Raw genomic sequence first — 522,445 nt, 5'->3', positions numbered from 1 at the left:
AACAGTGGGGATGATGCACCTTAAGTCTGGAAAGGCTAGGGAAGGAATTATGAAGTGTGGTGGGAGTGCTGTCTATCAGAGGAGGTTGTGGGGGCAGGCATGGTAATCTTGCACAAATACAAGGAATAAAGTAGTAAGGCTAGAGAAAGTTCTGAAAAAGGAAAATGAGAATTTAGGATCACAAAATTCTCTATTGTGAAATAGCCTGATGTGTAACCCTAGAAGCAAATGTTCAAAACTGAGTAGAGGGAAAAAGCTGTAAGCAATTATGGCAAGGGTATTGGGTGGGCTTTCCTCTATAAGCAATTATGGCAAGGGTATTGGGTGGGCTTTCCTCTAGAACACTGAAGTCATCCAGGATGATGGTGGGACATGAGGTAGAAGGAAACAGGGAGATTGGTACCCAAGACTGGGGAATCTGGGACATTAACTATAACCATGGCCACAAATGATAAAAGTTAAAATAGTTGGATCCATACATTTTGGTAATGAGGGATTTTTGTATGGGATGGGAAGAAACAATGGTGCAGAAGTAGAAGTGAGGACCTGGGAGAACATCCTCTGACCGTTCGTACAAGTCTGCATAATATGGGCGCATGGGCACATGTTCAGCCTTTTGTGGAGGGAAGGAAGTGTTCTCACACGAGTTTTCTTGAAGTCCAGGAAGTGGCAACAACATTCAGTGAAGAGACTGGGACTGCAGGGGAGTTTATAAGGAGAAAGTGACTCCAGAGAACATGGGAAAGACTGGAAGTGAGGGGAACTGTGTGTTGGACTGGGGTTGGGGGAAGTTCAGGAGAAAAACCAAAGAGTGTGCGGATCGGGGAGTATATAGGAGAAAAAGGCATTTAGGGCAGTAGTGAAGGATAGCAGGAGCAGGCCTGAGTAGTGTAAGGTTCTAAATAGAAAGTTGTTGCCAAAATGGTAGTGTTTTCTTCCCCTTGGCAATGAAAGGGGAAATATCACTACAAATGTTTCACTGCAAATATCACTAGGTTGTGAACCTAGGTTGTAGGATTGTTCACCTCCCCCTCCCCACCTTTGTGGTCATATATATAACAGGATATATGCCAGGACAACAAATGTTTGCCTTTCCCCCTAGAGCATCATTAACATAATTACTCAAATAAAAGAAGAGTCCCCTTTGATTGATTCAAGTAATAGAAAAGTTGAGTTCACATCTGTGCAGGTGGACCCATGTGCCTCCATAAGCTGTGGAGTTTTGAGAAGCAATGAGCTTTTATTCTTCTCATTTTTCATTATGATAGCCTGGACTTACGCGGGGTTTCCTGAGTGACATGACTATGTGTCTGCAACAGTAAAAGGGTGAAGTTGCAGACATCTGGCAATTATTAGTACGTAAAATAACAAAAACAAGAAAAATATACTGAAGCAAATCATCACGGACTTTTTCTGTGAGATCAAACATTGAAGTAACAAAAAATGACATCAAACAGAACAAACTAAAACAATGAACCTGGTGCATATAATCTACTTTTCTGATTATTGATTTTGGTGACCCCATGTCCTCCTCTAGCTCATAGTTCCATCATAAGCATTATATTTTATATCATTTATTAGAGTATTTATTTTTAAAGCATAAAAATCTGTTTTAATTACTTAAATGTCTCTATGGATAGTTTTAATATTTATATTTGTAATGAATAGAATTACATCTTGATTATGTCTTTGGAAACGTATTTGTAGAGCTTAAAACACAGCTGAAATCATGTGGCTTTCCAATAGACTCCTTTGAAAAAGTGCTTTACTTTGCAGAATTATAAGCCAGAAAGTACTATGACATTAAGTTATTGCAAAGCATTGTGATTTATCCAGTAAAATACATGGCTATGGACCTTGTAAGCTTCTTATATTTAGCTACGTCCCCCTTACCCTCACAGAAAAGTAATCTCTGCATTATTAATGTACCTCAAGATTACTAAATGATCTACACAGTAGCCAGCCAATCTGTGGTGGCCCCCAATTTTATGCTATCTGTACTGGCACTGATTTCAGGCAATCACCCTTCCACCATTGCCCCCTCCTCTCCATGCTTGGAAAGATGCTTGCTCCCTCTTCTGGCCTTGTTTTGCTAGGAAAGGTTTTGGTAGTAGAGCACATATTCTTTGTCATGCCACATTTTGAGCTGACCTTCCTGCCAGACATGTCTAAAATCATAGTCTTAGCAACACTTAACCCCAATTCATGTGGTCATCAGATTGGACTGGCCGTGGTAGAATGTGGCCCAAATAAATCCTGGTGGGACTGGACTTACTGAGAACTTCTCCCACTCTAATACTGGACAAAATAATTGTATGCTCCCCAGTATCTCTTCATGCAGGAATGGAAGGCCTGTGTAGACAAATGACTGTCCCATCCAATTTTAGCCAAATGTGATTATCATATGCCAAACACTGACAAGAACAATTTATCTTGAATTGAACAGTTTATCTTGGGCCTACTGCTTCATCATTAACTAGGAGTTAATCTGCTTTGTGATGACAGAAGTCTCTAAAATCCCCTTTTCAAGCACTATGGAATACTGATCTTACCTGGCTCATTTGCAGAGATCTCACACTTCACCAAACCAATTATGACCACACGAAACCTCCGAACCTAGTTGCCACTATTCTAGCCTAGTTGCCACTTTCCAGTTTTCTAAATCAAGCAAAGTTCTCAAATACCCGAGTGTCTCACTGGGATGTTCTATTGGATTTGCAATTGTGTTCAATTTGATTATTTGGAGTCAGTAGGTCACTTGAATACCGTCAACTATCCTATTAAAAGATGCTTGTTGCCACACTTTTTCCCCTTCTGCTTTTGTTTGGCAACTTAATGGTTCTCAACCTTGCTCCTGGTTGTTTATGGGGGTGTTTTATTTGCTGCCATCCCTCCCCCTTTTTCACTAGACTCTTGAATGATTTGGGAGTGCTAAGGTACCCAGTGCACTATTACTAAGCTCCCAATAAATATTTGCTAAGGATGATGATATTTACATTTTTAATGTCCTCAGAGTCTAGACTTTTGACTTGGACAATATTTTGAATTTTAGGGTTTAGATTAGGTTAGGTGTCTTAATGGGGTTCTTGTTCAGATTTCTTCATATTCCAAGTGTAGCAGAAAATATAGGTTACTATTTTCTTAAGCAACCACTAATGCTGAAAGAAAACGTCAGTACATGCATGCGTTTCACTGCAAATCCATCATTTAACATCAGCAACCCCCATTTTGAGGACTGATAGCTGATTTGAAGGAGCCCTTGAGAATTTGATTGCATAGCCCTTTCTAGGGCACCAGGTAAATCCTCCTAAACACAGCAGCTCCTGTTCTGTCCCTCTCCTGAATGGAAGCAGACTATCTGATTCCCATCCAGCCATTCTCAGGGAGTTCATTTTTCGGAGACTCAAATGAGTGGTGAAATAGGTAATCCCAGAGCATTTGGGGGAACAATTTGTGGGGGGGAGGAATATGAGTTTTCTTTCTTTAGAATGGAATTTCATCAGTGCCAGGCTAGCCCAGACCACAGGAAGTTTATGAAAGCCTTTGTGATGGCTGGCAGGCTGGGTGAGAGTCAAAGTGGAGGTCCACACTTGAGCAGCAGGACTCTGGCTGAGAAGGTGAGTCAGCTTCTAAGGCCTTTTGGACTTGACTAGCAAGGAAAGCTGAGAGTAGGGACTATCTCCACAGCTGTCAGTGTGTCTCATGATGACATCCCCAGAACTGTGTTCCTGAAGGTGATGCTATAAATGTCAGAGTCTAAAAGATCTTGCAACCATTTTATAAATCCACACAGGCATCTCAACCCTTAGAACTGAAGTCACTTGTTAATATGTAAATGGTGGCTTCTCAGTCTATCCCCAAATAAAAATAGATCTTATAAATGTTACCAAACAAACATTTAAAATAATCATAAAATAGTTTACATATTCATTATTTGGCTCAGAGTTCTGATGGTGAAGCAAAGTGCAGCTCTTTCCCTCCCTCGCATTCTAACTGGAACATGGTCCTTATCAGAGCGTCGACACCGCAGGAGCACTGAGGCTGACATAAAACCTGTCTGACACATTTTCTGATAAGGCAGGAATGTACTTTTCAGATCTCTTGAACATGGCCTTTCTCATCTGTCACCACTGTATTTCTTCACTTTGCTGGCCTGGGGAAAAATACTATATTCTAGGACTTTTTTCTTACAGGTTCATATCTCGTTGGCTGTTGGTTCAATGTCTTCCTCACCCAATGAGAAGGCCAAAACACTGATGAAAGGCCTTGCTCACTCAGTGCTCTCAGAAGGCAGAACTCATCAGCTGACTTGCCAGTCACCCTCGCCACAGACACTGGCTTAAAAGGTACAGAACAAGATTTCAAAACTGTTTGTAAGGCTTATTGGCGGGGAGGGAGGGAGGGAGAGGGAGGAGAGAGATAGAGAGACAGAGAGAGAGAGGAATATATATCTGTTGCAGGGCATCAGCTCCCAATTTCTCATTGGAGGAGGTAACTTCATCTCAGCCCCCACTAAGCCCAGAACCAGCCTTGGTTGTGACGCCTACCCAGAGGTACTATCAGCCCTTAGAGAAATTTCTGCAATGACTGAGCTTCTGGGCAGAATTCAGCCAGGCTTGAACCTGAGAAGAGATGCCCTGTGAAGTCCTTTTTTGGGCAGCACCAAAAATCTGCCAGCAGGTATATTAGTTCTCCTTTCTCTCGCCAGCTGGAAAGGAAAGAACCATTGAAAGTTATAAATAATTGAAAAGAAAATCAGATTGGTTTATTGCTTCTGCTTGTATACAGAGTTGAAGAGCAAGTTTGAGTGAGTGCCTGGAGTGGGCGGTGGATGAGGGGAATTATGGAAGGGAGAGGGGTTCCTCAAGTCTGTTATTTTTTAAGAGATGGGGTCTCGCTGTGTTGCCCAGGCTGGTCTTGAACTCCTGGGCTCAAGCAATCCACCCATCTCAGCCTCCCAAAGTGTTGGGATTACAGATGTGAGGCACCGCACCTGGCCTCAAATCTGTTCTTGAGCAGTAGAGAGGAAAGGAGAAAGGAAGGGACCCACTGGCTAAAATAAAATACATTTTTAAGAAGGGCAACTCTCAGTGAGTGGTTGTGATGGCCGCCCTGCTAGGGCTCTTCCCTCGCCTCCTGGAGCTCCTCCCTTCATCCTCTCCTGTATTGCTGGGCCCAGCCTAGTGTGGAAGAAGAGTAAAGCTGAGCTAGAATATTTTCTGCTGGTGCCCCACCAATTTAAACACATTAAATTTGGAGTGTAGTTCTGCCTTTGTATGAGGCTTTTATCTATGGTGACATCCTGTTCTTGGACTCTGATACTGTAAAGAAAGCAGATGCCTTCACTTCACAATTGCATACCTAAATGAAGATTTAGTACATTTCATTATGGTAATCCTCAGCCCAGCCTCCACCCTGCGTAGCTACTGGATTTATAAATTACAGTCCAGTACAGTGGCAGTTGGAGTCCCAAATTACTAAAAGCCAGAGCCAGGAAATCTTCTTGGATTGTGCCAGTCTCAGAGTTTGCTCTTGATTCTGATTTTCTATGCTGGTATATGGAAATCATCTTGGACAGGTCTCCAGGGATTCCAGGGAAAGAGCATGGGTAAGAGTGGCTAAGCTCACCCACTTGGATATCTAAGTGCACGTTAGTTTGCATTTCCAAATCCGCTTCTAATTTGGATAGTACATTTTACAAAGCTTATTAGAAAACTGGTCTAAAAGAACACGTTTGAAAGAGCATTAAAAAGCATAAAGAGGAGGCCTTCTAACCCCAATAGCAACATTTTGAGGTTTGACACAGCAAGAGATTTTTCTTTCTTTCAAAGAACATTACTTCTTTCTTTCAAAGGACAGCCAGCTCTCAAGAGTAATAGATAATAGCAATAGGGGAGCAATCTGACTCACATACAAGCTCCAAAGTTCATTGGAGGCAAGCATTCCATCCTCTCCCCTTACCTAACCTTCTCTCACTTGCTCACATAGACTTAACTAAATTTCATCTCTCGTTTTTCCCTTGACCACTCTTCTAGCAAATGGACTAATTAATAAGTGGTCAAAAGGCTGAAGAAAGAGAAGTCAGAGGCCACAATAGGCCCAAACTTGATAACGTGTGCCTGGAATATGGCAAGCTGGCCCTGTAATAACTTCCAGATGAATCACGGTTTTTTTCAGACACCAGCAGGTGAACCGAAATCATTCTATTTGCCTCCCACTTCTTCCATCCAGAATTACTGATCTCCGCTGAGGCTGGTAAAAACAGCTGGTTGAGGTCTCTAGTCTCTGGCCATTCTTAGGGATGGTCATTTTATTCCTAAGTGTAACCCCTTCTGGTGTGACCCATGTGTTTTCTGCCAACTCTCCACAAAGAAGGCCAGGGGAAACTGTCTGGGTGGGACTTCTGATAGGGGACAGCAGGACCTTGGAATCTGTCACTGTGGATGAAGGGGGCAGGTGGTCCATAATGGGGAAAGGAGGACTGAATAAGATTAGGCTCTGAGGTCTTCCTGGCCTTGACCTGTGGAAAGGCTTAGAACCCCCAGATGGTCGCTCTAGTTTTGAAGAAAGAAGGTTGTCCCCAGATGGCTCTGTCTCTGACATGCGCTTTCTGCATTGCACTACTGCATCCTGGGTGGAGAGCAGGTTAGACGAGCCTGGTTCTGGAGAAAGGGTAGGTCCCTCGCACATGCAGGGTGCAGTGGCATCCACTGGTGAGGACTTAATGGCTCCGGGATCTTGCTTTGGTTTTTCTTCCTTTGAGCTTTCCAGGGAGGAGGGAGAATCATCTTTGGCAGGTTTCTGAGTGGTCCCACTGGTTGAGCTGGGTCCCTCCTGGCTCCTCTCCAGAGGCTGAACCCCATTCTCCCCTGAGCTCTGAGAGGGCAGGGGCTGTGGGATCTGGGTGTACTGAATCTTGGGAGGGATGACTGGGACCGCCCTGGCCTGGCACATTTTGACCATGAAGGAGGTTCTCACAGCTGACACACTCACAGGAGCTGAGTTACGGCGGCCTGTCAGTGCATGAGCAACAATGTCCAGGTCCTGGGGGTCCTGGGAGTAAACCCTCCAGGGGTCTGCTTTACAGTAAGATGAGGTCATCCATGTGACCTTTGGGTCTCCTGGCTCAGAGACCTGCATTCCAGGTGAACTAAATGAGGCCACATTCTCAAACCAGAAGAGGTCAGCAATGGGAATGGCAGGGTCCAAGTTGAGGGAAGAAGGCCTGTTTTTCCCTTTTGGGGGCCCACACTCTGTGCTCTTTAGCTGTAACTTTGCGGGGTGCTCTCCAGGCGAAGTGCTGTCCTGCACGCTGGGTGAACTCTCCTTGCTGCTCTCTGGCCCAGGAACACCACCTTGCCTAATCTGTGGACTGCTGTGCCCCAGGTGTGTCCCTAGCTCCTTTCCCTCTGCTAGGCTGATGGGGCTGGTTTCTGCTGGGTTGGGTTGCACACCACTTGGTCCCTTCTGGTTGGGAGGAGCCTCTGCCCCTTTCAGGCCAGAGAACTCTCTGAAGGACCTCAGGGCTTTCTCATCCCATCCAGTAATCTCTCTCCTGGGTGCCTGGGGCTGAAGAGGGTCAGAATTCCTCTCTGTTTCAAGATTAGCACAGCTGCTGGAGGAGGGAACCTCGAGAGTCCACTGGCTTTTAACCGTGGGTTTGCTATCTAGAGAATGGCTCTGGCGAAGGCTGGGCCTGTGGGAAAGCCTCTTCTCCAACTGGTGACCCTGAAGGCCCTGTACCTGGGCCTTGTGCGCGTCTTTCAGGGTGGGAGAGTGAAGGGGACTCGTCACCCACTGGGGTTCCTCCCAGGGCTCCACCATCTCCAGGCCATGCTGGGCAATGTCTGTCACAGTGTCATCTTCGTCACAGTCTGAAGGCTCCTGTACTGAATGGGTTACATCCTCCTCTTCTTGTGAGACGATCTCAACCTCCCTGGTTGGGCTTGGAAAACCACAGCCTTTCCCCTCAGAAGCAGCATTCTTTGAATTTTGCTTGTCACTGTGTCTTGGGGTTGCCTCCTCTCCCTGACAGAGGCTAGAGATCTCAGGGCTGTCTTGGGACTTCAGCTGGTCTATGTAGAGATCTGTCCTCAATTTCCTGGATGAGTCTTCTCTTTCCGGGCCGCCCTTTGAAAGCAGGACTGGAGTTGACTCCTCCAGAGGAGTTGGAGGGGGAGGAGCAGGTGGGAGTGGAGGAGACAGATTGCCTGGGCCTCCTACTTCCACTGTTGCTTGTGGAGATGCCTTCTCAAAAGGAACTATTTCCAGAGGAGCCAGGCTGGCGAGGTCTGGGTGCAGGCCCTGCTCAGGTTCCGGCTTCTCTCTGCTGGCTGCTGTGGAAGCCCCCTGTGTGCTCTGATTGGCTGGATCCCTAGTCCACACCTCCAGAGGGGTGGAGACTGGAGCAGGGAAGGAGCCACAAGGCAAGCTCCCAGGAGGCTCTGAGGGAATAAAGGGCCCCAGACTCGACTCGAGAATAGGCTGAATTGGGCTGGTCTTCAGAGCAGGAGGTGGCAACGATGAGAGCTCCTCCTCAGATTCAATGATTTTCAGCTCCTGTTGAATCTCAGGCCAGATCAGGGCATTGGCCAGATCATCTTCATCCTGAAAAACATCAATAAACTGATTGTCTTAGAACTAAGTACTCTGGGTGCTGACATCAGCGTTTCCAGTGAGAGGGAAGGGACTGACAGCACCAGCCTGTGCCAGTTCAGCAAATACAGGATGCAGCACCGATAATACCTGTGGCTATTTGAGTGCTCACCATGCACCATCACATACTTTAGCTGTATCTTGTGTAATTTTCCCAACTACTCTAGGAAATAAACACTACTATAATTACTCCCATTTTATAGATGAGAGGTGTAGGTTCAAATAGATTAAACAATTTATCTAAGTCATACAGCAGCACACCAGGATTGAAATCCAGTTCTGTCTACACCAGAACGTAAGTACCTAATCTGTATGCACTGTTGCCTTATAAAACAACAAAAACCCTGGTCTCATTTAACTTCAGGTTCATTAGAAGGCACACAAGAATGAGAGTCTTCCAGTGGAATGAAAATGTTAAGTCTTACCCTGACACCTGCTTTCCAAATAAGTAAATATCGTTCTTTTTTAATTTTCTTTTTTTTTTTTTTTTTGAGACAGAGTCTCGCGTTATCATCCAGGCTGGAGTGCAATGGTGTGATCTCAGCTCACTGCAACCCCTGTCTCCTGGGTTCACACGATTCTTCTGCCTCAGCCTCCCAAGTAGCTGGGATTACAGGTGCACACCACCACACCTGGCTAATTTTTTGTATTTTTAGTAGAGATGGGGTGTCACTATGTTGGCCAGACTGGTCTCAAACTCCTGACCTTGTGATCCACCCACCTTGGCCTCCCAAAGTGCTGGGATTAACAGGTGTGAGCCACCATGCCCGGCCTTTAATGTTATTTTTTTGAGACAGAGTCTCGCTCTATTGCCCTGGATGGAGTGCAGTGGCGTGATCTCAGCTCACTGCAGCCTCCACCTCCTGGGTTCAAGCAATTCTCCTGCCTCAGCCCCCCAAGTAGCTGGGATTACAGGCCTGTGCCACCCGGCTAATTTTTGTATTTTTAGTAGAGATGGGGTTTCACCATGTTGCTAGGCTGGTCTCAAACTCCTGGGCTCAAGTAATTTTCCCACCTAGGCCTCCAGAAGTGCTGGGATTACAGGTGTGAGCCACCACGCCCAGTCTCTTTTTTCTTATTACCAAGGAAATACATATTTCACATGGAAAAAAATATGAATACATATTAAAATAAAGGCAAATACAAAGACATCAAAATCATACATCCTTACTCCCCACAGATAACCACTGTTAACATGATGGGGATTTCTTTGTTGTGGTTTGTGGAACTGCCTACTCCTCCACCTTGCTTGCTGTCCTTGTCTCCCCTCAAGTCCAGCTTCCCTTTGTCCTTCTAGACTCCTCCCTTTCCCTACATAAGGCCCAAAGCTATAGACAGGAAAAGGATGGAAGGAGGCCTGCTCAGGGCCAGGACAACCAATTTCAATTTCTTTCTTTCTTTTCTTTTTTTTTTTTTGAGACAAAAGAGTTTCACTTTTGTCACCCAGGCTGGAGTGCAGTGGCATGATTTCGGCTCATTGCAACCTCCTCCTCCCGGGTTCAAGCGATTCTCCTGCCTCAGCCTCCCAAGTAGCTGGGATTACAGGCATGTGCCACCACACCCGGCTAATTTTGTATTTTTAGTAGAGATGGGGTTTCACCATGTTGGCCAGGCTGGTCACAAACTCCTGACCTCAGGTGATCCGCCCGCCTCAACCTCCCAAAGTGCTCAGAAAGGTGTGAGCCACCATGCCTGGCCCAATTTCTTTCATTTCTTGCCTCAAGGCCTAATTCTGTCCCAGGGCGAGGCAGCCGGGGGACGAATCTCCATCCTGGGATGGCACAGGCCTTTGTGAAAGTAATTTTTGCTGCTGACCTCTCGTCCCTTCTCACCTAGCTCTAATCACTTGTTGTTTCATATTACAGTTACTTTAATGCTTGTCTTATTATTCCCAATGGACTGTGAGCTTCTTGAGGTCAGGATTGTGTTTATTCATCTTTGATTCAACAAGGCCAAAAGGTGCCTGGTATACTGTGAATGGGGGCTCAATAAAGGGTCTGCTGAACTGTAATGGATTCAGTGTTTTCTTTTGGATTATTTCTTTCACATATCTCTGTGGGATTACTTTATCAAAATTAATCTGCTTCTACCACACTGCATTTATTTGTGAACATTTCTATTTTGCCTACTAGACTGTGCCCTCCTTCGGAGCGGGGACAGCTTCATCTCTTTACTCTCCTCAGCACCTACATTAACTGGGATATTACTAAGAAATCAATACTGAGAAACCATAAATTTAGATGAACAAATGAACATCTAAACTCCCTTCCACTTCACTCTGCCCTCTCAGTAAGTGGACCCACAGTGCATCTCTTTGCTCAAACCAGAAACCTATGAGGTGCCTTTGACGTTTCCTTCTTTCTCAGCCCTTATCTAATCCTTCAACAAGTCCTGTCCATTCTACCTTCTAAATAGTGATTGTAGCCCTTCATTTCTATCCCCATGGCCCCACACTAGTCTACACCTCCAGCTTTTCTCTCCTGGCTTACCACATACTCCCCTCCTGATGCATTCGTGCCTCCTTTCTTCAAGCCATTCTCCACACAGAATAGAATGACCCATTAAAGACAAAATTCTGAACACCTCATATGCTTTCCCATTGCCCTTAGGTTAAACCCCAAATCCCTTCCAAGAAGTCCTGGCTCCTGCATCCCCCTGAGTCTCACTTTCTCCAGCCCAGCTATCCCAGCCTTGCTCCCATTCCTTGAATGGGAATGCTCTTTTCTACCTTGGATTCATGGCACATCTTATTCTTTCTGCCTGGAGGTCTCTCCTTTCCTAGTCCACCCACTGCCCCTTTCTTCCATCTAAGTTATCTGCCTGAATATGCACTCTACAGAGAAGCTTTCCCCGACCCTTGTGGCATGCCTCCTCCCTCTGACTAGGTTGGGTCCTCTTGCTATGTGCTCCCATGCACTCCATGCTTCCATAGCACCCCAGGAATTACTTGTTCAATCTTTTCCCAACTAGGCTGTTAGCTCCAAGAAGGCAGGGATGGTTAAAGCCTTGTTCACTACAGTGATGCCAGTGCCTGGCACAAAGTTCATGTTAAATACATGTTTTGAATGAATGAATGAACTGATGCCTTTACTTGTTCCCTTGAATCCACCCGGTTCTCTTTCCAGCACTAACTTTACCTGCTTCTCAAAGCAATGCCATTCATTCCTACAGGGTCCTCCCTGTAATAATTCAATCAATCCCCATATGAATCTCTTCATCTTTCCCCTTCAACAAATGCCAATATATCTTATAGAGACCCTAGCTCAGCCATCCTGAGGCCTCCATGGCACTCCACTCTGCCCTAACTCCCAGCACATGGTTCTTTTGTGCACGTCCTGAAAATCAAGACTCTGGAAGCAAGTTCAAAGGCATCCTCCTTTCTGGTGCCCTCCTCTGGTCACAGAGCTGCCTCTCAAATGCAGGACTCCTCCTTGGGTATCCCTGGAAAACCTCCTCACACTTTCTATTGAAGGACATCCCATAAAAACCTTCTTGGAAAATTCCACCTCTAAAAAGTAGACAAGGTTTAGTCAGCTCCAGCATTGTATTTTAACTTCTCCAGAGCCCACGGAAGGAAAGAATGGATCCTGGAAATATTTATTGTTTTGGAAATAAGTGTAGACAACTGCCCATCCAGGATGTCCAGAAGAAGAAGGCTGGACTCTGTGACTGATCATGATATTTGGGACTGGGGTATGACAAGCAGGTCTTGTGCTGCTTCTGGGATTGAATGTCATTACATTCCAAAGACATGTTACTGGCTTATGGTGACCTCAGGTCAGGAATATTTAGAGTTGAGTCTGTATTAGGGAATCTGAACAGGATGTTTCCTCCCCATCACTGCAGGACTTCTGAAAAGTCCACTGCAAAACAAATCTCAGACCTTCATTACAAGTTTGTCTCTTAAAGTCCCTTTGGCAGAAACTGATTTTTCAAAAAAAAATTTTTTTTCAATTTACTTTAAATTGTACCAAGAGCCCTTGGGAAAAAATAACTCCACCTGGCTGGAGCAGGTGGAGAATGCACTTTACCATCTCATGGAGAAGCACAGCTTCGGCTCTGGCCCTGGGGCTCTCCTGCAGGGTGCTGGACTCCATCTCACCAGCCTCTCGTCCCTCCTCCACCACCTTCTCCGGATTTGGCCTCTTCTCTAATTCATTTAAATGTTGAGAGCTCAAGGAGCTTTCTGGGGTTTTCTTCTCCTCCAGGTGGGCGCCTGGCTCCTGGGACAGGCCTTTGCTGCATTCCACTGTCCCCGGTGCTTCAGGTACTGCCTTGGCATCCTCAAGACCTGCCTTCTTAGGTACAGAAGCTGCAGTGAAAATGAGAGTTATCAGTTAAAGGAGACTTCATTTCAAGAGAGACTCTTCCCAACACAGTCACTGTCCTGTCTCCTGGCCCTGTTTCAGAAGGATGGAGGGAATTCCCTCAGCTCACCGCCCCTTGCATTTACTCTTTTATCCTAGCAATGTCCTGGCCTGAGTTCCCAGAGTTACAGATTGTCAAAGAAGGAAGGGACCTCAAAGATCACCTAGTCCGGTGGTTCTCAACCAGGGACCATCTTGCTCCTACCGTTTTCTTCTTCCAGTGGACATTTGGCAATGTCTGGAGACATTTTTTTGGTTGCCACAACATTGGGGAGGGGTGAATGCTACTGGCATGTAGTGGTTAGAAGCCATGGATGCTGCTAAATATCCTCCACTGCACAGAACCTGCCCCACAACAAAGACTTATCCAGTCTAAAATGTCAGTAGTGCTGAAGTTGAGACACCGTGCTCTAGCCCAGTCTCTGACTTCTCAAATAACTAGTCAGACTTCGAGAAGTCTATCTAGGTGCCCAAGGTTACAAAAATCTATTATTCACATCTTGCTTCTTATAATTATGATTAACAGCTTCCTGTGTGACTCTTCCCAGGGGTTATCTCCTGTCAATTTGGATCTATCCAAAGTGATTAAGTTCTGTTCTTAAACATCTACGAGATCAGGAAGAAGCAGGCAGATCTCAAGTTTGGCCTCTATTGCTTTGCATGAAGGAAAGCCCCATTTCTTTGCATAAAGCTGTTTCCACACTCTGGATTAAAGACTGAGTGAGTACCCAGGACTGTGCTCGGCACATAGCAGGCCCTTAAGAAAAATTACCATTTACAGTGGTATTAAAGAAACCTGGGTTCAAATGCTAATTTCTCAATGAATCTTGTAATCTTGGTACAAAGGCATCATAAGACTTGCTTTTCAGGGCTGATGTGAGGATAAAGTAGACAATGGAGACAAAGCATATAGCAGTGTCTGGCACACAGCACAAGCTCAGAAAAGTTTGTTGGTTAAGATTGGTTAAGACCAAACCACTCATTGCCATTGTTTACACTGGTGTCTTCACTCTGAGGTGTCTCACCGCAAGGCCAGCCCAGCAACTCAGATCTAGTGACAGCATTCTGATGTCTGAACTAAAATGCTTCAGAATTCACAATAGTGGTATTTCCTTTTGCCCATCACTTTGCAGGCTTATTTCCTGAAATTCAGTTTTATCTTTGAATATGTAAAATATTTACAGAGTTCAAAAGTTAAAACTACAGGTCATTCCTTGGTATCCATGGGGCGACTGGTTCCAGGACCTCCCCCCAATACCAAAATCCATGTGTGCTCAAGTCCCTGATATAAAATGGCATACATAGTATTTGCATATAACCTATGCACATCTTTTTGTTTTCTAGGTTGCTTATATAATATGTAATATTATCTCTAGGTTGCTTATCTCTAGGTTGCTTATCTCTAGGTTGCTTGTAATATGTAATACACTGTAAATGCCATGCAAATAGCTGTTATACTGTATTGTTTAAGAAATAATGGCAAGAATAAAATCTGTACATGTTTAGTACAGATGCAATTTTTTATTCTGGAGAATTTTGATCTGTGATTGGTTCAATCCATGGATGTGGAACCTTTGACTGTCGAGGGCCCACTGTATATAAAAAGGCCCCTTCTTGCTGGCCCAGCCACATGTCTGCTACTCTACCAGTCCCCCTGCCAGGCCTTGCACTCTTCTGCTCTGGTCCTCCCTGTGGTTGGTTGCAATCTAACCCATTCTTCAAGACAAACCTAACAACACCTCTTTCAAGGCTTCCCAGACCAACCTCTCCTTGGTCACCCACCATGTGTTCATCCCTGTTGCTTCTGGTTTGTTCCACACTCCCACTGTCTCTTATAGATAACTACTTTTATTAGCTTATTGGTTTATTCTGCCAGAGTTTATTTTTGCATATGTAAACAGATACTTGCATATATTTTTGTTTCCCATCCTTAGTACACAAAATACACTATGTGATACAGATTGTTGTTTGCTTTACATTTTCTCACTTAACATATCTTGAACCAAGCCCATGCCATGTTAGTAGAGAGGGAGATCAGTCATTTTTTTTTCTTTTTTTCTTTATTTTTTTTTTCTTTCTTTCTTTTTTTTTTTCGAGATGGAGTCTTGCTCTGTCGCCCAGGCTGGAGTGCAGTGGTGCGATCTCAGCTTGCTGCAATCTCTGCCTCCTGGGTTCAAGTGATTCTCCTGCCTCAACTTCCCTAGTAGCTGGGACTACAGGTGCCTGCCACTGCACCTGTCTAATTTTTGTATTTTTTAGTAGAGACGGGGTTTCATCATGTTTGCCAGGCTGGTCTCAAACCCCTGACCTCAGGTGATCTGCCTACCCCGGCCTCCCAAAGTGCTGGGATTACAGATGTGAGCCATCGCGCCCAGCATGATCATTCTTTATGATGTGGCCTCATTTGGGTTTCCTTCAAAGCAGATCCTGAAATAGGGTCCTAGTAGCAGGTGGCTTATTTAGAAAGTGGTCCCAGGAAGAAGAAATGAGAAAGTGAGAGGGACGGAGGAAAAGTCAATAAAGAGTATTTTGTTGAGTTCATTCCCATTTTCAGCAACTGGGACTCAATCCCTGGTAACCCTAAGAAGCACTATGTAGAATGTGTCTTACAACAATCCCTCCAAACAATGAGAAGGTGTGTCATTTATCCACTGATTCCTGGCTTGTATTACTTGAGAGCTACCCCAGTTAATTCTCCATGCTTCTGGGCTGTCCCACGCAAAGGCTGAGTGAGCCAATCCCTTCATAAAATGCTCTGAGGCAGAAAACCAGAAACGCAAGGCAGACATCTGAGATAGGTGCCTTTCATGTGCACAGAAACTGTCCCCGACAGATTCGCTGGAGTTTGGGGGAATGTGGTGCAAGGCTCACAAAGCTATGGACTCTATAGAACTTCACTGTGTGGATGCACCCTAGTTATTCAACCAGACCCCTAAAGCGGGGCATTTGGGTTGTTTCCAGTCCTTTGCTATTACAAATAATGCCATGACGTGCAAACATCATTTTGTATTTATGCAACCATTTATTTAGGATAAATTCTTAGGAGTGAAACTTTTGGGTGAAAGGGTAAATGCATCCATAATTTTTAAATATATATTTTTTAACATTCTTCTAAATCTAGTAGTTGGAGGAACTTGCCAGTGTCCCTTTTTGTAGAGCTTCTTTCCATTGACCATGACCATTAATATGGACTCCTGTTTGAGGTGTGAAGGAAGGGCCCGTGCTAACCATGAGTTTGTACCTATCACTCACTCCCTTGCTGAAAACCCTCAATGGCTCCCTATTGCCTCCATTATGGCATGCAAAGCCCATCTCACTGTGGCCCAGCCACATGTCCTCTCTTCTCACACTCCCCTAACAGGCCTTGTTCTCCCCTGCTTTGGTCCTCCCAGTGATTCCAATTGAATCCATTCCTCAAGACATAAACCTAACAACATCTCTTTGTAGCTTTCCCATACCATGTCACTTAGCACTCAGTGTTATTATTTATGTGCTGCACAGTCCTCAGGTTACCATGATCTCTTTTCAGGTACATGGCTTCTATCCTTGGGTAAGTTCCTCAGAACAGAGGCAGTATCTATTCCTAAAAATTACCTGAAAATCTTCAACAAATTTTTGTTGGCTGACAGATTTGGTGGCTACTTGTAAACTACAAGAAATCTCTATAGCTCAAAAGGGAAGGGCATTGTCACGTTCCCAGCATGTGACACATTATACACAAAGCGGGTGACCATAGAGGCAGAGATTGATAATCGTTGCCCAATATCTATCCTCTTCTTTATTTGGAGCTAGAACCTCCCCCACCCCCCAGGTTTTAGCTGGGCACATGGTTTTCCATCTAGTGACATTCCTCAGCCTCCTGAGGGTAGTGTGGCTATGTGAAATATGTTTGGCAGATGGGAGGCAGTGGAAACGATGTGTGCAGCTTCTAGGTGACATCCTTAAGTGGAAGCTGCTTGGCTTCTTCCTCTAGCCCTTTCCCATGGGTGGGAATGTGACTGTGGGGGTGAGCCTACTCTGACCATGCAGACAAGGACAACACCCCTGGGTATGGCTGAAGGAGCCTGGAACCTCAGATCTCCTGCATCACAGTCACCTTATTCTGGACTTGTGTGTAAGATAGAAATAAACTTCTATCTTGTTTGAGCCGCTGTATTTTTTATTTTCTATATTATAGCAGCTTAGCCTGTACCTTAACTAATAGAATCAACTAATGAGTTTATAAGGTAGGCTTGCTCCTGATTAAAAAAAATAGGGCAAAACAAATTTTTGTAGGTGTTATAGAATCATATTTCAGATGCACTAAAATAGAACTAAGAGAATTCTATTGTAAGTTCTTTAGTAAAAGAATGGGGCAACTCCTAATATCTCTTAGGGAAATTCTGGATTTTCATTTATCAAGTTTCTGTAAAGCTATATGTTTATTCTGATCTTCCTTAACAAGCGTTTCTAGAAGGGGATGCAGAGAGTGTCGGTTGTAATTTTTAAACCAGCCCATAAGCTCATCCTTCACTTTCAGAAGGATTCGGTTTGTTGTCCTTTCTCCCCACCAGCTGAGGATGAGGTTAGCAGGACATGCTCTTGAATCAGGTAAAAGTCAGATAATCAACCATGATGATTACATTGATTAATCCTTCAATTTTTTCATTCAGAGTAATCAGTATTTACAATCATTTAACTTTAGTTAAAATGCACTACTTACTCGGTATCTCTACGCTTTGGGTCACACTGGAATTTCACTTAGATTGGCCAAAAGTGGGAGAGTTGGTTTGACCAGAGCAACTAAAAGTTTAATTGGGTAACCTGGAAAATTGCCTTTAATTCTTTTTCTTTTGCCCCCTGCTACTGCACAACAGAAAGAAAAATATTTAATTAATGAAGGTGAAGTTCTCCACATGGAATAATCATGGAAGAAGATAAGACACTGAAGTTAACCTCACCCCGTCAGAGAGCAGGGTGAGGGGACCTGTTGCCCCTGAGCCTCTCAGCAGCCCCCTTCCACCCTCAGTCTCAGATCTGGATGGCTGCCTTCCACAAGGCCCCTCTTTCTGCCCTGACTGCCCATTGGCCACAGGTAGGAAGGCAGGCTGGAGTCTCCATTAGTGTCTTTCCCAGACCAACTTAATACAAAATGTGTATTCTTATTTATAGAGAGGAGAGAGGGGGAAAAACGGATAACAGACTGTCTCTAAAAGACCCCATGGGGCCCAGAGACCTATTCTTCCAGAGAGGATAACAAATCTCACAAAAGCCTTTGGAAACACTGTTTTCCTCAAAGCCTTCACTCCCTCCCCTATCCCTCATCCTGCTGCCCATGACATCTTGCTGCCCATGACCCACACCAGCCCATGACATCGTTTTCCAGACAAGGCATCACTTGATACCCCGAGATTTGCTCATCTGCGTACCCATCCTGAAAGGAAATGGGAGGAAGGGACTAATATTTACTCACATCTTCTGTGAGCCAAACTATGGACAGGTATTTTATGGACATTTTCCCATTCAGACCTCACTACAGCCTTTGGGATAGGAGTCTCCCCAGCTTTGCAGATGAGAAACAGGCTCCAAAATTTCCCACTGCCAAACTGACAAAAAGCAGTAAAGCTAGCATCCGAATCAGCCCAGTTGGGTTCCAAAACCTACATACTTCCCACAACATGTAGCTGCTCAGAATGCCCTTTCTCTTCTTTTCTGCATGGAGAAACCCTACCCATTTATGAAGGCTCAGTCCAAATGTCACCTCTTCTAAATCTTCCTGGAATCCTCCTGAGAGGACTGTCTCTCCTTCATGCCCTTGCCATCTGTTAGGAACACCTCTTTCATGATGCTTTGGGTACCTAACCCCTCCCTAATTCCAAAAATCCTGAGGAGGCTCTTATGCTGCTTCCATAGGCTGACCCTGTGCTGAACTTCAGTGCAGAGTTTCAATTTCCCTTCTTAGTTTTTGAGCTCACTGTGGGGAAGGGATCATGTCTTAACAATCTTTTAACTCCACAGCCCATAGTGAACACAGGAGGGAGCGTGGTATAGTGTTACAAGCATGGATTTTTTTAAAGTCTGGATTAAAATCCTGGTGTTTCCACTTCCTTGCTATGAGTGATTCAGCAAATAAACCATTCCTCTTTAAGGAAATGGGGATAATAGTGACTATCTATATCATAGGATAGAGGGGAGAAATGAGATAATATTTGCAGGACACTTAGGAGAGTGCCTGACAACCTAATAGGTGCTGAAAATGACTAATATTAACGGAAAAGAAACATTCCTAAATCACAATAAACATTTGTTGGTTTGATTGTCAGCCACCCTTTCCTTTGGGGTTCTCCCTGCTTCCATTTTATGTGGCCCATGTTTGCTTGTTAATTAAAGAAACTCTCTTCACTCCAGACACACCCAGAGACTCAAGTCTGGCCAATCTCAGAACCCAATTAGCTGGAAACAGTGATTGGTCCAAGGCTGGGCATGGGACTCAGGCAGATCCAATCAGAATCCTTCCTGCATTTGATATCAGAAAATTGGGAGAGGGATGCTCTTTCTCGTTGCTAGGGTTGCTAGCCATGTTGTCTGCAAATATAAAGTAGAAATAAGGATGGGTGGATGGAAAGAGAAGGAGACTGGAAGAACTGAATCCCCAATTCCAGCTCTGCAGCTCTGCATTCCATTCTGTGAGTTTTTCTCCTGCCTTCTCACTCTGTGAGCAAATAAAATAATAATAGGTAATATTTATTATATACTTATTGTATGTAGACACTGTTCTGAGAGCTTCATATGTATTAAATAATTTAATATTTACAACAAACTTATGAAAAAGGTATTATTAACATAATTATTCCCATTTTACAGATTAAGAAACCGAGGCACAGAGTGGTTACATTAACCTGCTGAAGATCACGCAGTAAAATGGCAGAGCGTGGATTTGTACCCAATCGGGCTCTAGAGCCCACAGGCTTAACCACCGCACTATATTGCCTTGCAAACTCAAGCAAATTTAAGTCTGGTTTTTCTCTCTTGCAACGGAAAGATACCCTCTCTCCTCTACTTACCTGCAGAAGTCTCAGCTCCCAGCGGTTTCTCTTCTTCTGGCCAGCCTCCGCTCTCTGATCCATGAAAAGAAAACTCTTCCAGGCTGGAAAGAGACTGCAGCTCCTTCGGGGGTGTTCTGCACGGCGTGCTGTTGGTGCTGATGACTGCGGACACGCGGAGCGGCACAGATACCGCAAAGGGCTCGGAGATGTTCAGCGCCTTGCGCTGGTTACGCGGCGAGGGCTCCATCTGGAAGAGGCTGCTGGTGAAGACGGATTTGCTAGGGCTGTCGTTCGAAGTGTAGAACATACCCAACATCTTTGGGGCTGTTTGCTCGCTCTCCGGATCCTCAACAGGCCGGAAAACCTTCAGCTGTTCCGGTGGGGGCCGGGCCTGAGCGCCCTGGAGATGGCTGCGATCACTGCTCACATCAAAGCCACCCTCAGCCCCGGGAGGCATCCCCTCCTGGCCCCATTCGCCCTCCTGCTTGGTGAGGTCACATGAGCTGCCGGTGCCGGTGGAGTGCATCTTTGTTGCTGGAATGAAAAATCCACCGGTGGTAACTGTTCGATTGAAATTTCCCTTGGTTTCTTTTCCTAGTAAAAAGGAACAAGTGTATGGTCAGCAGCCGGGGCACACATACAATAGCAGGCCTTCCAGTAAGGGCAGGCACACGACATTTGAATACTAGAGAGGCACAGCATTCTAACAGGGGCATAACCGCCCAGATAAAGACAGGTAACATCTGGATGACAAAAGAGAAAGCACTTCCTCATATGCACAGAATTTCAGCATGATGCTTTGGTAGGTTCATTTGCTGTTGTGCCATACAGATCACTTTTAAACTTTGCAGGTAGAGCAGTTTTCAAAAAAAGATTACTGCTAAAGTTGCTAAACAGAGCCATCATCTACTAGGCATTAAATGTAGACCATGAAAAAATAAAGAGACAGATGGGAGGCGGTAGGATGATGTTTGCTCAAAATGAAGAAGACAAAAAGGAAAAATAAACAGAATCTTGTCTTATTTTAGAACTTTAAAACTTTTTGTTTTAAGTTTTCTCTGGCAGATGGACCCAGACAGGGGGGTTTGATTTCCCAGCAAGGAAACAAATGCTATTAACAACTAGACCTTCCCCACCTTTTCTCAGGCTTCTTCCTGTTGATTCAGAGGATGAGAAACTAGAAATGTAAATTAACTAACTGTTAGAAAGCACAGTTGTGAGGAGTGAATTTTTTTTTTTTTTTTTGAGATGGAGTACAGCTCTGTCGCCCAGGCTGGAGTGCAGTGTCGTGATCTCGGCTCACTGCAACCTCCACCTCCCGGGTTGAAGTGATTCTCCTGCCTCAACCTCCTGAGTAGCTGGGATTACAGGCACCTGCCACCGCGCCCGGCTAATTTTTGTATTTTTAGTAGAGAGGAGATCTCACCATGTTGGCCAGGCTGGTCTTGAACTCCTGACCTCAGGTGATCTGCCTGCCTCGGCCTCCCAAAGTGCTGGGATGACAGGCATGAGCCACTATGCCCAGACCAAGTTCTTGACTTAGAAATAAAGGCAAGGAAGAGAAAAGCCTACGTGGGAAGTAAATAAGCTTGGAGATGATACGCGAGTTGCCAGGAATCTAGAAAATAATTTCTAACTTGGTACTAAGCACTAAACTGGGCATCTTACATAACTGTATGCTTAAAATTCTTATGACCACCCTGTAAGGAAGTGTAATGATCTTTAACACATGAGGACATCGAGACTCAGCAGTTAGATGACCTAATACTCACATGCCATGTATATAAAAACCTATATGTTGAAATATTAACTCCTGCAAAACTGGGCAATAACTGCCAAGAAGTTTCCAAACCAAAGCAAATAGATGAATATAAAAGTAAGAAAATGCTGAAAGTATCGAGTTAACTTAAGAAGATCTCACTGAGTGTTATACAGGTTTAGAATTATTATTATTTTTTTTTTGAGACAGGCTGGAGTGCAGTGGCGCAATCTCAGCTCACTGCAATCTCTGCCTCCTGGGTTCAAACGATTCTCGTGCCTCAGCCTCTGCCTCCTGGGTTTAAGTGATTCTTGTGCCTCGGCTTCCTGAGTAGCTGGAATTATAGGCATGCACCACCACGCCTGGCTAATTTCTTGTATTTTTTTTAGTACAGAGAGGATTTCACCATGTTGGCCAGGCTGGTCTCGAACTCCTGGCCTCAAGTGATCCACCTGCCTCAGCCTCCCAAAGTGCTGGGATTACAGGCATGAGCCACCACACCCGGCCCGGGTTTAGAATTATTTTTAAAATGTTGTTCTAAAGATTTTCTGTATTGTTTTGGTCTGACCCATTTTTGAAAGAGAAAAATGTCTTGTATTAAAGGGGCTGGAAAGTCATGGGATAAGTATAGGGGAGTTTTAACAGTCTGTTGCCAGACAAGTCCTTTGCCTTGTAATTTGTAATGGTGCTTGTTGGTTACTTAACAGAAATAGAAGAGAGAGATACAGGCAAGTCAGCCCTGAAGGATACAGCTGTGAGAACAAATGTTATGTGTTATTTTGGTGGTCGGTGTTACCTCATGTGCAACTGTATACACGTCTACTCCAACAAAGGATATTGTGGTTTGCACATGGCTGATACATAGCTGGTGCCTAATTAATGTTTAATGATACATAATAAATGAATGAATAAATAGATACATGAATGAACCTACCAACTGAAAATCATGACTTGACACAAAAACTAGGAAGCGAAAGCATATGGAAACAGCCAAGTTCAAGATACATAGGCCTCTAGGCATAAAACCATAGGGCATAAACCAATGCTTGGCTCTTTCTTTCTGCCCAAAGGGGAAGACTCTTCTGCCTTAGGTTTCAGGTGTTGACCTTTTACCTGGTTCAGGTTTGAATGAAAAGTAGCCATGGACTTCAGCTGTGGCTAGAGGAAGGATGGGCAAAGAGGATGGCTCTTTAGGCCTAGCCCTGGAGTAAGGTAGGGGAGGTTATGGGGCTATGTGAACCCCTTGAGTTAGGGTAGGGTCAGTGAGGGATTTGGGACTAGGTAGTTGTGTGTGACTGTGACTATAGAGAAGCAGGCATGACAGCTTATAAAGGCAAGTGAGCTCCAGCCTCCTAGTTGTAATCTCCAACTCAGAAACTACTTGTAAAATCTTACCTTCCACAGGCACTGAACATAGTGAGTCCATGCTTTTAGCTGGTCGGATAGTAGCCTTTTCCACTAAAGACAAAAGAAAAAATATCCTTGATGAATGCATATTAACAGAAAGCATTCAGAAAAATAGGTCAGGCTGTTTAAGTACCCAAGACAAAATTCTTTAGGAAAGTTTTTCAAGTATAATTGATCCCCTTGGAAACATTCCTCTACTCCACCCTAGATGTTCCTACTTTCTTAATGCGACAGACCTAATAAACTCAGGGCAGTTATAGATCAAAGTTTTATTAATATTTTACAATAAAGGTAAATTGCAATTTTGTCAAATAGCTCATAGCAAATGAGGACTCCTGAGCTCAATTTTACTTTACAAAAAGTATTCAAGGATGAATCCAGGGGTAGAATCCATGAGGCTCCAGGGCATTCTTCGTATTCAGCAGGCCAGAGACCAGAGAGCTGAGACCACATCTCAGCTACTGCAAATTTGGTACAGCAGGTGAGAGGGCCCAAGGGAATTGGAGTTAGGTTTCTGCTGGATGCAGCTCTGTTCCTTGAGGCCTGCAGGCTGGGTGCTCCCCAGTGATCTCACCCATTAGCTTCACCCTGAACAGATTCCAGTAAAACCTTTTTTGCACACTTACTCTGTGACTGGGTATGCACCATGCATCTTTGTAAGCCACCTTAGCAGCTTTTTGGAAGAGTGTGGTTTAAATGAGTAAAAATTTATTCCAGGCATAGCATTACATAGATGCATTCACAAACACCATCTCTTTTCAGGGAACAGAACTGGCTGAAAGGTAGTTCCTTCTAGGTCGAGCTTGTCAGGAGGGGAAAGAGGGCACTTGGAAGCAGGAGGCCCAGGACTAGTAGCCCTTAAGGTAACTCTGAATTCAGAAACATCTGGGTTTGAATTCCAGCTCTGCCGCTTTTGGGCTGTGTGACCTCAGACAAGCAGCTAAACATTTTTTTAAATTTATTTTTATTTATTTATTTTTTTAAGACAGGGTCTTATTCTGTTGCCCAGGCTGGAGTGTGGTAGAGTGATCATAAGCTCACTACAGCCTCAACCTCCTGGGTTCAAGCAATCTTCCTGCCCTAGCTTCTGGAGTAGCTAGGACTATAGGCACACACCAACAAACCTGGCTAATTTAAAAAAATTTTTTAGAAACAGGGTCTCACTGTGTTGCCCAGGCTGGTCTCAAACTCCTAGACTCAAGCAATCCTTCTGCCTTGGCCTCCCAAAGTGACAGCTAAACTAAACTCCAGTTTTATCATGTGTAAAATGAGAAAAAATAGAGTTGTTGTGAGGATTAAATGGGTAATGGCTATAAGGTAATTATATTGTACTAATCTGCAATAGAGTAAGTACCCATTAAAAAGTAATAATTATTGATTGTTGTTGCTGCTATTCAGGATGGATCAGGGCTCAGCAACAAAAGGGAAGACAGGAGAAGGTTCTATGAGAAGCAGTTAGAGTTGGCTTTAACCAAAATTGAGCTGTAACTCAAGCTTGTTTTTGTCTCTTGTTTAAAGTTCCCCTGTTCTTCCTCCTTGATCCAAACCTGCTCCTTCTGGGAGGTTCTGAATTAGCCCCTTGGTCTCCCAGCTTGAGGCTTCTCTCTTTCTGGGGCCCACTGTGGGACGCCCAGCCACCTCCATGCAAATCCTTTGCAAAGGCAGAGATTGCCTTTCACCTCCTCACTTCCAATGTGCCCCAGAATTCTTATCCTTTGAAGATCTGCTATTTCCACAAATCTATAAATTGATTTACTGCCCTGAAACTACCTGGTCAGCATCCCTTTGTTTGTGTATTCTAGGACATGCACTGCCTTTGTTTTCCAGGAGCTGTATTTCTGGAATTTCTCTGGTTTCCACATGTCAACCTTGATAGGCAGTGACCAGGCGCCCCTGACTGTGTCACAGAGGCCGGGTAGCAGCTCTGTCTGTAGGTCCATCGGTGTCCACCTTTGGTGTTGAAGCCTCTTTCTCATGATGCAGTTCCTTGTGGCCTTGCGGAGCACAGCAGCACATCAGAGATGTGGCTTGGTGGACAGTCCCCAAGCATTCCCTGCCCTCCTTTCTGGAGATTAACTAAGAGCTCAGGCTCCTGTGGCCTATGACTATATTTATATTACATGTTTCTGTCTGGGACCTTGGCCTGGCCTCACAGAGGTGTACTCCCCAGTTTTCTGGCAGCCTTTGTGTCCTTGAGTCCTCCTCTCTTAGCTGCGTTACTCAGAGGTGAGCCTGGACCTGCTATAGCTGTATGGCTTTGAGATTTCTCTGCTCACAGTTCATTTTGGAGGGTTCTCTGAACTCTTCTTTCTCTTTAATAATGTACAAAAAACTTAAATGGAATCAATTAAAATACACATATCTGGAAGGCTCTAAAGTTTGTGCATCTTAATTCAGTTCTCCATTTTTTCCTATACTTTATTTCTTACCTGTTTCATTTTCTAGATATGGTTAAACACCCCCTCACCAACTCCTCCCCACCCAAAACAATCCCAATACTATTCATAGTGAATTAATTTTTTAAATGTCTTTATTTATGGAATTTTAAAGCATATATTTACATATGTTAATCCACTGGTTCCCCTTTTCACATGCATATTTCAACAGCAAGCTCACGTGCCACTTACAGAGACCACACTGGTGGATTACATTTGTTACAGGGTTCAATGGCCTAACTTTAATCACAGATTCCACTAAAGTTATGACCATAAAGCCTATTGGTCTTTATTTTCCAGAGTTGCCAGCAATATTCTTCTGGTAAAAAGAAACCACTTCAGGCAATAGTTAAGGCCACAGGGAGCCACTTATATTGACACTGACAGTTCTTGAATTTCACCGCTGCATCCAGTTAGTGAAGATCTGATTAGTTTGTTCATAAGATCATAAGCCAGTGACTTTCAACACTGACTGCATATCAGAATCACCTGGGGAGCTTTTAGAAAATTACCAATACTCAGACCTCACCACAGAACTTCTGAGGCAAAATTGCTATGGTGTGATCCACTCTGTGGGCGATTCTGAGGTCCAGGTGTGAGAAGCCCTGGCCTGTGAGTTTACCAACATTTGATCCAGTGCCTGGGAATTGTTCTTTTTGAAAACCACATGGGGGTGGAAATCTTCCTAAGATCAAAGCAAACCACTTATTTCCTTTTTGTTGTTTTGTTTTGTTATTTTTTGACTTTTCATTACTGGTGAACCTCTTTCATGGCTGTACCACTGATTCTGCAACTGAAATTCTCTCTTTGACGTGCTTAAGCAAATCTCTTTTCATAGATTAGGAGTTTCTGGTCAGGTACTCTTCTCCCCAGTTTCTCCCTTAAGAATCCTATTTTCTGATTTGCATCTGTCTTGCCATACTTGTGGCAACCTGTCCTCTTCATTCAGGCTATCTTTCCATTTTGTGTAAGCTGAGTTTTGCCATACGATGATTACAGATGCAGACCCAGAATCCATTTCCCTTCTGCCCTTCGCACATAGCTCTTGTACTTCTTGGGTGTAAGTCCCATTCCTCATGCAAGGGGTTGGCTCAGGATCCCAGGCTGAAGCCAATCAGCACAAGGCACACCATTGACAACAGGGACCGAACCATGTGGCTCAGTGAAGGATACCGAGACAAGGGGAATTTTGATGAGGCCTTCTGGAAAAGAAGGGTCCCTGCTCTTAGGAGCAAGCTACCAGAAATGTTCTTTCTCCCTCTGGACCTAGTGGGATAGTCAGAGGGAAAGCCTAGAACTACTACAGCCACTTTGCCACAGCAAAGGAAGCCAGTCTGGGGATGAAGCTGACCCAAAGGGGGACACAGCTGGGACAGCTGGGGAAAACATGGAGAAATCATGACAGAGCCCCTGTATTAAACCCCCTGAAGCCTTCCCTCTATCAGGGTGTTCAACTGCAGAAGCCAGTAAATTCCCTCACTGCATAAGTTGATTGAATTGATTTGCCATTATTTACAGCCTAAATCGTTGTAACTGCTGTACTGTGACACCCCTCCTTACTCTAACAGGCAAACACGAAGGTTTCTAACATCTGGACTTCCTGATCCTTGGCATGTGATTATCACCGGGTTTGAGGAAAGTCGTTAAAAATATTATCTCACATATTTCCTATAGGAATTAATTTTCCCCCAAATCTCTATTAAAAATTTCAAACATTTAGAAACCTACCACCCTTAAACTTACCACCTTAGTTTTGATAATTATTGACATTTTGCCATATATTTGCATTATCTATTTCTATATTGATATTTATCTACCTACCTATAATTTGCTAGTTATTTTAAAGTGTCAATATTTTGCTGCTTCATCCTTGAATACTTTAGTTTTAGTATATGTCTCCTAAGAACCATTAGCATACTATGAAAATTTATAATTCCTTAATATCATTTAATATCTTCTATATCCACATTTTCCCTCTTTGTTCCCCAAATTGTCTTTTGTTGTTTTTTCTTATTTTTGTTTTTTAGAGATGTGGTTTTGCTATGTTCCTCAGGCTGGTCTCGAACTCCTGGGCTCAAGTGATCTGCCCACCTCAGCTTCCCAAAGTGTTGGGATTACAGGCACGAACCACTGTGCTCGGTCAGCTCTTTTTTTTGTTTTTTTGGTTTTTTTTCCAGGATCCAGTCAAAGTTTGCTCACTGCATTTGTACATTTCTCTTTTACACCTTGGTTTCATAACTATTGCCTCCATTTTTATCATACTTTCAATCTATAACACTAAAGATCATTATGAAAAATTTCCTTGGTCTTCTCTTTCCTGACATAATATTCAGCTGCATTGGTTAAATTCCCCACTATATATGGTTCCCTCAGTTCCTTCCTGTATCAATTTCTATGCACTACTCAGAAATAAGTCCCATGGGGTAGCATCCTTCTTTAAAAATCACGACCCTGGGGGAGAAGGGACAGGTCTTTTCAGCAGAATTCCAATTAATAGAAAATCATCATTTAGCAAATGCCATAGGAATAATTGTTACATCCAAGAACCATCAGAGGATCCTAAAATTCATGACAAAGAGCACTTTAACCAAGGGATCACAGTTCTCTTCACACGCAATAAGATATTGACATCATGTACCTCCTAATATAACACACTGAGTCTGGCACAGGATCACTTCTGTAGGATTTCTGCAAAAATTCCTAACCTCAGTTTAACCATGAGAAAACACTGGACAAACTCTCCCTGAGGTATATTCTACTAAACAAATGGCCAGTACTCTTCCAAGTTATCACGGTCAAAAAGATGGAGGAATTGTCCTAGATTGGCAGAGGTTAAGGAAACATGACAACCAAATGTAGCGTGAGATCCTGGATTGGATCCTAGACCAGAAAAAGAACAGTAGTGGGACAGCTGGCCAAATGTGAATAAGATCTGCAAATTCATTAGGAGTATTGTATCAATATTAATTTTTGGCTTTGATAACTTATATAAGATGTTAACATTGGGAGAAGCTGCATGAAGGGTATACAGGTTCTCTGTGTACTATTTTTGCAATTTTTTTGGTAAGTCTAAAATGTTTTGAAAAAAGACTCCTCTTCCCCTAGTTAATTTATAAGTTTCTCTTTCAGAGCTAGTGTGTTTGATATGATCAAACCAAAGACTTAATAAGCAGAGTTAGGAAACAAATATTTGTATCATAAAACAATTGCTGTTGATTCTTACCCGAGAGCCTCTGTCCTCTCACAAATACACTCCCATTTCTACTCAGTTTTGATTTGGAGTCTGATCCAGAACGTCCCAGGTTAAATATTGATTTCCACTTCTTTGATTTACTGGAGAGCTTTCGCCTAAAAGAACCAAGGCATAAGGGGTTAGTTTGTTAACTTGTCATTTCAAGGGGACTTTTAAATTGAGACCAAATATTCCAGTTATGTCCTCAGTTATGAATGGCTCTGATATTTCAAGAAATTCCCCTCTAAAATCCAAGGTAAGCTTGATTCTCACCTTGTCTAGAGATGCCCCAGGTGACCAAGCAAGGCTTTCATGAGTCACAGCAAACTGTATTTCCCAGGGCAAGAGGTAAAGGTGTGCTATTAAAGGCAGAGGTGGGGGCAAACAGATGCAAGAATCGGTAGGAATCTCAGTGGTCACAAGCAAACACACAATTCTGGGAATTCTGATAAGCACTTTTGTTCTGGAATTTCAAAGACACCATTCATTCATTTTATTCATTTATAGAGATGGGGGTCTCACTATCTTGCCCAGGCTGGCCTTGAACACTTGGACTCAAACCATCCTCTCGCTTCAGCCTCCCAAGTGCTGGGATGACAGTACTGGGCCACCCACCACACATGGCCAGTTTTTATACAGGAGTAAACACTAAAGACCATATGCACCTAGGTCCTGTTGGGCTCCTGCACTACAGCCACACTGCTGGGACATCCACAGGCAAAGAGAGGGCTGGTGAAGACTTTCACGGACTGAAAAGGGTTGGATGAGAAATCCGACCTGGAAAAGAGTCTGGCCTGGTGAGGCTGAGGAGAGTAGCAGCCTGCAGTGTGTGGTCAATGATCACTGCAGAGAAACGCAGAGGGTAGTCAGTGTGTCTCTGGCTTAGCCTCACACCAGGCTGCTTTGGTGAGATGGGGAAAGAGGAGCACTAGGCTGCGTCGAGACAGCCTGGCACCCCAGGGGTCACCATGGAGGCCTTGCCCTGCTGTGGCTCTGCCCAGCCATTGGAATGTATGAAGTTTCAGGATGAAAACCTGCAATCTGTGGGTCCCACAAAGGACCTATTCTCCGCAGGGCTCTCGTGGAACATCCAGATCTCAAGCCCACCATGTTTGTTGTTGTTGTTGTTGTTGTTGAGACAGGGTCTCGCTCTGTTACCCAGGCTGGAGTTCAGTGGTGCAAACAAGGCTTACTGCAGTCTTGACCTCTTGGGCTCAAGCAATCCTCCTGCCTCGGCCTCCCGAGTAGCTGGGACTACAGGCACATGCCACCACACCCGGCTGATATTTTTATATTTTGTAAAGACTGGGTTTCACCATGTTGCCCAGGCTGGTCTCAAACTCCTGGGCTCAAACGATCCTCCCACCTTAGCCTCCCAAAGTGCTGGGATTACAGGTGTGAGTCATCATACCTGGACCCAGGATGTTTTTATGATCCATCTGAGATAGCTTTGCAGTGCTTGGTGGTTTCCTCTGGACTTGGCCCACATTTTGTCAAGCTTTTATCCTTGGGTAATATTTTATAGGGTAGCGTACCTTTGGGTATGGTGCACCCGAGATGTGGTTGAAAGCACAGAGAAAATGCATTTGGTAGTCTTTCCAAGGTATTCTTCCTGATCTCTGGAGGATCAGGGAGAAATGAGACTTATTCTCCAGGGACTTAGGGAAAGGAGCAGTGGGGCTGAGTCTCAAGAAAACACGATCCATATATTTTCCAGCACACAGATGGGTTTCTCACCAGGTGAGTTCCAGATATGCCATTCCTATAGCATGCAGCATGACTGGCATCTCCTAGTTGTGCAAGGTGGCAGCCTGTGCAAGAGGTGCCTGTTTTCATACCTGTTTTCACTGACCAAAGAGTGGGAATGACACCTTCAATGGAAAGGTTGCCTTTCAGCCCCTCCACCTACAATCTGCTTAGAATTTAGGACTCCTGTTCAATCCCCGCTTCTTTCTACTATGGGATATGAGTGACGGCGGGGGGGAGGGGGGGGTAGAGACCCAGGTGGCAACAGAAGAAGTGACAGGGAGAAATGAGGAAAGAAAATATTCTACCAATGAAAACAATGCTTGATTTATTTTGGAGATGAGGGAAGGCTCTGACAGACTCTGACAAGGATGCCAGGTTTGCATGTCCCCAACTGCTGCTCACCCAGAGCTATCAGCCTAGTGACACCATTTGTCAACCCTATGCTTTTTGTATCGTCACGTGGGGATGGAGGGTCGGGGAGGGGGTCGAAGTTTTGTTTTTAGTAAACTTCCTTTTGTAAACACCAAGCCTGATTTGTCTACACTAAAAAGACAGGAATTTCAGTCATGACTTGTGATGTGACCCCTATAATACTCTCCCAAAATGGTGCTTGATCAATGGGAGATCAGGGGTCTTGTTAACTTTGGGGCAGTGCATGCATAAAGGCATCAACTGCTGGTGAGAGAGTTGTAGAGACAGCTCCCTTCTCTTCTGGAATGTTTCCTTAAACCCCAACCCAGACGGTACCTCCAACCCACACTGCCATCTTGGTCCTGAGACTGTATACCTCTCCTCCTCTTTCCTCTTCAACCACACATCTCCTAGAATTTTTTAAAAGAGTGCCACTTACTTGTTGTCTGGTAACTCAAGGACAGTGTGGAAGAGGGTGCCCATGGGAGGGACAATCTCAGGCAGGCTGTTCTCCCTCCTTTCCTTGCGAGCAGGATGGTTAGTGGCCAGGCTGCGGGCTTGAGCTTCCTCAAGGCTCACCAGCTTCATGGGCAGGGAGAGGGCTGGCAAGGTCAGGCTCTTCATGATGGGCCGGTTTTCTGTAAAGGCAATGGAAGAGCTCAGTGTTGGAGGAGGCCTGCCCATCACATCCATCCAGATTCCCCATCCACAGTCCCTCCATTCTTGATCCTATGATGGGGGCTGAGTGCCACCCTGGCTTCTCTTGGGCATGGTGGGGCCTGGGGCTGAGGCTGCACACCGGAAACTGATGACTGTCCTGGCCAGACCTGCCAGAGGACAAACAGGGGCTTCAGGAGGTAGCTGCACCTTCCATACTTTTCAGAGAGGGACCACTCACTCATCCATTCATTCATTCCTATAACAAACATTTATTGAACACTCACTGTGAGCCAGAGTGACAACAATGAGTCTTTACTCCTGAAAACTCTGCCCAGTGCTTCGGCCAGATGGGAATATGTCTGTCCAGCCACAGAGATAGCCTAACTGCCAGAGTAGGGCAGGAGGCTGCCTCTCCTCCCCACAGCTGGACAGCACATGCTCCAAGGCCATTTCAAGTTAGAACCTCTACTTTTCAGATCATCTAGGCTTATATCCCTGCCACAGGAAGATATTTTACAGCCTATACTATTTCCTGTGGTTTTTTTACTCACTACCCAGTTGTCTCCTAGTGTATGTAGCTGATCCTTTCCTATTCTATGGCATTTTTTTTTTTAAAGAATGGAAGTGATGATGACAATCGCTGATGCACAGGATTATCTCTTTTCTCCAAGTCAGTGGTTCTCACCTTGAGGTGATTTTGTGTACCACTCCCCTCCACACCCAGGGACATCTGGCAATGTCTGGAGATATTTTTGATGGTCATCAATGTGTGTGGCAGTGCTACTGGTGTCTAGTAGGCAAAGGCCAGGGATGCTGTTAAGCGTCCTGCAATGCACAGAGCAGTGCCTCACAATAAGAATCATCCAGCACTCAATATCAATAGTGCTGAGGTTGTGAAGCTGATCTAAGTTAAAAAATAGTCTAAGTTTGCTTCTATTTAGTTTTTGGTGACCTTGCCAGTTTTCTATGACTTCTGAAATAGTAAAAAGACTCAAGGATAATTTAGACCAATTGAAATTACTTTTGGTGGAGGACTCACTGTATTTTCAGAAAGCAGATTGATGGCACTATTTCTCTTTGCAGAGCATGACCCTCTGTGGGTGGGAAGAAGTAAAACCATTGAAAAAGGGCCTCACAGAAAATGAAGACAACTGTTATGTGACAATGGGGTGTTTCTGGGGAGGACTAGCATGGATGGCACTAATTCAGTAGGACTACTGTTAAATATAGCCTGGGATCCTGAAAACTTTTCAGTAAACTTTCTGACTTTAACACAGTCTTTTGACCCGATCCAAAGAGGGTTAAAAATATTTAAATTTAATCTACTTTGAATATTTGTTCAAAGACTCTCACATATTCTAGATTATTTGTGATTATGTATTTGCTTAAAAATACATAAAAATAAATACATACATTAACTCACTCTGGGAGCAACTGCAACAATGGGAAGAACATAAACTGCAGGGTCAGAAGACCAAGTTTAGTGCCCACCTCTCCTGTCAGCTCCAGGCTCCTAGGACTAAGGCCCGCTTAGTGTCTCTGATTAGATGGTTTTTTTTGTTTGTTTGTTAGTTGGTTAAGTTTTTGTTTTTTTGTTTTTTTTAAACGGAGTCTCGCTCTGTCGCCCAGGCTGGACTGCAGTGGTGCAATCTCGGCTCACTGCAACCTCCGACTCCTGGGTTCAAGTGATTCTCCTGCCTCAGCCTCCTGAGTAGCTGGGACTACAGGCACCCACCGCCATGCCAAGCTAATTTTTTGTATTTTCTAAAATAGTAATGGGGTTTCTCCATGTTGGCCAGACTGGTCTCGAACTCCTGACCTCAAGTGGTTTGCCCGCCTCAGCCTCCCAAAATGCTGGGATTGCAGGTGTGAGCCACCGCGCCTGGCCCCTGCTTAGGCATCTCTAACTTTACATTTTGTAACAGAGCTTGCGATCTGTGCTCCTCTGCTCTACTGTGGTACCTCCTCTCATCTTCTTTGTGTCAGTAGGTGGCACCACGGACCACCCAGTGCCCAAGCTAAAGCCTGGGGTTGTTATTTCTTATTTATTCTTTTCCTTAATGCATCTCTCCTTCCATAGACAGCCTATAAGCAAGGCTCGTAACTCTACCTCCAAAATACATCCGGAACCCAGCCACTTTCCTCCTTCCCACTGCTAAGATGCTGGTAGAGGCTGCCATGATTTCCCATCTGCTTTTGCCATAGCTTCTTAACTGGTCTCCCCGCTTCCAGCCTCTCAGCCTCTCCTCCACACAGGAGCTGGAAGGCTTAGATCCTGCACTGGCCTGCTCAAAACCCTCCAATGCTTTCCCAAGGCACTGAGAACAAACCCGTCTCTTCGCATGACCTAAAAGGATATTTCATCTGCTTCCCCTTTCCTGTTTGCCCACTGGCCCAGTAGTCTACAAAAATATAGCAAACATTTTAAAATGTGTACATATATATATATATATAAAAATTATACATATACATATTATATGTATACATATATGCCACTGTGTGTCATGCGTAATAGCAAATATATAAAAAAAATAGAAATTACACAGTATAAGACAAAAATAAATGGAAAACAGAAATTTGAACAGTTTCTCCCAACACCCATAACTCATTACTTTGGTCTTTGGTACCCACCAGAGTGGGGCACCCCACTTTGAAGGCCACATTGGTTCCAGCCACATTGGCCAATGTTCTGCAACACTTCAAGCTTTCTGCCTCAGAGCTTTTACAACCTCTGTTCTCTGTCTTTGGAACATTTGCTCATAGATCCTCACATGCCTGGTTCCCCATGTCATTCAGGTCTCACTTCAAAGATCACTTCTCTAGAAACCTTGACCACTCTGTCCCAAAATTATACCCCCAAGTCACTGACTATTGCCTTACTCTGCTATGTTTTCTTCTTGGTATTTATTGTCTTTGAAGTGATAATATATTTATTTGTAAACTTATATATCCTTGTCTTCCCAACCAGACCATAGTTCTATGCCACGGAGTTTCTGTCATTTTGGGCACTGATGTGTCTCCAGTGTCTAGAACAGCACCTAGTTCATAGGAGATATTCAATACACATTTATTTTTTAGTGAATATTAGAGATATCACAATCTCTTTGGCCTCAGTGTTCTCATCTATCAAATAAAAGTATTGGATTCAATGCCTTCTGCTATGCTGTGAATGTTTCTGTCCCCTCAAAATTCATATGTTAAAATAGAATCCTCAAAGCTGTGGGCGGCAAGCCACCCAGGCACCGAGGCAAGAGACAGAGGACACGAGCTGTTCCAGTATAATAAAATATAAAACAAGAATAGTTATACCAGATATAGATCTTAGATATGATTATATATGAATATCATTAATCATTAGTTTGTAGCAATTACTTTTTATTCCAATATTATAATAATCCTCGCTCTATAATCATAGCCTAGGAAAAACCAGGCCATATAGAGATAGGAGCTGAGGGGACATAGTGAGGTGTGACCAGAAGACAAGAGTGCGAGCCTTCTGTTATGCCCGGACAGGGCCAGCAGAAGGGCTCCTTGGTCTAGCGGTGAAGCCAGCGTCTGGGAAGACGCCCGTTACCAGGCGGACTGTGGTCCAGCGGTAGCAAAAGGTGTCAAGGAACAACACCCACTACTTAGCAGACCGGGAAAGGGGGGTCTCCCTTTCCCCGGGGGAGTTTAGAGAAGACCCTGCTCCTCCACCTCCTGTGGAGGGCCTGACATCAGTCAGGCTCGCCCGCAGTTATCTGGAGGCCTAACCATCTCCCTGTGATGCTGTGCTTCAGTGGTCACACTCCTAGTCTGCCTTCATGTTCCATCCTGTACACCTGGCTCTGCCTTCTAGATAGCAGTAGTAAATTAGTGAAAATACTAATAGTCCCTGATATGCAGAAATAATGGCATAAGCTGTCTCTCTGTCTCCTCTCCTTCTCTGTCTCAGCTGCCAGGCAGGGAAGGGCCCCCTGTCCAGTGGACACGTGACCCACGTGACCTTACCTATCGTTGGAGGTGACTCACATTCTTTACCCTGCTCCTTCTGCCTTGTATCCAATAAATAACAGCGCAGCCCGACATTTGGGGCCACTACTGGTCTCCGCACATTGGTGGTAGTGGTCCCCCGGGCCCAACTGTCTTTTCTCTTATCCCTTTGTCTTGTGTCTTTATTTCTACACTCTCTCGTCGCCGCACACAGGGAGAGACCCACTGACCCTGTAGGGCTGGTCCCTACAAAAGCAATAGAATTAAGAGGTGAGGTCTTTAGGAGGTGATTAGGTCATGAGGGTGGAGCCCTAATGAATGGGATTAGTAATCTTATAAAAGAGGCCCAAGGGAGCTTGTTTCACCTTTCCCCATGTGAGAACACAGTGAGAAGGTGCTGACTGTGGTGTATGGGCCCTCACCAGACACTGAATCTACCGGCCCTTGGATCTTGAAATTCCCAGCCTCCAGAAGTGAGAGAAATAGGTTTATTGCTTATAAGCTAACCAGTTCATGGTATTTTTTTTATAGCAGCCCAAATGGACTAAGAAAACTTCTAAAATCTTTTCAGTTTGAAGCAGAACTCTGTCCAAATCTAAAATTCCAGAGAATAGGGCTTATTCCATTTTGTGTAAATATTAAGTATGGCAATTTATTGAAGTCAGTAAGAATTTATAATAAGAACCTTTAAATGAAATGTATGTGAATAATAAGCACTGGAGGCAATGAAGAGTTAAAGGCTAAAGAGTAAACTGGATTTTAATATGCAGGACAAAAAGATGGTTAAGGCAATAGCCATAAAGAGAAAAGGCATTTTCAGGTTGGAATTAGGAACAGCCTTAACATTAACAGTCATGGATGGGATTTGCTGTCCAGAAGAACATTTCCCAAAAACCCTAGTTCTCCACAATGATTTAGTTATCTATTTTCATATTCTTTTCCTCACAGAGGCAGAATAGAGTTAAGGAAAGAGCATGGGCTAAAAGATTTGGGTTCAGTAGTCCACACGCAGCGAATTACTTACTAGGTGGCTTTGGGAAGTTACTAAGCTATTCTGGTTCTCTGGTTCTTCATGTATAAAATAAGGTTGATAACAACTTTATCATGTTTGCTGTAATAAATCAATGAAATGCTGCATGTGGAATACCTACAACAGTTCCTGCTGTAGAGTAAATCCCCAATAAATTTTTTGTGGGCTCAAAAGGGTGAATGAATAAATGTATGCATATTACTTCTCTTTTACTTTCAAAAAGGTTTTTATATAGTTTAAAAGAAAAAAATCTATAACTGGAGAGTTGAAATAAAAAAGAAAGGCCAGCCACTCCTACATATATAATAAAGAGAATTGAAAACGTATATTCAAACAAAAACGTGTATGTGAATGTTCACAGCAGCATTATACATAATCACAAAAAGCAGAAACAACCCAAACTAAGGAATGGATAAAAATGTGGTATATCTATACAACTGAATCTTATTCAGCCATAAGAAGGAATGAAGTACTGATATATACAACAAGATTGGTAAACCTTGAAAACATATGCTAAGAAAAAAAAAACAGTCAGCTAGGCACAGTGGTTCACACCTGTAATCCTAGCACTTTGGGAAGCCAAGGCAGGCAGATCACTTGAGGTCAGGAGTTTGAGACCAGCCTGGACAACATGGTGAAATCCCTTCTCTACTACAAATACAAAAAAAATTAGCCAGGTGTGGTGTTGGGCACCTGTAATCCCAGCTACTCAGGAGGTTGAGGCAGGAGAATGGCTTGAATCTGGGAGGCAGAGGTTGCAGTGAGCCAAGATCACGCCACTGCACTCCAGCCTGGGCAACAGAGTGAGACTCCATCCAAAAAAAAAAAAAAAGTCACCAAAGACCATATATGGCATGATTCCATTTATATGAAATGTCCAGAAAAGGCAAATCCATACAACTAGAAAGTAGATTAGTGGTTGCCAGGGCCTGTGGGGGAGGAAAATGTGGAGTGATTGCTTAATGAGCATGGGGTTTGTTATGGTTTGAATGTGTCCCCCAAAGTTCATGTGTTGGGAACTTGATCCCCAATGCAACACTGTTGTGAGGTGCGACCTTTATGAGGTGATCAGGTCATGAGGGATCTGCCCTTCTAAGTGGATTCATGTCATTATTGCAGGAGTGAGTTCATTATTGTAGGAGTGGGTTTGTTATAAAACCAAGTTCAGCCCTCATTCTCACACTCTCTTGACTTTCCATCTCTCACCATAGGAGGACGCAGAAAGAAGGTAAGGCCCTCACCAGGTGCTAGCCCCTTGATTCTGGACTTCCCAGCCTCTGGAACCATGAGAAATAAATTCCCTTTCATTGCAAATTACCCAGTCTACGGTATTCTGTTATAGCAGAACAAAACGGACTAAGACAGGTTTCTTTTTGGACTGATGAAAATAGTATGGCATTAGACAGCGGTAATGGTTGTACAATTCTGTGAATACATTAAGAACCATTTTACACATTAACATGGTTAAAATGATGAATTGTACGTTATGTAGATAAAATAATTTTTTAAATGGTCATAAACTACATAGAGGACAGGGTAGAGATGGGAACAGTTATACCAGGAATCAAAATTTGATACTAATTGCAACTGATTATTCTGATATCTGTTTTTTCCAAAATATTGGATGAACTGGAAAGGAGTTCTTTGATCAGCTAAAAAATATATTGCAGATATGGTTTTTTATGCACCAGTGATTCTCCAAGTGTGGACCTGAACAGCAGCATCAGCATCACCTGAAAACTTGTTAGAAATGCAAATTATCAGCCACACTCCAAACATATTAAAGCAGAAACTCTGGGGATGATGTCCAGTAACCTTGGTTTAACAAACTCCTCAGGTAATTTCGATTTACACTAATGTTGGAAAACCACTCTCATGCACCAAGCTTCTTGGTCAGCTGGATTTCTGGTCTTTACCAACTGGGTTCAAGGGAGTTTAATTCACTCCTAGGGCTCATTATATTCATTACAAGATGCCCACAAACACAATCATTTTTGTATGCCTACTGCCTGGCATAGCGCAGAACAAAGCACTCAAGAAATTCTTGAGAAGAGAATGCATTCTGAATATATGTGTGAGTATGAACATGCTGCCTCTTAACTTGTTCCTCTAAGACTTCAAAGTGAAGGCATAAGGGTCTTCTGAAATACAGTGAAAGTAAAGATGAAGTCTAACAGTCAATGAGAAGAATGCTGGCAGTACCTCTTTTGGAAAATAACCTGGAGTTTAAGAACTCACTATAACTAGTAGAACATTATTCTACTTCTATTTCACCATACCACATTCACAGGATAGGCCATGTATGTAACTGATTAGAAACATGCTAAAGCCACATGCAAACACACCATAGCTTCACTCCACATTTACAGATGTATATATGCACGATCCTCAGACACTGACACACAGTAGTCAGCATACACACAGCCAACACTCAGAGCTAGAACTAAGCCCACCCTCACTTTCTGTTGAGTCCCACCACTAGTTGCAAGAAAGAAGGATAAGCTGGTGGAGTGTATGCTAGGAGGAGTCCTTACCATCATTCTCCAGAGACCCAGGTGCACCGTTGTTAAAGATTTGATCTACATGATTCAATATGAACTCAATCACCACCTGCTGGACCCGGACTGCAAGGAAGGCTGCATCTCCATTGCAACCAGTGGCTTCAATTTCTTTAGACCTACCGTGTGGAAGAAACATATTCAGTTAGTGAGTTTGCCTTACAACCTGAAGCAGCAAGAGGAGCCAGTGGGCCTTTTGCACAAGGCTCATCTCCTAAATTGATACAGTTCATAGAATATTTTAATTATTTAGGGCCAATTAAAGGAACTCTCCAAAGGCTGTGAAGCCCAATAAACTGAACAAATTTGAAACAGTTACCAGGTACTCTACATTGCAATACTATAAACACTATCCTGTAAACATACAGAAATTGACTTTTGTTTCCTTTATAGTATGCCTTTCCACTCCCACCTAACTGTTCTATGGAGCAGGTCATTATTTATGAAATCATATGGAGCAGCTGATTCTGGTTGTAGCCAGCTGTGACTCCACCAAAACAAGGCAGTGAGCCCCCAAAACAATAAAGGCCTTTTCAAGAAATTTTAACATACAGACCCATAAGTTCAGCCATATTGTAGCTGTAGCCAAAAATGTCTTCAGAACTCAGAGTTTCCAAGTTAGCAGGCAGAGAGCTTAGGCTATTATCACCTAAATCACCTTTAATTCATATGTGCTATAAATGACCACTTAAGCCACAGATTTGTTTTAAAGGGGCTTCAATTTGAAGAATCCAATCTTCATTTCAATCGGGGGCTGCTCTGAGCCCCCTGGGCTGGTGACAAGGGGAGGGTAGAGTGGTTACCTGAGGAGGTTTGGCGCCCACACCAGGGCCAGGTTCCGGGCGTGCATGTTGGTCTTGCTGCTGAAGGAGGCGATATGGGCCAGGTGTCGAATCAGGTATTCCAAGGTCCTAGAATGGTTTGTTTTTTGACAAAGTAAGAAACTTCAGTGCCCGTGTGAAGCCTGACATATGGAGATAATTTCTAAGTTTGGATTTAAGAGACTCTAAATATTTCTATTTTAATGAATTGACATTGGAAAGATGTCAAGATTGACAGAAGTAATTTTCTTGGCCCTAGGCACATTGACTCAGGGTGGGGAAGGGGGTCCATTTTGTCAGATGTAAGCAGAGGACCCTGGAGCACCAGTCAGAGACAGAACTAGAGAATCACAGCACCTCAGAGCCTGAAGGCTTTTTTTTTTTTTTTTTTTTTTTGAGACGGAGTCTCGCTCTGTCGCCCAGGCTGGAGTGCAGTGGCGCGATCTCAGCTCACTGCAAGCTCCGCCTCCCGGGTTCACGCCATTCTCTGGCCTCATCCTCCCCACTAGCTGGAACTAAAGGCGCCCGCCACCACGCCCGGCTAATTTTTTGTATTTTTGGTAGAGACGGGGTTTCACCGTGTTAGCCATGATGGTCTCGATCTCCTGACCTCGTGCTCGCCCGCCTGGGCCTCCCAAAGTGCTGGGATTACAGGCATGAGCCACCACACAGGCCGCCTGGAGGCTCTTAGTGGCCATTTGTTCGTCCTTTCAACCAGGGCAGGATGGCCTCCAAGCAGTTTTGAAATAGGCTCTCATCTAGGCTCGTTTTAATAAAAATTCTCCCAGCTACAGGGATCTTGGTACTTGTTAGGGAGCTAATTTCATGGATAAACAACATTTATTATTGCTAGGAAGTTCCTTCTTATACCACATCAAAATCTGCCCCCTTGTAAAAGATGGGCAGGCATAGGGAACACTGGGAAAGGTGGCAACATTAGGGGCTAAACTGTGAGAATGAAATGAAAGGGTGGGGGATGATGGTAGGGATGGTACTAATGAGCAAATAGAACAATCAGCCAATGCTCAAGAGCCCACAGTCAACCCCTGTTGAAAAGCTATCTTGGTTGCCATAGATTTGGTTATGCTACAAATCTGGGTATGAACCAAGAATGCCACCAAGAGGCTAGTATGCATCACTGGAATGACTTCCTGAGAGATTCTGAGGGGTGTTCTGCAGGTGATTTGGAGACTGGCTTCTCCTTGCTGCCAATGTCCCTGGTCAGACACCAACTCACTTTGATAATAGTGACCTGTTCACCAACTTCAAAATGCCCTTGGGAAAGCCTAAACTTGCTACTGTCCACACATTGTTTCCTTTCCATGATGCCAGCCTGTCTCTTTGGTATTACACTGCATTGAGAGGCCACACGTTTCTTTTCCCAACCATTCTTACCTATAGTGGGATGGAGGAAGCTCCTGGATAACATTTTGGATTCGGGCCAGTTGGCCTTCTTCAGGGCAATGCGACACTGCCTCCTGTGGAGAAGAACACAAGGCAGCCTGGTGAGTGCTTGAGAGCAGGGACAGCCATCTGCATGTGCTGGGATCACTCAAGCCCTCATACTCCAGCCTCACAACCATGCCTAGAGATCATCCTTCCAAGAGGCATGCTTTACTATGAAAACAACTATCCCACTACAGTTTCTGTTGGTTCTGGATGTGTGTGCAGGGTCTCACCATGTGTGCACAGCAGGCGGTGGGCTGCCTGGGACTCTGGGCATCCTGAGATGGTTGCTAGGCGTCTGGTAAGAATGTGTAGAATCTCGGGTGTGTCTCGGGGGTAGAGAGATACAGAGACTCACACACAGAGAGGTAAAGAGATAGAGATAGGCCCAGCATGGTGGCGCATGCCTGTTATCCCAGCTACTCAGGAGGCTGAGGTGGGAGGATTGCTTGAGCACAAGAGTTTGGATCTAGTCTAGCGACATAGTGCAACCTGTCTCTAAAACATGAATGAATGAATGAATGAATGAATACATAAATAAATAACAAGCAAGTAAATAAATAAATGAGACAGATACAGAATGAGATGGAGATGACAGGGCATTACCAAGTCCACTCAGCCAGCTGTCTTTCTGGGTGCAAACAGCTACTGCCTACCTAGCCCGTGACTACCCCATGACCTCAAGGACTCAGCTGCTGCCTGTCCTAGAAGCCAGGAAGCAGGGAAGATGTGCTTTCCTTGGCAGGGATAAGAGCGTTGTCCCTGAAACCTGGTGGCCTTGCCCAGACTTGCTCTCCAGTTATTTGCTGTATGGGTATTTTGTTCCCCCATCAGCCCAAGTGCCTTCAAGGAGAGGCAGGAATAGCAATAAAGGCAGTGTGATTACAGGCTGGTCCACGTCCATCTCTCGAATGCTGGGGGTTGCTGCATGATGCAGGCATCCCTGGGCAGATTCCCCTGGTCCCAGACCTGCACCCATGTTCTGAGAATCTGTCCTGCTGTGCTCACGGCCCCTCCCACTGCAGTGTGAGTGCTCATGAACTGCCAGCATCTGAGCAGTGCCTGAACCTGAGGTCCATGGTAACCACAGCTATCTTTCCTTTTTCACTGAGATATAATTTACATATATTAAAAATGTGCAGATCTTAAGCTATAGCTCCATGAGTTTTTTTCATATGTATACACCTAGGTAACCCACCTAGATCAATACATACTTTAAAAAGGGCTCTAAGATCATGAATTCACAGGCACACATCACTTAGTCTTGTATTTCCTACCAGTGCTGGAAACTTGCTTTAGATTGATACATAATGAAAGGTACAATTATGGAATATCTTAATTAATTTGATAAATATTGCCCTTTGCCATACAACCCAAAATGAGATCCTAACCGTGGTGATGGTTTTCTTACGTTGCTCACCTCTGTTCAACCTTTAGCTGCCGTGTGCATGTTGCATGTAAATACTGAATTTCACACTGTCAGTAATGAGAATTTTTAGGCACAGAAAAGTGGAAGGGAATTAACTTTACCAGCATCTTCAGTTCCTAGGACACACTAGTTGAGTGTGATCTGTTTTAACCTAGAGGAGACCACTGAGGTCCTGCTCCAGCCTGGGCCTCCCAATCCCTCCCACTTTTTCCCCACAGGACTCACTGCCATTACACTACAAGAATGCACTTATTTATTGGAGTTATTGCTTATTGTCTGTCTCCCTTGCTAGAACATAAGCTCTGTGAGTGCTGGGACGTGATGAATCCCTGTGTCCAGAACAGTGCCTGGCACACAGTAGGTGTGAGACAGCAGGCCAGGGCTTTGCCCACTAAGTTTTTTCTTTTTCACCTTTTTTATTTAATTGAAGTAAAACAAATATATAGAAGACCACCATTTTTTAAGGCAATCCAACTTCTCTATGTGGGAATCTTGAGGTCTCGCATTTGAAGCAGAAGTGGGGAGAAACGTGGGACTGGGAGGATTATAGTCATAGGTGTCCCAGTCTTCTGGTGGGTTTGCCAGCCTGAGAACAGGCCAGCCTAAGCAAGATCACTGCTGCAATCCTCACTTTATGAGATATGCAGGGTGAAGGGTAGGGGCAAGAATGGGGCTTCCAGTAAGCCCCCTGACACCTCCCTTTTCTTCCCTGGGGTTGTCATTTGGAAAACATGATTGTGGAGAGGACCCTGGCTCTGCAAGGCGGTGAGAACCTCACAATGGGGAGCTGGGGAGCCGGGGAGCCAAGGGAGAGAAGCCCCGGGGGAGGGAAGGGCTGAGGGAATGCTCTGTGGACTCTCCCACATTCTGCTGTGCACACAGGGAGGGGTGGGGAGCTTCTCTTCATCTCTCTGCAAAGCCGGAATCATGCTTCACAAACGTTGTACCACTAACCCCACCCTCCTTTAAAAAATGTGTCTGGGGAATAAAGGTGTAGGTCAATTTAACAACCCTCATGGAAAGTTCCTTAATATTTTAGGAAGCTGTTAGTCATCTTTGTTCTCCAAGAGGCGGGGCAGGCTCATCCCTGGAGGCCTGCAGGTCCCATTTGGGACTGGTGTTTATTTCATTATTTGCAACCTCTCCCCATCCTACCCCAACCCTCTCCAGAAGCTTTCTAAATTCATGTTTTCCTTCTGGAGGGGCCCGGCCACTGCAAACTTATTTCGAGCTTCTCTATGTTGTCCCATTAGGACCACAGAACCCACAGCTGGGGCAACTGGGGGATGGGAGTGGAAATTTTACCTACCCCAGTTTTTTGCCTGTGAGAGAATTTCACTCAGCATTAGCCAGGCCAAGATGGCTAATGGTTAAATCTTAAAAGATCTAGGATGAATCTGTGACTATTTGTTCTTTTCAAATCAGTGTCAGTAAGGCCAGCTTCCTGCCCTTGGAGGACGCTGGCAGAGGCTGGGCTCTTGTCCTCTGTGGTAGGACCCTAACTCTGGGTTTCTGTTTACTCAAAGCCACCACAGTCCCTGAGCTCAAGTCCTGCTGCCCGGGCAGCCCTGTCACCAGGGTGGCCCAACGCAGACAGTCTGAGGCTCTCCCTTCCAACTGCACCCCAGCTGCAACTTTAACTTTTTATTCATTACTTTAAAATTATCAAACCATTTTTATTATTTTAAGGTATTTTAAGCTATTTACTAGACCTTTAAAAAGTAATTCATGCACATAATTAAAAAAAAAAAAAAGGAAAGCATCCAAAGGAATGTACAAGGAAAGTTAACCTTCCTTCCAACTACAGACTCCAGAGGAACCACTGTGTGTCCTTCAGGGCAGGCTTTATAGCTATGTCTTTGTTACACCTGTGGAAGCAAGCACTCCTAAGTGAGCTGGTCCCTCTGCAAATTCCCCTGCTCCGTCTCCCGTCATTTCCACCTGCCTTGCTCCATACAGGCCACACTGGCCTCCACATGTCCCCTAAGCAAGCTCAGCGTGTCCCCGCTGTCCCCAAAGCCTTTGTACCTGCTGTTTCTTCTTGGCACCCTGTTTTCCCGGATACTTGCAAAATTTGTTTCTTCACTTCATCTTTGACTCTGTTCAAATGTCACCTCCTAGAGACCTCTGATTATCCTATCTAAAACAGGAGTCCCCATCATTCTCTCCACTGTGCCCTGCATTATTTTTCTTCATAGTACTTATCAAGAGTTCTCATTATAGATCTATGTCTTACATTTGGGTATCATCTGTCCCTTCCATTAAAATGTAAATTTCACAAGCACAGAGATTTTCTCTGTTCCATTCACCATTAAATCTCCGCACCTAGAACTGTGCCTGCCAAATGTATGTAGTAGATGCCCAATAAACACTGTTGAATGGAAGGAGTAAGTGAATGAGTCAATATTTTGCTTTGTGCTTGAAAAAGCTAAACAGCCACATTTGGGCCACACTTCCAGAACACTGCTATCCTGGGATCATTACCCATAGTGATGAACACCAGCATTGCAGAGGCAGCTCCTTTTCACTCTGGGCTCCCAGTAGGATGACCAATATCCTGGTTTGCCCAAGACAGAGTTTTCCTGGAACATGAGATTTTCGGTGTTGAAACAGGGAGAGTCCCTGGAAACCAAGACAATTGGCTACTGCACCCCTTTGCAGCTGTCTTGAGCTCACAACCAGCCTGACTTTGCCTGTTGCAAGGTGTTAGTTGTCTGCCCTAAGTGACACTGCCTTTTTTTTTTTTTTGAGACGAGTCTCACTCTGTCACCCAGGCTGGAGTGTAGTGGCACAATCCTGGTAGTGTAGGGCACAGGGGAGAGAATGATGGGGACTCCTGTTGTAGATAGGATAATCAGAGGTTTCTAGGAGGTGACATTTGAACAGAGGCAAAGATGAAGTGAAGGAACAAATTGTGCAAGTATCCGGGAAAACAGGGTGCCAAGAAGAAACAGCAGGTACAAAGGCTTTGGGGACAGCGGGGACACACTGAACTTGCTTAGGGGACATGTGGAGGCCAGTGTGGCCTGTATGGAGCAAGGCAGGTGGAAATGATGGGAGACGGAGCAGGGGAATTTGCAACCTCCACCTTCCAGGTTCAAGCAATTCTCCTGCCTTAGCCTCACGAGTAGCTGGGATTACAGGCGCACACTACCATGCCCGAATAATTTTTGTATTTTTAGTAGAGACGGGGTTTCACCATGTTGGCCAGGCTGATCTCAAACTACTGACCTCAAGTGATCCGCCCACCTCAGCCTCCCGAAGTGCTGGGATTACAGGCGTAAGCCACCAAGCCTGGCCCTAAGGGACATTTCAAATGATAGTTGCTAGTCAACAAATCTGTCAGTAAATATTTCCTAAGTAACAATTACAACATTTTCCAGAAGCTAGCAAGCAGGGAAACACAACAATAAATAAAATAAACACAGTTCCTGTCCTCGGGAAGCTTACAATTTAACCAAGGGAGACTGACGCGTCAAGACATTATTTGGGGCAGGGCTTGATGCATACGCCTGTAGCTCTAGCTACTCCAGGGGCTGAAGCAGAAGGGTTGCTGGAGCCGTGGAGTTTGAAGTTACAGTGAGTTATGATTACACCACTGCACTCCAGACTTGAGGAACAGAGTAAGAGTGCATCTGTAAAAATAAATAAATTTCAAAAAATTTAAAAAGATACTATTTCAGTATAAACTAAATATACATTCTGACAGGTGACAAGTTTAATTAAAAAAAGAAAAAAGGCAAATACATAATTTAACACCTCTAAATGGCCTTCTCTAAAAATCTCAAGTCAGCAAAATTTTCCTGTTTTGGGTGTAATAGTTTTAGCTGGACCGATCTGAACAAAATTGAATTTTTCCTAAAATAAATGTTGTTGTTATTTTCTGATAAAAATGAAATACAGTAGGTTGAATAATTGCTCCCGACGATATCAAATCCTAATCACTGGAACCTGTGTTACCTTATTTGGAAACGAGTCTTTGCAGATGTGGTTAAATTAAGGATGTCGAGTGGGGACATTATCCTCGATTATCTGGGTGCGTCCTAAATGCAGTCATGGGTATCTATATAGGAGCAGGGCAAAGGGAGATCTGACACAGACAGAAGAAGAAAAGGCAATGTGGCCCTGGAGGCAGAGACAGGAGTGAGGCACCAACAATCCAAGGAACGTCAGCAGCCATCAGAAGCTGGGAGGAGCAAGGAACGGCTTTTCCTCTAGAGCCTCTGGAGAGAGCACGCCCTGCTGAAACCTTAACTTCAGCCCAGTGAAGCCGATTTCAGACTTCTGGCCTCCAGACCTGTGAGGCAATAGGTTTCTGTTGTTTAAGTCATCTAGTTTATGGCAATTAGTTACAGCAGCAACAGGAAACTAATACATGTACTCACAATTAAAGTAGGAAATCTGCAGAAAATAAAAAATCCCCTATTATCACATCACCCAGAAATAACCACTACTAACCTACTTATAGGTGAAGAAAAACAAAAAGCAAAACAAAAAAAAAAGCAGTTTGATCAGGGCCTCCAAGCACCAAACATGAACACTGGCTTTATTTCCTGTTTAGTTACAGATACTGCTTTTTTCCCCATTTAACTTTATATTATGGTGTGTTTGTCTGTTTTTGTGTCACTATAAATGAATACTGTATTAGCCCTTTTTCACATTGCCATAAGAACTACCTGAGACTGGGCAATTTCTGAAGAAAAGAGGTTTAATTGACTCACAGTTCCACAGGCTTAACAGAAAGCATGGCTAGGAGGCCTTGGGAAACATAATCATGGCAGAAGGTGAAGGGGAAGCAAGCTTGCCTTACCACAGCGGAGCAGGAGTGAGAGAGAGAGAGCTAAGGGGGAACCGCCACACACTTTTGAACCATCAGATCTTGTGAGAACTCATTCACTATCATGAGAACAGCATGAGGGAAAACTGCCCCCACGATCCAATCACTCCCACCAGGTCCCTCCCTCAACATGTGGAGATTACAATTCGAGATGAGGTTTGGGTGGGGACAGAGCCAAACCATACTGAATACCTAAGATTGGGTAATTTATATAGAAAAGAGGTTGAATTGGTTCATGGTTCTGCAGGCTGTCCAAGCATGGTTCCAGTATCCGCTTCTGGTGAGGGCCTCAGGAAGCTAACAGTCATGGTGGAAGGCGAAGGGAGAACAGGTGATGCTACGTGGTGAGAGAGTGAGCACGAGAGAGCAAAGTGGGAGGTCCCAAACTCTAAGCAGATCTCACATGAACTAAGCGAGAACTCATTCATCTCCAAGTGGATGATGCTAAGCCATTCATGCCACTCATGAGGGATCAACCCCCATGATCCAGTCACCTCCCACTAGGACCCTACCTCCAACATTAGAGATTACACTTTAACATGAGATTTAGAGGGGACAAGCCTCCAAACCATATCATATGGTCAGTAAACATTTTTCAAAACTGTGACTTTTCATGGCCACACAGTTTTAACAACAATAGATTTATCATTTATTTAAATCATCTCTCACTGTTAGACATGTACTCTCCAAAATGTTGATATTGTATATAATATTGCAATGGACATACTTGTACATCAATTATTTGTGTGCACATCTGATTGTCACCCTAGAATGGAGTCCTAGAAATAGAGTTACTGGATTAAAGAATATGAGCATTTGAGTATTCTTGATAGTAATTTCATATGACTTTCGGGGACGTCCAACCAATTTATACTTCCAACAGAAAACTATAAAAAAGCCAGTCTCAGCTGGGTGCGGTGGCTCACGCCTGTAATCCCAGCACTTTGGGAGGCCGAGGCAGGTGGATCACCTGAGGTCAGGAGTTTGAGACCAGCCTGGTCAACATGGTGAAACCCTGTCTCTACTAAAAATACAAAAATTAGCTGGGCATGGTGGCGGGTGCCTGTAATCCCAGCTACTCAGGAGGCTGAGGCAGGAGAATTGCTTGAACCCGGGTGGGGGAGGCTGCAGTGAGCCGTGATCGCACCACTGCTCTCCAGCCTGGGCGACAGAGCAAGACTCCATCTCAAAAAACAAACAAACAACCAAAAAAGCCAACAACAACAAAAAAAAAAGCCAGTCTCACCATGGGCTTGCCAGTGTGAAATGATAACATTAAAAATTATTTATTTAATGTGCAACTATATTATTCTAATATATTGATACTTTTTAAATAATTCAATTTCTTTTTTTAGGAATTATCTATCAAGGTCCTTCGCTTACTTGTTTATTGAGGTATTATATGTTTTACTTCTTTTTATTGATAGCTTCCTTATAATTAAAGAACATTAATCCCCTGTCATCTTTATTGTAAATAGTTCCTATATTTAGTCATTTGCCTTTTAATTGTGTTAATATATTTTTATAAAGAAAAATAGTTTATATGTAGTTCCATTTTTAAGTTTGTTTTTTGTGACTTTTTTCCTTTGCTTTTATGGTTAGGAAACCCTTCTCCACCCTGAAATCTGCTAAATGGTAAAGATGAAACTTGATTTCCTCATTTTGCAATAGATAGCGAATTTTCCTAGCACTGTTTATGGCATTGTTCCTTCATTACTTTATTTCATATTAAGTTATTTAATACCTGAGCCTTAATTAAGTGTTGTTAACTCTACTTTCAAGTAGTGTGGGAGTTATGAGACAGAACTACATCTTTACCTCCACCTACTAGCTGTACCACCCCAGGCAAGAGTCACCCTGAGCCTCATTTTAATGATCTGTATAACAGAGACAATAAAACCTACCTCATAGGGTTATTTTGAGAATTAAATGAAATAATATTTATAATGAGTTTATCATATAGTAAGCACTCAATTATTGACAGCTATTATCATTATTAGTATTATTAGTCCATTAATATTTTTTCTTATTCTCTCATCATTCCATTAAGATATTCTTCTATGGCTATTACTAAAAAGTCAAAAATAGGCCGGGTGCGGTGGTTCACGCCTGTAATCCCAGCACTTTGGGAGGCCAAGGTGGGTGGATCACCTGAGGTCAGAAGTTCAAGACCAGGCTGGCCAACATGGCGAAACCCCGTCTCTACTAAAAATACAAAAATTAGTGGGCGTGGTGGCGAGCGCCTGTAATCCCAGCTACTCAGGAGACTGAGGCAGGAGAATAGCTTGAACCCGGGAGGCAGAGGTTGAAGTGACCTGAGATCACACCACTGCACTCCAGCCTGGGTGACAAGAGTGAGACTCTGTCTCAAAAAAAAAAAAAAAAAAAAGTCAGAAATAACAGATGCTGGTGAGGTTGGGGAGAAATGAACACTTATACATACACTGTTGGGAGTGTAAATCAATTCAACCGTTGTGGAAAGCAGTGTGGTGATTCCTCAAAGAGCTAAAAACAGAACTATTATTCGACCCAGCAATCCCACTACTGGGTATATATCCAAAGGAACATAAATTGTTCTACCGTAAGACGCATGCACACGTATGTTCATTGCAGTGCTATTCGCAATAGCAAAGACACAGAATCAACCTAAATGCCCATCAATGGCAGATTGGATAAAGAAAATATGGTACATATACACCACGGAATACTATGCAGCCTTAAAAAAGAATAAGATCATGTCCTTTGCAGGAACATGGATGAAGCTGGGGGCCATTATCCTTAGCAAACTAATGCAGGAACAGAAAACCAAATAGTGCAGGTTCTCACTCATAAGTGGGAGCTAAATGATGAGAACACATGGACACAAAGGGAGGAACAACAGACACTGGGGACTACTTGATTGGGAGTAGGCTTAGTACCTGGGTGACAAAATAATCTGTACAACAAACCCCCGTGACACAAGTTTACCTATATAACAAACCTGAACATGTACCCTGAACCTAAAATAAAAGTTAATAAAAGGTATTATTCTACTTTAGCTGTGCAAGTAGGTTTGAGTAAACTATAGGGAGAATGTGTGACAATGTAACAGAGCTATTTCCATACCCGTGAAGGTTTACTTATATTATCTGTGATCAAAGAAATCTATTAAATGATACATTCTCCAACATAGTTAACTTCACTAGATCCTATGTATATAGAGTTAGTTGTCATAACAAAACATCCCTGTTTTTTAGTGTCAAATAAACTGTTTAAATACAATGTCAGATTTCCTTCAAATCTGAAGACAGGTTGACAAGCTGCCTTGGTATTTTTCAGTTGCTGTGAGAAAACACAATGATTAGCAATAACAGGGAACAGGAGAGGGGAGAGATAAATACAGGTTTCATTCTGAGCCTGTAGACAAGGGCTAAGGAGAAATTGTATTTCTAAAGTTTCCAGACAAAGAATTCCTATCTACCCCCAACTATAATAGAATGAGATATTAGTTAAAAGAAATAAGACTGATTCAGTTCATTAACATAATGATATTCCATTCTATCATATTCAAAGATGATAATATGGTACTGATAAGAGGATTACAACTATATTGAAAACAATAAAGTCTTACACACAAATTAAAGCAACAATAAGGTATTATTTTTTGTTGATTCAGGTCAACAAATAATTTAACCAATTGGAAATACCCAGGGTTGGAAAGTCTGCAGGGAAAAGAGCATTCCTTGTCTTTCTGGAGGACAGACTGGTAATTTGTGACAAAATTTTAAACAAGAACTTTCTACTCAGCAAATCTACTTCCATGATTTTTCTCTAAGGATATAAACAAACAAAAAATAGTGTAAAAATATAGGTGAAAAAATGTGTATTATAATGTTTATAAAAGGAACGTCTTGAGAAATGAAAAAGCTAAATATCCATCAGTGGGAGCTTGGTTTCAGAAATCATGGCACATAGAGAGAATGCTGTAAACACAGTGTCTTCCCGTATTTCTTAACACACAAAGATGATCACACTGTTGAATTAAAAGCATCCCCCAAACAGCAATATGTAGTACTGACAAGTGAGTGTGTGTGAGTGTGTGTGTGTTGAGATCTGTTAACATCTATTACTACAGATATAGTTAATATCTGTTCGATCTGTTAACAGCAAATATGCCTGGAGTGTGGAATTTCAGGTGATTTGAGATTTATACTTTCTCCTTTATACATTTCTGTATTACTTTAATTTTTGCAATAAAATTTTATTTTGATTTTGGAAAACAAAACACAAACCACAACAAAAACACTATGGAAAGAATACCCACAACATGTTAACTGTAGTTGTCTTTGGTCTTTAAGGAGACAGATCAATGGTTCCTTTCTACTTTCCTTCATTTTTCATAATGTCTTTTATTAAATAGGATTACTCTTAACCAAATACTTACATATGGTGAAAGTGATTATAATCTGACAGACCCACATGAAGCTCACACCTTTCTTCTTGGTTCCTAGGAAAGACACTTCTGTGGTTCCATGGGTAGGGGATACCATTATTTACAACTTACCCATGCAGATAGGAGGCTTCTTTACCTTCTGCCTTAGATCTAAAGGAGAAGGGCCCCATAACCAATGACAACTCTATGCCAGCTGGTACATGTTGACTTCTCTAGAGGTCAACATTTATGCCCATTTTTTAATGTGCTTTGGACTATTTTTTTCTTTCTTTTCTTTTTTTTTTAAATCTTCATTTCTCCCCCTATTTCTTGATTTTGTTTTTCCTTTTTTAAATTCTTTAAGTATATATAACCAGAAGATGGTTTTGTTGTTGTTGTTGTTGCTTGCTAAAAGCTAATATATTTTTAGTGGGCAAACTTATGAAAGTTAAAGAAACAAGAAAAACTGTCTGAAATCCCATCACTGAAATGAACAGTTGTTAGTCTTTTAGTCTTTTGAACATCTTTCCTTTTATTCCTTTCTTAATATACAGTTGTGCATTTAGTTTTTCTTCAATTAGCATTTGAGTATTTCCCTGTACCACTGAAAACTCCTAAACATATTTTTACAGCCCAAGCCCATTTTTAAGAAATAGCATTCATTTATTCCTGTATCATTTCAAATTGAAGAACCTTTCATATACTCAAAACAAATTTATTACAGGAGCCATGAGAAAGGTTCCCTCCCACTGTTAGTGACTAGATCTGGTCCTTACCCAAAACTGTAACCTCGCCATAGTCTCACTTTCAAACATCCCTCTCTAACTACCATACAGTCCACTGACTTCACTGGGATGATCTACTTTTACACTGTTACTCAACTACCTTGTGCCCTCACTTCTTTTCGTATCTACACTACATTCCATGGTAAATTGTTTCAATGCCCCCAGCACACGCTCTCATCTCCCTCATCCCTCTTTGCCAACTGAACCCCAACCTTGGTTAAACCCAGCCCTCTGCCTACTCTACACCTTCTCCCATGCAGCCAAATGTTCAAGCCATGTTTTTCACGCTATCTCTACAGTCACCCTTTAAGCATTTATTCTTCTTTCTACTTTCCTATGGGTGTGCCCTATTTGGTGACCATACAGCTGCTACTTAGGTGTTTTGCTAATGCCCATCCATCCTCTCCACCAGTCCAACTCACTGCCTATCCTGCTCTCCCTCTTGGCTGTTTTTCTCATATTCTTTTCTCTTCCCAGCTTTCTGACACCTCTTGACATTTGTTTGTTCCCTCTCCCCTCTCTACCCACCCACCTCTTTACCCAACCTACAAAAGAAACACAGAGGGAATGGTCTGATAAAAAGGCTAGCAGTGGGTGTAGCATGAGGAGTCTCAGGTTCCTGTCCTGCCTCTGCTGTGTGACCTTGGGCCAGACACTTTACTTCTGGGGTTCTCAGTTTCCTCCCTATACAATAAGGCACATTCAGTTGAATAAACATGGAGATAATTCAACCCAGCTCTTAAAACAAACAACATGATTCTGAAAATTCAAGAAAGAAAAATTTAGCAAACAATTCCACCACCCTATTTTCCTTACCATATTATCCTACTTCCCTCACCACGCTAAGATAATGTCAACCATCTGGTGAGTGTTATTATTGTTATTTTAGTGCTGAAACTCTTCTTGGCCCATCCATGCATCCCACCCAGTAACCATAATGGAAATCCAAACACTCACCGTGAATTTCTCATAGAGCTCATAAGTCAGGAGGGGGTTGGGCAGCTCCCTAAAGTAGAGCTTGCAAAGCGAGCCCACACAGTGGATGTCCTGGAGGTACACTTCCCTTGTCAGATCTGGACATTGATCTGAGCCAAACTCTTGCCTGAAACAACACAGACGGAGACATAACAATCCCAGGGAGTGTGTGTTCCATGTCAGCAGCTGCTTGGCTGCTTAGGGGTAAAAAGACCCTAAACTGCTGATTCTGACTATATTTTTGACCTTAATTCAAAAAGATCTTCTACTCCAGGCCCTAGGAAGTCACAGGAAGACTTCCACTTCAGGTCTGGATCTTCTTGCAAAATCTGCTGTGATTAGAAGGACATAATGCTCATTTACAAATGGATTACCCGTGGCATCAGGTCTGCAGTCTTGGTTATGAACATTGGGGAAATATCAACATAATTTGCCAAAAAGTCCTATTGAGATTTCAGTTTTTCCAAAATATTGTTCAAAATGAATTTCCCTTTCTTACAGGAGAGACCGAAACTAGGGTAGGTCAGGTTGTTGTCGCTCATCTCCATATATCTGTGTCAACAAACTTGTTTTATCTGAAGACTCAAACCCAAAGCTTGAGAACTTTAATTGACTATCTTTTTTTTTTTTTTTCTTTTTTTTGAGATGGAGTCTCGCTCTGTCACCCAGGCTGGAGTGTAGCAGCACAATCTTGGCTCACTGCAACCTCCGCCTCCCGGGTTCAAGTGATTCTCCTGCCTCAGCCTCTGAGTAGCTGGGACTACAGGCGCCCGCCACCATACCCGGCTAATTTTTTGTATTTTTAGTGCAGATGGGGTTTCACCACGTTAGCCAGGATGGTCTCGATCTCCTGACCTCGTGATCTGACCACCTCGGCCTCCCAAAGTGCTGAGATTACAGGCGTGAGCCACCATGCCCAGCCTAATCGACTATCTTTTTGGTGCTCAACAGAACCTTCTAGGCTGCCTGATGGTGACTCCTACAGGACAGATGAATTCATAAATATCTTCTTAAACAATCTATAGTGGGATGTCTTGGACATCATCCAATTCCAGGCCTGAAAAACATTTAGAAAACATTTCCTAAAAAGGTTACATGAATATACTGCCTCAAATAGTATGTATTAATACTTATAAATTAAAATCTGCTTAAAAATGATAAATTGGAGCTTTAATATAGAAGAGAAGTTAAGCTTTTTGAGAGTATTCACTTAGTCATCCAACTGGTGACAAAGTCAACAGTACTCTCAGAACCAGCATTTTTGAAACAGCTCGCTGCCCATTCTCCTGTTTTCTGGGCCTACCCCCTTAATGAAGGGTAGGGAAATCCCTGATACTTTCAGAACCTGAAAGAAACTGAGTGGGGCTTTGAAAAGAGATCTATGCCATGCTATTTTTTTTTTTTTTTAGATGGAGTTTCACTGTTGTTGCCCAGGCTGGCACAATCTCGGCTCACTGCAACCTCTGCCTCCCAGGTTCAGGCAATTCTTCTGCCTCAGCCTCCCGAGTAGTTGGGATTACAGGCACCCATCACCACACCCGGCTAATTTTTGTATTTTTAGTAGAGACGGAGTTTCATCATGTTGGCCAGGCTTGTCTCGAACTCCTGACCTCAGGTGATCCACCCGTCTCGGCCTCCCAGAGTGCTGGGATTACAGGTGTGAGCCACTGTGCCCGGCCCATGCTATGTTTTAAAAGAGAACTATGCCATGCTATGTTCTCTTGGCATAGTTCTCTTTTAAAAAGAGAATGTTTTTAAGAGAGCAGAACAAGAGCAATCTAGAGCTTATTCATTTATTTAGCCAAAGATTTCTCTTGTCAAGGATAAGGTCAGTGCTGAAATAAAAAATAATTCATTACTACTGAAGTGTCCTTCCGGGATGCTACCTACTGTGTGGTAGGTACTGTGTGGTATATTTCCAACCACTAAGAAGTATTTGCCATTGAAACTCTAATAAATGGAGTACTAGTAAATTAGTGAAATTATGTAAACACATAGATTCATTAAAATCTATGGCTGCAATAAACCAATTATTTTTTTTAACAGCTATGACTTCTCTAGGAAAAAAAAAAGATGCTCTATTTTTTTGGTATAATTTAATTACAATCCAAATCTGGAGGAAAAGGGCAGAAACCAAACAGGAGAAAGAATATGAAAACTGAATTACCTGCACAACTTATTAAATTTTACATATTAGCCTTGTAATAAGAATTTTTTTTGTTTTAAAAGCCTACATTTATAACTAAAGAACATATAATAAATATAGGTAATAATAAAATGTTATAATTAAAATAACATTAAATTATGTTCCTTTTGGTGTTAAGGAACAATATGCAAAATATGTAAATCTATTGTTTAAGTTATGTAAAATTATACATATATACTCTGTTTTCTATATACTCTCTGTATATATATAAAACACACACGTACCTGTGTTTTGTATAAAATGTTTTGCCCTCTTTATTTAATGTGATAGAAATTTCTTCCAAATATTTAGGATAAATACATAGAATTGGAAATAGTTCACCCATCAGTAATTTATTTTTTATTTTTATTATTTTTTATTTTTTTCACCCATCAGTAATTTTTAAAATCCTAGCATCAATTAGAGACATGCACAATCATATAGGCTTCTGATTTCTCAACCAGACAAAACATCAAATTTGAGGGTGTGCCAGCAGAAAAACTGACATGGATCTCTGAACACTAAGTAACAGGAACCTAGTCTAACTGAGCTTTGGGCAGGCCAGCAAATGATAATAAATCACGTTTTCCTTAACTTGTAATTTAAATCATTTGAGTTAAATCAAATTCACCAAAGAAGAATATATCTAGTGCAAGACAAAGAAACAGAATGAAAGCCTTAGGAGCTTTTGTTGGAAAGAATTACATCAGGCTGGAGGGTTTCCTGATTAGATTAAGAACAGTCAGGCATCTGAAAACCACTGCATCTGATCTTCGGTGCTGCCACACTTCCCTCAGTTCCTTTGGGTTTTTAATACTCTGGACACCGATGGACAGAGGCATGGACACAGGAGGAATCATGGGAGAATTCTTTTAGGGCTATTCTTTTAGCTTACCTTAGCCGTTGTATGTTTGAGGTGACTCCTGAAAGCCGATAGATTCCATCCACGATGCCGTGAGTCTCTATAAATTCTGCACAGCTCTTCAAAACGTATGGAACTATGTAAAAGAAAAGAAAAAAACAATTAAGTATTAGATGTAAGTCTGCCTGTCTTTTAAAGATATCCTTTTAAAAATCCAGGTACCTTCAAAGAGATGTAAGTATGGAACTCATATGACTTACAAGTGGAAACAATTTCTTGTAAGTGGTAGGTGATGTTCCTTTCATATTAAAAAAAAATCATAGGGCTTTGCTAAAGAATTGTTTTTTTGTTTTGTTTTGCTTTTGAGACTTGCTCTGTTGCCCAGGCTGGAGTGCAGTGGCGCAATCTTGGCTCACTTCAACCTCCACCTCCTGGGTTCAAGCAATTCTCTTGCCTCAGACTCCCGAGTAGCTGGGATTACAGGCACCCGCCACCACGCCAAGCTAATTTTTGTGTTTTTATTAGAGAACTGGGTTTCGCCATGTTGACCAGGCTGGTCTCCAACACTTGACTTCAGGTGATCCACCCGCCTTGGCCTCCCAAAGAACTGGGATTATAGGTGTGAGCCACTACACCTGGCCAAGAATTGTTTTTTTTAAAGAATTTAAAAAAATATTCAAAAACTTAGATTTTGAGACCAGTGGTGAGCTTGGACATTCCACAACTCGGTCTCTTCATTTCATTGTTCTCCAAGTATGGTCTTCTGACCAGCAGCATCAGCATCTCCTGGGAAGTTGGAAATGCAAATCTTCAGGCCCCACTCCCAACCTATTAACTCAGAAATTTTGGGGTGGGGCCCAGCAATCTGTGCCTTTTAACAACCCTCTGGGTGACTCTGATGCATGCAAAAATTAGAGAGCCACTGCTTTATTCTAAACATGAGGACATCAAGGCACAGGCAAATTTACTTAAGTCACTCATGATTACTTGTTGCTTGTAAAAAATAATTAATACATTGGAAGATGCTTACAATTCCATTTTTTTAGAAGAAAAAATCTTCAACAAATTGAATATACATTGTAAATTCAGTTTAGATTTAAAAAAATTCGAAGGAAAAAAGACTGGAAGAAAATCTGCCAGAATGTCGAAGGTGATTTAAAGGTTAAAGTGATAAAGTGTTTTTTTTTTAAAGGTAAGAACGGCCCCCCCACCTCCATCCCCCCACCCCCAACCATGGATTGAAACCAGTCATTGATTTAATGGACAACATAAAAGGGACCGACAGGGCCTCCTGAGTTCCTGCCTCTCCAGAGGTTCAGTGCCCTGGTAGAAGGGTCTGGCTGTGCTGTTCTCTCCGGGCGGCTGACTTTGAGAGAACCAGCCAGCTCAGTGACCAACAGGGGCAGATACAGGCCTTCTGGATGGTACAGAGAGAGCAGCAGATCACTTGCCACTTTGGTCCCTGGACAGATGCACTTGAGTTCCCCTCTGTGAGAGGGTTGTGAATGGTGGTTTGGGATAGAACAACCTAACCCATCAAACAACCCACTGAAGGCTCTGAGGTCTTCAGTGGCTTCTCGAGGCTGCCACAGTGATGTGGGACCTCCGTGAATTAACACTTGGGCTATTATTGTGCTCACACTTCCAACACATACTCAATCCATTAATGCTGTAGATTACATCAATGCTAATTCATTAATGCTTATTACATATACTCATGCCTACACACAATTCTAAGCTGGACTGGATCTTTATGTGGGTAGACGCAAGGCATTCAGACTCAACATTCTACCTGAATTCCCTATTATGACGTGCTCTAAGCATTCCTTTCCCTTGTGGCCTTCAAGTAACTGTAATTTTAAGTGCTCAATAAAGTTCACCATACTTATTCTGCTGCCTCTCAAAGGCTGTGCATTCCCAGAGCATTCCCCTCCAGCATACATCCATGGTTTGCCCCTCAGGGAATGGACTTGGAATTGGAAACATTGAGGCCAGAGACCATAGAGGTGGAACCACTTCCTAGGAGTGAGCACAGCGTGGGAGTAGGGTGTGATGGGGGGTGCTGTGGGTGTGGGCAGGGGTCCAGAGCCTCTGCCTGTCTTCAACCAGAAGAGCTATGATTTGATCTGTTTTATAAAATAGGGTTCTTGGTGAGATTTTGTTTCCCATGCTCATGCAAATAGATAGATAAATGAAAACAGTTCCAATGATACTTAAAGTCTCCCTCTCTATCTCTCTCTCTCTCAAAATCCCTGTTGTGAACAATGACGGTTGACTCTTTCCCCACCACACCTCACTGTTCGGTAACCTGCCACCACACAGTCTATGGTTGAGAGTGCAGATTCGGATACCAAACTGCTTTTGTAACCTTGGGCAAAATATACAAGGGTTCTGTTTCTTAGTTTCCGTGTGTGTAAAAGGACAATAGTGATACTAATCTTGTAGCTAGGACTGAAATAATACTTACAAATATTTGGCACAGACCCTGGCATATAAGAAGCATTCCACAATGACCAATATTATTTCTACTTGTAACTTATCTATAATATAAATGTATAATCTGATTTTCTTGGTGAAAACACAGCTTGCCTCTTCCCATCCAATGGGCACTTGAGGTAGATGACCAACCTCGTACAGGTCAAAACTCATCTCTACTCCACCCCCCGCCTTTTTTTTTTTTTTTTAGACAGAGTTTCGCTCTTGTCACTCGGGTTGGAGTGCAGTGGTGTGATCTTGGCTCACTGCAACCTTGGCCTCCCAGTTTCAAGTGATTCTCCTGCCTCAGCCTCCCGAGTAGAAGGGATTACAGGTGCCTGCCACCATGCCCAGCTAATTTTTGTATTTTTCATAGAGGTAAGGTTTCACTATGTTCGCCAGGCTAGTCTTGAACTCCTGATCTCCGGTGATCCACCTGCCTCAGCCTCCCAAAGTGCTAGGATTACAGGCGTGAGCCACCTCGCCCAGCCTCATCTCTACTTCTTAGAATGGCTGTTGTGTCTTTCTTTAGCACATTTTTTGATTTGAGAGTAATTTTGCTTCCATGGGATGTCTTTTCTGTGCATGTAGGAATATCTTTGCAGCACAAAGGCAGTAGGATCTAACAGTGTCTGGGTTGTGAGTTAGCAGTCTGGGAGCTGTGCTTGGCCCTCAGGGTGTTCTGCATTTCAAGTCTGTACCACAGTGCATGGCTGCTGTGCTGTGCAGGGCACAAGTGGACTTAAGAACTCGGAACACTCACAAGGAGGACTCAAGCACAAAAGCCTTGGACTCTAAGGACCTTGATAAAGAACACTCCACAAAAGGGGCAGTACAGGGTAACCAACCTGTTCCAGCCCGTTCTCAGATAGGGACCTCCCAGTACCATAGCTCTCAGCTGCAGCACTTCAGGCTCCATTTGTCTCAAAGGTGGGAAAACACATTCTGAGACAGAGCCTCTGCCATAAATTTATTCTGGCTTTGGTACAAAGGCCTTAGAACCTATTGTCCATGGCTTTGTTTAAGTGGGAGGCAATGTTAAAACAACCCAAGGAAAGAGGTCATGGTCCCAATCACTGTGAAGTGTTAGCTTTCCTGGATTTCTCATCTTGGGCTGAGTTGGAAGATGTAGGAATTCTCCATCGTTGTTACTCAGTAATGGGAAAGGACTCAATCTCTGTGTAATCATCCAGCTCTAGACATTAGAGCAGCGGTTCTCAGACTGTGGTCCCTGGATCAAGTCCTGCAGCCCGGCATCCTCCGGATGATTCTGATGTACTCGAAAGTTGAAGGACCGCTGGGCACAGTGGCTCACGCCTGTAATCCCAGCACTTTGGGAGGCCAAGGTGGGTGGATCACTTGAGGTCAGGAGTTTGAGACCAGCCTGACCAACACTGTGAAATCCCATCTCTACTAAAAATGCAAAAATTTGCCAGGTGTGGTGGCGGGTGCCTGTACTCCCAGCTACTTGGGAGCCTGAGGCAGGAGAATCACTTGAACCTGGGAGGCAGAGGTTGCAGTGAGCCAAGATTGCACCACTGAACTCCAGACTGGGCGACAAAGCTAGACTCTGACTCTGTCTTAAAAAAAAAAAAAAAAAAAGGAATGTTGAAGAACCACTAGTCTAGACCAGGGCTTCTCACATACCTTAATGTGCATAAAATCACCTGGGGATTTCACTGATATGCATATTGCAATTCAGTAGGGAGGCAGGTGGTAGGAGTGTTGAGAATTTGCCTTTCTAACAAATTCCAGGTCATGCAGGTACTGCTAATCTGCAGCTCACACTCAGAATAGCAAGGGTCTGAAAATAGCCCTGGAGGGTAGTGTTGCAGTGGCTATTGTTAAGTCTCAAAGTCTCAGAATTCTTTAAACTATTGTCCCAGGGGTCCTATCAGATTGGGGACACCCTAGGATTCTGGACAGGGTAGAAGCTTGATCAAAATAGCTGAGTAGTTATAGACAGAAAGAAAGCTTCTATTGTCGATTTAGGCATGGGAAGGACTGACGCTGGAGGTCAGAGTCACAGAGCTCATTCTGTGGGATTCATCCTGGGCCCATAGAACTCTGAGTCTCCTCCTACAGAGGTACACATAGTTGCTGCTGATGACATAATATCATAGCTTCTTAGAATCATTTCACTTATGGCCCTCTAACTCCCTTGTTTTGTTTTGTTTTTCCTAGATCAGTTATCTTAAATGTTAAATTTTAATCTGAGCACAAAATACAACTTGAAGAGGTTTCTGAGGGAAAAGAAAATCTTGCCTTTGATTTATGCTTTACAGTTCATAAAATATTATACAGTCCTTTGTTTTATTTATTTCCTACTAACAGATATTTTACACTTATAAATAACATGGCATGTTTTCCTCATGTCCTAACCTCTTGAAGGGTTTAATGCAGAAAAGGCCAGAAGTCAAACATTTCTCGAAGTCACCCCCAGAAGTCATAACACTGCTAAGCTGCCTCAGTTCCCTGTGTGCCTGGGACCTGATCAGACCTGGAGACAGAGATTGAAAGAAGCACAGTTGTATTTGGTCATTTACGTGGTTGTGGTGGCCACATTCTTTCATAGTGCAAATGGCATTTGTGTTTTAGGGAAACAGGCACTCCCCCATCTCCATTCTGGATTTTGTTAAGGTCTTGACTTGGTCAGATTTCGTCCCCTCTCTGGATCCTGCATTCCTGACCTTCAAAGTAAAGTCTAGTGGTGTGTACACACAATATAATATACTCGGCAACAACAAGGAGTGATAAAGCCTGTGAGTGCAGCTCAAAGACACTCGGCTGGGTGATAGAAGCCAGACTATGAAAGACTACATAGGGTAGGATTCCATTTATGTAAAACTGTAGAAAATGCAAACTAACTTGTAGGAAGAGAAAGCAGGGAAGAGGCAGGAGGGAGGAATGACAAAGGAGCCGGAGGAAACATTTGGGCGTGATGGATATGTTCATCATCTTGTTTGAGGTAATAAAAAGGACCAAGAGCTGCCGGTGGGCAAAGAATAATGATACTTGAGGGAAGAGGGTAAGATAATGAGGGAGACAAGACACTGCACAGGAAGAAATCCTGTAAGCATCTGTTGCGATGCACACGGGAGAGAGGGGGGATTTTTAAACAATTTTGCTGTGCTGTGAATGGGCCCCCTCTTCAGCATTTTCCCAAGAGACGCAGTAAAGATTTACATTACTTCCTCATTTCTCTGGGTTGTGAGTACAGAACTTCCTAGGCGTTTCCCCCCCAGAATCCAAGAGCTCTCTCTGCCAGCCTCTGTTCTTTGTTCCTGTCCCATCCTTTCCCCATCCCTGTTCCACTCCTCTGTCCCATGCTCCTCCCTGGCCTCTGCGAGGCTCTCCCTGCCTGGAGGTCACTGCCCACCCCAATTTTCCCTCTGAGTCTCCTTCCTCCTCCCTGTTTTAACTTCTTTCTACTCTTTTCTTCCTGGCTTCATGTGGAATTAAATAAATGTTGAAAAGTTGTGGTATTTATTTAACAAAGTATAATGTGTTCTGTTCTTTAAAAAAAAAAACAAATGAACCACTTTCTAATTTTCTAAGAAAAAAAATTTAAAAATATGTTGAGGCTTTGGCTTGTCCTCCTTGGAGAAAAGTTTCCTTTTAAGCATTTTATTTTTTCTTTTTAAACCTGAGATATAGGCCAGTCACAGTGGCTCAGGCTGCCTATAATCCCAGCACTTTGGGAGGCCAAGGCAGGTGGATCACCTGAGGTCAGGAGTTCAAGACCAGCCTACCCAATACAGTGAAACCTCGTCTCTACTAAAACTACAAAAACTAGCCGGGCATGGTGGTGCACGCCTATAATCCCAGCTACTCAGGAGGCTGAGGCAGGAGAATCGCTTGAACCTGGGAATCAGAGGTTGCAGTGAGCTGAGATCAAACCATTGCACTCTAGCCTGGGTGACAGAGTGAGTGAGACTCTGTCTCAAAAAAAAAAAAAAGTTAAAAACAAAAAAACTGAAATATAATTAAAATACCATATAATTCACCCTTTAAAGTGTACGACTAAGTGATTTTTAGTGTATTCACAAGTTAAGCAATCATCACATTAATTCCAGAACATTTTCATCTCTCAAGAAAGGAACCCATATCCATTAGTAGTTACTGCCCATTTCCCCTTCTCCCAGCTCCAACAGCCACTAATCAACGTTCTATTTTCTATGGGTTTGCCCGTTTTGGACATTTCCTATAAATGAGATCTTAAAATATGTGGCCTTTGTGACGGACTTCTTTTATTTAGCATAGTGTTTTCAAGGTCCGTCCATGTTGTAGCATGTGTCAGTATTTCATTCATTTTTATGGCTGAATAAAATTCCAAATAAAGCCTTCATTTTGTTTATTCATTCACCAGTTGATAGAAATTTGAGTTATTTCCACTTTTTGCTATTAGGAATATTGTTGCTATGAACCTTTACGTACAAGTTTTTGTATGGATATATGTTTTCAATTCTCTTGGATATATATCCAAGGGGTGAAATGGCTAGGTCGTATGGTGACTCTACATTTAACTTTTGAGGCACTGCCAAACTGTTTTCCACAATAGTTGTGCCATTTTACATTCCCACCAGCAATGGATGAGGGTTCCAATTTTCCATATCCTTGTCAAGACTTGTTGTCTATCTTTTTTATTGTCATCCTAGTAGTTGTGAAGTGGTATCATTGCAGTTTGGTTTGCATTTCCCTGATAACAATGTAGAACATCTTTTCTTGTGCTTACTGGCCGTTTGTATATCTCTTTTGAAGAAATGTCTATTTGGATAATTTGTCCATTTTTAGTTGGGTGGTCTTTGCTGGGTTATGATTTCTTTATATATTCTGAATACTAGACTCTTATTAGACCTATGATTGGCAAATATTTTCTCCTATGCTGTGGGTGGTCTTTTCACTTTCTTGATGGTGTTCTTTGAAGCACAGAAGTTTTACATTTCAGTGAAGTCCAATTTATCTATGTTTTTCTTTTGTTGCTTGTGCTTTTTGTATCAGGAGAAAAGCTTCTTATTTCTGATTTATATTGTCCACATCCTTCATCATTGGTTATTGGAATAATGGTTCATCATTATGCACATGCATAAAGAGTGATGTTATAAGTAATGCAACTGTTTCTTATTGTTATAGATGAGAACATATAAATCCAAAGCAGCACTATCCTTTGAGAAACTAGACCATTATCTGGCTCAGAACATTTTTGAAACCACCCTTTGGGAACGGTTAGTTAGAAACTATATACATTTAACTCAAGTATAACCTCCTTCCAGGAGAAAAAGAGGAAAAAAAGAGTGAGAAGTGTTTATACTGTACTTCTCATTTTCCCTACAGGATTCAAAGCGATTGTTTTATTATTATTTCACTTTCGAATTTGTTTTGGGTAGAATGGGCTTTAGTTCTGTTTTCTCTTTAGTTCCTACAGACAGGGAATATATTTTATCTTTTAAAAACTGAGATTTGATTTAGAGGGAGGCCTAGGAGGTTTTCCACAATCTGGCCACACTCCCCCCTGCCAGTCTCATCACCGATTGCTGAGCTTTCCCTCCCTCTCAGCCCCACACAGGAATGCGGTGTTCCAGCCACGCTGGACAGCCTGCCACTTCCTGAATATGCTCTGCACCTTCACACCTTCCTGGCTTTGCACCCGATACTCCCTCGTCTGAGCCCATTGCCTCTTCTCCACTGAGAAACTCCTCCTGCTTATCTTTTGGGATTCAGCTCAAGCCTCAACTTCTCTATAAAGCCTTCCTCAGGCAGAACTAGGTTCTCCTTCCTCCGTGTTCTTATCTCTCCTGTGCCTCCTCCCTTTGTGGCACTTTCTAGAATTATCTAAATTCAATTCCACTGCAAATTAAAACTGCACTGATATATCATTTTTCACTTCTCAGATTGGCAAAGGTACCTAAGTTTGTTAACACACAGTGTTGGCAAGGCTATGGGAAAACAAGTACTCTCATGCACTGCAACTGGCAGGGGAGATTGATACAACCTCTGGAGGGCAATTTGACAATATCTGTTAAAATTATAAGTGCACATAGCTTTTGACCCAGTCATTCTTCTTCTAGAAATTTATCCCACAGATATTCTTGTACATGTGACATGTAAGGTATGTGCAAGGCTATTCATTACAACAGTTTTCATAATTGCACAAGATTGTCATCAACAGCAGGTTGCTAACATAAATAATGGAAGATTCACATAGTGGAATACTATGTGGTCACTAAAAAGAATGAGAAAACTTTTATGTACAGACATAGAGTGGTCTCAGATATATTGTTAGGCAGACCAGAATAATGGTATGCTAGCATCTGGTTGTTTTTTCTTTTTTTTTCTTTTTTTTTTTGAGACAGAGTCTTACTCTGTCACCCAGGCTGGGGTGCAGTAGCACAATCTCAGCTCACTGCAACCTCTGCCTCCTGGGTTCAAGTGATTCTCCTGCCTTAGCCTCCTGAGTAGCTGGGATTACAGGTGTGTGCCACCACACCTGGCTAATTTTTGTATTTTTAGTGGAGACTGGGTTTCACTATGTTGGCCAGGCTGGTCTTGAACTCCCGACCTCAGGTGATCTACCTGCCTCGGCCTCCCAAAGTGCTGGGATTATAGGTGTGAGCCACCGTGCCCAGCCATGGTTTTTTTTGTTGTTGTTGTTAAGAGAGAATGAAAGATTAAATATGCACATCTATTTATATATGCATTCAATATCTATGGAAGAATACATAAGAAAGCAATAATTTTAGTTGTCTACAGGAAAGAAACTGGAAGCTGGGGCTAGCCCTTTGAGTAAGAGAGAGACTTCTCACTGTATATTCTTTTGTACTTTTGAATTTTGAACTATAGGAATATATTACCTTTTCTGAAGAAAATTGTCGAATAAATTTAATCCTGCAGATATTTACTGCAAGCCTACTCTGTGTCTAGCACCAAGTGTGAGGTGTTGCTTGTTTCTGATTCATCTCCATTACTAAGTTGTGAGCTCCTTGGGGACAATGAGGACAGTCCCGTGTCTTATTCATCTAGAATAGCCTTGAAAACAGAAGTACTCTCTATTCACAATAGCAAAGACTTGGAACCAATCCAAATGTCCATCAGTGATAGACTGGATTAAGAAAATGTGGCACATATACACCATGGAATACTATGCAGCCATAAAAAAGGATGAGTTCATGTCCTTTGTAGGGACATGGATGAAGCTGGAAACCATCATTCTGAGCAAACTATCGCAAAGACAGAAAACCAAACACCACATGTTCTCATTCATAGGTCGGAATTGAACAATGAGAACACTTGGACACAGGGTGGGGAACATCACACACCGGGGCCTGTCGTGAGATGGGGGGATAGGGGAGGGATAGCATTAGAGATATACCTAATGCAAATGACGAGTTAATGAGTGCAGCACACCAACATGGCACATGTATACCTATGTAACAAACCTGCACGTTGTGCACATGTACCCTAAAACTTAAAGTATAATAAAAAAAAAGAAATTAAAAAAAAAAAAAAGAAAACAGAAGCACTCAAAATGTTTTCCTGAACAGGAGCTTGGTCATTTTTCTCCAGATGGATTTTCTGGGCTCCTTTGCTATCTGGATTCCTCAAAGAAAATAGTTACTAAGTGTCAAGCATGGCTTTAGGTGGGTTTTTATTTGTTTGTTTGTTTTATAGCATTCTCCATTCTATAACTGTAGACAACCCATGAAACAGACAAAATGATCTCCATTTTGAAAATAGGAAAGTTGATTCTCAGAGAGAATAGATAAATTGCCCAATGGCCTGGAGCTAGGAAGTGCCAGAGTTGGGATCCAAACCCAGGTGTGTGTGCTGCCAAAGCCCATGCTTTTTCTGTGATACCACAAGTGATGAAGAATAGAAAAAGCCCCAAGCTACACCTACCATGGTTCAAACACTCCCCAACAGGAAGGCAGGTCCTATAGTGGCAACTTTGGAGGTGTGATTTGAGGAGAGTGGATTGGCTCCTTGCCGTTGACTGCCAAAATGCCTGAAATCCTACCACTACAGGTCTGATCTTTAAGTGTTCAACAGCTCATGGTTAATATCTATTTTTAAGTTCCTTTTGAAAAAAAAATAGCAAAAAAGTTTGAAAAATTAAAATTATATATAAATATAGAGTACAGAATGTCTCTTTAAAAACTACCTCTTCCCCAGTATATTAAATAATAAAAAATGACACACAATGGCAGGTGGATCACCTGAGGTCAGGAGTTCAAGACCAGCCTGACCAACATGGTGAAACTCCATCTCTGCTAAAAAATACAAAAAAAAAAAAAAAAAAAATTAGCCCGGCATGGTGGCGGGTGCCTGTAATACCAGCTACTCGGGAGGCTGAGGCAGGAGAATCACTTGAACCCAGGAGGCAGGCGGAGGTTGCAGTGAGCTGAGATGGCACCACTGCACTTTAGCCTGGGCAACAAGGGCGAAACTCTGCCTCACACACACACATAAAAACCACACACACACACACACACACACACACACAAACCACACACACACACTGAAATGTTAATAGTAGTTACTGCTAAGTGGTAGAAAATCAATGATTTTTGCTTTTCTCTATTTTTAATTTTGCTTTTCTAAATTTTCTGTGAAGGGGATATAGTAAAAGCATTTTTTTTAAAAGAAAGAAATGGGATTTTACAAAACAAGTTTCATTTAGGAAGATGGAGGGGCTTCTGAAATCAGTGACCCAAGTTCTAAATGTTTGCTGAAGTCCTTTCCAGTGACCCTGTTGAGGTTATTACCCCTTGTGAAGCAGAAATATTTGCCCAACCTGCTGGCCTGGGATGGCTGAGGACTAGCTCTGCTATCCTGCTGAGCAAGGCAGCCTGGAGCCCGGTTCCCCGGGTGGGGGTCCCTGCCCTCCTCATTTTTAGGCTCTCAGATGCCAAGCCAAACCAGCACTTTCCTGCAGAGGTGTCCAGGTCCTCCTCTGGTCCACTCTGTGACTTATCCCTGCCGGGGCCCTCAGGTCTCTGCTGTCAATGCTGTCTCTTTCCCAATGACAGCGATTCTCCTTCTACCAAAGCAGATGCACTGAGGGCCCATCTAGAGGAACAAAAGGTAATAAGATCTTTGCCTTCAAGAAGCCAAGAAGGGAATGGGTAATTATTGTGAAACTAGTATGCAGTGGTCCCTGAGCTACACACTTTTTTTTTTTTTTTTTTTTTTGAGATGGAGTCTTGCTCTGTCACCCAGGCTGGAGTGCAGTGGTGCAATCTTGGCTCACTGCAACCTCCGTCCTTCCAGGTTTAAGCAATTCTCTGCCTCAGCCTCTGGAGCAGCTGGGATTACAGGCCCATACCACCATGTATTTTTAGTAGAGACAGGGTTTCACCATCTTGGCCAGGCTGGTCTTGAACTCCTGATCTCGTGATCCACCCGCCTTGGCCTCCCAAAGTGCTGGGCTTACAGGCGTGAGCCACCGTGCCCAGCCTAGCTATACACTTCTTATCCATTATTTGTACCCAGTGCAATCCTCACAGTCACCTTATGAGGGAGGTATTTATCTCTGTTTTGTAAATGAAGAAACTGAAGCTCAGAGGTATTACGTCACTTGGCCAGTATGAACATATCAAACAAAATATGCTAAGGGCCCTAGACAGGCACAAAAATTGTAACAAAAGTTCTTTTAAAAAGATTACAGCTGGTGGGGAAGTCAGGCAGAGCTTTTAGATGTTGAACAAGAACAGGAAATTGTGTGCGTTTTTAGAGAGCCAGCTGTCTTGAGAGGGACCACGTTGGGGAGTGCTGAGACAGGACCCTCATGCTCAGGGGCTCACAGTGTTGTGAGCTAAGTGGATAAACAACCAGTCAAGGTGCTGCAATAAGAACTCTGACACTGGTGCAGAGGAATGATTTGATATGATGTGAGATGCTATCATATGATGTAATTGACGTGACGCAATATACATTACAATACATGCAGACCGCTCATCTAAGTGCCTAGCATATAATAAGTACTTAGTAAATGTCATACACTTTCTTTTGGGGCAGGAAACAGAGAATAGTATAAACAAGGTGAAAGGCAAGAAATAATGTGGTGAATTCCAGGAATGCTGACTAGACCAGTCCAGTGGAAGAGAAACATTAGGGAACTTGGGGGCATTTTTACTGACTGTCTGGGAAGATTGCATTCTATCTTGATCTCTACTTCCAGATAAATCTTTCTAAAACACTACCTTGATGATAAAGCTCCCCTACACCAAAACAATCAATAGCTTCCCATTGCCTGTAGAATAATGTCCAATACTGGCAGCTTTGGGACTAGACCTTCAGCTTCCTCATCAGGGCCAACCCTGAAGTTCTTCCCTTCAAAGAAATAGGCTTTTGTGTGTGTGTGTGTGTGGGAAGAGGGAGGGGAGGTAATCTAGAAGAAAAGACTTGCCACAAAAAGAAAAAAATAAGGAGTCCCTTTAGGGTCAGAAGGGACAACCTCTCGTGGTTCGTCAACGAAAGGGGAAGTGAGAGGACTCACTCTTCTCTAGCTGTTGCCTGAAATTTCTTTAGGAAAGGTAAGAGCCTATCTGACTCACACATAAAAGACTGGTTGAGAGTGATGAAAGTGTCTGGGTCCACAAGTCATCAGTAGCGAATGAGCCAGTGGGGAGAGCTTAAGAGGGACTCCCACAGGGTGCCTCTGGGTGTGTGTGTTTGGGGTGGGAGTGGTTGTGGCTGAGGAAGGGTGGTGCTGAGTAGAGAAAAAGATTCAAATGCTGTGAACATAGAAAACAAACCTGCAAGACATCCCCATGTGACCTTGGTCTTAGAGCTGGCCCTATTCATCTTGTACATAGAAACTGTACAGAAGGGTTTTGTCCCATTGATGAAGCTGCTGTGCTTTGTGTAATTGATAAAGGCTTATGTGGTTCATCCTTTCTACTGTCTGTGGAGAAAGCTTTGTTATTAGGAGATTTGTAGGGGGAGACATCACTCACTCCATGGGGCTGCTGATGGAGGACAGAAAGATCTCAGTCAATCCCCAGCACATTCCTAGGCAACAACAACTCATTTAAAATCATTTAAATCCTCAGTTTAACTGCATAAAGCACACATCAGTGGAATCACCTGATCAAAGTTTTATTTACTGGATGAGCAGCTTTCTTGCCACCTGCTCCTTGGGATACCACTGGTGGAGGCTCTTAAGTGCTAATGGATACAGAGAACGGCCGCATGTGCCTGAGAGTGAGCCCCAGGGGAGAAGGTCGTGAACTGAGCAGATTAATGAGAGAGAAGCAAACTTGTTTCTTGAACTGTATGCTTCACTAACACTGATCATCTTAAGAATGAGGACAATGTAAATTTTTTTCTACTCTGAGTGTGTCCAGGCCACCTCTCTTTTTTTTTCTTGCATACCTCATGGGTGCTTATGGGGATGAATTAACCATCATTATTTCATTTAATTCTTAAAACTCTGAGATGTAGGCATTACTACTCCTATTTTCAGATGGGAAGCTAACATTCTGTATGGTTAGACAACTTGTCCAAGCTCAAACAGCTAGTGGCAAACTGGGGTGCAGTTATAAGTCTGTTTGAATCCAAAATTCATGCACTTTCCAGTACATTTTATAAGCATAACCTCCACACTAGGGAAACCAAGTCACAGACCAAGAATGAGGAAGACCAGAAAGCAGCAGAAGGTAGAGACTGACTTCACAACTAAGTGCAACTTGATGAGAGAGAACGACTTAGATAACAAATTAAGAAACATGGATTCTTGCCCTAATCTACACGTATGAGATTCTTGACCTTTTAGGAGAGTAACTTTCCTCTTCTTTGAATTCCCCTAGGTATCTTCCAGGCAGTAGGTGCTGGGGTACCCAACAGTTACAGCAACATGAACCAGTTGTATGTCCTCCAGCAAATCAGCCACTGCCAGCCTCAGACTTTCATCTGTGCTAGAAACAAGTTCTGGATCCAAATGATTTCTGGATCCTTGTGTTTCTTCCAGGTCTAACCTCCTTCTAGGATCTGTCAGCTTCTTGGATGACACTGGGAGGAGAGGCTGGGCTGGAAATTAAGAAGGCAGATTCGGTTTCTATCTGCCAGTGTTCAGGTCCTGACTCCTACCAGCTCTGGTTTACAGCTAGGTCTTTCAGGACAAAACATTAGGGTAATTTTTTGTTTGTTTGTTTTGTTTTTGTTTCTCATTTGTACTGTTAATGGTTCCCCAGCTCACTCCACCCATATAAACGGAAATTTCTGTTAAATAAAATATAAACTTCAATCTCAAGAGGTTTATACATATCTCCTTTGCTATGGCTAGACTCCCCTTAACCCCAAGGCTATTTTTATTTTTACGGGGGCTGGAATCCTCCAGGGACTTAGCTCTAAAAGACGCCTAGTTCATCTGAAGGTCCTCTCTGCACTGATCTCACCATGCCCTAAGAGTGAGAAATCCCTTTTGCTTATTGTACCCTCTGGTTTCCCAGGCTGTAGAGCTTCCTAATGGTTTCCAGACCTACGGCACTATGGGGGCTTCTCGTTTTTGTATTTTTCTAAAATCAATTTTACTGACGGGAGATGGGGAACATTTATAAAAAATGACGTCATCTTGGGCCAGCTACGACTATGTGAAGAACAGCCAGGTAAAGCTTATCAGTTCCTCGCTGTGCCCCAGCCCCCACACCAGCATCCTTTCATTTCCTGCCCAATATTCCCGAGCCACAGGCAGCCATTGTTTCCAGAACCGCTTTGCTTGGAAGCCTTGGTACTGAGGCCTCCCAGCGCTTCCTGTTGTTACCAGGCCTCTCTTTCCTGCTGAAAACAACGGCACTTCCCTGCAGTTTGTAACCCTTTTCAGGCAATTCATTTCTTCCATGAGCTTGTTCAGTGTTTGCAAATGCAGAGTGCTCATTACATTTATTTTAGTTAACAGTTTTCTTATTCTACAAGTAGTGCAAGTTAAAAATAAAGATGAGCAAAAGAAAAAAAATCACCAAATCTCATCCCCTTCTATTAGCACTGAAATCTCTTTGGTGTTCATGCTTTAAGATTATCCATCTATGTAAAGAAAATTTACCACAAGACTCAGGGCTTGAATAGATGACCATTCTCAATAGTGGAAATGGAAGCAGGGAAGCCTGCCCAGAAAGCATTCTCCTGGAGGTTCTCATATATTTCTGAGCAAAAGGGCCTCCCAGGAGCTTAAGAAGAGTGCAGACTCCAGGAGATTCCCCTGCAAATTCTCAGGACTACACTTGGAGATCTTCTTTAAATAGTTTGTTAAATTTGGGAGCGGCTCATGGGGCAATTGAAGAGGTCAGGGAGGAGGGACAGCCCATTGTTATCAGGACTCCAGGAATCTCTTCAATCCAGCTGCCTGCCAGCTGCTCCAATGAGCTTTTGAAAACACAGATCTAATTGTTTGTCTATAGCAAGGAATGCTAAGTTCTTCGTGACCCCTCCCCCAACATCACCCTCTCTAATCAGGTAAACTCCTCACAGTTCTCTTCAGAACACCCCTTCTGCCTTTGCATTCTCCGTCCAGGATGTAAATTGTCCCCAGGAGATGCTTCTCTCCTGCGTTCTTCAGAACCCAGCCCAGAGAAGTCCTCCCTAGGGCTTTTACTGTAACCTCAAATAGAATAACTCACCAAAAATGGGACACCAAGCTCTGCTGCAGTGTCTAGGTTTCTGGACACTATTTTATGGTGCAAATCAAGATATCTGAATTTCTATGAGCTTCTGTTTTGCTCCAGGGAACATACTTGAGGGATAAGATGTAAAGTATTTTAGAGACTCACATTGGCCTCTTCCTCAATTTTCTCTCCATATCTCTGACAGATCCCAACAAAAAGATATGCTTTCTGCAGAGAGACTACACTTTTACCTTTATAGATAATATATTATTCCTTATATAAAATCAGGCAAAAAATAGTAGCAATTTGTGGTTTGTTAAAACAGCAAGGGGTGATGATATTCAAGCTTTTATCCTGAAGTTTTGCAGCTCAAAAATTACTTAGTATTCTCTGAAATGCCTCCTATGGGGAACCAGCATTCATTTCAGAGGCCAGATATTGCAATTATCCAAACCTGCTTACTCCTCTTCTCACTCACAGTTGTTATACCTCTGCTCTCAGCACTGTCTTTAGAAGTAATTTTCACCAGATATACAGTCAGACACCCATATTTGTGGGTTCTGCATCCTTGGATTCAGCCAACTGAGGATTGAAAATATTCAGAAAAAAAAGGATGGCTGTGTGTGTACTGAACACGTACAGGCTTTTTCTCTTGTCATTATTCCCTAAACAATACAGTGTAACAACTATTTACATAGCATTTATGTTGTATTAGATATAAGTAATCTAGAGATGATTTAAAGTATACGAGAGGATGTGCATAGATTACATGCAAATACTACACCGTTTTATATCAAGATCTTGACAATCCATAGATTTTGGTATCCATGGGGGTCCTGGAACCAATTCCCCTTGAGTACCAGGAGACAACTCTTTTTAGGATTAAGGCTCAATGTGAAGATGATACGAAGGATTACTGTCAAATATGTGGGCACCTCCTTATAGGAGGAGGCAGTCATAAATAATATATACAGCAGTGGTCCCAGACCTTTTTGGCACCGGGGACCGGTTTCGTGGAAGACAATTTTTCCATGGACCAGGGTCAGGGGGATGGTTTTGCGATGATTGAAGCACATTACCTTTATTGTGTACTTTATTTCTATTATTATTACATTGTAATATGTAATGTAAATATATGTATATGTTATTACATGTAATATATGCAGTGACAGATCATCAGGCATTAGATTCTCACAAGGAGCCTGCAACCTAGATCCATTGCCTGTGCAGTTCATGATTGTGTTCAGGCTCCTACAAAAATCTAATGCCACTGATCTGACAGGAGGTGGAGCTCAGCTTTGCTGGCTCGCCCGCCAGTCACCTCCTGCTGTGTAGCCCAGTTCCTAACAGGTCACGGACAGGTGTTGGTTTGTAACCTAGGGCTTGGGCACCCCTGATATAAAAGACACAGACAACTAGCAAAGAGAATGCTAGTTTATCATACAGACACTCTTATTCCTAGAATTAGAGAATCTGAATATCAAACAGATCTCTTTTGCTTTTAATTTCTAACTTTTTCTCTCCTCACCCTTTAAGAGCTTCAGAATTAGAATTTTCAGTTGTTTGCTACTGAAAATGTCAGTGGTCAGATCTGATTCAAGAGTAGCCCAGGGATAGTGAGCTTTCACAAGGTAAGGCTCATATTCTAATCCCTTTTCTTGGGTACACAGAAGGTGTCAGAGATATATCCAGGGCACTCTGGGTACCCAAGGACAACAGCCTGTCCTGGGAGCAACAGCCAGGAAGAGGGTTCAAATGGAGACTGAATCTCTACTTGAGCTTGTACCCAAGGAGGCCACCGTAAAGCTTCCATGAAGACACTGGTGTTTTAAAAGCTCTGTCAGGATCATGTAGAGACAGAAAGACCCTCTGGGAAGTGATCCAGGCATGGGGTGACCCATCTCCTGGTCACCTCCTCTGGGAAGCCTTCCCTGATTTCCAAGAGTAGGGAATACCTGATACAGTCTTAAATCAATGGGTTCGCTATTAATACTTAATTGAGTTGTTTTGTTTTAAAACATCTGCCTTTCCTCTATTCTGTAAACTGTATGCAGAGCTATGTCTGTCTTACTCAACTTACAAGACACTGCCCTTGGCCACAGTTTATAGTCCGGTAATTTCCTTGTCCCTTAAGCAGTGCCAGGAAGAAGGCAGAGCACATACATAGAGGAATGAGTGGAAGAAAAGGCTGGGCCCAGGTGCATGGGCATCAGCTGGACACCATGTAGGATGTGACAGATGACACCATCTTAGTGAGCGCACAGTGAGCCTTTGAAGGGATGACAAAGTGTACCCTAGTCTGTAGTGCTTTTTGTCTCTTCCCAGATCTATATTTATTTTCTCCTTCCCAGCAACACCATCCCGGCCCCCAAGTATTCACTCCATACTCTATCCCTGCTCTCCACTTTTTTGTCAACCAGAATTCTGGAATGTCAGAGTTGGAAGAGACCGTCAGATCATTGTATTGAACCTGCCTGATTCAGCACCAGGAAATTAAGAACCCACGAAGTTTAGGGACCTATCCAAGGTCACCCAGCTTGACAGCAGCAAAGCCCTAGAGTTGGAAAGAGACTGAGACAAGGGGACCAGAGTGATTTGAAAAGTGATTAAGATTTCCTTTTTTCTCTGATTTTCAGGATTAGGGCTTAAGTACCTGGGCTTCTTTCTGCCCCAGACTAACTAGCACTTTGGTGTCAGAAGTAATTTAGAATATTTAAGCTTAGACACACCCTTAGCAGTCAGCTCAAATTAATTATGTTTATTGGATTCCCACAAGTCAAACATTGTGCTAGACTTTTGGGATTCAAAGAAGTAGCTTATACTTATAAGACACTGCCCATAACCTCAGTTTACAGTCTAGTTAGTTCAATTACATGCAGTTAAATCATGGGTGGAACAAAAATGCCAGAGAGAACCCTTCCTTGTTCATTCTACAGCTGTCAGGCAGGAGTCACTGGGTTTAATGATATCTTTCTGGAGAGAGGGGACAGCCAGCTGCCAGAGGCTGTCTCTCCCCTTCTATAAATTTGCTTTCTCTTCTTAAATAGCGAGTAGCTGATCCTCAGCAAGAAGGAGGGGTTTGTTTATTGTTCTAAAGATCTCATGATTCCTGTTTAAAGAGGGTGTAGGCTTGCAGTAGATTGTTGCAGGCTTAAATTCACTGAAGAGATGGAAGTAGCAGGCTTTGTGGGTGCAGTCAGAGCTGCTGGGAGTGGGTAGCCTCAGGCTAGGGCCCCTGGTGGGAACACAGAGGAAAGCAGTCCTGAGCTGGTTAAGGAGATGGAAGTTGAGGAGACTTCCCTGGGGGTCAGCTCATCCAGAAGACAGTACCACTGGTGCTACAGGACCCAATAGAGGGCAGTCAACTGGTCAGGATGCAGGAGATGTGACGGATTCTAAATCTATAGGATCTGCACTGGAGAGGACAGGCAGTGAGCATCTGAGTGTCCATGTAAAAGAGTTCAAGTCAGGGCTAACAGAGCCCGTCATGACTTAGTTTCTAGAATAGGTGTCACCTTTTTATGTCCCAGAGATTTGGTTTGCAGTCATGTACAGAGCTCATTGAATGGCCCTCTCTCACTGATCCTGCCTCAAGCACCTGGGAAGAGGGACAGAGCCAGGAAGAGAAAGGGGTCCCTGTCCAGGTCCGCTCCATTATTCAAGCTCTGCTCATATTCTACCCTCTCCATAAAGGCTTCCCAGCTTCCTTTGCTCATCAAGTGCTTTTTGGCACCCACGCTATGCTTGGGTACTGGGTGCTGGGTGCTAGGTTCCAAGGACACAGTGGGAAGCAAAACAGGAGGCCCCATCCCCAGGAGCTTAGCATCCAATGGGAGGAAGTGCCTGTTGATCAGTCTCCTCTCTTACTGTTCCTGATTAAGGGCATGAGTTCTGGAGCCATTCTGCCTCGGTTCAAAGCCTCCCACTGCCACTTTCTACCACTGAGACCAGGCATGCCTCCTGTAAGTAGAATGCCATAACCCCAGTGTGCTGGGGCAGCTCCAGAGGACACCTGCTGCTCTGTGTAGTTACGGATTGTGCTCGCTTTCACTTAAATACACATCTCTAAAAAAATTTTTTTTAAATCCCACCGGGCCGGGCGTGGTGGCACACGCCTATAATCCTAGCACTTTGGGAGGCCGAGGTGGGTGGATCACGAGGTCAGGAGATCGAGACCATCCTGGCTAACATGGTGAATCCCCATCTCTACTAAAAAATACAAAAAAATTAGCCGGGCATGGTGGCAGGCACCTGTAGTCCCAGTTACTCAGGAGGCTGAAGCAAGAGAATGGCGTGAACCCGGGAGGCAGAGCTTGTAGTGAGCCGAGATTGTGCCACTGCACTCCAGCCTGGGCGACAGAGCAAAGACTCTGCCTCAAAAAAAAAGAAAAAAGAAAAAAAAAATCCCACCAGCAAAAAAAAATCCCACCAGCAGTGAAATTTCTCTTAGAAATAAAAATAAACAAAACACATCTCAATTCGGGTAAAAAAACTATGGTTGGTTACCTAACCTACCAGGTTCAGTTTCTTTATTTGAAAACTGAAGCTAATAATACAATCTACCTCATAGGGTGGTAAAAATTAGCCAGGGTGGTTGTACATGCTTGTGGTCTCAGCTACTTGGGAGGCTGAGGTGGGAGGATCACCTGAGATGGGGGGAGGTTGAGGCTGCCGTGAGCCATGATCACGCCACTGTACTCCAGCCTGGGCAACAGAACAAAACAAACAAACAAATAAAACAAACCAAAACATAGATAAAATAATCTATGAAGTGCTTGGAACAGTGGCCCAATAAGCTCTCAATAAATATTAACAATTGCTATTGTTATTTTAATTGTGATTACTGTCCCATTGGGCTTTGGTCCTCCATTAGTGAGTGGGTCCTTAAGTGAGGGGCTGTTGTACACCTCTGTATTCCTAGCACCCAGCACCATGCCCTGCACAGTGGGGACTTTGACTCAATGTCTCCTCAAAGAGACTGGGATACAGGCTTCAGCCATATGAGGGTGTACTTGCAGAATGGGTGGACTCTTCAGAGATACTGTGTCCTATCTGGTTTCAGACGGAAACACGGGGAAAATGGTGGATGTTCTCCTCCTTCCCTTTCTGATTAGAGTTGACAGATAAAATACAGAACATCCAGTTAAATTTGAATTTCGGATAAATAATGAATAATTTCTTGTATCAGTATGCCCCCAGTATTGCATGGGACATAGATTAAAACATGATTTGTTGTTTATCTGAAATTCAAATTTTAGTCCAGCGTCTAATATTTTTATCTGCTGAATGTGGCAACTCTGTCTCTGAGTTCCTTTCCCACTCTTTGCGCCCCCGGCCAGCAGCAGTGCTCCCTCTCAGTATCACACTCACACAGCCACAACCACAAATCTTTCTCTGACTCCTATTTGCCCTCCAGGGCCAACCTTAGGCCTACTCGTGGGACACCTCTTGTGATTTAGCTTCTTCCACCAGGAGGAGGAACTGAGAAAAGATGGGCAGCAGCAGATGTCAGTGTGTCAGGGAGCCAAACTTCCCATTGGGTTAAAAGGCTTCTAGATGTACAGGAGTGTCCCTGAGCTCCTCGTCCTACAGAGATAAGGGGGAGCTGTTTTCTCACCTGGCCTCAGGGAGAAAAGGGAGAGCAAGGAAGAAGCCAGCCTTGAAATCCTCATCAGGTTTTCCCTTCCCATAGGTGTCTTTGTCTTCTAAGATTGCCTCTGCATGAACCTCCTGGTGGCTCTGCTCCTTGACTACCAGCCACATTTTTGATGGTATGAATATGTGGATGGGCTGGGGCAGGGGGATGTACCTTTGGAGCACTCTTCTGGAAAAGCGAAGAGGAAGATGCCAGGATATCTCTGAGTTTAGGAAGTATGAATTGTTAGAGTACCACCTCCCCTGGCTCCTCCCTTTTCCTCAAACATTTACTGTGGGCCAGGCACTGGGCTAAGCATGTCACATATATTACTTCATCCAATCCAACCTTGCAAGGCAAGTTTAACAGTCCTCATTTTACAGTTGAGAAATTAGGGGCTGAGGGAAGTTTACTCCCTTGCTGAACATCATTCAGTTTGTAAAGTGGTGGGGCAGGTATTTAAGCCCAGTCTCTCTGACTCCCAACCCCACTCTTAACCAGCTTTCTATACTGCTCTTTTTTCAGAGTTCCCCCTGGCACCTACTAGGAGCTCAATAAATACTCCCTGGATGAATGCATGATTGAATGTACAAATGAATGTGTCATTCTAAGGTCTACATTTATTTCTGTAGACTCACCTGTCAATGATAATCAGGAGAATGATTTGTTCTGACATGTTTATATATTTTTGATTTTGAAAAATTCATCAAATTATAATTTGTGATCAAATAGTTCATGGATGCTAATTTCATTGTAACATTGTGTGTATTTGTCCTTTTTTATTTTTTTTTTTTGAGACAGAGTTTCACTCTTGTTGCCCATGCTGGAGTGCAATGGTATAATCTCGGCTCACTGCAACCTCCACATCCTGGGTTCAAGCGATTCTCCTGCCTCAGCCTCCCGAGTAGTGGGGATTACAGGCATGAACCACCAAGCCCCGCTAATTTCGTATTTTTAGTAGAGATGGGGTTTCTCCATGTTGGTCAGGCTGGTCTCGAACTCCCAACCTCAGGTGATCCGCCCACCTTGGCCTCCCCAAGCGCTGGGAATACAGGCATGAGCCACTGCACCCGGCCTGTATTTGTCTTTAAATGAAAATGTTTTGGTTCTAGGCCCTGAGTTCCACAGGCCTTGAGGCTCTTACTTATTTTTTTGGCATTTATTACAGTTTTTGGTGGTACATATTCCCTGTGTAATTCAGGATCCAGCCAGTTTTGGGGGCAGTCATCCTTGTGGGATTCTCAAATCACAGCCTCTGGTTGGTCCCAGCCTTTTTAAGAACCTTACTGAAACATGCTCTGACTTTCAGTTATATGTGAAGCAAGAGTAACCAATGGTCTCTGCATAGCCCTGAGTATTCCATTGAGAAATTTATTTTTTCTTTTGATCTTGATGTACATTTGGTATTAATTTTTTTCTTGGTGTATTTCCATTTACACATGAATGACCTCAGTCTGTTTTTAGCAAAGCATTGCTAGAGCTGGATGAGGATGCAGGGCTCATTAACAAAAAATCATCGGGGGGCCTAGGTTATAACTGCTCTTTCAAAGCTCACACAACCATAACACACATTCTGTTACACAAACACACACACAGTCACAGGACAGCAGGTTGTGAAACAGAGAGGGACTCTACTTTGAGGAATATGGCCATGAATATGAACAAGTAAAACAACCATGATCTTAATAAAAAAGTGGTGGGGACCAGGTTAGGTACAAGCTGTGACCTGTGGTCTGCTATGATTTTGATCAACATTTTAGGAGTGCCCAGAACTTCTAAGTCTCATGTCAGAAAGTGAGAGGCGTGCTCACTTGGGCAGCGCATATACTAAAATTGGAACCATACAGAGAAGATTAGCATGGCTCCTGCGCAAGGATGACATGAAATTTCACGAAGCGTTCCATATTAAAAAAAAAAAAAAGTGAGAGGATGTCTGGCAGACCCCTGAGAGGTAGCAGGAATGTCTTACACACAGATTTTTGGTTGTTACATAGTATCAGTGATGCATTTTTTACTGCCAGTTACTACGACCATTCTAAGTGTGCAACAAGAGTATATATAGTAGCCCTGTGAAGTCCAACTACTCATGTTTATAGATATATATTTAAGAAGATAGGAGTCATACTGTTATCAGAGCAGATGGAACTCCCTTGGCTTCCCTAGAACCATATTTCAAGGGTTCATAACGCTAATTTTGGGGAGATTTTCTTCTTACAAGCTATGTGACCTTGAGCAAATTTCTTAACCTCTTGGTGCCTTAGCTTCCCCATCTGTTAAATTAGGAGAATAATAGTAATTCCCTCACAGAGTTGCTGAGCAGATTAAATGAGTTAACCTGTGGAAAGCACTTAGAACAGTGCCTGACATAAAAAGTGTTACATACTAGTTTGCTGTTATTATTATCATCAGCAACAGCAACGCCAGCTTAAGACAACCATGAATGTCATGTCCTCACTGAAGCTTTTCCAGGCTTCCTCAGTTGGATGCACCCTCTCCTCCCCACCCCTTTAGGACCATCTGTCTAACTCTACCTAGACTAAACTATGTGCCCTACCTCCCTGACTATCTGCTGTCCTTGACTCCAAATATCCTCCTGGCTAAGAGAATATATGGGGACTCCTGACTCCCAACTCCTCTATAGCATCAAGACTCATTCATTTTTTTCATTCAGCAAATATTTATGAGTACCTTCTCTGTACAGGCTCCGCTGGGTGAGAAAAAAAATCCCATGATGTTTCCCATGCACACACTGAAGGAAAGCTCATGCAGGCATTTGCTCAGCTCCTCTGGCCAGCTGAATGACCACGGGAAGAAATCGGGTATAGTTAAAGTGATCTTGTGTTTTGAAAAAAACAAGATATGTGTTCGGAAAAACATTAACATACTTAAGAGAAGAGCAAGGCAGAATAATAGATTTGGGATTTTTTTCAGATATTCTCAGCCACATGGTCAACAAAATTAAATCACTCCGGAAAGAGACTCACTTAAATCTTTCCTGGAGACTGCAGCCTTGGCTTGTGTATGGAAACGGCACCCACGGCCACACTGCGCACTAGGCTGGGTACCTCATATCCATGGTGTTTGATCTAATTCTTACAAGACCTTGTAAGGGAAGAACTGTCATTCTCCTTTTAAGAGGAGGAAACTGAATCTCAAAGAAATACGTGTCTTGTCACATCACACAGCTGGCAAGTGGCCCAGGCTCTGCCCCACATAAGGTCAAAGGGTGCTAATTTTCAAAGACACTTGAGCTACTCCTATATCTAATTGGTCACTAAATCCTGCTGGACTTAGATGTGGCATTTGGGAGAGCTACCTCTGGAGACGTTTGTGGATCTTCAAATTTAGGAATACCATTAGAACACTTGATGACAAAACGAGAAGGGAACAAGTCACTTTAAGAGACAGCCATTGGCATCAGCTAAGCTCTTTTACTGGATAAATTATTAATTTCTAGACACTAGACCCTTCATGTGTGCCATAAATGTGTGGCCCAGCCAAATTAGAAATGACCAAATGACATGTGTCTCATTGTGGTTTTAATTTGCATTTCCCTAGTGGCTGATGATGATGAACATCTTTTTGTGTGCTTACCATTTGTCTATCTTCTTTGATAAAATGTCTGCTTATGTCTTGCACATTTTCTAATTAGATTATTTGTTTTTTACTGCTGAGGTTTGAAAGTTTTTAAATATATTCCATATACTAGTGCTTTGTTGGATGTGCAGTTTGCACCTATTTTCTTCCTCTCGATATCTGATTGTTTCACTTCTTAACAAGGTCTTTTGCAGAGTGCATTTTTAACATTGATGAGGTCCAGTTGATCAATTTTTCCCTTTGTGGGTCATGCTTTTGGTGTCAAGTCTAAGAACTCTTTGCTTGGGCCCAGATTCCAAGGATTTTCCTTAATTTTTTTTTCTAACAGTTTTATAGTCTTGCATTTTATATTTAAGTCTGTGATCTCTTTTGAGCTAACTTTTATATAAGGTGTAAAGTGTACATTAAGGTTCATTTTTTTTGGCCTAGGAATGTCTAGTTGTTCCAGCACTATTTTTTGGAAATGCTCTTTTTCGTTCATTGCATTGCTTCTCCAACTCTGTCAAAAGTTGGTTGGTTGTACTTGTGTGGGGTCGGAGATGCGGCGGGTCGGAGGGAGTTAATGGATTCTCTATTCTGTTACTTTGATCTATGTGTTCTTCTGCTAATAGGACACCACCTTTGTACTGTAGCTATATACTAGGCCTCAATACTGGGTAGAGTGATTCTTCCCACTTTATCTTTCTTTTTCAAGACTGTTCTAGCTATTTTAGGGCCTTTTTAGAATAAGCTTTTAATCTATATCTACAAAAAAAACCTTGCTGGGATTTTGATAAGAATTGCATTAAACTTATAGTCAGCTTAGGGAAAAATAGACATCTTTGCTATGTTGTTTATAAGATCTCTTTGATTTGTTCCTTCTCCATAACTGCTACCCTCAAGGAGAATGTCATTAGCTAATGCCTGAAACTATTGACCAACCTTATAATTCGCCTTTCATTGTGGTCTTCTGTTGTTCCCACTCATGCTGTGTGTTGCTGCCAAAATGGTGAAACTCCAGCTCTCCCCTACCAAAGCTGCTGTCTTGTTTGGGAATCTCAAATTGCTTCCTACTCCAGACCTAGGCCCAGGTTTACCCTCTTATTCAAACTCCCCAAATTTCCACTTCTCATTCAGTCTTGATATACCCAAGTAATTCATGACTCTGAACTGCTAACCTAAACATGTAACTTAGCCAGGAATTCCTTCCACTCTGCCAATCTGTTTCCATTTTCTTCTGTCAATTTAAGCTTACTCAATGCAAGAAATATTCCCTAAATAACTTGGTCATCTTGTACAAGTTCATACACAGTGGCAGGCCTAGCATATCTGACATCTGGAACAGGTGATTTTTAATGCTACTCTCCTCTACAGAATGGATTTATGTTCAGTAATAAGTGTATAATGCAATAACAGCAATCATTGGTATTTTCTGATTTTGCTTTTTAGTTTTAAAATAAAACTAAAACTCTTTCCAAGCTTAACTTGAATAAAATTCTATTTTTTAGCTTTGAATTCTGAGCTTCAATGAGAAAAAAGAATTCTACTTTAAAGATATTAAAATTCAGTAAAATATGTCACGTATGAACTAAAATTTGTACTTATGAAACAAAAATATTATACCTTGAAGTCTGCACCCTATGTCACTGTTTTAAGTTTAAAACACAAATAAAAACCTCAAGTGGTCATATAATGACTTAAGTTCGATTCTTTCTGTATTTACTGTGCTATTTTTGTTTATTTCACATCTACCAATTAAATGCAGGAATATGTAGTACCACAGGAGCTAGAAACACACACTGCACCTGAAACAAGGTCAAACTACTTAAATGAGTATGAGCTAATTGTTAAATGAACACTTAGTTGAGTCCATGTGTTACGTGGACATGGGTTGGGACTCAACTAGGAGTAACATCCATGTAACACCCTTGTGTTACCTGGTCATGGATGTCACTATGAGTAGGAGTTCTCCAAGTAACATCCATGTTGATACAATATTTATTAAAGGACAAGGAATGAAAATGTACCAATCCATGTTTATTAAAGGATAAATAATAAAAGTGTACTAATATACTAAATATATTCGCATACATATTATTAAAACTCACCGTCCCTCAAAATGTCAATACAGTGTCACAGTGTTACCCTATGATCCTGCAATTCCAGCCCTAGGCATATATAGACCTTAAATGAATAAAAACATATATCTGCATACAAACTTGTACCCAAATGTTCATAGCACTGAGAGGTGAAGCCGGCTGGGCTTCTGGGTCAGGGAGGGACTTGGAGAACTTTTCTGTCTAGCTAAAGGATTGTAAATGCACCAATCAGCACTCTGTGTCTAGCTAAAGGTTTGTAAACACACCAATCAGTGCTCTGTGTCTAGCTAATCCGGTAGGGCACTTGGAGAAATTTTCTGTCTAGCTAAAGGACTGTAAATGCACCAGTCAGTGCTCTGTGTCTAGCTAAAGGTTTGTAAACGCACCAATCATCACTCAGTAAAAACGGACCAATCAGCACTCTGTAAAACGGACCAATCTGCACTCTGTAAAACGGACCAATCAGCTCTCTGTAAAATGGACCAATCAGCAGGATGTGGGTGGGGCCAAATAAGGGAATAAAAGCAGGCCACTGGCACCCACAGTGGCAAATCATTTGGGTCCCGTCAGTATTGTGGAAGCTTTGTTCTTTTGCTTTTTGCAGTAAATGTTGGTGCTGGTCACTCTTTGGGTCTGTGCTGCCTTTATGAGCTGTAACACTCACCACAAAGGTCTGCAGCTTCACTCCTGAAGTCAGCGAGAGCATGAAGCCACCGGGAGGAAAGAACAACTCTGGACGCGCCAACTTTATGAACTGTAACACTCAACGCAAAGGTCTGCAGCTTCACTCCTGACGTCTGTAAGACCATGAACCCACCAGAAGGAAGCAAGTCTGGAGATGTCCGAACATCAGAAGGAACAAACTCCAGATAAACCGTCTCTAAGAACTGTAACACTCACTGCCAGGGTCCGCGGCTTCATTCTTGAAGTGAGCAAGACCAAGAGCTCACCAATTCTGGACACAGCACCATTATTCACAACAGCCAAAAAGTGGAAACAATTCAAATGTCCATCAACTGATGAATGGATAAACTGTGGTATATCCATAGAATAGAATATTATTAGGTAATAAAAAGGACTTAAGTACTAACATAAGCTTTAATGTGGATATCCCTTGAAAATATTGTAAATGTAAGAAGCCAGAAACAAAAAGCCAGATGATTCCGTTCATATGAAGTGTCCAGCATAGACAAATCTGTAAAGATAGAAACTAGATTCATGGTTTCTTAGGGCCGGGAGAGTAGGTGGGAAGGTGGGGCAATGGGAAATGGCTATTAATGGGTATAAGGTTTCTTTTGAGGGTGATGCAAATGTTGTAAGATTGATTGTGGTCATTGTTGTATAGCATATGATTATACTAAAACTATTGACTTGTATACTTTAAATAGGTGGCTGTGTGGTATGTTAATTATATCTCAATAAAATTAAAAATAAAACCAGCAGTAAATGCAGCAATTGTTTAGAACTTAGACCAACAAAATATTTTGTGGGGAGGAATATTTTATCACTGTCAATATTAGAATTATCAGTGCTTGGTGATTAAAACCCACTCTTGGTTTTATTGTCATTTTTAACTTTTCTGCTGACGACACATCCCCTTATTTTGGGTATGCAAGGTGTCCCTCTCCCGCTGCTGCATGATGGTACATCCCTGCTGACGTGGTCAGTGTAGATCTACACTATGGCCCATCTAGCGACTGGCTGATGTAAATTGCTTATATGTAGAGAAAAGTCTAATTTGGGACTTACAAGAAATTTTAAGAATTTAAAAAATAAAGTGATACCCATTTTAGGAAGTCAAGAGCCATTTCATATGAAATAAAACCTTTTATAGTTAAATGAATCTTCTGTAGACTTCTTAACTCAGAACCAGTATTTCTGTTTTGTTTTTTTGAGACCAAGTTTCACTCTTGTCACCCAAGCTGGAGTGCAGTGGCGTGAACTTGGCTCACTGCTACCTCCGCCTCCCAGGTTCAAGCGATTCTCCTGCCTCATCCTCCAGAGTAGCTGGGATTGTAGGCACCTGCCACCAAGCCTGGCTATTTTTTTTGTATTTTTAGTAGAGAGGGGATTTCACCATGATGTCTAGGCTGGTCTCGACCTCCTGACCTCAAGTGATCCGCACACCTTGGCCTCCCAAAATGCTGGGATTACAGGCTTGAGCTACCGCTCCTGGCCAGAATCCGTTTTTAAACTCAACCCAGAATCTAGATTTCCTGTGCACTCGGGCAGCTGTTGATGCCCATTTGCAGATTGGCTGTCTTCATGAACCATGAACAATCCCTAGGTACAAATGTCTGTTGCTCTTTCCAACCCCAAAACCAGAACAACTCCTGACAGCTGTGGAGACACTGCCCCCAAGGCTATCTTACCTTGCAGCCACAGACCAATGCCCCTCCTCCTCAGAGTGCAGACCCCCACTGCTGTGTGGCTGCCACATACTCCTCTTCGCCTAACTGGGCCCCAAATCCCTGTGGAAGCCTGTGTTCTCCTCCCCAATACCATTCTCTTCCTATGTTTCTCACAGCGCCACTGGTTTCACCAAGGAGAACGCATTTCCACAGACATCCCCTGGCCTGCCCTGGCCTAGGGGCTCCTCAAAGTGTCTCCACTTTGAGGACCGGGGTTAGGGTTCTCCAAAACTTGGCTTGCGTCCTGGCAATGTCATAAATGGTGGTCAGTTCCTACAATGTGATAAGTGCTATTTTTAAAAAGACTTTATGTACATTATCTCCTGTGATTCTTGCACTTTTTAGAAGCTAGACATTATCTCAATTTTGATAAGACTGAGGCTCAGAGAGATTAAATAATTTGTCTCAAGTCACATAGCCAGTATGTGAAAGAACTACGATAGAAATCTATGGCTTCTGCTTCCCATGCCAGTTCAGTATTACATAGAGGAGTAGGCCACAGTGAAATTATAGTCTGCATAGACTTTTGTTGGCTGGGCTTAGAGCCTAACCACCATTTTAGATCTTTTTTTTTTCCCATGGGAAAATGAATTTCAAATTCTGAGCAATCAACATACAAGTGTTCTTCTACAGCATAACTCATTTTTAATTTGGAGACTATCTCCATTGTCTTCCTACTGAAGGGTTTCATTTCTATTGATTCCTTTATCTTACTGGTCAGGACCCAAAAGGAGGATTGAAAAGTAAAGGCTTTAGAGTCAGACTAGGGCCTACCACTTAATTGATGTGACCTCAAGCAAATTACTTAACTTCTCTGGGCCTCAGTTTCTTCCTTTGTAAAATAAGGGCAACATTACACATATAGGATTATTGTAAGAATTAAATGAATAATGCACGCTTGTAAAGTGCTTAGTGCAGTGCTTGGTGCAGAGTCAGCCTCCAATAAACGTGGACTTCGTTGTTCAATGGGAGAGTCAGGTTGACTACAACCTGGAACATATCCCTGCTGGCCAGGGATGGTCCTTGTTTATTCCTATCATGCAGATGAAATTATTAACAGCACTCCCTTCTACTCTTAAGGTGCCCCAACTTGGATGATAAGTTATATGGGTCACCCTACCTGAAGATGGGCCCAGAAGGCATGACTTCGAGGGGACCACAAAGCCCCAAGGCTGAAGCTCCCTAATCACAGGGAAATTTGGCCTTTGTCAAGAGCATCTCACCAGGGAGCTGAGAGCTACTATTTGGATGTTTCCAGAAGCAGCAGCTGGGTTCTCAGTGAGGGTCTGAAGCCAGGAAGAGAGGCTTCAGGGATAAGGGAGCCCAGCCAAAGGCACCAGCAGTCACGCAAGTGTCTGGTCCGACAGGAGCCCTGCCAAGGAGCCAGGCCAAAAGGACAGGGTGGGGGCTGGAGTGGGGGCCAAGACGGCAAGCCAAACAGGAGATGAGGGGGAGCCGGGAGATGAAGTATCAGGGACACCACTAAGGGAAGTCAGCAAGGTGCTGGAAGGGCAAGAGGTCTCACTGTGCCTGGGGGAAGGGGGTCCCTGGGCATCAGTCCCCCTCCAGGAGCCTATATTCCACTCTTCTTTGTCTTTAAAGGAGTTGAGGCACTGTCTAGGGCACATCTGGGTCATATCCTTCTCCAAGATGCTGTGCACATGTGCCAGGGTTGATAAGTGACTCTGAGACTGTTGGTGATAACAAAGACCAAACATAAAGCAGGCAATGTCATTTAAACCTCCCACCACATTTAATGAGCAGGATTGGCAGCTTATTTCAATTTTACTTCAGTACTTAACTTCTCACAAAGTAGCAGTCATAAAACACTTCTCATAATGAGGTGTAATAATTGAAAGCCCGAAGAACCAAGAGGCAGCATGGTGAAAAGAAAGGAATAAAACGGTGAGAGTCGGAACTAGGTTCTATCCTGCTTCTGTTCTGCCTCTTCCTGACTCTGAATTTTTAGGTAAGTCACTTCACCTCCCTGAGCTCACCTGTCAATGGAGGTAATAAGTGTTGGGAAGGAAAAGTGTGGGGAGGCACGGATTACAAAGGCTGCAGAGTGCTACACAAATCTAAGCTAGACATCTCTCTAATATGATAATAAAGTAGGACTTTCTAAAATAAACATTTATCACATGTATTAAGAAAAAAGCTCAGAAAAGACGAAATACTTTTAAAAAGAATATAGCTGGAGTAAACGTAATGAACAAATTCTAGTACTACAGCAAAATCAGAACAACTTCAGATACTAAAGAAATGCTCCTTTACACAGTGAGTAATATGCTAGTGGGAGCTGCTAACCTTGGCTCCTTCCAGAAATGTACAACAGTTAGAAAACATAAATATCTTCTCAAAAAGTTAGGATACATACACAGATAATAGGTTCATAGTGGAAAATTAATATTAATGAAAATTCAGAGTCCCTTTTTGAAGAAAGAGCAATATTTCTTTCCAACAAACATGCCTGGTTCAACCCAGAATGCTGGGTTGGGCTGTTTGGGTCCAGTATTTCCAACATATGGAACAAATAGCACCTTTGATGAGGGCAGCAAAATGCGATAGATGACGCATGGGCTCTGGGATCTGATGAGCCTGGGCTCTTATCCAAGTTGGCCCTTAGTCTTCTATATGACTTTAGGCAAGTTATTTAGCCTCGCTGAGCCTTGATGCTCTCAACTGGAAAATGAAGATAGCAGTATCTACCTAATAGGTTGAATTAAATAACATCTGCTATACTTCAAGTAGAGTGCTTGGCACAGAGGAGGGACTAGTAAATGGAAGTTCTCATTATCACTGTGAAAGTACCTTGACCTCTGCTTAGCACTGTCAGGAAGTCAGGGACAAAGACCATGACAATTGCCTGCTACTTGTCAACATGAGTGAGCAGCAGGGCAAAGCTGCCAAAAAAAGGCTCACTCAGCCAGGCTGCATGAGTAATGAGTACCAATACAGGTCTGAAAGTCGTGCGTGCATGCGTGTGTGTGTGTGTGTGTGTGTGTGTGTGTGTGTGTGTGTGAGAGAGAGAGAGAGAGAGAGAGAGAGAGAGAAAGAGAGAGAGAGAAAGAGATCCCTGTGCACTCTGCTCCAGAGAGACTACATCTGGAGGATTGGCTACAGCTTGTAGAAGCACATCTTAAAATACAGGGAATCCGGCCGGTGCGGTGGCTCTTGCCTATGTAATCCCAGCATTTTGGGAGGCCGAGGTGGGTGGATCACCTGAGGTCAGGAGTTCAAGACCAGCCTGGCCAACATGATGAAACCTCATCTCTACTAAAAATACAAAAATTAGCCAGGCATGGTGTCGGGCGCCTGTAATCCCAGCCACTTGGGAGGCTGAGAGAGGAGAATAATTTGAACCTGGGAGACAGAGGTTGCAGTGAGCCGAGATCATGCCATTGTACTCCAGCCTGGGTGACAAGAGCAAAACTCTGTCTCAAAAAAAACAAAAAACAAGGAATCCAGAGGAAGATAAAGGGAATCCAGAGGACCTAAACACTAGCTCATTTGGAGAATGGTTGAAGGAGCTGGCAGATTTAACCTGGAAAAGAGAAATCTAAAGGCGAAGTAATAACTTTTAAAATAATTAAAGGGCTTCAAGCAGAAGTAGATGGAAACATATTCTTTCTGACTTAGAAAGCAAAACAGGACCCAAAGACAGAAATGACAGAGGTGCTGTTCAGCTCAGTAGTAGAAAGGACTCTCAGTCCCGTGGAGCTCTTCACCTAAGGGAATGGGCCGTGTAGTGAGGCGGTGCAGGCAGCCAGGCCCTGCAGAAGCTGAGCAGAAGCTGGATGACTCCTGGGTCCAGGATTCCTGTACTGGGTTGGGCTGGGATTAGCTGCCCTATGAGGTTTCTTCTGAGTCAAACTTTAAGACAGCCCTGATTTTCATAATCCTGCTAAAATTGTTTTGTCCTTGTTAAATCATATTTTATCAATCTCAAGTCCCTCAAAATGGCTGAAGAGGTGATTATGCCTGAATACATTAAAAGCCAGAGGAAATAGTGAATTTAGGGCTCTTGGAGCTGTTTTCTTTTTGTCATTAGATTCAGAATGTTTTTGATGATTTTCATTCTAGTCAAGGACTCATGAATATTCATGAGCGTTTGCAGGTACTATATATACACCTTCTTCCCTCACTCCTTTTCAAAATCCAACATGGAGTCAGAGTTTTATTTTTTACTGTTTTGTCTAAAATTTAAAGTATTTTTAAATTTAAAGTCTAAAAGTAATTAATACGGCTTCACTTAACCTATTCCATTTTTATTCTTTTCTCTCAAATTGTTCAGAACATATACTCTACATACACACAGAAGAAAAGTAATTAAAGGGCCGATTTTGATCGTCTTTTTTTCCCAAATACAACCATGTAAACTACATTAGTTATCTCATCTCTATCATGGAGTGCTACAGAAATGTGACTCGGGGCTGAAACAATGTTTTATTATTTAGCATGGGGACCCTGGGGCAGATTTGTGGACCTTATGGTCTTAGCCAAGCACCCCTGGAACTCATTTGACCAAGGGCAGGCCATCAGAAGTGGACATTTGAACCATGTCAGCAGTTTCAGAGAAGCACCCAATGACATTTTAATCTGAAAGATTATAAACAACCTCACTCCCACCACTAGCCATGCCACCTCCTGAAGAATGTGCAGCGTGGTGGATCTGAAGGAGCCATTGATAAGGAGGAAAGTAGCTTGAAAGCAACCTGGTGAAGCAAGAGTTTGACAGCCGAGATTATTTTTAATGCTTTCAAAGGCACACACTTTATAAATATATCGCACATATACAAAACAGGTCTGTTCCTATGCGTAATATGTGTATGTAACAGTCTACTTAAAAGCATTTCAAAGCCCATTTAGTTATAGTTTCTCCTAAGTGGTGTGGGTAAATGATAAAGAGATAAAGGAGGACAAGGGCCCTCCCCACAGAACCATAGAAGGCTCTAGCTGACAGTCACTTGGAGACAATCTCCATTTGCTTCACTGTTTAGATGAGGAAGCTGGGATTCCAAGGGGAGGTGACTTGCTTAAGGCTCACCAGAAAATTAGCTCTAACATAATAATAAATCCAGGTTTATGGTTCCAAAACTAGAGTTTACTAATTGATGGTGGAAAGAAACCATCTACACTGTAAACAACCACAAAACAACCCTAAAAACAAACAAAGCCACTGAGAGCCAGGAGTCATGGTTCTTATCCCAGCGAAGGAATGCACACCCTGCCTGATTTCCTGGCCACTGCAACACAGACCATCGGGTCATGGGATTATCATGCTGTTGGTATGGAATACAAGATGGCTGGTTTTTCCTATGATGCCCGCACACTGAGCTGATGGCATCACCCTGCTTTGTAATGGTAGATCCAGCCATGCCATCCTCTGCAGCTTGGGCAGCTCTGGGTTCTCTAGGATAGCTGAATTGATTCACTAAAGATATGAAGAGGCACATGGGAAAATACACAAATCCCACCCTCTACATTCTCCCAACTGCAGCTCCTGCCTTTGAGCTTCATTTGCTGTTTTCCTGAAGGCTCTCTCCACAACACTAATTGGGGTGATTAGATCAGTTCAAACAATCAGACGATTGAATGGAAATATCTACCACACTAGTTGGTTTTATGAAGCAACTGGCAAATGGAGTCACCGATGATAGTGGAAACTCACCCCGCATAGACACAGACTCATTCTCTTCTCCACTTTGACTTCTTCAGCGTCTTTGTTTGTTTACCCAGACAGGGTCTTCATTTACCAGGTTTCTCAGCACCAGTGAGGACTCACACAATGAGGCTTGGATAACACTTTGGTGGGGACAGTGCGGACAGACTCCTCTCAATACGCTCATGGTTCAGTCACAGAACAGTCTGTCCTTTCACTGGGCACTGTGGAATGAGCGTGAGCTCTGTGAGCGGGCAGGAAGGGCATCTTCTGTTTGAGAGCCAAGTCCTGTTTCGAAGTTCCCCACTGTAACCTTGGATACAGCTGGCTGGGGGTGGGAAGGCCCTGTGAGAGGCCTTTGTTTATAACTGGAGACTCCGTGGAAGGAGGTTATGGATAGCTGGATTTGGGGCCTTGCAAAGGAGGAGGGGAGAAAACTAGAAAGAGAAACTTCTTTTTTCAGAACTTCTGCAGGCTCACAAAGAAAGGATCCCAGCCAGGTATAGATCCATTGCAACAAGCATTCTATATTTTCTAGGTATTTTCAATACCTCCTGAATGTTTCATTTTTAGCTGCTCCCACTCACAAAGGCTCCAAAGATTTCACAGAGGACTTCCAGGAGCCTGTGGTGTTTTTGTGGCATGTGCGTGTAGTTCTGGTCATGAAATGGCATGTTGGGCAATTCTAGGTAACTTGATGCAGGCTATATTGATATGTGGCTCAAGAGACTAAACCGTGAAGAAAGATAAACTTGGTGGCCATTGGCCACCATGATCTAGAAGGCAGCAAAGTGGCAGGCACCCCTAAACTCTCTAGTTCTGGATAGCCTTTGGGGACTGTGCACACTGGACTCATTTATATTCTCAGACAGACTGGCTTGCCATACGACTTTTAGGTCCCTTCCAAGGTACACGAGATGGCTATATGATCATGTCATGAGGTTCCAACATAGGTGATTTAATTGTCTAATAGTTACCTTTTAGAATCATAATAATGATTATTATTTTTCTAGGAGTTATTTAAAGCATTTATCATATGCCACATATTTACTTACATGGTTTCATTTCCTCTCCTCAACAATCCTGGAAAGTGGGTATTATCTCCTTTAATAAATGAAAACACAGAAGTACAGAGAGACCGGCCTGGCCAACAAGGTGAAATCCCATCTTTATTAAAAATACAAAAAGTTAGCTGTGCATGGTGGCACGTGCCTGTAGTCCCAGCTACTCCAGAGGCTGAGGCAGGAGAATCGCTTGAACTCAGGAGGCGGAGGTTGCAGTGAGCCAAGATCGCGCCATTGCACTCCAGCCTGGGCAACACAGTGAGACTCTGTCTCAGAAAAAAAAAGAAAGAAAGAAAGAAAAAGGTGGAGTTTCTGGTGATATATAGGGGTTTGGGTGGGCAGGGAGGAAAAGGGATACAATAGGTATCTTCAAAGTTTGAAATACTGTCCAGAAGAAGAATGAAATTCCCCAGTATAGCGGCTAACAGGTAGCTCTAAAATCAGTATAAGGATGTTGCTAACTGCTCAAAAGAAAGAAGGGCCCTCCAGTATTTGGAACTGTTCACAGATGGAATCGTCTGCTTTGTGAGGTAGGAGTTTCCCATCACTGGAGATGTCCATGCAGAGACAAGAGAGTCAAGCATCAGGACCCTCCAACCTTCACAGTCCCTTCCAACCCCAAATTCCACAATCCACCAGTTAATCTACCATCAGAACTGTCTTCTTAGATTCGGTTTTCCCCCCTCTTAATGTCTCATTTGCAAGTAATCTGCTATACTTGGTGGCATTTACTCTTTCCCTTCCCTTGAGCCATAATTATATTTTAAAATAGTTCAATATCAAGCTAATCATTGGTAGCTTTATGAGGTTTTCTTAAACTAATTTTTTTTAAATCTGATTTTTTAAATCAAACATTTTTCCTGGATTTCTAATATGAGACATCTAAAAACAACTCTATGATCCTTGGGAAGGCAATTTATTTTCTGGAACAGGTTATTCAAAATTTTTCTATCTAATGACCAAATAGTGCTTTAAGTGTCTCTTCTAAAATTAAACAGTAGCAAGATGGATTATTTCAGTTTCTCCTGCCTCTGAATGTTGAATTTACTTGTGCTGGTAACACCAAAAGTAATATGCATTCAATTCAATATGCACTGTTCATTCATTCAACAAATAATTGTGGAGTATCCAATATTGTTCTAGGCTCTGGGGAAACCACAGTGAACAAACACAAACAAAATTCTCTGCTCCTGTGGACCTGCTTTTTAATGGAGGGGACAGAGAGTAAATAAGATAAAGAAGTAAATATACACAAGATAAAATATACATGAACTGGTGACAAACACTAAAGGGAAGACTAAAGCAGGAAGAAGTGAGTGGGAGAGGTGGGGGAAGAGAAAGAGGATGTTGTAATTTATTTTATTTTACTTTATTTATTTATTTTTTTGAGACATTGTCTCGCTGTGTTGCCCAGGCTGGAGTACAGTGGCATGATCTCGGCTCACTGCAACCTCCGCCTCCTGGGTTCAAGCGATTCTCCAGCCTCAGCCTCCCAAGTAGCTGGGATTACAGGCACATGCCACCATGCCCGGCTAATTTTTGTATTTTTTAGTAGAGACGGGGTTTCACCATGTCGGCCAGGCTGATCTCGAACTCCCTGACCTCAGGTGATCCGCCCACCTCAACCTCCCAGAGTGCTGGGATTACAGGCGTGAGCCACTGTGCCCGGCTGACGTTGCAATTTAAATGGAGTGGTCAAGCCCCTTTAAATTCTATTTAAATAAAGGGAGTCCCACTGAGAAAGTGACCATGAGTTTTTTTTGCTGTGGTTTTTGGTTTTGCTTCTGTTTTTGAGACAAGGTCTGGCTCTATCGCCCAGGCTGGAGTGCAGTGGCGCCATCTCACCTCACTACAACCTCCGTCTCCTGGACCCAAGCCATCCTCCCACCTCAGCCTCCGAGTAACTGAGACTACAGGCGCGTGCCACCATGCCTGGCTAATTTTTTGTGTATTTTCCGTAGAGACAGGGTTTCACCGTGTTGCCCAGGCTGGTCTTGAATTTGTGAGCTCAAGTGATCCACCTGCCTTGGCCTCCTAAAGTGCTAGGATTACAGGTGCGAGCCAACCCACCTGACAGAAATTGAGCTTTAAGCCACAAAGGAAATCAGTGAGTGATCAGGGTAAGTATCTGTCAGAACATAAAGGGAATAGCAGATACAAACGCAAGATTCCAGTCATGTTCTGAATACCTGCTGAATGCTTAGCATCATGTGTGGCAAAACGCACTAAAACACAGGTTTCTGAACACCAAGGTCTTGAAGAGGGAAGAACACAAATGCACCCAAAACAATAGCTAGTTAACTGCCAAGTGCTAAATTTGGAAGATCAGATCTCTGAAAAACTTCTCCCCATCAGTTATACTGGACCAGCAGGGTCCCCTGAAACATATCTTGGACGTTTCCACTTCTAGGCCTCTGTCTCATTTCCCAGAGGGGAATGCTATTCTCATACTTTCTTAAGTTTTAGATCTTACACAATGTCCAAAGCCCACCCAGACTTGTTCTCCTTCACAAAACTCTTCCTGACCACCGAGCACCCAGTGTTTCCTTTTTCTGGATCTGTACAGTAGCACGACACATTCTCAGCTGACTGTACCAGACCCTAATTTTAACAAGATCCACAGGTGATTGAAAATGCACACAAAAATCTGAGCATCGCTGTAGGCCACTTGTCTTCAAATGTGCCTACACACTCTAAAACCCTGGGAATCTTTTTATTATTATTATTACTTTTATTTTTGAGACAGAGTTTTGCTCTTGTTGCCCAGGCTGGAGTGCAATGACATGATCTCAGCTCACTGCAACCTCCGCCTCCTGGGTTCAAGTGATTCTCCTGCCTCAGCCTCCTGAGTAGCTGGGATTACAGGCGCCCACCACCACGCCCGGCTAATGTTTTGCATTTTTAGTAGAGACCGGGTTTCACCATGTTGGCCAGGGTGGTGTTGAACTCCTGACCCTAGGTGATCCACCCGCCTCAGCCTCCCAAAATGCTGGGATTACAGGCGTGAGCCACCGTGCCCAGCCCTGGGAAGCTTTTAAAAATACCAATGCCTAGTTCCACCTTCAGAGATTCTGATTTAATCAGTATGGGTGACAGCTAGGCATCAAAAAAAATTTTTAAAAACTTCCCAGGTGATTCTAATATTAAGCGAAGTTTGAAAATTACTGGTAGCTCCTCTCTCCTTTCCCTGAGTTTCTTCTCGCCACTGTTTTGCCCTAGCTGTCAAACAGCCTGCCTTCAGGCTAAGTCATTTCCGTCCCCCCCTTCCCCCCCAACCCCCGCCATCCCCACCAGGTGGATTCTTGGGTATACAGAACTAGGAGAAGCTAGCTTCCCCTCCACCCTTTCTCCCCTGGTTCAAAGGCTCTGGGACTGGCCCATAGAGGCCTTCCCAGAATACAGGACTGCAACAGTGTGAGTGGGAAGAGGCAGACCCAGGGCAGACTCCCGACCCAGCAGTGTGGCCTTAGGTAAGCCTCCTTGGGCAAGCCACTAAAATATGTTGCCTGTAAAGGGGGAACAACATCTCTGAAATCAGCCTGTAGAGTCACAGCGTCTTGGGAAGATCAACAGAGATGATATGTGAATGTGTTTCTAAAATATTAATGTGCATGACAGCTGCGATGGTTTCCTATCCTAGGACAACCATTTCAAATTTAAAAATCTTCCTTTCCCCTACTTCCCACACAACTAAGTAAGAATTTTAAGCAAAATTTTATCTTAGCATCCAAAAAAGATGAATATGCATGTGTAGTATCTGTGTTGATATAGGTAGGTATGATTCAACAGTTACAGCTTGCTGCATCACTAGTTACTAGAAGGCAGTGATTCTGTGACTTGAAGATATTTTAATTAGCACCAAACACACTGAGAGTGTTCAATAAACATTAACCAATGAGGCCTAATTTAAGACGGCATCATATAAGTCCACACTATGCCACTATTGACATGAGGAGTACTGCTTATTGCTTACCCAAATGACACATTTTCACCTTTTAAGTAAAGTATAGCACCTTCATTTAGCCATTCCGCTGATCTGCAAACTGAGAGACCAAGAGACCTTGGTTTATTCAAAATTGGTTCTCTGTTTTACTAAAAGGAGTCGTCCATTAAAAGTTATGCTCAATACTAAATACCAGTTAGAATAGATACAACTGTGCTGCCTTCACCTACACTAAGGGCTAGGGGTTGAGAGTAGAGAAAGACTCCTCTCCCCACTCTTTGTTTTTCCACGTCTATCCTTAAACATTCTTTGAGGATCTGATTCTCGAAAGGGTTTTTGTTGTTTATGTTTGTTTGTTTGTTTCTTTTAATAGCTACAAATCTCCTTGGGAGGGACAAGGAACCTTGATGTGAACCACATGTGGAATACAGCAATGGTACCCAAGCTTTTTGGATTTCACAGATCAAGTTTAAAAGATTTTGGGGGATCTACCTAGGACTGCTAATTTTTTATTTTTCTGAGAGAGGACATCAACCAACAATAACTATCGTATTTCATAACAGAATGGACAATTCAAAATAACTAAAACTATGAAGCATATAGTCTTAGAATAAAGAATTGTCCTGTTCAAGAAAGGACAAGTGTAACCTTAAAATTGTTATAATACATCCGGATAAATTTATTACATAGATGGCCCTACATTTCCTATGGGTCTGCGGTTGTGAGCCACTGTTCTAGACGGCTAGGAGGGTTTGAAGTGAGTTGAGAACCTTTACTGTCCTGAAGATGGGGTAGGGGCTAGACAAGGGTATATTCTAAAAAGAGGAAAGCGCTACTGTAATAATCTTGCCTAGGATTACATACAGATGGGCATAACAGAGTCCCAGGACTTCACCCCTTCGGTGTAGAGCAGGGATGGCAGGGATGGCAAGAGCCCCACTTAGGATACCTGGAAAAAGAAATCTCCGCAGCAAAGGGTCCTTGTGCTGACTTTTCTTTTTCATTTACGAGTGTACCCTCTGTCTCCTTGGGGGCCCACCTTCTTATTCCCAGCAGGAAAGGGGAAGGGGGAGGACAGGAAATGTGGAAACCGCGTTAACAGCCTGATTGTGAACCAGCACTGCGACTGAGATGCGAGGAGGGAAGGACAAAAGTCCCTCCCTCGCTTTTCAAAAAGTAAGCCACAAAAGTTATAGAAACATTTTCTATTAAACATCATCTCCATTTTGCAGAGAACCTAAGGCTCCGAGGACTTGCCCAGGGCCATACAGCCGGTGAGCCCCAGGGCTCAGCCACAGCCCAGGTAACGAGGACAGGGCTTGCTCCAGCCACCATTGGCTGCCTCTTCGGCCTCCCTCTCTCAGGTGAGACAGTATGTCAGGTGAGGCAACTGAAACAATGTCCCTCAGTTCGGATGCATCCTCCCTCTTCGTTTCCTGTCATGAGACAGGTTTCTCCTCTTCCTGGATGTGGTTAAAAAAAAAAGAAGAAGAAAAGAAACAAAAGAAAAAAGGAAAGAAACGCAAAGCAAAGCCAAGCCCAACGTCTTGGCTCTCAGGGTTGCACCTCCTTTCTCTACCCGCGGGGTCTGGGCCGGCGGGGTGTGGCCGCAGCCCTGGGGCGCGAGAAGCCCATCCGGGCCCGAGGTGCTGGGCGGCCTGGAGCGCTGGCTGCCCCCAGGGCCGGCGGCTGTCCCTGGGGTTTCCCCGCTTCTGGGCTTTCCCCGCTTCTGGGCTCGGTGGCCGCGCGGGCGGGCGCCAAGTGACTCAGCCGTCCCCGAGGGCGTTCCGGGAAGCGGCCGGGGGCGCGGGCTTTCCTGTCGCCGCAGCGTGTGAGTCCCCAGCGCCGAAAGGGGATCAGAAACCGCTGGGCGGAGCAGCGGGAGGAAGCTGCGGCGCGCAGAGCAGAGTCAGCGCCACCGTCTTTCGAGCTGGAGCGGAGGGAACGTGGCCTTGACGTTGCTGAAGCTGAAGCGCCGGGCGGGCGCCCGGACCCCGGGGCGGGGCAGAAACGAGTCCGTTCCCTACTGCGGGGCGGGGGCAGGGCTGGAACGGGAGTTCAGGAGGGACAAGGACGTGGAAGGAGCCCAGCAGAGGGCACCCGGGACCCCCGCGGCCGGGCCGAGTTTGAAGGGAGCCCCTCTCCCCCTCCCCCTGGCGGAGCCCCCTGTAGGGTCTGACCTGGTGCCCCGCAACAGGAGCGGGAGGAGGAGCAGGCCCAGAGCGGCCGGGCCCCAGCCTAGAGGGGCGCTCGAGGGGAAGCGAGTGAAGTGAGGGCTCCGCCAGAGCAGCACCCCCTTCCCCGCCGTCCCTCCCGGACTGGCCGGTTCTCGTCAGAGATTCCTTTGTCTTCGACGCTGGTCCCTCCACACCAAGGTGGGAGGCTGAGGTGGGAGGTGGCAGAGCGGTGGGAGTGGGAGCAAGGCCGGAGCGTGGGTGGAGGCGCTGGCCGCGGGCTTGCAAGGATGGCACAAGGGAGACATCCAGGACAAACCATGGGGAACACAGCTGCCACTGAGAGAAGCTGCCCGGAGGAGGAAGGGGCTGCAAAGTTCAACCACCAGGCAAGGCAAGTCCACGAACAAAATCCCGGCTCTAAAAACAGAGCAGCAATTGTCACTGTGGGTTAGACGCTTTGAGTTACCTCTATTTTCATTTATGTCTAAGATAAATTCAAGAGACAAGGAGAAAGTCAGGAGGTTAAAATTCCAGCCTCTGGTCCCAGCTCCCTAAAGCCAGCTCCCTTCTTGTCTTTGCCAAAGTTTGCTTCTATGAATCAGTAATTAACCCCCACTTTTTTTCTTATGTCAGAGTTCCTTCAGTCACAACCAAGAGAGTTCTGACTAATAACACACCTTTTAATCCAGCAATTTTACTTCTGGGAGTTTATTCCAAAGAAATATTACATAACAAAAGAGCCATATGCCTCACAATATTCACTGTGGGCTTGTTCATAAAATTAAAACAATCATAACTATAAATGTCCAGTAATGGAGGCAGGGAATAAACTGGCATATTTATATGATAAACTACTATGGGCCGGGCGTGGTGGCTCACGCCTGTAATCCCAGCACTTTGGGAGGCTGAGGCGGGCAGATCACCCGAGGTCAGAAGTTCAAGACCAGCCTGGCCAACATGGCGAAACCCCGTCTCCACTAAAAATACAAAAACAAGTTAGCTGGGCGTGGTGGTGTGGGCCTATAGTTCCAGCTACTTGGGAGGCTGAAGCAGGAAAATCACTTGAGCCCGAGAGGTAGAGGCTTCAATGAGCTGAGATCGTGACACTGCACTCTGGCCTGGGCAACAGAGCGAGTCTCCGTCTCAAAACAAAACAAAACCTACGGAGCCTTAAAATGTTATATGTAGGGTTTTATAACTTGAATAAAGACTTCGGTTATAAGAAAGCAAGACACAAAATCATATATATATATAATATATATATACACACACACAGTGTAATCACAATATGAAAATGTACATAGAAAAAAAACACTTGAAGGAAATCCACCAAAATGTTACATCTTTGGGTGATAGAATTACATACAAGTATTTTTTTCTTTCTAAAACATTTATGTATTTCCCAATTTATCTACAATGAGGATAAGCATGTATTATTAAAAAGTATGAAAACATTGATTTTAAAATTTTACATATATAGTATATAATTATATATACATAATACATATATATATACTATATATATATATATAGTATATATATATATGTGAAATTGCTGCTGAATAGGAAATCACCGGGCCTGGGTGAAAGATGATAAAATTTACTTGAGCAATTTTTCCACTAATTGAATGATTTTTCTGCAATTTAAAAAGGGTATATGGAAGTTAAAGAGGATGGGTCAATGTTTATACATCTGTATTAGTTCGTTTTCACACTGCTGATAAAGACATACTGGAGACTGGGCAATTTACAAAAGAAAGAGGTTTAATGAACTTGCAGTTCCACATGGCTGGGGAGGCCACAAGTCATGGTGGAAGATTAAAGGCACTCAAGAGAAGAGAGAGCTTTTGCAAGGAGACTCCCGTTTTTCAAAACCATCAGATCTCGTGAGACTTACTCACTATCACAAGAACAGCCCGAGAAAGGCCTGGCCCCATGATTCAATTACCTCCCACCAGGTCCCTCCCACAACACGTGGGAATTCAAGATGAGATTTGGGTGGGGATACAGCCAAACCATATCAATGTCCAAGATATTAGTGAAAGGGAAGGGCATGCCACAGTAGGCCAGAGGAGAGAAAACATCTGAGTTTTAGAATACACAAAAAGAAAATGATGAGATCGCAGCTGATTCTTGATTGGTGAGGACTTGCTGGTTTGTGGGCAGAAGTAATGGAACTTTTAATGGCAAAGGGAAGAATACACTCAAACATTATTTAAGATAGGAGGTAAGGGAGTAATGGGTAAGGTTACTGCATCATGAAAAGTTTTGTTTACAATGGGTTTACTGTATTTATCAGGATAATATTTTTTAATCCTGAAGAATAGGTGTGCAAAATGAATTTAACATCTTCACATTTGGCCCAAGGTTGTTGATACCAGTATTATTATCTTACCTTAGCAATAGGATGAGTATGCTTATTTTGGGTTGGAAAATGCCTAATGATCATGTAGCCCCTTATTTGGGGCCTATTCCTCTTCTATAGGGAGGGAAGGAAGAATATCAAGAAAGCCTCATGTCTAAGTGCCCTGTATCCCTGGAGATCTTTATGTAGCAGCAGAGAATAGACACTGATAAAACCAAGTTTCGCTAGTTTGAGAACTGTTCAGTCTTGTGGGAGGATCTGGTAGAAGGGAGAATGCAGCAATATCCTTCAAGTAATACTACATACCATACCTTGAACAAGGAATGTAGCATAAACTGGTGAGGACCTGTGTTATGATAAAAGGCAAAGCTTTTGCTCTGGGATTGAAATCTAGGACTCTCTGTGGGGTAGATGTAGAATTTACCAAGCCATACACAGAGAGGTGTGGGTCTGGGCTTAAGGAAATCTTGGGTCATTCCAGTTCCCCTCCCTTGATTCTTCCCCTGCCAGGGGAGATCCCTTGCTGATCTCACCTTGTGTGGGCTTTTTATCATTGTCCCTCCCTCACCTATTGAAAGCTGTACACGTTTTACTGGGAATGAAATGGGAGGTGTCACTAGGTTGAGGGTCAGACACTGGACATTCGTGGATTCACAGCCTTCCTCTAACAACTTGACCATCTCACCAACCTCACCACCCTGTTTTCCAATCACTGGAATAGATTATAGGGAAAGAGGGGGAACCGCTCATGGTTCTTTTTAGACTTTTAAAATTAAAGTCTGTTAGAGCCAGGGGATATGATGCTTCAGTACTAGGAAAATGTTTGGTTATCTACAGATTCTTGTTGATTAAATGAAATAAGCGCAAATGTTTGGGTTGGATATGACTGTGTTGGCATCTAGATGGAAGGTGGGAACTGCCTTGCTTGATATCCTGCAATTTATGGAATGCAGTGAAATGTTATCTTCTTAAGATGTCTTATGCTATAATGTACCGTGGTTTCTTAATATTTTCCACAAAAATAAAAGACGGTGGCAGAGAAATTATCTTTTTAAAAGTTATTACAGCAGAACAGAAAGCAATGATCTTTGCTTTGTCTAAAATCAAAACACCAACATAAATATTTGTATGACACTTGGGCTCACAAAATAGAAAAATTTTCTGACCCATCCCTAAAAAGAAAGAAACAAAAAAAACTCTAGAGTTTTTTTTTTTTTTAATATATGATGAAATCCAGAAGGTGCTTTTATCTCATAGCACCCATACCAGAAGATTAATCTCTGTGGTTGGTGTCTTGTTCTGGTTGAAAATGCGTTTGAGCCGAGCTTTGGAATCCTCACTAGTTAGAACATCTGTTCCACAGTTGTTAATGTTTGTTTGGTATTACCCAAAAGAAGGCAGCAGAAGGGAAGAATTTTTAACAATGAGTCCCAAGATAGACTAGACCAGCAGCGTTGCTTATTTTGAAAAGGCATTTTTTTTGTTTTTTTGGAGCAATCTGACCTGTATGTAAAAAAAAATGGGCAGGTTGTTGGACCAAGAGATAGAGGTCCATCTAATACTGGAATGTAGCTTAGCTTGTTTTCACCTTCTCAATTTTTTCCCAGGAATATTTGTTTATTGAATTATTACTGCATTCTGTACTACCAGAGCTTAGATTTTGAATTTTTAGAGATTTAAATGTTTAACTCAAAATAATTATAAGCGAGAGACTAATTCTACAGTATTAAATTAGAATTATTCAAGAGTAAAAAAGTTCTAGCTGTCATAGAGAGAAAGTCTAGGTAAAGTAAGTAAGTATATTAGTTGTGAATTTCTACCCTAGCCAAGAAAAGAGAGAACTGTTCCTTCTTATAGGCTCTGTGAAACAGAATTAAATTAATCAGGAAGTAAAGTATCTCCTTAATTTGCTAACTAAGGTAAGGTTTAAGAAAAATCAAGCTGACCTGCATCTACTGGGTAGAAAAATTATATTTAAGGCAATACTCAAATTATTAGATGATGTTTTTAAAAAGATCAGAGCACAACCTCTCTGTCAATAATGCCGTCTTTGAAATATTCTTATTATACCTTCAAGAGTTCAAATGGAGATAACTTAAATCGATTCTGAAAGTCACCCAGTTAAAAACCATTAGACCTAGCATTTGAAAACTTCGTAGAAACTGCTGGGTATTATTGAGACAGGGTCTCGATCTTTCACCCAGGCTGGGGTACAGTGGTGCAATCATAGCTCACTGCAGCCTCGACTTCCTGGGTTCAAGCAGTCCTCCCACTTCAGCCTCTTGAGTAGCTGGGGACACAGGCATGAGCCACCATGCCCAGCTAATGAAAATTTTTTTTTTTTTTTGTACAGACCAAGTCTCAGTATGTTGCCCTGGGTGGTGCTCCAAAATTAAATAGAAAGAGGGAAAGATCCTAATCCTTCAGACCATCTATTTAAAAACCGTGAACAAACTGACAGGACTCTTCAGCTGAAAGAACAGCAATTCCCTTTTTAACTAAAGTCCCTTTCCTATTCACTACTTCAACTGGTCCTCACAATATCTCTTTTAGGCCTATCAAAGCAAATATTTTTATCTCCATATTCCTCAGTTTCCAGATAAGCAAACTGAGGCTTAGAGAATAATCTTACCCCATGTCACAGTAGTACTTCCACTTAGTCAACTACTTCAGAAATTCTAAATTACCTTGTACTTTTCTGTACCAGCTTCTAATTCCATTCTTCCTATCCTCCTTCCTTTCTTTTTCCCTCTCATTTCTTCTTTCTTCCCTTTCCTCCTACAGTAATTGGGATGCATCTGTAGTGGTAGGAATTATTCTGTGTTGTTAGTGTTCACATAAAAAATATTTATACCCATAGTGGCAGGAGGGCTGAGAACTATTCATAGAAATGCTGGTATTAAGTGGCATTAATATCAGCCCTTCAATTCTGCCTTATTTCTTTACTGCTTCTACTGAAAATAGAAATGTGGCCAGGCGCAGTGACTCACGCCTGTAATCCCAGCACTTTAGGGGGCCAAGGTGGGCAATCATGAGGTCAGGAGATCGAGACCATCCTGGCTAACACGGTGAAACCCCGTCTCTACTAAAAATACAAAAAATTAGCCGGACATGGTGGTGGGCGCCTGTAGTGCCAGCTACTCGGGAGGCTGAGCCAGGAGAATAGCGTGAACCCAGGAGGCGGAGCTTGCAGTGAGCTGAGATCGCGCCACTGCACTCCAGCCTGGGCGACAGAGCGAGACTCCGTCTCAAAAAAAAAAAAAGAAAAAAGAAAATAGAAATGTGACATACCATACAAAACATAAAACATCACATTACATATTAGTGCTGAGCATTTTTTATCAAACAAAAATACACATGGCTTTGCGTATGTGTTCTGCAGGCTATTTACAAAATGTCTTACGCAAAACAAAACACCTGGACTGCCCAGAGGAAAGCTTCTGGAGTAAACCTGATTGCAGAAAGCAGGTATTAGTGAGGTCAGGGAGAGCAAAGACAGGAGGGACATAGGGGATAAATGGTTGGCTGGGTGGGTGACCTGCGGCACAAAAGAAGTTTTGCTGATTTGCAGATTCAAGCAGCAGTGGTTTTCAACTTATTTTTTTAAGCATGAAGTGCTTTGTTCAGATAAATTTCACTCCAAAGCATAAAACAAATAGCACTAAAGAAGCAGAGTTCTTTGGCTGAAGCAGGGTGGGGAACCCTAGAGCCTTCCCTCTGAGGCCCCACTAGTGGCCCCTGTGATGGGAAAAGCATAGCACAGACTTGAGGTTTTTGTACTTAACCATCCTTTAAAATAAGCAGGCAAACACAATTTCTTAAGATTAAAGTATGGGCCCCACAGCAACTATTTCACCAACAGCCCCCAACTCAAGCTCACTCCAGCTCAGGGTTTCAGAGAGAAGAGGCAGCTGGCCAGGGATTTCTCTGTTTGCTGGAAACCTGATTACCTATCTTTAAAGCTGAGTGTACCCTACACAGGACAGGGGTGTGAAAATAGGTTTGGCTTCCTAGGGAAATGGTGGGGGTTGTAGGATTGTTGTGGGCTGTATCAAGTTTATCCAGTCCTAAAACAACAGTTCTGTTTAGAGAAAGTTATTCTCAACCTGTATCCCTCAGTACTGCACTGGGAGATTGATCATACTTTATATTCCTTTAACAACCCACTATTTTCAAAGCACACTGTTTTTGCATCCATTGTCTTGTTAGATCCCCACTCCATGAGACAAGTTAGACAGGTATTATGATCCCATTTTACAGATGAGGAAGCTGAGGCTCAGAAAGATGAAGAGAATGCTGCAAGGTCACATGACTAATACACAGTTCTGATTCCCATCCAGAGTTTTAAACACGCCTGCTGTGTACATAGAGCTTGCATCCTAGGGAGGTAGTAGTAAAGGCCACAGATTTGGTGTTACCAGCTTTGTGTCCTTAGGGAACATCAGTGTCCTCATTATACAGCATGTGTGATAATTACCTGCCTCACGACTTCATAGGATTTTGAAGAACAATGAGACGATTTGTAAGAGTACTCTGTAATGTGCTGTCTAAGGATTACTTTCTCCCTTCCCCACCCCAACATTTTGGCAAGTTCTCTGTCCTTCTATTAACTTGGACCTCACTTTTACAAACCAAATAAAATTTGTTTCACATTCTCTGTATTGTGCAAGCCTCTTACTATTGTCAGCTGCTGGTCAGCATCCACAGCAGCAGCTAGCTCCCCTTTTGCACCAAACCAAAGCTCTTTATCTCTCCACATCAGAGATGTGAGTATGCACCACCAAAGGTTTGTAAGGCTGCCTTACCCCTAGTCCCAAGCAGTGTCCACAGGGACTGTGGGTCAGCCTGATGTCTTAGCGAGGCCTTAAGAGGTGGCAGCGGGGAAGCTGGGCCTTTGCAGAGTCATCACAGGCCAGGGTCTTGTCTTTTCCTTTGCAGAATCATAACCTGAATTTGGCAAGTTCACTAGAAGGTGATCATCGTGCTCTGCTGCTAAGTTCAGAGCGGATGACTTTGTAATGTCAAATGGCAATTGAATTATTTTGTATAGAAGTTCAGAATTGGGTTTGGGCTTCTTATAGATGGGGGCCTCACTGAGAAGAGCAAGTTGCAGATAATAAAATTTGTTTGATAATGAAATCAAAGTAAAAGAAAGTTGGAATAATTTAGGGAATATGCATGTTTTATAAAATGAAAATATTCTTGTTGGTTTTTCAAACTATAAACATTATTATACATGTTCATTGTTACAAAAAGCAATTCAGACAACACGGTAACAGCAGTATACACAGAAGAGAAAAGCATCCATCCAGAGAAAGCTCTTGCTTATGTTTTTGAGTATTTTCCTCCAGCTATGCACCTGGACAATGTACTAGAAGGCCCTGAAGGACTTCTGCTGGTAGCAGATGGCTGAAGCTGTCAGGGCTTGGGGGAGGCACAAGGGTGTGGAGGAGGGTTATGTCAGGAAAACAGCTCTGCCAATTTCCTTCCACTATGGCAGTGGGGGATGTCTATAAGGACTCATTGCATTCACTGCCTATCAGTAAATACAGGCTCTGGGGCCATTAGTTCTTCCTGAACACAAGTGCCTAAACTGCTGTACAATCATAGTATTCAAATTCTACTTTAAAAGTCCTTTTGCTTATATTATCTCACCTAATTCTCACCCCTCTTTTAGATGAAGAAATTGAGAAACAGAAAGTATGATGATTTGCTTAAGACCAGATGACAATTATCTGCAGAATGAAGACAATCCTGACCTCCATCAGTGGATCCCTTCGCCACCTCCACAGTCTCCCCATTGCATGGACACAGACACATGACAGATGCACACATATGTGCAAAACACTTATACAGAACACACTCCTCCACCTCCACCTCACTACCACGCAATCCCAAGACAGCATTGCCCTTCTCTGGACCCAGCCACTCGGTCAACACATATTTACGAACATTATGCTAGGCACTGGCAATAAAATAATGAACACCAGAAGACACAGTTCCTGAGTCTCACAGAGATGACCCAGGATCATTCAGAGTCTAGGATGAGGCAGGGATTAGGTGGGGATGAGGATGATAAGAGCAGCGTTGGGGAAGTACAGGATAAGATGAGAACACACACCAAGGGCACCTAACTTTTTCTCTGGAGGACCAGGAAAGGCACCCTGGAGGATGAGACATCCGAGCTGAGGTGCAAAAGATGGGTTGGAGTTGGCAAGGCCCAAAGTGAGGCTAAAAAGAGAGTTGAGGGGAGTGTTCCACACAGAGGAAGGAACGTGTACGAAAACTTGGAGGCAAGAGCGGCATGGCACTTTTGAGGAACTGCGAGAAGTAGAGTGTGGCCAGGGATAATGCTCTGGTCGGGAGATGTGTCCATTGAGGCTGCAGAGGAAGCAGGTATCTGCATGTGAAGGCGGCAAACCTTGTTGGTGTTGATGGAGTTGGTGTTTGTCTTGCAGGCACTGGAAAGCCATTGACGGATTTAGTGAGTGCCACTGGTGACAAGCTCTTATTAAGACATTCTCCTTTTGCCCACTATAAGAATCTATGGATATAAATGTTTTCTGATCCTACCTTAAGATATACTCTGGCTACAGCATCTGCAAAAATATAGATACTCAACTTCAGGATATGTTTTCAGTTTAGGCTGCCACCTCCATTTCACCTGCTTTTGCCACTCTTCTTGGGTCTTTGTGATCTGTGCCAGGTTGGCCTGGATAACCACTGTGACCAAGATGCATGGATATACCAGTTTGTGGGCCAGACAGCTTCTAAGTCTTCCCTGCTCTCAGCCTCAGCTTTACTCCAGGGCCTAAACTCCAGCTGTCCAGCTGACAGAGTATCAATTGACCAGACAAAATCCCTCACGAATACTGGAAAACAAGTTTAAACTATAATTAGAAGTATGTGGGCTAGCAAATTCTACCCTCGTTCGTTCAGCAAAGGGAAGCCATTATTGATATTTAACAAGTTATAGATAATAGAAATTATCAATGAAAATGATACGTGGCTCATATATTCAATAGATAAGTGATCAATATTTAGATAATAAGTGAAATCTTACAGGAACTTGTAAAAAGAGAAAGCTTCATACACAAAGAAATGGTGAAATAAATTATGGTTTAAAAAATAAAACATATGTATATTTGCTTGTATATACACAAAATATCTTTGGAAGGATTTCCAAGAAAATAACACTAGTTGATTCTGGGAAGAGGAACAGAGAAGCTGGGGACAGGGATGGGAAGGAAATTTTTTTACTATACTCTTTAGAGTCTTTTACATTTTAAACAACAATAATGTGATATCTGATTTGAAAAATAATTAACACTTTAAAAACCATCCATTCAGTAGAATCTCATCCAGTGATTAAAAAGAAAGAAATCAAATTATAGTTACAAAATGGGTAGTTGGCCAAGGTCTACTCTCACTTGAAAATAGCATATTTCAGAACATGTGTATGATATAACTTTATTTTTGAGGGAAAAGAACAAAGAATATCAATCTCCATGCGAATTTTTAGTAAACACACAGAGAAAGGTCTCTGTGCTATCCAGTGTAACTGCCACTAGCCACATTTAAATTAATTAAAATTAAAATTTTAGTTCCTGGGTAGCACCAGCCACATTCAAGTGCTCAACAGACACATGTGGCTAGTGGCTGCCACACTGGGCAGCACAGATAGAGCAAGTTTCCATCTTTGCGGAAAGCTCCATTATACCGAATTAGATGAATCTGTCTAGACTGATAACTGACAAATGGGGCTACAAGGATGTGGGAAGGGACTTTATACTTTATAAATCACATTGTTGTTGTTGTTGTTTTTAACAATTGCTTTTGTTATTTTATTTTATTATTTTTGTAATTTTACAAGAGAAGAAGACGGCTTGTACTTGTGTCAGGTGTTTATTCCTTATTAAATCACATCCTGCATTGTTTCTCAAACTGGGGAAATGACAAAGATGAAGAGAAGGCTGGAAGAAAAAGAGATGGGATGGAGTAGAAGCGTGACCAGGAGGCGGGTGAGAAGGAACATTACAAAGTTTTTCACCTCAAATAAAACTTGGATTTGAAACGTTAAACATCCTTCTAGTTATCATCCACAGGACTGAGTGAAATGAAATTTCCCAAAATTATAAATAAATGGAACAAAGTTTGAAACTCTGGTTTAGAATTGCCCCAGGTACATTTTCTCTCCACCTGAAAAAAGTTTATTCCCTGATGGGGGTCCAATTTTTTCTCAACAGCTACAACAAAACCAACAAAAAGGACAAGGTGGTTTTAAACGTGGCTCTTGTGAGCTTTCCACTTCCTTTATCAGTCTGGAATTTAAATGGACACATTTGTCTTCACCACTCTCTTTTCCCTGGAAGATTTAAAATGGTCACTCAAGTAGCCATTGGTTCCTGTAAACAGAGAGTTCAGGCAGATAGATACTGTCACCTTTGTTCTCTTTTGAGAATGTTGATCCTGCTGTACTGTTTTTACCACTCTACCTTGATTTTTGTTGTTACCTCTGTCTGGAATATCTTCCCTTCAGACAGAGACTACTCAGATTCCACTCATCTTTTAAGATCCCACTCCTCTGAGTCAGAACTGATGTCATCTACTTCCTATTGTGGTTTGTGTGAGAATCAGTTGAAGATACGTCCATCATATGGGATTGTGACCCTGTCTCCCACATTCCCTCCCCAGGACAGATAATACCTGTTCCTCCCAGTGTCCCAGCTGATCCAATGCCTGATAAGTGCTTAGCAGATGGTGGCATTTGATGTCCATCTCTTCCTCCACTCCCATAATCGCCACTCTATTCTCTTAAGTGAATGCTATCTGTTAGCCAACCGTGTCCTGTGGGAAAACAAACTGTGGTTTGTTGAGTAACGTCCCCCCAAAGAGGTCCACATCCTTATTCCTAGAATCTGTGAATATTACCTTATATGGCAGAAGGGATTTTGCAGATGTTATCAAATTAAAGATCTTGAGATGGGGAGATTATTTTGGATTGTCTGAGTGGTCCTAATGTAATCACTTCATAAGAGAGACGCAGATCAGACAGAGGAAGACAATGTGAGGATGGAGGCTGAGGAGCAAAGGTGACATGAGTCAAGGAATGAGGAAGGCCTCTAGAAGCTGGAAATGGCAAGATTCTCCCTTAGAGCCTGCAGAAACAAACCAGCCCTGCAGACACCTAATACACAGAGGAACAGAGGATGGGTGCCAGTCTTCAAGGAGCTCGTTTTCTTCTTACTCAAGGGAGGAAATTATGACAGCGGTTGGAAGTGAGAGGTAACAGAGGTCTACTCTAGGGCAGAAACACTGGGAACGGAGACGATTGGCCAACTGGGGAATCTACTGGCATTAAAACGGACAGGCGTGATGGGGAGCTGGAGGCAGACAGAGGGGAACATAGGCTGTCACTTCTGTGCTCTTCATTGACCACTTTCTGCCTTGCTGGAGGTTAGCACCACACCAGCCTACCTGTTTCATCTGCATGTCTATCCTTCAAAGCTGTCTTTTCCCCTTTAAAAGCCTGTTTCTTCAGTTAATTCCAATTTAGGGTTGGGAAAAAGGAAGTTGATTAGGTGAATTACCAGTGAGATTTAAAAAAAAGCAGTTGGTAGTGCCTTTAATCTTCCCAGGCGTGTGAGCATTTACAACAGGCATTACCTAACTCAAAGTGCTCTCGCTAAATGGTGGTTGTCTAAGCCAGCAGTCCCCAACCTTCTTGGCACCAGGGACCAGTTTCGTGGAAGACAACTTTTCCATGGTGGTGGGGAATGGTTTTGGGATAAAACTGTTCCATCTCAGATCATCAGGCATTAGGTAGATTCTTATAAGGAACCTGCAACCTAAATCCCTCGTGCGCAGTTCACAATAGGATTGGCGCTCCTATTAGAAATGCTGCTGATCTGACAGGAAGCAGAGCTCAGGCAGTAATGCTCTCTTGCCTGCCCTCACCTCCTGCTGTGCAGCCTGGTTCCTAAGGGACCATGGATCATACCTGTTTGCAGCCTGAGGTTTGGGGACCCCCAGTCTGCACCATATTACCAAGGCAAGAACTCCCTGAAGGGTGAATCACTTGGTTAAGAATCTGTTCTGGAGTCTGGATCTCCTTTCTTGCACACCACTGGGTGACCACAGAATGTTGTTGTGTCATCTCTGGCTGCTCTCCTGGAAGCTTTTCCAGGCCAAGTCCCTAACTGGTTTTCTCTTTTGACCCCTGAAGACTGAGCCTGGGCTCCCTGTGTGGCCAAGGCATTCAATTACCCAATGTGATCTATTGTTCTCTAGCTGCTTCTCCTGTGAATGCCAGTCAGCTTGACGGGAGGATAATTTAGAAAGGGACCGTGTAGTGTGACGGACTGAGACAGGACTTAGATTGAACCCTGGCTTTGCCAAGTACCAGCTATGTGGTTTTGGGCATATCACTTCACTTCTCTGAGATTCTATTTTATTTTGTTTTCTTTTTTGAGACCTGAGATTAAAAAAAAAAAAAAACAGTTGATAGTGCCTTTAATCTTCCCAGGCATGTGAGCATTTACAACAGGCATTACCTAACTCAAAGTGCTCTCGCTAAATGGTGGTTGTCTAAGCCAGTGGTCCCCAACTTTTTTGGCACCAGGGACTGGTTTCGCAGAAGACAACTTTTCCATGGTGCTGGTGGTTGTGGTGGGGGGGATAGTTTTTTTTGAGACAGAGTCTCACTCTGTCTCAGGCTGGAATGCAGTGGCATGATCACAGCTCACTGCGGCTTTGACCTCCTGGGCTCAAGCAATCCTCCCACCTCAGCCTCCTGAGTAACTGGGACCACAGCCCCACGCCACCATGCCTGGCTAATATTTGTATTTTTTTTTTTGTAGAGACAGAGTCTTGCCATATTGTCCAGGCCGGTCTTGAACTTCTGAGTTCAAACAACTCTCCTGCCTCAACCTCCCAAAGTGCTGGAATTACAGGTGTGAGCCACTGCACCCAACCTCTATTTTCTTCTCTGACCTCCTAGGGCTGTTTTCAGAGACACATGAGTTAACATTTGCACAGGGCCTGGCAAGAGGCAAGTTCTCAATCGATGGGAGCCATGATTCCAGCACTTCTGTGGCTTCCTCAGCAGTCAGCAAGGCTGAACACATATTACTGACAGGCCAGCAGCACTTTACACTTGCAGTCTACAAAGTAGAGACTCATTAGTAGAATGACATGTTCTCCACAAACCCTCACATACAGGGCTTTCCGTTTGTCCATTTTGTTTCAAGCAATCAGAAATGGAATTTAGGGAGTATTTCTAACAGTGTACCAAATTGGATTAATTGGCCAGGCACGGTGGCTCACACCTGTAAACCCAGCATTTTGGGAGGCAAAGGTGAGTGGAATACTTGAGTCCAGGAGTTTGAGACCAGCCTGGGCAACATCGTGAAACCTTGTCTCTACAAACAATACAGAAATTAGCCAGGCGTGGGGGTGCATGCCTGTAGTCCCAGCTTCTTAGGGGGGATGAGGCGGGAGGATCACTTGAGTCCAGGAAGTCAAGGCTGCAGTGAGCCAAGATTGTACCACTGCACTCCAGCCTGGGTGATAAAGTGAGACCCTGTCTAAAATTTAACAACAACAAAAAAAATCATATAATGACCACATTTAGGAATTGGGAAAGACTTCAGAGGTCATCAGGTATGGGCAATTTGCCCAGTGCGACACCTTTCTGGAGGGCGGTAAGCAGTATAATGCCCTTCAAAGATGTCCATGCCATAATCCCTGGGACCTGTGAATATGTTACCTTCTATACAAAGAGGCTTTACAGATGTGATTAGGTTAAGGACCTTGAGATAGGGATAGTGTCCTGGATTATACAAGCAGGCTTAACCTGATCACATGAGTCATTGAAAGCAGAGAAGCTTTCCCAGCTGTGGGTAGAGAAAGACATGACTTTGGACAAATGGTGGAAGACATGCAATATGGTTGGCTTTGAAGACAGATGGAGGAAGGTGCCATAAGCCAAGGAATGTAGGTGGTTTCTGGAAGCTGGAAAAGGCAAGGAAATGGATTCTTCCCCAGAGCCTCCAGAAATACATCTTGCACCTTGACTTTAGTGACAGCTGTGTTGGACTTCTAACTTACAAAACTGTAGGATAATAGATTTGTATTGTTTTAAGTCATTAAGTTTGTGGTAATTTGTTATGGGAGCAATAGGAAACTAAGACAAGGGACAACAAACACCACAACCCAGAGAGGCCAGCATGGTCATGTCTGCAAAGGAAGCAGCATTTACTTGTCTGTAATAAACATTCTCAGCAACTTCATTTGTCATCTGTAGCATTTTACAATCCTTCACTCTTCTGATCACCTTGCTAAATATAATTCTGTGTACAAGCTTCCATGTTAAAATGCAGCTCCAGAATAAAGACAACGCTGCGTGCGTGACTCCAGTCCTGAAGAGTGTGGATGGATCCCTTGATCTATATACTCTGCTGCTGTTCCTACAGCCTAAGATTGAGCTTTTTTTTTTTTTTTTTTTTGCTGTTAATTCATACTTGGATTCACTCTCAAGCCAGATTTACCTCATTCCGTCAACTTCCAAAATGCAGTTTTGGGGCAAATAAATAGGCATATGTGAGATGTCTTATGGCCCAGCAAAAATCCAGGACTTACATTGTTCCATCAATGATGGAAACAGACTTGATTGCCAGATTTATAACTCTCCTGAAATACAGATGGAAACTAGCAGGCTAGATGGCTGTCACTGTGATTATAGCCTTTTTATCATAAACTTTATAAGGGAGGAAGAATTATTTTTAGATTATTTTCTTTTTCTAATTGCTAAAGAAATATAAAACTTAGAAAGTTTGCCACATTCCCACCCCAGATATATTTATCAACAGATTAGAATCTTAAAACTAGCATTTTTATACATCCACCCAAGGGAAATAAATAATTGTGTACATACAAGAGAATTTCTTAGAGAAAGAAACCCCTAGGGATAGATGGGGGCCTTGGAATATTTGTTCTCAGCTTTCTCAACTTCCACATCTATAGCATAACCGAGGAACCATACTTTTAGTAATAAGGCTGAAACACGGTAAGATTTCCAATCCTCAAGGAAATGATAACCATAGTTAATAGGTATGGAAGGTTTACTAAATTCCAAACAGTGCACTAGTTGCTTTAATGCTCATAATGGCTCTATGTGGTAGGTACCATTATCATCATAATCTCCACTTTACAGATGAAGAAACTGAGGCATAGAGAGGTTTGGTAGCTTGTCCATGGTCACAAACCTAGCATGTGGTAGAGTTGGAATTTGAATCATGGTAGTCTATCAGCAAACAAACCATATGCTCAACCACCCTGCTACACACTGCGGATAGGTTAATTGGTTTCACTATACTGGATCTATTAAGGCATGAAAAAAAAAACTAACAGACTTAGTTTTTTTTTTCTAAAAATAAAGATTGAAACAAAGGGCATTTATGAAAAAGCCAATGACTCAAGACACACTATTCCTAAAATAATTTTAGAAATGTTTCTTTCTGATTTAAAAGATAAAAATGTATCTTCAGTGTTGAAATGTTGGGCAATATAAAAGTATAATGAAGAAAATAAAAATCGTGTCGTTTCACATAGCTGCTTCTTTCTGTGTGCTAAGTCAGTGTTTCTCAAAGTGAGATCAGTAGGCCAAGGATATTAGATCACCTGGAGCTCATCTTTAAAATGTGGATTTCCCACCCCAGACCAACAAAAGTAAAATCCCTGAGGAACTGGACCTCAGAATCCTGACTTGCAGCAGCACTTTACAGCTTGCTGCCCTATAAACTATGGAACCCATTCGGTAGAATCATATGTTCTCCATCGACCCAGACATTACACAACCTATGCAAATACCCGTTTGAAAACTTTTTTTTTGAGACAAAGTCTCACACCGTCCCCCAGGCTAGAGTGCAGTGGTGCGATCTCGGCTTACTGCAACTTCCACCTCCCAGGTTCAAGCAATTCTCGTGCCTCAGCCTCCCATGTAGCTGGGATTACAGGCACGCGCCACCATGCCCAGCTAATTTTTGTAATTTTTTTAGTAGAGATGGGGTTTCACCATGTTGGCCAGGCTGGTCTTGAATTCCTGACCTCAAGTGATCCACCCACCTAACCTCCCAAAGTGCTATGATTACAGGCCTGAGCCACCACACCCGGCCCCATTTGAAAACTTTTACTAGATGTCCATTTTGTCTCAAGGAGTCCAAAACTGGATTTGAAGAGTATCTCTAGTAGTATACTAAAATTGACTAATATTTAATTTTAAAATTAAAATTTAAAAGCAAGAATTACATTTTTAGTCTTTCTTATGCCCAGTAAAGTTTGAGAAATGCTGCCCAAGGATTAACAAGAGAGGTCCAGAATTCTCGGACTCTGAATTTAAAACTCATACTGTACCCAGAGAACTAGCCCTCCTTTCCATCTGAAACCAAATTGTCTTTAGAGTTACTAAAGAAAGGAAAACTGAGGAAACCATGCCCCATTTGGAAGTCAGGCTTAGGAGGGGGGAAAACAGGACGTTTACAGATTACCTGAAGGGGATATTCTCCTGGCCTTTAGCTATAGGCTCTGTGTCCAGGGCAGCTACAGCTTTAATGCAGCCTCAGAGGGCCCCCAACCCAAGCAGCGTTTCTGTCCTCAGCTCTGAGCTTGATTCAGAGACCTGCATTTGGCTTTGCTTTTCCAGAAAGCAACATGGCTCTTCTCCATTAGCACCAAGCTCATATTCTAGCTATTAGCCAAACAAAGGATCTTCCAAATATAGGCCCCAAAAAGCATGTGCACTTTGAAGGCCACAATAAAGCTTAAATAGCTAAAACTTGTTAAAAAGAAAGCCAACAATTGTCGCCAAAAGTATGAGTCCTTAGCAGAACAGCAAGACAAAAGCCAGAAAGAGGAACAAAAATATGCATTGTAGGGGAGGGGCTGGCAGGGAGGTGTAGATTTATATGGAAGAGTTGACATCATTGTTTCCCAATAATACCCAGCATGCAGGAAACAGATGGGAAAGAAGTGGTGGAAGGGGCTACTTATGGTAACAGGGCATGCTCTCTGTTTAGAATCCTGCCATTTGGAACCTAAGTGTTTTACTTTGAAAAACTGGGGATGGGAACTCAATTGCCAGAAGTTTTATTAAGTCTAACTAAATCCTACTGAACTTATCACCTTGGCAATGCATGGCAAAATGGAGCTCTGCATATCAGACCTGTTTTACTGCTAGCATAGCTGTGTCTCGTTGGGTCAAGAGCAGACAAAGCCATGGAAGGAGAATTTAATGTTGCACAGACACAGCTGGAGTCTTGCTTCTGCCGCTTCCTGGCTGGGTGACAGGAGGCAAGTTACTTAACCTCTCTGAGTTGGTCCTTCTTCATAAGATGGGGACAAAACAGAACTTTCCATATAGTGGAAGACTCTGCAGTTGGACATTTATGCCATACAGATAGATTTAATCAAGAAACAGAGGGTCAGTTAGCACCATTTTTTAAAAGTTTTATTTTATTTTATTTTATTTTATTTTATTTTATTTTATTTTATTTTGAGACAGAGTCTCACTCTGTCACTCAGGCTGGATTGCAGTAGCGCCATCTTGGGTCAGTGAAACCTGTGCCTCCCGGGTTCAAGCAATTCTTTCGCCTCAGCCTCCCAAGTAGCTGGGATTACAGGCGCCCACCACCAAGCCCAGCTAATTTTAACAGAATTCTCCATTCTTCTGTGCTTGGGCAGGGGATAGACAAAGCCAAGATAAGCCAAATCAAAGGTCACTCTTGTTATTATCAGCTGGTTTGCCCTCTCCTGAGGTTAGGTTCACTCCCCCTGCAGCTGAAGGCAGGCTTCTGTCACTGCAGCCAGTCTCAGCCTCACCACTCTAAGTACCCTCAGCTGCCTTTCCCAGATTTTAAGCCCCTTCTTCCCCAGGGTGCAGAAGGGTGTGACCAATTCCAAGTGTCAGGCAAATTCCTGTGGTTTTCTGCCTCTAGAGACCAACCACCCCATCCTCCCATCCTCCCATAGCTGTCATAACTCGGTCAGATGATGTTTGTTTTATAATTTTACTGATTTTTCCCCTGGTGAAAACAACCCACTCTGTCTGATGGTTCTTTCTCACTTGGCTGCCTCACATGTGCACATCCCCTGCTTGCTCATCCTCTACAGCCCTCATTCCATTCTTCTTTGTACTTCTTTTAGTTGTTTTCCCTCTTTGAATCCTTTAGGTCAGGAGCAACTTGAGAGCATCTCTGTAAACCCAACAGTGTCTGGCACGTTAGAATCCCATTACATACTTATTGCATTGAATTGAAAGTCCCATTCCAGATAGGATCTGATTAAAACATGAAAAGAGGCCGGGTGCGGTGGCTTACACCTGTAATCCCAGCACTTTGGGAGGCTGAGGCAGGCGGATCACGAGGTCAGGAGTTTGAGACCAGCCTGGCTAACATAGTGAAACCGTGTCTCTATTAAAAATATGAAAAATTAGCCAGGCATGGTGGTGGGTGCCTGTAATCCCAGTTACTTGGGAGACTAAGGCAGGAGAATCGCTTGAACCCAGGAGGTGGAGGTTGCAGTGAGCCGAGATCGCACCATTGTATTCCAGCCCGGGCGACACTGCGAGACCCCATCTCAACAACAACAACAACAACAACAACAAAAAACATGAAAAGAGCTGGGGAAAGAAATATGCATAATCACACAAATTAGCTCAATTGCCTTCACATAGCCTATAGATTTATGTACGGTTTGCCGGAATCCTAGCTTATATGTCAAGCTGTTTTCTAGTGTCTATGACAGCGAGAGCTGGTATATGTTGCTTTTGAGGGGAGGGGTGACATTCACCCCTCTCCCTCCAGTAGTGGTGGGAAGGGGGCCTACAAGGCATTCTGGGCCAGCATCAGGCCATGGGCGTGGTACCAGGGCCTGGTATGCATCAACCAAGCTTAAACGAGAACAAAGAGTGCCTGAGACTCGATCCCAGAAACTCAGTTGGTTCTGGGGCCTTGCCAAGAATGTGGTTCACACCAAGGAGTGATTGGTGAGGAACTAGGAAAAGGCAGTGTTTCTGGGGAGTTCTGTGCAAAGCCTGGGTCAGTTTCTATTTGGGAGTAGCTATGAACCCCTGTGGGGACCATTAAGCAATTGGATTCCTGATAATCCAGCACATCAGCAATGTGCCTTATCCTGAGCTTCCTAGAAGGGCACAAACACTGGTTTTCTGAAGAAGGAAGTAGGGTCAATGAATCAACTGCTGCATGTCTCACATGGGGCTCACCCTGAGAGAGCCACAGTGAGCTACCAGATCTGCCTTCGGGGGAACTCACCATCGATTTGCATACATAAAGTGTTAGAGAACAAAACAACAGGTAGAATGCATAACAAATTGGGTACACCTGACCCTAAGGCAGTGGGTATTCCAAGAGGTGAAGAAGATGTGGCTGCAGTGGGCAAGGGACCTGGGAGGAAAAGATAGGGTCTGGCTGGGCTTCAAAGCTGGTAGGTTTAGATCCGTGTGTGTGAAATGCACCTTGCAGAGGGTAAAGTGCTATGCAAATGTCCATCGTTATTATGACTCTTCATGGTTTAGGCTGTGGGAAAAACAAAGCAAAGGGAGCAAAATCACTTTTCATAGGTTGTGGCAAAACTGTTAATGCCAAATTATGAAATATGCTATCCTAAGATATGTGGTTCATGCCTGAGACCATGGCCTTAGGAGTCATACAGATCTTGATTTCAATTCTGCCTTTCCCATCTCTATAATCTTGGCATCACTTGGTTAAATCACTCAGTTTTCTCTTTTGTAAAATGGGGATTAAAATGCCCAATTCTTAAAGATACTGAAATATTACTTTGCATGTATAAAGTGACTGGCACAGAGTAAGCAATCAACACAGATAAGTAGCACTTACTACCAATGAAAATAACAACAAGGCCTGATGTGGGACTCAGACTTCATGTCTAAGTCCTTTCTCTTCAAGAGACCTCCTCTTCCTCCTCTTCCCTTCAGCCATTCAGCAGCCTGATGTTTTCATCTTTCTCTATCAAACTCTGCTCTTACAAAAAAAAATCTAGTACCAATACTTATTCTCCTCTGAATTACAGTCAGCCTGTTTGTTCCCAGGGGTTTTAAATGTGAAGCCTTAGTTGAAATTGTATACTGCGGCAAAGTCTAGAGAGACAGAGAGTGCTATCTAGACTCCTGAAGTTCCAGCAGGCTGTGACCCTCACTGAATCAGTACTTGAGGCCAGCCCCTTGGGGGAGAAATAGCAAGATCGGTTCAACTCAAGAGTGTCATTTCTGTTGGTGCATAGGGGGAAACAGCTCAGGAAATTGGGTAGGACATGGACCCATAGTCAAAAAGAAAAATAACTTGAAGCTTGGGGATAAGTATGAAAATGTCACATTGGCTTAAATACACAGCAAGCACTGAATGGGAAGAAAGCTAACTCCCTGTTCCTGGGCCTCAAGGCTGGTCTGAAGGAACCACTAGAAGGAAGTGGAGTCCTGAGATGCAGACGCCAGGGTGGGAAGGCGGCTCAGAGCAAGTGTGGTCTGTTCTGGAGGAAATGAGCAATGGGTAGCCCCAACTAGAAGAGTCTATCACTACTTTGTTCCAGAATCTTTAGCTAGACTTAGCTAATGGCAAGGGAGGTGGCAGGGCAGTGACAGTTCTTATGCCCAGAGTCCTGGAACTTAGAGCCCCATCCCCTTTCTCCACCCACTGCTGCAGAGCCTCACCCACAGCCACAAAAGCCCAGGAAACCTCTCTGCAGCGAGGTGATTCCTGGTAAAAAAAAACAGTCCCCATCAGGTGTTTGAGAACTTGAAGCAGTGATCAATCAACTTTTGGAATTCGGAATGTGTTTCCCCTCACACCTGCTTCCACCCTACAGAAAAGGTTCCCAGGCTAGCCCACAGATGCCTAACAGGCTAAGGGGAGGAGGATGAAGCAAATGCATCAAAAACTACAGCTCTAATGGCACTGGAGAGTGTGTCCACCGCTTACAGCATCAGCTATGGGAAAATGTGTTCCTAGTTTCAACATGTTTCCCTCTGTCCCAGCACAAGAGCAGGCCTTCAGCTCTCCCTCACCCCGCAGACTGTTCTTAGCTTCAGGGTAGGGCTGAGGCAACAAGGGAGTGGGCTTCCTTAGCAGCCCCAAAGCCTGGGCCTCCTGAAGCTGGAAGGCATCTGGATGGCGGCCAGTGCGGGTAGAAAGGGGAGGAGAAAGGGTGAGGCTGTCCCTGTGGCCCAGGGGCTCTTGGCAGAGGTCTAAAGAGTGGGCAGAAGGGAGGCATGTGGAAGTGGCTGTTTCTATTCTCTGTGTGGGTTGTCATCTCCAGACTACACAGAGTAAGTTACAGCTCGGCCTCAAGTTAGCCAGTCAGTTTGCTCCACGTTTAAAGCCTAATTCTCCTTTTTCAGTTCTTCCTGTTTCACTCTGGGAGCCCAAATGCGGAGATGCCCCTCTAAACTTAAGCCCACGAAGTTGCTGTTCTTGCTCCACAAGCTCCACATCCAGGACCTGACTTCTGCTTCAGCTCTGCTGGACTCAGCTGAGGCTGTGTCTTTCTTTCTTTCTTTCTTTCTTTCTTTCTTTTTTTTTTTTTTTGAGATGGAGTCAGTCTGGCTCTGTCGCCCAGGCTGGAGTGCAGTGGTATGATCTCAGCTCACTGCAACCTCCGCCTCCCAGGTTCAAGCGATTCTCCTGCCTCAGCCTCCCAAGTAGCTGGGATAACAGACCCCGCCACTCAGCTAATTTTTTTTTGTATTTTTAGTAGAGACGGGGTTTCACCATGTTGGTCAGGCTGGTCTCGAACGTCTGACCTCAAGTGATCTACCCACTTTGGCCTCCCAAAGTGCTGGAATTATAGGCGTGAGCCACCATGCCCAGCTGTGGCTGTGTCTTAGGCCTTTTGAGGGCCCTTTAATTTTAGGGTGACCTTTAGTTCCTGAGTGTATACTGATGATCCACCCTGCAGTGACTCTGAGAAATCCCTGCATAAATTGGCTTCTTCATTCAGTAGGGCAAGCAACTTGCTTCTTGTCCCTTTTGGTGATGGATTAGCTCCATCTTATCATATCATTTACTCATTTAATTGGAGCCTCATCCACTCAGTCCTGGATGGTAGGTGGTGATGCTAGGTTAAACTCAGGGTGCCATGATAATAGCTACACTTATGGTTTACCATGTGCTTGCCCTCTGTTAAGTGCTTTACCCATATTAACTCATTTATTTTCGTATCAATCTTATTATCATTTCATGAGTGAGGACACTGAGACCCAGGGAGGGTAAATAACTGGCTCCAGGGTCACTCAGCTGGGAACAAGCAAAGTTGGGATTCTATTCCAGGCAGTAAGTTTCCAAAACTCCTAATAGGATCCTCCAGCAGGGGCACCTGCCTCAGGAGGATCGGAGGTTTCCAGAATCTTCCAAAGCTGAGACCCAAAGGATGAAGAGTGAGGCAGGGAAGGTGTGACCACGATGTGCCAGGCAAGCTGCTGGAAAGGAAGCAGCTAAGCCAAAGAAAAAACCCCTGCCTTCATTCTCCATTCAAGGTTAAATCTTTTCTTGAACAGAAAATATTTACCTTCTTTGCTAAGACTTTGCTGCTGTTGATGTTTGAGTATCTTGTCTATTTAATTGGAGATCAAAACTTGCGAATTTTCTTCTTCAGCTTTTCCTTCAGCTATGACAGCTAACTTCAAAGCTTAATTGATCTGAAAGTTTGTTCATATCCCTTAGACTGTAACTTTCTTGAGCTTGCAGCCCATCTTTTTTTTCCACAGTATCTACCACAATGCCTTAATAAATATTTGTTAAATAGATAAAGAAAGAGAATCATTTAGCCTCAGAAATGTAGAAGAGTCACATCTAAAAGTTCCCGTTGCCTTATCCTTGTTCTTTGAAATACCAGGGCTTACTCTCATCAAGCTTAAAGTCATATTTGTAATGGGCACTTATTTGTTATGAACCTTCCCTCTGTCATGCCTCAAATCAAATATATACATTATATATGAAAGATATGTCATATATATATGTTAATGTGTATTTTTCAAGTGCGGTAAGAACTAGGAAAAAAATTTTAGGAATAAAAAGGCTGACGGTTCTTACCAAACATTCAGAAGGTGCGTTCTGAATGGCTAAGGCCGCTTATCCAGGGGAAAATGGTCTGTAATCTGAGCAGAGATTACAACCTGCCTAAGTATCCACATGTTCTAAAAAAGATTCTGATTTCATTGTTCTTAGAGGGGTCTGAGCAACAGCATTTTTTTCTTAAAGCTGTCAGGTAATTCTAATGTGTTGCCATCACTGAGAGCCATGGGGCCAGAGCAAGCAATATCACCTTTTAATTTTTTTTTAAGTATAATTTCCATTTTATTTTTCTAGAGAGAACAGTTTTTCTTCAGCCCTTAAGGACTCAACTCCTTACAAGGGCTTTGGTGGAGGCCGTAGGGCAACACCTGCACATGTAAATCAGGGTGGGAGTGTTTGGTCCTTGCAGGCTTCACGAGATCAATTCCTGACTACCTTGCTGTGAATGGCACAACTCACACAATAATGTAGCTTTACATACAACTTCGGAAGTATATAGGCGGTGAAGACGCTTGCTTCAGAAATGTCCCTGACAGCGGTGGCCTCTACTGTGTTTTGGATGAGGAACTTCTTAATAGCCTTGTCCTTGGGCAGGCATTGGGCGCAGATGGTGCAGCGAACAGGCTGCACGTGGCTGCAGCCCTTTTTGGCACAATCGTCGCCCCTTCTTTTCTTTGTCAGCTTGGAAGCTCGGTATCACTTTTTACCAGGGAGTGGGTAAAATAAACAAAGATTGCTCAGAGGAGCAAGAAAATCCTCAGCCATTAAAGTAAAGCCAACCCAGAGGAAGAAGATAATTTTCCCTATAACTCTCTCTTACTTGTCTCTTGGCTCCTGGCCCCAACCATCTCCAAGCTCTAATAGAAGACCCAGAACACTTGGCATATGAAGGAGAGGTAGGAAACAACCATGGGCACATTATGACCTCGCAGAGCTTCACCCACAACCTCCCAACCACAGACAGCAACATGATGTGGTTTTCGTTATACAGCTGCAAGCAAGGGCCTTCTTATTCAGTGGTCAAGAAAAGAAAAAGAAAACTATACTATTTTCAGCAGCAGCAGTAAGGAAGGGATGATCTCCCTTTATTCCAGACAGGAAGAGAAAGTTAGCTGGTTCCCAGGGGAGAGCTGGGGGTTGGGGGCAGCAGCCACTGTGTTGGAGGGGAAGTGCAAGAGGCTCTTGGCAAGTCTGCCAGGAGCCACTTCATGCCATTCTTGAGTGTTCTTACCTGGCTAAGAGTGTTCATTGCTCCCTTCTTACCAAGTTAGAGAAAAGTGGTCAAAGAAGGGGGAAAATTGGTCCTGGATATCAGGCCCCCCTGTGTAGCCAGTGAGGGGTGATCACAGCAGGGTCTGAAATTGGCATCTATGTAGATACCTGCAGAAATTGCATACACGGTGTGTGTGTGTGTGTGTGTGTGTGTGTGTGTGTGTTTCTAAGGAAAGGGTTTCTGTTTCTCATCAGCTTCCCAAAGATTAAGGTTGACAACTGGCCCTGAGCAATGTCTGCCCTAAGCTGAACACCTATTTGTAAACCACACACCCAGCCTTGTCAGGTTTGTCCAGCTGAAAGTAGCAGGGCTGAGCCTCAGCAAATTACAGAAGCATATGACATTCATTCTGTCTTCAGCCTTTGTCTCTCCAAAGTTCCCACTCAAGCATGTGGCGTCCCCATGTTCAGATGCCCTGAGCATAGCTCATCATCACCCCGCTTTGTCCTCCACTCCAACTCAAGGCTTTCCTTCCCTGTCCAAAGACAGGAGCTCTCTTTGCCTCCCTAAATCTTTGGTCTTCTCCCCTTGTACTCCCAAACCTGAACCTATCTTTCCTCTCAATGCAGGTCTACTGCACCACCTTTGACCTTCAAAGTTCAGTAACCATGATGTCAGTCCAGGGAGCCCTTCTCCAGCCCCCTGGCTCCCAGTTACCACACTGACTTGTCACCCTCAGCATTCTGGGCTGATCTTCCAAGGTGGTGGGCAGAGGGCCAGTTCCCAGCTCAGCTTTTCCTCCCAGAAGCAGAGTCCAGGCCTTGTCTATGAATCAATACATGTTTGGGAGAGTCCACAAAGAAGCAACATTACTTTAGAGAAAACCATTAGCACTGACTTTGTTCATTGATGCTACACTATCACAAATACACAGAAAAAAACCATCCAACTAGTTTTAGCTGAGGGAAAAAATAAATTCTAATTACTCTTATTTCCATAAGCAGTATATTATGCATGTCTAATTTCCGTGTAGCACAATAACAGTGTGTGGATCATTAAGTGGGTCAGTTGCGTTTCCTTTCAAAGCTGAACTCTCATCAGGTATGTTCAGTCTTCAAAGTTTGCTGATCCTGTAGCAGGGCTGTCTGCTTTCAATTTAGGGGGAAAATATCATTAGAAGAGAATGTTGGCTTAGACACAGAAGCCAGGGAGGGCAGAGGAACCTAACAGGCCAGGGAGGGCCCTCCGATCCTTCATGATTAGCTGTACAACCTCAGGCAGGCCAATTTACCCCTCTGGGCTTCTTTTCCCCCTCCCCAGGGTGGGGAACCCGGGGTACTGGTTTGCCATTCTTTTAAGCAGTAGTCTCTGTTTTTTTTTGTCTAAATGAAACATATGCAGAAGCCCAAAATATAAAGCAGGTGAAAGAACAGCTGCCTAAAGCTGCCTTTGACATATCTTCATAGAACCCTGGGGTTCTGGCTCATCCTATAATCTATTAGTTTGTAAGAACGAACAGGGCTGGCAAGCACCCCTATGCAACTCTCACAGATTTGAGGGAGGGGCCAGAATAACACCCGCATGGTGAAAGGTGGCATCCCAGGAGCATTCCTAGTGTACCTGGAGGTTAACTTGAAGGCCCCTGCAAAAATAGGTGAAGAGGAACCTTTCATTGTAAACTTCTGACGATAGTGGTTAAGAGGCATACTTGGAGTTTTCTCACACTCAAAAAAACTCAAACCAAGTGATTTTTATCTCAAATCTACCTCTCCAGATGGTTGGTGAGGATTCAATGAAGTGTTAAGTTATGCATCAATTTCAAAAGAGTCAGTTTTGAAACCTGTGGTTCTCCAAGCTCTAAAATCCTAAGCTATTTGTCCTAATGACACAGCAGACTGAACTCTAGAATACCACAGGAATATCACACCACTGCAAATTACTAGGTGGTGCTGAGTCTCCCAAAACACAGAAGTGAAACAAAAGCATTGCACTGTTTTTGAAATGCATATTCGATATGGACTAATCAAATAGGTTTTGAGATTATTTTCCTGGAGGCAGAATTATTCCGCACGGTTACACAGCCCTTAGTTTTCCCCTTTGTTGTATCTATCTATGTATAAACACATGGCCTATATAGTAGGCTATTTTCCTCTCGCTGAAGCTTCTGAAGACAAGGCCTTTTTGTCAAGGGTAAGTGCAAAACCAGTCAACCTTACAAAAGGAGTCATTTAATGCTCAATTTTCCAACTTTCCTATGATTAAACACTTCTAAGCTCAAACGCTGTTATTGTAATCTAGATGGTGTTTTCTTTCCCCCTTCCCCAACAAATGTTTAAATTGTCTCCGCTGGATTCCCCCATCCCCAACTCCCCCCTACCCCCATCTGACCTTGAAAACAGAGAAGTTTTCCTTTTCTCTACTTACCCTAAACTATTTAAAAATGGAGGCCCTCTGACCTTTTTACAACACTCTTCTTGTCTGACACACCAAATGTTAATCTGAAAGCCAAGAGGAGGGAAAAGGTCTTGCAGGGCGGGGAGGGGGTTGTGGAAAGGGGGTGGAGGTACTATATATTTGGCATCAGCTCAGAAATTCAGAAATGTTTGTGCAACCACTCCCCCAGCCAGGATCCTCCCCCACCCCCCACCCGCAACTGCCTTCTAACACATTAATAAAAAAAGATGTGAGCAGACGAAATTGGAGAGCCCAGGAGGGACAGCTAAGGCGGTCATGATTTTGTACCCAGGCAAGACCACTGATCACCATCCCACATGTCCACCCCTCCTCCCTCCCTTCCAACGTGCCAAGTTTAGGATTGGGACCTCTGCAGCTTCCACCCCCATCCCCTGAGGTGGCCCGGTAAACTTGCGGCAGTACCACCCATTAACAGCTTGTGTGAGGCAAACGGAAGGACTGACACAGCAGCCTCTGCGCGTCGGGACAGCAGCGCTGTGCACCTTAAGAATCGTTTATGTTCTTTAAAAAAAAAAAAGAAAAAAAAGTGCAATGAGCGCACAGGCCTGGAATACATTAACTTGTGAACCGACTCTATCACAACTCGAGAGAGTCCGTCTCTCCCTCAAACAAAAAGAAGGTGGGGGCGGGGGAGAAAGGCCAAGGCACATTACCATCCTGTCCCGAGCTTTCCAGATACTCCGTCAGGTCACAGCCAAACGCGCTGGCGGCTCCCTTTCGTTTCAGCTTCTGCTTAGCACCCTTGTTCTTCATGAGTTAGTCCCAAAGAGGCTGCCCCTCCGTCTCTGCCGCCCCTCTGCTTGGCACCGCTGTAAGATGGGCTCCCGGGCTAGATCACCGGCTGCCCCGCGGCTCTGGGGGGCCGCATCGGAAGATGGAAGAACTTGGGCTGGGGGCCCTGCGCATGGACCCCGCGGGCCGCGGGCCGGCAGAGCCTGAGATCCACCCCGCGCCGCTCCGGGGCCGCCGTGCCGAGGCCGTGCAGACTGGCAGCCGCGGGCCGGCTCGCCTGGGAGTGTCACTTCCTCACTTGGAGTCCTAGGGACTTTCACAGGCTCCTGCGGTGTCTTCGGGTGTTTCTCCTCAGCTTAAGAGGGAGGGCAAGCTCTCCCCACCCCTTACTAAGTGCCCCGGAGACGACGCGGACGCGGGGCGAGGAGACTGCCCAGGGGGCTGCGGTGGGTCCTGCGCCCTGGGCCCGCTGTCTCGCCTTCAGACGACTTTGGTAGAGCGAAAAACAAGCATCCTGTCGCTGCTGCCCGCCCTCACGCCTTCCTTTTTTTCCTGTCTTACAAATCCTAGGATCATCCAGCTCAGGAAATGCTGGAAGGAAGTTAGCTAGGGAGGGGGGCGGTGGGTGGAAATTTTTGGCAGCTCGGTGCTTGTGAGTGTGTGGAGCTAGAGGAAGTAGGTGGGTGGGTTGAGGAGCACGGGGTTGGGGTAGAGAACGCGTTCTCCCGAGAGCAGTTCTGCGACTCCAGAGATAACTGGGCAGCCCCGGAGGAAATCGCGCTCTTCTCGCAGGACCCGCAGCCGCAGCCGCCGCTTCCTGCCCCGCCGAGCCGGCTCTTTGAAGTGGCGGGAGGAGGTGCGCTGGCATTCTGCGGGGACCGTGCTGGTTGGGACTTTCAGAACCCTCTGCCCTGGTTTTATCCTCATTGTCATCGTATCTTTGACACTTTCTATTTCGGTGCCCGCCTGTCTGCTACGCAAATACTTAAAGAGTAATGACAGAGACAAACAGGGGACTCCAGCGGAGAAACCTGACAGGCAGTGGCTTCACGCCGGCCACTCCCATCCCAACCTCCTCTGCAGCGTTCGTGCACCCCCACCTCAGCTCACTCCCCTCCCACTCTGGGGTAAAGATACCCCTGGGCAAAGAGAGGCTGCAGCTTTGTAACCACTGCCCAGGAAATCAGATTTCTGGTTACATATTCAAGACACACACACACACTACTGCAAAGTTTTCTAAATGGAAGTGATTTGGGGGGGACAAACCAGGATTTAAGATGCCTCTGACACATGAAATGTGAAGAAAGCAGTCTCCCAGGTTCTTTCATAATTTGTTTCAAGTTGTTTCAAGAGGGCATGTTTTTTTCTTCTCCAGTTAGATTTTAAATTCTTTAACTTCTGTGTACTCAGCACACAGAAAGCACTCAAATTCTTGTGATTTAACCATTTGAGGATTAGATGAAACTTCCTGTATAAATTCAAATCCATATACAGGCTTGAAGGATAGGGGCATATGTCATACAGCTCAGATTGCTGGCAAAGCTGCATCCGTAGCATTTTAGGTACTGAATCCCTTTACAGTCACTGTCTCTCTATGTAACCTTAACAGTCTATGAACTTTGACCCTTGACATTTTCTCTATGTCAGAGGTCACAACTTGATAGCCACCCTGCCAGATCTGGCCCATAGATGTACTTGGCTGGCAGACACCATGCTTTAACACGTTTTAAAATTAGTAGCTAGCATTAAAAAGTTAAGAGATTTCACATAAAATCTGAATTTCTGGCTTCTCTTGAAAAAATGGAAGATCTAGTTACACCACAAGTGCATTCCCATATGGCAAGGACGGCTGATGCTGAGTTGTGGCAGGCCCCTTGGAGGCACCCTCTTTAGAGAGACGACTCTTGCAGTTTTGCAGACCCCACGGCCTGTCTTCCCCCTTTTGCACCTGCCTGGCCTCTGCTGCCACTTGAGTTTGCAGCCCAACCTCTATGAATTGTCTTTCCTGTTTTTCATTTTCCATCTCTCAGTGACACTGAGAAGCATTTGCCCCAGTCATCTTGGTGAAATGTCTTCAAGTAACCACAGACTCATTTGTCTCCTTCCTCTCCCACCTGCAAGGTAGTCCCGCCCAGACGATGAGCTCTTCACCATGCCTCTCAGCTTGGTTTATTCCTTTCCAGGCCCACTCAGTGAGGACCATCCACTCCTCAATTATTAAAGTAACTCCTAGTGGGATTTGTTGAGTCCAATCTCCTCCACTTCCTCCATCCTATGTATTAAAAGCTTGAGGAGTCATCTTGAAGGATTGCTGTTGTTATATGCCTGCCTGCCTTGCTGAAAACCTTTCAATAGCTCCCCAGTCCTACTTTTAGGGCAGCAATTTCTAAGCATTTTGTAAACTGCTTGGAGAGTATCTGATAAGGTATTTGGTACAATGGCTTGTTCCTCCCTTTATTTATAGAGAAGCAGCTCCATATGGGACTATAATGATCACTATTAGCATTTGCTTAGCAGTTTACTTCAGCAAGGACTTTTGCATTCATTCTTTCATCTGACTTACGTGGATTTCATCATCTTGTCAGCAAAAGAGAGAGGCTGAAAGAGCCCCTTTTCTGAGTGCAAATAATGGAGAAATTGCCAAGCCCTGTTAATTACCTTTTTAAATATTTCAAAACTTCCTTTTAATGTTTCACTTTCAAGTAATTCCAGCTTATAAATAATTTACAGGCCGGGCGCAGTGGTTCACGCCTGTAATCCCAGCACTTTCGGAGGCCGAGGCGGGCAATCACGAGGTCAGGAGATCGAGACCATCATGGCTAACGCGGTGAAACCCCGTCTCTACTAAAAATACAAAAAAATTAGCCGGGCATGGTGGTGTCGGGCGCCTGCAGTCCCAGCTACTCGGGAGGCTGAGGCAGGAGAATGGTGTGAACCCGGGAGGCGGAGCTTGCAGTGAGCCGAGATGGTGCCACTGCACTCCAGCTTGGGTGACAGAGCGAGACTCCGTCTCAAAAAAAAAAAAATTTACAAAAAAATAGTCAAGGAATTCCCATATACCTTTCACCCAACTTCCCCAAATATTAATATCTTATACAATGAGAGTATAGTTATCAAAATTAGAAAGTTTATATTGATACAATAATATTAATCAATCAACAGACTTTATTCAAGTCTGAATTAATTTTTAAATTACATACAATTTTTATTAAATATGGTCTTTCTCATAATGAAGGCTATCAGTTAAGCATGCAAACGATAATTTACAAGTAATTCTCAAAATACTTCAAAAATACTTCATAGTATAACTTTAGCTATGTACAAAATCCCCATAATCACCATCAAACCCGGCAGTTGTAGTTTGTTGAAAAACAGGGCTGTCTAGGTGAAGCAGTGAGGCCAGTTAGTGACCTTAACATAGCCCTGAGATTCTTCTATGCTTTACTTAGAATTTCCCCGAATGCCTCTGGCATCATAGGATTTTCAACCTGGAATGGCCTGATGGACGTTTTGATCCCTGCTTCATGTTAAGTTGGGTTCAAGTTTGTAAGAGTTCAAGATGGAGGTAATACTGAGCACCTAGCAAAGTGTTTATTATTCCTGTGCTGATTAAACAAACCTTATCTGAAATGTACACGTGATATGCATTTCAAGGTTATCTTGATGATAACTCAGTTATTCACACCAAATGGTGGGATGAGTTCACAATATTTCAACCGAGATAATGAAGTCACATGGTGACAACCTGATTTGGGGAGTTGGAAAGCTGTCCCCCTCCCCATTTGTTTTCTGCCCCCTCTTAATGTTGAGTATGTCCTGCGATAGATGCCAAACTTGAATCTAGTGCTTGTTTTAGATTTTTTTTTTTTCCAATTTTTCTTTCTCTTTTCTTCCTCTACATATCTCTTTCTCTTCCCATTTTTTTTTCTTTCTCCTTGCTTATTCTAAGCAGAGTCTTTTCTGGGGCTATAGAAGAAAATCTGATTTGGTTCCAAAATCTGATTTCTGTTTGGCTGAGCATTACCTAAGAAACAAGCTGGTATGGAGATAATGTAGGAATGTTAACAGAAAGACTAATTGAGAAGCCATTTGGTGATCATATAAATTATGCCTTTAGCAGACTGTCATGGTGCAATTTACTGGAAAAGCTCTTTGCTCACACAGAGATACCTCAGAATTCTGTTGCTGCCTATGATCCCTCTTACCTGCACTTATTGAGGACTGATGCCTGTCAACATGAGCTATCTGTTTCCTTCATCACCAAGGATGGTAACAACCTTCTCTCCTGTAAATAAAGAGATGTAGAAAAGCAAGATGACTGACTTAGAGATATGCCTGGCATTCATCCCCCTGAAAATAAAGGACCAAGGCAACAAATAAACAGCTAAGATTTTACTGAAGTGTCAAAAGCAGAGTGCTGGAGTGCAGTAGGGGAGTGGCGATGGACCTGTGGTGATTGGAAGTCCAGGAAGGCAGCATGAAGACACAGAGCCTTTGCATCCCCATCTCTTTTGCCCAAATCTGATCAACCCATAGACAGGAGGGATTTCCTATTGCAAGGAAAAGGGAAGCAGATGATCTCTATCAGCCCCTATTACCATTGCAAACATCTGCAGTCTTTTTTTTTTTTTTTTTTTTTGGAGACAGAGTATCACTCTGTCACCTAGGCTGGAGTGCAGTGGTGTGATCTCAGCTCATTGCAACCTCTGCCTCACCGGCTCAAGCAATCTTCTCGCCTCAGCCTCCTGCATAGCCAGGACTATAGGCGTGCACCACCATGCCTGGCTAATGTTTTGTAGAGATGGGGTTTTCTCATCTTGCCAAAGGTTAGTCTCAAACCCTTGGACTCAGGTGATCTGCTTGCCTCAGCTTCCCACATTGCTAGGATTATAGGAATGAGTGACAAGGCCCAGCCTACAGTCCTTACAACAGGAGAATTCCACAGTCCTCACAAGCCCTGAGCCCAGTTGGGAGAGCTGATGGAAATTCACACAACTACGTGGCCCTGATTAAGAGCACAAGGTGTGCACTCCTCATTCACACCCACCCTCTGTGAGCCAAGCTGCTGCAGCATGGTACCATCTTGAGACCAGAGCTACCTCTGGAGTGTGCCCTGCTCTGATGGCCAGTAGCCACTGCACTTCCCTAGCACTGGGGCTCCATCTTCATTGCACCAAGCCCATATGGGTGGCTGAATGCCACAACCCCAGCTGTATGGAGATTGGGCCAAGGATCAGCTGTGACTCTGGTCCTACATAGCAGGGAAACCAACCCCTGTCACTGCAATTCTAGAAGGAGGAACTGTCTGCCAGTCCTGCCCAGGGTGAAACCACCAGTGAGCCAGCCAAACCACTACATATCCTCCCCTGAGTGGGAGAGGCCCCTGAGCCTCCAGGCATCTGATATGTTCCCAGGCCAGTGAAGTGGCTACACATCCATGCTCAGGACCTGAGAAACAGCCCCGCCGTGTCCCCAGAGCCTCTACCCTACCATGCCCCAGCCTGCCCAATGGCCCTGCACTCCCTAAAAGGGCCTGAGAAATAGTCCTGAAGGTCACTCCTGGTAAGCATGCCCCCAGAACACTCAAGTCACTAAAAGTCCATGTCTCAGACCTGAGAAATAGCCCCATGGGCTGCCACTGGCAGACACACCCCAGACTAGACAAGTAGCCATACATTTGCATACTGGACCTGAGAAACAACTGCATCGGCTGCCTCTAGTGTGCACGCCCCTGAGCTAGCTGAGCAGCCTTGTGCCTGTGTCCCAAATCTGAGAAGTTTCCTATGGGCCACTCCTTGGCAACACACCCAAGGCCAACCAAGCCTGAAAAACAGCCCCATGGATTGCCCTCTACAGACAGGCTGGCCAAGCAGCCCTGCACCTGTGTACCAGGACTGAAAAAGAGCCCCATGGACCATCCTGGCAAGCACACCCTCAGACCAGCTGAGCAGCCTTACATCCATGTTCTGGGCCTGAGAATCACCCCTTCTGGCTACCCGTGGCAGACATATTTCCAGCTCAGCCAAGCAGCTGTATACCTGCATCCCAACACTGAAGAACACTCCTGGCAGGCATGCACTCAAACTGGCTGAGCAACCATGTGTCTATGCTCCCAGCCAGAGTAACAGCCCTGTGGCCCCAACCTTAGTGAGCAAGACCACAAATCAACAAACTCATCACTTGTATACATGTACCCTCAACCTGAGAAACAGCCCAGCAAGCCCACTCCTGGCAAAACCATAGCACAGTCACCACAAACTCTCTCAGCCTAGGCCACTGAGAAACTTGCAAATGCCACTAGTATGGATTACAGCTGAAGAAACTACACCGAGACTATACGACTGTGTCCACCTACAGTCAAGGTCAACATACCCCACCAAACTGACACCCAAGACCCATTCATACAAATAAGTCTTTCCCTATGAAGCCTTCTCCAAAAAAATAGAAGAGGTGACTTTTCCACCAGATGTGTAGAAATCAATGTAGGGACATATCAACCATGAAAATAAGAAAACATATTACTCCTAAAGGAAAATAGTAATTGTTTAGTAACAGATCCCAATCATAAGGACATATGCAAAATGCCAGAGAAATAATTCAAAATAATAATCTTAAGGAAACTCAGTAAAATACAAGAGAATACAAATGGACAATTCAGCAAAATCAGGAAAACAATTCATAATCTGAATGAGAATTTCAGCAGAGATAGATATCATAAACAAGAACCAAACAGAAATTCTAGAGCTGGAGAATTCCATGCAAGAACATCAACCAAGAAGATATTCCATGCAAACAGAAACCAAAAGCAAGCAACCAGACAAAAAGGACTTCAAGTTAAAAGCTATAAAAAGAGACAAAGAAGATCATTATACAATAATGAAGGAAATAAAAAATGCAATTGAGAGCTTCAGCAATAGGCTAGAAGTTGAAGTTATGTCTTTTGAAATAATACATGCAGGAAAGAAAGAAAAGGAGAAAGAAGGAAAGAAAAGGAGAAAGAAAGAAGAAAAAGAAAGAAAGAAGGAAAGAAAGAAAGAAGAAAAAGGAAGAAAAAGAAAGAAGGAAGAAAAGAAAAAAGAATGAAAAAGAGTGAAGGAAGCCTATAGGATTTATGGAACACTATTAAGTGAACAAATGTTTGTATTATGGGCATTCCAGGAGAACAAAAAGAAGAAGATGAGTAAAACATATCTAATGAAACCAAAGCGGAAAACTTACCAAGTCTTGGGAGACAGATGATGGACTTTCAGATCCAGGAAGCTCAAAGAACCCCAAAGAGATTCAATTTAAACAAATCCTCTTTGAGGTACATTATAGTCAAATTTTCAAGATTCAAAGACAAAGAATTTTAAAAGGAGCAAGAGAAAGGTATCAAGTCACACATAAGGGAATCTCTGTTAGATTATTATAAATATTAGTGGATTTATCAGCAAAAACTTTATAGATCAGAAGACACTGTGGTGTTCAATTCCAGATACTGAAGGACAAAACTGCCACTCAAGCATATTGTACCCAGCAAAGCTATCCTTTACAAATGAAGGAAATATAAAATTTTCACAAACAAGCAAAATTTAGGGAATTCATCACCTCTAAACTGGTCTTACAAGAAATCCAAGGGAGTCTTACATCTGGAAGTGAGAAGATGATAACCACAATCATGAAAGCAGGCAAAACTTATGTAAAAAAAACCTCTGTTAGAGCCAATACACTAAAGGGTAAGGAAAAAGGAATCAAATCTTATTACTACAGAAAACCACCCAACCACAAGAGTAAACAATAAGAGAGGAAGCAAGGAACAAAGGATATACAAAACAATCAAAAGACAATAAAATGACAGGAGTAAGTCCTCACCTGTCAATAATAACCTTAAATGTAAATAGATTAAAGTCCCCATTTAAAAGATATAGATTGGCTGAATGCATTAGAAACCCAGACCCAACTATATGCTGCCTACAAGAAATCTATACAAAGACATACATAGCCTGAAAGAGAAGGTATGGAAGAAGATAGTCCACGCAAATGGAAATCAAAAGCAAGCAGAAGTAGCTATATTTGTATCAGACAAAATAGACTTCAAGTTAAAAGCTGTAAAAAGAGACAAAGAAGGTCATTATACAATAATAAAAGAATCCATTCAGCAAGATAATATAACAATTATAAATATATATGCACTCAACACTGCAGCACCTAGATATATAGAACAAATATTATTATATCTAAAGGGCAAGATAGACCCCAATACAATAATACTTTGGGACTTCAACACCCCACTCACAGCATTGCACAGATCATCTAGACATAAAAAAAAAAAAAACATCAGATTTAAACTGCACCATAGACCAGGTAGACCAAACAGGCATTTACAAAACATTTCACCAAACAGCTGCAGAATACACATTCTTTTTAGCAGCACATTGAACATTCTCCAGGTTTGACCATGTATTAAGACACAAAACAAATCTCAGAAAATGTTAAAAAAATTAAAATCATATCAAGTATCTTACTGGACTACAGTGGAATAACACTAGACACTATAACAATATGGATATTAAAAACTATAGAAATTCATGAAAATTAGGCTACTTGCTCCTGAAGAACCAATAGATGAAAGAGGAAATTAAGAATGAAATTTAAAAATTATTTGAAACAAATGAAAATTGAAATATAACATACCAAAACCTATGGAATGTAGCAAAAGCAGTGTTAAGAGGGAAATTTAGAGTACTAAACACCAGCATCAAAAAAATAGAAAGAGTTCAAATAAACAACCTAACAATGCACCCCAAGGAACTAGAAAAACAAGAACAAACCGAATCCAAAGTTAGTAGAAGGGTAGAAATAATGAAGATCAGAGCAAAATATTTAAACACTGAGACTAAAAAACAAACAAACAAAATCAATGAAACAAAAAGCTGTTTTTTTAAAAAAAAGAGATAAACAAAATTGACAAACCATTAGCCAGACTATTAAAAAAAGAGAGAAGACCCAAATAAAGAAAATCAGACATGAAAAAGATGTCACAATGGATACCACAGAAATATAAAGGCTCATTAGGGATTCTATGAATAGCTATATGCTGAAAAATTAGAAAACCTAGAGAAAATGGATAAGTGCCTGGACACATACAGCCTACCAAGATTGAATCAAGAAGAAATAGAAAATCTGAGCAGGCTAGTAACATGTAATGAGATTGAATTAGTAATTAAAAAAAAATCTCCCAACAAGGAAAAGTCTAGAATGGGATCCCTTCACCACTGAATTCTACTGAACCTTTAAAGAAGTACTAATGCCAGTTATCCTCAAGCAATTCAAAAAAAAATTGAAGCAGAAGGAATTCTTCCTAACTCATTCTATGGGTATAGCATGACCCTGATACCAAAACCAGACAAGGACACAATTAAAAAAAAGAAAACTGCAGGTCAATATCTCTGATGAACATAGTCACAAAAATCCTCAAAAAATAGTAGCAACCCGAATCCAACAATACATCCAAAAGATACTACACCATGATCAAGTGGGATTTATCCCAAGGATGCAAGAATGGTTCAACATGTACAAATCAATAAATGTCATATATCACATCAGTTAAATGAAGGACAAAAACTATATGATCATCTCAATAGATGCAGAAAAACATTTGATAAAATTCAACAGTCCTCCATGATTAAAAACTCCTAGTAAAGTAAGTATAGAAGAAAAGTATCTCAACATAATAAAGGCCATATATGACAAACCTACAGCTAACATCTTACTCAACAAGGAAAAGCAGAAAACGTTTCCCCTGAGAACTAGAACAAAACAAGGATACCCATTTTCACCACTCTTATTCAAAATAGTACTGGAAGTCCTAGCTAGAGCAATTAGGCAAGAGAAAGAAATAGAGGACATCCAAATTGGAAAGAAATAAGTCAGACTGTCCCCATTTGCAGATAATGATTTTACATATAGAAAGACCTAAAGACTCTATCAAAAAACTTTTAGAACTTGTAAGTTCAGTAAAGTTACAGTATACAAAATTAACATACAAAAATCAGTGGTGTTTCCATACACAAACAACAAAGTAGCTGAAAAAGAAATCAAGAAGGCAATCGCATTTTCAATAGCTACAATAAAAAATCTGAAAATAAATTTAACCAAGGAGGTAAAAGATCTCTACAAAGAAAACTACAAAACACTGATGAAGGAAATTGAAGATGGTACAAATGGAAAAACATCTTATGCTCACTGATTAGATAAATTAACATTGTTAAGATTGCTCAAAGAAATCTATATATTCAATGCAATCCTATCAAAATACCAATTACATTCCTTATAAAAATAGAAAAAAAATCCTGACATTTCCATGGAACCACAAAGATCCCAAATAGCTAAGGCAATCCTAAGCAAAAGAAACAAAACTGGGGGTATCACACTATTATATCTCAAAATATACTACAAAACTGTAGTAGTACAGTTTTTTTAACAGTAAAACAGCATGATACTGAAATAAAAACAGACATTCAGACCAATGGAACAAAGTCAAGATCCCAGAAACTAATCCATATATTTATAGCCAACTAATTTTTGACAAAGGCGTCAAGAATACTCACTGGGTAAAGAAAAGTCTCTTTAATAAATGGTGCTGGGGAAACTGGATATCTACATGCAAAAGAATGAAAATAGACCCTCACCATGTACTCTCTATAAAAATCAACTCAAACTGTATCAAAGACCTAAATGTAAGACCTGAAACAATAAAACTACTAGAAGAAAACATAGGGGATGTGCTTCAGGACATTTGTCTGGGAAAATATTTTGTGAATAAGATCTCAAAATCCTAGCCAACAAAAGAAAAAAAAATAAATGAAATCACAGCAAACTAAAAAGCTTCTGTACTGCAAATGAAACATTCAACAGAGTGAAAAGACAATCTATAGAATGGGAGAAACTATTTACAAATTACTCATCTGACAGGGAATTAATATCCAGAATATACAAGGAACTCAAATATCTCAACAGCAAAAACAAACAAACATTCCAATTAAAAAATTAGCAAATGATCTGAACAGACATTTCTCAAAAGAAGACATAGAAATGGCCACACACCCAGTAACCTCTATTTTAAAGGTGCTTGTATTAGTCCTTTTCACACTACTATAAAGAACTACCTGAGATGGAGTAATTTATGAAGAAAAGAGGGTAATTGACTCACAGCTCTGCAGGCTTAACAGGAAGCATAACTGGGAGGCCTCAGGAAACTTACAATCATGGCAGAAGGTTAAGGGGTTGCAAGTCATATCTTCCCATGGTGGAGCAGGAGACAGAGAATGAGGGAGGGAAGTGCCACACTTTTAAATCATCAGATCTCATGAGAATTCACTTACTATCATGACAACAGCATGGGGGAAATCTGCCCCCATGATCCAATCACCTCCCACCAGGTCCCTCCCCTGACACATGGTGATTACAATTTGACATGAGATTTGGGTGGGGGCATAAAGCCAAACCATATCATTCTGCCCCTGGCCCCTTCCGAATCTCATGTCCTTCTCACATTGCAAAATTAATCATGCCTTCCCAACAGTCCCTCAAAGTCTTAACTCATTCCAGCATTAACTCAAAAGTCCAAGTCCAAAGTCTCATCTAAGACAAGGCAAGTCTCTTCTGCCTATGAGCTTGTAAAATCAAAAGCAAGTTAATTACTTCCAAGACACAATGGGGGTGTAAGCATTGGGTAAATGCTCCCATTCCAAAAGGGAGAAATTGGCCAAAACAAAGGGGCTACAAGGTCCATGAAAGTCTGAAACCTAGCAGGGCAGTCATTAAATCTTAAAGCCCCCAGATAGTCTATTTTGACTCTGTGTCTCACATCCAGGCCACACTGACACAAGGGGTGGTCTCCCAAGGCCTTGGGCAGCTCCACCCCTGTGGCTCTGCAGGGTACAGTCCCCATAGCTGCTTTTATAGGCTGGCATTGAGTATCTGTGGCTTTTCCAGGTGAACAGTGCAAGGTCTTCACGGATCTACCATTCTGGGGTCTGGAGGACAGTGGCCCCCTTTTCACTGCTCCATGAGGCAGTGCCCCAGTGGGGGCTCTGTGTGGGGGTTCCCACCCCACATTTTCCCTCCAGACTGTCCTAGTAGAGGTTCTCCATGAGGGCTCCACCCCTGCAGCAGACTTCTACCTGTACATCCAGACATTTTCATACATTCTCTGAAATCTAGGCAGAGGTTTCCAAACATCAATTCTTGCCTTCTGTGTACCTGCAGGCCCAATACCACATGGAAGTCACCAAGGCTCGGGGCTTGCATACTCTGAAGCAATGGGCTGAGCTGTACCTTGGCCCCTTTTAGCCACAGCTGGGGCTGGAGCAGCTGGGACTGAGGTGCCAAGTCCCAAGGCTGCACAGAGCAGCGGAGCCCTGGGCCTGGCCCATGAAACCATTTTCCCTCCTAGGCCTCCTGGCTTGTGATGGGTGGGGCTTCTGTGAAGATCTCTGACATGTCCTGGAGACATTCCCCATTGTCTTGGCTATTAACATTTGGCTCCTCTTCATTTATGCAAATTTCTGCAACTGACTTGAATTTCTCCCCAGAAAACGGGTTTTTATTTTTGACCACATGGTCAGGCTGCAGATTTTCCAAACTTTTATGCTCTGCTTCCCTTTTAAACATAAGTTTCAATTTCAGACCATCTCTTTGTGAATGCATATGACTGTATCCTGTTAGGAGCAGCCAGACCAAATCTTGAATTTTTTGTTGTTTAGAAATTTCTTCTGCCAGATACCCTATATCATCTCTCTCAAGTTCAAACTTCCACAGATCTCTAGGGCAGGGGGAAAATGCCACCAGTCTCTTTGCTAAATCATAGCAAAAGTGACCTTTACTCCCAATAAATTCCTCATCTCCATCTGAGACCATCTCAGTCTGGACTTCATTGTCCATGTCACGATCAGCATTTTGGTCAAAACCATTCAACAAGTCTCTAGGAAGTTCCAAACTTTCCCACATCTTCCTTTCTTCTTTGAGCCCTCAGAACTGTTCTAACCTCTGCCTGTTACCCAGTTCCAAAGTCGCTTCCACATTTTCAGGTATCTTTTTAGCAGAGCACCACTCTCCTGGTACCAATTTTCTGTGTTAGTCCATTTTCACACTGTTATAAAGAACTACCTGAGACTGGGTAATTCATGAGGAAAAGAGGTTTAATTGACTCACAATTCTGCAGGCTTAACAGGAAGCATAACTGTGAGGCCTCAGGAAACTTACAATCATGGCAGAAGGTGAAGGGGAAGCAAAGCACATCTTCTCATGGCAAAGCAGGAGAGAGAGAGTGGGCAGGGAAGTGCCATATGTTTAACCATCAGATCTCATGGGAACTCACTATCATGAGAGCAGCACGGAGGAAATTCATCCCCATAATTTAATCACCTCCCAACAGGTCCCGCCCTTGACACATGAGGATTATAATTTGACATGAGACTGGGTGGGGACACAGAGTCTAATAATATCAGTGCTTATGTGGTATCTAGTATTGAGATCAATTGTTAGATGATGCTCTCCTATTAGAGAGGACTTATGCACCCCCTTAGTCCAGGCACCAATGTCATGGGATTCTGAAGCTAGTAGAAGATGCACTTGACCAGAGCAAAAGATCTTCTAAAAAGTTGTGTATCCCAAGTCCATTATTGCATTTCCCTGTGCATCAGTTTCCAGATTACACTGCAAATTGTTGCTTCTAAGTTTCCAAATTAAGCATACTTAGTGGACTGGAGCAGGGAGGTCTACATTATCAATCCTTAGTCAAACAGTACTGAGTGGAGGAGAAGTTAACTTGATGGGAAAGAAGAAATGAGAATCAGAATCAGTTTCCTATCCTGACCACCTGACTTCCCATTGCTCCACCATCTCTGCAATTATTAAAGCCAGTTTTCCTTCTAAAAGGACTTCCAAGATCAAGCAGCTGCCATGATAAGAATGGAGAAAGAGAAGGGCTTTAAATGACTTCACTCCCAGCCTAAAAGTTGAACAGATCTAGTCATTATTAAACATAACTTCTTTATCTCTTTCTCTCTCCTCTCCCTACATTGAATATTATAGTTCCCAGAGTTGCAAAGCTGCATTAGTTAGGGCAAAAAAAGCACTGGGAGACTGCTTTATATCCTCACTTCCCCAGCTGAGAACATAATTCAGTTACTTTACCATCAACTACCAATTTTGGGGTAGAAAGGGTGATGTAAAGTGAATAGCAAGAAAGAATAAGACTCGATGATAAATGAAGTATTATTTTTTATAGTAACCGTGCATTTATCAGGGACCCTAACTGCTAACTCAAAATCTCAGACATTTATTTAAAAGACTAGATGTAGGAGACAGTAGAGTCCAAAACCTCTCCGGGTTTATAAGACTGGGGACTGGTAAGAGTAAAAACTGTTTTTTTTTTTTTGGAGAATGATAATACATACTTCTCTACACATCAAGGGCCATATCAGAAATTTCAGGAGGAAATGTCCTTTGATAGTATAAAATGCAAGACTGAGGAGAAGCTGAGAAGTTAGGACTAGAGATTAGATGAGACATCAGGATAAATTATTTGAAATTATTTGAGAAATAAGTTTTTCCTCACCAATATTTTACTTATGCGCTAATTTCTTTGTATTGAATAGTATTCAAAAATAGAGGTTTGGAAATCTTTTGTGTTCTATAGTGTTTAAAAAACCATAATGACATTTGACCCATATGCACAGTTGTAGCATTAAATCAATCTTCAATGTTTCAGAAATGAACAAACCAGGCAGTACAAGACCCCCTTGTCCCACTCCACCATGGGCACTAGACACTGCCAAACAGCAGCGGGACACTTCCTTCCTAGAGTCACATGTGGACGAGAGACTTCACAAGGCCTGAAAGAGCCAAGTGCTGTGAGTGGAATTATTATTATACCAATGCCTGAATCTGCACAGCGTCTTGCATTAGGCTTTAAGTCTGAATCTGGATCCATTTGGGTTAAGATTTGTGTCCAGTGGCCCAGAGGGAAGAAGCCTGGCAGGGTGTGTCCCAAGGACCTCACATTGGATTCTGGGGTCCCTCTCAGCAGCTGGGTTTGAGATGATTTCTCTTGCCTCTTGTGCTGTATCTTTGGAGTTCCCACACTGGACAGAGTCTTTGGGTAGAAAAACCTTCATCTCTCACAGAATACAGCAGTCCTCAGGAAAGAGAATGAACTGTCCATTTGACTTATTTTTAATAATCTTGTTATATTTTGTTGCCTCATTCTGCCCTGCTCCCCCTCTTGCTCTGTTTCGCACCCCTTTGGGAACGTTGCCTCTTTCTAGCTGAACCAGGGAAGGAGCAGAACCCTGAGCTCAGTCTGTCTCCCCCCAGGGTCTCTGAATACTGGAGCCAGCGATTTTCTTAGGTGGGTGGGGATCTGTCCCGCCCCGTTCATTGTGTTCCATGGTTTCCTGTCCACTGCCTGTAACCCTTTACCAATCTGCCAGGCGCCTCTTAACACAAAAGGGAGGAGATGGGGGAAGGGAGTACTGAGGAAAAACATCCCTATAAATAGCCCTCTTGAACAAAATTGTTTTCCCCAATACACAGTTGTTGTTAGGCCTTGATGCCTAGTAATCTGCCTCTGTACGCTCTTCCCCTTCCATTTCAGCCCTCCCTACAGGCCTGGTTTTCCTACTCAGTCCTGTCCATGAGATGGAGGTGCTGTAAAGGTTCTTGTAAACATTCGTGTCCCCAGAGGCTCCTCCCCAGCTCTGGGCACACAGACTGTGGACTCAGGCCAACCTGGGCTCCATGCCTGACTCTGCCACTGATTTGCCCAGTGGTTGGACACATGACTTAACTCCTCTGAGCCACAGTTTTCCCATCTGTTAAATTGGAGTGATAATATCTACCTTGTTAGACTGTTGTGAGGATTAAATAAGATAATGAAAATGCCTAGCACTTTGTTTATACCGAGGTAGAAGCTTGATACATAAATGAGAGTGATTTTTATTGTCTTCTCACTGAGCGATTCTTCCATTTCCTCCATCATTATCCAGTTTATTCATGTCTTTTTCACATTTCCTTATCCTGATCCCTTGTCCCATGTTAAATATATTTATAAGACTTTAAGTTTATTTTATTGTCATTAATTTATTTTTACCATTCCCAGTTCCAACATAGTTTGAGATGATTTCCTTTACACATAAGTGCTTAGAACCTGGAAAATTTTTCAGAAAGGGCAAGACTGTTTCTTGTAAAACAGTTTTTCTTTCTTTCTCTTTCTTTCTTTCTTTCTCTTTCTTTCTTTCTTTCTTTCTCTTTCTTTCTTTCTTTCTTTCTTTCTTTCTTTCTTTCTTTCTTTCTCTTTCTTTCTCTTTCTCCTTCCTTCCTTCCTTCTTTCTTTCTTTCTTTTTCTCTTTCTTTTTTTTGACGGAGTCTTGCTCTGTCACACAGGCTGGAGTGCAGTGGTGAGATCTCGGCTCACTGCAACCTCCGCCTCCCAGGTTCAAGCGATTCTCCTGCTTCAGCCTCCCGAGTAGCTGGGACTACAGGTGCGTGCCACTGCCCCCGGCTAATTTTTGTATTTTTAATACAGGCAGGGTTTCACCATGTTGGCCAGGCTGGTCTCGAACTCCTGACCTCAGGTGATCCACCCGCCTTGGCTTCCCAAAGTGCTGGGATTACATGCCCGAGCCACCGCATCCGGCCATAAAACAGTTTTCTAACACGGAGGGCACATTGCTTTTTGTGGGCTATTTGGGAAATGGTTTTGATTGTGGCTCACACTTTTCTTACATCTCTGGTATCCCAGGACCTGTTTTCATTCCCATCTCGGGAATACAGTATGCAGAAGTTAGTTTGGAGACAAGAGTTATAACAGGTCAAACATACAAATTACCCTCGATATATATTCGCTCCCCTAAAGTTGTGAACATTTGTAAGTTGGATAATATAGGCCTGTTGTTTTTCATTCTACCTTTTGGATATATGTTTCCAAGCTTGTGGTGGGGGGGTGGGTAGAAGTGGGGAGAAGGGGTTCCACTTTGTAATCAAAATCACACTTGAATCTTAACATTTATTTCAGAGAATATTCTTCTTTTTTCAACCTTCAATACACAAGTATTTTAATCTCCATTTTGATCTTAAAAGAAGCTAGTCAAATACACACAGATCTCATTTACTTATGTGCTTTCTCAAAGTAAGATGCATATGTATGCATGTAGGTATGTATATATCTATATCTATTTCTATATCTGCATAACTCACATTAATTTGATTTTGTGGAACCTGATTATTTAAAGCAGCCACAGGTTTCTGTTCTAATTCTAGGTATTTAGCAGAACTTTTCCTTATTTAAAAATTTTTTTTGAGACAGGGTCTGTCTCTGTCACCCAGTCTGGAGTGCAGTGGCACGATCTCGACTCACTGCAGCGTCCACCTCACAGGTTCAAGCAATTTTCGTGCCTCAGCCTCCCAAGTAGCTGGGGCCACAGGCCTGTGCCACCATACCTGGCTAATTTTTATATTTGTAGTAGAGACGGGGTTTCACCATGTTGGCCAGACTGGCCTCAACTCCTGACCTCAAGTGATCTGCCCGTCCTGGCCTCCCAAAGTCTTGGGATTACCAGCATGAGCCACTGTACCCGGCCAGGTATTTAGCAGAACTTTTTCAATTGGGTATCCACCTGGATGTTTTAAAAAATTTTCTATAATATTAACTTGCCTAGATTTACTCTTGAAAAGGATTCCCCCATACACCCACATTGCTCAGATAGTCCTGATTTCAAACATTCTGCCCTATAGTCAAACCATGTGCCAAAAGATGTGTTCTGATTTTCGCTTTAGAAAACATGGCTAATGTTTTGAGTTGAACTGTGTGCCACCAATTTCAAATGTTAAAGTCCTAACCCCTAGTACCTCAGAATATGACCTTATTTGGAAATAGGATGGGTACTACTAATTAGTTAATATGCAGTCAAACTGGAGTAGGGTGAGTCACGAATCCAGTATGGCCGGTGTCATTATAAAATGGGAAATGTGGACATCCTCCCTGTCTACTTACACAGGGAGAATGACATGTGAAGATGTGAAGATGAAGGCAGAGATTGGAGCGACGCCTCAAGCCAAGGAGTGTCAGACGTTGCCAGCAAGCCACCAGAAGCTAGGGAAGAGACATGGAACAGATTCTCTCTCATAGCCCTCAAAAGGAACCAACCCTGCTGGCACTTTGATCTCAGACTTCTAGCCTCCAGAAATGTGAGATGATAAATTTCTATTGTTTAAACCACCTGGTTTGTGACACTGGCAGCCCTAGCAGATGAATACAGCCAACATAATTAAGGAACAGAACTAGCCCCCAGTCCTGCAATGTAATCTATTACTTTAATGATCGAATTGGTAGCAGTCAAACCTCAGAAGTCTTTCTTGGTGGAGCCCCCAGTAAATACCTGTATCTCTAGCTGGCACTGAGATTAAGCAATTTTATACAAATGCTGGTTTCAGCAAGGAGCTCCAGTGGAGGTAAAGGAGGATAGTTTCGGAAACAGCCAAGGATTCACCTGACTATAGAGGTTGCTGGGAGGTGGGAGGTTGCGGGGCTCCTTCCCACATGCTTTCATGTTTTCAAAGACTGTTCTTGTAGCACCAGAGACAGGAAGCTCTGTGGAGCCACTCTATCAGCCCTGTAGCCTCCCTGAGCTGGCTTCTCTGGCTCTGGCTCCCTGATCCTCCATCCCCACCTATGCCTCTGCAAGGGACTCAGTGAAGGAGCTATCTCCCTGCTACATTCTGGGAGCTGAGCACTGAAATTTTTAAGGAAATGTGCAAAGTCTGTTTACATACAACATTTATACATTTATTTGGCCAGCCAGTCAATAATTTACTAAGCATTGTCTGTATGCTAGGCCTTGGATTCGGTGCTGAGGACACAAAGTTGGAAAGACACCATCCAGGCCCTCATGAAGCCCTCGTTTTTGTGGCAAGAGAGAGATGCACTGTGCAACAAATGGTATGATGGGTATATTGAAGTTGGAGTACCTGATTGGCTGGCAGAGTCAGAGGGCCTCTTAGAGAAAGTGACCCTTGTGGAGACTTGAAGAGTGAGTAGTTGCTCCTGCAGATAATAGGGGAGAGGGTTTTCAGGACAGCAAGAATAGCATTTCTAGAGTCACAGAGGCGTGTGAGATCAGGACTTGCTCAGGGACTGGAAAGCAAATCAATGCGGTTGGGTGTGAGAGAGATTGGTGATATACCGGCTTGTCCATAAGGTGGGACTGTGTGTGTGATACCATTGATAGAGTTGATCCTTTAGTGGGGAGCCACTGGAGAATTTTGAGCAGTGCAGGCTCAACTACATCTGGCAGCAATGTAGGAGGCTGGGGAGGAGGGCGGAAAGCTACGCATTCTTCCTTGGTGCCTTCCCTCTCACGTTAGCGGAAGGTTGAAATGCATCCTGGATAAAATGCCGAACTTCCAGAATGGGACTACTTAGGCTCACACCCTATCCCCATCACTGGCTTTACTCCCACAAAGTTATGAAACCTAGATATGAAATCAGATGGTATAGTAAGGAAATTTAATTTACCTGCATTCATACTGTATTTTGCGTGGAAAATAAATCAGATTAGGTTCTGGAAATGGTGGAGTTATAAGTTTAGCCTCTATTCCTAGAAATGATTTGTAAGACCATCATCACAAAGCTAATTTGCATGCCCCTTAAACTGTATACAAAATCTTGGCCTTTTACGAATTGGCTTGAATTATTAAAGTGCCCTAGCCTTCCAGAAGGGTCACTCCAGTAATGGTTAACATTTGAGATGTGGGTTTGCCATCTAGTGGGCATTTTTGAATGTGTATGTGTTTTAAATACACATGCATCACACACACACACACACACACACACACACACACACACACACACTCTCAGAGTTTCCATCAGTAGTTCCTAATCTTTCTACCTCATCCCCAGCACTTAAAGGTCAGGATGGTACTTTGGACACATCCGCATTTGTAAAAGTGACTTAGTTTACATGTGGGAGGTATGAGGATGTTTTATGATGTGGGAATACCAGCATCACATGGAGGGTCTCTTCAAACTTTGTGTACTTCACATCTGCCTTTCTTGCTCCCCTGTGGCAATTACTAATCTAGAAAAAAGAGAGAGAGATACTTCACCACTAGAAAGGCACAGTGACTGCTCCATAGCAGATACTCGGTAAAAATTAGCTTCCTTCCTCTTCTCCCTATGACTTCTCTCATAAAAGCTATATTCCAAATTACAGCTTTAATAGTTTTGTGTGCACTTGGTGTGTAAAGCACTTTGTAGGCCCAGTGAATGCAAAGATGAATAAAACCCAGTCCCTATTTCTAAGATGCTTAGAGGAGAGAAACTCGTAGTTTTACAACTATATTCTAGCAGGCTATGTCTCAAATCTTTGACTGTAGTAGATTTTTTAGAAATAAGAATTTGGTTTTTCTTTAGAAGTAATAATACAATGATGCTGGCCTAGCATGGTGGCTGATACCTGTAATCCTAGCACTTTGGAGGCTGAGGCAGGCAGATTGCCTGAGCTTAGGAGTTCGAGACCAGCCTGGGCAACATGGTGAAACCCCATCTCTATTAAAATACAAAAAATTATCCGGGAGTGGTGGCACACACCTGTAGTCCCAGCTACTCAGGAGGCTGAGGCACGAGAATTGCTTGAACCGGGGAGGCAGAGGTTGCAGTGAAGCAAGACTGCACCACTGCACTCCAGCCTGGGTGACAGAGTGAGACTCTGTCTCCAACAAAAACAAACAAACAATAATGCTAGTTTTCCCAGACTAAGAAGAAGCATCCTTGTGATAAGGGATAAAATGAACATCAGGGACAGCTTGATTTATATTTGAAAGGACCGAGACTTAGAAGACAATAGGCCCAGAAAGAGAAGGGAGAGAAGTGGGGAGTAGAGGAAACTAGAGACAGTGTGGGATGCATTCTGTAAAGGTTTGAAGATGGGGGGAGAGAGTTTTAGAAGCAGCTACCATATGGTGTGAGATATTGAGAGGTTGGGCAAGAAGATTTTAAGAGGTTTTGTTATGTATTATAAATGGAATCCCCCTTTGATGCTTTCATGGCACTGAAGTAAAAATTTAAATTGCCTTTCTGTTATTTTTGGATATGGGTTAGTGTTTCTTTGGAAAATAGTACCATGCAGAGACAGGCTATGAAGTGGCTTAGCTTTATCTGGAAAACATAAATGTTCAGACCATAAAACTTTAAAAATAGATACATTATACTTTCCTCATGTGCCTTAAACCTAAAATTAAACAAAACCAAAATGATGAAATTGTATAAGGAATGTCTATTTTAACAGTAATACATGTACTTGGTTAAAAAATTCAAAAGTATAGAATGGCATTAAATGGAAAAAGAAAAACGTTTCCTGCTTTATTCTCCAAACCTCCCTTTCACCCCCATGTCTCACCACCCAAAGGTAACTAGCTTCTAAAGAGTTTGTTTTTAATTCTTTTTTCCCCAATAAGAATTTTTATTATTATATATTTTTTAAATTTTACTTTAAGTTCTGGGATACAAGTGCAGAATGTGCAGGTTTGTTACATAGGTAGACATGTGCCATGGTGGTTGCTGCACCTATCATCTGGTCATCTAGGTTTTAAGCCCCGCATGCATTAGGTATTTGTCCTAATGCTCTCCCTCCCCTAGTCCCCCACCCCTCGATGGGCCCTGGTGTGTGATGTTCCCCTCCCTGTGTCCATGTGTTCTTATTGTTCAGCTCCCACTTATGAGTGGGAACATGGTTTTCTGTTCCTGTGTTAGTTTGCTGAAAATGATGGTTTCCAGCTTCATCCATGTCCCTGCAAAGGACATGAACTCATCCTTTTTTATGGCTGCATAGTATTCCATGTATATGTGCCACATAGTATTCCAGGTACATGTGCCACATACATATACACATGTATATGTGTATATGTGCCACATTTTTTTTATCCAGTCTATCATTGATGGGCATTTGGGTTGGTTCCAAGTCTTTGCTATTGTAAATATGCTGCAATAAACATACATGTGCATGTGTCTTTGTAGTAGAATGATTTATAATCCTTTGGTATATACCCAGTAATGGGATTGCTGGGTCAAATGGTATTTCTGGTTCTATATCCTTGAGGAATCGCCACACTGTCTTCCACAATGGCTGAACTAATTTACACTCCCACTAACAGTGTAAAAGCATTCCTATTTCTCCACAGCCTTGCCAGCATCTGTTGTTTCCTGACTTTTTAATAATCACCATTCTAACTGGTGTGAGACGGTATCTCATTGTGGTTTTGATTTGCATTTCTCTAATGACCAGTGATGATGAGCTGTTTTTCACGTTTGTTGGCCACGTAAATGTCTTCTTTTGAGAAGAGTCTGTTCATATCCTTTGCCCACTTTTTGATGGGGTTGTTTTCTTCTTGTAAATTTGTTTAAGTCCCTTTTAGATTCTGGATATTAGCCCTTTATGAGATGGGTAGCTTGCAAAATTTTTTTCCCATTCTGTAGGTTGCCTGTTCACTCTGATGATGGTTTCTTTTGCTGTACAGAAGTTCTTTAGTTTGATTAGATCCCATTTGTCAATTTTGGCTTTTGTTGCAATTGCTTTTGGTGTTTTAGTCATAAAGTCTTTGCCCATGCCTATGACCTGAATGGTATTGCCTAGGTTTTCTTCTAGGGTTTTTATAATTTTTGGTTTTCTGTTTAAGTCTTTAATCCATCTTGAGTTAATTTTTGTATGAGGTGTAAGGAAGGGTAAGGTGTAAGGAAGTTTCTGTTTCTGCATATGGCTAGCCAGTTTTGCCAGCACCATTCATTAAATAGGGAATCCTTTCCCAGTTGTTTGTGTGTGTCAGATTTGTCAAAGATCAGATGGTTGTAGATGTGTGGTGTTATCTCTGAGGTCTTTGTTCTGTTCCATTGGTCTATATATCTGTTTTGGTACCAGTAGCATGCTGTTTTGGTTACTGTAGCTTTGTAGTACAGTTTGAAATCAGGTAGCGTGATGCCTCCAGCTTTGTTCTTTTTGCTTAGGATTGTCTTGGCTATATGGGCTCTTTTTTGGTTCCAAATGACATTTAAAGTGTTTTTTTTTTCTAATTCTGTGAAGAAAGTCAATGGTAGCTTTACGGGAATAGCATTGAATCTATAAATTACTTTGGGCAGGATGGCCATTTTCATGATATTGATTCTTCCTATCCATTAGCATGGAATTTTTTTCCATTTGTGCCCTCTCTTATTTCCTTGAGCAGTGGTTTGTAGTTCTTCTTGAAGAGGTCCTTCACATCCCTTGTAAGTTGTGTTCCTAGGTATTTTATTCTCTTTGTAGCAATTGTGAATGGGAGTTCACTCATGATTTGGCTCTCTGTTTGTCTGTTATTGGTGTATAGGAATGCTTGTGATTTTTGCACATTGATTTTGTATCTTGAGACTTTGCTGAAGTTGCTTATCAGCTTAAGGAGTTTTTGGGCTGAAACAATGGGGTTTTCTAAATACACAATCACATCATCTGCAAACAGAGACAATTTGACTTCCTCTCTTCCTATTTGAATACGCTTTATTTCTTTCTCTTGCCTGATTGCCCTGGACAGAGCTTCCAATACTATGTTTAATAGGAGTGGTGAGAGAGGGCATCCTTGTCTTGTGCCGATTTTCAAAGGGAATGCTTTCAGCTTTTGCCTATTCAGTATGATGTTGGCTATGGGTTTGTCATAAATAGCTCTTATTATTTTGAGATACATTCAATCAATACCTAGTTTATTGAGTGTTTTTAGCATGAAGGGGTGTTGAATTTTATTGAAGGCCTTTTTGGCATCTATTGAGATAATCATGTGGGTTTTGTCATTGGTTCTGTTTATGTGATGGATTACATTTATTGATTTGCATATGTTGAACCAGCCTTGCATCCCAGGATGAAGCTGACTTGATCGTGGGGGATAAGCTTTTTGATGTGCTGCTGGATTCAGTTTGCCAATATTTTATTGAAGATTTTCGCATCAATATTCATCAGGGATATTGGCCTGAAATTTTTTTTGTTGTGTCTCTGCCAGGTTTTCGTATCAGGATGATGCTGGCTTCATAAAATGAGTTAGGGAGGAGTCCCTCTTTTTCATTGTTTGGAGTAGTTTCAGAACGAATGGTACCAACTATTCTTCGTACCTCTGGTAGAATTTGGCTGTGAATCCGTCTGGTCCTGGGCTTTTTTTTTTTTGGTTTGTAGGCTATTAATTACTGCCTTAATTTCAGAACTTGTTATTGGTCTATTCAGGGATTTGACTTCTTCCTGGTTTAGTCTTGGGAGGTGTATGTGTCCAGGAATTTATCAATTTCTTGTAGATTTTCTAGTTTATTTGCATAGACGTGTTTATAGTATTCTCTGATGGTAGCTTGTATTTCTTTGGGATTGGTGGTGATATCCCCTTTATCATTTTTTATTGTGCCTATTTGATTTTTCTCTCTTTTCTTCTTTATTAGTCTAGCTAGTGGTCTATCTATTTTGCTGACCTTTTCAAAAAACCAGCTCCTGGATTCATTGATTTTATGAAGGGTTTTTCATGTCTCTTTCTCCTTCAATTCTGCTCTGATGTCAGTTATTTCTTGTCTTGTGCTAGCTTTGAATTTGTTTGCTCTTGCTTCTCTAGTTCTTTTAATTGTGATGTTAGGGTGTCGATTTTACATCTTTCCACTTCCTCCTGTGGGCATTTAGTGCTATAAATTTCCCTCTAAACACTGCTTTAGCTGTATCCCAGAGATGCTGGTACGTTTGTTTTTGTTCTCATTGGTTTCAAAGAACTTCTTTATTTGTGCCTTAATTTTGTTATTTACCTAGTAGTCATTGTGGAGCAGGTTGTTCAGTTTCCACGTAGTTGTGCAGTTTTGAGTGAGTTTCTTAATCCTGAGTTCTAATTTGGTTGCACTGTGGTCTGAGAGACAGTTTGTTATGATTTCTGTTCTTTTGCATTTGCTGAGGAGTGTTTTACTTCCAATTATGTGGTTGATTTTAGAATAAGTTATGTGCTGCTGAGAAGAATGTATATTCTGTTGATTTGGGGTGGAGAGTTCTGTAGATGTCTATTATTTCTGCTTGGTCCAGAGCTGAGTTCAAGTCCTGAATATCCTTGTTAATTTTCTGTCTTGTTGATGTGTCTAATATTAGCAGAGGGGTGTTAAAGTCTCCCACTATTATTGTGTGGGAGTCTAAGTCTCTTTGTAGGTCTCTAAGAACTTGTTTTATGAATCTGGGTGCTCCTGTATTGGCTGCATATATATTTAGGATAGTTAGCTCTTCTTGTTGAATTGATCCCTTTACCATTATGTAATTCCTTTCTTTGTCTTTTTTGATCCTTGTTTGTTTAAAGTCTATTTTATCAGAGACTAGGATTGCAACTGCTGCTTTTTTTTTGTTTTGCTTTCCATTTGCTTGATAAATGTTTCTGCATCCCTTTATTTTAAGCCTATGTGTGTCTTTGCACATGAGATGTGTCTCCTGAATACAGCACACTGATGGCTCTTGACTCTTTATCCAATTTGCCTGTCTGTGTCTTTTAATTGGGGCATTTAGTCCATTTACATTTAAGGTTAATATTGTTATGTGTGAATTTGATCCTGTTATCAAGATGGTAGCTGGTTATTTTGCACATTAGATGATGCAGTTTCTTCATGGTGTCATTGGTCTTTATATTTTGCTGTGTTTTTGCAGTGGCTGGTACAGGATTTTCCTTTCCATATTTAGTGCTTCCTTCAGGAGCTCTTGTAAGGCAGGCCTGGTGGTGACAAAATCCCTCAGCATTTGCTTGTCTGTAAAGGATTTTAATTCTCCTTCGCTTATGAAGCTTAGTTTGGCTGGATATGAAATTCTGGGTTGAAAGTTTCTTTCTTTAAGAATGTTGAATATTGGCGCCCACTCTCTTCTGGCTTGTAGGGTTTCTGCAGAGAGATCTGCTGTTAGTCTAATGGGCTTCCCTTTGTAGGTAACCTGACCTTTCTCTCTGGCTGCCCTTAACATTTTTTCCTTCGTTACAACCTTGGAGAATCTAATGATTATGTGTCTTGGGGTTGCTCTTCTCAAGGAGTATCTTAGTGGTATTCTCTGTTTTTCCTGAATTTGAATGTTGGCCTGTCTTGCTAGGTTGGGGAAGTTCTCCTGGATAATATCCTGAAGTGTGCTTTCCAACTTGGTTCCAATCTCCCTGTCACTTTCAGGTATACCTATCAGTCATACGTTTAGTCTTTTCACATAGTCCCATATTTTTGGAGGCTTTGTTTGTTCCTTTCTTTTTTCTCTAATCTTGTTTTCATGCCTTATTTCATTAAGTTGATCTTCAGTCTCTGATATCCTTTCTTCTGCTTGATTGATTTGGCTATTGATAACTTGTGTATGCTTCATGAAGTTCTCATGCTGTGTTTTTCAGCTCCATCAAGTCATTTATGTTCTTCTCTAAACTGGTTATTTTAGCTAGCAGTTCCTGTAACCTTTTATCAAGGTTCTTAGCTTCCTTGCATTGGGTTAGAACATGCTGCTTTACCGCAGAGAAGTTTGTTATTACCCACCTTCTGAAGCCTACTTCTGTCGATTCATCAAACTCATTCTTAGTCCAGTTTTGTGCCCTTGCTGGAGAGGGGTTGCAATCATTTGGAAGAGAAGAAGCATTCTGGGTTTTGGGATTTTCAGCATTTTTTGTGCTGCTTTTTCCTCATCTTTGTGGATTTATCTACCTTTGTTCTTTGAGGCTGATGACCTTTTGGTGGGGTTTTTGTGTGGCTGTCCTTTTTGTTGATGTTGATGTTATTACTTTCTGTTTGTTAGTTTTTCTTCTAACAGTCAGGCCCCTCTTCTACAGGTGTGCTGCAGTTTGCTGGGGGTCCACTCCAGACCCTGTTTGCCTAGGTATCACCAGCGGAGGCTGCTGAACAGCAAAGATTGTTGCCTGATCCTTAATCTGGAAGTTTCATCCCAGAGGGGCACCAGCCTGATGCCAGCCAGAGTTCTCCTGTATGATGTGCCTGTCAACCCCTGCTGGGAGCTCTCTCCCAGTCAGGAGGCACAGGGGTCAGAGACCCACCTGAGGAGGCAGTCTGTCTCTTAGCAGAGCTGGTGTGCTGTGCTGGGAGAATCCCTTTTCTTAGGATCAGCTGGTCTCTTCAGAGCTGGCAAGCAAGAATGATTAAATCTGCTGAAAGTGCGCCCACAGCACCCCTTTCCCCAGGTGCTCTGTCCCAGGGAGATGGGAGTTTTATCTCCAAGCTCCTGACTGGGGCTGCTGCCTTTCTTTCAGAGATGCCCTGCACAGTGAGGAGGAATCTAGGGAGGTAGTCTGGACACAGCCGCTTTGCTGTGCTGTGGTGAGTTCCTCCCAGTCTGAACTTCTGGGCCTCCTTAGCACTGTCAGGGCAAAACCGCCTACTCAAGCCTCAGTAGTGGTGGATGCCCCGCCCCCACCTGCGATTGTCCCAGGTCAAGTTCAGACTGCTGTGCTGGCAGCGAGAATTTCAAGCCGGTGGTTCTTAGCTTGGTGGGCTCTGTGGGAGTTGGACCCACTGAGCGAGACCACTTGGCTCCCTAGCTTCAGCCCCTTTTCTAGGGGAGTGAACGGTTCTGTCTTGCTGGGGTTCCAGGTGGTACAACTCCTGCAGCTACCTTGATGCCTGCCCAAACAGCCGCCCAGTCTTGTGCTTGAAACCCGGGGCCCTGGTGGTGTAGGCACATGAGGGAATCTTCTGGTCTGCAGGTCGCAAAAACCTTGGGAAAAGCATAGTACATGGGCTGGATAGCACAGTCCCTCATGGCTTTCTTTGGCTGGAGGAGGGAGGCCCCCCAGCTCCTTGCACTTCCCTGGTGAGGCGACACTTGAACCTGCTTCTGCTCGCCCTCCATGTGCTGCACCTACTGCCTAATCAGTGCCATAATTTGTTTAAGTGGGCCTACTGATGGCCGTTAGTCAGTTTCTGATTTTGCTATGACAAATTGATGCTTCATTGACTATCCATAGACACATATGCTTGAATATCTGTAGAAAAAAAAATCTACAGAAGAATTGTTGGGTCAGAGGCAATGTACATTATTTTACTTTATTTTTATTTATTTATTTTAATTTTTAATTTTTGTGGGTATATATAATAGGTATATATATTTATGGGGTGCGGTGTGCATTTTTTTTTTGAGACAGAGTTTTGCTCTTGTCACCCAGGCTGGAGTGCAATGGGACGATCTTGGCTCACTGCAACCTCTGCCTCCCGGGTTCAAGCAATTCTCCTGCTTCAGCCTCCCAAGTAGCTCGGATTACAGGTGCATGCCACCACGCCTGGCTAATTTTTTTTTTGTATTTTTACTAGAGACAGAGTTTCACCATGTTGGCCAGGCTGGTCTTGAACTCCTGACCTCAGGTGATCTGCCCACCTTGGCTTCCCAAAGTGCTGGGATTACAGGCATGAGCCACCATACCCAGCCACAATGTGCTTTTTAAAAGTTTAATAATATTGACAAATTGTCCTTGACAAAAGTTAAACTAATTTACATTCTCACTAGCTGTCTAAAAGATTGCCTGTTGTTCCACACCAACATCAATACAAGTTTAAAAAAATCTGTGTCTCTGATTCTCTCAGTGTAGTTTTAACTGACGTTTGAATTGTATTAATTTTAGTAGAAAAGAGAGTGAGCTTCTTTTCATAAAATAAAGATGTTTTTACATTTCCTTATCTGTGATTATCCCTTCAGATATTTTGCCCATTTTACTACTGGTTAATTGATCTTTCTTGCTGACTTCATGCTATTGTAAGTGCCAATATGTAGAAATTCAATTTGCTTTTTTATATTGATCTTGTTCCATCAATCTCACTAACCTTACTTATTAGTACTAGTAGCTTTTTTGTGTACACTGTTGGAATTTCTACAGAGACAATGGTGCCATCAATTAATACAGTTTTTCTCTTCCTTTCTAATCAGGATTCTTCTAATTTTTTTAAAACTATGGTTTTATATGGATTTTCTTTTTAGTTTACAAATATGATGAATGACATTTATTGATTTGTGGGTATTAAACCAATACTTATTCCTGGAATGGATCTTACCTAGTCGTGATGTATTATTCTTTTTATACATTGTTGGATTTGTTACAATTGTCTTTAGAAATTTTGCACCTATGTATAATGTTGGATAGAAGTAGTGACAGAAGACATCCCTGTCTTGTTAATGATCTTAGTACAAAAGCAGTCTTTCATCATTCAGTATGATGTTAGTTACAGATTTTTATAAGTGCCTTTTATCAGGTTGAGGAAGTTCTCTCACATTCCTAATTTGCTGAGAATTTTTATCAGAAAAAGGAAATTGGATTTTGTGAAATACATTTTCTATATCTATTTAGATGATCATATGATTTTTTGTTTGTTTATATAATGAATTACATTGAATAAATTTTGAGTGTTAAACTAATCCTGCATTTTTGAGATGAACCCCACTTGGTCATGCTTTGTAGTATCCTTTTTATAGTATTGGATTCAATCTACTAAATTTTTGTTTTGAATTTTTATATGTATGTACAAGAAAGATATTGGTCTTTAGTTTTCATTTCTTATAATGTTTTTGACTGGCTTTGGTATCAGGATAATGTTGGGCTCAGAGTGAGTTGGGAAGTATTTTCTTCTCTTTAACTTTTTTGGAAAAGTTTGTGTAAAATTAGTATTATTTCTTCTTTTAAAATTTATTTTTATTTTTACTTTCTTAGAGATAGAGTCTTGCTCTGCTGCCCAGGCTGGAGTGCAGTGGTGCAATCATAGCTCACTATAACCTTGAACTCCTGGACTCAAGCCATCCTTCCACTTCAACTTCCCAAATTCCGGGAACCACAGGTGTAAGACACCATGCCTGGGTATTTCTTCTTTAACTGTTTGTGGAATTCACTAGCTATCTGGGACCTGGAGTTTTCTTTGTGGGAAGGCTTTTACCTATAATTTAAATTTCCTTAAGAGAGATATAGAGCTGTTTAGGTTGTCTATTTCTTCTTCCTCATCTTCTTCTCTTCTTTTTTTTTTTTTTTTTTTCTGAGACAGAGTCTCACTCTGTTGCCCAGGCTGGAATACAGTGGCATGATCTCAATCTCAGCTCACTGCAACCTCCGCCTCCCAGGTTCAAGCAATTTTCCTGTCTCAGCCTCTTGAATAGCTGGGATTACAGGCGCGTGCCACCACGCCTGGCTAGTTTTTGTATTTTTATTAGAGATGGGATTTCGCCATGTTGGCCAGGCTGGACTCAAACTCCTGACCTCAGGCGATCCACCTGCCTCAGCCTCCCAAAGTGCTGGGATTACAGGCATGAGCCACCGTGCTCAGCCTATTTCTTCTTGAGTGAACTTCAATAATTTATATCTTTCAAGAATGTGTCCATTTTATCCAAATTATGGAATTCACTGGCATAAAATTATTCATAATTCTCTTATCTTTTTAGTATCTGTAGAAGCTATAGTGATGTTGCTTCTCTCATTCCTGATATGAGTAATTTGTGTATTTTCTCTTTTGTCCTGATCAGTCCTTTAAGAGCTTAATATATTTATTGATCCTCTCAAGAACCAGATTTTCTCTTCTCTTTTCTTCTCCTCTCTTCTCTTCTTTTTGAGATAGGATCTGGCTCTTTTGCCCAGACTGGAGTGCAGTGGTATGATCTCGGCTCACTGCAACCTCCAACTTCTGGATTCAAGCCATCCTCCCACCTCAGCCTCTTGAGTAGCTGGGACTACAGGTGTGCACCACCACACCCAACTAATTTTTGTATTTTTTGTAGACACAGGGTTTCACAATGTTGCCTAAGTTGGTCTCGAACTCCTGCGCTCAAGCAATCTGCCTGCTTTGGCCTCCCAAAATGTTGGGATTACAGGCATGAGCCACCGTGCCCTGCCTTTTTTGATTTCTTCTATTGAGTTTCTCTTTTCTATTTCATTAATTTCTACTTTGATCTTTATTACTTCCTTCCTTCTGCTTACTTCATGTCTAATTTGGTCTTCTCTTTCTAATTTTGTATAGTAGACACTGAGATCATTGCTTTGAGAACTTTTTTCTTTTCTAACATAGACATTTAATGCTATAAATTTTCTCTTAGAGACTGCTTTAGTGGCATCTACAATTTCTGATATATTGTGTTTTCACTTTCATTCAGTTCAAAATATTTTTTGATTTCTCTTTTGAGTTCTTTCATCTCTGGGTTACTTAGAAGGGTGTTGTTTTGTTGTTAAATATTTGTGGATTTTCCAAAGATATTTCTATTATTGATTTCTAATTTAATTCCTCTGTGGTCAGAGGATATACTTTGTAAAACTTTAATTCCTTTGAATTTATTGAATCTTGTTTTGTAACCCAGAAGAGTTCTCTGTGCACTTGAGAAAAGTGTGTATTCTGCTATTTCTGGGTACAGTATTATAAAATTGTCAATCAGGTCAAGTGTTAATAGTATTGTTCAAATCTTCTATAATCTCACTTATTTTCTTTATACTTACTCTAGCAACTATTGAAATAGGTATGTTGAAATCTCTAACTATAATTGTGCATTTGTCTATTTCCTTGTGTAGTTCTAATAGTTTTTACTTTATGTATATTGAAGCTTTGTTATTAGGCTCATAAGTGTCTAGGATTATTATTTCCTCTTGATAAATTTACCTCTTATCATTATAAAATGATTTTTATCCTTGACAATATTGTTTGCTCTGCAATTTATTTTGTCTGATTTTAAAGTAGCCTGTCTTGTTTCTTTTGACTAGTGTTAGCATTGTATAGCCCTTTCCATTCTTTTAATCTATTTATTATATTACTTTTATATTTATAGTATGCTTTTGTAGGCAGCATACAGTTGGGTCTTTTTTAATCTAATCTGACAATCTCTGCCTTTTAATCAGGGTGTTTACACTATTTACATTAATTTGATTATTAATGTTAGGTTTGACATGTCATCCTGCTATTTGTTTTCTATTTGTCCCATCTGTTATTTGTTCCAGTTTTTCTCTTTTGCTACCTTCTTTTGAACTAATCAATTTTTAAATGATTTTGTTTTATCCCTTTCATTGCCACATTAGCTATAATTATTTATTTTGTTTTTTTTAGTGGTGCTCAAGGGTTTATAGTATATAGGCATATATCATTTTATTGCACTTTGCTTTATTGCATGTCACAGATATTGTGGTTTTTTTTTTATTTTTTTGAGACCAAGTCTTGCTCTGTTGCCCAGGCTGGAGTGCAATGGTGTGATCTTGGCTCACTGCAACCTCTGCCTGCCGGGTTCAAGTGATTCTCCTGCCTCAGCCTCCCGAGTAGGAGTAGCTGGGATTACAGGTGCCTGCCATCACACCCGGCTAATTTTTGTATTTTTAGTAGAGACAGGGTTTCTCCATGTTGGCCAGGCTGGTCTTGAACTCCTGACCTCAGGTGATCTGCCCTCCTCGGCCTCCCAAAGTGTGCTGGGATTACAGACATGAGCCACTGTGCTTATCCGATACTGTGTTTTTTGTTTTTGTTTGTGGTAAACCTGTACCAAGCAAATTTATTGGCACCATTTTCCCTACAGCATGTGCTCAGCTCACTCCACTAGCATTTTTAGCAATAAAGTATTTTAAAATTAAGGTATGTACATTGTTTCATTAGACATAATGCTATTGCACGCTTAACAGACTATGGTATAGTATAAACATACCTTTTCATATGCACTGAAAAACAAAAGAAATTGTGTGACATACTTTATTGCAATATTTGCTTTATTGCAGTGGTCTGGAACTGAATCTGCAGTATGTCTGAGGTATGCCTGTACATGTTTATCTATCACAGTCTACCTTAAAGTTGTATTATACTCACATTGTGTAAAACCTTCCCATGTAGTATAGGAATCTTACAATAGTATACTTCCATTTCTTCTCTTTTGGCATGTATGTTATTGTTGTCATGGATCTTTTCATCTCTACAAGTTCAATTTGGGTTTTTCTTTACACTTAAATGTTTCTAACTTTTTGAATATATGAAATACAATGAAATTAACTGTCTTACTGTCCTCTGTGAATTCTAACATCTACGTCAGCTCTGGGTTGCTTTCAATTGATTATTGTCTTCACTATTGATTATGTTTTCCTGTCTCTTTGTGTGCCTGGTAATCTTTGAATGCTAGATATTGTGAATTTTATCTTGTGTGCTAGATATTATTGCATTTATATAAATCTTCTTGAGCTTTGTTCTGGGAGACACTTAAATTACTTGGATAAAGTTTTATCCTTTTGGGTCTTTTTTTTTTTTTTTTTTTTTTTAGACAGAGTCTCACTCTGTCACCCAGACTGGAGTGCAGTGGCACGATCTTGGCTCACTGCAAGCTCCGCCTCAGCCACCCAAGTAGCTGAGACTACAGGCATGTGCCACCACGCCTGGCTAATTTTTTGTATTTTTAGTAGAGACGGGGTTTCACCATGTTAGCCAGGATGGTCTCGATCTCCTGACCTTGTGATCCGCCCGCCTTGGCCTCCCAAAGTGCTGAGATTACAGGCGTGAGCCACCGCACCCAGCCTCTTTTGGGCCTTGTTTTGATACTATGTTAGGCAGGTCTGGACTATTGCTCAGCGTAGGGATTATTCTTCTTTGTTACTGAGGCAAGACTATCCTCAGTACTCCACCTAATGCCTTGTCAATTATGAGTTTTTCCTGTCTAGTTCCTGGAAGCACATTATCCTCAGGCCAGTGTGAGTGACAGGAACTGTTCCCACTAATCTTTACATATGTATATTTCCTGGCCTGGGGTGTTTTCCTTACATGCAGGCATTGATCTTGCATATTTGGGGGCGACTCCCTGAAGATCTCCAGGATTCTGTCTGTGTGCATCTGTCTTATCTCTGGTATTCTGTCCTATGAACTGTAGCTGCCTAGGTCTCTTGGACTCCAGGGTTTGTCTCTTCAATTCAGGGAGTCTGCTAGGCTCTGCCTCAATTTTCCCTCCCTCTGTCACAGTTTGGAAACTCCTTTGAGGTAGTAAGATGAAGCAACTGTAGGACTCAACTTGTTTGTTTCCTGTCTCTCAGAAATCAGTGTTCTTTGTTGCCTGATATCAAATGTTTTGAACATTGTTTTATATGCTTTGTCTGTTTTTTTTTTTTTTTTTTTAGATGCTTCAGGTGGGATGGTAAATCTGTTTCCTGCTACTTCATCATGGCCAGAAGGGGAAGTCTAGTCATCGCTTTTTCTCTTTGAGATTGAATATTTTCTCTTTTTCATTTCAGCTTTTTATTTTGAAAAGTTTCAAGTCTTTGAAAAGTTGTAAAAATTATCAAGGAATGCCTGTATGCATTTTCTCTAGATTCACCAATCGTTAACATTTTTCTATGTTTGTGTGCTCTCTCTCTATCCCTCTCCTCCCCATTTCTCTCTTTCTCTCTTTCACACACATTAGCTAAATCATTTGAGAGTAAATTGCAGACATTATGATATTTCATCATTAAATAACTCTTAAGAACAAAGTAATTTTCCTATATAACCACAATATAATGATGAATTTCAGGAAATTTAACATCGAGAGAATATTATCTAATATATATCTAATATATGTTCTGCTTTGATTGTCTATTGCTGTGTATCAGATGATCTCAAAACTTAGAGGATTAAAACAACTTACTATTCCTGTATCATGATTCTGCAGGTCAGGGGAATTCAGATATGGCACCCTGGGAAGGGCTCTTCTCCACTGTATGATGGCTGCAACCTTAGCTGTGGTGACTCAGTGGCTGGGGGCTGGAATCGCTGGGAGGTGGCTGAATATCTTTTTTTTTTTTTTCCACATGGCTTCTCCACCTGGCTAGTTTGGGCTTTCCACAGCACGGCACCTTCAGGATAGTGGAACTTCCAACATGGTGGCTCAAGGTTCCAAGCATGAATGCTTCTAGGGGTCATTAATAATACAAATTGGCATCCCACACAAGGTGATGCTCTGAGGGCATAACATTACCTTTATCATATTCTTGCCCAAAATACGTAATTGGTATTTAATCATGAGAAACAATCAGATGAGTCAAAATTAGGAAACATTCTATGAAACACCTGACCTGTATACTTTAAAAATGTCAGTGTCCTTAAAGACGAGGAAAATGACAAACTGTTTCAGATTAAACGAGACTGTATCTATGTGCTAGTGTGTTGGCATAACAAAATGCCACAGACTGGGTGGCTTAAACAACAGATATTTATTTTCTGACAAATTTGGAAGCTGGAAGTCCAAGTTGAAGACATCAACAGGTTTGGTTTCTTCCATACTCTTTCCTCCACTTGCAGGCAGCCACCCTCTTGCTGAGGTCCTCACACAGCCATGTGGTCATCCCTCTGTGTTATCTGTGTCCTAATCTCCTCCTCTTATAAAGTCACCAGTCATGCTGGATTAAGGCTCATATTTATGACCCGATTTTAACTTAATTACCTTTATAAAGACCCGGTCTTAAAGTTTAGTCACATTCTGAGGTACTAGGTGTTAGTTAGAGCTTCAGCATGAATTGTGGGGGCCGGGAACAGCAGATGAGGGACACAATTCAGAATTCAGCCCGTGACAGAGACTAAAGGGACTTCTTTATGTGTGGTCCTGGATTGGAAATAAAGTTGCTATAAAGTATATTATCAAGGAAATTGGAAATGAATATGTACAGTATGGTAGATTTAAAATAGCCTCAATTTTTTGGCATTCCTTTCACTCAGGAATGGGGGTATATTTCCCCTCCTTTTAAATCTTGACTGGTCTGTGACTGATTTGACAAATGGAGTAGAGTGGAAGTGAAGCTATGCCAGTTCTGAGCCCAGCCTTTACAAGGCTGATTCTGCTTCCTCTTTCACTATACATTTGTCAAACAGTCACAGACTACCGGCCAAGATTTAAAGGGAAGGGAAATCTGTCCCCATTCCTCAGTGAGAGGAATGTTAAATAATTTGAGGCTGTTTTTAATCTACCACACAGTATGTAGTTATTTCCAGTTCTCAATAATGTACTTTATAATAACTTTTTTTTTCCAAATCCAAGACCAGGTATCAAATTTAGATGTAAAATCTCCTTAGTCTCCTGTAATCTGAAACTGTTCCTCATGTTTCCATGTCTTTTATGACACTGACATTTTTGAAGTGTATGGGATAGTTGTTTCATAGAATGTTCCTTAATTTGAGCTTGTCTGTTTCCTCATTAAAGGTATGCATTTTTGGCAGGAGTACAATAAAATAATGTTATATCCTCAAAGTATCATCTCATGTGTGATGTGATGTCAATTTCTACTTTGGGTGAAATTAACTTTAGTGCTTGGTTAAGGTGGTATCTGCCAGTTTTCTCTGAAGGAAAGGTCCCTGTTTCCCTTTGTGATTGGTAAGTAATCTCTAGGGAAATATTTTTTTTCTTTAAAAATTTCAAGAAAAAAAAAAGCTCTTCTGTATTCTGTGCCAGGCAATTCCAATATCTGTTGTCTGTTAAATTAAATTTGGCCTTGAGGCTGTCTTTATATTTTGAATCTTTTTGGAAAATGAAAAGAGAAAGCTCGTTTTAAAAAAGAAAAGAACAACAACCAAAACATATTTTGAGTCCTTGCATAACAAACTGCAACCTAATTTAGTATGTAAACAAACTGAAACCTAACTTAGAAGCACATTTTTCATATAAGATAGCTGTTTCTCAGCCAATCAGAAGCAGCTGAGCTTCAGACAATCACAGGCTGCCAACTGTGCAGACCATGTCCAAATAAGGCAAGTGTCTAGCTATAACCAATCAAGCTATTTCTGAACTTTACTTCCCTGTTCTGTCTATAAATACTCACTGCCCCCCTTCAGAGTGGAGCTCTCTGAACCTTTTCTGGTCCTGAGAGCTGCCTGATGCATAAATTGTTCTTTTCTGAAACAAACTGTTAAATTTACTTTGTTGAAAGTTTTTATTTGAACAGATCTGGTGTTGTTAAGGGAGGAGACCACCCCTCATATTGTCTTATGCCCAATTTCTGCCTCTAAAGGAAGAAGAAATGAAAACTAAAAGGCAGAAATGAAATCCACAGGCAGACAGCCCAATGCCGCGCCCTGGGCCTGGTAGGTAAAGATCAACCTCGACCTAACCGGTTATGCTATATATAGATTCCAGACATTGTTTGGAAAAGCACTGTGAAAATCCCTGCCCTGTTCTGTTCCATGCTGATTACCGGTACATGCAGCCCCCAGTCATGTACTGCCTGCTTGCTCAATCGATCATGACCCTCTCACGCAGACCCCCTTAGAGTTGTGAGCCCTTAAAAGGGACAGGAATTGCTCACTTGGAGAGCTCGGTTTTTGAGACCTGAGTCTTGCTGACACTCCTGGCCAAATAAAGCCCCTCCTTCTTTAACTCAGTGTCTGAGAGGTTTTGTCTGCGGCTTGTCCTGCTACATTGTAAGTGAGATCCAAAGGTGCCCTCCTGATGACGACCTTTAGGAGCAATGAGCAAACAGCTGTAGGTATCTTCCTAAACCCCTTATGCTCACTGTTTCTCACTGCACATTTGGAGGTTGTCATCAGCAAGTCCCAATTGAATATGAGCTCCATAACTTGTGTTGTGATCCCTGAGTTTATCTGAGCATCTTAAATCCAGACTGGGTTCACAAGTTGGACTGGGTTTTGTGTCAGATTGGATTCAACAGAAACTGGGCTGGGTTCCATAAAAGGCCTCTGGTACATAAGGTTACAAGAAGACCGGCAATAATGGGTTCATCTGAATCCAAGGTTCCTGGGGCTTCTCCATTTTGAAACCTGTGCTTTTCTAGAGAAATGAGTCAACCTTGTCTAAAATAATTTAGAATTGTACATTGACTGACTTAACTCTGATTGCACTTCTCTCTTTCTCTTTATTTTCCTCAGCATACTCTGAACCTTCGAAACTTTTCACTCTGTTAACTTCTCATCCCAAAGGGAAAAATAAAACCAGAAAAATGCCTTATAAATTTAGGCCCTCAGATCAACCATGTCTACTGCTTTAACCACCTTTATCCCTTGTTCAAAATCTGGAGTTCTGAGCAATATTGAAATATTTCTGTGTTCCAAAGGAAAACTCCTAGAAATTTGCTAAGAAATTTAGAATTCTAATTGGAGCATCTCATCCAGAACTCCTTGATCTTTACTAATTTATACACATGACGTGGGGACCTGAAGAAGCCCATAAATGGAGGGCTGAGGCCAAATGAGAGGTACCCAAGGAAGATATCAAAGACTCAACTCCTGTTTCTTTTAGGGATGGACCAAAGAGACTAGGAAAATAGCAGATGATCTCTTAGAATTCATCCCTAAAGTATTTTCTGAAAAACAAAAAAATAAAAACAAAAAGACACAAAATCAGACTGATCTGTTTTTGAATCTTATAAAGAGAAAAAAAGAATGAACCAATCTGACTCAATAATCTAGTTAAAAAACAGAAACTGGGTTGGGAAGCTGCCTATCTAGCTGGATTGGTCTCCAAAATACTCATTTCTGGCATTCAGCTGGTTATTTTGAGACTCTTTTGTAAGATAAATTTACATCTATAAAGGAAATTTCAGTTTTTAAGTTTGTCTCTCTTTCCGCACCAGGAGAGAAAGAGGACTGAATCATAGGAAACTCTTTTAATGGGGAAGGAATCTGGTTTAAATGTACATAACAAACGTTACCTTTGTTTAAGGTACTTTTCACCTTTTTTTGTTTTGGAAAATGATGGTTTTCAGCCTGAAGCATGTGCCTTTGAGATGCCAATTTTCTTTTCTTTTTCTTCTTCTTCTTCTTCTTTTTTTTTTGAGACCAAGTCTTGCTCTTATTGCCTAGGCTGGAGCGCAATGGCACGATCTCGGCTCACTGTAACTTCTGCCTCCCAGGTTCAAGTAATTCTCCTGCCTCAGCCTCCTGAGGAGCTGGGATTACAGGTGCCCGGCACCACGCCTGGCTAATTTTTGTATTTTTAATAGAGACCGGGTTTTGCCATGTTGGCCAGGCCGGTCTCAAACTCCTGACCTCGTGATCCACCTGCCTCGGCCTCCCAAAGTGCTGGGATTACAGGCGTGAGCCACCGCGCCCGGCGGAGATGTCAATTTTCTACCTCATCTTACCTGAGAGCCCTCCCTTTGAAAATGCAAATTTAGGGGAGATGACTCTGGGGAAGAAGAAAAAGCAAAATGAGAAAAAAGGGAAATCTGAAAATCGCTGAATAAAAAAATGTTAAAAGTCTTTTTTCCTCTCACAAATATTAGTAAAAAGTTTTGGCCATCGATGTGGATAATCTTGCTCCACTGGCTGGAAACCTAATTTTTTGTGATCTAAGTATTCTTTTATAAACTAGTGAGTTTTGTATTGCTGTGCCTGTCACATGGCTAAAATTTCAGACAAAAACCTGTCAGATCTGCTTCTGCCTGTATGTTTATGTAAGTCTTTATATGTATGTATGTGTAATATTTTTCTCCCTCCAGATGGTATTGCTACAAATCATTTATTATTAAAGTAATTAAATTTTATAAATTTATCAAATTTATTAATTAAAGAAACAATATTATTAAATTAATTATAATTTAATTTGCCTAAATAATAAGCAGTAATATAAATTAAGTATTCCTAAAACTCTTAGAAGTATAGGAACTAACCCAGATGTTTACAAATACAGAACTGTGAGTTCAACCTACGAACAAATGTCCAAATGGAAATACAGTGTCCATTACTCCGTATATATCAAGCACAGCAGTAAAACAAACAAAATCACATATTTAACTTTTAGGTTCTTGCCTTTGTGATGACTGCCTAACATATGTGTACTAACAGGGAAATAACTCAATGATGGCTAGATTTGTTTTAATAGACATATTATAAAGTCTTTTCGGTAACTTACACTTAATGGAGTTTTGCTAGGCTAAGAAATGGATATTATTGAATATTTAGATCATTTCCAAATAAGATAAAATGCTGAAATTCTAATTGTCGAATATAGGCTTAACGTTATATGCTTTTGGCATCTTGTTTTAATATGGTTATAGAGAAGTTAAATATATTTGAATTTGTTAGTAGACATGAACTATTATACTATGAAGAAGCACATTTCTAAAAGTTATAGTGTTACAGAATGCTTGCTCACAATTACTAAGGATTAAAATTCTAATTAATATGTGTAGTGAAAACTAGAAATCACAAGGGAAACAATTCCGTATGCAAATATAGAAAAAACAAAAGGTATTTTTGATAAGGAAAGTTCTAAGGCATGACAGTGTGTTTTCTGTTAAGGGAAAAAGGAGTAATTAATTCTGTACTGAAGTAGAATGACTGCTTGTTCCAGCATGAGAGAAAAAAATGGAAGGGAAAAAAGCTAATTAAAAAAAAGGTCATGGAAAGAAATCTTATCTTTCTTTCAAAGCTGGCTGAGATTGGATGAATTCATTTAAAAGTCTGTACTAAAATTAGCTTTAGCATTTATAGTACACTGATGCAAAACTATAATTTACTATTCTTGGTTAAAATAACATTTTCTTGGAGTATTAGTCTGATAATGTAAAGATATCTTTACCTGTTAATTGGTTTAGGAAACAAAGACTTGGGTTTTATCAAGATAATTTCTTGTGCCTCATGTTATCTTTTATTAGGTCTTTGATTACTTAAGAAAAGTGAGACTTCTCAGTATTAGAGCTAAGGTTTTTGTTTGTTTCATTTTGTTTTACAACTTAACTTTCTGCATTTTGCTTTTAAAATATTTTGTCACTATGATATTGCTTTACAGTAACTTGTGATCTTTTAAAATTATTTTAAACCTTCTGACATTTTTGACAACTTTCCAATATCATATTCTAAATTAAGTTTTTTAACCCTTGAACTAACTTTAGAATGTTCTAGAGGGCATCTTGAATGTCTTAAAGGATTGTTTCCCTCCTTATAAAACAAAATATTAAACTAATTAGGATTATGTATTAAATTATATAGGAAGCATTTTCTTTTACTTTACTTATGTTTTAGATTTTTAGAGATGGGGTCTTGCTTTGTTGCCCCGGCTGGTCTCAAACTCCTGGCTTCAAGTGACCCTCCCACTTTGGCCTCCCAAAGTGCTGAGATTACTGACATGAACCACTGTGCCCAGCTGTGAAGCATTTTCAAATAAGAAATGATGCTAAGCCTTCACTGAATTATATTTGTATGGATGTGTTATTAATATGTATTCCAGAAGTTGTATGAAATTCCTAGAAATCTGATAGTCTTAATATTCTAGTTACAGTCCAGTCATGATTCTAGTTATTATCTTAAAATATTGTATGCCACTGAAATAGCCAAAGTTCCTTGTCAATTGTGTCGTTGTTACGATGAACTCTCAGCAAATCTTTAACATGGTAACATGGCCATTTTAAGTGTTGTGATTCACAGACAGTTAATTGTTTTACTCTCATACTTCCCTAAAAGCTGTTACAGGCAACTAGGTATATACCTAAAGCATTTTGTCTTTTAGAAGATTCATGGAAGAGATTCTGACAAATACAGCTTTCTGATAACTTTAATATCATACCACTGGACTAAGAATTTCCATAAGTCTAATGAGGAAACTGATTGGTTCATAAAACTACTAACCCAACATCAAGCAGGACAAGAATTAACTGAAACCAAAGAAATGCTTTGCCAGATTTTCACACTAAGTGAGCCAGTATTGAAATTGTTAAGGTATGTGATATTGTTTGGCTGTGTCCCCACCCAAATCTCATTTTGAATTGTAGTTCCCGTAATCCCCATGTGTCGTGGGAGGGACCCAGTAGGAAGTAATTTAATCATGGGGACAGTTACCCTCATGCTGTCCTGGTGATAGTGAGTGAGTTCTCATGAGATCTGATGGTTTTATAAGGGGCTTTCCCCTTTTCTGCTTGGCACTTTTCCTTGCTGCTGCCATGTAAAGAAGGATGTGTGTGCTTCCCCTTCTGCCATGATTGTAAGTTTCCTGAGGCCTTCCCAGCCATGCTGAACTGTGAGCCAATTAAACTTCTTTCCTTTATAAGTTACTGAGTCTCGAGTATGTCTTTATTAACAGCGTGAGAATGGACTAATACAATATGCAATTTGAATAAATTTGAGTAAAGATTGATCAGACTCAAATTACATTCATTAACCTATTTAACAAACAATGCTATGCACTAAATTAGAGAAACAACACTGTTATTAATTTTAATTTTATTTCAATAGTTTTTGGGGAACAGGTGGTTTTTTGGTTACATGGATAAGTTATTTAGTGGTGATTTCTGAGATTTTGATGCACCCAACACCCAAGCAGTGTATCTATACCCAATATGTAGTCTTTTGTCCCTCACCCGCCTTTCAACGTTCCACTGAAGTCCCCAAAGTCCATTATATCACTCTTATGCCTTTGCATCCTCATAGCTTAGCTCCCACTTATAAGCAAGAACATATGATAATAGGTTTTCCATTCCTGCGTTACTTCACTTAAAATAATGTCCTCCCACTCCATCCAAGTTGCTGTAAAGCCCATGATGTTCCATTTTATGTCTGAGTAGTATTCTGTGGTGTCTATATACTACATGTTCTTTATCCACTTATTGGTTGATGGGCATTTAGGGTGGTTCCATATTTTTGCAATCGTGAATTGTGCTGCTATAAACATGCATGTACATATGTCTTTTCCATACAATGACGTCTTTTCCTTTGGGTAAATACCCAGTGGTGGGATTGCTGGATCGAATGGTAGTTCTACTTTTAGTTCTTTAAGGAATCTCCATACTGTTTTCCATAGCAATTGTACTAGTTTACACTCCAACCGGCAGTGTAAAAGTGTTCCATTTTTACCACATCCATGCCAGCATCTATTATTTTTTGATTATGGCCATTCTTGCAGTAGTAAGGTGGTATCTCATTGTGGTTTTTATTTGCATTTCCTTGATAATTAGTGATGCTGAGCATTTTTTCATATGTTTATTGGCTGTTTGTATATCTTCTTTTGATAATTGTCTATTCATGTCCTTAGCTCCTTTTTGATGGAATTATTTTTTCCTTGCTGATTTGTTTGAGTTCCTTATAGATTCTGGATATTAGTGCTTTGCCAGATCCATAGTTTGCAAATATTTTCTCCCACTCTGTAGGTTATCTGTTTACTCTGCCAACTATTTCTTTTGCTGTGCAGAAGCTTTTTAGTTTAATTAGGTCTCATTTATTTATTTTTGTTTTTGTTGCATTTGCTTTTGGGATCTTAGTCATGAATTTTTTGCTGAAACCAATATCTAGAAGAGTTTCTCTAATGTTATCTTCTAGAATTCTTAAGATTTCTGGTCTTAGATTTAAGTCTTTTACTGATCTTTAGTTGATTTTTATATAAGGTGAGAGATGAAGATCCAGTTTCATTTTTCTAATGTGGCTTGCCAGTTATCCCAGCACAATTTATTGAATATGGTGTCCTTTCCCCGCCTTATGTTTTTGTGTGCTTTGTAAAAGATTAGTTGGCTGTATTTGGCTTTATTTCTGGGTTCCCTATACTGTTCCATTGGTCTATGTGTCTATTTTTATACCAGTACCATGCTGTTTTGGTAACCATAGCCTTATAGTATACTTTGAAGTTGGGTAATGTGATGCTTCCAGATTTGTTCTCTTTGCTTAGTATGGCTTTGGCTATGAGGGCTCTTTTTCGGTCCCATGTGAATTTTAGTATTGTTTTTTCTAGTTCTGTGAAGAATGATAATGGTGTTTTGATGGGAATTGCAGGGAATCTGTAGATTTCTTTAGGCCATATGATCATTTTCACCATATTGATTCTACTCATCCATGATCATGAGATGTGTTTCCATTTGTTTGTGTTGTTGATGATTTCTTTCAGCAGTGTTTTGTATTTTTCCTTGTAGAGATCTTTCACCTCCTTGGTTATGTATATTCCTAAGTATTTTATTTTATTTTTTGCTGCTGTTGTAAAAGGGATTGAGTTCTTAATTTGATTCTCAGCTTGGTCATTGTTGGTGTATAGCAGTGCTACTGACTTTTGTACATTGATTTTGTATCCTGAAACTTCGCTGAATTCATTAATCAGATCTAGGAGCTTTTTGGATGAGTCTTTAGGGTTTTCTAGGTATACAATCATATCACTTGCAGCGACAGCCTGACTTCCTCTTTACTGATTTAGAGGCCCTTTATTTCTTTCTTTTGTTGGATGGTTCTGGCTAGGACTTCCAGTACTATGTTGCATAGAAGTGGTGAAAGTGGGCATCCTTGTTTTGTTCCAGTTCTCGGTGGAATGCTTTCAATTTTTTCCCGTTCAGCATAATGTTGGCTGTGAGTTTGTCATACACGGCTTTTATTACATTGAGGTATGTCCTTTGTATGCCCATTTTGCTGAGGGTTTTAATCATAAAGGGATGCCAGATTTTGTCAAATACTTTTTCAGAGTCTATTGAGATGGTCATATGATTTTTGTTTTTAATTCTGTTCATGTGGTATACCACATTTATTGACTTGCACATGTTAAACCAACCCTGTATCCCTGGTATAAAATCCTCTTGATCATGGTGGATTATCTTTTTGATGTGCTGTTGGATTTGATGAGTTAGTATTTTGTTGAGGATTTTTGCATCTATGTTCATTAGTGATATTGGTATGTAGTTTTCTTTTTTTTGCTATGCCCTTTCCTGATTTTGATATTAGGGTAATACTGGATTCATAGAATGATTAGGGAGGATTCCCTCTTTCTCTATCTTTTGGAATAGTTTCGGTAGTGGTGCCAATTCTTCTCTGAGTGTGTGATAGAATTCAGCTGTGAATCCATCTGGTCCTGGACTTTTTTTTGTTGGCAATTTTAAAATTACTGTTTCAATCATTTCAATCTCGCTACTTGTTATTGGTCTGCTCGGAGTTTTTATTTCTTTCTGTTTTAATCTAGGACGGTTGTATATTTTCAGGAATTTATCCATCTCCTCTAGGTTTTCTAGTTTGTGCACATAAAGGTGTTCATGATGTTTACAGTAGCCTTCAATGATCTTTGGATTTCTGTGGTATGAGCTGTAATATCTCTCATTTCATTTCTAATTGAGCTTATTTGAACTTTCTTCTTTTCTTGGTTAATCTCACTAATGGTCTATCAATTTTGTTTATTATTTCAAAGAACTAGGTTTTTGTTTTATTTACCTTTTGTATTTTTGTTTTTGTTGTTTCAGTTTCATTTGTTCTGCTCTGATCATTGTTATTTATTTTCTTCTGCTGGGTTTGGGTTAGTTTGTTCTTGTTTCTTTAGTTCCTTGAGGTATGACATTAGGTTGTCTATTTGTGCTCTTTCAGACTTTTCAATGTAGGTATTTAATGCTATGAACTTTCCTCTTAACACCACTTTTGCTGTATCCCAGAGGTTTGGATAAATTGTGTCACTATTATCATTCAGTTCAAATAATTTTTAAATTCCTATCTTGATTTCATTGTTACCCAAAGATCATTCAAGAACAGATTATTTAATTTCCAGGTAGTTGTCTAGTTTTGAGAGTTCCTTTTGGAGTTAATTTCCAGTTTTATTCCATTATGGTCTGTGGAGCTACTTGATATGATTTCAGTTTTCTTAAATTTATTGAGACTTGTTTCATGGCCTATCATATGGACTGTCTTGGAGAATATTCTATGTGCTGATGAGAAGAATGTATTGTATATTCTGGAGTTGTTGGGCAGAATGTTCTGTAAATATCTGTTAAGTTCATTTGTTCTACAGTATAGTTTAAGTACATTGTTTCTTTGTTGAATTTCTGTCTTGATGACCTGGCTAGTGCTGTCAGCGGAGTATTGAAGTCCTCCATTATTATTGTGTTACTGTCTATCCCATTTCTTAGGTCTAGTAGTAATTGTTTTATAAATTTGGGAGCTCCAGTGTCAGGTGCATATATATGTAGAATTGTAATATCTTCCGGTTGGACTAATTGTTTTATTGTTATATAACGTCTTTCTTTGCCTATTTTTACAGCTGTTACTTTAAAATCTGTTTTGTCTGATATAAGAATAGCTACTCCTGCTTGCTTTTGATTTCCATTTGGTGAAATATCTTTTTCTACCCCTTTACCTTAAGTTTATGTGAGTCCCTATGTGTTCAGTGAGTCTCCTGAAAACAGTAGATACTTGGTTGGTGGATTTTTATCCATTTCACCATGCTGTATCTTTTAAGTGGAGCATTTAGGCCATTACATTCAACATTAGTATTGAGATGTGAGGTACTGCTCTATTCATCATTTTAGCTGTTGCCTAAATACTTTTTTTTAATTGTGTTATTGCGTTATAGGCCTTGTGAGATCTATGCTTTAAGGAGGTTCTATATTGGTGTATTTAAACATTGTATTTTAAGATTTAGAACTCCTTTTAGCATTTCTTGTAGTGCTGGTTTGGTAATGGCAAATTCTCTCAGCATTTGTCTGAAAAAACCTTTATCTCTGTTTCATTGATTAAGCTTAGTTTTGTTGGATACAAAATTCTTGGTAGACAATTATTTTCTTTAAGGAGGCTAAAGATAGGACCCCAGTCCTCTCTGGCTTCTAAGGTTTCTTTTGAGAAATATGCTGTTAATCTGATAGGTTTTCCTTTATAGGTTACCTGATGCTTTTGTCTCACAGATTTTTTTTTTTTTTTCTGAGATGATGTTTTACCCTTGTTGCCCAGGCTCAAGTGCAATGGCATGATTTCAGCTCACTGCAACCTCTCCCTCCCAGGTTCAAGCAATTCTCCTGCCTCAGCCTCCCAAGTAGCTGGGATTACAGGCATGTGCCACCATGCCTGGTTAATTTTTGTATTTTTAGTAGAGATGAGGTTTCACCATGTTGGCCAGTCTGGTCTCAAACTTCTGACCTCAGTTGATCCTCCCACCTTGGCCTCCCTAAGTCCTGGGATTACAGATGTGAGCCATCACACCCAGCCAGTCTCACAGCTTTTAAGATTCTTTTCTTTGTCTTGACTTTAGATAACCTGATGACTATGTGCCTTGGTGGTGGTCTATTTGCAATGAATTTCCCAGGAGTTCTTTGAGCTTTTTGTATTTGGATGTCTAGATATCTAGCAAGGCCATTGACGTTTTCCTCAATTATCCCCTCAAATAAGTTTTCCAAACTTTTAGATTTCTCTTCCTCAGGAATGCCAATTATTCTTAACTTCGGCCATTTAATATAATCCCATATTTCTTGCAGGCTTTGTTCATTTTTTAAAATTCTTTTTCTTTCTTTCTTTTTTTTTTTTGTCTGATTGGGTTGATATGAAAGCTTTGTCTTTGAGCTCTAAAGTTCTTTCTTCTACTTGTTCTAGTCTATTGTTGAAACTTTCCCCTGTATTTGGTATTTCTGTAAGTATGTCTTTCATTTCCAGGAGTTGTGATTGCTTTTTCATTATGATATCTATTTCTCTGAAAAATTTTCCATTCATATCCTGTATTGTTTTTTAAATTTCTTTTAAAAAAATGAAAATTTGGTTTTCATCTTTCTCTGGCTTCTCATTGAGTGGCTTAATTATCAACCCTCAGAATTCTTTATCAGCAATTCAGAGATTTTTTGTTTGTTTGTTTGGATCCATTGTTGGGGAGCTACTATATTTTGGGGGTATCATAGAACCCTGTTTTGTCATATTATCAGAATTACTTTTCTGGTTCCTTTTGGTAGACTATTTCTTCAAATTGTTCTTGAATTTATTTTTGATGGGATTGTGCTTTTTTAATTTATTTTTTCCCTCTTAAGGATTAGACCTTAATATTTATTCCAGTCTAATTTGATTCTTGGTGCTTGCAGGGGTGAAGACTCTGTATGAGTTCCTTAGTTATAGAGAGTCTTTGTGTGCTGGCTCTCCTGATGCTGATTGTAGTAGTTATGTACTTGGTATGTGGGCAAGTTCACTGTCTCCTATGAACTTGGAATGGCAGGGATCTCTTGAAGCTTATCTCATTCTCTTGTGGTCTATATTTATTTGTTTAATTTTTCCCCAGTATTTTATTTACTGAGTTGACGATTCAGGCTTCAGGCCAATAGGGGAGGTATTCTTGGGTAGGTACTAGTTGTAGCTAAAGCAGGTGAATAGATATAATCCCAATGGTGGGCTCAGGCCCCAGCCTTGATGAGGATGGCTGCGGGAGCTCACAATTTGATGTCCTGAGGTTTTATCAGGGTGAGGAGTAGGAGCTACCTCAGCTCCCTTCTCAGGTCATCAAGCTATTCACCTCACAGTCTCATTCCTGTCCCAGTGTTTCAGCTATTCAGATCAGTCAGGACCTCTTTTCATCTACAGGAATGTTGATGTTTCTTGCCTCTTGTGCAGGCTTGAATCTGGGGGGGTGCTTCTCCTGTGGGGCTTGTGCTTACCCTGGATTGTTCCAGCAAGGCTGTCTATAGCTGCCTCTATGCTGCATTCCTGTGGAAGAAGCTTCAGCTGTGTCTGCAGTGTAGTGCCAGGGGGAACAAGGATGCCTTCTCTAGTGCCCTTCATAATCACACAGGCCACCTGCCTGTTGGGGTAGAGGTGCAGACTTTCTCTACTGTACCCAGCACTGCAATTGTGTCTCTGCTGTGAGAAACTTCCCACCAGTAGAAAGATCTGGAACTCACGGCCTGGTGTTTGGATTCTTTTGTCCCATGGGGTGACCCCTTGATGTGGTGCTCTCCCTCTTCCCCTAGGAATGGGGCTTCCTGAGAGCCAGACTGAAGTGATTGTTATTCCTCTTCTGGGTCTAGCCACCCAGCTAGGCTCTGAGCTGGTGCTGGGGAATGTCTGCAAAGAGTCCTGTGATGTGATCTGTCTTCAGGTTTCCCAGCATGGATACCAACACTTGTTCTGATGGAGGTGGCAGGGGAGTGATGTAGTCTGTGAGATTTCTTGGTTGTAGATAGACTCAGTGTGCTGGCTTTCTTGAATGCTGGTTATGCTAGCGGTGAAGTTGTCATGTGGACAGACTCAGGACCTTTAGTTAGCCAGGGTGTTGCAGTGAGTGGTATTAGCTGTTGTTTTCTCCTTCCTGGAAGAAGCGTTATTCTGCCAAGAGTTGCTGTAATGGCCTGAGTTGGCTGGCTTCCAGCCAGGAGGGGACACTTGCAAGAGAGCACCAGCTGTGGTAGTAGCAGTGACATTTGAGCTTGGCCTAAGTTGTCTAGGGGAAGTATTCTGGTTTCCCAGGCAATGGGCAGGGCCATAAGGCTCTCAAGAGTTTATGTCTTTTGTGTTAAGCTACAAGGCAGGTAGATAAATACCATCAGGTCGGGGCAGGGTTGGGCGGGCCTGAGTTCAGATTCTCCCTGGGCAAGGCCTGCCATGGCCTGCTGGGGGATAGGAGGGGTGGATCTCAGGCCAATGGGGTTATGTTCTAGAGGAGAGTATGGCTGCTTCTGCTGTGCAGTAGAGTTTGCAAGGGGAGTGGGGATTAGCTCATAGTGAAAGTCCTCATCCAGCTCCCACAGAGTTGGTGAGGCCAGTCTTGCTCCCATGGTGCCCCACTAACAGCACTGAGTTTAGATCCAGGCAGCTGGTGTGTAGAACTCAGACCTGCCCTGGGCCATGAGCTTCCCTGCTGAGGAAGAAAGCATGGCTTTCAGGTCACACCCCTCCCCATCTGCCTGCAATGCTGGGTGCCCAGCTTCTGCCCTTGTATCTGCATTAGTTTCCATTTGTCCGCCCACCCCTGGATTCTGTTCAAGGGTGCTCATGCCCACTTGAAATTACCACAAAACTCAGTTGGTAGCTTATTTCACTCTGTGACTCCTTCCTAAGTTTGGTGGCTGCCTTCCCTGAGGGCCCCTGTTAGATATGGTCAGGGATGGCTTCCCTGGGCTCAAGCTGGAGACTGAGAATGCCTCCAAGGCTCTTCTTGCTGCTGCTTCTACTTTTGTATTTTGTGCTGCTCCCTAAGTCCATTCCAGCTCTAGGTAAGGCTAAAGCCTTCTCCCATCATCTGGATTTTCAGATTCCACAGTAGGAATGTGTGTTCAGAGGCAGGCTCTCCCCTTTTCCTACACTGAGAATTCAGTTTTTTGCCTGTCTCACAGACTTTGCTGTGGTGTGCTCCTTTCATAGGATCTGCGAATTCTTTTGATTTCCTGGTAACTTCCTGCAGTGGTTCTTGGAATAAAAGTTCACAGTGTTAATTGCTACACACTGTTCTGTCCTTCCAAGTGGGAGAGGCACACTAGCACTGCCTACTACCTGCCATCTTAGAACAGATAGACAAACCAAAACATATTTTTTTTATTTTTAATTTTTTACTATACTTTGTTTTAGGGTACATGTGCACAACGTGCAGGTTAGTTACATATGCATACATGTGCCATGTTGGTGTGCTGCACCCATTAACTTGTTATTTAACATTAGGTAACCAAAACATATTTAAAAGGATGTAAATTTATTGCTAAGTGTGGACTCATGGAGGCCCCATATGGCCACCTGGTTCTTCCTGAGTCCTTAAATCTTCCATTATTAAAAACTCTGTACTCCATTACTCATCATGGGGTAGACAAAAAACTAGTTCTGGGAAGACCTATATCCTTAATAATAGACTCTCATGTATCTCCTGCTCTTATAAGCTTTGCTGTAACTAAATACTGCAAAGCTTTAATCCATTATATGAAAGTGTGTTTTCCCCAGGTAAAAGCCTTTTGTGATACACTGAGTACAACCAACCTTTCACAATCTAGAACTCAGAGATTGAGTCTTCTGGAAATAACATCCCATCTGAGAAAAACTGCTCTTGTATCCCATTAGAAGAGATTATATCATGTACTTCTCTCACCACCCACAGTAAAACTTCAGGGCCTCGAGTTTTGGTCCATACCTTGTAACTCAAAAGAGCCCCTTCAAACTCTTGGAATTATACACCTGTTGGAGATCTTAAGGTAGGGAAGTTTCTCCCCAGAAGCAGATGGCATCCTAGACATGGACAGCTTTCTCAAGATCATGGATCAAGACTTCTCTGCTATCATGACTATCTTATCTTTTTTTCTATTTTTTCCATATTTCCTGCTGGGAAATCCATGGGACCATAATTTATAGATGGCTTTAGCTAAGGCTCATGCTCTAACAAGAAAAACTAGAGCAACTGTTGGGTTTCTGGACTGATGCCAAAAAAAAAACCCCTAGGAAACAATTTTATTAATGCCAATGCCTCTCTGTGAAATGAAAGCCACCCTAAAACCTCAAAAGCAGATTGGAAAGCTATCTTTAATTTTGTAGATATCACTGCTACTTGCTTTCCTACACTTACTGAAAGCAATAACCCAACTTCTCCAATTAATAACCTACCAGCTACCAAATATAGAAAAGCTGAGTGATTCTTTTTTTTTTTTTTTTTTAGATTAACTTGCTTGGCTCCTTTATTATTCTCCTTTATTATTAAACTTCCTCAGCATAATGTGATTTGGGCAGACAGAGATGTTATCCTGTGGCTTATTGTTGGCCTACATTCTCTTTTTTTTTTTTAAATTTATTTTTTTTTTAGTATTTATTGATCATTCTTGGGTGTTTCTCGGAGAGGGGGATTTGGCAGGGTCATAGGACAATAGTGGAGGGAAGGTCAGCAGATAAACATGTGAACAAAGGTCTCTGGTTTTCCTAGGCAGAGGGCCCTGCCGCCTTCCGCAGTGTTTGTGTCCCTGGGTAGTTGAGATTAGGGAGTGGTGATGACTCTTAGCGAGCACGCTGCCTTCAAGCATCTGTTTAACAAAGCACATCTTGCACTGCCCTTAATCCATTTAACCCTTAGTGGACACAGCACATGTTTCAGAGAGCAGGGGGTTGGGGGTAAGGTTATAGATTAACAGCATCCCAAGGCAGAAGAATTTTTCCTAGTACAGAACAAAATGGAGTCTCCTATGTCAACTTCTTTCTACACAGACACAATAACAATCTGATCTCTCTTTCTTTTCCCCACATTTCCCCCTTTTCTATTGGACAAAACCGCCATCGTCATCATGGCCCGTTCTCAATGAGCTGTTGGGTACACCTCCCAGACAGGGTGGTGGCCGGGCAGAGGGGCTCCTCACTTCCCAGACGGGGCTGCCGGGCAGAGGGGCCCCCCACCTCCCAGACGGGGCGGCGGCCGGGCAGAGGGGCCCCCACCTCCCAGACGGGGCGGCGGCTGGGCAGAGGCGCCCCCCACCTCCCGGACGGGGCGGCTGGCCGGGCGGGGGCTGCCCCCCACTTGCCGGGCGGGGCGGCTGGCCAGGCGGGGGCTGCCCCCCCACCTCCCGGGCGGGGCGGCTGGCTGGGCGGCTGCCCCCCACCTCCCGGACCAGGCAGCTGCCCGGCGGAGGGGCTCCTCACTTCTCAGACAGGGCGGCCAGTCAGAGACGCTCCTCACCTCCCAGACGGGGTGGCGGCGGGGCAGAGACACTCCTCAGTTCCTAGACGGGTCGCCGCCGGGCAGAGGCATTCTTCACCTCTCAGACGGGGTGGTGGGGCAGAGGCGCTCCCCACATCCCAGATGATGGGCGGCCAGGCAGAGACGCTCCTCACTTCCTAGACGGGGTGGCGGCCGGGAAGAAGCGCTCCTCACTTTCCAGACTGGGCGGCTGGGCAGAGGGGCTCCCCACATCCCAGATGATGGGCGGCCAGGCAGAGACGCTCCTCACTTCCTATACGGCGTGGCAGCAGGGCAGAGGCTGCAATCTCGGCACTTTGGGAGGCCAAGGCAGGCGGCTGGGAGGTGGAGGTTGTAGCGATCCGAGATCAAGCCACTGCACTCCAGCCTGGGCAACATTGAGCACTGAGTGAGCGAGACTCCGTCTGCAATCCCGGCACCTCGGGAGGCCGAGGCTGGCAGACCACTCGCGGTCAGGAGCTGGAGACCAGCCCGGCCAACTCGGCGAAACCCCGTCTCCACCAAAAAATACGAAAACCAGTCAGGTGTGGCGGTGCGCGCCTGCAATCCCAGGCACTCGGCAGGCTGAGGCAGGGGAATCAGGCAGGGAGGCTGCCGTGAGCCGAGATGGCGGCAGTACAGTCCAGCCTCGGCTCGGCATCAGAGGGAGACCATGCAAAGGGGAGACGAGGACCGTGCAAAGGGGGGAGGGAGATGGGGAGGGAGACAGAGAGGGGGAGGGGGAGGGGAAAAGCTGAGTGATTCTTGCAAAAGGTATATATTATGCTTCCAGGCATCATATGCTCAAGACCTGGGGACTATGTGGGTATAAGTAACTGATTGTATAACGCCACTGGATGAAATCCAGTAATGTCCTTTTTCACTAAATGTGGTTATACACCCTTACAGCATGTTACAAAGGGAACACAAAAAAATAAGTTTCACACTGGACCTTGTTCAGGAGCAGTGTTGACCTATTTCACTGACCTATCCTCAACTGCCACTAGGTGGCCCTCTTTTCCAGCTTCCAAGGGCCTACATTGGGCCTATGCGGCCTCAGTATAGCCTCAGATTTCCTGCTATGAAGCTTAATGAGCCCAGCACTGGCTCTAGCTATGGTTTGTTCCTTTTTGGGTGGAGTGGATGTGTGGTTCTTGGAGAATCTACTACTTTCCCGTGAGTGCAGTGGGAGACTGCATTAGAGAATCTAGCTATCCTGACTGCCTAAACAGAGCCTACCATAATTTTTCACTCAAATCTTTAGTGTAAATATAATTGTCTTTGCTTTCTGTAATAATATCTTTGAAGAAATACGGATTTAAAAAAATCATTTAATATTCTCAGACCTGCAACATGGGAAAAATATTATTATTATTATTATCATTTTTGCAGTTGAGAGGGCTGAAATCTCGCAGGGTGATTAAGTTTATTAGCCTCTCTAAAGTCTCAGTTTCCCACTCTGTAAAATGGAAGGGTCCCTATCTCTTTCCTACTGCTTTGTGAGTATTTAAGGGGATGGAATTTGGGAAGCGCTCAGCACCCAGTCTACTATTGGCACAGGGTTTTAAAGCCACCCAGAGGCCGAGGCGTCAACCCTCCGTTTCCCTCCCGGTGCTCCTTCCAGCGCCCGGTGTGGTCGATTTGGCGGGGGTGGAGCGCCAGGCGCGTGCAGAGCCGGGCGGACCAGCCTCTCCGGCCAAGGCGGGAGGCGGAGCTCGTACTCAAGAGCCGCCTCCCGGGCGGCTGGGGCGGTCCCCGAGCTGCTTTCCGCGTTCTCCCCTCTCCGCGGGCAGTGCTAGCTCGCCGCGGCCGCCTCCGGGGTGAGTACGCTGGCTCCGCCGGCGCCCGGGAAATGCAGTTCCCTGGACACGGGCGCCGTGCGAGGGTAGCCGGGCGACGGCCGGGGTCAGTCCCAGGGCTGTAGCGGGGCGGGCGTGGGGATGACGTGGCGGCGTCCGTGGGGCAGTCCCGCCTCAGCCGGAGCGGTGGGCCGGGCCGGGGGCCTACGGAGGCCGAGCCTGGCGGGAGGCACCGGCTCAGGTGCTGGCGTTCCGCGCGGCGCCGCCTCTGCTGCGGGCCGGGGGAGCCAGACGAGGTGCTGCCGGGTAGGAAAAAATCCAGGGCTCATTCATACCCCAGGTCACGATTCCGGGGTCGCCCCCAGCACTTCTCCGCCGGGTGCATCAACCTGAAAAAGCCCCTTCTTCCTGGAAACCCTCCTTCTCCAGCGTTTCAACGGGGAAACTGATCAGCTGACACCAGCCCCAGTCCTGCGAGGGGCCGGCGACCTTTGACCTTTCTCCAAAGGGGTTGGTCACCTGGATTATAAAAGACTTCGGAGACAGCCATCCAGTGTTTGTTGATCTGTATCCCTTGATGTTCTGTCTTCCATTAGATAAGGGCTGTTAATTCTTGGTTTGAAAAAAAACAGACAAAGTCCAAAGGACTCTGCATCGAGGAGAGGCCTATGGGTTGGTAGCCTTAGGAGAGTAGTTATCAACAGTGGGTGGGTGTGCACACTGTTGCAAAGTGTTCCAGAGTGGGTGAGGGATGGGGACGTGGCGGTGGTGAGGGTACTGGTAGACCTCCTCAGCCGTTTGGTGATGAAAAGGAGGAAAAAGAAAATGGTAATCTGAGCGTGGAGGCGAGTTGTGGCTTTTTTTTTTTTTTTTAAATTTTTAAAGAAAGGAAAATAACACCTTTAAGATGCAAGAAAATCAAGGAGAGATCAGGATGAATAGGATTCAGGGTCCGGATTGAGAAACTGGGATTCAGAAGGGAGGGCTATTCCCGAGACCCAGGCGGGGAGTGCTGGAAGGTCTCTCTTGGGAGAGGAGATAATGCTTGATTGGATATAGTTCAGAAGTTTTTGGAATTTTGTCTTCTAGAGCAGGTTTGTTCTTTATGGAAATTGTAAACCCCATGAAATTGCAATAACTTTCGTCTACCTATAGCTTTGATCAGATTGAAAACATACGTTGTGAAAAAGTACTGACCTGGATTGAACTGTTTGACTACATAATCTAAGGGGAAGTGGATAGAGAGGGCAATAAAATCAGCTCTGTGGTTGTAGTTTATATGCCACTTAATATAATAAGTATTTAGTATCTACTTTAAGCCGAGCTAATAGTAATGCCTGCCTTTTCCAGAGATGCATGCAAATGTTTTGGGAACTAACCTTCTCTTTGAAGATCTTTTATTCAGTGGAAACATCCAAAGCAAATCAGTGATGGTTTTCTATTCTTTGTTTTAAGCCATCAGTGAACAGTGGTTTCTAAAACCTGGCTGTGTGACTCAGAGTTACCTAGGTTCTCGATAAAAATATAATTTTTTTTTTTTTTTTTGAGATGGAATCTGGCTCTGTGGCCCAGGCTGGAGTGCAGTGGCACAATCTTGGCTCACTGCAACCTACACCTCTCAGGTTCAAGCAATTCTCCTACCTCAGCCTCCCGAGTAGCTGGGACTACAGGCCCAGGCCACTACTCCCGGCTAATTTTTGTATTTTTAGTAGTGATGGGGTTTCACCATGTTGTCCAGGCTGGTCTGGAACTCCTGACCCCAAGTGATCCATTTGCCTCCCAAAGTGCTGGGATTACAGATGTGTACCATGGGCCCAGGCAAAAATATCAATTTCTTGACTCCACTTCAGGCCTTTGAAATAAAAATCTCTGGGGCTGGAGCCTGGGAATAGGCATTTCAAACACAGACCACAGTGTTCTCTGGCACTGAAGATTACTAACAGCCTCTGAAGTTTTTCTTTGAGATTGGGGCTTTTTGGCCTATTTAGAACAGGTTTTCTTAAAGGTTATATGAATGAATTGTCAAACTTATGTAACTAAAAGTTATAATTCCTGTCTGTGATGTTATCTTTAAATTTTAATGTACAGTCGTCCTCCTTATTCTTGGGGGATATGTTGCAAGACTGACAGTGGATGCCTGAAACCGTGGATAGTGCCAAACCCTATATACGCTGTTTTTTTCTATATATGCATACATATCTATACTAAAGTATAACTTATAAGTTAGGCACAGTAAGAGATGAATAATATCTAATAATAGAACAGTTACAATATGCTGTGATAAAAGATATGAATGTCATCTCTTTCTCAAAATATCTTACCGTATTTTTTTGTGGTTAACTGAAACCGCAGAAAGTGAAACCAAGGACTACTATATTTTAAAGGAAAACTATGTAGTCATTTTATCAGAAAACAATATTGTTTCTGTTGATGAAAACTCCATTTTAGAAAAATTAGAAGATACAAAAGAAATAGAAGTTTTCTCCTAATACTGTAATTAAGAGATGACCACCAGTGACTATCATTTTGTATGTAAAAGGTATGCACACACACATGTATTGCATAATTGGTATTATATTTTATATACTTTTTTTTTTTTTTTTTTTTAGAGACAGGGTCTCTGATGCCCAGGCTGGAGTGCAGTGGCATGATCTCAGCTCACTGCAGCCTCCGCCTCCCGGGTTCAGGTGATCCTCCTTCCTCAGCCTCCCAAGTAGCTGGGACTACAGGCATGCGCCACCATGCCAAGCTAATTTTTGTACTTTTAGTAGAGGAGGGGTTTCAACATGTTGGCCAAACTGGTCTTGAACTCCTGGCCTCAAGTGATCCTCCCGCCTCGGCCTTCCAAAGTGCTGGGATTACAGGCATGAGCCATCACACCCAGTCTTTATTTCATATACATTGTTATATCTTTTTTTCTACTTAGCTGTTATGAGCATTTTTCTGTGTAGTTATTGTAAACATTTTAATGAAAGCATATGTCCCATCATATGGATGTATTATAATTAATTAAATCAGATCGCTATTGTTAACATTTAGACTCTTCAATTTTTGGTTATTTTAGCAATGTTGGTTTGAATATCATGGTATACCTCTCTGATTATTTTCTTAGAATACATTTCTAAATGATGGAATCAAAAACCTTTCAAATACATTTTTAAAATCTCATTTTCACATATCTTCTTACTGCTTTTCCTTACCAGAGGGAAAACTAACATATCTGAAAGATTGATTGCATTCCAGGTCCATTCTCTTATATCAGTGGTTCTCAAACTTTAATGCAGATAAGAATCATTTGGGGAGCTTGTTAAAATTTCATTTTTCTGAGTCCTAGAGGCTGCTGTTCTGACCCATTGGCTTTGGAGTGGGGCCCAGGAATCTGCAGTTTTAACACATTCCTTTATGTATTTGATAAAGGCTCTCTTGGAACCAGATGTTGAGAAATGCTTTTTAAATAAATGGCCAAACAGACTCAAAACATTTAGGTTACTTGTCAAAAGCCATTCATGCATCTGATAACCAGAATTTGAACTCAGCTCTTTGTGACTTCAGAGCCCTGTTATACCCATGATCTCAGAGCTTTTTAAACCTTTTTAAGGTTTACGGTGAGGTGCCCCTAATGACTGCAGAAAGTAAACTCCTACTGACTCCACTGTTGGTTTCTTAGGGACAGCTGAAAGTCACATATAAGTACACAATGAACTTCTATTGGAACCTCCCATCAGAAATTCTGGTGAATTCTCTATTATGCTGCATAACATATACTACACAAAATAACTTTGGTTGTTTGGGTGTTGCAGGACCACCTGGCTTCATGTGTGGATTTCCACGGCTCTTGCCCAGAGGCGGGTACACTGTGTTCCAATGTGCCACGGAACTCACGCAGTGGCACTTTGTGGCTTCATGAAGGAAGAGGCAGGCCACGCAACACTTCCTCCCCAAGCCAAGGAGAAGTATCACTTTTAGAGGCAGAGGAGCGGAAGGCAGTGGGTGTGACCAAAAGTGCCATTTGTTAAAGGTGAGGACCCTACCCTTAGAAAAGTGTTGATATTAGTGAACTGAAGGGAGCTAGTATCGGGGTGAGCCTTTTTAATTTTTAAAATCCTTCTCAGGTGGAATTTTGTACTCATATTATTAATCTTTATTTCCCACCTTCTTTTTTAATGTTTCATTCCTTTTAGCAGTAGCCTGGAATTATGATGTGTCCTTGTGTATTTCAACTAGTATATCCTAGTCCGTCATTTGTTACTAAATTGAGTACCTGCTATGTGTCAGGTTGGTTTGAGGCACTAGGAATACAAAAACAATGATTCTCCTTGAGAATTAAGTTAATTTACTATCATTTGTTGACTCAGGTTATACCTAGTCTCTGACTCTTTATTTTTAGTTTTAGTTAATTTTAGACTTACAGAAAAGTTGTAAAAATGATACACAGTTCACCTAGCTTCCCCTAATATTAACCCCTTACATAACCATACTACATTGATCAATACTATTAACTAAACTACAAACTTTATTGAAAATTCATCAATTTTCCTACTAATGTCTGTTTTTTTTTTCTGTTCCCATTGTATTTTATCAAGGATCCTGCATTTTATTTAGTTTTTCTTTCTCCTTAGTCTCCTCCAATCTGAAATAGTTCCTCAGTTTTTCCTCGTCTTTCATGATTTTGATTCTTCGAAGAGTACCAGTTAGGTATATCGTGGAATGAACTTGTGGTGAGCGATTGGATTTCTCCACTACAAAGTTACTGTCTTTCCCTTTGTAGTTAAGAATTATCTTGGGGAAGATACTTTGAGACTATACTGTTTATCCTCAAATTTTTGCCTGTTAGTTTAGCATCCACTGGTGAACCTTGTCTGCAACAGTTATTAAGTGGTGTTTGCTGAGAGTGATTTTTTTTCCATCGCTCACTTTCTTACTAGTTGGAATTTAAGAAAAGAGCCGCCCCTTCTCTTCTATTCATTTATTTGTTTGATCATTTTTATCAGTGTAGACTAGTGGATAGTCACTTTATCCTATGGGTTAAAATACAGTGCCATCATTTTTTTTTTAAATTACTCAAATGCTTCTAGGTTGGGCTGTTAGGAGCTTAATCTCTGGGTTTAAATGACTTGTACATGTAAATGGCTGTCATCATTTTTATCCCATTCCTACCCTGCCCAGGGAACCACTGTCCCTTTAGGATCTGGCCAGTGATCATTTAGAAGTCTCCTAAAGGAGTTGTAATTGGGATAATGAATACCAAGGCCTAAGGAAAGTGGGGCAATGTGTGTGTAAAAGGTAAACTCCTAGGAACTCTGCAGGAGTAAAAAGAGTAGCAAAATAATCAGTCTTTCTTCTGGTGTTGCCCCAGGGAGCCCCAAGGCATCAGGATCATGTGCCTGGGACAACATCAAGCCCACTCACATGCCCTGTGTCTGCAAAATTACCTGATAGGTTCAGAGATGTTGGAATGCTGATTTTGGTGCTCATAGCTGCCGAATGAACACACCCTTTCTCCTTGGTGCAAATGCTTAGTAAATATTTTTAGAGTGATACATGGTGTCCTCCCCACCCACTTTAGTGGAGTAAAAATGTGTGTGGTTAGAGATTCTCCAAGAATGATACTTAGCACTTATGTTTCCTTTCCTTTTGTTATAGCTTATCTTCCTTGCCAGATTTTAAAAACTATTATGGAAAATCTCAAGCATTCACAAAAGTAGAGAGAAAGAAAGGACTCTCAGGTACCTATCACTTATATTCAAGACTTCTCAGTATTTTATCCGTCTTGTTTCATCTGTTCTCCCACTTTGGGATGTTGTTCTCATATTTGACAGGAAATTGCAGACATTGAGATCTAGAAAAAGATAGAAATAAACCCTGAGTACAAAGACTAGGCTTTAATTCTCTTTATATGGTTTTCCCTTTGCTTGAAAATAGCAGGTAGTCAGAAAAAGACTGGTTGAATTGAGTGGAGGAAAACCAAATATGAAAACATGACCATTTTTAACTAACTACGGGGCAGACTTCTAGAAAGGAAAAGAGTGGTAAATCTTGCCCTAAATAACTTCTTTCATGTTGCCTGAATTTGTTCTCAATACTGATGATGTAGTCCCTTGGCACTTCAAGACAGCCTTGACTGAAAAAGAAAATAACTCTGAGACTCCTGTGAGAATTAAGGGTCTCTCAATTACTTAAATGTTAGTGTAAATAAATCCAATATGATGGCACTTTCCCAAACACCAACCAGGAGTCACTTGCCCTAAAAATAACTTTCTTTAAAAAGTCATTATGTTTTTCTAATTATAAAAATATTACATACTCATTAAAAGAAAAAATGGAAATTACAGAGTTAGAAAGTAAAAATCATCTCATTAATCCCAGAGATAACATTATCTTGGGCAATATTCTGATAACATTTGAACATGAATCACATTGGTAATTAGAGCCAATAAATACATGTGTTCCTGGCCAGGCATGGTGGCTCACGCCTGTAATCCCAGCACTTTGGGAGGCTGAGGTGGGCAGATCATTTGAGGTCAGGAGTTTGAGACCAGCCTGGCCAACATGGTGAAACTCTGTCTCTACTAAAAATAAAGAAAAATTAGCTGGGTATGGTGGGGCATGCCTGTAATCCCAGCTACTTGGGAGGCTGAGGCAGGAGAATCGCTTGAACCTGGGAGGCGGAGGTTGCAGTGAGCTGAGATCACACCACTGCACTCCGGCCAGGCCGACAGAGGGAGACTCCGTCTCAAAAAAGAAAAAAAAAAAACTTGTGTCCTGGAAATGTACCAGATATAACAGTGTACTTGGGTGCATCATCTCATTAAATTCCTAGAGCAACTTTGTGAGATAAATATTTTTCATCATTTTATAGCTGGGACACAACGGTGAGAGGGGTTGCCTCCAGTCACTTGGCTGGTCTTTCTTGAAACATAGATGGACAGACAGATGACAGACCCTTCACACTTCAGATGTTTACTCACAGGAGCCAAGGAAACCTTACTTCTGAACTTCCTTATGCTGGCTCTCTGTACAGTTTTTGGGAGAGCACTTAGACTTAGAAAGATAGGTAAGAATTATTTTTAACTGGGTCAGATGTCTCAGAAGCAGGATTAGTAATGAAGGCCTAATACTTAAGTAATTATTAATAATGGCTCCTTGCTTTTAGAATAAATGTCTTACCTTTGAACAGAGTCTGTAAGCTGCAGTTGAGCAATATTAGTTTATGAATATTTGCAGCTATTCTTGGATAGGTTTTTTTGTTTTTGTTTTTTTAAATTACAGTCATCCCTCAGTATATGGAAGGAATTGGCTCCAGGACCCCTGCATCTACCCAAATCCATGCATGCTCAAGTCCTTTTGTCAGCCCTGAGGAACCCACATATTGGAAAAGTTGGCCCTCTGTATACACAGGTTTTGCATACCGGGAATATTGTATTTTTGGTCTGCATTTGGTTGAAAACAATCTGAGTATAAGTGGAGCCGTGCAGTTCAAACCCATGTTGTTCAAGGTTCAGCTGTATTTTTTAGGACAGTTTTAGATTCTTAACCAAACTGAGCAGAAGATACAGAGATTTCCCATGTACCCCGTGCCTTGGGTAGGTTTTTAAATCTCTTCCCACTCTGTAGAATGAGGGAGGTGGATGTGTGGTCTTTAAGATCTTTTCTGATTTCAACACTGCAGTAATTTTATGGTCATAACCTCCTTCCACTTGGCGATTCTCTCTTCCAGGGGACTCTCCCTCTAAAAATAGCTCTTAGAAAAGCCATGTTCCCAGGGCTGGGTGCGGTGGCTCACACCTGTAATCCTAGCACTTTGGGAGGCCAAGGTGGATGGATCGCTTGAGGCCAGGAGTTCAAGACCAGCCTGGACAACATGGTGAAACCTTGGCTCTACTAAAAATACAAAAATTAACTGGGCGTAGTGGTGCACGCCTGTAATCCCAGCTGCTTGGGAGGCTGAGGCACTAGAATTGCTTGAACCGGGAGGTAGAGGTTGCAGTGAGCTGAGATTGTGCCACGGCACTCTAGCCTGGGCAATAGAGTGAGACCCTGTCTCAAAAAATAAAAATAAAAAATAAATAAAGATAAGCAATGTTCCCAGTCTGAATTTTCTAAGATTAAGATCCTTATTTTAAAAATTGCCAATCCTAGCATTTAAGCCTCCTACAATTAAGTCCACAAGAGGTTGTCTGATTGGCCCCAGGAACCTGATGACTTACTGTCACCAGGTGGGAAGAGAACAGACCTCCAGGAAGGCATTTGATCAGACAGTCCCTAGGAAACGGAAGGCAGATGTGGGAGAGAGGTAGAAGGCCCCCAAGGGAACCTGAATATTCAAGGGTCTGTGTTGGGACTACCCAGGCACCAAGGGGAGAAAAGAGGAAATATCCATGTGAAGGATGTGGAGCTGAGCACCTGGGCGGAGACCCCACGCTACCACTTACTAGTCGTGTGGGCTTTGGCAAGGTACTTAAATCTCTCCAAACCTTCCTTTCCTTTTCTTACCTGTAAGATGAGACTAGTAATTCTTACATCATATGGTTAAATGAGAATTACATAGGTTAATATAAGTGATTTTACCCCAGTGCATGGCACAGAGTAAATGCACACATAAATTGCCCTTTTTATTTGTTATTACTGCTTTCAGCATTGACTTCCTGTGATACCTTCACAGGACCCTGAACACAGGCCATATTGTTTAATTGCTTCCTGGGTCAAACATTCCCCAAGAACTAACCTCCCTTTTCATCTATAGCATTGTGTTTAGAGAGAAATATTTTCTAGGTTTCCTTCAAACTAACCTGAAACTAAATTTCTGGAGTTGTATCCTTTAGTAAGTGTGAAACTATCTTGAGAGTTTCTGAGGTGGTTGTTGTTTTTTACAGTTACTTACTGCCTCTCTATTCACCATTAAAAAAATTCACTTTGTTTTCATTGTAAGACTGCCATATTATAAAATGATATATGTAAAATATATGTAAATATGACAATATGTGATATACAAAAATATATACATTTATATAAAATATATTAAAAATTCTAAAAATATAAAATATATTAAAATATAAAATATATTATTTTATATTTTATAAAATATACTATTAAAAATTATTAAATAAAATAAAATTTATAAAATAAATTTTATAAAAATAAAAATTATTAAAAATATAAAATATATTATTAAAAATTCTAAAAAGAAAAGAGAAAAAATAAACCACCCCAGCGAATCCCATTCTCCTAATATAATTATTATTAGCTTTCTAGACTTTCCTTAATTGTATATATTGTTAGTTGTAATCATAGCACAGATATAGGGCTTACTTTCTGTTTTTCTTTTTGTCATTTAAGATTTAATCATAAGTGTTTCCATGTGATTATTTAGCATAGAAAATATTTTGGTCTCCATTTTATTTGTTTGAGAATATGTTTGTCTATGGAGATTATCTGTGCCCTAGCTTTAGCATTTTCTGTGTTCTTCTGAGAACATGTTTAGAATTTGAGGAGAGACGTGATTTGTCCACACAGAGAGGATATGGTGGATGTTGCTGGCGGCAAACCAGGTATCCTTGTCAGGTGGCCTTTACCACTTTAGTGTATTTTCTGTGGTCCAGGGTGGGCCCTCAGCTAGGTGGTCTTAAAAACATGATTTTTGTCAATAATTAAGAGCATAGCCCCCTCTTAGAAGTGAATTCATATTATCCCATCTCATGCTACTGAAGTATGAAATCAGAGTGGCAATTTATCAGCTGACAGTGAGAAATACAGTACAAAAAGTGGTGTTTCAGTGTGTCTACTTGTTGGTCAAGGTGGGATAACACTTTACATATTAATAAATTAGGTCATCTAAGCCCCACAATAACTTTTCTAGGTAGATACTATTTTTATCCCCATTTTACAGATAAGGAAACTGAGGCTTAGTTAAATGACTGGCCCAAGGTTATGTAGCTGTTATGTGGTAGAGCTGTAGTTTCTGTCTAAGTCCAAACTCCTGATCTTAAACACTGTGCTGTAGTTTTGTTATTCTTACAGATAGATTGTTGACCTCCTGTTTGGGATTCTCATAATGTTTCTTGACAGACTCCCTCCTGGCCCCCATTGCAATGTGCCCTGTGCCAGTGCCTCTTTGAGAATATAGCATTCATTCCCTGTTGTTGAGGACCATGTTTTTCTAGCTGTCACAGGGGAGAAGAACTTTTCCCTTTTCCCTTATTTTCTCTTTGGGTCAAAATGTGCTTCTGTAACAAGGCTTCACATTTTTTTAAATCCTCCTTAAAACTGTGCCAGGAAGGGGCAACTGAGGCAGAGAACCATTAGGGCTATGTCTTAGGCTGTGTCCAGCTCAGGTCTTTGCAGTCTCCTTGTCTCCTTTGCCTATTTGTTCTGTCCAACATTTGGAAATTGCTTCCCTTCTTGGGTGGCAGACAGCCTGGCTGATAAACTAGAGAGTGCTTCTGTGATGTATTGATGCTTGGAACCTCTAAAACCTCTGGTTTTCGAATCTCTAAATGCTAAGTGGAAGACCTACCATTACGGTTAGTCAAGGTCCATCGGGGATGGGTTTTCAGTTTGTGCTGGAGTGAATCACTTCAGGATAGAATTTCCATTTGAAACAACGTGTCTTTTGTGATTGCGTTTTAGACTGTTGGAGCAGAACTACTGAGAAAAACCAGGCATTGTATCTTCAGTTGTCATCAAGTTCGCAATCAGATTGGAAAAGCTCAACTTGAAGCTTTCTTGCCTGCAGTGAAGCAGAGAGATAGATATTATTCACGTAATAAAAAACATGGGCTTCAACCTGACTTTCCACCTTTCCTACAAATTCCGATTACTGTTGCTGTTGACTTTGTGCCTGACAGTGGTTGGGTGGGCCACCAGTAACTACTTCGTGGGTGCCATTCAAGAGATTCCTAAAGCAAAGGAGTTCATGGCTAATTTCCATAAGACCCTCATTTTGGGGAAGGGAAAAACTCTGACTAATGAAGCATCCACGAAGAAGGTAGAACTTGACAACTGCCCTTCTGTGTCTCCTTACCTCAGTAAGTGTTGCTTTTTTCCTTTGATTAAGTAGTATGCAAACTTTTTATTTAAGTATAATATGTACTTGCCTGTATCAAAACATCTCATGTACCCCATAAATATATATATCTCCTGTGTCACAAAAACTATACATTCAAATAAAATAAATATAACATGTACAAGAAAGTACAAAACTCAGAAGTGTACCACTTGGTTAAGTTTCAGAAAATGAACATACTTGTTTAACAAGCATGTAAATTAAGAAATGGAATCTTGCTGGAACCATAGGAACTCCCATGTTTCTTTCAGTCACCACTCCGGCTTCAAGATTCTAACTCTACACATTAGATTTTTCCTATTTTGGAACTTTACAAATCGGAAGCATACGTTATGTACTCTTTTGTATTTGGCTTCTGTTGCTTAACGTTACTTTTGTGAGATCTGTTCTTATGGTTGCGTGCAGCTATGGTTTGTCCATTTTCATTGATGTATAGTATTCCGTCATAGGAACAGACCCACTTTTATTATCCAGCCACAAAAGTTTAGCAGCACACATTAGTAGCGTCCATTGATCTAGGCTGGTGGCTCTGCCCCATGTGCCTCCTGTCCTCCTCCTGAAACTAGTGGGCTAGCCTGGGTATGTTCTCCTCATGGCATCAGCAGAGCACCAGAGCATGAGAGGAGAAATGCAAGCACATTCAAGCCTCAGTGGGGTCACATCTGTTGTATTCCTTTGGCCAAAACTATGGAGTCAAGGGACAGAGACTAGGTAAGTTTTTCAATGTGGTCTTTAGTGTTTATTTCTTAAATATGTTGTATGTTTTGGTTCACCTTTTATGTCTTGCCTCTCAACTTATGTTAAACAGTAAATTAGTCTTAAGATCAGGGTGCCAGCATGGTCAGGGCCCTCTTACTGGATATTGTCCTCACATGCCTTTCCTTGGTGTGTGTGCGCACACACATACATGCAGGGGGAAAGGGAAAGAGAGAGGGAGAGAGAAAGACAGAGATAGATAGATCTCATGCCTCTTGCTCTTTTTATAAGTGCTTTAATCCCACCTGGCAGCTCCACCCTTATGATGATCTCATCTAAACCTAGTTACTTCCCAGAGGCCCCACAGTGGGCATTAGGAATTCAACATATGAATTTTTGGGGACACAGACATTCAGTCTGTGTACCCCTTTCCTAGTTGAGTCACAGTCCTGTATTGTATTCATATTGGCATGCTGCTTCTCTTTAGTCATGGAAGAGTCAAAGTGTTATTCCTGATTGTGTATTCCTTCACAGATTATACAAGCTGCGATGTAAAAATGAGTCAGGGAAATGCAAATTTTACTGGCTGATTATTCCCCTTGCTTAAAATGCTCACAGTATATTTAAACAGTAAATTCATTCATAAAGAATAGAGGGACAGTGATGCATTACTGGGCAAGTACTGGACTAAAGGTGATGTGGTTGGTGATGACTTAAAATGGGCCATTAGTGACCCAAGGAGGGGCAGATCTTGAGAAGATGTTGGGGTAGGGGGAGTGATAGGGAGACTGATAGAGAGTAAGTGGAAGCAGATACTAGGTTAGGGCACGTAAAAAGTTATGACGATGAGAAGGTGAGCCGGGGGACTAGTTTATATTAGACCTGTTGCGTGAGGCTCTTTGAGCGCGCAAGAACAGAGACACAGTCAGGTTAACGATGGGGATTGTGAACAGGCCACACAGGAGACCATCTCAACAGCTACCCCATTATCTCTGGTAGCTCGATAGCCCAGCATCAGCTCTAGTAGTTGTCATCTGTGTAACTCCATTCCTTACTGTTTGTTTTTAGGGCATTACTGACTGCTGTGTCTTGCATGTAGACCCTGCAGGAAGGCTCTCGTAGGCCAATTATTCTCTTTGGGTGGCTTGAAGAAGTTACTTACCTTGCCTGCTGTTGAGCAGAGCACCAAGGTGCCATTAGACACGTGAGCCTGGTCTAAGCAGCCATGGCCAGGGTAGGGGATGGTTACATGGAACAAGTCATGGCGACTTTCGCACAGGAAGGGCCTATGACTGCTTTACTCAGAAGGGGATAGCTCAATTTGCAAGCATCTTGAGATTTTACAGCCTGACCAGTATACGTGGAATTTAGAAACAAACAAACAAAAAAACCTGAGCTGTTTTCCTCCTGTGGATGGCTTTGGGTTTCATCTGTTTGGATTGCTTCCAGACACTGAGCAAATACTGTGCTCGATTGGAAACGTCTGTTGTGGTGGCAAAATGGGAGAGTTGTTGCAGTGCCACACATACCTGTTACAGCTGGGTTAGGGAGGGAGACTGGTTTCTACTTCTTTTTAGTGCTTTGCTTACAGGGAGCCAGGGTGGTTCCAGAGTTTAGGGAAGGGGTGGGAAGAGTGCCTTGTCCAGGAGCTTGATTCTGTGGAATGCTGTTGATATTTAAGAGATTTTCCCCTCCTCCTGGAATTTGGTGAAGGAAAAGAGGATAGACCAAAGTTGAAGTTACTCTGTCTAGCCCTGCCCTTTGCTCTTACCAGAGTTCACCAGGATATTCCCTCTTACAGATGGATCATAGAGCAAGTTGATTACCCAGCCACAAGGAAATGCTTATATTATATATCCACCACTTGCTTTTGCAGCCAGTAACCTTAGTGACATGATGCTCTGGCCATTATCATGACTAAATGAGCCTTTAAAGTAATCATAATAAAAGCTGACATTTGTAGTACTCACTGTGAGCTGGGCAGTGTTCTTTCTATGCATATTAGCTCGTGTAAACCTCAACACTTTTTGAAGTAGCTACTGTTATTGTCTGTGTCCTATGTTCATTGTAGGAGGCCAGAGCAAGCTCATTTTCAAACCAGATCTCACTTTGGAAGAGGTACAGGCAGAAAATCCCAAAGTGTCCAGAGGCCGGTATCGCCCTCAGGAATGTAAAGCTTTACAGAGGGTCGCCATCCTCGTTCCCCACCGGAACAGAGAGAAACACCTGATGTACCTGCTGGAACATCTGCATCCCTTCCTGCAGAGGCAGCAGCTGGATTATGGCATCTACGTCATCCACCAGGTGAGCGTGGGGGCAGACCAGGGCCTGCCCTCGACCCTCCTCTTCTCTGCCAGACTTGGCCATGTGACTGTTTGTCTATGTTGGGTAAAAGGAACATCAGACTATCATCAAAAACGAGTTCTCTTACCTCATTTATCCTTGAAAGGAGTAGAGGAAATTCTTGTCTCAGAGTGTGGAGTTATGGGTTCAAGTTCTGGGAAATTTTACTGCCCTTAAAGGAACCTCTGGAGGAAGCCTGTTTTGTGAGCCCTTCCATGTTAGCCAATGACTGCCCTCAGATTTCCCCGGAGGCTTCCTGGCCCCTTCTGTTTCTTTCTGTGCGTGCCATGCACTATATGATGAGATTCTGGAATTGTCTGTCATTATCAACCATAGCAACTCAATGGGGATCTAGACAGAGGATTTGAAAGAACATTCTGTATTAGTAGCTGTGGTGCTCTATGGCTGCCACCACATTTCTGCCCTGAACTTTGCCACTATTTATTATGTGAAACATATTATGTTTGATTTTCACTTTCTGGATTCATCTATTTGACTTCCAGAAGCATGATTTGGTAGGAGCACAGCATAACTATCGGCTGCTTTTGAAGAGCTTACCTCTGAGGTCAGTGGAGTGGATGATTAAAGATACCTCTATTTGGCATTAAAGTTTATTGAAAGAAAACTAAGACATCAGTTTAAACATCAGTGTCTAAACTTTTCACAGTTATCCTTGGCCATCCAAGGAGGCCAAGAAGAGGGATAATTCCCCCTCAAATTCTTATAAATTCTAAGAATGTCAGCAAAATCATCACTACTGTTAGAACAGGTAATATTTCTTTTAGATAAAACTTTGGACAACTCAGAGGACCAGCTCTGCAGTATAGACTTGGTGATAAACTGAGGCTCTTGAAAATCAGTGTGCTTATATAGCACACCTATGTCTGTATTTTAGTACTTGGAACAAAATGTTACTATTATATTGTTTTATAGCTATTTTTGTTTTTAAGGTTGTTGGTCATAGTTATGATTTATTTGATTCTGAGTTCTTGCTCAGGACAGTAACCTACAAGGTATAGTACTATTTTTATGAATAGAAAAACATGTTTGCTTTGGGCCAGGCCCGGTGGCTCAGCACTTTGGGAGGCCAAGGTGGGTGGATCACTTGAGGATAGGAGTTTGAGACTAGCCTGGCCAGCATAGTGAAACCCTGTCTCTACTAAAAATACAAAATACTCTGTTAAAATACTAAAAAAAAAAAAAAAATTAGTTGGGTGTGGTGGCACATGCCTGTAGTCCCAGCTACCCAGGAGGCTGAGGCAGGAGAATCACTTGAACCCAGGAGGTGGAGGCTGCAGTGAGGTAAGATCACACCACTGCACTCCAGCCTGGGCAACAGAGCGAGATTCCATCTCAAATTAAAAAAAAAGAAAAAGAGAAAGAGAAAAATATGTCTGCTTCGTGTTATTCTTATCAGGAAAACATTGTGGTAACTTCTGAGAAATACTTGCACTTTTATGATAAACCACTTAACTGGAATTCATTCTGAAGGAATTTGAATGAAGCAGCCATGAAAAAATTATTTAATTTTTTTATTACAGCTTCAATCATATTACAGGTCAAACTGTGTTCTTTTATTGCCCAGTGACGAATCTACCTCCATAAGGCCACTGTGAGGATTAGCCTCCACCAGTAGCATTATAACAGGATTCTCTTACAGGGATTTCTGAGAAACTTTAAAGTAGCTTAGAAATATTAGCAATAACTTTCTCTTTCTATAGGTTGAGATTTCTTGATCCTTTCTGGCAAGCTATTAACTAAGTCTCTTAGAAGCTTAGTGTAAATTCATAACAGAGGGTAAGATTGGGATTACCTAGGGTTGAACTGTGAAGCAGTAATACTAATTGACATGACTAGTATATAAGAAAGGTTTTGTAGTTTTATACAGAATACGTAAAGGTATTTGTAAAATTTTAAGAGAAAATTTTTTTTTGTTAACTGTGGTAAGAATATTTAACATGAGAGCTATACTCAATACATTTTAAGTGTACATTATTATTGATTATTTGAGTTATTTGTATTTTAAAGCTGCTTTTAAAAAATTTTTAATTGTGAAACACACGATGTAAAATTTACCATCTTAACTTTTTTTAACTTTTTAAAATTTTTGCTATCTTAACTATTATTGAGTGTGCAGTTTAGTAATGTTAAGAATATTTACATGCAATGTATCTATGCATAATTATGCAATATATTGGTTGCATAAATATATGCAGTGTATTTATGAAATCAATCTCCAGAACTTAATCTTGCAAAACTGGAACTCTCTATCATTAAACAACAAGTCTTTGGATTTCAAGGACTGTTTCTAAGTTCTGGAATATAAGTATGTGTGAAGCACGAAGAAAAAAATCAAATGGTCTTTTATTGTCATTGCATCTTCTCTGTCAGATCTTTATGTCACAAGTGTAGTCTCGTGCGTAGAATAATTAGAATAATACCATCTCCTGAATCCTAACTAAGAGGCAAACAATATGAAACTTTATCTCAGGAGCTTTTCAAGTTTTAATTTTCATATCTCTAGGCTGAAGGTAAAAAGTTTAATCGAGCCAAACTCTTGAATGTGGGCTATCTAGAAGCCCTCAAGGAAGAAAATTGGGACTGCTTTATATTCCACGATGTGGACCTGGTACCCGAGAATGACTTTAACCTTTACAAGTGTGAGGAGCATCCCAAGCATCTGGTGGTTGGCAGGAACAGCACTGGGTACAGGTAAGGTGGTTCTGCTGAGGGTGGCTTAGGTCGAGAAGCTCAACTATTGTGATCAAGACTGGGTGGAACAAGCATCCAGAGTGTCATAAGAAAATGAGAAATAGAAAAAATGGTCCATAATGTATGCATCACTTAAAGTGCAAAACAGAAGTTAGAGAATGTAATGAGGAAAAAGCCCTACAACTTCAGCAGAGGATCACAAAGACAAGGGAAAGCATTGGAGAGAAATATCATCCAAGCATTGCAGGTGGTGGCCAGTCTCACCCGCAGCGCCCCTGTCGGGGGGCTTTCGCAAGCTTTCCCACACTGACTAGAATGCAAGTAACTTGTTTGTCTATTCCTGACTCCCCCTCTAGGAGGCAACAGGCTGGTGTCCTTAGTGAGACCTCTGTTGAGACATCACTTTCCAGACTGTGGCCTCTTTCTAGAGTATGGGGAGAGGTGGGGGAGGGCATGTCCTCTGAGTAGTCTTCTCGGGAGCCAGGACACCCAGGACAAGTTCATTTCTCTCAAAGCCACTGTGAGAAGTGCCAGATGCCATCATCTGTGTCTTCATTCCCCATCCCCTCCACCCTTAAGAAGGGTGTAGCTGCTTTTCAGCCTTATTTGATTCACCAGCTCCTATTCAAGCACAACCAAGCGGGAATAGTGACACAGAATGTTTCTCTGCAAATGAAACACTATATTCCCTCATTTGTGTGCACACTTACCTGTCAGCTTTCCCCAGGCCCTGCTGTTCATGGGTGCTCATATCTGTGGTGCTGACTGTGCTGGAGGCCATAAGACCAGTTTGAATAAGGCAGAGCACCTGCCCTCACAGGGCTCCCCGTTGAGTGTCAGTGTGGGGAGACAGGTAGCTACAGTGGAGTTGCGTTAATTTTGCATTTCTGCAAATACAACTATAAGCACTTGGTAAGGAGGGGAGAGAGGGACAAATGAAGAGAGGAAGAAGAAGGCAGGAGAGAAAGAACTGTGAAACTATCAAATAATGCTGGAGATTCCACCAGTATGTACTCTACGTGAGTGTGAAGTGGAAAGTGAGTCTCTTGATACCTCATTTGTTCTGGGCTTCTGTGTTGCTCTCTCACTTTGGGCAATTTAAGAGAATTCTTAAGTAACATTGATGTAGGTGACTGTTGCCTCAGGTACTGACTTTAAACCCCGGCTGTGTGTAAGCTGCAGGACATAAACACCTAGAACAAACTATGGTGGGTGAGAGCACAGTGTCTTTAAGAAACACCTTGAAGGGAAGGGTTTAAAGCTGTTCCCCAGGTAAGGTGGTACCTTAATCTTGTGGAACAACAAGAGCTTCTCAGCAGAGTTCCAAGACATGCCAGAGAGCACAGCGCAGTTTTGGGGAAAATGCAATAGTTCACTGGTATTCTAGAAGGAATGTCTGCGAGGAGAGGCAAGAACTGAGGCTAAGCAGGAGCCAGATTACGCAGGCCTTCTTTAGTCTGATATGGAGTTCGAAGTTGCTGTGGCAGGGGTTGGGGAGCTGTTGACACGTTACAGCTGGGGAAGGATGGGAGAAAGCTTGGTTCAGCTGATTTTGAATGTATCAGATGAAGCAAGGGAAGAGGGGAAAGCTGAGGGGAGAGACGCCACATGTCTGAGTTAGGGCGGGGGCTGTGGATCCAGAGGGCAAGGAGAGAATCCCATGATTTTTTTCTTTGGGGAAACTTGATCTTTGGATCTAATCTTATTATCTAGGGGTTTTGTTTTCTGGTTTCTTTGAGTCACTTCTGCATTGAGGAAAGCAGTGTATCATGGCTGGGCAACTTGGTTTTTTCAAAAGCATGTCACCATCTGTTCACTTACTCTGTAGTAAGATGTCACTATTTACAACACAGAACACCTGTACCTTAGACACTTACCATAGATGATAATCTTAAACTTCCCATTGCCCAGATTTTTTTAAACACCTGGTTGCACCATTCATTTCTAAGCAATCACAGAGGATTGCTTAAGGACAGGTTTTTTGCTGGGATTCTAGATTTTATCTTTCTATTAAGCTGAACCATAAGAAGGCTGAGCTCTTGGACATTCCTGCCAGGAACTGATTTTCACTCATGCTTTGGTGTCACAGTCATGGATTTCATCAGATGCCGCTCACTCTGAGAAACAGCATATGTATGACTCTTGCTGTTTCTAACTTGCCATTCTAACTGGCCAGATGTTTCTTTTATAACTAGGTATCAGAAAGCCTTTGTTGAGTAACTGACAGGTTTTCTTAATATGATTCAGGTAATTGAATGTGTTTCCCCTTTTGATCGAGAGGCTCTGAGCCAAATCCATGGCCCTCTTTTAGAAATTGAAAAGAATCTTATTTGCAGATCAGGGTTCTAATGTATTTCCCATCTTAATTTTCTATTCTGATTTAAATGTTTCTAGGGTCCTGGTTTATCATTTATGATTTTCTCTTTTTTGTATGTATCATGTAAGCAGCCTCATCTTTTGTGGCTGGAGAGAGGTATGTATAAGTAATGTAGGTAGGAGTTGCCTTCCTCCTGGACTACTTGATTTTGCTGCTTTGGGCAAAGTCCCTGTGGCAGGCAAGTTCATTTCCAGGCAGCTGAGTGTCTGCCCCGTGCTGGCAACTGTGTGCCCCAGTGCCACAGAGCTTAAGTCAGTACATGCCTCATCACTGTCACACCAGCCCCACAAGTACAAGCGCAAGAAAGGTTTTCACCTTACACACATGCAGAGGGAAGAAGTTAAAGTAAGTTGCCCCAAGTCTCTCAGACTCTGATGAAGCCAGAAACAAATCTTGTTTCTCACTGCCTATGGGATCAGTGATGAAGCTCTGGACCAGCCAGTGGCAAATTTTACTGGCAAGAACTCCTTTGGTACCAGCCTCCTTCCTACAAGGATTCTATTGTTATTTTATGACTACGTTTTCCCCACCCTTGGGCCTTACAGGGCTTTAAAAATAAATAAAAAGGTTCCAGGGCCAGTTAAATATTTATGCTTTTACAGGTAAGAAGAAAAGCCAAAAGCAAAGATCAATAAACACAGAGATAGTTGTCATCTGACAGGCACCTGAGAAACAGTTCCTTTTTTTTTTTTTTTGAGACAGAGTCTCACTCTGTTGCCCAGGCTGGAGTGCAGCGGTGCGATCTTGGCTCACTGGAACTTCCACCTCCCGGGTTCAAGGGATTCTCCTGACTCAGCCTCCTGAGTAGCTGGGACTACAGGCACGTGCCACCACGCCCAGCTAATTTTTTGTATTTTTAGTGGAGACGGGGTTTCGCAGTGTTAGCCAGGGTGGTCTCGATCTCCTGACCTCTTGATCCGTCCGCCTTGGCCTCCCAAAGTGCTGGGATTACAGGCGTGGAGAGACAATTCTTTAACCCTTCTTGCTGACTTGTCTTCTTCTGCCCCTCCCCACTCCAGCTCACCCCTCTCCAGGTGGTCGTCGGGCAGCCTGTGTCTTTCTCCCTCCTGTGCTTTGCCTCACAGAGTTGTGGTCACCAGGAGATCCCCCATTTTTCTGCCTATTTGAATCCTTCCAGGCCCCCTCCTCCTGATGTGGCGACACCTCTCTCCTCAGAACCCTGATAATGTTCACCTCTCTTATTAGGTTATAAACTCTGAGGGCGGGGCTCCCGCATTCCCGTGTTTAGCCAGCCGTCTTGCACATGGCGATATTGGTTTTGATAATCTACCACATCATTCCCTTGTTCTCATGCTGATTGCTTGTTGGTGTCAGCAGGTTATGCCTGCCTTATTACCGCATCCTGATCAGGCAGCTGGTGTTCAGGCAGCTAAGAATCCCTCCCCTCTATAAAATGCATTCTGATAACTATGGTAATGAGACACTGCTAGTAGATGTCTTGGTCAGTGATATTTACCTTCTAAGCACTTTATTTCCTTTTTTTTGTTTTATTATAGGCTGCAAAAATACAATTTCCCAGAATTTTAAGTTAGGGGCATATAAGTAAATCTGCTTCTCTTATGGGTTAAACAGAGTCCCCAGTCTTTTCTCAGAACGTAGAAAGAAACAACTGAACTACAGATTAGCTTTTGGGATGCCACTTGTTTGATGGCCAGTGTCTACATGTTTATTGATCACTCCTTTTGGTTTTTCTTTTTATCTAGAAAATCATAAATATTTTATCGGTCCTGGAACAGTTTGACCTGAAGTTAAAGTTAAAAATTCTCTAGATATTCACATCTTTTTATTTAGTAACATCCAAGTTTTTAAGCTACCTTAACTTGCATTTCTGAATTGTTCAAATGTTATATTTAAGGGATACCTTTATTTCTGAGATTTACAAATTTGTCCACTGATAATAAGAGTCCTATATAACTGGGAGGCTGGGAGGTGCTCTCTAACTTTTACCTCCTGATCTTTCTCCTCTTGCCTCTTTTTCTTTTCGGTATTCCTAGGGTTCCACAGAGCTGAGCCCCTTGGGTCTACCCTTTGTACTCTTCTCACCAACTAGATTGTTGGAGATTTCTCGACCTATGCCTTCAGGTACTACATGATAACAGCTTATTTCCAAAGCCATATCTGTAGTCGTTCCTCTCTTGTGAGCTTGGACCCTGTATCCTTTTGCCTACTGGCAAAGCCCCAGGTGTATCTAAAATTCAGCTTATCTAAAGCATGATTCACTGTCCTTCCTTTCAAAACCTAATTCTTGTTCTGTACAGCCTATTTTCATGAAAAGCACTACCTAGACTCTGTCTGGTTGGCAGGCCAGAAACTTCAGAGGGTGTTGACATGTGTTGGGTTATCCAGGAAACAGACTCTGAGCTGGAGATGCATGTTGAGAAGTGGAGATTTGCATACAGAGTGTGTGCGGGAGCTGTCTCCTGCCTTCAACCCTCCCCTGCAAAAGTGAAAGTGAAAAAAAAGAAAGGTATATTCATCATGACACGCATTCGTGCTGAACCCGGATGCAGCCTCAGAATCCTTCTTAACCCAGTGCCCTTGGCAACTGTTACCATTCCTTGGATTGGCACATGAGATGAAATCTTATCAATATCTGATGGTGTGGTTCACATTGACAGGTATCTCTATAGGCCTCTACACACAAACATCACCATTAACAGCTGGGTGGCACTTTGCTCAGTGAGCAGAGGTGAGCGTTTGTCTAGATAGAGGAAAGAAGACAAGACAGGGAAGGCCAGGAGCATTGGGAGGTGGGTGTCAAGCAGGAGAAGCAGGAGTGGGTGGGTGGAAGTACATGGTCTCCCAGGTGTTCCTAGAACGCCAGCCCTGAAATCAGAGACCTTTGGTGCGAATATTCTTACCATTTCTCTCATCTCTTTTGCTCCAGGTTACGTTACAGTGGATATTTTGGGGGTGTTACTGCCCTAAGCAGAGAGCAGTTTTTCAAGGTGAATGGATTCTCTAACAACTACTGGGGATGGGGAGGCGAAGACGATGACCTCAGACTCAGGTGAACAACAGAGAAAGGTCCCCTTCACGGGGCTCTGCACTCAGTGTGGCTCTGGAGACCTGCATTTATATTTATTCCTTTAGATGCCAGTCCAGCAGGTCACTAGGCTGCAGATTTGGGCTTGAAGGGTGCAGGGGGTGGAGGGAAGGTAGGATGGCCCACATCATTCTGTGCCAGTAGCAGTTTACTTCTGGCCTGGGGGCATTTGGGGTCCAGAAGTGTTGGTGGAGGCCTCATGTACTTGTCGGGAAAGACTTACTGAGACACCAGTGAGTGAGAAACCCCAAACTGCAAGGTGTCTGCTGAACTGCAATTTGGAGACCGGGTTGTTAAGAGCCTCATGCTTTCTGTCAGACCCCTTGGGGACACAGTTCCCAGTGTCCCCCTGCAGGGAGTGCCAGCAGCCTCTGGGGAGCTGCACATGTTGAAGCAGGCAAAGAGGTCCTCTCCTCAAGCGTTAGGCAGCCCTGGCAGCCCTGCACGCTGTGGAGACTGCAGGTGGCCTGACCCCAGGCCTGACTCTGGGCTGTTGACATTACCCTGGGTTCTCTTGGACTGCTTTCTGCTCTGAGGGGCTCAAAGGGAATAAGTCTGGCCTCCACCCACAGCTTCTTCCCCTCAACTTGGATTTGGGGGCCAGATAGTTATAGTTATCCCTGCCTCCCAGAAATAAGTAATTATTCAAGAGCTTAGGCTGGTATCTTTAGACTTGTAATCACAAGGCCATTCTGGGTGTCAGGAGGCCCCCTTCCCTCCTGCTTGTTGCCTCTTGGAAAAGAAATTCTTTTTTTTTTTTTTTTTTTTTTTGAGACAAAGTCTCGCTCTGTCACCCAGGCTGGAGTGCAGTGACGTGATCTCGACTCACCGCAACCTCTGCCTCCCGGGTTTGAGTGATTCTCCAGCCTCAGCCTCCCGAGTAGCTGGGACTACAGGCGTGTGCCGCCGTGTCTGGCTAATTTTTTTGTATTTTTAGTAAAGGCCAGGTTTCACCATATTGGCCAGGCTGATCTCGAACTCCTGACCTCAGGTGATCTGTCTGCCTTGGCCTCCCAAAGTGTTGGGATTACAGGTGTGAGCCACTGTGCCTGGCTGGAAAGGAAATTTCTAACCTGGGGCTCTGAATTATTAGTTACGTGACTGTCAGAAATTTTTTTGTTGCCTCATCATAAAGAACCCAGGGGCTCCATGCTGCTCTTGTTCCCATGTCTAGGCTGAGAGCCTCTGGAATGTTTCTAGCAGGAGGGAGTGGATTCCCCTGACCAGGGGCTCTACAGAAATGGCCGTAGTGATGGGCAACAGCTCTTCACAGCCCAGCCCATCAGCAGCCTATGTGGTCATGGCTTAGGAACTGGACAGAGGGTACGTGCTACATTTCAGGACAAGAGTAGCAAAGGCTAGTGATAAACAATCCCCATTATCTTCCCTAAATGTACTTCACTGGGGTGATTAGTAGAATTTTGCCCTGATCACATATCTTCAGTGTCTTCTTTCCTGCTATGCTTCAGCTTCAAAGTAGAGGGGAGCCTCCAATTTTGCTTTCATTTGAAAAGACCATCATGGCCTTCAGAATGGTTTTTGACTAATGTGGTAGATAAACTAAGATGATTTGAATATGAAAGTTGGTTGAGATTTACTGCTTATTTATTCGCCTGTGCAACAGGCACTACCCTTCTTTGTACTTATATAATACATATAATACATTGCAGAGTACAAGCATGTTCCATGCAGATTATATCATTTGAATATTTGAAATCAACTCCCTATCACCATTGCCATTTTACAGATGAGGGAACTGAGACCTGGAACTGTGAACTGACTTACTGAGGTTGTAAATAACAGAGTCCAGATTTGAACCTAGAATTGTAGCTTTAAAACTTGTGACCATAAATGGCCATTCCTTTCTTTGTTAAAAGAAGGCAACTCTAAGTAAATTGGGGATCCTAACAGACTTGATTCTCCTATTCTTCAGGATGTTTTGAAATAAGTACTTTATCATTTTTTTTTCTTTTTGAAAATGACTAAGTATAAACTAACACATCTCCTTTGTACCCCAGTAATAAATGCTGAATCTCATTCTTTTTTGGGCTTATCGCCTGAAGTTCCACCATTATAAGAAATTGGAAATTTTAGAAGTTTTTCTTTTTTTAATACTCCAATAATCAAGCTGTTTGTGACACTGTGTGTGTGTGTGTGTGTGTGTGTGTATGTGCGTGTGTGTGTATAAATTTTCGCAAATGATGCTTTTTATTTGCCTAGTGGTAGATAAATAGGATGGACTTTAAAAAAATCTCTATTATTTTTCTAGGGTTGAGCTCCAAAGAATGAAAATTTCCCGGCCCCTGCCTGAAGTGGGTAAATATACAATGGTCTTCCACACTAGAGACAAAGGCAATGAGGTGAACGCAGAACGGTAAGTCCTGGCTTCACCTGCCTAGCAGGCTACCTCCCTAGTCTGTTCTGTCAATAAGGACTATGTTGAATTCGATCAGATTTGAGCCAGTTCATTGTGTTAAAAGATTTTTATTAAGCAAATTTTCAAACAGACACAAAAGGAGAGAAAGTGGTGCACTGAACCCTCACGTCTACAGTTCTCAACTCATGGCCTCTCTTCTTTCCCTCAGTTTTTTTCTTACCCCACTGGATTTAGAAATGTGTCACAGATGTCATAGCATTTCATGTGTAACTGCTTCAGTATGTATTCTTAAAATATAAGCAATTTTAAAAAAGGAATCAGAATACCATTATCATACCTAGAATAAAATTAACAATATCTCCTTAATGTCATCAAATGTCTAGTCAGTGTTAAGTACTTTTTTATTTTTAAAACCAGTTGATCAGATCAGTGTCTAAACAAGGTCCACATTGCATTTGAATGATCTCTTTTAATATGTAGGTTCCCTCTCCCTTTCTTTATGTGTTCCTTGATATTTATTTGTGGAACAAGCCAGATTATTTGTCCAATAGAATTCCTTGCATTATGGATTTTTCCAATTGCATCCTGGTAGTATAACTTAATATGTCCTCCTGACCTCTATTTTCTCATAAACTGGTTGTATTAGTCAGGGTTCTCTAGAGGGACAGAACGAACAGGATAGATGTATATATGAAGGGGAGTTTATTAAGGAGTATTGACTCACACTATCCCAAGATGAAGTCCACAATAGGCCGCCTGCAAGCTGAGGAACGAGGAAGCCAGCCCGGGTCCCAAAACCTCAAAAGTAGGGAAGCCAACAGGGCAGCCTTCAGTCTGTGGCCAAAGGCCCGAGAGTCCCTGGCAAACCACTGGTGTAGGTCCAAGAGTCCAGAAGCTGAAGAACTTGGAGTCTGATGTTCAGGGTCAGGAAGCCCAGGAGAAAGATGAAGGCCAGAAGACTCAGCAAGTTGGCTTCTCCCTTCTTCTGCCTGCTTTATTTTAGCCTCGCTAGCAGTTGATTAGATGGTGCCCACCCACATGGAGGGTAGATCTGCCCCTCCCAGTCCACTGACTCAAATGTTAATTTCCTTTGGCAACACCCTCACAGACACACCCAGGAACAATACTTCACATCCTTCAATCCAATCAAGTTGACACTCAGTATTAACCATCACACTGGGATTTCTCTGCATTTCTGGAGACTTGAACAGAATCTTATTTTTGGGCAAGAATTTTCATTTATGGTGTTGTGTACTTCCTCCAGTGTCACAACAGGAGGATGTAATGTCTGGTTGTGTCATTTTGTGATGTTAGGATTGATCTGTGAGTTTCGATATTGCCAGTCTAATCTATGCATTGTGAGATTCCTCATCAGTTTTTTACCTAATGACTTCAGCAGTCATTGATGCTTGATTTCTAAATTTATTATTTAATTAGGAGTTGCAAAATTGTAATATTCTAATTCTATTGTTCCTTCTGCATTTATTAGATTTTTCTACAAAGTACTTTCCCTTTTCATGTATTTGGGTACTCTGGGGTATAGTTTTTATAGGAAAGGCAGAATAAAGAGAAAAGAGTCAAGCACTGATTAAAAATTTTTCAGACTAATGACTTGGTGTTTCCTAGCATCCTTCAGGATGTAGTTCTTGTACTTTTTGGTACTCATATTGTCTCATCTTTGGCCAATGGGATCTTCTTCAAGCTGGGTCCTGAATCCCAGTAGTCCTCGAGAGCTTCCCTCCCTGTGCTCTGCTGTGATGAAATGTTCTAGGCTCTTCTTGTACTTTTCCTGCCTTGGGAATTGGCCTATTCACAAGGAATCCTGGCAGATAAGCCAGTTCTTATGAGGCTTTGATTGAAGAATCTGTATTTCTTTGTTCTGATTTTTCCCCTTAAATTTTCAAACAGTCTTAAGGGGTTTTTAGTGCTTTTGTTATAGTCTACATTTTAAAACAATATTAAAGTGCTTTTAGCCTGATATTAAACAGTCCTGTTAAAGTTCATTTATTTTTTTCTGAGGCAGGGTCTCGCTCCCAAGCTGGAGTGCAGTGGCGTGACCATGGCTCACTACAGCCTCGATCTCTCAGGCTCAAGCAATCCTCCAAGCTCAGCCTCCCAAGTAGCTGGGACCACAGGCATGTGTCACCATGCTTGGCTAATTTTTTTTTATTTTTTGTAAAGACAGGGTCTTCCTGTGTTGCCAAAGGCTGGTCTTAAACTCCTGGGCTCAAGCAGTCCTCCTGCCTCAGCCTCCCAAAGTTCTAGGATTACAGCATGAGCTACCATGCCTGGCCTAAAGTTTATATTTTAAAGCATTATTAAATGGCTTTTCACCCTTTTGGTAGAGTCAACCACTCCAACAAAATAGCTATTTCTATTTTCTATGTTTTTCTAGTCATTGTCCATAGGTATGCATTTTTCTCTTTATGTTAAAAAAATTAATTATTGAGTAGATACAAAAGAGTATTCCTAAATTGTATGAAAAGTATGAAGATTCTTGATGCCATGAACACTGCTGATATCTCCTACCCCCACTTTGAGTGCATGACCTGTGTGGTCCTCCCTAATTCTGTAGTCTCCTCCTTCACATCTCCCCTATCCACCTACCCAAGTAACACTTCTCTGAATTTTTGTGATAAGTATTTGTGATAATGATAGTTATTTCTGCTGTTTCTTGGTTTTCTTGTTTTCCCATATGTTTGTATCCCTAAACAAAAGATTGCTTAGTTCTGCATGTTTTTCAACTTTATGTAAATGAAATCACACTGCATTTATTCTTCTCTGACTTTATTTAGCTGAACATTATGCATCTGATCCCCATCCATATTGTCATGGGTAACTAGCATTTATTGTCTTCACTGCTGAACAAGTAGAACCTATTCAGTTCACTGCCCACTTGTCTTCCCAGATTCCATGGTTCTGGCCACACTAGTGACTTCTTTAAATGCATCCTGCTCTTTTGCGTCTGTGCATCTTGCCCAGGGTGGTCTCTCTGCCTGGAGTGCTTTTTCCTTCACCTTCTTCACTTGGTGGATTTCTCTCTTTCAGCGTTACTGAAATTTTCCTTCTCCCTGACACCTCACCCGACTTCCTCATGAAGTTAGGTCTCCCTTCATTCATCCTCATCTACATACATTCTAATTTTTTTGGAGGCTCGTGAAAGCTATGTACCCACCTACAGACAAACTTTCCTTATAACATAGGAAGATTCAGAGATCCCCTGAAGCTCAGCCAAGGATCAGTTAGCAATGGTTGGTACATATCCTGTAGTATCTGTATTCCTTGCACATCCTTCTGTCCTGTAGACTGGGGGCTCACTGAGTGCAGTGACACTTTTCATCATGGGTCCCCGGGTTCTCACGTGGAGTCTGACACATGAATACATGGCTATCATGTCTGTCACCTTCAATGGGGCAAACAAACTTTGTAATGGTAGGAAACACAACAGGTACAATAATTTACAAAAATATGTTTGCCACATTTCAGGGCAAGGCAAAATGCAGTGGAGACATATGTTAAATTCTTATCATTCACATTTGTTCTTTTTATCTTTAGGATGAAGCTCTTACACCAAGTGTCACGAGTCTGGAGAACAGATGGGTTGAGTAGTTGTTCTTATAAATTAGTATCTGTGGAACACAATCCTTTATATATCAACATCACAGTGGATTTCTGGTTTGGTGCATGACCCTGGGTCTTTTGGTGATGTTTGGAAGAACTGATTCTTTGTTTGCAATAATTTTGGCCTAGAGACTTCAAATAGTAGCACACATTAAGAACCTGTTACAGCTCATTGTTGAGCTGAATTTTTCCTTTTTGTATTTTCTTAGCAGAGCTCCTGGTGATGTAGAGTATAAAACAGTTGTAACAAGACAGCTTTCTTAGTCATTTTGATCATGAGGGTTAAATATTGTAATATGGATACTTGAAGGACTTTATATAAAAGGATGACTCAAAGGATAAAATGAACGCTATTTGAGGACTCTGGTTGAAGGAGATTTATTTAAATTTGAAGTAATATATTATGGGATAAAAGGCCACAGGAAATAAGACTGCTGAATGTCTGAGAGAACCAGAGTTGTTCTCGTCCAAGGTAGAAAGGTACGAAGATACAATACTGTTATTCATTTATCCTGTACAATCATCTGTGAAGTGGTGGTGTCAGGTGAGAAGGCGTCCACAAAAGAGGGGAGAAAAGGCGACGAATCAGGACACAGTGAACTTGGGAATGAAGAGGTAGCAGGAGGGTGGAGTGTCGGCTGCAAAGGCAGCAGTAGCTGAGCTGGTTGCAGCTGCTGATAGCCTTCAGGGGAGGACCTGCCCAGGTATGCCTTCCAGTGATGCCCACCAGAGAATACATTCTCTATTAGTTTTTAAAGAGTTTTTGTAAAATGATTTTGTACAAGTAGGATATGAATTAGCAGTTTACAAGTTTACATATTAACTAATAATAAATATGTCTATCAAATACCTCTGTAGTAAAATGTGAAAAAGCTTTGAGTGTTCCTTCGTGTTTTTTATTGTTCTTTGAGGCCTACAGATATGTTCATTTCAGTATCCATAATTCTAAAGAGCTTAAAAACAGAACAAATGAAACAAAGCCCTCCACTACTTCTGTCTCCCGTCCTTCTGTCCCTCTCTTGTTTGTCTCATTTGTGACCTCCTTGTGGAACCAGCTCCAATCTTACGATAGGCCCGTCCATGTCTCACTCCCTGGGCCTCTCCGTGAATGCATTATGCTTATCATGCAAGCCCTAGGGGTTCTCAATCCATCATTATTGTATGACACCTCAACAGTTAAACTTTAACAAGAATGAGTGCCAGCCAGGAAGTTTAAATAATATCTAATCCTTCCCAAGCAGGGAGAGAGGGAGTAGGAAGTTTGGTGCTCCTAAGATAAAACAGGAGTTGTCACCACCCAAGTGGGGAAGGAGAATTTGAAAGGACAATACACTTCATAGGCATGAAACGTTTACCTAGGGCTAGCTTGGTTTAGCTTTTAACTCAGCACAGGGAGCAAAAGAGCAAAAGTGGTTATTTTTCTTTTCCTTTTTTTTTTTTTTTTTCTTTTTGCGACAGGGTCTTGCTCTATCACCCAGGCTGGAGTGCGGAGGTGCAGTCTCGGCTAACTGCAGCCTCCACCCCCCAGGCTCAAGTGACAATCCTCCCCCCGTCAGCCTCCTGAATAGCTGGGACCACAGGCGCACACCACCATTCCCAGCTATTTTTTTGTATTTTTAGTAGAGATGGGGTCTCACCATGTTGCCCAGGCTGGTCTTGAACTCTAGAGCTCAAAATCAATCTGCCTGCCTGGGGTGCCCAAAGCGCTGGAATTATAGGTGTGAGCCACAGTGCCCGGCCATGTTTTTTTCTTTACTTAGCAGAGAAATACTCAGGGTTTTCATGTTTTTTGCTCAAACTTTGTAAAGGAGCTTCATTCTTGGGAGATTTGCTAATGAGGCTGTAGTCTGTTGAGTAAATCTCTCCCTCACTGTCCCTTCTCTTTTCTGTAGAAACTTTGTCTAGAGCTCTCTCCCAATTTGCTTGACTATGACCATATTAACAGACGGTAATTGAGAGGTTGTAGGTCCCTCCCTCATCATGGTTGGGAAGGGCAATGGAAGAGAATGGTGTGTGCAAGGAATTTGAAGATCTGTATTTGAGAACTCAATTTCTTACTCAATGGAAATGGAGTATAGCTAGTACCATGCAGAAACTCTCTTGTGTTTTTTTGACATCTGCAATTTTTTAACTGTTGGAAACCACTGAATGATGCCTTTTATTTTTCTTCAGGTAATTCTTTCAACCAAGATAATCTAAAAGTCCCTTAAATGACTTGTTATGGAACTTCTTGAGGTGGAAGATAGTTTTTTAAGACCTTGACACTGCCATTGTGACACTTTCCCTGCACTGGGGCATCAAAGGCTGGTGACACGGGGCATGAGGCCGCCTGCCCACTCACTGCTGCCTCCCTCCCTGCTCTTGCCTCCCCACTGGGCAGGGGGTTTGGCTTCAAAGGAACTGGCTTCCTCCAGTTCCTGCCCTGTGCATTTTCTCATAGTTGCCAAAGAGGCCTACTGTTTTAAATATTGTAGAGACAGCTATGCCTACTATAATTGCTAAGGATTATGTGGGGGCAGGCTATTTGGATATCACAACTACCTAACACAAAGAGTGTGTTACTTTGAAGTTTTCATTGATTTTTTTTCCTCACCTATACTGGCATTCATTTCTATAGTGCTTTGCAGTTTGTGATATCTTTACACACACTTTATTGGTGCCGCTTACTCTTTTTTTTTTTTTTTTTTTTTTTGAGACAGAGTCTCACTCTGTCACCCAGGCTGGAGTGCAGTGGCACAATCTCGGCTCACTGCAACCTCCACCTCCTGGGTTCAAGTGATTCTCCTGCCTCAGCCTCCCAAGTAGCTGGGACTACAAGCATGCCTCACCATGCCCGGCTAATTTTTGTGTTTTTAGTAGAGACGGAGTTTCACCATATTGGCCAGGCTGGTCTTGAATTCCTGACCTCAGGTGATCCGCCTGCCTCTTCCTCCCAAAGTACTGGGACTACAGGCGTGAGCCAATGTGCCTGGCCGATGCTTCTGACTCTTGAGGTAAGAGGGCAGTTGAGTAAGTTGAGTAAGTAGAGGTCTCAGCCAGGAGGGTGCCTTGCCAGGAGTCTCACAGGCAGCAAATGGCAGATTCTGAGCAAAACTCGGGCCCTTTGACTTTCAAGACCATTACATCATATTGCCTTCTTCTTGGCTTCTCTACTTCTTTGTGGTAATTTTCCTGAATGTGTGTCATTGTCTTAATTCCTACAGAGAGTTAGTATTGTCTGGACCCTGGAAAGTGCATTCCTGTTCTCAGCTGCTCTCAGAACTTTGTCCCCAACTCCATCTGTAATTTTTCTGCCCTTACCCCCATCACTTCCACTCAAGCCCCAATGGATAGATTTCCTGGGAGCCCCAAAATGCTCTGTGAATGGACTTGAGTGAGATAAAAGACATTTTCTCCCAGACTTGAAATTCACTTTCCCCAATCCTATTCATATATGCAGTCCCTACCAAAAACCATTAACATGTTCTGCAAGATGAAGCATATTCAGGTACATTTCATAAGTTCTTTTTCACCAATCACATTCTATAACTTAAAAAAAAAACCCTCTATCCTTAGTGCCTTCGATATTTTATGCTATTTCTACCTTCGTTGATTTTTTTGTATATGCATAACCATCTTATACCTGCTGAGAGGGCCTGATCATTCTAAAAGTATACACAAGGGAGTGGTTTAGAGGTTCCACCCCTAGGAAGTACACCTGTACAGGTAAAGCCTCCATTGTTCCATTGATAATTGTTAAGATTTAAATAAAATTATCAAACCTTGTGTGCCCATGTGTGGAGTGTGAGTGTGTGTGTGTGTGTGTGTGTGTGTGAGAGAGAGAGAGAGAGAATGAGAGAGAGATGTGGGGGCTTGGAGCAGAGGTTGGTGAAGGGTGGGACATAATAATAAACTAAGTGCTTGCTCTGTATCAGTTTCCTTGATATAACCTCCTGATTGGCATCTCTTATAGACCGATGCACACTGTACGTATCTTACTGAATCCTCCCAGTCCTGTGTGAGGAGAGACCAGTTTTTCTGAAGCAGGCTCCAAGAAGCTAAGTGACTTGTCAAAGAGCTGGGATTTGGAGCCAAGTACTTTGACTCCAGAGTTCATGTTCTTAACCACTTCATGGTGATGGATAAATAAATACACCTACACCAGGAAGGAATAAATACATCCTATTTCCTAGAGGAAATAAGGATTGGAAGACTAACTTGGAGAGTGTCAATGCTCTTCAGCCAAAACCCCCCAGGAACACATTGCAGATAAATTAATTGGGTTAGAGTTGATCAAAGGGTACAAAATTTCAGTTGGAGGAATAAATTCAAGAGCTCTATTTTGAAAAAAATTGGGATTGTGACTAGTTGCAATCGTTGCAGTGAGTGAGAACACACCATGGGGGATCCATGAAGCAACTCAGTAGAAGGAAGTTAGAATTATTACAGCATTTGGGCTTTGGTTGGGTCATTTGGGGAGGGTCCAAGAAAGGGTTTGCTCTGTTGGATATTATCAGAAAGCAGGGGCAAGTCCATGGTTGTTTATTTCAATAAGTTTTATTTGTAGGGAGGGAGACTAGCAAGAGAATAAAGCTGTAATTGGGAAGACATAGCAGTCACTAATTTTAGCCAAGAAAGCAGGTGTTTGGTTTTTTGTGGGTGGCACAGTGACCTTGTTTTTGTCTATGCATAGACAAAATTATGCAGTGGCCTTGGCTTGCCTCGTTTTGTCATGGTCTCAGAGTGACCCTATGAGGCTGGTATTCTGTGAGATTGTTTATGTCTAACAGGAGAATAGTTGAGCCTAGTTGTGAGTGCCTCACCAGCATCTGTTGCTCTGTAGTTCTTTTTCAAGAGGAACTCAGGGTAGAAACCACTAGAAAGTAGGGCATGACAGTACCATTTCTCCAAACTCCAGGATTTGACTATTTGTGTCTTAACAATGTGGAGTGGGGGCGTGTGCTGGGGGAAGGGTTGGTTGGAGAAGTGTATGGGATCTCTGTTTCTCGGCAAGGCTGCCTTTCTCTACAATGTTTCTGGATCCCTTTACGGGATCTGGCCACTTGAGCCTTATAATACAATAGCAAACTCAGTAGTCTATAGCTACCCTTCTTTGGGGTTCTTCTTTGATTCAGTCTCACTTATACAGGCTGAGAAGGATCTGGAAGAGACACTAGAGGAAATACTAGACCCAGAAGGAGAAAGGAAATTGTTCCATCAATAGAAATGAGAAACCAGCTTAGTTTCTAATTCCTCAACCACAACACAGGTTGTCAGATTGGTTGGGGTGGGGGTGTGAGATTGAGAGGAGGTTAGATTTTCAAGTTCACATGACTAGTATTCCTTTTATGGGTAGCCAGAAAATATCTGATCTTCTGTTTAAAATAGAAGCAGTTCCTGTTTATTCCAGCTGATGTAGAGAAAGAAAAGCTACAAGGCTGACAAGTAGGAGCAATGGGCTTTTAAAAATTAAATGACAGACTGTTTGCCTGCCAGGAGCCTGTGGAGCAATCTAGGGATGGAAATGGCCAGCCAAGAGAGCATGATGACCCGCCTGGCGTTGCAATCAAGTAAAACTTACCCAAATTAGCCTGACACATTTTTGGTGTTAGTAATTATTCTTTGCCCACCTGATAAGCAGGTGTTGAAGAGGGAAGTTTCACAAGATAGTTGTGTCTGGGCCTGTCTCACACTCAGCAAGCTGCCAGATCCCTAGAGCCAAGCCGCCTGGTTCCCCTTTGCCTCCCTGGTTTGCTGGGGCTGGGGCTGGGGCTGAGCCTGGGCCTGCCTGAGCATTGGCTTGGGGCCACTTCCAGTCCCTGGAGCCAGAAGGAAGAGGGGCAAGGCTGGGCCTCCAGGGAAGGTGGAGGGACATGGGAGCAGGAACTGGGCAGAATAGAAACTGTCCTGAGGTTAAAACAGGAGAGCCCTGTAGAGGGAAGCACAGGAGTCCTGAATGGCCAGACTCTCTGCAGGGTGATCCTCAGACCTCGTTTCTGTCTTAGCTGAAAGGTGTGTCCTCCTCAAGTGTTGGAGCCCCAGGACATAGTGGGTGCCTGTGTTTAGGACCTTATTTGGTTTTGGAAGGAGCAGAGCCTGCCCCCATTTATAGTGGACTTTGCACCTTCTATAAAGGAGGCTGAGGCTGCAGGAAGGAAACTAGCTGGAGAGGGGGCAGGGGGCAGTGGCTCACTGACGGCCCCTTCTCTTTTAGTTATTGCTTGGTAAGGAAGTCAGGGGATAAGATTTAAGGAATAGTAGGTGGGCCATCTTGTCCCGCAATGGCTCTTTCATGCTCCCACTGCTGTGCTGGATTCCACCAACTAGAGATCAACCTCAGTTATCAAGAAAACGTCATAGAGATTGAGAGAGTGGAGTTGAGTTGTCACCCACTCCTTAGTATGAATTGGTTTCCAAAAAGGCCTTCCCCTAACCTAGCCGAGATCTAATCATAAGAAGGGAATTTTGCTACTTGGGTGGCTGAGGCAGGAGAATCGCTTGAACCTGGGAGGTGGAGGTTGCAGTGAGCCGAGATCGTGCCATTGCACTCCAGCCTGGGCAACAAGAGTTAAACTCTGTCTCAAAAAAAAAAAAAAAAAGGGGGGGGGGGAGGGAGGCGGGGAATTTTGTATGTAGAGAGAATTTTGGAGCATGAAGCCCTGGAAGGGAAGTAGGAGTGGGTTTGGGGCAGGAATTGCTCAGGCAGTCGGGAGGTGAGGGCACTGGAAAGCCCAGTGAGTGGTGGAGGCAAAAGGCACCAGAACACACAGGAGAGAGTGTGCGGAGGAAAATGAGAGCACGGCTGTTTCAAAGCTTTGCCCAGAGGAAGCTCCTTCCCTGTCCTCCTGTCTTCTAAAGGACCACAGAGAGAACCTTCTCAGCCAAGCACAGGTGTCATTTATCTCGATATCCCATGATCTTCATTCAGGAGAGACAAGGCAGGCCAAGGAGAGGTGAACTGGCTGTGCTGTCAGGACATGGACATTTGGTTCCCTCTCCTGGGAATCAGGGATCGGGCTCCTGCGCCAGCTTTACAACCAAGGCAAGTCCCCTCCAATCCTCCTTGTCTTTCCCCTACCCCCACGCTCAGCCTCACTCACAGGTACCCGGTGGGGGCATGGGATGGGGGTGCTGCCTGCGTCTGAGTCAGCTGGGAGCAGGACGCCAAAGTGTTTTCTTCATGAAGGACACACAGTTCTGCAGTTAGCATGGGCGAGGTTTCCACTGCTTTCAATTGCATGAGGTAAATGATTTGAAGAGCATTAGTCTCATCACTGCTTCTGGGGTAAGTGTAGCAGGAGCAAAAAGTAAAAGTGAGCGTAGAAGTTCCCACCGTTTAACTGTAAGGCAGCGTTTGCCAGCATCCAGCAGGAAGCCACACCCTGTGTCTGCAGTTTCTACCTCCTCCACTTTAATTCCCATGCTTTAGGCTTTTCTGTTGGAAAACCCATTTTGTTAGACTCATATATGACATTGGTAAAAATGAAAGTGAACAGATTTTAAAGCTGTCTTTACTTATAAGACCAGACAAATGTTGAGTTATAAGAATTTCCTTCAGGACCACAAATGGAAACATAGTGCAGATGAGAAATATTTTGACAGTAAACAGAAATCCCTGTAAATCACCCCATTCTATTGGCTGGCTTGCTTCTCTCCAGTTTGAAATGGTCTCAAGCTGAGACCATTCAGGGCAAAGACTGAGTAAATATATAACAGGCACCTTGTCTGTCCCCAGAAGTCCCCACGCTTTTTTGTTTGTTTTGAGACAGAGTCTGGCTCTTTCATCCAGGATGGAGTGCAATAGGTACGATCTCAGCTCACTGCAACCTCTGTCTCCCGGTCAAGTGATTCTCCTGCGTTAGCCTGCCAAGTAGCTAGGATTACAGGCACCTGCCATCACGCCTGGCTAATTTTTGTATTTTTGTAGAGACGGGGTTTCACCATGTTGGCCAGGCTGGTCTTGAACTCCTGACCTCAGGTGATCTGCCCACCTCGGCCTCCCAAAGTGCTGGGATTACAGGCATGAGCCCCCACGCCCAGCCCACACTTTTAATTAATGGAGAATTGAGGCTACTAAACACATACTTCAAGGTATGAAAGGAAATTTGAACCACTGTTAAGAATTATTCTGGAGAATAAAAGGATCTGAAGGTGGCATCAAGAGAATCACCCATCTCCATATATGGGAGCTACTCTAGAAAGAAATGCAAAAGGTATATTTCAGTAATCTTTTCCCAACTTCTCTGTTCCCCTGACAATACTGAGATCAACAGAAGCATTGGAAGGTTTCTTTTAGATAATAGTGAGAGATACAGGCAGATTGCTAGCCAAATACAGCTCTGGGTTACTGTGATAACACAGGTTCCTTCGAATGTATTTATTTTCCCAAATTAAAAATAAGCAGGGATGGAAGTAGTTATTATGCATTTTTCAAATTCTCCTTTCAACAGTCTATATAAATGTTGCAGAATGCTAGACTAGGATGAAAAGTAGGAGTCATGAGAACTGCAGAAGCCTGAGATCCTAAAGGAAGTCCGTACCATCTGACTTGGCAATGTAAGACACACACGTTAGTGTGGGGCACAAACGTGGAATATTAGGAGAGAGCTGGTTCCAGCACCAAATCCAGAGTCACTCGGGGAAGGAGGTATGGTGGCAACACTTTATGCTTAATATTCAATTCTGCTCCAGTAGAACATGGTACCCAGGAGAACCCAAAACTGGAATAGAAAAAAACAAGGAAAAATAAACAAGGGATTGTTTTAGAAACATCTCATTCTTGGAAAAAGTGGATGTTAGGTTCATTCAGGCTTAGGTGACAACAGATTTTTTTGTTTGTTTGTTTTTATTTCTTCTAAAAAACCAAAACAAAAACAGGATACATGTACAGAACGTGCAGGTTTGTTACACAGATGTACGTGTGCCATGGTGGTTTGCTGCACCTGTTGACCCATCCTCTAAGTTCCCTTCTCCTCACTCCTCACCCCTCAGCAGGCCCTGGTGTGTGTTGTTCCCCTCCCTTTGTCCATGTGTTCTCATTGTTCAACTCCCACTTATGAGAGGGAACATGCAGTGTCTGGCTTCCTGTTCCTGTGTTAGTTTGCTGAGGATGATGACTTCCAGCTTCATCCATGTCCCTGCAAAAACATGATCTCATTCCTTTTTATGGCTGCATAGTATTCCATAGTGTGCATGGACCACATTTTCTTTATCCAGTCTATTGCTGATGGGCATTTGGGTTGGTTCCATGTCTTTGTTAGATATCAGATTTTTTTTTTTTTTTTTTTTTTTTTTTTGAGACGGAGTTTCGCTCTGTCGCCCAGGCTGGAGTGCAGTGGCGCGATCTTGACTCACTGCAAGCTCCGCCTCCCGGGTTCACGCCATTCTCCTGCCTCAGCCTCCTGTGTAGCTGGGACTACAGGCACGCGCCACCATGCCCGGCTAATTTTTGTATTTTTAGTAGAGACGGGGTTTCACCGTGTTAGCCAGGATGGTCTCGATCTCCTGACCTCGTGATTTGCCCGTCTCGGCCTCCCAAAGTGCTGGGATTACAGGCGTGAGCCACCACGCCTGGCCTAGATATCAGATTTTTAAGAGTAATCTCGTTATAAGCAACATCACTGGGCCAGATGTGACACCAAATCCATCCTGCTCCAAAGCATCACTTATTACCTGCCACTCAGAAGCAACTTCTGTGTTCCCCACGTTCTGATCCCAGTTCTCATCCTAGATTCCTTGTCTTCTGGGGTTGCCCTTCTCGTCTGTGCTAAACTCTTTTTGCCATCAAGGCCACTTATCCTCCAATGCCTTCCTGTTTCTAGTATGTACCATTTCGGGGTAAGCATTCCTTGCTTCTAGTATTAAACTTCTCCCAGGGAACTTCTATTTTTTCCTAAAATGCTTGTGCCCTGGAATGGCTGCCTCTGAAGAATGCCACAGAACTCAAGATATCTGACTTAGGCAAGGGCTGAGTTTTATTTTAGTTTATTTGGGCTCTGTTTTAGATCTGGTACTTACTCCTGGGTAACTTTAGCCAAGTCACTTAAATTTCCTGAGCTTCAGTTTCTACATTTATAAAATAAATATAACATCTCTACCTACCCCAAGCTAGAGCAGTGAATGAGATAATGAAATAATAACAGGGTCTAATGTTTATTAGAATACCTTATTATGCATCACTCACTATTCTAAGTGTTACCCATATAACTGAAGTTAATGCTTCCAAAACCCTATGGAGAAACGGAGGCACAGAGAAGTAACTTACCCAAGGTCATAGAACTAGTAGGTGGTGGAGGTGGGATTCAAACCCAAGCAGTCAGCTTCAGAGCTTATCTAGTTAATCACTAAGAAAAAGCCCCTTGCAAGCAACAGTGAAATGGGCATGCTTAAGAGCTCTTATTAAGCACAATTCTTGAGAGCCCCACTGAATTTCTCTGCTCCTTGTAAGACAGGACACTGGCTACCTGCTTAGCTACTGTTGTGGGGATTTAATATTAAAAATATTTGACATGGTACCTTGTTTATAGCAGGCCCTCAATACATTTAATCATTTAATTCCCTTCCCTTCCCTTCCCTCTTTTGAATTTCAAGAGGGAATTAACTAGATCTAGAGTTTATTTGATACTTGTGGAAAATCAAGGGTTACAACTGGTTTGGAGTTCTAAGATACTCAAAGCCTTTAAACATTATCCCACAGTTCCTGCTAATATGGCACAAATAGAAACTTCACTGTTACCTTTCATTCATTCAACAAATGCTTGAGCCCTTACTACATGCTATGCTTGGCACTGGGGGTACAAAGAACAGCTAGTTCTCAGCTTTTTGCAGTCAAATACATCATCATGGAGAAGTTCCATCATAGAGGTGTGCTCAGGATGTTGTGAGAGCTCCTAACAGGTTGGGTTGAGGGATCATAAAAGACCCCTTGAAGGAGTTGATTTCCCTCTCCTTCCTGCCTCACTCAGTTTATCACCCCCTAAGCTAGCATTTCTTAAAGCATAGTGATATGGTTTAGCTGTGTCCCCACTCAAATCTCATCTTGAATTGTAGCTCCTATAATCCCCACATGTCATGGGAGGGACTCGATGGGAAATAATTGAATCATGCGACCGGGTTTTTTTCTGTGCCGTTCTCGTGATAGGGAATAAGTCTCATGAGATCTGATGGCTTTATAAAGGGCAGTTCCCCTGCACACGCTGTGTTGCCTGCCGTCATGTAAGACATGCCTTTGCTCCTACTTCGCCTTCTGCCATGATTGTGAGTCCTCCCCAGCCATGTGGAACTGTAAGTCTATTAAACCTCTTTTGCTTTATAAATTATGCAGTTTTGGGTATTTCTTCATAGCACTATGAAAATGGACTAATACACATAGTAAACACCTGAGGGACAGTTCAGAAGTCCATTATGTAAGGCTATCTGAATAACAATGAGAATTTATTTGCCTTTTTCACTGTTTTCATATTTGCACTGATGGTGTAAATGCAGTGGGAAGTAAAACTCCTGGAGTATTAGCAAGAATCAAGGCAGAGTCACTAAACTTTGTTAGTGATCATTGTGTCTTCACTGCTACGCACTTGCAGTAAAAAAAAAAAATTTAAAAAGCCAGTTTCACTTGAGATTGTCCTCAATGAAGCAGTAAGAACTACTAATTTTATTACATTTTGGCCTTTGAGTACACATCTTTTTAAATATTCTGCATGACAGAAAGGAAGTATTCATTCATAAAACAGTCTGTTGCATAGTGTAATATGGTTGTCTTAAAAGCACTTGCATGATTAAAAGGAAACACCACTTTTACTTTAAAAAATGATGAACAGACACGCTATGGTTGTTTGGACTTGGACATGTGGCAGATATTTTCTTGAAAATTTACAAAGTGAGTCTGTCACTTCAAGGAAAACAACTGACAATATTCATTGCCAATGATAAATTTGAACTTTCAAGCAAAAATCAGAACCTTGGAAAACTTGTAGTTGTCACCGTGAACTTGATAGCATTCCATTGCTTAAGGTATTTTCCATGTGGCAATATCAATGCCACATGTGATTTTCTGGATATTGCATACATAAATCAGTTAACATTTGGAAGATCTGCATAACACAATGAACTAATATTTTTTCCAAATAAGCAATCTATGATGTTATAGAATTATAAATGGCTGAAAGATATATGCAAAGTGCAAGACAAACCAATGTAATATATTTTAACATAACAGAGTATGAAAAGCTCATTAACAGAATTTCAGATTCCAAATTGCAACTGATCTTTAAGAAGCTACTACTTGTGGGCTGGGTGCAGTGCTCATGGCCATAATCCCAGTGTTTTGGGAGGCCAGGGTGGGAGGATTGCTTGAGGCCAGGAGTTCAAGACCAACCTAGGCAACAAAGTAAGATCCTGTCTCTACAAGAAATAAAAAAATTAGCCAGGCACAATGGTGTGCACCTGTGGTCCCAGCTACTGGGTGAATATTATTAAAGCACTATTTTTTTAATTACATGTCTATATGAAGGATGCATTTTCTCCAGATCATTCAACCTAGGCAACATATTACAACAGATTGAATGAAGGTGCAAATATGAGAATCTAACTGTCTTCTATTTAGCTAGTCATTGAAGAGATTTGCAAAAAAGTCACTATTATAAAATAGTTGTTTTTCCACAAAAATGTGTTGTGATAACTTTTAATGGGCTTATTATTTTAAAATAAATATTTTAAATTTTTCTATGTTAATTTCCAATGGGGTAAATGCCAATAGATATAGGCCACATAGAGAAAAGCTTTCTGGAGTCCTCAATAATTTTTGAGAGTGTAAAGGGGTTCTGAAATCAAAAGTTTGTGACTGCTTCTCTAAGGCAATGGTTGTCAACCCTGACAGCAGATCATCTGGGGGAAATAAAAGTGCCTTGGCTCAACCCCCAGGTCAACTAAATCGAAGTCTCAGAGGTTGGGATCCAAGCAATTTTTAAAAAAAGTTTCCCCATGGCGTTTTAATGTGTAGCCAGGGCTGAGAACCACCGCTCCAACCTCTTGCTGCATATGCGTCAGATAAAGTGGGCAGTAGGAAAGGATGAATCTGCCAGAGGCAGCTCTTTAGAAGGATCTGGGCATATTAGTATCAGGCAGGGGCCATCTAGATAGGTGACAGTCTTTGATATGTGGATGAAATGAATTAATGAGATCTGGAGACCAGGAGGAGCAGTTCACTAAGAACTCTGGCAAGGGAAAGAGGCTCTCCAGCCCTCTAAAGGCAGCTGCCCATCAGCCGGAAGAAGGAGCTGGTTGGCAGGGCACAGCCTTTCCCTGGTAGGGGAAGTTAACTCCTTGCCTCTCAAGAGAACCCACTGTCCTTCTTCCGGTGCCAGAAGTTTCCTGACTAGCCTTCAGGCCTGAGGTTTTGTTTCTAGACTTTCTAGTGTGGTTGAGGTAACCAGTGGCACTCTCAAGGTCTCTCCGTATGATCATCCTCTCAGATAAAATATGTGCTGGGAAATACTCACAGTCCAGCAGAGAATGGCAAATCCAAACCAGGCAACCCCCCAGGCGTGTCGGTTCATTGGACCAGAGATCAGTTCATAGCAGCCCTGAAGGAGTGGGCAATTCCACATTAGTGTGAGAAGAACCAGAAAGCAGAGAAGAGATTGATGGGAAAGCAGGTTCCTATTGGAATCAATGCTACTCAAAATTCTGATTTCACATATCCAGGCTATTTCCACATCTCTGAGGACAGCCAGCTACTAATAGTGCTTTACTAAGGGAACATAAACAATACTGTTGAACAATGATTCCACAACACATTTATTTGTGTCTTTATCACTTAATCTCACTAAAAAGTACTGCTATTTTAGCATAACCCTCTTTCTATACTGAATATGTGGACAATAAATTCAAAAATCTTAATTCAATTAGAATTTTTCCCTCCCCAAAGGCTTCGTTGGTGATTTATTTGGAGGCAGTTACTTTTTGATTTGTTTGTTTTTGAATAAAAATGCTTCTGTCCATGAAAACCAGAGGTCCCCTGTTGCCATTTTTAATAATCATTAAAGGAACTCCTGCATTATGCTCCCTGAATTCTCATTTGATGTTATATTTCAACATATCTTTACTGGATTCTAGTGAGACCTTGAAGGGTCACAGTGAGCATGCAAAGGAATAATTTTTTTATTCACCAAATCATCCATTCATGCATGCCACAATCCAGTAAGTATTTATACATGGCGCACTCTATCCTAGTCACTGTGCAAAGTTCTGGAGTGATACACGCATGTAAGGCTAGAGCTGCCATCTGAGCAGCCTCTACCAAAGCTCTGGGAACCAAAGGGAATGCCTAGGAAATGCAATAACCAGGGCTGGTTCCATGGACCATGCGGCTCTGCCTCTCACCCCATCTTCCACTACCAGAGGAGGTTTCTCTATAAAGCGAATGAGCTTAAGCTTCAGGGCCCCTTACTTGCAAGACCCTTTCAAGGCCCTGTGCCTAATTTTGTATGCATATTTTTATTGTTTTTCCTAAGAAGGATCCTTCCCTATAATTTGTGTGTGAGGGTGGGGGTGGGGGACTCCAGCCACAAAAAATCTAGCTCCATCCTTGTCATCTACTCATCCTTCACTCATTCTGACTTTGTCATACTGATCTCCTTTATGCTCCTTCAAAAAGCTGGGCCTGCTCCCACTTAAGGGCCTTTGCACTCACAACTCCTTTCTTGTAGAACTTTCCTCCCCAATCTTCCGGTGTCTCATTTTCTCACTTAATTCAAACCTCTGCAAATATCATCTCAACAAAGCCTTTCCTGACAGTGACAGAGAAAAAGACCCTTTCTCCATCCTACTCTATATACTCACCCTGCCTTATTTCTGCTCATGGCCTATTTGGGCCTGGAATTTTATCATGTATTTGTTTGGTAACATGTTTATTTTCTGTCTCCCATGCTAGAATGCAAGCTCCATGAGGGCAGGGATTTTATGTTGTTCACTGTTGAATTTCTAGAACCTAGAACAAGTGCTTGGCACATAGTAGACACGTAATAAACATTTACAGAATGAATGGAACATTAATGTTTACAATAGTATAATTTGCAACACACTTGATGGTTCACAAAACACTCCCATATCTGCTACTCCTTGGTCCTCCCAACAATCCTGGGAGGTGGTCGTTCATCTAATAATATATATATAAGGGCCCACTTATGCCAGGTGCCAAGTACTGGCTGGGCATTTAGCTGTGGCAAACAGAAATGGGCCTTGCCTTCATGAAGCTCACAGACAGAAGCCCCATTTTTTTCACCATCATTTAGTGCCTTTTCGTGATGCTAGTCAATTTAGTGGTACTTTACTTGATCTTCCTTCATTTTATTATAACATTTTTGAGGTATAGTGATCACAATTTGCACATAGCATTTCTGAGTCACATAAACCATAACATAGAATATATATATATTTGCATCTGACATGCTGTGTGAAATTCTAGTTAATTTCTACTATTAACAAGCTTATAGTGACTTCCCTAATTTTGTTAGTCTTCACAGCTATAGCAGCACATTTGTGCATTGTAGATCCTGAAAACCTACAATATGGTTGTCAAAAAGTGAAGCCTGGGCAACACAGTGAGACCTCATCTCTACAAAAAATAAAATTAGCCAGGCCTGGTGGTACATGCCTGTAGTTAGTTGGGAGGCTGAGGTGGAAAGGAGGATCACTCGAGCCCAGGAGCTTGAGGCTGCAATAAGCTGTGATTGCAGCATGGCACTCCAGCTTGGGTGACAGAGTGAGACCCTGTCTCTCAAACAAAACAAAACAAAAACCAGGCTGGGCACGGTGGCTCACTCCTTTAATCCCAGCACTTTGGGAGGCTGAGGTGGGTGGATCACAAGGTCAAGAGATCGAGACCATCCTGGCCAACATGGTGAAACCCCATCTCTACTAAAAATACAAAAATTAGCTGGGTGTGGTTGCGTGCACCTGTAGTCCCAGCTACTTGGGAGGCTGAGGCAGGAGAATCACTTGAACCTGGGAGGTGGAGGTTGCAGTGAGCCGAGATAGCGCCACTGCACTCCAGCCTGGCGACAGAGTGAGACAGGCTCCATCTCAAAAAAAAAAAAAAAAAAAGAAAAAGAAAAACCATTCACTATTCACTTCTTTATTCACCCATCTATCAAACGTCGGTGCTTGCTTTGTGCCAGGCATTATGCTAAGTACTAAAAATATCAAATCTGTAGAATCAAATAATACATAGTCCTCAAGGAGACTCAGAAAAAATAGACTTGGGAACAAATATAGTTCCAGGTAGTGAATGCAATAATAGAAATAAAGTATACCAGGTCTTGGGGTAGCACCTTTTTCTTGGTGGAAAAGGATGGCAAGAGGGGACTTAGCAAGACCTATGAGTCAGGGAGAATGGTGGTGTGTGGGAATCTGGGAGGCTGGGCTAGGGAGAATCAGAAAGGACTAATAGATAAGAGATTATGTCAAAGGAGCAGAATGAGTGAGGTTGAGAAACAAGGAGCACAGGAAGTCAGGAACAGAGAGAGGAATTTCAGAATTCAGGAATTTGGTGGAGGAGTAGGGCTGAGTGATGATGAATTTGTAGTTGGTAGGTAGTGGAGGTGGAGTTGTTAGAACAGATAAAGCCAGGGAACTGTAGGGTAGTGGAGGTGGAATTGTTAGAACAGATGAGGCCAGGGAACTGTAAGGGAACGTGTTAGAAGCATTGTCAAAATGGGTGTGGAGGTCCCAAGGTAGAGGAAAATAGTTCATTTGTATCTTTTCCTCAATTTCTCATCTATCTAAACTTGAGAAAAGCTTCAGGTTTGTCCTCATAACTAAAATATTATATGTGCTAGGAAAAAAGGTATAACTATGAAATAAACTGGTTATCTGAAGACAAATGTCCTATTTTTATCCCTTTCAAAGAGGTAATACAGTTTGTACACAATTACAATCCAATCAAGATTTGTTTGCATGAGCAGTTCCAGTGTTGAAATATCAAAAGCCTTTTATAGTCCTGAGAATAATTATATTGTACACCTTGATTATAAGCAGCAAATTTAATTTTTAATAACAGTCTGAATATAATTGATTAAAACAATGCCAGACAATGTTGCAGTAAAGCTCAATGAGGGTTGCTCTGGACACTGCTGCAAAATAATCTAGAACACTCCCATGCCCTTTTCTGGAATAATGCATCCAGTTCTAGTCCAGGCACCCTGTCAGCAACAGTGCCATGTCCCTCAATCTGAACATGCAGTTTGTACTGCTCCCAAACAAAACAGCCTGACATTTCTCAATTATTTAATGAGCTGGTACACAACTAGCTTTCCTTAAAGAGGTAACTCCCTGAGCAGAGCACAGCGTTTCAGTGTACAGGGTCAGCAGATGCTGACTACAAGTACCTGGAGGTTCTCATCAGGGCTTTTGGGGAATATTAACAAGTCTTCACTGGCTTAGAGTCTGTGCTTGAAGGCAGAAAACTCATGTTTCAAAAGCCAGAGAGTTTTTTGAAAAGACGGACATTTACTAGTTGTGTGACCTCAGCAAGGTATTTATTAGTATCTCTACGTCTAAGTTCTTCGTTTGTAAAACAGGGATCCTACTGGCACCTACTACTGAGCATTAAAGGAGATAGTGTATGTGTGGCACTGGAAACAGTGTTTGGCATTTAGTAAGTACACAATAAATGTTAGTTTTCATGATCGTAATCACATTATCCTCATCAGCCTGGAAACTTTTTCAAAAACTATCTGTATGTAAACTACCTTCCATCCAAATCACCAACCTAATGTTTATTAAGACTGTCCTACTTTACCATTGAATAAGGAATGTGGATGTGTAATTACTACATTTATCCTCAGCAATAGTCATTGCTTTGGAATTGGCAAAACATTCTTTTTGCACATCATCCCTTCCAATTTACATTTTGCAAAACTAGAGCAAAACTTTGTTTAATGTAAATATTTCTTGACATACCAATTCCATACATTGTGCAAATTGTCTTCATTTAAACAAAGTTGGGTTCTGCTATTGCAATTCTCATGTTTTGTTAATTTTATTAAAATGTAAATTTGCCCCTATCAGTCCTGGTTTAGCATTTGCAGTTTATTAACAGAGAAGGAAATAGTTAACATGAGGTTTAGGGAAAAGAATGTAGAATTCCTTACTGAAAGACTATTTCCTACAGTTGACCAATATTTTTCTCATAAAGAGCAGCAGAACCTCCTGGGAAGTCTTGGGAGGAGAGAGGACTCACCTGATTGTGATAAAAACCAGGCACGCCTAGTTTACAAGCCTCCAGGTTGAGAGGTTCTTTAAGATTGTTCATAACACAGCATTGACGAGGCCAGGGATAGTCAGCATCATTATTCTCAGTCCGGAAGGCAGATGTGTATTTTTGCCAGTCTGATGGACCATTTACGCCACAGCAATTGTCCTGTCAGCAGATGAGAGATACAAAATTCTCTTTCGTGGTCCCTACTAGAGCCATCAATGTAGCAACTGAAATTTTATAGAGAAAGAAGATACGGAAAGTGTACCATATCTTACATTTACTAAGAAATCCCCAAATGACAGCTGAAGGTATTGATAACTTACAACTTACATTTTACAGTTTGTAAAAGAATTTTTACACTTCCTACTTTACTAGTCATTAGTGAACCCTGTAGCCATTGACATGTTACTTAAACTGTCTAAGCCTCAGTTTCCTTAACTGTAAAATTGGAATATAGTACCTATCTCATAGAGTTTTTTTAAGGATTAAATGAGTTAATATACTTAATGTGCTCAATACAGTGCCTGGCTTATGGTAAACTCTTAATAAATGTTAATTATGATTGATACTGTACTAATATATTGATATAACAATGTGAGAGAGGAATAATTATTCTGATATATCAGAGCAAATTGAGAATCATAAAATTAAAGATTATATCAAAGCAAATTGAGAATCATAAAATTAAAAATTTTAGTGGTGAAGTTATGAGTAATTGTTCTTGTTTTGCTTTTCTATACATTTAAACATTTTTTAGAGTAATTAGGTATTATTTTTATAATGGGAGAAAATAAAGTGAAAAAAATAACCTGGTGACACAGAGCTATGTCTCCACATAGGGGAGGGAGACCAATTAATACATCCCTTACACTCTGGATAGAATTGAGAATAGAGGACAAAACACAATTCATATAGCTTTCCTTCTTTGTTATCAATTCTCCTAAAATCCTTCAAAAGGGAGGAAGTTAAAACCATGGGTATCTTGGAACTTTTAGAATGAATGTATTCAAGTAAACTTGATGATAAATCAACCATCTTTAAAGGATATACAATTTTGTCACTATGTTATGGGAAATATCTAACCAAGAAAAATAATTATTCTGCATTCTGGGAAAAATGGTTAAGTCTAAGCCAGGCTTATTTCAAACTAGGATTTAGTGGGCACAGAGAAGATTTAAGGGTCCAAAATTGAGCTTTGTAGCACTCCAAGCTTCAGATTTGGGTAAAGAGTGACAACCCAGCAGAGGAGACTAAGCGGGAGTAGTCAGTGAGACAAATGCTGATAAGATGTCAAAGAAGATGAGGACAGAGACTTGGCTATTGGATTTGGCAGGATGGAGGTAATTGGTAATTATGGCAGGGTTGTTTTTGTTGAGTGGTGAGGCAGAGGCCAATTGTAGTTGGATGAAAGCAGATGAGAGGGATGAAAATGGGACCACAAGTGTAGGCATCTCTTCTGAGATTTGCTGTGGAATAAAACAAAACAGTAGTAGGACAGAATAGTGGGTGAATGTTGGACAAGGGAGTCTTTTTATAAGATAGACAATTTAAGGTGTCCATGTAGGCTGTTGAAAGGGAGAAACTGATGAGGCAGATCAGAGCAGGGAAGACTGTTGGGGCAAAGGAGATGGAATGCAGAACAGAATCAAAAGAGCTGGACAAAGGACAGCCTGTGTGACATAACAAGAGAGAAGGCAAAGTGCACAGGTGTATATCAATGTAGATTTGGTGGTAGAAAGATGAGGTGGTTCTTGTCTAATTTCTTCTATATTCTTAAAAACATATGAGGTCGGGTCATCAACTGAGAGGGAGGGTGAGAAGAGGTGTGGCAGGCATGAAGGAAGAACATGTGAAATAGTGACAAGTGAATTTTCTGGGAAAATATACTAGGAAATATTGTGTGCCCATTTGAGCTCTGTGGTCACAAGTTTAAATTGAAATGATCATGGTTGTGTGACTTTTCTCAGCAATGTTTAGCTCTTAGAGTATAAACGAAGAGTGAGCAAAAAGCTATATTCTACTCGGTGGGCTTGGTTAGGAAAGAGTGACCCACAGAGAAGGGTAGGGAAGGACTGGCTATGGGGCTGGACCTGAATATGGGTTAGGCAAAGAGGAAAGAGAAAACATGAAAGGGGTGATAAAAGTTAAAAAGTGGTCAATTAATTGGAGGTCCTAATGGAATAAAATTATTAGAATTGAGATATTAGAATAAATGAAAGAAATGATAGAAATTAATGGTCAGAGAATGGAATGTTCTTAGTGGCACAGTTACTGGTGATGGCATGCTGACTATGGTCATGGAAGAGGGTGGAGGTGGGGAGAAAGACAAAATCTTTGGAATGGGGTAGGACAAGGAATTGTGAGACTAAATGTTGCTGAGTCATCCATGTGGCTGCTGAAGTTTCTAGGTGGGATATCAGGAGTATGACTGAAGAGGTAGATAGTTAAGTGAGATATTGAAATCCCTAATGAAGGCAGGAGAACGACTGAGGGTAGGGAGGCTGGTAAGTAATGGCAAGGAAGGATAAGGGGTGATGTAGATCAAGGAAGCAAATAGTATGGCAGCCAAGGGGAGCAAGAAGGACACCTAGCCAATTTCCAGGTCCTATGGTACATGGATATGGGAGGAAAATGAAGGGCAGGTAGCACTCCCAGGAGATAGCCAAATTTCCAATGAAGCAAGAAAAAGATAGTAAAGAGTTCATAGAAGGAGTGGTGGCTATAAGGGAGTTTGCTGATGACAGACTGTAAAAAGTTGGTGGTGGGGTGTGGAGTAGGAGCAGGGGCCAGTAAGAAAGCTAGGTCAGATTGGTAGTTATGTAGAGGATAACAATTTGCATACAGAGGGCAATGTGGGGGTGATGATGGATATTCTGGAAGACTTGGACTTTTGATGGCACTGGAGATAAACATGGACATAAACTATGATTGCCAGTTGGAGAAAATTGGGTGATCAAATCAAGATATAGGGCCTGGTCCTTGGCAAGACTAGCTCACAGGAGTTGTGAAGAGGTACCCAAAAGGCGAAACAGGCAGTAATTACCACTCGAGTTCACTGTGGGGTAGAGAAAATATTTTTCTTTTAATGTAAATGATACCTGAGTTCTAAGAGGGAGAGTGTATGATTAACCTAAGTTTCTTGACAAAATCATTCCAACAAATGTAAGCTAATCATCATGGCTTGAAATAAAATATAGGGTCCCACTGAGTCATGTGTATGACACCCACTCCCACCAGTAAGTAAAAATGGCATCTCCCCAAGACCACAGGTCTTACCTGGAGCATGAGCCTGTCCCAGGTTTTGGTGACTCCATTGTTTTTCCACTGGTCATCATTGTTTGGAGGGCTGTTGTTTTGGTACCTCTCTAGCATCTGCTTCAGGAAGAGGTTGGGTGTGAACTATAGTAGGAAGAGGCAACACAAGAGGGAGAGATAGCACGCTAATTTTCAAGGAGAGGAAAATATTTTTCTCTGTCTTTTCCTGGGGACACTGAACATTCTCTCCTGGAGCAAAACTGTACTCAGAGGCACCAAGTACAGCTGGCTGAGGTTGGCATAAGTCCCCATGCAGAGAAGAGACTCTCATCTTAAAAGAAATCACTATGAGGCCAGGGGAACACATACTGTAGGGTGGCTTAGGCTAGGAAAACAGAGAATGGGAGAGAAAGAAAGATGTAGAATTGAGAGCACGTCTTAGCTGAGGTAGAACAGAGATCCTCCCATTGGAAGGCCCATGGCCATGGCAGAGTGGTGAAACCCACAGGGGATTACAAACTTGGGCCCTGGGAGTCAGGCCATCTGGGTTCAGAATTCTTGCTCTTTCAGTTGCCAACTATGTCACTTTAGACAAGTCATTTTACCTTTCTGTCTCATTTTTTTTCCTTTCTCAAATGACCAGAGTGATAATGCCTATTTCATAGATTTATGAGGATTAAGTAAAATGATAGATGTATTATTACTGTGCATATTGGATTGCCTGGGCACATAGTAAGGGGTTAATACATGTTGGTTGTTATAATAATGATAATTCATATTATTTTGCTTTTTGAGGTTGTACTCACAAAGTCTTGTTGTGTTGCTGCTGTGATACAAGATGCCACTTCAAAGGCATATACTATAAACATCAGAATGAAATACTGGAAGGGAAATAAATGAGATAAAAGAATTACATTTACCCGTCAAAGAGCGACTTGCCCAAATAATTATGTTTTTTCAGCAAATTTATCATATAATCATGTAATCACTCATGTAGTTATTCAACAAACCCTCATTGACCAGTGGCTTGGATTGAGGCTTGGTGCTAGTCAGCTCAATTCTCTCCTTTTCTCCAGAGAACAAATAGCCATTGAATACAGACCTTCCTCAGTCCAGTTTCCTGAGTTTCTATTTTAACTGGGAAAAACAAGTACAAGAGAATGAACTGGTGTGTATGTGTGCACACACACATGTGAGCATTTACATGCTCATTTACATGTGTGCATTTACATGCATGTGCATGCTCAGTGAGTGGCAAGAGAGTCTTAGTGTATCACATACAGTATAGGGCCTCATAAATCCCCTTTAATTTTGGAATTTTGGAGAAATTTTCTTTACAATTTGCTGAAAATTTAGAATCACGGAGTTCAGAAAAAGATGAACTGGATAATGTTGAACATCTAGGGTCCTTCCTAACAAGCATCCAGTCTCATCAGAGGAGAGGCAGGCTTCAAGTGCACAGCATTTGTGGGTGTTCTTTCACACGCACCCACACTCAAAGTACATTGGTTCAGTTGAGTGAAATGGCATTTGCTGTGTGTGGTAGTGGTGGTGTGTGTGCGTGAGCATGGGCACATGGGTGCGTGTGCACATGATACCTCCACATGACAGTGATGCTATTTCTGGCTGGAAAATATCCGAACAGCAAATGACCTCTGAATCTGGGATGGGGACTGTTTGCAAGAGTTCCAGCTTTGCCTTCCCCAGGCTTGCACACACTCTTGGGAGAAGGGGCACTGTGGTCAGTGTCAGCAGGGTAGGCAGGGAAAACTGTCCTCCTCTTTGGGTATGGGAGGCTCTCCGAGCAGGACCCTCTGTTGCCCTCACTACTCAGCCCAGAATAAAGCTCTGGCTACAGTCAACAGCAGGAGCACCTTCAGAGGCCCCAGAACATTTTTTTCCTGTGTTAGCTGCTGCCTTGCTCCTTGCCAAGAGCTTTGCTGGCTCCTGGTAAAGACGCTCCAGAAAGGAGGTATGCAGTGAGGTGTTTCCTCCTTTAGCCCCTTTGCCTCCCCAGCTCAGTTCTCCTGGTTGTCAGGCATGCACATGGCTGGCCCAAAGTGAGGCTGGGATGCAAGTGAATTTGTCTTTAGGAACACCTGTGTCTCCTCTCCCTTTTTCCTGTATTCCTTTCCCCACCCACCAAAAGTGGGTACTTTTGCCCTGGAACTTACGCACACTAAGGAACCAGAGAATGTAAATGTTCTGTAATCCATTGGAACCAGGACAGTGGTTAGTTAAAAGGAAGAGTAAACTAACAAGCACCTTACATTGCTGGACTCATTCTATAAAGGGGGAACTGAGGTCCTGCAGCATTTGAATAAAAGGGTTATTTCAGGGGTGGGGGATTGGAGGCGTGTTCCATAATAGTGTGAAACTGCTGCCCTAAGTATTAGGGCAGACAGTAGGGGTCCACGTCTGAAACAGGTTTCTCAGCTCTGCTGCCTGCAAATTTGCTTTCATCTGCAAAGGCAGGGCATGGTCTTGCTGTCTATGGTTTGGGGCAGAAGCCTCTCCTTGATGTACAGAGTTAAAGCCCCCACAGGCAGGTGTGAGCTGAAGGCTCACTCTACAGTGGTGCTTATCAAGGTTTTCTGGGGTCCCTGAAAAGCAGATTGGATGATAATGTGGGGAGTATAGGCTATGATACAGAATCATCAACCTTGAGCTCAAAAATCTTTGAAAGCTTATACTTTCTTTTAAAAATGTATGCATATTTTATATTTTATATCCTAATATATTAATGCCTAATTAATATCAAAATGTTTTAAACAAGTTATTGCCAAGAGAAAAAAATCTAATGAATGAATTCTCACTGTGTCTCTCCTTTGGCCTATATAGCTCCTAGCTGTACCTACTGGGTGTATGCAGACACCAGCTGTAGAGGCACAATATGGAAAATACTCATTAGGTCACCCCCAGGTGTCTCCCCTTTGGCTTCTCTGTACTGGAGCCTTCTGGGCTTGCAATAGTGGAGGGCATCTTTGCCTCCATGTGGACCATTTCACTGCAGGGAAAGTCTTCCCCTCCTCACCCCTTATCTGGTACTTCCTGCTCCCCCACTGAAAGCCAAAGCATTGCTCAGTGAAGAAGAAAGAATCCATTACAATTGGCTCAGGGAGACAACTCCAGAGAATTTTGAGGTCTTACCGCCAGAAGAATTTTCCTGCTGGACTTCATGATGCCTACAATGCCTAGAACAGACAGGCAGAAGAGGCAGATGCCCACAAATATGCCGATCCAGGCAGCCCCATAGATGTCATCGTTGTCGGTGGCTTCAAGCAGTGGGTAGAGGCTGTGTTGGTCAGATACAAAGAAGATGCACTCCGCAGTCAGGGCAATGCCGCAACACTGGGGGCAAATGAAAGGTGGGCTCCATCAGGAGTGCAGCTTTGGGAAAGGGGGTGGAGGGTGGGGAAGGTAAGAGTGACTGGCTCCCTTTCCTGCACAGGCTTTATGCAACTAATCTAAACTCCCCATTGCCAGGAAATCAAACAACTACTTCCATCCTACTAACTGGTTGCATACATCCCTTCACATGTTATTCTGTCTATTTAGTAACAGACCCACACAATTTCAGACCATCCACAATGTCCTTGGGGCATGAATCACTCAAACAATGCTTTCTGGTATGAGAATGATCTCCCCCTGCCCCCATGTCATGACCCACATTTCTGGGTTGTAATATTTGAGCTGGTCCTGGTCATATTTATCAATGACAGCTGAGAGGAACCTTGCTGCTTATCTTTGCCAACACCCACATTTTATAGATGAGGAATCTCAGCCTTGAAAGGTGATGGCCAGAGTCATATGGGGAGTCAGAGGGAGAGCTGGGCCAAGAGCTCTGGACTCCAAAACAAATGTTCTTCTATGCCACCAGACCCACACAGTATGGCCTCTGTATTATTCTTACACCCTGGTACTGGCCTCTGTATGAGAAGAACAAGATGCAAGCATCTGTCCCAAAAAACCTTAACAGCAGAGTCCCATGGAAATCAAACCAAGGTGACATAGAAAAGAAATAGTGAAGTGTGTTCGTAGTCAGAGTGTTTAGACACTGACTATGGTTGACATGACTCCTTTTAGATACTTATATTTTAAAGTTGGGAGGAAAATATCTACTTTTTCAACCATGATCTTTTGACATACAGTTAAATTCTAGCTAGCATATTTACTAACACATTTCTTAAAATGAAGCAAAAATATAGGAAGCCAGTAATCACAGCATTATTTTCCTTTAAACTCTTACTTTTGATTCATCTAGAATTATGATTACAGGAAGTGCAGAATTTCCTGGAAAATAATCATTACTTACACCAATAATCACATTTCCAAAAATCAGCAGGCCCTGGAAGCAACGAACAGTTGAGTTGTCTTTGGCCATCTTCGGGATTTCCCACAAGCTGAAGGCACTGTTGAAAGCATTACCAAATAACTGCTACAGTTTCTGTAACATGAGTAAACCAAGCCATTGCGTATTGCCTCCTTGTTCCCAAAGCATCCAAACCAAAGCCATATAATCTTTTAGCGATGAAGGACATTTGATTATTGAGCTTGGTAATCACATAACTTTTATAAAGAATGAAAAGAATATAGCCTTCCAGAGCCTGGTCAGTGCCTTTCAGGAGTTCTTTCAGGCAAGGAGTGTGCAGAATGCATCCTTCTGAGTGGTGGACTGAGCCCCGCAAGGTGGAATGCACAAGGGGTAGACCTGAGATGGTGATTGGGTAGGGCCAAACACACTGAGGGTCCCTGGCATAGCCCTCACTGCCCTTGGCCATGACAAATGGAAACCCAAAGGGTAAACTCATGGCCAGAGGTAGTGGTTGGTTCCCATGTGGACTGCAGGGTGCTTTTAAAAACTATCATTTTCTGACTCTTTTATTATCTTCAAAGAAATAGTTGGCAAATAAAAAAGTGCCCCGTTGTATATGAGGGTAAGTGAAAACGGGGACTAGAATTTACTTCCTTCTGCCAGGTGTGTGCCACTCTACCAGGTGCTTTGCATGCACGCATCTAATTCTCATAACCCAGTTCGGTAGCAAAAGAAGAAAGGCGAGGAGGCTCCATTTTGCAGATGAGGAAACTAAAGCTTAAATTTGTAAATTAAGTTCCCTGGGGTCACACAACCAGTAAGTGGCAGAGCTAGGCTAGAGACCTTGGTGTGTGTGACTCCAGAGTCCACGTGCTTCCCCACAGCCCACAGTGACTCCCAGAAACTATGTATAGACTTTGGTGCCATACACAGCTGAACATGGGTCTCTCACCTCCCTGAGGATTTTCTGGAAGGAACACAAAGGTAAGTGTGTGGGTCAATCACTTGGGCTTCTGCACTTGAAGCACCTTGAGAAAAGCCATCTACAGCTCTCAACATTTAATTAATCAATTCATGCATTCCTGCTGTAAATAAAAAATGTATTAAATGGTTCAATATGCATTCTGAGGCATACAAAGATATGTAAGGGAGATTATTGTATTCTAGGATTTTTTGCGTTAGTAGGGAAACTAAGATGCATTCCCACACAATTATACTACATGTAGTGAGATGAAATATTGTGAGAGTCCTGAGGCGGGAAGACGTAAGTCTTGCAGGATGTGTATGGTTTGATATGTAGAGTAGAGGTGGATATGTGTGGGAGTGAGGTGGGGGTGGGTGACATTCCAGGTAAAGAGAAAGGAAAAGTTAGGGAGTAGAGACAGAAGAGCAAGGTGCCCACAAGATAGCAAACCAGTCAATTTGGTCAAAGTCCTAGTTTTGTAGGGTAGCAGTGGGAGGCAAACCTTCTATTTGTCTCAAGCCTTGCTAAATTTTAACCTCATTGTTACACTGTAAGTATTAACAACCTTCCAAGTAAGTTTAGACATCTCTAAATGTTTTCCTTTATCTGTTTACCTGGGTAGCTGTGACAAGTTCAGTTAAAATTTATGAGCACTTTTAGCTCAGAATTTGGCACACAGTGGGTACTCAATTCATGTTTGCTGGAGAAATGGAAGAATCTGGGCCATTGCGTCTCTGTGTAGTTTCTGCTTAGAAATGCCATTCATTTCTTTCTGCTTAGAAATTTCATTCATTCTTTCCAGTTATTGTTGCGTGTTAGACTGCACAAACTCCCCCAAGGGGGAAACTTACTCATGTAGCTGGTTGAGTCACATTGTAAAGTTCATTACTGGTATGTACAGACATTATTCCTGACCAGTTGGGTTAGTATCTAAACTAGAGACAAAAGTAAATAGACTGTGAAACGTAGGAGTTCAGATAACAGAAGCATAGAGAGGAAAGGGCAGAAATCAGTAGAGGCCAAATTCAGCACCGATATCAACTCGTACTGATTATGTACTGTGTGAAATAAGACAATTTCTTCTTTCAAGAAGTTTATTTTTATTATTATTATTATTTTTTGAGACAGAGTCTTGCTCTGTTGCCCAGGCTGCAGTGCAGTGGCACGATCTTGGCTCACTGCAACCTCCGCCTCTCAGGTTCAAGCTATTGTCCTGCCTCAGCCTCCCTAGTAGCTGGGACTACAGGTGCCCACCGCCACACCTGGCTTTTTTTTTTTTTTTTGTATTTTTAGTAGAGATGGGGTTCCACCATATTGGCCAGGCTGGTCTCGAACTCCTGACCTTGTGATCTTCCTGCCTTGGCCTCCTAAAGTGCTGGGATTACAGGCGTGAGCCACTGCGCCTGGCCTCAAGGAGTTTAAAGTGCAATTACAGCGTGGGTTCAAAGGAAAAATGACCGTGCACATCAAGGGGACAAGGAGGGCTGTGGAGAAAGACAGAGGCACCGCTGAGGGGCTTTATTGGTCCAGAAAGGAACTGCAGGGGCCCCGATCAAGGGAGGTGGCCTGGGTGACCCAATTATGCCCCGTGACGTACAGACTTTTCCAGAGATGACTCTGCCACACAGAGTTTAGACAAAGGGGAAAGAGCAAATGAATATTCTATGGGAGAATTGCAGGAGTCACAATTAGGGTGGAAAACGCAGATAAAAGTGGGAGAAAAGAAGGAAGGTAGAAACTTGCTCTGAGCAAAAAGAAAAGCATAAATTGAAGAAACCTAGGCAAGGACATGACAGAAATGCCAGGGAGGCAGCCCAGCTGTGGGTTGGTTATTGGAAGGTGGTGATATGTCAGTGGGCAAGATATTCTGAATTTTCTGGCCACTAAAATGTTCTCCTTTTTCACTATGCATTCTCTTCTTCTCCCTTAGGCCTTTGGTATCAATGGCACATGATAATTTAGCTACTCCTGTCTTCCAAGATAAGGAAATAGTGATGAAAACTGCCATTTATTGGGCACTTACAATGCTCTGGGCACTATGTTAGGCATTTGATATTCATCTTCTCAACAGACCTGAGAGATGGGTTTTTCAGGTCTGCATTTCCTATTGCTGCTGAAACAAATTACCACGAACTTCGTGGCTTAAAATAACAGAAATGTATCTTACAGTTCTGGAGGGCAGAGGTCTAAAATGAGTCTCACCAGGCTAAAATCAGGGCTATGTTGCTTCTGAAGGATCTAGGGGGAGAAGCTGTTGTCTTGCCATTGTTTGTATAAAGAAAAGGGGCCGGGCATGGTGGTTCACGCCTGTAATCCCAGCACTTTGGGAGGCTGAGGTGGGCAGATCACCTGAGGTGAGGAGTTCGAGACCAGCCTGGCCAACATGGCAAAACCCCGTCTCTACTAAAAATACAAAAATTAGCCGAGCATGGTGGCGGGTGCCTGTAATCCCAGCTACTTGGGAGGCTGAGTCAGGAGAATCGCTTGAACCTGGGAGGTGGAGGTTGTGGTGAGCCATGATTGGGCCACTGCACTGGGCAACAGAGCAAAACTCCATCTCCAAAAAAAAAAAAAACAAAAAAAAAGGGAAGCTTGGAGAGATTAATTTGCCCAAGGCCACATTGCTAGAAAGTGCAGAAGCTGAGACTGAAACACAGGTCTGCCTGGCGCCAGATCATTTGCTAAACACTCTACAGTTTATAAAGTCTTGCTACATAGCAAATGCTTTCAGTAGAAATAGAAACACCTGGAGTGGAGAGAACAGACACATTTCCCTGCTCAGGAGACTCTACCTTTGCAAAGGTCAGAAACACTAGGCTTTTCTTCACTTACATCTCCAGCTTCTTGTCTCTTTAGCCCCTGGACACGATGCTCATATTTGCATATTTCCCCCAAACTCAGTGCTGTACCCACATGCTTTTCCAGAAAACCTGTCTGGATGTATCAAAAATCTACAGCTCATCCACCTACCCCCAAGACCAGAATTCTTAGAAGTAAAATGTGCAATGTGCAAGTCAATGAGAGGTTAGCATTTCATAGCTTCTACTTGGCCACTTGTATTTTAGACTAGGTTGGTGTCCAGAGGACCTAAAACATTTGCTGCATCCCCCAAATGGCCACAGATGTCAAGAGGGAGCCAAGTGTAGGCTTCCAGTGGCTCACAGCATAGTCTAATATCTGTAGTATAATGGTGACCACACTGGACTTGGCATCAGAATGCCAGAGTTCAAGTCCCAGCTTTGTGCTGTCATTATCATTACTGTGTAAAGTTGGACAATGTTTTCCTTAGTATCTACTTCCTCGTTTATAAAATTAGTAGACAATAACTTGTTAGATGGAGTTGCTGTGATCACTAAATGAGATAAAAGATACAAAAGTAATAGGTAAGCACTAAGATTGTTTACACATATAAGAAACTATTAATTATAACCAGAGGATATTTAGGAAGGGCAGGGTATTGGGTTATGATTTTGTTTTATATATCAGTGACCCCAGGGGGATAGAAGGGAGGTTTTAACAGTGACTGGTCTCACAGCCAAGGGCTCTTAGATTGAGGAGAAGCAGCCTTCCTTCCACCTTCCCTCTGTTCACTGCACAGGGGCTGCTCTGCTCGAGGGACCAGGAGGGCTTACACAAGATACCCATTTGTACTTCTTTTTATTTTCCATAGATGAATTCATGAGAGAAAAGGAAAAACACTTCCTAGTTGTGCTTGGGGTGCGGCCAGAGTCAGGTACCAAGCTGCACATCCACATGGGAGGGGCCCGCCTTGCATGCCATTAGCATTCCTGAACAGTTAACACTCGCCATTGGGCCTCATCCCTCTGCCTTTGGCCAGCTCTAAGGCCTCTGCCCCACACTGCAAGTTGATGCAGAGATGGCCCCTGAGGTTGTCCTTGTCCTGGGGCCACTTTCTCCCTGACACAGACATTACTCAGAGAGTATTCTGCTCTGCTGCCCTTTTGCATTCTTTCCTCCCATTGCCAACCTGTGAAGGGCATCCTGCACTTTATTGCAAGAGTCTCCAAAGTAGGAGGAGGCATTTGGGACCCTGTTTTATTTGTCTTTCTAGGTCCAAAGTGGCATAGTACCTGACATGTAGTAGGCGCACTCAATTGTTTTGCTAAATAAAAAGATAAAGTAAATAAATAATGTTTATTTGAATAAATGAGTGTGCAGATTAATAATTTGCCTAGAACTTTGTTGAAGAGCAAGTTAGAGAATATGGTGAAGTGGAACGAATGTGGGCTTTGGATAGACCTGGGTTTGAATCTTAGCTCTACCACTTACTAGTTTTGTGACCCCAAGAAGTTACTTAATCTTCTCGAGCTTTATCTTCAAATGAGTATAGTAATACTTAACTTCAAGGGTTACTATGAAAATTAAATGAGAATATATGTGAAGTTTTAATACAATATTAGTTACCCAATACTAATTTTGCTTATTTTTGTCTTATAAAGGAGACAGACTAGAGCTAATAGCCCAGTGGTTGGTGAAGGTACCTAAAACCAGTGGTTTATTATTATTATTTTTTTGATACAGAGCAACATTTTCAAAGGAAATAGGGAAATATGATTTCAGTAGGGAACTCTAATATATGAAATCAGATCAGAATGGTACTTCTCTGGCTGAAACGAGAGTAGGAATCCTGGGCTCACAGAGCATCTTCTCACCAGCTCTAAACCTCCTAAACACATAGCTAGCCCCAGAACGATTGGAAACTACTATTCTAGAGCTAAAGGAAAAGAAAGAAATAGGCAAATTACTGAGCTCAGAAGACAGTTACCCAAGAAGTAAGAGGACACTCAAAAGTGATGTTGAAAAACTGGTCACAACGTGTAAGCTGACCTTACAAAGTCTGTGTCAAAGACTTCCCCCTGCCCCTCATTCAATGGAAGATGTCTAGAAAAGTCCTGGAAAACTGAGACAAGTGAGTTTACTTTTATAATACATTAGCTGGATGGATCTTTAGGAAGAGCTGCTTTCCTGGCACACTTAGAGGAAAGGTGACATAATTTCTACAAAAGGAAAAGATCAGGCCTGGCTGATGTTTAGGGTTCTTTGAAGATTAATAAATGCCTGTGCATAGGGGTAGAGTAATGCACTTTTTTTTAGGTTAAAAAAGAAAAGCTTTGACACAGTTCCACACTAATGGATATTTAAAAAAAAAAAAAGACATTATGAATTTGTTGACCTTTCCATAGAGGATAGGCACGGAGAAAGAACAAAAGGGAAGGACAAATGGTGACTTCTCTATACACAGAATATAAACTGTGGTGTTCTCTAGGGCTTGGTAGTAGTTTTGCCTTTGTTAATAGCTTCTTGAGTTTTGTCTCTGCCTGCCTGATAAAGAAGTATTGTAATGAACACCTTGCGCTGGTTAATTTTGTATGTCAACTTGGCTGGGATATGGTGTTTGGTCAGTATCAGTCTAGATATTGCTGGGATATGGTGGGATTGGCTTGGATATGGTGTTTGGTCAGATATCAGTCTAGATATTGCTGTGAAGATATTCTTTAGATGTGATTAACGTTTAAATCAGTAGACTTTGAGTAAAGCAGTAAAGCAGATTACCCTCCATAACGTGGCTGGCCTCCTCCAATCAGCCGAAAACCTTAAGAGCAAAAACTGATGTTTCCTGAAGAAGCAGCATTTCTGCCCTAAGAGGACTGTAACAGAGAAACTCTTAAGTTTTCAGTATGCAGATTTTAGGTTTAAGTCTGCAACATCAGGCCAAGCGCGGTGGCTCACGCCTGTAATCCCAGCACTTTGGGATGCTGAGGTGGGCAGATCACCTGAGGTTGGTAGATCACCTGAGGTTGGTAGTTCGAGACCAGCCTGACCAACACGGAGAAACCTCGTCTCTACTAAAAATACAAAATTAGCTGGGGGTGGTGGCGCATGCCTGTAATCCCAGCTACTCAGGAGGCTGAGGCGGGAGAATCGCTTGAACGGGAGAGGCGGAGTTTGCCATGAGCCGAGATTGCGCCATTGCACTCGTCTCAAAAAAAAAAAAAAAAAAAAAAAAAAAAAAAAAAAAAGCCGGGCGTGGTGGCTCACGCCTGTAATCCCCGCACTCTGGGAGGCCGAGGCGGGTGGATCACGAGGTCAGGAGATGGAGACCATCCTGGCTAACACGGTGAAACCCCGACTCTACCAAAAATACAAAGTTAGCCGGGCGTGGTGGCAGGCGCCTGTAGTCCCAGCCACTTGGGAGGCTGAGGCAGGAGAATGGCGTGAACCCGGGAGGCCGAGCTTGCAGTGAGCCAAGATCAGGCCACTGAACTCCAGCCTGGGCGACAGAGCGAGACTCCGTCTCAAAAAAAAAAAAAAAAAAAAGACTGCAACATCAACTCTTCCCCAAATTTTCAGGTTGCCCACCTGCTGTATAGATTTCGGACTTGTCAGCCCCCACAATCACATCACATAGGTTAATTCCTTAGAATTAATATATATATATATATATATATATATATATATATATATATATATATCTCCCTCTCTCTCTCTCCCTCTCTCTCTCTCAACAGGGTCTTTGTGTGTCACCCAGGGAGTGCAGTGGCACAATCATATCTCACTGCAGCCTTGACTTCCTAGGCTCAAGTGATCCTCCTGCTTCAGCCTCCCAAGTAGCTAGGACCACAGGTGCATGCACAATGTCTGGCTAATTTTTAAATTTTTTGTAGAGAAGGGGTTTCATCATGTTGCCCAGGCTGGTCTTGAACTCCTGTCCTCAAGACTTGGCCTTCCAAAGTGTGGAGATTATAGGCGTGAGCCACCATACGTTGCCTCTCTCTCTCTTTATGTATCTCCTTTTGGTTCTATCTCTGAAAGAACCTTGAGTAACACACCATCCCAATTGGGATTGATGTATATTTTTGATAGAAGCACATATGATCATTTTCTGATGTCTCCTGATACCATTTTACCAATTCCCACTGCCAGCCCCTAACTTCTGGATCAGATGAATTAAACATTTTCTGTTTCCATTCCATACAGTGCTTCCATGGTGAACTTTCTCAAGCAGAGGTTCTCAAATGATCCTCCAAAACACAGATGTTCCATTTACTGGGACAACATGTTTTGATGCCAATATTGAATGATTCCAGTCATTTCCTAATTTGAGGAAAAATTACTATAAAAATTTGTGATTTTAAACATTTTCCTCTTACACATTTTTCTTAAATTGTGGATGCTACTACCACCTGTCTATGCTAAAATCTAGTTTTTGGTATGAATTTAGGCCAAAATGATCTACTTACTTATTTTAAATTTAGTAGACCAAAATTTTCTGGTATTCTACAAAGATAAACATGGCTTCCAAGTGCCAGCCACTTAGCCAATCTTGAGATCCACTGTCCTAAAACACAGCTCTGAATTTATATCTCCCCCCTGCTTAGAACCCTTCAAAGGTTCCCTGTAGCCTAAATTCAAAGGAGAGCCCTCGGTCATTCCCTCTGCACTTACAAGCCCAGCCACCAGCTCCTACTTACTTCCTATTGCCAGGTTCATCACTTGTCCCCCCACTCTCTGTTGCTGACCAGTTTCTTTGAATCCAGATTTGCTCCTGTTCCCTTCTGAAAGACCAGTCTATAGTATTTGGCCAGACCCAACTATTATATTTTCCATTCAGCCAGTGGAGGAGTGGTTGGACCACCTAAGAGATAAAGTACAAACTCCTCAGTGTGTATTCAAGGCAGCACCCATCCAGGTTCTAAATGGCCTGCCTGCCATTTTTCACTGCGTGCCCCACCCCCCCAACCCTTTGGTGTCCTGGTCATGCCACCATGCTGTGCTTAGGGTGTCCCTGTCTTTGGAATCCCTTCTCCCATTTCTGCCTATCGAACTCTTTACCACCTTCCGAAGCCCAGCTGAAAAACCTCTTCTCTCCTCAACTTCTCTTACCCAGAATTATCCTTCCTTCCCTATATCCCTCTCTCTGCCTATAGCAAATAGCTCTCCAGGGAAGCTGAAACCATTGTGGATATGTGTTTATGGCTTTTCTTCCATACTAGCCTCTGCCACAGCAATATAGTCTGGTACGTTGTTACGTCTTTTCTTCACCCAAGTTTGTTTAATAAGATATTCTGAAGCCACAAAAATTGGATTGCTGTGCATCAAAAAAGCCAATTTAACAAATAATTGCATTAAAAAGCAAAATTATAAACTTTTAAATTAATTGACGGGTGTCACACTTAGAAGTCAATGACTACACTTTTGGTAGTTTTTGTTTGTCTTAGAAGATATGTAATTTGAGAGACATTAAAGTGTCATTCATCCTAGGACAGTTATTGGCCAGGTGCCTGTTCACGGCATGATACATCAGTTCTGGCTGCAAACTTGGAGGCTTTGTACAGGTGAGAAATTTAAGGCTCACAGAGAGAAAGTGACTTGTTCACGATCATGATGTGTTATTAAAAGAGTTAAGATTCAAGTCCAGGTTTCCTAACTCTTAACCCAGCCTTCTATGGGGTTTGTCACTAATGATTATTCTTTTTAAGGTAGGGAGATCCACTTCCCTTTACGTCTTTTTAAATTAAGAGAAACTCTTGACCTCCCACCTGTGAGCCTACCCATGAGACTCACTACAAGATAAGCCAGAAAGGGAGCCACATAAACAAAGCTGGCAGGGAGAAAGCCTTCTATCCTTTTCCTTCATTCAAAGGCTTCCTCACCGTTTACCCTAACTTCTGAATGCCACAATTTGAGACTCACTCCTTCATTCCTGATTAAAATGCAAGCTCATATAAAAGAGGCACATTGAGTTTCATGAGCCATCCATGTCAATGCCTCATTTATCAGCTCCCTTCTCTTATTTAATTTTCAAAGGGCGAGGGAAGACACCATGAGAAGGAAAGAGACCCAAGGAGAGGGTAGAACCTAAAAAGACAAACCTCGTAACTTATGATTTGGGGGTTTGGGTCTGTCTCTCTGGCTATACTGACTTCTAATGATATGATGTGTCCTCTTTCCTGCCTTCTCTTTTAGCCCACAGTATGTAGAAACTGTTTTAGATATGTGGTCTTCTGAACCCTCCCCACGTTATTCTAAAACAATGCCTCCCTGACTATATTGGATTACTTATCTGGCAGGGGTGGGAAGGAAACCAATGGGATGAGTTACATTTAACAAGTGGAAAGCGGTGGAAGGCAGAGGGCAGAGCAGCAACTGCCCGCGTTAGAGATGGAACGCCCCAGACTGAAAGTACGCAACTCACCTCGAAATATTTTCCATGTAAAGGAATAGCCCCTGTGCACCCCGCCCTGTGGGAAAACTGCCCTGTGGCCTGGTATGATGATGATTTACTCAAATTGCTCAATACCCTGGGAGTTCCTTTGCTTTAAAGAGTGCAGATTTTTTTAAAGCTAGAATTATATTTCTTGTTTTTTCTTTATTGTGCTTTCACTCAGTTTGTTTTCCTATAAAAATTAATCATACCCGTAGTGTTGATGTTTCCAGACACATTGAAAGGTCTAAAAACAATTGCTCACTAAACAAACCAATTTGCAAAGCAGAAGAAAAAGAAGTGAGACTCGCCCAGTAAGCATGAGATCATTTTTTCAAGTTCATTACCTCTTTTCCTCACCCAAGTTTGTTGTACCAGAGAACACACAAACCACACCTCAAACTTTAGTTCATGCTAGAGAAATTTGAATTAACAAAGGAGAAAAAAAGAAAAGGAAAAATAGGAGAGGAAGAAACAAAGAAACACAATATGCGATTGCCTTAGCCCTCACCCTGAAACTCAGCACAAGAACAGACACTTCCTTGGCTCAGAGTAAAGATGGGTGTGGAGATTGTAGGTCACAACAATTGCTGGTCTGCTTCAACTTAAGGTAGGATAAGTCCCTGGAAATAACAAAAAGAGGAGGTTTCTCCCAGGGCTGTCACCCATGGCTCACAGTGCCCATAAGTTTTTCTTGCTTTAAAGCTCTAAACCTGTGTTGACTAATACAGTAGTTAGTAGTTGCATGCAGTTATTTAAAGTCAAAAGAATTCAATTAAATAAAAGTAAAAATCAGTTCCTCAGTTGCTCCAACCACATCTCAAGCACTCCCTAGATACATGTGGTTAGTGTCTATTATCTAGAACATTTCCCTCATCACAGAAAGTTTTACTGGACAGCACTGCTCTTGATTCCTGGTGCTCCCAGTATGATGGGAGTCATCCACCCATTGGAAATCAGGGACTAGCTGTAAGCAATGGCTCAGGAGCACTCAGTTGCACGAGGGCCTCAGGTGTGGGCATTGCCAGAGAGATGCCCAGCTCCAGGGCAGGAGTACTATGGAGAGTCCTTGGGGCGGGGGGGAGGGGGTGGGCAGGCGGGTAGGGCGGTGTGTGATGATGGTGCCCCCTCACCAATGTGGTCTCTGTCCCAGTTGGTGAATGGTGGCCCATCAAGTTTGTGGGCAGCCTGCATGGCTATCAGGCACAAATTCCAGAGCATATTTAAAGGCTGGCTGGTGTTTACTCTGGTTAAGATTGTAAGCAGGAGAAGTCAAAAAGAAGTTCTGAGTTTTGGCCGGGTGCGGTGGCTCAAGCCTGTAATCTCAGCACTTTGGGAGGCTGAGGTGGATGGATCACGAGGTCAGGAGATTGAGACCATCTTGGCTAACACGGTGAAACCCCGTCTCTACTAAAAATACAAAAAATTGGCCGGGCGTGGTGGCAGACACCTGTAGTCCCAGCTACTCGGGAGGCTGAGGCAGGAGAATGGCATCTACCCGGGAGGCAGAGCTTGCAGTGAGCAGAGATCACGCCACTGCACTCCAGCCTGGGCCTCAGAGTGACTCCGTCTCAAAAAAAAAAAAAAAAAAAAAAAAAAAAAAAAAAAGAAAATAAAAGAAAAAAAAAGTTCTGAGTTTCTTTTTTTTCCCCTTGATTAAATGATGTCTAAGGTCCCCTTTGGATGTAAAAGTCTATGATTCTTCCCAGCAGTTAAAAAAAAAAAAAATAGGTGAGTTGATTTTAAAGACTATTTTATAGCAGAAAGCAAAACAATCTGTTGGAGCAGAAAGCAAAGTAAGAAATTTTTCTCCTCACTGAGAAGGTTAATAAAAAGAAAATCCACTTCTTCATAGGGTCTGAAAACTATGTAACCTAAATTTTGTTTATACTCAAAGTATGTATATCTATAAAACCTAATGAGTTCTTTCCTGTTGTGCTTAGCAACTCAGGCAAGAAATGTTCAAGAAACGTTGTCTTTCATTAAAAGAAGACATTCAAGTTAACAAAACTTCTTTAAAAATTTATTTTTATTTTTTTTAGAGACAGGATCTCACTATGTTGCCCAGCCTGGACTAGAACTCCTGATCACGTGGCCTCAGCTTCCCGAATAGCTGGAACTGCAGGCATGTGCCACTGTGACTGGCTACGAATTCTTAAATGGCTTAAAAATCTTTAAAACTAGTTAGAAGTGGAGTTTTAGGTTTATAAACAAATGCAAACATAAAATAATACTAGCATTATTTGAAACTTAAATTTGTATTTTGTGTGAAAATGTGATCAGAATGAAAAATATCTTTATGTCCTGCAGATCATGGTGGAGCAAAGAATTGGTAAGGAGTAAAAACAAATTATGTAAAAATAACATTGCGTAGATAAAGCTACTTTGTTGACTTACTTCAACTGACACATTTATTAAGCAGAAGTGTTTGCAGAGAATAACTGGGAGTAAATTGCTTCACACATTTCATTACAGGTTGGCAGGACCAAATGATTTCTGACAAGAAGACCAAGAAACTTTCTCTCTGCTAGCCTGAACAGATTATTAAGAAATAACACGAGCTATTTCGTTAAACTTTCTATTGCTTTTCTGACTCCACAAGGAAATTGGGGGTCTACAAAGGTGACTGTCTATGTGCGATTTAATCAGGAGATATAGGGTTTCTCGGGGTGCTTGGATTTTCTTGTTCTTTCTGTGGGGATATCTGAGGTTGAAAGCAGGATGGCTGCGTAATATCTCCAGAAGTTTAATGAGAACAAGACTTATATCAAGGGTATTAAGAAAGCAATTCCAACGGTTCAAAGTAAAAGAGAACAGGACAGTCACAATACCCTAAATTACAAAGAAAAAAATGACAGACTTTATGAATCAAGAATCTAACTTCTTCCCCTTTCCCTCCCAGTCTGCTAGCTTCCCTCCCAGGAGAGCAACCCAGCCCTTGAGCCCGGGAGATTCCCTGCAGAGGGAAAGCGGTCTACTCACAGCGCCTCCTCTTTCTGCGCACACGGTAGGGCCCGCTCCGCAGTCTGCACCCGACCCAGGTGCTTTTCTACCCTCCTGCAATTCTTTGAACCTCCAGGACCAGGGAAGGGTAGTCTGTGATTGGCAGGAGGCACCTCACATGGGCTGAGCTTTCCGCTGCCTGCCCTGCCTCGCTGAGGCGGGGGAGTAACCGGAGGCTGTCAGTTGATTTCTGCTGCTTTGGAATGTGTGACTCTGACAGATGGAAGCACCTTGACAGCCACACTCATCGCTTTCCTGGATCCCTCCTAGGTTTGGGCTTTACTGGAATACAAACTCAGGGATTTTATTTTGATTTGATTTGATTTGATTTGTGTAATTTGATCCTTACTCCTGCTTTTGTGTGTTGAAGGCTTGTTAGTCCTGACCGCTCACAGCGATGCTGATATGTGCTTACCTGTGTAGGGCCATGTCCAGTTTTAGTTTCTATAATTTGCATATGCCAAATTCAGAGAGACAGTAATTGCCCAAGTAATGCTCATACTGTAGGTGGCCCAAAGACTGATAAGGAGCAAGAGATGTGGAAAGAAACAGATTGGGAAAAATTCACGGAGAGAGAGGGCTCAAGTGATTATCTGATGTCCAATTCTTCCCTCCCCTCTTCTTCCCTCCCTTTCTCTTCTCTTCCCTTCCCTTCTTTTTTCCTTCTTCCCTGACTTCTGGAGCCATCATGTGTTATACATGGCACCCAGAACATTATTTTAATGGCTGCATAACCTATCATGGTATACATGCGCCATCGCTTGTTTAACCTGAGTTAGGAATCGGTAACTGCAGTAATGTTAGAATTTACTGAGTGCTTTTACCAATAGACTTGGGAGTTCCTCAAAGGTCAGCATCATCTCTGTTGCAGGTTAGGTTGTTCAGGAGCAGACTTTGAGACAAAATTTAGTGTGCAATATATTTATTAGACAGTGCCCTGAGATTAACACCCATGGCAGGGAGAGGGGAGAAACAGGACTGGGCAGAGGAAGAAGTTGAGCTGCAATATAGATGGGACAGTCTTAAGCAGCCCTCCTCAGGAAACTCTGGAGGAAGATGGCCTGTCAGAGTAGCTCTGACACTGGGCTCCTCTATGATCTGCCCTTCAATGTGGATTACCCTGGGAAGGCAGCTTTCTGTAGCTGAGGCAAGTCCTGAAAGGGGCTGATAACTGGAGGCTGGAGGTTGCAAGTACTCCCAGCAGCAGGGCAACCTCCCACTTCAAGGGGGACTGCATGGAGCACCTCTGTGTCCATCACAAGGCCTTATTCCTCTGCAGCTCTTCAGGGCCTTGTTAGATAAATTATCATATTTCACACAATAGAATTCTGTGCAATGGTTAAAAATGACACCACAGATAAACATTTAATGGTATGGAAATAAGTTCAGTCATTTATTTGACAAATATTTATTGAAAACTTAGGATGTGCCAGGCACTCTTCTAGAGGCTGAAAATGAAAAAGCGGTTTACAAAATAGTTTGTGTAATCTGACACATTTTAATTTTTAAGAAAGTTTACCTATGACTTAAAAAGTTAGAAATAGTATACAGCAAACATTAACCAGAATATATCTGAATGGTAAAATATGGGTGACTTTTACAGTCTTCTATTTTTGCAGTTCATATGTTTACAAAGGATCTATATTATAATTATAAGAACGTACAAGTTATTAAAAACATGTGCTGTCCTGGAAATATTTGTGATAAAGTAGCAAGGAAGCAAACAAGGACATGTGAATTTTCATTCATGTCTTAGGCATTTTATGTTCCATTACCATGATTATATGGGGAGAAAACAAAAAGATTTGAAAATCTTCAAAATAGATAATGTGAACACAAACCCAATAACAAGAGACAAGAGACTAGCTAGGAAAAGGAAGATTAGTTTTCAGATAATAACTGCAACTGAATAGTTGAGGAACGTCAAGTCGTTAATGTATGACAGGCTTATTTTTTTCCAGTTAATTTATTTCTAACTCTCTTCTGCTAATCTTCCTTTCTCTCTGGCTAGGTGGCTCCCTTACCCACATCTTAACCTGATTCCAAGCTCATCAGTGAATTCTCATTACTAATATCTCACTTCTGTTAGAAACACTTAGATATTTTCTTCCTATCACCACAATTCAAACTACAGACTCCAGTAGTTTTGGGGAGAAGTTGAGGTCTTTAATAACCCCCCAACTCCCTGTGTATGTTCATTTGAGAGGGAAATGATGTCGTCCTGTGTGAGTGGCCAGAGAGAGGCTCTATCCCTTTCTGTTGGCCATCCCCACTGTCTAGTTCACCACCACCAGCAGCAGTGTAGACAAGGGCAGTGCACAGGGCTGGCCGAGGAGAGCCCTACTGAACCCCACGAGTTCCTAAGCCTCAGAGGGTGCTCTGCCTCATTCATTGGTTTGCAGTCAGTCTTTGTCCTTCAATCTCACCTACCCTCCAGGACCCCAGTTCTCAGGTGGCTGGGTTCTACCTTCTGCACATCTCAGGAACCTAGAACTAAAGGTGGCATGCTTGTCCCCTTCTCTGTCGGGCCATACCACTGCACCATCACCCTCCAAAGCTTTTCCTTCTCTGTGGTAGTTCCAAGGCAAGTTAGCAGGCCTGGTGACTCATGTGATATTTAACTGGGCTAGAAGAATTGGTCCTACATACACACTCAAACTTTTCAGTCCTCATGAGGTTTTCCTCTGTCATCTTCGGGGCAAGGAACCACTGGAATGTTTGTCTTCTCTGCATTCCCTAACAGATCCCTCACTTCAAATTGACTTTCCTATGGCGAGGTAGGGAGTTATAGTGCAAACTGGGTGAGAAAGAGGCTGCCTCCCTACTGGAAGTTCGGAAAGTGGGTTATTTAATGCCTTTTGCTTTCTCTAGTTACCAATTTCAGCAAAAACACTTCTCAAAACATGATGTTGTCTACAATATTTTTAATATATAGTAAAAGTCCCAGGTACTGCCAAATTTACTCTTCACAATATCCCTTTTTTTTATTATTATACTTTAAGTTTTAGGGTGCATGTGTACAACATGCAGGTTTGTTACATATGTATACATGTGCCATGTTGGTGTACTGCACCCATTAACTCGTCATTTAGCATTAGGTATATCTTCTAATGCTATCCCTCCCCCGTCCCCCCACCCCACAACAGTCCCTGGTGTGTGATGTTCCCCTTCCTGTGTCCATGAGTTCTCATTGTTCAATTCCCATCTATGAGTGAGAACATGCAGTGTTTGGTTTTTTGTCCTTGAGATAGTTTGCTGAGAATGATGGTTTCCAGCTTCATCCATTTCCCTGCAAAGGATATGAACTCATCATTTTTTCTGGCTGCATAGTATTCCACGGTGTATATGTGCCACATTTTCTTAATCCAGTCTATCGTTGGACATTTAGGTTGGTTCCAAGTCTTTATTATTGTGAATAGTGCCGCAATAAACATACGTGTGCATGTGTCTTTATAGCAGCATGATTTATAATCCTTTGGGTATATACCCAGTAATGGGATGGCTGGGTCAAATGGTATTTCTAGTTGTAGATCCCTGAGGAATCGCCACACTGACTTCCACAATGGTTGAACTAGTTTACAGTCCCACCAACAGTGTAAAAGTGTTCTTATTTCTCCACATCCTCTCCAGCACCTGTTGTTTCCTGACTTTTTAATGATTGCCATTCTAACTGGTGTGAGATGGTATCTCCTTGTGGTTTTGATTTGCATTTCTCTGATGGCCAGTGATGATGAGCATTTTTTCATGTGTTTTTTGGCTGCATAAATGTCTTCTTTTGGGAAGTGTCTGTTCATATCCTTCACCCACTTTTTGATGGGGTTGTTTGTTTTTTCCTTGTAAATTTGTTTGAGTTCATTGTAGATTCTGGATATTAGCCCTTTGTCAGATGAGTAGGTTGCAAAAATTGTCTCCCATTCTGTAGGTTGCCTGTTCACTCTGATGGTGGTTTCTTTTGCTGTGCAGAAGCTCTTGAATTTAATTAGATCCCATTTGTCAATTTTGGCTTTTGTTGCCATTGCTTTTGGTGTTTTAGACATGAAGTCCTTGCCCATGCCTATGTCCTGAATGGTATTGCCTAGGTTTTCTTCTAGGGTTTTTATGGTTTTAGGTCTAACATTTATGTCTTTAATCCATCTTGAATTAATTTTTCTGTAAGGTGTAAGGAAGGGATCCAGTTTCAGCTTTCTACATATGGCTAGCCAGTTTTCCCAGCACCGTTTATTAAATAGGGAATCCTTTCCCCATTGCTTGTTTTTCTCAGGTTTGTCAAAGATCAGATAGTTGTAGATATGCGGCGTTATTTCTGAGGGCTCTGTTCTGTTCCATTGATCTATATCTCTGTTTTGGTACCAGTACCATGCTGTTTTGGTTACTGTAGCCTTGTAGTATAGTTTGAAGTCAGATAGCGTGATGCCTCCAGCTTTGTCCTTTTGGCTTAGGATTGACTTGGCAATGCGGGCTCTTTTTTGGTTCCATATGAACTTTAAAGTAGTTTTTTCCAATTCTGTGAAGAAAGTCATTGGTAGCTTGATGGGGATGGCATTGAATCTATAAATTACCTTGGGCAGTATGGCCATTTTCATGATATTGATTCTTCCTACCCATGATCATGGAATGTTCTTCCAGTTGTTTGTATCCTCTTTTATTTCATTGAGCAGTGGTTTGTAGTTCTCCTTGAAGAGGTCCTTCATATCCCTTGTAAGTTGGATTTGTAGGTATTTTATTCTCTTTGAAGCAATTGTGAATGGGAGTTCACTCATGATTTGTTTCTCTGTTTGTCTGTTATTGGTGTATAAGAATGCTTGTGATTTTTGTACATTGATTTTGTATCCTGAGACTTTGCTGAAGTTGCTTATCAGCTTGAGGAGATCTTGGGCTGAGATGATGGGGTTTTCTAGATATACAGTCATGTCGTCTGCAAACAGGGACAATTTGACTTCCTCTTTTCCTAACTGAATACCCTTTATTTCCTTCTCCTGCCTGATTGCCCTGGCCAGAACTTCCAACACTATGTTGAATAGGAGTGGTGAGAGAGGGCATCCCTGTCTTGTGCCCGTTTTCAAAGGGAATGCTTCCAGTTTTTGCCCATTCAGTATGATATTGGCTGTGGGTTTTTCATAGATAGCTCTTATTATTTTGAGATATATCCCATCAATACCTAACTTATTGAGAGTTTTTAGCATGAAGTGTTGTTGAATTTTGTCAAAGGCCTTTTCTGCATCTATTGAGATAATCATGTGGTTTTGGTCTTTGGTTCTATTTATATGCTGGATTACATTTATTGATATGCGTATATTGAACCAGCCTTGCATCCCAGGGATGAAGCCCACTTGATCATGGTGGATAAGCTTTTTGATGTGCTGCTGGATTCAGTTTGCCAGTATTTTATTAAGGATTTTTGCATCGATGTTCATCAAGGATATTGGTCTAAAATTCTCTTTTTTGGTTGTGTCTCTGCCAGGCTTTGGTATCAGGATGATGCTGGCCTCATAAAATGAGTTAGGGAGGATTCCCTCTTTTTCTGTTGACTGGAATAGTTTCAGAAGGAATGGTACCAGCTCCTCTTTGCACCTCTGGTAGAATTCGGCGGTGAATCCATCTGGTCCTGGACTTTTTTTGATTGGTAAGCTATTGATTATTGCCTCAATTTCAGAGCCTGTTATTGGTCTTTTCAGAGATTCAACTTCTTCCTCGTTTAGTCTTGGGATGATGTATGTGTCGAGGAATTTATCCATTTATTGTAGATTTTCTAGTTTATTTGTGTAGAGGTGTTTATAGTATTCTCTGATGGTAGTTTGTATTTCTGTGGGATTGGTGGTGACATCCCCTTTATAATTTTTTATTGCGTCTATTTGATTCTTCTCTCTTTTCTTCTTTATTAGTCTTGCTAGCATTCTATCAATTTTGTTGATCTTTTCAAAAAACCAGCTCCTGGATTCATTAATTTTTTGAAGGGTTTTTTGTGTCTCTATTTCCTTCAGTTCTGCTCTGATCTTAGTTATTTCTTGCCTCCTGCTAGCTTTTGAATGTGTTTGCTCTTGCTTCTCTAGTTCTTTTAATGGTGATGTTAGGGTGTCAATTTTAGATCTTTCCTGCTTCCTCTTGTGGGCATTTAGTGCTATAAATTTCCCTCTACACACTGCTTTGAATGTGTCCCAGAGATTCTGGTATGTTGTGTCTTTGTTCTCATTGGTTTCAAAGAACATCTTTATTTCTGCCTTCATTTCATTATATACCCAGTAGTCATTCAGGAGCAGGTTGTTCAGTTTCCATGTAGTTGAGCGGTTTTGAGTGAGTTTCTTAATCCTGAGTTCTAGTTTGATTGCACTGTGGTCTGAGAGACAGTTTGTTATAATTTCTGTTCTTTCACATTTGCTGAGGAGTGCTTTACTTCCAACTATGTGTTCAGTTTTGGAGTAGGTGTGGTGTGGTGCTGAAAAGAATGTATATTCTGTTGATTTGGGGTGGAGAGTTCTGTAGATGTCTATTAGGTCCGCTTGGTGCAGAGCTGAGTTCAATTCCTGGGTATCCTTGTTAACTTTCTGTCTCATTGATCTGTCTAATGTTGACAGTGGGGTGTTAAAGTCTCCCATTATTATTGTGTGGGAGTCTAAGTCTCTTTGTAGGTCACTAAGGACTTGCTTTATGAATCTGGGTGTTCCTGTATTGGGTGCATATATATTTAGGATAGTTAGCTCTTCTTGTTGAATTGATCCCTTTACCATTATGTAATGGCCTTATTTATCTCTTTTGATCTTTGTTGGTTTAAAGTCTGTTTTATCAGAGACTAGGATTGCAACCCCTGCCTTTTTTTGTTTTCCATTTGCTTGGTAGATCTTCCTCCATCCCTTTATTTTGAGTCTATGTGTGTCCCTGCACGTGAGATGGGTTTCCTGAATACAGCACACTGATGGGTCTTGACTCTTTATCCAATTTTCCAATCTGTGTCTTTTAATTGGAGCATTTAGTCCATTTATATTTAAAGTTAATACTGTTATGTGTGAATTTGATCCTGTCATTATGATGTTAGCTGGTTATTTTGCTCGTTAGTTGATGCAGTTTCTTCCTAGCCTCGATGGTCTTTACAATTTGGCATGTTTTTGCAGTGGTTGGTACCGGTTGTTCCTTTCCATGTTTAGTGCTTCCTGAGGAGCTCTTTTAGGGCAGGCCTGGTGGTAACAAAATCTCTCAGCATTTGCTTGTCTGTAAAGTATTTTATTTCTCCTTCACTTATGAAGCTTAGTTTGGCTGGATATGAAATTCTGGGTTGAAAATTCTTTTCTTTAAAAATGTTGAATATTGGTCCCCACTCTCTTCTGGCTTGTAGAGTTTTTGCTGAGAGATCCGCTATTAGTCTGATGGGCTTCCCTTTGTGGGTAACCTGACCTTTCTGGCTGCCCTTAACATTTTTTCCTTCATTTCAACTTTGGTGAATCTGAGAATTATGTGTCTTGGAGTTGCTCTTCTCGAGGAGTATCTTTGTGGCGTTCTCTGTATTTCCTGAATCTGAATGTTGGCCTGCCTTGCTAGATTGGGGAAGTTCTCCTGGATAATATCCTGCAGAGTGTTTTCCAACTTGGTTCCATTCTCCAAGTCACTTTCAGGTACACCAATCAGATGTAGATTTGGTCTTTTCACATAGTCCCATATTTCTTGGAGGCTTTGTTCATTTCTTTTTATTCTTTTTTCTCTAAACTTCTCTTCTCACTTCATTTGATCTTCCATCACTGACACCCTTTCTTCCAGTTGATCGCATCAGCTACTGAGGCTTCTGCATTTGTCACGTAGCTCTCGTGCCTTGGTTTTCAGCTCCATCAGGTCCTTTAAGGACTTCTCTGCATTGATTATTCTAGTTATCCATTCGTCTAATTTTTTTTCAAAGCTTTTAACTTCTTTGCCGTTGGTTCAAATTTCCTCCTGTGGCTCGGAGTAGTTTGATTGTCTGAAGTCTTCTTCTCTCAACTCATCAAGGTCATTCTCCATCCAGCTTTGTTACATTGCTGGTGAGGAGCTGTGTTCCTTTGGAGGAGGAGAGGCGCTCTGATTTTTAGTTTCCAGTTTTTCTGCTCTGTTTTTTTCCCATCTTTGTGGTTTTATCTACCTTTGGTCTTTGATTATGGTGACGTACAGATGGGTTTTTGGTGTGGATGTCCTTTATGTTTGTTAGTTTTCCTTCTAACAGTCAGGACCCTCAGCTGCAGGTCCATTGGAGTTTGCTAGAGGTCCACTCCAGACCCCATTTGCCTGGGTATCAGCAGCGGTGGCTGCAGAACAGCGGATTTTGGTGAACCGCAAATGCTGCTGCCTGATCATTCCTCTGGAAGTTTTGTCTCAGAGGAGTACCCAGCCGTGTGAGGTGTCAGTCTGCCCCTACTGGGGGGTGCCTCCCAGTTAGGCTACTCGGGGGTCAGGGACCCACTTGAGGAGGCAGTCTGCCCATTCTCAGATCTCAATCTGCCTGCTGGGACAACCACTACTCTCTTCAAAGCTGTCCAGAGAGGGACATTTAAGTCTGCAGAGGTTACTGCTGTCTTTTTGTTTGTCTGTGGCCTGCCCCCAGAGGTGGAGCCTACAGAGGCAGGCAGGCCTCCTTGAGCTGTGGTGGGCTCCACCCTGTTCGAGCTTCCAGCCTGCTTTGTTTACCTAATCAAACAACTAACTCATCAATGGCAGGTGCCCCTCCCCCAGCCTTGCTGCCGCCTTGCCATTTGATCTCGGACTGCTGTGCTAGCAGTGAGCGAGACTCCGTGGGCATAGGACCCTCTGAGCCATGTGCGGGATATAATCTCCTGGTGTGCCGTTTTTTAAGCCAGTTGGAAAGCGCAGTATTAGGGTGGGAGTGACCCAATTTTCCAGGTGCTGTCTGTCACCCGTTTCTTTTTTTTTTTGATGTTTTATAGTCGTCTGTTTCAGTGTGTCTCCCCTTTCTTTGACTAGGAAAGGGAATTTCCAGACCCCTTGCGCTTCCTGTGTGAGGCGATGCCTCGCCCTGCTTCAGCTTGCGCATGGTGCGCTGCACCCACTGTCCTGCGCCTACTATCTGGCACTCCCCAGTGAGATGAAACTGGTACCTCAGTTGGAAATGCAGAAATCACCCGTCTTCTGTGTCACTCACGCTGGGAACTGTAGACCAGAGCTGTTCCTATTCGGCCATCTTGGCTCCTCCTCACTGTGCTCTAGTTTATCTGTCACTGCTATCTCATCTGCTTTCTGTTATCAGAAATCATAAAAATCTCTGGTCTCTTTCTCTTCTGCTTTAAGTATTACAGTGAATTTACTTCCTTTTGTAAATCTTTACTGAAATGTTAGTGGAGTTTGAGGAGGATTTTTTCTTAAAAAATTAAAATACTGAATTAGGCAAACAATTTATTCTGCCTATTGGAATCCCCTAGGTGTTCATAATAATAGGCCACAGTACTACTCTCCATCTGGTATTAGATTGTTACAAATTCTGCAAACAGTATAAAAAAAATAGCCTGAGACTCTAAGGTACTAGCACACTGGCAATATTAGCATATTGTTTGTCTCTTATAAAAACACAGTGTTTTCTGAGTTTTATCCTTACAAATAAAAACACAGAGTTTTCTGAGTTTTATCCTTACAATGTTTCCAACCAAAAAATTGACATGAAGATTGAAGCATAGGCACAGAATCACCTGAAACCATACTTGTCCACATCCCTATACACACACATATATCTAGGCACATGTGAGCAGAAAACACTAACAGACATAATTACACTTACATACTCATAACTTATTCTCAAGAATAGGTGAGTTTGAATAGAGTTATTAAACAGGTTAAATACGTAAGAACAAAAGAAGATAGGTGGAGAAGAGTGGGTGAGTAGAGCTGAGAATGAGTTACTAGTCATGAAATACTACAAGGTTAATTTTAAAAATAAATCATATTCAAGAGACCAAAGACCAAAGAATAAAACAAGGGAATTTGTAAAGAGTAGGGGAAATAGGAGAATAATTCTCCTGGAAGGCTAAGATACTCTTGTTTTTGTTGTTTCTGAGTTTCACAACTATTCTTCTTCTTCCCTGTCATAAGGTGGAACTTAAAAATATTAACCTCGACATGTTTTAAAAATGGCTTTGTTTATATATAATTCATACACCATAAAATTAACCCTTTTGAAGTGTACAATTTAAGTGGTTTTTAGAATATTCACACTTACACAAATATTATCACTACCTAATTCCAGAATATTTTCTTCCCCCCAAAAGAAATCTCATGCCCATTAGCAGTCACTCCCTATTACCTGCTCACTGCAACCCCTGACAACCACTAATCTACCTATGTCCCTATGGATTTTCTTATTCTGGACACTTCATAGAAATGAAATCAAGTGGTTTTCTATGTCTGGCTGCCTTTATTTAACACAATGTTTTCCAGACTTATAAAAGTCATAGTTGTGTATCAGAACCTTATTCCTTTATATGGCTGAATAATAATCCATTGTATAGATATATCACATTTTTTCATTTTGAATTAAAAAATTTTTTGATTGTGGTAAAAACATAAAGTAAAATGTGCCATTATAACCATTTTAAAGTGTACAGTTGAGTAGTGTTAAGTATATTCACATTGTTGTGCAACAGATCTCCACAAAATTTTCATCTTGCAAAACAGAAAGTAAATCCATTAAATTGCTCCCTATTTGCCCTCCTCTTAGTCCCTGGTAATCAGCTTTCTGCTTTCTGTTTCTGTCAATTTGACTACTTTAGATACCTCATATAAGTAGAATCTCATAATATTTGCTTTTTGTGACTGGTTTATTTCATTTAGCATAATGTCCTCCAGGTTCACCTATGATGTAGCAATTGACAAGATTTCCTTCTTTTTTAAGGCTAAATAATATTCCATTGTATGTATAGACTATATTAAAAAATCCATTAATCAGTTGATGGATATTTGGGTTGTTTCTATTTTTTGGTTATTATGAATGCTGCTATGAGCATTCGTGAACAAGATTTTTTGTGGACATATGTTTTCAATTCTCTTGGGTATATACCTATGTATTAGTCAATTTTCATACTGCTGTGAAGAAATACGTGAGACAGGGTAATTTATGAAGAAAAAGAAATTTAATGGACTCACAGTTCCACATGGCTGGGAAAGTCTCACAATTATGGCAGAAAGAGAAGGAGGAGCAAAGTCATCTCTTACATAGTGGCAGGCAAGAGAGCATGTGCAGGGGAACTGCCCTTTATAAAACCATCAAATCTCATGAAAACTCATTCACTATCATGAGAACAGCATGGGAAAATCCTGCCCCCATGATTCAATCACCTTCCACCCGTCCCTCCTGTGATACATTGGGATTATGGGAGCTGCAATTCAAGATGACATTTGAGTGGGGACACAGCCAAACCCTATCAACCTAGGTGTAGAATTACTGTCATGTAATAACACAATGTTTCACTTTTTGAAGAACTGCAAAACTGTTTTCCAAAGTGGCTGCACCATTTTACATTCCACTAGCAGCGTATGAGGGTTCTAATTTCCCTATATCCTCACTGAAACTTACCGTCTTTTTGATTATAGTGAGTGTAAGATGATATCTCATTGTCGTTTTGATTTACATTTTTCTAATGACTAATGGTGTCATATTTATTCTTTAAATGGAAGAAGGGAGGAGAAAGATGAAGGAAAACTGCTCTAGTAGCTTTGCTATTACTGTGAGGAAATCAGGGTGGCTGGGGAATGATTTGAGGGAGGGTAATCAGAATTGCTCAGGTAAAATCCAATATTACTACCGTTGATAATATTACTAAAATAATCAGGACTAACAATGTCCATTACTGTTCTAAGTGTTTTTATAAACATCTCTAACAACACTTGAGGCACTTCATAGCTGTATGAAAAACCTGTTTTGCATAAGCTTCTTTAAAGGATTCCTTCAAGGGAGGTCATGTATTTTGATCTCCAGTTACTCTGACATTGAAACATTTATTTTCCTTTTATATTCGACATAGCCATCCACGTCCTCTTTCAGTTTTACTCCAAAAGGGCCAGTTCTAAGATGCCTCTTTCTCTTCTGCTTGATGGTAAGTTCCACCCAGATTTTTTAGTGTTTACTCCTGGCCTGGGACTACTTCCTTCCACTTAGGGACTAAGAGCTGAATACACTTTTAGCTGATTGGTCTTCTATATTAGATAGCTCTTTCAGTAGACAGCCTGAGTCATTGCATATGAAGCTTGATCTTCATTTTCTCCCTTTTCTTCTTAGACAAACATTTTCAGACAGGTTCACTGTACCATACCAAGCCCATCCCTCTTATCCGTTGCCTCATTCTGAAAGGTCAAAAATGAAGTTGTGAAAGGCATCCCAGAAGGCCAACAAGAAAGGCTGAAGTGGCTGGTGTGGTTGGGTCTCAAATGTTCTGCTTTAAGAAACATGGCAAAACGGTCTGGTCTTAGGATTGAAAACCAGTGAACTAAACTTAATCATTAATTTCATTTGTTGTTGATAACATTTGAGTTTTTGTCACTAAAATATTATTGGTCCATTTATCTTTGGATTATTTTATTCACCCAACTAATTGGTATGACCTTAGTTGTGTAACTCAAACTTTTCCCACAGGTTTACTGCAAGTTTATCAGCTTTCACCTAGTTTTGCCAGCCCACAGTCAACACAGCTCCTTATCTGTTTGAATGAGAACAATTTATTGAGTTTGAGCACATGTACATTTTGTGGACAACTGAAAAAAAAAACCAAGTAAACTTTGAAATTATAAAGTGATTTTTATATAATTTTAAGAAATGAAAGATATAAAAAAATAGAGTTTGTGTGTGATTGTTCAAGCAGAAACTTAATTTATTGTAATTCAACCATATAACAATACCAATTCATCAACTAAACATTGTAAAAACTCAAGTCTCCTGTAATGTTCAAATAGAAATTAAATGGAGGGTTCATATCACAAAAGTAGTATCAGATGATCATCTCAGTTATGATCTTTAGGCAGACACACTCATACCAGACAGACCAAGTTAAGAATTTTTGCATTAAAATACCAGTTGAACTGGTTATACATTCCACATGATGCAGATACTCTTTAAGGGAAAAGGTAATGAGAAAGTGATGTTCTGCCTCACCCACAGGTGTGTACGGAGCAGTATAACATGTTTGAGTTTTGCTGTAGGTTACAAATCAGAAGTGAGCTATCCATAGGAAAAGATTAGAATCACATCCACTAATGGCAGAATATAACAAACAAGGTTAAAGAAGAAACAGCAAAAATAAATAAGAGATATTACAACAATAATCTTTCATTAAGAAAAAAATGCTGTGATAAATTCTTTTTCACACATTTTTTGATTAGACATTTTGTAAATAGCTTGGAGACAGATTTATATGCTTTATAAGAAGTACATATAAATTGCTAGTTGTGATTTGTGGACTTATTCAGAGATTTAGGGGAATGAGTATTGAAATATCAATGCATGCATAAGTATAATGTGTATATTTTTGTATGATTATCCAGAGATATCTGTAATTGTTATGTAAATTTTACATAGATATTCTATAGATTTTTTACTTAAAAATTAATAATGCATTCAGGTAGAGTCACCACTAATGTCTATTCAAAACCATTTTTTTTTCAGATGGAAAACAGAACATAGTATTGACACATGATTGTAAACAATACTGAAGAGAGGCTCGTTCTTTGTAGATTTCACATTTTGTCTCTCTTTTTCATCATTTCCTGCACCTAGGGAGAATGAAAAACAATTTTTTTCCACTAGCAATTTTGGTTTACTTGGAATTACCATATTTTGTGAGGCTAAAATATGTAGAGATTCAAAATACAGAAATCCTTATATTGAGATGGTGCAAATAATTTGTACTTTGATACATCAAGGACATATGTTACAATCTCTGTGGGAACCATTATAAAATATCGTGAGGATTATAAGAGCAGTGACCACATTCTGGATGAGACTGTAACAGTAGATCCATGTCATATATATATGTCCAAAACCCACAGAATGTACAACACAAAGAAAGAACCCTAATGTAAACTATGGTCTTTAGTTAATAATAATGTATCAATACTGGCTCACCAATTTGTAACAGGTGTACCACACTAATGCAAAATGTTAATAATAGGAGAAATTAGTGGTGGGAGATGAGGGAAGGGTAAGGAGATATATGGAAACTTCTTTCTGCCCAATTTTTCTGTAAATTTAAAACTGCTCTAAAAAATAAAGTTCACTAATTTAAAAAATTTCCCCAATAAGAAACAACAAAAAATAAAAGTAGATAGCTTCTAAGCCAACAGAGGGAAAAAATGGAATGATAAAAGAAGGCAAAAAGTAAAGAAAAAGAAACATAACAAGTAGGGCAAATAGCACATAGCAAAACAAGAGATTGAACCTCAAATATATCTTTAATTGTACTAATTGTAAATGGTTAAAAACTTGCCATATTTGAATACTAATGATAAAAAAGCAAAAACTCAACTATATGCTATTTATAAAAAACATATCTGAAACCTAAGAACAGGGGAAAATTAAAAGTAATAAGGATAGAAAAATATAGTACCATTTACATGTTAACAAAAATAAATCTGGTATAGCCACAGTAATGTTGAACCAAGTAGTCAGAGTATGTGATATACCTCTTTATAATAAATAGTTAAATTTACCAGAAATAAATAAGAATTCTAAATTCATATACACTTAATAACATAACCCCAAGCACATATACACAGCAAAAACTGACTGAACTATAGGGAGACAGACAAATTCACAATCATATTAGAAGACTTGAACAACATGTTTAGTAAGCCTGACCCAATGGATACATTCAGAACACTTGCCAATGATTGCAGAATAAACCTTTCTTTTAAACTACAAAAAATTTATTCACAACTATTAACCATATGCTGTATCATAAAGCAAGTAAACACATTTCAAAGATTTGATGTTATACGAAGTATGTTCTATGAGCAAAGTGCAATTGACTTAGAAACCAAAAGATAACTACAAAATCCAATATCTAATAATTTGTACAAATAATATAATGTCCCCAAACCCATAAGTTGAAGAAGAAATTATAATACATATTAGAAACTATCTAGAACTAAATTAAATGAAAATACCACATATTTAAATTTATGTGATAAAGCTTTAAATGCAAATATTATTTTTTAACAAGGAGGTTCTGCTTCCTAAATACACGAAAGGCACTTAAAAATGACTCCTGCAGGTAACAGCTGTATACAATGGACAAAATAAAACACCCACCTCACCCACTACAAACAAACCAACACAAAAATCAAACCAAACCAAAACATAACTTCCTGAAGGCTCTGGAGCCTAAACAAAGACAGATAAATTTTAAAGGAAAGTCTAAACTTGGACCAAGTGACCAAAATGAGTTCTTCATTTCTTCAACTTTGACCCAATAGTAATAACAGTCATAGACAGCTGTGGCAGTGCAAGAACGCCTAAAACTCTGATAAGAAATCCTGCTGTCTTTCTGTATGGAAGAATCAGGGGAAGTAGCCTGGCCAAATATGACCAGATTCTGAAGAGTGAGGGAGAATTCTGAAAGGGGAAAAAGATTCTCCAATATTGTGTATGAACTTCAGGCTGACCCCTAGAACGTGTACTCATAGGACAAATTCAAAGTAATGTGAATTGATCTGAGCGATGACCTGTTAATCACATGAGGCAAGAAAGAACTTACTTTGAATCTAACCATATTAACTGCCATTTTAAAAAAATCAACATTTATCAGAAGACTATAGCTAATCTCAGTCTACACAATATAATATTAACGATATCCCAGGTTATCTAAAATTATTCTACTTATAGAAAACATAGATATTCACTTTAAATGAAAAAGACAATCAATAGATGCCAACTCCAAGATGATCTGGTATTGAGGTTACTAGACAAGCACTTTATTTTTGAGACAGAGTCTCACTTTGTCACCCAGGCCGGAGTGCAGTGGTGCAATCTTGGCTCACTGCAACCTCCACCTCCTGGGTTCCAGTGATTCTAGTGCCTCAGCCTCCCAAGTAGCTGGGATTACAGGTACACACCACAACACTCAGCTAATTTTTTTTTTTTTTTTTTGAGACGGAATCTCGCTCTGTCGCCCAGGATGGAGTGCAGTGGCACGATCTCGGCTCACTGCAAGCTCTGCCTCCCAGGTTCACACCATTCTCCTGCCTCAGCCTCCTGAGTAGCTGGGACTACAGGTGCCTGCCACCATGGCTGGCTAATTTTTTGTATTTTTAGGAGAGACGGGGTTTTACCATGTTGGCCAGGCTGACTTCGAACTCCTGGCCTCAAGTGATCTGCCCACCTTGGCCTCCCAAAGTGCTGGGATTATAGGCATGAGCCACTGCACTTGGCTCTAGACAAGCACTTTAAAGCAGCTGTAATAACTAACTATGCTCAATCAAATAAAGGAAAATACACCAGAAATGAAGGAAAATGTAGGAAATAGAAGACAGAAAGTAAAAAAAGAGGAACTGAAGAAACCACATGGGGACCTATCAAAGGAGTGAGAGGACATAGAAAACAGAGAAGAGCAAAGCTGAGCAGCCAGTCACCTGGGACTGGCCTGGAGGCAAGTGAAGCTCCCCAATAAGGGGAAAAGGTGAGAACCCACAGGGGATCCACACTACCCACAGGGACTTATGCAATCCTAGGAATGGAAGAACACCCATGACTCCCACAGGACCTCTAGACTGATACTGAGAATCATCTAGATTTCTGCAGAAGCAACATTAAAGTCCACAGGGACACCCACAGGCCTTGGGTGCTGGAACAGCCTGCTGCAAGCTGCCATAGCCCCAATAAAGGCCACAGTCATGATGCCAGAGAGCAGTCAGATTGCTCCACTCCCCCTCAACAGATAAGGCTCAGTGTCAGCTTCCAGCACAGTGGTCCCACACCTGCCTGAACTCTGGCAGGAGACACAGTTCCTGCTTTTTCTCCAGGAAGCACCCAAACAGCAGATGAGGTTACTCTACCCACTCCTGCTGCTCCTAGGCAAGTGTGACATGCTGGATGGGGCTTCCAGCAGAGAAGACCTGCCTCTGCCTAAACTCTGTGGGCAGGTGCAGCTACATGTTCTCCCAGGAAGCACCTGGATGGTGGGCCAGATTACTCCACCCAACCGCTGCTCCTAGACATAAAAGACTCCCTGGCTGGGGCTTCCACACAGTGGCCACACCTCTGCCTGAACTCTGTGAGTGGGTACAGCTCTGTGTTCCCCCAGGATATGCCTGGATAATGGACCAGGTGACTTCATTCACCCCTTCTGTTTCTAGCTAGGTGGGACTTACTGATTTGTGCAGCTCCCAAGCAAGGGGGAAGCTCCCACTCTCAGAGCAATGAAACTGGTGAGACGCCCAGGTTCTCAGGCTGGTTGGGGAGCGGGTGTGCCTCCCTCCACAGGGCCAGTTAGGGAAGGGTATGGCCTGACTGCCAGCTGTGGCCCCTGCCTGAGGGAGTCCTGCAGCCCAGAACACCTAACAAAGGAAAGGCAGGTACAGAGCTAGTGATTGGTGGTGGCTCCCCCAAAGCCCAGGAGTGAACCTAGTTGAGGGGGAGTGGTCATCTCTCTCTTCTCTACTGCGGAGCACTACTGTGAATGTGTCAAAATACAAAAGAGCAGAGGGCTAAGAGCCTATCTGCTGGCTACTACTCTTAAGCACCGTCTACTGGATTTCAGCCCAAATTATAACACTAAAAATATGTTGCCAGTATACAGCATCTGTGAAACCTAAAGTAAAAACCCAGCCACAAAAATTCTGCACAGAGCTTTGGACCTCTTAAAGCAAGCAGAAATGAAGCCAACTGACTATACTCAACTTCCATCACAGTTAAAGAAACACTAGCCCTCACACATGAGAAAGAATCAATGCAAAATCTCTGGTAATTCCAAAAGCCGAAGTGACCCTTTACCTCCAAATTAACAGACTAGTCCCCCAGCAATGGTTTTAAACCAGATTGAAATGACAGACAGAATTCAGAATCTGGATGGCAAGAAAGATCATTGAGATCCAGCAGAAAGTTGAAACCCAACCCAAGGAATCCAATAAAATGATCCATTTTAGGAACTGAAAGATGAAATAACCATTTTAAGAAAGAACCAAACTGAACTTATGGAATTGAAGAATTCACTTCAAGAATGACTAATACAGTTAGAATCATTAACAGCAGAATTGACCAAGGTGAGGAAAGAATATCAGAGCTGGAAGACCAGTTTTTAGAATAAATTCAGTCAGACGAAAATTTTTTTTAAATTTAAAAAATGAATAAAACCTCCAAAAACATGTGGGATTGTGAAGGGACCAAATCTATGACTCGCTGACATTCCTGAGAGAAAAGGAGAGAGAATAAACAGCTTGGAAAACAGAGTGAGGATATAGTTCATGAAAATTTTCCCAATCTCACCACAGAGGTGGACATATAAATTTAAGAAAAATAGAGAACCCCTGTGAGATACCATACAAGACAAGCATCCCCAAGGCACATAGTCATCAGATTCACCAAGATGAACATAAAAGAAAAAAATCTTAAAGGCACTCAGAGAGAGAGGTCAGGAACCTACAAGGGGAACCCAATCAGGCTAGCAGCAGACCTCTCAGCACAAACTTGGAAAAACCATTACCAGCCACTATAAAAATACCCCAAAGTACACAGACCAACGACACTATGAAACAACTATGTTAACAAGTCTTTAAAATTAACCAGCCAGCATGATGATGACAGGACCAAATTCACACATAACAATATTAGCCTTAAATGTAAATGGGCTAAATGCCCCATTAAAAGACACAGAATGGCAAGCTGGATAAAAAGACAAGACCTATTGGTGTGCTGAACTCAAGAGACATCTCACATGCAAAGACACACACAGGCTCAAAATTAAGAGATACAGGAAAATTTACAAAGCAAATGGAAAGCAGAAAAAAGCAGGGGTTGCAATCCTAGTTTCTGACCAAATAGACTTTAAACCAACAAAGGACAAAAAAGACAAGGAAGGACATTACAAAATGGTAAAGGGTTTGATTCAGCAAGAAGAGCTAACTCTTCTAAATACATATGCACTCAATACAGGAGCACCTAGATTCATAAAACAAGTTCTTAAAGACCTACAAAGAGACTTAGACCCCCATAAAACAATAGTGGGAGACTTTAATACCCCACTGTTACTATTAGACAGATTGTCGAGACAGAAAATTAACAGAGATATTCAGGACTAGAACTCAGCTCTGGACCAACTGGACCTGATAGATATCTACAGAACTCTCCACCCCAAAACAACAGAATATACAATTTTTTTTGGTGCCACATGGCACTTACTCTAAAATTGATCACATAATTGGAAGTAAAACACTTCTCAGCAAATGTAAAAGATGTGAAATCATAACAAACAGTCTCTCAGACTGCAGTCCAATCAAATTAGATCTCAAGGTTAGGAAACCCACTCAAAACCACACAACTACATGGAAATTGAACAACCTGCTCCTGAATGACTTTTGGGTAAATAATGAAATTAAGGCAGAAATCAAGAAGCTATTTGAAACCAATGAGAACAAAAAGACAACATACCAGAACCTCTGGGATATAGCTAAAGCAGTCTTAAGAGGGAAATTTATAGCCCTAAATGCACATCGAAAAGCTAGAAAGGTCTCAAATCGTCACCCTAACATCGCAAGTAAAAGAACTAGAGAACCAAGAGCAAACAAACCCCAGAGCTAGCAGAAGACAAGAAATTACCAAGCTCAGAGTGAAACTGAAGGAGATAGAGACACAAAAAACCCTTCAAAAAAATCAATGAATTCAGGAGCTGGTTTAAAAAAATATCAATAGATAGGCTGCTAGTTAGAGTAATAAAGAAGAAAAGAGAGAAGATTCAAATAAACACAATCAGAAATGATAAGGGGGATACCACCACTGACCCCACAGAAATACAAACAACCATCAGAGAATACTAGAAGGTATCACACTAGGTGAATTCAAAGTATACTACAAAGCTACAGTAACCAAAACAGCATGGTACTGGCATAAAAACAGACACATAGACTAAACGGAACAGAATGGACAACTCAGAAATATATCCATGCACTTACAGTCAACTCATTTTTGACAAAGATGCCAATAACATATTTTGGGGGAAAGAACAGACTCTTTAATAAATGATGCTTGGTAAACAGGATGTCCATATGGAGAAGAGTAAAACTGCATCCCTATCTTTCACTGTATATAAAAATCAACTCAAAATGTATTACAGACTTAAATGTAAAACCTGAAACTTCAAAAATACTAGAAGAAAACATTGGACAAATGCAACAGGACATTGATCTGAATGAAGATTTTCAGGTAAGACCTCAAAAGTCCAGGCAACAAAAGCAAAACTAGACAAATGAGATTACATCAAGTAATCTCAAGTAATCTAGCCTCATTAAAAAAAGCTTCTCTGCACAGCAAACAAAATGAGTTAAGAGACAACCTACAAAGTGGGAAAAATATTTGCAAACTATTCATCTGACAAGGGATTAACAACTAGAGGAACTCAGACAACTCAGCAAAAAATAACACAACTTTAAAATAAGCAAAAGATCTGAATATACATATCTCCAAATAAGATATACAGATTGTCAAGATGTACATGGAAAAATGCTCAACATCACTAATCATCAGGGAAATGCAAATCAAAACCACAATGAGATGCCATCTCTTCCCAGTTAGAATGGCTATTATCAAAAAGACCAACAAACAAACAAACCAACCAACAACTAAAACAAAAAAGCAAACCACCAAACAAACCAAGTGCTGGTGAAGGTATGAAGAAACAGGAATACTGCACACTATTGGTGGAAATGTAAAGTATTACAGCCATTATGAAAAATATATCAAGTTTCCTAAACAAAGCTAAAAATAGAACTACCATATAATTGAGCAATCCCACTGCTGGCTATATTTCCAAAGGAAAGGAAATCTGTTTTGAAGAGATACCTGCACTCCCGTGTTTACTACAGCGCTATTCAAAAATTCCAAGGTAAGGAATCAACCTAAGTGTTTATCAACACATGAATGGATAAAGAAAATGTGGCACATATATATAACGGAATACTATGCAGACATAAAAAGAAGGAAGTCCTATTATTTGCAGCAACACGGATGGAACTGGAGGTCTTTATGTTAAGTGAAATAAGCCAGGCACAGAAAGACAAACGATACAATAGAAAAATAAGTATTTCCAAATGGCCAATAAACAAATGAAAAGATGTGCAACTGCCTTAGTAATCAGGAAAAAGCAAAATGAAACGGCAATGATATATTACTATTCACCTATCAAAATGGCTGATGCTAAAAACACTGATAGTAGTAAGCATTGGTAAGGATGTGGAACAATTGGAACGTTTACACACTGCTGATGGGAACACAAATTGGTATAATCACTTTGGGAAATTGTTTGAAATAATCTACTAAAGCTGAGGAAACACACACCCTATGATCCAGCAATTACTCTTCAAGGTATGCACTCAAGAGAAATGTGTTACCAAAGGACATGTGAAAGAAGGTTTACAGCAAATTTTTTGTAATAACTCCAAGTTGGAAACAACCTGAATTCCCATCGAAAGTAGGATAAATTCTGGTATTCTACACAATGAATACTGTACAGCAGGCTTGTCCAACCTGCAGTTTGTGGGCTGCATGTGGTCCAGGACAGCTTTGAATGAGGCCCAACACAAATTCATAAACTTTCTTAAAATATTATTAGTTGTTTTTTTTTTGCGATTTTTTTTCTCGTCAGCTATCACTGTTAGTGTATTTTATGTGTGGCTCCAATTTGTCTTCCCAAGTGGCCCAGGGAAGCCAAAAGATTGGACACCCATGCCAATTAAAATGAATGAGATATAGCCACATACAACAGCATGGATCAATCCCAATGACATAATTTTGAGCATAAGAAACCAGATACAATTGATTATATATGATATGGTTCCCTTTATATACAGTTCAAAAGCTGACAAATATAAACACAAGTGTCTCATGATTCAGGTTTAGTGAAAAATTATAAAGAAAAGTGAGGAGGTCATTGTCATAAAGGTGATAAAGAATCCTTTTGTGGGAAGTAATAACTGTGAGGGAAAGGAAGGGGGCTTCTGGGATGCTGGTTATGTTTTATTTATTTTTTAAAAACTTGAATGGTAGTTACAGGTATGTTTACTTCATAAGAATTCAGAGTTGTACGTACTTTGTTCTATACACTTTGCTGTATGTGTGCTGTATTTTACAATAAAGAGAATAAAAAGGTTGTTCTTTTTCTCCAATTCTATACCTGGCACAGCATAAAATTCAGGGGGTCCTCTGGCTTTTCATAGACTAAGTTTTCAGTAATCTGCTGAGAAAGAGAGCATAAGGCATCACATTATGGTTCTGAGCAAAATTATGTGGTCAGGTTATATTTGATGCTATCTTTCCCACTAACCTAACACATACCATAGCTTTTGTTTTTTTCAGAGATGGGTTCCCACTCTGTCACCCAAGATGGAATGCAGTGGTACTATCATAGTTCATAGCTCACTACAGCTTCAAACTCCTGGGCTCAAGGAATCCTCCTGCCTCAGCATCCTGAGTAGCTAGGACTATAGGTGCACACCACTATTTCTGGCTCACTATGGTATTTTGAAGAAATTCGTGTATTTCTACAAAGTAACAGCTTACTTTATTATTACTAATAAAATTAGGCAAATTAAGGTAAAATTTAGAGAAATAGAAATTTAGTATAAATAGCAATTGATATTTTTACTAGTTTCCAAGATCACAGAGATAGGGAGAAAGTTTGGAAGATAATATTTGTTTTGAGAACTGTGGTCTTGCTAGATTGAGAAATTAATAAATTATTTGCTTTGAAGAACAGTACAAGAAAAACCTTCTGAATAAAAATTTTAAAACACTGCACAATTTTGCATAGAAACTTCCTTCTGAGACATTTGATTCTAAATGGCAAAAATGATGTTCAGTATTATAATATTATGAAAAAGTATATATAAAACTTTAGATTCACTTCATACTTTTGTTGTTATTGAATAAATTAAAAAATTATAATAAAGTAAGCACAATTCTCACTTGCAGGGCATAAAAATCAGGCAAATTTCAGGATAAAATAATCAGGTCTATTTAAGGCACCAACATCATTCCATTATGTATTTTATATCTATTTCTGTTGAACACACATTTAATTACCATTTTTTCCTATAACAATGTTGCACGCATAAGCAGTTTTTTTCTTCACAGGTGAAGAAAATTATAAAATGATTAAAACTCTACTGTCTCAATGGAAGTCTCAACAGGTTTCATCCTTCAGTTTAATAATTAGTAGTTCTTTAATTAAAGCCAGAAACCCAGACATTAGTACTCTTCCAACAAAAAGACGTTTGAAAAAGGAAAAGGCATAGACCAAGGTTAATGAAGTAGACATCACTTATCCTTACTTTATATGAGGAATCTTAGGTTCACAAAAGTTAAATAATTTTTCCCAAATCACAAAGATAAGAAGTGCAAAGTTAGGATTTGAGACTTGGGCTAACAGATTACAAAATCTGTGCTCTTTCCTCCATGCTCTACTTCTTTGCATTCAAAAATTTTCAGTTTAAAGGTTTTCATTTGAGGTAAGCCATTCTTATTTTACACCTTTCTAACCACAAGTTCCAGCACCACATTCTGAGGTCAATGAGATTTGTAATTTGAAGAATTAGAAGCAATTTTAAAGTATATCTTTTCCCCTCTAGAGAATGTGCCTTCTTAGATGGTCACGAGATTGGTCATCTTTTGAAAGTATAGTCGTGTTCCATATAGTGATGTGTTTCAAGATTTTAATGGAGTTGAAAAATTCCTATTGTCTAGTGACGTCATAGCTGTCATAATGCCATAGTGCAAAGCATTACTCATGTGTCTGTGGTGAAGCTGGTGTAAACAAACCTACTTTGCTACCAGTTGTATAAAAATATAGCACACGAAGTTATGTATAGTACATCCTACTTGAAAATAAATGACTATGCTGCTGGTTTATGTACTTGCTATGTGATTTATTTAGAATGTACTCTGTCTACCTATTTAAAAAAGTTAACTGTAGAACAGCAGGGAGGTTTTTCAGGGGGTATTCCAGAAGGCATTGTTATCACAGGAGATGACAGCTCCATGCATGTTATTGCCTCTGAAGACCTTCCAGTGGGACAAGTTGTGAAGGTGGAAGACAGTGATATTGATGATCCTGATCCTGTAGGCATAGGCTAATGTGTGTATTTGTGTCTTAGTTTTTATCAAAAATGTTTAAAAAGTAGAAAAATAAAAGTAAAAAAAATTTAAAAATAGAACCACGGTTACAGAATAAGAATGTAAAGAAAAACATTTTTGTATAGCTGTACTATGTGTATTTTAAGCTAAGCATTATTACAAAAGTCAGATTAAAAAAAATTAAAAATTTATAAAGTAAAAAAGCTACAGTAAGCTAAGGTTAATTTGGTTTTGAAGAAAAATATGTTAAAAAATTTAGTGTAGCCTAACTGTATAATGTTTCTAAAGTCTACAGTATTGTACAGTAACATCCAAGGCCTTTACACTGACTCACCACTCACTGACTCGCTCAGAGCAACTTCCAGGCCTGAAAGCTCCATACATAGTTAAGTACTCCATAGAGGTGTACCATTTTTATCTCTCATATGGTAATTGTACTGTATGTTTTCTATGTTTAGATACACAAATACTTCCCATTGTGTTACAATTGCCTACAGTATTCATTATAATAATGTACAATACAGGTTTGTGGCCTAGGAGCAATAGGCTATGCCATATAGCCTAAGTGTGTGGTAGGCTATATCATCTAGATTTGTGTAAGTACACTGATGTTTACACAGTGACAAAATTGCCTAATGATGCATGTTTCAGAACTCTCAGAAGATATCCTTGTTATTAAGCAACACGTGATGGTATAATACTTCTGCCTGGATTGCCTTTTTCTCTTCTTTTCAATTGATAATATTTTGTCCTTCCTTCCTAGACTGGCTATTTAACCCTTGGCCAAGTTTTTCCCTATCAACCAACCTACCTGATCTCTAATCCCTCTGAATGGCTTCATATGATGGTATCATCTATTTGGTGTTTATCATTTACTACTTATGGTAACTACATCTTAATGCACTTATTGTCTTCTCAATTAGAATATATCCCTTTTTACAGAATACACTCTTTCTTGTACCTCTTGAAAAACTTATAATTAAAGAGAGGAATTGAGAGGTTTACCTGGAATATTTGCAGAATGTGGTGTTTTTCCATGTATTGGAGTGAAACTTGGTAAGGATCTTCATAAACTATAGAAGGGAACCTTCTATAAGTTTGATTGCGTATATGATAACCCTTTCCTTGGTCAATTTCTGAAAATTCATCCTGAAATTTAAATCCCCCCACCAAAAAGTCCTTAGTAAACCTGAAGGGCCTAGGAATTGTCATTATCAGTGAAACCTGATGTTGATGAGATCTTAACACAAGGAGTTGGAGAAAATACACATTTTTAAGAGAGACTTGGATAATCCTCCAGGTCTCCAGGTGCAATATAATGCACCTCATGTCCTGGGAGGTACCTTAGGCATTGCCAATCAACTTCAAGTACTTTTTCCTTCACAGGGATGTCTAATCAACTCCAAATTCCCTTCTCCTGGTAGAAGCCCAGAGAGGGAAAATGACTTAATATCACAGAGTTAGTTGCAGAACTAGGACTTAAAATGCAGGTTTCCTGAATCCTGGTTTATTAATCCTTCCTGAATGGCCTTTGGGTAGTAGAGAAGGCAATAATTCTCTTTTATTTCCCATCCTTCTCTTGCCCTTCCTGAAATTATGGGTCACACATACCACAACATGTGGGTTTATTCTTTATCCTTGATGCAACATGTGCCCTTCCGTTGTACCCCTATTTTTACTCTCCAGGCCCCGTCTAGATCTCTGATCTCCCAGGTAGGTATCAAATGCCCATTTAACTTACAGATTTGGTTACTATGGCTTGAGTTTTTTCTTGACTGCTGGTATAGTTCAATTTGGATGAGATGGAGGGGAGTCTTGGGAAAAGAGCTTGGTCTTTTGCTTGGAAGTTACTGGTGAATCTGGCATCAACTGGGTTGTAGGGTGGGATAGTGGTTGCATTCTGAGTTTCCATTTCAACTGAAGGCTTGGAATTGAGGTCTACTTGGCTATCCTCAAATTTGCAGGGTTGTACTCTGTAGTCAGCCTCTTTGTCCTCTTTGCTGTTGCCTAACTGGGGAAATATTCTGTCTTCAGACTGGCCACGTGTTTCATAGTAAGACAGCTGGTCTTTATGATTAGCTTGTCTGTCTGCTAAGTGGTCAGTCTGGTCAGATTCAGTGTAGTGAGCATTGTCAACTGGAGGTTGATCAGCATTACTATGAGCTTGGTCAATAGCCTGGTGTTCAGCTAGTTCAGTGGCTTGGCCGTACACTTGGTGGTGAGTCTTTACAGATGTTTTGTGGTCAACGAGGCCATACAATCTGAGGTCAGTCTGCTCAGAAGTTCCTGGGTCAGCCAGGCCAGCCAATCTGTAGTCAGTCTTCTCAGAACTTCTTCTCCTAACTTTCCCTGACATTCTGCGGTCAATCTGTACGGAAGGTCTTTGGTCAGATGGTACGGACGATCCACTGTCAATCTGTACAGAAGGACTTTGGTCAGATGGGACGGATGACCCACTGTCAATCTGCACAGAAGGTCTTCTCTCAGATAGTTTGGATAATCTGTGTGTAATCTGCTCAGAAGTTCTTCGCTCAGCCTCGCCAGACATTCTGCGGTCCATCTGCTCGGAAGCTCTTCTCTCAGACTGGCCTGCCATTCTGTGGTCGGTCTGTCTGGAACCTCTCTGGTCAGATGGCATAGCCAGTCTACCATCAATCTGCCCAGAAGTTCTTCTCTCAGCCTGGGTAGGTAATCTTCGTTCAGTCTGTTCAGCAGTTCTTTCCTCCGTCAGGCCAGACACCTGACCATCACTCTGTTCATGCTGTACATTATTAGCTTGGCTAGATGCCTTGCCTTTAGTCTGTTCAGACGGTGTTTGATTAACCTGATCATCTGCTCTAAGGTCAGAAACATCAGCAGGGTTGGATGCTCTGCGGCCAGCCTGACCAGGTGTACTATGCCCATTTTGTTCAGCTACTCCGTTGGTAGCTTGGCTAAATATGCTGGATTCAGCCTGGCTAGGCACTCTTAGGGCAGTCTGGTCAGCTATTCTGTGAGCAGTGTGGTTATCTGCCTTCCTTTCGGCCTGGTTCTTCTGGTCGTCTTCTTCCTGGCCCTTAGTGTGGCCAGCACTTGAGGGAGCGGCTGGGCTTTCATGTTTCAAGGGTTCAGCCAGAGCCTCTTGCGGAGGCTCTTCCATTTCCTGCCGCGTCCCTGACTGGTCTAGGTTGCCAGGCACTGTGGGTGGGGTTGGGCTGGGTCGTCTAGGCGACCCTCCAGGAACGCCCCATGATTCCCACGGGCTTTGTTCGGGTCACTGCGTGCGTCAGGGAGAGTGGCCGTCCCGCTGTTGTAAGTGGAGGGACGGCAGTCAGCTGACCCTGCAGTGTGCAGGCGAGCGCAGGGAGTACGCCATGTCCTGAGAAGGGGCGATTCTCAGGCTCTGGCAGTTACAGCTTCTCCTCACCCTGCCGAGCAACCAGGCCACGGGGCTCCGTGCATCGCCACCTAGAGTGTTACCCTCTTCCTTGTTCACAGAGGTTCTCCGCAGTGTGTGAGAAAGAGGCCCTCTCTCAGGTACTGCTCCTCTGATTAACATCCCCCACCGCACCTCCAAATGTCAACAGATGAACACACAACCAGCTGCACGAGGACCACAAAACTGAACAGAGGTTGTTGCTATTGCCATCCCCTTTGGGTATAGCTGTCTTGGCAGTGGAAACTCCTGCCCCAAGGTGTTTTCTTGCTGGATTAGACATGTGATCTGTGGCGGGAGAGCCAGAGAGAGGAGAGAAGATCCAGTGAGAATGGGTTCTAAAACTGCACCATCTAGTGGTCTTACAGCAGAGAGGCGAGTTAGAAGGAGGCCAAATCAGAGTTCCAGAAAGGAAGGGAGTAAGGAAAGTGGGAGAAAGATACCAGAAGGAATATTTAGCAAGTGGAGAATTTGTATTTGATAGTGTTGGCCAGTGGGGCCCAGTTTTTGAGATTTGGTCCTCCCACTTTGCAATCAACCTTAAGAATGCACCTCAGAGTCAGTAGGCTGTCTACTTTCAGGAGTAGGCCAGTACAGAGGTGGTGATTGATGAGACAAATTACTTTGACCTTGCAAAGCCTGAAATCACTGAGGCAGGCCAAGGGTTGGTAGTGTGATGCCAGATATTCCTTTAGTAGGGATTTAACTGCATTAAACAATTAGAAATGAGACTTAAAATCCAAATTCAAATACTTGTGACAAAGGAGAGTGGATACACTTGACACCATACTTAGGAATGGAAAGGGGAATCTAAGCACACTGAAGTAAAGTCATTTATGTAACAGTGCCTAGAACATAATAGGTGCTCAAGAAGTGCTTGTTGAATGTCACTTTATGAATTATCTACCTTATTTATTTAAAAATGCATGACACCATTGGATACTGTGTTTAGAGTAAAATAGGTCTTGGGCTATGGCTTGTAGCTTCAAAGTGCTATTGGTTTTGGAGATTTATTTTTCCATTTTATAACTTAAATGTAATAATCATAGAAATATAAAAAAGAAAGCGTAAAGAAAAAAATTCCCAAACACTCAAGAGATAACCTGTATTGACATTTTGATGTTTATCCTTCTGGAAATACCCCCATGCAAATCTATGTGTCTATATCTATAGGTATGTATATATTTTACAAAATGATGATTTATCAATTTGAGATCTTTTTTTTAAATGTAGCTGTTTTATAGTTACAAATTTCCCTCTGAGCTGATGCTTTTGCTGCATCTCTCAAGTGTTTGGTGTTATGTTTTCATTCATCTGAAGATATTTTCTCATTTTCTGTGATTTTTTTTTCTTTGACACATTGGTTGTTTAAAAGTATGTTGTCTAGTTTCCAAATATGTATGAATTTTCCAGTTTTCCTTCTCTTATTGATTTCTAGCTTCATTCTGCTGTGTTCAGAGAAGATACATTGTATGGTTTCAATCTTTTAAAATATATTAAGGCTTGTTTTGTGGCCTACCATATGGTTTATCCTGGAGAATATTCCATGGAAAGAATGTGTATTTGCTTTTGTTGGGTGGAATGTTCTTCATATGCGTTAGGTCTAATTGGTCAATAGTGTTGTTCAAGTCCTATATTTTCTTACTGGCCTTCTGTCTAGGGTTCTACTCATTATTCAAAGTGAGAAACACAAAAAATCAGCCGGGTGTGGTGGTGTGCACCTGTGGTCCCAGCTACTGGTGGGCTGAGGTGGGAGGATTGCTTGAGACCAGGAGGTTGAGGCTGTCTGAGCCATGATTGTGCCACTGCACTGCAGCCTGGGCCACAGAGTGACACCCTATTTCACACAAAAAAAGTGGGGTATTAAAATCTCCAACTATTATTGTAGAACTGTTTCTTTTTCCCTTCAAATCTGTCAATGTTTGCTTCATATAATTTGAGCTTGTTGTTTTCTACAAATAATTATTTTCTATAAATAAATATTATAAACAAGAAGAAATAAAGTCTTCTTGTTTAATTGACGCTTTTATCAATATATAATGCACTTCTTCGTCCCTCATAACATTTTTTGACTTAAAGTCTATTTTGTCTGATAATAGTATAGCAGCTCCAGCTCTCTTTTGGTTATTATTTGCATGGCATATCTTTTTCCCTAGTTGTATTTTCAACTTATTAATGTCCTTGAAACTAAAAAGAATCTTACACTATATAGTTGGATCACATTTAAAAAAATCTATTTTGCCAATCTTTGTCTTTTTATTGGAAAGTTTAATCCATCTACATTTAAAGTAATTACTGCTATGGAAGGACTTCTGTCATTTTGCTATTTATTTTTACATGTTTTCTGTTCCTCAGTTCTTCCATTACTACCATCCTTTGTGTTTAGTTGATTTTTTTTATAGTGTATCATGTTGATTCCTTTCTCATTCCTTTTCTGTATATATATTTTTAGTTATTGTCTTAGTGGTTACTTAGAGATTACAATTGGCCTCCTAAACTTATAACAACCTATTTTGAATTAAAACCATCCTAGCTTCAATGGTATACAAAACCCTGCTGTTATATAATACATGTCTGTCTCTACTTTTTTGTGTGTTATTGTTGTCACAAATAGCATCTTTATACAGTGTGTACCTATTAACATAGATTTATTATAATTATTTTGTACATCCATCATTTAAATCATACATAAAAAGAGGTTCAAACCAAAAATACAATGCTGGCTATTAAATCACCTATATAGATACCAAAACCAGTATTTTTTTATTTCTTCATATGGCTTCAAGTTACTATATCTTTCATTTCTACTTGAGGATATCCTTTTAGAATTTCTTGTATGGCAGGCCTACTATAGATGAACTTAGGATTTGTTTATCTGGGAATGTCTTAATTTCTTCTTTATTTCTGAAAGGTAGTTTTGCTGAATGTAGAATTTCTGGTTGATGGTATTTTTTTCAACTGTAAATATGTTGTCTTACTGCTTTCTCACTTCCATGAATTCTGCTGAGAAATTGACTGTTCACCTTCAGTATCTTAATATGTGAGGAATCACTTCTTTTTTGCTCCTTTCAATATTTTCTCTTTCAAAATGTCTTTCTCTTTTGAAAGTTTTATTGTCATGTATCAGTGTGGATCTTTTATGTTATTCTTTTGGAGTTTGTTGAGCTTCCTGAATGTGTACAATCATTTCTTTTATCAAATTTGTAACATTTTCAGCCATTACTTCTTTAAATATTTTTTCTTTCCCTTTCTCTCTCTCCTCTTTTTCTGGAGCTCCCACCATGCATAAGTGGTACACTTAAGGGTGTCTTATAGGTCTCTGAGGCTCTATAAATTTTTCTTCATTCTTCTTCCTTTTCTTCAGGCTGAAGAATTTCAATTGACCTATCTTCCCCTAGCTCTTTGAACATTTTTAAGACAGTTGATTTAAAGTTTTGGTCCAATATCTGTGCTTCCTTAGTAGCAGTTTATTTTAATTTCTCCTAGCCATACTTTGTTGTTTCTTTGCATACTTCATAATAAAAAAACAAAAGGTAAAGTCTGGACAGTTTGTATGTTACTTGCATCATTCCGTGGGCATGCATGTGCTTTTCTGGATGTCCAATACATGCAGACACTTTTTTTTTTTTTTTTTTTTTTGAGATGGAGTCTTGCTCTGTCGCCCAGGCTGGAATGCAGTGGCGCGATCTCGGCTCAGTGCAAGCTCCGCCTCCCAGGTTCACGCCATTCTCCTGCTTCAGCCTCCCGAGTAGCTGGGACTACAGGTGCCCGCCACCATGCCCAGCTAATTTTTTGTATTTTTAGTAGAGAGGGGGTTTCACCGTGTTAGTCAGGATGGTTTTGATTTCCTGACCTCGTGATCCGTCCTCCTCGGCCTCCCAAAGTGCTGGGATTACAAGCGTGAGCCACCGCGCCCGGCCAGAAACTTTTTGATACACTAATTATTCAAATAATCTCTCTCCCCAGCTTTTCCTCCCAAACTTTCAGTGTGTCCGTTATTTAACCATGATTTTAGTCTTTTTACCCAGATGCCAGCAGGTTGCCTTTCAATGTTTTTGAGGAATGCCCTCTTTATAGCCACTTTTCCGTCCTGAGAGTTATGTTGATGGATACTTAGGTTATTTCCATATCTTGGCTATTTATTCACAATAATACTGCAATAAACATGATAGCACAGTAGTTTTGATATTTAAGCCTTTCTGAGAATGTGCCCATTTGTATTAGATAATATATATCTATATTAGATATATAGATATTAGAAATATATATTAGATATTTTATCTAATGTATCTAATATATTAGATAATATAGATAATCTATATTGTAATGTCCCTTTTTTCATTACTTATTTTAGTTATTTGAGTCTTTTTTTAATGTGGTCAACCTAGTTAAAAGCTTTTCAATTTTGTTGATATTTTGAAAAAACAACCTTTAAATTATTTTTCTGTCATTTTTATATTCTCATTTTATATTCTCCATTATATTAACATCTCTCTAATCTTTATTATTTCATTCCTTCTGCTTGGTGTGGGTATAGTTTGCTCTTTTTTATAGTTTTTTAAGGTGGAAAATTAGGCTATTGATTTGGGACCTTTGTTGCTTTTAAAATATAGGCCTCTATAGCAATAAATTTTCCTCTAAGCATTGCTTTCCTGTATCCCATAAGTTTTAGTATGTTGTGTTTTCATTTGGATTTATCTCAAAGTATTTTCTAATTTCTTTTGTGATTTCTTCTTTAATCCATTGGTTAATTAAGAATGTGTTGTTTAATTTCCACATATTTCTGATTTTTCTAAATTTTTTCTGTTGATTTATCTTTTAATTTCACTGTGATTGCAGAATATATTTTGTATTTTTTTTTTTTTTTTTTTAATGAGACAGAGTCTCCTGTGGCCCAGGCTGGAGTGCAATGGCATGGTCTCGGCTCACTGCAACCTCTGCCTCCTGGGTCAAGCAATTTTCCTGCCTCAGCCTCCTGAGTAGCTGGAATTACAGGCATGTGCCACCATGCCTGGCTAATTTTTGTATTTTTAGTAGAGATGGGGTTTCGCCATGTTAGCCAGACTGGTCTCGAACTCCTGACCTCAGGTGATCCACCCTCCTCGGCCTCCCAAAGTGCTAGGATTACAGGCATGAGCCACTGTGTCTGGCCTTGTATGATTTTAATCTTTTAAAATTTACTGAGGCTTGTTTTATGGTATAACATATGGTTTATCTTGGATAATGTTCATGTGCACTTAAAAGAATGTATATTCTGCTGCGGTTGGGCGGAATGTTCTCTAGAAGTCTGTTAGGTCTAGTTGATTTATAGTGTTAGTTAAGTCTTCTCTTTCTTGGTTGATCTTCTGCTTAGTTGATTCTATTATTGAAAGTGGAGTATTGACATCTCCAACTATATTCTTGAATTATCCATATCTCACTTCAATTCTGTAAGTTTTTGCTTCACATATTTTTGGGGTTCTGTTGTTAGGGCTATATGTGTTTATAATCATTATATATACCTGATAGATTGACCTTCTTATCATTATAAAATGTACTTTTTCAAGTAACAATTTTTGTCCTAAAATCTATTTTGTCTCATAGTATAGCCACTCCAGCTCTCTTTGATTACTTCATGCATGGCATATTTTAAAAAATCTTTTTACTTTCAACCTATTTGTGTCTTTTGATCTAAAGTTTGTCTCTTGTAGACAGTATATACGTAGTGGTATAGTTGGTTTTTTTGGGGGGAGGGTCCATTCTGACTATCTCTGCCTTTTGATTTATAAGTAGGATATACATGTTTTATTTTATTATTTTATATATGTCATATATTTTTTGTTCCTCAAGTCTTTCTTTTATTGTGTTAAATAGATATTTCCTAGTGTACCTTTTAAATTTGATTGCTGTTTATTTTACTATTTTTGGAGTTATTTTCTTTCTGATTTATCTGGATATTACAGTTAGTTTAATCTTAGCTTAAAATAATCTTGTTTGGATTTATACTAACGTAACTTCAGTATTATACAAAAACTTTGCTCCAGTATACTATGTTCCCGTCACCATTCTTTGTATTATTATTTTCATACAAATTACATCTTTACAGATTATAAACCCATTCACACAGCTATTGTAATTGATTTATGCTGTTATCTTTTAAAACAGGTAGGAGAAGGAAAGAGTTAGATAGAAAAGTGTGTTTATAACATCTTTTATAATACTATATTAGTCCATTTTTCACACTGCTGATAAAGACATACCCGAGACTGGGCAGTTTACAAAATAAAGAGGTTTAATGGACTTAGAGTTGTGACTGGGGAGGTCTCACACTCATGGCAGAAGGCAAGGAAGAGCAAGTCACGTCTTACATGGATGGCAGCAGGCAAAAAGAGAGAGCTTGTGCAGGGAAACTCTTGTTTTTAAAACCATCAGATCTCATGAGACTTATTCATGAGAACAGCACAGAAAAGATCCACCCCTGTGATTCAATTATTTCCCACCGGGTACCTCCTACAACACGTGGGAATTATGGGAGCTACAAGATGAGATTTGAGTGGGGACACAACCAAACCATATCAAATACCTAATGTACTTATCTTTACTGTTGCTCTTTATTCTTTACATGGATTTGAATTACCATCAAGTATGCTTTCATTCTGGCCTGAAGGACTCATTTTAGTATTTTATATGGCAGGATCGTTTGATAGTGATTGTGTCCGTTTTTATTTACCGGGAAATATATAAACTATTTTTTCATTTTTATTTATATATATTTTTTGGTTATATAGTAGGTGTATATATCTATGGGTTAAATGAGATATTTTGATACAAGTATGCAATGTGTAATAATCAGATAAGGGTAAATGGGGTATCTGTCACCTCAAGCATTTATCTTTGTGTCTTAAACAATCCAATTACACTTTTTTAGTTATTGTAAAATGTAGAATTAATTTTTTTTCTATACTAACCCTGTTGTGCTAGCAAATACTAGGTCTTATTCATTCCTTCTGTGCTTTTGTTCTCCTTTACCATCCCCACTTTCCCCCAATTCCCCACTACACTTCCCAGCCTCTGTTAACCATCCTTCTACTCTCTAGCTCCATGAGTTCAATTGTTTTTATTTCTAGCTCCCACAAATAAGCGAGAACATGTGAAATTTGTCTTTCTGTGCCTGGTTTATTTCACTTAACATTATGATCTCCAGTTCCATCCAGGTTGTTGCAAATGACAGGATCCCATTTTTTTTTCTTGAGACAGAGTCTTGCTATGTTGCCCAGGCTGTAGTGCAGTGGAACAATCTCAGCTCACTGTAACCTCCACCTCCTAGGTTCAAGCGATTCTCAGGCCTCAGCCTCCCAAGTAGCTGGGATTACAGGCATGTGCCACCATGCCTAGAAAATTTTTGTATTTTTAGTAGAGATGGGATTTCACCATGTTGGCCAGGCTGGTCTCGAATTCCAGAACTCAAGTGATCTGCCTGCTTTGGCCTCCCAAAGTGTTAGGATTACAGGCATGAACCACTGCATCTGGCCCCATTCGTTTTTTATGGCTAAGTGGTACTCCATTGTATATATATACCACATTTAAAAAATCCATTAATCTGTTGATGGACACTCAGGTTGCTTCCAAATATTGGCTATTGTGAATAGTGCAGCAATAAACATGGGAGTGAAGATATCTCTTTGACATACTGATTTCCTTCCTTTTGGGTAAATACCCAACAGTGGGATTGTGGATCATATGGTAGCTCAATTTTTAGTTTTTTTTTTTTTTTTTGTTGAGGAACCTCCAAACTTTTCTCCATAGTGAAAATAATTTACATTCTCACCAACAGTCTACAAGGGTTCTTTTCTCTTCACATCCTCACCAGCATTCAATGTTGCCTGTCTTTTGGATAAAAACCATTTTAACTGGGGTGAGATGTCACCTCATTGTAGTTTTGATTTGCATTTCTCTGATGATCAATGATGTTGTGCACTTTTTCATATGCCAGTTTGCCATTTGTATGTCTTCTTTTGAGAAATGTGTATTTGGATCTTTTGCCCATTTTTGATTGGATTATCAGATTTTTTCCAATAGAGTTGTTTGCGTGCCTCGTATATTCTGGTTATTAATCCCTTGTCAGATGGGTAGTTTGAAAATATTTTCTCTCATTTTATGGGTTGTCTATTCACTTCATTGTTTCTTTGGCTGTGCAAAAGCTTTTTAACTTGATGTTATCCAATTTGTCCATTTTTGCTTTGGTTTCCTGTGCCTGTGGGATATTACTTAAGAACTCTGCTCAGCCCAATGTACTGGAGAGTTTCCCCAAAGTTTTCTTTTGGTAGTTTCATAGTTTGTAGTCTTAGATTTGTCTTTAATTTTGATTTGATTCTTTTATATGGTGAGAGATAGGAGTCCAGTTTCATTCTCCTGTATATGGCTATCCAATTTTCCCTGCATCATTTATTGAAGAGACTGTCCTTTCCGCAATGTATGTTCTTGGAAACTTTGTCAAAAATGAATTCATTGTAGATGTATAGATTTACTTCTGGGTTTTCTATTCTGTTCCTCTGGTCTATGTGTCTGTTTTTATGCCAGTATCATGCCATCTTGATTATTATAGATCTTTAGTATAATTTGAAGACAGGTAATGTGATTCCTCCACTTTTCTTTTTGCTTAGGATAGCTTTGGCTATTCTGGATCTTTTGTTGTTCCATATAAATTTGAGGATTTTTTTTTTATTTCTGTGAAGAATATAATTGGTATTTTGATAGGGATTGCATTACATCTATAGATTGCTTTGGGTAGTATGGACATTTAAAAAATAATGATTCTTTTAATCCATGAACATGGAATATCTTTCCACTTTTTGGTGTCCTCCTCAATTTCTTTCATCAGTGTCTTATAGCTTTTATTGTAGAGATCTTTCACTTTAATTAATTCCTAGGCACATAATTTTATTTTTAGTTATTGTAAATGGCATTACTTTCTTGATTTCTTTTTCAGATTGCTTGCTGTTGGCACATAGAAATGCTACTGGCTTTTGTATGTTGATTTTGTATTTTGCATCTTTACTAAATTTGTTTATCAGTTCTAATAGTTTTTTTTTGTGGAGTCCCGAGGTTTTTCCAAATACAAGATTATATCTGGATCTGCAGACAAAGATCTGAAGTTTCTTTGTTGATTTTCTGTTTGGAAGATCTGTCCAATGCTGAAAGCGGGGTGTTGAAATCTTCAGCTATTAATGTACTGGGGTTTATTTCCTTCTTTACCTCTAATAACATATGAGTGCTCCCATGTTAGGTGCATATGTATTTATGATTGTTATATACTTTTGCTGAATTGATCCCTTTATCTTTATATAGTGACCTTCTTTGTCTCTTTTTATAGTTTTTGTCTTGAAATCTATTTTGTCTGATATAAATATAGCTACTCCTGCTCTTTGTTTGATTTCCATAGACATGGAATATCCTTTTCCATCCCTTAATTTTCAGTCTATGTGTGCCTTCATAGGTGAAGTGTGTTTCTTATTGGCAACAGATCATTGGGTCATGTTTTTCTTTTTATTCATTCAGCCACTGTATGTCTTTTTTATTGAGGAGTTAAGTCCCTTTACATTCAACATTATTATTGATAAACAAGAACTGATTCCTGCTGTTTTGTTATTTATTTTCTGGTTGTTTTGTAGTCTTCTCTTCCTTCTTTCTTTCCTTTCTGTCTTCTTTTTTTCTTTTTAATTATTATACTTTAAGTACTAGGGTACATGTGCACAATGTGCAGGTTTGTTACATAGGTATACATGTGCCATGTTGGTTCGCTGCACCCATCAACTCGTCATTTACATTAGATATTTCTCCTAATGCTATCCCTACCCCAGCCCCCAAGCCCATGACAGGTGCTGGTGTGTGATGTTCCCTTCCCCGTGTCCAAGTGTTCTCATTGTTCAGTTCCCACCTATGAGTGAGAACATGTGGTGTTTGGTTTTCTGTCCTTGTGATAGTTTGCTTAGAATGATGGTTTCCATCTTCATCCATTTCCCTGCAAAGGACATGAACTCATTCTTCTTTATGGCTGCATAGTATTCCATGGTGTATATGTGCCACATTTTCTTAATCTAGTCTATTATCGGTGGACATTTGGGTTGGTTCCAAGTCTTTGCTATTGTGAATAGTGCTGCAGTAAACATACGTGTGCATGTGTCTTCATAGTAGCATGATTTATAATCCTTTGGGTATATACCCAGTAATGGGATGGCTGGGTCAAATGGTATTTCTAGTTCTAGATCCCTGAGGAATTGCCACACTGTCTTCCACAATGATTGAACTAATTTACACTCCCACCAACAGTATAAAAACGTTCCTATTTCTCCACATCCTCTCCAGCATCTGTTGTTTCCTGACTTTTTAATGATCACCATTCTAACCTGCGTGAGATGATATCTCATTGTGATTTTGATTTGCATTTCTCTGATGACCAGTGATGATGAGCATTTTTTCATGTGTCTGTTGGCTGCATAAATGTCTTCTTTTGCGAAGTGTCTGTTCATATCCTTTGCCCACTTTTTGATGGGGTTGTTTGTTTCTTTCTTGTAAATTTGTTTGAGTTTTTTGTAGATTCTGGATATTAGCCCTTTGTCAGATGGGTAGATTGCAAAAATTTTTTCCCATTCTGTAGGTTGCCTGTTCACACTGATGGTAGTTTCTTTTGCTGTGCAGAAGCTCTTTAGTTTAATTAGATCCCATTTGTCAATTTTGGCTTTTGTTGCCATTGCTTTTGGTGTTTTAGCCATGAAGTCCTTGCCCATGCCTATGTCCTGAACGGTATTGCCTAGGTTTTCTTCTAGGGTTTTTATGGTTTTAGATCTTACATTTAAGTCTTTAATCCGTCTTGAATTAATTTTTCTGTAAGGTGTAAGGAAGGGATCCAGTTTCAGCTTTCTACATATGGCTAGCTAGTTTTCCCAGCACCACTTTTAAATAGGGAATCATTTCCCCATTTCTTGTTTTTGTTAGGTTTGTCAAAGATCAGATGGTTGTAGATGTGTGGTGTTATTTCTGAGGCCTCTGTTCGGTTCTATTGGTATGTGTATCTGTTTTGGTCTGTGTATCTGTGTATGCTGTTGTGGTTACTGTAGCCTTGTAGTATAGTTTGAAGTCAGGTAGCGTGATGCCTCCAGCTTTGTTCTTTTTGCTTTGGATTGTCTTGGCTATGTGGACTCTTTTTTGGTTCCATATGAACTTTAGTTTTTTCCAATTCTGTGAAGAAAGTCATTTTGCTTGATGGGGATGGCATTAAATCTATAAATTACCTTGGGCAGTATGGCCATTTTCATGATGTTGATTCTTCCTATCTGTGAGCATGGAATGTTCTTTCATTTGTTTGTGTCCTCTTTTATTTCATTGAGCAGTGGTTTGTAGTTCTCCTTGAAGAGGTCCTTCACATCCCTTGTAAGTTGGATTCCTAGGTATTTTATTCTCTTTGTAGCAATTGTGAGTGGGAGTTCACTCATGATTTGGCTCTCTGTTTGTCTGTTATTGGTGTATAAGAATGCTTGTGATTTTTGCACATTGATTTTGTATACTGAGCTTTGCTGAAGTTGCTTATGAGCTTAAGGAGATTTTGGGCTGAGACGATGGGGTTTTCTAAATAGACAATCATGTCATCTGCAAACAGGGACCCTTTGACTTCCTCTTTTCCTAATTGAATACCCTTTATTTCTTTCTCCTGCCTGATTGCCTTGGCCAGAACTTCCAACACCATGTTGAAAAGGAGTGGTGAGAGAGGGCATCCTTGTCTTGTGGTGGTTTTCAAAGGGAATGCTTCCAGTTTTTGCCCATTCAGTATGATATTCGCTATGGGTTTGTCATAAATAGCTCTTATTATTTTGAGATGTGTTCCATCAATACCTAGTTTATTGAGAGTTTTTAGCATGAAGGGCTGTTGAGTTTTGTCAAAGGCCTTTTCTGCATCTGTTGAGATAATCATGTGGTTTTGGTTCTGTTTATGTGATGGATTACGTTTATTGATTGGCATATGTTGAATCAGCCTTGCATCCCAGGGGTGAAGCCAACTTGATCATGGTGGATAGACTTTTTGATGTGCTGCTGGATTCGGTTTGCCAGTATTTTATTGAAGATTTTCGCATCGATGTTAATTAGGGATATTGGTCTAAAATTCTCTTTTTGTTGTTGAGTCTCTTCCAGGCTTTTGTAGCAGGATGATGCTGGCCTCATAAAATGAGTTAGGGAGGATCCCCTCTTTTTCTATTGATTGGAATAGTTTCAGAAGGAATGGTACCAGCTCCTCTTTGTACCTCTTTTAGAATTTGGCTGTGAATCCGTCTGGTCCTGGACTTTTTTTGGTTGGTAGGCTATTAATTATTGCCTCAATTTCAGAACCTGTTATTGGTCTATTCAGAGATTCACCTTCTTCCTGGTTTATTCTTGAGAGGGTGCATGTGTCCAGGAATTTATCCATTTCTTCTAGATTTTCTAGTTTATTTGCATAGAGGTGTTTATAGTATTCTCTGAAGGTAGTTTGTATTTCTGTGGGATTGGTGGTAATATCCCCTTTATCATTTTTTATTGCACCCCTATTTGATTCTTCTCTCTTTTCTTCTTTACTAGTCTTGCTAGCGTTCTATCAATTTTGTTGATCTTTTCAAAAAACCAGCTCCTGGATTCATTGATTTTTTGAAGGGTTTTTTTGTGTCTCTATCTCTTTCAGTTCTGCTCTGATCTTAGTAATTTTTTACCTTTTGCTAGCTTTTGAATTTGTTTGCTCTTGCTTCTCTAGTTCTTTTAATTGTGATGTTATGGTGTTGATTTTAGATCTTTACTGCTTTCAGTTGTGGGCATTTAGTGCTATAAATTTCCTTCTACACACTGCTTTAAATGTGTCCCAGAGATTCTGGTATGTTATGTCGTTGTTCTCATTGGTTTCAAAGAACATCTTTATTTCTGCCTTTATTTTGTTATTTACCCAGTAGCCATTCAGGAGAAGGTTGTTCAGTTTCCATGTAGTTGTGTGGTTTTGAGTGAGTTTCTTAGTATTAAGTTTTAATTTGATTGTGCTGTGGTCTGAGAGATAGTTTGTTGTGATTTCCATTTTTTTACATTTGCTGAGGAGTGCTTTACTTCCAAGTATGTGGTCAATTTTAGAGTAAGTGTGATGTGCTGAGAAGAATGTATATTCTATTGATTTGGGGTGGAGAGTTCTGTAGATGTCTATTAGGTCTGCTTGGTGTAGAGCTGAGTTCAAGTCCTGGATATCCTTGTTAACCTGTCTCATTGATCTGTCTACTATTGACAGTGGGATGTTAAAGTCTCCCATTATTATTATGCGGGAGTCTAAGTCTTTTATAGGTCTCTAAGGACTTGCTTTATGAATCTGCGTGCTCCCATATTGGGTGCATATCTATTTAGGATAGTTAGCTCTTACTGTTGAATTGATCCCTTTAATATTACGCAATGGCCTTCTTTGTCCCTTTTCATCTTTGTTGGTTTAAAGTCTGTGTTATCAGAGACTAGGATCGCAACCCCTGCTTTTTTTTTTTTTTTTTTTTTTTTTTTTTGCTTTCTGTTTGCTTGGTAGACCTTCCTCCATCCCTTTATTTTGAGCCTATATGTGTCTCTGCATGTGAGATGGGTCTCCTGAATATAGCACACTGATGGGTCTTGACTCTTTATCCAATTTGCCAGTCTGTGTCTTTTAATTGGAGCATTTAGCCCATTTACATTTAAGGTTAATATTGTTATATGTGAATTTGATCCTGTCATTATGATGTCAGCTGGTTATTTTTTCCATTAATTGATACAGTTTCTTTATAGCATCGATGGTCTTTACAGTTTGGCATGTTTTTGCAGTGGCTGGTACTGGTCATTCCTTTCCATATTTAGTTCTTCCTTCAGGAGCTCTTGTAAGGTAGGCCTGGTGGTGACAAAATCTCTCAGCATTTGCTTGTCTGTAAAGGATTTTATTTCTCCTTCACTTATGAAGCTTAGTTTGGCTGGATATGAAATTCTGGGTTGAAAATTCTTTTCTTCAAGAGTGTTGAATATTGGCCCTCACTCTCTTCTGGCTTGTAGGGTTTTGGCCAAGAGATCTGCTGTTAGTCTGATGGGCTTCCCTTTGTAGGTAACCTGATCTTCCTCTCTGGCTGCCCTTAACCTTTTTCCCTTCATTTCAACCTTGGTGAATCTGACAATTATGTGTCTTGGGGTTAGTCTTCTTGAGGAGTATCTTTGTGGTGTTCTCTGTATTTCCTGAATTTGAATGTTGGCCTGCCTTGCTAGGTTGGGGAAGTTCTCCTAGATAATATCCTGAAGAGTGTTTTCTGACTTGGTTCCATTCTCCCCATCACTTTCAGGTCCACCAGTCAAACGTAGATTTGGTCTTTTCACATAGTCCCATATTTCTTGGAGGCTTTGTTCCCTTCTTTTTACTCTGTTTTCTCTAATCTTGTCTTCTCGCTATTTCATTAATTTGATCTTCAATCACTGATATCCTTTCTTCCACTTGAATGAATCTGCTGTGAAGCTTGTGTACGCATCATGAAGTTCTTGTGCCATGGTTTTCAGCTCTATCAGGTCATTTAAGGTCTTCTCTCCACTGTTTATTCTAGTACCCATTCATCTAACCTTTTTTTCAAGGTTTTTAGCTTCCTTGGGATGGGTTAGAACATCCTCCTTTAGCTCAGATAAATTTGTTATTTACTGATCTTCTGAACCCTACTTCTGTCAACTTGTCAAAGTCATTCTCTGTCCAGCTTTGTTCTGTTGCTGGCAAGGAGCTGCGATCCTTTGGAGGGGAAGAGGCGCTCTTGTGTTCAGAATTTTCAGGTTTTCTGCTCTGATTTCTCTCCATCTTTGTGGTTTTATCTACCTTTGGTCTTTGATGTTGGTGACCTACTGATGAGGTTTTGGTGAGGATTTTTTTGTTGTTGATGTTGATTCTATTCCTTTCTCTTTGTTTTCCTTTTAACAGTCAGATCCCTCAGCTGCAGGTCTGTTGGAGTTTGCTGGGGGTCCACTCCAGGCCGTTCGCCTGGATATTACCAGTGTAGGCTGCAGAACAGCAAATATTGCAGAACAGCAAATATTGCTTCCTGATCCTTCCTCTGGAAGCTTCGTCCCAGAGGGGCACCTGCCTGTATGAGGTGTCTTTTGGCCCCTACTGGGAGGTGTCTCTGAGTTAGGCTACATGTGGGTCAGGGACCCACTTCAGGAGGCAGTCTGTCTGGAGAATCACTGCTCTCTTCAGAGCTGTCAGACAGGGACGTTTAAGTCTGCAGAAGTTGTCTGCTGCCTTTTGTTCAGTTATGCCCTGCCCACAGAGGTGGTGTCTACAGAGGCAGTAGGTCTTGCTGAGCTGTGGTGGGTTCTGCCCAGTTCGAGCTTCCTGACCACTTTGTTTACCTACTCAAGCCTCAGTAATGTGGATGCCCCTCCCCCCGCCAGGCTGCAGCCTTGCAATTCCATCTCAGACTGCTGCGCTAGCAGTGAGCAAGGCTCTGTGGGCATGAGACCTGCCGAGCCAGGCACAGGAGAGAATCTCCTGGTCTGCTCGTTGCTAAGACCATGGGAAAAGTGCAGTATTTGGGCAAGAGTGTACCGATTTTCCAGGTACAGTCTATCATGGATTCCCTTGGCTAGGAAAGGGAAATCTCCCAACCCTTTGCACTTTCTGGGTGAGGCAATGCCCTGCCCTGCTTTGGCTCACCCTCTGTGGGCTGCACCCATTCTCCAACCAGTCCCAGTGAGACGAACCAGGTATCTCAGTTGGAAATGCAGAAATCACCTATCTTCTGCATCAATCATTCTGGGAGCTGCAGACTGGAGCTGTTCCTATTCGGCCATCTTGGAACAGAAACCAGACCTTTCTGTCTTCTTTTTAGTGAAGGTGATTTTCTCTGGTGGTATGATTTAATTTCTTGCTTTAATTTTTTTAATTAAAAAAAATTTTTTTTAAGACAGAGTCTTGGTCTGTTGCCCATACTGGAGTGCAGTGGTGTGATCATGGCTTACTGCAGCGTCGACCTCCTGGACTCAAGCAATCCTCTCACCTCAGCTCCCTGAGTAGCTGGGCCTACAGGCATTTGCCACCACACCTGGCTAATTTTTAAATTCTTTTCAGAGACAGTGTCTCACTATATTTTCCAAGCTGGTCTGGAACTCCTGGGCTCAAATGATCCACCTATCTTGGCCTCCCAAATCATTGAGATTACAGGTATGAGCCATTGTACATGGTTGCTTTTTATTTTTTGTGTATCCATTGTATGTTTTTTGATTTGAGGTTACCATGAGGCTTGCAAATACTATCTTATAATCAGTTATTTTAAGTTTATAGCAACTTAACACTGTTTGAATAAGAAAACAAACAAAAACTAATAAAATCTCTACACCTTAACTTCATCCCCCTGCTTTTTAACTTTTTGTTGTTTCTATTTATATCTTATAGTACTATTTTTTGAAAAATTATTATTTTCAAATGGCTCATATTTTAGTAATGATTTTTGATTTGTTCATCTTTTAGTCTTTCTACATAAGAGTAGTTTACATACCCCAGTTATAGTGTTATAATATTCTGTGTATTTTTCCGTGTACTTACTATCACCAGTGAATTTTATACCTTTAGATGATTTATTTTTCTTTATTTCTTCTAAAAAAGAAACGGGATACATGTATACATGTATGCAGAACGGGCTGGTTTGGTACATAGGTATACGTGTGCCATGGTGGTTTGCTGCACCTATTGACTCATCCTCTAAGTTCTCTCCCCTCACCCCCACCCCACAACAGGCCCTGGTGTTGTTGTTCCCCTCTCTGTGTCCATGTTTTCTCAATGTTCACCTCCCACTTACGAGTGAGAATATGCGGTGTTTGGTTTTCTGTTCCTGCGCTACTTTGCTGAGGATGAGGGCTTTCAGTTTCATCCATGTCCCTGCAAAGGACACGATCTCATTTTTTATGGCTTCATAGTATTCCATAGTGTATATGTCCACATTTTCTTTATCCAGCCTGTCATTGATGGGAATTTGGGTTGGTTCCATGTCCTGGCTATTGTAAATAGTGGTGCAATAAAAATACATGTGCATATGTCTTTATAGTAGAATGATTTATATTCCTTTGGGAATACACCCAGTAATGGGATTGCTGGGTCAAATGGTATTTCTGGTTCTAGATTCTTGAGGAATTGCCATACTCTCTTCCACAATGGTTGAACTAATTTACACTCCTATATATTCAGAATAGTTAGCTTTTCTTGTTGAATTGTTCCCTTTACCATTATGTAATACCCTTCTTTGTCTTTTTTGATCTTTTTTGGTTTAAAATCTGTTTTGTCAGAGACTAGGATTGCAACCCTGCTTTTTTTTTCTTTTTATTTGTTTGGCAAATTTCCCTGCATCCCTTTATTTTGAGCCTGTGTGTGTCTTTGCACATAAGATGCTTCTCCTGAATACAGCACGCCAATGGGTCTTGACTCCTTTTTTGCCAGTCTGTGTCTTTTAATTAGGGCATTTAGCCCAGTTACATTTTCTTTTCCTTCCTTTCTCTCTCTCTCTTTCTCTGTTTCTCTCTCTCTTTCTTTCTTTTCTTTCTTTCTTTCTCACTCTCACCCAGGCTGGAGTGCAGTGTCATGCTCTCAGCTCACTGCAACCTCCACCTCCCAGATTCAAACAATTCTCCTGCCTCAGCCTCCCTAGTAGCTGGACTATAGGCACCTGCCACCACACCCAGCTGATTTTTGTATTTTTAATAGATATAGATTTTCACCATGTTGGCCAGGTTGGTCTCAAACTCCTGACTGCAGGTAATTCACCTGCCTTGGCCTCCCAAAGTGCTGGGATTACAGGTGTGAGTCACTGTGCCCAGTCCCAGTTACATTTGAGGTTAGTATTGTTACGTTTGGAGTTTGATCATGTCATCATGATGCTCTTTGGTTGTTTTGCACACTAGTTGATGCAGTTTCTTCATGTGTCATTAGTTTTTATATTTTGGTGTGTTTTTGCAGTGGCTGGTACCGGCTTTTCCTTTCCATAGTTAATGTTTCTTTCAGGAGCTCTTGCAGGGCAGGCCTGCTGGTAATGAAATCCCTTAGCATTTGCTTGTCTAGAAAGGATTTTATTTATCCTTTGCTTATGAAGCTTCATTTGGCTGGATATGAAATTCTGGGTTGAAAACTGTTTTCTTTAAGAATGTCAAATATTGGCTCCCAATCTCTTCTGGCTTGTAGAGTTTCTGCTGAGAGGTCTGCTGTTAGTCTGATGGGCTTCCCTTTGTAGGTGACCTGGCCTTTCTCTCTGGCTGCCCTTAACAGTTTTTCCTTCATTTCGACTTTGGAGAATCTGATGATTGTGTGTCTTGGGGTTGATCTTCTCGTGGACTATCTTAATGGTGTTCTCTGTATTTCCTGAATTTGCATGTTGGCAAAGTTGGGGAAGTTCTCCTGGATCTTCCCAGGAGATCATATCCTGGGAAATCTTCCTGGATCATATGCTGAAGTGTGTTTTCCATCTTGTTTCCATTCTCCCTGTCTCCTGGTACTCCAATCAATCGTAGATTTGGTCATTTTATGAAGTACCATATTTCTTGGAGGCTTTTTTCATTCCTTTTCATTTTTTTTTTTAATTCTTGTCTGCATGTCTTATTTCAGTAAGGTGGTCTTCACACTGATATCCTTTCTTCCGCTTGGTTGATTCAGCTGTTGATACTTGTGTATTCTTCATGAAATTCTTGTGCTGTGTTTTGCAGCTCCATCAGGTCATTTATGTTCCTCTCTAAACTGGCTATTCTAGTTAGCAATTCCTCTAACTTTTTATCAAGGTTCTTAGCTTCTTTGCATTGGGTTAGAACATGCTTCTTTAACTCATCATAGTTTTTTAGTACCCATCTTCCAAAGCCTACTTCTGTCAATTCTTTCATCTGATCCTCCATCCAGTTCTGTGCCCTTGATGGAGAGACATTGCAATCATTTGGAGGAGAAGAGGCACTCTGACCTTTTGGGTTTTCAGCATTTTTTCATTGATTCTTATCTTTGTGAGTTTGTCTAGTTTTGGACTTTGAGGCTGCTGACCCTTGGATGGGGTTTTTGTAGATGCCTTTTTGTTGTTGTTGTTGTTGATGCTGTTGTTGTCACTTTCTGCTTGTTTTTCTTTCAATAGTCAGGTCCCTCTTCTTTAGGGCTGCTGCAGTTTGCTGGGGATTTGCTTCAGGCCTTATCTGATTTGCTCCCGTGCCTGGAGATGTCATTCAAGGAGTCTGGAGAGCAGCCAAGATTGGTGCCTCCTCCTTCTTCTGGGACCTCTGACCTCAAGGGGCACCACCCTGATGCCAGTAGGATCGTTCCTATATAGAGTATCTGACAACCCCTGTTGGAGTGCCTCACCCAGTTGGGTGGTACAGGGAGCAGGACTCGTTTAATGAAGCACTTTGTCCCTTGGTGGAGAGGGTGTGTTTTGTGGGGGGAAACCCACTTGTCTGGGCTGCCTGGATTCCTCAGAACCACCAGGAGGATCAGCTAAGTTTGCTGGTCTGCAGAGACTGCAGCCATCCCTCCCCTTAGGGGCTCAGGCCCAGGGAGATCTGAATTCTGTCCCTGAGCCTCTGGCTGGAGTTACTGGAGATCCTGCAGGGAAGCCCCGCCCACTGAGGAAGGATGGGTCAGGGTTAGACCTGAAGAGGCACTCTGGCTGCTGACTGCCATAGCCAATGTGTTAGGCTGTGGGGACAAGTATTGGGACCAAGCCGTCCAGCCTCCCTGGCTCCAGCAGCGGAAAAGCGCAGCCTGGAGCTATAGAAATGGGTGTCACTCTTCTCCCACGCAGGGAGCATGTTAGGCAGTTGTGAGTCCCAGTGCTGGCTGCTGCCCCTCCCTCGAGGAGCTCAAACAGCTTAGAGAGCAGGCAGCAGCAGCCGGTGCTGGTCGCCCCTCCCCACAGGAGTTTGGTAGGCTTAAGCAGATTCCAGCTGAAAAGCTGTAAGAATCCACGCATTCCAGGACTGGGATGCTAGGCCCCGGTGGCATGGGTTCGCGAGCGGGGTCTTCTGATCTGTGGGTTGCACGGTTTCCCCAGCTGGGTAGCATGCTCACTCACCGCCTCCCTTGGCTGGGGAGAGGTGGTTCCCCTTCCCCACGTGGCTCTCAGGTAGGCTGCAGCACCACACTGCTCTCCCTTCTCTCCGTGGGTCATGCCAGCCTTCTACTCAATTTTGATGAGAGAACCTGGATACCTTGGTTGCCGGTGAAGGATTCACAGGCGTATTATGATTTTTTTTGATGGGAGCTGTAAAGTCCTCTGAGCTGGCCGCACCATGGTCAGGCCATCGTGACATTCCCCCGCCCTTGTGATAATGTACTTTGTGATATTCCCCATCCCTGTGAATGTACTTTGTAAGATTCCTCCCTGCCCTTGTGACAATACACCGTCCCGCCCTTGTGAATGTACTTTTTAACATTCCTCCCCGCCCTTGTGAATATACTTTGTAACGTCCATCCCCTGCCCTTAAAAAATTGCTCCTGACTCCACTGCCTATCTGAAACCTGTAGGAACCAATGATAATCCCACCACCCTTTGCAGACCCCTTTCTCGGACTCAGCCCACTTGCACCCAAGTGAATAAACAGCCTTGTTTCTCACACTAAGTCTGCTCAGTTCGTCTCTTATACGAACGCGCATAACAGGAGCCTCCAAACGCAGCTGCTTCTAGTTGGCCATCTTGGCACTGCCGGCCCTTTCAGATGATTTCTTATTGCTCATTAACATTCTTTTATTTCTGACTGAAGTACTCCCATTAGAATTTCTTATAGAACCAGGTCTGGTATTGATGAAGTCCTTCAGCTTTTGTTTGTCGGGGAAAGTCTTTATTTTTCCTTCATGTTTGAAAGACATTTTTGCCAGATATACTATTCTAGGGTAAAAGTTTTTTTCCTTTGGCATTTTAAATTTGTGTCACTTTCTCCAGACCTGTAAGGTTTCCACTGAAAAGTCTGCTGCCAGATGTATTGGAGCTCCATTGTATTTATTTGTTTCTTTTCTCTTGCTGCTTTTAGGATCCTTTATACTTGACCTTTGGGAGTTTGATTACTATTTATTACCTCCTTGAGGTAGTCTTCTTTGCTTGGTGTTTTATAATCTTCTTGTACTCTGATATTGATATCTTTCTCTAGGTTTAGGAACTTTTCTGTTATTATCCCTTTGAGTGAACTTTCTATGCCTATGTCTTTCTCTAGCTCCTCTTTAACGCCAATAACTCTTAGATTTACCCTTTTGAAACTATTTTCTAGATCCTGTAGGTGTGCTTCGTTATTTTTTATTCTTTTTTCTTTTGTCTCTTCTGACTGTATATTTTCAAATAGTCTGTCTTCAAGCTTACTAATTCATTCTTCTGCTTGATTTATTCTGCCATTAAAAGACTCTGATGACCATGTTGGCCAGGCTGGTCTCGAACTCTAAGGTCAGGAGTTTGAGACCAGCCTGACCAACATGGTGAAACCCCGTCTCTACTAAAAATATGAAAATGAGCCAGGCATGGTGGCAGGCACCTGTAATCCTAGCTGCTTGGGAGGCTGAGGCATGAAAATCGCTTGAACCCGGGAGGTGGAGGTTGCAGTGAGCCGAGATCACGTCATTGCACTCCAGACTGGGTGACAAGAAACTATCTCAAAAAAAAAAAAAAAAAAAAAAAGGCTCTGATGTGTTTCTTAACATTTCAGTTTCATTTTTCAGCTCCAGAATGTGTGCTTATTTTAATTATTTCAATCTCTTTGTTAAATTTATGTGATAGAATTCTGAATTCCTTCTCTATCTCTGTGATAGAATTCTGAATTCCTTCAAAGAAATCTTGAATTTCTTTGAATTTCCTCAACACAGTTATTTTGAATTCTCTGTCTGAATAGTTACATATCTCTGTTTCTCCAGGATTGGTCCCTGGTGCCTTATTTAGCTTGTTTGTTGAGGTCATGTTTTCCCAGATGGTGTTGATGCTTGTAGATGTTCTTTGGCGTCTGGGCAGAAGGCTTAGGTATTTATTGTAGTCTTCACAGTCTGGGCTTATTTGTACCCATCCTTTTCAGAAAGGTTTTCCCTGTAATCAAAAGGATTTGGGTACTATGACCTAAGCCATATCTACATTAGGGGGCACCTTGAGCTCAGTAACATTGTGGTTCTTGTAGAGTCATCGAGGTGCTACCTTGGCAGTCTTGGATAACGTCCAGATGGATTCTCTGGATTACCAGGTAGGGACTCTTGTTCTCTTCTCTTTCTCTGAAATAAACAGTCTCTCTCTCTCTCTCTGTGCTGAGCTTCCTGGAGCTGGGAGTGGGATGACAGAAGCAGCCCTGTGGCCATCACCACTGGGACTGCTGCAGTGCATCATACTTGAAGCCAATACAGCACTGGATCTTGCCCAAGGCTTGCTGTAATCACTCCCTTGCTACTGCTTATGTTCGCTCAAGGCCCTAGGGCTGTACAATCAGCAGGTGGCAAGCGGCAAAGCTAGTCAAGCTTGAGTTCTTGTTTTCAGGTCAGTGAGTTACCTCAGGTGCCAGGTGGGTCCAGAGATGTTGTCCAGGAACCAGGGACTGGAGTAAAAAACCTTAGACATCTACTTGGTGTTCTCTTGTACTGCTGTTGAGCTGGCACTCAAACAACAAGACATAGTCCTTCCCATTCTTCCCTCCTCTTTACACAGGCAAAGGAACCTGACCCTGTGGCCGCTACCACCACAGGCCCACGGAAAGTACTGCCAGGCATCCACCAGTGTTCACGTAAGGTGCATGGGCTCCTCAGGAAGCTTGTGGTGAATGGTGCCAGGCTGGGACTCACTTTTCAGAGTAGTGGGCTTCCCTCTGGCCCAGCATGGGTTTAGAAATGCCATCCAAGAACCAAGGCCTGGAATCAGGATTCTTAAGAGCCCAACTGGTACTCTACCCCATTGTGGCTGAGCTAGTACCTAAGATGCAAGCCAAAGTCCCCTTTACTTTTCCCTCTGCTTTTCTCAAGGAGATGGAGCCTCTCACCATAGCCACCACAGCTGGGAATATGCTGTGTCTCGCCTGAAGCCAGCATGGTTGAGAGTCTCCCCAAGACTCACAGAGTACTACCTGGGTATCACTGCTGGTTATTCAGTTCCCAAGGGCTTCTTAGTCAGCAGGTGATGGGACCTTCAAGGCAGTGGGTTCACTTCTGGCCTAGGGTATGTCTAGAAATGTCTGAGAGCTAGGGCCTCATGACTGCCCAGTGCCCCATCCTCGTGTCTGAGCTGGTACCCAAAATGCAAGACAAAATTCTCTCTTCTCCCAGGAGGAAGGATGGAGTTTCTTTTGGAACTGTGAGCTGTACAGCCTGCAGTTGGGTGAGGGGCGGTATATGCATTCCCTTAGCTGCCCTGGCTGATAGTAAGGTCATGTGCTCCCCTAGTCCACTGGCTCTGAGCCCAGCTTAGTGCTAGGACTCACCTAGGAGTTGCAGTCCTTGTGGCCTAGACTTCGTTTCAAGTTTATTTAGGGCCCCAGTGCATTTCAACCCACAGTGGCAAGACTTTCTAGAACTTAAGTTTTTTTGGGATGGGCAATTTCCCTCTGGCTAGGGCCAGTCCAAATGCTTTCTTTGTGGGCAGGTATCAGCTATATACAGTTCGGTTCTGTTTTCTTCTGTGAGAGGGCAGCACTGAGTTCAATGCAAAGTCCCCAAATTGCTGTGTTCTCTCTACCCAAGTGCACAGATTTTCCATGCCATGTAGCTGCTGCCAGGAGTTTGGGAAGGGGTAACATCAGCAATTCAAGACACTTTCCTGCCCTTTTCAGTGCCTCTTTCAGAAATATGAAATTAAAATCAGGTACTATGTGGTGCTTACTTGATTTTTAGTTTTTATGAATGTACTTTTTTGTGTAGATACTTGTTAAATTTGATGTTCCTACATGAGGGACAATTAGTGCAACCTTCTACTCCACCATCTTGCTTCACCTCGCTTCTTCATTTTTAAATGAGAGATTCTTTGGACAGAATTCTTAGTTGACTGTCATTTTCTTTTAACACTTTGAAGATCTTATCCCTCTGTCTTCTGGCCCCCATGGTTTCTTATAAGAAGTCAGCTATTAATCTTGTTGAGGATTCCTTGTACATGGTAGGTTGTTTTTCTCTTGCCACCTTCAGGATTCTCTCTTAGTGTTTGACTTTTTTCCATTTGACTTGAGTATGTCTTGGTGGAAATCTCTGAGTTTATTCTACTCGGAGTTCATTGAGCTTTTTGGATTTACAGACTCATTTATGTTTATCAACTCAGAGTTTTTAGTCACAAATTTTCTTTCAGTCCCATTCTCTTTTTCCTCTTTTTCTTGGGCCTCTGTTTTGCATATGCGGTATACTTGGTAGTTTCTTGTATATCTCTGAGGCTCTGCTCCCCTTCTTTTCATTCTCTTTTCTTTCTTCTCCTCAGACTGAATGATTTCAGTTGACCTACCTATCTTTAAATTTGATAATTCTTCTGCCTGCTCTAATCAGCTATTAAAACACTATAATAAATTTTTCATTTTAGTTATTGTACTTCTCAGCTGCAGAATTTTCATTTGGTTCCTGTTAATAATTTTTATCTCATTATTCCTATCCTTTATTTGTTGAGACAGTCTCCTGGCTTCCTTTAGCTCTTTACTCATGGTTCCTTTACCTCTTTGGACACATTAATAGTAGCTAATTTAACATCTTTTTCTGCTAAATCCAAAATGGTCCCCTCATGGATATTTTCTATTAGTTGCTTTTTTCAATGTACATGTGATATTTTCCTGTTTTTTTCATAAGTGTCATAATTTTTCATTGAAAGCTGGACATTTTAGAAAATATATTTTAACAACTCTGATATCAGATTCTTCTATCCCCTAAGGTTTGTCATTATTGCCATTTTGGCTGTGGTTTTTCTTGTTGTTTATTTGTGTCTGTTTGATTTTTCTGTATTAATTCTATAGGTCATGATAATACAGGAGTTATTAAGATACTAGTTTTAGGCAGTTAGAAAGGGTAAAAGAGTTCTCAGTAGAATTTTCCTTTATTAAAAAGCAACCCCAAACCATTTCTTCTCTAACAGAAAGCAGCCTGAAGAGTAAGTCATAGTTACGTAAACTAGGATCTTTTATATGTAAATTCCATCAGCTGTACCTGGAAGCCAGGTACATTCAATATGGTGTCTCCTGCCCTCTTTTCCTTGTCACCATTTGTGCTGGTGTCATGGCAACCTTCAGGTAAAACCTGTACAGGTATCATGGTGACCCACCAGGTAGAAGCCACATTTGTATAACAAAAGGTTAGGGTGGGAGGCCAATCTTTTCACGGGCTATGTAAATGGCACACCTGGTCAAACTGATCCCCTGATCCCTATGTAGATCAATCACCACCTTCTTAAGCCTCTGTACACAATTGATTGCATTCCACTGCAAACCAGAGACCTTTTCTTGGGAGACTTGCTTTCTCAGCATGAGGAAACCTTTTTTCTCTCTCTTCTTTTTTGCCTATTAAACCTTCCACTCCTAAATCCACTCCTCATGTGTGTCCATGTTCTGAATTCTTTCTCAGCCAAGACGAAGAACCAGGGTATATACCCCAGACAAAGAAGCCATTTCACTGATTCCTTGCTGTGTTGTAGTGTATGGCCACAGTTCTTTGCTGCTTTTATTTTTTTAAGTTATTGCTTTTGTTTTTAAGCCCTGGCTTTCTAGGGATCACTCTTGGATTAGTATAATTTAGTGGCTAACTGATAGTTGGTTAGATTTTCTTAAATGTTTTGACAGTAGTGTTTCATGCTTTGCCAAAGGGTTCTGTGTGAGATATCATGCCTCCAGCCGTCAGGCACTTTAAGACTGCTTTATTCCCTGCTTGGACAGGACCTCAAGGTCAGTCAGAGACGAATGACTGATGCCATCTTTGCCAGGTCTTTCCTTGGCATGTGCACAGTCTTTTAGATTTTAGGAATATGTTTGAGCTTTTTAAAATTCCCTAAGCAAATTCTTGAGAACTAGATTAAGCAGCAAAACATTCAAGAGATGACTTGGGTGCTGTCAAAGTCATTCAAGAATTTTCTTTTAAATTCTAAGCCAGGCTCTTCTTTGCCCCAACTAACATGATAGCCTTAGGCAGTTGTAATGTTGCCAGCAGTTTGCTATTGTTTTGATAATTGCCTGAGGATAACCCCCCTCCCCCACCTGCTAAGCTGAGTTCTGAGGAGAACCAGAGTGAGGTAGTCACCGTACTCTGAGAATTGAAATTTTTCTGGGAGATGCATGTTCAGACAAAACATTGACTGTGTTCTGGGGATGGTTCTTGTAATGGAATTCCAAAAGCAGTCAAAGATGCTGGCTTTTGGCTTCTGCCAGTGAGCTGGAGAGGGAGGAGTCATGGGAATAGACCCAAGTTTAAAATATCACAGACAACCCTGATATCGTTTGGTTGTGTCCCCACCCAAATCTCATCTTGAATTCCCATGTGTTGTGGGAGGGACCTGGTAGGAGGTAATTGAATCATGGGGACAGGTCTTTCCTGTGCTGTTCTTGTGATAGTGAATAAGTCTCAGGAGATTTGATGATTTTAAAAAGAGGTGTTTCCCTGCACAAGCTCTCTTTGACTGCTGCCATCCATGTAAGATGTGACTTGCTCCTCCTTGCCTTCCTCCATGATTGTGAGGCTTCCCTGGCCATGTGGAAGTTTAAGTCCCTTAAACTCTTTTTCCTGTGTAAATTACCCAGTCTCAGGTATGTCTTCATCAGCAGCATGAAAATGGACTAATACAGTAAATTGGTACCAGGAATTAGGTGCTGCTGAAAAGATACCCAAAAATTTGGAAGCGGCTTTGGAACTGGGTAACAGGCAGAGGTTGGAAGAGTTTGGAGGGCTCAGAAGAAGACAGGAAAATGTGGGAAAGTTTGGAATCTTTTAGAGACTTGTTGAATGGCTTTGACTAAAATGCCAATAATGATATGGACAATGAAATCCAGGCTGAGATGGTCTCAGCTGGAGATGAGGAACTTGTTGGGAACTGGAGCAAAGGTGATTCTTGTTACATTTTAGCACAGAGACTGGTGGCATTTTGCCCCTGTCCTAGAGATTTTTGGAACTTTAAACTTGGGAGAGATGATTTAGGGGTATCTGGCAGAAGAAGTTTCTAAGCAGCAAAACATTCAAGAGATGACTTGGGTGCTGTCAAAGTCATTCAATTTTGAAAGAGAAACAGGGCATAAAAGTTTGGAAAATTTGCAGCCTGACAATGTGATAGAAAAGAAAATCCCATTTTTTTTCTGAGCAGAAATTCAAGCTGGCTGCAGAAATTTGCATAAGTAATGAGGAGCTGAATGTTAATCATTAAGACAATGGGGAAAGTGTCTCCAGGGCATGTCAGAGACCTTTGTGGCAGCCCCTCCCATCAGAGGCCTGGAGGCCTAGGAGGAAAAAATGATTTTGTGGGCTGAGCCCAAGGTTCCTGTGCTGTGTGCAGCCTAGGGACTTGGTGCCTTGCATCCCAGCCACTCCAGCTGTGGCCGAAAGGGACCAAAGTTGAGCTCAGGCCGTGGCTTCAGAGGATGCTAGCCTCAAGCCTTGGCAACTTCCATGTGGTGTTGACCCCGTTAGTGCACAGAAGTCAAGAATTGGGGTTTGGGAATCTCCACCTAGATTTCAGAGGATGTATGGAAATGCCTGGAAGTCCAGGAAGCAGTTTGCTGCAGGAATGGGGCCCTCTTGGAGAACCTTTGCTAGGGCAATGCAGAAGGGAAATGTGGGGTCAGAGCCTCCACACAGAGTCCCTACTGGGGCACTGCCAAGTGGAGCTGTGAGAAGAGGGCCACCATCCTCCAGACCCCAGAATGCTAGATCCACCAACACTTTGCACTGTGCACCTGGAAAAGCCACAGACATTCAATGCCAGCCCGTGAAAGCAGCTGGGAAGGAAGCTATACCCTGGAAAGCCACAAGGGCAGAGCTGTCCAAGACCATGGGAACCCACCTTTTGCATCAGTGTGACCCAGATGTGAGACACGGAGTCATAGGAGATCATTTTGGAGCTTTAAGATTTGACTGCCCTGCTGGATTTTGGACTTACATAGGGCCTATAGCCCCTTTGTTTTAGCCAATTTTTCCCATTTGGGATGGCAATATTTACCCAATTCCTGTACCCTCATTGTATCTGGGAAGTAACCAACTTGCCTTTGATTTTACAGGCTCATAGGTGGAAGGGACTAACCTTGTCTCAGATGAAACTTTGGACTGTGGACTTTGGGTTAATGCTGAAATGAGTTAAGACTTTGGGGGACTGTTGGGAAGGCATGATTGGTTTTGAAATGTCTGGACATGCGATTTTGGAGGGACCAGGGGCACAATTATATGGTTTGGCTGTGTCTCCACCCAAATCTCATCTTGAATTTCCATGTGTCGTGGGAGGGACCTGGTAGGAGATAATTGAATCATGGGGGGCAGGTCTTTCCTGTGCTGTTCTTGTGATAGTGAATAAGTCTTAGGAGATCTGATGATTTTAAAAAGAGGTGTTTCCCTGCACAAGCTCTCTTTGCCTGCTGCCATCCATGTAAGACGTGAGTTGCTCCTCCTTGCCTTCCTTCATTATTGTGAGGCATCCCCAGCCAGTGGAACTGTAAGTCCATTAAACCCCTTTTCCTGTATAAATTACCTAGTTTTGGGGTATGTCTTTATCAGCACGATGAAAACAGACTAATACAACCCCCTCCCCCATCTTACCAAGATTGAGTAGTTTTTTTTTTTTTGATAACTTCCAGTTTGTGTTTTGACCTCCATGTGTAATCATCTGAGGGGTTCTTCCTGCCCATTGCATAAAGAGAGACCATGAAATTGTAGCAGAGAAAGAGTTTAATAGACATGAGCTGGACATGTTATGTGCGAGATGAAGTTTGTACTCAAATAATCTCATTCAAAGCCCATATGTTAGGGGTTTTTCAAGGACAGTTTGGGAAAAGGGGTGGGGGTGGCCAGGTACCAGGTGCTTGCTGCTGATTGGCTGGGGCAGAGATGAAATCATGGGGGTCAAAGCTTTCCTCCTGCAGGCCAAATCACTTCTGGGTGGGGCTACAGGAGTGGGGTTGTCGGTTCAGGTAGAGCCATCAGGTCCAGGTGGAGACATGGGTGTCAGATATGCAAAAAATTCTGGAAAGATATCTCAAAAGGCCAATCTACCATAATGGTGTTATTTGCAAGAGTAATTGGTGAATTTGCATATCTTATAAGCTCTGGAATAATGTCTGCACCTTAGCAGGACTCAGGCTCCTCTCCTCCCTTTAGCCTGATGGCTTCCTATTAGCTTTACAAAAGCAGTTGAGTTTTGGGCAATGTCTATTATCATTTAAACTGTAGCCTGAATGTCTTCCAAAGTTAGCATGGCCCAATATGCCAGGAATAATAAAGGAAAGGCAAGATGGGGGTTAGCTTAGCTTAGTTTACTGTAATAATTTTTTCACTGATATAATTTCTGCAAAGGTGATTTTACATATAGTGAGGAATTGGCTTATGTGATTATGAAGGTTGAGTAATATCATGATCTGCTGTTTGCAAGTTGGAGACCTAGGACATCCAGTGGTATAATTCCAGTCTGAGTTCAAAGGCCTGAGAACCAGGGGAGCCAGTGGTATAAATTCCAGTCCAAGAGCAAAAGACCAATATTTCAGCTCAAGCAGGCAGGCAGGAAAAAAAAAGAGCATATTCCTTCATCTTCTGCCTTTTTGTTCTGTTCAGGACCTCAATGGATTGCATGATGCCCACCTGTATTGGGAAGGATAATTTACATTACTGAGTCCACCAATTCAAATGCTAATCTCATCTAGAAACACCCTTCCAGACACACCCAGAAATAATGTTTTATCTGAGCACTCTGTTGTGCAATTAAGTGAAAAACAAAATTAACCATGACAGTTGTTTGGCTCATATTTTTATTGTTTAGAGGTAGAGTAAATTCACAAAGCTCCTCGTTTTGTCATTTCAGAAGTAGGACCTTAATTATATAATCTTAAGACTTAAAATGTTTTCCTAAGGCTTTTGTGATAGCAAATAAAGTTTTGCACCACTTTTATAAATTTTTGAGGGAATCAGCAGACACCAAATGGTAAACCACTAATTTTTTTATCACCTCATTTTAGAAGATTATATAGATTGTACATTTATTAGTTAAGATTTCTCTATTTTTGGACATATGGGATTATATTAAATTAAAAAGCTTCACCGAAAAGGAAACAGTCAACGAAGTGAAGAGACAACCCACAGAATGAGAGAAAATATTTGCAACTATTCATCTAACAAGGGATTAGTTACCAGATTATATAAGGGACCCAAACAACTCTATAGGAAAAAATCTGATAATGCAGTTAAAAATGGGCAAACAATCTGAATAGACATTTCTCAAAAGAAGACATACAAATGGCAAACAGGTATATGAAAAGGTGCTCAACATAATTGATCATCAGAGAAATGCAAATCAAAACTTCAATGAGATATCATCTCACCTCAGTTAAAATGGCTTTTATCCAAAAGACAGGCAATTAACAAATGCTGCCAAGGATGTGAGGAAAAGGGAACCCTTGTACCCTGTTGGTGGGACTGTAAATTAGTACACCCACTATGGAGAAAGGTTTGGAGGTTCCTCAAAAAACTAAAAATAGCGCTACCTTATGATCCAGTAATCCCACTGCTAGGTATATACCCCAAAGCAAGGAAACCCAATGTATCAAAGAGATAGCTGCACTTTCATGTTTATTGCAGCACTATTTACAATAGCCAATATTTGGAAGCAACCTGAGGGATATGGTTTGGATTTGTGTCCTCACCCAAATCTCATATTGAATTGTAACCCCAATGTTCAAGGAGGGACCTGGTGTTGATGATTGAACCATGGGGATGGGCTTCTTCCTTACTGTTCTTGTGATAGTGACTGAGATCTGGTTATTTTAAAGTGTGTAGCACCTCCCCCTTTACTCTCTTCCTCCTGCTCCAGCCATGTAGGACATGTCTGCTTCCCCTTTGCCTTCCATCATGATTATAAGTTTCCTGAGGCCTCCCCAGCCATGTTTCCTGTACAGCCTATGGAACTGTGAGGCAATTAAACCTCTCTATAAATTACCCAGTGTTAGGTACTTCTTGATAGCAATGCGAGAATGAACTAATACAGAAAATTGGTACCTAAGAGTGGGGCATTGCTATAAAGATACCTGAAAATGTGGAAGCAACTTTGAAACTGGGTAACAGGCAAAAGTTAGAACATTTGGGAGGGCTCAGAAAAAGACAAGAAGATGAGGGAAAGTTTGGAACTTCCTAGAGACTTGTTAAACTATTGTAACCAAAATGCTGATAGTGAAAAGGACAAGGAAGTCCAGGCTGAGGTGGTCTCAGAAGGAAACGAGGAACTTATTGGGAACTGTAGCAAAGATCACTTTTGTTATGTGTTATCAAAGAGGTTGGAGGCATTGTGCCTCTGCCCTAGGGATCTGTGGAACTTTGACCTTGAGAAGGATGATTTAGGGCGTCTGGCGGAAGAAATTTCTAAGTGACAAAATGTTCAAGAGTGAACTGGCTACTTCTAGCAGCCTAGGCTTATATTTGTGAGCAAAGAAATGACCTGGAATTAGAACTTATATTTAAAAGGGTAACAGAGTATAAAAGTTTGGAAAATTTGCAGCTTGGCCATGTGGCAAAAAGGAAAAACCCATTTTCTGGGGACGAATTCAAGCTGGCTGCAGAAATTTGCATAAGTAAGGAGGAGACAAATGTCAATAGCCAAGACAATGGGGAAAATGCCTTGAAGGCATTTTAGATACCTTTGCAGCAGCCCCTCCCATCACAGGCCTGGAGGCTTAGGTTTCATGGGCCATGGGCTGGGCCCAGGGCCCTGCTGCCCTGTACCACATCAGGACACTGCTCCTTGCATCCTAGCTGCTCCAGCTCCAGCTGTAGCTAAAAGGGCCCCAGATATGTCTCAGGTCACTGCTTCAAAGGATGCAATCTGTAAGCCTTGGTGGTTTCCACATGGTGTTAAGCCTGTGGGTGTGCAGAGGCTAAGAGTTGAGGCTTGGGAACCTCCGCTTAGATTTCAGAGGACGTATGGAAATACCTGGATATCCAGACAGAAGTCTGCTGCAGGGGCAGAGCCCTCATGGAGAACCTCTACTAGGGCAGTGCAGAGGGGAAATGTGGGGTTTGAGACCTCACACAGAGTCCCCACTGGGGCACTGCCTAGTGGAGCTGTGAGAAGAGGGTCACCATCCTCCACACCCCAGAATGGTAGATCCATCGACAGCTTGCACCATGTGCCTAGAAAAGCTGCAGGCACTCCACCCTAGCCTCTGAAAGCAGTCATGGGGGCTGTACCTTGCAGAGCCACAGGGGTGGAGCTGCCCGAGGCCTTGGGAGCCCACCTGTTGCATCAACATGGCCTGGATGTGAGACAGGGAGTCAAAGGAGGTTATTTTGAAGCTTTAAGATTTAATGAGTGTCATCCTGGGTTTTGGACTTCCATGGGACCTGTAGCTCCTTTGTTTTGGCCAGTCTCTTCCTTTTGGAACAGGAGTATTTTTCCAATGCCCATATCCTCATTGTATCTTGTAAATAACTAACTGGTTTTGAGTTAGGGACTTGCCTTGTCTCAGATGAGACTTTGGACTGTGGACTTCTGAGTTAATGCTGGAATGAGTTAAGACTTTGGGGGACTATTGGGAAGGCATAATTGTATTATGAAATGGGAGAAGAAAATGAGATTTGGGAGGGGCCAGGGGTGGAATGATATGTTTTGTATTTCTGTCCCCACCCAAATCTCATGTCAAATTATAATCCCCAGTGTTAGAGGAGGTGCCTGGTGGGATGTAATTGGATCGTGGGGCAGACTTCTCTCTTGCTGTTCTCATGGTAGTGACATCTGAGAGACCTCATGAGATATGGTTGTTTAAAAGTGTGTAGCACCTCCCCCTTTGTTCTCTTCCTCCTTCTCTAGCCATGTAGGACATGTCTGCTTCCTCTTCACTTTCTGTCATGATTGTAAGTTTCCTGAGGCCTCCTCTGCCATGCTTTCTGTACATCCTGCAGAACTGTGAGCGAACTGAAGCTCTTTTCTTTATAAATTACCCAGACTCAGGTAGTTCTTTATAGCAATGTGAGAATGGACTAATACACTATGTGTTCATCAACAGATGAATGGATAAAGAAAATGCAGGACATATGGTGGGAGGAGCCAAGATGGCCGAATAGGAACAGCTCCGGTCTACAGCTCCCAGTGTGAGCGACACAGAAGACAGGTGATTTCTGCATTTCCATCTGAGGTACTGGGTTCATCTTACTAGGGAGTGCCAGACAGTGGGCGCAGGACAGTGGGTGCAGCGTACCATGCACGAGCCAAAGCAGGGCAAGGCATTGCCTCACTCGGGAAGCGCAAGGGGTCAGGGAGTTCCCTTTCCTGGTCAAGGAAAGGGGTGACAGACGGCACCTGGAAAATCGGGTCACTCCCACCCAAATACTGCGCTTTTCCAACAGGCTTAGGAAACGGCACACCAGGAGATTATATCCCGCACATGGCTCGGAGGGTCCTACGCCCACAGAGTCTCGCTGATTGCTAGCACAACACTCTGAGATCAAACTGCAAGGTGGCAGAGAGGCTGGGGGAGGGGCGCCCACCATTGCCCAGGCTTGCTTAAGTAAACAAAGCAGGCGGGAAGCTCGAGCTGGGTGGAGCCCACCACAGCTCAAGGAGGCCTGCCTGCCTCTGTAGGCTCCACCTCTGGGGGCAGGGCACAGACAAACAAAAAGACAGCAGTAGCCTCTGCAGTCTTAAATGTCCCTGTCTGACAGCTTTGAAGAGAGCAGTGGTTCTCCCAGTACGCAGCTTGAGATCTGAGAATGGGCAGACTGCCTCCTCAAGTGGGTCCCAGACCCCTGACCCCCGAGCAGCCTAACTGGGAGGCACCACCCAGTGGGGGCAGACTGACACCTCACACAGCTGGGTACTCCTCTGAGACAAAACTTCCAGAGGAACGATCAGACAGCAGCATTCGTGGTTCACGAAAATCCGCTGGTCTGCAGGCACCGCTGCTGATACCCAGGCAAACAGGGTCTGGAGTGGACCTCTAGCAAACTCCAACAGTCCTGCAGTTGAGGGTCCTGTCTGTTAGAAGGAAAACTAACAAACAGAAAGAACATCCACACCAAAAACCCATCTGTACATCACCATCATCAAAGACCAAAAGTAGATAAAACCACAAAGATGGGGAAACAACAGAGCAGAAAAACTGGAAACTCTAAAAAGCAGAGCGCCTCTCCTCCTCCAAAGGAACGCAGTTCCTCACCAGCAACCGAACAAAGCTGGACGGAGAATGACTTTGACGAGTTGAGAGAAGAAGGCTTCAGATGATCAAACTACTCCAACCTACAGGAGGAAATTCAAACCAAAGGCAAAGAAGTTGAAAACTTTGAAAAAAATTTAGATGAATATATGACTAGAATAACCAATACAGAGAAGTGCTTAAAGGAACTGATGGAGCTGAAAGCCGAGGCTCAAGAACTACGTGAAGAATGCAGAAGCCTCAGGAGCTGATGCGATCAACTGGAAGAAAGGGTATCAGTGATGGAAGATGAAATGAATGAAATGAAGCAAGAAGGGAAGTTTAGAGAAAAAAGAATAAAAAGAAACGAACAAAGCCTCCAAGAAATATGGGTCTATGTGGAAAGACCAAATCTACGTCTGATTGGTGTACCTGAAAGTGATGGGGAGAATGGAACCAAGTTGGAAAACACTCTGCAGGATATTATCCAGGAGAACTTCCCCAATCTAGCAAGGCAGGCCAACATTCAGATACAGGAAATACAGAGAACGCCATAAAGATACTCCTCGAGAAGAGCAACTCCAAGACACATAATTGTCAGATTCACCAAAGTTGAAATGAAGGAAAAAATGTTAAGGGCAGCCAGAGAAAAAGGTCGGGTTACCCACAAAGGGAAGCCCATCAGACTAATAGCGGATCTCTCGGCAGAAACTCTACAAGCCAGAAGAGAGTGGGGGCCAATATTCAACATTCTTAAAGAAAAGAATTTTCAACCCAGAATTTCATATCCAGCCAAACTAAGCTTCATAAGTGAAGGAGAAATAAAATACTTTACAGACAAGCAAATGCTGAGAGATTTTGTCACCACCAGGCCTGCCCTAAAAGAGCTCCTGAAGGAAGCACTAAACATGGAAAGGAACAACTGGTACCAGCCGCTGCAAAATCATGCCAAAATGTAAAGACCATCAAGACTAGGAAGAAACTGCATCAACTAATGAGCAAAATAACGAGCTAACATCATAATGACAGGACCAAATTCACACATAACAATATTAACTTTAAATGTAAATGGACTAAATGCTCCAATTAAAAGACACAGACTGGCAAATTGGATAAAGAGTGAAGACCCATCAGTGTGCTGTATTCAGGAAAGCCATCTCACGTGCAGAGACACACATAGGCTCAAAATAAAAGGGTGGAGGAAGATCTACCAAGCAAATGGAAAACAAAAAAAGGCAGGGGTTGTAATCCTAGTCTCTGATAAAACAGACTTTAAACCAACAAAGATCAAAAGAGACAAAGAAGGCCATTACATAATGCTAAAGGGATCAATTCAACAAGAAGAGCTAACTATCCTAAATATATATGCACCCAATACAGGAGCACCCAGATTCATAAAGCAAGTCCTGAGTGACCTACAAAGAGACTTAGACTCCCACACAATAATAATGGGAGACTTTAACACCCCACTGTCAACATTAGTCAGATCTACAAGACAGAAAGTTGACAAGGATACCCAGGAATTGAACTCAGCTCTGCACCAAGCGGACCTAATAGACATCTACAGAACTCTCCACCCCAAATCAACAGAATATACATTTTTTTCAGCACCACACCACACCTATTCCAAAATTGACCACATAGTTGGAAGTAAAGCTCTCCTCAACAAATGTGACAGAACAGAAATTATAACAAAGTGTCTCTCAGACCACAGTGCAATCAAACTAGAACTCAGGATTAAGAAACTCACTCAAAACCGCTCAACTACATGGAAACTGAACAACCTGCTCCTGAATGACTACTGGGTACATAACGAAGGGAAGGCAGAAATAAAGATGTTCTTTGAAACCAACGAGAACAAAGACACAACATACCAGAATCTCTGGGACACATTCAAAGCAGTGTGTAGAGGGAAATTTATAGCATTAAATGCCCACAAGAGAAAGCAGGAAAGATCCAAAATTGACACCCTAACATCACAATTAAAAGAACTAGACAAGCAAGAGCAAATACATTCAAAAGCTAGCAGAAGGCAAGAAATAACTAAGATCAGAGCAGAACTGAAGGAAATAGAGACACAAAAAACCCTTCAAAAAATTAATGAATCCAGGAGCTGGTTTTTCGAAAGGATCAACAAAATTCATAGACCACTAGCAAGACTAATAAAGAAAAAAAGAGAGAAGAATCAAATAGACGCAATAAAAAATGATAAAGGGGATATCACCACCGATCCCTCAGAATTACAAACTACCATCAGAGAATACTACAAACACCTCTACGCAAATAAACTAGAAAATCTAGAAGAAATGGATAAATTCCTCGACACATACACTCTCCGAAGACTAAACCAGGAAGAAGTTGAATCTCTGAATAGACCAATAACAGGATCTGAAATTGTGGCAATAATCAATAGCTTACCAACCAAAAAGAGTCCAGGACCAGATGGATTCACAGCCGAATTCTACCAGAGGTACAAGGAGGAACTGGTACCATTCCTTCTGAAACTATTCCAATCAATAGAAAAAGAGGGAATCCTCCCTAACTCATTTTATGAGGCCAGCATCATCCTGATACCAAAGCCGGGCAGAGACACAACCAAAAAAGAGAATTTTAGACCAATATCCTTGATGAACATTGATGCAAAAATCCTCAATAAAATACTGGCAAACTGAATCCAGCAGCACATCAAAAAGCTTATCCACCATGATCAAGTGGGCTTCATCCCTGGGATGCAAGGCTGGTTCAATATATGCAAATCAATAAATGTAATCCAGCATATAAACAGAACCAAAGACAAAAACCACATGAGTATCTCAATAGATGCAGAAAAAGCCTTTGACAAAATTCAACAACCCTTCATGCTAAAAACTCTCAATAAATTAGGTATTGATGGGACGTATCTCAAAATAATAAGAGCTATCTATGACAAACCCACAGCCAATATCATACTGAATGGGCAAAAGCTGGAAGCATTCCCTTTGAAAACTGGCACAAGACAGGGAGGCCCTCTCTCACCACTCCTATTCAACATAGTGTTGGAAGTTCTGGCCAGGGCAATCAGGCAGGAGAAGGAAATAAAGGGTATTCAATTAGGAAAAGAGGAAGTCAAATTGTCCCTGTTTGCAGATGACATGATTGTATATCTAGAAAACCCCATCGTCTCAGCCCAAAATCTCCTCAAGCTGATAAGCAACTTCAGCAAAGTCTCAGGATACAAAATCAATGTACAAAAATCACAAGCATTCTTATACACCAATAACAGACAAACAGAGAGCCAAATCATGAGTGAACTCCCATTCACAATTGCTTCAAAGAGAATAAAATACTTAGGAATCCAACTTACAAGAGATGTGAAGGACCTCTTCAAGGACAACTACAAACCACTGCTCAAGGAAATAAAAGAGGATATAAACAAATGGAAGAACATTCCATGCTCATGGGTAGGAAGAATCAATATCGTGAAAATGGCCATACTGCCCAAGGTAATTTATAGATTCAATGTCATCCCCATCAAGCTACCAATGACTTTCTTCACAGAATTGGAAAAAACTACTTTAAAGTTCATATGGAACCAAAAAAGAGCCCGCATTGCCAAGTCAATCCTAAGCCAAAAGAATAAAGCTGGAGGCATCACACTACCTGACTTCAAACTATACTACAAGGCTACAGTAACCAAAACAGCATGGTACTGGTACCAAAACAGAGATATAGATCAATGGAACAGAACAGAGCCCTCAGAAATAACGCCGCATATCTACAACTATCTGATCTTTGACAAACCTGAGAAAAACAAGCAATGGGGAAAGGATTCCCTATTTAATAAATGGTGCTGGGAAAACTGGCTAGCCATATGTAGAAAGCTGAAACTGGATCCCTTCCTTACACCTTATAGAAAAATTAATTCAAGGTGGATTAAAGACTTAAATGTTAGACCTAAAACCATAAAAACCCTAGAAGAAAACCTAGGCATTACCATTCAGGACATAGGCATGGGCAAGAGCTTCATGTCTAAAACACCAAAAGCAATGGCAACAAAAGCCAAAATTGACAAATGGGATCTAATTAAACTAAAGAGCTTCTGCACAGCAAAAGAAACTACCATCAGAGTGAACAGGCAACCTACAGAATGGGAGAAAATTTTCGCAACCTACTCACCTGACAAAGGGCTAATATCCAGAATCTACAATGAACTCAAACAAATTTACAAGAAAAAAACAAACAACCCCATCAAAAAGTGGGTGAAGGATATGAACAGACACTTCTCAAAAGAAGACATTTATGCAGCCAAAAGACATATGAAAAATGCTCATCATCACTGGCCATCAGAGAAATGCAAATCAAAACCACAATGAGATACCATCTCACACCAGTTAGAATGGTGATCATTGAAGAGTCAGGAAACAACAGGTGCTGGAGAGGATGTGGAGAAATAGGAACACTTTTACACTGTTGGTGGGACTGTAAACTAGTTCAACCATTGTGGAAGTCAGTGTGGTGATTCCTCAGGGATCTAGAACAAGAAATACTATTTGACCCAGCCATCCCATTACTGAGTATATACCCAAAGGACTATAAATCATGCTGCTATAAAGACACATGCACACGTATGTTGATTGTGGCACTATTTACAATAGCAAAGACTTGGAACCAACCCAAATGTCCAACAATGATAGACTGGTTTAAGAAAATGTGAACCATATACACCATAGAATACTATGCAGCCATAAAAAATGATGAGTTCATGTCCTTTGTAGGGACATGGATGAAATTGGAAATCATCATTCTCAGTAAACTATCTCAAGGACAAAAAACCAAACACTGCATGTTCTCACTCATAGGTGGGAATTGAACAATGAGAACACATGGACACAGGAAGGGGAACATCACACTGTGGGGACTGTTGTGGGGTGGGAGGAGGGGGGAGGGATAGCATTAGGAGATATACCTGATGCTAAACGACGAGTTAATGGGTGCAGCACACCAGCATGGCTCATGTATACATATGTAACTAACCCGCACGTTGTGCACATGTACCCTAAAACTTGAAGTGTAATAATAATAAAAAAAAATGTGGGACATGTATACAATGGAGTACTATTCAGCCATAAAAAAGAATGAAGTCCTGTTATTTTTGACAACATGGATGGAACTGTAGGTCATTATGTCAGGTGAAGTAAACCAGGCAGAGAAAAGCAAATTTCTTACTTATTTGTGGGAGCTAGAAACGAAAACAATTGAACTTGTGGAGATAGAGGGTATAAAAATGGTTACCAGAGGCTGGGAAGGGTAGTGGGAAGTTCGGGGGGAAATGGTGATGGTTAATGGGTACAAAAAATAGTTAGAAAGAATGAATAAAACCTACTATTTGATAGTATAACTGGGTGACTATAGTCAATAACAATTTAATTGCATCCTTAAAAACAACTAAAAAAGTATAAATGGATTGTTTGAAACACAAAGGATAAATGCTTGAGGTGATGGATATGCCATCTACCATGATGTTATTATTGTACATTGTATGCCTGTATCAAAATATCTCATATATCCCATAAATAAATCAAGAGGATGCAGGGAATTATGGCAGACATACCTCTTAACGTGGATCCTTAAATGTGTGATCCCTTTGCTCTATATATGTTTTGCATTCAATATGTTTGTAATATGACAAATAAGTATGAACCAATTTTTTGCCTCCGTGTAGAAAGAGATCCAGAAAGCTTGTTGGTTGGGGTTCAAGGGGAGTATAAAAAAGAAAAGAAGTATAATTTAATTTTTGGAGTAAGAAAGGGCAAAAAGGGACCTTAACTAAAGTGAGAGAGAATTTAGCCCTATTTTGTGGTGGTAGGCCAAAGGAATCTAGGCTGAGAAAGACCTGGATATGGGCATTGGGAGTGCTCATCCAGATTGAGGAAAAAAATCAGTAAATGCCATCTTGCAAGCTAAAGGACTTCATGTATGGTATGTGTGGTTTCCTAATCTGAAAGAGCTTGTAACTTTTTTACTCCTCACCATTTATGTCAGAGGAAGTTTTAAATTACTAAAGAAAATTGGATAAGTGTGTTACTGTTTTGATAAGTTGTGACTGATGCAGGTGACCTACTACAAGGAGTAATATAGGAGATAAAGAAGGTCAAAGTCTCTGGATGGTTGCAGCCATGGTGGAAAAGTAGTATCCATTCTATTACCCTGATCCATCTTGATACAACTGTGGGTAATCCCATACAGATCTAGTTTGGGGTAGCTTTAGTTAATCCATTCTCCTATTAAAGTTTCTGTGTGATTAATTGGTCTGATGAAATGGTTTCCATCCTAATATTTTGTTATGGCTCCAAATCCTGTACCCAAGAAGGTTTTCCTAAAATAAACTATTTAAAAATTTTAAAAAATGAAATACATATAATGTTATGATGACATAAAGTCTCTCTTCCCCTGTTCTCACCTTCCTCAGGCAAGAAGAATAAATGTCTCTGGTGGAACTTTTGCTCTGGTGGAACTGCTTTTCTAGAACTGGTTAGTGACTTGACATTGGAAAAGTTTTATTACTATTAGTGGTTATTATCTCTTATGGCCTGGCTGAGTGAAAGGCTTTTTGTGATACTAACTTCTATGTATATTCTCCTACTACTAAAAAAAATCTTCCATTTCTAAGTCCTGGGAAAAATCATTTTTTCTTTCAAAAAATATTTATTGAGCCCTTGCTATGTGTCAGGCACTGTGGATTCAATAAGAAATAAGACAGAATTCTTAACGTTGAGAATGCATATGCTGGAGGGTGACTCTGATAAGAAAATAAGCAATGCAATTATAACACACTGTGTTAAGAGCTATGATGGGAGAAGTATAAACAGCTATTGGTGCCTGTAGAAGAAGCACATAACCCAAAGCTGAAGGGTAAGGAGAAGTGACATAAATATAGTAAAATGTATAGTCAGTTTGTTGTTCTAAGGCCTTTGGAGTGCTGGAGTTCAGTTGCAGCTACAACATTTACTAGTTCTGTTTCCTTATACAAGTTTCATAACCTTTTAAAGGTTCAATTTTCTTATATTTAAAATAGAGACAATAATACCACTCACTTCATTGGCTAGCTGTGAAAATAAATGAGTTAATACATAGAAATTGCTTAGCACAGTGCTTTTGTAAATAATAAAAAATGGAAGCTTATTATTACTATGCTGAGAGCTGAAGGGTTATTAAGATTTAAGAAGTGAATGGGAGTGATCAGTGTCAGGAGAAGCCTATTCCAGGCAAAGAGAAGAACATATTACATGCTTGGAGGCATAGCAGATTACGGGGAGTTTGAATAACTAAAAGAAATTCGATATGTTGTAATATTGAGTGTGAAGGGGCTGGGTAATAATAGATGAGGCAGGAGAGGTAGATAGGGGACATATAGAGATGTTTAGCTTTTATTCCAAGAATATGCAGAGTCATCAAATGATTTCTTGCAGGGTATTGACAAAATTAGACTTGCACTTTAGATCATGCTGGTTGTAATTGGCAAAAATGGATTGAGGAGGGGATTGGAAATTGGGCGACTAAGATGACCTTATTATAGAAATTTCTATTTTAAAAATGGCTAAGTAAATACGGTACTGTCCTCCTATTCTCTCAGAAATCAATCCAAGGTAAGAACAAAAAACAGAAATGTAAATTTCATCTTTTTAAAAAAACTAGATGAAACCTATAAACCTTAGCCACAATATATGAGGGGGCATTACCAAGAGCAGTTATGGGTGAAGAGGAGTATTGGCAGATACAGTTAGGTGCTGCTTGCATCTGTATAACTCAAGCAAAACTGGGGAAATACCCAACAATTCCTTATTTGGAATTATGGGAAGATGGTAGTGGAAGTCTCCTTAACCCACTCAAGTCAATACTAGTAAGAAGCAGGATTGGTAGGAATGAGGGAAAAATCACACTAATAGGCCATATCTGAGTTTTACATTTTATTTCATTAGTGGTACAGGGTGGACCAAAGAGACTCTGCATTGGATACAGCCCTATAGCAACTGATCTTTGATGACTTTGGAGAAGTAAAAAGAAAAAAGAAACTTTTACGCATAACCTTGTGTCATAAGAAACATAACTGTTAACTGGGAAGAATTTCTGCTAATCCAGAAATTCTTGGCTTAGCAGAAAGGAAGATCTTAGCTCCTTCCTCTTATAAACCTCCTGCCAGTAGTGATCATAAGAAAAACTCATCACATTCAAACATGAGCAGTAGTCAAAGAGGAATTAACACAGGATTTGTATAAGTATAAAAAAAAAAAGAAGGAAAGGAACAGTAGACACCAAAACAAGCAGAGAAAGAAAAACTCATCAGAAAAAAAGTTGTCATAGATCACATAAAAATTTTGGGCCGGGCGCGGCGGCTCACGCCTGTAATCCCAGCATTTTGGGAGGCCGAGGTGGGCGGATCAAGAGGTCAGGAGATCGAGACCATCCTGGCTAACACGGTGAAACCCTGTCTCTACTAAAAATACAAAAAATTAGCCAGTCATGGTGGCGGACACCTGTAGTCCCAGCTACTTGGGAGACTGAGGCAGGAGAATGGCATGAACCCGGGAGGCGGAGCTTGCAGTGAGCTGAGATTGCGCCATTGCATTCCAGCCTGGGCGACAGAGCGAGACTCCAACTCAAAAAAAAAAAAAAAAAATTGGCCAAGTATGAATTAAAATATAAAACAAAACAACAAACCTTAATTATGCACTCCTTCTGTAAATATGAACTCAAAACGAAGAACTCCAACGGCTCAGAGAAGACATACTAAGACCACAGAGGGACTTGACAAATGAGCTCAGGGAAGAAATGGAGAATTAAAAAACTATTATAGGAATGAAGGTCTTATTGGAAGAAGCCGAAAGAAAACTAGATATAACTTAAAACACTTTGGAGATGTGGGAGATGGAATGAAGAAAAGCAAGAAAAATGAAACAGAATCCACAAAAAATTTAGAAGTATTAGGGACAAAAATAATTGATAGGAAAGATGAGGAGGTCCAATATATAACAATGAGTATAGATTCAATGGACTAGATGCAATATTTGAATATATAATTCAAAAATATTTTCTAGAAACAAAAAATGTCTTGGATATAAGTATGGAAATGGTATTCTGTAGCCTAGGAAAACTTGACATGGAATTGTTAACATTTATGTTATGTTCAAACAAAATTACTGTTCCTCAAAGATTAAGACTCTTTTATGCAACTAGGCAAAACAGTCTAATTTCATGTAAGAAAAAAAATTCAGACTGGCTCAGACCTCCACAGCAGCAATCAATGCTAGGAAACAATGGAATAATGCTTAAAATTCCTTAAGGAGAGAAAGTGTGGACTCCAGAAATGCATTTCCAGATGTTATCCTTTTAGTGAAAAGATAGCAGACATCTCTGAATATGCAAAAACCCAGAGAATATAATTCCATGAATTTTTATAGCAGATGGAAAACCTCAACAACCACAGATAAATGGAGAAATTATGGCAAAAGGAGTGGCAGTGATGTACCAGTATGATTAAATGTGGAATTAAGGTGAAAATAAACATGGAGGTTACAGTTAGAAAGGAATCTGTTTTATAAACTCTGACAAAGTGGAAATAATAGAACAAACAAAAGATGGAAGGGGAAGAAAAAATGGGAGGTAGTGTAAGCACTTTTTATAATTAGAAGCTAAAATTATTTAAAATATAGATGAAGTAATTGAAAGTACATGTATTTAAAACTTTAAAGACAAGTACTAAGATAAATCTTATAATTCACTAACATTAGATGCTGGAGTAAGAAGAAAGTGAAAATGAAATGGAAATAGACTAATTTATTTAATCATTGTTGATACTGTGGAGTCAATAGATACCGTCCAGTGAAACAGAGAATTAAATGTGTTATACATTTAGGGTTAGCCCACAGATATATTTGCAAATGTGAGAAATTAGGTATATGAAAAGATGTTTATGGCAACATGATTTGTAAAAGCCAAGAACTGTGAATCAAGGAAGTTCCCATTAATTGGAACCAGTGAAATAAATTATGGTATATCCATTCAGTATAGCTCAGGGGAAGGAAGGATACATTTTATTGTATACCTTTTGGTAATTTAACATTTTTTGTGCCATGTCTGTATATGCTTTACTTTTTTTGTTTTTTGAGATGGTGTTTTGCTCCTGTTGCCCAGGCTGGAGTGCGGGATGGGATGATCTCGGCTCATTGCAACTTCTACCTCCCAGATTCAAGTGATTCTCCTGCCTCAGCCTCCCTAGTATCTGGGACTACAGACATGCGCCACCACGCTTGGCTAATTTTGTATTTTTAGTAGAGACAGGGTTTCTCCATGTTGGTCAGGCTGGCCTTGAACTCCCGACCTCAGGTAATCTGCCCACCTTGGCCTCCCAAAGTGCTGGGATTACAGGTGTGAGCCACCGCACCCGGCCTGCTTTACTTTTTAAAATAACATTTTTTAGTTTTAAAAGTAAATTTGTAAAAAGAGGCTATTTAAATCATTTGTATTAGAAATGATGATAGCCCGTGTTAGACAAATGGCAGTGGCACGGAGAGAAGTGGATGGATTGGAAGTATTATCAGTCAGATTTGGTGTTAGAATGATGAGTAGTGAGGAAGAGAAAGGAGTTGAAGACAACATCTATGTTTCTTCTAGTTTGGGTAACTGGATAGATGGAGGTGGCATTCCACAAGATGGGATATACTGATTCCCCATGGATCTGTCCTCAGGATTCATCCCTCATCTCCCTCTGTAGAATTCTGTTATGTCATCCCATTCCATGACTTTCGATTTACATATTTGTGAACAGTTTCCATATCTTTCATAAACTCTAGACTACCTGGTTATCAGATGCCCCCTGGATGTAACTTATATCACTTATCCTTGACTAATCACAAGACCCAAGATCATACACTTTAGATCTAAAATGAACCTTAGAAACGTCTCATGGTCCAGCCCTTTTATTTTACCAATGAAAAGCCTAAGACACAGATTATGTGACTTTTGGATTTTTCTTGTAAATTTAAATAAGTTGAAGTATGAAGTTACATATTTTTGATCTCCCTACTCCTTATTTAAATGATAATAAACTAAAACATTTCTAAGCAGTGAATAGTAGATCAATTTTGTCCTTTAACCACATGTGGCAAGTAGGCAACGTATGGGAATTAATGACAAATTGTCATCATCTCTGTGATCTCTGCCACACTGGCTTCAAAATATTTCTACCTGCCTAGACTCAAAGCCTCAGGGACTTCTTTATTCTCTTATTCTAAGGATCTTCTCTTATCCAACACTCCACATCAACCCACTGTTGAGTGATTTTTGTTCTTTTTCTGAAACATCTTATATCTGTGTCTTTTTCTCTATTGCCATTGTTACAGCTGTGGTTTACATTTTCATCTCTGGATGATATCAGTGGCCTTCAAACTGACCTCCTTGACTTTAGGCTTTCTCTTTTTCAGTTTGTCTTTGAAACTGCAGTAGTTTCTCCTTATCCATGCTTTTGCTTTCTGCAGTTTCAGTTACCCACAATTGCAGTCTAAAAATATTAAATGGAAAATTCCAGAAATAAACAATTTATATTTTAAGTTGCATGAAGCTCTGAGTAGCATAATGAAATCTCATGTCATCCCGTTCTGTCTTACCCAGGATGTGAATCATTCCTTTGCCCAGCGTATCCTCACTGTACACTCTGCCTGCCCATTAGTTTCTTAGTAATTGTCTCAGTTATCAGATTGAGAAAGTACAGTGTACATTGGGTTCAATACTACCCAGAGTTTCAGGCATCTACTGCTGCTCTTGGAATGTATCCCCAGTGGATAAGAAGGGACTAATATACAGCAAAATGTTTTTCTAAAACCATGGATCTTACTGCAACCTCTTGTAAAATGTTCAATAACTTTTCAAAACAGATAGATCAAAGTCCAGATTTCTTGATGGCATTCAAGGCCCTCCATGATTTCTAACCAGCCCTTGTGTCTGATTTGATTTCTGAATACACTTGCCACTGCAGCTATACCTGACTAGTCATCTTTTCCAAAATTCAAGCTGTAATTTTCTACTCATGTGTAGTAGTTTACCTTTTTCCATCTATGTGAAGTAACTTTTCTCTTATTTTTTTGTTGATGATTTAAGTATCCTTAAAGAGCTCATTCATCTACCATTTACTTTGGGAAGCATTCCTAGAGCAAACTTTCTTTCCCTGTACTCCCATGTCTCTGAATTTGTACCACCAATAGAATTATGTTCTCACAGTTTGCTTTCCATTCTACTTAGTGGTATTGTGTCCATGTACCTTCCCTCATGCAGAGATAATGTATTTTTCATTTTGATATACTACACTAACCTTCCCTTTCCCAGTTTTTGCCCATTCTCAGTGCTCAGAAAATTTTCTGGATTGAATTGAGAACTCTTTGTGACTCCTCTGCAGAACTTCAGTAATCTGAAATTGGATTAAAAACTGAGGTTAGACACCAGAGGGATTATCCGCAAACATTGAAGTAATAGTGGAACAAAAGTACCCTTGAAATTTGTTATACTTCTAAATGTCATTCTGCACCTGTGACCTTTTTTTCCCCAATTTTCATATCTTATTTATTTTGCAATTTGTTATAATTGGGGCATATTTTAAAAAGTGAAACATTATACTTAATATGACTGATTTCCCAAAGGGAGTAGGTTAGGAATGCAAAGAATTTGTTACCTGAGATAATAATGCAAGTTTTGAAACTTTTTTTCTGAAAACATGTGAGACAGAGTAGAAAAGTTATTTTGATTTTTAAAAAATATATGCCAGCCAATTGAGGACATCACCTTTGTGTGCTTTACGTTTTCTCCCACTAGAGAGCAGCAAAGATTCATAATTGACTCAGGCAACAGCTAAAAATGCTTTGGGATTACTTTTGAAATATAGTTTCCAATGCTAAATTGCACAAAATGCCTTTTCCATTAATTTAAAAAACATATTTTATTGACTTTCTGGCCAAGTGGAAACTAATCCGTAGTAAAGGCTTTTAAGTTTAGTAAAGCAAATTGTGCTATATGGCAGAACAATTTTCTTACCTTGGTTTTTGGCTTCATTTCTTATTTCATTTATTCATACAGCAAATGTGTTAATCTCTATTGTGCTAGGCACTATGCTGTTCTTGAGGGTACAAAACTGAATAAGATATAGTCCCTGCTTCAGAGAACCCTGTTTCATGAAAAAAATTGTTTTAGTATTTCTATGCTAAATACAATGGAGTATGCAAATATGTTATAAGACATAGTAACACATAGCATGCGTTGAATGCTTACAATATGTTAGGCACTGCTCTAAGTGTTTTGCTTCCACTATATCACTTATTATTCACACTCTAAGAAGAAAGAATTAGTATTCCCATTTTACAGGCAGGAAACAGAGGCACAAAAAAGGTTAAGTAATCTGCCACACATCACATGACATATAAATGATGGAGTCAGCATTTTAACTAAGGCAGTTTTAATACACCTGCATACTTCATCACTGTACTATACTGTTTCCCACATAAGCTTTGTTCTCCAAAAGAAAACCAAATTGGCTCGGTGCGGTGGCTCACACCTTTAATCCCAGCACTTTGGGAGGCTGAGGTGTGAGGATTGCCTGAGCTCAGGAGTTGGAGGCCTGGGCAACATGGCAAGACCCTGTCTCTAAAAAAAAAAAAAAAAAAAAAAAAAAAAATTAGCTGAATGTGGTGGCATGTGCCTGTAGTCCTAGCTACTTGGGAGGCTGAGGTGGGAGGATCGCTTGAACCTGGGAGATTGAAGCTGCAGTAAGCTGTGTTTGCACCACTGCACTCCAGCCTGGGTGACAGAGCAAGACCTTGTCTCAAAAAAAACCAATCTCATATGGAGAAATGAGACATCTTGGAAAAATAAACAGCATCATCGAAGTAAGTGCTTTCTCTTGAGGTTTGTAATGGAGTCTCAATAAAGGTACTCTCCTTTTCCACCTGGATTCTTGAACAGTTTGAGGAATAAAACAAAAGAGTTGGGTGATGGGGTCAAAATATCACCCTCTGATAGAGGCCAAACTGGAGGATTTGTTAGCCAAATGACACCAAGTCCCCAAGTTAGCAGGCTCTCTCTCTCTACCTCGCCACCTCAGGAAGGCCAGGTTTGGGGTGAACCTCACCCCCAACCTGTGCTTGCTGGGGTAGATTCCCTGGAGGAGTAGTGAAATGTGTGCTCTCCATAAGCAGTTTGCTCCCCAGAGGAAAAATGGGAGGTTCTGAGCCAAGCATGCCAAATTTACTCTTCCTAAGTTTACCAATAAGATAAACCATTTCATCTCCTGTGAGCAGAGAGATGCCATAATTATAGTTACCGAGCTCCTCCAGGGAAGGAAACATCAGAAGTAGTGGAGATGATGCATTCCTCCCTAATATTTCCTAACTTCTGACAGTGATTTCCTTTTTTTTGAGAAACGTATTATGGCAGACAAAATAGGGGCTCCCAAAGATGTCTGCATTCTAGTCGTGGAGCTTGTAAATGTCGTTACATGGCCAAAGGAAATTAAGGTTGTAGATGAAATTAAGTTCACTAACCATCTGACTTTAAAATAGGAGATTATCCTGGATTATCTAGGTGGATCCAGTGTAATAAATCTTAAAAGTAGAAGAGAGATGTGGAAGAATAATCAAGATGGCAGCATGAGAAAAACTTGGTACCAAAAGTATGAGAAAGAGCCGTTATAACAAAATTTTTTCTTACAAACATGGGAACTTCTAGTCCAGAAGAAGGGATGGTATGCATTACAAGAAGTAGAGCTCAGTGTCTTAAAAGCTAGAAACTCTTGGCCACCCTTTTTGCCTAAGGCTCTAAAAGATGAAATTGGGCCTGCAAGAGAGAGAAAGTTACTATTTGTATAAGCCAATAAAGGTCTGTGTTATTGTTTGTTTCCCCTTTGATACGCCTTGGCATTTAGTAAAGTCATGTTTGAATTTCTAGTCTTTTCCCACTGTGCCACTGGACATAAAGAAAAGGTGCACTTTCACAGCATCGGGTAGAGAGTTAAATACAAAGTAGCACAACTTCACAACCTAGAGGCAAATATGATGAAGGCATTAGTAATCTGCAAGAAGATTCAGAGGAGTGGAAAGAGTCTCAGACAGGATGAAGTAGTGTAGTTCAGTTGCTTTTCTCCATTTGAAGATTCCTCGGCATTTCTGGACTGTATTATTATTAATATAGATTGCATTTCATTTTAAGAATTTATAACCATATATATGTATATGGCTGTATATGTGTGTATATATACACATGTATATATGTGTGTGCATTATATATATGTATGTATATGTGTGTGTGTATATATATATTCTACTTGAAGTCAGAGCCATGTTTCCCACTTCCACATGTATGTCCAAAAGCCTGGGCCATAAGGGGTAGACCAGTTAATAAAGACTTGAGGGTGAGTATGCCCACCAGTAGGTACCCTCCCATCAAGAAGAGTGCTTGAAAGCCAAGTCACTGTAACCATGATAGAGTTTACTCAATACATCCATTGTTTTCTTAGAGTTTCTACTAAGTACTAAACACTGTGCTAGGTAGTTGCTGGAGTTAAATATAAATAAATAAATAAATAAATAAAACAGTTTTCATCCTTAAGGAATTCTAAGTATACTTGAAAAGAAGGACATGCAAGTGGATAGTTAGAACATGATATAAGCTAAGTAAAAAATAAAGAAGTTTATAAGATGCAATCTTCCATGGGCCCTGAGTATCCCCATATACTCCTTCTGGGTATACCAAGAATGAAAGCTTCTGATTTATCTCTACCTAAGCCATTCTCAGGGTTGGGTTTGCAGTATGCAACCTTGAGGGTTTAGGTAACTTCTTCCCCCAAAGAATAGGCTTGCTAACTGTGAAAGTGCTGAATCTCCAAGTTTAGTGTTTCTCTCCTGTAAAGCAACCTACTGCATGTGTAGGCCATGGTCTCTAACTCAATGTTGTTTTTTTCTGTGAGACTTGGAGGATGTGAGGAACTGGCATGAACATGAAGCTTTGGCTACTACTTTTGCTGTAAGTAATGAAGTCCTTGGTCCCTATCTAGGAATCTCATGTCTTCTGCCAGGATCCATGAACAGTAATAGGTTAATTTGTTAGCTTGTAAGTAGAGTAAAATCCTAGACCCTTCATAATCCCTGACTGTACTCTGCCTTGGGAAAGTAAACTGATATTTTAGCTAAGACTTGAAGAGTGAATGTGGATTTTTAGGCTGACAATAAGGTCACCTGTACCATGTCAAGTAACAGAGTCAGGCAAGGCCACCCTGTGAATATTTTAGCTCTCTTGTTAATTCTGACCCTTGTATGTCTGCTTGGTTCATTGTTCAATTCTTGGAAATATTGTGTATATTCTCTTTGTGCAAGATTTTTTATAGTCTATGGTTATTAGTGTGGAGAGGGTATTAACAAAAACAAAGATTATACATTCTCAGATACGAGCATGAACCATCCCAAGTGTGTATGTATTAGATTCAGCTTCTTATTGTCATTTTTCAAATACCAACTTTGTTTGAGTTTTTACTTTGATACTTTTCTTTAGCTCATTTTTCAATGTGAAATTACTTTTCCTGAACTTTTGGAATAGGGTGGGTTTCAGGAAAGTTTTTCATAATATTACAGAACTCCTTCCTTTATGTGGTGTTAAAAATATAGAGACTTGTCCAGGCTCGGTGGCTCACGTCTGTAATCCCAGCACTTTGGGAGGCCGAGGCGGCTGGATCATCTGAGGTCAGGTGTTCGAGACCAGCCTGGCCAATGTGGTGAAAGCTCATCTCTACTAAAAATACAAAAATTAGCTGGGTGTGGTGGCAGGAGCCTGTAATCCCAGCTACTCGGCAGGCTGAGGCAGGAGAATGGCTTGAACCTGGGAGGCGGAGGTTGCAGTGAACCGAGATTGTGCCATTGTACTCCAGCCTGGGCGACAAGAGTGAAACTCAGTCTAAAAAAAAAAAAAAAAAATAGAGTTGCTCTCTGGGATTTTCTGGCTTTGTTCACCTACCCTACTTTGGTGTAGATATTCTTGTTCCTTTTTTCCTATTCTTTTCAATTTTGGTTGCACTCACAGCAGTTTCTCTCTTTGTTCCACCCTTCTGTAGCACTCCTAGCTCTTTTTTCAGGATTTCCTTCCTGGAAGACATGAACTGATAAAAGGATTCTGTTGTTACATCTGTCAGAAGGTGCCTAATTGCTTGTTATCTTTCCTACCAAAGAAATGCTAATACCATACAGGTTTTCTGGCTGTTAGTGGTTCACCACTACCCATGTGTATGTTGTGGTTTATAGGAGTACCTTGTTGTTCAATTAGTAAATGAATATTACTCATTTTTTGGTACAACAACCAAAAAATGAGTAATATTTATTTACTAATTGAACAACAACTTTTTTTTTTTTTTTTTTTTTTTTTTTTACTTCGCTATGTAGTCCTTCTTTCCATTTTATGTGGGGACTTGAAAAAATGGAAAAGGTATATTTCCACTCCTTCATCTTCCTGGGACCCATATTAAAATTTTTATCAACTGTAACTATTAATATCATTAGCTCGGCCAATATATTCCTGCTACATGTTATACCTCATGAGGTGATTTACCGAGATTCTGCACCTTTACGAAAATGTCTCTTAAAATCTCTTAAGATCATATTTTCTGATTGTATCTAGGCTATCTTCTGATCTTAATTGGATTTCTCCCTTAGAAGTGCTCATGTTGATTAGCTGAGATGTGTAAATACTCTTGGATATTCTATTTCTCATGATAAATTATCCATATATTCACTTCAAGTTAAGCCTTCTTTTGGGTCTACTATCTGTGCCACAGTATGAGTTGGGTACAAGAGTCAGAGAGTTGAATAAACCATAGACCCTACACTGAGAAAGCTCAAAGGCAAATGGTTTACTGGCATTAGGGACCTGTCTTTACCTCTGATGATGTCAGATCCCTGAAACAACCTCTGATGAAGAAAAGGAACTGAGCTTTTTGACTGTCAAAGCTTTATGAAAATATCTAGTGAACTTTCTGGAAGGTAGAGGGAAGTAAACTGCTGCTGAGCCCCAAATTAATGTGGAGGACAATACTTTGCTTTCGGTATTGACGTTGAAGATACCTCGTGGTTATTAAAGATTTGTCGTCCTAAAATGTGGCTGGGTACAGGCATTTACTGACATAAATTTTTCCTAAGAAGTGTTTTCAACCAGAGTAAGTTTAACGGTCAGGTTTAAAAAAAAAAAAACGGGTCTCAGAAGCCCATGTGTGTAAATGGCCAGCAGCTTCTTCGGGGAGTTCTCCATGGTAGTGTGTTTGGGTCAGAGCTCATTCCATTGATATGAAGCTGATGCAGTGTAATCCCTGGGAAGTGTCCAAAAAAGTACAGTGCTAATGATTGAAGGTAAAATACAGAAGTGTTGAAGGCGGACGTAGCTCAGCAATCTTTAGTGTCTTCTGTGAGTTAACACAGGGTGTGCATTGTTCGATAGGGCATTTTCTGTTATTCACACTTTAAATATACCTTTGTGTTTATTTTTTTGTGTGTGTTGATATCTTAATATACAATCATGTGTTACTTAATGACAGGGGTACTCCCTGAAAAATGCATTGTTAGATAATTTTGTCATTGTGCAAACATCATACAGTGTACTGACACAAACCTCGATGGGATAGTCTACCATACACCTAGGCCATATGCTCACACAAACCTAGATGGTATAGCCCTACTAAACACCTAGCCTATTGCTCCTATGCTACAAACTTGTATAGCATGTTACTGTACTGAGTACTGTAGGCAATTGTATCAGAATGGTAAGTATTAGTGTATCCAAACATAGAAAAAGTACAACAAAAATATGGTATAAAGATGAAAAAAATGGTATATCTGTATAGGGCACTTAACATGAATGGAGCTTGCAGGACTAGAAGTTGCTCTGGGTAAGTTAGTGAATCAGTAGTGAGCGAAAGTGAAGGCCTAGGACATTACTATACACTACTGTAGACTTTAGAAACACTGTACACGGCTGGGCACAGTAGCTCATTCCTGTAATCCCCGCACTTTGGGAGGCTGAGAGGAGTGGATCACCTGAGGTCAGGAGTTCAAGACCAGCATGACCAACATGGCGAAACCACGTCTCTACTAAAAGTACAAACATTAGCCAGGCATGGTGCCACATGCCTGGAATCCCAGCTACTTGGGAGACAGGAGAATCTCTTGAACCTGGGAGGCTGAGGTTGCAGTGAGCCAAAATTGCGCCACTGCACTCAGCCTGGTCAACAGAGCGAGACTCCATCTAAAAAACAAAAAAAAGAAAGAAAGAAACACTGTATACCACTTAGGCTACACTAAATTTATTAAAAATTTTTTCTTTATTTTAACTTTGTTTAATCTTAGCTTACTATAATATTTTTACTTCAGAAACTTTTTAATTTTAACTTTTTTATTCCTTCATATCACTTAGCTTCAAGCGCGAACACAGGGCGTGGTGGCACAGACCTGTAATCCCACATACTTAGGAGTCTGAGGCATGAAAATTGCTTGAACCCAGGAGGCGGAGGTTTCAGTGAGCCGAGATTGCACCACTGCACTGCAATCTGAGTGACAGGGTGAGACTGTGCCTCAAAAACAAAAGAAAAAACCACCAACCCCCCCCCCCCAAAAAAACCAAAAACCAAAAAACAAAACACACATTGTATAGTTATACAAAAACATTTTCTTTGTTTATATTATTACTCTGTAAGTTTTTTTCTATTTTTAAATTTTTTATTTTTATTTTCCTATTTAAAAAAAAATTCAATATTTATTTTACATACAGGGGGCACATTTGCAGGTTTGTTACATGGGAATGGTGTGTGATGCTGAGGTTTGGAATATGGATCCTATCACCCAGGTAATGAGCACAGTATCTGATAGGAGGTTTTGCAACCCATGCTCCCACTCACTTCTTCCCTAGTAGTCTTCAGTGTCTCTTCCCATATTTATGTCCATGTGTGCTCAGTGTTTAGCTCCCAGTTATAAGTGAGAACATGCAGTATTTAGTTTTTCTGTTCCTCCATTAATTTGCTTAGGATATGGCCTCCAGCTCCATCTATGTTGCTGCAAAGGATATTATTTCATTCTTTTTTATGGCTGTGTGGTATTCCATGGTGTATATGTATCACATTTGTTTAATCCAATCTACCATAGATGGGCACCTGGGTTGATTCTATGTCTTTGCAATTTCGAATAGCACAGCAATAAACAATACAAATGAATATGTCTTTTTGGCAGAAGTATCTGTTTTCTTTTGGGTATATACACAGTAATAGGATTGCTGGGTCAAATGGTAGTCCTCTTTTAAGTTCTTTGAGAAGTCTCCAGACTGCTTTCCACAGAAGCTGAACTAATTTACATTCCTATCAACAAAGTAGAAGTGTTCCCTTCTCTCTTCAGCCTAGCCAGAATCTGGTGTTTTTTGACTTTTTAATAATAGTCATCTGACTGGTGTGAGATGGCATCTCATTGTGGTTTTGATTGTCATTTCTCTGATGACTAGTGATGCTGAGCATTTTTTCATGTTTTTTGGCCACTTGTTTGTCTTCTTTTGAGAAGTGTCTATTCATGTCCTTTGCACGTTTTTAAATAGGGTTATTTGTTTTTTCCTTAAGTTCCTTGTAGATTCTGGATATTAGACCTTTGTCAGATGCAGAGTTTGCAAATATTTTCTCCCATTCTGTAGGCCATCTGTTTACTTTGTTGGTGCAGAAGCTCATTAATTAGGTCCCGCTTGTCAATTTTTGTTTTTGTTTTTATAGTTGCTTTTGGGAACTTAGCCAAAAATTCCTTGCCAAGGCTGATGTCAAGAATCTATTTTCTAGGTTGTCTTCCAGGATTTCTATAGTTTGAGGACTTACATTTAAATCTTTGATCCATTTTGAATTAATTTTTGTATATGGTGAAAGGTAGCCATCAAGCTTTAATCTTCTGCATATGGCTAGCTAGTTATTCTATCACAATTTATTGAATAGAGTATCCTTTTCCCATTGCTTGTTTTTGTCGACCTTGTCAAAGATTAGATGGTTGGAGGTGTGTGGCTTTATTTCTGAGTTTTTAAATTCTGTTCCATTAGTCTATGTGTCTGTTTTTGTACCAATACCAAGTTGTTTTGGTTACTGTGGCTTTATAGGGCAGTTTGAAGTCAGGTAGTGTGATGCCTTAACTTTGTTCTTTTTGCTTAGGACTGCTTTGGCTATATGGGCTTTTTGTTATTGTTCCATATGAATTTTAGAATAGTTTTTCTAATTCTGTGAAGGATGATGTTGGTAGTTTGATAGGAATAGCTTCAAATCTGTAAATTGCTTTGGCAATATGGCCATGTTTACAATGTTGATTTTTCCAATGCATGAGCATGGGATGTTTTTCCATTTATTTGTATCATCTCTGATTTCTTTCAGCAGTGATTTGTAGTTTTCCTTTCACTTCCTTGGTTAGCTATATTCCTAGGTATTTCATTTTCTTTGTGGCTATTATAAATGGGATTGTGTTTTTTATTTCACTCTCACCCTGGAGACTGTCAGTATATAGAAATGCTACTGATTTTTGTATATTGACTTTGTATCTTTTTTGTTTTTTGGTTTGTTTGTTTTTAAGACTGATTGTGGCTCTGTTGCCCAGGCTGGAGTGCAGTGGCATGATACCAGCTCACTGTAACCTCTGCCTCCCAGGTTCAAGTGATTCTCCTGCCTCAGCCTCCTGAGTAGCTGGGACTACAGGCAAGTGCCACCCAGTCTGGCTAATTTTTGTATTTTTAGTAGAGATGGGGTTTTGCCATGTTGGCCGGGCTGGTCTCGAACTCTCAATCTCAGCTGATCTGCCTGCCTTGGCCTCCCAAAGTGCTGAGATTACAGGTGTGAGCCATTGTGCCCAGCCTGATTTTGTGTCTTGAAGCTTTACTGACTTAGCTTATCAGCCTGGAAGCCTTTTGGTAGTCTTCAGTGTTTTCCAGGTATAGAATTATATCATTAGCAAAGAGAGATAGTTTGACTTTGTCTCCTCTTTTGATGCCTTTTATTTCTTTCTCCTGTTTGATTGCTCTGGCTAGGACTTCCAGTACTATATTGTATAGGAGTGGTGAGAGTGGGCATCCTCGTCTTGTTCCAATTCTAAAGGAGAATGCTTCTAGCTTTTGCCCATTCAGTATAATGTTGGCTGTGGGTTTGTCATAGATAGGTCTTGTTTTTTTGAGGTATGTTTCTTTGGTGCCTCATCTGTTGAGGGTTTTTTATCATGAAGGAATATTGTATTTTATTGGAAAGCTTTTCTGTGTCTATTGTGATAATCATATGGTTTTTGTTTTTGATCCTGTTTATGTGGTGAAACATTTTTTGGTTTGTGTATGTTGAACCAGCCTTCTATCCCAGGAATAAAGCCTACTTGATTGTCGTGTATTAACTTTTTGATGTGCTGTAGGATTTAGTATGCTAATATTTTGTTGAGGATTTTTGCATCTATGTTAATGAGGGATATTGGTATGAAGTTTTCTCTTTTTATTATGCCTCTGCCAGATTTTTGTATCAAGCTGATGCTGGCTTCATAGAGTTAGTCAGGAGAGCTCCTACTCCTCGATTTTTTTGAATAGTTTCAGCAGAATTCGTATCAGTTATTCTTTGTATGTCAGTAGAATCCATCCGGTCTAGGACTTTTTATGGTTGGTAGGTTCCTTATTATTGATGCAATTTTAGAAGTTGTTATTGGTCTATTCATGGTTTCAGTCTCTTCCTGATTCAATCTTGGGAGTTTATGTGCTTCCAGGAATTTATCCATTTCCTCTAAATTTTCTAATTTGTGTGCCTAGAGTTGTTCATAGGAGTCTCTGAGGATCTTTTGTATTTCTGTGGGATCAGTTGTAATACTGTCTTTGCTGTTTCTGATTGTGTTTATTTGGATTTTCTCTTTTTCTTTGTTAATCTAGCTAGCAGTCTATCAATCATATTTATTTTTTGAAGAACCAACTTTTTGTTCCATTGATCTTTTGTATGGATTTTTGCATGTCAGTTTCATTAAGTTCTCAAATTTTAGTTTTTTCTTCTTTTCTTCTACTAGCTTTGGAGTTGGTTTGTCCTGTTTCATTTTTCTCTCTTTTTGTTTTTTTGTAGTGCCTTTAGGCACAAAGTTAGATTGTTAATATGAGATCTTTCTAACTTCTTGATGAAGGTGTTTAGGGCTATAAAACTTTCCTCTTAACATTACTTTAGCTGCATCCCAGAGATTTTGATAAGCTGTGTGTCTATTATCATTAATTTCAAGGAATTTAAAAATGTCTGCCTTAATTTCAATGTTCACTCAGGAGTTATTTAGAAGTAAGTTGTTTAATTTCCATGTATTTGTGTAGTTTTGAGAGATCTTCTTGATATTGATTTCTGTTTTTTTTTTTCACCGTGGTCCACAGAGTGTTCCTGGTATGATTTTAATTTTTTTGAATTTTTTGAGACTTGCTTTATGACTGAGCATGTGTCAATCTTAGAATATGTTCCATGTGCAGATGAGAAAAATGTATATTCTGTGGTTGTTGGGTGGAGTATTCTGTAAATGTCTATTAGGTCCAGTTGATCAAGTGTCAAGTTTAAGTCCAGAGTTTGTTAATTTTCTGTCTCAGTGATTCATCTAACATTGTCAGTGGGGTGTGGCAGTCTCCCACGATTATTGTATAGTTGCCTAAGTCTTTTGTATGCCAAGAAGAACTTGTTTTATGAATCTTGGTGCTCCAATGTTGGGTGGGTATATATTTAGCATAGTTAAGGCATCTTGTCAGATTGTACCCTTTATCATTATGTAATGCCCTTCATTGTCCTTCTTAATTTTTTTCCTTATTTATTATTAAAAAAAATTTTAATTTTTATTTCAATAGGTTTTTGGGGAACAGGTGGCATTTGGTTACATAAATAAGTTGTGTAGTGGTGATTTCTGAGATTTTGGTACACCCATCACCCAAGCAGTGTACACTGTACCCAATGTGTAGTCTTTTATCCCCTGCCATCCCCCACCCTTTCCCCCAAGTCCCCAAAGTCCAGGGTATCATTCTTACACATTTGCGTCCTCATAGCTTAGCTCCCACAGATGAGTGAGAACATATGATGTTTGGTTTTCCATTCCTGAGTTACTTCACTTAAAATAATCGTCTCCAATTCCATCCAGGTTGCTGTGTATGTCATTATTTCATTCCTTTTTATGGGTTAGTAGTATTCTATGGTGTGTGTGTGTGTGTGTGTATGTGTGTGTGTGTGTGTGTGTGTGTGTGTATAACATTTTCTTTATTCACTTGTTGATTAATTGGTGGGCATTTGGGCTAGTTCCGTATTTTTGCAATTGCAGATTGTGCTGCTGTAAACGTGCATGTGCAAGTATCTTTTTCATATAATGACTTCTTTTCCTCTGGGTAGATACCTACTAGTGGGATTGCTGGATCAAATGGTAGATCTACTTTTAGTTCTGTAAGGAATCTCCACACTATTTTCCACATTGTCCTTCTTAATTTTTATTGCTTTAAAGTCTGTTTTATCTGATATAAGAATAGCAACTCCTGCTCTTTTTTACTTTCCGTTTCCATGTTAGATCTTACTCCACCCTTTTACTTTGAGCCTGTGGGTGTCATTACATGTGAGATAGGTCTCTTGAAGACAACAGATAGTTGAGTCTTGTCTTTTTATTCAGTCTGCCACTTTTGTCCTTTAAGTGGGGCTTTTGGCCCATTTATGTTCAAGGTTAGTATTGCTATGTGTGGTTTTGATCCTGTCATCATATTGTTAGCTGGTTGTTATGTAGACTTGATTAAGTAGTTGCTTTATAGTACCTGTGGGCTATGTGCTTAAGTGTGCTTTTGTGGTAGCAGGTGTTGGATTCCATGTTTAGCACTCCCTTAAGGACTTCTTGTAAGGCTTATTGAAACATATTCCCTCAACCTTTGCTTGTCCTGGCAGAATTTTATTTCTCCTTCACTCATGAAGTTTAGTTTGGTGGGATATGAAATTCTTGGATGGAATTTGTTTTCTTTAAGAGTGCTGAAAATAGGCCCCCATCTCTTCTGGCTTATAAGTTCCTGCTGAGAGGTCTGCTGCTAATCTGATGGGGTTCCCCTTGTAGGTGTCCTGACCTTTCTCTTTAGCTACCTTTAAGATTTTTTTTTTTCCTCCCCCTCCAACTTGGACTTTTTCTTTTGTGTTGACCTTGCTGAATCTGATGACACTGTTCCTTGGGGATGGTGACTTGTGTAGTGTCTGGCCACGTTTTTCTGTATTTCTTGTATTTGCATGTCAACCTGCCTAGCAAGATTAGAGAAATTTCCATGGATTGAATCCTCAAATATGTTTTCCAAGTTACTTATTTTCTCTCCTTCTCTCTTAAGAATGTCAGTGAGTCATATATTTGGTCTCTTTACATAATCCCTTGTTTCTCAGAGATGTTGTTCATGTTTTTAAAGTTCTTTATTTTTGTCCGACTGAGTTGATTTGAAGAACTGAGGCAGGAAAATAGGGTCCAGAGGCAGGGAACATAAGGCCGATTCACACTTCAGCTGTAACAGGAAATATCCTCTCCATAGTGCATATGCCATAAATGACTTTGTAACTGTAACTTCACTTCATCCTTTTCATTTACATAGTGTGTCCCAAGTAGAGGGTATTGAAACTCACAAAAACTCTGTAACAGGGCCTTAGAGCCGCTTTGCTCAGGCCAACTCCCACACTATGGAGTTTACTTTCATTTTCAATAAAACCCTTCATTCATTCCTTGCTTTGTTTGTGCATTTTGTCTGATTCTTTTTTCAAGATGCCAAGAACCTGGACACCATCCACCATTAACAGAACTGGTCTTCAAGCTCTGAGATCTTTTCCTTAGCTTGCTCTGTTCTGCTGTTAACACTTCTGATTGTATTATTACATTCTTTTAATGAAGTCTTCAGCTCAAGAAGTTCAGTTTGGGTTTTTCTTAAAATGGCTATTTCATCTTTCAGCTCTTGAATCATTTTTATTGGATTGTTTGGCTTCCTTGGATTGAGTTTCAACTTTCACCTGGATGTTGATGAGCTTCCTTGCCATTCAGATTCTGAATCCTATCTCTGTTACTTCAGACATTTCAGATTGGTTAAGAACCATTGCTGGGGACCTAGTGGGCTCATTTGGAGGTAAGGGGACACTCTGGCTTTTTGAATTGCCAGATTTCTTGCACTGATTCTATCTCACTGGGATGATTTTTATTTCTTAACTGTGGTGTAAATTTGAGTACACAGTCGGTTGGCTTCATTTATGGAAGTTTTCAGAGGGCTAAAGCTTTGTACAGGGTCTTTGTTAAGTGCTTGGTCTTAGTTTCGCAGGTGGGAGAATTAGTTTTTTGACATTGTAGTTTGGGCTACAATCCAGTAGGTGATGCTTGAGACAATGGGCGACAGGTTGTTACTCAGCCATGCATCTCCTTTGTGTATCCTCACATTTGCACCTGTGTTCTATGGTATGAGGGGGAGAGAGGTGACCTCACCAGCTCCACTCTTGAGCCTTGGGGGAGCCACCTCCCATCATTGGCAATGTGCCCACAATTTTATTGTTGTTATTAGGTCTTTTGGGCGTTGAGGCTCCCTCCAGAAGAGGTCCAGTAGGGAGATAGGCCACACCCTTATTGGACAAGCCCTGTGGAAGGAGGCATACCTAGGTTCCACACCAGCCTGTGAACCTGTGTGACTCAGCCCTCTCAGCTTTCTGAGAATGTGGGCTCCTCCCCAGCTCAAGTGCCGGGCACAGATCCTGTCTTGGCAGTCTGGAGCCACTGGCCACAACCCTGGAACACCAGGACCTGCTCGTGGCTCCCTCCTCCAGGTCCTCAGGACTGGGTTCTGGGTGCACTGAGAGATATGAAGGGCTTACAAACTGCCAGAATGCACTCAGATGAAGCAAGAGACCCAGGTTGGGCAGTAGAGCCTGCACTGTATGCACGCTTCTGCAGGGCAGCCAGACAGGAGCCCTGGAAGGGTTGGCTGGCAGGCAAGACTGCAGGGCAGATGTGCCCCAGTCCCATGTAGAAGAAAGCCTTGCTTTCTTCCTGGTGATTAGCTGGGAGATTAGAGGGAGATGGGCAGCCTGCAGTGGGGGTGGGTGCTTATGGCTGGGCTCCACTGGAACTACCCCACACATGCTTGCTGCAGATCCATTTCTGTCTAATCTCTGGGGAAATGCCCCTGCTAGCTCAAGCATCTATGGGGGATGTGGGGTCTCCTGCAGCTAGGATCCCAGAGGTCTATGGTGCAAGTGGGATGTCCTCCATCCTCTTCACTCACCCTTTCCCTAAGTGCAGTTGGAGGCAGGAAACCAGCCCTAGCATTTAGGCACCCCACACGAGATTCCCAGCTTCCCAGCTTCCTTGCCTTCAGCCTCAGTGTCTGTGCCTTTTCACCTTCCACATTTGGTGTGTTCTCTCCAAAGATCTGTTCAAATTACATTGGTTTAGACAAAATCCTTGTCTTTCTCTGTAGGAGCAGCACTTCCTGGCTGTATCTAGTTGTCCATCTTGCCCCCTCCTCTATTTTTATACTTTTAAAACTTTTTTGTTAAAAACTAAGACACAGACACACACATTAGCCTAGGCCTACACAGGGTCAGGATCATCAGTATCACTGTCTTCCATCTCCATATTTTGTCTCACTGGAAGGTCCTTGGGCAATAACACACAGGGAGCTGTCATCTCCTGTGATAACAATGCCTTCTTCCAGAATAGCTCCTGAAAGGCCTGTCTGAGGCTATTTACATTAAATTTTTAAAAAAAATAAATAGAAGGAGTATACTCTAAAAGAATGATCAAAAACATAGTATGATAAATACATAAACAATTACCTTAGTAGTTTATCATTAGCAAATACTGTGTACTGCACATAATTGTATGTGCTATACTTTTATATGACTAGCAGAGCAGTAGGTTTGTTTACACAAACTGGTGAATAATGTGTTCCACTAAGATGTTACAATGGCTACATGTCTCTAGGTGATAAGAATTTTTGAATTCTATTATATCTTATAGGACCACTATCATATATGAGGTCTGTTATCTGAAACATCATTATGTGGTACATGACTCTATGTGTGTGTGTGTGTGTTTGTGTGTGTGTGTGTGTGTGTGTGTGTGTGTGATCTTTGTGGTAAGAGTGTTTGTTCTATAGATCAATTAGGTCAGTTATTCCCAGGAGGGATAGGAAAGGAGGTGGGAATAAACTACTACATAGAAATAGTCTTACCAGGTGCAGTGGCCCATGCTTGTAATCCCAGCACTCTGGGAGGCCGAGGCGGGAGGATTACTTGAGCCCTGGGTAACATGGCAAAACCCTATTGCTACTAAAAATGCATTAAAATAGCTGGGCATGGTGGCTTGTTCCTGTAGTCCCAGCTCCTCGTGAGGCTGAGGTGGGCTGAGCCCACGAAGTCGAGGCCGCAGCAAGATCATGCCACTGCACTCCACCCTGGGCAACAGGATTGAGATGCTGTCCCCCACACCAAAAAAAAAAAAAAAAGAAAAAAGAAAAAGAAAAAGAAAAAAAAGGAATTAGTCTATGAAGGTAATTATCTGGGGCAATCAGTGAAAGAACCCACAGCTTATGGTGCTATACTTGAATTTAACTGGTCAATTTAGCCTTCTTCATTACAGTTTTGTCCTAAAACATAACCCTGACAATTGATTTTAAGTCTGTATAATCTTTACTGATATTTTTCTTTTTATACTCCCTTGAGACAAAATAACATTTTTTGTTTGTTTTATATTTGAAAACCCTACTTTTATGTAGATTTGGTCATAGAAGCATGCTAAGTTGATGTTTTCAGAGGAAGTTTATCATACCTCCTAGATTCTTCCCTTAAGATTTCAGTAAAGTTTAATTTTTTGTTGTTATAAATGTTTGAACATACAAACACTAAACACTAAATACAAACTGAATTTTATATTGCACCCAATGAAACTTACAGTGACATTAATCTGACATACTAAGTGATGAGTATGATTGCTATTGAACTTTATGAAATTTAAAGATAAATATTGAACTTTGTCATAATTTATCTGTGGAAGAATAGTATAAACGTAACCCATAAAACATGTTATTGTATTGATTGTAAGGATGTTATTGAGGATAGGATTTAATTCATTATATATTATTTTCTGTATGAATACTCATGGAAGATTTTTCTCTGTTCTTAGAACCTGTAATAGTTCTGCTGCTTATAAACTATTGTTTTGTTTACCTTTTGGAGACTCTGTATCTTATAACTGATCATATTCCTCTTTGCATTGCCTGCCAGGAAGCTCAGAGCCAGATTTCTGGCCAATCTGTAGTTAAGTGTGGAGGATATTATGGCATGAAGTATATGTCCTAAGCTCACATTTTATCTTACTTTTATGTTGCCATTTTTTCTTACCTATTAAATTTTATAACTTATTGTATTGATTTTACTTTTTGGTAAGCCATTAAATTTCAATTAACAGGAGGTCTGAATAAAGAAAGTGAATATAAATAATTACAAGTGGGAGGAGTTTACATAGTCAGATTTCAGGGTTGGAGCTAACTATAGGCAAACTGAATGAAGTAGGAAGTTTCTCTATCTGAGGATCTCAGGACCATGAATGTAGGAGGGATTAGAAGGTCAGGCTTTATAATTTCTCACATTGGAGTTTCCTAAATTTCAGGTTGTCTGGGTACTGTGCCTCAAATTCCCTTTTTTCTCTATTCGTCATTCTCAGTGCTTACCTTGGCTTCACAGGCCAAGAAGTGTTTCTTGTACCAAAGGAGGTTTCTTGTCCCTAAATATATTTCATAAATTTCCACCAGACATAGATTTATTTGGACAAGCAAATACCCATGTAAGGAATAAGATTTAAATCTTCCTACCTACCATTCACAAGGAGGTGTGAGTAAGTAACAGCATCATAAAACTGAAAGGGTCTTTAGAAATCCAAAACAACTCTCATTTTATAAGTAAGGAAATTGAGGCTCCCTGTGGTAAAGTAATGTGCCAAAGGGCATACAATTTGTAAGTGTTGAAAACCAGGACTAGAATTTCTAAATACAAATCCAGCATATGTTAGAAAAGAAACGCTTTTTAAAAGAACTGTAGGACATGGGACAGTTCTTTATATATATTTAGTCCATACTTAGTGTATATAAAATACTGTACCAAAGGAGTGTCACCTTTGGAACTGGTAGGGACCCACGCTGCCCTTGTGGATTCAGTATTCACCTAGGTATTATGGTTATGACAATGATCGAGTAGAGCACAAAGAAATAGAATGGGAAAAAGGATATCTGGAACAAGAAGCAATAAAAAGTAGAGGGAAAAGAAGTAAAGGATAAGATTATGAGGAGAAGCAAGGCAGATGGAAAGATAGAGACAAAAATAGAAGTGAAAGACAGAAATAGGAGAATAAAAATGAGCAAAAGAGAAACAGACGAAAAATGGGACTATGAGGATGAAAAGTAAGAAGGAGATAGTAAAGAATAAAATATGAAAGACATGAAAAATACTCACTAGACAGTCAAATGCTCAATCAGCTGTTGTAAATAACATGTGAAACAACACATTACACAATTAGTATTTAAAAACATTGAGTATTCATTTTACTTTCTAAGTTACTGAGAGGTACCAATATATTTCCCTAAAATGAAAATTAATACATTGAAAAAAAAACAATAAATAAACCCTGAAACTTTTTGGGTAAAATTTTAGTAGGAGGAAATTCATTAATATATTAATAGATTTTTTGATTTGTGGGGAATTAGTTAAACTGGGATAAAAAGCAACTGTCACCCTAGGTCTGAGCTATCTTCCTTTAAAGATGCAAATTAAGCATGGACTTTCAAATAGTACTTAGGATAAGAAAGTTACAATTAGCTGCTATAATAATTGTGCTCTTTGGTTCTTTCTTTGTTTCACAGTGGCTTTAATTAAAGGCCTAGTTATGTAGGAAAGTCACATTAATTATTCATCTGCAAACATTTACATAGACTTCCCTGTTCCCCTTCAATAAATTATCAACTTCACATCTCCATAATTTAATCAAAATGACTAAAAATACACCATCTCAGGCTTCTGCCCCTCCTCTCTGGGCTTTGTCTCTTCAGTGTTACTTGTTCTTGCAGAAGACTTCCCACTGTTATTAAGAAATAAGAGAAGAAAATCTGTCGGCTGAAATTGTATGGATAGTCTTTACTTTTTTGCACACTGTCATATTGATTGGTACAAAGCTGTGGTTTGCAAATGTCCATAATTTTTTTGGAGTAAAATGAGAGGGATCATAGAATTGTAGTATTATTAAAAGCCAGTATGATGCCAGAATATATTAATAGAAGCATATTCAAGAATAAAGAAAAAATGTTTCCCATAATCCTCAGAGTATAAAGAATCAAAGCTTCCATTACTAAGCATAGAAAAATTATAAAAGGGAAATTCTTCTAGGGGTTTCAGCTAAGCAGTTTAGAGAGTCATATGTAAAATTATAAATATGATTTAAGAAAAATTGCCTATGGAGGCAGATGTGCAATTTGATAGATAAATAATTACTTACTTAGTAGGGCTGCAATTTAACCTAACCCTTTTTTATTTCCTTCCAACTTTTATTTTAGGTTCAAGGTGGTACATGTGCAGGTTTGTTAAATGGGTAAATTGCATGTTGCTGGGGTTTGGTGTACAAATTATTTCATTACCCAGGTAGTGAGCGTAGTACCCGATAGGTAGTCTTTTGATCCTTACCCTTCTCATACCCTCCACTCTTAGGTAGGCCCTGGTGTCTTTTGTTCCCTGTTTTGTGTCCCTATGTATTCACTGTTTAGCTCCCACTTGCAGAAGAGAACATGCGGTATTTGATGTTCTGTTCCTGAATTAATTTGCTTAGAGTAATGACTTCTAGCTGCATCCATATTGCTGCAAAGGACATGACTTCATTCTTTTTTATGGCTGCATAGTATTCCATGGTATATATGCATCACATTTTGTTTATCCAGCCCACCATTGATGGGCATCTAGGTTGATTCCTGTCTTTACTATTGTGAATAGTGCTGCAATGAACACACATGTACACGTATCTCTATGAAAGAATGATTTATATTCCTTTGGGTATATACACAGTAATGGGATTGCTGGGTTGAATGGTAGTTCTCTTTAAGCTCTTTGAGAAATCTCCAAACTGCTTTCCACAGTGGCTGAACTGACTTACATTCCCATCAACAGAGTATAAGCATTCCTTTTTCTCTGCAATTTCACCAACATCTGTTATTTTTTAACTTTTTTTTTTTTGAGACGGAGTTTCACTCCTGTCACACAGGCTGGAGTGCAATGGCGTGATTTCAGCTCACTGTAACCTCCGTCTCCTGGGGTTCAAGTGATTCTCCTGCCTCAGCCTCCCAAGTAGCTGGGATTACAGGCACCCACCACCACACCCGGCTAATTTTTTGTATTTTTAGTAGAGACAGGATTTCACCATGTTGATCAGGCTGGTCTCCAACTCCTGACCTCAGGTGATCTGCCCACTTCGGCTTCCCAAAGTGCTGGGATTACAGGCATGAGCTACCATGCCCGGCCTATTTTTTAACTTTTTAATAATAGTCATTCTGAGTGGTGTGAGATGGTGTCTCATTGTGGTTTTGATTTGCATTTCTTTAATGATTAGTGATGTGAAACATTTTTTCATGTGCGTGTTGGCCACTTGTATGTCTTCTTTTGAGAAATGTCCGTTCACTTCTGTTCTGTCCTTTGCCCATTTTTAAATGGGGTTATTTGTTTTTTGCTTGTTGATTTGTTTAAATTCCCTATAGATTCTGGATATTAGACCATTGTAGGATGCATAGTTTGTGAATATTTTCTCCCATTATTTAGGTAGTCAGTTTGCTCTGTTGATAGTTTTGTTTGCTTTGCAGAAGCTCTTTAGTTTTGTTAGGTCCCATTTTTCAATTTTTCTTTTTGTTGCAATTGCTTTTGGAGTCTTCATCATGAAATCTTTGCCAGGGCCTATGTCCAGAATGGTATTTCCTAGATTTTCTTCTAGGGTTTTTATAGTTTTAGGTTTTACACATAAATCTTTAATCCATCTTGAGCTGATTTTTGTAAATGGTGAAAGGAATGCATCCAGCTTCAATCTTCTGCATATGGCTAATCAGTTATCCCTGCACCATTTGTTGGACAGGGAGTCCTTTCCCCATTGCTTGTTGTCGACTTTGTCAAAGATTAGACAGTTGTAGGTATGTGGCTTTATTTATGGGTTCTCTAACCTGTCCCATTGGTAATGGTCTCTGTTTTTGTACCAGTACCATGCTGTATTGGTGTACCATTGGTCATGGTCTCTGTTTTTGTACCAGTACCATGCTGTTTTGGTTAATGTATCCTTGTAGTATAGTACTTGACATCAGGTAGTATGATGCCTCTGGGTTTGTTCTTTTTCTTTGACATGACTTTGGCTATTCAGTCTCTTTTTTGGTTCCATATGAATTTTAGAATAGTTTTTTCTAATTTTATGAAAAATGCCTTAGTTTGATAGGAATAGTATTAAATCTGTAAATTGCTCTGGGCTGTATGGCCATATTAATAATATCGATGTTTTCTAGTCATGAGCACAGAATGTTTTGTCATTGGTTTGTGCCATTGCTGATTTCTTTCAGCTGTGTTTTGTAATTGTTGTTGTAGAGATCTTTCATCTCACTGGTTAGCTGCCTTCCTAGGTATTTTATTCTCTCGTGAATGAGATTGCATTCTTGATTTGGCTCTCTGCTTGGACGCTATTGGTGTATAGAAATGCTACTGATTTTTGTACATTGATTTTGTATCCTCAAACTTTGCTAAAGTTATTTATAAAATCCAGGAGCCTTTGGACAGAGACTATGGGGTTTTCTAGGTATAGAATCACATCATTGTAAAAAGAGATAGTTTGACTTCCTCTCCTTTCTATGTGGCTGCCTTTTATTTCTTTTTCTTGCTTGATTGCTCTGGCTAGGACTTCCAGTGCTATGTTGAATAGGAGAGTTGAGAGTAGGCATTCTTGTCTTGTTCCAGTTCTAAGGGGGAATTCTTCCAGCTTTTGCCCATTCAGTATGATGTTGGTTGTGGGTTTGTCATAGATGGCTCTTATTTTGAGGTATATTCCTTTGATGCTTGGTTTGTTGAGGGTTTTTTTTCTTTTTAAATTTTATTTTAAATTGACATATAATTGTACATATTTATGAGGTACAGTGTGATGTTTCTTTTTTCTTTCATTTTAAGTTCTAGGGTACATGTGCACAACGTGTAGGTTTGTTACATATGTATACATGTGCCATGTTGGTGTGCTGTACCCATTAACTCGTCATTTACATTAGGTATATCTCCTAATGCTTTCCCTCCCCCCTTCCCCCACCCCACAACAGGCCCTGGTGTGTGATGTTCCCCTTCCTGTGTCCAAGTGTTCTCGTTGTTCAATTCCCACCTATGAGTGAGAACATGCAGTGTTTGGTTTTTTGTTCTTATGATAGTTTGCTGAGAATGATGATTTCCAGCTTCATCCATGTCCCTACAAAGGACATGAACTCATCCTTTTATATGGCTGCACAGTATTCCATGGTGTATATGTGCCACATTTTCTTAATCCAGTCTATCATTGTGGACATTTGGGTTGGTTCCAAGTCTTTGCTATTGTGAATAGTGCCACAATAAACATGCGTGTGCATGTGCCTTTATAGCAGCCTGATTTATAATCCTTTGGGTATATACCCAGTAATGGGATCGCTGGGTCAAATGGTATTTCTAGTTCTAGATCCTTGAGGAACTGCCACACTGTCTTCCACAATGGTTGAACTAGTTTACAGTCCCACCAACAACGTAAAAAAAAAAAGTGTTCCTATTTCTCCACATCCTCTCCAGCACCTGTTGTTTCCTGACTTTTTAATGATCGCCATTCTAACTGGTGTGAGATGGTATCTCACTGTGATTTTGATTTGCATTTCTCTGATGGCCAGTGATGATGAGCATTTTTTCGTATGTCTGTTGGCTGCATAAATGTCTTCTTTTGAGAAGTGTCTGTTTGTATCCTTTGCCCACTTTTTGATGGGGTTGTTTGTTTTTTTCTTGTAAATTTGTTTGAGTTCTTTGTAGATTCTGGATATTAGCCCTTTGTCAGATGAGTAGATTGCAAAAATTTTCTCCCATTCTGTAGGTTGCCTGTTCACTCTGATGGTAGTTTCTTTTGCTGTGCAGAAGCTCCTTAGCTTAATTAGATCCCATTTGTCAATTTTGGCTTTTGTTGCCATTGCTTTTTGTGTTTTAGACATGAAGTCCTTGCCCATGCCTATGTCCTAAATGGTATTGCCTAGGTTTTCTTCTAGGGTTTTTATGGTTTTAGGTCTAACATTTAAGTCTTTAATTCATCTTGAATTAATGTTTGTATAAGGTGTAAGGAAGGGATCCAGTTTCAGCTTTCTACATATGGCTAGCCAGTTTTCCCAGCACCATTTATTAAGTAGGTAATCCTTTCCCCATTTCTTGTTTTTGTCAGTTTTGTCAAAGATCAGATGGTTGTAGATGTGTGGTATTATTTCTGAGGGCTCTGTTCTGTTCCATTGATCTATATCTCTGTTTTGGTACCAGTACCATGCTGTTTTGGTTACTGTAGCCTTGTAGTATAGTTTGAAGTCAGGTAGCGTGATGCCTCCAGCTTTGTTCTTTTGGCTTAGGATTGACTTGTCAATGAGGGCTCTTTTTAGGTTCCATATGAACTTTAAAGTAGTTTTTTCCAGTTCTGTGAAGAAAGTCATTGGTAGCTTGATGGGGATGGCATTGAATCTATAAATTACCTTGGGCAGTATGGCCATTTTCACGATATTGATTCTTGTTGAGGGTTTTTAACATGAAGAGATAATTGAATTTTATAAAAAGCTTTTTGTGCATCTATTGAGATGATCATTTGGGTTTTGTTTTTAGTTCTGTTTATGTGATGAATCACATTTATTGATTTGTGTATGTTGAACCAATCTTGCATCCCAGGAATAAAGCCTACTTGATTACAGTGGGATTAGCTTTTTGATGTGATGCTTGATTTGGTTTGCTAGTATTTTGCTGAGGATTTTTGCATCTACGTTTATGAGGGATATTGGCTTGAATGTTTTTGTTTGCTGTTGTGTCTCTGCTAGGTTTGGTATAAGAATGATGCTAACTTCATAGAATGAGTTAGGTAGGAGTCCTTCTCTTTGTTTTTTTGGAATAGTTTCAGTAGGATTGGTACCAGATCTTCTTTTACTTCTGGTGGAATTTAGCGGTGATTATATCTGGTCCAGCATTTTTTCTGCTTGGTAGGTTTTTTATTATTGATTTAATTTTAGAACTAATTATTGGTGTCTTCAAGGTTTCAATTTCTTTCTGGTTTGATCCTGGGAAGTTGTATATTGCCAGGAATTTATCTGTTTCTTCTAGGTTTCCTAGTTTGTGTGCAGAGGTGTTCAAAGTAGTTCCTGAGGAATTTTTATATTTGTGTGAGGTCTGTGGTAATGTCCCCTTTGTCATTTCTGATTGTGTCTATTTGGATTCTCTTTTCTCTTTATTTGTCTAGCTAGTGGTATATCTATCTTACTTATTCTTTTGAAGAACCATCTTTTGGTTTTGTTGATCCTTTGTATGGTTTTTTGCATCTCCATTTCATTCGTTTCACCTTTGATTTTGGTTATTTCTTTTCTTTTGCCAGCATTGGTATTGGTTTGCTCTTGTTTTTCTAGTTCCTCTAGGTCTGATGTTAGGTTAATTTGAGATCTTTCTAACTTTTTTTTTGTTTATTTTATTTATTTTTTTGAGACGGAGTCTCGCTCTGTCGCCCAGGCTGGAGTGCAGTGGTGCGATCTCAGCTCACTGCAAGCTCCGCCTCCCAGGTTCATGCCATTCTCCCACCTCAGCCTCCTGAGTATCTGGGACTACAGGCACCTGCCACCATGCCCGGCTAATTTTTTGTATTTTTAGTAGAGACAGGGTTTCACCATTCACAGGATAGTCTCAATCCCCTGACCTTGTGATCCACCTGCCTCGGCCTCCCAAAGTGCTGGGATTACAGGTATGTAATCTCGTGTGCCTGGCCCAGATCTTTCTAACTTTTTGATGTGGGTGTTTAACACTATAAACGTTCCTCTTAACACTGCTTTAACTGTGTCCCAGAGATTCCACTATGTTGTATCTGTACTGTCATTATTTTCAAAGAATTTGTTGATTTCTGCATTAATTTTATTGTTTACCCAAAAGTCATTCAGGAGCAGATTGTTTAATTTCCACGTAATCATATGGGGTTGAGAGACCTTTTGGTATTAATTTCTTTTTTTATTGCACTGTGGTCCATGAATGTAGTTGGTGTTATTTCTATTTTTTTAAATTTGTTGAGAAGTGTTTTATGGTCAAATATGTCATCAGTTTTAGAGTATGTGCCATATGCAGATGAGAATGTATATTCTGTTGTTGTTGGGTAGAGTGTTCTGTAGATGTCTGTTAGGTCCATTTGGTCAATTGTCAAGTTTAGGTTCCAAATATCTTTGTTAGCTTTCTACCTTGATAATCTGCCTAATATGGTCAGTGTGGTGTTGAAATCTCCCACTATTACTGTGTGGTTATCTAAGTCTATTTGCAGGTCTCTAAGAGCTTGTTTTATGAATCGGGGTGCTCCAGTGTTGGGTCCATATATATTTAGATGACCTTGAGAGGTGACAGCGTGCTGGCAGCCCTCGCGTCCCTCGCTCACTCTTGGCGCCTCCTTGGCCTTGGTGCCCACTCTGGCCATGATTGAGGAGCCCTTCAGCCTACCGCTGCACTGTGGGAGCCCCTCTCCGGACTGGCTGAGGCGGGAGCCAGCTCCCTCTGCTTGTGGGAGGTGTGGAGGGAGAGGCGTGGGTGGAAACCGGGGCTGTGTGCAGTGCTCACAGGCCAGCGCGAGTTCCGGGTGGGTGTGGGCTCAGTGGCCCCACACTTGGAGCAGCCGGCCGGTGCTCCCGGCCCTGGGCAGTGAGGGGCTTAGCACCTGGGCCAGCAACTGCAGAGCGTGCGCCGGGCCCCCAGCACTGCCGGCCCACCGGCACTGCACTAGAATTTTCACCGGGCCTCAGCTGCCTTCCCGCAGGGCAGGGATCGGGACCTGCAGCCCACCATGCCCGAGCCCCCCCACGGTGGGCTCCCATGCGGCCTGAGCCTCCCCGATGGGCGCCACCACCTGCTCCATGGCACCATGGCATCCAGTCCCCATCGATCGCCCAAGGGCTGAGGAGTGCAGATGCGCGGCCCAGGACTGGCAGGCAGCTCTGCCTGTGGCCCTGGCGCGGGATCCACTAGGCAAAGCCGGCTGGGCTCCTGAGTCAGGTGGGGACTTGGAGAACTTTTATGTCTAGCTGGAGGATTGTAAATCCACCAATCAGCACCCTGTGTCTAGCTCAAGGTTTGTGAATGCACCAATCAGCACTCTGTATCTAGCTAATCTGGTGGGGACTTGGAGAACCTTTATGTCTAGCTAAAGGATTGTAAATACACCAATCAGCACTCTGTGTCTAGCTCAAGGTTTATAAACACACCAATCACCACTCTGTCTAGCTCAAGGTTTGTAAGTGCACCAATCAGTGCTGTGTCTAGCTCAAGGTTTGTAAATGCACCAATCAGTGCTCTGTGTCTAGCTAATCTAGTGGGGACTTAACAGAACTTTTGTGTCTAGCTCAGGGATTGTAAATGCACCAATCAGCACCCGGTCAAAACGGACCAATCAGCTCTCTGTAAAATAGACCAATCAGCAGGATGTGGGTGGGGCCAGACTAGGGAATAAAAGCAGGCTGCCCCTGCCAGCAGTGGCAACCTGCTCGGGTCCCCTTCCACACTGTGGAAGCTTTGTTCTTTTGCTCTTTGCAATAAATCTTGCTGCTGCTCACTCTTTGGGTCTGCACTGCCTTTATGAGCTGTAACACTCACCGCAAAGGTCTGCAGCCTCATTCCTGAGGCCAGCAAGACCACGAACCAACCGGGAGGAATGAACAACTCCAGACGCACTGCCTTAAGAGCTGTAACACTTACCACGAAGGTATGCGGCTTCACTCCTGAAGCCAGCGAGACCACAAACCCACCAGAAGGAAGAAAGTCTGAACACGTCCGAACATCAGAAGGAGCAAACTCCGGACACATCATCTTTAAGAACTGTAACACTCACCGCGAGGGTCCGCGGCTTCATTCTTGAAGTCAGTGAGACCAAGAACCCACCAATTCTGGACACAACCTAACTCTTAAAGATACATTGGCAAGCAATTAAAGGAGTCATAAAAGATGGTAGTGGGAAAAATATGGATATTGTAGTTAGCTGGATCTGAGTTCAAATCTCAACTTTGCTGTTTAGTACTGCTCTGATTTGGGGACAGTTTCTGATTTTTAAAAAGGCTTATTTGTTAATCTTGATAGATAATGCCTTAGCTCAGGATCATTTGCTTGCAAGGAAGAGAAACCCACTCAAGCTAAATTAAATATAGTGAACTTACTGTACGGAAACAAAGAAATCTCACGGAAGACGTGCTAAATATAGCCAGACCTTATGGAAATTTGAAAGTTTTTAGGCAACTTTTCTTTTCTTGGAATATTCTCCTAGAGTCTCTTATTTTTTATTCCTGTGCAAGACTTGTATTTCCTGAAGAAATTAAAGAATACCTAAATAAGTAGAAAGACATTCCATGTTTGTGGATCAAAAGACTTAATATTTTTAATATGACAATCCAAATTAACCTAGAGATTCAGCACAATCCCTGTCAAAATTCCAGCTGTTTTGTTTTCGTTGGGCAGAAATTGACAAGCTGATTCTCAAATTCATATGGATATCATGAAGGCCCAGAGTAGCCAAAACAATCTTGAAAAAGAAAAATGAAGTGGGAAGACTCACACTTACTGATTCCAAAACTTACTATAAAGCTAAAGGAATCAAGACAATGTATCTCTGGCATGATGATGGACATATAGATCAATGGAATATAATTGAGAAGTCCAGAAATTATATATATGCTCATATATATGGTCAATTTATTTTTGAGAAGGATGCCCAATTATTCAATGGGAAAAGAATAGTCTTTTCAACAAATGGTGCTTGGACAACTATATATCCAAATGTTAAATAATGAAGTTGGACCCCTACCTCACACTATATACAAAAATTAGCTCAAAATTGATCAAAAACTAAATATAAAAGCTAAAACTATAAAATTTTTAGAAGGGATAAGAGGTCTAAATCTTCATGGCCTTGGATTAAGGAATGCTTTCTTAAATATGACACCAAAAGCACAGGCAACAAAAGAAATAATAGATAATTTGGACTACATCAAAACTAAAAATATTTGTGCATGAAGGGACAGTATTAAGTGAAAAGACAACACACAGAATGGGAATAAATAATTACAAATTATGTGAGTAGTACTGTGGCCATGGTCATTTATGCCCATTTTGCCTCTTATCTCTTCCTGGTCTTGCAGGACTTCATCCTCCTCTCAAAAATGTTTTCCAGTTGTTTCATAGAAGCTCTATGATTCTGGTGTTTCACATGTGCTCATGAAAACTTCTGTGTTCTTTCACTCTTGTGTAAGCCTCCTAACTGCAAGCCACCAGGGAGAAGCATTTCTCCCAACAGCTTTTTTTGAGGGTGCTACTCATATGGGTATTCTGTTCTCTACCTACTGTAGGCCAAAAGTATGTTCACAGTAGTGTTAGAGGAAAGGAAAAATAATCTCTGTGATTCTGTATTGCACATGATCACTTGGACAAAAAAGTAGCTATGTTGTGTTCAGAGCCTCCTGTCATGAATATACTTCCTTTAGCCTTTTGCCCTAATACTGCTCTCGGAAGAATTTGAACCCATTCTCCAGTATAGACATGGAGAGAAATGGCACAGCATCCTGATCATTGTCCCCAATTTCCTCTTGTCTTTATTCCACAGGTGCCTCTATATCTGTATTCATTTAGGAAAAAAAATTCAAAACCCCAAAACCCAAACCAAAACAAAGCAAACATCAACAACAACAAAAAACAAAGAAGGAATGAATAAAAAAACATGTACATAAACTCTTAATGTAGATACTTGAATGTTACCTGCACAGCAGAAGATGTGATCCTTAGCTGTCCAGATAGGACACGATTTTAAAAATCATCTTAAAGTAGTTAAATTTTGAGACTGCATGAAGTATCCTTAATCAGTAGTTATTTTGGTATGCTTGCTTAGTCAGTTCAACTCCCATCACTTTATACATTCTTCCCTTATGTATTTCAAATATATATCAATATTCTAATTAGAACAATATTGTAATACATTATTTCAGACATAGGTATAATTACCAGCAATTGCTATATGCAGGCACCCAGGAAAAGTGGTAAGCCCTTTTGGTTGAAGATTCGTTTATTTTTGTTTTCAGTTTTCAAAAGAGTAAGGAAAAAACACATCTGAAATTCTTGCTGAGGGCCTGGGGTTAAAAATTACATAATCTACTGTTTTGGTCTAGAAGAACTGTGATAAAGGGAGTAAAGCATGAGTTCTAAATTCCAGAACTTTTGAATTCCAACTTCACTTCTTATGTATTCTTGATCAAGTTTCATTGTGAGCTTCAGTTTCCTCCTTTTAAACGGAATATATTTCCCAATGTTAATGAGATGCTGCAAAGTGCCTAGCACCTAGTAGGGGCTCAACAGATGTTACTTCCTCCTACCCATTGCTTTTTCTTACAGGGTTGTCTCATACTCGAGTGAATCATTGCTATATGGGAGTTTTAGAACTGGGAAGAAATAGGTCTCAGTTTTTATTGCCATGACAACAGAATTCGAGAAGTAAAAAATTTTCTCCTGAAACAGAATTTGAGAAGTAAAAAATTTTCTCCTGAAACAGTGAGCAACTGTTAACAAAGTAGCACCTTTTTAATTGGTGGCAAGTATGTGATTTTTTTTTTTCCCTTTTTGCTTCAACTAGTTTTCCTAATTTTGTTTATTCTGAAAGGTCCAAAAAGAGAAGTTGGTTTTTGAATTTCTATTTACTGTGAAAATGTTAACAGTAATATCTAGCAGTTTTCTATCACCTACCCTGCTACTTGCAGGATATCGTGGAGGGTATCATGGGTTTTATTATTATCTGAAATTAGGCCTTTTCATAATCAATATATGTATTTATCAGATGTCTTTAAGCCATAATTATATTTTATTCATAAAATCTCAAAGACTACAATGGTCATGTAGTATTTCCTTCACCCTCTCAATAAGATCATTTCCAAAAGGATTTTTCTACTCATTGTTTCAAAATACTTAATGTTGACTCAATTAATTTCCATGGCAATATATTTCACTCACTCATTGTTTTTGTGGTCTAATTACCAACCCAACCTACTAAAATGTAAGCATGTTGTCTCTCCTCTCTACCAAAGATATGGAAAATAACCATTGTTGGCCAGGCACAGTGGCTCACGCCTGTAATCTCAGCACTTTGGGAGGCTGAGGCAGGGCAGATCACGAGGTCAGGAGATCGAGACCATCTTGGCTAACACGGTGAAACTCTGTCTCTACTAAAAATACAAAAAAATTAGCCAGGCATGGTGGTGGGTGCCTGTAGTCCCAGCTACTCGGGAGGCTGAGGCAGGAGAATGGCATGAACCTGGTAGGCGGAGCTTGCAGTGAGCTGAGATTGCGCCACTGCACTCCAGCCTGTGAGACAGAGCAAGACTCCATCTCAAAAAAAAAAAAAAAAAGAAAAAAAAAAGAAAATAACCATTGTCACTCATAAATCATACCTTTATATGCTCTAATTGCATGCTTTACTTAAGAAAGACTGTAAGTTATGATCTCTTTTTTAGAATAAATAAACCATTGTCCTTTTATCATGTGAGTCAGTATGAAGCTATTTTAAAATACTGTTCTGCTTAAAACTTATTTCTAAAGTTTCTTTGAAAGCTAGAGTCCTCAAAAGCAGTTTGGCAGAGATCAGTAAATAAATTATTTACTAAAAACTTTCTTATTAGAGAGAAGAGCTGAATGACAGAGAAATGTGTTGCCAGTAAAATTATTTCCTTCTCATTGATAAAGGACCACTACAGATATGGAAGTCATGCTGCTAGCATGCAAATATTAAATGGCATAATGTTCTTTGGGTTTTTGATAAGTACTTGGAGCAGAAAATAATTTTTCTCTTGTGCAATTATAGAGAGGAATTTATTAGTCAGATAAGAAAGAAGCTAAAAGAAGTGCTAAGAATGGAACTGTGGCAGAGATTGCTAGCTGCCCACCTAATATCCATTTTCTCTTTTTCTTTGCTATGAAGTTTTCATGGGGGCAATAATGTACTCAAGCTTAAAATATTACATTTCCAAGCCTCCCTTATAGGTAGAAGTGGACAAATAATATGGTTTGGGTCAATGATGTAAACAAATGGAAGTTTGTGGTTAGGACATCTGCAAATACTTCAAAAGTTAGTGATCCACTGCTGGTATGCCTTTTCTGCTCTATGGACGGTCTCCTTTCTCCAGCATGGAACATGATAGGCATGATAGGTGAAGACCCATTTATCTTGTAGCAGTGAGGGAAAGCTGAGAGAACCTAAGTACTTCAACTTAGACCTCAACCTTGTAATAGTTTCTTAGATGCAGTCAGTATTGCTTAAGATTGGCTACTCATTAGAATCTACTAGGGATATTGACATCTACTAACAGGTAAGATGTATGTAGATTGCAGCAGGCCAATGTTTCCATTGCAATGGCCAGATAAATTACAAATACGTTTTTAAAGGTATCAGATACCTGTAAGAGCAAGTTTATAATACTAAAATCCTAGAGGGGGAAGAATCTAGAGAGGGTAGGTGAATGAACAAATGCCTCCCTCTGGGGCTTTTGCCTGTTCTAGGCATGGATTGAGGATCCTGCTTGATCTAAGTAGAGGGACTTCACGGAGACCAAAATACATGAAATAAAGTTTTTAGTAGTCATTCAGGGTTAGAATGGAAAAGAGGAAACTTGAAGCACTTTAGATGCATGTCTAAAAAAAAATCTAAAGTTTTTTCCCCACAGTACGTTAGTCAAGTTTTGGTATTACGAGGGAGCTGAAGAGCTAAGCTGAAAGCTTCTAAAAGGCAGAGTGAAATTCCCTGCAGTCTCATGATAACTTAGGAAACAAAGACCCACCAAGGGAGGGGACCTTCCTTAAAGATACAGTTGATTTCCTCCTGAAAATATTTGCTAGATTTTAAAATGTAGGAGGCAAGAGGCTGAAGGTGGGCTGAGGACCTTGGAAGGGCAGAGCTGGATCTACAGTTTGCTAGAACTGAAGAATGGGAAGCTCACCAGGATCTCCAGAAGAAAGCTCATGAGAGCCTGAGGAAAAGAGGTGAGCCAGAGGTAGACTTGACTTTTATTAACACTGAAACTCAGCTCCAACCCAGCTCCGTAATTGGATTGAGGTAATCAGCCAACCACTCATCCTATACGCTAGTACAGGACAGAAGAAACTCTTTGGTGAAAGATAACATTACTTGGAGCTTTGTATCATTTTTTAAATACATGGAGCTTAGCATACAATAAAAAGCTACTAGATTTACATTGAGGCAAGACAAATAGGATGTATAATGAAGAAAAAAGCAGACAGTTATGCTCGGGCCACATGTGGTCCAGATATTGGAATTTGCAGACAATAAATTTAAATAACTGTGATTAATATATTTGGAAAATAATGGAAAATGTGGACTCATAGATAAAATGGTGGAAAATGTTGCCAGAGAATTGGAATCTCTAAGAAATGAAATAGATGTATAAAACTAAAAAGTATAATATCTGAAATCAAGAACTCAATAGATAGGTTTTATGGATACAGCAGAACACAGATTAAGTGAACTGGAAGACAATTCAAGAGAAAATACCCAAGTTGAAGCATGGCAAGACAAAAGGATCGAAAGAACAAACTGGAGTATAGCAAACAGGTATAGTGGTACGATGACAATCCAGTTCTCTGGGAAAAATAAAGTATCAATTTGCAGTGTTTGCTGACTGTCATGGTGTAAATACTGTCAACCATGGATGATTTCAAGCTACCAATGATTTAACAACAATCTCACAGAATTCCTGAATATTTAACAATTGGCTCTGACAAGCTGGTATGAGCTGCTCCAGCACACTACTTTATATGAATCATACTTAGAATCTAAAATATGTTTAATTAGAGATCCAGAGAGAAGATAGAGTTGGGAAAGAAGGAATATTTGAAGAGATTACAGCTGAGAATATCCCAAAACTTTGAAAATAAATCACAGCAAACTATAAATATGGTAAATCCAAAAAAGACTATACGTAGGCATATTATCATGAAACTGTTGCAAACCAAGGTATAATGGGCTGGATGGTGACACCCAAAAAGATATGTCCATGTCCTAACAAATGTTACCTTGTTTGGAAAAAGGATCTTTACAGATTTAATTAAGAATTTTGAGATAAGATCATCCTGGATCAGTTAATCCAGGTGGGCCCTAACTGTTGTCTGCCTGTTTCACCATGATAAAAAAAGAAATACAGTTACTTGCATTAGTTATGAAAAGGGGGACATTACTATGGATTTTATAGACATCAAAGTTTTGAAAATTATGATGAAATGGATGCATTTTAAAAAAATACTACTAACCAAAGCTGAAAGAAGAAATAAAATACCTGAAGTTTTATGTTTATTTAAAAGGTTGTCCATTAAAAAACAGCCCTCCCCTGATGAAAATTACACATTCAATGAATACACAGGTAAATTCTTCTAAGAATTTGTGAAATTCTTGTGAAACAAATATTTCACAATTCTTTTATAAAACAGAATACTACAAGGAATGCTTTCTTGCTTTTTTTTTTTTTTTTTTTTTTGAGACAGAGTCTCACTGTGTCACCCAGGCTGGAGTGCAGTGGTGCGATGTTGGCTCACTGCAACATCCACCTCCCGGATTCAAGCAATTCTCCTGTTTCAGCCTCCCGAGTAGCTGGGATTACAGTTGCACACCACCATGCCCATCTAATTTTTGTATTTTTAGTACAGGCGGGGTTTCACCATATTGCTCAGGCTGGTCTCAACCTCCTGACCTCAGGTAATCCACTTGCCTTGACTTCCCAAAGTGCTGGGATTACAGGCGTGTGCCACTGCCCCCCGCCTGCTTCCTTGCTTTTTGTGAGGCCAGCGTAATTTTGATTCTAAAAACTGACAAGGAAATTACAAGGAAAAAAAATTACAGACCACTGTGTCATGAAAGTAGATACATTAAAAAAATCCAATTATATGTAAAAAACATATCCCATGATGATGACCAGGAGATTTCACAGATACACTGATGATTTGGCATTCAAAAAAATCAGTGAAGACAATCTATATATCATCAAGAAAAAGTGAGAGGTGACATTATCATTGCAGCAGATACAGAGAAGGTATTTGAGAAAATTTAGTGCACATTAATGATTTTTTAAAATCTTGGCAAACTTAACAATAAAATGGAATGCTTTTAATTTGATAAATATATCTATTAAAATCCTATGTGATACATCACTTGAAAAGATAAAATATTCAAAACTTTCTCTCTGAAATTGGGTATGAGTCAAAGAGGCCAGCTACCAACACTTACATTAAATATATTCTGGAGGTCTCAGGAAGTACAATAAGGCAAGAAAAATAAGTGAATAAAGATTGAAAGGGAAGAAATAAACCTATTTTTACATGACATGATTGTACATGTAGACCATTCAAAAGAATCTATAGTCAAACTATTAGAATCAATAAGTGAATGTAGTAAGATTTTTGGAAATAAGTTAGATGTATAAGAGTTAACTTTTTTGTATGCCAGCAATAATCAAATAGAAAATTAAATTTGAAAAACAATACTATTTATAATTACATCAAAGAATGTCACATACGAGCAATAAATTTAATTAAAAAGGAACAAGAAACTACAGAATATTATTGCGAGAAATGAAAGAATCCTAAATGCACTGATTGATATGCCATGTTCTTGGATTGGGAGCCCTAATATTATAAAGATATTTTTTCCCAAATTAATCTATAGTTTCAGTACAACCCCAGTCAAAATCCCAGAGATTTTATTGTGTAAATTGAGGTGATGATTCCTAAGTTCACATGGAAAAAAAAAAAAAAAAAAAAAAGAGCAGCCAAGGCAATCTCAGAAGAACAAAGCTGGAGGACTTACACTACCAGACATCAAGACTTAAAAACCTACAGTGTGTAGGACAGCGTGGTTTTGGGATTAGGATGGAGTAATTGACCAGTGAGAACAGAATAGAGGGAAAACCCCCTACACATACTCAGCCATCTAATTTATGACAAAGGCTATGCTGCAGTTGTTTTAAAAAGCCTTTTTAAACAAATGATGCTTAGTTACAGTCAATATTTTGGCTATTCCTACCTCATACCATTTATAAAAATTAAATCCATATGGACTGCAGATATAAATGTGAAAAAGTAAAACAAAAAAGCTTTTAGAGTAAAATGTAGGAGAACTTCTTTCTGACTTTGTTGTAGTCTCTGATCTGTGGTCATTTTATTCCAACTCAGGGTTCCTCTTGCACACCAGTTTTCTTGGCATCTCAGAGTCCCCTTCCTCCTTTCAACCAAGGACCTAACGCTACTCTGCACTTTCTGGACCACTATAATGGAACATGTGCAACTCCATGAGACCATCTTTTGGCCTACTCATCAAGACATTTTCCCAATCATCACTCTTCCACAGCTCATTTGCTAAAATGCAGCAGTGCCTCCTTGCACTACTACATATTACAGAGCAAGTGAAGACACTCACATTTGACTTCCTGGCCTCTTTCCTTCTCTCTCTTGGTTCCTCTTTGAAAAGTTTTCCTTTCCTTCTTGCTAGGGTTGGAACATCATCTATGTAGTATCCTCTGATTTGTATTCAGGAAGACTTACAATATAACACCTTTGTGTGAATACATCTGACTTGTCTCTAGATATTTAAAAAGGAACTACTGAAATTAAAAACAAAACTATACACTATAATAACAAGAACACAACAAAAGTAAGACGTCCCCTATCTTGAAGCCTGGCTAAGAGAAAGTATTTTTGCATGGGACTAAAAAATGTAACCATTGTACTCAAAGCAGAAGAATGACATTTTTTTTTCTAGGTACCTGCACTGTTCATGTCTGTGCACAAAAACAAAACAAAACATAACAAAAAAACCCCTCATGGCTTGTCCTCAAAAGGGAAAATTTACAAGAAAACATGATTTACAAAGGGGAATTAAAATGCACAGTTTTGCTTCAAAATATCTCAATTTTTTCACCTGTTCCAAAAATTATCCACTTTCCCTTTGCCTAGCCAACCCTCAGTCTTTGTAGAGGAATTATGTCTTCGGGGAATTCTTTCCAGCTTTCTTTGATTGTGTCAAATTGTTCTGTTACAGGCCCATTCAGAACTCAGACCCTCTCCTTCATACCACTTTTCACATTTGTTAGTAGAATTATGTGGTGGTAAATTTCTGCCTTTTCCACTAGACTGAAGGTTTCATAAGAGCAAAGACCTATTGATTTTTGCTACTTAATGTATTATCACCAGTACCCTGGACAGAGCCTGGGAGATTGTATATTCTCAAAAAACACTGTAAAACCCTATTACAATGTATCCCATTAATAATGAGAATGAATATATAATTCCGTTGACAATTCCTGTCCTATGTTTAGTCCTTTTCTCATAGTGAGGGGAGGGGAGTTAAAGGGAGTGGAGGCTAAAGTGGAGGATGTGGTGGGGTGAATGAAGTTAGAGGGTTAAATCCTTCCTAATCCTGCCTTGAGAAGCAGAGGGTGGGTTCCTGTATATCATGGCCTGCATATGTTCCTGTATATCATTCTTGCATCAAGCTGATGAAACAAGTGCCAGTTCACTGTTCCTGGTATCACTGATGGAACCCTGGAAGTATCAATCAATATAGGACCCAGAAACATTTCCATCAATAGCTAAGCTTTAGTTTGAAGTGCCACCTTGCTAAACCATAGTTAGGACATAAATAGATGCAGATTCAGCAACAGGACTTCTGGAATTCTTGGCAATCTTGCTAGGCAATTTATTACCCCAATCATTTTAGAACCTCGCAATAATATGACTATGTATTTTGCATGATCTGATTGTTTAGTTTTCACTCAACACATCATAGCAGGATTTTTACATAGTTGTTGAATTGATGAAAGACTGCACAAGAGCGGTGCAAATTCAATGGAAGGACAGAGTGGGGTTGGTTGTGAGGCAAAGGCATTTGTGGAAGTGTTAATGTTTTGCAGTCTCTCATTTCAAAGATCTATACAGAGGTATTTCCAGTTTATTCTGGGGAGATATCTTGATTGTCCACATTAAATTAAATTCAAATATTTTCTTATGGCTGCAAAATACAATGCAGTGAAATATTTGGGTGGAAATACCAAGTCAATGGATCTTTCCTCCCCATGATGGCAAACTTTCAAATAAAACCAATTCTACTAATAATGGTAATAATAACAGCAGCTAATCAGACTTGCCAGGCTGATTATCAGGTAGGCACTGTAATGGGCATTTTCATACATATTACCTGATTCAATTCTAATAACCTGTGAAGTAGGAATTATATTCCATTTTTATAAGGTGGTAGTTGAGATATACAGAGGTTAAGTGACTTTCCCAATGTTATTAATAATATAGCACAGTTGAAATTAAGCAAACCTTTTATCATTTAGAAGGTCAAATGCAAAAGCTCTATTTCGCATTTACCTTATTTGGTTCTAGACATCAAGAAATATACACTATAGACATGCCCAAATCTCTAGGACAAGAAGTATACTATTATCATAATTTTGATGTATATTTAAAAAGAGCTGGCTACTGAAAAAAAAAAACTATAGTTAAATCTTAGTAGGAACCACGTATATAGATACATAAAATCTATTTGAAGTTAGTTGTCTTAGTTTGGGTTCCCGTGAAAGTATATCCTGAGTGAAAGGCTGATATATAGTTAGTTTATTTAAGAAGTAATTTCAGGGAGAAAGAGTAATTGATGGGGAAGTGAAAAAGGCAACAAGAAAAGCCAAAGATGCATTTGTTGTTGGTTGGTTGTCATTGATCATGCCAGGAACTTCTGGGGAGCCTGATGAAATGTGGCTACAAACTGCCACTTGGAGGATGCAAGGGTGAAAGGTTATCCATTGAGTCCCATCCTACATTGGTCAAGAGTGGCCCCTATGCTTCCAGGTTGCACATGTCTATGGCACCGGATTCCTGCTGGTGTCAGAGAATCTCTGGAGCAGAAAGAGAGAGGTACTTGATATAGTCCAAGGCAAAGCAAGACACTGTTAAGTTATACCTGTGAGAAGCTGATCTAAGCTGCAGCAGAAACTAGAATAAGAGATAGAACTGAGAAGATATGAAATGGCGCATAAGAAGATTCTAATACTGCGGCACTCTTTCTTTAAGAATACATGGTATTAATATGTGGATTTTGGTAATAATAATGATTAGATATATATTGATTTTTCTAAAAATGATATTAAAACTGTGAACCAATTTATTTGAATTAAAAGTATCTTTTAGGCCATCTAATTTTTTCCTTATTGTGTTACCATAGAAACAGCATAGCTCACTGTTTTTGAGTTCCAATTTTTATGGGTTATTCCTGATTTTATTATTAAAAACATTTCAAATCCAGGCATTATTTACTTAGTCTTTCATGTTTACAAAATATAAAACTTCTGATTAATTTTTAAAGAGTGGGTTATCTATTTAATTTTATATGTCTGTATCTCTTAAGGAAGAGTGTTCATTAACAGATACAAAAGACAGGCTAAAATCTGAACAAAAGATATTTTAGTATTAAAAAGTAGCAGAAAGGTTATCAGTTTCCAATTGTTGATCAGGGTGCTAATTCAAATGGAGGTATCTGCATATAGTGGAAAGAACACTGGCCATAGAGACAGAAAACTTGAGTTTTACTTTCTAAGCTTTACTATTGATGAGCTGTATCATCTTGACTATGCAGTTTAAAGCTTCTTTGAATCTCAGTTTTCTTTATCTGGAAAAATGAAGTAAAATTACTTGTATCACAGCATTGTTGTGAGGATTTAAATAAGATGATTGTGTTAAAGTGTATAGTATAGTTACAGTGCCTGGTCCATATAAGTATGCCATAAATATGGATTAAATTTAAGTGTGAAATGTACACCCATCACTGGTTCTGATCTACACACTGATCATATGTGCTATCAGATTGGAGGCAATTTTTTCAAAATCTTATGGTTCTTCTCAGGGTTGTTTTTTCTTATGTTTTGACTCTTTTCTTGGATGTTGCTGGTTTAAAAAGATCTCTGATGGCTCTCATTAGGTAGGACCCTCCTCACCTCTTTTGAAGTATAAGTTAATCAATATCTCTAACTTTCTGGAAAGACAAGAATTTCACAACACTTTAATCCTAAAGACAATGTTCTTGGTTGCAAGCAACAGAAACTGATGATGGTTCATTAAAGGAGAAAAGGTCCAGGCTGTTAGGTAGCTCATAGAAAAGACGGGAAGTCTAAAGGATTAGAAAATAAGCAGCAACCAAAGGAGGCTGAATAGCCAAATGACACCAAAGGAACACTCTGGTGGGGACTCACTGGACAGCTCCTGGCACCACCACCACTGCTGGCACCACAGCTACAACTGTCTCTGGTTAGTGGACAGTGGAATGAACTCTTTTTCATCTCTTCCTTCTTTTATGTCTTATCATTTCCTTTTCCTTCTTCTTTCCTTATCCCTAAATTTTTGTTACACTTGCTCAAGACTTACAATTCCAAATATGAGGCTCTCCAGTTGGCTGAAACTTATGTTATGTAATTGCTTCCTGGTTGCTAGAGGGTATTTCTGGCCTCTGCAGGGGAAGGTGGACTCTACTTTCCACTGAAAATCAAACTCTGGAAAATTGTCTGAACATTCGAAGAAGGTCTTGATGCTTAGCAGGAAAAAAAAGCTTGGCAGTTAAAAAAAAAAATCACCAGTGTCTGCAGTTTTGGATGCCTCACATCCACCAATACCCTTTCCCTTCTAGTTGTACTGAAAAATAATAAATGTATCCTTTTCAAAAATTATTTCAGTAGTTTTTGGGGAACACGTGGTATTTTGTTATATGGATAAGTTCATTATTGGTGAATTCTGACATTTTGGTGCATCCATCATCCGAGCAGTGTACACTGAACCCAATGTGTACTTTTTTGTAATCACCACCCTCCACCCTTCCCCTGAGTCCCCAGAGTCCATTTATCATTCTTACGCCTTTGTGTCCTCATGTCTTAGCTCCCACATATAAATGAGAACATACAATGTTTGGTTTTACATTCCTCAGTTACTTCACATAGAATAATGGTCTCCAACTCCATCCAGGTTACTGTGAATGCCATTATTTCATTCCTTTTTATGACTGAGTAGTTTCCATGGTGTGGTGTGTGTGTGTGTGTGTGTGTGTGTGTGATCTGTGTATATACACACACACTACATTTTCTTTCTTTTTTTAAATTTTATTATTATTATACTTTAAGTTTTAGGGTACATGTGCACAACGTGCAGGTTTGTTACATATGTATACATGTGCCATGTTGGTGCGCTGCACCCACTAACTCGTCATCTAGCATTAGGTATATCTCCTAATGCTATCCCTCCCCTCTCCCCCCACCCCACAACAGTCCCCGATGTGTGATGTTCCCCTTCCTGTGTCCATGTGTTCTCATTGTTCAATTCCCACCTATGAGTGAGAACATGTGGTGTTTGGTTTTTTGTCCTTGTGGTAGTTTGCTGAGAATGATGGTTTCCAGCTTCATCCATGTCCCTACAAAGGACATGAACTCATCATTTTTTATGGCTGCATAGTATTCCATGGTGTATATGTGCCACATTTTCTTAATCCAGTCTATCATTGTTGGACATTTGGGTTGGTTCCAAGTCTTTGCTATTGTGAATAGTGCCGCAATAAACATACATGTGCATATGTCTTTATAGCAGCATGATTTATAATCCTTTGGGTACATACCCAGCAATGGGATGGCTGGGTCAAATGGTATTTCCAGTTGTAGATCCCTGAGGAATCGCCACACTGACTTCCACAATGGTTGAACTAGTTTACAGTCCCACCAACAGTGTAAAAGTGTTCTTATTTCTCCACATCCTCTCCAGCACCTGTTGTTTCCTGACTTTTTAATGATTGCCATTCTAACTGGTGTGAGATGGTATCTCATTGTGGTTTTGATTTACATTTCTCTGATGGCCAGTGATGATGAGCATTTTTTCATGTGTCTTTTGGCTGCATAAATGTCTTCTTTTGGGAAGTGTCTGTTCATATCCTTTGCCCACTTTTTGATGGGGTTGTTTGTTTTTTTCTTGTAAATTTGTTTGAGTTCTTTGTAGATTCTGGATATTAGCCCTTTGTCAGATGAGTAGGTTGCAAAAATTTTCTCCCATTTTGTAGGTTGCCTGTTCACTCTGATGGTAGTTTCTTTTGCTGTGCAGAAGCTCTTGAGTTTAATTAGATCCCATTTGTCAATTTTGGTTTTTGTTGCCATTGCTTTTGGTGTTTTAGACATGAAGTCCTTGCCCAAGCATATGTCCTGAAAGGTATTGCCTAGGTTTTCTTCTAGGGTTTTTATGGTTTTAGGTCTAACATGTAAGTCTTTAATCCACCTTGAATTAATGTTTGTATAAGGTGTAAGGAAGGGATCCAGTTTCAGCTTTCTACATATGGCTAGCCAGTTTTCCCAGCACCATTTATTAAATAGGGAATCCTTTCCCCATTGCTTGTTTTTGTCAGGTTTGTCAAAGATCAGATAGTTGTAGATATGCAGCGTTATTTCTGAGGGCTCTGTTCTGTTCCATTGGTCTGTATCTCTGTTTTGGTACCAGTACCATGCTGTTTTGGTTACTGTAGCCTTGTAGTATAGTTTGAAGTCAGGTAGCGTGATGCCTGCAGCTTTGTTCTTTTGGCTTAGGATTGACTTGTCAATGCGGGTTCTTTTTTGGTTCCACATGAACTTTAAAGTAGTTTTTTCCAATTCTGTGAAGAAAGTCATTGGTAGCTTGATGGGGATGGCATTGAATCTATAAATTACCTTGGGCAGTATGGCCATTTTCATGATATCAATTCTTCCTACCCATGAGCATGGAATGTTCTTCCATTTGTTTGTATCCTCTTTTATTTCATTGAGCAGTGGTTTGTAGTTCTCCTCAAAGAGGTCCTTCACATCCCTTGTAAGTTGGATTCCTAGGTATTTTATTCTCTTTGAAGCAATTGTGAATGGGAGTTCACTCATGATTTGGCTCTCTGTTTGTCTGTTATTGGTGTATAAGAATGCTTGTGATTTTTGTACATTGATTTTGTATCTGAGACTTTGCTGAAGTTGCTTATGAGCTTAAGGAGATTTTGGGCTGAGACGATGGGGTTTTCTAGATATACAGTCATGTCGTCTGCAAACAGGGACAATTTGACTTCCTCTTTTCCTAATTGAATACCCTTTATTTCCTTCTCCTGCCTAATTGCCCTGGCCAGAACTTCCAACACTATGTTGAATAGGAGTGGTGAGAGAGGGCCTCCCTGTCTTGTGCCAGTTTTCAAAGGGAATGCTTCCAGTTTTTGTCCATTCAGTATGATATTGGCTGTGGGTTTGTCATAGATAGCTCTTATTATTTTGAGATATATCCCATCAATACCTAATTTATTGAGAATATTTAGCATGAAGGGCTGTTGAATTTTGTCAAAGGCCTTTTCTGCATCTATTGAGATAATCATGTGTTTTTTGTCTTTGGTTCTGTTTATATGCTGGATTAAGTTGATTGATTTGCATATGTTGAACCAGCCTTGCATCCCAGGGATGAAGCCCACTTGATCATGGTGGATAAGCTTTTTGATGTGCTGCTGGATTCGGTTTGCCAGTATTTTATTGAGACTTTTTGCATGAATGTTCATCAAGGACATTGGTCTAAAATTCTCTGTTTTTATTGTGTCTCTGCCAGGCTTTGGTATCAGGATGGTGCTGGCCTCATAAAATGAGTTAGGGAGGATTCCCTCTTTTTCTGTTAATTGGAATAGTTTCAGAAGGAATGGTAACAGCCCCTCCTTGTACCTCTGGTAGAATTCGGCTGTGAATCCATCTGGTCCTGGACTTTTTTTGGTTGGTAAGCTATTAATTATTGCCTCAATTTCACATCCTGTTATTGGTCTATTCAGAGATTCAACTTCTTCCTGGTTTAGTCTTGGGAGGGTGTATGTGTCGAGGAATTTATCCATTTCTTCTAGATTTTCTAGTTTATTTGCATAGAGGTGTTTATAGTATTCTCTGATGGTAGTTTATATTTCTGTGTAATCGATGGTGATATCCCCTTTATCATTTTTTTATTGCGTCTATTTGATTCTTCTCTCTTTCTTCTGTATTAGTCTTGCTAGCAGTCTATCAATTTTGTTGATCTTTTCAAAAAACCAGCTCCTGGATTCATTAATTTTTTGAAGGGTTTTTTTTGTCTCTATTTCCTTCAGTTCTGCTCTCATCTTAGTTATTTCTTGCCTTCTGCTAGCTTTTGAATGTATTTGCTCTTGCTTCTCTAGTTCTTTTAATTGTGATATTAGGGTGTCAATTTTAGATCTTTCCTGCTTTCTCTTGTGGGCATTTACTGCTATAAATTTCCCTCTACACACTGCTTTGAACGTGTCCCAGAGATTCTGGTATGTTGAGTCTTTTTTCTTATTGGTTTCAAAGACCATCTTTATTTCTGACTTCATTTCGTTATGTACCCAGTAGTCATTCAGGAGCAGGTTGTTCAGTTTCCATGTAGTTGAGCTGTTTTGAGTGAGTTTCTTAATCCTGAGTTCTAGTTTGATTGCACTGTGGTCTGAGAGACAGTTTGTTCTAATTTCTGTTCTTTTACATTTGCTGAGGAGTGCTTTACTTCCAACTATGTGGCCAATTTTCAAATAAGTGTGGTGTGGTGCTGAAAAGATTGTATATTCTGTTGATTTAGGGTGGAGAGTTCTGTAGATGTCTCTTAGGTCTGCTTGGTGCAGAGCTGAGTTCAATTCCTGGGTATCCTTGTTAACTTTCTGTCTCGTTGTTCTGTCTAATGTTGACAGTGGGTTGTTAAAAGTCTCCCATTATTACTGTGTAGGATTCTAAGTCTCTTTGTAGGTCACTAAGGACTTGCTTTATGAATCTGGGTCCTCCTGTATTGGGTGCATATGTATTTAGGATAGTTAGCTCTTCTTGTTGAATTGATCCCTTTAGCGTTATGTAATGGCCTTCTTTGTCTCTTTTAGCCTTCTTCTCTCAACTTGTCAAAGTCATTCTCCATCCAGCTTTGTTCCATTGCTGGTGAGAAGCTGCATTCCTTTGGAGGAGGAGAGGTGCTCTGATTTTTAGAGTTTCTGGTTTTTCTGTTCTGTTTTTTCCCCATCTTTGTGGTTTATCTACCTTTGGTCTTTGATGATGGTGATGTACAGATGGGTGTTTGGTGTGGATGTCCTTTCTGTTTGTTAGTTTTCCTTCTAACAGTCACGACCCTCAGCTGCAGGTCTGTTGGATTTTGCTGGAGGTCCACTCCAGACCCTGTTTGCCTGGGTATCAGCAGCAGTGGCTGCAGAACAACGGATATTGGTGAACCGCCAATGCTGCTGCCTGATTGTTCCTCTGAAAGTTTTGTCTCAGAGGAGTACCTGGCCGTGTGAGGTGTCAGTCCGCCCGTACTTGGGGGTGCCTCCCAGTTAGGCTACTCAGGTGTCAGGGACCCACTTGAGGAGGCAGTCTGCCCGTTCTCAGATCTCAAGCTGTGTGCTGGGAGAACCACTACTCTCACACCACATTTTCTTTATCCACTCATTGGTTGATGGGCATTTAGGCTGGTTCCATAATTTTGTAATTGCAAATTGTGCTGCTATAAACATGTGTGTGCAAGTGTCTTTTTCATATAATTACTTCTTTTCCTCTGTGCAGATAACCAGTAGTAGGATTGCTGCATCAAATGGTAATTCTACTTTTAGTTCTTTAAGGAGCCTCTACACTGTTTTCCATAGTGGTTGTACTAGTTTACATTCCCACCAGCGGTATAAATGTGTTCCCTTTTCACCAGATCCATGCCAACATTTATTATTTTTTAGTTTTCAATTATGGCCGTTCTTGCAGGAGTAAGGTGGTATCACATTGTGGTTTTGACTTGCATTTCTTAATAATTAGTGATGTTGAGCATTTTTCACATGTTTGGTGACCATTTGTTTATCTTCTTTTGATAATTGCCTATTCATGTCCTTAGTGCACTTTTTGATGGGATTATTGTCTTTTTCTTGCTGATTTGTTTGAATTCCTTGTAGATTCTAGATATTAGTTCTTTGTTGGATACATAGTTTGTGAAGATGCATAGTTTGTGAAGATTTTTCTCCCCCTCTGTGGGTTGCCTGTTTACTCTGCTGATTATTTCTTTTGCTGTGCAGAAGCTTTTTAGTTTAATTAAGTTCCATCTATTTATCTTTGACTTTTTGCATTTGCTTTTGGGTTCTTGGTCATGAACTCTATGCCTAAACCAATGTTTAGAAGGTATTTATGATGTTATATTTTAGAATTTTTATGATTTCAGGTCTTGGATTCAAGTCTTTGATCCATCTTGAGTTGATTTTTGTATAAAGTGAGAGATGAGGATCCAGTTTCATTCTTCTACATGTGGCTTGCCATTTATCCCAGCACCATTTGTTGAATAGGGGGTCCTTTCCCCACTTTATCTTTTTGTTGGCTTTGATGAAGATCAGTAGGCTGTAAGTATTTGGCTTTATTTCTGGGTTCTCTTTTCTGTTCCATTGGTCTATATGCTTGTACTTATAACAGTACCATGCTGTTTTGGTAACGATAGCCTTGTAGTATAGTTTGAACTTGGATAATGTGATGCCTCCAGATTTGTTCTTTTTGCTTAGTCTTGCTTTGGCTATGCAGGGCCTTTTTTGGTTCCATACAAATTTTAGGATTATTTTTTCTAGCTCTGTGAAGAATGATGTTGGTATTTTGATGGGCATTGCATTGACTTTATAGATTGCTTTTGGCAGTATGGTCATTTTCACAATATTGATTCTACCCATCCATGAGCATGGGATATGTTTCCATTTGTTTGTGTCACCTATAATTTCTTTCAGCAGTGTTTTGTAGTTTACCTTGTAGAGATCTTTCATTTCCTTGGTTAGGTACATTTCTGAGTATTTTATTTTATTTTTTTGCAGCTGTTGTAAAAGGGGTTGAGTTCTTGATTTGATTCTCAGCTTGGTCGCTGTTGGTGTGTAGCAGTGCTACTGATTTGTGTACATTGATTTTATATTCTGCAACTTTACTGAATTCATTTATCCTATCTAGGAGCTTTTTGGAAGAGTCTTTAGGGTTTTCTAAGTATATGATCTATACCTAGAAAACAGCAGCAAATCAGCAAACAGTAGCAGTTTGAATCCTCTTTACTGATTTGGATGCCCTTTACTTCTTTCTCTTGTTTGATTGCTCTGGCTAGGACTTCCAGTACTACGTTGAATAGAAGTGGTGAAAGTGGGCATCCTTGTCTTGTTCCAGTTCTCAGGGGGAAAGCTTTCAACTTTTCCCCATTCAGTATAATGTTGGCTGTGGGTTTGTCACAGATGGCTTTTATTACAGTTAGGTATGTCCCTTGTATGCTGATTTTGCAGAGGGTTTTAATCACAAAGGGATGCTGGATTTTGTGAAACGCTTTTTCAGAGTCTGTTGAGATGATCATATGACCTTTGTTTTAAATTCTGTTTTTGTGGTGTATCATATTTATTGACTTGAGTATGTTAAACCAACCCTGCATCCCTGGCATGAAACCCACTTGATAATGGTGGATTATCTTTTTGATAAGCTGTTGGATTCGATTAGTTAGTATTTTGTCGAGGATTTTTGCATCTATGTTCATTAGGGATATTGGTCTGTAGGTTTCTTTTTTTTTTTCTGTGTCCTTTCCTGGTTTTGGTATTAGGGTAATACTGGATTCATAGAATGATTTAGGGAGGATTCCCTCTTTCTCTGTCTTTTGGAATAGTTTCATTAGTATTGGTACCAATTCTCTGAATGTCTGACAGAATTCAGCTGTGAATCCATCTGGTCCTGGACTTTTTTTGTTGGCAATTTTTAAATCCCTCCCTCCCTCCCTCTCTTCCTCCTTCCCTCCCTCCCTCCCTCTCTTCCTCCCTCCCTCCCTTCCTGTTTGCTTGCTTCCTTTCTATCTTTTGTGACAGATGTGATTCTCCTGTCTCAGCCTCCTGAGTAGCTGGGATTATAGGCGCACACCACCACACCTGGATAATTTTTGTAGTCTTAGTAGAGACAGAGTTTCACCATGTTGGCCAGACTTGTCTCGAACTCCTGGCCTCAAGTGATCCACCCACCTTGGCTTCCCGAAGTGGTGAGATTATAGGCATGAGCCACCGCACCCAGCCAAGAACCATCTTTTTGTTTCATTTATCTTTTGTACATTTTTTTGTTTCAATTTCATTTAGTTCTGCTCTGATATTTGTTATTTCTTTTCTTCTTCTGGGTTTGGGTTTGGTTTGTTCTTTTTTTCTAGTTCCTTGAGGTGTGAGCTTAGATTGTCTATTTGTGCTCTTTCAGAGTTTTTGATGTAGGCATTTAATGCTATGAACTTTCCTCTTATCACTGCTTTTACTGTATCCCAGAGGTGTTGACAGGTTGTGTCACTATTATTGTTCAGTTCAAAGAATTTTTAAATTTTCATATTGATTTCATTGTTGATCCAAAGATCATTTGGAACCAAGTTATTTAATTTCCATGTATCTGTATAGTTTTCAGGGTTCCTTTTGGAGTTAATTTTCAATCTTATTCCACTGTGGTCTGAGAGAATACTTGATATAATTTCAATTTTCTTAAATTTATTGAGACTTGTTTTGTGACCTATCATATGGTCTATCTTGGAGAATGTTCCATGTGCTGATAAATAGAATGTATATTGTGCAGTTGTTGGGTAGAATGTTCTGTAAATATCTGTTAAGTCCATTTGTTCTAGTGTATAGTTTAATTCCATTGTTTCTTTGTTGACTTTCTGTCTTGATAACTTGTTTAGTGCTGTTAGTCGAGTATTGAAGTCCCCCACTCTTACTGTATTGCCATCTGTCTCATTTCTTAGGTCTTGTAGTAATTGTTTTATAAATTTGGGAGATCCAGTGTTAGGTGCATGTATATTTAGAATTGTGATATTTTCCTGTTGGACTAATCTTTTTATTATTATATAATGCCCCTCTTTATTTTTTTTAACTGTTGTTGCTTTAAAGTCTGTTTTGTCTGATATAAATAAGAACAGCTACTCCTGCTTACTTTTGGTTTCCATTTGCATGGAATATCTTTTTCTACCACTTTACCTTAAGTTTATGTGAGCCCATATGTGTGAGCTGAATCTCTTGAAGACAGCAGATACTTGTTTGTGGGATTTTTTTTTTGAAATTTATTTATTTATTTATTTATTTATTAATTATTATTATACTTTAAGTTTTAGGGTACATGTGCACATTGTGCACGTTAGTTACATATGTATACAGGTGCCATGCTGGTGTGCTGCACCCACTAACTCGTCATCTAGCATTAGGTATATCTCCCAATGCCATCCCTCCCCCCTCCCCCCAACCCACAACACTCCCCAGAGTGTGATGTTCCCCTTCCTGTGTCCATGTGATATCATTGTTCAATTCCCACCTATGAGTGAGAATATGCGGTGTTTGGTTTTTTGTCCTTGCGATAGTTTACTGAGAATGATGATTTCCAATTTCATCCATGTCCCTACAAAGGACATGAAGTCATCATTTTTTATGGCTGCATAGTATTCCATGGTGTATATGTGCCACATTTTCTTAATCCAGTCTATCATTGTTGGACATTTGGGTTGGTTCCAAGTCTTTGCTATTGTGAATAATGCTGCAATAAACATACGTGTGCATGTGTCTTTATAGCAGCATGATTTATAACCCTTTGGGTATATACCCAGTAATGGGATGGCTGGGTCAAATGGTATTTCTAGTTCTAGATCCCTGAGGAATCGCCACACTGACTTCCACAATGGTTGAACTACTTTACAGTCCCACTAACAGTGTAAAAGTGTTCCTATTTCTCCACATCCTCTCCAGCACCTGTTGTTTCCTGACTTTTTAATGATCGCCATTCTAACTGGTGTGAGATGGTATCTCATTGTGGTTTTGATTTGCATTTCTCTGATGGCTAGTGATGGTCAGCATTTTTTCATGTGTTTTTTGGCTGCATAAATGTCTTCTTTTGAGAAGTGTCTGTTCACGTCCTTTGCCCACTTTTTGATGGGGTTGTTTGTTTTTTTCTTGTAAATTTGAGTTCATTGTAGGTTCTGGATATTAGCCCTTTGTCAGATGAGTAGGTTGCGAAAATTTTCTCCCATTTTGTAGGTTGCCTGTTCACTCTGATGGTAGCTTCTTTTGCTGTGCAGAAGCTCTTTAGTTTAATTAGGTCCCATTTGTCAATTTTGGCTTTTGTTGCCATTGCTTTTGGTGTTTTAGACATGAAGTCCTTGCCCATGCCTATGTCCTGAATGGTAATGCCTAGGTTTTCTTCTAGGGTTTTTATGGTTTTAGGTCTAACGTTTAAGTCTTTAATCCATCTTGAATTGATTTTTGTATAAGGTGTAAGGAAGGGATCCAGTTTCAGCTTTCTACATATGGCTAGCCAGTTTTCCCAGCACCATTTATTAAATAGGGAATCCTTTCCCCATTGCTTGTTTTTGTCAGGTTTGTCAAAGATCAGATAGTTGTAGATATGCGGCGTTATTTCTGAGGGCTCTGTTCTGTTCCATTGATCTACATCTCTGTTTTGGTACCAGTAACATGCTGTTTTGGTTACTGTAGCCTTGTAGTATAGTTTGAATTCAGGTAGTGTGATGCCTCCAGCTTTGTTCTTTTGGCTTAGGATTGACTTGTCAATGAGGGCTCTTTTTAGGTTCCATATGAACTTTAAAGTAGTTTTTTCCAATTCTGTGAAGAAAGTCATTGGTAGCTTGATGGGGATGGCATTGAATCTATAAATTACCTTGGGCAGTATGGCCATTTTCACGATATTGATTCTTCCTACCCATGAGCATGGAATGTTCTTCCATTTGTTTGTATCCTCTTTTATTTCCTTGAACAGCGGTTTGTAGTTCTCCTTGAAGAGGTCCTTCACATCCCTTGTAAGTTGGATTCCTAAGTATTTTATTCTCTTTGAAGCAATTGTGAATGGGAGTTCACTCATGATTTGGCTCTCTGTTTGTCTGTTATTGGTGTATAGGAATGCTTGTGATTTTTGCACATTGATTTTGTATCCTGAGACTTTGCTGAAGTTGCTTATGAGCTTAAGGAGATTTTGGGCTGAGACAATGGGGTTTTCTAGATATACAATCATGTCATCTGCAAACAGGGACAATTTGACTTCCTCTTTTCCTAATTGAATACCCTTTATTTCCTTCTCCTGCCTAATTGCCCTGGCCAGAACTTCCAACACTATGTTGAACAGGAGTGGTGAGAGAGGGCATCCCTGTCTTGTGCCAGTTTTCAAAGGGAATGCTTCCAGTTTTTGCCCATTCAGTATGATATTGGCTGTGGGTTTGTCATAGATAGCTCTTATTATTTTGAAATACGTCCCATCAATACCTAATTTATTGAGAGTTTTTACCATGAAGGGCTGTTGAATTTTGTCAAAGGCCTTTTCTGCATCTGTTGAGATAATCATGTGGTTTTTGTCTTTGGTTCTGTTTATATGCTGGATTACATTTACTGATTTGCATATATTGAACCAGCCTTGCATCCCAGGGATGAAGCCCACTTGATCATGGTGGATAAGCTTTTTGATGTGCTGCTGGATTCGGTTTGCCAGTATTTTATTGAGGATTTTTGCATCAATGTTTATCAAGGATATTGGTCTAAAATTGTCTTTTTTTGTTGTGTCTCTGCCTGGCTTTGGTATCAGAATGATGCTGGCCTCATAAAATGAGTTAGGGAGTATTCCTTCTTTTTCTATTGATTGGAATAGTTTCAGAAGGAATGGTACCAGTTCCTCCTTGTACCTCTGGTAGAATTAGGCTGTGAATCCATCTGGTCTTGGACTCTTTTTGGTTGGTAAGCTATTCATTATTGCCACACTTTCAGATCCTGTTATTGGTTTATTCAGAGATTCACCTTCTTCCTGGTTTAGTCTTGGGAGAGTGTATGTGTCAAGAATTTATCCATTTCTTCTAGATTTTCTAGTTTATTTGCGTAGAGGTGTTTGTAGTATTCTCTGATGGTAGTTTGTATTTCTGTGGGATCGGTGGTGATATCCCCTTTATCATTTTTTATTGCGTCTATTTGATTCTTCTCTCTTTTTTTCTTTATTTGTCTTGCTAGCGGTCTATCAATTTTGTTGATCCTTTCAAAAAACCAGCTCCTGGATTCATTAATTTTTTGAAGCGTTTTGTGTGTCACTATTTCCTTCAGTTCTGCTCTGATTTTAGTTATTTCTTGCCTTCTGCTAGCTTTTGAATGTGTTTGCTCTTGCTTTTCTAGTTCTTTTAATTGTGATGTTAGGGTGTCAATTTTGGATCTTTCCTGCTTTCTCTTGTGGGCATTTAGTGCTATAAATTTCCCTCTACACACTGCTTTGAATGTATCCCAGAGATTCTGGTATGTCATGTCTTTGTTCTCGTTGGTTTCAAAGAACATCTTTATTTCTGCCTTCATTTCGTTATGTACGCAGTAGTCATTCAGGAGCAGGTTGTTCAGTTTCCATGTAGTTGAGCAGTTTTGAGTGAGATTCTTAATCCTGAGTTCTAGTTTGATTGCACTGTGGTCTGAGAGATAGTTTGTTATAATTTCTGTTCTTTTACATTTGCTGAGGAGAGCTTTACTTCCAAGTGTGTGGTCAATTTTGGAATAGGTGTGGTGTGGTGCTGAAAAAAATGTATATTCTGTTGATTTGGGGTGGAGAGTTCTGTAGATGTCTATTACGTCCTCTTGGTGCAGAGCTGAGTTCAATTCCTGGGTATCCTTGTTGACTTTCTGTCTCATTGGTCTGTCTAATGTTGACAGTGTGATGTTAAATTCTCCCATTATTAATGTGTGGGAGTCTAAGTCTCTTTGTAGGTCACTCAGGACTTGCTTTATGAATCAGGGTGCTCCTGTATTGGGTGCATATATATTTAGGATAGTTAGCTCTTCTTTTTGAATTGATCCCTTTACCATTATGTAATGGCCTTCTTTGTCCCTTTTGATCTTTGTTGGTTTAAAGTCTGTTTTATCAGAGAGTAGGATTGCAACTCCTGCCTTTTTTAGTTTTCCATTTGCTTGGTAGATCTTCCTCCATCCTTTTATTTTGAGCCAATGTGTGTCTCTGCACATGAGATGGGTTTCCTGAATACAGCACACTGATGGGTCTTGACTCTTTATCCAATTTGCCAGTGTGTGTCTTTTAATTGGAGCATTTAGTCCATTTACATTTGAAGTTAATAGTGTTATGTGTGAATTTGATCCTGTCATTATGATGTTAGCTGGTGATTTTGCTCGTTAGTTGATGCAGTTTCTTCCTAGTCTCGATGGTCTTTACATTTTGGCATGATTTTGCAGCGGCTGGTACCGGTTGTTCCTTTCCATGTTTAGCGCTTCCTTCGGGAGCTCTTTTAGGGCAGGCCTGGTGTTGACAAAATCTCTCAGCATTTGCTTGTCTGTAAAGTATTTTATTTCTCCTTCACTTATGAAGCTTAGTTTGGCTGGATATGAAATTCTGGGTTGAAAATTCTTTTCTTTAAGAATGTTGAATATTGGCCCCCACTCTCTTCTGGCTTGTAGGGTTTCTGCCGAGAGATCCGCTGTTAGTCTGATGGGCTTCCCTTTGAGGGTAACCAGACCTTTCTCTCTCTGGCTGCCCTTAACATTTTTTCCTTCATTTCAACTTTGGTGAATCTGACAATTATGTGTCTTGGAGTTGCTCTTCTCGAGGAGTATCTTTGTGGTGTTCTCTGTATTTCCTGAATCTGAATGTTGGCCTGCCTTGCTAGATTGGGGAAATTCTCCTGGATAATATCCTGCAGAGTGTTTTCCAACTTGGTTCCATTCTCCCCATCACTTTCAGGTACACCAATCAGACATAGATTTGGTCTTTTCACATAGTCCCATATTTCTTGGAGGCTTTGCTCATTTCTTTTTATTCTTTTTTCTCTAAACTTTCCTTCTTGGTTCATTTCATTCATTTCATCTTCCATTGCTGATACCCTTTCTTCCAGTTGATTGCATCAGCTCCTGAGGCTTCTGCATTCTTCACGTAGTTCTCGAGCCTTGGTTTTCAGCTCCATCAGCTCCTTTAAGCACTTCTCTGTATTGGTTATCCTAGTTATACATTCTTCTAAATTTTTTTCAAAGTTTTCAACTTCTTTGCCTTTGGTTTGAATGTCCTCCCGTAGCTCAGAGTAATTTGATCGTCTGAAGCCTTCTTCTCTCAGCTCGTCAAAGTCATTCTCCATCCAGCTTTGTTCCGTTGCTGGTGAGGAGCTGCGTTCCTTTGGAGGTGGAGAGGCGCTCTGATTTTTAGAGTTTCCAGTTTTTCTGTTCTGTTTTTTCCCCATCTTTGTGGTTTTATCTACTTTTGGTCTTTGATGATGGTGATGTACAGATGGGTTTTTGGTGTGGATGTCTTTTCTGTTTGTTAGTTTTCCTTCTAACAGACAGGACCCTCAGCTGCAGGTCTGTTGGAGTACCCTGGAGTGTGAGGTGTCACTGTGCCCCTGCTGGGGGGTGCCTCCCAGTTAGGCTGCTCGGGGGTCAGGGGTCAGGGACCCACTTGAGGAGGCAGTCTGCCCGTTCTCAGATCTCCAGCTGCGTGCTGGGAGAACCACTGCTCTCTTCAAAGCTGTCAGACAGGGACATTTAAGTGTGCAGAGGTTACTGCTGTCTTTTTGTTTGTCTGTGCCCTGCCCCCAGAGGTGGAGCCTACAGAGGCAGGCAGGCCTCCTTGAGCTGTGGTGGGCTCCACCCAGTTGGAGCTTCTTGGCTGCTTTGTTTACCTAAGCAAGCCTGGGCAATGGTGGGCGCCCCTCCCCCAGCCTCACTGCCGCCTTGCAGTTTGATCTCAGACTGCTGTGCTAGCAATCAGCGAGACTCCGTGGAGTAGGACCCTCCGAGCCATGTGCGGGATATAATCTCATGGTGCGCCGTTTTTTAAGCCCGTCGCAAAAGCGCAGTATTCGGGTGGGAGTGACCCGATTTTCCAGGTGCCGTTCGTCACCCCTTTCTTTGACTCGGAAAGGGAACTCCCTGACCCCTTGCGCTTCCCAAGTGAGGCAATGCCTCGCCCTGCTTCGGCTCGTGCACGGTGCACGCACCCACTGACCTGCGCCCACTGTCTGGCGCTCCCTAGTGAAGTGAACCCGGTACCTCAGATGGAAATGCAGAAATCACCCATATTCTGTGTCGCTCACGCTGGGAGCTGTAGACCGGAGCTGTTCCTATTTGGCCATCTGGGCTCCTCCCTTTTGTGGGATTTTATCCGTTCTGCCATTCTCTATTTTTTAAGTGGAGCATTTAGGCCATTTACATTCAGTGTTAGTATTGAGATGTGAGGTACTGTTCTATTCATCATGCTGATTGTTGCTTGAATTCCTTTTTTTAACTGTGTTATTGTTTTATAGGTCCTGTGAGATTTGTGCTTTAAGGCGGTTCTATTTTGGTGTATTTCAGGTTTTGTTCCAAGATTTAGAACTCCTTTTAGCATTTTTTGTAGTGCAAGCTTGTTAGTGGTGAATTCTGTCAGCATTTGTTTGTCTGAAAAAGACTTTATCTCTCCTTCGTTTATGAAGCTTAGTTTTGCTGGATACAAAATTCTAGGCTGATAATTATTTTGTTTAAGAAGGCTACAGATCCTTTTGGCTTGCAGGATTTCTGCTGAGAAATCTGGTGTTAGTCTGATAGCTTTTCCTTTGTATGACAGGTTACCAGATGGTTTTACCTCACAACTCTTAAGATTCTTTTCTTCATCTTAATATTAGATAACCTGTTGACTCTGTGCCTAGGTGATGATCTTTTTGTGATGAACTTACCAGGTGTTCCTTGAGCATCTTATATTTGAATATCTGGATCTCTAGCAAGACCAGGGAAGTTTTCCTCAATTATTTCCTCAAATACTTTTTCCAAACTTTTAGATTTCTCTTCCTCAGGAATACTAATTATTCTTATGTTTGGTCATTTAACATAATCCCAAATTTCTTGGAGGCTTTGTTTATTTTTTAAAAATTCTTTTTTTCTTTACCCTTGTCTGATTGGGTTAACTAGAAAGTCTTATCTTCAAGCTCTGAAGTTCTTTCTTCTACTTGTTCGATTTGATTGCTGAAACTTCCCAGTGTATTTTGCATTTCTCTAAGTATGTCTTTCATTTTCAGAAGTTGTGATTGTCTTTTCTTTATGATGTCTATTTCTCTGGAGACTTTTTCATCCATATCCTGTGTTGTTTTTTAGGTTTCTTTAAGTTGTTTTTCACCTTTCTCTTGTGCCTCCTTGAGTAGCTTAATAATCGACCTTCTGAATTCTTTATTTGGCAATTCAGAGATTTTTTCTTGGTTTGGATTGCTGCAGTGCTAATGTGATCTTTTGGGGGTGTTAATAGAACCTTGTTTTGTCATATTATCAGAACTGCTTTTCTGGTTCCTTCTTTTTTGGGTAGACTGTTTCAGTGGAAAGATCTGGAACTCAAGGGCTGCTGTTCAGATTGTTTTGTCCCATGAGGTGATCCTTTGGATGTGGTACTCTCCTGCTTCCCCTAGGGATGGGGCTTCTTGAAAGCTGGACTGCAGTGATTGTTATTGCCCTTCTGCATCTAGCCACCCAGTGGGGCTAACTGGGCTCCCGTCTGGTATTGGGGAATGCCTGCAAAAAGTCCTATGTTGTGATCCATCTTTAGGTCTCCCAGCCATGGATACCAGAACCTGCTCTGGTGGAGGTGGCAGAGGTGTGTTGTGAACTCTGTGGGAGTCCTTGGTTGCAGTTTTTTGCAACCAAGTTTTTGAATGGTTGTTATGCTAGCATGCTAGCAGTAAAATTGTCATGTGGATGGACTCAGGACCTCTGGTTAGCTAGGGTGTTGCCGGCAATGGAATCAGTTGTTATTTCCTCCTTCTTTGGAGCATGGTTGTGAGAGACATGACTAGCTGGATTTCCTAGGCCAACTAAGAATCCCTAAGCATAGCTGGGAAGGTGACCACATCCACCTTTAAACATGGGGCTTGCAACTTAGCTCACACCCGACTAATCAGGTAGTAAAGAGAGCTCACTAAAATGCCAATTAGGCAAAAACAAGACAGCCAGTCATCTATCGCCTGAGAGCACAGGGGGAGGGAAAATGATTGGCATATAAACCCAGGCATTCGAGCTGGCAACAGCAACCCCCTTTGAGTCCCCTCCCATTTATGGGAGCTCTGTTTTCACTCTATTAAATCTTGCAACTGCACAATCAGGCTAAAGGCTTGCCATTGTTCCTGCATAGCTAAGTGCCCGGGTTCATCCAAATCAAGCTGAACGCTAGTCGCTGGGTTCCACGGTTCTCTTCTGTGACCCACAGCTTCTAATAGAGCTATAACACTCACCACATGAGCCAAGATTCCATTCCCTGGAATCCGTTAGGCCAAGAACCCCAGGTCAGAGAACAAGAGGCTTGCTGCCATCTTGGAAGCTGCCCGCCACCATCTTGGGAGCTCTAAGAACAAGGACCCCCTGGTAACAGTTGTTCTGTTATGAGTTGCTGTAATGGCTTGAGTTGGTTTGCCTCCAGCCAGGAGGTGGTGTTTTCAAGAGAGCACCAGCTGAGGTAGTAGGAGGGGTATATAATCTTGCCCTACATTTGGCAGGATGGGTACTTAGGTTTCTCAGGTGATGGGTAGGGCCATAGAGCTCTCAAGAGCTTATGCCTTTTGTCTTCAGCTACCAGAGTGAGTAGAGAAAAACCATCAGGTGTGGGCACTGTTAGGCAGGTCTGAGCTTAGGCTTTTCTTGGACGGGGCTTGCTGCCACCACTGTGGGGGGTAGGAGGTGGTTCCCAGGCCAATGGAGTTTTGTTCCCAGGGGGATTATGGCTGCCTCTGCTGCATCATACAGGTCACCAGGGAAGTGGGGGAAAGCCAGCAGTGACAGGCCTTACCCAGCTCCCTCATAACCGGCAAGGTCAGTCTCAATCCTGCCATGCCCCAGCAACCATATTGAGTTTATATCCAGTCAGCCTGCAATCAGGGCTTAGATCTTGCCCAAGGCTACAACCCTCCCTGCTGAGAAAACAAGCAGGGCTCTCAGGCTTCGCCCCTCCCTGCCTGCCCACTGAGCACTCCAATGTGCACTATGAGCTTCCTTCACCCTGTGGCCTCTCTCTGATTCTGCTGGCTGCCTTCTCTTCCCCAAGGACCTCTGTCAGATAAGGCCAGGAATGGCTTCTTTGCCTTCAGTGGGCACTTAATAAAATGATCATCTAATTTTTTTCCTTTAACCTCAGTGTGGTGCATTGCATTGATTGTTAAATATTAAACATTACTCTCATGAAATAAATCCAATTGGTGTGATGCATTATCTCATATATATATTAGGGGACTAATGCTCATTTGCATATCTTTGCATAAGAAAAATTGGCCTATTTTCTTTTCTTTTCTCCTATCATTCTTGTCAATATTTGGTATGCAGTATAATGGTAGCATCATAAAATGAGTGGAGTGTTTCATTTTTTCATAGTTGTAAAAGATTGGGTTTGTTTTCGTTTTCTGAACATTTGGTGAAATCTGCTGATAAAATTACCTGGAGCTAGAGTTTTATTTTTAGAAGGATTTTAAACTATTGCTTCAATTACCTTAATTGTACAGGACTATCCACGTTTTCTGCTTATTTTTGAGCAAATGTTGATAAGTTCTATTTTTCTAGGATATTGCTCATTTCCTCCAAATTTTCAGATTTTTTGGCAGAAAATTATTCACATTTTTCTTCTCTTTTAAATATCTGCAGCATATGTAGTAATGTCTCCTTTTTTATTCTTTTTTATTTTTATTTTTTGAGATGGAGTCTTGCTTGTTGCCCAGGCTGGAGTGTGGTGGCATGATCTCGGCTCACAGCAACCTCTCCTTCCTGAGTTCAAGCAATTCTCCCACCTTAGCCTTCAGAGTAGTAGCTGGGATTACAGGTGTGCATTACCACATCTGGCTAATTTTTGTATTTTTAGTAGAGATGGGGTTTCACCATGTTGGCCAGGCTGGTCTCAAACTCTTGACCTCAGGTGATCCACCTGCCTTGGCCTCCCAAAGTGCTGAGATTATAGGCGTGAGCCACCACATCTGGCCACCATTTTTATTCTGATATTATTTGAGGTCTCTCTCATTTTTAATTTTGATTAGTGTCACTGGAATTTTGTTAACTAACATTTTCAAAGTGCAAATATTTGACTGTGTCAATCTTCTGTATTATATATTTGTTAAACATTTTATTGATTTTGCCTCTATATTATTTTCTTCTATTAATACTTCCTTTAGACCTATTTTATTTTATCAAAATTCTTAAGCTAAGTAGTAATTTATTTGTGTTTAGGTTTTCATATTTTCTGTTATAAACATTTGAGGCTTTAAGTTTTCCTTCAAATAGATACTCTAGCTGCATTTTACAGATTTCAATATAAAATATTTTTATTTTCTTCTAGATACACTTTAGTTTCCTTTATGATTTCTTGATTTTGAATTATTTAGAATTGCTTTTTGTAATATCTAAATGTGTGTAAGTGTGTATTTGTTATTGATATCTACCTTAATACCATTGTGGTCAAAGAATGTGTTGTAAATAATTTCAATCCTGTCAGATTTCTTGAGAATTGCTTCATTCATTGATTCATCCATTCAAAATATTTATTCAGTATCTACATGTGTCATGATCTGTTAAAGACACTGAGAATTCAGCAATGAATAAAATAGAGTTCCTGTCCTTGTAGATCATATTGGGTGAAGCAGACAATAAACAAACAAGATTATTAAAATAATTGACTATGTTAATGACAGAATACTAAGAAAAAATACAACGGGGAGAGGGATTTTAAAATGTCTTTTAAATTTTTTATTTTAGAAGGATGATGTTAACTGCCCAAGGGGTTCACCTTGCCTGCTGCCTCAACAGAGCCAATTCATCAAGACAGGGGAATTGCAATAGAGAAAGAGTAATTCACGCAGAGCTGGCTGTGTGGGAGACTGGAGCTTTATTATTACTCAAATCAGTCTCCCCAGACATTCAGGGAGCAGAGTTTTTAAGGATAACTTGGTGGATGAGGGGAAGCCAGTGAGCCAGGAGTGCTGATTGGTTAGGGATGAAATTATAGTGAGTCAAAGCTGTCTTCTTGCACTGAGTCATTTCCTGGGAGGGGGCCACAAGATCAAATGAGACAGTTTATTGATCTGGGTGGTGCCAGCTGATCCATCCATCCTGTGCAGGGTCTGCAAACTATCTCAAGCACTGATCTTAGGAGCAGTTTAGGGAGGGTCAGAATCTTGTAGCCTCTGGCTGCATGACTCCTAAACCATAATTTCTAATCTTGTGGCTAATGTTAGTCCTACAAAGGCAATCTAGTCCCCAGGCAAGAAGAAGGTCTGCTTTGGGAAAGGGCTGTTATCGTCTTTGTTTAAACTATAAACTAAGTTTCTCCCAAAGTTAGTTCAGCCTACGCCCAGGAATGAAAAAGGACAGGTTGGAGGTTAGAAGCAAGATGGAGTAGGTTAAGTTAGATCTCTTTCACTGTCTCCGTCATAATTTTGCAAAGGTGGTTTCAATGGTCAGTTACGACTTAGGTGACACATGAGAAAAGATCTTAAGAAGTGAAAGGAGAGCTATACAAAAACGTAGGGAAAGAACAATTTTAGTGGTCCTGAGGCAAACATGTTCCTGCCTATTCAAGAAACATTGAGGAGGTCATTATGGTGACAGCAGAATGACTAAGGGGAAAAACAGAAGATGTGGTCAGAGAGATAATGGGGGACTAGATCCAGTAGGGTCTTGTGGTAATCAGAATAAGGGCCCCCCACAAATGGGATTCCCCACTTCCTAATCCCCAGAACCTGTGAATATATTACCTCCTATGGCAAAGGGGAATTAACGTTGCTGATGGATGCTGTTCAACTGATCTGGAAATGAGGTCATTCTGGATTATCTGTGTGGGCCCAGTGTAATCACGAGGATCCTTAAATGTGGAAGGAGGTGAGAAGGGCTTGGCCAGATGTTGCTGGATTTGAAGATAGAAGAAGGGGACCATGAGCCAAGGAAAGTAGGTGGGCTCTAGAATCTGAAAAAGGTAAGAAAATGATTCTCCCCGGAACCTCCAGAAAGGAACACAGCCTTGTCCACACCTTGATTTTAGTCTACTGAGAATCATTTTAGACTTCTGACCTCAAGAACTATAACACATTTGTGTTGTTTTACGCCACCAAGTTTGTCGTAATTTGTTATAGCAGCAATAGACAACTAACACGGGCCCTGTCATTTACAGTAAGGACTCATCCTGAGTGATACAGGAAGCCATTGGAAGGTCTTGGACAGACCTGATCTGACTTCATCGGATCACCATGGATGCTGTGTTGAGAATGGACTGTAGATGGATTCCTTCCTTTGTGCAGCCTTTGGCTTTAGTTTTCCATGTTTTATTCATTCAAGATTACAATGGATTCATTTAAGATTATAAAAATATATAATCTCACATTTTTAATAAATCAAGGTCTCTAACCTGTTTTGTTGCTGGAAGTGAAAGTCTGAACTGCACTTTAAATTAAACTTCTATGGAAAACACCTCAGAATTGGAAAATACTGAGGTAACTTCCTATACCCCAATATAAAATCAAGTGAATTAATCTGAAGCATATTACCTTTAATGAAAACTGGTAAAGAAACTTGGCAGAATATTTGAAAATTATATTCCTTATAAAAATGAAAATACAAAAATTTTTCAGGTGACATACAAAATGCTACTTATGCTATTGCCTTTTTCAAGTCCTAAAAAAACCTAGTGGTATTATTTTAAATTTGCTATTAGAATTAATTCAGTAGCATTTCGTTACAATGTTCCCTGCTCAGAGAGTAACTTTACCCAAAAATAAATTAGGGCTTCAAGAAAAAGAGCTAACTTTTCCCAAAATGGATGAAGATGGGAAACTTTGACAATATTCACAACAGTGATAGGGATTGGGCTATGGGGAGGAGGATGGATATTGCTGTTTAGCTCCTTGTAAATCCTATCTAGGAATGGTTGACAGAGGAGTGGGAAGAAACAGATGTAAGAAAGACAACAAGATATCAATATATCTACGTTATGAGTTAATCCAAAATTTGAGAGTGTTGTTTTAAAATATTAAGTGGTCTATTTATGTCAACATACAATAAACACTTGTTGGTTTACTTTCTTTCTTACTGTAATGATGCCACTATTTTGTTTCCCATTCCTTTATTGTCATTTTAGAGCTTTTCTTGACATTTTGCAAAGGGGGAGGGGGAGGGAGAAAAATTCCTCTAAAATTTTACTTCTAAAAGGACCAAACTGTGCTCTAGACTATATGCTGGCTCTAAGCAGCTGGGTTAAAATATATACAGAATGAGTTACTGGCTCAAGCAAGGATCAAACAGGTTTTTCCTAACTTTAAGAATAATGTTCTTATAAAACACTCCATAGACAAATACAGACCAAAACTTAAATGCAATTAACCTTTAATTTATATATATGAATGAAGAGGGATCTGAGGTATTAAAAACTTAAAATAGCTAATTCAAAAATAATTTATACTTGGCATTGGAAATCCTTATAATTCCCTACATCATTTTTCTTTCTTAATTATGTTCCTCCTAAGCTAATAATAAAGTTAATTTTCCATTCTTGAATGCAGATTAACTGATTGTGGAAAGAAGTGGTCCAGCATTTTGATGGGTTGAGGAGAGCCTGCCTAGGATTAAAATGTGAACTTTAGCAGTTGACTTATTTTCACGTCATCAATGTTTTTGAGTCAAAGGTGCCATATAGCAGAGTCTTCTACCAGGATTCCTCATCCTGATCATTCCCCTCTCCACTTCTTTCTTGGTAAGGTAGACCAACTATAACTCTCTCAGAGATGAGGGTGGGGCCAATCTCATCCAAATTTTATAGCTTCTCAGGTGGTGTCTGGGTGTGGTAGTGATCATGGTGGGGCAGAGGTGGGATAAATCTTTAGGAGGCAAGTACAGTGTTACCCTCAGATAGCTTTAAGACACAGTATCCTCCTGTGTGAAGACAGGGTCATCATACATGCCTTACCCATCCCCCCTGGGTTTGCTGTGAAGATTAAATCAGATAATAGGTGTGAAAGCACTTTGAAATTTGTAAAGTGTTACACAAATATAACATATTGTCTCTGTCTTTAGTACTCAGAATACTTAAGGGATTTAAAGAAATCCTTCTGTGGTCGTAAAGCAGATTAGGATAAAAGAGCTGGTGAAACTCATCATTACTAATAAAAAATTACTCAAAGTATATGTCAATGGTATTATCTCTATGAATTTTTTTAAAAACCACACTTTTTGTTTCCTGGGAGAGTGTCCTTGGAAGCCTCTGTGTACAGCACTTGGAGCTTCTAGTACTCCTGATCTGCTTTCTTCTGGTCCACCATCTACCATCTGCCCTCATGCTTCTCAGCAGCTGGATTGCCTCCTGAAATCTGATCATCCTCACTCTCCCTTCAGAAGCCACACTTTTTTTTTTCTATTGAAAGGGCTCCTTTACTGAACTGTGAGCATTGTCCTCTTAATGACTCAGTAGCTCTTGCCTGGCAAGGCAGAAGTATCCTTAGGTGACAAAGAGGCAGAACTCTATCTGCTTATTTATGATAGCACAGATATAGCCCATATGCAATTGGAACTTATTTGGGGTCAGGGGTCATTTTTTTTTTTTTGGTTTAACCTTAAACCTGGTGCCTTACAAAGTGTAGGTACTTGGTAAATAGTTGTTAAATTGATGCGATAAATATATCAGATAACTTGCTTTATCAGAGCTTTAAGCTCAGATTATTAGGTTATTTAAAGGATATTTATTTAAAGGATAAATATTCTGCCTCTATATTTATATCTGGGATTATGGTGACATGAAGAGTTGCTCTCAGTAGCTCCTATCACTTGACCGCTTCCTTGTTTTTCTTCTTATATTGCTTACTCTTATACCCTGCTTAGGACTGGATTAGACTGCAGGAATATGTACAAGAGAGGGTGAGGGATTGAATTGGATGGAAAAAAGAAACTCTAGTCCTTACCCTGGAGTTTAAAAGAATGAGAATGAGCCTCGTGATATCATAGTTGGAAATTTAAATTTGTTATTAATATGAAAAACTCTACTGTCATATCATTTATTTCTTGCCATTAGAGATCTGGTAGGGAATTCTAGCAAGTTGGAAGTAGTGAGCAAAGTTGAGGCATCTCTACTTCATAATCAAAATTTATCCTTTCAGGATATTCTTGTTAAAAGTTATTAACATTTCTTAACATGTTTCATTTTTTTAACCTTAAAAATATAATATCCACATTTTCAAAAAGAAGTACATCCATAACTCCACCATCTTGATATTTTAATTTTACATATATCTTCCAATCCTTGTCCAAATGTATGTTTAAAAAATATTTTACATATTTTTCTTCTGTGCATATTATTTTTGTTTCTGAGTTTCCCTGGGAGGATTGTATTTGCCAGATGAGGGCTCAATTTCTGAATGGCTCCGAGAACCCTAATTTATGCTGCTGTAGAAACTGACCAAAATGGGTTGGCATCCCCTGGGCAGGTATGTCCTCAAATTTAGAAGGCTCAGTTTGGAGGCTGAAGCAGGAAGTGACTATGAGCTGTACAATAAAGAGCAGAGCCCAGTATAAGAGAATAAAGATAGGTTTTACAAGAAAAGATGTAGGTAGATATTTAAGTAAAACAATTTCAGATGCTAGGAAAGTCTTTCTCCCCACCCAACCCAAACAAACAAGAAGCAAAAACAAAAAACCCAACTAAACAACGATTACAATAAATGTACATACCCCACTAGTTAACATGTATACTTAAGGTCAGTTTAAGAAAGCACTAACGTTTAAGCTGGAAAACTTAAAATATTAGAAGTTGACATAAGGTTTACAAAAGGGGCAAGAGAAGATGGCAGTCTCTCTGATAGGAATGGGGAGTTAGGGGCATGGTCCAGCCTCTATCCACTTTTCAAGGAAGAAAGGTGAAAAGGCATCCAGGAAACAGCGCAAAACCAAAACACTGTAAAATTAGGAATTCCTAATTCTGCCAGAGTCAGGTTCTTTCAGATTATTTAGGTTTTATAAGAGAGGACTGAAAGTGAAAAAGCCAAATATAAATTATCCGAAAACTGCAACAGGAAAGACTCTTGCAGGCTCAGAGGAAGGCTGTGGAAAAGTCATTGCTAGAGCTCTCCAGGATGCATCAGGCCGACACCACCTGTTTGCGGAGGGGTTTAGACCAAGGGAGGGGCCCTAACTCCGGCGAGGAGGGCGCCCACCCCTCGGTTCCCGGAGCTGGTGGAGGCGTGCGGGGGAGCGGGCGGCGCGGTGCACAGGTGGCGGGGGCCGCGCCAGCTGCGCGCCGCGCTCTGCTCCGCGGGTGGGCCGCCAGGCGTCGCGCTGGAGCCGCGGTTGCCCTGGAGACCAAGCGGGGCGAGTGGGCGGCGCGGCGAGGAGCCGAGCTGCGGCTGGAGTAGCGGGGCGTGAGTTGGGGGGAGTGGCTCCCCGGACTGCGCGAGGGGTCGGCTAGTCCTGGGGCAGGGCTGGGTGGCACGGCTGGCGAGCCCGGAACGCCTCTGGTCACAGCTCAGCGTCCGCGGAGCCGGGCGGCGCTGCAGCTGCACTTGGCTCGTCTGTGGGTCTGACAGTCCCAGCTCTGCGCGGGGAACAGCGGCCCGGCGCTGGGTGTGGGAGGACCAGGCTGCCCCAAGAGCGCGGAGACTCACGCCCGCTCCTCTCCTGTTGCGACCGGGAGCCGGGTAGGAGGCAGGCGCGCTCCCTGCGGCCCCGGGATGACTTCTCAGCGTTCCCCTCTGGCGCCTTTGCTGCTCCTCTCTCTGCACGGTGAGTAGCTCCAGCCCTTTCTTCCCGGTGGGGCCAGGCCGGGTCGGCGGGCCCGGGGCGAAGCTGTTTGGGGACGGCAAAGAGCCTCCTTGCTTTGCCGAGGGTCGGGAGTCCAACTTTCTCAGGGGCGGCGTTCGTTGCTGCGGCCGAGGCTCGCGCGCACCTGCAGCGGCTGCTTCTGCCGCCCGCGCAGCCCAGGTGTTCCTTGTCAGAGAGGTAACTAAACTCGTCCGGCTACCTCCGGTCCCAGGCCGGGCCCTGACTCTCACCTCGCTGCGCTCTGCGGAATGCAGGATCCTTTTTAGATAACGAACTCCCTTACTCACTGGTCCAGTTAGAAACTGTATTTAGAACCAGTTGTCTTTACTAGGCGGCCCTAGGAAAACTAGAAGTGCTTTTAAAATCATTTGGAAAACTTTATAGCTTTAACGTAACCTTTTAGAAGCCTATACACGTTTTGGCCGAAAATGATCTTTATTTTAAAACTAATTGTATACTGTGCTATACTACAATCGAAAACAAGAATTTATTTACACTCTAGCTTCATCTCCAAAGGACTTAAGTTGGCTCTCAACAATACATAGAATATAACAATATTAGAACAAAATAAATAAATGTCTTTAAATTTCTTGTTAACGGTTTTTAAAACATCTGTTTATAAATTTAGCTTTTAATCTCTGCTTAATCTTTCTTACATTTTCGGTGAATAGCCATCATATTAATTTAGATCCTGATTTTCATCCTATGCAGTGCTGTTTGTTTTTGTGTGTGCATTCTCCTGTGGAATCCAGTTTTCTGTCCCATTTATTGCTGAGATTTACTGAGATTTTTTTTCTGAAGGATGTTATTTAAAAAGCGGGTTCAGTGATTTTGGAACTTTGTGGTTAACCCTGTTTTTTTTCTGGAGACACCAGCATGTTTCCAGTCATTTCATGGCCTTATTCGAACTGATTTTGAAGTAACCTAATACTAGCCAACTTAACTTGTGCAGATTCATTGAATAGGGGAGAAGAGAATACGAAAACTTTTTGTATGTCTTCTCCGTAGAAACTAATGAAGCTGTTATCATCAAAATTAACTTTTCTAGAGTTCAGTAGGTATATTTTTAGTGATGATGTGCACACAATAACATCAATATGTCCATGTTATGAACTTGTGCTTCCAAGTATCTTGTACTGTTACTAGTTTGAGATGGCCAGTTTTTCTCTCTGTCCTACTACTTTTAAGTGTGAAATAAGAGAGTAAATCGGCTTTTTATGCAATCCTTGGACACAGCTCTAAATATTACCAATATTACAAGAACAGCTCAAATTTTTGGTAGAACATTCTATTATTAAAGTTGTATATTATAATAAATGCTCCTCTTTTTGTAAATAGCATTTGTGTATAGTTTGTTTTTGAATTATTAGGCAGTACTTTAAAAGAGTTGATACAATTCGCAGACTCAGCCTTGCAAGGTCATCTGATTTGTTCTTTTTTCTTCAGCAAAACTATTCCCAAGCCATAGAAAAATGTTTTTAAAGACTTCCAAGGACTTCTCAGTTTTGGCAATAACCTGTTATGTAGAGGCATTTTCCACTTTCAAAAACAGTGTTCATTGTTCAACAGATATTTACAGAGCCATCACTCTGTGCTTTTGAGTATCTGGTGGGGAAAGGTGGTGGTGGAATACAAAGACGCGTGTGAGTGTCTGCAGCCCGTAAGGAGTTTGCATTTTTAAAACAGGCTGTAAGCATGCACAAATAATTTATGGTACAGGGAATGTATGATGAGTTCTATTTGTTAATGTAAGTATCAAGTAAGACTTCTTGGAAAAGTTTACTTTTTATCTGGACATTGAATGAATAGGGTATGAATTGGCTCAGATGGGAGTGGATGGGCTTTCTTAACCAAAGGAACAGCCTGAAGGAAGGATGTAAAGTGGAACAGGCAGGGGTATACTCTTGAAAGGCCAAGCTGCTAGAGCAGGAGATGTGTGCAAGGGAGAAAGAGCCAAAAAGTAGTTGGGGGCAAGATAGTAGAGAATCTTGAATGCTGCGTTTGGGCTTTATTCGGCTGGCCATGGAAAAAGTACTGATGTTCAGTTTCCTTACTGTGGGGCGGGGAAGAGGATGAACAGTTAGCACGCCTGTTTGTGCTAGCATACCTGTCTCCAGGAGAATACCTTGCCCTAACCGAATTTAATTCTTGAACTAGTCAAGGGCAAACTTGGTTTGAATGAATTATGGCTCATCCCCAGAATTTTCAATGTGGAATAGCAGGAGGGGTGTATATCTGAACAAAGCTGGTTCCATTACAAAGGGGTAAAGGGAAATGGATGCTAGGTAAATAACCAATAGCAGTGGCCACTACAATGAAATGATACACCAAAGGTAGAAATAGAGGGTCTTTTCAATAAATGAAAGAAAATCGATGTTAATAAATTTCTGTTTCTATTTCTGTTTATTCTGTTTTCTTATTGTTATTTTGTTTTTATTTGTGAAGTAACTTCAAAGGGAATTTGAATTGAAAAGCTGACTTCTATATAGTTCTTCTAATGGGTTAGATATAACTAAAGTGTTTCTCATACTTGTGATTCCTTGAAATAGCAGATAACTTTTCAGAATTTGAGAAAATGTATAAAAAGAAAGAAATGACCACATAAAATGCAATGAAAATGAAAAAAGTCATGAACCTTTTCAGTGTTACCATTATTAAAAATTTATTGTAAAATCCAATTTATCAGCTCTAAATTTCATACTGTAATTGTTTTAGAAGGATTCACCTGTTAGTAAAAATCTGTAGTTTGACCTACATGAAAGATGACAGCTACGGGATGAAAATTTCAGAGATACTAAGCCTAATACACATATATATTCAACATGGACTATTCAGGAAGCAATTTAAATATTAAATTACCAAGCACTTAAAAAGCGTTATGCTTAGAACTGTTGTCAGACACAAGGTAATGATGCAAGGGGTAAAAGTACTTGTTTTGGCTTCCCCTCCCCAGGTGACAGTATGTGGCAGATTTTGAAATGTGTTTTCACACTTTCATAGTGGAGAGATTTATAATGAAAATTCTCATTTGAGTCTTCATACTTATGCCATGTGATTTAGTGTCAAACAAGGTGATGTGCTGGTGCAAAAGATTCTTTAGTTGCAGTGAGTAATACAAAGCAAGGGACAGGCAGTACTTACTGAGTTGGGAGAAAGTTCAGAAAATTCTGGCCTTCCCACTAAAACTTTTCATCCATAACTACTTAGTTAGTTTGTTTATTTATTTATTTATTTGAGATGGAGTCTGGCTTTTGTTGTCCAGGCTGGAGTGCAGTGGCGCCATCTTGGCTCACTGCAATCCCCGACTCCTGGGTTCTAGCAGTTCTCCTGCCTCAGCCTCCCGAGTAGCCAGGATTACAGGCGCATACCACCACACTTGGCTAATTTTTGTATTTTTAGTAGAGACGGGGTTTCACCACGTTGGCCAGGCTGGTCTCAAACTCCTGACCTCAAGTGATTTGCTCACCCCAGTCTCCCAAAGTGCTGGGATTACAGGCCTGAGCCACCGTGCCTGGCCCCATAACTAGTTTATTTAGAATAGGGATTCCACATCTATTGTTATCTAGACTAATGACAATTTTTTATACTCTCTCAACACTGAATTATTTTAGGCAGTTTGGGGAGGGTTTGCTGAATTTCTGTTTTCTAATTTACTTCAAGTGAACACAGTCATCTCAACTTTCTTTGTTTGGTGAGGGCTAGCTGGCACTAACACATCTCATCCCTGCATTTTGAAAACTGCCCCCACACCATCTGGAGGATCTGAAATCTTCTCTTGACCATACTTTGTGAGCAACTGGCTTAAGAGAGGTTGTTGGTTCTTGGGTGGTATTCAAAAAGCCATCTGATTTGAGCTGAGTTTGGTCTTAAAAGTGGAAAGTTAATTAGTTTACTTATTAGTTAAGCCTATCTTACTAAACCATGGAAGGATTTTTTTTCTTTCTGTTAACATTTGGGTAATTAATTTTCTGTGTACCTGGTTTTCTGCCACCCAAGAAAAAGACCACAGTAGTAGTTTGCATTTGTAATGGTTTTAAATTGCAGAAATATGAAGTAAGCCACAGAGAGAAAATTGGTTTCCAATTTGCAAATAATAGACTCAGCCAATGATCTACCGCATCATCATTGCCTTTATCAGATATTATATAGGTACAGTATGGGTCTGCCTCACTCATATATTACAGAAAGAATCATATTTTGATAAGTATAACTAAAATTTTTATTTAGAGTATAGGATGAAACCCATACAAATTTACTGTTGTGGACAAAGTGTATTCAATAAAAAGTTACTTGAAAAAGTCTACTTACTGGTTTGTTTTCATTTAGCAGTTAACTCTGTTGATCTTGAGAGAGATATAAGCTGACAGTATTAGAGGACACTTATATTTAGAAAAGGATTCCTGGAAAGAAGCTGAGATCCTAGAAGGACCGAGTTCAGAAAATTCTTATACCATGTAGAGTTCCTTGGGAAGATGTTCAGAGAATTAGGTCAACGTTAGCAGCCACTAATGGTAGTGTACCAGGGTTTAGGGTTGGAATAGGTGGTTAAAGTGTAATAGATTTGTGGGATTGGAAAGTCAATGCCATTTTTTCACTGAGGGTAACAAATATGTAATAATACAATATGACTTTGTGAATGTAACTCTAATATATTGGGGCCACTTGTAGGCTGGTCTTAAAAGAATCATCAGTTCAATATTTTTAGAAATTTAAGTTTAAATATTTACCAAAGTCTATTGAAGATCCCAACAATGGAAACAGAACAGTGTCCTAATTTAGAGAACCCCTATACTCACTTTTGCCCAAAGTTTCACTGTTCACAGCAGTCACACTCATAAAACCACTCTCTTCTGTATTCCCCTTAATGATTCTTTTTTCTTTTTACTTGTCGTCCTCTCGTTCCACTTTGGAAGATGTTACGTTCCTCTGCTAGTAACATCAGGTTCTTCAAAGGTAATAAATCCAGTCCTGGTTCTTTCCAGTTATTCAGCTCTACCCATTTCAAGGATTGATATTTACAAAAAATTAACCCTGGAGCCAACCAGGCAGACACAGAAATCACCATAGAAGCTGAGCATTGGTGGGGTATGTGGGAGTGTGGGCATAGTTATATGCTAATATTTTCCCCTTGTTTAATGAAGTTAACTGTATAATAAAATTCCCTTTCTCCTCCTGTGCTTGCCCGCTCTCTCTCTCGCATTCTCTCTCTCTCTCGGGTGTGTGTGTGTGTGTGTGTGTGTGTGTGTGTGTGTGTATTCCCAAAAGGCAGTACCATGTCTACCGTGTGTGTGTGTGTGTGTGTGTGTGTGTGTGTGTGTATTATCCCCAAAAGGCAGTACCATGTCTACCATGCTGGGCACTATAGTAATGCTCAGTAGATACTTGTGAATGAAGGTTTACTAATATAGGTGGTACACCTGAGAAGACTGTTGTTTTCTTTTTTTTTCATATTTTAAACTTTTTATTTTGAAATATAGATTCATGGGAGGTTGTAAAGAAATGTACAGAGTGGTCCCATGCACACCCTTCACTCAGCCTCCCCTGACGTTACCATCCCCAAAAACCAGAATACAAAATAAAAACCAGGAAATTGGTGTTGGTACAATCCACAGAGCTTATTCAGATTTCTCTAGCTTTAAGTGCATTTTCTTTTTTAAAGAAAAATAAAATTTTTGTTAAAAATTTCTTTAGGGATTTGGTGTGACTATGTCAGCTTCAACTAATCTTTACACCTTGGTAAATATTTTGTGGAACAGGTGATAGAGATCAATTTTCATAGTTTTTTTTTCAAATTTTATAACTTCTGTGGAAGTTTATTCAAAATTTTAATCCTTACAGATCTTTTGAAATTGATTTTTAGCTTATGTTTAATCCTAAATATTTGAAATATTTTTTCCTAAGGAATTCTGAAGCCTTTGCTTCATGTTGTAAGGAATGATCTTGGACTTTTGGCAATTTCTGTAGAACCTTGAAGTTTACCATTTTCATGTCTGGTATTCTTAGTCCTGAGGGACCTGTATGTTAGAACTAGTCTCCCAAGAAGAGAGATAATTACTTAAAATAACATCTTTTGTAGCCTGAGGCCTCCCTCTTTTTCCCTACATTACTATATACAAAGTACTGGAGACACTTTTCTAGAAATAGGAGCATTAACTATAAATCATCCTTATGTTGGGGGAGTTTGGCAAGACTGGCAGTTGTCTGCTTCTCCTATTCCCTTCTCTCCTCCTGAAGTCTATGTATTTCCATTCATAGTTTATCCCAGCCATGATTTATACCCTTATGGACCACACTCTCAGTCTGCAGTATTTATACATCTCTCAAAATATCAAAAGTCATTTACTAATCATAAATCCTCCACTATATGCTTAAAGATGGCTTAAATAACATCAAACATCAAGGCTTAATACTTAGTCTTTTTTTTCTTTGGGCCAGGTTCATGACTATCAGGTATACAACTTCTGTTAGCTCCCATGGGTCAAGATCATTAGCCAGAACACAGAATACATGGCAAAAACAGAGGCTGCAGTACTGTAGTAAGCATCACTTCTTGCAGGACATATTCAAATCAGACTAACATTTTAGGCTTTTATTGGTTAAGTACACTTATGTACTTATTTATTGGTACAGTTCACTTATGTATATTGCCCATGTGTAAATATAGATAGCCTTGTTGATCAAGACTTGACAGTATGCAGGGCATGTGAAAAATTGGTTAACAGTGTACTGCAAAGATTCTTAAACTTCCTGGCCTTAAAGATTATTGGGGCTTTAAAGATTATTGAGGACTGCAAAGAGCTTTAGTTTATGTGGTTTATGTCTATTGATACTGTATTAGAAATTAAAAGTGAGAAAATTTAAAAGAATCTATTAATCTGTTTAGAAACAAAGCATCCATTACACATTGACATAAATGTTTTTATGACAAGTAACATATTTTTTCCCCAAAGCTGAATAATATTAGTGAGAGAAGTGGCACTTTCACATTTTTGGGACCTTCTTTAATGTCTGGCTTATTAGAAGCCAGTCTCCTGTCTGCTTTCTCCTGTCTGCTTTCGCATCTCATTTATTGTGATATCCCATCTTGGTTTGGTGTAAAATGTGAAGAATATCTGGTCTCACACTGATATATAGTATTTTGACAGCATTTTCAGATAATTTTGGATATTCATCTTTGGTATTCTACCAAAACATGATATGCAGTAGTTTCTTAAAGACTGGCTGAAATGTGGAACCAGAAACCATATCAGTGAACATTTCCTACTTGTTATATTAAAATCCACTGGTTTATCTTGTACTTTGAGTGGATCTTTTACTCATGCATGAGTTTTCATAAATCTATGCATTGATCATTGGAAAATACTGGTTCTCTTTGTTACACAGATCTTACAAATGTTACTGTATTACATTATATAAATTTAAAAATTATGTTTATCAATATGACCACTGAGATGATCAGAACAGTCTTTTAAGTATTATGAAGCTGCTAAGCTCACAATGTCAGATACAAGTTTTCCAAAATTTTGATATTGCTTGAATTTTATCATTGGCCGCAAATGACTGTCAGTTATTTCACTTGAAGTGATGATCTCATTTTGTACAGTTTTGAGAAAATGTCTGCTAAATATATAAGTTTGAATAACCATAGTCTGTGAGTTGTTCATTCAAGTAGATATGAAGGAAAGTGATTAGTTCCTTCAGCCTTGAGCTCAAATAATTGCACCAATGCCTTACTTTGGGATGACCATTTTGCTTCAGTATGCAGCATAAGTGGTTTTATACTACCCATTTTGTCACACAGAATATTACAAAAGGTCAAGATTTAATGAAATTATTGTTATTGCTTCATCAAAGACATTCTTTAATGAAACTGGATTTTTTTTTTAACTGTGACTACATAATGGCGAAGACTACAGTGACTACTAGTACAGTCTTAATGTCAAAGCCTTGACCTGTGTTAAGGTGCCAACAGTTTCACCCACTACTGCTTTTGTACCATCAATGCACATGTTAACCCAGGGAAAAAGGCATAAAACTCTACTGTTAGTAAGAAAAGTAGTTTTTACTACATAGACTTTCCGAAAGGGTCTTGGGAATCTGCATCAGTCCATGGACTGTACTTGAAATGCTGGTATCCGTAATAGAATGTTAGATTCTCTTTTTTTTGAAATTGCTGTAGAGACAACTAGCCAGACAATAAATCTGTGCTATATGGGGTGGCATTAAATGGAATATACATGTGTTATTTTAAAATAAAAAATGAACTCATTTGAAATTCTTTATTTTGTATTATAATTTAAAAACATCTAAAAGTAACATATTCTAGGGTAAAAACTCAATGAAGAAGTATTTAAGAAGATTTTTAAGAAGAATTTTTGTATTTTTAGTAGAGACGGGGTTTCACCATGTTGGTCAGGCTGGTCTCGAACTCCTGACCTTGTGATCCGCCCACCTCGGCCTCCCAAAGTGCTGGGATTACAGGCATGAGCCACCATGCCCAGCCTAATATAGGCATCTTACCACATCTGTTACATGGATCTACCTCATTCTTTTTAATGGAAGTTTAGTATTTCATAGCAAGTATGCCATAATTTTTAGCTGTTTCTCCATTATGCACATTTGTGTTTTCTCTGATTTTTTGATATTCATAATGTTTTAGTGATCATCTTTGTACATATACCCTATACATTTGTATAGATATTTCTGTGGTCTAGCTTGCCCAAAGTGCAATTGTTTGGATGTACACATTTAACATCCGGGGAGAGAAAAAAAGCATTGTCGTAATTCAAACCCAGTATGTCTGACTATACAAAGCCCATGTCAGAGTTCATGGGCTTTGTATAGTCAAACATACTGGCTTTAAATTATGACTCATCATTTCTTTGTCCTATGACTTTGAGAATGTTATTTAATGTCCTGAGCTTGAGTTTTTCTTGTGAAATGGAGATGGCCTTCTTACTGTGTTGAGAAGTACTAAATTAAATGAAAACTGTTATCTGTAAAGTGTCTAGCATAGTGCCTGACATACAGCAAGTGCTCAGTTAGTGGCAGTTACTGTTACAAGGATTGATCAGTCCCAATTTTTAAGTCAGGAGATGAGTCTATTTAGGGTGTGCCACTGGAGCTGTGGCCTAGGGCATATCATGTAATTCTCCAGGCCTGCTTTCATTTGCAAAATGAGGGAATTAGACTAGGTAATCTCTTGTTCTTTTCCAGTTCTATAATCTTGTGATTCTTTGACATGGTTTCCAGTATTGAAAATATTCGTAGTAAGATAAAGTGGAGAAATTATGTGGCTGGTTTTAACATGTTTGTAAAACTTTTCCTAAAATAGTTACTTGACTTTCCTCTCTCTCTCCCCCTCCCAATATAATAAAATGTTATAGTAATTTCTATCCTCAGAATTAAAACTATCTCCATCTGTTGTAGAAAGATTACAAAATGTCATTCGAATATAGTCTTATTTTTAAAATTTATTTTAAAATTGATTGCTACTTACTTTGACTTAGGCTGTGTACATACCTATTTTTTCTCTTCAATCCTTTGTATCACGGACAAATCTTGTATGTGTCAGGAAGGGGTCAGTTCAAAGCAGGCTGTAAGTATGACAATATCTTCTTTTTACCTCAATCACTGTATTCTAATCCTTTAACTTGATTTTTATGATCTTTCTCTGCTTTTCTCTGATAATGAGCTTTCTTTGTCTAAGCCAAGCATAGTTGTCTAAATTTTAACTATACTAGGTTATGTGATAAATATAGACATTTTACTAGTGTTATTATTGATTAAAAGGGACAAGCTTGTGAGCTTAAAAAAAAAGCAAGTTTTAGGCAGGGATATAGTGATACTTAAACTGAAAGCTATGGAGGAGTATGGTTAGGGCACATCTTAATTTTGATTTTATATCGTTGATTATATCATCAATAGTGTTGCCTAGCTGTTCTTTTTTTGCATTTTCAAGAGAGAGGTTGTTTTTGCACAAAGCCAGGTGGTCTCTAAAATGGATAGAATTAGTTACATTGACAAAACTTAAATAATTCTGAGATTCATAAACTCACTGCCTAGTATTTTATCTTGGTAAGTAGAATCTGTTTTCAGGTCATTAAATTTTTCCTGAAACAACCTACCGATAAGAGATGGTTCTTGAATTTTGTATTCCAACATATTAATAGTAAAAGAAATTTAAACATGATTCATTTTCGTGAGAATATTTTCTGAAATTGTGACTTTTGATGCTTTCTAATTTGTGATTTCGTTGTCCTCAGAACAGGACAAGTTTTAGTTGCTTGTTGATTAATATGTGTATTCATTCTCGGTCTTAACATTTGCATTTCTTTGAACAAATTAATTGTGCTCTTATCCTCCCAACCCCTTACTCCCACCACAGTTATTTTGAATTTAGGGAGTTATCTTTCTCATTAATAAGAAAGTATAATGTTGTGAGCTACAGGGAGCTGGACAAGTAAGGTCTCTTAGAGCCCTTTAATTCCATAATGTCCTTGATCTGATGAAGCTGCTCGGTAAATCTCTTCACAATTTCCATGACCAAGCCATCTGCCTGCATTAAAATAAATCAAATCTGCTTACTCCTTCAGTGTCTAACAAATATTCTATAAACTGATGATGATGAAGACCATGAACACAAAAATAATTTGCAGTCTTCAGCACTTCCTTTTGAGTTCTCAGCTCAGATTCTCTTGACATAGTGGGGGTCGGCATGTTAGCTTTTTCTTCGACTTGAGTGGAGAGTAGTGAAGTCCATTCTCCTAGTCCTTTTCATTGTATTTATCCCAACTGTGGCAAGTGAACTAATTCATGTTCATGTTTAGGTTAAACTTCACAAAACTTTACTTTTTCTTCTACTTCATGTATGTTAATTAGACAAATGCACTTAGATGTATCTAATTTTATATGTGGCAGTTTACATATGTGTAAACTGGGTGTGGGGGGTGCGTACATGTGCATATGTGTTTTTAAATCTCTGGCAGGCTGATTTTGTATCTGGTTCAGGCTTCTGATATTGTCCAGACTTTAGGAACTATGTCAATTGTAGCAGCACTATGCTGTAAAAGTGCATGATCCCATAGTCCATTTGTAGGCAAAAATAGTTATTTTTTTTAACATCTTGAAAAGCATTGAATTTTTGGAGTTATTTCATCTTCGTGATCTTCTTACTATCCTTTCTTTCCTCACCACATTTTTTTTTTTTTTTTTTTTTTTTTTTTTTTTGAGACGGAGTCTCGCTCTGTCGCCCAGGCTGGAGTGCAGTGGTGCGATCTTGGCTCACTGCAACCTCCGCCTCCCAGATTCAAGCAATTCTCCTTGCCTCAGCCTTCCGAGTAGCTGGGATTACAGGCATCAGCCACAACGCCTGGCTGATTTATGTATTTTTAGTAGAGACAGGGTTTCGCCATGTTGGCCAGGCTGGTCTCATACTCCTGACATCAGGTGATCCTCCTGCCTCAACCTCCCAAAGTGCGGGGGTTACAGGCATGAGCCACCGTGCTCAGCCAAAGACATTTTTTTTTTTCTAGTTTTGGCCTACAATGAATAATGCTGCTGCAAATGTTCTTGTGTGTGTCTTTTGATGCATATCAGAATGCATTTCTGTTGGGTATATCCCTATGAAACAAATTGCATATATTTAACTTTAGTAGGTATGGCCCATTTTCTGAAGTGGCTGTGCTGATCTTTCTCCCACTAGCAGTGTATGAGAGTTTCATTTCCTTTACATCCTTGTCAGTGAACACTAGGTATTGTCAATCTATTTTATTACTTCAGCCATTCTGATAGGTGCATAATGGCATCTCATTGTGTCTGTGTGTGTATGTATGTAGGTGTTTTGTACTTCCCTGATTACTAATGAGGTTACGCACCTTTTCCCCTTTTTACTAGCATTTAGGTATTGTCTTTTACAAATTTTCTATTCAAGTCATTTGCCAGTTCTTAAAACAACTTTATTGAGATATAATTCACAAACCATATGGTTCACCCGTTTAAAGTATACAGTCCAATCATTTTTGGTATTTTACATTATTTTAAAAATTGTGGTAAAATATATATAACATAACATTTACCATTTTAACCATTTTAAGTATATGATTTGGTGGCATTAAGTACATTCACAGTGTTGTGCAGCTATCACCGCTATTTCCAACACTTTTACATTACCCTAAACAAAATCTATAACTATTAGGCAATACCTCCCCGTTTCCACTTAACCCCTGGTAACCTCTAATCTACTTCTTATCTCTATAAATTTACCTATTCCAGATACCTCATATAAGTAGAATTATACAAAATTTATCCTTTGTGTCTGGCTTATTTCACTTAGCATAATGTTTTTTCAAGGTTCATTCATGTTGTAGCATATACCAGAACTTCATTTCTTTTTATTGCTGAATAATTTTTCATTGTATGAGTATACCACATTTTATATGCTCCTCTGTTGACGGATACTTGGGCTTCTTGCCAGTTTTTAAAATTAAGGAGTCCATGTCCCCTCCCACTCCCTTGGTTTCAGTGGGTTTAAAAAACATGTTTGTGGAAGTACTGGCACATTATTGTTTATATGTGTTGTAAAATCTCTTACTCTATGACTTGCTTTTTTACTTTCTCACTTTGATGTCTTTTAAAGAACAGAAGTTCTTAATTGATTCATTTAAGCAATTTTTTTCTCTTTTACTAGCATTTTTTGTGTCTTGACTATAAATTTTTTGCCTTTCTCAATGTCATAAAGATATTTCCTGGTATCTTCTGTAAGCTATACTGTTTTACCTTTCATATTTCAACCTACAGCCCATCTAGAATTCATTGTCTTGTGTGCAATGAGAGTCGGGGGTAAGGACAAAAATTTATTTTTTTGTGATGGCTGGCTTATTTATTTTTAGCCTTTTTAGGTAGATAAGATGTGGTCTTACACTTTGTTATGGTCTTACACTTTGTTTTACCTATAGAGTCTAGTACAGTGCCTACATATGGTGAGTGATCAATAAACTCTTATTAATAAATAAGTCATGAAGACTCATCTCCCAAAAGACACATATGGTCCCAAACAGAATTCTATATATGAATGCTATATAAGCATTATTTTTTCCTCCTTTTGTTGTCTTTTTCCTCTTCCTCTGTTGTCACCATCATCTTTATCACTGTCATATCCTTTTACTTCATTAACATAATCTTCATCATCTGGAGTTGAGGTTAAGTTTTTTAATCTCATGATACTAATTTTTCTATTATATAGTAATTTGTTTTAAAATAATCATTTTAGTTTTAAATGACTTTTTACATTGTTGAATCCTTTGCATCGTATAACCACTGCCTACATTTGTATTGTATAAGGGATTTTAACCTGTGGCCAAAAGATGGTTTTTGGGAGGTCACAGAAATTTTATTCCAAATTCAGTGTCATATGCCTTGATATTTTTCTTTTCCCTAGGGAGAGTGTCTCGTCAACTTTTAAAAATATGTTATTTCATTTTCTAACAAACTGTTGAGAACCTATGCTATATACACCACTGTGAGTTATAAAGAGATGTTCAATATGATATCTGGTCTTAAGTAACTTTATACTTACATAACTACAGTTGGAATTATAACTGTAGTTACAGTTTGGAGATGTATGTGAATCAGAAAATAAGTAATTGTGGAATACTTACTGTCAGGATTGTGTGGGGAAGCAGAAGTATAGATATATCATAGTTAAAATGTCATGTGGAGGAAGATATAGCCAGATAGTTAATAAACTTGTGTATTGCCTGCCTGGTATTTATCCCAGCCAGTGAGGCATGGCACATTTGATTCTTATGTATTCAATAGTTTGTAAGGAGAAAAGGAACAACTGAGGGTTTATTATGCTTCAGGCGTCTGAGGATAGAAGGATGACAAATGTGTATGATCCAGTCTTCAAGTTTAGACTAAACTAACATGATTTGCTCTAAAAGACAAACATAACTTAGCTCATTATGGTGTAATGTGTTACATTCGTGGAGTGAGTGAAGTGTTATTTCCTGCTCAATTCTCATTCTTGTTCTCACCAAGCCATTTGATTTTCCCTGGTAGTATGTGTTCTTTGGAGTGTGGTTCTTTGGAGTCTGTATGCTGTGCAGCTGTGCATGAGTGTGTAAGAGTGATGACATCGAGGCAGTGGCAGAAAACAGGTGGAGTCTGAGGCAGTGCTCCTGGTTACTCAGGACTTCCTGAAGTGTATGAGAGACCTAGTAGTGTCTGTGTGTCCTTGTGAGGGGATTGATAGAGGCCTATGTTATAATGTAGAGGTCTGTGCAGGGATTTCAAGATCAGCATCTTCCTCTGTTTGGGCCGTAGTAACACAATACAATAGACTAGGTGGCTTATAAACAACAGAAATTTATTTCTCACAGTTTTAGAGGCTGGGGAGTCTAAGCCTGCAGATTTAGTGTCTAGCAAGAGCTTGCTTCCTGGCATATGAACAGCTATCTTCTTGTGGTGTCCTCACATGGTGGAAGGGGCAAAGAGCTCCCTGGGGCTTCTTTTATAATGGCATAAATCTCATTTGTGAGAGCTCCACCATCACGACCTAATCATCTCCCAAAGACTCTGCCTTCAGATATCACCACTTTGGGTTTCAGGTTTCAACATAGGAATTTTGTGGGGTATACAAACATTCAGTCTATAGCAATCAGAGACAAATGGCCAGGGTCACAGTACAGGGGTGGGAACCTGCACACACCCACCACTGTTCCTGTTCAATAACAGCAACAATGGAAAGAATACCCTCACGGAGGAGCATTTATATTTTACTGGTTACCAGTCTGGCCTAGTCTGTCAAGATATTCTCCAGCAGAGGCAGGTAAAGAAACCAGAGAACTTGGTGTGGCTATAGGGGCAACTCTTTCCTTCTCTGGCTGGGGGTAATTTGAGCACTCTCTCCTTCATGCAGGAAGATACTGTCTTGAAGTAAAGCAGGACAAGGGGAAAGAAATCTGAAAGACCAAGAGTTTCTCTGAGCTGTTGAAAAGAGAAATCTAGAGGTTTCTTAGGCTGTGCAAATTCTTGGATCTGCCTGAAATAACTAAATTCAGTCCAATCTAATCATCTTCCTGACCCCTGCCACCCATCTAGTATGGGAGTGAGTTGGGGGTGTGTGTGAGTGAGAAGTGGTAAGATAAGATCAGTTTGAGAGAAAATAGACTCTGTTTCTTTGCATATGCCTATTTATTAACAAAGGAATGTAAATGTACTTATTGCTGTCCTTTTGATAAAATTTGCTGTGGATGTATGGCTAATCCCACAGAATCAAGGATCCTTATCTGGCCAGATGCACCAATTTTGACCTCTGTCCTAGTTTTTAACTTAAGCTGATATACCAACAGGGCAGCAAATATATAAGCAGTTGCAAGAACTGCACTGCAATGGTTTATTGAATCTCAATAAATGATACTTTCTTTTAAGAAAACCCTCTTTATTCGCTTCATCACTTGAAGTGCTTTTTAAAAATACTTGGATTTGGCAGGCTTTTTCTGATACTGAGGTGCTCACAGTAAACTGAATGTGGTTAAACAGCTTGGAACACTGGAGTTGAATAGTTTCTGGGCACATGTGCCAAAGGATGGCAAGCCAAGTCATCCAGCCTTCAGTGCCAGCTCTGATGAGCTTCAGTTCTGCTGCTGCCAGCACTTCTGCATGCCTCTCTGAGTCTCACACATTTCTTCTTTTAGTGTCACAAGTGTCCAGTCTGGATGTCAAATTTTCATTAAGGGCATAGCTGTCATTATTGGGTAACCACCATGTGCCATGTATTGCCTAGACATTTTATGTATGTTTATTCATTAATCATTAAGCCCGTGAGATAGATGAGTATTAGTCCTATTTCCAAGTGAAGAAATAGATGTTTCAGTTGTAGAGCAGAATGAATTCCAGTACCTATAGTTAAGAGCCTGGAATATTAAGTAAGATAATAGGTAAACATAATATGTAACATGTAAAAATAATAAAGTGCCTAATACTGTGTCAGGCTTAAGTGATCAGTAAGTGGATTACATTTTCTCTTATAAGCTGTATTTACCTTTGTGGTGATTTTGTCTGCATTCTAGGGCCTAACTAGAGAATTTGGGAAACATTTATAGGAGTTATGAGCAAATCTTATAACAGACCTTTAGAACCCTAAACATTAGAAACTTAAGCACTATGAAGCTCCAAACAGTAAACTGTAAAGTATAGGTGAGCAGGTAACACAGTTCTGAGTTTTTTATCCTCAAGAGGACTTCTCTCTCTTTCTCACTCATTTACCTCTATCTCTGCCTTGCTGATGCCTTATTTATTTGTTTGGTGTGCCTATTGAGTAATAAAGCACTAGCTATGAGAGTTTACAATTTTAATTTGTATCAAATAAATGTGTTATCAAATTCAAAGGGGAATTATTAAAAATCCTGTTTTAGAGATTACCAGTCAATAAGAAATTGTGCTCGACTCTTGGGTTAGACAGTGTAGGTGATAGGAAAGAGGTATAAAACTCAGTTCTTACCAACATGGAGAAACCCCATCTCTACTAAAAATACAAAATTAGTTGGGCATGGTGGCGCATACCTGTAATCCCAGGTACTAGGGAGGCTGAGGCAGGAGAACCGCCTGAACCCAGGAGGCAGAGGTTGCAGTGAGCCGAGATCACACCATTGCACTCCAGCCTGGGCAACAAGAGTGAAACTCTGTCTCAAAAAAAAAAAAAAAAAAAAAAAGTAAAACAAACAAAAAACTCAGTTCTTGCCTCCACTGAGTTTATAATTTTAGAGGAGAAAAGGGAAAAAAAAATTTTGAATGCCTAACTAGTCTTTCAGTGTGCATCATATAATTAATTTTTACCACAACCTGGCATTGTTTTCATTTTATAAACAAGAAAAATGATCAGAAAGATTAAATAAGATCACATGGCTCAATTCCTTTGGTTTCCAAAACTCATCTTCCTGGTTTAAGAAACAGAGAAGAGGAAAATACAGTTACAGTTGGGAGCTGCATGATGATGTTTTGGTTAACAATGGACCACACATACAATGACTGTGGTCCTATAAGATTATAACACCGTATATTCTCTGTACCTTTTCTGTGTTAAATATGTTTAGATACACATATTTACCATCATGTTATAATTGCCTACTCTATTCAGTACAGTGATATGCTCTACAGGTTTGTAGTGTAGATGCTCCACCATATAGTTCAGATGTGTAGTAGGCTGTATACCATCTAGTTTTGTGTAAGTACACTCAATGATGTTCACACAATGATGAAATCACCAATGATACATTTCTCAGAAGGTATCCCTGTCATTAAGTGAAACGTGACTGTATTTCACCTTCCAATTTCGCTTACTCTTCTTTTTTCTGGGCTTGGAAAATAATGCTTATGCTTTAGTACCCAGCTTGGATATCACCTCCCAAGTGAAGTTGGCCCCATAGTTGGCTTTTTTTTTTTTTTTTTTGTCCTGCGTCCATTTAACTTTGCTCATGCTTTAGCCCATATCTGTTTACTGTAATTTATGTACTTATCTATTTGTTTAATCTTCTTCCTTTCTTAGCCAGTGCTTAATACATGTTTATTTCATAAACAATACATGATAATTGTATTGTCAGGTTAGAAGTACAACCAGAGTCAGACACTTTATGGAACAGGTAGGAACTATAAGTGAGTCTTGCAGGATCTGAGTGGGATTTAGACTAGCACAGAGGTGGCCTGGTACACAAGACTGGGGAGGGAGGAGGGTGGGAGATAATGTTAGAAATAGTCGTGTGGAAAGGAGCGTTGCTAGTTCCTGTTAGGAAGTAACGTGGGTTAAATTTGGATGCCACGTTTATCATTTCAGCTCTTTGAAAACTGCCCCTAATGATATGTCTTTTCTTTTGTTTCCTCAAAATTAATTATCCTTTGGTAGCTATGGTAACTCATTTGAAGCTCTGTTATGCATATAATCTGTACACATTGAACTATTTGCTTCAGCATTCTAAATATTTTCTTGCATAGTCAATAATCCTATATTTACAATGTTCTCTTCCTTCTGGTGAAAATTGGCTTTTCCTCTTAGATTTCTAAAGATTTTTTTTAAAAGAATTAGGAATGACAGCATGAATAATAAATTACCATAAATGACCATCATCTTTGTCATTCATGTTCATGCTGTTATTTGCTGGAATCGACATATTTCTGGGCAGTTTTTACTTTGAGAACCTTTGAACACATGCCATATGCCACCTGGCTTCCCCAGCTTCCCAGCTCCCAGGACCCTTACAGCCTCGCTCCTGGGGGCTGCCACACCTCTCTCCCTTCTTTTCTGTGCCCCACAGCCCAGTGTGACACCCTTTGTGCCTCCTTCCTGGCTCTGGCCCAGCCAGTTACACCTTTGTGTTTGTGGCTGTTCTTTTCCCATGCTGCCTCTTACTCAATCCCTAACCTTCCTAGCTCAGCCTTTCTGCCTGGTCTACTCAGACTGGCTTTCTCTTTATGTCCTCCCTCACTCTTTCAGATGAGTTTTGCACCTGCACCCCCATTCAGTGGTTAGACTAGATGGTTCATGTTTTCTTCTGGTTGGTCAGAGTATTGTTTAACCTTTGAATCGTTTTTCTCTCATGGAAAGTGGGACAGGTAATGCCTACCCGCACCAAGTGGCTAGACTAGATGAAGTGATGGACGTCAGGCACCAGGTGCTTAGTGAATAGGAGTTTCTAACTTTTCCTTTCCCCCAGCTCTTAACATTATAAAACAGTTTTTTTTTTTTTAGCATTTATTCATATTTGGTAAATATTTATCTAGTGCCTGCTTTGTGTTAGGCTATGTTCTAGGTACTGAAGATATAGCAGAGGCAAAAATAGACTAAAGACATTTGTAACAACATCTAAGGCAGCAAAAAATGAGATAGTACTAAATTGTTTTTTCTCAAGTTCCTGCCTCTTAAAATGTTTACTTACCTCTAAAATAGAGGCATGTGAAGAATAGCATGATACAGAAAAAATATTATGTTAGGTACTTAGGTGTCCTTAAGTCGTGGTAAATATACCTTTTAAAGCTTTTATAACCTTTCAGTTTAGTTCGTGTCCTCCAGGTTTATAACGGATTCCTTAGTGAAGTGACAGGGTTGTAGTGGGTTGGAGGGTCTCTGTCTCTGACACCCCTGCAGTTAATTGCGTTAAATAAGGTAGATCTTGCACAAGCATTGTTTTCATTTCTAAATAAATGCTAAGAGCAGTAACGAAACTTTAATAATTTTGTCTGAAACAATCATTGGCCAATGTTTCCTATACCACAGTGCCTTACAGAGGGAAGGTATTTAGGAAAGATGTGTGGACCCAGCAAATGCTTATTTCCGGAGATAGTTTTATACTTCCGTTTTGGGGGCTTTATCAACAATTACATGTGATGTTTGTTTGCAGTAATAAACATCATCCTAGATAATGTCTGTCTCTTATTTGTATACTTCAGAAAAGTAAAATTGTTCTGTTTGAACTGTTTATTTTAAAAATACTTCCAAGTTGTTTTAGTACTGCTAAAAAGACATTTAGCATACTGTATATGACTCATACACTTTTTAGATACATAAAAAGGTGTATAGGTATTTACTGATTTGCTTCTGAAGGTTTAATGTTGATAATTCCAAGCCAGAAGGTGAAGATTTCTTCCGCTTACAGTGGCTTCCTTGTGAAATTTTATGTAGCTGTCATACAGCCCTGGAATTGTAGATCTGGAAGATACTTTCAGTCTTCTGGGTTCTCCTCTATACTCAACTCTTTCCTCCTGCTTCTATCCTTGCATGTCATTTAATAAAAAAATCTAGAGAGGTAAAGTGATCTTTTTAAAACCACACAGCATGTAAGTGGCAAAGTTTAGGCCAGAATCCATGTTGATGCTCCTTCCAATAACATGAGTGAAATAATAAAACTAAGCAATATTTCAGTTACTTTTTCTGTCTTATTCAAACTAATTTTAACTTCTTTAGGGTCAAAAATCATCTCTTCTTGGGGCCTTTCTGTCTCTGTCTTTCCATCTCAATAAAATACTACACAAGAAAAATGTGTATGTCCCATGAATGTACACAGATATATTTATGCACTATGTATAAATAGTATATGTGCTTGTGTAATTGTGGCAGGGTTGTTTAGGTACAATGGGGATGTTGTGTGATAGAGTAAAATATGTATTGGATACATTGCCTGTAGCTACCTTTTTATGCCTCTGTCATGCCATTGTATTCCAGACTGGGTAAGATGTAACAGAAGAAAATACTCAAATTTCATTTCAGAATCTGCAGCAGCTGGAGTGAACGTCAAACAGATGGGCTTTTCCACCCTGATTATCCTAACTTCCTAAATTTAGAAATACATGCTTTAAAAAAATGTAAATTACCCGAGGGGGTGGTGTAGCACATGCCAGGCAGTGCTAACGAGTGCAAATAGATGTCATCTGCTGACTTAGATGAAGCTCAGCTTCCACTGCTGGGTTTCTGTTATTTCATCCCCTTTAGATTTGTTTTATGTTGCTGCTTTTCTTTCTGTAAAAGTAGTGTCAAGCCTCTTTTCACATATAGATTAATATTGTTTTAAACTTTGAGATGTATATCGTATCTGAAACCAAAAGTAGTGTTTAATCTTATTACTCAAGATTCCTTCAGACTGGTAAAATAGGTTGGAAAGAGAGAGACATTGAATGAGAAAACTCTTGTATCTTATCTTTGCCATTAACTAGATGAGTGAATTTGGGCAAGACACACGTTGTCCACTGTAAAATGGGTGGATGGGACTCCATGGTCTCTAACGTATCTTTTGTTGTTAAGTTACAAAGTTCTTTGTTTTTATAAATGAATATGTGTCTATAAATTCTTTTGTATCCTGTTGTGTCGCCAGAATCTACCACAGTGCCTGGCCCACATTTATTAGTCGATGTCTAATAAACATTGTCAAAAGAATCGATACTGTTTGCCTTATGTTTTCAATTACCAAAATTCATTGGGAAACTTATTTAGGAGCTAAGTGTCGGCCACCACTAGAAGACATTACTTCTCTTTGTTACAGTTAAGTTGAGGAGACCAAAAAGGGATCCAGGGACATAAAAAAGCAATAACCAAACAAGTGAGGAGGTTTGTATATGCAGATTGCCTTTCATTGGAGTGTGAGTTTTGTGAGGAATCACATTTTATACAAATGAATATGTTGATAGAACCACTTTTATTCCAAAGTTCCAAGAGGAAATTGCAGAAACCAGTCTGAGTCCATCACCAAAGGAAGTCTTGCAAGATGAGGGGCAGAAGAAGTGAGCCTAGAAGGATGGACTTGCTGAACTTCTGTTTATCCTCCAAGATGTGATTAGTCTTCATAGAACTCCATAGAAGTTCAGGAAGCAAGGAGGTAATGGGGAAAGGAGAGGGCATGGGAGAGCTAGCCTTTCTGGGCAAAGAGAATGGGTAAGCAGAGTTACAGAGGCATAAAATAGCCTGGGAGCCGCAAGTAGTTCTACATGACTGGAGAGTAGGGTAGGGTTTAAGGGGAGCAGAGGCTGGAGATGGGGCCAGAAGGATAGGCAAGCACCAGATATTTGGACTTTATCCGTTGAGCAGTGGGAAGGCTTCCAAGGGTTTTAAATAGAGGAATAACTTGCTTAAACTTGCTTTTTTAGCAATTTGACTTTAGCAGCAGTGTGGAGGATGGATTGGAAGTGGACCGGAGGAGATCAGTTGAGGCTGTCGTGGTTGTTAAAGATCATGTGAGATTCCTCATAAGTGCTAGTAAATTAAATTTAAGAAAAGGGATGGATTTTCAATAGATCTTTAAAACACTTGTTATAATTTCTGTTTCAAAGCAAAAATAAAAGTGGATGGGGGAAATGTATGAAGGGAAAAAATGTTGATGGGAGTTTTATTTAAGAGATGAGAAATGTGAAAAACTGAGAGGTTACTGGTGTTGTATTGAGACCGAATTATAGCCATTTGTATCCATTTTCTACTTCTTGTGTTGATGAGCCAGCCAGATCTTAGAAATCTAGATTGCATGGTAAAGTGGAAATTTAGTTTCAGTTTACTAAACAGTATACCTCTGAGCACAAACTAAGCCACCTTTTTTTGGAGGGTTGGTATATAAATTACAAATATGTTGACTAAAACCTGTAAAATTATAGTTTAGAACTTATTTGGGAAGCTCACGAAAGGTTTGGAAATACCATAATGAATAATTCTGAGAATAGCAGACCTTTGTAGTTTTTTTCTCCTGAATTTGCCTTGAGAGACTAATCACTGATAGTTTGCCAGTTTCTCCATATTTCTCAGAGGTCCCCAAGAATCTCTGGCAATCTCTTGTCTTTAAGGGTATTTTTTGGGATATTGAGTTGCCTGTGTCTCACTTTTCTTTTCTATCTTATGCTTCCTGGGAATGGACCCTTGCAACGCCATTCCTCAACTTGCCACCAGTAATTCTTTCTAGTGCTCTCGCACTCACGCTCTCTCTCTCTCTCTGTGTGTGTGTACACTATATTGCTAGAGGAAAGAATATATACCTATATATATGTGTGTATACACACACACACACACACACACACAGAACACTATATAGCATCTGTTGATTGTCTTTTTCTTTGAGAATGAATCAGATTTTCTTAGCCTTTTTTTAGAGGATTAATTTTAGATTATATGTTCAACATTTTGAATGCTGTGTTGTAAGATTCTGGTTTCTGTTATCTTGATCCAAAGTATGTTGAATATTTTCCTTTGTAAGCAGGCATTTAACATGGTTAGACTCAAGCTGCAGCCTCTGTTATGCCTGCAATAGATGGTGACTCAGATCTAATTTCAGGCCGCCTTGAGTCTGGCCTGTACATATATGGCTCCTTGGTTAGCCAGATACTTATATAGTATTTCTATAAAATTTTGGGTTCTCCTTCTGTGGCCCTCTTCTTTCCAGGGTTCCTCTTTCTCTCTCTGGTAGCCTATGTTGCCTTGGGCCCTGGTTTCTTCTGACAGAAGGATGGCAGATTTTTCTACTGGAGTTTCAGCCTCCACATGCTGTGGCCACAGTAGGTGGTGGCTCTTCTCACAGATTATACTAATTTTGGTCTGTCCCATGCACATGTGCTTCAGGGGTCTAAAACTTGGGCAGACTTTTTATATAGAATTTGATGTTCTCCTTCTCTTGGTCTCTCTTTTCCATGGTTTTCCCTCACTATCCGGGGGCTCTGGTTTCTGAGTTCCTTCTGTTGGTTCTACAGGCCATTTAGATGTTTTATTTTTTTAATGGGAGCTTAGCTGCCCAGCACCACGATCACCATGGTCCTCAGGGAAAAGCTGCAAAACCCTGAAATTTGCCCCACGCCAGTCACTTCCACAGTTGAGACTTCCCTCCCAAACATGGCCGGTTTTGGTCACTTGCCAGAGCCCTCAGGTAATTGTTTTTCATATGTTGTCCAACGTTGTTATTTGTGGAAGGATTAATTTGTTAGAAGCTTATCCTTCCATATGAAACCTGCAATGATTTTTTCTTCAAGTGCTTTTTATCTCAGTAACTTCTAAGTAGGAGGAATGAATTGAATGACTTCTTAGTTCATTTTTAACTAGTATGATTCCTTGAGTCTAAAATTACATTTACTGAAGAGAGCCAGATGTCCTGTTTTGGCTGCCATTCTTGAGTACACAGGTATTTAGAGAAGCATCCTTGGTGTTTGCTAACCTGGGAAGGTATATCATTCATGGTTCTCCAGAGAAAGGAAACCATTAGATATATATAGATATGTAGAAAGAGATTTATTATGAGGGATTGGCTTACACAGCATTGGAAGTTGAGAGTCCCATGATCTACTGTTGGTCAGTTGGAGGCCCAAGAAAGTGAGTAGTGTAGCTCCAGTCCAGTGGGCCTGGAGGATTGAGAATTGGGAGTTTATGTCTGAGGGCAAGAAAGAGGGAAGTCCCAGCTACAGAAGAGAGTTTAATTCACCCTTCCTCTGCCTTTTGTTTTTATTTCGGCCCTAAATGGCCCACTCACATAAGGAAGAGCCATCTTCTTTACTCAGCTTACCAATTAAAATGCTAATCTCTTCCAGAAACACCCTCAGAGATACACCCAGAAATAATGTTTACCCACTTTCCGGATATCCCTTACTCTAGTTAAGTTGACACATACAATTAACCGTCGCTCTCATCTTTTCCTACTTTTCTCCTTCTTGTGGTATTTCTATTTTTTATTCCTTTTAAACAAGACAGTGGAGTGAGAAGGTTGCTGGGGAATACCAGCTGAATTTCAGTAACCTCATGTACACTGCTTTGCCAGAAGGAGTCCTGTTCCATGGGTATACTCTGTGGTTCCTGCAGGGAATCTTCTCAGCTCTGCAATAGGAGTCTGACGGAAAGGAAAACAAATTGACACTTCACAGCGCCCCAGAAGGAGGCCAATAGGATGACTCTTCTCTGCATGACTTTCTCTACTTTTTTCATCTGTCTTTCCATCTCTTTTCCCTTTTTTGTTTATTATGCTTCTACTCATTCTGATTATTAATTTTATTAAATTCATATTCAAAATATCAAAATATCTTACTCTTAGCAAATAAAACATGATTTTATGTTTTAAATTGTTTAATCTGTAATCTAGGTATAGTATAATTCAAGGTAGATGTCAAGGTAGATGTCAAGGTAGATGTTACGTTCCTTATAGTACCTTGCCTTTTCCCAATTTGTATGGTAGTTGAAAGTAGCATGACAAAACAGGAATAAATAAAGCAAAAAGCCTATGAAATTTCCCAACTACTTAACAATCAAAATAATCAGGCGAAATGATAAGGAAAATAATCTTTTTATCTGTTAATTCCTGTTGATCATTGTATTCGTTCTCACACTGCTATTAAGATACTACCTGAGGCTGGGTAATTTATAAAGAAAGAAGGTTTATTTGACTGACAGTTCCACATTGCTTGGGAGGCCTCAGGAAACTTATAGTCATGGTGGAAGGTGAGGGAAAAGCAAGTACCTTCTTCACAAAGCAGCAGGAGAGAGAGAGAATGCAGGGGAAACTGCCACCTTTAAAACTATCAGATCTCATGAGAACTCCCTCACTATGAGAACAGCATGGGGGAAACTGCCCCCATGATCCAATCACCTCCCACCAGGTCCCTCCCTTGACACGTGGGGATTACAATTCTAGGTAAGATTTGGGTGGAGACACAGCCAAACCATATCAATTATTTATAGGTTCTTTGTTTTTGGTCTTCATTTTGCTCTTTTTTTTGGTAACATGGATGTTGCAAAGGGCTTTATGCAAGATGGGAAAGCTTGGGTAACAGAATTTCAAATGTTTTACTCTAAGATTATTAGTTGGCCTCTAAAATTTAGTCTGAAAGGGTGAACATTGAAGGAAATAGACTAAAGAATGTGTACTTTTTCATGCTCAGATGGTGTATTAAGATTCTCCAGAGAAATTTGTGTGTGTGTATGTGTGTGTGTATGTATGTATAAATAAATTTATTACAAGTAATAGGCTTCTGTGTATATGGAGGCTGGCAAGTCCAGTATCTGCAGAGGCAGTATCCTAGTTTGACTCTGAAGGCTGGAAGCTGCTTATAGAACCAGGAAGAAGTGATGTTGCAGTTGGCAGGAGAATTCTCTCTTGCTTTTCGGAGGTCAGTCTTTCATTCTTTTCAGGCTTTCACCTGATTGGATGGGGCCCACCTGCACATGGAAGACAATCTGCTGTACTCAGTCCAATGACTTAAATGTTAATCTCATTAAAAAACACCCTCACAGAAATGCCCAGAATAATGTTTGACCAAATATCTGGGTACCTCATAGCCCAGTCAAGTTGGCACATTAACCCTCATAGGTGATGGGCATGTTTCTTTGTAGAAGAGATTATACCCTAATTCAGGAACACTCTGTGGACTTATTCAGAATCACCAAAAATGTTGTGGAGGTGTATAGGGGAGAAGATGTGAAAAATTAGCTTTTAGCACTGTTGATTGCTTCCTCCTCCTAAAAACTTCCTCCTCCTTGTTTCCCTGATTCTCTTTCTACCTCTCTGAATACTCCCTAGGTTTCTGTACAGGATCTTTTAATATCCAGATTTAGACTGTGTACTATAGTGCATGGCAGATAGAGGAGTAGAGAAAAAATTGACTTTCCTGAAAAGCTTCCACAGTGGAACTTTATTATTTGGTTTGGAGATTTTGGAATTCAAAAAGTGCAAGGAAGGCCATATTCCAAAGACAATTGGAATGGGTTTTGGATGATCTCTTGGTATATTCCCGTTGACTTCTATTTTAGACAAATGTGGCTTTTTCTTTTGTGGAGATTTCTGAAATAATCTGGAGTTTTTATTTACGTTTTTTTTGTTGTTGTTGTTCATTTCTTAACCAAGAAAAGTCTATTCTTCTGGATGGAAGGTTGTTGAGATTTCAACCCTCAAGAGTCACTATAATATTGGTAAAAATAATCTCTCATAGGTCTCAGCTTCCTTGTCTGTAGAGGGGAGTGAATGGAGTAGATTAACATGGAAGTTGCTTTCACTTTTGAGTCGATGATTAGGAGGACATTAGGGAACTTTGATAAGGCTATTTTAGTAGAGGATTTGAAGCCGAAGCATATATTTTCTGAGGGAAGAAGGAGGAGGCAATGGAAGTGAACTACATATTTAGGCAGCTTGACTAGAAAAAGGAAAGAAATATGATAAAGGAGGAAGCATGATCAAGATACATTCTTCAAAATATCAGAAGATCTTTGCTTTTTTGAAGGCATAAAGCAAGGGACCAAAGAAAAGGGAAAACTTGAAATGTCGAGTTGTAGGATGATTGAGCAAACAAGATCTTGGTAGAGGTTGGGAGATGGGTTAAAGCAAGGATGGGGCTTACCCTGCTTTCTGTGGTGTTGGAGAGAAGGGGAAAGGATAGGTGAAAAAGTGGATACTCTGAGATGGTTGGGGGAGAATTCCTTCAATTTAGTCTAATAAAGATAAAAAATGAGGTGTTTGCCAAAGGTTGGAAGGGTGTGATAGGAGTTCAGTTTAAGAATAATGAATCTGGGGGAGGAGCCAAGATGGCCGAATAGGAACAGCTCCGGTCTACAGCTCCCAGCGTGAGCGACGCAGAAGACGGGTGATTTCTGCATTTCCATCTGAGGTACCGGGTTCATCTCACTAGGGAGTGCCAGACAGTGGGCGCAGGCCAGTGAGTGCGCGCACCGTGCGCGAGCCGAAGCAGGGCGAGGCATTGCCTCACCTGGGAAGCGCAAGGGGTCAGGGAGTTCTCTTTCCGAGTCAAAGAAAGGGGTGACGGACGCACCTGGAAAATCGGGTCACTCCCACCCGAATATTGCGCTTTTCAGACCGGCTTAAAAAACGGCGCACCACGAGACTATATCCCACACCTGGCTCGGAGGGTCCTACGCCCACGGAGTCTCGCTGATTGCTAGCACAGCAGTCTGAGATCAAACTGCAAGGCGGCAGCGAGGCTGGGGGAGGGGCGCCCACCATTGCCCAGGCTTGCTTAGGTAAACAAAGCAGCCGGGAAGCTCCAACTGGGTGGAGCCCACCACAGCTCAAGGAGGCCTGCCTGCCTCTGTAGGCTCCACCTCTGGGGGCAGGGCACAGACAAACAAAAAGACAGCAGTAACCTCTGCACACTTAAATGTCCCTGTCTGACAGCTTTGAAGAGAGCAGTGGTTCTCCCAGCACGCAGCTGGAGATCTGAGAACGGGCAGACTGCCTCCTCAAGTGGGTCCCTGACCCCTGAACCCCGAGCAGCCTAACTGGGAGGCACCCCCCAGCAGGGGCACAGTGACACCTCACACTGCAGGGTATTCCAACAGACCTGCAGCTGAGGGTCCTGTCTGTTAGAAGGAAAACTAACAAACAGAAAGGACATCCACACCGAAAACCCATCTGTACATCACCATCATCAAAGACCAAAAGTAGATAAAACCACAAAGATGGGGAAAAAACAGAACAGAAAAACTGGAAACTCTAAAATGCAGAGCGCCTCTCCTCCTCCAAAGGAGCGCAGTTCCTCAGCAGCAACGGAACAAAGCTGGATGGAGAATGATTTTGACGAGCTGAGAGAAGAAGGCTTCAGACGATCAAATTACTCTGAGCTACGGGAGGACATTCAAACCAAAGGCAAAGAAGTGGAAAACTTTGAAAAAAATTTAGAAGAATGTATAACTAGAATAACCAATACAGAGAAGTGCTTAAAGGAGCTGATGGAGCTGAAAACCAAGGCTCGAGAACTACGTGAAGAATGCAGAAGCCTCAGGAGCCGATGCGATCAACTGGAAGAAAGGGTATCAGCGATGGAAGATGAAATGAATGAAAAGAAGCGAGAAGGGAAGTTTAGAGAAAAAAGAATAAAAAGAAACGAGCAAAGCCTCCAAGAAATATGGGACTATGTGAAAAGACCAAATCTACGTCTGATTGGTGTACCTGAAAGTGATGCGGAGAATGGAACCAAGTTGGAAAACACTCTGCAGGATATTATCCAGGAGAACTTCCCCAATCTAGCAAGGCAGGCCAACGTTCAGATTCAGGAAATACAGAGAACGCCACAAAGATACTCCTCGAGAAGAACAACTCCAAGACACATAATTGTCAGATTCACCAAAGTTGAAATGAAGGAAAAAGTGTTAAGGGCAGCCAGAGAGAAAGGTCGGGTTACCCTCAAAGGGAAGCCCATCAGACTAACAGCGGATCTCTCGGCAGAAACCCTACAAGCCAGAAGAGAGTGGGGGCCGATATTCAACATTCTTAAAGAAAAGAATTTTCAACCCAGAATTTCATATCCAGCCAAACTAAGCTTCATAAGTGAAGGAGAAATAAAATACTTTACAGACAAGCAAATGCTGAGAGATTTTGTCACCACCAGGCCTGCCCTAAAAGAGCTCCTGAAGGAAGTGCTAAACATGGAAAGGAACAACCGGTACCAGCCGCTGCAAAATCATGCCAAAATGTAAAGACCATCGAGACTAGGAAGAAACTGCATCAACTAACGAGCAAAATCACCAGCTAACATCATAATGACAGGATTAAATTCACACATAACACTATTAACTTTAAATGTAAATGGACTAAATGCTCCAATTAAAAGACACAGACTGGCGAGTTGGATAAAGAGTCAAGACCCATCAGTGTGCTGTATTCAGGAAACCCATCTCACGTGCAGAGACACACATAGGCTCAAAATAAAAGGGTGGAGGAAGATCTACCAAGCAAATGGAAAACAAAAAAAGGCAGGGGTTGCAATCCTAGTCTCTGATAAAACAGACTTTAAACCAACAAAGATCAAAAGAGACAAAGAAGGCCATTACATAATGGTAAAGGGATCAATTCAACAAGAGGAGCTAACTATCCTAAACATATATGCACCCAATACAGGAGCACCCTGATTCATAAAGCAAGTCCTGAGTGACCTACAAAGAGACTTAGACTCCCAAACATTAATAATGGGAGACTTTAACACCCCACTGTCAACATTGGACAGATCAACGAGACAGGAAGTCAACAAGGATACCCAGGAATTGAACTCAGCTCTGCACCAAGCGCACCTAATAGACATCTACAGAACTCTCCACCCCAAATCAACAGAATATACATTTTTTTCAGCACCACACCACACCTATTCCAAAATTGACCACATAGTTGGAAGTAAAACTCTCCTCAGCAAATGTGACAGAACAGAAATTATAACAAACTATCTCTCAGACCACAGTGCAATCAAACTAGAACTCAGGATTAAGAATCTCACTCAAAGCCGCTCAACTACATGGAAACTGAACAACCTGCTCCTGAATGACTACTGGGTACATAACGAAATGAAGGCAGAAATAAAGATGTTCTTTGAAACCAACGAGAACAAAGACACAACATACCAGAATCTCTGGGACACATTCAAAGCAGTGTGTAGAGGGAAATTTATAGCACTAAATGCCCACAAGAGAAAGCAGGAAAGATCCAAAATTGACACCCTAACATCACAATTAAAAGAACTAGAAAAGCAAGAGTAAACACATTCAAAAGCTAGCAGAAGGCAAGAAATAACTAAAATCAGAGCAGAACTGAAGGAAATAGTGACACACAAAACCCTTCAAAAAATCAATGAATCCAGGAGCTGGTTTTTTGAAAGGATCAACAAAATTGATAGACCGCTAGCAAGACTAATAAAGAAAAAAAGAGAGAAGAATCAAATAGACACAATAAAAAATGATAAAGGGGTATCACCACCGATCCCACAGAAATACAAACTACCATCAGAGAATACTACAAACACCTCTACACAAATAAACTAGAAAATCTAGAAGAAATGGATACATTCCTCGACACATACACTCTCCCAAGACTAAACCAGGAAGAAGTTGAATCTCTGAATAGACCAATAACAGGAGCTGAAATTGTGGCAATAATCAATAGTTTACCAACCAAAAAGAGTCCAGGACCAGATGGATTCACAGCCGAATTCTACCAGAGGTACAAGGAGGAACTGGTACCATTCCTTCTGAACCTATTCCAATCAATAAAAAAAGAGGGAATCCTCCCTAACTCATTTTATGAGGCCAACATCATTCTGATACCAAAGCCGGGCAGAGACACAACCAAAAAAGAGAATATTAGACCAATATCCTTGATGAATATCGATGCAAAAATCCTCAATAAAATACTGGCAAACTGAATCCAGCAGCACATCAAAAAGCTTATCCACCATGATCAAGTGGGCTTCATCCCTGGGATGCAAGGCTGGTTCAATATACGCAAATCAATAAATGTAATCCAGCATATAAAGAGAGCCAAAGACAAAAACCACATGATTATCTCAATAGATGCAGAAAAAGCCTTTGACAAAATTCAACAACCCTTCATGCTAAAAACTCTCAATAAATTAAGTATTGATGGGACATATTTCAAAATAATAAGAGCTATCTATAACAAACCCACAGCCAATATCATACTGAATGGGCAAAAACTGGAAGCATTCCCTTTGAAAACAGGGATGCCCTCTCTTACCGCTCCTATTCAACATAGTGTTGGAAGTTCTGGCCAGGGCAATCAGGCAGGAGAAGGAAATAAAAGGTATTCAATTAGGAAAAGAGGAAGTCAAATTGTCCCTGTTTGCAGACGACATGATTGTTTATCTGGAAAACCCCATCGTCTCAGCCCAAAATCTCCTTAAGCTGATAAGCAACTTCAGCAAAGTCTCAGGATACAAAATCAATGTACAAAAATCACAAGCATTCTTATACACCAACAACAGACAAACAGAGAGCCAAATCATGAGTGAACTCCCATTCACAATTGCTTCAAAGAGAATAAAATACCTAGGAATCCAACTTACAAGGGATGTGAAGGACCTCTTTGAGGAGAACTACAAACCACTGCTCAATGAAATAAAAGAGGATACAAACAAATGGAAGAACATTCCATGCTCATGGGTAGGAAGAATCAATATCGTGAAAATGGCCATACTGCCCAAGGTAATTTACAGATTCAATGCCATCCCCATCAAGCTACCAATGACTTTCTTCACAGAATTGGAAAAAACTACTTTAAAGTTCATATGGAACCAAAAAAGAGCCCGCATCACCAAGTCAATCCTAAGCCAAAAGAACAAAGCTGGAGGCATCACACTACCTGACTTCAAACTATACTACAAGGCTACAGTAACCAAAACAGCATGGTACTGGTACCAAAACAGAGATATAGATCAATGGAACAGAACAGAGCCCTCAGAAATAATGCCGCATACCTACAACTATCTGATCTTTGACAAACCTGAGAAAAACAAGCAATGGGGAAAGGATTCCCTATTTAATAAATGGTGCTGGGAAAACTGGCTAGCCATATGTAGAAAGCTGAAACTGGATCCCTTCCTTACACCTTATAGAAAAATCAATTCAAGATGGATTAAAGATTTAAATGTTAGACCTAAAACCATAAAAACCCTAGAAGAAAACCTAGGCATTACCATTCAGGACATAGGCGTGGGCAAGGACTTCATGTCCAAAACACCAAAAGCAATGGCAACAAAAGCCAAAATTGACAAATGGGACCTAATTAAACTAAAGAGCTTCTGCACAGCAAAAGAAAGTACCATCAGAGTGAACAGGCAACCTACAACATGGGAGAAAATTTTCACAACCTACTCATCTGACAAAGGGCTAATATCCAGAATCTACAAAGAACTCAAACAAATTTACAAGAAAAAAACAAACAACCCCATCAAAAAGTGGGTGAAGGACATGAACAGACACTTCTCAAAAGAAGACATTTATGCAGCCAAAAAACACATGAAAAAATGCTCATCATCACTGGCCATCAGAGAAATGCAAATCAAAACCACTATGAGATATCATCTCACACCAGTTAGAATGGCAATCATTAAAAAGTTAGGAAACAACAGGTGCTGGAGAGGATGTGGAGAAATAGGAACACTTTTACACTGTTGGTGGGACTGTAAACTAGTTCAACCATTGTGGAAGTCAGTGTGGCGATTCCTCAGGGATCTAGAACTAGAAATACCATTTGACCCAGCCATCCCATTACTGGGTATATACCCAAAGGACTATAAATCATGCTGCTATAAAGACACATGCACACTTATGTTTATTGCGGCATTATTCACAATAGCAAAGACTTGGAACCAACCCAAATGTCCAACAACGATAGACTGGATTAAGAAAATGTGGCACATATACACCATGGAATACTATGCAGCCATAAAAAATGATGAGTTCATGTCCTTTGTAGGGACATGGATGAAACTGGAAACCATCATTCTCAGTAAACTATCACAAGAACAAAAAACCAAACACTGCATATTCTCACTCATAGATGGGAATTGAACAATGAGATCACATGGACACAGGAAGGGGAATATCACACTCTGGGGACTGTTGTGGGGTGGGGGGAGGGGGGAGGGATAGCATTGGGAGATATACCTAATGCTAGATGACGAGTTAGTGGGTGCAGCGCACCAGCATGGCACATGTATACATATGTAACTAACCTGCACAATGTGCACATGTACCCTAAAACTTAAAGTATAATAAAAAAAAAAAAAAAAGAAAACCTGGGGCCAGAAAAAAACAAAAACTAAAGCAAAAAACAAATATCTTTTGAGTTACCACTGCGTGCCAGGTTCTGTTCTGGGCTCAGGAAGTACACTAGAAGCCAAGCAAAAAGAAGTTCCCTGCCCATGTGGAATTTACATTCTATTGGCAAAAGACAGAAAATAAATATAAGTAAGTAAATTATATAAAATATTAGAGGACGGCAAGTACTATGAAAAAAATTAAAACAGAAAGAAATATGGAGAGGAAAGGGATTATTATAATTTAACATAACATGACAAGGGTAGGCTTAAATGACTAAGTGCCAATTGAAGGATATAGGCGAATTGAAGGATGCAGCCATGCAGACATCTAGGGGAAGGACATTTCAGACAGAGAGACAGCCAGTACAAAGGTCCTGAGGTGGAAGCATGCTTGGCATGATTGAAGAACAGCAAAAACACTGCTGGAGAAACAGTCAGAATAGGCAAGGAATATTATAGAAAATATGGTTGCTGGGCAATGAAAGAGCAGACAGCACAGAACCTTGTGAGGATTTTGGCTTTTACTTTGGGTGAAACAAAGGGCCATTGAAGAGATTACAACCGAGTGATATGATCTAAAGCTAGATTTGAACAGAGGCACTCTGGCTAATATATTAGGATTCAACTTCAAGGGGACAGGAAGATGAGTTAAGAGTGACCTGTTTGCCCAGAATAATTTTGGGCAATGTGTTTCAATGCAATTGTTAATGCCCTTCTCCCTTTGAGTCTTCAAAATTATCATCCTGATTAAGAGGACACACTACTGGAATAATTCAGATGAGAAATGATGATGGTATGACACAGATTAATAATGATGAAAGAGAAGTGGTTTGATTCAAAATATATTTGGATGGGAGAACCTACAGGATTTCTTGGTGGATCTGATGCATGCCATACGAAAAAAAAAAAAGAATAGTCAAGGATGACTAAGATATTTGGGTCCTAGCAACTGGAAGGACAGAGTTGCCATTAAATACGATAGAATAGACTTTGCAGAAGTCCCAGAGTCTCATTTGAGGCGTGCAAACTCTGAGCAATCTCTTAGATTTCCCAGAAGGGTGTCAATTAGGCAGTTGGAAATATGACTGGAGTTCCAAAGGGAGATCTGGCCTGGAGGTATAAGTTTGTGAATCAAGAGTGCACAGATGGAATTAAAAGCTATAAGATTAGAAAGAATCATCAAATAATATGAGTGTGGAAAGAGGAGAGGTCCAAGGACAGAGTCCTAAAGAGCCTAGATGGTAGAAAAAGAGTAGAATCCAGCAAAGGAGATTGAGAAGAGCAGCCAGAGAGGTAGGAGGACAACCAGGCATTTCTTCATATTTACAATAAATGGGTTGCACTACACCACCAAAAAAAAAAAAAAAAAAAAAAGAATAATGAATCTTTGGAAGAGCTTTTAAAGCCAATCTGTCAGGAACTTAGTGAGGGATGAATAGTGGGAGTATCTATTTGAATTTAGATGGTTAATTGAGAAGCCAACCATTTTTGTTCATCTTGTTTTACATTGTTGATTTTTGTTTTCCAACAACTCTGGGTGTCGGTTGCTGGTACTCTAGTCATCTTGCTTTGTTCTCAACTTTTTTGGACCCAAGACCTTATTTCTGAAGAATGCTCTATGAATTATTTTTTAAAAAGCATTCTGTCATTTTGGGTCTATAAAAGATAACGTGAATAAGATATGGATTTTAAATGGATATTGTATTATTAAGTAGTGTTATGAAGTTTATTTTAATATATGATTTAATATAGCATTATGAATGAAGAGACATTTTGACTTTTCATTTAACAAGTGACATACAGTGCAATGAGAAAAATTGAATATTTTCAAAATTTTTTGCTCAGTCACTTACAAGGATATGTCAAGAACCTTATGTTTGCTGCCTTTTTCCTGTAGTCCTGAAGAGTGAAGGAACCCATTGTTGTTGCTGTTTCAACCATTGATGGAACATCTGAAGGGTTTGGGATGAAATTAACTCTAGAATTTTATATGTCATATTACTCAATGGAGTACATAGTGAGAAGTTTTAAGAGAAGACATAATTATAGCAGTTTCTTTCCACATTGGTTTTATCTGTGTAATTATATATAACCTAGTCATTGAGCAATATGTTTTCGAAAGTATTCATTTCTTTTCAAGTACTCTTATACATGGTTCACTTTTTAAAAATGTTATTTATTTTGACCATTTCTTTCTTAGCTAATATATTTATATGGCTCAAATTTCAAAAAAAGTAAGATATTTATTAGTAAGTTTTTCTCATATCCTGGCCCCATTCACTCGATTTGTTTCCCCACAGGGCATTAGTATTGTCAGATTTTTTTTTTAAAGTATAATTCTAGAGTTATATTACCCATATACAGTCTAATATATTTACATATTCCCCAGTGCACCCCCATTTCCTACACAAGTAGTAGCACAGTTATACCCATTTCCTTATTATTAAAAAATTTTTTCATAACATTTCATTGTATGGATGTAACATAACTTGCACCCTGTATTGATGAATACTTAGATGGTTTCCACTGTTTTACTATTATAAACAATGCCAAAATGAATAACTTTGTACATACTGTTTTACAATGTAAAGGTTGCTTAATTTAACCGCATAAAATAGATACCATTTGTCAACTTTTAAAATCACATGCTTTTGGGAATGAGCGTAGATTAAAGGGCAAATTGAAATTTAAGGTTATATTGAGGCATCAAAAATAAATAAAAACCTTAGTCTGTCACCCAGCAGTTGAAAGTCTTGTATTTTCTCCTTATTTATAAAAAATAGTTTTGGGGCTTTCTTTTAAAATACAGTAAAATATGACATATTTGAAATTGCTATTTGCAAACTTTTTTTTTTTTTGCAAATAATACTTTGTGGGTGCAGATAATACTTATTCACCATAAATGAAAGAAGTCAGTTTGATGTTATGTTTGCTGCGTTTTCATTTTTTCTTTTTTTTCCCCCCCAATGGATTTTGAAGTATTGGAGACATTTTTAAGTCTTAAGAAATTTGATCAGATAATGCAATATACAGAGCTGGTAAAAGTCATCTTGAGTTGAAGTTTCAGGATTTAACATTTATGTTCCTTATTGACTTCAACAATTCTAATATTTCTTGTATTTAACCAGTAGTCCTTTATAGATATAAAACAATTGATTTAAAACCAAGTGTAAATCAGTGTAAAACCTTAGGATTGACAAAGTTACCAGGCTGTCACCTCTGATCACCTGAATAATAAACCAAACAATTAGGTCATAAGCCAACTCATCTGACACTTACTGTTGTACACATTCCCTGGATATGTAGGCAGAGGTTCTCAGAAGCTCTGTTTTAAAAGAAAATATATTATTATTTTATATATTGACTTAAAAATCAAAATAGAAGCGCCATTACCAGCTTACTAAACTTGAAGTGTTTGTATACAGTAGTTAAACACTGATGTTGGCAGAAATTAAGGAGGAAAAGGGATATTGGATATTATAATCAGTGTCTCTTACATGTGTCTTTGGAAAAGTAATGGTTACTTATTAGAAACCTGGAAGTTCTTAGCATTTGCCATGAACAGTACATTATATTAAATATTTTTGTGTAGTACTGTAGGAAATCTGCAATAAATTACAATTTTATTATTGTTTGAAAGTCCTCATAACAGTAACGTCCTAAGACAGCTATCTAGGGTCAGTAGAAGAGAGGAATGAAGGTAACTTTTGCATATGTTCTCTAAACTGTTAATTTTACCCAGACTGAGCAATTGCCTGGTATAGTTGTCAGAATACAGGCTTCTAGGCACCACCCTAGATGTGCTGTCTGAGAGTCAGGTAAGATTCATGATTAACTAATAGAGAAGTCATTTGGAAATTGGTGAGGACATCAGGGAGCCGGGGGAGGGGGGTGGTGTGGCTGGGGGGGGGCAGCAGAGGTGTTGTGAAAATAGTTTGAAGAAAGTGAGCAAATCACAGGCTTTGCTGCCAAATGGCTTCTGTAAAGATTCCACCACAAATCTAGTGCTAGGTCACTGGTTTCTGTGGTCCTTGAAATGCTGACCTAGACCTGACCCAGTGCTGCAGAATTCCAGATTAGAGAGACACTTTAATCTTTCTAAGAAGCTGAGCTTGCTTCAAGCTTTGTTAACTTAGTTTATGATTATCTAAAATAGTCTTAGTCCTGTTTACCGTAGATAACTCTACTTATTTAGTCCTGAAATAGTGATGCCAAATGTCAGTTTGGATTCAGGCTTCTACTACTGTTTAGCCCTGAAATAGTGAGGCCAAATGTCAGTTTGGATTCAGGATCCTATTACTGTTTAGTCCTGAAATAGTGAGGCCAAATGTCAGTTTGGATTCAGGCTCCTACTACCAGTTGCCATAGGGTCACCCCTTGCACATCCCATAGACACCTCAAATCCAAGAATCCTGAAATAAAACTCATCATCTTACTCTAGGCCTGATCCTTTCTTTTTTGTTCTTTTAAAAAATATTTATTGTCTACAGTGTATTAGGCACTGAGTGTCCCAAGATGAATAAAACAAGACATGTTCTCGGCCAGGCGCGGTGGCTCACGCCTGTAATCCCAGCACTTTGGGAGGCCGAGGCAGGCGGATCACAAGGTCAGGAGATCGAGATCACCCTGGCTTACACGGTGAAACCCCGTCTCTACTAAAAATACAAAAAATTAGCCAGGCATTGTGGCAAGCACCTGTGGTCCCAGCTGCTCAGGAGGCTGAGGCAGGAGAATGTCGTGAACCCGGGAGGCAGAGGTTGCAGTGAGCCGAGATCGCACCACTGCACTCCAGCCTAGGTGACAGAGCGAGACTCAAAAAAAACAAAAACAAAAACAAAAAAAAAACAAGACATGTTCTTTGTCTTTAAAGTGCAATGGGAATCCACGGAAGGGTTTTATGGTTTATAAAGCTCATTGTTGTGTGTAGAATGGTTTGGAGTGAGTCAAGGATAGTAGCAAGGAAACTGGATTAAGAGGCTGTTGTAGAAATCAAGGTATAAGATGATGGTGGCATGGAAGTAGCGTGGTAGCAGTGGTGATGGAAGTGGTGGATAAATGAAACAAATTTTGAAATTAGAATCAGTGACACTTGGTGATGGACTTAATGTATGGAATGTGTGGGAGTAGCTACCAGAGGTGATTCTGAGGCTTCTGTCTCAAGCACCAGCATAATCTGGTGCCATGTACTGAGATATGAAACTGCTAACACTGCTAACACTAACAGGTTTGACAAGGGGCAAGAGAGTTCAATTTTGGGAATTACTAAGTTTGAAGTATCTTTAGATAAGCCAAGTATCCCTGTCCATTTTATCAACCGAGTCATTTCCCTTCACCTAAACCATAACCTGCTTGCTGTCCATGCGTGGTGGCTCACGCCTGTAATCCCAGCACTTTGGGAGGCTGAGGCAGGTGGATTACCTGAGATCAGGAGTTTGAGAGCAGCTTGGCTAATATGGTGAAACTCTGTCTCTACTAAAAATACAAAAAATTAGCCAGGTGCAGTGGCTCACGCCTGTCATCCCAGCGCTTTGGGAGGCCGAGGCGGGCGGATCACGAGGTCAGATCGAGACCATCCTGGCTAACACAGTGAAACCCTGTCTACTAAAAATAAAAAAAAATTAGCGGGGCGTGGTGGCGGGCACCTGTAGTCCCAGCTACTCAGGAGGCTGAGGCAGGAGAATCGCTTGAACCCAGGAGGTGGAGGTTTCAGTGAGCTGAGATCATGCCATTGCACTCCAGCTTGGGCAACAGAGCGAGACTCTGTCTCAAAAATAAATAAATAAATAAATAAACAAGCAAACCATAAGCCCGGAAGTCATCCTTGATTCTGTCTTCATTCTTATGCTACATCTAGTCAGTCTTGAAATTCTGTCAGTTGTTTTTGTTTGGAGCTTTCTGGACTCTCTTTTCTTCTTTGTTGTTTTAGGTACTGATCATTTTATCCTGGACTATTAAACTAGCTTCTTAATTAATCTCCAGTCTTCCGTTATTATTAATACCTCTCTTTAGTTCAAAAATTTCCACACCATCTTCTGCTGAGCTGTCAGGGTTCTTCAGTTGTGGGGGCTAAACGGTGATCATTGCCTGTACAGGGCTCCAGGCCTTCCAGTGTTTCAACCAGAAGTGATTTGCTTTTTGCTTTCTTTCGTCTCGGGTTACTATGTAACATTGCATTTGAAAGCACATGAAAAGTGATTACTTAGGTGAATAAAACCTGGAGAACCCTTGTTCTAGTGAATCGTCATTCTGCAAATGATTGGCTAGGGTGATATTTCTAAAATAAATCTGATAATTTCATTCACCTGCTTAAAACCCTTCAAAGCCTCACTGTTGCCTTAGGAGAAGGTTTGAAATTTGTAGCATATGCATAGTCTAGCTTAATTCCCCAAACTCATCTTCTGACATTTTTTGCATGACGCTTAATTTTGTTTCCAAATTTCTTTCAGCCCTTCAAGCCGCTTTTCTATTACATAACCCCTTTTCATTGCCTTGACTGTGGCCTGCTTTCCTTCCTCCACGTTCTTCCCTGTACCATTCCTCTCCTGTCTACCAATCCTTTAAAGCCCTGCTCAGGTATTCTTACTCCTGTGAAACCTGTGTGGGTCATACTGAGATAAAATTAACTACTCCCTTCTCTGTAATATTTCTCTGCCGCCATGCTTATTCCTGTAGTTTGCACATGGTATACTGAACTGGAACCATGGGCATATGTATCTGTCTTAGACTTAACAAGCAGTGAACTCCTTGGGTATTAGGCCCACTATTTTCCTCTTCTCGTCTCATCTCTTCTCTCTTGACAAGGTCTAGGCTGGAGTGCAGTGGTGCGATCTTGAATCACTGCAGGCTCAACCTCCCAGGCTTAAGTGATCCTCCCATCTCAGCCTCCTGAGTAGCTGGGACTATAGTTGTGTGCCACCACACCTGGCTAATTTTGTTTATTTCTGGTAGAGATGAGGACTTACTATGTTGCCCCAGCTGGTCTCAAACTCCTGGGCTCAAGGGATTCTCCTGCCTCAGCCACCCAAAGTGCTAGGGTTACAGGCATGAGCCACTGTGCCCAGCCCCACTATTTCTTTTGTCTTTGTATTCTAGAGGTAGTCCTTAGCCAATTATGGGCCTCAATCAATGTTTACTGAAGTAAATGGAACCAAAATTGGCAGTAGGTGCTGCTAGGCTTCGGTAATTCTTAGGAATTCATAATGTTTAGGATGTATACATTGAGTTCTCTGGTGCCCCCAGAGCCAGCCCAACTCTAGATTAATGCTTGAGATATAGACACAGGTTGATAGGAGAATAATTGCTCTACTTCATATGTGCCTTTCCCCATCAGATATCAGGTAGCTTGAGGGACTGCTTTCAGAAGTGTGAAAAGGTTTGCAGTTTGGCACAATGCAAAACTATTTTATTGACATATAATTCATATACCACAACATTTACCAATGTACAGTGTACAATTTGATTGTTTGCAGTATGTTTAAAAAATTTATGCAGCGAGTACCATTATCTAATTTGAGAACATTTCCATCACTCTCCAGAAAGAAAACTTGTACCCATTAGTATTCACTTCCCACACCCTTGCACCCTCTCTCAGTCCTTGGAAACCTCTAATCTAGTTTCTATCTATATAGACTTGCCTTTTCTGAACATTTCTTATCAATGTAGTCATGCCACATGTGGTCTTTTGTGACTGGCTTCTTTCACTTTATATAATGTTTTCAAGGTTCATCCATGTTTTAGCGTTTATCACTACTTTATTGCTTTTTATTGCTGAATAATATTACATGTATGGATATATAACTTTTTATTTTTTCATTCATCAGTTGATGGACATTTGGGTTGTTGCTACTTTTTGGCTATCATGCTGTGAACACATATTCTATAAATATAGGTAAAAGTTTTTATGTGATATGTTTTTATTTATCTTGCATATATAACTAAAGGTGGAATTGCTTAGTAATTACAGAATTGGCAACTCTGTTTAATCGCCAAACTGTTTTCCAAAGTGACTGCACTCTTTTACATTCTCCACAGAATTGTCTGAAAGCTCCAGTTTCTCCATATCCTTGTTAACACTTGTTATTGTCTTTTAATTGTAGCCATTCTAATGGATTTGAAATAGTATCTTGTAGTTTTGCATTTTTATAATGATTAATGATACTGGACATCATTTCATGTCTTTGCCTATTTATTTACTTACTTATTTACTTACTTCATTGGGATCTTGCTCTGTTGCCCAGGCTGGAGTGCAGTGGCACCATCAAAGCTCACTGCATCCTTGAACTCTTGGGCTCAAATGATCCTCCCACATCAGCCTACTGTGAGTAGCTGGGACTACAGGTATGTGCCACCATGCCCAGCTAATTTTTAAATTTTTTGTAGAGACAGGGTCTTGCTATTTTCCCTAGGCTGGTCTTGAACTCTTGGCTTCAAGCAATTCTCCTGCCTTGGCCTCCCAAGGTGCTGGTATTCTAGATGTGATGCACCTGACCTTTATTTGTATTTTTGTTGCTGAATTTTAAGATTATTTATGCTGGATACAAATCCCTTGTGTATGACTTCCATTCTGTTGGCTCTCTTTTCACTTTTTCGGTAGTGTCACATTTGGAACACCAAAATTCTTAATTTTCATAAAGTTGAACCTCAATTTTTTTCTTTTATCACTTGTGCTTTTGACATTATATCTAGGAAATAAGTGCTTTAACTCCAGTGAAATTTCTTTTGCCTATTTCCTTGACATTTGTGTTTTTCAACACCAAGGTAGCCATGGAATAATTGTAACTTAATTAAGGGCCTGCAAACTTCTATAGTCGCAGGATCAGATTCATAAAACCAGATCCATAAGTCAGATAGGCCATAATTGTGTGTGTGCTTGGGGATTGGAGTGAGGTTGGTGATTATGTGCCCTGCTAGTCTTGAAGAGATATTTGCAAGAATCTGTTAATCTGGTGAATAAACACTTTTAAAATGTAGATTCAAATGTTGTATAAACAGACTTTGCACTTTTTGCTAAATGTTTAAAGAACGCCATCTAAATTAACTATGTGCTGAAATCTTGGACTACAGTTTAAACTTTATGTAATAAGAAATTTACAAAGGGAGAGTAGTTGGATAAAATTTATCAGTATAAGTTGATAACTGGGAGACTCATAACATCCAGACTTACCTTATGTCTGCTACGTGAGTTTTTCAAAATGTTAACAATAGTCATCTTTCTTATTTGTTTCATATTTTGGAATATAGGTTGTTTGTGATAATTTTTGGTACATTTCTCTTTTCTTCCTTTCAGTGCCAGTTAAAGGAATTACTAATTGTCTATTCTTGCTGGAAAGTACTGATTTCCATTTGAATATAACAGTCTTTTTGCTAAAACTTTCCTATGGTTGATTCGAGCAAATACAGAAGCCTTCTGTTTGTGGACTGAATGTTCAGCCAGCTGTGACGTAGTCACTATTATCAATGAAGCTTATTCATCACTTTCCATGCTGGTGCATTGTACGGGACTAGCAGAGGATCTTGGAGACTGAATGGAGAGCTTCTCCTTGCTTACCTCCATACACTGGTGGTATTAAGTGATTCTGTTCTCTATCTTTTCCAGACCTTGTGGATAATTAGATCTTTTTGTTTTCCATTGATTCCCAATAGTGTCTTGCAGATGGTAGGCACTGATTGAGAATTTGTTCATTTTCTAAATTAAAAAAATGGTAGTTAATGCTCTTAGGAGATAATTTTATGTTCTGTTCTCTTATACGTGAGCATTTATCTTATATCCATTGTCATTTTACAAAGGCAGAGGCTAATAATGTTTTTATGAAAGAAAATTAAGTGGCAGTTGATGATTTTATGTTAAAAGCTTATTACTCTTTAGGGAAATTAAACTTTTTAATATTTAATTTTGTATACTTGTTGAATATTTAGATTAAATTCACAGGTTAATTGTGGTATTTCACTTGAATAGATGCAGCTGTGGAGTACAAAAAGGCTTATTTATCCCAGTTCATGACTAGAATACAGTAGATGTTGTTATAAAACTAAGCCTGTTACATACTTTGGTAAAATCATGTGCCCTGAAATATAGTAGGCACTTATGAGAGCCTCATAAGACACGGTCAGACCACCATAACATAGATATTGGGCCTGCCCACAACAATAGTGTTATGATAAGTGGTGTTCCCTGTATGTGTTATGGTTAGTGGGGATACAGAATATCTGTGATGGAACAATAATTGAATTGTTTCTGACTCCGTCTAATTTTCTGTTGCATTTTAAAAAATACTCCCAGAAGAATGGTGTATGTTTGCCCAGTGCTTCCACTCTGGTCCTTTCTAAGTGAGTTTTATGGGCTCCCTAAGCCTGTGACCTGTATTTTTAGGAGATGCAATTCTCTGGATCTCTGTGGAATTTATATTGGATTTGAGAGGGCTGTGCATTCCTTAGAGACTAGGTAATTCCAGAGGAGCTGGTTGATTCAACGGATTTCATTCAAGGGACTTGTATTTTCCTTGGGAACATTTCAGGAAATATTCATTTCTTCCAATCAAGGAACTCTCCCTTCCTACCTACACATATATACATACCCTTGCCCTTTAGAGATTCCCTGAACCCACAGGATTTCTCTGGGTTGAAAAAATGAGTCTTGGTTTGAAATCTATTGAAATACTTCAGGTTTCTGTTGTCCAGAACTAACTTCTAGGTGGAGACCCTCAAGTTGCCCAGGGGTTAGAAACAGTGAAAGGGACTATATTGTTTCCCTTTGGATTTTCCATAGTGTCTACAATACTGCTCTGTACATAAAATGTGGAAAATAAATGTGTTGGCTATAACTCTTTATCCATTTTTCTTCTCCATTTATATATATGTGAATCTATGTAAGATTATTAAAACCCAAGATTTTTCTAGAATTTTGTATTTCATTCCCAGGTCTATCTCCTATCTCTCAGTTAACTTACTTAGCATCTTTATGTTTACTGATCTCCCCTTCATAACATCAGGACACTTAATTGAATTGAGTGAACAGAATCTAATTACAGATTCTGACCCATCTTAAGTAAGGCACATTATGCATCCATACTTTCAAAACATTTCTCTAAGCCATTCTTTCTTGCCTGTTTTCCTTGATATAATGCAGGTTCTCTTCACTTCACATCTAGGTTATTTCAGTATGTTCACAACTGGTCTGTATCCCTCCCTCTATTCTCTCTCCCTTTCAAATCTGTCTACCACACTGCTGTCAGAACAATGAAAACATAAATATATCCTTCTTTTGCTTATAAAACTCTTCAGTGGTTCCCTATTGCATTTTGGGGGAGAGTCCAAAGCCTGAACTGTAAAATCATGCCAGTCTCTGTGAATCTCTTTGTAACCTAACTTTCTGCACTTTTACTGTTTATTACTGTGCCTCAAAGTTTATTTTTATAAAAATACCATCCACTAGTATGACCCCGAGCCTTTGCAGATGCTCTTCCTCTGCCTGATACTTCTCCTTAATATGTCTGGAAAACCCCTGCTTATCCTTTGCTGCTAAAAAGTTATCTCCCCTTTAGAGCCTCTCTTAAATCCGAAAGGCCATTTCTTTTCATCTGTGTTTGTATAGTATAGTATAGAAAATAGTACTTCTGTTATGTCACTCTATTCATTGCTCCTTAAACTATTTTTGGGCTGATGATTTTGTAAAATGTAATAAAAATGAAATACTAGAAAAATGAAGTGTAAAAAACATAAGATAGCCTCATTTAAAAAATTGTTAGCTTCAACAGACCTAAAATTACTATTAAAATGCTATAAAGGGGCTGGGTGTGGTGGCTCATGCCTGTAATCTCAGCAGTTTGGGAGGCCGAGGCGGGCAGATCACGAGGTCAGGAGTTCGAGACCATCCTGGCTAACATGGTGAAACCCCGTGTCTTCTACTAAAAATACAAAAATTAGCTGGGCGTGGTGGTGGGCGCCTGTAGTCCCAGCTACTCAGGAGCCTGAGGCAGGAGAATGGCGTGAACCCGCGAGGCGGAGGTTGCAGTGAGCTGAGATTGCGCCACTGCACTCCAGCCTGGGTGACAGAGCGAGACTCAGTCTCAAAAAAAAAAAAATGCTATAAAGGTTTTCTATATATTTACTCTTAACGTGTGTATTTAGCCATCTTCTTGTGGATCAACAACCAACAATTCACAGGTCTGCACTGGTCCAGGGCCACATTTTGGGTAGCATTGCTTTGTAACATTTATCAAACAATTTTACAGTCCTTTGCTTGTGTATTTGCTCTTGCTTTCCTCACTAGACAAGGGTTGTGTCTGATTGATCTTGTGTTTTGTCTTCCCATCTTTTGTTCCCTCCTCTCAAAATCTTAGTTAAAATAGTTCATGACACAGGGTTAATCAGTAAATGTTTGTTGAATGAATTAAGGGTAGCATTGGTCTTATTACCCTATAATCACAACTGGCCTGCATTTCTTTGGGTAGGGTTTTCTTTTAGTTTATATGGGACTTAGAACTTCATGATGTCATAGTGAAAGTCTACTGGAGAAAGAGCTTTCTAACTCAGTCTGAAGTAGAGATATTAATGTTGTAACGTGCTTCAGTTTTGCTGATCTCTGAGAAACCTCACAGTTCAGGAAGGAGACATTTCCATATTATTAGCACAAGTGATAAAACAGTTCTTTGCTGTAGGAGAGGAGAATAGAACTCGTAGTGCCATTGAAGCAAGTTTTTTTTTAAGCAAATAGTTGCTTTGAGTTACAAATGCAATGCTTTTTTAAGCTTTTTGTTTTTACTGACAAACCACATGCAGATGCCATTCTGTCCTCCAAGTTTCCCACCCCGAGGACAGCCAGCTGCCATGCACTTCCCCCATCCTCATTCACAGATCATTAATCAAAGATCGTTAATCAATATGTCTTTAGAATCTGCAGTTTTGAAAGTCATATTCCCAGCTTCGGAAGGCTGCAACTTGCCCAATTTCCTGTGATTTTGGAAAAGTGTTCTGCTATGGTGGAAAGCGCTGGAAACCTGAGTTCCAGCCTAGGTTTTGCAACTAACTGTATGACTCTGGGCAGGTCATACTCCCTTTTTAACATGTGTCCTCATTTGAATTCCAGACTGAATTATCTCTAGGGTAGCTTTTTAACTCTTCCTTTTAGTCCTCACAGGGGTTAATTGACATTTGCTTGCTTTGCTTGTGGTCTTTTAACCCTGGCTAGTGATCTTCATACACTATCATGTACATACTGTGCCAGCAATTAGGATATTATATTGACATTCTCTTTGCTTTTTTTCCTCCTACAGTATACTGTACTTTCCTCAAAGATACCTTATTCATCTTTGTATTAGCTGCTCTTGGCCCAGTGTCTTAATTCATGCCCTATTAACGTTGGTTGACTTGAGCTGAACTCTGTCCCTTGCTTTTGCTTCAGACCTTTGTTTAGCAGTCTGCCTATCAGGTGAGAAAACTTGGATTGGTTGCATATTGATATCCAATTAATATATTACAGAACTGTTTAAGGTTGTAAAAGTAATAAAGCCCAGTTGGAGTAATGGTGATCAGTCATATGCATGTGTAAAACAGATGAAAGTTGTGGTTATTCATTCATTGTTCTCCTTAGGAAGGTCTTATTGATTATTAGCTTGTTGAAGGATCTGAGTTGGTATTCGTCTGTCTGTGCCTTCTTGGCTTCTGGCTGCAGGAAAAAAATATGTGAATTTTCTGCCCACAGACTGTCCAGCCCTGCCAAGGCAGCCTGCCAAATCTCAAGTCACATGCCTAGTGAATTGCTGCTACATTTTTTCTTCCTTGTCTTTTTCAAGGCTGCTGATGTTGGGCTCTTTGCCTGGTGTCCCTGAATCGTAGCCCTTTTAACTCTCTGAGTGATGAGCTCCAAACATTGTTTAGCAGCAGAAGCAATTTTTATTGGTACTAGATTACCTCCACTGACTAGGCCAGGCTTGTTTTTATGGCTCCACACTACTAGGCAGGACTTCTAGAAGTGTCAGGCTTTGGACTTGGTTTAGTCCTTACTCCTGAGCTTGAAGCCCTGATTCATACCACCTCATAGTTCTCAATGTCCACCATTTGTTCCCAGTGTCCCTAAACCTAGAATATATGTGGGTGTCGTGTGAGAGGCAGTTTGTCCTCACCCATTTCCTGGAGGAGAGGTGTTCTCATCCTCTGGGATGAACACAAGAAATAACCCTCACACTTATCTGGCCTCACTTTTCTAGTTAGGCATTCTATTTTGCATTCCATTCGCAGAGCTGAGCCTTGTACCTCTTTATAGTATCTTTCAAATACCAAAATGTGGAAGCACCATTAGGAAGGTTAGTACTTCCAGTTGTATTTGTAAGGATGGTGATGGATTTAACCTGAGCTTCCACACGTTTTCCTGGTCCATGTGTTTGTGAGATAGGTTGCAAGGGTTTAGTGGACAGATGTCTAGATAAATGAATCTAATTAGTGCCTAACCTTATGGAACTGCTAACCATAACTCTCCTTTACCGCTGTGTTCTAAGCAACAGCCATGGTCTTAGAGTGACCTCATTACCCAGAGTCACATATTCTGCTGAGGGATGTGGAGAAAAGAGGAAGTTGTGAGACTGGAGGAGAACTTAGAAAATTTTCTTTTATTTATTCTTTGTATTGCCTTTTCTTTTTGCTCAATTTCTGTGTTCTTCTCTTTCTTACCTGAGAAGCACTAGTGTATACATGTAAAACCTATATTTCAATATGAACCCATCCTTTCCAGCTAGAAAATCCTGGAAGGGTTTACTATCCCCTCTAAGCTGTAGTTTCCTTCTCTGTGAAAACAGACTATAGCCACTGCTTAACATGCATGGCTATATTACATATTAAATAACATGGTGAAAGTATGTACTTGGCACCATGCACTGCTGACCTGGAGAACACTTTAGTAAAAGCTCCTTTCCATTTTCCTGTTAAATTGAGCATACAAATTATTATTTACTATAAATTCCCCACTTGTGCCTATATTAGAAACTAACAGAAAATGTTACAGATAGTATAAAGCAGAAATTGAGGCACTTAATGAATAAAATTCAGTTCAGTTCAATGAACATTTATTGCATACCAGGCACTGTGAGTGGAGAAGGCAGCTTCTTTTAGAAATTTACAGTCTAATGAGGAAAACAGATGAGTGAATAGACATTTAAATGGGGTGCGATGGGTGCTTTAGAGGCATGACTGGTTCCTCTGCACGTAAGGTAGAGGGCACTTGCTCTCATTCAGCGGGAGAGGAGTGAGGGGTGGCACAAAGTCAGGGAGGTAAAGCAATGGATTTTTGAACTGTGGCTCCTTGAAGAGAGGGCGCACATTCCAGGCAGAGGGAAGTACATGAGGGAAGATAAAGTATGAAGTTGCCTAACAAGTGTAACTGCAAATTGTTCAGGCTTGCTTAATTGCAGTTTGTGACATGGCAAGTGGCAGGAGGGGAAGCTGTTAATGGCCAGCCCATGGAAGTCCTTTTTGTCGTGCTGAGAAACTTGACTTATATCCTATAAAGAATGGGGGCCATTCATTTCAAGGCTCTATACTGAGGTTGTGACAAGATCAAATTTGCATTTTTTAAGAATCACTCTGGTGCTGGTGCTCAGGAAGACAAGGGAGAAGGAGGAATAGACATATCAAGAAGCTGGTGCCAGGGGTTCAGAGGAGAGATGATAAGGGGCTAAACTGAAAGAGCAAATGGCAGAGGGATAAAGAGGAGGAGACTAATTGAGGAGACCAATTTAGGAGGTAAAATGAGTGATAGTTTCATTGTAAAGGATGAAAAAGTGTCAAGGGTGACTCTTAGGTTCTTTTGTTGGGTATATGTAATTGGAATGGCAAATAAAGATCAGATTTGGGGAAAAAGATGATCAATTCAGTTTCAGACAAATTGAATTTGTTCTGCTTGTGGGATGTTATCCAAGGGGAGGGAAGACCGGCAGCCAGTTTGATAGGTAGGTCTGGGGCTTCACAGAGGTCAAGGCCAGAAACACAGCTTTTGAACATTAGTCTTCACTGATGACAGTGACGTTAGAAACAACAAGTAGAATGATCCCCTTGTCTTTGCATTGTGACAGAGACAGAAATTTAGAATATGTCACAAATGAAGCTGTCGTTAAAAATATCCAGTAGATTCCCCCCTTCCCTCCTACCTCAGTTCTCTCATTAATGGAGATAGAATATTGTTATCTCCCTTTTCTCTTTCAATTCCCATAGTGCCTTTTGATTTGAGATATAGCTTTGAAATTAAACAAGATTGAATTTTGAAGGGTTTTAAATTTTAATGTGATACTTTACATAACTCCAAGCTGCATTTTAATGTGGCTCAGCATATATTCTGATGCCTCTGGGAGTGCTTTAAAGTAATTTATTATTATTATTATTTCATTATTAGATCTCAGACAGAAGTTTAGAGAAAATTATTAGAAAAAGTCCGGATGTATTCCTTAGGCTGTGGAAGGGATAAATGTAAATGCCTTGGTGGCAATGGCTTCTTATCTTCTCACATGACTCATCCTGCCTTTTCTTTCCTGGAAGGGCTCTGTGGTTTTAGATCAGAATCAAGGTGTCACTGAGTGGCAGCTTTCAGTCAGTTTTTGCAGCACTGCATTTTTGGGATAATCTTCTACACCTTCACCTTGCTCCCTTACCTTTCCCTCCTCTTGTCTCAGCGTGGAGGGTACACTTCATTTTATTTCAGGAGATCTTAGGAAATCATATTCTTGGATGTTCTTGATTTATTCCTTTACTTTCTATACATATTTTTCCTTAATTATCTTCTTGTCAATATTGAGATTTATGGTAACCTGTCTCTTCCTACCCTCTTTCATTTGAATTTACATGGAAAATCAGCCATTCTGTTCTGGCTCCCTTGAAATTATGGGTTTGTCTGTCTTCCTCCTTCCCTTCTTTCTATTTTTTTCTATCCATTAAGGTAAAACATCCCAGATCCAATCACTATACCCTACTCCCAATTCATATGTATCTTTTAAACCTCTTTAATGTTCTGGCTACATGACCAGCAGTTCTTTTCTTAGATACATTTTGTATTGACTGGGAGGTTCATGATCTCATATAGTTCATTTCATTTTCAGCAACATTAATTGTTGAAGGGCCTTCCTTACATAACATGGAGATATCATGATACATTAACCAATGTGCTTTGTGTCCCTGTTATTTTCTGCAACCTTCTGACGGCTTTGCTTTTTCTGGTTATAAGGGGAGGGGAAGGATACTTCAGCAGGATGTAAAAAAGAGGCAAATGTCTGTTTTTTTTTTTTTGAATTTCAGAAATTACAAAGCCTGAATCTGGCTATAAGACTGAGTTTGAAAAAACAAAAGTCAAGAAAAAAGATTTTATAGACTAGAAGAGGAAGGAGAGCTGGGTAGGGGGCTGAATGAATCTAGATAGTGGGATTGTATTTGAACCCCCTAGGAAGGTTTGATAAATTCTAGAGGAGAGTGGACTTCCCCCTACCATGACTTACCCCACCCACTGACGGAAGCTAAAAAAGCAGAAAGACCTGAGAGGAAATGTGCCAAGATTAAGTTTCTGCCTCTCAACTGGGGTCACAACTGAAATTGTTTAGACATAGAAAAAAATAAAAATAATTATATTACTTTTTTTACCCCTGTGATTTATGGAGTGGGATTTGCATCTACTATGTCTATATTGAATAACTAACAGTGAGATATAGTGGAAAATTGCTTAGGCTCTGAAGCCAGATTGATTTGGGATTAAATACTGGCTCTGTGTAATACCCTAGGCTAGTTACTTAGTCTCTCTGAGTCTGTTTTCTCATTTGTGTAACTGGAATAATAATACCCACCTCATTTGAAGTGTTTTGATGCATGGATAGGATATATGTACAATATCTAGAATGGTGCCTGGGTGATAGGAGGTACTCAGAAATACTCTGCTTACATTTTAATCTCAGTATTACGTCTTTATTTTGTGTTCTTAAGACTTATAGACTACATCTAAACCCTTCTTTCATATGACAGCTCTACACATATTTGAGGGCCAGTGTCCTTAACTGTGTCTTGTATATTTGAGAAGCCGTATGCCATAATGTATTCTGGAGCACACTTCTTAGATTTGAATCTCAGCTAGCCCACTTACACACTTAGGTAAGTTACTTAACTTATTTGAACCTCAGTTTCCTTATTTGTAAACTGGAGATGATATTAATAATACCTATCTCTTGGGTTAGTTGTGAATATCAAAGATGTTAATACAGATAAAGACCTACAGGCACATGTTAGTTAATTATACATACAGTTAATATCTTATTGTGACAGAGGCAGTGCTTACATGTTCACCTAGTCCTGTTTTGTTTTCATCTTTAGAGCCAGACTTAAGCTGTTTTTTTCTGCCTTCCTTGCAATTATGTTGGGGCTATGTGCTTATTCTAACTGGTAGACTAAAAGTAGAGGTGATATGTGTCATTTATGACTCAAAGCCCTTTGCCATGTGGATTGTGGAGGCTGCATGTTGAGATGATGGATTCACAAGGTGATACTAGACTGAATTTCTAAATCACCATTTGGAATTAGCTTCTGAATGCATATAGGACATTGTATGGGCAAGAAATAAACTTTGTGTAAAACTGCTGCGAGTTTGTCATTGTGCTGTCAAGGCATAATCTAGCCTATGTAGATTAATATGACTAATATTGGTAGATGAATACTAAATGAAACAAACTGTCGAGGGGTCATTTTTAGGAGAAGGCCTTTTCAGTGAATTAAGGTATTCATTAAGATATCCTCCTTAATGATATTAAGGAGGAGGGAGGATTTTATTGAAGAAACAGAAACAAGGTTAAAAAAGGAACATTAATTTTTCTATTTGAAATGGGTTTTATGTAAATGCATGTTTTGGTGATAAAACCCTTTGTCCTTCTTTTTATTGTCCCATATCCTATAATAGAATTTTCTTTCTTTAAAGCTTCTTAACATCTTTCTAAATGGGAAACAGTTATATTCTGGAGTGGTCATTAATAATTTTATTAGTGAATGAGTTTATCAGCTCCTTTTTTTGGGAGAAGATTTTATCAAAGGGTATGGAGGAGAAAACGTAAGAGTTCCAATTAAGTTTTTGAGGAAAGGAGGGGGCTTTAAATGCAGGCTAAGAATGAAGCACAGTGGATGTTGTATTTTCCTCTAATTTGGTATTGTGGTCTCTCTCTGGAGAGTTGCTAGAAACTCTAGCTCTGCCCTGGTGGAGATCCAAGGGAGATGGCCTTAGATGCTTACAAAGTGGCTTTACGTGATACTTCTTTATCCCGGTGGACAGTCTAACCTAAGTGTCTAACTCATGACCAGGTTTCCCTCTTACAGGGAACTTGAATATACTGGCAGGTACCTTTGTGGTTCGTGCCTGACTTGTGTCCAGTGTATGAGATAGCCACTCTCTAGGAGAGCCATGACTGGGCAGAGAGTTAGGTTTGGTTGTGTTGGTCGGGTGAGACACAGAGGAGGCATGAAATAACAAGCAGTGTATGTTATTTACAGACCCAGAAAGAAGAGGGCAGCACACCTCAGGGCCAGCAGGAGGAAGGGGAGTCATCCAGGACATGTACTCTCAACTGGCGGTTGGGAAGAAGACAGAAAGAGATAGACATGTGGGTCGAAGTCTTTACTGGGGTCCGTCGTGTTACCCAAGTAAGTTTCCCACAGGGAGTTCTAATTGGTGGGTTTAGAGGAAGCAGGCACAAGTTCTATGTAGGCATGCTGTGTCTGAGAGGAGGTCACTGTGGCATATCTGCACAGTATGTATGGGGTGTGGAGGTCAGTGGAGCAAGTCTAATAGGCTCTGTTTAGCTGTCCCACAGGGAAGTGGTCACCAGGAGGCAGTTATATAAGGGAGATGTCTGGAACAATCACATTGAGGAACAGGGAAGAGGTGAAGAACTGGAAACTGTGTCAGGGATGACTTACCCTTCCTTCTGATATGAAAGAAATTCAACTTATGTTTAAAATGAATGCCAAAAGCTGAGCACAGTGGCTGATGCCTATAATCCCAGAACTTTGGGAGGCTAAGGTGGGCAGATCACTTGAGGTCAGGAGTTTGAGCCAACATGGTGAAACCCCATCTCTACTACAAAAAATACAAAAATTAGCCAGGCATGGTGGCATGTGCCTGTAGTCCCAGCTACTTGGGAGGCTGAAGCAGGAGAATTGCTTAAACCCAGGAGGTGGAGGTTGCAGTGAACTGAGATCACGCCACTGCACTCCAGCCTGGGTGACGAGTGAGAACCTGTTTCAAAATAAAAATAAAATAAAATAAAATGGATGCCAAAGCAACATAAAATAATTATAAGAATTTGCTACAGTGGAAGATGTAGTTAGAACTCAGCTCACTCATAAACACAAGTGATCCTTGAGGTGAAACTTGGTGAGTGGCAAAGTGTTGTAAACCACTGTCCCAGATGTTACTCTGCTTCCCTCACATACCACATAAAGTGGTAAATGGGTTTGATTCCTGGGAAATGAGTTTTCAAGTATCTTTAACCACTTAACAAGAAAATGTGACTTCTTAAAATGTACTTCTTAGGTTGACTCATTGTGAAGATAAAAAAGAAATACCAGAATAAAGTGTGAGAAAAAATACAAATCAAATATTTAAAAATTTTTTGGATACATTATATTTGTACATATTAATGGAGCATACATGAAATTCGGTTACATGCATAGATGTGTAATGATTAAGTCAGGATATTTAGGGTATCCGTCATCCAAGTATTTATCATTTCTGTGTGTTGGGCACGTTTCATTTCCTCTCTACTATTTGTGTTGAAAAATACAACCATTGTTGTTAATTGCAGTCACACTACTCTGCTATCAAACATTCGAACATATTCCTTGTATCTAATGGTATGTTTGTACCCTGTAACAAACCTCTCTTTATCTCACTTCCACCCTCTACCCTTACATCCGTCCCAGTCTCTGGTATCTATTGTTCCACTCTTTACCTCCATATGATCAACTTTATTAGCTCCCATGTATGAGTGAGAACACATAATACTTTTTGTGCCTGGCTTATTTCCCTTAACATAATGACTTACAGTTCCATCTGTGTTGTGACAAATGACATGATTTCCTTTGTTTTTATGGTCAATAGATTTCCATTGTATAAATATAAAATATTTCCTTTATTCATCATCTGTTGATGTACGCTTAGGTTGATTCCATATCTTTGCTACTATGAATAGTGCTGCAGTGAATGTGAGGGTACAGGTGACCCTTTGAAAGACTGATTTCTTTTCCTTTGGATAAATACCTGGTAGTGGGATTGCTGGATTGTATGGTAGTTCTGTTTGTGGTTGTTGTTGTTGTTGTTTTTTGAATGTCCATATTGTTTTCCATAGTGGCTGCACTAATTTACATTACAACCAACAGTGTGAGAGTTCCCTTTTCTCCACATCCTCACTAACATCTGCTATTTCTTGCTTTTTTTAATTAATAGACATTCCAACTGGAGTAAGATGATACTTCATTGTGGTTTTGATTTGTATTTCCCTGATGATTAGTTATGAGCATTTTCTTCTGTATACCTGTTGGCCATTTGTATGTCGTCTTTTGAAAATTTCTATGTACGTCTTTTGACTCTTTTTACATGCTATTAATATTTTACTGTTGATTGCATATTCTGGATATTAGTCCCTTGTTGGATGAATAGTTTGTAAATATTTTATTCCAATCAAGAAATTGCCTCTTCACTCCTTTGATTGTTTCTTTTGTTATGCAGAAGCTGTTAAATTTAATATAGTCCCATTTGTCTATTTTTGTTTTTGTTGCCTGTGCTTTTTAGGTCTCAGCCATAAAATCTTTGCCTACACCAATGTCCTGAAGAGTTTTCCGTAAATTTTCTTCTTGTAGTTTTACAGTTTTGGGTTTTACTTTTAAATCTTTAATCCATCTTGAGTTGATTTTTGTATATGGTGAGAGATAGTGTTCTAGTTTCATTCTTTTGCATGATTATCTAGTTTTCCAGCACCATGTATTAACGAGGTATATTGTTTTTACATTGTACCTATTTGGAGATCTCTGAACTTCTGTATCTGGATGTCTTAATCTCTTTCTAGACTTGGCAAGTTTTCATCTGTTATTTTATTAAATAGTTTTTCTAACTCATTCTCTTTTAGGTCACCAATAATTTGAATATTTGGTTGCCTTATTGTGTCCCCATATGTCATGAGGGCTTTGCTCTTATTTGTTTATTGATTTATATTGTGTTATTTTAAAAGACCTGTCTTCACGTTCTAATATTCTTTCTTTTGTTTAGTCTATCATTAAAACTTTGAATGTATTTTGTATTTCATTCCATGAATTCTTGAGAGTTTCTATTTATATCTTTTTTATTATATCTATCTCTTTGGTTAATTTCCCAGTCACATCTGAATTATTTTTCTGATTTCTTTGTATTGTTTTTCAGAGTTATCTTATAGCTCAGGGAGGTTTTCTTTTTTAACATTTTCAACATTTTGAACTCTTTTTCTGAGATTTCATGAATTTCTTTTTGATTGGGATTTATTGCTGGATAACGTGTTCCCTTGCAGGTTTCATATTTCCTTGTATTTTTATGTTTTCTGTGTCCTTACATTGGTATCTGTGCATCTGGTGTAACAGTTGCTTCTTCCAATTTTGTGATTTTGCTTTCATAGGGGAGGACTTTTTCCTGAAGATGAATATATGGTGTCGGTTGGGTAGGGCACTTTGGCTTGATTCTGGGTACATGCAATAGTGCAGTGTCTGTATGATTTCTTTGACTATAAACAGCATCAGTGGTGTCTGATTTTCTTGGCGGCTTAGGGTACAGTTGTCAGAGAAGGCTGTGGTGAAGTTGTGCTGAGATCCGGGATGCCAGTCTTCAGGCTTCAGTGGTGGCAGCAGGGAGCTGACTGTGCCTGCCCTTGGGCCCAAGGTGGCATACATTGGTACCAGTGTTAGCGGGTCCAGGCAGGCTTATTCTTTGCCTCCAGGTGGATTGTTGAGGTACCAGGCATGGATGGCGGTGGTGGGCTGTGTGGGTGGAAGAGTTCTTGAGCCCCTGGCAGTGGATGTGGCATGAGCAATGGCAGTGGCAGCAGTGAGACAATCCTCTGAAACCCAAGTGGTCTGTGCTAGTGTTGGCAGTGGCTGTGACCAGTTGGGTGGGCTGAAGACCTGCAGGTAGCATGTGAGGGGTGGGTGCCGGCTCTGGTGGTAATAGCAGGTTGAGTGGACCTGATCCTAGACACTGGGAGGAGTGCTCAGGTGCCACGGGCAGTGGACTGGATCAGGCAGTCTCCAAGCTCCTGGATGGTGTGCTCAGGTGGAAGCAGCAACATCTGTGTTGTGGACCTGCTATCAGAGAAAGCTTGGTTGCTTTCCCTGGGGGCAGCCATAGGCAGGCAGCTGGAGGGTGTGGGCTTTTCTTGCACCTCAGCCCACAGCAGTCTGTAGCTGCAGTGGTTGTGGGCAGTGGAATTTGTCCTCAGGATGCATGAGAATGCATGGCCGCCCCTCTGTTGGGCTGGGGGTGGGATTGTTGCTCTAGACTCTTGACCTGGGCCTGGTTGCAGGGCAGGACGTAGTCCATTGTGGGCTAGGCTCTTAAAATGGCACTGTGCTGCAGCTGCTTAGGACTCGGGTTTGTGGGACTCGATGTGAGCTCCCGGTCTGGAACAGTGCCTTCGTGTGGTTTCTAGGGCACACCTTATGTTACTTTCAAGGCCTCTGAGGGTCAAAGGGCTCTCCCCTGGCTAGGATTGTTGTAGTCCATGATGGGAATGTGGACCACTGGGGTCTCTCACCCGTTCTCCACACTGGGGAGTTCCAAGATGATCCCTGCTGAGCAGGCTACCTCATTTCCCTCTACTTTCTTGCTTTAGATGTTTCCTGTCACTTTGCTGAATTTCAGTGTTCTCTCTTGGATGATCTATTTGAAGTGTGATTTTTCTCCTCACTATTTTGTTTCTTCTTAGTGGAGGAGGTGAGTAGACATTAGGAGATGCCTCTAATCAGCCATCTTGAAGCTGGGACATTGTCTTTTTAAAGAATTAATACCCAAGACCAAACTAGAACATGCCTCAGAGGTTCCAGATATAGTGTGGGGCACTGAGGAATGTGGTCCTGCCCCTTAGCCACAAGGGCCCTGCAAGCTGTTGCTGCCTGTCTGAGGGCAACAGAAATAGACCTCAAAAAATAAACTTATGCAAACCAAGGTGCTGGGACCTCTGAGCTCACCCTCCCAGGAGTGTCCAAATCAAGTATTTAGGTGGCTTACTTAGAGATCCAAGCCAGGGCAACATTAAAAGAAAATCTGGGGAATATGTGTTTTCTTGCTGCCATTTTCTCAAAGCAGACATTATGATAATATAAAGTGAAATATGGGATAAATGATCACTGTCCTAATGCTGTGGATCAAATATTTTTTCACATATCAATTTCCATTAATAAATGAACATGCCCTGGCTTAGACCCCTAAGAGCAGCTGGTAAAATTCAGTATCTCTTTTTTTCCTACAGAAGTGGGTGACAGGAAGTTCACTTCTTAGAGAATTTATGACTATTTTTGAAAATATGATTATGAAAAGTAATTTCTGATATTGAGGTTAGAATGTTACATTATGGGGGTTGGCAAATGAAGGAAGGACTCTCCTGTTATCTTTCATATCTCTCCTGGTCCACTGTAGATTGCCATGGTAGTAGGAACTTTGATACATTTGATACATTAATATGGTCCACATGGAAATTATATGAGGAATGAAGCAAGTGGCTTATAACTTCGGGGAAGAAGGGTTGCCTATTTCCAGTTTTCAGAATGTTCACTATCTTCAGACTAGAATAAAAGTTTGATTCTATCTCTAGTCTCCCTGGTAGCAGGAGTTTTGTTCTCCTTTCCTGTACTCGCTGTAGCAGCATGGAAACTTCCTTGGAACCCCAGATCATGGCAGCAGTGGTAGATTCCTACTTTGAGATACTGGGAAGTAGGTGAAGAGAGCTTTGGGCACTTCAATGATGATGGTGGTTTTGGGGTCATGCCTTCGGGATTTCCTATGTACAAGGTGCTATTTGAAAGTACAGACAATAGCATGAGAACTAGAAAAGATAGCTTCAAGGTTTGAGCCTGTTACCATTAGCCAAAAAAGAACAAGTTGGGAAAACAAACTAATTTTTAAGGAGAAGACATTGACTTCATTTTTGGACATTGACTTTGAAGTGATGATTATTAAAATGGTGGCTGGAAGTTTGACACACCATCTTTTTTTTCTTTTTTAAGGTTAGAAAGAGGAATTTACTGGGGCATATAACCAAACCATGAAATGCATACAGCTTAAACTGCCTTTAGGGCTGGGCTGGGAACACATAACTTGAATTTAGTTAAGGCTGTCTCTTCTATTTCATGTATCGGTTTCATGTTCTGTTTTTTTTAAAATTTTTATTAATTTCAACTTTTAGATTCAGAGGGTACCTGTGCAACTTTGTTAAATGGATATATCCTGTGACACTGAGGTTTGGGGTACAAATGATCCTGTCACCCAGGTAGTGAGCATAGTACTCAATAGGTAGTTTTTCAGCCCTTGACTTCCTCCCCCTGCCCCCCAGTAGTCCCCAGTGTCTGTTGTTCTCATCTTTTTGTCCATATGTACCCAATGTTTAGCTCCCACTTATAAATAAGAACATGCAATATGTGGTTTTATGTTCTTGCATTAATTCACTTAGGATGATGGCCTCCAGCTGCGTCCATGTTGCTGCAAAGGACATGATATCATTCTTTTTTGTGGCTGCATAGTATTCCATGGTGTATGTGTACCACATTTTCTTTATCCAGTCCACTGTTGATGGCCACCTAGGTTGATTCCATGTCTTTGCTATTGTGAATAGTGCTGCAGTGAACATAAGAGTTGATGCTTCATCTTTTGTGAAAAGCTGGGGCTAACAGTGTTTTGGATAGAGACTTTTAGGCTCAAATTAAAGACCCCCTCACAAATTCGTTATTTGATAGAGCATATCTTTGAGATTATAGTTCAGGTTTGTGGAAGTATATGATTCAATATATAAACTCCTAACAACTTTCTATGAGCACATCTTTTTTTTTTTTTTTTAAATCCAGCAGGGCTACAAATTTATTTGTCACATATGGTAAAATCTATATGAAATGAGTAAATTTTTTTAAGGAAAGATATTATTGAAGGAAATAGAAAAGTGGTGGGATAACATTTTAAAAAACATATATTTGGCTTTGTGAACAAAATGATTTTATTTTAATTTTTTTGTTCAAGGCAAAATCTCTTCAATAGGAGGAGATAGAGGAGAATTTCTTCTCCAGAATATAATCTGTAGCCATCTGCTGCTGTATCTCATTATGTTCTTCATGTAATTAGAGCAATTAGGATGAGGCTTGCACTGTATATTGGTCATGGAAGGAGGGTTGAGCTATTTCTAGGCTTGTTTTGAGAGACTGGAGATTAATGGCCTAATCTGTTAGGTAAATTGATAGAAACTGAGATATGTTTAAGCTAGGAAATGGAGAAGGGCAATTTTTTTTTTTTGTTATCTGTTATGTTGCTTTCTTGTCACCATGGTAACTAGGTGTTTTGACAAATATATTTTTAATGAGATTAACTCATGATAAAGAAGAAAGTAATAGTGATAAAGAAAATGATAAGAGAAAGATTGTAGAATGAAAGAAGATGGGCTCTGTGGTATAGTGATATGGTGGAAACCTCACACCAGATTTTCAACGCTAAGAAGTTTGGAGAAAAGGAGGAAGGAGAATTTAAAGGAGAAGACAAAATTAGGGATATACAAAACTGTCTTTTGGGAAGCCAGTCATGGAATGTGGTTTGTACTGAAGAAGGGCCAGAAGATTAGGTACTGCAACCACAAATGTGCTAAACCACTGTAGGATTCTTAGGATAGATTGCAGTGCCACTCGACTCTCACGTAAGATTAGCATGCCATTCCAAATCCTGGAAGAGGCTTCTCGTAACATCTGACTGTTCTTCCTAATCACCCTCTCTGTGCCCTTTTCTTAATTGCAATTGCCAACACATTAGTGATGATTCTCATTGCTAATACTGAACCGTTGCCTTTTCTTCCAACGGATCTTTCTCAGGTAAAGATTATTATCTACTTCAATTCAACTTACTTGTGTCCACCAAATACATTTTTATGAAATACTGCTCTATCCCCGTCTCTTTTTTATTCAAATACTTTTAGTAAAGGCTCACATTGCCTACAATACCATGCTTCTATCTTGACGTTCAAGGTCACCTGAAGAGAGACCAACCCACTTTATCTCCTGTAGCTCTTCTGTATGAACCCTATTTTCTTTTCTTTTTTTTTTTAATTAAATTTAATTTAAAGTTCTGGGATACACGTGCAGGATGTGCAGGTTTGTTACATAGGTAAACGTATGCCATGGTGGTTTGCTGCACCTATCAACCCATCACCTAGGCATTAAGCCCCACGTGCAATAGCTATTTATCCTGACGCTCTCCTTCCCCCGGCCCCTCTGACAAGCCCCAGTGTGTGTTGTTCCCCTCCCTGTGTGCGTGTGTTCTCATTGTTCAGCTCCCACTTATAAGTGAGAACACGCGGTGTTTGGTTTTCTGATGAGCCCTATTTTCAACTAGCCTGTGTCCTGCCTGTCTTTAAAATGTGTCGTGTTCATCTCTGCCATTGCTTCTTTGCACATATGATTGCTCTTGTTTGGAAACCTCCTTGGTTCTCTAAGTCTTAAATCCTTTAAGGTCCAATTCAGTACCTCACCATCTTAATTGTGTTCTACCACTTATTTTCTGTTATATTTTTATTTAAGAGATCTTACATTACTTAGCATAGTTTTTTATAGTGTAGCAATGCTGAGAAGTTGATGCTAGTGCTTGAAGCATAGGCCTTTAGGAGAGATCAGGATGGCTTACCCCACTTTGTATTTCAAGTTGCTGTGGCACCAGGCCTTTGGGAACTCAGACAAGTCAGGTTAGAGAAATGAGTTGGGTTTTTATTTCACTCCTTTGTTTAATTTCCTTTCAAAGCCCTGGTGTCACCAAATTCTACGCAGCCTAGGCACTTGACAGAAAAAATGATTTTCCCTAGTTTTGAGGGGACTTATCCTAGATGCATTGAATGGATTCAGCTTCTGGGTGCATGCCCAGTGCCTTATACATAGAACAGTTAATTCTAGGGGATGTCCATGCTCCATTCTGTTCTGATCAGGACTCATTTATGTGTGCCAAGCCACTGCTGAGCTTGGCATGTGCTAATGGGCAAGAGAGGCCTGGCTTCTGTATACATATGACAAGCTCTGCTCCCTGCTGGGCGGGGCATATCCCTGGATGAGAGATCCTGGGTGAGAGAGCAGCAGAGAGAACAAAACAGTGGGAATGAGAGACTGCGAGTAAGCAGTTAGAACAGACATAAAAGGAGATATTAATAATAGAGGAAATTGATATCCATGTTGCCGGTGGAAACAGCCACGTAGAGCAGGGTTTTGATGTCCTTCACAGTACATGCATCTTTGTCTAGAATTTACCCAGGTTCTGGCATTACCTGAAGGTCACTGACTCCAACTCTATTCATTTATGGTGTGGCCTATGCTTTATCCCAGTGTTACTGGGAGATGTTAATTCTTTATTGAAAATGTCTATATTTTAGTTCTTCAGGGGCTACTTAACTCTTTAATTGCTTTTTGTTTATGCAAGTGAAACCCTGGGCTACATATCTGAAAATGTTTCACTTATCCTTGAATTATACCTCCCAAGCTTTAAGCTATAGCTTCTACAAATTTAGTAATGGTGTCTGCCCCGAATAACGAGGATCTATCTGTCCAGCCCTGTACCCATGTGTTGTGTGTCAGGCACATGGATTTTATTGTTTCTAAATGGCAAATTAATAGGATGTCAGAATTTGCATAGACTATGCAAAATCATCCATTCAGCAACTATTGAGCAGTATTCTCTGATATACTGAAAAAATAGGAGATCTTTGCCCCTACGGAACCTGCAGTTTAGCCAGGAGAGAAGACAATAGACATGAAGCATAATAAGTATAATGCTCCTAGTAAGTGTGTTAGGAAGTCATAAGTACATTGCAAAATAGAAAAAGTGGTAAGAGCATGAGTTGAAAATACATAATTATATGAGATTAATTATAGGTTAGTATTTTCCATTTGCTTTTTAGGTTACAGTACTTAAAGGAAACAGGCATTCAAATCCTTGTATCTGTCTGGATCCTACAGGAATAATTAGCCATTTAGTTCTCGCCATTTGGGAATTGGAGAGAAGGACAGGAATAAACCCCCAAATCTCAAGTTCAGGTCAAGATGTAGTGAGAGCAACCCCCTAAAGAAAGGATACACTTGAGTTCTTCCTTTCTGTTCTTAGGAACTTGGGAATTTCTCCTTAAAGATAGAAATGCATTTTGTTCTAATATTTGTCTTCAATGTAAAGCAATAATAATTTGAATTTTAGGTGGTTTGGTTGAATATCTTTGTATTTAATAGATTTAAATATGATGTTGGGAATATGTTATCTTAAACATGCCATTCTTTATTCTTAATTATAAACTAAAATTTTCAGGTATCAGTCAACATTTGAGAAGGCACTGGAGCAGAAGTTTCTTCTATCCAGCAACTGTAGTTTCTTCTTTTTTTTTTTTTTTTTGAGACGGAGTCTCCCTCTGTCTTCCAGGCTGGAGTGCAGTGGCGTGATCTCAGCTCACTTCAACCTCTGCCTCCCAGGGTCAAGCAATTCTCTGCCTCAGCCTCCTGAGTAGCAGGGATTACAGGTGCCTGCCACCACGCCTGGCTAATTTTTTGTATTTTTAGTAGAGACGGGGTTTCACCATCTTGGTCAGGCTGGTCTTGAACCCCTGACCTCGTGATGCACCCACCTCGGCCTCCCGAAGTTCTGGGATTACAGGTGTGAGCCACTGCGCCCGGCCCAACTATACTTTCATATCGTTTATTTTCCCTTTTCCTTCCAGTCACTTCTTTTCAGGATAATTAATGTTATTGAAATAAGGAAACATACCTTAAAATTAAAATCAAACCACATTGATTTTAATTTTAAGGTATGTTTTCTTATTTTGGCATAATCCTGAATTTTGGTGTTCTGTTTTTCATGTTTACACATAAACCTAAAATGTTTTCCCCTTTGGTATTTATTTTCTGTTACTAGATTGTCACTCTCTGAAGTTTGCTAATCTGACAGAAGCTGACCTAATAATGTAGTATGTAAAAATGTCTCTCTGCTTTCTGCCCCTGTAAATACAGCGTGCCATAAATGCCCGTTGTATGCTTCAGTCATTCTAGTACTTTTTGTTCTTTAATAGTATAATTGCCTCTTATATTTCTTCAGGTTATCATCTGGGCAGAGTGTTAGTTCATGAGGGAGCATAAGGCACATCTGTGAGCTCCAGAGCTCAGCAGGATTCACCCCTGGGCTTTGGCAGGGCATGTCAAGCTGGGGCTGGCACCTCATTATTGCCAGCTTTATTGTTGCCTGTTCTGCATCAGCTGCCAATGCTGCTGTGACACCACACACTATTTTTGGTCTTTTTAGCTAAACATTTTTTTTTTCAAATAATTAACTTAAGTACCTATTTCTACAAATGAAAAGACTATTTAATAGAGAAGTGGGAATGGAAAAGCAGATTTTAATGCTTTAAGATTTTAAAAACTTTTAAAATTAGTTGTGGTTTTTTTTTTTTTTTTGTAAAACTGTGTAGCTGTTTGAAAGCTAGTAGTATTTGAAAACCACAGTAATGAGTGTATTACTGAGAATACAATAGTACCAACTCCTAGAATATATCCTTTTTGCTGCTATTTTAAATCATCACCTTAAATGACAAAAGTATGTGAATATAATTCAAAACCAAATTCAAAACCTTTCCACTTCAAACTGGCTTCTGTTTTGATAATGCCAGGATTCTGATAATCTTAAAGGCAGGAAACCATGAATTTATTTTATTTTCTTGCTTATGTAGTATCCTTCACTCCCATTGAACATTCATGCCAGTTTTTCCATTTAGCACCTCTAAATATACATATTTATTTCATTTCCAAAGATCCCCTAGTTCAGGTCCTCTTTATGTCTGGTTTATTTTTATGTGGTAACAATTGGAGTTTTAATCAGTGTCTCTCCCTATTATTATTTCCTATTATACCTTCCCTTTTGTTTGGAAATAGGAATTATTTTTTTCAGGAAAAGACAAACGTAGCATATCTCTTACTGCAGAAGAGTTGAATTCTTGACTTTTGAATTTTATGTCAAATTCTAGGCATGAAGGGAGCTGTTCTGGAAGAATTAGAATCAGTTATTTCTGTCCTCAGAAAAGTAGAGCTGGGGTGGTGGCATGCAGATCCCCTGTGCCCAGTGTGGCTGGAGAATAGTAGAGATGGCTGTCTAGTTAGAGGGACCTGTGGCAACTTTGCAAATTTCCCATGGCAAGGATAACTTAGGGGGTGATGAGGAGATACCTGTATGCGCAGAGGGACATGGATGTAGCCAACAGAAAGCCAGACTTGACAGAAGGCTTGTGGCAGAGATGAGGAGGATGAGGGAAGGAGCTAAGGATCTGGGTAGACCTGCCTGTAGGAGAGCTACAGATGTTTGTGGATAAATGCTGATGACCTCCACCCATCCTTCCGTTCCTCTACCACACAAATCTAGCATTTTATAATCCTTTGGAATTTAGATGCGCCCATGAGGAAGGGGAAACCAGAAATTGAGATTACCCTGACTTGACTGAAATTTAATTTTCACCATTCAGCAGCATAGGAGTTTTAAAACAGAGATTAAGTTCAGTTGTACAGAAATAAACTCCCAATTGCTTGCACACCTGAGTTTTTGCTTTGCCCTAGTACCTGCTGCTCTAGTTCATTTGCAGTGAAGCCTCTCTAATCTTGCTTTTTTCACGGGGGAAGCTACCATGGCTGTTGGTAATACATGGCCTGGACATGTTGATTCTTCATACTCTGTGTCCGCTTCATTGTTCCCGCTGTTTTCCAACCTGAACCTGTCCTTTACGCAGCCCAGTCCCCTCATAGCCTAGTGTCTACTGGGAGACTTCTCAGCTTCCCGCCTAACTGCTCTTTCTTTGTGTATACTTTTCCCACTTACATTCAGACATCAGCTGTCTCCTTCCTCTTTTTTTGCCAGTCTACCTCTTTACCAGTTTTCTTGGTTCAGCCCTGACAGAGCTGTCATTTTATGACCTTTCTTTATTTTTATAGTCACTACAGTGTTGGATTATTATTATTTTTTTTTAATATTTACCACTTGGCACTTGCATAGTGCTTTTTGTTTCTTGGTTTTTGTTCTATGGCTGTTAGTGTTTTTTTTCTCCAACTCGATGATAAACTTCTTAGGAACATGGGCCATACCCTGTTTTTCTCTTGTGTTCTCTTGAATGCTAGCATATGGTGGGCATAGAGCAGATACTGAAAAATTACTCATTAATTAATGGGGTGGAAGCCATTGCTATTTACATTATGTGTATGAGATGAATTTTATCTTTATCTGTTTTATTCTTTATGTATTTCTATGTCTCTACCACACTAGCAGTTAAGTTAAAGAAGCAAGCAGTGGGTGGATGCACTGTTCCCGTCTCTGACAAGTACAACAAAGCTGACTTGCCTATTTTTAGAAACCTTGATGGTGTTAATTTTTCAAATGTCACTTAAAAATAGGTAGCTAAATAAGAACTCTGAGTGTTTTTAATGCAATGGTATACTTTTCTAAAGGGGCCTCTGGAATATGGGCATCACAGATTGAACATCTTTAGTTAACACTTGCTCAAAGTTATCGAAGAGATAAAGAGAGAGTTATTGCTCTGTCTTGTGTAATATTTTTTAATTGCTAAGTTATCTGTTGTTAATTAGGATCCCCTTTTTGACATAGCTTCAGAAGAATGTTTTGCCCTAAATTCTAGCTCAGTATTTCATTTATATGCTTGGATAAGTTTCCTTCCCTGTTCTGGACTTTATTTTCTCTGTCCTGTACTTTATTTTTTAATTCGATATTAAGGACCTTTTCACAGAAGAGTACTTCCCCATTGGGTTTTAGAGAAGCTAGATCTTCTTTTCTCATGTAATTTCTCTGGCTATTGTCTATAATTCCCTGGGGACCCAAAGCAGGCAAGAGACCTAGGAAAGAAGGAACAGAAACCTGAGAGGCTTCAGGCACACAGGAATGTCACTCTGTTCTCGTTCAGCACCTTCCCCTAGTCGTGCGTTGGTTTCCCCCAGATCCAGAAAAGAACATAAAACCCATTTTGCAGAAGCAGGCCATATGCCTCTCTTTAGGGATGACCCATAAAACATGTATTATTTTTCACATATAAAAATATATAATGCATCTGATGTTTTTAAAAATCTCAGATGGCACCTTACAAATAATTTGAGCTTTACAGTACCCTACTTGTAAGTCACCCTTATCTGAGGTGCTTTTTGGTTAAGATCTCAAAAATTCTCTCTCTCTCTCTCTTTCCTACTGGAGTGAACTGGAAACTACCCTGTGTCACATTAAAGTTATTGGCAAATGTGTCCTTATTGTGAGAATAAAGAAGAACATGCACTGACTTTGGGAGGAATCCCCACCTCATTCAGTGGCACTGCTTGCCAATGCATAGTAAAAAAATAAGATAGAAAAGCTCCTACAAAGAGGAAAACAATACAACTATATGTATTCACTTGCTTTCTCATTTGCTTATTTACTTGACATGTTTCAATAAGTGCAGAGAAGAAAAGGCACAGGGTACTATGCGAAAAATGGACAGGAAAGGGTGGTCCTTTATGAGAAGGGTTCTTTAAGAAAGTGATTTCTAAGCTGAGACCTACTGAATTTCTAAGTTGAATTCCTACTGACTAGTAGAAATTCCTACTGACAAGTCAGTAGGAATTTGAAGGCTAGACAACATGGCACAGCAATAAGGGGAGAATAGCAGGAGATGGAGGCAGCTCCATTAGAAATGCTTATGTTTAATTTTTAAAAGACGCGTCTTGGGCTCTCAATTGGCAAATAGCTGTGGAAAGTGAAATATTTTGTTTTGAAGAGTTAATGTAGTTGAAACAGCATAATCTTGTAAAGTTATATCTAAATCGTAATAGAGAATGTAAAGAAAGATTAGAGATTTAAAATTTAACGCAGATCATGCCATGTGGTCAGTGGCTTTTATAAACTTTTTTACTCAAATTATGACTGTTATATCTGGACATTTATTTAAAAGATTATATATATATCTCTCTCCATACATATGTACATATATATATGTATGGGTAGATAGTCTTTTGGTTTTTTTTGGCATTAATTCTTGAAGCTGAGTTTATTTAGCATCCCCATATGTTTAGGAACCTTTTATAGCTTATCTCACTTGAGAATATAACAATATATTTAAATTAGAGCCCTCCTTCAAAATTCTGAGTTTACTTTGGAAGGTGTATCTTTTTTTCTTTCTTCTCCTTTCCCTTTCTTAGCTTATCTTTTGGGTAGAATTACAGAAAGTGGTAGGAACAGTTGTCTCTTCTAAATGTGGTGCTGTGTTACCACCTCCTGTGCAGGCAGAGCCCTGTGCATTCCAAAGATGTCCTGGGAATGGAAACTAGACAAAGAGAGAGGAAGATTGGCTTGGCTAAGCTACGTGGACATTCAGTTTGTGAAAGGATAAACTAGATATAAAGAATAAGAAGTGACAAATGGTTTTTCACTTGACTCTCTTAAACGTAAATCCAAACCTAACCCTTATTAAAGTGATCTGGCTGCTTTTTATTTGGGTAAATATATAATCTTTGATATGCTGTCGTAATGTTGCCTTTGTGCTAACCCGAACCTGGCGATCCTTATAATTGTCACTGAAGATACATAATATGGAGGTGAAAGTTACCTTTTTAATTCTAGTCTGTAGTAAGCACATTGTTAAATGCTCGAAGGGAAATGCAAATCAGAAAGGCTAGATGTCTTTTGGTAAACTTACCATACTTTTCTGATATTTAGCTTATGTAGAATATAATTAAGATAAACCAAATAACCAAGCTTGTAAAGGTGCTGTCGTGTAGAAAAAAAGCAACATGGAGCCAGGGGCCTTTTAACACCTCAGTTCTGCCACAAAAGAGCCATGTGACTTTATACTGAAAACATATAAGCTTTCTGAGCTGTTTCTTCATCTATGAAATGGAGATAATGCCTATTTTATTAGGGGCATTTGTGAAGATCACAATACATGTGAAAGTGCTCCACACATTTGTATGGTCCCTAACCTTCAGATGAGTTTAATTAAGTAATTGTTGATCATACGTATATTATGTGCAGGGTTATGCTGGGGAAGACAATCCTAGCCCCTGCCTTTTTTATTCACTGACATGGGTTTTGATTACATTTGCATCACACTAGGTTCTTGGATTAACTACTATTGTAGTTTTGTTCACAACAATTCTTTTTACTCTTCTGTTTTTTTTTTTCTCATTTCTGTGGCCTTTTCTTACCTTTCCTTAATCTTGCCTGGTCTTTTCTGAACGCTATGAACTGCTCCATACCCAGAACTCATCCACCCAACTGCTGAATATAAAATAAGTTGTCCTTTCGTCATCTTTCTTTCATCCCTCTAAAATGACATTTTATTACTATGCAGTAAACATGTTTTAATAAATGCTTCCCTAATTCCAAACATAACATACATTTTGCAGGGATTTTAGAAGTGGTAGACAGGTAGAAAGAAGAAAATTAAAATTACCCTAATGCTTCGCACTGAGAGCTCACATCTGCTAAATTTTTAATGTATCTGTTCTGTCTCCTAAAAAATTATTTAGGAAATGTTTGGATTTTCAGTGCAGCTCACATATATTTGTTAGATTTAGAAGATCAGCACCACATTTATGATCTATGATAATTTGGAACTAGTTTTCCTCAAGAATTTTAATGACTTTTTTTTTTTTACCTCTATCTGGCATAAGATGACTGTGTTTACTAACATTGATTCATTTTCGAGCCAAAAAAAAGCAACAAAACAAATCAGGAGAGAGAAGAGCTCTTTTATTTATTAATTCCTGACACATTTTAGATGCTCATCACATAGTTAATTTTCTTTTCATTGCTTCTTACTTTTCCCTCCCTTTATTTTTTATACTCCTTATAGCTCACACATTTAGCTAAGGAGTGGCATCCCACTGGGTCTCTTTAGGGTGCCGTATGTAGCTCATGTTAGAATTTGAGTATGGTACCTTAGAAGACATGCTTTATCTAAATTGAAGGCTCCTGATCTGGGGGTTATTTATATTTTCTAAAATTATATGCTAAAGTATATTTTTATATGTTTATTTTTCTGGGAAGATAATCAGCCTATGAGTTTTATCAGATTTTTAAATGATTCTGTGTCCAGAAAAAACATTCAGGATCTGAATCTAAGATCTGCTTGTGGCCTAGCCCTTGAATTCTTGTCAACTCTGGGCAAGGTACATAACCTCTCGGCAAAGAGGAGTCACTTGTGCATAAAGTACGTGGAAGTTATACAAAATTTAAAGACAATTATGAAAATTGGGTTTAGTGGTTAGGAAAAAAGTCAAGGGACAGTATATTTCCAGTCTGAACCATATCAACTATTGTATTCTGAGGCTAACTATGAGCTATGGAATGCTGAAGACAAAATAAATACTGCTTTAAATTCTTTTATGTTAGATTTGGTAGACTATATGATAGATTTGGTAGACATTTCCTAATAGGAAATTCAAACATTAGAATGAGTTTTTTTAATATTCTCCTCATAAATTGGGTAAGATTTTTATTTGAATTAAGTACTTTAGAAGTGATCTTACTTGAATTTAAAACAATTTTCATTACCTGTGAAAATACTCCATACGCTCAGAGTCTAAGAAATCCTAATAGGTAGTTAAAAGTGTAAAATGTCTTCCCTTCTTCCTATCTGTATCTCCTCCCTTCTCCATGCTTTTTTCCTGCAAATAATTTGTGTATTTGCTGTAAAGTGTGTACTTACCTTAAGCTAGTGTTTTCAGACCCTCTTCTTAGCCTGTGACATACTGGTGGGAAGTCTTCTGTCCTGACCCCTTTTTTTCCCTCTTTAGCTCTGCCCATTCTTCATCCCATCCTCTGACTTGCACTCATTGTCTGCATGTTGGTTAACTGTCTATGGAACGCTATGATTAGTACACATATACAGATTTAACCCACCCAACTTTCTTGATTTCTTTTTCACTTAGTTGCTCTTTTATTAAAAACTCTTTGAAACAAATATACAAACCCATAATGTAATGTATACCTGAATACCAGTTTCCCCAAGGTAATCCAATGTATAGGATGCTGTAGGTGAGTCAAAAGGACATAACTGTGAAAGAACTCAGGTGAAGTGAGCAGATCCTTTAGACTTTGGGGGTGGGGATGGGTAGATGTAATGATTTTAGAAAGTAAGGTATAGAAGGTTGAATTAAATGGTCTCTCAAGGATCTTTCTGGCTGTCATATTCTGAGACCTAAAAAACATTGCTTAGACAGAGATCACTAAGAACAAAAGGCTTCTCTTCTTCATAATGGAGCTCGTTGTGATTCTCACTCAGGAAGCTTGGCAGAGGGGCCCATCATAAGACTGTCACCAGTCAATTAAAGTCAATGTCAATTAGAGAATATTAATTAAAATTGTAGCCTCCCTAAGGAAAAAAACATTGATTCTCTGTCTCTCTATATAGATTAGAAACATTGACTCTTTATTTCTATATATAGATAAATAGAAATATAATTCTTTTCCCAACCAAAAGACAATAACTAAGTATTTCTGAATACATCTAACAATAGGAATCTAGTGCTTTTAGGTTCTCTGACTTCTTTTTAGCACTTCAGTACTACTAAACAGAACTTTTTCTTTTTTAATTCTTGTTTCATAGTTTTCCTGGCCCAGAATCCTATCTCCATGAGTCTCTTAGCTATCTATGAACATAATTATCCCCTAGGGCTATAGCACCTCAACCCTCATCAGAATAAAGATATCACATGATCAAAATGAATTGATGTAAATAAAAAGTATTATTTCTGCCCTCAGTGCTTCTGATTATTGCATGTTTATCATGTAATTGCTGACTTCTGCATTGATTTTAGTAATCATGATTTCACATCCTATTGTCAGAGAGAGACAATCCATTGAAGTCCAGAATATCAGAGGTAGAATGGACCTTGAAGAACATATACTGCAGTGGTCCTCAAATTTTAGCATGCCTAAGAATTACCTGGGTGCTTAGGATACATAGTGTTGAGTTTTACCTCTGAGATTCTGATTTGAGTATCTGAAGTAGGGTCCTTGAATCAGCATTTTAAGCGGGTATGACAGATAATCCTGATGCCTGTGGTTCAGGGACCACATTCTATAGTTCACCAGAGCCCAGAGATTTCCACTATGGCTCACCTAGAGTGGGCAGTGTGGGCTTCTAATTGTCCAATCATCTGTGTCAGCAAAGTGGCACTGCTCTTTGGCAATTGCTTTTGTAAAGACTACCAGAGACCTCCTGGTAGCCAAATCTAGTGTTATTGGCTTGCAGGCTTCATGATAAACTGACTTACACATACAAATTGATGTTTATAGCTTTTTATACCTGTAATTACTGTTTTCCTCCTTATTTCTCCCTTGTCTAGGTGCTTTTCTTGCCCTTCCAGTTATTCCTTCTTATTCTCATTCTCTAGTTCTGCTTCCTTTGCCTACCACTCATTTGTAGGTATGCCCACAGAATTCTAGCCTTTATTTTTTGTCTTTTACTTGGATGATCTCTTGTTCAGTTTCACTGCCTTGATGGCCGACTTTTTTGTGATTTCCAGATCTTGCTCTTTACCTTTATTTATGGCTACATACTGGTCGTTTTCACCTGTCTGTCCCTCAGAACCATCAAACTCAGTGTCTAAAATTGAACCCAAAGTCATTTTCCCCCAAATACTTCTTCCACCTGTATTTTTCCATTTTATTAAATGGTCCCACCAGTGACCTCTCCAGAGTGCTTGACAACCAGAGTAGATTATTTTTTAAGACTCACCTTTCCTATATGACAAAATTATTTTCACTAATAATAATGAAATGAAACAAATAATGGCAGAAAATTTTTTTATTGAAATCTGTATGCATATAATCATATCAGCAACAAAGTATTATAGTACAAAAAGGAAAACTTATAAATTATAGTCATGTAATTACAATAATATAATAATTGACAAAAGAAAGGGGAGAACTTGTGAAGAAACTTCCAATAGAGTGAACTCTACAAATTTCAGAAAATAATTTGCAGGTAGAAGAACAAAATGGAAATATCTCAAATTGTGTTTCTTTCTTTCATTGATTATTTAGAATCTAACCTTTAAGCACAGGAATATGTAGTTGGAGACATATATGGGTCAGAGACAGAAACTACACCTGAAATGAGCTCCAAGTCTTTCCAACAAACATGTATCAGAGTCCAGGCCATATAATTACCTATCTGTAAATCACATATAATTAGTGTTCCTTCTGAAATAACTTTCATGGGGCATACCACATTTATTAAAGTATAAGAAATGAGAATGTGTTGGTTCAACATTTACACATATATTACGTAGCTATTGCTAAAACTTAACAGTAACCATGGCAATTATTGGGCACATAGACCAACACATTTTAACAGGGAGTAATTTATTAATTACATTGTTTAAAATTGCTATTTCATAGTGACAACAAGAAGCAAACTGACTTTTAGTGAGCTATACTATTATTTTTAAGTTGATTGCAAACAGTGCACCCTATTATTGTCTGAACTCACTCCCATACCCTTAGTATCCACTGGATCTTGCCACTGGATCCTGCCATTTATACACTCACCTTAGGCCAAGAACTGTAGGATCATTAAAAAATTCCTTTTCTCCTATGTTTTTAGAGTTTATTTTTCTATGCAATTTCTAACTTATTCACTGTGTGGTTAATTAATTTATTTTGAGACTTTTCTTTTTGTTAATGTGAACATTTTAAACAAATTTTCCTTTACCACTGTAAAAAATAGCTTTTTTGAGGTATAATTTTTATATAGGAAAATTGCCCCTTTGTGTATTATACAGTGCCCTGAGCTTTAAGGAATAAGTATGGTGGGGATGTATGAAAGAGCCTGTGAACTTGCAGAAGCCTAGTTTTGGAGCAGAGCAGGCTCTATGCAGGGACTTTGTTAGCAGAGTCAACTGTCTACGACCACAGTGCAGGTGCCCGCAAGTTTCTTCAAAGAAGCCTAGGACCAGCCACATCTCAGCAGGAACTGGCCCCAGGAAGAGGGTCACTTTGTAGCTGACAACAGCAATGATGCCTAGGGACATCAGCTGGACCAAAGCCCTCCCCCTCACCAGAAGGCTCTTGTGAGCTTCTTTACAGATTGTGTCTTTTAATCTTCCTGGATGGGAGTGGAGCTCTAAGAGACTGTCTTGAAGCCCATGAGTCATCCAAAGGGGATCATTTAAACCAGCTGTTTTGGCAGGTCAGATTTCAAATAAATGAATGTGTAAACCAAAGGATTGTCTAAGCTGGAAAAGCTTGAAATATTGCTGATTAGCAAGTCTGTTTTTCCACTACCCACTAGGATGGGGTTCCCAAGGATGATTAAATCAACTATATAAATGAAAGAAGCTGCATTTTCTTTATACAGTTGAATGTTTCAAAAGTAAATTTGTAATATGTTACCACAAAAATTAACCCCTGCCAAAAAATAGATTTGTAGCCTTACTATGTGATTATAAAAGTAATACAATAAATGCATGGGAAAAGATTAGGTGTATATATACACCAACAGTCTTCATCTCTGAGTAGTGATATTATAAGTGATTTTTATTTTATTTTTTTGTTTTTTTCCCCTTAAATTGTCTGAAATAAATTGTATATGTTGTAGCTAGGAGGAATAAATACTATTAAGAATAATCAACCGGCAAAATAGTAATTTTTTATTAGCTATATTTGCATTATTAATACCTGTATAGGATACATTTTATACATACGTATATGATAAAATACATTTTATGGAATTTTATATCTTGCATTTTCATCACCTAATACACAATCAGTTTCCCTTTTCCCTAAGTATTTTTCAAAAGCAGTTAGAAAAATAGCCGTATAATAGTTTTTTGATGAACAATTTCTCTGTTGCTGGACATCTAGGTTATTTTTAAAATTTCACCATCTTAAGTAATGCCATGCTACACACATTTCTTTGTAAATCTTGGCATATTTGATTTTTTTCTTGGTATATATTCTTTGAAATGGAATTACTGGGCTAGATAATAGGAACATTTTCAAAGTTCTAGATATTAAACAGTTTTAATTTCAGTGATCCTTTGAGAGCCTTAACTTTAAGGACTGAGCCACATTATTACCTGGGTGTATAACCTTTTTGTTCGACACATTTGTTATTTCTTTTTTTTTTTTTTTTGAGACGGAGTCTCGCTGTGTCACCCAGGCTGTAGTGCAGTGGCGCGATCTCCGCTCACTGCAAGCTCCGCCTCCCAGCTTCACGCCATTCTCCTGCCTCAGCCTCCCGAGTAGCTGGGGCTACAGGCGCCCGCCACCACGCCCAGCTAATTTTTTTTTATTTTTAGAGGCGGGGTTTCACCATTTTAGCCAGGATGGTCTCGATCTCCTGACCTCGTGATCTGCCCGCCTTGGCCTCCCAAAGTGCTGGATTACAGGTGTGAGCTACTGCGCCCGGCCCACATTTGTTGTTTCTTACCAACAACAGCAGCAGCAGTAATTAAACACACATGGGTACACATACACAGCTATTCTCTCTAATCAAGACTTCCTCAGGCCATGCTCCCCTAAAAATTTAGGATACCTATTGTCTGTTTTCTTTGCGGAAAACCACTAACTATTCATAGTAGTTGCTCTCTTTCTGTGAATTCAACAGTGACAACTGGCTAAGAATGGCTTTGGTAGTCCTTTGTTTGGTTGGGTCACGTTATCCATGTATGTTATTACTCACCTATTATTCCATCATGAATAACCCTTGACATAACTCTGTAAGGCATTTATTGGAGTTTCGTTTGTCTAGAGTATGGTACCACTTCCTTGCTGTTTATTCTTCTCCCTGTTTTTCCATATCTCACTACTCAAACTGTCCACAGTCTTTCCCTTTTGAGCCAAGCCATGTCTATCTCTTCCTTTTCTGACATCCAGTAGCATATGTAATCTCAATCAGGAATGTTACTTAGAGGCTTGTATCTTGTCTAAGCGGAGACTTGTGGTCCACAATTCGTGGCAGGGAGCATCATAATAGACTCTCTGTCTAAAGAAAACTCTTCTACACACATTGCAGAATGGGTTTTCTATTTGTACTCCTTACCAAATCCGTATGGCACCTCTAAAGTGCAGCTTTAACATCTAATATGATGTATCCAACATTATTTACCAGCAAAACAGCCTTCTCTCCCCTACACGTATTTTGTAGGTGCCTCTCCAGTCCATAGAATTCAGCAAAAGTAGAATTTCTGCCAGAAGGAAATAGGGGGAGTCTGCACTTGGAATTTATGAAATGAAATGATGACTTCTATTAATGTTGAGAATCTCATTTGCTGCTTTCGTATTCTCCACGGTTCCTAACTCAATTCTAAGGGCAAAACTCACCCTTAATAAATAGCTGTTCTCTGTTTGTCTATACTTCTGTTTCATCGTGTTATTATAATAATGTGTTTGGTGATAATTAAGTGTTGAAGAACATCTATTATAAAACACACTTATTAATCCTTAATGTCACAGACTGACCTTGTCATTATATCAGCTTTTTACTCACTGCAAGTAAATCTAGCATTCTTCATTTTTGAATTCATTCTAGTGGTGGAAACAATCATAACTATAAAATGTTTATATTTCTTGAATTTATTATACTGAATGTGCATGCATGCTTTGTAATAATTTTTTTATCTTGCTGCTTATAACATTTTCTTGTTTTTTTTCCACTGACTAGGGAAAGTTGGAGACTAATGAAATGCATGGCTATAAGATTCCTGGCCATAGTCCTCATATAAGCATCTCTGAATACAGCGTGATAAGGAAAGGGAAAAATTAACAAATTTAGTTACAAAATATTCTATGTTCCCTGTCCTTTTCACTTTAAAGCATAAATGGTGGTCAGAATAATGGTAATAACAATGGTTTCTGGATTCTAGTTTATTGCCAACATTTGTCAACTTTCACGTATTTCTTTCTTCTTTTATGGAAGGACAGTAATGATGTTCATCATTGGCAAGGCTAATTGTGAAATTTACTTAACCTTTCTTTTAGTAGACTTTGAATTTTTTCCTACCTCCTCTGAAATACTATACAGAAATTTGGGGAAGTATCTGTAATTCTGAGAAACAGAAGAAAAAAGGTGATTTTCAAGTGATTCTAGAATAGGCACTGTTAAGTTTAATATTTCTTTTCCTTCTGAACTTCCACTTTTGTATTTTAGCACCTTTGATTTTATGAGGAGGGCTTTTCAGCTATTGTAAAACTAGCTTATTTTGCTAATGTCTTCCTAGTCAAATTGGAAACATGTAATAGGCTTAGTAGCCCAGAGAAGGTAAGAAAGGTAGAAGTTTGTGGGTTGATGTCCTTTTTGGAGGCAAAGAAAGGAATGCTAGTTATTTTATCCTTGGTCAAGTTGGTAACAAAACCAGGCGTTCCTTTGTTTAGCCTATAGACAGAGCACTTTCTGCTTAAGCCTCTGCTGGCAGTTGACTGCTCTTTCAAAATAGGAATTACTTTCTACTTTACCTCAAAACAGAGGTAAAGTGGAGACTAGTAATTGCATTGAAAAAATTATGTTTAAAATATGTTGCTTGTGAAATAAATAGTGATTGGAGAAAATAAGCTAGCCTACAAGGAATGGCGAGTGTGATGAGTAAGAGCATGCATGCACTCTGGGAGCAGACTTCTTATATTCAAAATTTGATTCTGATAAGAGAATACTATTAACAACTCTATGTCGACACATTTGTTAGGTGAAATGGACCAATTCCTTAAAAGACACAATTTGCCAGAACTCACATGAGAGGAAATAATTTAAACAAGCCTATGTCTGTTAAAGAAATTGAATTAATAATTAACTCTGTTTAATTTTATGTGTAAACTTGAGTGGGCTGTGGGTACCTAGATTAAACATTTTTTTCTGAGTGTGTCTGTGGGGTCTTTCTAGCTGAGATTAGCATTTGAGTAGTTGGACTAAGTAAAGTAGATTGCCCTCCCCAGTGTGAGTAGACATCGTCTAGTCAGTTGAGAGCCTGAATAGAACAAAAAATGAAAGAAGGAGGAATTCACCTTTTTTTCTTGCCTTACTGTCTGAGTTGACAAGTCTCATCTCATCTTCTGCCCTTGGACAAGGATTTGCATAGTCAGGTCCACTGCTTCTTAGACCCTCAGATTTGGACTGAGTTACACCCAGGCTTTCCTGGGACTCCTGCTTGTAGATGGAAAATCATGGGACTTCTCAGCCTCTCCAATCTAGTGAGCCAATTCCTCTTAATAAACCACCCCCTGCCCCACAACACACTCACAGAGGCATACCTTGTTTTATTGTGCTTCAGTGTATTATGCTTCACAGATATTACATTTTTCACACATTGAAGGTTTAAGGCAACCCTGCATCTAGTGAGTCTATCAGCACTGTTTTCCCAACAACATATGCTCACTTTGTGTTTCTTTGTCACACTTTGGTAATTTTCACAATATCTCAAACTTTCTCATTATTCTCTGTCTATTATGATGATCTGTGGTCAGTGATCTCTTTTTTCTTAACTCTGCAGCTTTGTAGCAATTAGCAATCTTTGATATTACTGTTGTAATTGTTTCGGGGTGCCATAAACAGCCATATAAGATGGCAAACTTAGCAAATGCTGTGTGTGTTCCGACTGCTCCACTGATCAGCTGTTTGCCTGTCTTTCTCCCCTCTGTCCTGCCTGTTCCCTGAGACAAAACAATATTGAAATTAGGCCAGTTGATAACCCTGTAATAGCCTCAAAGTATTCAAGTGAAAGGGAAGAGCTACACATCTCTTGCTTTAAATCAAAAGCTAGACATGATTAAGCTTAGTGAGGAAGGCATGTTGAAAGCCTAGATAGGCCAAAAGCTAAGCTTCTTGGTGTTAAACACTCAAGTTGTGAATGAAAAGGAAAAGTTTTTGAAGGAGATTAGAAGTGATACTCCAGTGAACACACAACTTATAAGAGAGTGAAACAGCCTTATGGCTGATATGGAGAAAGTTTTGATGGTCTGGATAAAAGATAAAACCGGCCACAACATTTCTGTAAGCCAAAACCTAATCTAGAGCAGTGCCCTAATTTTTTTCAATTCTGTGAAGACAGAGAGGCAAGGAAGGCACAGAAAAATGTTTGAAGCTAGCAGAGGTTGGTTCATGAGGTTTCAGGAAGGAAGTTGTCTTCATAACATGAAAGTACAAGATAAAGCAGCAAGTGCTGATTTAGAAGCTGCAGCAAGTTATGCAGAAGTTCTAGCTAAGATCATTGATGAAGGTACATATACTAAACAACAGATTTTCAATGGAGATGAAAAACAGCCTTCTGTTTGAAGAAAATGCCATCTAGGACTTTCATAGCTAGAGAGAAGTCAATGACTGGATCCAAAGGTTCAAAGGACAGGCTGACTCTCCTGTTAGGAGCTAATGCAGCTGGTGACTTTAAGTGGAAACCAGCACCCATTTACCATCCTGAAAATCCTTGAGCCCTTAAGAATTACACTAAAGCTCCTCTACCTGTGCTTTGTAAATGGAATAACAAAGCCTGGGTGATAGCACATCTGTTTATAGCAGGGTTTACTGAAAATTTTAAGCCACCTGTCGAGACCTACTGCTTGGAAAAAAAAAGATTCTTTTCGAAATATTAATGCTCATTGACAATGCATTTGGCCAGCCAAGAGTGCTGATGGAGCTGTACAAGGAGATTAATGTTGTTTTCATGACAGCTAATGAAACTGGATCCTCATCTCTCACCTTATAGAAAAATCAACTCAAGATTGTTCAAAGACTTTAATACCTGAAACCATAAAAATTATAGATGATAACCCTCACAGCTTAGCTCCCACCTGTGAGTAAGAACACATGATATTTGGTTTTCCATTACTGAGTTACTTCACTTAGAATAATGGTCTCCGGTTCCATCTGGGTTGCTGTGAATGCTGTTATTTCATTCCTTTATATGGCTGAGTAGTATTCCATGGTGTGTGTGTGTATGTGTGTGTGTGTGTGTGTGTGTGTGTGTGTGTGTATGTACATATACATACATACATACCACAATTTCTTTATCCACTCATTGATTGATGGGCATTTGGGCTGGTTCCATACTTTTGCAATTGCAAATTGTGCTGCTATAAACATGCATGTGAAAGTATCTTTTTCATATAATGACATTTTTTCCTCTGGGTAGATACCCAGTAGTGGGATTGCTGGATCAAATGGTAGTTCTACTTTTACTAGTAGTTCTTTAGGGAATCTCCACACTGTTTTCCATAGTGGTTGTACTAGTTTACATTCCCAGCAGGAGTGTAAAATTGTTCCCTTTCTACCTCATCCATGCCAATATCTATTTTTTTTATTATGGCCATTCTTGCAGGAGTAAGGTGGTATCGCATTGTGGTTTTGAAGTGATTTCACCATTTGATAGCATTTACCCACATTTATTCATTCTGTGGTCTATCAATCAAGGAATAACTTCAACTATCAAGTCTTCCTATTTAAGAAATACATTTCATAAGTATTGAAGGAAATTAAAAATGCTACTCCAGTGAACACACAACTTATCCTTTTCATTCACAATTTGGCTGTTTGATGCATTTTGTCACTGCCATAGAGAGTGATTCCTCTGATGGATCAGGGCAAAGTCCACTGAAAATCTTCTGGAAAGGATTTACAATTCCAGATGCCATTAAGAACATTTTTGTCATAGGAGGAAGTCAAAATATTAGCATTAACAGAAATTTGTAAGAAGTTGATTCCAACCCTTGTGCATGACCTTGAGGGGTTCAAGGAAGTCACTGCAGATGTGTTGGAAATAGCAAAATAACTAGACTTGGAAATTTATATGGAACCCCCCAAAAAAGCCTTCATAGCCAAACAAGGCTAAGTAAAAAGAACAAATCTGGAGGCTTCACATTACTTGACTTCAAACTACACTATAAGGCCATAGTCACCAAAACAGCATGGTCCTGGCATAAAAATAGGCACATGGACCAATGAAACAGAATAGAGAACCCAGAAATAAAGCCAAATACTTACAACCACCTGATCTTCAACAAAGCAAAGAAAAAGATAAAGTAAGTGGGGAAAGGACACCCTATTTAACAAAGGTGCTGGGATAATTGGCAAGGTACATGTAATAGAAGAATGAAATGGAATCATCTCTCACCTTATACAAAAATCAACTCAAGATGTATCAAGTTCTTAAATCTAAGACCTGAAACCATAAAAATTCTAGAAGATAACATTGGAATAACCTTTCTAGACGTTGGCTTAGGGAAGGACCTCATGACCAAGAACCCAAAAGCAACTGCAACAAAAACAATGATAAATAGATGGGACTTAATTAAACTAAAAAGCTTCTGCACAGCAAAAGAAACCATCAGCGGAGTAAACTGACAACCCACAGAGTGGGAAAAAATCTTCACAGTCTGTACATCTGACAAAGGACTAATATCCAGAATCTGCAAGGAACTCAAACAAATTAGCAAGAAAAAAACAAACTATCCAACCAAAAAGTGGGCTAAGGCCATGGGACAATTTGCCAAAGAAGACATACAAGTGGCCAACACACATATGAAAAAATGCTCAACATCACTAATGATTGGGGAAATACAAATCAATACCACAATGCGATACCATGTTACTTCTGCAAGAATGGCCATAATAAAAAAAATCAAAAAATAATAGATGTTGGCATGGATGAGGTAGAAAGGGAACAATTTTACACCTCTGGTGGGAATGTAAACTAGTACAACCACTATGGAAAACAGTGTGGAGATTCCTTAAATAACTATTAATAAAAGTAGAACTACCATTTGATCCAGCAATCCTACTGCTGGGTCTCTACCCAGAGGAAAAGAAGTCATTATACAAAAAGATACTTTCACATGTGTGTTTATAGCAGCACAATTTGTAATTGCAAATATATGGAACCAGCCCAAATGTCCATCAATCAACGAGTGGATAAAGAAATTGTGGTATATATTCATGTGTACCATGAAATAATAGCCATAAAAAGCGTTGAAATCATGGTATTTACAGCAACCTGGATGGAGCTGGAGACCATTATTCTGAGTGAAGTAACTCAGGAATAGAAAAACATCATGTGTTCTCACTCACAGGCGGGAGCTAAGCTGTGAGGGTTCAAAGGTATAAAAATAATACAATGGACTTTGGGAAAGTGGGGAAAGGTTGGAAGGGGGATGCGGGATAAAAGACTACATACTGGATACAGTGTATACTGCTCAGGTGATGGGTGCACCAAAATCTCACAAATCACCACTAAAGCACTTATCCATGTAACCAAACACCACCTGTTCCCCAAAAACCTATGGAAATAAAAAAAAGTTAAAAAATAATTTTAAGATCTCAGGAAAAATAACAACATAAAAACAGGAGTTTTCCAAATAAAGTGATTTCACTATTTGATCAGTGCATTCAAAACTTTATTAATATAATTCCTTTAAGTGCTTGTGTCTTATGGGTCATATTTCAGTTTTAAGATCTAATTTTTACTTCTCATTTTTGTGTATCTACAAGTTTTCTGAAAAAATCATGGGAAATTCCAGTAATATTTATACCCTAGTTTGACAAATGCTCAATCATCTTTATCTTAGAAGCTTATTCTATCTTAAAAAAATGGAGCCTGAAGATGTGATTGAATTGTTGCAATCTCATGATAAAACTTTAACAGATAAGAAGTTGCTTCTTCTGGATGAGCAAAGAAAATGGTTTCTTGAGATGGAATCTACTCCTGGTGAAGATGTGAACAATGTTGAACTGACAACAAAGGATTTAGAATATCATATCAACTTAGATGATAATAGCAGGATTTGAGAGGATTGACTCCAATTTTGAAAGAGTTTCTGCTGTAGGTAAATGCTATCAAACAGCATTGCCTGCTACAGAGAAATCTTTCATGAAAGGAGTGTCAAAGTAGCAAACTTCACTGTTGCCATATTACCACAGCCACACAAGCTGTCAGTAACCATTAACCTGATCATTCAGCAGCCATCAACATTGAGGCAAGACCTTCTATTAGCAAAAAGATGATGACTCACTGAAGGCTCAGATGATCGTTAGCATTTTTAGCCATGAAGTGTTTTTTACTTTAAGATATGTACTGTTTTTATATAATGCTACTGCATACTTAATAGACTACAGTATAGTGTAAATACAACTTATATGCACTGGGAAACCAAAAAATATGTATGACTTGCTTTATTGAGATTTTTACCTTATTTTGGTGGTCTGGAAGCAAATCTCTAATATCTCTGAGGTATGTCTGTATGTATACAGTCAGTCCTCCATATTTGTGGGTTATGCAGCCATGGATTCAACCAACCACAGATTGAAAATATTTTGGGAAAAAATTTTAAAAAAACACAATGATAAAACATACAAATAGAAACAATACTATATTTACATAGCATTTACGTTGTGTTAGGTATTGTATGTAATCTAGAGATGATTTAAGGTATTTGAGAGAATATTTGTAGGTTACATGCAAATGCTGTACCATCTTATATAAGAGACTTAAGCATTTGGGGATTTTGGTGTCTGGGGGGTGTCCTGGAACCAATCCCAGTCGATACTGATGGGTTGAACTAATATGGGTGAAGAACTTAGAATGGTTCCTAACACATAGTAAATAACCAATAAAGGGATAGATATTATTATTAGTCTATTATTATTTTTAAAAGAAATATCACTTGAAGCTTTCTTGAAGTGATGTTTTGTGAAAAAGAATCTGAAAAATAATATTACCACATTTTGTAGGATAGAAAAATCAAATGCTTATGTGTGTGTGTAGTTGTATCTGTGTGATGGAGAATTAGAAAATGTTAAGATACAGTGGCCAACTGGGGAGTACCCTGTCTATAAGTTTCAATTTAGATTAAAAGCCAAAATACTATGATCACCAAACCATACTCATTTGTCAGCCAGCTTTGGTCTATGAATCACCAGTTGCAGTCCCTGATATAAGGTATACATGCATCAAGCATAGCTTAGTTCTATAAAAAGACTGAGTATTTAAAGCTGTGCTATCTGTCATGCTAGCCATTAGCCCCATGTGGACATCTAAATTAAAATTCAGTTCCTCAGTCACATTAGGTACAATTCAGATGCTGAATAGCCACATGTGGCTGCTACTATGTTGGGTGGTGCAGATACAGGACATTTTCATCATTACAGAAAGTTCTATTGGATAGAGCTGACCTAATGGCTTGTAAATATATTCATTCATTACTGTCTACCAACTTACCCATTCCTTGGTGAGAAATCACCAAGCCAGAGCCAGCAGACCTGTAATACACAGTACTGTAAGACTGGTCTTATGCTACTTAGCTGTTAATCTGCTCCCAAGCAGCAGCTTACAAGTTTGTTTTTGAGGTTCCCCCAACCCCATCAAAGCTCTTGGTTTGGTGACTGTAGGCCTCTGGCATTAGTTGATTGTCCAGGTTGAGGAGAAAATTCCATAGGGGAACAGAGTAATTCATTTTCCCACATGACCTTCTGTCTTGACTTCTAACACCATACTTTTAGTTTTGCCTATTATTAACTTGATATAAATGGAATCATTTATACATTATTATAATGTATTATTATAATGTATCTATTATATAGATACATTATTAATAGCTTTCCAGGCAAGATGGGGAAAATTGAGTTGGGGTATATATATGTTTGCGTGTGTGTATTTTTTTCACCCACTAGGAGAAATACATCAGTGAGAAACCTTAACCTTGAATATTCTCTATAAAATATATAAAAGGCATATTACCTTAGGAATTTTTTACTGTGTCATAATACTGTTGTATCTCGTCGTGGCAATCAACATTTGCTATCACTAGAATAATGCTTTATTGTTTATGATAGGAAATAACAAAATTTTAACCTTAATGGTGATTTGAAGAATTTTTACTCTGTTAGAACTTAACCGGAGAAAGCTTGAGCTGGGAGGAGGTGATATAACGGATCAGATCCCTTAGGGCTATTCAGGTTAGTGGATAGGATTGTTTCTCTTTTGCCATTCATGATGGAGCCTGCATGTTACTCCTTAAACAGAGAAAGTATAGAGTGAGTGTGTATGTGCTGTGGTTTCTTTAGAAAGAGTGGTAGCATCAAGTATTATATGGTTAATGGGAAGTAAAAATTTATACTTCCATTCCTGACTCAATAAATATTAGGGATAATTCTTTATATTTTCCCTCTTTATTGAGGGTTTGCATTGGTAATTGTTCCTTCCCCTCTCCAGCAGAACCTAATTTATTCTAGGCCTTGGGCTTGAGGACTAAGGCCAATTTTCATTGGTAAATTAATTTCAAACATTACCCTCCCATTAGAGTAAATTCATCACTTTTCCCTAAGGGAAGGTATGCAGAGGCTTTTTGATCTACCTGGAACAGCTGTTTGCTTAATCCTTTCTCCTGGGGCTGTGTGTTACAGTAGAAAGAAAGTGAACATCATGAGACTTGAATTTTAGTCTTGGCTTTGATAAATTTTTTGGATTACTTTATGCAAGCTTTGGATTACTTTATTACTCCGTTCCTTATTTTGTGTGTAAAATGAAGGTAACAGCAGCAATGCCCACCTAATTTGCAAGAATGTTGAGAATAATACATGCAAAAGTGAAACTGCTTAGAGCCCTCAAAGGAAAGATAACAGATCTCAGGTTGAGGTTTCATCACATTTCAGCTATGCATGCTTCATTGTTCAAGCCTCTTAGATGTTAACAACTATGGAGTGTTTAGATTTCAGGAGAATCTTATTCTTGAAGTGGTGTTTGTGTGGTTTTTGTGTCTGTATATGTTCATGTGTTGTATTTCTTTTCAATAATGTGAGTGGTCAGACTACCTATAGGGTTTTTTAAGCTTCTGGGCAACTCTGAGGCAGAGTATAACTTTTTTTTTTTTTTTTTTTTCCTCAGGTGGCTAAAGCAATCCTAGTGAGACAATGGCATGAGTAATAGTAACAGAGGAGTTAAGCAGTTGTGATTTTCTGCTCCAATAATAGAATGGTAAAAATCTTTGTTCTTTGTTTTGGTTTCTTGGGACAGATGGTCTTGGTGGCTGTTGACATTTTCTGTGGACTCTCTGGTGCCTCTTGTGCCCTTTGTCCTCTATGCTACCCTGGTTGAACCAGGGCCGAAGAGTATCCATTTTCCTATCAGTTATTTTATGAAGTTTATCAGGATGTCTTTGCCTTCGTTATCATTTTATATAAAAAAATTGTGCCTTTAAATGTAATGTTTGCTTGCTTTTTTTTTTTTTTTTTGAGACGGAGTCTCGCTCTGTCGCCCAGGCTGGAGGGCAGTGGCGCGATCTCGGCTCACTGCAAGCTCCGCCTCCTGGGTTCACGCCATTCTCCTGCCTGAGCCTCCCGAGTAGCTGGGACTACAGGCGCCCACCACCATGCCCGGCTATTTTTTTTTATTTTTTATTTTTAGTAGAAACGGGGTCTCACCGTTTTAGCCAGGATGGTCTCTATCTCCTGACCTCGTGATCTGCCTGCCTTGGCCTCCCAAAGTGCTGGGATTACAGGCGTGAGCCATCACGCCCGGCCTAATGTTTGCTTTTTAAGGTTCTTACAATTTTCTCGTGAGGAACCAGGGATAAATTCCCTGCGTTTGAGCCATAGAACAGGACAACAAATGGCTGTATTTACTATGACATCCAACACTAATCCTCCTCATTGACTATTACCACCCTGTTTACCAGACCCAAACTTTAGCATGTAGACCTTTTCCCCACTTAACTTGAGTTTCTGGTCAAGTTAAGGATTCTGTAATCTCCCATTTTGTGGGAACTTCATTTCTTGTGTTTTGGGGCTGAGCATGCTGCTTTCGTATCCACTTCTTTCAGAAGTCTCAAGTTTTCATGTAGACACAAGTCCCTGAGACCTGCCGTGCCCCAGCAGATTTCCTGCAGATAAGTACTCCTCTGCCTTTTCCTCCCACAACCGTTGAATTCTTATAGTAATTTCTGAGCGCAACAGTGGCAATATCTTATTTTCAATACAAAATACATTTATTATCTGATATGTCCAAGAATCTGTGTTGCAAGAAAGACACAGTGCGTTTCAGCTCTTTGGTAACATTCCTTACATTTTACATTTTGCCATTTGCAAAGCACTTTCACAGCATGTTTCTGTGTATATATTTAACATGTGTGTATATATACACATACACGGGATAGAATTGCTGGTTCATAGAATTTGCGTATGTTTAGAAAATTGCCAAACCAGTCAACAATAGAATGGATGATTAAGTTATGGTGTATTCCTGAATCCAAGTATACTGCATAGTAATAGAAATAAATGAACTATAGCTATATTTAATAATCTGTATAAACCTTACCAACAAAAGTTGGAGCAGAAGAAGCCAAACACACACAAAATATACAGTATCATTCTATTTATATCAAGTTAACAATAGGCAAAACTAAAAGTGTGGTGTTAGAAGTCAAGATAGAAGTTACCTTGAATGGGGGAGGGTAGTGACTAAAAAGGGGCACAAAGAAGGCTTGTTTAGGAATCTGGTAATGTTCTGTTTCTGGTTTTACACCATGTGCTGGTTACAAAGGTGTGTTCTTTATCAGAAATCATTGAGAAGTATGCTTGAGGTGTGTGTTTTTTATGTCCACATACTTCAAAACGCTCACATGAAAATGTGAATTTATAGCCAGCTTTATCTTATTTATAACAAGTATTGGATTTATTTACTGTTGTAAATAAATTCTTTCTTATTTATCCATCAATTTAAAGAACATTTATTTAGTTTTACTTCTGGATTATAACAAAATCATTTCTTGTTGTCAGTCTTACTTACATAATCCACACCTCAACAGCCACTTTCTTCATGAAACTTTATAATTACTGCTCTTTTGTTGATATCTAACCTGGATAACTGATTTCATCCCTAAATCCTCAGATTGTGCACGTATATGTTTGTTGGATGCTTCTATGTTTGTTAATTAGTTGCAAGCCATTTTGCACCTAGTCATATCGTTGTCACAAAACCACAGACAACTTTGAAGAGTAATGAATTTTCTGAAGGATTAAATTGGAATGTTGTGAGGCTCCCTCTCTAGTTCTTAGGGGGCTGGAGGATAGGCGTTGGGTTCAGTATATCAGAGGGTATGCACTGTGCGAAGGAAAGTTGTAGTTGATGTCGAGGACTGCTGCTGCTTCTGGTCTCAACTGGAAGTTGTTTTAGGAGGAGAGAAAAGAGAATAATTTTAAAAATTATTTGGAAGGAAATTACTAATATTGTTTAAGCAGTTGTAGTACCTTAAATTCTTAACAATTTTCTCAACCCTTTAGCTAAGAAGTTGGTGGAAGCAACTCCTGACCTCATGATCCGCCCGCCTTGGCCTCCCAAAGTGCTGGGATTACAGGCGTGAGCCACTGCGCCCGGCCATGTGCATTTGTTAAGCAGTTAAAAACGTTAAGCCAAAATAAAGAAACAGTGATAGCAGAGTAGGGAGCGTTGTGCCCAAAGAGTGACTGTACTCTTATTGTTTTACCTTGTCATAAAAATGCTTGTTAGTGGTGACCCTTTCTAGATTTTCTGGTTTTAAACTCAGGAGAATGACTAATGGGGTAAGAAGTGCTTTTCACCAGCAGTATGACATACATTGGACACAAAGTCATAATCCTATAACATGACTACTATGTCAGTCTTATTCAGGAATAGTAAGGGAGGTGAAAGCCCATTCTTCAGGACTAAGCATTGAGAAATCTGTTTGTTGGGCCTCAAAAGATTTCTTTCTTTCCTCCTCTTCTTCTTCTTTTTTTTTTTTAAGTAAAATAGGCTCATTTTAGAGATTAAATCTGTTGTAAAGTGCTATAAATAGGTTGCAAGTATAAGTGCTATAGAAAAATTACAATAATACTATGCTAGCCTAGTGTTTTAGTGGTTAGTCTTCCATAGCAATATGAAATTTCGGGGGGAAGTTGTGTGATTTTTTTAAAAAAACATTACTGAATTCATTTTTCCGGATTTATATATATATATATGTTTGTGTGTGTGTGTGTGTGTGTGCGTGTGTGTGTGTAGCCAATGGTTAATAATGTACGTATATTTTTTGTCTTCCCATCTGTTTCTTGCTACTGCAGTTCTGTGGTTGCTATGGAGAAGGTTATGATAAGGAAAAGCACAATAAGGTTAAAAGTTCTTCTCTGTATCTGGGACAGAAATAACAGTCTCCTACCACACCATCCTTTTTTACGCCCTCTGCCCTCATGTGATGATCTTCAATACTGCAGTGCCTGTTGCTGACGGGAAGATGGTTTGATGCTATATTTAAAAAAATTACACAGAGGAGCTAATTCTCTTCTTTTTTGCTTCTTTTAAGGTTGATGACTTTCATCATTTTAATCTAGGCACAGAACAGAAGGAGACAATAAGCATATTAGGATGAATTGTCAACCCAGGACATTTCTGGTTTGTGTGGGTGGTTTTTTCCTTTAATTTCATTTGTGTGTTTAAAATTTTATTTATTTTTTATTTGCTGATATGAGGTAAGAAAAGCTTAGAGAAAGGACCTGATGTGGAACAGTTGGGATTTAGTTAATCTGCTTAGAAATAACACTAATCTCTAGATCAGATGCTGTCAACAATACAGTGCCTTCTATCCCCATTATCTTCCTCTATTCTTTCCTTGCTTATTCTTCCGGCACTCTGTGGTTTCATTTAGTCTTATCTTTTCATTTCCTACCAATTTTTGTTTTTTAACATTTCTTTCCTACTTCTCATTTACATTTCATTTTTGAATTTCACCACGGCTTCATCATGGGAAGTTTTTTGACTACTCTGAGGTGACAGGGTGGAAAGCATAGATATGTAATAACTCATGCCAAAATAAGCTTCTTCCTAATATATGCTTAAGAGTAACTTTGTATTACTTTTAATAATCACAGTTGTAGGTCTCTGTCAAAATAAGAGTATGACCACAATTTTCTTGAGAAGTTTGATGCTACTGGGACGATTATATGACTAGGTGAATACATGCTATTTTCTTTCCTCTGTTTTCTGGTTTTTTTTCCCTGCTTATTTGTATGTTAGGTTATTTTTTGAGATCAAATTCAATTGCTATTTATTAAAAACCTCCTTTGTGCAAGGCATTTAATGTATTTTTCTTCAAAGTGATTTTGTGAGGCAGATATTTTTATGCCTTTTCTTAAAGATGTCAAAAAACTAAAGCCAACAAGTTAAAATAATGTGCCCCAGGCTACACAATTAGTCAGTAGCTGTACCTGGATTCTATGTCCTGTGCTCTTTTCAGCATTCCTCAGAGGCTTTAAGTAGGAGTTAGGAAAGGCTCTGGAGTCACACTAGACATTGTTTTGAATCCCAGTTCCATCTCTGGGTCTCAGTTTCCTCATCTGTAAAATACGATTAATAATCATATCACCTCCAAGTCTTGTTTGTTACTAAGCTTTATATAAACCGCCTAAAACAATACTTGGCACATAAGTTCTTGATGAATAGCATCAAGTACATTGAACATCAAATATATTGAACATTTACTGTATTATGGTCTCTGTGTGCTGAGACCCGAGCATATAGGTTCTACTTAGAATCAAATTGAGAAAGGCCTCTATTAAGAGAATTTAAAGTGTCGTGACTATATCAAGGAAGTACAGGGTGTCATGAGGGCATTTAAAAAGGAAGGGTAGTCTGTTCTGGAGGTCAGCAGAATTTTGAAATCTGAAGGATGGGTAGAAATGAGAGGGATCGTGTGTGTGTGTGTGTGTGTGTGTGTGTGTGTGTGTGTGTGTGTGTGTGTATTTCAAGCTAAGGCAATAGACCACATAAATCTTAGATGGGAGAGTGCAGTGTGTTGCTGAACCTGAGAAAAGCCCACTGTGGAAGAAAGTACTGTAAGACTGGCTGGAAGAACAGGCAAAGGTCAGATTAAGCAGAGCCTTGAAGGTCATAGAAAGTAAACCTAGATACATTGTATTAGAACCTAATGATGATGCCATATTACCTCTATCTCTATTCCTAGACTTCAAGAGAACTTCTAAAAGGATAACCAAACTCTTTACTTCCACATTTAAAATATTTGTATGTTAAAAACTGAAGAATGCTTTAAACTAGTTAGAAGTTAAATTAGTACTAACACAAACATATCTAAAAATCAAGAAAAATTTTAAAAATAGTGTTTAATTTGGAAAGAAGCAGTGTTACTGGTGAACAAGAATAAAATATTTCAGTTGAGCCATTTTTAAAAAGAATTTAATTGGTTTCAGAATGTAACATCCTTCCTGATGGTTTCAGATGGCTTTATTTGTTCATAAATAACTCTACTTGTTGATTTAGCCACTTTTGTCATATGAATGCTTCATTAAACAAATGGAGCTTGCTCATTATAGCCAAGTAGAGCTATATTCAACCAAGTGGTGAAGTTGAGAGTACATGGTTGTATTTAACAGCAAAGGCCCTTTATCTGGCCTCTTGCCATCTGGAAACTCTAGATAGCATTTCCCAATATAAATCTCAATGTAGTAACCAGACTGATAAGGACATGCAACTATAGCATCACAATGTCAGAGAGTGTTCTGTATACAGGAAAGAAAAATACATTCTTCTCACCCTATTCATTATCCAAGTTAAAAGCCTAGATTTTCAGAAGTCCTTTAGAAAGCTAAGCAGCAAGAAATTTTATTTTCTCTGAAAAAGGCCAGTCACATGGAAGTTCAGATTTGGCTAGAGGGTTATCATTGTAATAAAAGACAATCCTGAAATAGCGAAAAAATAGCCCCTAGATTCTGTCAGTTTTCTCTGCCCATTCCCTGCCTTGTCTTTAAACTATGATTTCTGAAATTTTTGAAAGCACAGAGATCTTTTTTAAAGTCCTTATATAATGCTTAGGGCATTAAGATTTATTTTTAAACTTTACTCATCATTTCTAGGCTCCACAAAGTTTTGTAAGAAATGTCTATCTGTTTTTTAAAATGTCAAGTTGAATTCAAATCTGAGACCCCTTTTTAAAAAAATCATTGTGATAATTATCAATTATTGAGGCTCCCCTCTATATGCTGCAGTCTGTCTTACAGAGCCACAATGCTGGGAGGACCCCTCTGGTCTTCTGTGGAGTAACTGCTTTTTGTTCGAGCCCCTTGTTCAAGCCCGCAGGATCCTTTGTGTTGCTCTGCAGCTTCTGTGCCTTGTAGGACACATGGAATGTTGTGATGACCAGAGCTCCAGTCTCCAGGACAGCCATACTCTTTGAGGCACCATTATTTCCTTTGTCCTCTGAGCAAAGGAGAGCATGCATCTCCTCTTGTCAAGGAACTTGGCCAACTTCCATTCCCCTCCCAGTAGTATTTTTTCTCCTTTATCAGGCTCAAAGGCAGCCCCTCCTACCTCCTCTGCCCCACTGTAGCTTCCTCAGTGAGCATAGGCTTCACAAGAGACAGGAAGCCTGTTGGTCTTCAGTAGTTTCATCTTTTCACCCTGCAAAGCCGACAAGATAAAGGAATACACAGACAACTTGACAAAGATAGGCTTAGAAGAGGTAGGAGAGAAGAAGGAGAAAGACATAATTGTTATTGTTTTCATTTGTTGCTTGCTGTAGTCAGCATAGTCGTATTCATGGCTGACAAATCATATTTTGAATAGTATTTCTATTTGGAGGAATTCCCACATTATGAGTCTACCTCCCCAGTGTTAGAAATGAGAACTTAAATTTCTGGCCTCTTGTGTAGCTTGGACTTCGGCCCTTCAGTCAGATTCACATAGAGAGTCTCTGGCCCTGACTTGAAAGAAGAAACTTGAAAGAAGAAACGTGACAGAACAAGTTCTATGTTGAGCTTCTATTGCTAGCACAGATAGCAGCATAAGAGTATGGCTTTGCAGGATGGTAGTGTTGTAGGGTTAAGTGCCTGATATAGCACTGGGACATCATTCGTAGTTGCAGTAAAGTTTTGGCATTTGGGGTTTGGTGACAGGGACAGTTGCAGCAATTTTCTTAAGCCAGTTTTACAGTATAGTTATGGATGTTTTCCTGGAAGATTAGCCCTTAATTTGTTTTTCAAGCCATTTCCATGATTCTGTGAGCTTCCCAACATACCTTTTTCTAAAAAAACATTTTTTTAAAGTATAACTTACATACAATAAAATCCCTCTGTCTAGGTATATAGTTTGCTATGTTTTGACAAATGTCTCGTCTTGTGTTCACTACCATAACCGTGATGTACACTATTTCTGTAACTCCAAGGACTTCCCTTATGCCCTATGTAGTATTCTCTGCCAAACTTTAACCCTCAGTCCCAGCTCCAGCATCTGGCAACTGCTGCTTTGTTTTCTGCCTGTATAGTTTTGCTTTCTCCGTAGATTTTTTTTTAATGGATACATGCAGTATATAGCCATTTGTTTCTGGATTATTTCACTTAGCACAATAGCTTTAACATTTAGTCATTTTGCATATATCAGAAGTTTGAGGTTTTTTTTGTTCATAAGTAATATTTCATTAAATGGCTGTGTCACAATTGTTTTATCCATTTGCAAGTTGATGGGCATTTGAGTTGTGTCTGGTATTTTGGCTATTACAAATAAAGATGCAGTGAACATTTGCATATAGGTTTTTCTGTAGATCTGTATCTTTACTTGTCTTGCATAAATATCTAGAATTGGAATTGCTAGATTGTATAGTTAAGTGTACATTTAATTCTGTAATAAAATATGAAAATGTTTCCAAATGACTGTACTACATTTCATTTCCTTCAGAAATGTATGAGAGTTAGTTGTTCTACATTCTCGTCAACACTTAGCATTGTCGTGTTAATATAATATATTCTAGTTGATGTTTTGTATTATCTCAATGTGGTTTTAAGTTCCCTGTTGACTAATGAAGTGGAGCATCGTTTCAGGATGTTATTACTCATTTGTATACTTTCTATGCATAGTGAAGTGTCTGTTCAAATCTTTTGTGCATTTAAAAAATTGGACTGTTTGTTTTGTTGAATTTTAAGAGTTTTTAGATATTATAAATACAAGAACTTGTGTTTTGAAAATATTTTTTCCCAACCTATGGCTTGTATTTTTATTTTCTTAATAGTGTCTTTTGAAGACAAGAAACTTACCTTGTTTTATTATTGTTTTATTATCAAAACAATAATTTTGATGAGGTCTTACCCATTTTTAAGTGGTTAATGCATTTTGTATCCTATTCCAGAAGGCTTTTTCTAACCCAGAGTCATAGAGAATTTCTCCTGTGTTTTCTTCCAGAAGTTTTATAGTTTTATTGATATGTTTAAATTTTTTATCTATTTTGAGTTAATTTTTATATAAAGTATTAAATAAGGGTAGAGGTGTTTTTTTTTTTTTTTTTGGCATATGGAGATTATTTTTTCCCCCAGTGCAGTTTTTCAAAAAGAGTAAACTTTTCCCCCTGAATGGCTTTGACAACTTTGTTGGAAATCAATTGCCCATTTATGTATGAATCAATTTTTGGACTCTCTATATGTCCTTATTCCAATGCTACTTTATCTATATTACTTTATAACTTACTTTTTTTCTTGAAAATTATTCTATTCTAATATTCACTTTTGTACATACATTTCAGGAGCAATTTGTCTATACAAAACAGCTCACTGAAAATTTGATTTGGGTTCTATTAAATCTAAAGATAAATTTGGGTTGACTTGACCTCCTAACAGTATTGAGTCTTTTGACTAATGGTCACAGTTTGTCTCTCCAGGCAGTAAAGTCTTTAAATTTCTCTCAGGAAAATTTTGTAATTTTCATTGCACAGATCTTACAGATATTTTCTGAAGGTTATCCCTAAGTATTTCATGTTTTGGATGCTATTATAAGTGGTATCATTTTAAAATTTTAATTTCCAAATATTCATTGCTACTGTATAGAAAAATCGTTGCTATTTGTATATTAGCCTTGATTTCTGAAACCTTGCTAAACTCATTTATTAGAATTAGTTGGTTTTTTGTAGACTTGTAAGAATTTTTAATGTAGATGTGTTATCTGCAAATAAATACAGTTTTACTTTGAAATTTTCAATCTATATGTCTTTTAATTCTTATTCTTGCCTTATTGCAGTGACTACAATCTGCATGTTAAATAGAAGTGGCAAGAGCAGACATCTCTCCTTGTTCCTTACTGTAGGAGGAAAATCTTTTACCATTAAATTTGTTAGCTGTTTGAATTATTGGTACTGATAATATCTCTTTGTTCTTCTTTTAATGTCTGTAGGATCTGTAATTATGTCTCTTCTTTCATATCTGAATTGATAATTTGTGACTTTTCTCTTTATTCTTTGTCAGTCTGGTTAGAGATTTATAAATTTTATTGACCTCAGATAACTAAATTTTGATTTTATTGATTTACCCTGTTGTTTTTCTGTCTTTATTGAATTCTACTCTGTCTTGATACTTTGCTTCTGTATGCCTGCATTTGATTTAATTTAAATTAATTTTTAAAAAGTTTCTTAAGGTGGAAACTTAGGTCATTGATTATAAACCTTTCTTCTTTTCTAATATGCACATTTAGATGCTGCTGTTACTTTTCTCTAAGTAATGCTTTGGTTGCTTCCCCATAAATTTTGATAAGTTGTGTTTTCATACTCACATAATTAAAAATATTTTCTAATCTTCCTTGTGATTTCTTCTTTGACCTGTGAATTATTTAGAAGTGATTTTTTTTTTTTTGAGACGGAGTCTTGCTCTGTCACCCAGGCTAGAGTGCAGTGGCACGATCTTGGCTCACTGCAACCTTTGCCTCCTGGGTTCAAGCAATTCTCCTACCTCAGCCTCCCAAGTAGCTGGGACTACAGGCATATGCCACCATACCCGGCTAATTTTTATATTTTTAGTAGAGATGGGGTTTCGCCATGTTGGCCAGGCTGGTCTTGAACTCCTGACCTCAGGTGATCCACCTGCCTTGGCGTCCCAAAGTGCTGGGATTACAGGCTTGAGCCACCACACCTGGCCCGAAGTGATTTAAAAAAAAAAATACATGATGGTTTTCTAGATTTCTTCCTATTGAGTTTAGTTTAACTCATGTTCTTTGTATAACTTTAATTATTTAAAAATTTCTGAAGTTCATTTTATAGTCCAGAATATGTTCTGCCTTATTGGATGTTCCATGTCTACTTTAAAATAATATATATTCTATGGTGTTAGGTAGAACATCCTAAAGTTTTCATTTATGTTAAGTTCATTGTTCAGGTCTTCTGTGTTTTTACTGTTTTTGTCTGTTCTATAAGTTAATGATTGAGACGTGTTGCAGTCACCAACCATAATTGCAGGTTTTTCACTTTTTCTCCTTTTAATTCTGTCAGTGTTTCCTTCTTGTACTTTGAAGCTCTGTTGTGAGGTGCATACACAGGACTGTTAGGTTCTTGATGAGTCAGCACGCCGTTTTATCATTATGTAATATCCCTCTCTATGCCTGTTTTAGTTATTTGACTCTTCTTTCTTCACATGCTACTGCTTTCCCAAACTCTTTGCTTTCCCAAACTATATTATCTTATAAGTTACCTCATAATTAGGTGTCCAGCCTCTCCTTGGTGAAATGCTGATTTCTGGTACAATCACTTGTAGCCAGGATGTAAATAAGATCCTATGTCATAAACCATAGTGACTCATGTTCAAGGAATTGCTTCTTTCTCCTTTCTCTGAAGTCAGTTTTGAGTGTGGTAGCAATCATAGTAGCATGTCCATCATAACACTGCAAAGCCTGGTTCTGCTTTTGTGCCTTGGTTCTTTATGGCTAATTATAATCACATTACTTGCTTAGTTTTAAATAAGGGGTTGCAAACATAAATGCCCACAGGAGTCAGACAGGTAACATGATGGAGTAAAGTGGGTTATATCGTGGAATAACAGGAAGTGGGTGGGGATCCTGGCAGTGTGGAAAGCTCCTGCTTTGTCTAAAGGGGCAGCACTAATCAATGGCCATGCGAAATGCAGGCCTGGTGTTACTAAATGCCCCCCAAAAGGGGATTCCTAAATGGAGTAGAATACGTAAGCTGATAGCCAGATATGAAGTCAGGAGGAAGTGATAATAGGAAACTTGCTGAAGAGAATTCTGATAAAGTTCACACCAAGTTTTTGGAGATACTGCTGAGTTAATGCTACCCACGTAATATATATGCCATGACATGTAGGAATCAAGTAAGCATGTATACACACACATATGTATATACACATATGCATATGTACACACACACACACACACACATTTTATATATATATATATGAGAGAGAGAGAGAGATATCTTTTGGAAAGTGACAAAGAGGAGTGATAATCTAAAGAGTGTGCATTAGTTCAGTATAAGGCATGCTCTTTGCCCTTGGGATGGTCTCTGAGCAATGTTTGTGGTTGAAGGGGAGAAGTCAATGAGAAAGCACTGAAATTATATCTAAAGGGAAACTGTAGTACCATAGAAATAGAATACAATTACATATTACAGCCAGACTATTACATGTTACATAGACTGTGTAATGAATGTTTAATGCTTCAGCCAGAAAATGAAGATATATAATTTTATGGTAGCTTGCCGTTGTACACCAACCATAAAATATATTGTGATATGGCATAAAATGAAGTAGAAGCTTGGCAGTGATCCTGTAAATTGATTAATGTAGATGACCAATATGTAATAGAGCCATCTATATTGATAAATTAGTCAGCTATTACTCTTCATTTCACTTAGCACTGAGTAGATGGCCAAAATATAATTGAATTTCAGCTAACACAAACTTTTTTTTTTAGTTGAGATGGCAGTTTGTAAAAAGATTATATGGTAAGTATAAAGGTAGATTATTTCATCTAATTAAAATTTGGTTAAAATATGAAGGGAGAATGATTTGTTTAAAAAACTACTACAACACTAGAGAATTGTGGTATTCCTTAGTTTCCTTCAGAAAACAAGGAGGATAGTGTACAATTTTTATTTTTTGAACTCATGTCAGTCTGATAAACTATAAAACTTAATTTGATAGGTTATATAAATTTGTATTACATGTATTTATGTGAGAAATACTTGTGAGATCATATGGGATGATATAAACTAATAAGCATTTTGTGACCACTGATATTGACATTTTAGGCAGAAGGATAACATAGGCCTCCCAAAGTGCCATAAAGGTCTTTTTGATGCTTTGCTGATTATATTCCCAGAGGGAAGTGTTCTGGCAGTTGGGCTAATCCTGAAACATGAGCACTTGCTTCATAGTCATCAGAGAACACTGTTGTGAAATCTCCATTGGATTGCTTGGGCCAGTCCCCATTGTGAACATCCAACGTTCAATCTCTGATGAGTTTGCAGGGGGGATTTCATGTCATTTGACTCTAGTAGTAGGCAGATCACAGTAAAATGTCCATTGTCTGTTCTCTTGGCTGTGTAGTGTGGATGGTACCTCCTAGGATTTTTAAAGATTCTTTGTTGCCAGCTTCATTTCCCCTAACATGTACCAAGAGGTTTGAAATAATGTGAATGCCTTTCTGCTTTAAATCTTGGGAAACAGGAGTCTAAAGAAAGATTATAGACAACTGTATTTATGACTTTAACTCCTCAGAGGAAATATGACCATGCACTTTATATCCTTTTTATGTAATTGCTGAGAGTCATTCAGAATTCATGGAGTTGACTGAAGTGAAAGTACAAAGAAAAGATTCAAGTGCAAAATGCTGTCACTTTGGCTCTTAAATTATGCATTTTACATGTAAATATTGCAAATTGTAAGATGTTTTAAATTTTTTTTTTTTTTTTTGAGATGAAATCTCACTTTGTCGCCCAGGTTGGATTGCAGTAGTGCAATCTTGGCTCACTGCAACTTCTACCTCCCAGGTTAAAGCGACTCTCCTGCCTCAGCCTCCCAAGTAGCTGGGACTACAGGCACCTGCCACCACGCCTGGCTAATTTTTGTATTTTTGGTAGAGATGGAGTTTCACCATGTTGGCCAGGCTGGTCTCGAACTCCCGACCTCAAGTGATCTGCCTGCCTCAGCCTCCCAAAGTGCTGGGATTACAAGTGTGAGCCACTGCACCCAGCCTAAGTGGATTTTTAACCTAATATTTAGCATTCAAGTTTAAATTCTTGCCTAGAATTTCAAACATGGAAATATCCTTTAAGAGGAAATAGAGTTTTTGGTTTTTTTAATAGGATAGAAAAAATTTTAGCATCAAAAATGCAAAAAAACACCCATTTCCCTCCTTCTTACTCTAAGAAACTTTTTATTACTCTAAGAAACTTTTTATTACACATAGTTCTATCAATATACTAAAGAGGAACCATGAGACACATTCACAGAGTAACTTAATTTCGTCTTCTGCATACCTTTAAATTCATTCATGAGTCAGTTCTTTCCCTAGATGAGAACTAAAGCAGGTTATACAACTTTTCTGATCACTTTGAATTTAAAAAATGAAACAGAATAAGAAAATCTTAATTTATATACAGAATTATAAGTATGACTCCCTGATGGCCAGTGAGATACCCTCTAGGAGTCTAGATATCCGGCTTCAACTTTCCTCTACTGAGGTCCCATCAGCGAGCCCTCTTGTTAGGCCTAAGAAGACCCTGCACCAGCTTTCATGTGTGTTCACCTCCAAGGTGGGAATAGAGCGAGTGAGTCTTTTAGTGTACCGCAGCCCTAATTTAAAAGTTCTCTCCACAAAGCCTCTTTACAGACTTTCACCCCTGACTCATTTATTCCCTTTGTGTAGTCCTCAAAGTTATATAACCAATTTTCAGCCATCTTCCTTGTGCAAATTCTTCAGGGCAGTTTGTCTTAAAAGTCTCTTTTGGCATCTGATATATATATGTACACACACACATATACATACGTATATGTATATACGTATGTATATGTGTGTGTGTATGTGTGTGTGTGTGTGTGTGTATATATCTCAGGGTGTATATACATGTATATATATATATATCTCAGGGTGTATATACATATATATATATATATATGTATATACACCCTGATATTTCCTCAGGGTGTGTGTATATATTTATATATATATACATATATATATGTATATACACCCTGATATTTCATGTGGAAATTGAAGTAATTGGATTAGATCAATTTAGCAACATGTATGTATTGAGTTCCCATGGTGTGCTTTCTTAGACCATACAGTATACTAATGAGGATTTGTTATATAATCGCAAGGTATGATTAAAAGCTTGGTGGTGTTCTGACACTACTTTGTGAGACTCTGACCTAGACTGAGAGGTCAGGGCTTTTCTTGTGAGAAGGTATCACTTGAGCTATTGTAAATGATGAGTAGGTTACTAAGTAAAGAAGCTGGGGTTTATGAGTAGGTTACTAAGTAAAGAAGTTGAGGTTTGGAACAAAGCAAACCAGACAGAGGAAAGACAGAAAACAGAGCAAAGACTCAGATTCCAGGAGTCAAGAGAAATTTAGTTGGTAAAATGTGCCAGATTTGATCATGGATTGGGTTTGGGAGATGATGACAGAGTTGACTTGAAGGTCTCTAAATGTCTGGCTTGCCCAGCTTGGCCCTGTTCGAGCCATTCACAACCATAGGGAACATCAGGAAGGAGCCAGAGTATATTTGGGAGGTGGGCATGCAAAGGAATAGTTTGATCTTGGACAAGCACACTTTTGAGGTGCCTTTGAGGTAGCCACATGGTGAAGTCTAGGAGGCAATTGGATATAAGAGGAGAGGTTTTGAGTAGAGATATAAATTTGAAAGCCATTAGCATTTATATGAGAATTGAATTCATGATGGTAAGTGAAATTCTGTAGGGAGATAGTTTAGAATAAGGCATCAAGGCAGTACTTTCAGAAATACCAACATTCAGTATCCATGTGGAAAAGGGTAAAACAGCAAGAGGAAGTGAGAAGTGTCCAGAGAGTTGGGAGGAAAACCAGAAGTGAATTATATTAACATCACTGAAGCTAAGGGAAAGGTGTGTTTTAAGGAAGAGGGAAGGGTCATCTCTGTCAGATGTTTACCAGAGTCCAAGAATGATTACAAGTGTCATACAGCCACAAGGAGGTATCTGGGAAGCCTAGGGAAAATTGTTTTTAAGAAATGATTGGGGCAGAAGTAGATTGAAGACTATGGAGCAGGAATAGATTCTGTGGAGAGACTATAGAGAGTGCTTTCAAAAAGATTAACGTGAAGTATCAGAGAGCTAGGGCCTCCCTGGTGAGGACTGTGGGGTGTAGGGAAGTAGGAATTTTGTTTTCAGTTTAAATACTTGAGGATGTTTAAATGCTATCAGGAAGTCTCCAGTGCAGAGAAAGGGGTTGAAGTTATGGGAGGGGGAAGTCTATGATAAGGTCACTAAGGGGGCCAAGCAGATGGTATTTGAAGCTCACGTACAGGGTTGGTCCTAGATAAACTCCTCTAAACTGACAGGAGAGAGGGAGATGAGGGTGAGGCGGACTGAAACTGATTCGCAGATTGAGAAGCAGGAAGTAGAAGGAGTTTCTAACTCCTTTACGTAAAAGTCCATTCTAGTTTTAAAGTTTGTCATCATATAATATTGTAGTGATAATAATAACAGCAAACACATATGGAATGATTTCTGTGTGTTGAGTTATGTGTAGTAGTAAGTGTGTGTTCCTTATAGACTAACCGCCTGGGTTTGAAGCCAGACCTTACCACTTCCTAGCTTTGCGACTGTGCGACCTTGAGCTGTATTTTTAATTCTCTGTTTTTCTATTCTTCTGTAAAATGAAAATAATGTCAGTAAGTACCTTATAGGATTAAATGAGTTTGTGTATACATATGTGTGTGTGTGTGTATATATATATATATATATAAAAAATACATGTTATATGTAGAGAGAGCTTAATGTGGACTTGGTGTAGTCAGTGTGACCTAAATATTAGCTAGCAATAGTAGTGGTGGTGGTAGTCATCCTCAGCGTCTGGTACTGCCCTCATCATACCCCTTGTATGATGTGATGATAATATTTAGCTCTGTTTTACAGATGAAGCAACAGACTCAGAGATTAAGTTACTTGTTTGGGGACATGCAGCTAAATAGATGAAAGTACCACATTTTAAACCCGATTTGTACAGTTTCAAACCTACACCTTTGCAAGTTCTGAAAGCAGCTCATCTAGAATATTTCTTCTTCAGATATTTCAGAATGTGAGATTTTAGGATTGACCTTATGTAAAAACATGAAGTAAGTGAAGTTGGCCTTTCACAACTTCTGCTGCCCCAGAGGCTTGCTCTGTGCCAACCGTCCTGTTGCCTTCCTGGCTTCCAGCCCTGTCCCACACAGCTCCTTGTCCTCTGCTCACCCTGTTGCGGTTGCTTTCTCTTTCTCTTTCATTCTTAGTTCATATTGGTCATTTTAAAAAATTTGTATCAAAGATTGTTTGAGTTAAGCTTGAAATTAGTGAATTGCTGGTGGAGGGTACTTACAATCCCGTGTAGTTTAAGTTGGCATTATATTTCCTTTACCTCTTCCTTGAAGTATTGTCTCAAGAAGGCAGTGATGGAGGTTCGGCACCAGTTTGGCTTCCACACTTATTCTTAAAAACATCTCTATCAGCATTTATTTTAAATTTATCATATCACTATAACAAATACATTCTCTAACCCATTTCTACCTTATGAGGTAGCTCATTCTGTTCATTGCCTGCTCCATGATCAAGTAACCTTCCCTTTCTGTCACTAATTGTTGAGGTTCTTTCAACTTCTTTTTTAAAATTTAGAGACTTCCCCTAATGTTATTTATCTTAGAAACTTTTCCTGATGTCATCAAATGCTTTATGTTCTATCACAGACAGTTTATGAAACATTTTATTCTGCAAATTTAACTCCTGAGAACATCATCAGACTATACGTGAAGAACATGACGTTCTGTACAGGGAAGGTGTTATGCATGTTTATTTTTTAAACTAATTGTAATCATAACAGTATGTTATTCTGTTACTTTTTTGAGAGAATTGAGATACTATCACTTCAAAGTAAAACAGTTTGAGATACTGTCATAGACTGAATGTATTTTTCATGATCTAAAATAACTTCTTTGTAGGGTCTCCATGGCCTATTTTGATCTACTGTTATTTCCATACTGTTTCATCATCCCAGGGAGGAGCCTTTGCAGAAGAGAAAACAGTTATTTTGACTTCCCATGAGTTGGCTCTGGTGAATCAGTTTTCTTTTTTAGAATTTTAAGTGTTGTTGACATATAATTTATATTCCATAAAATTACTCCTTTGAAGTATAAAATTCAGTGACTTTTGGCCAGGTGCGGTGGCTCACGCCTGTAATCCCACCACTTTGGGAGGCCAAGGTGGCCAGATCACGAGGTCAGGAGATCGAGATCACCCTGGCTAACACGGTGAAACCCCGTCTCTACTAAAAATACAAAAAAATTAGCTGGGCATGGTGGCGGGCGCCTGTAGTCCCATCTACTTGGGAGGCTGAGGCAGGAGAATGGCATGAACCTGGGAGGCAGAGCTTGCAGTGAGCCAAGATTGTGCCACTGCACTCCAGCCTGGCAACAGAGCGAGACTGTCTCAAAAAAAAAAAAAAAATCAGTGACTTTTAAGCTTGCAGAGTTGTACAACCATCACAGGAACCTAGTTTTCCATCACTAAAAAGTCCCAGTAAGTCTATTTACAAGTCCCTATGCCTGTGTATCCCCGGGTGGTACTAATCTATTTTCTGTCTCTATAGATTTGCCTTTTCTAGACATTTTATATGTGTGGAATGCAGTGTTTTGCATCTGGCTTCTTTGAGAAATATGTTTTGGGAGGCTCGTGCATGTTGTAAGATGTATCAGTACTTTGATGGTTTTTGTTTCTGAACAGTATTCTGTTGTATGGATAGATCACATTTTGTTTGTCCATTCACCAGTTGATGGATATTTGTATTATTTCCTTTTCAGGACATGATATAAATAATGCTGTTATGAACATTCATGGACAAGTCGTTGTGTGGACATACATTTTCATTTTACTTGAGTAGATTCCTAGTAAACGAAATTGCTGACTACTTGTATGTTACGATGATTTAGGTTTATGAACATTTTCTGTTGATTTTTATTTAGGTCTGTGATCATTTTCTGTTGATTTTATATTCAGAATATTTAATTTTTGGCATATTACTATCAAATTATCCCAGCACCATTTGTTGAAAAGACTATTTTTGCCCCATGTAGTTGTCTTGTACCTTTATTGAGAAGCATTTGACCATAAATATAAAGATTTATTTCAGTACTCTCAACCCTGTGACATTTATCTATATGTCTATCCTTAAAAAGCTAGTACCATACTGTCCTACTACAGCTATATAGCAAGTTTTAAAATTGGGTAGTGTGAATTCTTCATCTTTGTTCTTATTTTTCAGTATTCTTTTGGCTATTCTAGTTCTTTGTCTTTCTATATTTTTTAGAATTTGTCAACATTTGCAAAAAGACTACTGGGATTTTGACTGGGCTAGCTCTGAATCTATAGATCAATTTAGGGACAATTGGCATCTTAAGATTGACTCTCCCAGTTCATGAACGTTACATATCTCTGCATTTATTTAGTCTTACTGATTTCTTTTATTAGCATTGTATACTCTTCTTGTATGGGTGCTGTACATATTTTGTTAGATTTATGTGATTTGTTAGATTTATATGTAAGCATTTAATTTTGCAGTGTGCTTATGTAACAACACTTTGAAAATTCAGTTTATTTTTAATCTTTCATCAAACCCCATCAGTTGAATTCATCTGTGTCGTATTTGAATCTGGCCACATATCAGATAGCATCTTCCAAAAGATAGTAAAGAGCTTCTAATATTTTTCTATTGTAGTTTTCAGGAGGTAAAGGGATGAACCATTTTTATTATTTTGACTCAGTGACTGGTCAGCAGTTGTTAAGACTATCATGTCAGTCTGTTCACATAATCAATAATAATGTGATAACATAAAACACGCAAACCTTCCTGAAGGAGTTTGGACTGTTGGGAAAGGGCGAGCATATAACCTCCCTGTTCCTTCTTCTGTAGGTGTTGCAGCATCCCTGGAAGTGTCAGAGAGCCCTGGGAGTATCCAGGTGGCCCGGGGTCAGCCAGCAGTCCTGCCCTGCACTTTCACTACCAGCGCTGCCCTCATTAACCTCAATGTCATTTGGATGGTCACTCCTCTCTCCAATGCCAACCAACCTGAACAGGTATTTCTGTTGCATCCTGTGCTACCTCTAAAAGGTTAATCTTTTCAGAGGAGGTTGGTAGGGAAGCATCATGAGTACATCTTTGGTTTCGAGAATAAGGTGGCATTGTCAATGTGCGTGTACTCTTTTAAGGCCTACTCCTCTGCCCTATCAGTCACTTATCAGAAGAGGCTATCCTCTTTTTAAAAAGGTAACAGATGTTAAGAATATCCTTCTGAGAGGTTTATGTAGGAACCTGTAATTTTATCAACAACATTGCTAATAGGCAATTTTGACCAGAAGGGACTGGCACCATCACAGATTGTTGAGAGCATACTTTTAAAAGATAGTGATAATAGTAAGGAAGTAACATTAGGTTGTAGTACTTGATTTTTTTTAAGTTAATTTCACTAGTATTTTAAAGTAAAACATGACTAGCCATGTTAGTGAGCTCAAAGAGTCTCATATAAATTATTAATAGAATGTGTACGTGAAAGAATGTACATGAAAATGGAAGCTACTCCCCAGTAAGCTGTATCAATTACAGGAAAAAGACACATAATTTGTAGAACTCACTGCAGAAAATAATGCTCAGGAAGTTAATGAATTGTGATAATGATTACACCTTTATTTACAATGTTAATGGAGCTTTTCTCCTTCAGTAAGATTATTATTACCTCAAAATATTTGATAAGCTAAATTTTCTGATATGAAATTAAATAGAAGCTTCTTTTGTTTCTTCATAGAATTTTTGTAGTTAGACTCCGCCTTCAAGATCATTTTGTTCAACCTTATTATTTTAGGAATCAAGGATGGAGTTTAAGTAAAGAGCTTGAGTAGAGTTACTAAACACATTTACAGGTAGAGCTTGAATAGAACTGAGTCCCTCACTCGCAGCCCAAAGGGCTTTTTGTTATGTCATTCTAAGTCTTCCATGAAGACTTAACTTTGATAGTAGAGGCTGACATAAGAACAGTAATCATGGACTTGTAACTCTACTTCCCTTCTGTGACATTTATTTACATTCAGTCTGTACCTATGATCTATCATTGTGTGACCTAATAAGCATGAGAATGGCAGTGCTAATATTTTTTAATTTTTGTTTTGGAATCAGTTTTTTGAACTGGTAAGAATATTTATGAACTGATAGTAGGGTGGGCAGCAGCAAAGACTTTTTTTATGTTCTGATGTGTTAGGTAAGGAAAAAATATTATTCTAATTTGTTATGTGAGAATTTAAAACCCCAAGATACCTATGAACAAATACTGTAAAAAAAAAGTTGATGATAATTATCATATTAGAAATAAAATTTTCCAATGTTTGGTGCAGCATTTGGTACTGTCTACCAAATAGTTATTGTTTTGTGTCTAGGAGAGGATAGAGTGGCCAGTTTATTTATTTTGCTTTCTTTTCCAGGTCATCCTGTATCAGGGTGGACAGATGTTTGATGGTGCCCCCCGGTTCCACGGTAGGGTAGGATTTACAGGCACCATGCCAGCTACCAATGTCTCTATCTTCATTAATAACACTCAGTTATCAGACACTGGCACCTACCAGTGCCTGGTCAACAACCTTCCAGACATAGGGGGCAGGAACATTGGGGTCACCGGTCTCACAGTGTTAGGTGAGTGACACAAGAGTCCTTGGCTGTTCGGGCTTTACTCACGAAGCTACTCTCAAGCATACTTGCTTCTGCCCTTGTTTCTACACCTTCAGTCTGCTTATGTTCTTTTTCTGTCTTCTCTCAGTTCCATCTCTTCTCTCCTTCTCCATGCTTCTTACAGATAGTCTCCCCCTCCTTTCTTCATTTCCGGCGGTCTCTAAAACTTACTTATTTAATGACTTTCTTCTGAAGGTGAAGAAAGATGGTATCAAATACCATCAGAAGTGGTCTCTCACTTTTCTTAAGCTTCTACAGTACAGAACTTATTGTTGAGAGCAAATTAAATCAAGAATGACTTATTTTAGTACAGAGCAGAAGTTTTAGCATGTGTGAGAATAATACTATTACTTCATATCTGTGTAACACCGAGTAGGATCACCACAGTTCTTGGCTTGCACGTGTTGTCCTGGCATAATTGTAATAATACCTCCTTTTACTCCCCCAAGTATCCTTGTTTGAAGAATAAATCATATTATCACCTTAATACTGAGACCAAATAGATTTAGGTTTTTTTTCCCCAGATTGCATAGAAAATAAACAACAACGTTTAGATTAAAATTTAGATCTCCTTACTCAAACCAGCACTCTTTCCATTACACCATGTTGTTAGACTGTCTCACACTAATATCCATTATAAGCATGTTTTATTTTTCAATTCTTCTGTCTCTAATATAAAATACTGCTTTCTAAATGAATACTTGTGGTAGAGGTGGCTAAACTCAGTTCATCTGGGGAGATGGAAGACGTTTTGAGAAGGTTGATGTTCTTGATTCTCCTCCATCCTACTCAAGTCTCAGAATCTACTCCCGCAGTCCTTGTCAAACTCCACCCCCGCTTTCTTTTTCCTTCGTTGTTGTTGAGTCACTTAAGAATACAGGTGTTGGGAATTCTTGTCATTTTCCCTCGGCCTTTGGTGCCTTTTTCTCCCAGCCTTCAAACAGAATAAAAAAACTGATGACCAAGTCGGGGATTTCTATTCTCAAAACCATATTCATTGTATTATATTAAAAATTGTATAGATTATAAAATACTCTGAGTACCGAGTATAGTGTACTAATGGAATTAAATATTCTGATACTTAGACCTGTAAGTTAGGTGACTGGCTTCCCATATTATCCAACCTTATTTCTTTTTTGTTTGTCCAGACTTAACTTCTCAGCATCATTTTTAAAAAGAAGATAAAAAGCCCTTAATTTATTTTATAATTAATGCTACCTCCAAAGAATTATTTTGGGTTTCTCTTCCTGGCATCACAGTGGCAATGACAAAGGCAAACAAAGATTAGTTTGCCCCACCGCAGTAGTTAGGATTCTCTAAGATTTTTACTCTTCCTACCTATATCCTTTTATTGTTCTCTCTTCCCCTACCCACTTTTTTTTTTCCTGATTCCTGTGTATACTCTGCATTCATTTTTTCATTCATTCATTTATTCATTTTGGAAAGGGTGAACATATTTACTGAAAAGTCATTAGCATTACAAATAAATCATAAATTAGACTTAAACTCTACCATCTGTATTCCCCAGCATGAAACTTCAAGCCATGGGCTTAGTTTATGGTTTTGTTTTGTTTTTTTCCTTGTTACTATATATCACCACCTTCTTCCTTTAGTGTTCTTTTTGGTAATTTTTGTTCCATGTTTTTTGTGTCCTGCCTTAATGATTGTGAAATGTTCACTACATTATTATCCACTCTGCTTTTACCTGAACCTTAGTTTAACTTTCTCCACCATAAAGCAGAATTTGGTATAAAGTGGGTCTGCCCAGTTTTTGTTTGTAAAGTAACAAAGGGCCTTGTTAAAGTGGTTTTCGCCAGGGCAGGATAATGGTTGTTTTTCCCTGAAATCTTGAAAAGTGGCCTCTTTCAGCAATGTTTTTAAAAGCAACATGTTGATACAATGGATCTTAAGAATTCTTCTTTAGAGGAAGCAGAGTGAAAGGAAGATCTTAAGATACCTTGGAACTATAATCAAAGAGTGAAGCCCCTTTGTACATATTTGCCCCCTGCTTACCAAAGCTGCAGGCCTGCTCCTGTGCCTAAGCCTCGTGAATTGGTACATGCCTCCCCTGGGTTCAGGCGGTGAGTCTGTCTCCTGGTATATGTTCCCAAAACAGTGTAATCTAAGGGTCCAATGTACTGAATGTTGATGTCTCCTCCATCATCACATGGCTCACAGTAAAATGTGTACTTTATTGCTTATTCTTCCTGTTATAGTTCCCCCTTCTGCCCCACACTGCCAAATCCAAGGATCCCAGGATATTGGCAGCGATGTCATCCTGCTCTGTAGCTCAGAGGAAGGCATTCCTCGACCAACTTACCTTTGGGAGAAGTTAGACAATACCCTCAAACTACCTCCAACAGCTACTCAGGGTATGTACAGTGCTGCTTTACCCATTTTATTAGTTATCATGGACAATTCTAATATTCAAAAAGTAATTAACTTTAATAGGTTTTGAAAAATAACACCCTATAACTGCTGAAAAAGCTTTCTGGATCATTTTGTGTTTTCAAATTTAAAGTGAATAAAAGATTTTCTCTCTCTTCTCTATATTGCCTTTATGAAATGTATTTCATCCAGTGGTAACTATATATGGAAACTGTTCCCATTCACGTGAAGATTTAAAGCACCTAAATGATAGCTTCTTTGTGTTAACTGTAAGATAATCCTTGAAATTTATATCTGAGAATACACTTCCTGCTTGAGGTAGAGCTGCCTATTTTACTAGGAGAAACGTGAGCATAGTGTCAGGAGGGTTGATCCTCCTGCTTTCAGCCTCAAATCTGGTTAGAGGAGGAAGATAAGAAAGAGTAAAGGAAAAGGCCTCAGGTCACAGGAGATCCAGGAATTGGTCACACCAAACAGGTAATAATGGAGGAAGACTGAGGGTCATGGATGATTTCTACGTGTAAACCCAGCTGCTTAAATTTAGTTTTAAATAGGACATCCTTAAAAAATTGAAGAGATTTTGTCAAATAAAATGAGGGGAAGATATAGAATTTTATTATAAAATACTCTAGGTCAAGAAAATGAAATTTAGCAGCTTCGAATATTACGTCATCTCTAATACAGAAAATGTTTCTTGTAGTATTCTCAGGGTAGATTTACAAATCTGAAAGTTAACCATAAAGTGTTGGCAGTTAATGGAGAGGCCACAAACAACCTTAATTATGCCTTGTAAGTCTGAATCATGTTGATAGTCCACACCTGTCATGGAAAAGGAAAGTCCTAAGTTGTAGTAAAATTATTCACATTAAAGAGCCAGCGCCACAAGCCTCTTAAGAGCCTATAAATTTCCGCTAGTAATCCCAGCAAATGTTGATGGACCTTACAATAGTCTTTTAATTAACCTAGCCTCAAATTCATCATTTAAAAAAAACTTCTTTTCAACATAATAACTTTTATTACTTTAAGAGTGATTCCTGCAATACTGTTGTTCATTGCTAAATGTTTCAGCCACATTGTTGGCTAAATAGCTGCTTTTGTGGAATGATTTGTCAATCTCACCATTGTAAGTGACATGATTAAAATAGCCCTTGTCTTGACATACTGAAAACTATATTCAAATTTTAGATTTTCCACTGTTTCTGTAACAGTTCACTTCTCTGGGCCCTTGTTGCTTTTTTTTAAACAAAAATAAAGGGGTATCATCCTCAAGGTCCTCTGTGGCAGTATTTTCTTTTTTTATTTATAATATCTCTGTGAAATATTGGTTGGAGTTTGGAATTTTAAGTGAACAATTGACAGTGGTTATTTGTATGTAAGTTGAGAAATAGCTGTAGAAAGAGCCTTCCATAACCTCTTTATTTCTGGATGAGTGTATATCAGTCAGATTTCTTGATATCATATCCTTTTTTCAACTTGAATACTCTTTGCAACTTTAGGTATAAAAGTGAACTTGAATGAGACGGATGAAAACTTTGTCTTCTATAAAATCTGGATTGATTATCAAAGTTACTTTGGATAACCATATCTATTAATCATGTACATTAAATGGTAATATTTTTAATCTAAATTTATCTCTTGATACCCATATTAATAAAGTTGATCTCAAAATAGAATATTGCTCCAAAATAATTTAGATTTTTTTCAGAAGATTTACTTTACTAATTATGTTTAAAATTATTAATATAAACTCATGATGCATTTTCTGAAAAAAGAATATTTGACACCAGGAAAGTGAATCCCGGAAGTCTGATTGGTGACAGAGGAATAATATTTTGAGATTTGAATTTCTCTTATATGTAGAGACTAGCTTGAGGGAACTCGCTCTGGCCAAATCTAGGACAATTCAAACATTAAATATATAGTCCATAGAATAAAATAAGAATCACCAAATCCCTACTGATAAATAAATGGGGTCAAAGGGCAAGCTGTTTTTTTTCACAGTATGATGCCAACTAATGTGTATACAAGGAATCATGGAGTTAGAAAATCATCATTGAGGTGAAAACAGCAAAAGTTTGATGGGAAGCAGGCTATTTAGTTACAAAGTATGTCCCCACAAATTGCTTATTAATGACAAAAAAGTAACTTCGTAAGGGAGAGACCTGTTGGATACCACTTTAACCAAGTGATCAAAGTAAACTTCACCAATATTGTGACAAACTGCTATCACGTACCTCCTAATATATGTACTGAGAAGGACACATCATTTCTGTGATATTGCTGTCAAAAACACATAACCTAAATCTCATTATGAGGAAACCTCAAACAAACAAACGTGAAGGCAAAACTGTTCAAATTGAAAAAGACTAGGGAGTTAACCCTGAGGTTGCAATTTTTTTATTTTTTGCAATCAGACCTTGGCGATGACCTTGAGCAGTAGGATGTAAATAACTCCCACATGCTTAGCGTTCCAATAATGGAACACTGGGCATAAGTGGGTTAAGATGACTAGATGTAATGAAGAATCTTGGCTTAGAATCTGAACAGGAAAAGAAATAGCTATAAAGGACATGGTTGAGATAATTGATGAAACAATATAAACTATAGATTAGCTAATACTATTAGATCAGAGTTAAATTTCTCGACTTTGATACGTGTACTGTCATTACATAAAATGTGTCTTTGTTCTTAGGAAGTATTCACTAAAGTACTTAGTGGTAAAAAGGCATGATGTCTTCAACCTTATAAAAGAGACTGAGCGCACTAACTAGTTCCTTTCACCAAGTAAGGACTGTGAAGCAAGTTTACTGTGCACTGGTTACTTGCCCGAGTCTGGTGAGACAGAGCATTCATACACAAAACAAGTTTCATGAAGTGGATTTATTATTTAATAGGCAGCAAAGGACAACAGAAGCCTAGCATTCATTGAAAGCCAGTTCCCCAAGGCTCAGAAAAGCTTCCTGGAACAGATAGAGTCTCTTATGCACATGTCCACTTGCACGTCAGCTGAGAGAACCCGGAAAGCAGCTCACTCTGAGTTTTATACCTGAGTATCACTGCATTAAAGTGTTTAAGGACATCCTGTTTCTAGGAGGGTCTGGAACAGAGCCTGAGGTGTTCCAGTCAGTTCCTTCTTAACTCAGGATGTTGCATTCCCAGCATGTTCTATAGTTATTCTTGAGAACAGCAAGCAAGAAAGTGGGAAGAACTGAGTTGGTCCCAGACCACCCAAAGAACTGTCCTGAAAGGGCACAGCAAGAAGACATCATCATCTGGAAACCAGGAAATGGGCTCTTACCAGACACTGAATCTGCTGGGGTCTTAATCTTGGAGCTCCCAGCCTTCCAGAACTATGAGAAATAAATTTCTGTTGCTTATAAAATACCCAGTTGATGGTGTTTTGTTATAGCAGCCTAAACAGATAAGACAATGAGGAGTCTAAAATAGTTGAACTGGTAGAAACAGAGAATAAAATGGTGGTTTCCATGGGCTGGGGAGTGGGGGAAATGGGGAGATGTGGGTTAAAGGGTACAAAGTTGCAGTTATTCAGGATGAATAAATCCTGGAGATCTAATGTACACTATGGTGCCTATATTTAGCATTACTGTATTGTATGCTAGAAATTTGCTGGGAGGAGATCTTAACTGTTCCCAGCCACACACACACACACACACAAAGGTAGTTATGTGATGTGATTGACATGTTAATTAGATTGGTTGTGGTAATCTTTTCACAGTATATATGTATATCAAAATATATACCATAAATATATACAATTTTTGTTAGTCAATTGTGCTTCAATAAAGCTGGGGAAGAAAGAAAAACAATTGCATAATGCACAAGGAAAGCCCTCGCAACAAATAATTATCTGGGACCAAATTTCAATAAATAAGTTACACTTAACGTTTTCTATTGCTAAAACATCCCTGCATTTATGGAATAAAGTCTTTTTGATTGTGATTTTTAAAAATAAATTGTTCCATTGGGTTTGCCAATATTATAATAAAATATTTGCATCAGTGATCACCAGTGAGAATGGCCTATGGGTTTTTTTTTTCTGTCTTCTATTGTCCTGGTTCAATTTTAGTATCATATAATACCAAATAATTTTATGAGTTTGGCAGCTTTTCCTTTTTTCTATTCTTTGAAATAGTATGAATAAGTTGGGCATCATGATGATTCTATAGAATTTGCCTACTAAAATTTGCCTTGCTCTTATGTTTTTTGGTAGATTTTTGACTACTGATTTAATTTCTCTAATGGTACAGATTTTCTCTACCCTATTTTTCTGGAAAATGTGTTTTTTGTCCAAGTTATACATATCACCATCAAGATGTTCATAGAATTCTCTATACAAAAACAGAATAATGTATGTAAGAGTGTAAGTTCTGGAGACAGTGGACATAGTTTTGAACCCTGAATCCAGGAATCACTGGGTATGTGCCCTTGTGTCTTAGTTTTCTTATATGTAAAATGGAGACAATCATCGTGACTAACTTATGGTTGGATGAAGACTGAATGAATAAGCATGTAAGATGTGCAGAACAGCAGCTGGCATGTGTAAGTCCCTACTAAATATTAATATTTAAATTACCATCATTATTCTCTTATGAAGTTTTAAACTCTGTATTTAGTCTCCTTTTCATTCCTAATACTGTTTATATGTGCCTTTCCTCTATTTTTAAAATCTATCTTGCTAAACTCAGATTTTGATTTTATCTAACCTTTTGTAACTTGCATAAATTTCCTTCCTCCCTCCCGCCAATGTTTGTTAAGCACCTATCAGGTGCCAGAAACTGTTCTAGGTGCTGAAGATACATTGCTGAACAGGATAGATATTCTTCCCTTTGTAGAGCTTACATTCTAATGGTTGGAGATGGAATATAATCAGCAAATTGCAGAATTTGTTACAAGGTGAAAAGTTCTGTGGGGAAAAATTAGATCAGGGTAAGACAGATTAGTTAGGGGATGAGGAGCAGCAATTTTGAGTAAGGTGCTTAGGGTAAGCCTCATTATATTCTAACAAATATTTAAAGATAATGAAGGAATGAGCCATGTGAATATGGGGACTGGAGAGCATTCCAGGTAGAGGGAATGGACATATGAAGGCTTTGAGGCAGGCGTGTGCCCATGTACTTGATGAATATCAAAGAGGCCAGTGTGTTTGGAGTGCAGCCAGCAAGGTGGAGAATTTAAGAGCCATTATATTGCAGGTGTTAGGGTATTTGTACATGCATTGCATAGGAAGCATTATAATTGTATTATTCAATATGCTATATCTTTAGCAATATTTTACATGCTTCAGCTATGTTATTATGAGAAATATGTGTTTAAAAATCACACTGTAAGACTGTGGATTTGTCAATTTGTTCTTATAATTATGCCAATTTTCTTTACCCATTTTGAGTGTGTGTCATTAGATGCTTACAAGCTTGTTATATTTCGTTTTTCTCTGTGTTTAATAAGCTTTTTGTGTTATTTTTAATTATTAAAATTAAAAGATGCAGTGGCTTTCTTTGGTCAATTCTTGTTGGTACGTTACTATTGTATGGTTCATTGGCATTCAGTTCTCCATGCTTTATGTTTTAGGTGTATTGCTTATAAACAACATATATCTGGATTTAGATGGGTTTTCAATCTGTCATCTGAGAGCTTCTGTCCTCTGAAATCATTGATTATGGGTATGGTTCAATGTCTAATATTTTATTGGAGGTTTTCTATTTATTTATTTATTTATTTATTTAATTTATTTATTTTTTGATATTTAAAGAGGTCTTTTATTTAAATCATCTTGTATCATGTCTGACACATTATTGTTTTTTTTTTTATACTTTAAGTTTTAGGGTACATGTGCACATTGTGCAGGTTAGTTACATATGTATACATGTGCCATGCTGGTGCTCTGCACCCACTAACTCGTCATCTAGCCTTAGGTATATCTCCCAATGCTATCCCTCCCCCCTCCCCCCACCCCACCACAGTCCCCAGAGTGTGGTATTCCCCTTCATGTGTCCAGGTGATCTCATTGTTCAATTCCCACCTATGAGTGAGAATATACGGTGTTTGGTTTTTTGTTCTTGCGATAGTTTACTGAGAATGATGATTTCCAATTTCATCCATGTCCCTACAAAGGATATGAACTCATCATTTTTTATGGCTGCATAGTATTCCATGGTGTATATGTGCCACATTTTCTTAATCCAGTCTATCATTGTTGGACATTTGGGTTGGTTCCAAGTCTTTGCTATTGTGAATAATGCCGCAATAAACATACGTGTGCATGTGTCTTTATAGCAGCATGATTTATAGTCCTTTGGGTATATACCAAGTAATGGGATGGCTGGGTCAAATGGTATTTCTAGTTCTAGATCCCTGAGGAATCGCCACACTGACTTCCACAATGGTTGAACTAGTTTACAGTCCCACCAACAGTGTAAAAGTGTTCCTATTTCTCCACATCCTCTCCAGCACCTGTTGTTTCCTGACTTTTTAATGATTGCCATTCTAACTGGTGTGAGATGATATCTCATAGTGGTTTTGATTTGCATTTCTCTGATGGCCAGTGATGATGAGCATTTTTTCATGTGTCTTTTGGCTGCATAAATGTCTTCTTTTGAGAAGTGTCTGTTCATGTCCTTCGCCCACTTTTTGATGGGGTTGTTTGTTTTTTTCTTGTAAATTTGTTTGAGTTCATTGTAGATTCTGGATATTAGCCCTTTGTCAGATGAGTAGGTTGTGAAAATTTTCTCCCATGTTGTAGGTTGCCTGTTCACTCTGATGGTAGTTTCTTTTGCTGTGCAGAAACTCTTTAGTTTAATTAGATCCCATTTGTCAATTTTGGCTTTTGTTGCCATTGCTTTTGGTGTTTTGGACATGAAGTCCTTGCCCACGCCTATGTCCTGAATGGTAATGCCTAGGTTTTCTTCTAGGGTTTTTATGGTTTTAGGTCTAACATTTAAATCTTTAATCCATCTTGAATTGATTTTTCTATAAGGTGTAAGGAAGGGATCCAGTTTCAGCTTTCTACATATGGCTAGCCAGTTTTCCCAGCCCCATTTATTAAATAGGGAATCCTTTCCCCATTGCTTGTTTTTCTCAGGTTTGTCAAAGATCAGATAGTTGTAGGTATGCGGCGTTATTTCTGAGGGCTCTGTTCTGTTCCATTGATCTATATCTCTGTTTTGGTACCAGTACCATGCTGTTTTGGTTACTGTAGCCTTGTAGTATAGTTTGAAGTCAGGTAGTGTGATGCCTCCAGCTTTGTTCTTTTGGCTTAGGATTGACTTGGCGATGCGGGCTCTTTTTTTGTTCCATATGAACTTTAAAGTAGTTTTTTCCAATTCTGTGAAGAAAGTCATTGGTAGCTTGATGGGGATGGCATTGAATCTGTAAATTACCTTGGGCAGTATGGCCATTTTCACGATATTGATTCTTCCTACCCATGAGCATGGAATGTTCTTCCATTTGTTTGTATCCTCTTTTATTTCATTGAGCAGTGGTTTGTAGTTCTCCTCGAAGAGGTCCTTCACATCCCTTGTAAGTTGGATTCCTAGGTATTTTATTCTCTTTGAAGCAATTGTGAATGGGAGTTCACTCATGATTTGGCTCTCTGTTTGTCTGTTGTTGGTGTATAAGAATGCTTGTGATTTTTGTACATTGATTTTGTATCCTGAGACTTTGCTGAAGTTGCTTATCAGCTTAAGGAGATTTTGGGCTGAGACGATGGGGTTTTCTAGATAAACAATCATGTCGTCTGCAAACAGGGACAATTTGACTTCCTCTTTTCCTAATTGAATACCTTTTATTTCCTTCTCCTGCCTGATTGCCCTGGCCAGAACTCCCAACACTATGTTGAATAGGAGCGGTGAGAGAGGGCATCCCTGTCTTGTGCCAGTTTTCAAAGGGAATGCTTCCAGTTTTTGCCCATTCAGTATGATATTGGCTGTGGGTTTGTCATAGATAGCTCTTATTATTTTGAAATACGTCCCATCAATACCTAATTTATTGAGAGTTTTTAGCATGAAGGGTTGTTGAATTTTGTCAAAGGCTTTTTCTGCATCTATTGGGATAATCATGTGGTTTTTGTCTTTGGCTCTGTTTATATGCTGGATTACATTTATTGATTTGCGTATATTGAACCAGCCTTGCATCCCAGGGATGAAGCCCACTTGATCATGGTGGATAAGCTTTTTGATGTGCTGCTGGATTCGGTTTGCCAGTATTTTATTGAGGATTTTTGCATCAATGTTCATCAAGGATATTGGCCTAAAATTCTCTTTTTTGGTTGTGTCTCTGCCCGGCTTTGGTATCAGAATGATGTTGGCCTCATAAAATGAGTTAGGGAGGATTCCCTCTTTTTCTATTGATTGGAATAGTTTCAGAAGGAATGGTACCAGTTCCTCCTTGTACCTCTGGTAGAATTCGGCTGTGAATCCATCTGGTCCTGGACTCTTTTTGGTTGGTAAACTATTGATTATTGCCACAATTTCAGCTCCTGTTATTGGTCTATTCAGAGATTCAACTTCTTCCTGGTTTAGTCTTGGGAGAGTGTATGTGTCGAGGAATGTATCCATTTCTTCTAGATTTTCTAGTTTATTTGTGTAGAGGTGTTTGTAGTATTCTCTGATGGTAGTTTGTATTTCTGTGGGATCGGTGGTGATACCCCTTTATCATTTTTTATTGTGTCTGTTTGATTCTTCTCTCTTTTTTTCTTTATTAGTCTTGCTAGTGGTCTATCAATTTTGTTGATCCTTTCAGAAAACCAGCTCCTGGATTCATTGATTTTTTGAAGGGTTTTTTGTGTCTCTATTTCCTTCAGTTCTGCTCTGATTTTAGTTATTTCTTGCCTTCTGCTAGCTTTTGAATGTGTTTGCTCTTGCTTTTCTAGTTCTTTTAATTGTGATGTTAGGGTGTCAATTTTGGATCTTTCCTGCTTTCTCTTGTGGGCATTTAGTGCTATAAATTTCCCTCTACACACTGCTTTGAATGCGTCCCAGAGATTCTGCTATGTTGTGTCTTTGTTCTCATTGGTTTCAAAGAACATCTTTATTTCTGCCTTCATTTCCTTATGTACCCAGTAGTCATCCAGGAGCAGGTTGTTCAGTTTCCATGTAGCTGAGCAGTTTTGAGTGAGATTCTTAATCCTGAGTTCTAGTTTGATTGCACTGTGGTCTGAGAGACAGTTTGTTATAATTTCTGTTCTTTCACATTTGCTGAGGAGAGCTTTACTTCCAACTATGTGGTCAATTTTGGAATAGGTGTGGTGTGGTGCTGAAAAAAATGTATATTCTGTTGATTTGGGGTGGAGAGTTCTGTAGATGTCTATTCGGTCCACTTGGTGCAGAGCTGAGTTCAATTCCTGGGTATCCTTGTTGACTTTCTGTCTCGTTGATCTGTCTAATGTTGACAGTGGGGTGTTAAAGTCTCCCATTATTAATGTTTGGGAGTCTAAGTCTCTTTGTAGGTCACTCAGGACTTGCTTTATGAATCAGGGTGCTCCTGTATTGGGTGCATATATATTTAGGATAGTTAGCTCCTCTTGTTGAATTGATCCCTTTACCATTATGTAATGGCCTTCATTGTCTCTTTTGATCTTTGTTGGTTTAAAGTCTGTTTTATCAGAGACTAGGATTGCAACCCCTGCCTTTTTTAGTTTTCCATTTGCTTGGTAGATCTTCCTCCATCCTTTTATTTTGAGCCTATGTGTATCTCTGCACGTGAGATGGGTTTCCTGAATACAGCACACTGATGGGTCTTGACTCTTTATCCAACTCGCCAGTCTGTGTCTTTTAATTGGAGCATTTAGTCCATTTACATTTAAAGTTAATAGTGTTATGTGTGAATTTGATCCTGTCATTATGATGTTAGCTGGTGATTTTGCTCGTTAGTTGATGCAGTTTCTTCCTAGTCTCGATGGTCTTTACATTTTGGCATGATTTTGCAGCGGCTGCTACCGGTTGTTCCTTTCCATGTTTAGCGCTTCCTTCAGGAGCTCTTTTAGGGCAGGCTTGGTGGTGACAAAATCTCTCAGCATTTGCTTGTCTGTAAAGTATTTTATTTCTCCTTCACTTATGAAGCTTAGTTTGGCTGGATATGAAATTCTGGGTTGAAAATTCTTTTCTTTAAGAATGTTGAATATCGGCCCCCACTCTCTTCTGGCTTGTAGGGTTTCTGCCAAGAGATCCGCTGTTAGTCTGATGGGCTTCCCTTTGAGGGTAACCCGACCTTTCTCTCTGGCTGCCCTTAACATTTTTTCCTTCATTTCAACTTTGGTGAATCTGACAATTATGTGTCTTGGAGTTGCTCTTCTCGAGGAGTATCTTTGTGGCGTTCTCTGTATTTCCTGAATCTGAACATTGGCCTGCCTTGCTAGATTGGGGAAGTTCTCCTGGATAATATCCTGCAGAGTGTTTTCCAACTTGGTTCCATTCTCCGCATCACTTTCAGGTACACCAATCAGACGTAGATTTGGTCTTTTCACATAGTCCCATATTTCTTGGAGGCTTTGCTCATTTCTTTTTATTCTTTTTTCTCTAAACTTCCCTTCTCACTTCATTTCATTCATTTCATCTTCCATTGCTGATACCCTTTCTTCCAGTTGATCGCATCGGCTCCTGAGGCTTCTGCATTCTTCACGTAGTTCTCGAGCCTTGGTTTTCAGCTCCATCAGCTCCTTTAAGCACTTCTCTGTATTGGTTATTCTAGTTATACATTCTTCTAAATTTTTTTCAAAGTTTTCAACTTCTTTGCCTTTGGTTTGAATGTCCTCCCGTAGCTCAGAGTAATTTGATCGTCTGAAGCCTTCTTCTCTCAGCTCGTCAAAATCTTTCTCCATCCAGCTTTGTTCCATTGCTGGTGAGGAACTGTGTTCCTTTGGAGGAGGAGAGGCGCTCTGCATTTTAGAGTTTCCAGTTTTTCTGTTCTGTTTTTTCCCCATCTTTGTGGTTTTATCTACTTTTGGTCTTTGATGATGGTGATGTACAGATGGGTTTTCGGTGTGGATGTCCTTTCTGTTTGTTAGTTTTCCTTCTAACAGACAGGACCCTCAGCTGCAGGTCTGTTGGAATACCCTGCAGTGTGAGGTGTCACTGTGCCCCTGCTGGGGGGTGCCTCCCAGTTAGGCTGCTCGGGGGTCAGGGGTCAGGGACCCACTTGAGGAGGCAGTCTGCCCGTTCTCAGATCTCCAGCTGCGTGCTGGGAGAACCACTGCTCTCTTCAAAGCTGTCAGACAGGGACATTTAAGTGTGCAGAGGTTACTGCTGTCTTTTTGTTTGTCTGTGCCCTGCCCCCAGAGGTGGAGCCTACAGAGGCAGGCAGGCCTCCTTGAGCTGTGGTGGGCTCCACCCAGTTGGAGCTTCCCGGCTGCTTTGTTTACCTAAGCAAGCCTGGGCAATGGTGGGCGCCCCTCCCCCAGCCTCGCTGCCGCCTTGCAGTTTGATCTCAGACTGCTGTGCTAGCAATCAGCGAGACTCCGTGGGCGTAGGACCCTCCGAGCCAGGTGTGGGATATAGTCTCGTGGTGCGCCGTTTTTTAAGCCGGTCTGAAAAGCGCCATATTCGGGTGGGAGTGACCCGATTTTCCAGGTGCGTCCGTCACCCCTTTCTTTGACTCGGAAAGAGAACTCCCTGACCCCTTGCGCTTCCCAGGTGAGGCAATGCCTCGCCCTGCTTCGGCTCGCACACGGTGCGCGCACCCACTGGCCTGCGCCCACTGTCTGGCACTCCCTAGTGAGATGAACCCGGTACCTCAGATGGAAATGCAGAAATCACCCGTCTTCTGCGTCGCTCACGCTGGGAGCTGTAGACCGGAGCTGTTCCTATTCGGCCATCTTGGCTCCTCCCCGATTTTCTATTTATTAAGCTTTTTTCTTTATGCCCCCTCTTCCCATATCTTCTACTGATTATTTGAATATTCTTTATAATATTTTTTCTCCTCTACTTTCAGAGTTATAAGTGTATTTCTCTTCGTGCTTATTCTTAAAGTTCTCAAATGCATACTTGATTTAATGTAGTCTAGAAGTAAAAAAAAACTCTACTCTCTATCCAAATAATAGGACCATAGAAAGCTGTCTTTCTTCCATTTTCCCTAATCCTTGTGAATATTTCGTCTCATCAGTTCTTTCTCTTCTCTCCTATTAGCCATTTTTTGGACCTTTTCATTCAGTCCACCATAACTCTCAGCTTCTGTCTGATATGTTTAATTTCTGTGTTTGTATTGTCTGCATTTTAGTTATTTTCTTGGCTTTAGTATATTTGTTCCACCTTATTTTTAACTTTTCTCCTTATTAATCATCCCCATTTTCATCATCGTTTACGTATACATTACGGTTTTATTTAGATTTACCCACAAGTTTGCCATTTTTTTTGCTCCATTGCTTCTTTCATCACAGTCATTTTTTCTGTGTTCCATTTTCTTATAGTAAAGTACACACACCCTTCAGTAGGTATTACATTGATGATCTATGAGTGTTGTTGTTCTCATGTTTGTTTTTCTGAAAATATCTTTTTTCCCTACACTCTTTAATGCAGTTTAGTGAGTATAAATGCTAGGTTATCAGTTATTGTTTCTCAAGAATTTGAAAATGTTTCATTTTCTTCCCACCTTTCTTGTTTCTGTTGAGAAATCTGCTGGTAGTCTGTAGGCATTTGTGTTTTCCTTCCTTTGCTTTTTGCAGTTGTTTTGTACTTGGTGTTCTGTAGATCCTAGAATATATTTTAGGTATGTGTTAATTTTTATTAATCCTGCTATGGGCTTGTGGTGCTTCTTAAATTGAGAGATTGTATTTTTTGTCACTTCTGGAAAAATCTCTGTCCTTATATTTTTGAATATAGCCTTTTCTCTTCTTTCTTTATTGTTTCCTGTTAGCTCTTGGTTTAGTCTTTTAATTCTGTAAACCATGTTTTTTTAATCCTTTGCTTATCCGTAAATGTCTTTACCTTCTTTACCTTTCTGTGTGGCATTCTGGTTTTTTTTTTGTTTTTGTTTTTTATTTTTCCAGATCACCTGTTCTCTCTTCTACTCTGATGGCTGTTCAGCTTATCCATTGAGTTTTGAATTTATTTTCTTCTTTTCTTTCCTTCTTTTAAGAGATGGAGTCTCGTTCTGTCATCCAGGCTGCAGTGCAGTGGCACAATCACTGCTCACTGCAACTTCAAACTCCTGGCCCTTAAGCAATCCTCCTACCTCAGCCTCCCGAGTAGCTGGGATTACAGATGTGAGCCACAGCACCTGGCTATTTCTATGTTGCCTTTGTCTCTTCATGGCATCATCCTCTTTTATTATGGTGACTATTCTGTATATGTTTAATAATTGTAAGCATACTAATTTTATAGTGACCTTCACATAACTTTATGCTCTTTGTATGCTAATCCTCCTGTTTGTTGTGTAGTTAACTTTTCTTCATGGTGATATTCCTTTCCTGTTTCCCTCATGTGAACGCTTCACCTGGATTGTTCTATAGTTTCTCTAAGCTGTAGGTTATGTTTTCTATTTGTTTCTGCCAACAGCTCTAGAGGTTTTGGGAAGATGAAGGGATGAGCAAAACAGGAAAGGGATGATTGTCCATACAGTGAGTGTGGTCGGGCGGCTGGGCCCTGTACTGGTGAGTGAGATGATTGGAGATGTGAGGCAACACGGGATTTGTCCTGCAGCAATTGAAAATCCAGGGCTGGAGCTAGCTCACAGGAGCTGCATATCAAGCCATGGAGTGGAATTCCTTCCTGGAATGACACCCACTCTCCAAGTCCTGCAGCTTCTTGGCAACCAAGGATGGAGATAAGCACAGTTGTTTCTCACAATGGTCAGTAAAACTTGAACTCAGAAAGGAAAGCTGAGGGATAATTAGAAAAAAAACACCTCCCTTCTGACTTAAAGGGGAGAATAACCTTCACACTTTAAAGATGCACAGAGAACTTTAAAATGTGTTTTTAAAAATTATATGCAAATAATGGCAATTCATTTTCTATCCATTCTTTTATCTTGGTAAATATAAAGTATAGTGTATTTATTTTCATTATTAATGGTTAACATTTTCTGAAACTAGATTATACGTTTTTCTTTCATGGTTTGTAAGAAATCCTCTGTTTTCCTCATCCTTTCATAATTTAATACAGTGAAGAGAGATGATTATCTCTCGTGCTTGCCTGTGAACTCTGTGTAGATCTTTAGAGATCATAGCTATAGCAGGAGAGTATCTTAAATATCACCATGGTCCCACTCTCATGTTACAAGGGAGAAGACTGAGGCTCCTAGAAGAGACCAGGTTTGCCCAAAACTGATAGGAAGGACTAAAATTCTTTTGGCGTGGTTGTAACACTCAGGAATCTTGATATTCTCTCTCTCTCTCTTTCTCTCTCTCTCTCTCTGTGTCTCCTCTCCTCTCTCTCACTTTCTATCTCTTCTCTCTCCTCTCTCCTCTTTGTTCTCTCTCTCTCTCTTCTCTCATTTTTTAGAGACAAAGTCTTGCTCTGTTACCCACCCAGGCTGGAGTGCAGTGGCATGATGACAGCTTACTGTAACCTCACACTCCTGGGCTCAAGTTATCTTCCTGCCTTAGTGTCCTGATGGGGCCTTGCTATGTTGACCAAGCTGGTCTCAAATGCGTCGGCCTCCCAAAGTGCTGGGACTATAGGTGTGAGCCACCACACGCAGCCTGATTCTGTTTCTTGAACTGACACTGCTGTTTCCCCTCCCAGTAAGAGTGGTTCCATAATTTTTTTCATGGGGAGCAGAAAATTTTCACCCACTAAAAGTGCTGAATAAACAAGTGCTTATTTCTCCTTCATCAAGATGTTATTCTAACTGAAGTTGAGTTTTTTCTCCCTTTTTTTTTGCCCTCTGACATGAAGCAAACCCCATATAGTGTTCAGTACTTCCTCTTTTTTAAAAGATTAAATGTCAACAGTTATAACTGTATTAATTTGTGTATATATTCATTCATTTTTACATATATGTGTGTGTGTGTGCACACACACATAAACATACACCTTACTCTGCAACTGCTTCAGAGTTGAGTGTTGGGGCAGGTGGAGAAATACAAGGAAACATATCTCCATCCTAGAGCTCACTGCCTAATGGAGGAGACAGATATAAAGAGAAAATCATAGCACTACATGTTAATGCTATGAAAATGTATGCAGTGCTATAAAATTTAAATGATAGAAATATTACTTGTTCCTGAAGAGTCCAGGAAGAACTTTGTAGGGAAAAGGATTCCCAAGCAGGAAAAGGTTCTTAAATGATGGATAGAAGTTTTACTGGTTAAAAGTGGGTATTATAAATACAGGGAACTATGCTTGCAAAATCTTGCAAGTGTAAAAGTTTGACATTTTTAGTGAGAAGATCTGTGAAGCTGACATAAAGGTTCGTGGGGATTTGACCAGAGAGGAGCTGGAAAAGGTGAAGTCCAGATTGTGAAAGGCTTTATATAATATGCAAGGAGTTTGGATGTTATCTTTAACTGTAGAGATGCACTGACATTTATAAACAAGAGATCACCAGATACGCATTTTAGAAACTGTGTCAGTAATCAGGCTGAAAGATTGGCAGCCAGTCATAAATGGAAGGCTTTGTTAATAGCCCCATCAAGAAATGACAAGGACCTGAACTAAGTCCCTAGTGACAGGGGTGGAGAAGGCACAGTGGGGGAGGGTAAGATTCAAGAGAGATTGAGGAAAATATTACAATATATGGGGCTCGATTAGATGTTTAAACTCAGAAGAGTCAGAGTTAACTCAGATTCCTGTTGTGGGGCACTGAATCAACAGTAACCATCTTAACTCAGAAGAGAAATTTGTAGAAGTTTGCTTGAGGAAAGCAGTGAGTTAGTGGTCTCCTGGGACCTCTATATGGGGATTGAAATAATGATAATGGTAACATTTCTTGAACACCATGTGCCATTCTTTGAGAATTAAAGAGCAACAGTCAACATAGAGATATACTGATTCAGAAGAATCTTGATGTCCAGTTAAACCTAAAAGCAGAGTCAACAGAAGTGGGTAGGAGAGAAGCAGTCAAAATCTAATTAGTTGGTCTTGCTTGTAGCTTTTGCCATGTGATAAGTGTGTGGTCATGGCCTTCTTGTATGTTGCTAATGATGAATCATTCTTGCAAAGAAATACTAATGTATTTATACACACTACATTATTCAAATAATGCTGAGTAATGTTCATTGGTATTTTCACAAGTTTGAATATTTGCTATAAGCTTCAGCTCCTTGTGAATACTTGAATGGCAGAAACACAAATAGAAGAGGGTGAGAATGTTGCTCTGCAGTATACTAACATGACATCAGAAATGAATCTAAAATCTGATTTGGCAAAAGCAATATCTGTTTCAATGCCAAACCAAAATCAGGGCAAACAGACAAAATATTTTTATCATTGTCTAAAGGCACTGAGCTGCTGTGAAGCAGGATGTATCCTAACATCCATCTGGACGGTGCCCTTGGAAATTCTATTAATGGGAACAGGTTCTTTCCCTGTCCCTTCTCCATCTATGCCTTAATTCAGCCAGCATCAACACAAAATGAAATAAAATTTTCTGTGTCCAATGTTATATTTTAAATTTATCTTTAATAGAGTTTGATATTAAGTATTTGTGATGTCATCTTTAAGTTTTTCCACAGATTTTTGACATTTATTTTGTATTTCCCTTTATTTACAATTTTTAAAAAATTAAATATCTTTTTCAGGTTAGGATCATTTTTACATATTATTGAAATATATAATTTTGATGTAACATATTCATTCAAATAACAAGTATACATCCATTATTATATAGCCTACAGAATACTTCTGAAACTTTTATATAAGAAATGTTCAGTTTATTATAGTTACTCATTATTTAAAATATATAAGTCATATGAAAATATATAATTATGATTTAAGAATTCTTATCTAACTCTTCAAATCCTGAAGATCAATATCTATTGGGAATTAATATCCATTGGGAGACACTAGACATTTTTCATATTTCTTGACTGAATTTTTTTATGATTCGGAAAAATATATCAGTTCCCCTAGAAGTACCAGGAAGGAATTCCCACATGGAAACATTACCATATACTATACTAACCTTTCATTTAGTCCTCACAGTAATCTACAGTTTGTAGGCACTTTGGTAGCTCCATATTACAGATGAGGAAACTAAAATATAGATGAAGAACAGGGAACACACTCAAGACCATATGACCAGTAGTAGGTAGAATAGACTCAAACTTAGGCTGTCTAACTGGAACATGCTCTTAGCAGATACATCAGCTACTAGGCAGCCAGAGGCAGCATTCTGGAACTAAGGAGAAAGGATGGAACTGGAAATGTACACTAACATTTGTTTTTTTCTAATTCAGAAGGGCCTTCTGTGCCAGATACGTAGCTGGTGAACCAAGTGCATAGTTGCTATGAACTAAAACAGTGGAGTGTGAGGTCCTTTGAGTTCCCCAAACTATGTAGTTTCATGCCATTGAACTTTCCCTATTCTTTAAAAGAAGCTAAAAAATATATTTATTCTCTATTTCAGAAAAATACTTCCCTGCCTGAGCAGACCAAGTGAAATGACAGATGGCAGAATTAGCCTGCTAGTTTTGGGAAGGGCTATGTGCTTTGTGGCTGCAAACAGTCTGCTGTTTGCTGGAGTTGCTCTCTTCTCTATTTTGCCTTGTCACATAAACAGGGCTGTTTTGTTCTGGTTAATCTTCTGTTATCAATGTACCTGTCTCCTTCCCTGATTATATTCCAAGTTAAATCTACCATGGTATATCAACTTCATTTAATAATATTATCTTACAGAAACATGGTCATAGTATTGGCATCTATAGAGACAAAAGGAAGACATTGACTTCACCTTTTAAAAATAACTTTTCAAAGCAAGAGTCTTTACAGTTTACCTCTTTCTACATGCCAGAATGCTGCGTAGAGGAGCTGTTTAAAATTTCCCAAATTGTCTCTGGAAATGTCAACAAAATTACCAGTTTGGTGTGAGCTCATCAAATTTTTAGAATTCCAGAGCTTAGGGGAAAACCCACCACCACCACTACCAACAACAACAACAAAAACCCCAGGAACACAAATTATGTGGTTGATTGCCCAGAGATTATGGTTTTCTTGCGTTGATGATATTAGTACATGTGTACATGAAGAGGGAGATAGGCACATTGCTTAGTTTATATTACTAACAGCATTGGAACATTTATTGGTCAGGAAATATTCTATAGGTGCATCCTCTAGAATAATGTGGTTTTAAATGCCTTACTAGAGTGCCAAGTGTATGTATGGTGAGTATAAGCTTTGGACTTGGACAAACCTCATTTTATAGATTGCTGCTACTTGTGTACTCTGTGATCTTGGACAAATTTCATAGCTTTTTTGAGTTATCTTTGAAAAGTAGGGAATATAGAACATAAGCTTGTTACGAACATTAAATGAGGCATATTTAATGCTGTTAGTGCAGTGTATGTGGTACACAACAGACGCTAAAGAGTAGGCAGCACTTTTATTTATTGATCACTTTTATTTAGCACCTTTCTGTGTGCCTGGCAATTTCTGAGACAGCAATTATTTTCTCCTCCCCTGTAGTCTATTTGATTTCTCAATCCCTCATTAGATGTCCCTCCTGTATGCTCCCCTATCCCCCTCTGTTCTCTAGCACTGGCTGGCACTTATTCCATATATTGTAATTGTGTGTATACTTGTCTCATTAGGGTAAGGGACTGGGCCTGTCTTGTTCATTATTTTATCACCATCCTCAGAAAACCAAGCACAAAGGAAGATGCTCAATAAATATTTATTTATTAAATGAATGAATTAATAAATGCTGCACACTTTACTCAGATCTGCTTTTGCTGACTCCTCGTGTCTGCTTCTGCCTTTGATCTAGATAGAGATGATGATTGCCAGCAGAAACCAGTTAACTAAATCTTAGTTCCATGTAAAAATAAGTAACCCAGGATGGGGATAGCTCTAGGTGTTGCCCCAGGCATACTTGGACTTTGTGTCAGAATATTTTTTTACTTGTCCTGTTAGGAGGCTTTTCCATTTACTTCTAAATTTGCAGCTATTTTGAATGGTTGAGATGACAGAATGTATTCTCTTTCCTGCATAAGGAGGGCAGTGAAGCCTAGAGCTTAGAGGTGAGACAGCCCCTTCATCCAATTGAATTTCCTAACAACCAGCTGTGTAATCTTATTAAACATCTAAAGCTTCAGTCTCCTTGACTGTTCAATGAGATTAATAATAAAAATACCTCAGGGTAATTGTAAAGATTGAAATAATACATATAAAAGCTTACCCAATGCCTGGAACATACTAATAACTATTAACTTTTTAAAGTTATTCCTGTAAGTCATTTGTATTTTATAGGAATAAATAATCAAACTATGCTAATGTTGATGAATTACTAAAATGTGAACTATTGAAGCATTTCTTGGCAATACCAGTGCAGTGGCCTTGAAAATTTGTTGTTCAAACTCCTGATGTGGGGAACATAATTGACTGAAAGCCATGCTGCTTCCCCTGTAGATCCACCACTGCTTTGCACCAAGACCAAGCTTCCCCTGGGCTGCTCCCAGCCAGTGATGAGGAATTAGGGTTAGGGTTAGGGCCTAATGCAGGCCTATTTCTGCAAAGCATGGGACTCCCTTAACAGGTGACTTTGGCTCAGGGACTCCCCATCTGCCTGGTGGACACTTCCATAAAACTGTGTTGCAGCCTGAGACTCTTCCTACCCAATCTTCCTTGCTTCCCTGTCCCCTTGACAGTGAGTGGTGAGATCTACACCGAAGTCTGAGGCTCTCCCTGCCTTCTGCAGCTTCCTCTCACATTTCCTTTACTGGTATTTCCTCCAGGCAACCTCACACTTGTCTTGGTGTCTGCTTCTTGGAGGATCTGAGCTAACACAAACAACTGTAATTGTTGTTGTTAGGGAGTAACAGTCTATACCTTAGAGCACAGATTTGATATTTTCTTCATCAGGTATGAAGTTAAAGTTATTATAAGTTTAACATGATCTTTATGTTATTGCAGTTCCTCAGAACTAGAATTTGGTGTTACCTTAAATTCCCTAGGATAAGTATTAGCTACCATTTCCTCAGGGAAGTCTACTAACATTTAGGACTTTACATGCTTACCTGCAGATTCAGTTTTAAGATTGTTCTGATTTAGGACAGCGCTCCAAAGTTCCAGGTCTTTAAAGTGATATAGTAGTTTTAGTCTTTAACATTCATGAACCAATAATTTCTCACCCTACCCCCACAAAAAAGAAATTTATTGATAGCTCTCCAGTGTTCGTCTGTTTTTATGGTCTTCCGCTGATTTCTTTGGTTTTGCTATTAGTCCCGCCAAATCCTCACTCGGTTATTATTTTTGTGACAGACCAGGTCCAGGGAACAGTCACCATCCGGAACATCAGTGCCCTGTCTTCAGGTTTGTACCAGTGCGTGGCTTCTAATGCTATTGGAACCAGCACCTGTCTTCTGGATCTCCAGGTTATTTCACGTAAGCATATGGAAATTCTGATGTCAACCATGGGTCTGAAACTCTAAGATCTTTGTTATACCAGAAAATGAAGGGTTCTGCTGAATTGTCTTAAGGTTATCTGAAGATTAAATAGAAATTGTTTTGGTTTTAATTATTATTGAAAATTGTTTATAAATGTTTTAGTATACTTTCCAGCCTCAGCAATATGATAATCTTTATGAAAAAATATCTTTCTCCTCAGGATCAATAAAGTTGGATAGTTTCTTATTGTATAATGCTATAGACATTATAAAAATGGTAATAATCTTATGAGTATAGTAAGACTTTCTTGTGTTTTTTCCTTGTTTCTTTTATCTGCAAAATTTTGGGGTGTCTAGGTTATAAATGGCAGTGTAGAAAACTTCTCTTTAGTTGAGAATTCTGGGATATTTGAATTCCAGTTGCAAAAGGGAGTGATCTGGCTGGGTTGAGGTAGAAGGATATCCCCTAGTTTCCAGCATTCATGTAGGGTAGACCAGGCAAGTTAGATTGGTGCTGTCTGTTACCTAATGTGGGTATTGTTCTCCTAAAATGTGCAAGTCATTTAATTGTTTATTCATTCAAAATATGTTCAGAGCCTACTATGTGTTAGTCCTAGCCACTGACAATATAGAAAGTTAATTGAGGTTTAACTTTATATAGATGAAAGATTTTAGAGAGTTTTATACGTTTTAAGCAGATTATTTAGTAAGCTTATGTGCTTATTACAGTTGCATGGGTATATGCTATTTCTCTCTTTCTCTTTTCTTTAAATATATCTTAAATATATTTTGCAGCCCAGCCCAGGAACATTGGACTAATAGCTGGAGCCATTGGCACTGGTGCAGTTATTATCATTTTTTGCATTGCACTAATTTTAGGGGCATTCTTTTACTGGAGAAGCAAAAATAAAGAGGAGGAAGAAGAAGAAATTCCTAATGAAATAAGGTTTGTATGTCAGATTTTTAAAATTTGTCCTGCATAGCCATTGTGTACTTCTATTCATTTGTGTCAGTTAAGATATATCTACTAATCATAAAACTCTGATGGCCGAGACTATTAAAGTGGCTAAATGGTATTTTCTTGTATATCACTTTTCTTCATGGTACTACTCAGCTTTATTCACTGGATCATGAAGGAGGGAAAGGTCCAGCATGTGCCCAACTAGGAGGATACAAATGAAGAGTTCTCCTTATCTTCCGTGTCTCCAGGGTAGGCAGGGTTAGGTGGCTGCCACAATGGGAAAGGTAGTGTCTAAAACGTGTTTACTATTGACATTTATAATAGATGTGAACATAAAGCAAGAAGGAACTCCGTAAGAGCATACCAGTGCCTGTACACAGTCAGACCACAGCACTATGGCTCAGAAAGGTAGTTCAGACAAGAATATGAACATCTTAAGAAAACAATGCCAACATCATCTTTAAAGAAAAGTGACTCTAGTCATACTGGGGAGATTTGAGGGTTCGGGCTCAGTCTCAGATTTCATCATGGCATATCTTTATTGAAAATGCTGTAATGACTCCAGTCTCCATAGTGAGACATACCACAGCCTTACAGGATCTGATTCTTGCCTGCGTATCTTCTCTCTCATCACTCTCAGCTCACTTTGCCTTCCAGTCTGTCCTGCATTTTCCCATTGCTCAGGGCTTTTGCTCAAGCCTCTGCTCTCTTCCTGGACCATGCTTTTCATTTGATCCATCTCTTTACTAAATTCCTTGATCTGATTCTAGATTAGGCCAGGCATCACCTCCTCACATAAGTTGTCTTTAGCCCCTTGCCTAACCTTTCAGACTCGTAAACATTCTTGCACTGATTACTACCCTCATTGACTATAGGTTTCTTAGGTGTAGGATTTGTGTCTTTTTTACATGAAACATATTGTAAAGTGTACCCAATAAATGTTAAATGAATTGGTTAGCATCTTAAATTAAATAAATGACTTCTTTTAGACTGTTGTAATTCTTAAGCGTTTGGGCCATATGCAGGGATAGAGTCTACCCCAGGATAAGATTACTGAGGAAAACCTCTCATCAGCACCCCACAGTGATTTCTCAAACTCCAAAGGGTAATACAATCAGGCCAACTCTGATTATTTCTTTAAGTTCTGCATACCTATAGTTTGATTTCCCAGCTATTTTATGGCACCTAGTTTAGTAGATTTCTTCATGGACTAATTTCCTACTTACAGTAAATATTTATGTGTGAATAAATATTTACTATATATGAATACTATATATATAAAGCAAGATACTAAATATTTACTATATATATAAAGCAAGATTTGTTATATATTTACTATATGATATATAAACATATTTATGTGAATGTTATTTACATATATGTTTAAAAGTTGTATTGGAAGAGACATTCTCTGAGAGATCTGAGATTTCCTTTTCTACTGTTGGAGACTGAGAAGCTGAGGAGAGATTTTCTTGACCGTTGTCTCAAAGGGAATGGATACCAAAGCTGAGGCCATCCAGGGTTGCCATGCCTGCTTTCACGATAGAGTAGTCTCTCCTGGATTTGTTTTTTGGATGTATAAGCCCTGACATGAAAAGAAAGATTCCAGGGTAGGAGGATAGGATTAACTTGAAGTAAATCCTAACAACGACTTTATTTTGTTCCTTTCAGAGAGGATGATCTTCCACCCAAGTGTTCTTCTGCCAAAGCATTTCACACTGAGATTTCCTCCTCGGACAACAACACACTAACCTCTTCCAATGCCTACAACAGTCGATACTGGAGCAACAATCCAAAAGTTCATAGAAACACAGAGTCAGTCAGCCACTTCAGTGACTTGGGCCAATCTTTCTCTTTCCACTCAGGCAATGCCAACATACCATCCATTTATGCTAATGGGACCCATCTGGTCCCGGGTCAACATAAGACTCTGGTAGTGACAGCCAACAGAGGGTCATCACCACAGGTGATGTCCAGGAGCAATGGCTCAGTCAGTAGGAAGCCTCGGCCTCCACACACTCATTCCTACACCATCAGCCACGCAACACTGGAACGAATTGGTGCAGTACCTGTCATGGTACCAGCCCAGAGTCGGGCCGGGTCCTTGGTATAGGACATGAGGAAATGTTGTGTTCAGAAATGAATAAATGGAATGCCCTCATACAAGGGGGAGGGTGGGGTGGGGAGTGCTGGGAAAGAAACACTTCCTTATAATTATATTAGTAAAATGCACAAAGAAGAAGGCAGTGCTGTTACTTGGCCACTAAGATGTGTAAAATGGACTGAAATGCTCCATCATGAAGACTTGCTTCCCCACCAAAGATGTCCTGGGATTCTGCTGGATCTCAAAGATGTGCCAAGCCAAGGAAAAAGATACAAGAGCAGAATAGTACTTAAAATCCAAACTGCCGCCCAGATGGGCTTGTTCTTCATGCCTAACTTAATAATTTTTAAGAGATTAAAGTGCCAGATGGAGTTTAAATATTGAAATTATTTTAAAAGGTAGGTGTCTTTAAGAAAATAACAAGCAACCCTGTGATATGTTCCGTCTCTCCCAATTCCCTCGTTATATAGAGGGCTTAATGGTATAAATGGTTAATATTGGTCCCAACAGGGCTGACTCTTCTATCATATAATCAAAACTTTTTACATGAGCAAAATTCAGTAAGAAATGGGGGAAGACAAAGGAAACGTCTTTGAGAAGCCCCTTCATATTTATTTATTTATCTCTTCCTGAACCATGAATTTCATATGTGGAATATTGCTATATTGACAGATTCTTGCCTGTCTGTGTTATTCTAGGATCTGTTACAGGTCCATGGCAATTACTGTTTATTTTTTCCTGGAAAAATATTTTTTTATAAAAGGCTTTTTTTTTTTTTTAAATACATGAGAGGCATTGGGCTAAGAAAGAAAAGACTGTTGTATAATACCTTGTTCAATGGTTGTATTTAGTGAGCTCATAGAGGTCCATCATATCATGACCGAGCTAGGTTGTGTGGGCAGGAAGGTAGGGCTAAGGGGTTGTAGCCTTGCTGGGCAGCCTCTCAGAGCAAGGTTGTTCAGATCTCCCTTGCTATTACAGTAGGTTACTATTAATGAGGGCAGCACCTGATGCCTTTTGTACTGAGGTATGTAACTTTCTCCTTATTTGACAAGTAGAAGTTAACTTACTTGTCAGGGAGGGCAGACGTTTTTTTGTTCTGTTTCGTTTTTCAAAATAATGCTTTTTGCAAAAGAGGTAAGACTGAGACTAAAGGTGTTATCTTCTGGTGTGCTCCTGGAAGTGTCTACCCTACATTTGTGTCAGCTCAGGGTTGCAGTGTTGCCCAGATGCATTTTACATCACTGTAAAGAGATTACTTTTGTGGTTACTACCTGGCTTGGCTGGCCTTGCGGTTCACCAGATTAATTTACAAACTCCCCCACTTTATTTTGTGCTATGTAGATCTGGCCATACTTGCATTAGTGACTGTCTTGCCTTAACCACACTTAAGCAACCCACAAATTTCTTCTCAGATTTGTTTCCTAGATTACTTATGATACTCATCCCATGTCTCAATAAGAGTGTCTTTTCTTTCTGGATGTGTTCTCTTACTCCCTCTTACCACCATACTTTTTGCTCTCTTCTCCTGCAAGCGTAGTCTTCACAGGGAGTGGCTTCCTGACATTTTTTTCAGTTATGTGAATGAATGGAAACCAACAGCTGCTGCAAACACTGTTTTTCCAAGAAGGCTACACTCAGAACCTAACCATTGCCAACCATTTCAGTATTGATAAAAAGCTGAATTTACTTTAGCATTACTTATTTTTTTTTCCATTTGATGGTTCTTACTTTGTAAAAATTTAAATAAATGAATGTCTATACTTTTTATAAAGAAAAGTGAAAATACCATGACACTGAAAAGATGATGCTATCAGATGCTGTTTAGAAAGCATTTATCTTGCATTTCTTTATTCTTTCTAATTATCTAAAATTCAATAAAATTTTATTCATATAAAATAAGTTGTCATTAATTATCAATACTAACGAGTATGTCATTTTAAAACTTAGTATTCTCTTTAATGTTACAAGATTTTCTCCATCCTGTTAAATAATATTTATAATTATTTTAACAGGCACATGCTATTCCAAAAATGACTTAATCTTTCTCTTAAATTTAGTTTGATTCCAGTTCTTACCCATATGACTGAAGATTAATGACCTTCTTCATACATTGAGCTATTTTCCCATTTCCTAGAGTGAAAGTTCATGAAGACAGTCTCTATGCTTGCCTTTTTCACCGCTGAATCTCCATCACCTACCACGGTGCCTCATGTGGGTGTTGAGTAGATAAATGCTGATTTCTGAATTGAAATTGCTAAGTCGAGTTATGAGCATGATTGTAGCTCTTGATGTGTACTGGATCATTCCTTTGTTTTAACTTTTTATTTTGAGATAATTATACTTTTACATGCAGTTGTAAGAAATAATAGAGAAGTCATATACCTTTTACCTATTTCTCCCAATGGTAACATCTTGCATAATTATTGTGCAGTATCACAAGTTGACATGGTTATAATTTATCAGCCATATTCAGATTTCCACACTTGTACATGCACTCGTGTGTATACA

The 522,445-nt window shown here is 40.4% G+C and overlaps 5 protein-coding genes, 4 long non-coding RNA genes and 2 pseudogenes across 38 annotated transcripts, besides 32 other annotated features; 5 read left to right on the top strand and 6 right to left on the bottom strand.

Moving 5' to 3' along the window:
• ARHGAP31 (Rho GTPase activating protein 31) lies at positions 1,749-128,080 on the bottom strand. Of its 2 annotated transcripts, none has more exons than NM_020754.4 (12): positions 127,459-128,080; positions 57,045-57,147; positions 53,947-54,091; positions 41,477-41,559; positions 40,064-40,171; positions 39,237-39,379; positions 31,480-31,678; positions 28,872-28,996; positions 23,202-23,264; positions 20,066-20,641; positions 12,687-12,967; positions 1,749-8,607 (listed from the first exon to the last, which is right to left on the bottom strand). In NM_020754.4, exons 1-12 carry the CDS (start codon positions 127,556-127,558, stop codon positions 6,199-6,201), a joined length of 4,335 nt encoding a protein of 1,444 aa, NP_065805.2. In that variant the 5' UTR covers positions 127,559-128,080; the 3' UTR covers positions 1,749-6,198. The 2 variants fall into 2 exon arrangements, with proteins under 2 accessions (NP_065805.2, XP_006713777.1); XM_006713714.4 differs by having other exon boundaries at positions 20,066-20,581.
• On the top strand, positions 12,936-25,590 carry LOC124906273 (uncharacterized). The gene is made up of 2 exons (XR_007096027.1): positions 12,936-18,096; positions 19,866-25,590. It is a non-coding gene; the product is annotated as an uncharacterized LOC124906273 (long non-coding RNA).
• Positions 60,940-61,611: an enhancer, noted in NCBI's record as "NANOG-H3K27ac hESC enhancer chr3:119079699-119080370 (GRCh37/hg19 assembly coordinates)". NCBI's record gives its function as "activates a minimal SCP1, AML or CMV promoter by ChIP-STARR-seq in naive H9 embryonic stem cells {active_cell/tissue: H9 hESC(naive)}" and the evidence as "EXISTENCE:reporter gene assay evidence [ECO:0000049][PMID:30033119]".
• Positions 70,198-70,895: an enhancer, noted in NCBI's record as "H3K27ac-H3K4me1 hESC enhancer chr3:119070415-119071112 (GRCh37/hg19 assembly coordinates)". NCBI's record gives its function as "activates a minimal SCP1, AML or CMV promoter by ChIP-STARR-seq in naive H9 embryonic stem cells {active_cell/tissue: H9 hESC(naive)}" and the evidence as "EXISTENCE:reporter gene assay evidence [ECO:0000049][PMID:30033119]".
• Positions 70,351-70,400: an enhancer, noted in NCBI's record as "active region_20300". NCBI's record gives its function as "activates an Ori minimal core promoter by ATAC-STARR-seq in GM12878 lymphoblastoid cells {active_cell/tissue: GM12878}" and the evidence as "EXISTENCE:reporter gene assay evidence [ECO:0000049][PMID:35858748]".
• Positions 72,417-73,241: an enhancer, noted in NCBI's record as "OCT4-NANOG-H3K27ac hESC enhancer chr3:119068069-119068893 (GRCh37/hg19 assembly coordinates)". NCBI's record gives its function as "activates a minimal SCP1, AML or CMV promoter by ChIP-STARR-seq in naive H9 embryonic stem cells {active_cell/tissue: H9 hESC(naive)}" and the evidence as "EXISTENCE:reporter gene assay evidence [ECO:0000049][PMID:30033119]".
• Positions 78,425-78,474: an enhancer, noted in NCBI's record as "active region_20299". NCBI's record gives its function as "activates an Ori minimal core promoter by ATAC-STARR-seq in GM12878 lymphoblastoid cells {active_cell/tissue: GM12878}" and the evidence as "EXISTENCE:reporter gene assay evidence [ECO:0000049][PMID:35858748]".
• RNU6-1127P (RNA, U6 small nuclear 1127, pseudogene) lies at positions 80,523-80,629 on the top strand (annotated as a pseudogene).
• Positions 95,532-95,621: an enhancer, noted in NCBI's record as "active region_20298". NCBI's record gives its function as "activates an Ori minimal core promoter by ATAC-STARR-seq in GM12878 lymphoblastoid cells {active_cell/tissue: GM12878}" and the evidence as "EXISTENCE:reporter gene assay evidence [ECO:0000049][PMID:35858748]".
• Positions 98,318-99,174: an enhancer, noted in NCBI's record as "H3K27ac-H3K4me1 hESC enhancer chr3:119042136-119042992 (GRCh37/hg19 assembly coordinates)". NCBI's record gives its function as "activates a minimal SCP1, AML or CMV promoter by ChIP-STARR-seq in primed H9 embryonic stem cells {active_cell/tissue: H9 hESC(primed)}" and the evidence as "EXISTENCE:reporter gene assay evidence [ECO:0000049][PMID:30033119]".
• Positions 98,318-100,032: a biological region, named in NCBI's record as "H3K27ac-H3K4me1 hESC enhancers GRCh37_chr3:119041278-119042135 and GRCh37_chr3:119042136-119042992".
• Positions 98,996-99,345: a silencer, noted in NCBI's record as "silent region_14629". NCBI's record gives its function as "represses an Ori minimal core promoter by ATAC-STARR-seq in GM12878 lymphoblastoid cells {active_cell/tissue: GM12878}" and the evidence as "EXISTENCE:reporter gene assay evidence [ECO:0000049][PMID:35858748]".
• Positions 99,175-100,032: an enhancer, noted in NCBI's record as "H3K27ac-H3K4me1 hESC enhancer chr3:119041278-119042135 (GRCh37/hg19 assembly coordinates)". NCBI's record gives its function as "activates a minimal SCP1, AML or CMV promoter by ChIP-STARR-seq in primed H9 embryonic stem cells {active_cell/tissue: H9 hESC(primed)}" and the evidence as "EXISTENCE:reporter gene assay evidence [ECO:0000049][PMID:30033119]".
• Positions 99,396-99,755: a silencer, noted in NCBI's record as "silent region_14628". NCBI's record gives its function as "represses an Ori minimal core promoter by ATAC-STARR-seq in GM12878 lymphoblastoid cells {active_cell/tissue: GM12878}" and the evidence as "EXISTENCE:reporter gene assay evidence [ECO:0000049][PMID:35858748]".
• Positions 99,703-108,170, top strand: ARHGAP31-AS1 (ARHGAP31 antisense RNA 1). Its single transcript, NR_046748.1, has 2 exons — positions 99,703-99,849; positions 107,694-108,170. It is a non-coding gene; the product is annotated as an ARHGAP31 antisense RNA 1 (long non-coding RNA).
• Positions 112,081-112,582: an enhancer, noted in NCBI's record as "NANOG hESC enhancer chr3:119028728-119029229 (GRCh37/hg19 assembly coordinates)". NCBI's record gives its function as "activates a minimal SCP1, AML or CMV promoter by ChIP-STARR-seq in naive H9 embryonic stem cells {active_cell/tissue: H9 hESC(naive)}" and the evidence as "EXISTENCE:reporter gene assay evidence [ECO:0000049][PMID:30033119]".
• Positions 116,847-117,141: a silencer, noted in NCBI's record as "tiled region #6621; HepG2 Repressive non-DNase unmatched - State 24:Quies". NCBI's record gives its function as "represses a minimal TATA promoter and a strong SV40 promoter by Sharpr-MPRA in HepG2 cells {active_cell/tissue: HepG2}" and the evidence as "EXISTENCE:reporter gene assay evidence [ECO:0000049][PMID:27701403]".
• Positions 119,331-119,550: an enhancer, noted in NCBI's record as "active region_20297". NCBI's record gives its function as "activates an Ori minimal core promoter by ATAC-STARR-seq in GM12878 lymphoblastoid cells {active_cell/tissue: GM12878}" and the evidence as "EXISTENCE:reporter gene assay evidence [ECO:0000049][PMID:35858748]".
• On the bottom strand, positions 123,451-123,798 carry RPS26P21 (ribosomal protein S26 pseudogene 21; annotated as a pseudogene).
• Positions 124,679-124,748: an enhancer, noted in NCBI's record as "active region_20296". NCBI's record gives its function as "activates an Ori minimal core promoter by ATAC-STARR-seq in GM12878 lymphoblastoid cells {active_cell/tissue: GM12878}" and the evidence as "EXISTENCE:reporter gene assay evidence [ECO:0000049][PMID:35858748]".
• Positions 127,648-127,767: a silencer, noted in NCBI's record as "silent region_14627". NCBI's record gives its function as "represses an Ori minimal core promoter by ATAC-STARR-seq in GM12878 lymphoblastoid cells {active_cell/tissue: GM12878}" and the evidence as "EXISTENCE:reporter gene assay evidence [ECO:0000049][PMID:35858748]".
• Positions 128,608-128,657: an enhancer, noted in NCBI's record as "active region_20295". NCBI's record gives its function as "activates an Ori minimal core promoter by ATAC-STARR-seq in GM12878 lymphoblastoid cells {active_cell/tissue: GM12878}" and the evidence as "EXISTENCE:reporter gene assay evidence [ECO:0000049][PMID:35858748]".
• B4GALT4-AS1 (B4GALT4 antisense RNA 1) lies at positions 131,797-195,977 on the bottom strand. The gene is made up of 4 exons (NR_046574.1): positions 195,782-195,977; positions 192,106-192,318; positions 187,323-187,431; positions 131,797-131,822 (listed from the first exon to the last, which is right to left on the bottom strand). It is a non-coding gene; the product is annotated as a B4GALT4 antisense RNA 1 (long non-coding RNA).
• Positions 147,250-147,419: an enhancer, noted in NCBI's record as "active region_20294". NCBI's record gives its function as "activates an Ori minimal core promoter by ATAC-STARR-seq in GM12878 lymphoblastoid cells {active_cell/tissue: GM12878}" and the evidence as "EXISTENCE:reporter gene assay evidence [ECO:0000049][PMID:35858748]".
• Positions 165,031-165,769: an enhancer, noted in NCBI's record as "H3K27ac hESC enhancer chr3:118975541-118976279 (GRCh37/hg19 assembly coordinates)". NCBI's record gives its function as "activates a minimal SCP1, AML or CMV promoter by ChIP-STARR-seq in primed H9 embryonic stem cells {active_cell/tissue: H9 hESC(primed)}" and the evidence as "EXISTENCE:reporter gene assay evidence [ECO:0000049][PMID:30033119]".
• Positions 180,719-180,768: a silencer, noted in NCBI's record as "silent region_14626". NCBI's record gives its function as "represses an Ori minimal core promoter by ATAC-STARR-seq in GM12878 lymphoblastoid cells {active_cell/tissue: GM12878}" and the evidence as "EXISTENCE:reporter gene assay evidence [ECO:0000049][PMID:35858748]".
• Positions 181,419-181,898: a silencer, noted in NCBI's record as "silent region_14625". NCBI's record gives its function as "represses an Ori minimal core promoter by ATAC-STARR-seq in GM12878 lymphoblastoid cells {active_cell/tissue: GM12878}" and the evidence as "EXISTENCE:reporter gene assay evidence [ECO:0000049][PMID:35858748]".
• On the top strand, positions 181,585-210,721 carry B4GALT4 (beta-1,4-galactosyltransferase 4). Of its 19 annotated transcripts, none has more exons than XM_011513260.1 (10): positions 181,585-181,613; positions 185,393-185,610; positions 186,212-186,310; positions 187,236-187,318; positions 192,219-192,616; positions 195,422-195,654; positions 198,218-198,405; positions 203,691-203,813; positions 206,119-206,223; positions 209,782-210,721. In XM_011513260.1, the coding sequence occupies exons 5-10, from the start codon at positions 192,364-192,366 to the stop codon at positions 209,912-209,914; spliced, it is 1,035 nt and encodes a 344-aa protein (XP_011511562.1). In that variant the 5' UTR covers positions 181,585-181,613; positions 185,393-185,610; positions 186,212-186,310; positions 187,236-187,318; positions 192,219-192,363; the 3' UTR covers positions 209,915-210,721. The 19 variants fall into 19 exon arrangements, with proteins under 19 accessions (XP_011511562.1, XP_006713864.1, XP_047305077.1 ...); XM_006713801.4 differs by lacking the exon at positions 186,212-186,310 and adding an exon at positions 181,933-182,102; XM_047449121.1 differs by lacking the exon at positions 186,212-186,310 and adding an exon at positions 181,933-182,147.
• Positions 197,003-197,175: a silencer, noted in NCBI's record as "fragment chr3:118944135-118944307 (GRCh37/hg19 assembly coordinates)". NCBI's record gives its function as "represses an EF-1alpha promoter that drives an FKBP-Casp9 reporter gene in an ReSE screen in K562 erythroleukemia cells {active_cell/tissue: K562}" and the evidence as "EXISTENCE:reporter gene assay evidence [ECO:0000049][PMID:32094911]".
• Positions 215,065-215,589: an enhancer, noted in NCBI's record as "H3K27ac-H3K4me1 hESC enhancer chr3:118925721-118926245 (GRCh37/hg19 assembly coordinates)". NCBI's record gives its function as "activates a minimal SCP1, AML or CMV promoter by ChIP-STARR-seq in primed H9 embryonic stem cells {active_cell/tissue: H9 hESC(primed)}" and the evidence as "EXISTENCE:reporter gene assay evidence [ECO:0000049][PMID:30033119]".
• Positions 215,590-216,116: an enhancer, noted in NCBI's record as "H3K27ac-H3K4me1 hESC enhancer chr3:118925194-118925720 (GRCh37/hg19 assembly coordinates)". NCBI's record gives its function as "activates a minimal SCP1, AML or CMV promoter by ChIP-STARR-seq in primed H9 embryonic stem cells {active_cell/tissue: H9 hESC(primed)}" and the evidence as "EXISTENCE:reporter gene assay evidence [ECO:0000049][PMID:30033119]".
• UPK1B (uroplakin 1B) lies at positions 217,320-248,865 on the bottom strand. Its single transcript, NM_006952.4, has 8 exons — positions 248,825-248,865; positions 235,653-235,749; positions 234,488-234,688; positions 232,144-232,218; positions 231,359-231,481; positions 228,065-228,244; positions 223,323-223,406; positions 217,320-218,546 (listed from the first exon to the last, which is right to left on the bottom strand). Exons 2-8 carry the CDS (start codon positions 235,719-235,721, stop codon positions 218,496-218,498), a joined length of 783 nt encoding a protein of 260 aa, NP_008883.2. The 5' UTR covers positions 235,722-235,749; positions 248,825-248,865; the 3' UTR covers positions 217,320-218,495.
• Positions 248,866-271,006: 22,141 nt separating this feature from the next.
• Positions 271,007-276,298, bottom strand: TEX55 (testis expressed 55). The gene is made up of 3 exons (NM_152539.3): positions 274,876-276,298; positions 274,140-274,283; positions 271,007-271,239 (listed from the first exon to the last, which is right to left on the bottom strand). The coding sequence occupies exons 1-3, from the start codon at positions 276,271-276,273 to the stop codon at positions 271,171-271,173; spliced, it is 1,611 nt and encodes a 536-aa protein (NP_689752.2). The 5' UTR covers positions 276,274-276,298; the 3' UTR covers positions 271,007-271,170.
• Positions 276,299-276,442: 144 nt separating this feature from the next.
• On the top strand, positions 276,443-521,906 carry IGSF11 (immunoglobulin superfamily member 11). 11 transcript variants are annotated; one of them, NM_001353322.2, is made up of 9 exons: positions 276,443-276,650; positions 309,685-309,813; positions 317,258-317,319; positions 492,188-492,351; positions 493,747-493,954; positions 496,207-496,362; positions 516,745-516,795; positions 517,665-517,815; positions 519,502-521,906. In NM_001353322.2, exons 3-9 carry the CDS (start codon positions 317,271-317,273, stop codon positions 519,941-519,943), a joined length of 1,221 nt encoding a protein of 406 aa, NP_001340251.1. In that variant the 5' UTR covers positions 276,443-276,650; positions 309,685-309,813; positions 317,258-317,270; the 3' UTR covers positions 519,944-521,906. The 11 variants fall into 11 exon arrangements, with proteins under 11 accessions (NP_001340251.1, NP_689751.2, NP_001340249.1 ...); NM_152538.4 differs by having other exon boundaries at positions 516,745-516,867; NM_001353320.2 differs by lacking the exon at positions 309,685-309,813 and having other exon boundaries at positions 516,745-516,867.
• Positions 276,747-277,041: a silencer, noted in NCBI's record as "tiled region #3599; K562 Repressive non-DNase unmatched - State 12:CtcfO". NCBI's record gives its function as "represses a minimal TATA promoter and a strong SV40 promoter by Sharpr-MPRA in K562 cells {active_cell/tissue: K562}" and the evidence as "EXISTENCE:reporter gene assay evidence [ECO:0000049][PMID:27701403]".
• Positions 301,565-302,102: an enhancer, noted in NCBI's record as "OCT4-NANOG hESC enhancer chr3:118839208-118839745 (GRCh37/hg19 assembly coordinates)". NCBI's record gives its function as "activates a minimal SCP1, AML or CMV promoter by ChIP-STARR-seq in naive H9 embryonic stem cells {active_cell/tissue: H9 hESC(naive)}" and the evidence as "EXISTENCE:reporter gene assay evidence [ECO:0000049][PMID:30033119]".
• Positions 376,431-377,010: an enhancer, noted in NCBI's record as "H3K27ac-H3K4me1 hESC enhancer chr3:118764300-118764879 (GRCh37/hg19 assembly coordinates)". NCBI's record gives its function as "activates a minimal SCP1, AML or CMV promoter by ChIP-STARR-seq in naive H9 embryonic stem cells {active_cell/tissue: H9 hESC(naive)}" and the evidence as "EXISTENCE:reporter gene assay evidence [ECO:0000049][PMID:30033119]".
• Positions 377,011-377,591: an enhancer, noted in NCBI's record as "H3K27ac-H3K4me1 hESC enhancer chr3:118763719-118764299 (GRCh37/hg19 assembly coordinates)". NCBI's record gives its function as "activates a minimal SCP1, AML or CMV promoter by ChIP-STARR-seq in naive H9 embryonic stem cells {active_cell/tissue: H9 hESC(naive)}" and the evidence as "EXISTENCE:reporter gene assay evidence [ECO:0000049][PMID:30033119]".
• Positions 387,337-387,696: a silencer, noted in NCBI's record as "silent region_14624". NCBI's record gives its function as "represses an Ori minimal core promoter by ATAC-STARR-seq in GM12878 lymphoblastoid cells {active_cell/tissue: GM12878}" and the evidence as "EXISTENCE:reporter gene assay evidence [ECO:0000049][PMID:35858748]".
• Positions 396,774-396,974: a silencer, noted in NCBI's record as "peak4781 fragment used in MPRA reporter construct". NCBI's record gives its function as "represses an SCP1 promoter by STARR-seq MPRAs in K562 erythroleukemia cells {active_cell/tissue: K562}" and the evidence as "EXISTENCE:reporter gene assay evidence [ECO:0000049][PMID:32103011]".
• Positions 397,014-397,214: a silencer, noted in NCBI's record as "peak4780 fragment used in MPRA reporter construct". NCBI's record gives its function as "represses an SCP1 promoter by STARR-seq MPRAs in K562 erythroleukemia cells {active_cell/tissue: K562}" and the evidence as "EXISTENCE:reporter gene assay evidence [ECO:0000049][PMID:32103011]".
• Positions 415,230-415,830: an enhancer, noted in NCBI's record as "OCT4-NANOG-H3K27ac-H3K4me1 hESC enhancer chr3:118725480-118726080 (GRCh37/hg19 assembly coordinates)". NCBI's record gives its function as "activates a minimal SCP1, AML or CMV promoter by ChIP-STARR-seq in primed H9 embryonic stem cells {active_cell/tissue: H9 hESC(primed)}" and the evidence as "EXISTENCE:reporter gene assay evidence [ECO:0000049][PMID:30033119]".
• On the bottom strand, positions 474,222-479,387 carry IGSF11-AS1 (IGSF11 antisense RNA 1). Its single transcript, NR_046230.1, has 4 exons — positions 479,277-479,387; positions 477,473-477,601; positions 476,428-476,595; positions 474,222-475,414 (listed from the first exon to the last, which is right to left on the bottom strand). It is a non-coding gene; the product is annotated as an IGSF11 antisense RNA 1 (long non-coding RNA).
• Positions 521,907-522,445: the final 539 nt, after the last annotated feature.

This window comes from Homo sapiens, chromosome 3 (genome assembly GCF_000001405.40).
Source record: "Homo sapiens chromosome 3, GRCh38.p14 Primary Assembly".
NCBI classification, from domain to species: domain Eukaryota; kingdom Metazoa; phylum Chordata; class Mammalia; order Primates; family Hominidae; genus Homo; species Homo sapiens.
This window is presented reverse-complemented; position numbering and strand designations above follow the sequence as displayed.

Excerpts from the sequence above, each read along its gene's own strand:
- ARHGAP31 (NM_020754.4), bottom strand. The coding sequence starts at position 127,558 with ATGAAGAACAAGGGTGCTAAGCAGAAGCTGAAACGAAAGGGAGCCGCC. Across the intron at positions 20,642-23,201 it reads ATGTTCAGTGCCTGTGGAAG|GAAAAGAAACCAAGGGAAAT; the intron begins GTAAGATTTTAC and ends CCTTTTTACTAG. Across the intron at positions 8,608-12,686 it reads CTGTGCTTCTCCATGAGATG|GATGAAGATGATCTGGCCAA; the intron begins GTAAAGTGCATT and ends GATGTTTTTCAG.
- B4GALT4 (NM_003778.4), top strand. The coding sequence starts at position 192,364 with ATGGGCTTCAACCTGACTTTCCACCTTTCCTACAAATTCCGATTACTG. Across the intron at positions 195,655-198,217 it reads GCATCTACGTCATCCACCAG|GCTGAAGGTAAAAAGTTTAA; the intron begins GTGAGCGTGGGG and ends TCATATCTCTAG. Across the intron at positions 203,814-206,118 it reads GACGATGACCTCAGACTCAG|GGTTGAGCTCCAAAGAATGA; the intron begins GTGAACAACAGA and ends TTATTTTTCTAG.
- UPK1B (NM_006952.4), bottom strand. The coding sequence starts at position 235,721 with ATGGCCAAAGACAACTCAACTGTTCGTTGCTTCCAGGGCCTGCTGATT. Across the intron at positions 232,219-234,487 it reads GCAGGAAAATTCTTCTGGCG|TATTTCATTCTGATGTTTAT; the intron begins GTAAGACCTCAA and ends TTTCCCTTCCAG. Across the intron at positions 218,547-223,322 it reads TTGCCATTCTCTGCTGGACT|TTTTGGGTTCTCCTGGGTAC; the intron begins GTGAGTATTTCC and ends TTTCTATTCCAG.
- TEX55 (NM_152539.3), bottom strand. The coding sequence starts at position 276,273 with ATGGAAGAGCCTCCGCAAGAGGCTCTGGCTGAACCCTTGAAACATGAA. Across the intron at positions 274,284-274,875 it reads AAGCCATAGTAACCAAATCT|GATGAATTTTCAGAAATTGA; the intron begins GTAAGTTAAATG and ends TTTAAATTTCAG. Across the intron at positions 271,240-274,139 it reads ACATTCTGCAAATATTCCAG|CAGATTACTGAAAACTTAGT; the intron begins GTAAACCTCTCA and ends TCTCTTTCTCAG.
- IGSF11 (NM_001353318.2), top strand. The coding sequence starts at position 387,881 with ATGACTTCTCAGCGTTCCCCTCTGGCGCCTTTGCTGCTCCTCTCTCTG. Across the intron at positions 496,363-516,744 it reads ACCTCCAACAGCTACTCAGG|ACCAGGTCCAGGGAACAGTC; the intron begins GTATGTACAGTG and ends TTTTTGTGACAG. Across the intron at positions 516,868-517,664 it reads GGATCTCCAGGTTATTTCAC|CCCAGCCCAGGAACATTGGA; the intron begins GTAAGCATATGG and ends TATATTTTGCAG.